At 41.1% G+C, this 576716-nt stretch overlaps 30 protein-coding genes, 2 long non-coding RNA genes, 1 other non-coding gene and 4 pseudogenes across 45 annotated transcripts; 23 read left to right on the forward strand and 14 right to left on the reverse strand.

Annotated features, from left to right (window-relative positions):
• Positions 1-3920: 3920 nt before the first annotated feature.
• stard13a (StAR related lipid transfer domain containing 13a) lies at positions 3921-28861 on the reverse strand. 3 transcript variants are annotated; one of them, XM_085470430.1, is made up of 14 exons: positions 28319-28861; positions 16107-16178; positions 15015-15096; positions 13676-13739; positions 12079-13394; positions 10930-11100; positions 10185-10344; positions 9859-10057; positions 9294-9507; positions 8282-8396; positions 7504-7755; positions 6528-6745; positions 5896-6072; positions 3921-5813 (listed from the first exon to the last, which is right to left on the reverse strand). In XM_085470430.1, exons 1-14 carry the CDS (start codon positions 28440-28442, stop codon positions 5696-5698), a joined length of 3282 nt encoding a protein of 1093 aa, XP_085326556.1. In that variant the 5' UTR covers positions 28443-28861; the 3' UTR covers positions 3921-5695. The 3 variants fall into 3 exon arrangements, with proteins under 3 accessions (XP_085326556.1, XP_085326555.1, XP_085326557.1); XM_085470429.1 differs by lacking the exon at positions 28319-28861 and adding an exon at positions 22247-22963; XM_085470431.1 differs by lacking the exon at positions 28319-28861 and adding an exon at positions 17496-22226.
• Positions 28862-41711: 12850 nt separating this feature from the next.
• On the reverse strand, positions 41712-53801 carry LOC146700257 (uncharacterized). The gene is made up of 5 exons (XM_085471485.1): positions 53076-53801; positions 49315-49449; positions 44886-45062; positions 41884-41914; positions 41712-41746 (listed from the first exon to the last, which is right to left on the reverse strand). The coding sequence occupies exons 1-5, from the start codon at positions 53799-53801 to the stop codon at positions 41712-41714; spliced, it is 1104 nt and encodes a 367-aa protein (XP_085327611.1).
• A 4834-nt stretch (positions 53802-58635) lies between these two features.
• Positions 58636-62635, forward strand: rfc3 (replication factor C (activator 1) 3). Its single transcript, XM_085470432.1, has 9 exons — positions 58636-58845; positions 60412-60549; positions 60717-60784; positions 60930-61027; positions 61221-61402; positions 61514-61650; positions 61739-61837; positions 61922-61991; positions 62088-62635. The coding sequence occupies exons 1-9, from the start codon at positions 58759-58761 to the stop codon at positions 62277-62279; spliced, it is 1071 nt and encodes a 356-aa protein (XP_085326558.1). The 5' UTR covers positions 58636-58758; the 3' UTR covers positions 62280-62635.
• A 1501-nt stretch (positions 62636-64136) lies between these two features.
• kl (klotho) lies at positions 64137-74716 on the reverse strand. The gene is made up of 13 exons (XM_085470433.1): positions 73864-74716; positions 72061-72491; positions 71894-71973; positions 71606-71768; positions 71071-71176; positions 69732-69881; positions 69383-69618; positions 68680-68875; positions 67014-67192; positions 66808-66915; positions 66575-66680; positions 66298-66424; positions 64137-64662 (listed from the first exon to the last, which is right to left on the reverse strand). The coding sequence occupies exons 1-13, from the start codon at positions 74581-74583 to the stop codon at positions 64328-64330; spliced, it is 2937 nt and encodes a 978-aa protein (XP_085326559.1). The 5' UTR covers positions 74584-74716; the 3' UTR covers positions 64137-64327.
• Positions 74717-78283: 3567 nt separating this feature from the next.
• On the reverse strand, positions 78284-113539 carry pds5b (PDS5 cohesin associated factor B). The gene is made up of 35 exons (XM_085470437.1): positions 113455-113539; positions 102202-102329; positions 101747-101950; positions 101359-101445; positions 97751-97848; positions 96833-96959; positions 96377-96457; positions 95717-95857; positions 94793-94908; positions 93566-93660; positions 93247-93392; positions 92803-92954; positions 88580-88693; positions 88406-88487; positions 88269-88317; positions 87998-88137; positions 85805-85920; positions 85586-85691; positions 84948-85108; positions 84632-84755; positions 84016-84174; positions 83653-83721; positions 83339-83475; positions 83010-83133; positions 82639-82843; positions 82445-82559; positions 82174-82306; positions 81946-82065; positions 81606-81668; positions 81362-81504; positions 80936-81008; positions 79656-80074; positions 79470-79550; positions 79251-79359; positions 78284-79141 (listed from the first exon to the last, which is right to left on the reverse strand). The coding sequence occupies exons 2-35, from the start codon at positions 102307-102309 to the stop codon at positions 79109-79111; spliced, it is 4230 nt and encodes a 1409-aa protein (XP_085326563.1). The 5' UTR covers positions 102310-102329; positions 113455-113539; the 3' UTR covers positions 78284-79108.
• Positions 113540-114867: 1328 nt separating this feature from the next.
• On the forward strand, positions 114868-121047 carry zar1l (zygote arrest 1-like). Its single transcript, XM_085470438.1, has 4 exons — positions 114868-115500; positions 120222-120314; positions 120382-120456; positions 120675-121047. The coding sequence occupies exons 1-4, from the start codon at positions 114919-114921 to the stop codon at positions 120816-120818; spliced, it is 894 nt and encodes a 297-aa protein (XP_085326564.1). The 5' UTR covers positions 114868-114918; the 3' UTR covers positions 120819-121047.
• Positions 117441-119601, forward strand: LOC146700262 (zinc finger MYM-type protein 1-like; annotated as a pseudogene).
• Positions 121048-121485: 438 nt separating the features above from the next.
• On the reverse strand, positions 121486-169291 carry fryb (furry homolog b (Drosophila)). 3 transcript variants are annotated; one of them, XM_085470436.1, is made up of 67 exons: positions 168519-169291; positions 156530-156723; positions 155389-155442; positions 155124-155263; positions 154648-154738; positions 154410-154489; positions 154200-154280; positions 152622-152790; positions 152214-152306; positions 151889-151987; positions 150473-150574; positions 149951-150054; positions 149590-149698; positions 148646-148732; positions 147982-148153; positions 147769-147901; positions 147565-147672; positions 147043-147169; positions 146633-146746; positions 146257-146421; positions 145909-145995; positions 145544-145803; positions 145231-145420; positions 144651-144775; positions 143938-143995; positions 142957-143048; positions 142617-142789; positions 142288-142448; positions 142087-142197; positions 141787-141941; positions 141520-141619; positions 141265-141436; positions 140799-141055; positions 140570-140716; positions 140287-140455; positions 140060-140150; positions 139758-139831; positions 138750-138900; positions 138226-138329; positions 137433-137524; positions 137209-137302; positions 136788-137007; positions 136490-136611; positions 136189-136376; positions 135994-136088; positions 135642-135840; positions 135337-135558; positions 134797-134995; positions 134592-134689; positions 134175-134345; positions 133741-133881; positions 133461-133646; positions 133125-133289; positions 132791-132865; positions 132424-132594; positions 132210-132218; positions 131583-131777; positions 131339-131476; positions 131037-131251; positions 130399-130603; positions 130077-130226; positions 129843-129941; positions 129645-129728; positions 129261-129278; positions 128960-129070; positions 125883-126118; positions 121486-124253 (listed from the first exon to the last, which is right to left on the reverse strand). In XM_085470436.1, the coding sequence occupies exons 1-67, from the start codon at positions 168763-168765 to the stop codon at positions 123995-123997; spliced, it is 9303 nt and encodes a 3100-aa protein (XP_085326562.1). In that variant the 5' UTR covers positions 168766-169291; the 3' UTR covers positions 121486-123994. The 3 variants fall into 3 exon arrangements, with proteins under 3 accessions (XP_085326562.1, XP_085326560.1, XP_085326561.1); XM_085470434.1 differs by having other exon boundaries at positions 136490-136641; XM_085470435.1 differs by lacking the exon at positions 132210-132218 and having other exon boundaries at positions 136490-136641.
• Positions 136937-137619, forward strand: LOC146700264 (uncharacterized). Its single transcript, XR_014922532.1, has 3 exons — positions 136937-137001; positions 137282-137363; positions 137452-137619. It is a non-coding gene; the product is annotated as an uncharacterized LOC146700264 (long non-coding RNA).
• Positions 169292-178817: 9526 nt separating the features above from the next.
• Positions 178818-215167, reverse strand: rxfp2a (relaxin family peptide receptor 2a). The gene is given in 20 exon segments (XM_085470440.1): positions 178818-182745; positions 183551-183769; positions 184227-184395; positions 185121-185216; positions 185765-185910; positions 186818-187047; positions 187159-187230; positions 187531-187602; positions 190546-190620; positions 190962-191033; positions 193770-193841; positions 194202-194276; positions 199551-199622; positions 200152-200223; positions 200662-200733; positions 201212-201283; positions 202110-202215; positions 202723-202806; positions 208136-208279; positions 214875-215167. Coding segments are annotated over 20 exon segments (2214 nt in total). The 5' UTR covers positions 214930-215167; the 3' UTR covers positions 178818-182506.
• An 11757-nt stretch (positions 215168-226924) lies between these two features.
• Positions 226925-230586, forward strand: LOC146700266 (uncharacterized). The gene is made up of 3 exons (XM_085470441.1): positions 226925-226982; positions 228942-229097; positions 229533-230586. The coding sequence occupies exons 2-3, from the start codon at positions 228972-228974 to the stop codon at positions 229761-229763; spliced, it is 357 nt and encodes a 118-aa protein (XP_085326567.1). The 5' UTR covers positions 226925-226982; positions 228942-228971; the 3' UTR covers positions 229764-230586.
• Positions 230587-236270: 5684 nt separating this feature from the next.
• On the reverse strand, positions 236271-240627 carry LOC146700267 (uncharacterized). The gene is made up of 3 exons (XR_014922533.1): positions 239762-240627; positions 237685-237844; positions 236271-237270 (listed from the first exon to the last, which is right to left on the reverse strand). It is a non-coding gene; the product is annotated as an uncharacterized LOC146700267 (long non-coding RNA).
• A 10033-nt stretch (positions 240628-250660) lies between these two features.
• On the reverse strand, positions 250661-282437 carry b3glctb (beta 3-glucosyltransferase b). 5 transcript variants are annotated; one of them, XM_085470442.1, is made up of 16 exons: positions 282265-282437; positions 281316-281353; positions 281196-281223; positions 280876-280985; positions 273721-273797; positions 273501-273612; positions 273228-273364; positions 271539-271602; positions 270756-270872; positions 269945-270014; positions 263394-263507; positions 256803-256902; positions 253222-253341; positions 252401-252545; positions 251201-251351; positions 250661-250917 (listed from the first exon to the last, which is right to left on the reverse strand). In XM_085470442.1, the coding sequence occupies exons 1-15, from the start codon at positions 282323-282325 to the stop codon at positions 251217-251219; spliced, it is 1428 nt and encodes a 475-aa protein (XP_085326568.1). In that variant the 5' UTR covers positions 282326-282437; the 3' UTR covers positions 250661-250917; positions 251201-251216. The 5 variants fall into 5 exon arrangements, with proteins under 5 accessions (XP_085326568.1, XP_085326569.1, XP_085326571.1 ...); XM_085470443.1 differs by lacking the exon at positions 282265-282437 and adding an exon at positions 281446-281962; XM_085470445.1 differs by lacking the exon at positions 282265-282437 and adding an exon at positions 281450-281961.
• A 5694-nt stretch (positions 282438-288131) lies between these two features.
• Positions 288132-289842, forward strand: LOC146700269 (mesenteric estrogen-dependent adipogenesis protein-like). The gene is made up of 5 exons (XM_085471389.1): positions 288132-288465; positions 288572-288708; positions 288952-289067; positions 289150-289317; positions 289423-289842. Exons 1-5 carry the CDS (start codon positions 288266-288268, stop codon positions 289435-289437), a joined length of 636 nt encoding a protein of 211 aa, XP_085327515.1. The 5' UTR covers positions 288132-288265; the 3' UTR covers positions 289438-289842.
• A 5494-nt stretch (positions 289843-295336) lies between these two features.
• Positions 295337-297023, forward strand: LOC146700270 (mesenteric estrogen-dependent adipogenesis protein-like). Its single transcript, XM_085470450.1, has 5 exons — positions 295337-295674; positions 295781-295917; positions 296161-296276; positions 296359-296526; positions 296632-297023. The coding sequence occupies exons 1-5, from the start codon at positions 295475-295477 to the stop codon at positions 296644-296646; spliced, it is 636 nt and encodes a 211-aa protein (XP_085326576.1). The 5' UTR covers positions 295337-295474; the 3' UTR covers positions 296647-297023.
• Positions 297024-297051: 28 nt separating this feature from the next.
• alox5ap (arachidonate 5-lipoxygenase-activating protein) lies at positions 297052-302013 on the reverse strand. Of its 2 annotated transcripts, XM_085470453.1 has the most exons (7): positions 301852-302013; positions 300972-301071; positions 300129-300239; positions 299970-300051; positions 298861-298931; positions 297373-297454; positions 297052-297294 (listed from the first exon to the last, which is right to left on the reverse strand). In XM_085470453.1, exons 2-7 carry the CDS (start codon positions 301012-301014, stop codon positions 297132-297134), a joined length of 552 nt encoding a protein of 183 aa, XP_085326579.1. In that variant the 5' UTR covers positions 301015-301071; positions 301852-302013; the 3' UTR covers positions 297052-297131. The 2 variants fall into 2 exon arrangements, with proteins under 2 accessions (XP_085326579.1, XP_085326577.1); XM_085470451.1 differs by having other exon boundaries at positions 300972-302013.
• On the forward strand, positions 301921-301992 carry trnae-uuc (transfer RNA glutamic acid (anticodon UUC)). Its single transcript has one exon. It is a non-coding gene; the product is annotated as a tRNA-Glu (tRNA).
• Positions 302014-302576: 563 nt separating the features above from the next.
• On the reverse strand, positions 302577-320332 carry uspl1 (ubiquitin specific peptidase like 1). Of its 3 annotated transcripts, none has more exons than XM_085470448.1 (10): positions 320161-320332; positions 319098-319169; positions 318561-318720; positions 317823-317945; positions 316883-317738; positions 316378-316488; positions 309245-309374; positions 307233-307358; positions 305753-305913; positions 302577-304643 (listed from the first exon to the last, which is right to left on the reverse strand). In XM_085470448.1, exons 3-10 carry the CDS (start codon positions 318687-318689, stop codon positions 302881-302883), a joined length of 3399 nt encoding a protein of 1132 aa, XP_085326574.1. In that variant the 5' UTR covers positions 318690-318720; positions 319098-319169; positions 320161-320332; the 3' UTR covers positions 302577-302880. The 3 variants fall into 3 exon arrangements, with proteins under 3 accessions (XP_085326574.1, XP_085326573.1, XP_085326575.1); XM_085470447.1 differs by having other exon boundaries at positions 319098-319172; XM_085470449.1 differs by lacking the exon at positions 319098-319169.
• Positions 320333-325144: 4812 nt separating this feature from the next.
• hmgb1a (high mobility group box 1a) lies at positions 325145-329158 on the forward strand. Its single transcript, XM_085470454.1, has 5 exons — positions 325145-325230; positions 327486-327646; positions 327930-328078; positions 328170-328344; positions 328444-329158. Exons 2-5 carry the CDS (start codon positions 327500-327502, stop codon positions 328591-328593), a joined length of 621 nt encoding a protein of 206 aa, XP_085326580.1. The 5' UTR covers positions 325145-325230; positions 327486-327499; the 3' UTR covers positions 328594-329158.
• An 18184-nt stretch (positions 329159-347342) lies between these two features.
• ubl3a (ubiquitin-like 3a) lies at positions 347343-382640 on the forward strand. The gene is made up of 5 exons (XM_085470455.1): positions 347343-348106; positions 373785-373893; positions 376715-376801; positions 379063-379140; positions 380808-382640. Exons 1-5 carry the CDS (start codon positions 348080-348082, stop codon positions 380858-380860), a joined length of 354 nt encoding a protein of 117 aa, XP_085326581.1. The 5' UTR covers positions 347343-348079; the 3' UTR covers positions 380861-382640.
• An 11086-nt stretch (positions 382641-393726) lies between these two features.
• Positions 393727-394793, forward strand: LOC146700276 (zinc finger BED domain-containing protein 4-like; annotated as a pseudogene). The gene is made up of 2 exons (XR_014922668.1): positions 393727-393845; positions 394237-394793. The product of XR_014922668.1 is annotated as a zinc finger BED domain-containing protein 4-like (transcript).
• A 9095-nt stretch (positions 394794-403888) lies between these two features.
• On the reverse strand, positions 403889-404860 carry LOC146700277 (olfactory receptor 1500-like). Its single transcript, XM_085471486.1, has one exon. The coding sequence runs from the start codon at positions 404858-404860 to the stop codon at positions 403889-403891; it is 972 nt and encodes a 323-aa protein (XP_085327612.1).
• Positions 404861-417123: 12263 nt separating this feature from the next.
• Positions 417124-418095, forward strand: LOC146700278 (olfactory receptor 1500-like). Its single transcript, XM_085471488.1, has one exon. The coding sequence runs from the start codon at positions 417124-417126 to the stop codon at positions 418093-418095; it is 972 nt and encodes a 323-aa protein (XP_085327614.1).
• Positions 418096-424315: 6220 nt separating this feature from the next.
• On the forward strand, positions 424316-430516 carry LOC146700279 (olfactory receptor 1C1-like). The gene is made up of 4 exons (XM_085471489.1): positions 424316-424414; positions 425478-425541; positions 429890-430408; positions 430506-430516. The coding sequence occupies exons 1-4, from the start codon at positions 424316-424318 to the stop codon at positions 430514-430516; spliced, it is 693 nt and encodes a 230-aa protein (XP_085327615.1).
• A 7199-nt stretch (positions 430517-437715) lies between these two features.
• LOC146700280 (olfactory receptor 1500-like) lies at positions 437716-438696 on the reverse strand. Its single transcript, XM_085471490.1, has one exon. The coding sequence runs from the start codon at positions 438694-438696 to the stop codon at positions 437716-437718; it is 981 nt and encodes a 326-aa protein (XP_085327616.1).
• A 7427-nt stretch (positions 438697-446123) lies between these two features.
• On the forward strand, positions 446124-450085 carry LOC146700281 (olfactory receptor 1-like; annotated as a pseudogene).
• A 1682-nt stretch (positions 450086-451767) lies between these two features.
• Positions 451768-452971, forward strand: LOC146700282 (olfactory receptor 1E16-like). Its single transcript, XM_085471390.1, has one exon. It carries the CDS (start codon positions 451886-451888, stop codon positions 452969-452971), a length of 1086 nt encoding a protein of 361 aa, XP_085327516.1. The 5' UTR covers positions 451768-451885.
• Positions 452972-464145: 11174 nt separating this feature from the next.
• On the forward strand, positions 464146-465123 carry LOC146700283 (olfactory receptor 1500-like). Its single transcript, XM_085471295.1, has one exon. It carries the CDS (start codon positions 464146-464148, stop codon positions 465121-465123), a length of 978 nt encoding a protein of 325 aa, XP_085327421.1.
• A 19291-nt stretch (positions 465124-484414) lies between these two features.
• On the reverse strand, positions 484415-485829 carry LOC146700284 (uncharacterized). The gene is made up of 4 exons (XM_085471296.1): positions 485825-485829; positions 485340-485588; positions 484929-485211; positions 484415-484792 (listed from the first exon to the last, which is right to left on the reverse strand). Exons 1-4 carry the CDS (start codon positions 485827-485829, stop codon positions 484415-484417), a joined length of 915 nt encoding a protein of 304 aa, XP_085327422.1.
• Positions 485830-486085: 256 nt separating this feature from the next.
• LOC146700285 (uncharacterized) lies at positions 486086-488084 on the reverse strand. Its single transcript, XM_085470456.1, has one exon. The coding sequence runs from the start codon at positions 488012-488014 to the stop codon at positions 486455-486457; it is 1560 nt and encodes a 519-aa protein (XP_085326582.1). The 5' UTR covers positions 488015-488084; the 3' UTR covers positions 486086-486454.
• A 9748-nt stretch (positions 488085-497832) lies between these two features.
• LOC146700286 (olfactory receptor 1C1-like) lies at positions 497833-498801 on the forward strand. Its single transcript, XM_085471391.1, has one exon. The coding sequence runs from the start codon at positions 497833-497835 to the stop codon at positions 498799-498801; it is 969 nt and encodes a 322-aa protein (XP_085327517.1).
• Positions 498802-503616: 4815 nt separating this feature from the next.
• On the forward strand, positions 503617-504582 carry LOC146700287 (olfactory receptor 1E16-like). The gene has a single exon (XM_085471297.1). It carries the CDS (start codon positions 503617-503619, stop codon positions 504580-504582), a length of 966 nt encoding a protein of 321 aa, XP_085327423.1.
• Positions 504583-511253: 6671 nt separating this feature from the next.
• Positions 511254-512708, forward strand: LOC146700288 (E3 SUMO-protein ligase ZBED1-like). Its single transcript, XM_085471392.1, has one exon. It carries the CDS (start codon positions 511720-511722, stop codon positions 512617-512619), a length of 900 nt encoding a protein of 299 aa, XP_085327518.1. The 5' UTR covers positions 511254-511719; the 3' UTR covers positions 512620-512708.
• A 3314-nt stretch (positions 512709-516022) lies between these two features.
• LOC146700289 (olfactory receptor 1500-like) lies at positions 516023-516994 on the forward strand. The gene has a single exon (XM_085471298.1). The coding sequence runs from the start codon at positions 516023-516025 to the stop codon at positions 516992-516994; it is 972 nt and encodes a 323-aa protein (XP_085327424.1).
• Positions 516995-539311: 22317 nt separating this feature from the next.
• On the forward strand, positions 539312-540295 carry LOC146700290 (olfactory receptor 1-like). The gene has a single exon (XM_085471393.1). It carries the CDS (start codon positions 539315-539317, stop codon positions 540293-540295), a length of 981 nt encoding a protein of 326 aa, XP_085327519.1. The 5' UTR covers positions 539312-539314.
• Positions 540296-540990: 695 nt separating this feature from the next.
• LOC146700291 (olfactory receptor 52B2-like) lies at positions 540991-542096 on the forward strand (annotated as a pseudogene).
• A 22094-nt stretch (positions 542097-564190) lies between these two features.
• LOC146700292 (olfactory receptor 8G17-like) lies at positions 564191-565204 on the forward strand. The gene has a single exon (XM_085471299.1). The coding sequence runs from the start codon at positions 564194-564196 to the stop codon at positions 565202-565204; it is 1011 nt and encodes a 336-aa protein (XP_085327425.1). The 5' UTR covers positions 564191-564193.
• Positions 565205-576716: the final 11512 nt, after the last annotated feature.

Raw genomic sequence — 576716 nt, forward strand, 5'->3', positions numbered from 1 at the left:
GGCCTGGATTGTAGCTGCAAGTGTAGCAAAACCTGACTGTGCTGTGCACTTGGCACTGCTCTGATAACATTTCCCACAGACTCCTGCCATGCAGTAACACACATTTAACTACATTCTGCAGAAGATGTGACTCATTTTCTAAATTCAAAGATGTTCGTTGTAAATGTCAGTGTTTTTAAGTTTAACTGTAAGTGTTTATCATTTATAATAGTGTATGTATAGATGCTGCTTTTGAATGTAAACAGAGTTAATCATCTGTGGAGGGTCATATAACAGAGCAGTCATGCCAAAACTTTGCTTTTGGCTGTGCATAAATTTATGTGCAGATGCAGAAGAAAGTCAAACTTGTTTTGCCTAGCCTTTTTTGCTTTTGTGTGTATGAGAATATTCACTGAGGATTCTGGACACTTTCACATAAACCATAATCCCTCAAACGACCTTTACAAGTAATGGCTGCCCCTGAGACAGATGCACAGTGGGACTAAATCTCGGAGAGGGTTTGACTTTTACAGTGTAACACCCATTAGACTTATTTTAATAACATACTAAGTTGCCAGAAACAGATGTTATTAATGACTGGATTTCTATTAGCTGTTCCTGTACCTGATTCCTGAAATTGCGCTTGCTTGGATGACTCGTACGGTTCTCTGAATGCGTAAATGGAGTGAAGCCATCACTTGAGCTATTAGTTGCACTTTCACTCCTATAACCACTCGAAATGTCAGCCATTACTCCAATGAAATGGAGCTCGATCAGGTGCCATCACAATTCAGCCAGATCATTCTGAATGTGGCCGGCTTGGTCATTCACTCAGATTTCACTCAGGCAACTTGGATAAAAGTGTGCTGCATAGCATTGGCTAAAATGTATATGTTATCTACTCTGCTTTGCTTTTCTGTGTAAGTCACAAAAACACTGATACTTCATTTGTACATTAGATGTATAGGTAAGCAACACGAACAGTTAATTTGGAAATGCAGAAAAAACACTTTCTCTTATGGCACAATGCCTCCCTTGTATGTATTACTTACAGCACACTTCATTTCATTAAATGAAGCTTTAGTTGTATGGAACAATTTGAACATGTAATTGAGGATACTACACAGAACTGCCAACATGGTCTCATCAATGATTCATTTGTTGGATAATTTATTCATTAATGACCTTATCGTGGATGTCTGGAAAGAGACATTAGATTAGCCGGTCTCAGAGGACATGCATATGTTTTCATTGTCTGTCTGTCTTGCATTTTTCATAATGTGAACATGGTGCAGATAAGCAGCAACAAAGTTCTAAAAGTTCATCCCTGCAAACTGAGTTCTTCAGTGTGAAAAATATTTTATGACACCATTTCAGAGATTTGATTCAGTTCAATTCAGGTTTATTTATATAGCACCAAATCACAATAACAGTTGCCTCAAGGCTCAAGGCCCCTTATAATGGAAGGTATAGATCCTCCCGGATTCTGGAGAACATCCCAACAATCAGATGGCTCCATATGAGCCAGCACCCTTACAACAGGATGAAACCTCCAGCAGAACCAGGGTCAGGAAGGTGGGAAGTAAACTGAGGTGATGTGGTACTATGAGGTCTTTAAAATAAAATGGGGCCTGATTATTCAAGACCTTGTATGTCAGGGGAAGAGGTTTAACCTCCTGGGACCTGGGGTCCACATATGTGGACATCACATTTTGGGTTATTTAGACCAAAATACTCAATTTTGCTCTACAAGGGCCTGATATCCACTTACGAGGACATTATACTGCTACTGTTTTATCAAAATTTTAAATGAATATCCTCATATGTGGCTCTCATCATTCTTAGAAACAAAAATTAGGTAAAAAAAAAATATCTTGTAATCCTTTGTTTGAAATTAAAAATGCATGCCGTGGAAGAGTTCAGGTCTTAGGAGGTTAAATTTGATTATGGATATAACAGGGAGCCCCTAATATGGAATAATCTCCTGTCAGTACTCTCTCTGCAGCATTTTGTATCAACTGACAGCTTTTCTGGGAACTTTTAGAAGAACATGATAATAATGAGTTAAAATAACCCAACCTAGAAATAACAAATGCATAAACAATTAGTTTTTCAGCATCCGTCTGAGACAGGATGCTTCTTTATAGATATTGTAAGAAAGCAGTCCTGCATATGTATTAAATATGCTTATATTGTATCATATCCTGGTCAAAAATGGCTCCAAGATTCCTCACAGTGCTGCTGGAGACCAAGTAATTGCCATCCAGAGAACATATCTGGTTTCTAAGATTTTTAGGCCCAAATATAGTGACCTCGATTTTATCTCATCTTTTGAAAATTATGGTACATCCAGGCCTTCTCCAGTCTTCTCATTACCTCAGTCTCATCTATAACTGATTCATTTTTGTCACCTGACTTAATATGTAACTTCATATATAATATGACAGTTATATAAGAAAGAATGCATTACAACTGGCCAACTGCAGTAACTCTTGTATTTGTGACAGAGGCCAGAACACAAAGTGAGTAAAAGCAAAGAAGAAAAGCCCCAGTTGGCTTTGAAGTGTATCTATCACAAATACGTCTGTCAACAACTCTGGAACTCTATTATATATTGTCAAGTTTTCAAAAAGTCCTCAGAAGGATTCTGAGAAGAAAGTACAATAAAGCACATAAGGACTTGAATGTATTTAGACATCACAAAACAAATGCTGTTAAACTGAATACTGTGCATACTGGAACATGTTAGATAACTAAACTATATCAAGTCAATAAATAATGAATTGAATTTTAACAAAGACTTTTTAAGCACGAGCCTTTATTGATTTAGACTGATTGTTACTGTCTCATACAGACACACATGACTAACAAAGTAGAAATGCAGAATGTGGAAAGATGACATGGGCAATTGCATTAAAAAGTAATTTGACATGATAAAATAAGCCTCCAGCTCACACTGCTTGTACTCCTGCTCGTCTTCTTCGGCCTCGCGATCTCCTCATGTTTAAAACCTCTGCAAATGAACACAAAGTAAATTTAAACATGACAAAACGGTGCCCTACATACCAGATTATTTAGAGTGATGGTGCAGCAGCTGGACTTCCTGTTCCCTCCAGAAGAGGTCCCCCCCCCTCTCTAATCATTTTGCAGGGTCATCCTGTGTGAGAAAAATATTGATGCTGTTTTAAATCCCTCTGTATTTTTCTGCACATATTGAAGGCCATCATGTCACATCAGTTTTCTGTTACACAGACCATGGCTTCATTTATTGCTTAGACCTCTGCGGCTCCAAGAAAAAAACAAAAGAAAAAGGATTCATGGGAAAACTATTGATTCAGTAACATTTTTTTTTTCATAGTGTAATTTGCAACATGGTGTTTCTCATTTGTCAGCGCCCATGGAGTAGTGTAGCTGAAGCACACCCACAGCGCAGAGGATCATTGACATGCAGGGGATGTTACTGCATGCCCTACTTTCCTGATAAAACCACTGACATGTTAAATGAGGTAGAAGTTAAAGTAGTGTTTCTGTGTTGTCACAAGAATAACAGACAGGGGAGCTGAGAGGAGCAGCAGTCTGTGTTCAAACACCTTCGCTGCCCTCTGCGAGAGTCCCCATCTAACATGGCTAAGTAGGTAAATGTGATGGAGTATTGATCTGAGCATCGGAGTTTTAGTTCCCATCCATTAGTTGAAAGGACTCAAGGAGAGAAGAGTGAAAAAGTCCTCAGGGATGCCCCCCCTGATGCTGTGATGACTCTTCATTAACTCAGTTATCTAAAAATACTTTCCATGGCATACTTTCCAGATTCATTCAGACTCCTCAGGGGCAACAGCACCCCTCAGTGGACATGAGGATATATAACACCTGATATTCTTGAATTTACTGAATAATTTACACAAATCAGAGACAGAAAAACTGAGGACGACATTTCATTTTTGTTGACATTTGATATTTTTATTCTCATGTTCAGTAACCACGGTTCTGTTTTCTGTCACTTTATCAGAAATAGTCAAGCATAAATCAACCAGGCCTACCCAGCTAGGTTTGAAGCCTCATCACACACGGCTGAGGGTTCACGTCAAAGACTCTCACTCATTGTCTGTCTTATTATCGCTCACATACACACATCTAGACACACACGCGTCACACTGTTCCCCAGCGAAAGGCATCCGCGCGGGATTATGCCAGCACTGTAAAAATATTATAGCCTATCATAGTAACACCGTAGCAGCGCCGCCTACAGCTGAAACAATAAGAGCCACAAAGCTTTAGTCTGCTATTGCTTTAGTAGGATAATATATGGAAGGTTCACATTTCAGCATATATCAATATGATAGGAAGACCCTGAAAAACTATGGTGTTTGATCTGCTGGCACAGAAAGCATTGCAGATATTTACAGTACAGCCTGTACATATATTCAGAATGCAGATACACAGGCATCACCGTGCACACTCGCAAACATTTCAAACATGCTTCCCAGAAGCAGAGCAATGGTCACATGTCTTAGACATTGTATAATATGAGAGCAAAAAAACCAAACAAAACAAGCAACAGTGACACAATATACAGAAAGGTAATGACAACAATAACTTTAAAATGGCATTTCATTTAGATAACACTGTAAATAGTGACAATAGAGAACAAAATAAACAGTAATCTCCACAAAATGTATGCTGAGCACGTTCACGGACCCGATGAGTGTTTTCCCTTTATGTGATTCAGATCCTTGTGAAAGTCATTTCACCTGAAACTAGTGCAGCTTTCACAACACAGTGCTGACACGTAACTATGTGCTGGTCTTGGTATTTTTAGAGCACAGATGTTTTCTTTGCATTTTTACAGTATGTGTAGTTTTTCATTTAATAACTACATGTGTATTAATTAATAAAGGAGCAAACCTGCATGTCATGGAGGTTTGCACGAGTGTATTATTAGTTTAGATTTGAAGATCATCACATACTATCAATGCTGTGTGATTGTTTTTTTTATATAAATACTCTACAATGGAATCAGAATAGAAGTAACATTATCTATTTTCTATTAATAGAAAACATTGTGAAATGCTTTGATCAAATTTGTCATGTATATTTGTCAGGCAGGTCATGTAAAATTAGTTAAGATAATTAATATCTGTTGTATTTATATTCATATAATTTATATTATATGTTCTAATATAACTTATATTTAACTTCGGTGTACATTTCTGTTAGGTACTCTGTTACAGTAACCATGAAAGTGATCAGGTGAAGGTTAAACACTAACCCAACCACTGCAGCAGCATCGTCATGATCATACCTGCTGGTGCTGGCTTCCTTACCTCGTCACTGGAAGATTTGGAAGATTAAATCAGAGAAATATAATAATATAATAATGTAGTTCCAATAATCTACATGGATACATGAGACCTGGTGTCAAATCACTAAATTACTTTACTGGAAACAAACACTGAATCTGTGTTTTTTAAAGGCTTGGAAAATAATGATTTATGATAAAAATAAGTAGTGATATGTTGTTTAAAGACACCTGATAAAATGACACAAATACTCTTTCCTTCAGTGTGTGTGTCTGTGTGTGGTACAGTAAAGCTTCCTATGCCTCAGCACCGTGAAAAGGCTGAAGTCCACTGCCTGGGTGATTATCCTCCTGGGTCACTGGTTCTCAGGCTCAGCTGCTTTGGCAGTGTGACCCAAGACAAAGCTTAATTTCTGGGGTTCAGAGCTTGGCCTCGGGGCTTGTCTGGTCAACGGGGAGAAAAGAAGAGCGGATCCTCTGGGCTTCGTTAACACATAGGTGACCAAATGCCTTGTTGTACCATTCTGGAGATCTTCCCCTGTAACAAGAAACACACTCATTAGCGACTGCAGACGAGGTTGAAACATAAGACTTTAAAAACCCTGGAGGTGCATCCACACCTGAGGTCCACTCTGCAGATATGGGTGAGTCTGGTCCTCCCCGTCCCACAGGGCTCTAAGAGGTACTGTGACTCCAGCACAACCCCCCTCACTGATCCTATCGGTGGGCTGTCTTCATGATCGACAGACACACTAACAAGCGCAGAGGAGCCTTTACAGAGGTCTGTACGCCATGATCTAAAGGACACAAGCAAGGAGTCAATTTGAGGTATTCTTTCTTATTAGGGCTTCAACTATCAATGGTTTATTTTCAGGAACAATTTCATGTAAATTCTCGGGCGATTACATTTTTGAAACAGGCAATCAAAATGTTCATATTATTAAATAATAAATGTCTCGTCTTGCCAAGAATAAAAGCTGCAAACTGTCACATATGAAGAACCTGCCCCCATTACATTTGTAGGAGTTGGAGAACATATCAATTTTCTTTCCAACAACTAATCAGCCGCTTGTCACAGCTCTTCTTTTTACCCAGTGTGGTATTTTAAAAATTCTCCTGTATGTAAAGCCCTGTTTAAACAGACATACTGTTGCTCTTTCTGCTTAATCTTTTCATTCAACACGTCAGTCTTTATGTGAGGGAGAACACCGATTGCAAAAAGAAAATGCAAACGAAATTTAGTTTCCCTGACCTTAGTACCACATATTCACAGGTGGGTTGAGGTGGCATGTTGCAGCAGGAGTACAGGTACACATCCGTCTGTTTGTCCAGCGTCTCCAGAATCTTCTCCTGCTGTAATTCAGTCTCCCACAGCGGGCGTTCTCTCAGCAGCCGATGCAGCACCTCAGCGGGAGCTGCCGACACCTCGACACACACTCTCCACCTCCTCAGAGGGTTACCGTCTCCTACCTTAGAGAGAAACACATTGGAAGAGCGAAATATTATGTAAAGGTGTATCTCAAGGGCAATACTAGAAACTTTATAGATTTGATTTTCCTAGACCAGACTAAGTGGTTAGATGTAGATGTAATCAGTATATGTTTCTGATAATCTGCTTGCACAGACATGAATAAGAACAATATTTTTCTGATTTCCACTTCAAGCCCAAGTCACAGAGGTCAAGAGACTAGTCAGAAAAAACCTGAGCAACGTTCTGTTGCTAAAGAAAAATATGCATTTTCTAATTAGTTGGCAAGTGGCTGCTGGCTGTAGCTAGGTTTAAATCACATGCAAACCCCCCCCCCCCCCAAAAAAACTTTTGTTACTAGCAAACTACAGTGATCAGTATTTGTATGGAAGATGCTGACTCTGCAAACAGTTTACCATCTCTTCACGTTGTAGTAAAACTTGAAAAAGTGCATCTTAAACTGGAAATGGCCTCATTCCAAAAGATTCAGCTTTCCAACATTTGTAGTTTGCATCATCATCGAGCAAGTAGTTTGCAAGTGTTTGCAGAAATTTCACTGCTGCAATTGCCAGGATCCTCTCAGTCACAACCACTAGCCAACTGGTTGTGCAACATACACTTTTCCCCAGCAATTGAGTGTTACTGGGCGTTACTGACAGCTTCTATGCCTGTATGACTGTGGTCCTTGCTCTGCATCCAGTTTCTTCCAAACCCTCCCAATATCCATCCATTATTCTAGAGATTCAGTAGCCACACATACCTTTTTAAATGACAGTTCTGTATGGTCAGTAGTTGAGCGAGACACCCAGCCTTTGCTCTTATCTTTGGCCTCTTTCAGCAGGTTCTGGATCAGCCTTTCTAGGTGTGCATGATAGGATCCTTCCTCATCTTCTTCTTCCTCGTCCACATCCACTTCCTCCTCGTGAGCTTTGCAAAGCTCGTCCAGCGGGGGCACCATCAGCTCAGCTTCCATGTAGGAGTTGTGGGACTGGGTCACCATTTCCTCTGGGATCTGTGGAACAGCCAGAGAAAGTGAATCAGATCACACAGCACCACTTCAGCTAAATACAAAAACTTTTACAGAGGAAAATGAACTGTAGTTATAAGTTTAATAGTGTATTACAGCAGCTCCTGTCAGTTTGGTAAAACGTTTTAATATCCATTATCTTCTAAACATAACCTCACTGGTCATTTCCCTGTGTTGGAGGAATTCTGCAGTCCTCTGTGGGTTAAGAAGAGCTAATCATTCAGTCCTGTATGAAAACCCTTCAAACCGCATGCATAGTAATCAAATCTGTTTGTCTTTCTCCCTGAAAGCAGCAGCATACTGTACACGCTGACAGCCTCAAAGTAATGATGAGCTACAGTTTTAGAAATGAGCTCATTAAATGCAATTATAACGTGGCCTTGGCTACTAACCACGCAGCAGGGCAAACATCAGTCAGCTTCATGTTTGTTTGTCAGTGTCTTACATAAAGATAGAGTCATGTATTATTTCTTTGTGAACAGAAATAAATAGTGGCGTATTTGATCCTGACCTGAAACAGACGTTGGCACTCGGTGATCATGTGTGCCAGGCCCTGAGTGGCAGCCAGGTTCTCGCTGAGGTCTTTCTGATCGGGTTGGCCTGTAGTGTACTTCCTCTGAATTGACCTTGAGGAACACAAATTATTATTGAATATACAGAACTGTACAACAGGTGATATATACGGAGTCATTAATGGACAGAATTAAGTCCAGATCCCTAACATACAAATGATCTTCATGCAAATTATAGCAAACATTACAACAAGGAAGGAGAATCAGAGTGGTAGCACGACAAACAATCTTTATAAGGGTGGTTACACCGTTTGATTAGCAGAACCTTGCTGCTACTTACCCCATTATTTTCTATGGAGGAAGAAATAAATGTGTACTTCTCTTTTCACAGTGTGTCTGCACTTTTTCTTCAATTTTAATAAATAAATAATGACACACCTGAGGTTTTAAACATCTAATTTTAACACCTGGTAAGGACCAAGTACTATTGAATTTTATCCTCAAACATGAAACCTTATAACTGAAATGGGACGTATCTTCTTTTTTTACCATGATTGTTGATTTTCTAAATGTACTGACACATAATTACAATCTTCGTTTACACTGACATTTTTACACTGCTCAGAATAATCCATAACTGTGAACAAAACTGAGAACCAACTGAATCCTTCTTTTGTTAACTGATGACTGTAATAGTCAAATGTTTAGTAGTATTTAGATTTGCTCAATTAACAAAGCATAAAATCAGTTACCAATATCCAAAAGTTAAAAAGAGAAATTTGAGAGATATTTTTATATGCAAGGAAATATTTGTAAAGACTAGTGTTGTGTGGCATCAGATTTTAGCAAAAGGAGTAAATTTGTGGAATTTATGGAGAACTAAAAACAATTAAAACAGTGTAATTAAATGTAATCAAATGTTTAAGGCAAATACGAGTTATTAATTTCACTTTCATCAGCTTCTATGTTTTTTATGCAAGAATCAGCGTGTTCATCATCCCATATGCGCACCTTGGTGATAAGGCTTCGCTCTTCAGTATGCTGAGGTGGAAGAGCGACGGCCCCAGACAAACAGCCAGGTTCATGGGTGTCATCTGGTTCTCCTCCACCATTGATGTAACGTCACGCAGGAAGTAGAGCAGCGTCTGCAGAACCTCCCTGTTTTCGTCTGGCATTAACAAGATGGCCGCTCGGACGGCCTGCAGTCTCTGCTCCTTTGGGACATCTGAAGAAAAATATGGACGTGAGGAGGAGTGATGGGTCAAATAAACAATGTGGTTAAGGTTTTAAACAATAGAAATTCTTCATTATATAGCAAATACTGTTTTCAATATTTGACTGAATATGATTTATGATTTTGGATACAATTAACAACGTTGTTTTATAGCATATCGTTGATTAAAGATTGAAGCAGTTTTTTACTGGTTCAGAAATTAAAATGTGATTTTAATTTTTGATTAGAAGAACAAACAGATCACATATACTGTGTTTGCCTGTTTACTAAGGCCAACTAAACCATTAAAGCTATTTACAGTCACATGCAAATGACTGCAGGTGTGCCTCTGAGGTGGCTTACACTGATAAATATGCAGGAAGGTTTCTCCTAGCTTGCTTGTGAGGAGAGGTTCAGGCAGGTCTCTGAAGAACTGTTTGACCATGTCGGCAACATCGTAAGCTGATTGGTCTTCATAGTTCACACAGTCAGGAGACAACTCGCACTGCTGCCTCAACGCCTGAATACGAGACTTCACGCCGGACTTCCTGAACAATCCAACCTAAGAGAAGAAGACCAGAAGGGAAGGGACAGTCACGGGAAAGAGACAGGCAGGGCATTAACTGTTTATCGGCTTATTCACGCCTTCAGTAGCGCTTTAAGAAGGACAAAGTTTTATTGATTCTAACCTGGTCCAGACAATGTGTTCTGAGGTGGCTGAGGGCTTGCTGTAAACACAAGGGGAGTGGAAAACCACAGCGCTGGACATGGACAATGAGGGGAACCCCGAACACACTCTTCTCTTTGTAGTCTGGCACCTTCATGCGCTTCATAAACTTTGGCACAGACCTGAAAGCAATAGAGAGAATTAAGTGTGTGGCAGAAAAAGTGGCACATACTTTGATTATCTTCTCTTTATTTAAATGCCGGTTGACAGGAGTAAACAAAGGTCACCGTAAACAAGTCAAAGCTTGCGTTTGGAGAGCATAATCAACTGATGAAAGTGTGTGGGGGTGACAACCTAAAGCCAGTTTGTTCAAACACTGCGGCATGCACGAGCCCAACTGCATGCATGTTTTGAAACCAAATGAAGCTGATGGTTGGCCATATGGTCCTGCTGTTTCAGCTCTTCTGCAGAGTTAATGGAAGCAGTAAAAATAACCACTGCAAAAAGTGTCACGCGTATAGAACATACTGTACCTTGCTAACCTGGACCACATAAGGAAAAACCAAAAAGATGGTTTATATTTTTTATATTTGAGGAAAAAAAGACGGGGAGATGAAGAAAGAGGTTTGATAAAGAAATGTATAAAACAGTTTGAGATACTTTGCGTGTATGTTTGACAGGTTGTGAATGTCTAGTTTTATAATAAATGAATGACTGAAAGACAAACGTAGACTTGAAATTGTGCAGTGATTGTAATGCACGCCCACCACGTCCAGCCGTGTTTGTTGGACATCGAGTATTTCTCCATGATGGCGGTGAGGCGGAGCAGGGAAAACTTTTGCAGCAGGCTGAGCTGGCCCGCTGATTGGCTGCTGATCTGCAGAGAAGATGCCGGCTGGTTGAGATGATCTGAAGTTCTGAAACTGGGCCATCGTAGACTGGGATGGAAAGAAAATACCAGCAAACAATCAGACACTGTGATTCAGTCACTGTAAATATGAGTCTAGTTTATTTTGAGTCTTGTTATTATAGTTTTGTGGAACTAGCGTTTAGGGAAGAATATAATTGTACTGGTTTAAAACAAAACTTCAGGTTAGACAGATTTGATTTGCTGAAGGCAGCCAGTAGAAACATTACCCAACCTGTTCAATGTTAAAGAGGAGGTCCTTGATTAAAAATCAACCATTCAACCATCAGGGGCTCTTATGATTCTCCAGCAGAGAGTAGGAGAAGCATATATTACTTTTCTTAATGAACTTAGTAAGAACTGTTCAAAGGTGGAGGACAAAGTGCTGATGTGGAGTGAGAAGACTTCAGCTTTGAAAGGCACCCACTTGATTCATCAAGCACAGGCTGCTGGAGCCGATTTTAACTTCAGAGGAACCATGCAATATTATATGGACTCCCAACATTTATAGTACATGTCCAGAGAGGCATATATGGACAACAAAGGGCATCGCACCAATTTTCCAGTACTGGATACTTGACAGAGGTGTTGCTAGGCAGCAGTTAAGCCTGATGTCTATCTATTAGCTATTTACTCTTACGCAGGCAAGAGAAAATGAAACATACAAGCAGTAACTGACCCTTTTTTTATGGTTTATCATTTAGAATCTATACCACCAATGAAAGTGAACAACGAGCTGTAAATATAAACACAATTTAACCCAGGATCACCACCCTTTTTACTGTGCACTGCTTCATTAACACTTTGGTTGTGCTCTTTTGTTTTTTCCCCAAATAAACTGTTGCTTATATACATCATGAGTACTTTGGTGTGCTTCAAGATCTCAGCCATGATTGTAGTGATTACACTGTTAATATAATCAATACAATTTAGGGCCAAAACTATAAAAACACAACTCAAGTAGTAATAAAACCATAATTATCCTTTAAAAAGCTGAAGGGCTGCTCACCGTGGTCTTGTGAGGGAGGCCCCAACTCCAGAGTCTCTCCTCTCCCGGCTGGTCCCCGTTGAATCTGTGTCATTTAAGGAGACCCCGTCTCTCTCACCTTCGCTGGGAGTGGTCCGGCCCTCCCCTTCCTCCTCCCCCTCCCCCGTCTCCCCTTCGGGCAGCACGCTACGGCTCCAGTGGTTCACAATTTGCTGCAGACCACTGACATGCTGGATAATGTCATCCAGGTGAGGGAACAGATTGTCCTCTTTCTCCAAGTCCAGCAGGTCTCCTGTGCTGGCATACAAATGGGAGCCTGGCACGTTGTCATAAACACTCACTCTGCTGCCCCGTGGAGCTCCAGGACAGGGTTTAGACAAAGGTTTACCAGACCAGGGTTCACCCAGGCCATTGTCACGGGGAGAAGTTCGGGCATGCACGTGAGAGTCGTTGTTTCTGTCACCAGGGGAAGGCGCCAGGCTTTCTATGGAGAGGGCTTTTGGAAAGGTGCCTGGTTTATGGTCTTTGGGGATGTGAATGAGGAGGTTTTCATATGAGTGAAACTGGTGTCTGCCAAACTGGCTCTGACCTTCGGTCCTTTTACCCTGAGAAGGCAACACCATATCCTCCAGATACATGCTGCTTCTCTTGCTGGCAGTGCGGGGCTTTATGCACACAGGCTCCTTCACAGGGAGCTCCACAGTCTCATTGCTGGGGCTCACACTCACTGTGACCTGGTCTTTACAATCCTTGCTAAGAGAGTCAGGGGAAATGTCACCATCAGTTTGGTGGTTGTGTTTAGGGCTCTGCTCTAATTGGCTGATAGGCGTACACTGGAGCATCTGCAGCGCCTGAGGTTCCTCCCCCTGTAACACCGGCCCGCTGATGACCAGCGGTGGCCTGCGGTTTGAGCCCTTGCGCCTCGTCGATGGCCCCCAAGTACGCATTATTTCCATTCGCCGCAAAAACTCTTTGGCTTTATTCCGCCTCCCTTGCCCGTGGCGGCTGCTTTTGATCGGCAGGGAGTTATAGTGTGGGAGCTCCCGTGGCGGTTGATAGGAAGCAGAGAGGGAGGCCATCGATATGGAGTCGGGCATGGCAGAGGCAGAGTCCTCACTGTGTAGCGAGGAGATTTCCGTGATCTCCTGCTCACTCAGGTCTGTCAGCACGCTCTCACTGCTCACTGTGCTGTGCAGACCCTCCCCCTGACCTGTCGGGCTGCTTTCATTGGTGCTGTCAGACAGGAAGTCTTGTAGGCGAGACCAGCGTCGGCTGCTCCACTCGAACGTCCACCTTTTACTGATAGCCAATGGATCATCTTCATCGGAGTCATCACCCTGTGGAAGGAAAAAGGAAGTATGAGCTTCTACTGTCTTAAGTTTAGGATACTAGAAAATAAAAATAGCTTAAATTTATTGAAAGATTTGGGATCCATTGTTGAACAAGCTAACAATTTTACAGTATGAATCAAAATGCATTTCATCACAGTGACTGACAGTACACCACACCATAATTTTCAGGCAAGCAAGTACTGTAGCTGTGTATAGTAATTGAGGAACAACAATCAAGCTGCAAAAACCTCTGTTCTTGTAATTCATTGGCAAAATTTTTGACTTACTTTCTTCTTGGGTTGACTGACGTCCAGTTTCATGGAGGCGCACTTGTTCAGAGTATTCAGACGCCTGCAACAGACAAGCGCACAGTCAAATGCTGCATCTAAAGCTGCTCTTCTGGATGCGATTTGTCTGTTGTGTGTCTCTATCCATCTGCACTCTGACGCTGCTCCCTTTCAGTCTCTTTTCTTGCTTTTCACTACCACCTTCTCACATCCCTGCTGGGTCCACTTTCAGATATGCTTCTTCACTGCCTGCTTTAAACTTCTTCTCAGACACTATCTTCATTGTAGTCTGTCTACACACATGTTCCACGCTGATTTTCTTCTTCTCTTCTTCTACTTTTCTCTGCTGGCATCACACCCCTGAAATTGATTCTCAGTCCCGAACACGGCCAGCTCCTCCCCTTCACTTTTCTCCCTTCACCCTGAGGAAAGCTTCCACTGTCTCCACCTTCATTTAGGATGTGATGAGTGGCTCTTTAGCGGGGTGGTGTCTGTGTCCGTGCCTTTAAGACGGGATTGTTAAAAACACGTTTCAGGGCTCATGACCTCTGTCATTTGAAAGGATTTCAGCCCTCTAACAACACAGTAGGAAATCCTCCTTCGTTCACTGTAAACCTCTCTGTCCTCTCATACAAATGGCCAGACAAGAATTGCTCTGCACAACTTGTGTCATAGCGAAAATGACTATATAATTTAACATTTAAACAACACATTATGAGCATGTTTTATAGCTCTTGAGACACTTTCAGGGGATCTGATGTGTGTTCTCTCACGGTATAGCTGTCAGGAGCCACTAACGTTTTAATTACCACACCCTCCTCTGCCATAGACACTGGGGAGATGGGGGGTAAGCAGGAGAGAGAAAAGAAGCAGATAAGGAGCAGGATAAGCTGTTGCAACCATGTAAAGCTTTAATAAAATGAAAACAGGAGATCTGAAGAGGAAAAATCAAATACATGTGGAAAGAAACACCACAAAGTTGGGAAGTGTTGGGAAGTACTGGCATCCCTTCACTCCTTCCCCACTACTCTCACCCATTCCTCGCCCCCTGCTTTTCCCCCCGAGGGTCTCTCCTCTTTGAATGGGAGATCAGAGTTCGACAGAGGGGAGGGGAGGTGACCAGATCAAAGCTTCAAAGTATATGGGTGGGAGACGTGGAAGGGGAGTTCATTAGGGAGAGGGGGGTCAGACATCTAATGAGTAGCAGTTAGCATGAGGCCGCAGGACAAGCCAGAGAACTGAGCAGGAAAAGGAAGCTAGAATTTTTCTGGTCTTAAGTGTGTACGGGTGGAGGCATAAGTGTAAACACTGAAACGTGTCGACGTGCCGGCGTCCTTACCGACAAAGAGGCTCCACCAGATCCCGGTCCAAAAAGTCGTGGTCCCTTTTAACAGACGAAATGTCAAGCGGAAACTGGGAATCTGGATGAAAGAGACAGAGAAAATGAGTTTTTTAGTTAATGACTAACAGATAACATGAGTCTGCATATTCCTCTTTGAGTTAACTGTTAAAGAAGTCTGCTGCCACCACTGTTAACACTCCTCATCTGCATCTCAAGTTTTCTGAATGCACACACATACGCACACGCTTTCAAATCCCAAAATAGCTCAAATCCCACAGAGCGCCAATGCTAAAATGACTCAAGCTTTTTTTTATTTTGGTGATTCTCAGCGTGTGGTTGCAGACTGCAGGCTTCATGTTTGCCTGGGGAGCAGCCACAGAGTCCCAGAGCCCGGCATCCACAACCCAACATTACTGAAGCTCTCAAGTTTTCTCAGAGAAGCTGTGTGTGTGCATATGTGTGCATGTGTGTGTGTGTGTGTGTGTGTGTGTGTGTGTGTGTGTGTGTGTGTGTGTGTGTGTGTGTGTGTGCTGCTAAAGATGGACTGTTGTGCTTTAAGAGCAACTTCTTAGATTAGGCCATTTCCTGTTTATGTTTGAAACGTATAAAAAATCCAATGATCATCACATGAATAATTGCTATTGAGAAAGAAAGAAAGAAAGAAAGAAAGAAAGAAAGAAAGAAAGAAAGAAAGAAAGAAAGAAAGAAAGAAAGAAAGAAAGAAAGATGGGTAGATGACTATAAGAAAAGTGGTGGGTGAGGAAGGGCACAAGGAGAAAGGTGGGAGAAAGAAGACAGAAGTAGAAGCTATGAGAGTCCCAGCAGTGATAACAAGGCCTTTCCCATGACCCCTCCCTCCAGACAGGAACTGAAGCCTGGAAATAGAACGCAGTGGCCCAGAAGACGAGGATACAAGGATGGAGAGATGGCAGAAAGAGAGAGAGAAGCACAGATGGTGGAAAAATAAAACAGAGAAAGAACACAGAACGCAGAGAATAAACAAAAGGAGAGATCTGAAAGAGGAGGTCCTTGTGTGAAACAAGTCAGCTGGGTAAAAGCTGAACTTTGGCTCCTCTGTGTGCGTGATACCTTCATACAGCTGAGCGTACTGTGGAAATCCCGCTGCTCGAAGCCAGTCGCAAGCCTCCTTAGCCTCAATCTCTGAAAAGCAAAGAAAGCAGTAGAGGCATGTTGAGAGCAAACATCAACATATGCATGTTTATTTTATCATGTAGGATCTCTACTGTTCAACTATATTTTTAGTACGATGTATTTTTACAAATTTACAGCTTCTAGTTTGCATTATATATCACCACAACCAAATTTTATGGAGGAAAGTCCCCAAATGATTTCCTTTCTGAGAATCGCAGCCGAACAAGGTCAACATTTTGAAAGTCTTAATTAATAAATTGAAAAACATGATAAATCAAATTAAAGACAGACTCGCAGTGACTCATTTTCCATGATCCATCTCTGAGCGTGTTACGGAAACAGAGGAGGAACATCTCAGAAAACGAGACTTCCCTCTGGGAATTAAGAGGAATGATGAGACTGGAAAAGCTGGAAATTTGCCAGAGAAGGATGCACATTATCTTGAGTGGACAAAGGAAGCAGCGTACATTGTCTAACATTACATCTGTACTACAGATATAGATACACCAGCCTTCAGAATTGAAAGTATAAATGTATAAAGAATAAAACAGGTCAGCACGGTGCCGCCAACACCTTGAGACATTTTACAGGCATTTGTTTTACTACTTTTTTCCACAAGCCTATGTACTGCACACACCTCTAAACTGGCAGCCCTGAAATGCACAAGTGTGTGGGTATGTGTGTGTACAGTACGCTCACTTTATGAGCAGACACTTATTAAACCGCTCTGCAGCGCCTCTTTGTGCTGACAAAGACATCTTAATAATCTGGTGACAGCAATCATGTGTTTTAGGTGCAATATGACTTAAAATGCGCACTGAGACATGCTAGAAAAATACAAAAATCATAAATAATAAGGAAGTGAAAAGAATGGGAAGGAATTTACATGTGAAAAAAATGAAATGTTAAATGATAAGTATTAAAGGTCAAATAAGAGCAACTGTAACTTCATCATTTTACTTTCATGGCTCTTATCTGATCTCTCTGTCAAAGCCACACTCATTCACTCTCACAGAGGTGCTGGCACTGCCTGAGAAAGTCACCGCAGAAACACAGAGGACAAAGTTCAGCAGGGAAATAAAACAAATGTCAGACTTCACCCTCAGAGATGAGAATGGCCAGAGGAAATGATCCCATTACCACAATCCAGCAATTACAACCCTCTTCCAACATTCTCAGCATAACTCCTCTCTCTAAGTCACATATGAAGCAGCGCTCGGGGTAAAAATATTTCCAGTTCTCTGAAAATAGACTGCAGAGACCGAGAGATCCCAGAGAGAAGTATTTCATGGGCGAGAGGCTTTCAGGAGAAACGTGAAAACTTACTGGGAGCTCTCATGGTGTAGGTGATGACATGCTTCTATGCCTTTGTCCTTTGCTCAGACTGACGTTTCCTCTCCATCCCGTGGCACGTCCAGTCGCTGCTATGCAGCTTTCCGTCAAGTGGCATTGATTTTGCGCTTTCTTCCCCGCTGCCTTTCCAACCCGTGTGTTTACAACTCTGCCTCCCTCTTCCAGCCTGCCCCATGCAGGTTTTCTCTTCCCTCTAATTTTCTCCTCAACCTCCTCTCTCGCACTTTCATATTAGTTAGGATCTACATACAACATCTCTCTACTTTTACAGACTTTCTGCTTTAGGCTCTTCTTGTCATGCTTTAATTTCTTACTAATTCCTCAGATTTTTATGTGCTCATTTAAACTTATTTACTTACTTTTGCCCTCACTGCGCTCTTTCTACATCCTTCTTCTTATCAACCTTTCCTACCACATCCTCCTCTGAATCCTTCTCTCAACAAAGGATGTAGCCGCCCCGTTTGCTTCTTCCATTAAATTTACTCATCCTTGTTCCTGTCAATTGCACATCTTCGCGTCACACCATGATTGTCATTACCAGAAGTGATGTTGCCCCATGAATTCCATGAAGAAATAATTTCAGTTGACGTTTGCATCAGCCAGACCCCGAGGTCGCAGCCTGACAAGTGGTGGATGCCAACTTCACATGTCAGCTGGACCTACTGGCTGGTTAGCAAGGACGCTCGAACCTTCCGTCTCTGGGTTTATAGCACAAGCCTACACATCCGAGCAACAAATGTGTACGAACACACATGCATTAGACACACTAGACATTTAGAAGAGTCCAGATGTTGCCTCCAGTGAGTCAGAGAATGCAACAAGGGTGAGACAGACAGCTGGGGTGGGGAGTGGCAGCTGAGATGGACCCTGTGGGAACACCACAAGGAGGAAGCCATACCACACCAGCTGTCTGCTTAGTGTATGTTGAGATTTTAAACACTAAAATGCGTGCATGCACAGGTTAAAAAATATGCACCACAAAGAGATTTCAGGTTTTGAATGTGAGGATGGTGATCTAGCTTGACGATCTTCTTTAAGTATGGTTTCTTGACAGCCACCCTTCCACTGAGATCATTTCTGATGAGGTTTCAGTAACAGTAGATGGATCAAATGAAGGGTCAGATGCATCTCACAGGTCCTGTATCAGGTCTTTGCTTTAACTAAAGAAGTGAGAACAACTTCTGTGTTTTTCTGACAGGATGCTAGTAACAAGGTGCTTAAGCATAACATTTAAAATGGGTTCTTTGCTAAGTTTTCTGTTATGTGTAGACACAACGCTGGCTCGTTCCTTGAGTTAGGTGTCTTTTTATGCTTGAATGATTCACAAGTTAATAAAAAAAAATGTACCTCTGAAAATGGTCAAGTACAAACACTGGACTGAAAATGAGTGAAAAAGCAGCCAATGTCAAAAGAAAAAAGTTGAAAAGCCTAGAATACAAACACACACACACAATGGCATACTTCATTGCTATGTTTGTGCATGTGTAATTGGCAACGGCAAAGCTGCTCTCAGCACAGGAACAAAGCACTGCCATTCATCTGTGCAGAATTTAATCAAGAGATTAATTAGTACACAAACATATTATTAGCAGGCCACAAAACACCCCAGTGCACGCAGTCAGACGGAGCTAATCCGAGCTGCCCGCCATGCTGTCTTTCAGCATATCTCACTGCACTGGTGCTGAGGAGAATATACGACAACAGGCAGAAAGCCAACAACAGCCAGACAGATGGTATGTGTACGAGTGCGCTCGACTGTGGGTTGGTCTGTGAGTTATGGTGTTCATGTGTGGGACAAAGAGGCTGTAATTTAATTTCTTACATAACAAGGGTGCCAGCAATCTGACGTAACGCATATAATTCAAACACCCGAATCTCCTCACAGCTTTTTTTAATGAAACTTTCTTTTCTCTACCTTTCATTTCCTGCTTTTCATCCCACACCAGTAACCCTGACTTTTCTGGCAGCCTTTTATCTGTGTTATGTCTGCCTCGTACTGGGTCCCAAGGACCCCAAAGTCCCCTGGATTACATCATTTCCTGTTCTAAATTTCCCATGTGTTCAAAGTGACATGTGAGCTAAGAACAGCAGCAGGAAGTTCCTGGGCTAAAGTGAAGCCCACAAGAGAGCTTTTTTTTTTTTTTTTTTTAGTTTAATTGAATAGATTTTTTTTATAAGATCTGTCCCTTTAGTCTAAATAACACTGAGCAGTCACAGACTACACACACACACACACACACACACACACACACACACACACACACACACACACACACACACAGGATGCCTGGAAAGCTGCCATATTCCTACATACGCTAAAGCACTTAGTCCTTTACTCTTAAAGGTTTTTTTTAAGGCAGTGAAGAAAATGAAGAAGGAAGCAAAGGACATTAAAGAGGAATATGCCTGTTCTATCTCATGAAGTGCATCTGTGACAAATACCGAGCTTTGGAAATATACTGTGACACAGAATCGGTGGAAGCATGCACACATGAAGGACTGCAGAGTTTACTCAGTCCTACATATATGCGACATGGCACAAATGCGAGGACTGCTGTAATTAAGCAGTTGACCATAATTAATAAAGGCACAGGGCAATACTGAGTGTTACCAGATTAGATTAATAGGATGAGTGAAGAAAAGTGAAGGTCAAGCTGTATGTTTGGTTATGTCATTTTTTCTCCAACAGAGGGTGCTAAAGCATTTTGTTAGAGAAATCAAAAGAAAACCATTATGGTGTTGGCTCTTGCGTCACATATTAGCCCCTTTGTCATTTAGTGATTAGGCTGTTAATTTAAACAGGAAGGATAACATCAGAGCAGAAATGCAGGAGTTGCACTGATTTTATGAATAAAAAATCATGTTAGCATTACATACATGCGCCTCACAATTACCATATTTCAAGCCTTAAACTAAAGAGATGGACTCAATCAACAGTCGGGAGCAATCAGTCAAATAGTTAAGTGGCTGTCGATGAAATCAGATTCAGATTCACAGATTTAGGTAATAATGTCATGTGAACGCTGTGTAGCGTTTGAATCAATTCAATGAAATTCAGTTTTAATTATATAGTGCCAAATCACAACACCAGGAGCTTTTTATTGTAAAGTATAATACAGAGAAAACCCAGTGATCAAAGGACCACTTTTGAACAAGCACTTAGCAAAAGTGGGAAGGAAAAGCCTACTTTTAACAGGAAGAAACCACCAGCAGAACCAGGCTCAGAGGGGGGCAATCTGCTGCAAGACAGTGATTAGATCCACTATGAAAGCCTTTAACACATCTGTATGTCACCCATACACATTTATAAATCAGGGCAGCAGTTTGCACATTTGTTTTATGCATGAAAAGCCAATGGTTTGAGAACAGGAGGAGACACAAACCCCTTTGAGGTTGTGTCAGGAATGGCATCCAATATAAAAGTAAGTAATCAAATATAGGGGGTTACCTGCTGTGGTAACAACTTGTGAGCAAGGAAGAAGCTCAAAGTAGCTTTATTGTACCTGGAGACATGAATTAAGCACTACTGCTGTTAAAAAGCCTCTGATTTCGGTGACCGACTGTTTAGGTCACTGAGTTGTGTTGTTTTAAAGGCTGCCTCACACTCGACCAGCTGCTGAGGAGTGGAATGCAACAGAAGTGGGTGAAGGAGACAGTGTGTTTGTGTGAGGGCTGAGAAGAGCGAAGTGCATGTAAGAGTGCAAAAATAGGAGTGAGTGAAAGTTAAAAAGTCATACCATCACCCAGCACAGGCATAAACTTGCTTCCCCGTCTACATTCCTGTTCATCTCTCTCCTCCAGCATATCACTGTTTCTTTTAGTTACTTCATATATCATCTGGATTCTTTGAGACCCATTCATCATGAAGCAGGGATAACACGTAGCACAAGACTTAACACGCTTCTGCTCCTAATTATGTGGCATGGCATTTTGAGGGAGAAAAAAAATTGACCACTAACTGCCTGATGTGTTTCAAGAGCACCAACAATGCAGCCTTACAGAGAAAGAGCATGCTGTCGTTTTCAATGAACACAGGCGGCCTTTGCGGTGACAGTGTTGTTCTGTTAAATTTACTCCTTGGGAAGCTTGAGTCACGTGACAGGAAGTGCAGGAAGTAACCAGTCGGGTAGGGGGAAGAGACAAAAACAAGAACACTACAGCCCTCAAGCATTTGTTATGGCTTCTTTCAGATTTATGAAAGACATCTTTGGAGTGGAAGTGGCTCCACATGTCTGACTAGATGATGTTTCTTGGAATTTAGAAGTGGAAGAACCACTTCAGGTGGTTACCCTTTCATAGATTTCCCACTGAAGCATAATTAAGGCATCAGGTGGGAACCACTGTGGAATAGGCCCAATTCCAAACAGGGGAGACGCAATCTAACATTAAAGCCCTGCAATCAGAATCTTCCTTCCTCTGTTTAACAGCTGGAACACTTATCAAAGCACTTTGTGTAAATGTGCACCCAGCACTTTCCTCTCTCTTTCAATGGACAGAACAAGTGATGAGTGACATTTACACTTGGTAGGCTTCAAAGATCTAATGAGAGGTTTTTCAGTTTACTTATCAACCTATTGTCACCCCCTTTTTTAAGAAAGACACACATGTGAGAAAAACAAAAAACAAAAAAAGTTGAAAACTGCATTGACATACTTTCTTATGTTTTACTGAGGCATGAGATTGAATTTAAATCAAAGGCATTAAAACATCTTCTCCATAGCTACCTTGTGCCAGCCTCCGCAGAAGCTGCTTGCGAGCAATGATGCGCGAGAGGCGCAGGGCAGAGCGCCGTTGAGGGGTGTCGCCCAGCCTCAGGTAGTAGTCCTGCCCATCGGGTGTCATGGCCTCCAGGCAGGTACTCTCACCGCTGCTCTCACAGTCACTCTCACTGTCATTACTGGCGCCCTTGGAACTGTGATCCCCGCAGTCTGTACTGTCACCGATTTCCATGTTCCTACTGTTTGTGACATCAGCACAGTCTGCACTGTCCTCTGTGCACATGCTGTCAGCGCTCTCATCCCTCGTATTGTCCACACTGTCAGCAGCGGTTAAACTCCTCGTGTCCTCATTCGCATGTTTAGCAGTTTCTGTTACGTTTGCTGTCTCTTCATTCCTTGCAGAATCTGCTCTGTCTGCATCTTCACAGTGCACTAAGCCAGCCCCGTGGACTGTACTCACTGCAGCTTCCATGTCATCCATAAGGGCCATAGTGATGTCTCCAGTCTCCATAACATAACGTTTAATCTACACTCCAAGTCTCAGGGTGGTGGATTGTAGAGTGAGCACTCCTTGTAAATTCCTGCCTTTAACATGTCCTTACTGGAAGCCAAATCAGCTCTTCTCCCTCCTGGCTCCTCCTTCCGAATCACCACAGTCTAACAAACACGCAGGTTTCATCACACCACTTGACTCAGATGGTAAACACAGGCTGACTGCTCAGCTGAGTTTGAGATGGGAGGAAGACCGACTTTCACAAGGTCCTTCCTTTGGTCACATGACCAGCAACCAATGCCCTGAGTGCTCAGGGAACGCTGCACCGCTTCCTGAGGATCTGCCAAAGAATCAATTTTGGTACGCGCCCCAGGCATTAGTGGGGATATCTGTGAGGGGACACGTAATCAGGACAGGGAAGGGGATAGGCCTGGAAAAATATACAATGCCAGCAGCCATATCCCAGTGCGAAACGGGAAGGAACAAACAGAACAATAGAGCATGTGGATTTGTGAGACGGTGCAGAGGAATGTAAGTAGGAGTAAGATGTTTGCTGCTTATGCTGAGTAGGACTGCAATGCCATTGAAGAATAAACCCACACCATCACATTTAGACCACATGACAGATATACATCACCCACTTTCCCTGCTAACACTCCTTTCACATACCAATACATCTAAATAAATCTACCATGTAGCAGATATAGTAAGCTGAAGTCTTTAATATGTGACTGAAAGTTGCCACAGAGTAACGAAACTAGGGGATAAATGTGTGGAAAGAAGTGAGTGGAAGTAGAGAAGCCATAGTTTGACCCAGATTTGCAGAATAATGGTTTACCAAGACCCGAGGACCCAAGCTGTCATCTGAATTTATTTTAGGGAGGTAATAATCGGCAGGTGAGGTAAGAGAGGGTGTGAAAAAAGCGCCATAGCAAAGTCACTTACAGGTCAGCAGTTACAGGACAGTTTTTCTTTAGCCTGCAGGCCATATACTGTGAGAAAGCTGGAAGCTACGAGTCCGAAATCCCAGAAATGCCAAATTACTCCCAGTCAAACAAGTGAAACTGTGAAACATAAAATCTGTGATTGGGTTTGATTACACCGCCCTCTTGAGGAAATCAAAATCATGATCTGCACAATTTCTCTGCAAAAGTGGAAGTTTGGACTATCTCTGTTTTCACTCGAGATAAACCGACAAAGAAAAATAAATTTGAAACACTAAGCAGGGCACTGAGTAAACGTCCCATGTGATCTTTGGCACAGACGGTTGGCATAATAATGTAATGGAGAGCTAAGTAATGGAGATGTGTGCAACCAAAGCGGCAAAGGGCAGGGCTGTAGTAAGCAGTGAGTAATATAATATTCATCGCTTTCAGTTACAGCAGGCCACGACAAGACCGAAGCTACATCGACTAGAGATGAGCCTGAAAACTCAGCTACAGCTAAAGTTTAATTAAATACGCAGCTGGAGGACACAAGAAGACCTAAAAGGACAGTACGAGGAAATGTGAAGAACCTGCTTGTTGTGAGACCTGAAATTATTGTTGAAATTATGTCAGCATGACAGCTGATTTATGCATTATTTAAAACCTGTTCTTCTCATTTACAATATAAAGCATTATTGATATAAGACATCCTACTATGTCTAACCTCTGAAAATGTTGTTTCGGTCTGTTAGTTTCATTGATTTTGAGCAAGCTGTGTTTATGGCATTACTTCCATTTCTTTGTTAAGTCATCTGATGTGTCATTATCCCATTTACAGTCACGAATGGGCAAATCCTGGAGGATGTATTTAGGTCTTAAAGCAAATGAGATATTGATCAAAAAGTAGTAGCAGCACTTATTGCAGTTAACATTATGAAGCCTTTAAGTGCAAAATATCTTTGTGACAAAATAAATGAGATCACCAGATGCTCATAAATCATTTATGTGTGTGAGCATTAAGAAAGAAAAAGAGTTAATATTAGGAAAAAAAGCTGGAGTTCTTATTTTTGACCTTTGATAAGGTTTTAAAGTCATTTTTAAGGACAGTACTAAAGTAAACACTCTGACCTTCACAGCCAGGCAGACTTCACAATTCTGAACATCAAAGCTTGGTCACCTTTAACCTAAAGACCAAAAACTAAGGAGCTTCATGCCCAAATATTCAAGGCTCTATTAGCTCTTTGAGATGATCTAAAAAGCAGTCAGGACCATTACAGAGAAATGGACTTTAAACAGCAGGAAGCCCTGAGCCATCCAGCGGCAGATAAAATGCAGCTGGGTTTTACTTAAAGCTGGCTGAGTATTTTCAGCGCAGAAGTCAAAGGTCATCCTGAGTATGAGGCAAAGTGAGCGCCACGTCCAGTTTACAGAGCAGTGAAAATAAATCCTAGTAGGAAAGAGATGATTCAAGATCATTTCACACAGGGCCGTGCAGAAGTTTTGAGCTACTCCTGATTTTATTGTATTTTCCAAGGAAAATGGCAAATGGGTGCAAACGTGTGCAAATGGACATACCGTATATACGTTTTTTTAATGAAATTTGGAAATACAAACACAGCAGCGTGAACGCCTACCATCTCATATACTCACAGCAGTGAGCGTCATCATTTAGTTCACTTAATTGTTGCCAAGTTGCCAAATTTGCTGCATGATTAAGCAACAGTATTCTCAAAAAATACTTTCTAGAGAAATACAGTATTGTGCAAGTGTCTCATGCCACTGCGTATTTCTTTCTATTTTCCTGGGAAAATAAGAAATAGGAACAGTGATTTATGCTCAATCATAAATGCAAATACAGTATATAAGGCAAAAACAGAGTCTGTACAGCTCTGATGAGCGATTTGGCACGACCGCCTTTGTTCTTCAACATAGCCTGAACTCTGTTAGATAAGCTTTCTTGTAATATCTTTAAGTAGATTCTTTTTTTAAAAGATCCCACACTGCTTCAGTTGGGATCATTTTCATGATGAAAGTGAAGCTGTTGCTGATCAGATACATTTTAGATGGTATTGCATGATGAATCGAACTCTGATGGTGGTTTTCTGTATTTGTAATTCCATCAGTTTTGACCATATCTCCAAAACACCAAATCACAACAGAGCCTCAACTGTACTTTACATATCACTGTAGATACTCCTCCTGACATCCAGAAACAGTTCAAACTTATGGAAATCTAGATTCCATATGACCTGTTGCCACCGATTTTCAGTCCAGTTCTTGTGTAATTTGGCATACCTCACCCTTTATTCTGTTTCCCTCCTTTAAAATGGCTTCTTGACAACCACCCCTCCAATGAGATCATATCTGATGAGGCTTGAACAGTAGATGGCTCAACTGACAGGTCAGACTCATCTCTGAGGTCATGTGTCAGGATTTTTTTTCAGATACTGGTCATCTCCTGTAATCTTTAGGATTACAGCAAATGAACCAAAAAGATCTTCCCAAAGATGTTTGGGATCATTTAGAATCACACTGGTTGAAACTTTAACTACTATCAAACTATGTTATGTTTGGTATTTTTCATAAATTAACTAAAGAAATGGGAACAAATTATGTATTTTTCCAACAGGCAGCGAGTATGACAGTGAATCAGTTCTTTGCTAAATTGTTATCTATGGACACAAACACAAGTAATGTGCCTTTTTTCTGTTTAATAGTCAGGTACAAGGATTGGACTGAAAATTAGTGAAAAAGCAACCAATGTCCAAAGAAAACCTATGAAAGACCTTCAGAAAATCTGGAGAACTATCACTCGACCACTTTAAAATGACAACAACGTTTGGCTCCTGAAAACAAAATATGACAAAATGCATGGTGGTTCAAGACTTTTGCACGTTCCTGTGTGTTTGTGTAAATTCTTTCTTCTGCATCGGTGTTTTCTAACAAACCGACACGCACACGAACACATAAACTCCCACACCAAAGAAACTCAGGCTCGCAAAAGCCACATTCAAAGGGAGACCCACACTTACTACTAACTCAAAAATCTGTGGAATTACAACTAAATCCAGGTGCTATGCTGTACTCTCAATTCTCTCTCTCACACACACAAAGATACACACACTCTCTGCTTTTTTGCATCTGCCTCTTGACTTTTGCTTAATATGCACAATCTTTGAATTACATCTGGTAATCAGTGCAGGGTTTCTTTTTTTTAAAAAGATGCTCACATTATTTGCCATGACTACATGTCAGTGAATTTAATCCTGTGCTGTTTATCACCATCAAAATAAAATCAGCCTCGTCTGGAAAATTACTTACAGTATTTCTCCCCCCCCCACCAAACAAAAATACAAAACAGGTTTAAATTCATAACATTTGACTAGCATGGATTCTCCAGATATTCCACTGTCCTGACTAATTCATAGGGTGGAAAATGCACTTCTGAATGCCAGCATAACTGTAAGGCCAGATGTGCACATTTTTAAGGATTCCCCATCCCCATATCAGATCCAGACAGATGTGAACTGTGTGCCTTTGAGCTGATGCGTTCAGCAGTAGGATGAAGGAGGGGTGCTGGATGAGGGGCTGTGGGTTTGGGGCTCTGAAAGGAGGATGAAAGGGCTAGAAATAAGGAAAAAGAGGATTACACAGCCAGCAGGTGTTCTCTGATGCTTCCTTAGGCAGATACTCTCTTTCTAATTGTGCACAAAGATTCACTAAAGCAACAAACACTGTAGTAGCTGTCCTTCATGCAATGCTGAAAAAAATCTTTAGCAGGGCTCCAGCATCATTTTGCTGGCCGTGCATGCAATCTATCACTGCTAAGCACTGTAATACACCATGAATAGGCACACTGACTTTGACCGACATCCTGGTCTGTGGTGGTTTGTGTTGTCGTGAATGTGGGAATGTTCATCGTTTAATTTGCTTAAGAGGCGCACATCTCGGTAATTACATTAAACTGAGGGGACAGCTGTAGCTCTCTGACGCACAGTTTAGAGAGGGGGAGAGAGAGATGGTAAACTCTGCGCATCCAGGCCAAATACAGAGCAAACCCAGCGACCCTTCCAAAAAAAAAAAAAGGGGGGGGGGGGAACCTGCTGCATTGTGAGAATATTTCACTCCTTCTCCGGACGACATAATCCGAAATAATAAACAGCGAGAATAAAATAAGTGAAAGTAAACCAGAGTCCGGATTAGAACAACAGATAGTGAATGATTGGCATCTGGACCCCCCTTCTTTGGACTCCTGTCCACAGCACATGCCTGGGTGCTGTTTTGAGGACTAAATTTGACAATGACCTTCCCAAAATACCAGGGTGCGCGCTGCTGTGACGCTACAGGCAAACAGCTCTATATGCAGCACATAGGCTGAAGATAAACTTCTGTCTTCTAATAATATTATAAGGTCTAAAGGAATAAATACGATGGTGCGTAAAATCATACAACCAAAGAGTGAGGGAAAAATAAGGCAAATGTTCAACCACTTAGAAAGAAAACAGAAAAAAATCTGAATTTTCAGACCAGGATTTTATGAAAAAAAGTAAGTGGTGGTTTAATGTAGCCTAGCACGTCATTATTCTTACTGTGGTTACAGTTAGGCTGTTTCATCTGTGAGGACAAGCTGCATCCCGCATATTTGTATTTGGCTCTGACCTGCTAACCGTCTCTCCCGGACATTTCTCCACAGCAGATCCCAAGCCTTGGACGTTGAGTCCCGCAGCTGCTCGCTGATCGACCGCCGCAGCTGTAGCTTGGCAGACTTTCGCTGGGTTGTCATTGCTGTGCAGCCGGACTCATATTCCCCCGACTATTAAAAAAACGAAACCACTGCTCTTGTCAACCACACGCTCATTCCTCAGCTCCTTTATTCCGCTATGCGAACAGCCCGGGATGAGGCAGTGCGCCCCGGCTTCTGCGTCTGGCTGCCGCAATAGTCGTCACTGCTACACCTGGTATACAGCTCCTCTAGCGCTGCGTCACCTTCCTGTACCAGTGGAGGCGGATGAGGTCCTACCGGCAGGATCCTGACCCCCTCTAAAAAATGATGTACTGATTTAACAAATTCTGCATTTCTGCCATACTCGTCCACGTCTGTAGGGCGGAGATGCAGAAATGTTAAAACATAACTTCTGCATGTGAGGCGTGAACTCTGACAAGGCGAGCCAGATGTGAGAGGCGGCCCCCCGCCACAAGGGTTGGACTCGCTCTCTCTCAAACACACGCAAACACACACACAAGAACCAAACCTAGTCTACGCGTTCTCCACGCCACAAACCCACCCACTCACCCAAACAAGGATCTCTTTCAATCCCAGTAGGCTACTGGTAACACAGCCAGGACAGACGAGCCTAAAATAAAAACACACCGGCATGCTGTGCTGAATCTAAGAGTTTAAAATGATTTAACTGAACGCGCAGGATGTGATTTGGAGCTGTGTGTCGACCAATCCTGTCTATGTTTTGGGAATCTTAAATTGCATGAATAATTATTGAAATTGCTTGATCAATTCAGCAAGAATCTCAAACTCAGTGGAAAGACATCTGCAAATATCAGCAAGCAGCAACCACAGATTATCTCCAGGTAAAGAGCAGATTTTCCTTCGTGTTAACCATTAACTTGTGAGTGGAGGTTAACGAGGTAGAGAATATGCATAATTAAAGTCTGTTTGTGTTTAGAATTGTGGTATTGTAAAAATTGAAAAATAAAATATGTCTTTCTGTTGCTGGCTACAGCGTGCCCCTTGATATTTTGGGACTGAATCTGCGCTTTGGTCACAGGTCTGACCTCAGAGAGCAGCTGAGAGGGCTTTGGTACTCAGGAACTAAATTTTTTGTCCTCCGTTTCTGTTTCTTTTAAATTCTGTCAGAAATTATGACAACTAGCTAAGACAATCTTTAAAACTCGAGGTGATGTTTCCAACACGTTTGCAATTACCAATAGAAAGCATCAGCAAATTCTCAAATTTAAAATGCTGAATCATGATGTGGCTGCTTTAAAAATGTCTGTCTGTGATCTTAACACCATACAAGCTGCCAGTTTTGTACAGGACAAAGAAAAATTGCAATAAAGCTCTCACAGATGTGTTTTGTGCTTCAGGGAGTTTCTAACTTTACCTGTAACAGCACTAACTGGTGATTGAGTAACTGACTTTTTCTTGACTAACTGAGATAAAGTCGCGTACTGCTGCTGCCAGCAGCCTAAAGTGAAAGTGCTCGAGCATGTGAGCTGCCTCTCTTTCAGAGCCACATTCACCCCTCTGACAGGTTAAGAGGTGGGAATTTCAGAGATTCCCATGTCATTCCAGGAATGCCAGACCGAGCGATCAGACCGACCAGGACGCTCCTCGGTTGCCGTCTGCCTGATACCATCGGATGTCCTGTTTGTGGTGTTAAATTGCAGGTCAGCAGGGATCCAGTGAGCAGAGACCTGATTCAATAGTTCATCTTGTCGAAACACGCTAGACACCCTGAGCGGTCAGCAGAATCCTGAGGTTATCTGGCTGCCAAATGCTGCTTTACTGGCACGGCTCACCATCTTAGTCGAAGCACTGAGCAAATATTTGGCGACATAATTCCACCCAGAATGTGACTTGTGCAGCTGAAATTGCTCCACATCAAAGACGGTGAAGGTGATGGAGGCTGGAGGCTGGTCTAACTTTCCCTGCTTTGCCCTGCATGACACAGAGTAAGTTGACAGTTTAGCTGCAGAGTGTCCCATTGATTCATATTCTTTCACTTCTGAGACTGGAGTATGAACCTGTAGTCGAACAGCTGGAAGGATAAAAGAGGGGAACGTGTGCATGGGAGGAAAAAAAGAAGAGGGGCAGAACTACTTAAAGATGAGAGAATGCAAAGATAACATTAAATCATTTGCTTTATAATTCCTGTTTTCATTACTTTAATCAAACAAGCAAGTAATATTTTTGCAAAAAGAGGCTAAGACAAATGCCGATCTGTCTTTTACATTTACACATACTCAAAACAGAAACAGAAAAATGAAAGAGGAGAAGGGGGGAGGATGCCAGGCAGCCCCCATAGAAATGTAGGTGTGTACTAATGATGCTGAGAATGCTGGGAGGCTATGCGGAGGCAGTGCACCTGTGTGTCATCCAAGGAATTGTGAATTAAATAAAATATATGATGATAATGATGACAGCATGCAAAAAGAATAAGGCTGTGCAGAAGTTAAGCATGTATGTGCTTTTAAAACAAGTAACACATGCCTTAAGGGGAGCCATGAAAAGCACAAACAAGGTTCTTATTTCCAGCTGCAGGCATCTGGAGTAAAGCAAAGCCAGATTCCGCAGCACTCTTTGGTTCACAAAAACATAAACATTAACTCTTTCCATTCACATTAAAAAAAAAAATCTAGTGTACATGTTGCAGCAAAGCACAGCTGACAAACTAAAGAGAAGCTGGGTTACGTGGAAAAGCAGAAAGCGTGTGCCGTGGGTCACTTTACAGAGTGCTGCAGGTAAAACCAAACCTTTGCTGTCATTAGAGCTCACTGGTTGAATATGTAAATAGACGACACTAAACGAGGGAATATATTTTGGAAAAGAAAAATTTAATGAGTCTTACACTTTGTTGCTATTGAAGGCATTCACAGTGTGCAGCGTGTCCTTAAAAATTATGAATAAACTGGACAAGAGAATACAAAAGATGTGGTGGGCTAAAATAATCTCCAGCAGACGAACAGTGTCTGAAAATGTCCATAAGAAACAGTAAATAATCCACCAAAGAGCTGCCACGGGACCTGAGAGATGTATCTGGATGTTCACTGAGGTCATTCTTAAGGAAGGGAAACAGGGAGTAAAAGGTGACGTATGCAAAGTTACAGAAGAACTGGACTAAAAATCAGTGGCAACAGGTCTTCATGAAGTGATGAATCCAAATTTGAACCTTTTATCTAAAATAACTGAGATTATATATGTATAATACTATCATGATCTGGAGGAATGTACAACAGTGAGTATCTACACGCATGTGTAAAACACGGTGGAGGCTCTGTCATGGCTTGGGGAACTAATAAATTAAATTTAAAACCTTTACCTTCTAGTTTTAGAGTGGCCCACTGTGTTTGAACACTTATGTACATCTATTAATGCATAGCTGAAACTGGGTAACTAATGAATTATTATTTTTACAAAACAATTAATAAAGAAGAATACTAATAATAATAATTAACCAAGAAACATGAAATAATTACATACTGTGTTTACAAAAAACCCACATAATAACGCACTTATGAGGTTCTTCTGTGTTGTTTGTATATATCAGTACAATGAGAGTGAAAAACTGGTCTCTGACTGCACTTCTCTGAAAACTGCATCCCGGGAGTTGGATCCACAGTCCGTCAGTTTTGGGTTTCATCCCTGTGATGTCGAAGGCTGTGATATGTGGATGCTAAGCTGGTCCGTGAGGTCAACCTCTGCTTTGGGCAGAGAGAACGAGCACCACAGGATCACCGTCTCTCACAGCAGCAGGCAATCAAAACACCAAACCCAACACATTCCAGCTCTCAAACAGCCAATCAAAGCAGCACAACTGATATTTTCTGGGCAGACCCTGTATCTGAATTTCTGAACAAATACACAGCAGAGCATGGGCGTCTCCACCAGGGGAGCAATCAGATCTTGCAGTGGCTACAAAAAAAAAGAATGTACAGGGATGGTTTGGGAAAGGCTGCTGTCTTCCAGGGGCAGAGGAGGAGGAGGAAGAACAGGAAGAGAAATCAAGTTTCTCCTGCTTTTTTCCTATCAGGGCATTTAAGGTTGCAAAGATCGTGCAGCCAGTGCCCGTGCATGTACTGATCACAAAGACCATTACACGCACTGTCTTTTTTTCCATCCATATGCTTATGTACATAGTCATCTTCTAAGGCCTGCACATTCTTTCCCAGAAAAATGTAACCCTGTCGAAGGCTTCGCTCATTCACCGCAATAAAATTACTGTAAAAAGTCAATAGCTGCACACAGAGACTGGGTTAGCGAGTTCAGTCTAATCAATGATTTAACAGATCACGTGACCAAAGACCGTGACAAAACCATCTCACCAAACTACTCTCTCAACGTTTCTTTAAATGCTCCATGTCCTCTCAGCTAACATGTACCCTCTATCCATTTCTCCTCCTCTTGCACTAGCTCATTTTTCTTTTCCTCATCCCTGCTACTCCCTCCCTGCTCCCTGTCTTCTATTTTCAGCAACACTCAGTCATTCAGGCCAAGCAGCAAAGCTCGCTGGACCCAACAGTTTGAGCTTGAAGAGCATGCATATAACCTCCTTTTTCCCCCCCTGTGTCACTTACAAAGGCTTACCTCATCTGTGTGTGGCAAAAATACTCATTTCAGTCAGTAAATTTAATTGTCATCGTGTCACCTGCAGTGAGTACCAGCAGCCCACTTGAGTGGAAAACCTTCAGATTAAATGAAACCATTGAACAGATGGCACTGTGTGACCTCGACCTAAATTCCTACCTCATACTATGTGTTTTAGTTATCCATGAGAGCACACACACACACACACACACTTACACGCCCACCCACAGACACACACACGTAATCATCTTACACTGAATCACAGTTATTCCATATGCTCACATCCTCAGAAAGTATTATGAAGGCTAACTCTTTAGGATTCAGATCACATCTGTTAATGTGCTCAATCTTGGTTGTGTACTTTACCTTTAGCAGCCTAACATGAAATAAAAATACTGCCCTTTACAAGTAACCCAGCCACAGAAAAGGGCGGGTCACAAGCCAGGGCACTCGTAGTACTGGTCACAATGCTGAAAAAATAAGAAGGGTTGCATCAGGAAGGGCGTAAGGCGTAAAATCTTTGATCAAGAATGAGATTCATTCCCAATGGAAACTATGCGACTGCTGGAGGAAGACAAAGAAAGGAGAGACGGAAAGGGAAGAGTGTCAGGGTGAGAGTAGAGACATTAAATTCAGGGACTAAATGTAGGTAGAGGGCTGGCTGATGTGATGGAGAGAATGAAGCTGGATATACCTGTGCATGCAGGAAACAAGAGGAATGAAAGTCAGTATAAGCAAGACAGAACACATGTGTGTGAATGAGCAAGAGGTGTAGTTAGTAAAGGTGGATGGGTTTAAATACCTGGAGTTAACCACCCACAACAGACATTGCAAGAGAGAGGTGAAGAAAAGAGTGCAGGCTTACACAATGATAGGTTTAGATGGTAGTGAGCCCTGATATGATGTATGGTTTGGAGACGGTGGCACTGATGAAAAGGTGGCAGAGTTTAAGGATGAGATTAGAAATGAGTTGGTTTTTTAGATGGTTTCGACATGTACAGGGAAGACATAGTTGAAATAGTAGGCAAAGGATGTTGAAGATAGATCTGCCAGGCAGGAGGAAAAGAGGAAGAGCACAGCAAGCATTTTTGGATGTAGTGAAGGCGGACATGCACAGGGTTGGTGTGACAGAAGAAGAAACTAGGGATAGAGCTGATGCTGTGGAGACTCCTACGGGGAACAGCCAAAAGAATAAGACAACACTACCATGTACACGTCACTGTTGCTTCTATTTAAGGATACAAGTTTCCACAGAGGTAAATATAAAAAAAACATGAAACATCCTCAAAGAAAAGTAGGCCTTTCTCTTAGTGCTAGCTTTTATGACTGACAAAAGCTGCAGTGTTTAGTATTCAGAACTGATATTGCTGTTTTGACCTTTGAAACATCAGAGCGATGCTGTGATTGGCAGGTGCTTCCAGCAACAGCAGACAGTGAACCCTCAGCATGAGCGGAAATAAGTAGTGGGGACAGACAGACAATGGTGGCACTCAGACGAGAACAGAGTTAAACCCAAATAAGACAAAAAAGTCAAATGAGATGTAAAATCTGTTTACCAAAAATCTTGAAGATATTAAATTTTCAAGAGAAAAAAAAAGCCTGAGTGAAAATGATTCTTTTCCTAGACCCGGTTTGTAGAGTACGCTTGGGGAGTGTGATCGTGTGTACAGCGTCTCTTTATGTCTGTCTCCACGTTGGTTGAGTGTGGAGTAAGTGCATATGAGAGCATGAGGGTGGGAATGGATGTTTGTATCTGTGTGTGCCTGTATGTCTGTGTCTATGTGTCAGGTTGGGTATCTGACGCCACCTTTCTGGGGACAACTCAGGACCTCTAAGATATGGAGGCCTATCTCCCCCTACCACCACTTCCCCTGCCAGTGGCAGACGCCCTCAGACATCGGTGCGTTGGTGGTTCTTTGTGTTCGGGGATGGGCGTCCAGGTACACACCGGCTCACTCCTTGGCGGCCGCTTATCGGGGCCTGGAGCCTGGGGCTCGCTCGGGCCACTTCGGAGGTGGGGTGCCCCCGGCCTCTCGGCCTGGGGCTCGGTCACTCAGGCGCGGCTGGCTGCCGGCGGAGCTCACGGGCGCGACACTGCAACTCCCCCTGGCTTCTGCTCCGCGGCTGCTGAGTGAGCCCTCATCTGGGACTCTCCTCAGCTCTTTCTGGGACAGTGGCGCGGCTGCCCCTCTGTTGGTCTTCCTTGGTCTCTTGTGTTCTGGGGCCTCTGGATGTCTGGAATTTTGATCTCCTCCATACCTGCTTCATGCCCTGGAGGACGGGGCTGTGGCCCCCCCACACCCTCTAGCAGATCATTACATGAAGGAACCTTTTAAAAAACAAACAAGCGCGTCCATGCTCACAGGTGTACACACGGGTGATCACACCCACAAACTACACCCTTTTTGGCTCCTACCTCAAAGCACACTGTGTTCTGTTGATCTTATGTGCTGCACAATAATGTTTAATATTTAGTATTTACTGTCATATTCCCATATATCATTGTGATGTTGTTTATTCTATTACTCTTGTTCTCTTCTGCTTGTTTTCTTTCTCAGCAGGTGATCCAGGTGATTGATATATGCATTTTTTTCTCTTCTTTTTTTTCCTGCCCGTTCTGTTGGTTTTTGTCTTTTGCCCTTCTCCCCCGTCCCTCTTCTCAACTGTTTCTCTTTCCCTCTTTCTTTCTCCCCTTCTTTCCCCCAGTCAAGTCTGTCCCGTATTCAGTAAGTGAAAATAAAATAAACAATAAAAGGTGAATCAAATGGACCATTATGGCAAGGCTGGGATGGTCAATTTGGTAAAGTAAATCCGTTGGGCATCTTTGTTTGCTTTTAGACAACAATTCTGATGGCAAAAGAGCCAAACGGGACAGGCAAAAAGAAAAAAAAAGATTCTTTGATGTTTCTGCATCAGTCATTGAGGAATGCTGTACTCCAGTCACCTCCCTCAGAAAAAAGAGCCGGAGGAGGGGAAAGTGGGTCAGGAGCTCATTCAGAGTTTCTATCCGCACACTCTCCAGTAACAACAACAACAACTTCCCTTGTCCAGCCTGTGAAGATAAGTCTGTTGATACTGTCCACCTCCTATTCTGGGGACTGGATCACCTACAGGATATGGCTATTACTGTGGCCCACCCGAGGCGTGAGACACAAAGTGATGGTCTTGGCATGTGGACCAAAGGGGAGAGACGATGCAGATGGGAAAAAGAGGAAAGCAGGCTCGAAGGAGACAGAGGAGGAGAGAGACGAGGGGGTTTGCAAGCTAAATGGAGAAGACCATGGGGTGCAGACTGTGGCATGGAAGAAGAAGGACCTGGGGCATGACCGGGAGGGGGGTCTATAGGGAAACTCCACAGGTCATTGAAGTGCAGATCATATGCTGATAAGACCTCCTTATTGCCCTCTGTCTCGTTTTAAAGACACTAGCTGTTAAAATAAACATTTTTTACCTGGAAAATCCTCAAGGACTAACTTCCTTCCTGGAGCCCTCAGTGTTGGGATAGGGTTTCAAGACCACACACAGTAAACACATAAGTTTGCATAAGATAAACATAAAAACATACCACCAATACTCACACCAAAATATACATAGAAATACACAAGTAGTACAGTTGAATGTTTGAAGCGTTTGTTACAATTAACTACAAGTGTATGATTACGGTGAAACATTTAGACTAATCAGACTGAAACTCGAGTCGCCGTGTCTTCTTCACGTTCGCTATATTTAGTCAGTCTGTTTGTCTAAGACTGGCTGAATGTTTACATAACAGCAGCTGTTATTAATATTTTCACATTATTAATAAATCAAATGGTGTTTTGTGTGTTAAAGGATGTGACAAGCTCACAGAGTTATCATCCATCTCAGTTCTGCTCCGCTCTGAGCACTTGTGGAGCATTTTATGCCTTGACCTGCTCGTTGTTTTTTGGTGATTGATTATGACCTGTGGCACAGCTCCGAGGCCTGTGCTATGAAGCAAGTTCAACATACAGAGGATGTCATTCCGTTATCTCGATTCACGTACCCTAAGTAAACCCAGGCTTTCCCTCTGTGTGTTCACATGAGCAGAGACTCGTTGGCAGCATCTGACCAATCACAATTACTTAAGTGTAATGTTTAAGAGTAAGTGTACTGGCAACCGAGTGGCTGACTTTCCAAAGGAGGATGAAACGATATGATGGGCCAATGTGAAGAGGTTAATCACACAGAAAGAAAAACACAGAGTATTTGAGAGGAGAATCGTTGTAATGTAAAAGCGTGCGCTTTATCTTCTTTGGTCAGTCACATTGGGATAGAGACGATATATTAATAACGTTTAGCCTATTTGAAGCCAGGAAAGAAAGTTGGTAAAAATGCCTAATGCCAAAAACTGATCACATATCACAGCTCTGTTAGTAAGACAGAATAATCTGAGAATCTGAGAGAATTCCTGGGGAATTCTGGTTTTATATCTATACCCTGGGGTATATTATGCTGCTGGTTCTTGTGCCTGAGTTTCAGTTTTGCACTTTCAGTAATTATTCCTGTTTGGGGTCTTGGTTTCTGTCTTTTAATTCGCAGGCCTTAGCTTGATCATAGCTATCTGGAGTCTGCTCAGGTTTAGAGTTTTCAGTTTATTTTACATTCCCTGTGTTTCCCGAATCCTAATGTCAAGTATGTGTGGTGGGTGTTTTTAGGACTTATTTCCAGTTTTATTTTGATAGTTTCTTCTTCTTCTTTTCTATTTAGTTTTGTTTCTCCTCTCTTGTTTTCCCTCATTAGTGTCTACTGTGTCTCCCAGACGTCTCCACTCTGCCCCAGTCACCCTTCTGTCTATATTTTCTTTCATCTGTATTTAACATTTGGATGGTTCTCACTGTTTGCTACATTTTCTGTTGTCATTTCTGGACACATTTTAATTAAATAAGTAAAACTAACTGCAAGACTCTAAAGTCCGTACTGACGTTAATTGTGGAAACAAAAGAATTTATGTCATTATTTTTGTAGCATAAGTAACCATCTTTGTAGCACTGAAAACCCAGGGCTAACTGTGAACTTACCTGGATAAGACAAAATCTTGCTTTGTAGTGCAGAGGTCTGTATTATAAAGAGAGAAAATAAGAGTATGATAGTATTAGAAGAGCACGTCAATTTTAACTTTATTTTATATTTTAATTTTGTGTAATATGGGAATATTTATATATTAGAGCTATTATGCAATATTTGGGAATATATTGTATTATTTAATATTAGTGCTTTAACTTGATTGCTGCTGTTCTTACTGTATTGGGCCAACTGCGATTTCTTCTGGGATTAATAAAGTATTCTGATGCTTAAACAGCAAGAATACCTGTTCACTGAATCAAATTAATTTCTTTTGTTAATCTGTAACAAACTGAAGCAATGTCCAAACTTTAATGTGGATACACTTGGATACACTACATGGACACTTTAAAATTTCGGCTGTGACCTTAGAAATAAACAGAAGAACTGAGAGCGCAATTAGTGATAAAATAATTAATTGGAATTAAAATCTTTCTTTTACCAATCTCTGTGCTTAATTACCAGGTTAACGATTTTCTTCAGCATTCCTCTCTGGTTCTTTTGGCAACAGTAGGAAGCACTCATAGGGATCATTTTCTGTACATGAAGAGTCATATGACACGTGTAATACCTTTTTTAGATTGATCAGATGCTGCCAAGACCACCCTTTCATGTGAACGTGCAGGGTAAACCCTGGGTTAACTTAACAAGTTGATAACGAGCTTTGTGTGACTGCTTATCCTGATCACCCAACACAATGTTAGGAATTCAGGAATGCAACTGAATCCAGATAATGGAAAGATACCCTGAGTATGTGGAACTCACTTCATAGTACAGGGTTCAGGCCTTTGATCATTGGTAGGCATCTTTCTGAACTTTGCTACTCTAACTGTACACTAACTGCTGTGCAGCAAAGAGCCATCAGCAACCAGCTACCAGGTGAACATAGCATTGCTGCCAAGTAGCGGCTGTGGACAAAGTGGCAACATGGAAATGCCAAAAACTAAAGTGGCCACTTGAGCGTGGCTCCGAAGGGTGGATTCAATCGCCTTCAAGACAACAGGGAGTATATTTTTATATAAAGACTGAAAGTCGTGCATTATACGGTTCAAACACAAGTGTCATTAACTGGAAGCTGTCTGCTACGCTTCACATCAGCTAATTCAAGTCCCTGAACTGGACCTCTCAATGACGGGCATGGTAGCCGTGCCTTTGGGAGTGTTTTAATGCAATTACCTGGTAAATAATATGGCTTGCTGTGTGGTTAATTGAACTACATCCTGCCCAAGTCTCCAAGTCTGAGCTTTTAGGGTGAGGGAGAGTCTTTTATTTTATATTGAAACATTAAAACAAAAAAAAGAAATTCACTGTGGGAGTTTAGAAATTCAACAGAGACAGCAGAGGGCAGAAGGACAGCAGAAAAATGAAAAGGGAGGTGAAGGAGGGAAGAGCAGGAGAGAGCTGGACTACAGCCAAATCCACTTCCAGACTTGTTAAAGCACTGCTGCATATTGCAGCAATATTTACACACACACAAACACACACTGTAGCACACATGCCAAGCAAAAGCTTTATAAGGGACCTCCTACATCAGACTACAAACCTTTAATGTTTGCTGTCGGGTGGGTCTGCACATCACATTAAGTTATAAAGGTTTATTGCAACATAATTGCTGAGCAAACTTCTACTCATCCAAAACACACAGCAGCAGAATTTTACAGTCAAACTGAAACATGTTTTATGTTAAATAGGATGATTTTTGTCACTTTAACAATAACTACAATTATGTTTTTTAAACATTTGGGCTAAATATCAGCAGAAAATGTGAACCAGAAGCCAGCAGGAGCTGCAGGTTAGCCAGACATTTTTAAAACATATCACAGACCGACAAAAGACACACTTAAAGGGCAGCGGGCCATAGGCTACTCACATCCTCCCTAAGCACCTTTCAATCATGAAAAAATACTGATGGATTATATGTTATGTATAATCCTGGGCTGCAGTGAAAATGGGGAGAATGTGTGTCAGTGTGCATTTTTTAAACCAAGGTCATCTGTAGCTTATCGGCTGCTATAAAATAGCAGCGCTCTACTTAAATACCTTTGCCAGAGAAGTGACAGTGTGTGGCCTGTCTGAAAAAATGCAAAACCCAAAAAGGGTAATTTCATGAAGTGGACTTTCAACACATGAGGTCACTGCTTTGCTTAATAAAGTCCCAGGTCTGCACCTTTCTATCTGCTTTAAGGAGATTAGCTGCTGCAACATTACTTTGTTTGGAATCCATCATCCATTCTCTTCCATTTATCCAATTTACAGTCGTGGGGGAGCCTATCCCAGCTGTCATAGTGCGAGAGGCAGGGTATACCCTGGAGAGGTCACTACTCTGTCGCAGGACTAACACGGAGAGAAACCATTCACACCTACAATTTAGAATCACCAGTTAATCTAACCTAACCTAATTAGAACATTTTAATCAGGATAACGCGGTAGATTGACAGATTACTCTGGGAAATGACACTTCGGTTAAACAAAATGATCACAGTTGTCCTCATTTTAAGTTTCTAAGTGGGTTAAGGTGCAGAAAAGTGCAACATTCAGCGATGCTGATGTAAGACGCCACAGGCACTACGAAGGGAACCTTCACATGCAAATTAATTTAAGATCAAAAGTGCGTAAATGCCTGTTACTGCATATTCATGTTGAAAGCATAACCTTTGCAGGGATTAAGGTGTTTTTCTCCACAGGCTTGAAAAACGCATGAGTTGCAAATGCATACCATCCCCTGTGATACGCGGCCACAGATATTCAATAAACCTGTCACAATGAATAAATACACACTGAGGAAAATTACAATAATCTGCAAACAAACAAGGCGAGATCCCTCACAGAACGCAGTATGGCTGCCATTAGTTGTGTTTAAAGCAAATGCAAAAAAATCCCTGTTTATCTGTCAGAGAGCACAGGGTGAATGTCAGCAATGGGAGCAGAGATATGACTGTAACACACGTATGCTGCCGCTGGCAAATCTAATCTGGACTCCTCCCTCGGCGCGCCACGTCTGTATAAAAATTTTCTTACTTATAAATACACAAACATCCTCGTCACACGCCACTCACAGCATCGCCTCTGACTGCGTTACCTCTGACCTCCCCGCGGCCTCCAAGGATTCATTGCGCACACCAGACGTCTGACTGGATGCAATACATCTGAGACACTCCGAGCGTTACACAAACGTACATACAGGTACACACACATGCAGACAAAACACACAAAAGCAAACAATTCCACAGTGCAGCGAATGTGACCCTGTCACCAAGACATCTCCCTGGGTTGCACTTAACTATAGTAGCTGTGACGCCTGTGCATGTCAATCAAAGGACACACACTGTGAGGATAAGAGATACGGACGGGGGCAGAGCTGTGCTCATTAATCATCTACCCAGACCTTTGTATCACAGTGTGTGGGAATGCGATGACCAGAGAGAAACAAAAGAAAAGATATTTTTGATTAAAGACCTTTTTTTGTGTGTTTTGTTGACTGAGATGTTAAACCTCTGTTTGTTATCACATAAAAAATTCCACCAAACCACAGCTTCAAAGCAGAGATGGCTTGTGTGTTTTACTATCTATGGCTTTGCAACTAAATATACATGTGTATGCGTGTGCGTGCGTGTGTGTGTGTGCATTTTCAGCAGAAACAGTATATCATTACGTCTGAGTGGCTGACCTACTGGCTGGAAATCCTGAGGGAGATATTCCCAGAAGCCAGCTTTATCCCAAAGTGGGAATGCAAACAATCCAACAGAAAGGACAGTGAAAGTACACAGCCGCCAACTCACACACACAAGCACACACACTCTTGTTGTAAAAGGTATCGTACCTGCCGAGTCGCTGGTCATCTTTCCAGTAGCCTGGCGTGGAAAAAGAGAAGAGGAAAAAATAGGAGTTAAGTACAAATGCCGTGTAAAACAGTGCAGAGTAATCTCATTGTTTCCCTCATACACGCTTTTCGTACAGCAGCAGTAGCTACACTGGGAATATGACTCAAATTCCAAATCTGTCTCAAATAAGAGAAACATATTTCATGACTGTTTATGCCATACGATCTCATGAAAACCCACAAAGCCCAGACAGCTTATTTACTAGTATTACCAAAGATTTATTGGGAATTAAAAGGAAAAAGTGTCACATGTGAAGGATATGTGGTACACTCGCTGACATGCTTTTGGTGATTGAGGCAGAGGGCTGTCCGAGAAAAAGCTACTTAAATCATCGTAAATCATTCCATTAAACTTGAGTACAGTGGATAGATTTTAGTCCCTGTGTGATTTTCTGACAGCACAAGTCAGAACAAAAGGTTAGACTCGGATGAGGAGATGAGCATTACACATGCAGTTAGCATCCTTGTTCACAAAAATTGATAAACTGAAAGATTTGGGATCCCAAGAGTCCAATTTCCTCTGTGTGGGAAACTTCATCCTGACACAGACAGTGTGCAACGAATGGAAAACCCCACATCCATGCAAAAAAGCTGAGATTCACTGAACTTCAGTGTGATCATCCTGGGTTTTCCTGAGGTCAAACTGTGTATTACTCAAATCGTTATCTCTACTGTCAGTTCACAATTAAAAAGGACAGATGCATAGTAAAAGTGAAGTTTCACATGAAAGCAGTTATTTATATTGTCTAAATGGTCAGTTATGCTTTCAAAATAAAAGCACTTCAATGCTCATTTTAACAAAACAGTCTTGTTTGCTGACAATCATATGATAGATGATTGTCAGCAATGTCTGCTATATATGTAATAATGTAAAAACATTCTAATTGATCCACAAAGTCAGAAGGTGAGAGTAGCAGTAGATTTTTGTTTAATGTTTCATGCTCGGTGCTGAAACAGTAGTGTATAGCAGCCCCTCAATCAGCTCCTACAAGCTTTTTATCTGAATGTTGCTGTTTTAAAGTTCACAGCTGAAAAGTGAACAAAGGAAGGGTGGATCAGCTTATTTTCAGAAAAGCTTTTACAAATAGCTTTGATGCAAATGTGCCTTTGATCTGATCTTGATCTCTCTCGTGCTTGTGTGTGTGTGTGTGTGTTCGTGTCTGTGTGAGAAAGAAAGAGAGAAAGTTTAGGCAGCTGTGCTTTATCAGTCATGGTTAGAAGAAAATAAATCCACGCCTCTGCATCAGTTTGATCCCATGGTCCCTAGAGCTCCCTCTACCTCCATCCAAACACACACACAAACTTTAACCCTAACCATCAAAAATGCCTAAACGTAACCATAACCTAACTGTAACCCATTAAAACACTAAACACTAAAACCACATTTTGAGCCTCAAAAATGGCTTCGAACTCGTGGGGATGGGCATTTTGTCCCCATAAGGGACTGTTGGTCCCCACAAGTATATTAACATTCCAATTTTTGGTCCCCACAAACATATGTGCAGACAAACATATACACAACTAAAAATTGACCTGCATACAGACCAAAGAGTTGTATCAGGGCTGGATGCATCTCTTAAGTCCTGCATCAGGTATTTGCTAGATTTTTTTCTGTCCAGTTTCACAGTTATTTTAAAACTCACATTGAACTCCATGCTAGGATACAGTAGGTTTTCAGCTAATGTCTGTTTAGGATTCACCTTGTTGATAACAAAATACTATTTTACGTTACGTTTTTGAAACAGTCTGCTAGTAACAAAGCACCTAAACACATAATTTCAAATAGCTTGTTTGCTGAGTTGTAAAGAGACACAACACTGGCTCTTCTCTTGAGTTAGAAGCCTTATTTATATGAACGGTTCGTATCATTCCTCTGAACATGCTCAGGCAGATAGACTGGACTGAAAATCAGTGAAAAACATCCAAAGAAAACCTTTGAAAGCCCTTCAGTAAGACTGGAAAACAATTTATCAAGTCCTCTTTAAAAAACTACAAGAAAGTGTGTCTCCTTGGAAGTAAAATATAAAGAAACATGGAGAGCCTCAAGACTTTTTAAAAGGACTGCACACATCATTCGTTAAAAAAACTATATTTCAATAACAAAAATGTATGGGGAGGTTGTGGACTATAACTCCCCCTTTCCTTATTTCTGGCCTCCACTCATTGGTGGATGAGCAGTGGTGTATTTGTGATAGTTTGTGTTGCTGCTGCAGTGCTGACAGAGAAAACAGTGACCTTGCATACTGCCGGATGGAGCGGAGCTGTCTCCTAATTTGACTTTCGCCTTATTTACACAACAGCAGGGGTAATGCAGACTAGACAGAGGCCCAGAAAAAGGCAGGGGATAAATCCTGACTAGTAGTCAAAACAATAAACAAGCAGACGCATTCCTTAAAAGCTCTGCCTAGAAATTCCCAATATTAGACATAAAATACAAGAGGAAGTGCAAAGATTGTTCACAATTACACATCGCAGCCTAAAGGTTTTACTCAGTTGGTGTTACAAATTGAAAACATTTCCCGAAATAACTGACCTCAGCTGAATCAGACAGACTATATATCTGCAGAGCCGGTCTACAGGATCATCTTTTGTGTGTTTATCAAAAAAGTAACTCAGGAGTAACTGCTGGAAAGATTCTAGGTTTGCATTAATTTAATCAAAGTGAGACATCTTATCACCTTGTGTCTGAGGATGTAATGTATTAATCTGTAATCAAACTGAGCAAAAAGGGCTTTTTCATGTTGAAGACTGCAGCTTTTTGACTGCAGCTCATATCCTTCCAAACACCTTCCTGTTACCTCGTCTACAGTATTAATGATTATCAGGAGCACTGCACTCATTTTAATCCACTGACTTCACAGCAAAGACTCATTCAGTTAGACAAGCAGATGTGTCACTCTCACCTCACAAACTCACACACATAGAAACTCAGCCTAACTCACCCTAGCCCGGCGGGCCTGCAGGTGTATAGGGGATGAGAGGGACGAGCGCGTCAGTGGTCTGCTGCGGGTCAAAGGTCTTGAGCAGCGCCTGGACAGTGGCTCAGATTTGTCTGGAAATCTGGAGGTTCCCTGATCCTGATTTACTCGGCTTACCATCCTGTCTACAGCCACAGAACCCTGGGAGGACCAAAGGGAAGAAAAACAGTGAGATGGAGCAGCATGAGACTTCAAGCCAGCTGAAGGTTCAGTGTCACTTTTAAAAGCAGCAGCTGAAGAAAAATCCAACAACAAATTCAGCTCACTCGTCATCAGAACACAAAATGATTTCAAAGCTTTTAAAGGACATACATGATTTTATTTAGCATTATATTTAGATTTTATTTTGACAATAAGCGATTAAAAAAATAAATACATGTTGACCATCAAGAATTAAAACTATAAGGAAGAACAGAAGAAATGAAGTCAAAACATGTTTCATAACCAATGGTAATCCCTGATTTCTGAAATTTTTTTATGGCATGGTGAACAACAAAATCTTAATTCCTCATGACAAATGCCAGTTTAAATAACATAACTCTAATTTTCTTTATAGAAAGTTTCCATGTAGTTGTGTCCCCTTCAATTTCTTACCCCAGTCCCTGTCCTCATGTCACCTGTCTCTTCAGCAGCTCTCTGGTTTCTGTGGAGTATTTCGTGGAGCTGGTGTTGGTGGTGCGTGATGAAAGACATAAGACACTGGTAATGATATATCTGCCCTTCTCTTATTCTGAAAAATCCCCCTTTATGCCATAAGTATCTCCGCTCAGTGACAACACTGGAAAGTCCAGCTTGACCTGATTGCTCAACTACTGTACCCAGCAGTGGGAAGACCCGCCGTCATGCTTCCCGCTCTTCCCTCCTGTCCATCGCTGAGTTGATAACAGGGATGTGTGTGCAAATGTGAGCGTGTGTAACTGAAGCAGGGATGGCATTCGTGTCTGTAAACGGCATGCTGATTTCCCCACCAAGATTTCCATCTACAAGTGCATGGATAGAGAGCCACATTTTCTCTTTATTACAGCACACAAGGCTTGTCTGTGCAGAAAATTCCCCCTCTGACCTTGCAGAGCATTGCCATCATAGAGATGGCATGATGCTGTTGCTAGTTTTATATAACTGTGTGGTCAAAGTTACATAAAAACATCAGGGACACCGTGTCCCCAAAACTAATCTTTAATTTTAATTGTGTTACTCTTACGTAAAAAGGTTTGTTTGACTTTGATATTTCGGTTCTTTCTATGAACTAGCCGGGCACTGAGGATATTACCACAGTGCACACCTCTTCATTACACAAAAGCAGCTCTAGCAGCTCTGAACAGTGCAGCATGAAGCATGAACATTAGTTCACTGGAAGGTTTCTGTCACAATTCCTCCTGAGGTGCACTTAAATGTGCCCTGAGATTCACTGTAATTCGTTCATTTCACTAAAAGGCATAAATATGAACCTCATGGCTGCATTAGATGAAAGTCACTCAGTCATGTTGACTATGTGAGAACCCAACAACATCCCTAACCGCCCTATCAAAATGTCACAGTGATCAATTTAATAGTTGAGATATTGCAGTCGGGATCCAAATGCTTGACTGGGACCATCACCCATGTGAGCTGTGATTCTATGACTATCATGACAAAAGCAAGGACACAAATAACAACTTTTTACACCGACATAGCTAACGCAATTCTGGAAAGTATAATGAGCATGTAGGGTACTTCATGATTGCAGGATAGTGTCTGAGGAAAGAATGAAAGAGAATATTATTTGGAGCACTGAACTCACTAGTTTTTCTATATTGAGCACATGACCTTAAACTTTGGGCCAAATCAAAGGCAAGACTGATGAAGAGTGTTGTTTAGAGGAATAACGTGGCAGTATATACCAGGAACCTTTGATATTTAGCTGGATATTGCATATTTTTAACTCATATGAATACCTCTGTTGTGCTCCAAAACAAGGATGACCTTTTTGCTATAAAAAAAGAAGAAGAAAGAAATAGATTGCAAGTCATTGGGTTTAGTGAATCTATAAAAGAGATTCTGTGCTTCTTCCACCATAAGACGGCTAAATTCACCACTTGTATTCAAAATGCTGCTGTCACTGAAAATAAAAGTGTGTTTACGTGCTCCACAGAGAATGTGGCACATAAAGCTAAAAACGGAGAGATACTGTAAACGCGCTTTATTGCTGTTTCCAGACAGTTTGGATGAGATTAGCGCGATTAAATACCACCATTTTATTACATTCCTGAAGTTCTGTGCTGCTGGTTAAAGAGCTTTTGAGGTTACCAGATTTACACTTGGTAAGCGTAATGAGGCAGCTGGAATGCTGTGTGAGAGCAGAGCAGCACAGCCATCCGCAGACCGTGTTCCTCTTCCAAAAACTATGTTAAATACACCTGTAAAATAACAGCGAGCCAAAATGACGAGCTCAGCTCCTGTAATCTGCTTTCTGGAGACACGGCGCTTTATCCAGGTGGATGCCAAATGAGTCAAGATCTGTTTGATTTGTGAAATGCCTTAATGATGGAAAAACAACAGGCTTGGAGAACATCCAAACTAATATTCTTAGCTATGCTGCCTTGTTAAATGAAAGGTGGGTAGCTTAACAGGGGGGAGGAGATAGAAAACTGAGGCCTGTCTAACATGTGTGAATGGTACATTCTGTGTTGATGATGAATATACGCAGTCAGTAAAATGTTGCTAAAGCTTTGTTTAAAAAGCAATCATTTTTGCTATAACCAAAGCAGTGGCCCACACAATACTCAATTTAATATTTCACTTAGAATTCAAACTTTGTGCAGCAAATCAACCAGTGAAAAAAAAAATCAGCTTATCTGATACAACAAATTTGTCTTGAGTGGTCATTACTGAGTTTTATCATTGATTTACCCGCTGACTTTGAGTGAGAGGCAGTTTCCAACCTGGATGATATTGGCAGTCCAACAAAGGGCTGAGAGAGAGATATAACCGTTCATGGCCTTCACACTCATCCATTTATAATTAAAAATCACTGGTAAACACATACATGTGTTCAGTCTGTGAGGAGGAAACCAAAACAAGACAAGATGCCTCCGTCACCACGCTGCACAAACTGTGCTACAAAAACTAACAACTGTGGTGTTAAAACGTCTCTTTCCTCTTGACTTGGTGACTGCACTGAATACCACAGTATTGTGCAAAAAAGTCTTTAACCACATGTCATTTCTTTATATTTTTCCCTGCAGGACGTCTTTATCATCATATCATTTGTCTTGAGCAATAGTGCTCCAGGTTTTCTGAAGGTCTTGCGTTTCCTTTTTTTTTGCTCATTTTCAGTTCAGTTCTTATACTTGAATGTTTGTTAAGCCACTTAACAATGACCTGTGACTGATTCGAGTGTAAAAAAAAAAAAGCGGCGCCAAACTCAGTTTAAATTTTATCTTCTGGCGCTCTATTACTAGCAGCCTGTTGCAAAAACACACTATTATGTTACGGTCATATGTAGTGATAAACCCAAATGTGGAATTTTGACTCAAATTGTTGACTTCATGCATGTTTAATATGTGTTATGTCCAGTATGTACTGTATGTATAATGCATATGAAGATCAGGAGAGATGTACAACAGTGAGTGTCTACAGACATCTGAGGCTCAGGCTGCAATTCAGTCAGTAGTGTTGGAGATAAAAATTGATGGAATTAGGCTCACGGGAACATTCAGACTTTAATTCACCATAAATAAATACCACAGAAAAAAAGGCAGCCAATATCCAGAAAAGAGCTTTGAATGCCCTTCAGGAATCCTGGAGAACTATCCGTGAAGACACAAGCAATAAATTACAGGAAAGCTGCCTGAGAGACGTCTTCCTATACTGAGGAATAATGGTTCATACAAACACTGACTCTCAAACTTGTTAGAATTGTACAGTTATCCTTATGTACTGTATTTCTGTTTTTCTATGCACACTTTTTAATAAATCACCTGTTTCCCATTTTCAAAGCAAAACATATAGAAATGAGGGGTGACTCATGACTTTTGCATATGCTGTAGTTTTAATATTGATAAATTCCCTCATTTAATACCTCCCGAACAGAGAATCTCTCCAGGTTTAATGTCTTCTCTTCATCAGCAGAATGCATTCAGTTGCAATCTCAACTTGAATGCGTGCATAAAAAACCTGCGTAAATCAGTGAACTTCTACATTTTACAAGCCTCACTGTCTAAGTTTCTCTAAGTGATGCACAGCGTACTTGCTACATGTGAATGTGTATTAAGAAATGTTTCACTTCACCTTTATGTTCCTTCAGCTTTAAGTCTGTGAGTTTCTTTTTAATCACCACGTATAATCTTCATTCATTCAAAGCATTCTGAGAGCCTGATGTGAATAAACATAACATTACTTGTACTTGACTCACTGTGGTGCTCTGCTGCTCCTCATCAGCACTGGCCTCATTTGAGTAGGAGGAAATTGCGCCTTGGACTTCTTGGATGCCCTCATTGAGGTGGTCCAACTTTTTCATCAGCAGGGTCATGGAGTCATACGCAGAAGCCTGAACATATAGGTAAAAAAACAAAAAAAACAATTGCAGGAAAATATTTCTCAAGGACAAGCTCTGGGGATAATCTTACACTACGCCTTTCGTGTATGCTGAACCTAAAACCATATACTCCTCTTCCTCATTCTTCTACTCCACCTTTCACTCCCTATAGGGCTCCTTAGAGATGAACACTGGGCTTTTTCAGCCTAACTAAGGGTAGACTTTGCAGTCTAATCATGTCTCAGTGTGATTTTTATAGAGCAGATACATTTTTGTCAAGTCAATGTCAAAGACTGTCGCCTGTAAGGAGTAAGCTTTGCTTCATATCACAGCAGCACTGCATGTTATGTAAATGTGTAGTATCTCTCCAGACCAATAGTCATGCACTACACCCTCAATTTCCCTCGCTTTCCTTCTACACCCATTGGTCACGGGCTCTGACTGAGACACTTGTTCACTCGCCTTCCAGGAAATGAACAAACTGCTTTGTTTCGGGGCTCTGCTGCCAACCCCAGAGTCCCAGGGGCTGATAGTAGCACATAGGGCCCCTTTGAGGAGCTTGAAATCCAAAAACAGCCCCCTCACTCACACACACACATGCATAGCTATACACAAGCATGCGCTCACCCACCCACTTACGGACACAAACACACCCTTCTGTCCACTCCCTTTCCCAAAGCCATCATGTTGACCAGTTTGAAAAATATCAGCAATAAGGGCTTTGGCAGCAAAGTCATTTCCTGCACGTTACGGCCCCCACATCTCCAGATTCCACACACGGGAACACAGAAGGGTTTCTATCACCGGGGTGCTATTTTTACCCTCACTGTGGGTGACAGAGTGACGGGAGAACACATCTAGTGGAGGCTTTTCAATGGCACGAGTGACTGCAGACACAAGCATGTGAATGTAAATGTGCCAACACGAACACAAATGCACACCATAGCATACACAAGCACAGACAGAGTGCTCTCAAAGCTCATGAAATGTTAATATACTTCTCTCTGAGGGATCAGAGAAGATAGAGCTTTTAATGCATCCTGACATATTTGCTAAAAGACCTTTTCATTATATGGAGAGGCTAAGATGCCTGTTATTTTGATATAGTTTTTTTCCTGCAGCTTTATCATTGATAAATACTTTCATATACAGTCTGTTTGCCTGTTGTACTTACATGTTTTAGATCATCAAACAAATTTTTATATCAGACAAAGTAACCCAAGGAAATACAAAATGATGATTTAATTTATTAAGGGTTATCACACCCTTGCGCCCTCTTGTTAAATCATAATTTAACTCTGATTAACCACATTTTTTTTGGCAAGCTGAGTTCGATTTCAGTAGACGCACCCAAGCCCGATTACTTCCAGACCTGCTGAATCAAGGAATCACTTAAATAGACCCCGTCTGACAATGTGAGGTAGACTAACAGATAAAGAAAAATCAACACATCATGCCACAATCTAAAGAAACAGCTGAGAAACAAAGTCGACATCTGTCAGTTTGATAAGGGTTACAGAGACACTTCAAAGGCTTTGGGTATCCACTCAACCACAGTGAGCCATTAACCACAAATAGAGGAAACTTGGAACACCTTCCCAGGAGTGGCTGACCTGCCAAAATTACTCCAACAGGACACTGACGACTCATCCAGGAAGTCGTGAGAGAACCCAGAAGAAGATTTAAAGAACTGCAGGCCTCACTTGCCTCAGTTAAAGTCAGAGGTCACAATTCAACAATAATGTTGAATGTCAACATAGACACAAGTCAAAAGACTGGGACTGGTTAGAAGACTCATTTCACATTTGCCAAAAAACATCTCAATGATCCCCAAGACTTTTGAGAAAATATTCTGTCGACTGATGAGACAAACCTCAAACTTTTGGAGGGTTTGTGTCCTGTGACATCTGCATAAACTAACACAGCATCACACCAGCAGTCCAACATGGTAATGTAGTGTGATGGTCTGGGGCTGCTTTGCTGGACATGGAAGACTTCCTGCAATTGTTGGATCCATGAATTCTCCTCTCTAACATTAGTAGAGAGCATTAGTTTGTGTCTTCAAGCTGAAGCACACTCCAGTTCTGAAGCAGGACAATAATCCAAAACACACCAGCAAGTCCACATCTGAATGGCTGGTCATGACTGATGCTGGTGTGTACTTTGACATTTGTAAGCACTGGTAGTAGAGGTGCAAAGTAATTCTACAATATTCATCCAAATTCAGAAAACTACAGATATTAAGGGTTATCTCAGGCGAAATAATACTCACACAGACACAAATTCAAGAAAGTGAAGTCATATCATTATCTGTAAAAACACAGATTTATTTTTCTCAAGTTTCGGGGCATGACAGCAGGCTGCCAGAGACTAACGACAAATCTGTGGCAACGATTAATACACCTTCACATCTGAGCTATTAATAAGGCAGAATAATTATCACCAAGCCTGCAAGACACATTTTATTCCAAGCAAAGTTTAATTACTTGCTTTTAAACATTTAATTTGGCAAAAATGTCGTCCACATTCGGGGGATGTGTCCAAACTGCTCAGGCCAAAATATTCCAGGAATGTGTGAAACAGCAGTGGGGTTCCCTTCAATTAAACAGGTATTCAAATGAGCCCCGGCCTCAGTCTGTCAATAAGTAACTTGAAAAGCTACTTGGTCATAATCCTTTTATTTCAGGCCAAGGCGGGAAAGCTGCGTACAGCAAACCAGAGGACTGTTGTGGAAACGTGCCAGCAGCTGAGGGCTGCTCTGACAGGTGTGAGAACACAGTCAGGGGCACTGTCACACTACGGGAAGCCTGCTGGTGTGTTGCATGCTGGGAGGATTGGAGATGCTGGGCCAGACCAGGCCAGGCCAGGCCAAGGGAAATATGGGAGGAATTTCTAACAGGGGGGAACCTGCTGAAAGATTCCTATTTACTTAGACTCTCTTTTTTTTTAATTGAATTGAAGAAATAATGCAAAGATTTAGTAGCACACAAAAATGGAAGCTTTTTTTTTTTTAAGTTTTATGCATTTAATAAAAAGAAAGAACAAAACAGGCTACTTTAAAAAATTCAAATACATTGTGCAGACCCCCTGCTGCCCTGCATCTATAGCCTAAATACAGCACTGGATCAGCACATGACAACTTGCTGTGCACGCAGCACACGAATGCAATGAATATTTTCCTCAAAGATGATATGAAAGTATTCCTATTTAGGAAATTCACTCCTGGCCCTCAAATGAAATCAAGTTCGAAATGTTTTGACGTTGCTGCCCTCTGGTGGCGCCTGTAGGGATCACAGTTGCAAAAAAAGATTTTAGCTGCAGGCATTCTGGCAGGTCTCTTTAGGAAACTAGAGGGGCGACATAATAAGATTAATTGTGGCTAAAATTGGCGTTACAGTCCAGGCTGCCTTGGCTCACTTGAATACTTGAATGGAGCAGTTGTTAATTTCACGAGTAAAACTTGTGCTTTTCCTGCTATGACCGGATCCCTCTCTGCTGTGGAAAAAGGATCAGGCTTTCCGCAGTGCAATTTAACACAGGATAAAGGCTTTTCAAGTGCTTTCTCTGGCTGTTCTACTAAGTGAACAAGACTTCTTTGTTTTTTATTATTGCCCAAGCCCCCCTCTTATTTTCCTTACCTGTTTTCCATTCTTCTCCCATGTGTCCTCCTCCTCCTGGCTACCTGTGAACCCAGGTTTGCCCTTGTTGAGTTTTTGCCAGTCAAATGGTGTGCTGTTAGGCTGGGCATCCTGTCTCCTCCTTAAGCACTTCCTGTTCCTGCTCAAGTTTCTACGACGACGGCTGACCAGGAATTCCTTATATTGTAACGTTGCAGGAAAGTCATCATCATCACCGTCTTCGCCCTCCGCCTCTTTAGAAGTGGATGACGATGACTCTCCGCCATCAGAGCTCTCGTTGATGACCTGATTGCCAGTCCCACAGTCGTAATCACAGAACACAATGGCGCTTGGGTGGTGTTTTACTACTCTTAGCACGTCCTCTGGTGTATTCATAGATGCAGGCAGACGTTTATGACAACATTTGTCCAGGACTGTTGGGGTCTCTGCAGGGCTCTCGTCTTTCTGCTGAGGTATTTTAGCTCCACAGTCTTTTACATTCTCTGCCTCCATCTGAGAATCACTATGAACAGCTGCTCTGCGATCCAGGGATGACACCTCCATGTCCTGACCTGCTCCAGGAGACATGTCTGAACTCTGTCTGCATTCACAATGTCCATTCTGTCTGAAATCAGACACAGGAGCATCATGCAGGGAGCTCTTGTCCATTTTCAGCTCGTTCCATTTTGTGGTATGACTGGTTACAGGATCCAGAGCACAAAGCAGCAAAGGAACAGACTCAGACATGCTTCTTAGATGGCCGATGGAGGCTTGAGGCAGGAAAGTAGCTCGACCTTGAAGGTCACCCAACAGAAGATCGACAACCTGATGGTAAGTATGCCTGTTTGACTATTCCAGCACAGGCAATGCAGCTGATGGACCTTCATACATCTCTACTGAACCATCTGTAAGGAGCTGAACTGGACCAGCTGCAGCTGATAAACTGAAAGTACGCATGGATGATATTTACAGTTTGGACCAAATTTAAATGGCCCAAAGTTCTTTGATGCCTGAGTTACAGAGAAGAGGAAAGAAAAACAGAAATCGGTTAATCAAGAATACATTTAAAAATCCATCCATTCAATAACCCCTTTATACATAAATTCCAAAACATGAAGGATGTAGCACATAATATACAAATTCATACTCATATATGCAAATTAATCAATATTTTTTGACTGTCAGACGGTTCAATAAGCACTCAGTTGTCAAAACATTTGAATTTTCTGCCAATTATTTCATGAGCCAGCAGGGTCAAACCAGGAGCCCTCTTGCTTTAAGGCAACTGTACCAACCACCGCATCGCCACATGCAGTTTTAAAATAAAACAGATAGATTAAAAAAACACATGATTTGAGTATAAATCATTCTCCTACAAAGATAAAGCTCCTCCAGTGTTCCTCAGGTGAAACAGAGTGTGCATATTTGGGTAAACTGATCGATGTTCACATGTACGCGGGACGAAAAATATATATGAATGTGTAACAGAGAGCTATTTGTTTTGTAAATGGATGTAGAGGAACTTACGTGAAGCGCTCATGAAACTGCTGCTTGGACAGTTTTCAGAGGCCCATTCTGTGAATTCATTAGTTTTGTTTTAATGAATAACTCTCGGGGTAACGAGCAAAGGTTAGTGCTCCATTAAAATCTGCTGTCGATTCAACACTGCATACAGGACACTTAAAATGAATTAAAATAGCTCAGCGGCAGTGTGCTTTTACAAGATTACTTTAATATGTAGAAAAATATTTTTCCATTTTTAGTGAAATTATGTGACTCATATCAGTCACATCATGAATGTGATTGTTGGCTGATTCCTCTGTAACTCTGACATTTTCATTATTTTTCTTTTCTCGCATTTTTCTCAAACGCATTGTTTTTTCCTGCAACATAGCTATTTTTGTCTGGAGCCAACACACCCTTTCCTACCCTGGTTCTCAATGTTTTCGTTGCCTTTCAGACACACACACACAGACACACTCATGTTTAACCCTCAAATTACATAGAAATACTTATTCACTGTAGAGCACAGAGAGTATTTACATGCAAAAATCCTTTCCAACATAGAGGATTAATACAGCAATGTCGCAAATGTCACTATTTCCCACATGTTAGCTGAGATGTGAAACATCATCAACATCATTTCAATCCTCTCTAACTGACAGAATATGAGAGAATTTGGGATTCTGACCTACTTCTTAAAAAACGCACACACATAAATGAAAGCACGCTGCATTGTAAACAAACACAGACTCATATTTACAACATACCAGACATTTTAGCACAAAGGTTGTGTCACCCAGGAAGTCTTTCCTCAGAGCAGGCTGAAGATCAGGGGGTAGCAGATCTAACAAAGTGACCTGTGCGTTTATACAGCGTGAAACCGACTAAGTTTATGTGGGGAAAGACGTGAAATGCTGAGAGGGGAGGAGAGTGAAAGAAGGGCTGAGGAATGCTTTTCCCTCCTACATTACCTCACCGAGAACACATAGAGAGCTCCACGGGCAGGTGTTTAGATTATTTGTGTAAGCGTGCCTGTCTGAAGTGCGGCTGTTATTTATTATTTTTCATGTGAATGAAAGTTTGTGCAAGGCAAAAAAAAGAAAAAAAGGGTAAATGATTCACTCCAGACAAAGGAAATCAAATCTTTTTGTTGGTCAATCGAGCAGATTAAATATCTGCACGAAGACAAACCAGACTCCCTCCCTCCCCTGTTCACTCATTGCTATACAATATGGCCCAGAGCAAAAGATTTTTCACCTCAGAAGCAGATTCGTCAACAGCACATGAGGTAATGCTTCAAACTCTTCTTATCTTCTGTAAATATCTCGCCTTCCAGACTATTTCTAACAGCCTGTGCGCTTTCATCAACAACTGAAAGACCTGTGATATTTACAGAGAAGTGGATGGACTGAAAAGTTTTCAGGATTGTTTGAAAACACAGATTTTCCCATTTTGGAGGGAACCTCTGTGGTCTGGGGTGAAGCTCTGCTATTTGTATGTTAACCTTGAAAATGATCCCGCCTGTTGAGGCCCGTTTTTTGGGAGAAGAGGTCCGGACAAGGGGGAAGACCGTAGAAGTCTCTTTGCTTACTGTGACATCAACTTCTCAGGGTATTACTTAATTACTTAAGCCGTTACATTAGGCATCAGCAATGTAATAAAATCCTAATCAGAATAACTTCAAAGTTTCACATCCAAATCTTTGGTTCATCAGGAACATCGTGACTTATTTAAATGTTGAGATTAACATTTACTTTAAATTGTGACGATCGCGATTAATGTTTTACTGTTTTGAAGAACTTCACATTCATGAGAGCGATCCTGTTTGAAGAATCTTGATAAACCTTCCCCAGATGTTTCACAGCTCCACTGTGCTGTGATGATTTATCTCCAGTCTATTAATAAAACATGCACGTATTTCAATACAAGCTACGCTAACCTGCTGAGACACGCTTCGTGTAGCATTCCTGTGAAAAAAAAGGTATAGTCGCCTGGATCAGGTTGAGCAGAGTAAAAAGAAAAGAATAAAAACAAAATGGAGAAAAACAGACATCAAGGTCATGTTTGATGGGTAAAGTTTGAATGTTTAGAGGGAAAAAAAACATGTTTCTGGTATTTTAAGTGTACAAATCAATTCCACGGAGGGGTCACACCAAACATTTATGAGGAGTAGCTGCAGAAAGAAATAACTGCTTTATCTTGACAGTGTTGAATGTATATACTGTTTGAAATGCAAAAGAGAATAAATCCTCATTTTGACAGCAAACATTCAGTCAGATCAGAGAAGAAAAACGACCTTTTGAACTCTGTTGTTGCAGAAAACAAGGTATTAAAATTCTGAACCTGTTCTTCTGATAAAGGAGGGAAATATAATGACTCATAGAGAAACACGCTTCTGTTCTGTGGATGTGAGCCTGAGCGTACACTCAAAGCATGCATTTATTGTTCATTTATATCGGCCAGTCACATGGTAGCAGCTCACTGAGTAGACATGGTCCAGACGACCTGCTGGAGGTCAAACTGAGCATCAGAATGGGGAAGAGAGGTGATTTTGACAGACAGGCTGCTCTGAGTATTTAAGAAAATGCTGATCTACGGGGATTTTCCCAAACAACCATCTCTAGCATTCATAAAAACAAATGCCCTGAAAAAGAGAAAACATCTGGTGAGCAGCAGTTCTCAGGGTGAAAAGGCTAGACTGCATTGAACTGATAGGAGGGTAACAGTACTCAATAAAATCATTAGAATCAAGCTGTGTGGAGTAGCATTTCTGAATACATAACAAGACAAATCCTGAAGCTACAGCAGCAGCTAAGAACATGAAACTGAGGTTAATTTTAACACAGGTTCATCAAAATTGGACAAAAGTTTGGAAAACTGTCACCTGGTGTCTCATAAGTTTTGATTTTTGCTAGTAGGGTCAGATTTTGGTGTAAATAACATGAAACCATGGATCCACCCTGCCTTGTATAAGCAGCTCAGGCTGCTGCTGCTGGTGGTGTAATGGTGTCAAGGGTATTTTCTTGGCACACTTTAGGTCCCTTAGTACCAGCTGAGCATGGTTTAAATGCTACAGACTACTGATCATGTCCATCCCTTTATGATCATAGCATATGTATCTTCTGATGGCTGCTTCCAGCTGGATAACACACCATGTCACAAAGCTCAAATCATCTCAAACTGGTTTCTTGAGCATTAAAAAAAACTGTCTGTACTCAAATGACCTCCAGAGGCATCTCTGATATGTTACCAATGTTAACATATGGACCCATATCACAAAGAACAAAGACAGTTCTGAAAGCAAAAGGGATCCAAACCCAGTACAATGCTTGCCTACTAAAGTATATATAGTGTATATTTTCTTCTGCTTTTCTTTCTTTTCTTTTTTTACTTTTTCACTTTTATGAATGATGCAAAACCAGAGTCGTGGGTTAAAGAAAAAGGTGGTCTGACCAAATAATGATCACAGAGATAGAAAACGCAAATAATTGTACAGTAAGGTCAGCTCCTCTAGAAAAAAATCCCCAAAACTAAAAACTACGCACTCATACCTTTTCATTGTCAAATGACAGCTTTGTTTTTGCAGCATGGGATTAACTGTCTCACATTCCTCTGTGATATTAGTCTGTTTTCCATGAACAAATCCTTTATATCGCTTCCACCCAGTAAGGCATGTCATCTGCTGTAAAGACGATGACATGAATGTCCGTTTGCACCTGGACACGAGAGATGTCACGCATGAGTGGCACAAGCAAAGGTCATTTGGTATCGCCTGTTTAGAGGAATTACACACAGTTTTAAAGACAAATGTGCTGACTGCGAATGTGTGACTCCACAGAACTCTCAATAGTAGTAGCTAAAAAGCTAAATAAATCACATATAAAGTGTATTTTAGAATGTGGAGGGAATAAAAAAATCACATTTTAGCGCATTCACAGATTATTGAATTACTGAGTTACGTTATTTTACTGAGTCCTATATAAAAAAAAAATATCTGTTTTGTTTTTGTTTTTTTGCGCAATGAAAATTCCGGTTTACCTACGCGCCTGTAGCAGATTTGTCCTCTCCGTCTCTCCGTAGCCGAGCAGGAACCAGTCGCGCGGGTTGCTGTGTGAATAACATTTCGCGGGAGATTAGCAAGCGGAGAGTGTGTCTGCTGTCAACACGGACGACTGTAACGTTTTACTGAATCCATAGCAGAATGAGTTTGTGGGTGGACAAATATCGTCCGTCGTCCCTCGGGAAACTGGACTTTCATAAAGAGCAGGCGGCGCAGCTCAAAAACCTGGTAAGAGAAATAAGCTCCTCCATGATGGCTGTTTATTCAGATTGGCGGTAGCGTCGTAAATAATGCTGCATGTGAGCAGGCATGATCGACAAGTTTAGCTTTGCAAGACAATTGTGGGGGGATTTACTGAGCTGGTTAAGAGGTTTTTGTGTACAGCTTGTAAAACAACCCCGTTCATGCTATCGTGGACGTTACTAGCTATGTGCAACTTGTTCCACTTTGACACTATAATGGAGCCAGAACCTCACAGTATTGACCAAGAGGGAAAATAGATCCCTATATCTGATGGAGCAAATGCCATTTTAATAAGGCTTCACATCCGCTTAAAGATGATCTCATCCTCTCACACTTTCTGTATACACATCACACACACCATCCTTTCCTAGACAGAGTATTGTGCACACACAACTTGTGTTTTTGAAGTGCTTGTTCACATATGTTCATCGTTTAGGAGGTACTATTCATACTTTTTGTGTTTCTTATTCCATTCATGTGAATGCTTGAAAATGGTGTTTTCAAAAACATACAGTTTTGGTGAGAAAATTTAATCCACTGACGTCTTGGTCATGAGTGTAATGGTAATATTGAGCTTTTAATCATTCCATCCATCTATCCATCCATCCAAACTATTGTTCTTCCAAGTTGGAATGATTGCATGGTGCATATCTTTTATGACTTTAAAAATAATTGGTTGTAAAAGTTTGAATTTATTTTAGATTTTCTCTCATCTCTGAAGAGTTCATTTAAATTGGTTGATTTCTAGCATGGACCCGGCTTTTAAGCATAGTCCACAAAAGGGTTCAGTTTAGCCAGGAGCTTTTAGTAGTTTAGCCTGCTTTTCCAAACCAGCTTTGGTTTATTTTTAGGATGATTGTCCTGTTACAGCACCCAATTTTGTCCAAGTTTCAACCATCTAGATTTTGGATGTAGTCCCCCTTCTCCATTATTCCATCCACTCTGTGCAGTGTACCGCTACCACTGGCACATCTTCAATTACTGACTTTGGCATTTTACATTGTTCTGAGTATTGGTCAGTCCAATGAGTGCTGTCAAACAAATCCTTTCTATGCTGGCAAAGAGAAACTACCAGTTGTAGTCGACTGTGATAACTAATGAGAAGTTAATAGGTCTGAAGTTAACCTTCAGCACCATCAATAAAATAAATTTAAACTTGTTCACCCAATTCTTGTTTTTTGGGTTGTTGTCTTGTGTTTTGGTCATTTAAGATGTATACTGCACAACGTTTTTACGCTGGAGAAACAAAATCCCAAAATAACCATGACATGACCTTGATAATTCATGAGTTGACGTAAACTCCTGAACAAGAACAGCTAAGAAAAAGTAATATAAAAAGGTATATAATATACTGTAGATAATGAAAAGTAAAGTTTAATAACAGTTGTCACATTTTCTTTGCATGCAGAGCAGTGTTGCTCTCATTGGCAACATAACGCAATGTTGGTAATATTTAAAAGCAAAGATATAATGTCTGATTCTTTAGAAAAAAAAACTTCAAACACAAGGAAAAAAGAAAGAAAAACTACAAATTTTGTGTTAATGTTTCAGGTTCAGGGTGGTGACTTCCCACACTTGTTGGTGTACGGTCCATCAGGTGCAGGCAAGAAGACTCGCATCATGTGTCTGCTGAGGGAGCTCTACGGTCCTGGGGTGGAAAAGCTTCGCATTGAGCACCAGACCATTGTGGTAAGAGGGAAAATAATTAAACAATCACTCTCCCCAAGCGAATAACTTCTGTAAAATACACCTTTCACATGCTGTATTTAGAGTCACATCTCTGATCAATCTTCAACTTTTTAGACTTACAACTTAAAGATTTAGTTGATTTCCCAGTTTGTGGTTTTTGTCTGCAGGCTCCCTCAAAGAAGAAAATTGAGATTAACACCATAGCCAGCAACTATCACTTGGAAGTAAATCCAAGGTGAGGAGATTTTCTTACTTGATAGTTGCACTCCTGTATCTTTACTTTTTCCCTCCAGTACATGTGACAACTATAGTTGCTATAAAAGGCCTTTTTGCTTCAGCTTTAATGTTTGTTTATTGTATTTCTGTTCTGTGCTGTACAGTGATGCGGGGAACCAGGACCGCGTGGTGATTCAAGAGCTGATCAAAACTGTGGCACAGTCTCAGCAAATCCAGTCGAGCACACAGAGAGACTTCAAAGGTAGAAGTGTGCTAATTTAGCCTGTAGTCAAATGTATGAAGACTTAACCGTTAAGAGTAAAAATGTAGACTTGCGGGATTATGTTTTATCTGTGAACTCATTTCACCTATTTACCATTTAGCTCTGTGAAGTCACAGCATCTACCTGTCACTTATTTAGCAATTGGCACCCTTATTTTTTTTCTTTTTCTCAGTGGTGTTGCTAACAGAGGTGGACAGACTGACGAAGGATGCCCAGCACGCTTTGCGTCGGACGATGGAAAAGTACATGGCCACCTGCAGACTCATCCTCTGCTCCACCTCTACATCCAAAGTCATCGGGCCAATTAGGAGCCGTTGTCTGGCGATTAGAGTTCCTCTGCCGAGCACAGAAGAGGTGAGACGAATTTGGTGTCTTTTGGCGTGCTCTTACTAATCTACATTATTTGGAACTTGTGTTTTTGTTCATTAAAGTAACTTTTTCTCTGCTGTATTCTTGTTTTTTAAGGTTTGTAATATTCTTACGTCCGTCTGTAAAAAGGAGGGTCTCGTCCTCCCGCCTGAGCTGGCCAAGCAAATCGGCGAGAAATCTGGTCGCAACCTCCGTAAAGCGCTTTTGATGTGCGAAGCCTGCCGAGTGCAGCAGTAAGTTGTGGCAAAACTTACTATTTTCTTTCTTATGTTGGAATTAAACCTAAACACATACTTATTTAGCATATCTTATTATTCACAGGTATCCATTCTCAGTGGACCAAGACGTCCCGGAGACAGACTGGGAGGTTTATCTTAGAGAAACGGCTAATGCCATCGTCAGCCAGCAGAGTCCTCAAAGGTACATGTGACAGAGATTTGGTTCTGTTAGAGATCAAACTTGTGGAGATACTTTGATGAAAATTCCCACCCGTGTTTGTTCCAGGTTGTTGGAGGTCCGAGCCAGACTGTATGAGCTCCTGACCCACTGCATCCCTCCTGAGATTATCATGAAGGTATCGTTTACTTCACGTTATCTCCTGTGAAAGTGCAGTTTGTGGTTGTCTTTAATGAAGAGGCTGTAAAAGTGTCCTTGTTCATTCCTCTAACAGTGTCTCGTGAAAGAGTTGCTTAATAACTGTGATGGGCAGCTGAAGACGGAGGTGGCTCACATTGCAGCCTACTATGAGCACAGACTACAGCTGGGGAGCAAAGCCATCTACCACCTGGAGGCGTTCACTGCCAAGTTCATGGCCATCTACAAGAAGTTCATGGAAGATGGTCTGGATGCGATGATGTTTTGACTTTAAGTGGACTTTAAATAGACCGATATTTTTCTGGTCAGGAGTTTAACAGCTGCGTTTCTTTGTTGCCTCCACAACTTTCACTGGACTTGAGACAGGCTTCTGTTCTTTTTAGGCATTGTGGTGATGCTGACACAGTTTACTCCACAATAAGTCTTACAGTTTCTGGCTTTATGCGTAGTTGCCCAAAACCCTCAGCGCTAAACGCTGTTAGTAAACTTTGATCTCTCTGTGTAGTCGTGTAAACTACTAATAGGGGTGGTGTGATGACCACCCCGGGGGGGGGGGGAATTCACATTGTACTGAACAAAACAATAAATTGCTTTGATTACAGATATTCTGATCTGTATGCTGTATGGATGTGACCAAATCTATAATGATTATCATAAACACTGAGCCTTTTTTTTTAACCTGAAATCGAGATATTGATGCATGGTACGTATGAGCAAAGGGGGATGTAACGCATCATATTTCAGGATGAGTCAGCCTGTAGTAAATGGATAACAAGATTGCCCAAACTAGGGTGAATACAATTACAGATGGGTGATACATTCATTCATGTATGCACAGCTCTCTGAAGGTCCCTCCACACCATTTCCATCAGGCCTCAGTGTGGACTTTGGGTCATTGGAGCACTTTATTTTCTTTTTTCAGCCTCTCTGTTGTAAATTTGTTGCTGTGTTTGGGATCGTTGTCCTATTGCTTGTCCTAATTTCACCAGAATACTTTGGCATACAGAGGAGTTTGTGGCCACTTCACGGTCCTGTGGCTGCAAAACGAGCCCAGATCATCAGCCCTCCACTAGTTGGTATGAGGTGTTTGAGCTGATATGCTAATTGGCTTTTGTTAAAAGTAATGCTGTGCAGCATGACCAACATCTGCATTTTTGTTTTTCCTGTCGAAAGAAAATTGTTCCAGAAGTCTTGTGGTTTGTTCAGATGCATCTGAGCTGTGCTGCCATGTTCCTTTTAGAGAGGCTTTCTCCTGGCAGTCCTTCCAAAGACGCTGCATGTGTTCAGCCTTTTTTTAATTGTATTGTCATGAATTCTAACATTTAACCTGCTAACTGAGGACTATGAGTCTGAGCTGTAGGCCACTCCTGGGAAAACTGTACACGTGTAAACGCACAGCTTAGTGCTCCAGAGCATCAAACTCAAAATTTCTGCTTTTATAGAGGAGTTACTCTTGCAACCTACTTTATTCCTGTGGAAGTGCACTTAGAGTGTAGTGTGTACTTGGTTTTTCACAGGCCTGCATAGACTCCTGTGAAAACTTTCTTTTTCACAGCTGTACGTACTGTATGTAAAGGCAGCTGGAACAAGGGCGTAATGCAACATGTTTCCAGGGTGAGCCAAAGCATGTGTGCTGCAGGTATGTAATTATATAACTGTGGGCTCTAACCACATTACTTCAGGACACACAAACAGAGATTCACTTGCACTAACAAAAATGGCCAAACTAATGCAAATAATACAAAAAAGCTGAATTATAGAGCTTAATTTACACTTTTTGTTAAGTGTCCAAATAAATAATTACATGTCTTTTAAAAGCTCACTGTCCTGTAATCTTTCTTGTTAAACTCAAAGTAACTTAGAGGTGGAATGAATGCGGTTTGTGTCCTGCGAATCAAAATTAATTTTGTGACTGTCAGACCTTTGATCCCAACTCTAACATGTCTGCGCAGCTTCATTTGTGATTCTCTTTCAGCCACTTCTTAGTTCTTGTAGCATTTGCTTAATTTTGTTTATTTAGTACTCGTCTTGGAGAAAGAATGTGTCACCCTGGACAGACCATTATTTGTGAACTTGTTAATCCTCTGCACTCTCTCCATACAATGAAAACAAATAGACGTATTGGAGACGTAAGGTTATCTAAAATAGAGATGTTTTATTAACACCAGCATTACTTAGTGACATATAAAGCCTAAAATGTGAGGCTGATTGCAGCATGTCTTAAATCAAACCTCCTTTAGCATCAAATCCAAACTATTACAGTCTGAACAGACTGCACTGCTGCAAGCACACTTTTGGTCGAAGCAGCTCCTGCCATCAGTAACATTCCTTGTGTCTCTTGGCTGTATAGTAAATAATGAGGCCCAGGGTGATCAGCACCCCTGAACCTACCAGAATCAAGAAGCCCATCACAGGACTCTTGCCCAGGACGTGGCAGCTACGGCAGGGCGGTGCCACACTGGGACACAGCTGTGGCTCTGCTCCTTGAATCGGGAAGCCGTTATGCTCGATGATGTTGCGATAGTTGGAAAGAGAGGCTTTGACAATGACTTCCTCGTGGACTTGGCCATACAAGCCGAACCCCGGGTCTCTCTGATCGTTCAGGGCATAGGCAAAGTAACCCTTCAGGTTTACACCATCCAGAGTGTATGCTGTGGAGGACAGAGGAGGAAAGGCAGCATGTTAGATATTGAGTCTTCTTTTGGTTGCTTCCTTTAGGGGTCACCACAACAGATCATCTGACTCTATCTCAAACTCTTACAAGCCTCCATAAATCTTCTCTGAGGTCTTTGTCTTTTCCTCTTGAGTGACAGGAGAAAAGAATAAACTTAGTCAATCTCTGACCTAATCCCACCCCCACCTTAAACCTGTCTGTCTCGCTGTCCTCATACATGTCCTTCACCTACCTCACACACTTCTCTGCTGCTCCTGACTTTCTTGTGGAGTACCACAGTTCCTCTCTTGGCACCCTATCCAAGAGAGGAACCTCAGCACCTTAGCTGTACTTTCCCAGTCATCTTTCTCTACCACCCAGTCTTCTGCAACCTCAGATATTCAGTATGAATAAAAGTAAATAAAACATTAATGCCCTATACAGCCAACAACACATAAATACTACAGTTATTCTATAATTCATTAACTCAAACATATGCAGCTAGATATTGCTCTACATTTGCGCTTCAGGAGCTTAATAAAAATTGCTCTAACCTGTGTATATAAACTACTTTGAAAAAGACCAAATAAGCATAGATGCTGTCGCCGTATTAAGAATAAGTTACCTACAAATGCTCTCCTTACAGCCTGAGATAACAGCTGTCCAACCAAGTGAAGTAAAAAAACATTTCTAGCTATAACCTCCAGCCTAGGTTGGCTAAGCAATTGACATCGACCTTCACTGTTGACGCCCAAGGCCAAATGATCTTGAAAAATAATTTCGACAAACCCTCTTGAGCAATATTTCATATCAAACGGCAAAGTGAGAGCAGTAGAGCGCACTTTTTTATGTCACCTTATGTCACTCCATAAGGTTTTGCAAAACCACACCCTGCATGAATATATCTTAATATATCTTTTAAAAGTTTTTACATCTTATAGAAGCCAAAGATTTTAGCCAGTTCTGCTCCAGTCATAAGGGTAAAGATAATTAAATACACCATTTTATTATAGAATTCTTCGAGGTCATAGGTCAAATCAGGGTCACAAAAATGAGGAAAAACCCTTAGTTTCCATGGTTATCTCCAAACTTTAAAGCAACATATTAGTGATTGGAGGACATAAGCACTTTGTGTGTTTGAGCTCTTTAAGACATTATTTTTCAGTACAACATTCATATTACCAATGCTGACATCAGCATAAAACAAAGTTTAAGTATAGCTCTTTCTCTTTGGGTGGAGCTGTGCTGTCTGAGTGCTCTTGTTATTTCCTGTACTTTGGCAAAAGTCAAAGTGCATGTGAAAATGTCTCTCCCATCGCTTTTCTTAAAAAAATGACTAATAATAAACTTAATGTGGCTCCAGCAACACTACAAGATATCATCCTTTGGTGTAACACAGTAAGCTTTACAAGGGCAGGGACCTGACTCAAAACTTCAGCGTGGACTGTGCGTGCATCTCTGTTGATATTTGTGTTTGCAGTTACGTGGGTCCAAGTCAGCTGACTGAGCTGGGATCAGTGACCTAAATAGCTGTCTAATAATTAAACTGCATTGAGGCCACAGAGGGGAGAAGACTTTATCTCTACAGGATTGTACACAAGTTGCATGACATTAATCCACAAAAAAGTCTCACCTTTAAGTGCCTCGTTGATATAGTTGTACAGGTAGTAAACTCTCAGGCTGTCCTTGAAGCGGGCCGGATCTTCCTGGACCCCGTTAGCCATCACGTAGACGGGCACGTCGCTGTAGTGCTCTTTCACCTTACAGAGCAAAAAAAAAACAGAGCCTCTTATGCTGCTATTACACTGAAACAACATCTGACCTGAAAGTTTTCATCCACTCAGTATGAAAACACATAACTGCAACGGGAAACAGATGGTTGCACACCACAACCATCACAACAGTCTTACCCAGTTGAGGGCTTTCCTCAGTCCCCAGGGCACGACAGGTCTTGGGGACATGATCCACGTGGTATCAATCATGTGTTGGACTTCAAGCATTGCTGTGTAGGTGTATCTGTAGATGTAGAAAATAAGAGTGACTAAAGAACTTCCTATTAGTTAATAAATAATTTCTGATGAGCCTGGATAGTGTTGAAGTCATATTAAAACAGAGTGGAGTGTCCAGAGGAGTGAGGTCGTACGAGTCTTCCTTGGCGTGAGTCACAAGCTTGGTACTGAAGTGGCTGATGGCAAAGAAGTCATACGTCCCTTTAACCAGCTGTCTGTCGTCCTTCTTGAAAACTGGCAGTCTGTGGAAGCACATAAAATATAACTAAAATTTAACTGCGTACACTTATTACACACAAGGCTTTAAAACTGTACCACACTGTGAATGAAGGATTTGTACTCGAGTGAGTTCAGCTGCCGCAGCCAGCTCCTCATCCCCACAGGATAGTCCCCACTGCCAAAGATTGGCTCTGCGAACCAGCCGACGCAGAAGTCTAAAACCCTTTTAGCCGGCTCCACGTCTTTTCGGCTGAATGAAAATGCCGGCTCCACCCAGTCCATATGCAAAGCCAGAGACACCTGATATTACACAAAGCATGCCAAGTTCAGGTGAGCATCTGAGAATATTTCTTTCTCCTGGTGTCCACACCAGGGGCGGATCTAGAAGGGTGGCACGGGGTGGCAAGTGCCACCCTAAAATGATCCCTTGCCACCCCAAGTGCCACCCCAGTTTTACATATGACAGTGTTGTTTATGAAAATAAGATAGCATTAACAGTTTGAGTGTAGTTACAGTCAACAGTGAATATAAATGCTAAAACTGAATATATTGGATAGTGTCCCGTCCCCCCCACCACCATTAATAAATGGTTCAGCCCATAGCAGGACCTGCTTTTTTCTTGTTTTTAGTAGCAAGCGATGCTTATGATTGTGCCAGAGCACATTTTGAACAACACCATGGGAATTTTGGCTTTTACACAGGTGGTTGGATGTTGCACTCTGGAAATGGAAGGAAGGTGAGTGTTATTAACCCTCTGTGGTCCACGGACACGCTGCACCTCCAAATCACATGACTATTTTAAACTTTTTTTTACTGGCACACGTCATTTGTGGGGCATCTTACTGCAAAACCTGATTGTTCTCTCATTTTAGTTTTAGTAATATTTTTAAATGGTTGTAGAAAATGAAAAAAAAAAAACCTGGCAGGTGTATTGGCTGCATTTTTAGATAAATAGCTGTACATTTTGTAAACATATACAGAATTTATATTTGCAATTCAAGTTATAAAAATGTACTCAACATGTCTGTGGGGTTTTTTTACAGTAAAAAAAATACTACTAGGATTTTAAGTTCTTTGTGTGATTTCAGATCAGTAATAGTACTATTAATAGTAATAGTAGTACTAATGCAGTATGTCAGTGAAAAAAATAACTAAATTCAGTTGAGCTGAAAAGATACCAAACAAGGCAAGGGGGAAAAAATAAAATGAAACAATCTGAGGGTGAAACGTAAACTCAAAAGGAGTCAAAAATGGCCGTTTGTATTTCAGACCTCAGTCTCCAGTATCCAACAAATCATGAAAAATTAGGTTTAAATTTTTGTTCATCACAGTGCAGATTTCTGAAATTTTGTGTAATTTAAGCTGTAACTATGTGATTGTTTTCTAACAAAAAACAGTGTGAAACTTAAGTTAGACTTGTTTTTGTAAACGAACCGCCCCATGTTGTGTAGCTTTCTGGATTTTATACTTATTGGGCTACATATTTATTTATTATACACGCTATACAGTACATAACATCAAAACTCACATGTTTTATGTAACTAAAGTGTGTAATTATGTGGGCTACAGACAATAATTAAGTTATAGACTATATTTATATGAAAAACGTGTATGCTTACTGAATCATTCTAACCATATGTAACCACCTGCATATGTGTTTGGGGGGGGGGGGGGGGGGGAGGCTTTGATTTTGCCACCCCATTTGATTTCTTTGCCACCCTCATGCCACCCTAAGAAAGCTTCTCTAGATCCGCCCCTGGTCCACACAGAACCAGCACTTCACTGACCTTTCCTCCCTGTGCATATCTGAACTCGCGGTCGTAAGCATGCCAGGCCAGCGCGTGAGCCCGCAGCATCTCATGGCCCTCCGGGTAGCTCACCATCTCATCGTTTGGTTCGTTCAGGGTGATCCATATCTTCACATAGGCCCCTAGCTCTCTGTAGCAAAGCCTGGCATAGTCTGCAAAGGCCTCTGGAGTCTTACTGTTACAAGGGAAAACAATATCTACATTAAGAAACTGAAATGGAAGTAATCTTGCTGCTCTGATATATCTAATAAAAAATAAGTATATACACAGTATAAGTATGTACTGTGGCTCAAGACTTTTGCACAGTGACAACATTCAGGCACTTACATGTGATTTCAAAAAATAATAATGGTGGCTATCATTCTACTTTAAAAACAACGTCAGATGTCACTAATGGAGTTAAAAATGCCAGCACATCAGACTTTCAAATATTGGGATTGCTGGTTTTAGTATCTCTTTATTACAGGAAGAGAAAACACGGAGCAGTCAGCGATCACGCAGGTGAAAACATGGACACACTGTTCCTGGAAACATCGCCGCATGTTTGCTTTTATATCACACCACTCTGCCCATTACTGTAAGCTGTGATAAACCATGACTCATAGAAATTAAAGTGTATTTGTTCTGTATTCGGAGCAAATTTTCAAGCTCAAACGGTGTTTATATAAGCGCTCTATCTGACCTGTTCAGCCACTTGTTGGCAGTATCCAGCGGGGCCGGCAGGCTGCTGCGCTGGCGGGTGTGGTGCCAAAGAGTGACCACAGGTGTGACATTAGCCTGGAGCAGCTGACGTGAGAAACAGCGATAGTACCCCAGCAGGGTGGTGTTAGGATGAGCCACATCCCCTGTAGGCACCAGAGCTGACCAGTTGAGGGAGAAGTGGAAGTGGTTTACTCCAATCTGCCTGATTTCTTCCACCTAGGGAGGAGGAGGAGGGATACACACTGAAACTAAGAAACCTCCCTCAAACCTTTACATGCTGTAACCCAAAAAAGAGCCAAAACAGGTGGCAGGTGGGTAAAATGGCCAACCTGCTGGCGGATGGTGGCGTAATCGGCACAGTGTGGGGTTCGATGTAGAGGCGGCGCGCTGAAGCCCTCCAGCTTCAGCAGCTCTCCGTTGTTGGAGATGTTCCAGAGGTAAACGTTTGGGTCTGCAAACTGGGTGGGCGTGGTCTCCACCTGTGCGAATAACGATGCAAAACGATCAAAGCAGTTTTGCAGGATGTCTCTGAGGGTTCATGTGGTTTATGATTAAGAGAGGGTTAATTACTGTCCCTGTTTCTAAGTTGGACTTTCACCATAGAAAACGCAGGCTGGAAGTAATGTAATCCACACGATGCAAGTTCGATCAGGGCAAGAGAAATACTTTCAAATAAGATATTATAATCACTGCATAAATCTTCAAAATGTCCAACAGAGCCGTCATGTTAAATATGTTATAGATATCAGCCCCACAGATGGTAGAAACAGGTAAACAGGTCCATTGTCAGCTCTATTGTGAGTCCCTGAATCAAAGCTGAGACAGTTAAGTTAATATTTTCTTGAGTTGACATCTCCAAGGAAGCATGTAACATGGTAGACGAATGTACCTGTATTAATTCAGCTCCATATTGTTTTTTGAAGTTGCACTGGGTTGGGAGTGGTTGTGTCACATTTTTGGTGAGCCAATGGCTGTAATGGGGCTGGACTAATTAGAGGCAGGTGTACCTGATTGCACTGATACACTGGTCTACTTATAGCCCACACTACAAACACTGCTGTGTCATTTTGTCTTTCTCTGCAGGTGTGTAAAATGGTAAATGGCCTGTATTTATATAGCGCTTTACTGTGTAATGTAATGAAATCTGATATGTTTGGGATGGATGGGTTTTGCACTGTGAGTTATATAGTGAGTGTTTCATTTTGTCTCTCTGTGCAGGCCAGGGCCTATTATATGCCACAGCCTAAAGGCAGCAGAGTTGCAGAGGCTGTAGTGACCACTGGCTATCTACTTGCAGGGTGTTGCTAACCCCTGTTGAAGTCAACACGTGGAGTGCAACAGGCATTGTGGCATAGCTGGCTCTGGCCTTGGGACTGTGTGTATTTACTTGATTCGCAAATGGGACACTGGACTGTTTTATCTTTTGATTATCGTGTCAATAAATTATCTTTTAGAATTTTATTGACTATCATCTTTTTGCCCACGGCTGAGACGGTTGGTCAGACCTGGAATCTTTTTTGGGTGTGTTACAAGCATTCTAATCGCCTTTCATTCATTATCCGACCTCTGGCCCGCCATGACTTCCGCATCCATCTGCAAAACCCCCTGCAGTGCCTACACACCATCTCCTCCCGGGCTCAGTTTACATGCACAAACACCCACAAGCACCTGGATTGAGTTGGCTGACACACCCCAGGCGAAATCACAGGGGAAGGATCCTTGTACTGGTCTGTTCTCAGGAAGTTCTGGGAAACCGTTGCTCTGGATGACGTTTCTGTAGGAATGATGACAGCGGCACAAACTTTCTTCCTTTATTGTGTCTCTTTACTGTGTTTGTAAGACATAATTGTGATTTTTTTTATATATATAAAAAGAGAAGAGTCCTTAACTGAACCAAGATGAAACGGTTACTGCAGATATGTTGTGCTGTCTAACCTTCTCTACATCTTCTCCATCAATGATCTCAAAGTAAACATCCCATTTCTTGGTACTGGTGCTTACTGATCATTAAATCTCTTCTTAATCCAGCTTCAACAACTCTTTCCCACTACATGAAGGTAGTGGAAATGAGTTGTTGGTGTGGCTCATCAGCTTTATCGCTCTGCTGTGCTGCTGTACAGCATTTTATTATCATAGTAACTTATTCTGCTGTTGGAGGAATTCAACAGATACCTGCACAAAATGATAAGAACTGAACACATGCCTGTAAAAGGTGGCAGATGTCTTTGGCTCCCTCTTCATGTCAGGAGTGTTGAAGTCCACATGGTAAAGCCCCCGTCGTATCCCGTATTCCCTGTGCCACTCAAAGCCGTCTATCAGAGACCAGGCGGTGTATCCAATCACGTTCACTCCATCTATGACGATTGCTGGATTACAAACACAACAGCGCAGATGACCCATATTTAGTTTCAGTGTGAAGATATCGGGTTGCCATTGTTTTTATGACCACTTATGCTGATATGAGAATGTCAATGCACGACACTGGACTTACACTTTAGCGCCTCGGCGATGAACCTCTTGAGGTAGTACATGTGTTTTGGGTCTTTTGTCTTGGTGTTGCCGAGGACGTACCTGCATGGAAACCAAGACGTTCAACAGAGACAGACATGAGGTGGCATCAAAGAGGTGCTGTGCAATCAGCAGAGCGTCTACACCTACCAACCACTCTGCACCACAAAGATGGGGGGGTTGTCATACTCCGTGTTGACCCAGTATAGCAGCATCCTCAGGTCCAGATCCTCCTGCTGCCCAAACTTGAGGCTGTCGTTGATCAGATGGAAGCTCAGCGCCGCTCCGTGAGAGAGGGCAAAAAAGTCAGCTGTTCCTTTCACCTGTTCACTTTCTTCCGGCGTGAAGGAGGGCAGACGTGAGCCCAGCCTTGACTTCATGCAGGGAGGGTAGTCCCCATCTATGAACAGTGGCCGGGCGAACCAACCCAGGACGTGGTCCAGGGAGCACTGACATTCTCTCAGGCTTTCCAGGCGAGTGCGGCTGGGCTTGATCCAGTGAGAGGCCAGCGCCATGGACAGTTTGCCATGGTGTCGTGGACGGTAGTGGCGGTCGTAGAGATGCCAAGCAGCTGCGTGAGCCTGGAGGAGGGAGAAGCACAGAAAAAGAGGGGAGATGGGTGGATGGGATGTAGGCATAAATGCTGGGAAGGATGACACAAAACAAATATAACATTAATAATATTAAATATTATAAGGCCTTGAGATTTATTATTTTCACAGCAGCCCAGAAACAAATACATTATTACTCATGAGAGCAGCTCGATCAAATATTCGTTCCTACACAATCAGGTTATCCACGATGATGGAGTTTATAGATTAACAGTTTTAAAGAAAAAAACTTGTCATTGCTCCACCCGCTTCGTCTTCATGTAAGTCATACATTTCAAGCATCTTGAAACGTTCTACACTCCAGTAAACAAGACCATAAAAAAGATATACATAATTTTTAAGAGAGTCCAAATCCAAATAAGCATGGCGAGCCAAAGCCATGAGCTTCGCTGTCAGCAGGTCGGTAAAGATCCTCAGGCAGAAAATGATAAGGAGTTACTCATGGTGCTGAGAAAAATTAAGAAAACAATCAACATAGTAAGATGTTTGTTTCTGTGAGGTTATTGTCTGCAATAGCTTTGCTTATTTGTGAACTAACGTGTAGTCAGCAGGATTTACAAAGACGTTATATATAAAATAATGACATGTTTTGCAAGTATCTTTACGACTCTGTGTGATTGTACCTGCAATATAATAAATCAAGTCCTTTTTGACCATTTAAATTTCTTTATAATACTGTGATGTCATATTTTTGTTGCAATTTCTTGGCTAGATCTTGCTTTAAAAAGACTTTTGTAACCCTTTAAAGACTAAACTGGGAAATAATGGCATACATGAGTTTTAATTTGTATCAAATTTGCTACATCTAGCTTTTTTTTTTCTTTTTTGCTTTAAAATGCATTTCCCATTAACAGAAGTGTTCTTTATGCCCCAAACTGACAGGTTGGATGGAAACAAGTCATTTACAATAAATACTACAGGCAATCTTAGTTTAAGTGTTATAATTTTTTTAGATTTGTTGGCCTGTACTCTGTCAAAAATATCTCCCCTGAATGATATCAAGTGAATTTGAGAAAGAACATTCCCTTCACAAGGCATAAGCGCCAGTCAGTTTTTGGTAAAGTGACTGTTATATGACTTTATATCATCCTAAAATGTCTCATTGACATTAAAAATGTCCTTTTTATGGGAGAGCTGGCCCAGAGAGCAGAAAATGTAACGTAAAGATGCTTTAAGTATTGGATTGGCTACAGAGTCAAATGAATACTTACAAAACAGGTAATTTCTTTATTTTAGAAATGACCCCTTCAAATCCTCTTCACTAAAGTTGTTTTACTAATGTAAGCACATATTTTAGATATTTTAAAAAACACACATACACACAGGAACAACATAGAATCACCTTGAGCAGGTTGTGTCCAACCCGGAATGGAAGATCAGGGTCGGTCTTTATCCCGGGAGCCACCACTCCGGTGCCATATCCGTGTCTCGCCACCACAAAGGGGTTATCGATGGTGATCCAGTACTTTACGTCATCCCCGAAAGCCTGGAAACAGAAATCGGCGTAGTCTTTGAAAATCCCCACGAGCTCCGGGTTGCTCCATCCGCCGAGGGTCTGCTGCAGGTGGTCTGGCAGGTCCCAGTGGTAGAGCGTGACCACCGGCTCCACGCGGATCTCCTTCAGCTTCTTAATGAGTGTCCGGTAGTAGTTGGTGCCGATTTCGTTGTAACTGCCACGGGTACCGTTGGGAAAAATCCTGGACCAGGACAGGGAAAATCTGTAGTGGCTGACCCCTAGCTGTTTAATGGCTCGGATGTCAGCGTTGATGTTGTGGTAGCTGTCGCTGCCCACGTCTCCGGTGATCATTCGGGTGCCGCCGCGCGTAAAAGTGTCCCAAATGGAGAGCCCCTTCCCGTCCTTTTCGAATGCGCCCTCCACCTGGTACGCGGCCGTACCCACCGCCCATATGAAGTCCTTGGGGAAGGTGTCATAGAGGAAAGCCTTGTCTGCCGGATAGGGCAGCTTATTGAAGCGACCCCAGGTTTTCAAGCCAGCGTTAGGCTTTGCGGTCACGGGGGTGAAGAAGCCAAGAAATGTCACGAAGGTGAGCAAAGCCTTCATGGTGGCCGTCAATACTGGCTTTGGATGTCCAGTTTTGTCCCTTAAAGGGGCTCTTATTTAATCATGCTTGGAGCTTTTCAGTCACTAAACACGGGACTGTGGAGCGCAGTCAGCCAGCTGTGAACCCACCACACGCCGCCTCTCCAAATCTATCAATTATTAGCCAAAGCACCTGACGCAACGAGCTCTCCAGGCACAACCTGATGTTAAGAGCCCCAAATGGCCAATCCTTTGCTTAACCACATTAGTTTTAACAACAACTGATGGGACATGGATACATTAAATATGCTTGTTTTGTCTGTTCAAGCAAGGCCGCAGTTTGGCTTTTTTTTTTTTTCTTTTTTAGTCTAGATGTGATAAAGTATTCACAGCACAGGAAAGGAGAGTGGCCCAGGTGTAACACCCCTAATATAATCCCAGTAACGGTCCTATTATTATGCATCCTCAGCTGGCACATAATTTCACAACTGTATTCCGGTGTCACACATCAAGCGCAATAAAAGCTCATCGACATTTCTCACCGGATCCGGTTCACTCAGGACCCCACACAGAAAGAGAGGGGGGTGAAGAGGAGATGCATGCAAACAGCAGACTGAGTGTACCCTGCAGCACATCACTTCCTTATCTTCCTGCTCTCAGCTGGGTTGCTTGGAAACTCAGGCCTCTCTTGCTGTCGGCTATTTTGGTCCATATAGCTGCTGCATAAATATGTGAAGAGACATGAGTCTGTTGGTGCTGCTGGCAGCTTCCAGCCTGACACTCCAAATCTAACCTGACCTCCTTAACCTACACCAGACTCTGTATACAGTTCTAATGCCACAATCACATTTCAATGCAGATCGTTTAAATAATATAAAGGCAGCAAACAAATATGTCCAAAAGCATTTCTAATCATACTTGTTTTCTTTAGAAAGAATGTATTATTTATTATTCCTGTTTGCACACAATAAGAGCTTTATTTCGTTTTATTGAGCCATGGCACAAACCACCACTGTGCAATGATGTGTTTTATCTTATGCAATCCTCACAGCTTGTAAAATAAGATAAAATTGAGGGTATCTTTGGACCTTGGTCTGTAGTCTTAATAATTCTGTCCTCATCTTTACAAATGTAAACAAATATGAAAAGAAGTCATAAACCATATCTCGTAAGGAAATGTATAACTTGATCAAAGAAAGGCTCTATAAAGATGGTATGAGAAGAGTTTGTATGGGGACAGTTTGTCTCATGTTGACTGTCCTGACACGCGAGTGTTCAAATGACCGTCTGGACCACTTAATCAAAATTTTAACAAGTGACAGATTTAGTTTGTGATACCGTTTGGAAAAGCTCAGAGTTCACCTGCTGAAATCCAGATTAGTGACATCAAATGAAGCCGGATCCATACTGTGAGAATGATTTTCAGTTTCAGCTTTTTCCTTCTTTGCTTCCTTCCAACCCTCAATTGTTCATCCAGCTAAGGTCATGTGGAGGCTGGTGCATACTCGAACTGAGACTGGGCCAATGAGGTCTTTACAGAATAAAGCAACCATTATCCTCATTACTGGTTAGTCTAATGGGAGGTAAGAAATGCGTGCACACCTTTAACAAACTGTTTTCCTCATTCAGCTCTGTGCATTTGAACAGGGACGTTGGAGATGAGCGTGTAGTCGCTGCTCGTCGGTGCAGCTCAGCTCAGCGGGGGACAGAAGTGCATGCTCTTGTCATTTATTGAATTTGCCTTGAAAGGCAGGTGGTTTATCTAATGCAGGGAAACAGACTCAGCCGGCAGTCGAACAGTATGTGATTAAGGCCTGGCACGGACCATAACCCGAAGGCAGATTGTGGTGTGTGGGTGTTTTTCCACTGAGCTGGGCTACGCTGCAAAAGTTCAAAACTCAAGTACATGTGCATAAGCAACGAGGAGCACAGCTTGCCTCATAAACAACACAGGAAAAGGAGCAACATTGGACGCTTAGCAGCCTCAGAGTGCACAAACACTGGACTGGACAGCGTGAGTGTGCTTTGACTCTCTGCAAATAAATAATTTAAATACACAGACAATCCACATCTGATGCTGCTTGATGTCCACTCTGACAGCAGTTTAAAGTGCAATCTTCATGTTGGGTTAAAATTTAGTTAAGAAGGACACTGACTTATCTGTTTGCATCTCCTTAAAAACTTGAAATCTGCTGATGTCAGTCCATGGATCCTGAAACCAGCCGTGTTACAAATCCTTAGCAGACCCTACCTGCACATGTCTGAGTGTGCAAGGCGTTAATACATAAACTACACAGTTTTGTTTTAAAGCATCACCTCACAAGGTGTTTACTGTAAGATGCATTAGATTACTGTGCTCAAAGAAATGAAGAGAAGATTTTATACAAACATCAAATCTCAATAAACAAAATCATCAACCCTTTGAGGGCTGGATTCATAATCTACAAAAATCAGAATTACTAGCTGAAATTGCTCATCCAGCTTGCATTATACTGTGGCTCAGTTGTGTATGTGGCTGCATTGCAAACCCTGATTCTGATGAGACAGCAGATGGTGTCCCGGGGGACCCCCCCCTCCCCTCCAGACCTGGATGCCAGCACCAGTGAGCCTTATTTGGTGACGTCAGTCACTGATTCATAACATCCCAGAGGTTCTTAATTGGATTCAAGTCTGGGAAACGTGTGTCAGTCAGTGGCTTCACTGTCTACATCATCCAGGAATTGAGTAAACTCTGGCAACATGGGCTGGACAGTGTCTTTCACCAGCAGAAGGTCTGACGCTGGGTCTGAGGACATCATCCCAGCGCCTATGAACAGTCACAGCAGTCTGTGTGACCCTCCCAGGAAATCCCTCATCCTCCCCAGTGCAGACATCCTGGATAATGTTTCAGGGGGTGAAACGTTTCATGTGCTCAGTGTGAGCCTGCTCTCCTCTGAAGGGGACGGGTCCAGTTCTGGTGTCTTCGAGCGAATGCCAGCTGAGCTTTGAGGAGAGGTCCGACTAAAACATGCGAGGCCCTCTGACTGAGTGTGTTTGTGACAGCGTGCTCAGATATATGCACGACTAACCTGCTGGAGCTCATGATATAGAGTTTATGAGACTTTCTCCGGCTCTGTCCAGTTCTCCTTGTGTAAGCGCTCATCTTCTAGTATCTCCTCCACACTGTGCTGGGAGGCATAACATATGGATGTGTGATCCTGAAGGATCTGGACTACCTGTGCACCCTGAATGTGCAGCAGGTACTCATAACAAGGACACTAACAAAAAAGCAAGACTGGAGAAAAATCAGTCAAGAAGGATCCAGAGAAAGCAGTGATCTGTTGAACCACCTGTAAAAACCATTTTCTTTTGAGGGTTTTCACCTGCTGTCAATTTCATTTACAACCACCTGGCTAACACCGAGGAGCGCCCCCCCCATAAAAGCTCCAACCCAGTACCTTTGGGGCTGTCTTGTGGTGTCATGCAGTCATTCTTCACCAACGGTTTTAAAGTTCTGGTTAAACAGTGCAGTTGTTTTGAAGTCTACTGACATTAAATGTGTTCACATAACTGTTTTGATTACAACTGGATATTATACAAGCCCTTTAAAAAAACGGCTCACCCTTTTCAAACATTCTTAATAGCTAAAATATCTCTATTCACGACAGCCTCTGGCATCAGAGCTAATCATACCGATAAAGCACAAACCACATCAAAGTAAAAGAAAGAGAAAATGAACATGTCAGGTTTTTATAGAGAATTATATTGATACAATGGAGGGTCTGACTGGGTGGATGTGAAGCCAAGTTAATCAGCAGTGACAAAAAAACCAAAACAAAACCAAGAAACTAGCAACACAGCTGCTCATGACTTCCTTCTATCAGCAAGTACAAACCTAAAAATGAGACGCACACTACAATCGTTTCCAGAAGCAACTCTACAGTCGGACAGTTCTGACACTTTCTTTTTCAATATATGGTTTTAAAAAAAGTTTTTAATATACAGAGCTGTAAACAAAAGAGCACGTTTTATTTCTTTGTTTAAAAGTAAATTCACACAATTAACATTACATAAAAAAAAAAGGTAATGGTTAATCTCTTTCAGTTTTTAAAAGTTGACACGGAGGGAGGTTTGATAAGCAACGCCGCTTTTTGGGAGCACTTTTAATAACATGAGTGGGCAAAGGCTTTACAGCATCCGCCCAGTCAGCGTCAAACACAACAACAGAACATGAAACAGACATAAGAGACTATTTACAAGAGCGATCTATTTTTTTTCCTTTGTTTTTCCTCGTTAAAATCATTTCTACTTAATGTGGCTTAACGTCATCACAATGCAGCACAAAGCAACAACCCACAGCTGACGATGCGGATGTATTGATGTAGTGTGCACGTGGAATATGCAAGTGTGTAAAGTCGGTGTAACAGTAGGAGCGTCGGCTTATGAAAAGTTTTAAAAAGTTCAATGTCCATTTATTTTGTTTCGTTCTTGCGTCATTCCTCCGTGACTCTCGAGGAGACGTGCCGTCTTCTTTTGTCCTCTGTTTTTGTTTTAAAGTTTTTTTAGCTCATCTTCTTCGCCCAGCTGCCTTCTTGCGACCCTGAAATGAAAAAGGATGAAAACTGAACAAATAACCAAGCATATAAACTCCTTTAAAATACTTGAGTTGTTTTAAAAGACACTAAAATGGATGTGACAACACTTGACACCTTCGGTGTTGGCTCATCCTCCTCTTCCTCCACTTCTTCCTCCTCCTCCTCTTCATCTTCTTCCTCAGACTCATCCTTAGTGGCAGCTGCCTTCCATCGGCCCCCGCGCCTGTATCCGCGGACAGAACAGGAACAGCTTAGCGTGCACATATTACATTTTGTGCCCTTGGAGGAGCAGTCGCAGTCGCTGATGTGCATTTTTGCAAAAGTGAATCTTACGTTGGCTTCTTGGCCGCCGGCTGAGCCGATTTAGGCGGACGTCCTCTCCTTTTCTGCGGCGTGGACTCTGCAGAGTCAGATCTGTTAAAGGAAGACAAAACAAAACGACTTCCATCAAAAACGAAGCTCGCTGACAGAACTTTGAAGCACATCTCGTGTTTCTGCGTGCGCCGGCTGTTTTCGTACCCCTGTGATCGTCGTGGCGCCCTGGCTTGCCTTCCTCCCCTGGTCTTCACCTCCATGTTTTCACTGCTCCTGTCGTCGTCCTCGTCTTCATCCTCTACTTCCTCCTCACCCCTCTCCTCGTCCTCCTCCTCTTCCTCCTCATCCTCCTCGGGTGGAGGAGCTGCCTTCTTCCGCCCCCTCCTCCCTTTGGCAGGCGTGTCCTGACTGGGCGTAGCAGACTTCGGAGGCCGGCCCCTGCGGCCTTTCTTGGGCGGACTGTTCTGTTCGTCCTCCGGCCGGTTGTCTTCGTCCCACGGGTCCTCAGAGTCAGCCGCTGCGGTGGTGTTGGCAGTTGCCTTCTTACGTCCACGCTTCGGCTTGCTCTCCTGGTCATCGCCGGAGGTTACGCCCCGTTTGCGACCCCGGGGCTTTTCGATATCCTGCACACAAACTCATTGTTCACCATTTCTTTGTTTCACAGTAAAAAAGACTGAAATTCAGTTTTTACAGCAGCACAAAGAAAAGGAAGAAGAAAAATGGTGATGAGAGATAGAGATTTGAGATCTTTGGAGTGGTTTCTCACACGTGACTGGTGAATTGATCTGTAAGCAATAACACACAGAGCCCTTCTGTGACCTTACCGAAGGCTGAAAAATTACACAAGTCGTCTCGATTCCTGAGGTTAACCCTTCTAAAACCCACAAACTCAGTGAGAAACTCATGTGAAATTCATATTTTTGCATAAAAAGATACCATTACTTTTTTCTGTTGTTTGTTTTGAAAGGAAGGATTTCTGAGTCAGATGAAATCATGCATGCAAAGCAATAATGATGGTTTACACAATTTGTACACGTTAATCTAGTCTCGACTTCAATCCAGCTGGTGTTTGCACAGTCGTATCATAAAGCAGAGACACGGGGATTTACGACAGGCAGCACTCTGCCGAATCACGGCAACGCTCCCTTCACTACTTTCCATCAGCTTCAGTATAATCTTTTATCACGGTTTTGCTTATTTGCTTTTGTTTTACTTTAAAAACAAACAAACGAAAGAAACAAACAAAAACCACCCCACACTAGAAAGAATAACTTACAATAGAGTAAGTCTGCACAGCCTCTTTGCTTTTAGATTACAGTCATATCAATTTCAATCAAGGTTGTAACAATAACTACTCCAATACACTTTTTCAACACATATTATTAAACAATACATCCTGTTAAGATCTCATCAGAAATAAAGACGTGATCGCCACATCGACGTTTATCTTCCAATCAGTCTCGCAGCGCCTAAAGGAGATTTACCTTGTCGACACTGTCTGCTCTCTTTAGGCTGATGTCCTCGTTTTCACTGTGATCCATCTCTGTGCTGTCATGCCTGAAAAATAACATCAATCATTACTTGTTACTATTTTAGTTACAAACAAAACAGGGTGCAACAAGTGACACAGTCTCCTGAATTTTCAACATTTGAAAATGATCCATAGACCCTACAATATTAGAATGAAACCCCAACAGTTAGACAAACCCCTATGAGCAAGTGCTTGGCAACAGTGGGAAGGAAAAACTCTCCTTTAACAGGAAAAAGCCTACGGCAGAGCAGCTACGTATGGAAACATCCTACGTGCAAACACGGAGTGCCTGGAGCTAATCAGAGTCTTTTATCAGACCAAAATATTGCTGATACGTTACGTTTTCTGAGTGTGGGAGTCTTGCCGTTATATCTCCTACCTGCTTTTGCTGCGCTGCGGAGAGCCCGGGTTGGACGAGGAGTCGTTACTGGTGGTCTCCATACGAGAAGCTTTACTCTGGAGTTGTTTGCCCGCTGATGACAAGGGCTTGTTTACCGCCCCCAAAACGTTAGCAGACTTGGGCTTAAATAGGAAGGAGAGGCGGTCAGAGTGGAGCAGTGAGCCGGATGTGTGATCAACAAAACTAGTGAGCCCACATTATCATTTAAAAAGCTCGAGCTTACCTTTCCTGGTGTGAAGAATGCCTTCATCTCTGCTGGGAGATAATTTTTTGTGTTGCTGAAGTTCTGAAAGAGAGAAGCAGAGAGAACAGCAGCAATTAAAACAAAGCAGAAACACAAGCAGACGATCTCATTAGACAAAACATGCCTGCTTTTTTGTTTTTCCCCCCTTTTTTGATAATTTCTCTTCAAACAAGGACACGTTTATACAAAACTTAAGGCAGCTACTTTCTCATAACTCTTCGGAAGGATCTGCTAACACTAGCAATGCTGTCGTTTACTCATTTTAACAAAGTGAAAAATGTTTTGGATGCTTTAAACTCTTCAGAGCGCAGAGACCGACCTTGTCTGGTTTGGTAAAGAAGCGTGATGGCAGCACGGGGTCCTTTGGAGACTCCAGGCTGTAGGTGGTGCTCTTCGACATGATAATGTGCATGGCAACGTCACACACTGTGTAGAGTTTCTGCACAAGGAAGAAACAACAAACGCACGTCAGGGCAGCACTGATGACGGCGGCTGAAACACTGGCTGGATATCTACTGTCCATATTAGCTGCACGTTAAATGAGCACCTCATTCGTTTTGGGATCGGTGGCGGCCTGGGCGTCTTTCGTCTGCTTGATGTTTTCCACCATTTTTCTTATGAAGGCGTGGCTGTTGTTCTCATTCTTGGCCATTATAATCTCGAGGACAAACCACAGAGCCCTATCCAGGACAGCAAGTTTGACATTAAAAGGTACAAGTCATGATTAACCATCATAAAAACAGACTAAAACGTGACTGAAACCACAAACGCCAGGTTGGAATATTAAAAACCCATTTAAGAGATCATACACCGCTTACTCTTTAATTTCCTTTAGCTGCTCGATGTCTTGTACTTTGACATAGTCCGGGTCGTGTGCCAGAAGGTGGATGGTGTAGGGCACCACATACTCCGGCAGCAGAGAGAACAGCTTGTCTGTGGGTACACACACAGTGAATATGACACCACCCTCAAATGTCATCCGAAATCATCAGATATCGTTTGGTTTCTTTACCGCTGAGGGCAGCGTGCTGTTTGAGGTACTCGCGGCGTATGTTGACGTTTTTCACCAGGCACTGGCGAGCGTGAGCCCGCCTCTCCTTAACGGGGTCCTTGGCGCACAGAGCGAACACTGCCATGTATTCCAGCGGTAGCCGCAGACGGCACAGGCCCCGGTGAAGCTTCTGGGCAAAACACTGTCGCACCTGGTAGCACTCATCCTATAGCGCAAAGACGAGGACACGGAGAACAGGAAACGCGATGATGAGGAGGATGAAATGGGACAATATCAGGGAGAAGAGGCAGAGGTGGAATAAAGATGAGCTGCACAGAAAAGGACTTTAACTGAAAACGCAGAGCCGGCAAATTAAATATGGCAGTTCTTACATTAATGACGAGCGCGCACAACTGATATTGCTCCAACGTGATGATTTCGTGGTAGCAGGGCTCCTGTGCCAGCTTCAGCAGGGCGCACGCCGCCGCCAGCCGCAGCCTCGACATGTCCGGTTTGCTAGAGAGAAACAAGAGGAAGCAGATTTATTCATTTATCTACAAACGTTCTTACCATCAAAACCCTCAAAGGTCCAGAGCACCCATTAAAAGTGAGCGCTTCACTGAAAATTGCACGACCTTAATCTGAGGACAAAGCTTTCTTTGAGCTGCTCAAGGGCCTGACTAGGTTTGTCTGAGAAGCAGAGTTTATTTATTTTAATTACCCCATCTTGCCCTGTTCTGTTAGGTCTCCATCGCTGTGTAAGATAGCAGTCAGCATCCTCAGGGTGGAGTTGCCCGATTTGCTCTGGTTGTTCTTCACGCCTAGTAACCACCTCACCATCAGCTTGATGCCCTGGATCTGAATGAGGAAGATGAAAGAGTGAAAGATTAAGTGTTTTGCATTAATACATCAAGAGTGTGACAAAGTAATTAGGAGAATTCTGGCTCAGAGTAATCTTCAGATTAAACTACTTAAAAAACAAAAACAGCAGCCAGACGGAGCTTTTGAAGAGACACACAAACGTTCACTGCTGACCTTGGCCATGGTCTCTGGGGACACTTCATCATCGGGAACCCAAAGTTTGGTTGTTTTCTTTCCTGGGATCTACAAATAACACAAACAATTTGAATAATTCACATAAACTGAGACTTTAGGTCAACACAGCTGGGAATATTTATACAGCACATTTAAGCCAAAGTGCAATCAGAAGAAACCCCCCACTTATAATAATTAAATGAGTAAAACAAGACTAATTACATCAAAATGAAAAGTAATAAAAAAGTTACAAATAATAATAGTAAAGGAGAAGCACTAATCTTAGGCTCAAAAGGCTAAAGAGAAGAGGCGTGCTTAAACACTGCAGAACAGTAAGAGGTATACGTGGATGCGTGTGTATACCCTGTCGTTCATGAGCAGATCCTTCACAATGAAGTTGGCGACTAGAGATTTGAGAGGTGCGGCAAACTGTTCTGGGGCCAGCTGGGCCAGGTGACCCAGGGTGGTCAAAGGAGTGATGAGCTGCTCCAGGTTAGCAGTGTCCAGACTTTTATGAAGAGGCTGAAGAAACACAACATGTCACTGACACAGTTTTAGGAGCACATAAAAAAAATAAATTAAAAAAATCTCAGGATGGATTTGATGTAAAGTTAATGCAGACGTCACATTGGGGTAAATATTCTGAGCACATCCATGAATGCAGACGGATTCTCTTTGTAACACAAAAAACAGGAAAATCGGCTGAAATAACACAATTAAAGGGTAAAGCACTCCAAACCACATTGGTTTCCCCTCTTAGATTCAGTTGCTTTGAAAGTTCCAGATAATCAGCAGTCACCTAATACTGGCCCAGAGTTCACTCACCGTCTAAAACAACATGTTTTAGGTCTTTTCGCCTTCCTTTTAAATCGAATTTCATTTTGATTGGCTGCCCGTCACAAACAGGATTTAAGCCAGGGATAGGGATATCCTCTCTCATTGACCACATAGATAAAAACCTGGCACCAAAGTGACTGACCTCAAAGATTTGGGCAAAGTGTGTGTCTCTGTTGCTGAACATGGCGTTGATGCAGTGGATGGCATATTTAGCCTGGCGGGGAGGGCCTCTCTTGGCTTTGGCCTGTAGTACCGGCAGTAGAACACTTGGGGGAGCAGACGGGAGAACACCACGAACAACAAAAACACAGCAGAAAGTTGGGTCACAAGTCACGCACAGAGCAGCGTGTCCTAAGTAAGCGTATAAATAATGCATCCCTGCATTCCAGGAGTGTCACTGCACATTACACAGCGCTGCAAGGCAAACAAATCAGCCAAATTTAGCTCATCAAACTCACGATTTGATGTGAGGAAAACTCTCCTCCATCTTGCTGCCTGTATTCTTGAAGATCTGCAGCGCTGCCTCTGCCACCTTCTCGTCATCCATTTTCAAACAGCCCAGCAGAGACTCAAACGTCTCTGCAGAGTGGAATGACACTGGATGTGTGAATGACAGCACCTGCGAGTGATGAAAGGTGAGTCAAACAGCTGCGCAGAGTACAATCAACACCTTTTCACCTTAGAAAGAAAAGAAACAAGCGTGATTGATATTTTAAGCAAACCGTAAAGGGTCGAAAAGATGTGTGTGTGTTTTACTCATTAATTATCTGTTGTGTTTGTGTCACTATAAAAAGGCAGGACTGCAGGAGACATCATCCATCACCGAGTGCTTCTTTTTTCCCCCGTCACTCCACAATTTCAACCAACAACAATTTATATATCACTGATTGCTAGACTGCAGGTAGCAATTGACACGACAGCAGCAGAAGTTACTGAGCGACTGCAGAGCCTATAATTTAGATTAATTCTTGCAGGTATTCTATTTTTGTTAAATGGTGCACTCACGCACGATAATGAAAAGGCTTACAACAGAGTATCCATCGTGTCAATCTGCAGATAAACACCACAGGCGTTCGTGTTTATTACCGATCTTTACCTTCAGCAGTTCCAGCCCTGCTCTGATGGCCTCTTCAGTGGGAACACCTTCCTCTTCGTCATCAGCTGTTCCATCTATAGATTTGTTTACCTGTTTTATCAGAGCACTGAGAGATGATGGTAGAGGTTAAATTTCTGCACGCTAGACTCGGATATGGCTGTTGTTTGCATTCTTTTTATTTATTGGATGAGCTAAAATTTGCATCCTGACGCACAGTACCTGATGGACTCTGTGTCGATGTGCACAGGAGCAATCCTCTCCAACAGGAACTTCACCATTTCCAGGAATGGATTGCTGGGTTGTTTGGGGCTGCCAAGTTTTTTAGTGATGTCTCTCTGAAAGGACGACAATTAAGAACTTCAATTTATTTATGTAGCACCAAACCACAACAATACGAAGACCCTAACAGAGAGAAAACTCCACCAATCAGATGACCCCCTATGAGCAGGCACTTTGTGGCAACGCTTACAGCACCAGCTCAGGGTTTTATGGCCGTAATATTCTCTGTGCCTTTTCAGTATTTCCAAACCAAAGCCACCTGGAGTGATATTTCACAGCTGGACTAAAATCTAATGCTGCTTTTTTTCTTTTTTTTCTTTTTTAAAATGTGGAAATACAAACACAGCAGCATGAACGCCCAACATCTCATATACTCACAGCAGTGAGCATCATCATTTAGTTCACTTAATTGTTGCCAACTTAGCAAATCTGCCGCAGGATTAAGCAACAAGAAAAAATACCAAAAATACTTTCTAGTGAAATACTCTATTGTGCAAGTGTCTCATGCTTCCCCTCATTTCTTTCCATTTTCCAAGAAAAATGGGAAAGAAGCACAGTGATTTATGTGCAAACAAACGTAAATACAGTGTATAAAGCAAAAACAGAGTCTGTGCAGTTCTAACAGGCTTGAAAGTCAATATTTGGTATGACCACCAACTCTCTTAGCTGATTTTTCCTGTAATTTCTTTAGTTAATCTTCAGGAATACTTCTCCAGACGTCTTGAAGGACATGGCTGCCTTTCGTTCTGTTCTCGGTCAACATGAAAGCACACTGCTTCAATGCTATTGAGGTCAGGGCTCTTGGAAGGTCAATCCTTGACAGATAGTGTTTCATTGTGTGCTTTTCTATCCAGCTATGCTTTTAGTGCACTGGCAGTGTGTTTGTGATCATTGTCATCCTGAAGCTGCTGCCAATCAGATGCTCTCCAGAAGGTACTGCATGCTGGATCAAAATCTGGTGGTACTTTTCTGCATTTGTGCTATTGATTCTCAGTCCAGGTCCTGTATAACTTGGCATACCTGAGCCTTTTCTGTTTCCTTTAAGAATGGCTCTTCCACTGAGACCATTTCTGATGAGGCTTCAGTGAGTAGCAGATGTATCAACTGAAGGTCTCTAGGCATTTCTGAGGTCCTCTGTCAGGGCTTTGATATATTTTCCTCCCCTAATTCTTAAGATGGATCTTTAGGTCTGCCACTTTTTTTTTGGACTCGACTTGTCTAGTTTCCTCAAATTTTAAAGGACACGCTGCACATCATGCTGAGATACGAGTTTTTGGCCAGTAGCTCTTTTCGAATGACCGTCATGTTGCAAAAATACCACGTTGCCAAGACTGTTACCTTTGGCAACGTTCGCAGATTCAACTAACGAAACAGGAAAACGTTTGTTTATGCATCAGGCTGCTACTAACAAAGTGTCTGAGGACGCAACGTAAAATTGTGTCTTTGCTAAGTTGTTTGCGCAGACACAACGCTGGCGCACAGGTGCCTTTTTGTGCTTGAGTGATTCACAGGTCAATGTTTTACAAACAAAAAGAAATCCTCTGTATATGATTAGGTACCATAAATGGATTAAAAATGAGTGAAAGAGCAGCCGACGTCCAAAGAAAAACTTTGAAGGATCTTCAGAAAGCCGGGAGAATTACTGCTCAAGACCGCTACAGTCACACGTCTCAGTCTGTCTTCTGTGTTCGGCGAGACATCAGACAGAGAGACAGAAATTATGGCGGGCAGCCCTAATAACATCCTCCTTACAGCGGAGCAGGGGTGGATTGTTTCAATACATTTCCCCACCGTGACAACGATCGGTCACTAAAACTGTCATGAAACCAAGCTTAAACATTTTAAAACCACCTTTGGAATGTACTCAAGTTGAGTTACTGCTCATTTAAAGGTTATTACAGATTAGATATAATAAAGACAAGGACACTTTGGACTCAAAATACTGACATGTGTATAAAAGTGTTGTCTTATGCACAAAAATTGGAAGATGTGAACTCTATGAACAAATAAGTACATTTACGACTACAGTACCTATATGAAGAATCGGGTCAAATAACACAAAGCTAGTGGAGGGATGAAAGTATTTCGCTTAAAGGAAACCACATCGTTATCTCAAAGGAACTCAACACTCACCACACAGACTTCAGCTTGCTTGCAAGAGCACGCGGGGCTGACCAAGGTTTCTAACTGATCTCTGATTCGCTCATCATCATCCAAGACCTGAGCCAGCTTCTTCACAAAGTCCTGAGCCTTGCCAGGGTCTGGCAGGTTCCCTGTTCACAGAGAAATTTCAGCATGTCACAGTGAAATCGATGTGAAATCAGGGTGAGAAGGTCACCCTGCGATCACTTTTGTTCATTTTTCCTGTTTGAAAGGACGTGCTGAATTCAGAGAGATGCCTTACTTGTGATCACCATGACTTTGGCAAACACAGCCTTGTTGGATGCTTCAGACTGAAAACAAACAAGCACACAGTTACAGAAAAACCTTTTAGAGACAAGTATAGTGCAGTTATTACAGTCTGTGGTGTGCGTTAGTTACCTTGGGTTTTTTGATCAGGTCCAGCAGGTCTTTGACATGGTGTCTCAACAGATTCTGGCACTTCCACATCTCATTCAAAGCTCTGCAGGTGAAAGAAGCAAGGGACACAATGATGTGTTTGCCAGGCCTCCTTTAATACACATGTTGTTGCATAACAATTAAAAACTGACTTACTTAACAGCATTTGTGTCCAGGGTGGCATACAGGTAGTACAGACACTTCATTCTTTCAGTGGTTTCCAGGTTGTGAGGAACCATGTACTGGGCAAAAACCCGCTCCACCAGCAACCTGTACGTACAGAGGGCACATTTTATGGAGAAAATTAAATTAATAATAATAAAATAATAAAAATGTTTGGGTGCGAGTGGTTAGTAATAGTTAATAGATCCTAGCCAGTACAGAAAGCAGCAGCTGAACCTTTAACTAAAACCAGAAGAGCGATATGACATCACTGAGCATCTCTACACAGGTTACTGATTTGATTTAGTACTCTTACTAATGGCTCCTGGGAGCTTTACTTTACTGCAGACATTACTTAATTACTTATTTAAATTAGCCCATTAGCCTGTGGGCAGCCAGAAACCCTCAACAAAACCCTGCTGGCAGCTCCTGGGTCTAAATTCAAGTCTAGACGGGACTGCGCCTTTAACGTCAGGGCACCTCGGCTCTCGAATGGCCTGCATTCAGAGCTCAGACCCAAACTGCCATCAGCACATCGACTGATCCTCTAAATACTCTTTCACTCTTGCTTCTATCCTTCTGTAACAAATCACCTCTGAATCTCCACCCACTCCACCCTGCCTGGACTAGGGATGGGTATCGAAAACCAGTTCTTGTTGAGAACCGGTTCCCACTGTTTCAACTCCTTGGAATTGTTTGGCATTTTTGCAAACGATTCACTTATTGATTCCAGTCGCCCCGAATGACGTCACCACGTTGCGGAGCGTCATTTACCTGGCAGGAAACACGGCGCCTACGCGGCTCAAACGCTCAAAAGTTTGGTTATACTTTACGAGAACGGATGACAACGGGGCAACTTGCAATACTTGCAAAGTAGATATTTCATTTAAGGGAGGAAACACTACGAATATGCAAAAGCATTTGCTCACAAAACACGTGATAACCTTAAATGAATGTCGTGTTTTTAATTCCACTCCGGACTCGTGAATCTCAACCCAGCAGCAGCGTTAACGTTTGCACGTCCTCTCCCCTTAATACGGCAGGTAAATAATCAACTAACAGTGCATATTATGTTAGCGCGATCTGCCTCATTACAAAACCTGCCATTACTGTGCGTTTAGGTGACCATGATGAGAGAGACAGACAGAGTCTGGCTCAGATGCTGGCAGTTCTCGCTGCAGTCTACCGGTAGCGTCTCCTTTCAGGCCAGGATAGACGGATGTCACCGAGCAGTGTCTAAGTTTGTGGTCAAAGGCTTGCACCCATTTGCCACAGCAGATGCCCCGACATTCGGTATGTGAATGTGTTTAATTGTAGGCAGGGACATTACTGGATATTCTTGTGTAATTGCTACAGAATAATTTATGTTATACTTTGTTATTGCTACAGAAGAATATTTATTTTATTATTTTACATTTACAATTTTTTTTCCTGGGGACCCTGTGACACCCCATTGAAGAGCCGTAGGCTGTGGATCTCTTAAGATCTCACTGCTGGGTTTGTAAGGCCATGTTACTCCTAAATCTCTATCTTGTTCAAAGAGACGATATAAAACAAAGTTCTAAGCTAATCAACCTCAGTGTTCTCCTTTTTAAAAAGAATCGATAAAGAATTTAATCGTTAAACAGAATCGAAAATGGAATCGGAATCGTGAAAATCTTATCAATACCCATGCCTAGCCTGGACCGTCTTCTTCACCTCTCTCGTGCACCACCTGCTGCTTTGGATGGCTGACCGCTAGAGCTGGGCGATAGAACGATAACGATATGTATCGCGATATAACTTTTACTCGATAGAGAAATTAAGCTATCGCGATAGACCTCGCCGCTCTTGTCCTCTTAAAAAAAAAAAAAAAAAAAAAGTCAGCCAATCCAAATTAAGTAGCGCAGAGCCGAACCAATCACAGCCGCAGCGTCACGTCGCGTGACTTGTTACGTACAGCACAAGTGCCAAGCCGCACGTGTGTTTGTTTGGGAAGCAGCCAGCGGGTAATGGAGCCAGCGCGTAATGGAGGAAATGAGTGTGCCGACTAGAAAAATCAACCGAGCGTGACCGAAGAGAAAACAGATGATGGTTCCAATGCCGGAGAGATTGTCGAACGGAAGAGCCATAGAAGTTCTGTAGTGTGAAGGTATTTCGGCTATTTCAAGTCTGACAAAAAACAGAGTAGCGTGCACTGTAAATTGTGCCGAAAGCAAGTCTGGAAATACAATAAACTGGTGCATGCGTCACACTGTGCGCCACGTTATTGTTTCGGTGAAATGAATTTCTACAATACTGTTACTGTTAATTCTACTCTCTGCAGTGTTTAAATGCTTACATATACACACAGTTACTGTCCCTCCACACATACGACTCGGTTCTGCTTCTATGCCCCAGCTTTGTTTACTTTTTCCCACCGAGGCTTCTAGACTTCTGATTGGCCAACATTTCTGCACGGTTAGGAATCTAGCTCCACCTGCTGCTTTGGTATGTTCATAGCAGCGTTTTCCTTCATTTCTGCCTTTATGTGTGGACGGGATTATTTTTTAAAACGAAAACGGAAAATCTCCGTTTTCAAAAATACCCGTGTACGTGTGGACGTAGCCTCAGTCTCTGACTGGAAGCGCTAATTCGTCATTCGGCTTTTGTCAGACTAAAGTAACTGTTAAAACTGTTTGAAAAGCTCAGCTATACAACAAGGAGAGATTGAGAATTTCCTTTTAGTTCTCACTTTATTTGATATTGACAAAAGTTAGTCAGTTTTGTCTGTTCTTCTGTAAAACAAACTAAGATTTATTTTTAGAATTAATATTTTGTTTCTAAGTGGAATTGACAATTTAGTCTGTTTCGTTTGTTCCATTTTGAAACTTAAACGCTTTAGCGGCTGCCTTTTGTGTAGTTTGCAATATTTGCCTTTATTTATCTGAAAAAGTCTCATGTTCCTTAAGTACATCTGCCCTGTTGAACTTATTATGGGAAATAAATATTTAAATAAAAACAAGCTGCTGATTATTTCACATTTTACTTGTGAGCAACGGCACATTTAAATCTTACAAATATAGTTATTTGGCTTATATCGTGATAGATATCGTTATCGCCTGAAATGAAAAAAAACATATCGTGATATGAAAAAATCTCATATCGCCCAGCTCTACTGACCGCACATATTTAAACTCACTCGCTTAAACACACTTCCTGCCTCCCTCTCATTCACACACGAGTATTCTGACTTCCTTCTATTGACTTTCATTCCTCTTTACTCCACATCATACCTCCACCTCTCCAGGGTGTCTTCCACCTACTCCCACTTAAGATCAGCCTTCTGTCACTGTCTCTCAGCCCTCATGGTGCTGCACCACCATCACACACCTCACTGATATGTAAATTAATTCATTCAAACATAAGCTCAAATGTCAACACTCGTCACAACAACAACGACAACAACAAAAAACCCTTTTCAGCCTTTATGTGCTGAAGTTTTAGAGCTTTTCAAGGGGAAACTGCTGAACCAACACAAGTAAAGCTACCCTGCTGTTCACACAACACACATGCATACACTCCGACCACATCGGGCACTTTCCTGCCAGCAGCTGAGTGACTCCACAGCAGCAGAGATCACCTACACCCACAGAAAGTCCACTGAGATTCGAGTCCGACGCCTCGTTCTCTTCCTCTCCCTTTTCTTTTACTCAATTTAGGCTTTAAAAACCCATCTCAGTTTGCCTCGTATCATCTAATCTACTTCTAATTCAGCTGGTGACATTTTGCAGAATGATGGTTTCCATGTTGAGTAAGTGTAGGTGGAGAGATGGAGAAACAATCACACACCATCAAAGGAATGCTGCTCAAAGAATAATAAAAAGTCCCACGCACACAACTCGCTTACAAAAATATTTGGGACTGCTCTACATTATGAGCCTCGGCAGGGTGACAGAACCAGTCTCTCTTCCTCCATACAGCTATGACACCGCACTGATAAATGCAGTGCAGAGAAAGGTGGATATTAAAGACAGATTTTAATGTTTCTGCTGGGAAAAAACTTATTAGAGCTCATTTTCTACATTCAGTTAGTTATGCACAGAGCAGGAATTGTTCATCACAGTAAATTAAGACTCTGAAATGCACCACTACCAGCTTTTTCCTCTGCAATCACACAAAAAGTTAAAAAGTTAAACTCCCAGGTACTAAATGAATACATTTTGAACTGTAGCCAACAGAAAAACATGCACACAAACCTGTCATCAATGCTGTTCTGGTAGTAGATGTGCAGCAGCTTGTCTTTGATCCAGGAAATCTGTTTTGAGGCCTCCCTCCCGCCTTCTCCCTGCAGCGAGTACTTCCTGTAGATCGATGCAAGGCCCATCATGGCCTCCTTACGCACGCGCCACTGACGGCAAATTAAAAAGAAAACGTTTCAATGAAACTACTAGTTAGAAAATAAAATATTCAACGGGCAGGTGCAGCGGCTGATGTGACTGTTTACTGCCATTTAAGCCAAACGTGTACCAACAAAAATATTAATAATCAAATTATAAATCTCACTATTAGATCAATAAACCCAAAACAAACAACAACAGTGTAACTATATCTGAAACAATCTGATACATCAACAATAAAATAATACTAATAATAACAACATCATCATCATTATTGACCAGGATTTAAAAAACATGACTTACTCTCTTGTCCAAAGTCCTCTCCTTTACATAATTGAGCAGTGCATCATTGACTAGAGACAAATCCTTCTTGGCAGCAGTTACTATAGAGACAATGACATCATGGCGAATAGCCTCCTCTGGGTCATGTGATCTGACCCTCAAGTATTCTGGGGAAGGAAACAGGAACAAATGAGTGGGACGTGAGAGGACTGGCTACCTCGAACGCAAAGAAAGCACCAGGCAGCTGCTTCTCATTTGACGTCGAGCACACACTCGAGCGGCCTTCACGCACATGCAGTTCTCAGCACACAAAAGCACGAAAGTGTCCGTGTGTTTTTACCTGTAAGGTCTTTGGCCAGGTCTGGGTGGTTCATGAGACAGTGACTGGCGAATTTGACACACTCCAATCTGATAGGCACGTGGATGTCATTAAACCTTTTTTTGATAAAAGAAACGGACGTTAATGTCGGCGACTTTAAAAGGTGGCTCGTACATGAACATAGCTCTAAGAAGACGGCGTCTCATGTGGGTACACAACATACATCAACAAGCTCACTTTATATTACACTCTGTCACATGACTCCCGCCAAACCCTCCCACATATTTTGGACACGCAGTAAAATTCAGGTATATTGGGGCCGAATAAGTCTAACTCTAAGCCAGATAAACTAGCTAAGCTGCACTTGACAGGGTCGAACCCTGTAAAACTAATGAGATACAAATTACAGCCCAGACTCTCTTTGTGGATTAACAACAACATGTAATCTGTTTAACCGTCTACAGACAGGCTTCACCAGACTCTCCCAATGGGTTTAAGAGATATATTAAGGTGAAAAAACTCACACTTCTGGTGTGTGATGTGCTCAGTGTCACACACACCCTGATATAAGAGAACCCAGTAGATTCTATTTTATTTCTCATGGTAAGAGCAGGAAACTGTAGATACGCTGCATGTAAGCAGTCTACTGCTAACGTTTGTTTCCATCCTGTGCTCTCATCTACTCTACTTTAATACATAGTATTATCTATGAGCCATTAAAGGGCCAGTTCACCCACAATTCCACACCTGAAAACTGCTTGATCAGCTGCAGGAAGTATTCTCAACTCTTCCCTTTGTTCTTTGCAAGACTTGATTTTATAATACAATTGTACGACTGTTCAATGCAACACCATGACACGCGTACATTAAAGACAAGCACAGTTCTATTTTTCTCATTTATTTTAATTATCTACGGCCTCGTGCTCACACCCGATTCTCCATCTGTCTTTGTTTTGATCATCTCTCCGGCCTATGGCAAACAGTTCGCTGTGTTTTATCACACAGGATTTGTGTGGCATTTATGTAGTAATAATAAAGTGAAGAATCCAGTGTAACCACAACAAAAAGAAAATATATTTAGTTTTAATATGGTTTAAAATATAGTATTAATCCAAAAGTGAACCAACCAATTGATACTAAATGCAAGCTAAAAAAGAAAAGATGATTCTTTTGTCTCTTTGAAAGCAAAGTTATCAATCAAATCGCGATTATAGAGACATTTGTCAGATCCACAACACTGAATCCCACCTGCCCAGGTAACACTGCCAGAGTGGTTTGTTCTGCGCAGCCAACTCAGAGTCCTTGGCTCCAAACATCTTAGCCAGCAGCTTCACCACCTGCAGCCTCTCATCATTATCATTACTCTGCAGAGACGAGCGGGGAAAGACAAAGAGATGGGGAGAGAAATGATGCACCAAAATCGGCTGAGTCGATTGGAACGAGGTGCCAAGTCATTTACATTAACTACACGGGAAACATTACCGTTTTCATAACAGACAATGGCAGTACTTTCTTTGGTATCAATCTTGTTTGCAAATCAGAAGCAAGACAAAGGGAGACGAGGAAGGAAGAGGAAAGGGGTGAGCATGAAAGAAAGACAAAAGTGCAATAGGGGGAGGAAAGAGGAAAGAAAGAGTGAGAGATAAAAAGATGAAACGAGCGTGAGTGAGAGAAAGGCAAAGGGGGAGCAAGCATCAGAAAGAGAGAGAGAGCGAGAGAGAGAGAGAAAGAGAGCGAGAGGGGTTCTGGTCTAAAGCAGAGAGATTTTATCACAGCTATTATTTTGAGGAGACAGCAGTGATCCTCACTCCCCATGAACAGTTAATGAGCGTTATCCATCAGCGGGATGCCTTTATGAGACACTGCAGAGGCAACATTATGCTGACTGGCTGACTGCTTTATCTTTCTAATATGAATCAACAAACCTGCAGAGAAAGTGAAAATGTGCAGTTCTGTGTGTAATGGCTACAAGAGTTAAGGCTTTTGCAGTTTGACTGTAGTTATAATATCAATACTTATTGAAGTATTGCTGCTTAATCTAAAACTACTGCTAACATCACAATGCAACTGCTTTAAAAATATTAAATTCTTGTAAACATCATAATATTATGCAAAACAACTACACAGACAAAGATAAAATAAATAGATAAATGTGGATTTTTTCCCCTATACCTTGAGCTTGAACTCCAGCTGTGGCAGCACTGAGAGCAGCAGGTGGCTGTCTATGTTGTAAAGCTCCAAGATGAGGTCAAAAACGTGCTCGGACAGATCGCTGACTGAGGTCTTTCCCAGCATCAGCACCTGGTTGAAAAACTGATGCAGACGACAGAGCAGGAGGAGTAACGATTACTGATGAAACTCCTACATGATCGCACGACTCAAACTCGGACTGCGTTAGCGGAGAGAGGAGTAAGTACGTGTGTGCAAGACCATAAATCATCTTACGTATCTGAGATCCATCACAGAACAGCTATTGAAGGTGGGAGGGATTCGGTATTTTAACCAAGGACGTGTAAACCACGTGGATTAGGAGGCATTAGAAGTTTGCCGTAATGTTCACCATATCTCTTAGCTTCATTAGCACAGATATGAAACTCCTACAGCACAGAAACATTTCAAGCATGGCAGGCTGTGCTTTAAGTAGAGTTAATATCACATTCTTCATATCACACTACACGCCACCGACTTCAGAGCCACAGTTACACCTCTGAATGTATCACTTTTGAGTGTTATGACTGTTAACAGCTTTAAATATGACTATGTCTCCTGTGTAAAATGAAGTAAAGGATTAAAACAGCACTATAAATAAGAGTGTCAAAGATTTCATCTTACATTGGTGATGTAGGGTTCAATAGCCTGGGCAGTCCTCTTCAGCAGAGCTTTGGCCAGGTCATATGCTTGTTTATTCAAATTCTGGATAACAACAACAAAAACAAATTGGTGAATAAAACAGCAAATTACAGCAATGTTCAGAGATGTGGCTGTGAAAGACGAGGGTGTAGTCCATCATCTCTTGTCTGAATGCCATTTGGATAGTTCGGGAGCAGATGTCCACTTATTCTTGTGGACCAGTGCTTAAGCTGCTTTACCTCTTCCCACCTGCAGGGGTCTCACTGAATTAGAGAGGATGGAAAATCATACTGGCCTCTGTCTAGTGAACATTTCAATTTATTTTTTAAGGTTTTCCTTTACTGAGCCGGTTCTACTTGGATCATCTCTTGTGGCGGTACTACGAGCGCGTTACTGAGACAGTTAAACGGATGCGCATCTGCACTTCACCCGACATACCTTGTGCGCTGGCACTAGATTGACCAACACGGTGTCCAGCAGCTCCTGCGATACGGTGTCTCCCTCACAGATGATGGAGCTCATCAGATCCACCATATGCATGTGCACTTTCTGGTTGTGCCCATTGCTAGGGAAACAATGCACAAAGATTAAGGACGGACTCTTTGTATAACTGATGTGACTTGTTTTTCTGACAGGACCTCTCATTTCAAAAAGTAACCTTCCTCTCAAACAAAACACTATGCGTCTTTGAAAATGCACCGCTCACACAAAGGGTGGGTAAACCTGCTCATAATGATCTGCACTACAGCAGGGCAGCAAAGCTTATTAGCTAAAGTTAAATCTGATTGACTGTCTTCCTTAACAGTACCAAGCATTACCAGTCTCATTATGTGGCACTCTCTGGAAACACCACTTCCACACATACTAACACCATCTCACCAACACCTGCTGGATCACTGAGAATATTTTAAATGGAAAGCAGGCTTCTTTAGATTCTTTCAATGCAGTAAAAAGAAAATAAAAAGAATTAAGCACCGTGTTGGCACAACCTTGACACAGACAACCACAATCTTTCCAGTGGCAAAGAGCCAGATTCTGTACTGCAGAATTTAGCCCTGGAGGTTGTGTTCAGCACAGTAAAATTGAGAGGTGGGGGTTTAGAAGAAAAAAAGAAGAGAGGCGAGAGGGCAATCACTTAGAAACAACTGTACCGCTACTGTGCATTTTTACGATGCAGCAGCAAAGACAATTTTCAGATGTTTGAATCACAGCAGCTTAGTGCTGTCAGGACTGCAGGAAGGCAAAAAAAAAAAATTAAGGAAGGAATTAGAAAAAATAAAAATCTGGGCACAGACTCACATGCAATACACCATGAAAACCGAGGTGGTTGGTTGTGACTTATAAATAGGGACTCACTTGATGACCTGGAAGAGAGTTCTGTAGAGCTGGGTGAAAATCTCGTTGCTGTCTTCAAGCTCAAAGCAAATGTTGTAGGATTTCACCCATGCGATGTTCTGGGGGGAAAAAAAGAAAAAGAGGCGACAAGATATATATGAAAATATTCATGCAGCACAGCTGTGTTTTCTTGTCAAGTGGTTAAAACACTTATAGGCTTCAAAGTTGATATGGTGACAAAATTCAGCTCTTATGAACGAGCAGCAGCTCAGTGAAGTGTGCATGCGTCTACCTGCTGAATGCTCCTTCCCCCTTTAATTCAATTGTATTTATCTAGCACCAAATCACAGCAGCGGTCTTCTCAAAATGCTTTAAATTGTATCACAGAGATAAAGCCCAACAATCAAAGAGCACCCTTTGAGCAAGCACTTGGCAGTGGGAAGGGAAAAAAAAAATCCTGAGAGAACCAGGCTCAAGGAGGAGCAGCAATCTGCTGTAACTGGTTTACCTTCATTTCTGGTCTCCACCAACCTCTGAAGCCCTTTAACAGTTCAACGCTCCAATAAGTGTCTCCCATTAAGTTCACTTCCCATTTTCTGACTGGGTTGAGCTGGAGGTTGGTGCTAAGTGGGTGCTAGGGTTGGGTACTAAAATATTATGCAGGTTCCAAAACCTAATAGGCTGTACAAACAAAAAATATTGTGCCACTTATCATTAATCCATAAATATACACTGTATGGACAAAAGTACTGGGCCACCTGTATATAACATCTACAGGAGCTGCATAGATTAACAGACTGTAGGGTCCAATCCACCTGTCCTTATCATGTAGCTGGTAGAATCCTCCTCTATGGAAGGCTACTGCTACTGTCAATCCAACACATTTGCAGTTGTTGTCAAAACTCATATTGCTTTACAACATTTAATGGAAATGCATCTTGATGCAATACATGCAAAATTGTAGTTTAACATAAGCAGGCAAACACCAACAAGTACGAGAGACTTACAAATAAAGCAATCTTGAAACAATAAGTTGCAGCAAGTCTGACTGCTTTAGAAGTGCCTACTGTACCGGGTACAGTAATGCATGCAATCTTATGCTAATGGAACTTGCTAAACAAGAGGGAAAAAACCAACAAACAAAAAACCAACAGCTATAAATGCAATCATTTCCAGGTAACATTCAGTCTTGTTTTTTAAAATAAGCCTGAGGGTATTCAGCTGTGACACCGTGACCAGGCACCAGCCGCCTCTTAAGAGGACTGAAATTGGACACTAAAATAAAACTCGCACTCAGTCCCAACAGGTAAGGACAAATGACACCAGAGGAAACAGTATTTCAGGGCAGTGACCAAGTTTAATGATAAAGCATATCAATACTGGCCAGTGCAAGGGCTTCAGTGTATTAGGGCTGCATGGCTCTGGCTTGCTCTGATACACACAGCAGAAAGCACTGAGATAGCACGACAGTGGAGAAAGCAAATGTTGAGAAAGAGTGAGAAATTGTTCTTCCAAAGCCAACAACTACTCTGTGTGCTGTTAGCACAATTAAAACCTTTGCAGTTGAAAAAGCAATTCAAGTTCTTCATTAAGCCACCCACTTAACATGCTTAAAAGTGACCTTTTCCACTACTCCCACTCTCCACTGATATGTTTTACATATCCACCGCATGCTTTGTAAGGATAACATATATTCTTTAAAGCTAGTTAGTATGAACTTGGCCTGCTTTGAAGTTAGTGTGAGCTGACTCTACTGCAGGAAGATTATTTCTTCATCAGAACTGCTTAATATAAGGCTGAGATGAGCTCACAGTGATCTTGACCATCAAATTTGAATCAGTTCATAAATTAGGCCTGTGCCATATCAAACCATCTGTTATAGTAAGGTAGAGATATTTGTAGTGATATAAAAATGTCAAATCATTGCCATGTGTTTATGTTTCCTAGTGCATTTTACAACACAATAAGCCCAGGCACGTCTGAAAGCGAGAGTTGTGTGTCAGCCTCTGATCCAGTACCTAAAAAGAAAGCTCAACAATGCACAATACTTTGTAAAATATGCAAGAATACTGTTCCCTCTGAAGGTGGAACATTGAAGTTGTTTCACTGCTTGAGGCTAAAACACACCGCCGAGTACCAGCAGTCTACAGAGGAGGAGATACTAACAGCTGGTGACATGTGACCCAAAGGTAAACAGACAACTCCACTGAGCTTCACTGGAGCACTCACTAGCTGCGCTCCATATGACAGTAAGAGCAAACAGTGGATGAAAATTACTGATGCAGCTACATGGTGGCAAAGCAGGGCTTTAAGCATTTGGTTAAAAAGACTGAGCCAAGTCACAACATCTCAGGAAGACAATATTTTCCGATTTCATCACATGGCAGTATTTGTGCAGGTTGTTGAAGTGCTTCAAGGCTAAATTTCGAGCAAAAACATTACCCAGGTAAACGATATCTCTCACAACCATCATGAACACTTGTGCTTAGTTTAAGCATGTACAACCCTTGCCCCTCCCCCAAAATTCAATAGGTGTAGTTCCAGCTATTAAAACTCTGTATTACACACTCCCACAACAGATCATTTGGACTTCACTGTTGCTGTATTAACAATAATCATAAAAAAAAGAAGAATAAAAATGGCAAGATTTCCCTCGTCTTCAAATGGCCCATTTATGCCACAGTTAGAACTGCAGCTTTAATTACAATCCTAATAATCATTACGTTGCATACAAAAGACAATGACTTGCAATTAAAAGCAGTTTGTCTCTTTCAATTTGTGGGGAAATTGCTTCTTGGCACAAACTCAATTTAATGAAAAACGCACACACACACACCGCAATGAACCACACAAGCAGGAAGACCGAAAAACAAAACAAACCATTAACGAGGGAAAAATCAAATCAGAACGAGATTCTTCAAAGAGCTTCCAAAAATGCTAAAGGTTAATTTAGTTTAAATAAATAATTTTCTGAAGGCGCAGTACATTTTTTAATCCTTTAAACGGAGTTCAGATACGGTTAGCTACAGTCATTTATTATGCAACCAGGAGTGCACACATGCATTAGGCCTCAGTCGCACAAAGTTGGAAGGAAAAGGTGTACTCTCCGACCAAACAGAGAGTGGTTGCTAGCAGTTGCTGAGTGAAATCTATTGCAAAGAGGAAGCCATCCTTTCTCAGTGCACGGCTGACCTTTTACCTGCACAATGCAACGCATGCTGAATGCGGTGGCACTTTAACATGCCTTTCAGAGACATCAGAAATACTACTTTATTGTAAAAAAGCATCTCTGCTGCCATTTAGAGATAGCATCCACACACAGAGCAAAGCCTTCAGCAAAAGAAGTAACCAATATCCAAGTGGCTGTTCCTGACAGTTCTGTGATGCACAAGCCTCCATTGTAGCAACCAGGTGTACACCTCTTGGTATTTAATGTCACAACAAACAACTCCACACACTCCACTGTTGCAATTAAAGAGCCAGGACAGCACAACACAACACCACAAATTTTGTAAAAGCTCAAATTAAACTCCTCGCTGTATTTTGATCAAACTACTTGGGACCAAATTCAATTTACTGTGACCAAAGCCCCAGTGCTACACGTTAGCCACAAAAGCTCAGTCACGCACCTCCAGCAGGTAGAAGTATCTGTTGAACTGTGCGCTTTTAGTGTCCTCCAGGCCTTTCAGTTGTCTGGTGATGAACATGAAAATGTCCTAGACAAAACAAAAACACGCATACAGTGAATCCTTCATGTGAGCAGCTCTACTAAGCAAAATTCAGGCATGATCAAAAAATTACACTAAAGTAAATAGAAATACATTGAAAATGTTCAAACTGTTAATAAAAGGACACACATTGAATGAATTTCAAGTACACCTGTTGACTGAATATATCAATTTGTCCAATTAGCATTAAATTATTCCTCTAGAGAAGCAAAAGCAGAGTTGTCTAATTACAACAGTAACTCTAACAAGACAGAGTGAAGACATTTCGAGAAAATATGAATCACCCTACCTTTAGTTTGTCTGGGGAAGTGTAAGGGGCCTCTGGGGCATAAATCCTGAATATGTCTGCCAGACAGCAGGCCACCAACAGACGCACATCTTTATCTGGGTGTTTGAGAAAGAAGTCTGAGGCCAGGTGGAGGGCCAGGTTCAGGTAGAGCTCCTTCTCTTCCTCAGAGTCCTGGTCCATGTCCATGAAGGTCTTGACGACCATCTAGAAAAGAGATGGGGCATTTTAAATGGGGGAAGGCAAGTCCCCGAGGTTAATGGCCGAGCAAGGGGTAAAACAATCATCACTCCAAGACAATGAGGTTTAAAATGGGTTTATTCAGGTACACCAAGCAAAGTGAAACATTTTGTTTTAAAAAGATGATTATTCTTTCACTGATATATCAGCAATATTCCTCAATAGAAGACGACTCCTAAAACTACTACTGAAGCAGTAATGACCAATCTGACACTGACCTTGAGCCTTCGAACCATTTCCTCCTTGGAGATTTTGTCAGAGATCTCCTTGACCCCCGGGGGGTAGGTCACCTTCCCGTCTGTGGCTCGAGCTTTAGAGTGAGCCATCCTCTTTAGCTCTTCACTGCCTGCAGAGAGACACAAGAGCATTAATTACAAACACAAGAGCAGCAATACTATTTTGACAGAGAGCAAAGGAAGAGAGTCAAACCCCAGAACCTTGAAAACTTGCTGAATCTTGATTTTTTTTTTTTGTTTTTTTTTTTTGGGGGGGGGCATGAAAAGGCACAATGTTAACTTCTTGAGACCCACAGGAAATCTTTTACTTTAAAGCTTCTAAAGCAGCCTGAAAGAGAGCAACCTCTGAAATATTCAGCGAGATATTCACAGCGCAGCAATAGCTTCCTACAAGCTGTGTCCAGGATGAAATTGCTGCATTCAGAGAGCAAGGCTGATTTTTTTTTTTCCCTTCCTTGTGAGCTTCTGCTACCATTGTGCTCCACATTTCATTACCGCAGCCACAAGCATTTCACGGATTTACACCCAGTTTGCGTTTTAGGGCATTCACATGATACAAAATGTGCTTTGACGTCCAATTTAGCTGCTCTTAACCAGATAATACATGCGGCACCTTTCAAACACCTAAATGAACCATTCCCACTGTGGCTTTCCCCCCCATTAATGACATTAAAAGCAACAGAAATGTGTGCACCCAGTAAGAAGAATTTACTCTTCACCTAAAGCCTGAATTGTCAGACAAACTAAAGCCTGGCTAAGGTTTATGACTATACCAAGAGCTTGAATGAGCTGAGGGGTGCACTATGAAATCATTTTGACATAGCTAGGCTTTCTTTGTGTTAGCTGGCTTAACAAAATCCCAGTCAGAGATAACAGGTATCACAGAAGCGGTTATCGGCTTTCTTTGTTAACCCGGGATTTCTGCTTCAGGCTCCGTGTGCTCTCAGACAAAAAGAGGCATAATTTAACTCTTCTTCTGCACAAAATGGATTAACTGAGTGCAGCCTACTTCAGTCAGAGACATTATCAGAGGAACATGTGATAGAGATCTACAAAAAAAATGTTACTGCAGAAGTTAACAGTGGCAAATATGGAAAAAGAGCAAAGCTGCAGAAAACGGTTAATCTTTTAAGCAGATATCTGTATCCCCCCCCCCACCCGGTGCACTCTGAGTGCTCTCAGGCTTTATAATTAAAGCATTTAAACATCAGTGCATTCAGTTCTGACACGGTACCACAGTCTAATAACAGAGAAGGTTGAAATCAAATTAGTTTTTAGTCAGATCAAAGTAAAATTAATTTTACAGATTTAAAAAGTTTTGGTGATTCAAATGAACCGATTCATTTTCTCATTTGTGGGCATTACAGCAGTTTAAAAACAGACTTGACAGCTCTTTAGGATCACAAGCCAACTAGAGCTGGGCGATATAAGATTTTTTCATATCACGATATATTTTTTTCATTTCAGGCGATAACGATATCTATCACGATATAAGCCAAATAACTATATTTGTAAGATTTAAATGTGCCGTTGCTCACAAGTAAAATGTGAAATAATCAGCAGCTTGTTTTTATTTAAATATTTATTTCCCATAATAAGTTCAACAGGGCAGATGTACTTAAGGAACATGAGACTTTTTCAGATAAATAAAGGCAAATATTGCAAACTACACAAAAGGCAGCCGCTAAAGCGTTTAAGTTTCAAAATAGAACAAATGAAACAGACTAAATTGTCAATTCCACTTAGAAACAAAATATTAATTCTAAAAATAAATCTTAGTTTGTTTTACAGAAGAACAGACAAAACTGACTAACTTTTGTCAATATCAAATAAACTGAGAACTAAAAGGAAATTCTCAATCTCTCCTTGTTGTATAGCTGAGCTTTTCAAACAGTTTTAACAGTTACTTTAGTCTGACAAAAGCCGAATGACGAATTAGCGCTTCCAGTCAGAGACCGAGGCTACGTCCACACGTACACGGGTATTTTTGAAAACGGAGATTTTCCGTTTTCGTTTTAAAAAAATAATCCCGTCCACACATAAAGGCAGAAATGAAGGAAAACGCTGCTATCCACAGAAGGACTGGTAGCTCCCCTTACGATAAGGGTTCAGATCGCGCGAACAGGTGTGGGATTAGAGCTCTGGGTAGCTCCCCAACTGGGTCTAGACTGGGTCTAGAGAGTATTTTAAATTCAGGGAATTTAAAATAGAAAGTAGCTCGTCCACAGAAGGACTGGTAGCTCCCCTTACGATAAGGGTTCAGATCGCGCGAACAGGTGTGAAATGTGTGTGTTTAGTTAGTTAGTTTGTTTGCTTGTTTTAATCAATTTTAAATCATGCTTTTTATTTGTTTTTGTTTCTAATGTCTCTGTAAAGCACTTTGAATCACCTTGTTGTTGAATTGTGCTATACAAATAAATTTGCCTTGCCTTATGAACATGCCAAAGCAGCAGGTGGAGCTAGATTCCTAACCGTGCAGAAATGTTGGCCAATCAGAAGTCTAGAAGCCACGGTGGGAAAAAGTAAACAAAGCTGGGGCATAGAAGCAGAACCGAGTCGTATGTGTGGACGGACAGTAACTGTGTGTATTTGTAAGCATTTAAACACTGCAGAGAGTAGAATTAACAGTATTGTAGAAATTCATTTCACCGAAACAATAACGTGGCGCAGTGTGACGTCAAAAAATGCGCACACCTTTGACGCTGCGTTTTCTCCGTTTTTCTAGTCCACAGTAAATGCAAAAACGGAGTTTTTAAAAATCTTTGTTTTCAGTGACCAAAAACGCCGTTTACGTGTGGACGAAAGGTGCAAACGCATAGAAAAATCTAGAGAAAAGTTTATTGTATTTCCAGACTTGCTTTCGGCACAATTTACAGTGCACGCTACTCTGTTTTTTGTCAGACTTGAAATAGCCGAAATACCTTCACGGCGGTACGGTGGCTGGCTGCTTCCCAAACAAATACACATGTGCGGCTTGGCACTTGTGCTGTACGTAACAAGTCATGTGACGTGACGCTGCGGCTGTGATTGGTTCGGCTCTGCGCTACGTAATTTGGATTGGCTGTTCTTTTTTTTTTTTTTTTTTCCTATCGAGAAAAAGTTCTATCGCGATACATATCGTTATCGTTCTATCGCCCAGCTCTACGAGCAACCAACTGAATGCATGGGCACCGCTGTGAATAAGAGCTGCATTTTGATCACTTGTGACTTAACCTCTGCAGCATTAGTACGACATGACCCAACAGTTTGCGTATATAAAATGCTGATGGCCCTCGCTGCCCCTTTTCTGCCCCCTATCTAATAAAGTCAGAAGCCTGTGACACAATTACTTAAAAATGGTACTCCAGACTATTTCAACTCTTAATGTAACCTGCTTTGGGCCAGGTTTTTCTAGCTAGGCAAAAAGCCAGTCATCTGTAATGTTGAGAACGCAAACTTTAAGCTCGACATACCTCGCTGACTCATTAATTTAGCTTTGCAGTGCTCCCATGTGGGCACTTCATGACACTCAGTTCTTGTTGTTCTACCCTCCACGACAACACTAATAGCTATAGAGAAAAAAGTGTACATGTGAGAGTACATTGGCATGATTTAGCCAACCCTAATTAGTGGTAATAAGGGTACTAAGTCATAACATCTGTCTTGTTCTTTATAATCTTTGCAGGCTGTTTTTTAAAAACATGTTGTGGCTTAAAGAGAACAGCAGGCTGACATTAACTAACAAAATGTCTGCAGCTCTTGTAGCTTTTGCACAATGTTTAGGCCCAGTGAGCTGCTTGGTTTAAATATATCAAAACCCTGATATTAGAAACTAGAATCCAAGACATGGCAGCTTTCCTCGGTTACAGCTCAGAAATGCTGCTATTAACCAAAACAGTAATTTTCTCCAGACTCACGTCTTGGTCTATTTTCATGTCAGTTTTCTAGCCGTTAACATAAACTCACAAAAACAGCTAACAACGCAGACATGTAAAAATATTTAATAGATGAAGCAGATTAATGTGAATGTAGGTACTTAGCCGAAGATCGTGAGTGCACAGACTCATTTTGCAGTCGTTTACTTTTCCCATTTCAATTCAATTCAATTTCCAGAGAACCATCAGAACATAAAGTCCCCTCAGGATAGCAAGATGGTAAATTGTTGCATCACATGTAATAGGAAGCAATTTATAATTTGCTATGCTGTCCAAAGAAACATTGACTAAAGGAGCCAGTATTCAAAGAGTCATATAATGGGTTTCTCAACAACAAACCAAGCAATCTGAAGACGCTTCCTTTGACTCTATGTAACTCGGGTGGGCCATCTTTTATATACAATTATAATTTACATACATCTCATTATTTCCTTATAATTTTAGTTATTTAAAATAAAAATGAATCAAAATCAAACTTGCACATAGTCAGTCATACATCAGTAATGAAATCAGATCAGATGGCGGTTTAAATAATGCAATCAAGTTTCAGAGCGAGTGATAATGATTACCTTTGTGAGTCATATACAAAAACCACACCGCAAAAGCGTCAGTGTTAACACACACAGGTTAGATGTTCTAGCTTGATATTTCTCTGCAACTTTAGTGGCGGCTATGATAATCAGCAGAGGTGTTAGCTGCTCGCTGTTGTGCGTCGCTGTGGAGGAGTTTGTTTGTTAATTTTCTCAGACTCTCCCACATCTCATAATGAAATTTAGCTCCCTACTTGGGGATGTGATTACTTTGTGTCGTGCCCAAGTATCCGCCCCTTTCCGACTCGCCCGCTGGCATGCACTCACACTGTGCTTAATGATCTGGGTATGCTTCAGTTTGTCTCGCACCTAAACTCCTCACACAAAGTCACTGTCGCTTTCAGTCCTAGACAGTGACATTCGTGATTCTCTGCATTTTCAGGTTTAATGGGGCCCTTTTGAATGTGATGACAGACCGTCCAATCACGTGGCTTATAGATTTGTCAACATGGCAAGGTAGCTGTCCCTGAGGAAGCTTTAGAGTTCCATACTTTAGAGCAGTTAGGGCATCACACCGCACTACTATGCCGATGTACAACCTCTTTAAGCAGCCCCCCCCCCCCCGAAAAAAAAAACAAAAAAACAGAGCATCACTGAAACGTCACATGCCATGGAGCAAGCAGCCCTCATGCATATCATGGGGCTTTCAGTTTTTGCAACCTTGCATCTGTGGCATCACCACACACTGAAGGAATGAGTGTATGATAATGATCTAATGATTCATCAGAGCAAAAGATTTCCAGATTATACCAAGGGAGACGTTGGAAAGACAAAAAAAATCCCAAAAGACTTTTGTACTCCAGTAATAACACTGATGTGGAGGTTTTGTATGAGTGGTGACACCTCTGCCGCTTAGGAGAATACTGGAGCCAGCCCAGTGCGCCCTCACTGGTGATATAAATGATGACGTCACTACTTGTGTGCACAATGACCACTGCAGCAACCATAATGAGCCCTTAAGCGGTCATACAAAGGTGGCCATTATCTCAATAAGTCAGGTAAGCATGTTAGATCTCCAGAATAACTTACCATTGCAATGCACCCCACTAAGAATTAGACTCTTAATCACCTGATCACACTGAAAACTGGGTAAAAGCTTGACGGTGCTTGGATCAATCCAAATCTTTCTTCATAGCAAAGGCCTCTGGTGTATTCAGGATATGTTAACATAGCAAAAAACCCATGTGCACTTAGTAGTCGTGAAAATGTTACCTGATTTAATGACACACCAATGATCTTGGCCTTCATTTTGCTCACTGTCACATCCACACTATGATGCTATCCTATTGACAAAATCTGTCCATAAAGAGAGATATGGACACCAGCTAAAGGCACATGAGGCACACTTCAAACCCATTGTGAGTTCACCTTAGGGCAGCAAATTACTGTGCTTTCAATTCAGGATATGCAGGCACATGCTGATAACTTGACTGGCAATTTGGACGTGTAATGTCAGGTCACACAAGCCTAGAGACCAGTCTGCAATCACCTGGCAACCACTGGTCATGAAGGAAAGAAAAATGGAGTATCCACTAGGGCTGGGCCATATTATACCGTTCACGGTAATACCGGTATAATGTTAGGCAACGATAGGAAAATGAAATATCGCGATAGAATGGGAGTAAAACGCGCATGCGCAGTGCCTTTGTTTTCATACGCACATGGCCGATTGTTGAGTGAAACAGATGAACCAGAATTGGTTTGTAAAAATGGTGCAACTTCAGTGATGTGGAACTGGTTTGGTGTTTGTCCGTCAGATACACGACAAAGCACATTTTTTTGCAGAACATGCAAGCGGCCGTTGTTATTGTCATATTTGTCGGACTAAGATGCTCTTAAATCTGGGAGTAATCTGGGTCCTAAACTCCGTATGCTTCAGGTCAAACAACACTGCAGCATCACTTAGAGTTAAAAACTGTCTAAATTCTTTCATCTTTAATAAAACGATCAGCATTGCTGCTTTACCAGGTGTAACTATGAAGTTTAACTTCCAGGCATCCATGAAAACTAAAGTTATTACATTTAACGGAGTTAGACGTTAGCAGGAAGCTAGCGGAAGTTAGCTCGCTAGTTTCGCTAGTTACCTAAGCATGATATAGCATGTTCTGACTGAGAGATTTCTGAAAAAATTCAAACGTACAGTTCTGCTATCACTTCCAACATAAATGAAGACAGGAAACTAAACAGCAGTGACGTTTGTAGGGTTACTGAAGTTGGGCTAGCTGGTATATAATGATGTGCTACGTGATCGCTAGCGACACAGCTATGTTAGCATAACATAAACAGTGAAGCTGGAGGACGAACACTAACACTTTTCCACTTATAAAAGTTAACGTGAAGGTTCTTCATGGTTAGAGACAAATGCAATCGCATGGCAGGATGTTGTAAACGGACCAAACTTCAGTCAGGTGAACAACTGAGATAATCCATCCACAATACGAGGTTAGTCATTAATAGACTGCAACAACATGGGAATAGAGAAGCTGCCAGAGAATTCAACATTAATGAATCAATGGTACAGAAGTGGAGGAAGCAAGAAGAATGAGTTTAATAAAGTTTGATTTATCTGACTGCTTTGTTTCGCTTAATGTGCCTTATAATCCCGTGCACCTTATGGTCCGAAAAATACATACTGCACACTGCAGTTTAATGTTGCAAAGCACCTCTTTTTAACTTCAGTGGATATTATACATGGTTATGCTCAGGATATGTCAGCCCATTTCTACTGGAAATGCCTTTTGGTTAAACTTTCAGCAAGGAATTTGCATTTGCACTGTTACATTTTTATAAAGCTTTAATGTACATAAAAACCAGCTTCTTAAGTGAAAATAAATGGAAGGTTGTCTTTTTGCGCTAGTAATGTTGTGGAGTTGTATTTTGTCTCGCATCAATTATATCGTCGGTTATATCGTTATCGCAAATTTTCAAATATATATCGTGATAAATATTTTTGGCCATATCGCCCTGCTCTAGTATCCACAACTGGTGAAAACCACCATGCTGCTTTGGTTCCTAGCTGATTCTGCTGTCACTCGTAGTATGCACAGAACACGCCAGCTTGTCTGCAAACACTCGCCAGCTACTCCTCCAGTAGCAGTGATAATGTGAAAACTGCCAAAACTGAGACAGTTTGCCTTCAAAGTACAAACCAGGCCTTTGCAAAACTTGCTGACTGTCGTGCTGAAACAAGTTTTACTCTGAAGGCAAATGCAGTTTTCTTCACACTTTTTCCAAGTTTACTACTGCTCGGCTAGCACGTTTGCAGAGATTTTTGGTGCAGCAAAAATCTCTTCTTTGTAACCAATTTCACCCAATAACCACCAGCAACATCCAGGAATTACTCACCAAGCACCAATATGACAGACAGCTGTCAAGCAATGTGCATGACATGGTGTTACAAACTGCTATATGACTGCAGAAACCCAGACTACGGTTGGGTATTCTGAAAAAAGGGATCATATCCCAATCTTAGTTTCTGCAATCCTGTGGTTATGCGTGCACATAGATCTCTATTCAATTCAATGTTATTTATATAGCAACAAATTACAACAACAGGTACTTTATATTGTAAAGTAAAGATCCTACAATAATATCTATTAATACCTCTGCAATATCTCTCTGTAAAAAGGCATCACGTCTGCTCAAAAGTAAAAACTTATTTCACAAACCCCAGTATCCTACTTGGAGCTTTCAAAATATAACCTTTCAATATAATTCGAAGGTTGGTGATTCGATCCCTGGCTGCTCCAGCCTGCATGCCAAAGTATCCTTGAGCAAGCTACTGAACCACAAGTTGCTCTCTCATGCGTTCATTGGAGTGTGAATGTGTCAAAGTGTTAGACAGAAAGCATTTAAGCTTAGTAAAAAACAACAACAACAACAACAACAACAACAACAAAAAAACACTCATATAAATGAGTGTGAATGGGTGAATGAGGAAAGTTGTACAAAGTACTTTGAGTGCTCAAGTAGAAAAGAAAAGCACCATAGAAGAACCAGTCCATTTACCATAACAGATAAGTACCTTTTAGTGGGGAAATCTGTACGATTCCTTTGGAAAGTGCACAAAATGCCAAACCGAGATCCTCCTCATCCAACTGCTCACTTCAGCTTCCCTGACAGGCATTTGTTAGGCTGCCCGATCCACAGTTCAGACCAGGCAGCATGAAATTTAGCCAAATGTTTTTTGTTTTACTTGGCTCTAATATTATCTCCTTCTGCTCCTTAAGAAAAAAAAATGTAGTTGTTTTATTCAATACAACTACATAACAAAATACAATTAAAAAAACAAAACACTGCACATATGCAGCTATTAGAAGCCCTGAAAAATGAACAGATTATTTTCTTCTCTCACAACTGAACTGTTTGTTCCTTCAATTTCAGCTACTTTTAACCCCGAAAGAAAAACTGATTTATGAAGCGGCCTCGGTCAGTGGGTCTGCCGTCTGACAAAAGCGCTTGATTTAGAGACCAGACTCCAAAACCTAGTTATGAATCACAACCAAACAGTTTTCTGTAGCTGTAGTTGAGCTTTTACAAAAACACACAGACACACACACAGGACATTGGCAAGCTGCCAGATTGCTTGATTCTGACCTTCTTTTCCACCCACAGCTGCTGCCAAATTTGAGTCCATCCCTCTCTCATTCTGCCACACTGATACACAGTTGAGCTCTGGCAGCCAATCACAGCAGATTATTTCTCAACCTAGGGAGGCTGCGTGGGTACCATCCACCAGGGAACCAGCACTAAATAATCACAAAGGAGCAAGCTGTCCCATACACAACCTCCTGAACATGAGCTACTTTCAGCTTATTACTGGTTTATCACAGTAAAAACACATTTATCCCCCCCACCGAAAGCCTTTCCTGCCCCCCATTAGTTGCTTATGCTCTTCCCACTTTTGTCTTTTAAAGGCAGCTGCCAGCAGAAATGTGAGAACTTTCCATTCTTCGAACCTAATTCGAACTCTGACAGAGACATCCTTGATTTTAACCCCCCTCCCATTTGGGTGATCACAGGGATGAGGGTGAATGTCAGCAAACAGAGAGGGAACCGGACACCAGCCAGCTTTAAGGGCGAACTCGTCAACCTCCGCACGGGCACTCTCACAAAAACAAAGCGATGGAAACTGGCTGAAGAAGGGAAACGCTTTCAAAGAGTTGAGCTTTTCCTCAGATTAAATGAAATGGACAAGTGAAGGCTGAATCACATCTCTACGGGTATTAGGCAGCACACACATCATTACTCCTCTGTATCCATTCACCACAAGGCAACCATCAAAGAGAAACAAACTGAAAATCTTGGTTTTGAAGAGGAAGAGCTTGACTAAACATAATTGAGCTCAGTTTACAATTCAGTTAATGCTTAAAGGAGCACAGCCTGCATTTGATTTTTTAAATAGGGCCAAATTATCTCTTGAAGAAGTGCAAAGCAGCTCCTGATAAATGAGTTCTGCCTGTAGCATTATTTTATTTGCAATTCGCACAAAGAATGAATACATTAAAATCCTATTTGGGATTTTAAATTGTGTTATTTTTAAGAGGATTTTTTAAAATTTATTTATTTTGTGTGTGTGTGTGTGTGTGTGTGTGTGTGTGTGTGTGTGTGTAGAGAAATCCATATGAAACAAATATCTAACCCAGCGTTTCATGGCCATGTAATCAGATATTTTAGACTGCTTACAATCTTTAATCCGCTCATCAAAACGCAATGCTGATGATGAAGCGATTTAAAAACAATAGCAATAATAAAATTAAAAACATATACAGAGATTAGATTTTTCATATACATATATAGACTGATAGCGGTGACATCAGATGCCCTACAGCTCTCTGGAAGCGACTTAGCTGCAAAAATAAATATGTCCTATTTGATCACACGTTACTTTTTCACCCCCAAAGCTTCTATTTGTGTTCATATTTTCATTGTTGCGCAAACTCGTTAAGTAAAAGTCTTTAAAATCTCGAGAAGCCTTAAATACACAATTACCGCTAGAGGATCAGGTCTCTGCAATTTAAAGAAACAAAAAAAAAAGTAATGCGCCTTTCACTAAAAGCCCGCAATAATGAGCGTCACAACGAAAATACTACGAGATCACTACCAGAGTTAGGCTAATAATTTATTCTCAAGGCCGATTTCACGTGGGTGAGTTTATTACACAGTCGGGAAGCTGTTCGTGAATAGAGGGTATTGTTATTGGTACAGCAGCGTGTTCAGGCCAGGCTGCCTTATTGCTGTTATGTTGACTGTGGCTAATCCATCTAGCTGCTGTTAGCTCGCTAGTATCCACGCTAAAAACTAGCGTGCCGAGCTAGCGTTAGCAGCAGAGCAATCTCAGTGACAGAGGGCGGACTGAGAGTAACGCTGCACCGAACAAAACACACCGGCTAACTACCGTTATATCCATATCAATATCCCGAGCCCGCTCACACAACCAGCCCGACCCCCACTGTCTGTTCGTGCTGCGGGGAGCCCAGTCAGCAGACTACTATTTTACTAGCTAACCATTTTTTTGTTCCGCCGCAGGACCAGGTCAACCAGCGCTGTGAATCGGACAAGGCTGCCGAGAACACAGGCAAGCGAGGCGGGCTCTGCTCCGCCTTTTTTAGCGCTGGAAACCCGGGAGCTCCGCGGATACATCCTGGATCACATCGACTCTGTGGCAACGACGTCCGAAAATATCGCTGCTTTTCAATCAAAACGATTCGCTTCGTTGTGCATTTTCTTACCTGTTACGGTGAATTGTGATAAATCGTGTCCTCCTCTGCAGCTCTCTTCCCCCTCCTAGCTCCAAAATGGCGCCAATATGTATAGATTCAGTGCCCGTGGGTAAAAACCATCGATGGGTGGGTAGCGCCACCTATAGGGCGAGTTCGGGTACTTCTGCTGAGCCCTTCACGTGACGCGCAGAGCGTCTTTTTCAGTTTTTGTTCGTAAAAATTTCCAAAAAGATTTCAAGTATTCAAACACATATAAAATAAAGTTCCTGTAATATATCTAACAGTCCTCGTGAAGCGCACTTTAAAGATAAAAGCAGGCAATTTGCAATAAAAAAAACCCCACACTAAATTAATTTAGAGTGGATTTTATTTAGCACAGGCCTATAAAATACACGAACCCTGCCAAATAAAACATTCGTCTTCTTAAACAGAGTTTACATTTAATCCCACAGTTTTAAAAATAGAGTTTTAAACATCCAAACGATAATGTTTTGACACTATTCTTTAAGGCATTGTTGTCTGTTTTGCATATCAAACGGAAAACCCAGGATTCCGACAGAGCCTGAACTCACCACCAACCCATGATTCAACTAAAGGGGTTTGTGCGTGAAAATGATCGCATGAATATGACAGTAATGGTGCATTTACGTTAATCCTGTGTAAACTGGAATTACAAATATAAATAGTTGCTGCTGAATGGCCCTTCTGGTGTTTTAAGTGCACCCCTACTGTTAGAATATATACCATATAAAGTCATTTATTCACACAGACATTTTAAAAATAAAAATCGCATTTATGGGACAATGCCCATGGGTATTTATTTCTCAATTTCCTTTGTTTGCTAACCTACTCATTCACATTTTTAATACGTCTAACACATTTTTGGCTTTCAAATGATAGATTTTCTGACTTCAGTGGCTTTACTAAAAAAGCAATATTACTGAAGTTATACAACCTTCTTGCCAAGCTAGTTCACATAACGTCCAACTAAAAATAAATAAATAAATAAATAAATAAAGATGTAACTGCATGCCTCATTAATCTCCTGCTTGCTTTGTCTTTCTCCGATGGGTCTCTGGCCAACATGAGCCAGCCCATAGAGGGAGCTCCAATATAACATTTCGGATTTGGATCGTTCAAATAAAGCATCGCGCTTGCTGCAGAAGTGGATTGGGCACAGAGTCTTGTTTCAGCAGAGATTTTCTGTAGTTTTTTGATAAAAACAATTTTAATTTAACTTAAATTTTAAAGATGGCCCCAAAAATGTACCACTACACTTTCAAATGCATAGCCAGCCATTCTTGCTGTAGTCAACAGAGCCTTATTATTAATAAATAATAGAGGGCACCGTATCTCTACCTATATTCGAGCCTGCACGCCGCTGTTCTCAATTAACCAATCAGTGCCTAGAGAAGGTACGCGTAGGCTATAAATCTCACGAGCACGAAGTTGGACTGGTTTCATGGCTCCAGGATGGAGGGGTTCCTGTCCACGTTTCCACCATACAATGTATATGGTAACCCTGTCTGCGCTTCCCCGGCTCAGGTCGGCAACTGGGGCAAGAGAGATGGTCGCTTCATGAACCCCCAGAGCCTCAACTACCTGGAGCTCTACAAGACCCTCCTGTCCCAGGTCAACCCCAGTTTACCCCCTCAGCTCAAGAAGGCGAACACCAAAGAGTGCGGCGTGCAAGTGAACGCCAGGGTGGATAAAATTGTCCAGTGCTCTCTGGGCCCCAAAACGCTGTTTTTCGATGAATTTCCCACTCCCTGCAAGCTCCCCATGAGCCCCGATGCGTCCACACCGGAGGAGAAGGCGCAGTGCCACACGCCGCCAATGAGCAACCTGCGCTTCCTGAGGCCCGTGTCCATCTATTCGCCGGTGTTTGACCGCAGGCTCTTCCTAAAGAAACTCGAAGACTGCGCTGGTGAAGGAGAAGGTGAAGCCGCCGCCGAGCAGGCCACGTCCGAGGCCGATGGGGATCAAAGTGGCGAGGAAGCCCCAGAAGACTCCAAGACAGCTTTCCACCGGTCTCCAAAGGGATCCAACTTTCAGGTGGATGCGTGTGGGGAAATGGCAATGAGCACTGTCTTTAGCTTTCCAATCCACGATGTAACTCAGAAAAGTCCCTCAGTCATCTATGGTTCAAGCCCTCAAACTATAGCCTAATTAGTATGACTGTCATTTAAAACCTATTATCCATCCGAAAATATAGATTCTTTTAGTTAATTGGCAAATGTCATCGTAGGCTCATTTAAATTTGTTCTGATTTTAACTCGGTACTTTTTTTACACTAAAAAACATCTAACGAAACTCGATTTATTTAAGATTTAAGAAGTGTAAAAGATCATAACGTGTTCAAAAATACAAAGAAATAAAGGGCAGTACAGTGGCGTCGTTAGGCCTATTTTAGGGGGGCTGAAGCCTCCCTAAAATATTCTTAAGCCCCCCTAAATAATTTGGTGGGTTTTTTTTTTTTTTTTTTTTAACTTATTCGATTTTTTTTTTACAGAACTTGCAGACAAATTCAATATAAAGATGCAGGAATATGAGTTTAAAGAAATAATAATATAAACCTGTCGCTATTCACACAAATATGATCATAACTCGGTTGGTCCCTTTCGCTTTACATTGTTAAGGTAGCGTCAGTGCTTCGTTATCCAATCCCTTCCAGTTGTTCACAGGGGACATCCACATGACTGAAAATCCAGTCCTCGTTTTCACTGCTACTTTACACTCCGCTCGTATACACCTGCAGAAACACTAGCGTGCATGTGGCAAACGGCAAGAAATCATGGATATACGCAAGTTTTTCAAGAAAGTAAGTTTTCATCACTGGCTGGTAGTAACAATTAGTTAGCTCCAGCTAACAGCAGAGAGTCCCATGTAAATAATGAACCAGGTGCTCCCCATTTTGTAAATAAAAACCTGGCTAGCGCACTAAGTTAAATTGTTAGCATAATGTTAATTTCTGTCACTCGTTTTAGCTCTGAAAAATCCAGCTGAGCTCATTCAGGTATGGTCATCATCAGTGGAAATAATAATAATCACTCCATCCCCATTAACCTGTAGGAGTCAGGGCAGAGGAGCACAGAGAGGCAGAGGGGAGAGACGTCTGCTGGAGAGGTGAGTCAAAGGATGGAGTCATTTGTGATGGAGACAGTCTGATTAGAATTTTATGGGACTCAATATGGATATGAAATATGAAACATTTCAGTCACGGTACAACATATAAGACCTGTTTAACTTGAGCTTTTATTTAGGAGAGTCAAGGTTAGAAAGTGGAGAGAGCAAAGAGAGAGATATGTATATAAGTCAAATTAGCCTGACTCACATAGTTTTGAGGGTTCTATTTTAATATTACTTCAATTCAAGTAATTTAGTAATATTTTTCAGGGCTTTAAATTGCAACCATTTTAGTCACATGCGTGCTCAAAATATAATGTTTGTAACTTCAAAATATTTGGGAGCAACAAATTACTGTGGAGCGGGAGCAGAAGTCATGATATTAGCAATTTACATTACAATTCAGTATGTTTTAATGTATCTTGAAGGGTGAGGCAGAAGGAGTGGCTGAGGGAGAAAAAGGTCAACAGGCAAGTTCAAGTCAGAGAGAGCAAGGAGAGACAGAGGAGCTGCAGCAAATGGATCGAGAGGCAGAGGAAGATCAAGTTATTACAGACAGAGGAGAGCAAACAGGCCAAGAGAGGGAAAATGATGAAGCAGCTGCTGCAACTCATTCTACTACAGGGTTTGATTTAGGTGACAAAGACACAGGGCCCAGACAGGTGAAGCTGAAGAGCTATCCACATGATACTTTTGGTACACAGAAGCGAGCATTTAACCACAGCTGGTTTGAAAAGCACAACTGGTTAGAATATTCAGTCAACCAGAATGCAGCTTTCTGCTTCCCATGTAGAGTGTTTGGCAAAAACATCAAACATGATAGTTTGGTCAGTAACTGTTGCAAGAACTGGAAGAAATCTTTAGTCATCTTTGGCAAGCATGAGATGGCACAAACACATAAGGACAGTGTTGTTACATGGAAAAGCTACCAGGGAACTAGCAAACAGGGAAACGTTGCACAGATGATAGCAACTGCAAATGTGAGGGAGATAGTCGAAAGAAGAGAGTATCTCAGACGAATTGTTGCAGTCACCTCTATGTTAGGGAGACAGGGACTCCCTTTTCGTGGTCATGATGAAGGTGAAGACAGCCCAAACAGAGGGAATTTTCTTGCGTGCATGGAGCTTTTGAAGGAGTTTGATGCTTTTCTTCAAAAACATAATCCCCCATCAAATGCACAGTATATCTCACCAACATCCCAGAATGACATGATTGACTGTTGTGCCCAGGAAGTTACTAGTGTCATTGTATCTGAAATGACAAAGTCTAAAGTCTATTCCATCATGGTGGATGAGGCAAGGGATAAAAAGGCAGAGCAGTTAGCTGTTTGTGTCAGGTACGTGTCAGAGGGGGCAGTGAAGGAGCGTTTCCTTGCACTTGCAGAGATAAAATCATTTGATGCCCAGTCCATTGCAAATGAGATTCAGCAGCAGATCCAAAACTATGGTCTTGCAGAGCTTAAGTGTGTAGCACAAACATATGATGGTGCAGCCGTTATGAGTGGCTCCACTGGAGGTGTACAAGCACATTTTAGAAGGCTCCATCCTGAGGCTATCTATGTGCATTGTTATGCTCATCAACTCAACCTGGTTTTGTGCAATACTTGCAAGGCTGTCCCAGAGGCTGTGGAGCTTTTCAGCTTGTTGGAGTGTGTGTATTCTTTCTTCAGCACCTCCCTAGTCAATCATCATAAGTTCATGGAGACTCAGGCAAAGCTTGGATTGACAAAAACTGAGCTTGTGCAACTTTCAAACACTCGCTGGGCATGTCAGTTGCGATCAATCAGTGCAGTTCTTGAGACATTGCCTGCCATTTTGGAGTGCCTATCTGCAATTGGATCCCCCATAGCTGTTGGTCTCAGAGCAAAGCTCTACAAGTTCTCAGCAGTCTATGCACTACTGATGTTTCAGTCGATTCTGTCTGTAACCGAAGGACTCCACAAATTCCTGCAGAAAGAGACTTTAGACCTGGCAGAAGCTTTTATCTGCAAACAAGCTGTGTGTGACACACTTAAGGGCAAACACTCAGATGCATTTGCTACAGAGCTGTATGAGAAAACCAAGGCCCTGTGTAACACCCACAGTATCCCTGAACCAGGTGCCAAGACAAGGCACAAACAGAGGAAAATGGAGGATTTTGTCCTGGAGGCAACTGGGTTCACGCACTGAATTGAACAACTCAGACACATTGAAAAGAGAGTTACTTTTCCCTTGTGTGGATCGGATGGTTGGCGAGCTTGATCAAAGATTTTGCAGTGTAGATGCAGGGCTGCTAAAAGGCGTCCAGGCATGCAGTCCTAAATCTGAGAACTTCTTCTTGAGTGAACCACACTTGAATGAACTTGCAAAGCACTACAGACTTGACCTGAAAAAAGAGGAGGTTCTGGTGGCCAGAAACTTTCTTACCCGGAAAACAGAGGCTGGATGTCCACCCAAAAATATGTTGTCTGTGTACAACCTCCTTGATTCAGACATGTTTCCCTCTCTGAAGGCAACCATCCAAGTTGCCCTAACAGTGCCTGTCAGCAGCTGCTCGTGCGAACGGTCCTTTAGTGCACTGCGTCGGCTGCACTCCTGGCTGCGTCAAACAATGGGTCAGAAAAGACTTCAGTCTTGCAGTCATGTCTATCGAAAAAGACACGCTTCAGCATCTGAGTCACAACAGAGTGATTGACCAATTTGCCACTCTTAAAAACAGACGTCATTCTTTGATGCTTCCACCCACCAAGTAACTGGTGATTGCAGCCAGAAAAATGTACTTTTTTATTTTCAGTTTTTTTCTTGTTATTGATGCAGCAAACACATTTCCTCTGTTTTTTTGTTGTACTGTATTATAAAGCAGACTGAAATAAAACAATAGATCTATTGGTGGCCTAGGATGTTTAATCTGTCCAAAAAAGTAGGAAAACAATTTCTCAGTCTTTGTTTTCTGTTTGTGAAATTTTGTGCTCATTCACTACGTTCGTTCATGTCGTGTGCATCTCTTGGGGGCTAAGCCCCCCCTGTCCTTAAAACCTAGTGACACCCCTGGTGTGGGGAAATGGCAATGAGCACTGTCTTTAGCTTTCCAATCCACGATGTAACTCAGAAAAGTCCCTCAGTCATCTATGGTTCAAGCCCTCAAACTATAGCCTAATTAGTATGACTGTCATTTAAAACCTATTATCCATCCGAAAATATAGATTCTTTTAGTTAATTGGCAAATGTCATCGTAGGCTCATTTAAATTTGTTCTGATTTTAACTCGGTACTTTTTTTACACTAAAAAACATCTAACGAAACTCGATTTATTTAAGATTTAAGAAGTGTAAAAGATCATAACGTGTTCAAAAATACAAAGAAATAAAGGGCAGTATAAGATACTAATTGCCCAGACTGTTCTGTATTTAGAAAAGATAAAAAAAATGTTTTTAAATTGAAAAACTACCTTGTTTATTAACTACTTTGTAGTATGAATGGTAACGGGGTAGAGCCATTATTAATGGGAAACTCAAAACATATCACGATAGTTAAGTTCAAAATCTATGCACTCACTCACATTCTCCATAAAAGTATCATCAGAATGTTTACAGTCAGTGCAGCCCACAGGGAAAAACCCAGCTGTGGTAAAAAAAGATTTTGTACAAATTTTATTTATCTTTGTTTTTTCCAGTTCCTGGAGCAGAGGTATGGGTTTTTCCACTGCAAAAAGTGCAACATCCGGTGGGAGAGTGCTTATGTATGGTGCATCTCTGGAACGAGTAAGGTTAGTGGTAACGAGCATTGCACAAACAAATGCCTGCTGAGCTAAAATAGAGCGACTGCTTTGGCAGGTGTACTACAAGCAGCTCTGCCGGAAGTGCCAAGTGGGGTTTAACCCCTACAGAGTGGAATCTATCCTGTGCAAGGTACGTGAACTTGTTTTTGAGGAACTTTCGCAAGATGATTTGTTCACTTGGACTTAAAGTGGAGTCGCAGGGTCAGTCAGATTCTGTGTGGGGCATTTAAATAAACTGGATCACATTTCTAAGGCACTATCAGTCTCAGTAAGGCATTCCTTCTGTAGGGATGAGAAAAGCCTGTGCTGTTTCTTATGCTGGTGATGTTCTTTTACACCCCCTGTCAGGGTTGCTCTCAGACTTGCTGCATCTGTGAGAAGAAGCAGAGGCACATTAACATGAAGAAGCCTCACCGTCAGGACCTGTGCTGTCGCTGCAAGGGAATGAAGCTGTCCTGTGACGCCACCTACAGCTTCAAATACATCGTCTAAGTTGCCCGCCGTGAAAGCCTGAGGTTACACCAATAAGGCTGATGTGTAAAGTCATGCCACAAAGAGAAGCTGCCACCGCCCCCAGTAGCAAACTTGAAGAGTCACTCCAATCGCTGCCCTGGTTTGAGCCAACTTTAAAAATTCATTCCCCCTCACTGATCCTGGTACCTAACATGAAAACTATTTTTGTATGAAGAAATAAACACTGCACCTTAAAAGTTGAGATTCCTGAATGTATACATACACTATGAAGTCAAAATGGAAATGATGGGGTGCTTGCCTATTATACACAGTAGACTATGTTACTCTACTGCAATGATACAATGTTCTCCCATACAAACTGATGGCACAATTTCTAAATTACTCCAAGCTTCTTTTTTTAACAATACTAGCGTGTCTAGCTAAAAATGTTCAGATTTCAAGCTGTTAAGATCAGGAGAAAAAGGATTAGAAATGAATATACCTGAAGGACCATTCAGGTTGAGCATTTTGGAGACACAGTGAAGCAAAGCTGAGAGGGTTTGGACATTTGTAGAGGAGGGATGTTAAAGATGGAGCTGCCAGGAAGGAGGAAGACTGCAGAGAACATTGATAGATGTAGGAAGAGGGCAGAGCCCCTTGAATACAATTAGTTTTTCAGTCATTTATAAAGCACCAAAAGACAACATAAGTTATAGGTCTTTACTTTAACAACTTTTACAGAGCTTCAACTCAAAACAACTTCACAAAGGCTGTGAAAATATTTACAAGGTGAAAAAACAACTACTGTCTTCATCTAAAAAGCTTTAAAAATGTGCAACTTCTTGTTTGGCATGCAAACACATTCTCCCACACACAGGAAAAAGAAAAACATACCCGCGTGAGCTTGTGGCTCCCTTTTGTACCTCATACAAACGTATCTTTCAGATAAAATTATCTTGTTAATAAATATTTCAAACACTCCATACAGTAAACAGAAAATGCATGCATGGCAGTTTGATTTGAGAGAACAAACATCATTATAAAACTTAAGTCAAATAAGTGTCGTTTCATATCTGATCAGATATAAATAGGAAAAGAAGACATTTGTACAGCAACAGCAAAATGATTGCTTGATCCGAACCAAGGGAGAGTCTCTCACACACACACAAAAAGGCTGACAACGACGAGTTCAGATTCAGTAGTGTGTAGCGTGGGTTTCATTTCGCACATCTACAATGAGTGCAGAATGTCAGCATTTCCCTTACGTGTAAGGTAACTACAAACCACACAAACATATCCTACTATGGTTGTGTGACAGTAACGATTAGAAGTATACAGACGGGCAAATACTTGACTGTGTACATGCGCCATCTTCTCTGCATGTGAACACCAAGTCGACAGAAATATAGTGTTTACGCTCACTAAAGATGCTACAGCTAGCCACGGAGGGGTGCACGCCACGCACGGATAATGGCATGATTACTCTACCAATGTTTACAACAGTAGTCAGGGGACAAGTTGATTCACTGATACAGAATATCAATAATAGAAACAGGCCAAAGAGCAGCGTAAAGAAATGCGCTTGAATATTCTGCATCTGCTCTGTCAGCAAGTCTTTCAATCAGGCTGAGGTCAGACGTCTGGGCCAAGCGAAAAGGACAGGACGGGAGCGTACAGTAGAAAGCATTCAGCTGGGTCATGCATTGCACAGTTTCCTCCAGAGGAGGCCTCAGAACAGTAGAGACAAAATCACTCCAGCATTTGGCTTTTCCTTCTTAATAAAAGTGACAGCCTTTTTCTCTCACAGTAACAAAACATACATGATCTCCTTTCTACAACATTTAGAAAAAACGTATAACAAAACTCCACAGAGGAAACTTCTTCCAGTGATGCTACGTAGTGTCACGGCTCATTTCCTCACTGTCTCTTTCATCCTTCCTGAAGGAGGCAGCAAGTGTCAAGCATGTCTAAAAGTTCCTCTGGGAAGCCAGTTTAAGTCCAAGCTAAAAGCCTTCACAGGTCCTCGGAGTGCAGCACAGATTAGATGCTGAATTATGACCGTCAAGCGGGACTTAAACAAGGAGGTACATTATTTTTCACGACATCTAGCTTTAGAAGCAAAGCCTGCGCTTGTATATAATCACATCAGGTCATTCTTATCAGCAGGCAGCAATCTGTAGTATCCAGAGATAAATCCCATTATACATGGGATATGATTCCCTGTCCTTAAACATTTAAAGTGTCCAGTTATTTCTGGTATGTCATTGTCTACTTTTCAGATGCAAAGACCTGATGTTGGATCGTTAGGTCCTCTGGCGTGGTAACTTTAAAGTCTCAGGTTTGGACATCTGACGGTTCAGTATTCAGGAGCCCCCCTACTGTCAGTAAGGGCAGGGCAGCTTGTCCCACCTTCCCCAGGTAGCGAGTCAAAGGCGTAGCAGCACCGCCGAAGGAGCAACAACAACCCCAAGCTGCAGCCTCTCCTGGGCCGGTGGGACAGGGAGGGGGTGGTGGGGGAGGGGGAAGAGATGAACTCGATGAAGGGCTGTGAGTTAAGACCGTGTCACGGCCCGGGTGCAGAATCGAGGACGGGCTTGAGTGTTTGTACGGAGAGCATGGGAAATGGGGAAGATGAGAGCCCCGGGAAGAAATGGGCGATGGGTTCGTGTAAGAGTGTGTGAGCAAGGTGGGCGCTGAGGCCACAGTTGGGAGAGAGCTGGATGTGAGAGATGATATCGGGTGTTTGCTGCAGTGGAAATGTGATTGCGGTAAACTGCATGATGGATGTACTCTGATAGGATAATAAAGGCTTGCGTTCTCATCTAGATAATGTCTCTTTGGCTCTTGTGTGAGCGGCAGTGTAAAATGTGATTGGCCTGGCGTGTTGGAGCTATGAGCAGAGAACAGGTCGGGGGGTTTGGGAAAATTAAGTAAAGAGGTCTCAGAGTTTGCAGTGGATGAGGATGAAGAGTGGAATGAAAGGTTTAATTCAGGTTCTAGTGCTGGGCAGGGTGGTAAGTGGGTATCTGCCTGGAGCTGTGAATCTGGGGCAGCAGACACATAGGAGGCGGCAGGGGCCAGGTATGTGGGTGCTGGGCCCCCTCTGTAAGAGCAGGCTGAGAGGATTGCAGAGGTTGTCTTGGAAGGGTCAATGGCTGCAGTGATGGAGGGAGTAAAGGTGGAGAAGGAGGGGGTGGGGGGCTCCTGAAGTCCTGTCAGAGACTGGTCGCGGAGGCACTTGAATCGGGGAGGTAAGTTGTGACGACCCGGTAACCCTGGGCGTGGCGGATCATGTCGCAGATTTCCCCGTTGAGCTCCAGCAGCTTGGAGCAGATCAGACTGAGGTCCTGCCGGGAACCGACCAGGGCGATTGTGCCCGTCTGGCCCAACGTTTGGTGACGGAAGTAGACGTTGAGCAGCGTCTGAACCTCACTCTCTGAGCTTCCGCCAAACACTCCGTTGGGCCACTGCCTCCTGAAATGGACACAAAAAGTATTATAATTATTACAGGTAGATATAAAGAGACATACTTTCTATATTCAATATTCAATGTAGCTTGATTCATTGGATCAAGCTACAAAGTATAAATACACAATTAATATATTCAACTTGATAAAATGTGTCCATAAGTACAGGAATGCCACTAGACCCACATCTATACCTTGCCAAATAACACCATATAGAATAAACTACGCAAGTAATTTTTCAGTTCGAACTCTTGCCTAAATATTCTGTAATTTATACAGATGCTATTGTTAAACATATCAGGTCTATCAATTTTGCCTCAGGTTTGGATATTCTCATCTTAACAGCTGCTTTTATATAGCGGTCATTCACCACTCCGGTATATCCCCATAAATAAGAAAATCCCGTATAATCAAATATTTGTTTTAACTTCCCTAACCGTAACTTCAAAACACCTTTATCATATTGATTCTTTGGAAAAATAGACATTAAAAGTACAATTTATTCCTATTTCCATTCGATAATCTAAACCTAAAACCAATCATCCTACATTTAACTTTATCTTTATCAACTTAAATCTCCCCACTTCTTGATCTCAATAAGTCAAATGATAGGGTGAGGCAAGGTCTAAAAATGGTTTCACCCGAAGCTTACGCTGATAATGGACCACACCCTTTTTTTCACACCTTGGATCATGTGATGAGCCACATGAGCAATAGTGGGTCAACGACCCTCTTACGGGGCAATCCCCTCTAGGGCTTAAAATCTGGAAGTCTTCATCATTTGGTCTTAGAACTGAAGAAGCTTCTTGGATGAGAGGTGAAACATCTTCAAGACATTTAAAGAAGTTCAGTTGCTTTTCATTCCAAGCTCCTTAGAACAGGGGTGTCAAACTCAAATACACAGTGGGCCAAAATTCAAAACTGGAACAAAGTCGCGGGCTAACATTAATATTTACTGAAAAAAAAATCTTCCTCCAGATTTAAGAATGAATCTCTTCTTATGGACTCAAACAAGTTTTGCTGGAAAACTGAATATGGAACAAGCAAAGCTTAATACTAAACAATATATATATTAGCTGTATAATACCAGTAGGCCAGCTCTAATAATAATTTGGTATGGCTTCGCAGGCCAAATGTAATTAGGCTGTGGGCCAAATTTGGCCCGCGGGCCAGAGTTTGACACCTATGCCTTAGATCCTCCTCTACTTGTATTACAGGATTTCCAAATTTAAAGCCACAGAACTGTCCTACTTTACCTCATGCAAACATTACAATTTTACTTTCATTAGGATTTACACTTTCCTGTCTACACAACATCTTTCTACTCCATCTAAAGCCATCTGAAGCTCTGATTCTGTCAATACTACAATATCATCTGCGTACAGAAGCACAAGAGAGATAGATAGACCTCAACATCTCCCAAGCTTAAGTTTCTCAGCCAGGAATGACAGCCCTTTATACTGTCTACTTATTATATACTTCAAAATCATTTGTAAAGATTGGAGAAAGTGATGGGGACACAGTGTGTTCACATGGTCATTTTTTGGATCATTTGTTCTTTTACGTTGAGACAAAATAATAAAATCATTAAATCCCAGGATACACTCATGTATGCTGATGGCCTCGTGCTGCTCACCTGCATTCCTGGATGTAGCGCACGGCTTTGGTGAACTCATGGTTCCTAAGGCACTCCAGTATGGCCTGCACCGCTGCCTCTGAGGTGGGGAAGCTGGGCACAACCATGGCTGCCACCTGGGTGGCGTGTGAGTGAGTGTGGGCCAAGTGTTTGTGTTCCAAGTCGCTGGCTACGGCTGCCTCTGCTGCCTGCAGGCTGCTCTTCAGATCAGTAAGCTCTCGAGACATGTTCAGCAGCTAAGAGGTGGAGGGACAACAGATGGTGGTGGGTGAGTGTGTAATTTATGTCTATATTAAAAGATTAAATGCTCAAGATCAAGTCTGCAGTGTAGCAGGGTTTTTCTAAGGGTCAACATCATTTTAATTTAACTAGTAAACCATACATATACTTATAAAAGCATATGTCTATTTAATAGGGGTGCAATGATACTCGTATCGATATTGAACCATTCGATACAGTGCTTTCGGTTCGGTACGCATATGTATGAACAGTACAAAATTTGTAATTTATTTTATCAACTTTCCTTCTGACGATGCTGTCTGTGTTGAGCGCTCAGTGAATCTGCGTTCGACTACTTCACCTAGGCTGCACTGTCAAGCGCAGATCCACAGAGTTCAACACAGACAGCATCTCAGAAGGAAGAGCGCAGGGCAAGCTAGCGAGACAGAAGCTCTCCTTGCAACATGGCAAATTGAACCTCCCCCACCCTCATTCAGATCTGGCGTTTGGAATTATTTTGGTTTTCATGTGACGTATGACCCTGAAGGTAAGTGCGTCATGGACTAAAGTAAAACAGTATGTTGGATGTGCCACGCAATGCTCAATTACATGGGTGGGAACTAGTGTGTTAGCGCAGTTAGCTCGTTAACGTGTTGGCCGTCTAGCCCCATGCATGCAGCGATCAGGGGTAGCTCGTTAACGGAGATTTGCCGTGTTGTGGCGTTAACGCTGACAGCACTAGTGGGAACACAACGAATATGACTGCACATTTACGCCAACCTCATCCTAGTGCAAAGACAAAAACAACAAGCATGCATGCTACAAACTTTACCCGAGTCATTTAGACAGCCGTTAGCACATGATTCTCCTTATGGGGACCTGATATGTTTAATATTGTGGCGAGCTCAGACAAGGTGGAGACGGAGGTGTCGTTTGGTCTTACTTCCCGTGAGCTAGCCAGGGAGCACAGCCGTTTATCGACATCTGCAGAAGAACACTGCCGCTAGCTAACTGCTCAGCGCGGCAACCGCACAGCAACAACACACAGAGCGCCCTCTGGCCCCGGAAGGACACACCGTCGCAGCGAGAAGGCGTCACCCGTCACTATGGCAACATAAACAAAACATAACTGTATAAACAGACCCCCGAACAGCCCTGACCCGCTACATAGCCCCCACCTAAGGGGTCAGTCGTCCCCGACGACCCCATTACCCCACACAAAGTCCTGCAAATGTCCAGGTGCCTTCTTTTGGCGCACCGGCCGGTCACGACCGGTGGGGGAAAAGTCACTCGGGTCAGAACATGGGGTGCCACCATCATCCCACTTCTGACAGCAATGTGGCGAGCTCAGACAGGGAGGAGACGGAGGTGTCGTTGGGTCTTGTTTCCCGTGAGCTAGCCAGGGAGTTATTGACATCTGCAGAAGAACACTGCCGCTAGCTAACGGCTCAGCGCGGCAACCGCACAGCAACAACAACAACAACACACAGGGCGCCCTCTGACCCCGGAAGGACACACCGTTGCAGCGAGAGGGCGTCACCCGTCACTATGGCAACATAAACAAAACATAACTGTACAAACAGAACCCCGAACAGCCCTGACCCGCTACAATATGCTGCTGAGAATATAACCCAGAAGAAGTGTATAGTATAGCTTTTATTTTGGAAAGAGCCATTTCTCTGTAATAAACTCTCTTTTCCAAAGATGAGTGATTCCTCAATCAGATACAGGGCTTGCAAAATCGCTAGCCCGACGTCCCGGGGCTAGCGATCTTTTCCAGTCGGGCTACCAAAATCTATCTCTGCCCTGCCCGTCGGGCTATTGTAGGAAGGAAAAATATATGTCAATGCTTTTGCATTCTTTCGGAAATGTAGCTGGGCTGTAGCTGGAAATGTAGCTGGCCATTTGCTTCAAAAAGCAAATGGCCTAGATCTTGGTTCCACTTGTCTCTTACCCGTGACTTCAGTGGAAATTTCAAATTCAGGATCTGACACAGACTGATTCATGTCCTACACAGTTCTTACAAGTTCATAGAAATTTCTGTTCAATTAGAACCAAGTATTTGAGTTGATGATTGTAATTTTTATACAATGTTGTAATTTGTTTTTCAACAATTTTTTGATTAATGTTTTGTTTCCTTTACAATATTATACATTAAAGTATAATATTGTAAAGGAAACAAAACAGGAAACAAAACATCAATCAAAAAATTGCTCTCTTTTTTATTCGGGCTACTTACATTTATTTTGGGTTACCAAAAACCGAAGAGTCCCTGCCCGAAGGGCTACCAGGGATTTTGAAATTTTGAGAACCCTGAGATATATTTATTTTTTTAATTACTTTTGTTTCAGCAACATTAAATTTAAAAACTGTACTTTTGAGTTAAAATATATATTTATAATTTTAATAAATGACAAATTAAAAAGGCATGAACATTTTTTTTGTATCGAAAAAATATCGAACCGTGACACCAAAGTATCGAACTGAACCGAACCGTGAATTTTGTGTATCGTTGCACCCCTACTATTTAAATAAAAATAATGTGGCTCTATATATCATAGACATTTTTCTTAGAATGTTCCTTATCATACAGCTGGATGATACAAGGAAAGACCAAGTCACAAGGGGAAATTGCCCTAGTTGATATCAATCACACTGACCTAGAAAACCTCAAATTTGATGGACATTTAATGTTTAACTAATACATTTAGAACAACAACAGTCATGCAGATCTTGGTATTTAATGTGTTTGATTGTGAATTACTTGGACTCTGAATCCTCTCACATAGACATAAGGGAACCAGCATGTTCCTCTGTTAGCCTGCAAGTCACACTTAATGAAGAATGATTTGACTCACCTCAGGCACAGAGCTTATTGCATGAACTTGACCAATGAGCGAGCAGTAGGACTGGAACAGAAGGAGGAGCTGAAAGTGAAGCTTGTAAAGCCTCTGACAAAGCTCCAGTTGCTGGAAGACACAAGTGACAAAAAAAAGCTAAGATTTATCAGAAGCAGAGATCACAAACAATCACAATCACAAATTGTTGTAAGCACATGCAAAGGAATACAAACACGTGACAACAAAACTGACTGATTCAGTTGTGCAAAGTTAATTAAGCAGTTTAAGAGGAATCTAGAGTGAAGTGAAGAGAACTTACTGCAAGAGACTCCATTTGCTAGACAGCGAGAGAGCATGTTAGGGCATCAAGAGTGAAGTGAGAGGAAGACAAAGTATCAATCAAACACATGCACAGCAAGTTAAAAATCCTGACTGTTTACAGCCAGGCTGCCAAGAATTAATCAACACTGTAGAGAAAAAACAGCAACTTTAAACTTAACGACTCCGGCACGGAAAAGAAATTTCAGGAGGATATAACGATATAGAGACAGAGCCAGCGTGCAAAGAGGGCAAACATTTCAATCCACAGAGAAAGAAAGCCATTAATACAACACAAAGATTAAGCTACATAGACTGAATCAATTTGCCAGTAAAAATCTGTGCTTTCATTGGTACAGTAAATAATAAATAAAGTTGTTTGTACCTTCTCCTCTGAATCTCCAGGTTGGCAGGTAACCACACTGTCACCAGGACATCTGGGAAATGTGTCCTTACAGTTCCTGAGCCACTGAAAGACAATAAACGGAAAACTTCATTGGAAAGAGGAGTGGACAGAAGAAAAGGTGGTAAATATTTTATCTGGCACACATTTGAAGGAGGAAATAAGTAAACGTGCACTTACCAATACAGCAGCCTCCTCTTTGGTGTTGTAAGTATCCAGGTACTCTTGCAGCTCCAGTGCACTGAACTTCATCTTTTCGAGGAGGCCGTAGGACATGATCTATACAGACCAACAAGAAGAAAGGAGCAGTAAAAATGAGCTCAGTATTAGATTTGTCTTTGGGGTTTTTAGACTCCCATAGACTGAAGCAGCTACAATACTGTGATCAGCAAGAAGCCTGCCAACTGTACTCACCGTGTCAGCATCAATGTAAATGGTAGGACAATCTGAACATGTGGTGAGCATCTGTGAGGACCTGAGAAACTTTGATCCAATGCCTCTTAATCCCTCGCCAAGATAAGTGGCAACATCTTTTGTTAAGGTGCAGAATTTTCCCTGGATGTTCTGGAAAAAGACACTGTACTGTAATTCATGCTAATGGAAGAGATATAATATATTATTATACATAATATGAGTGATAGCTTGAAAAAAATGGGTGTACAAAAAACAAGAAATACAAACATAAAAAACAAAACAAAAAAAAAAACCCCTAAAGGTAATCCTTCATGTGATGTACCTTAAAGAGTGATGAGAAGACCTGAAATGTGTAGACAGCACATGACCCATCTGAGTCTGTTACAAGCTGGTTGATGTGGCAGCGCCATGCCTCCTCGGCATCGTCACACACCGTGGGTTGGAACGCTGCCAAGATGGCGGAAAAAAATGGAGAGGGGGGAGGAGGAAACCCAAGGTCCTCCAAATCATCAACATCATCACGCAAGCTTTAACAACAGAGATGAGAAAGAAGTGAGTCTGTGCTGTTTGCACCCAGTACGATAAGTATTTGAAAAATGTATCTAACAGGGTTTAATAATATCTCAAAAATGTTAAAAATAGGACAAAATAGGCAAAACATCCATGAATAATGTCCCATTAGGTTTTTTCTGGCTTAGTAGTTACGCTTTGGGAGTCATTTTCTGTTGCACTATTAAACAAAATCTACATTTTCTGCCACTTTTGGTCATTATCAGAGTTTCTATTGTTGATCAAACGCAACAAAACTGGTGATTTTCCTTTGGCTTGAGCGAAAACTTCTTTCCGTGTGCCACCAAAAGTTTTTACGGTAGGAAAAACCCTGACAGAGACTCTGGCAACAATCCAGCAGTGTATTCAGCATGCAGGGATTAATATTTAAATCCTGTCTTTCAAACTTACCTGGGCAGACAGTTTGGGTCTAGAAAATCCAGTGGAGGCTGGCAATAGTCTGGGTTAAGACCACGGTCCAGATTTGGCAGCTGATTTTGAGGTTGCCCCGGCAAATCCAGAGTGAAGCTCTCTCCACAGTCGGAGCCGGGGGGGAGCTCGTTGACACTCAGCGACAGTTCATCATCCTGGGCCTGAGTGTCCTCGTCCTCACCACACACCCTCACCTGAGAAAACAAAAGCATTACATTTTTGATGTTTCAAAATGTATCTAGGCAAACAACACATCCACGTCCAAGTCTATTATTTCTCACATGTAGACCAATGTGATCGTCATGGAGAGCTCCCTGGCTCGGGGTGGTGGCGTTGAGGGACTGGGGGTCAGCAGATGTGTCGTATGAAGTAGACAGAGAATCGGTGTGATTGGTTTCCTCTGATGGAGACGGGTTGGTCTGGAACAGGGAGGCAAATCATGAATGTTGACTCAGGAAAAATAATAAGCCTTTTAAGGCTTCAGAGGATTTTTAATGTGTTGATTCAGCAGCTAAGGCTACACACAAGCTGAGAATGGGAGAGGCTCTGGCTAGTTGAAGACTCCTCTTCCTCTGATGACTCGTCTGAATCGTGAGGGTCTTCGTGACCCAGACTGGGGGTACTGCCTGAGTGCTGGCTCTCCTCCAGCAGGTCGCGCAGCTCTGTGCTGTCCAGAGATCGCCGGCGCACACCCCAGTTAAAGTTATCGACAGTCTCACCCTAGATTTAAAAAAACACAACAACAACAAACACACACATACATGTTGGAAGACATGGACACAATGAACGGTAGAAGTAAAATCCCTGCGATGAAGGGAACATTTTTACTTTAATCTCTCAAAACACAAAATAATTGCTTTAGTTACAAGAACAAGATGCAAGATGGACTGTTATTCATGGCATGAATATATGATTATATGTTGGAAAGGTTGTTTTCAGCCTGTAAAATTATCTTTTATAATAACTATAACATATTTATCTCTATTTAAAAAATAGCAGTGCTGTCATAAATGTCGTTCTGCAATCAAGCCGTGAGAGCAAAATGAAGCACAAAGAGGATTTTGTTTTTACGTTCCAGATCAAAACAAAAGAGGCAGGAACACCAAAGAGCTGATGAAGGCTAATGTTAAGTACTCAATGTGAGGGACTTACCTGGAGCTCCTAGGCAGCGAGGGGAAGAAAGAGAGAGACAGAGTTAGAGAGAAAGAGATGAGGTGGGAGGACAGAGAAATACTTTTCAAATATGTTGAAGAAAGACAGGTGGATAAGTTGAAAGACACAGTAAAGGTAAAATGAAAGAAAGGACCACTGTGTCAGCATAAATCAAATGAACACAGGTGAAATACAGTATTATTGTCACTCTCACCTCTCCATCCTCCAGCTCCACATCCAGGAAGTCAAAGTCTCTGAAAACCCTAAACTGCTGCTCACTGGCGGTGTCATCTAATGTGTCCTCTCTGGTACCACCGTCCTCAGATGACACGCCGCTCTCCCGCACCTCCATCATGTCCAAGTCACCACAGGATGAGAAGATCACCTGACAAGAAGACAGAAACAGGTTTTTAGACTTGTCAGAGGCAATTAGTGAAGCCATCTTAATAACAGAAACATCCCCAGAAAACTTTAGAGGTTTTACTCCCTCTACAAAATAGAAACAAAAAAAACAGAAATACAAGCTTGAATTTTGTTGACTGTGTACATAAAGAACAAGTACAACAAGGAAGTTAGCTTACAGATGGGTTCTTGGTAAGTCCAACTTCTTGTCCACATAGAGACAAAACGCTCACCAGCTTCTCTCTGGTTCTTTTCTGCATGTAGAAGAAAAACTCATCAGTAAAGTGATGGATTTTCTTCTCGCTTCACATGCCTCATGCTTTGATGATCAAGGGATAATTTCTAAGCATGTTATAAACAGAAAGTTTTAAATCTGTTTTTCTTGGGCTATTTGAGGTCAGTATGCTAAAGAAGAATGACTTGATCAACACATTTTAATATAATATTCTTTTACAAGTCTTACAAAACCAAGCAGCACTGATGTGAAACCTTAGTTTTGGGCATTGATGCTACCTGAGATAACTGTGGTCGCCTCCAGCTGACAGGCACCAGAATGGTGTTGGAATTGGATCCAGAAGAAGTGGAGGAAGTACTGCGGGTCACAGCCATGGCTCTGGCTTTCCCCTCTCTACCCCCTGATCCTTGGAGCTCATCAAAACGGCGCCCGATCACCGGTGTCTGGGAAGATAACAAACAGAAAGACATGCAAATTTTTTGATGATTTGCATATTGCATGCGTTGAGGAAATCCTTTTCTATTTATGACCTAGCAAAACATGGGGGTGTACTGTAACTGCAAGTCAATGATGGGCATTTACAAAAAGAAGCTCAGTAGCAGCAGCTTTCTTACCTCAGAGATGTCAAATGTGAAATCCAGAGTTTTCCCAGGGAGAGCTTTAGCAGAGCCGTCCCACACTCTGCTGACCTCTAGGTTGGAAAGATCACCCTGTGTGTGGCCGTACACTGGATGAACAAGGCTGGCAGAGCGTGATACCACCAGCTTCAAGATGTTTAAGGCATCCTTCCAGTGTACTGTCTATAAAGTCACATGTCAAAGACAGAGTAAGAGAAACAGCAGTGCATGCAGTGCATTTCTCTAAAATGAAGACCGAGTACTGTCCGACACTCACCTGGACAAACTTCTCAATGGTCTTCAGGACATCAGCGTTGAACTGTTTGACCTGCACAGCAGTCAGGTCCATGTGGCTAAGCAGACAGTAGATGATTTGGAGGAGAGACTGTTGCATACTGGGAAGTCCCTTATCCAGCAGCTTGGAGAGAGAAAGTCACATTCAGTAAGCACGCAGACATAAACCCAATCTTGCTTAAGGGCAAAGTCAATATGTGTATAACCAACTTGTATAACTTGTATAACTTGACTGTAAATTATTGGATTGTCCTTTAACAACTGGCTGAACAGTGAACAGGACAGGCTTCCAACAAATAATCAGCACAAACCACTCACTCAACATTCTTGCACCAGCTTCCATAGAAACATCCAATAAATGTAAAATCCTAAAAATAGAGAAAGATAAGACATATTTTCATATATAGAAGCACTTACCTCAGCCATATAGGTGACCATGTTGAGCGTTATGTCAGAGAAAGCCTCGTGAAGGTAGCGGCAAACCACGCTGACCCAGGAGAAAGGGTCCCTCGTGTAGGAACGTGTCTTATAGAGCGTCATCACATGTGCCAGATGGGACAGCTTTGTGTTCTTTTCCACCAAACATACCTGAGAAAGTAAACAAAAAAGCAGACAGACACGTTATGTGAGAAATATTGCCTTTTTTGATCTTTTAGTTGTTCTTCTGTGTTTTGAAATGTCAGGTTTTTCCAATCCACTCTGGCTTTTTATCTTTCTCCAAATATACATCTTTACTGTTTGTCTAACAAACCTAAAAAAAGTCAAAGGAAGTAAAGCAAAAGCAAACTAAAGCCTAGACTCAGCCCACTTGAAGAATCCATAGTATTGCAGTACCTGTGCAATCCTCTCAGCACTTTCCTTACAGAACTGATTTGGGTGGCTAAAGTGCTGGACCAGGTGAGGAAGCAGACACAGCACATTCAGAGGAAAGCCTACACAGGGAGAAGAGTTTGAACTTCAGATACAGCCAGTATAAATAAAAATAAACACGTTGCCGTACGACTACTAAACGATACAATATAAAATCCTCAGTACCTACCTATAGACTGTGAGCTGTCGACAACAGGCACGCGGGAGACTGGCGTGAGCTGGCAGAATAGCTGTAAGGTCAGGTCAGATGTAGCCTGGGAGGTAAATCCCTTCAACAAAAGCTGTTGAATCCCAGAGAACCCGCTCCACCTCAGCTGAGCCTGCAGCTTCTCCAGGCGCTCACGGTTCTCTGCTCTGTCTAAGGGCACCTGGGAAATGAGAGATTTTGGCTTAAGTGAAGCTGAAAGTTGCTTGTGGTACTTATTGTCTTCCACCTGCAAACTGAATATCTGAGATGCTAAAACAATGAATGAATCAATAGCCAGTTGCTAGGTCTGTGGTGGCCTTGAATTAATAGGTTCCAAAGCTTTCTTTCATTTTAAAATAGAAGCAGTGTGAGCGTCTTAGGATGACGTAGTCTTCATGGCATTAAGGGAAAACACAGGTTACAGGGAATGTTTGCTTTCTTCTGCTTAATCTTGGCTTTAAGTTAACTGTTGTTTTTACAGATACATCCTCTGTAATCAGCAATTTTTTTTATCTCATCTACCTTTGACAGCAGCTTGTGAACGAGGCGAAGTGACATCTGGTATTCAAACTCGAAGTCTGACTCCATGAGCGACACCGCCACCCAGAAGACTGTGGCCAGTATCGACGAAGGATGAGACACGTGCGCGGGATCCGACAGAACGCTGGGATCAATGCGATTTGTCGATGATGTGCAGGAGCCTGAACTTCTTCCTGTTCGTGCAAGGCCGTGACTGTTGCAAGCCTGTAGACCGAAAGCGAGTACAAAATTAGCATTAAGGATTTAGCATTAAGGTGTCAGATTACACAGCAATTTTCCTTTCTTGCCTGTATGCGATCCAGAGTTGCACTGCGAGGGGGATCACTCGACTGGTTGCAACACTCGCCGAACTTCTTGGGGACAGAATAGGAGCGCTGGTGGCGCTGCGATGACAGGCCGACAAATCCTGGGCCAGGGAAGTTCAGCTGACCTGTGCTCTTTCTGTTCATCAGTTTGTCACTTGTCACAAAGTCTGGAGAGGATGTCCTACAAATCAAACACAATGAAAGCAAAATGTTGAATCTGTTTGAGTATCAAGTAGCTCTGAAACACCAGAAGGAGGCTGTTTAAATCTGTACATATGTTGTAATCTTCAAATTATTATTACTTCCAAAGATTTAACATTCAAAGCAGACTAACCTGGTAAGAGCTGCCATAAGGTCACTGTTTTTCAGACACTCTGCTAGATTCACCACTACTGACTCTAGAGTTAACAGCACCTCCATCACATAGCCCTGAAACAGGTACAGGTATGAACATCAGCAATAATGTGAATCTTCACCAAATGCATCAGGTTGAAAGCACTACATCTCTATTATATGTCTCTTCTCTCACCTGCACCTCGTCTCCATGTTCTCCCACCACCTCAACGAGGCGTGAGACCAGATCAGAGACAGCATGGTTGTTGATCGGCTGTTTGAGAGCTCTAAAGATCTGGAAAGATCTGCCGGCATAGTGACGCGAGGAGCTGCACAGAGCCGTCTGTAAGGCCACGTCACTAAGCTGCTGCTCCAGGTGGAAGTCTGTGAAGATGGACATATTTCACCCCTTGTGCAGGTCTAAAATGAGTCGATTATTGCTCCATTTGTGAAGATTGGGTGAGGTCTGCTGTAGCTGTTATTCAGTGGTTTCTCACCTGACTTGGACTCCTTGAAGACAGAGACAACGTGGCGCAGGAAGTTGCTGAGTTGCTCTGTGCTTTTGGAGTTGGGGTTCTTTGGTGTGATGTCCTCATGCACCCACAGTGGCCCAAATGATCTGTGCAATAACAACACAGTACTCCAAGCACTGTATACCCACCACCAGTAGCACCACATAAACGTTACACGAGCAGCTCACACAGTGTGGACTACAGTGAAATTTAAGCGCACGTCACACCCACACGCAGTGTCCACCTCGAGAACAGCACAAAAGATGACCAGAGTTGTGTTTACCTGGTGGAGAGAAACTCAATGAGTTTGTTCGTCTTCTCATCCGTCTCATTGGGCGCATCTTCAAGATCCTCCAGGTCATCGGGTGTTACAAGGGGCAGATTTCCAACACTGCCGGCTGTGCTGCCACCACCCAGGCTAGCAGAGGATGAGTTGGAGGTGGAGCTGAGACCAGAGTCCACCACGGGAGATGCCTGCCACTCCCGCAAAAAGTCTGGTGCGTCTATAGGAATATTATGACATGCTATAGAGAAGTGTACTGCTACAGTAATATAATTTCTGGAGTCTTTAATCTGATTTTTGTGTACTACACTGTTTAGTTTCTTAGTTTTCCAATGAAAAGTGGTCCATCAGGTCATATCTTTCTAGTAAATGTCAGAGGACTGTTAAATGCTTGTATACACACTCAATATTTTCTACTTACGTGACTGCTGGTACTCTGTGTGGTAGCTGGACTTGATTGTGAGGGTCTTGTTGTCGCTGATCTCTCTCGTCAGCATCAGTACTGAGGCTATTACCTGGACCCCCAAAAAGAAGTGTTGCTCAGTGAATATGTAAAGCTTTGCAGAACTCAGTAAAGTAAGTTTCAGTCCTACTTCATGTAATAAACTGGCCGAATAATAACAAACATTAAAATGGAAATCTGACCTGAAAGTTGTTGTTGCAGGAGAGCGCAATGAGGAGGTGAAGAAGGAGACGTTTGCTGTGTTCATAGACCTCTGACCTGTAGTGGTCCAGACCTAGAAAACGAAGTACACACCGAGTAAGACAACAACAGCTTTTGTAGTATTACAAAGGCTTGTTGTGCCTCAATTTGTGCAACAGTGAATGAAAAAAGCTAAAAAAAAATAAAAATAAAAATAAAATAAAATCAAACATGGATTCCTGGATAACTTCATGCAAAAAGACCAGATGATGCTGAATCTCATGAACTTGAAAGTTAGTATGTAGAATATGCTGAGCGCATAATAATACAGCTGGCATCTGGGTGGGGGTAGGTATGTGTCTACATGCTAGATTGAAAGTGTTTCATTGTGATACTTGAGAACGGCCTGTCCACTTCCACGTCTCTGTGTGATGGCGATAAAACACATCGTCACGCTATGAGCTCAGTGGACGTCACAGAAAATACCTTCAACATCTCAAGGCTATTTTTGTGTGTTTGTTTCGGTGGCAAACACCCTGACACCCGCGCCTTTTGATTTTATCTTGTTTTGGTTCAAGTTCTTTTCGATCTACCACGTGTTTCATTTGCTTTATCAGCGTGAGACTGAGGAATTTTTTATATAACCCATCAAGCACTTCCACATTCTCCAAAATGCATGTAGTACATTCTATGCAGGCGATTTTGGCTTATTTTTCTTCTTACCCCATTTTCCCCAAAATTAATCCATACAGGGTTTAACCGATTCAAGCGTGACATGAGTTCAGTTATGCTTACCTAAGAAGAGGGCATGTAGTAGTAGGGGCAGGTGTAAAGCCCAGTCTTCTCTCACACTGTGGTCTACTACCATCTCGGTCATAAAGATCACTGCAATGTTACACCTGAGGAACACACAAATTTTATGTGAGTACGATAAAATCTTGGCATGTTTGATGGAAACATTTGATGTTTGATGTTTCCTGTAATCTGTGCTAGTGCATGAACTGTACATGGATCATAGATTTCAAAGCTCTCTACAACAGTCTTCATTTTATTTATTTAGAGTATTGATCTCTGAAGTGTCAGGACAGGCAGAGAAGATTAAGTGGGAAAGCTCTTTTAATATGAACTATTTTCCTAGTAGACCCTGAGCAAGCTGGCTTGGCTTCATTCTGTGCTTGAGTTTATCCAAAAATCTGAAAGTAGGCGTAACATGTCTCTGAAACGCTGTCTGGCCCTGCTGATTGTAACATCACTCTTCTAGCTAAGATCCTGTTTTTTCAGAAGTTTACTAAAGGTCATCTGTGTTTGTTCGTGTGCACCTGTGCAGTGGTCCTCTAGGTGTGATAGTTTCTGGAAGGTAGTCAACCAGAGGTGCCCAGCAGCCTCCATTAACAGGCATGGGTAACGGCTGAGGACGGTTGGTCTCGAGAATACTCAGCAGCCATCCAGCGTAAGGTGGAAGTGGGTCATCTATGAGCACAGAAAGATTTGGTTAGTAAAATCTGAAACATATATCCCACCAAAGCAATAATTCTGAATTAAAAGTAGTGCACAATTAACCATTTCACTTAAAAAGCATAAGGACTGATCCTTTGAGAATCCTCAAAGCACAGGCCGAGGAGGGGGAGTGGCAGCAATCTTCCACTCCAGCTTATTAGTTACCACAGACCTGGAGTTTTAAATCAATTGAAAGCTTAACTTTTTGCCTTGTCCACCATAACTGGAAAACTCAATAAAAAGTGGTATTTGTTTTATTGTAGGGACCTTTACCTTTCCTTAATACTGTAGTTGTGATTCAATTTTGTTGCGACTTCATTTTATTGTGTTTGAAAAATACTACCAACTGTAGCGCATACGAGGTTGTCATTTTTACACTTTGTTTTTTGCATGAATGAAACAAAGAGTAAGCTTGAAAGATGGCGTTTGGAGTCAGTGTTCGATCTGTAGCTGTGTAGTAGATGGTTGATGAATTGGCCTGTGTGACTGGGGCCTTAGCTAGCTGTTTAAATTATAGGAATCATCTAACCTACTTTGACAAGAATGTCAATGGCTGCTATTACAAGGTGCATGACAACACATTTAAAACATTTGCTTTTAGTCTCTGTATCTGGCCAGAAAAAAAAAATGTGGGATGAGAAGTTATAGCACAAGAACTGTCAGTAACAATTACCATTAAAGTCTAAAGTTAAAATGGTGAAGATTTATCACTGAAAAGTCTACATCCTCAGAGTCTCTCCAAATAACAGCTGTAAGCTGTGAAAACCCCTGGGCTCTGTGTGTGTCAAAGATTGTACTTTATTCCTCATGAGAACCAAGTCAGGGCTTACTTTTTTCATCCTCATAGGAGCCTCCGGAGCTGTTGCTGTAACGAGACTCCAGTCTGTTGTGAGCCCTCGCCCGGCTGTGAAAAATCCACCACATTTAAAGTCAAACTCAGCATTTCCAGATTTGATTGACAATATCCTCATGGTATTATCATCGCTACATACAGTAACTGATACGATGCTGACATTTTTTAGCTATCTTTATGACAGCCTCTTGAGAGACTGTCTCACCCAAATAAAACACTGTATCACCATGACAACCCATGCTGCAGCTATAAGTATATAAGGTATAAAAAATGACTTACCGTTCTTCACTCTCTCTGACCATCTTGGTCTCATCTGTCTCTGGCAGGTTTTCCTGACCAGCCACTACGGTGTTACTACTGGAGGTGGTGCCTACACATTTAACAGAAACACAGCAGAGTCATCCATCTGTCACATGAAAAAAGCTGTCAAGTTCAAACCAGGGGTAAGTGTTGAGATGAAAATCTAATTTGACTCCACAGACTGTGACAGGAACACATCCCCTCACCTGTCTGGGATGTGGAGGCTTTGTTGCTGGCAGCAAAGCGATAAAATGGAGGATTATCACAGTGCAAAACCACAGGGTTGACAGGGTCGGTCTGCTGCAGCTCAAACAGGAGCTCCTCCATAGTCTGGATGGTGTTATTGCGACACATGTAAATCACCACCTTCTTAATCTACAACAGATGAGCAAGCATTAGTTAGAAATTCTGGGTTATTTGCATTACTTCTGCATATTTGTTATGATATCTTTGTGAGGATTACTGCATTTAACTAAAAAATGCTCTTACATAAGGCAGTAATGTGGTGTCACTGCTAACACCACACAGGCTGATGAGGAACTGCAGGGTGACTCGCAAGTTGTTGCTCCACCTCTCGTTCGACACTAGAGCGTTCCAGGCATTCTCAATCTCTGGTCCGGGAACCTCATCTCCATACTGTAAAGAGAAAAAAATCTAATTAGAAAGCTAGAGGTGCGTTTGGGAGTTTTCACAAGTAAGAATTAACTCGGCTTCCCACCTTAGCAGTCATGAACATGAGGTTGTTGAGCACCAATGATGTTGCCTGCAAGGAGCCCCAGCCGCTGCCTCTCAGGCTGGGGGATGCACTCAGGCCCCGAGCCTGACCTCGAGGTTCTTCCTCTGGTGTGCAGGGACTTGAAGCAGGAGGTAAGAGACCTGTGTCCACTAGCTCAATGTTACTAAGCCAGGGTAGCAGGTAGGATAGCATGATCTGTCTGCCATTAGGATGGGTGGTTGGGAAACGTTGGCTCACCTCTGCAAATACCAGGAGAATTCACTTATTCTTTTTTTTTTTAACTTATGCTGCTTCCTTATTAACTTCTCTTCCACATTAAAGTGTAAGGAGATACCTTTTTCTAAAAATGCATATAGATATATTAGTTAGTTTATATTTAACTGTTCTTTTTTGTTGCATTTGTACCATTTGGAAGAATTCCACAGAAGAACAGATGAGAAGAATTTACCTGAGAAAAGAGGCAGCGTGAGCTCTGGGTACATGCTGGCAAGCTGGATGGAGAGCTGCGCAAGGCTGACACTGTACAGAGGAGGGAGGGGGCCGTGCGTCCCATACAAAATATTACCAGGCTTCTGCTCCACCATCCGCTTGGAGTATGCACACAGCTTAGATTCCAGCACCTGCAGGAAACATTTATTTTTAAATCTTTGCCAGGTTTTGGCTTTATGACTTTGTTTAATATGTGCCATGAAAGTGAGCATACCTGCATCAGCTGCATGGAGATTTCATATATTTCCCTGCTGGTGTCTGAGGCTTTGAACAGCACGAGGTTGAGCAAAGTCACAAGGTCACATGGATAATTCCTGGCATAATAAATAGAAAGAGCTATTGGTTACTGTAAGAACTCAACCAATGAGTATTAACAAGCAAGCGGGCATCGTGGTAAATAAAGTAAGCTTTATATCTACATCTGTTCCCTGATGGTAAAAACATCAGGAGTTCAGATTAGAACCAGGGTGTGATTCCCGACCTGTTACCGCACACTGTGGCGATGGCCTTGAAGCAGCCAGATGCAAGCTGGTAAGACCCGGTGAAGCAGCGGTCCACGGCCCAGTTGAACAGGTTGATCTGATCTGGATTCAGTTCTAAAAGCAGAATGACCACCTCACACCCCAGACGATGCACCTAAAGGACGACATGTTATTGTGTTGTGGTGCATGTATTAAAAACTGATTTGTAACTTCTTAGATTAAACTAAAATGCCAAAATACATGTCATAGAGAGCTAACTGTACAACAAGTTAAACCAAGAAATCCTTGAGTCCACCTACCCGTAAGTCATGACAGGCCAAGATGTTGTCAAGCCATTTGTAGAGATAACCATCAGTAGAGAGACCCACGTTGTCAAAAACTGGACCACAGCACAGAACTGCTGACATGGCCTGGGAGACAAAAGCAAAGCAATGCTTATATTTCTGTAAAATATCCTGAATTACTGCAAAAAGAAGTTTGGTGATTTGGGACCTGCTTACCTTGAGAGCACTATACTGGTAGCGAGTGATCTGGTGGTTGCGGTCACTGTACCGGTCAAGAGGCGTAAACATAACACTGAAGGGCCCGGCCCACTGGCTGAAGAGAATGAAGAGATGGTGCCTCAGAGACTGCTGAGGGAAGAGGAAGCGCCTGTGGTGGACTGCACAGACGTGAGAGAAAGAAAGAGAGACACTGAGGGTGAGAACAAGAGACAAAATGACTCCGAAAAGGCCAGTATGTTGCCTGATACTGAAAAATGGACGTGTAGTAGTCAAACTATAAAATTACTATAAAATTAAAAGGGTAAGAAGTAAAATAATAATCTTACCAGGCACACACTGGATGAGATTGGCTACCATCCCACTGAAATGAGCTCGTATGTCTTTGAGCACGTCCAGTTCTTTCTCATTCTCAGCCTCTAGAAGCATCCGGGTTAAGTCCACGTACTCGAGGAATAAAGCACCCAAGGCCAGGGAATCACGCTCCAGAGCTCCATTAGTGCTACAGGAAAACAAGGAGGAAAATATGACCTTGGTAAACTAAACGAGACTAGAGTTACAGACAGGAGGAGATGAGAGATGAATATAGTCTAACTTTTTGTGTGCATAAGGATCAAAGCCCAGTAAACAAAACGAGATGACTCAGTGCATGATACATGTATGTGCTACCTGTCACTGATGACTCCTGCGTTAGCCAGTAGTTCAAATATCCTCAGCAGCTGCAGCCTGAGAAGATCCCTCCTCTCTCTACGCTTCTTGTTCTGGAAGCACAGACAGGTTGTTAGTTTCCTGCCACAAAGCAGATCCAGGATGTCAAAGTCATTTTACTTCCTGGGCCACAATCCACCAACTCTGACCTTAAGTAGGTCAGACCAGTGAATCTCCCCTTTTTGTCAGTGTAAAAAACTTGAACTACACACTGAATCCCTCAGATATCTTCAGCTAAGAAAAAAGAAGTGCAGTATTTCTGTTTTTCTACAGGATAATGGAATACTGCTGTAGTAAATGGAAGAAATTAGCAATTAACTCTTTCTTTCTATTGTAGATTTTGGACAAAATTGAACTTTTCTGTCATTTAAATGTTCATCTATTACTCCTTTACTTTGGTGTAGTATATATGGCCATGGTCATTTGTCAGTAGGAAAAGCTTTAAAATGTTAAGGAAAAAAAATTACAGTGAAAGTCCAAAATCGAGATTAACCTCCTAGGACCCGGGGTCCACATATGTGGACATCACATTTTGGGTTATTTAGACCAAAATACTCAGTTTTGCTTTACAAGGGCCTGATATCCACTTACAAGGACATTATACTGTTACTGTTCTATTGAAATTTTAAATGAATATCCTTATATGTGGCTCTCATTTGTCTTAGAAACAAAAATTAGGTAAAACAAAATCTGGTAATTCTTTGTTTTTACATTCATCATGTCCCAATCAGCCCAAAGCATCAGTACAACATGCAGTACTTCTGATTATAGTGGACTGTGGACAAAACCTATATTCCATTTTCATAAACAAAACATTATTAATCTATGGAAAACATCAGCTACAACCCTGATTTTATAGTAATCTAGTTTTATACTTAATCTAGAAAATATTCTCAATTTTGCACAGTCAGTTTTCTCTCACAACCTCGGTGTGTGTTTTACCTCAGGCCTACGTTCCAGTGCTTCTTTCATCAACGGATGGAGTTCTTCGACAAGCTCCCTGTTTGAGGGAGAAAAAAAATCAATCAATCAATGACCTGATTGCCAAAATGCTAAATGAGATATCCTCCCCTGTATATAAATAGTTATTATTCATGGGAACAATGAAGATGTGTGACATAAATCTATGCAGTGCAACCCAAATGTCATGTTCCCTAAAACCACTAATCCTCAGACGCCGTAATGACGGAACAAATTTGTCTGGGCAGACCTTAATCTTTTTAATAACAATGAGAGCCTTTTCAGAAAATACTCTAGGTTAAAAATAGCTGATCTCCTTTAGAATGAAAATGCCATCCTGTCACAATGGAACCTCTGTGCTTTGAAAAAATGTGATATGTCTCTGCCCCTCCAAGAATTTCTCTTCTACATCACTGACTCATTTTCTTCTCTCAGTGTCAGGTATGCAGCTCATAAACAGACAGGTGAGAGTAGGTAAGATAAAACCCACTGAAGAATCGTGTCTTTCTCATGGAAGAGATTCAGATCAAATCTGGCATATCATCTACTTAGAACTGTATTTGTTCTGTCTATTCAGTCTTTTTCAGTTCATTCTCTGCCAAAGGCAAGAATAACATTAGCACTGAAACCAAGGCTAACATCATCAAAGCAGGATTTGTGTTTTATTACTGTTGTGTAGGTTATTATTCCAGTACCTGAAGACCAGAGCATTTGTGCATCCGAATCCCAGCACTAGGGACTCTGTGATTTCCAGACTCTCAGCTCTCATCAGTGGGACGAGCTGCTTTAAAAGCCAGGCCACAGAGGGCGTGCCTATAACCTATGAAACGTAAATAAATAAGTAAAACACACGCACACAGAGATCAATCTTTACATTTTAAAATATCACACTTTAAGTCCATTTTGCTCTTTGTTTCCAGATCCAATCATTTAAGCTTTTCATTAGTTGGAAATCAATAAATAATAAGATAAGATAAGATAAGATAAGATAGAACTTTATTAATCCCTCGGGTGGGTTCCTCTGGGAAATTCGATTTCCAAAAAGCACAGCACCGACAGAAGTTACAGAATATTATATATATATACACACACACACACACACACACACACACACACACACACACACACACACACACACACACACATATATAAATACAGAGACAAATATAAATAAAATATATGAAGGGGATAAATAGAATAAATAGGAATTTAAAAAAAATTGTGCACATTTCTAAACTCTACGTCTCTGCTATCAACTGAAGGACAAATGCGCACCTTGTTGTCGTAGGTGACGCTGCCATCAGGTGTGGTGGCAGTGATCTCAGGTGTAGACGCTCTGAGATGGCCAGGTGACATGATGCTTGGCTTAGCCACTCCGAGACAGAGGATTAGGTAATTGCGCCACAGTGAGATGTAGCTGTCGCTGGCGCCTGCCGTGCTCGTCTTCTTAGCGTTCACTGGGCTGCTGCATGAAGACAGGTGAAAATGCATTAGTTTAATCTTTCATACACAAGTTGCTATCATTGCATGTCATTTTATTTAGAGTGAAATCCTTAAAGTGTAATGTAATAAATGTGAATTCATGTACTTGGGATCAACCAGAGGCAGCAGCAGCTGTAGCCGTGTGAAAACGTAGGGCCAGGCGTATCCTAGAGCAACGGGGCAGTGCTTAGGCAGATGCTCTTGCCGCAAAAAGATGTGCAAACAGAGCACCCACGGGTCCTTCACACACTGGGCAAAAATCCAGACATGGCTGGGGCTCTTCACGTCGTACGAACTGCTCACCAGTCGAGCCGTCCACTCCACTAGCCACTGGAGGTCAACGTGGTGGCTGAGAGGCAAGGTGGACTGAGAGAGGCAACAGGAGCAAATAAGTCATTTGTAAAATCACTTATCACATCGATACACTTTTGTTACTGATCACTCTCACATTCTAAGCACAAATATACATACTGAGTCAGAAACAGCCACGTGAACAAAGCTGTCCATTACAGCAGGGCTCAGCTGGTCCATGACCTCTATCATGGGTTTGTCATCGTCCTTTAGGGAAAGACATTTATAGAATCAGCTATTTTTATAACAGCGTCACACAATGCATGTCTAATCACAGCAAGTCAGATGGCTCTCCTTCAATCCTATTTCCATACCCTTTCTCCCTCTTTAATCACAGTTTGTCACAAGATTGCTGTTGCATTTGTTACCGAACTGTTTTTGTATTTTTCTTCACTGCTTTGTTACCGTCTATAAAGTGAGACAAGCTGGTGAGCTGGTAGGAGAAGATGTGAGTTTTCTGTGCTTTACCTCAGCATGTCCCAGTGCCGTGAAGAGACAGCGTATTTCTCTTAACACGCCGACTGCCAGCTTCCTTGTGCTGATCTGACACGAACAGAGGAGCAGCAGAGCAAGGCCCTCCACCGCATGGAGTACTGAACAATGAGGGCTTCGCTCTGGCAGTCTAGGGCTGGCCTGATGGAAAGTTAGGAGGGTTAGTAAAAAGTAATTAAGCATGCATTTTCAGACCGACAAACCCAGAAGACCTCAACAACCTTTCAAGCTCAGTGGCTTCTCTAAATGTTTTTAATATAATTTTAAATACACTGAACATCATGTCTCCTAAAGGAAAGGAAATAGTTGGCTTAAGTGTGACTGTCATAATGATAAAGTACTCTATACAAACCTCAACTCCCCCTCGCATCTTCCCCTGGAGCTGCAGAGCTAACCTCCACTGTGTGAGCAGCTGGAGAAGAAGCTTGACGGATGCATCCTGCAGACACTGATGGGTGTCTTGGACCTGGAAGTATTTAGCATACGACACTCCTGTTGTGAAGTGAACCCCCTTGGTAACAACTGGTAACAATGTTTTATGGCTAACACTTTGAAATTATGAATAAGCATATAATAAAGAGGTCCTATTGTAAGAAGCTACTATGATGGTTCTAAATGTTCACCTTTCAGTTTAAGGACCACATCACTCTGTGAGAATCTAAATTAGTTCTGGGGAAATGTTTCTAATATGTCACTATGTAGGTAGTATGATTTTAACACTTTAGAAGAGCAGCATGAAAACATCCGAAGGTTGTGCTATACCTCACGTAAAAGGAAATGTGTGTAACCAAAAAGGACGTCTTCCCTCCAGTCTGAGAAATCAAGTAACAGGCTCTGCAGGGAATTCTGGGAAATAAGACGAAGCTCATCGTCCATGTGCACTGTGAGTCTGAGGGACAGACAGACAAAAAATAAGCAAGATTTCTGTTACAAAGCTTGTATTTCACCAAAATTAAACTAAAATTGCAACTGAGTGAAAAGAAATTTGAATCAAAAAAAAGGATAAAACAATAATAAAAATATAAGGAAGCAGGAAATCTGGTTAGTTTTTGTGTATTGTTTGCACTGAATGCCTGTTGTGAAATTCCTACATGTTTCCCCTGAAAATATGCAACCACATTAAGACAAAAAAGCCTTAAAGTAACACAGAAACTAAAAAAAACTAAACTGAAACCAAGAACTTGTACTGATATAGTTTGACTTATAATTTAATGTATTCTATTCTTTTAATGATTCAGTTTTTTATTGTATTTGTGAGGAACTTGAGCTAGACCTGAAACTTACCTTGATAGCAAGTCTATGAGCTCAGGCTTGGACATGCCATCAGGAAGGATACGAGGAATGGCAGCCACACATGTCCTGAACAGGTCGATTTTAGGCTTCCTTTCACCACTAAAGATGGAAAACGGAGGAGTACATTGGACACTTATTTTCGATCACGTTTGCAAAATTTCAAACGGAATGAAACTCCACTTTGCAGTTACATACGTGATCATATCCTCTGGCTCTTTGTTGAGCATCTGGACGCTTGTGAGCATCATGCAACGACCCACCTCCTTATCCAAGTGCCTCAGGATGTTGTCCAGAGCTTTTCGCACCTGGGAGTAGTACAAGGACATGCCTGTGGGGAACCAGACAGAAACAGAGACGATGAAGGGGGAGACATTCAAATTACAGCAGCCTCCAGACACCCACACAGACCTATTAGCTTGGCTTCCTCTTCAGTGAGTGTCTTGCTGAGATATGTTTTCTTCTTCTTCAGAGAGTTTCCAGAGGGCAGAGTGGCTCCTGTGTTGGGCATAGGAGGCTCTCCATCCTTCTGTTGGAGAGCATCTGCTATCACCAGGAACGCCCGCAGACCAATGTTCATACGCTGGAAGACAGATACAGCGCCAGTTTTTATGCCAGTTTTTCAAGAGCAATGGAAGATATAAAGCAGAATTCAATGTAGATCAACATTATTACATTGTTTCCCAGTAAGACACAGATCCTGCAGTGAATGTAGCTGAGCGGGATCTATTTATATAACTGTTGATATACTGTCAAAAAGCCTCACTGTGACTGTAAACATCCTTAAACTGTGCAAAGCATACTGCACTGTCAGATTACACCAATCGATAGTTTAGCACATAATGTCCAACACAGGATACGCTCACTGCCAAGTCCATCTCTCCTAACTATTATTAGGTAAAGTGAATATCCTCCGTTTCAGGCTAATTACGTTGAAGCTTCCAGCAGACCACATACTGTTCTTTACATTCCTTTGATAGAAATCAAAGTTGGAATGCTTAGATCTATAAAATGTCCCGGGGAGATCCACTGTTGATCTTTGTGCAACTGAATGCCTGTGTCCGCTCCTTTTTACCTCTGGGTTGAGACTGAAGGCTTTGGCAGGCTTCCCAACACTCAGCAGGTCAAATATGATCTCCTTCATAGCAAAATCGAGTCTCTCCTGAAGAAAGGACAAACATGCTGGAGTTACAGGATTTTAGAGGCAACATGGTGTGAGGCAGCAGGTGTATCTGCTGTCAGCAGTGGGACATTTTAATAAAAACTATTTATAAAAAAAAAATCAAAGAAAAACAACAAACAAAACAGGACACTGAAGGTCTTATTTATACTTCTTATTTTGTCGGAGTCACAGAAACTCATGTCATGTAGCAACTGGGGTTTTACACGGTTGCTACATGACAGCAGCAAATGCAAGAGCAAAGAGTGCGCTGCACTTAAACAGCATTAGAGCAGGTTTCAAAACCCTCTGCCGCTAATTCAGACATCAGATAGAATGTAATCAATTTTGATAATGGATTCTAGTGAAATGTAAAAAAACATCTCATGTCCTACATTGTTGGTCAGCCTCTACTTTTCATTACTGTTTAGCTTTTGAGTAGTTACTGGAACCGTGTCAGCTCAGAATTTTGGATTAATCATTGCATTGGTCTGTTTTTCAGTAACAGTACAGAAAAAAACACTATGCTATGCACACAAATGTGACTTTATTTCTCTGAGCAAGAACAACACTTTATGTGGTTTGGTCACTCATGCCATTTATCAAGGTATTCATTTTTTACAGATAATGAAGGTTATAATCTTGGTTGTTTCTGTGTTTTATTCTTTTCCTCTTTGACTATATTTAACTGGTTTATGGATTTTTATGTGTGTGTGCTATTAATTTATGCAACTTATGAGCGTACCACTTTTCTTCTTGTCCCCGGACACTCTTGAAAAAGAGATTTTTAATCTTAAGAGTTTATTTTTTTCATGGTTAAATAATAATAATAATAATAATAATAATAATAATAATAATACCTGGGCAATAAACTGGATAATCTTGACAAAAATATTCAGAGGCATGTCTCTGGGCACGACGCTACGACTCCCTTTGGGGAAGAGAGTGGTGGTGATGGACGTCAGGCGACTGAGGGACAAAGAGATGTAAATAATCTTAGCATTGTAATTCCTGATGCATTTGACTATATTTACAAGTGTACCATGTTTAAGGGAAATTCCACTAAATAACTTAATCATACAAGTTATGGCACAATTTTAAAAAAAAGAAGAAGAAGATTATTTCTGGAAAGATAACTAATGATTGCTTAACATGATGACACCGAGCTTCCGATTACATCTTACATGCTATTTTACAGAAAAGTAACAGATGTAGCATTACCTTTGTGTAGCAGTGTTGCTTTCACACTTTATCCGGATCATGTACACCCACAGCAGGCGGTAGAGTGATTCCAGAGCCACTCGTGCCATCTTGGGGTCTTTATTCTGCATTCACACGCATGCAGACAAAAAAACAATTAGACTTAAAACAGGTAGAGTTTGTTACACATTGGTAACAGAAATGTTTTCTCTCAAAACAAACCCTAAGGGGCATTTCTTTCTGTTATTGTACAGGCACAGTATAAATTGTTGCTGTGTGCCCAACATACACTGGATTCTAAAGATTTAAAGTGTAATCATAAACTTTACGAGGCTTTATGAGCCCCGGTCAGTCAGTCTCTAAGCTGCAGTGCTTCACTTGAAGCAATAAACACTGACGGGTGATTTTAAAGCTGAAGGGCTAGCGGGTAGAGCAAATATTTTGTAGTGTTTTGTGCATGTACAGTTCACTTTTCACACATAATTTATTTTTATGAGTATACAGTAATTTGTGGATTTGCATCGTACAGACGAAGCAGCTGACCTTGAGGTTCGAGAGGCAGTTGTTGAGAAAAATGTGCCAGCGGCTGAGGAAGAACTGCTTCTGACTGACACACAGCAGGCAGGTCACCAGAGGATACAGGGCCTGGTGCAGGGAGGGAAGACAGATGGGAGAAAATTAAATGAGGCGCATGACAAATTTGGGAGGGATGAACCGACCTGTCAGCCAAACATTGATGTTGATAAACAGCACTTCTCTGATTTGTTACAATTTTACTCTGGATGAAAGCTCAAAGGTAGTGCGATGATGGCACATCAATGCAAATTTCATTACTCATTCTTTCTCCCCAACTACACAAGAGACAGAGACAGTCTGACTAGCTGCAAACTTTAACCCAGGTATTGAAATCCATCTTTGTCCTTTAAAAACAAAAATGTATATCAAACCATCAACAGTGTGAGTTTTCAGAAGTGACTCATATTTACGGATTTTTAACAGAAATTTCATGTCCAGCAGGCTCAGACCTGACATCTCCTCTACACAGTCATTCTTAAAGGTTATGTAAGTCAGAATGCAGATCATTCTTTAAAACAAATTCTTTGCTAATGATCAGCGCGGGTCGAGAGAGGCGTCGCGACTGGTTTTGGAACGTCTAACCTTGAGAAGCGCACCTGTCACTCCTTATCAAAGTGAGCACTCTTTATCTGATTCTCGCCCATTTCTTTCTTTCACTCAGACACCCAGAATGCAAATGAATAACAATTATGGAAAAGCACCACATTGCTATCATTCCTGTCATGTTTGTCAATTATGATCTCCCTGACATGGCAGATGACTGCTTGTTAGTGTGCATGCCTCTGTGTAATTCACTTGGAAAAAGTGAACCCCCCCCCAAACAAGAACTTTTGTTTGGAGAGAGGTGTGTCAGGTCTTAGCTGCATATGGGTGGCTTGGAGTATGCAGAGAATCTGCAAAAATAATGCAGCACAGCGGCCTGATGGCATGTCTTGTTATCAAATGTGCCCGTCAAATAACCGCAGGACACATCCCAAAGGTGGGGCTACATCTTAGAGAATGCACCACCTCAGCGAGCGTTGTCATGCATCTAAGAAATTTCTGAGAAGTTGTGTCTATATTTTAAGGAAGTTATAGCACTGAAAATCACATACAGTTCAGTAACCTTGTAATCAAAGCCTAGCCTTAGTGCACTGTTTTAATGAGTCAGATGAACTGCTGATTTCCCTGCCTACCTCCATGCTGTAGGCAAACACTGCCCATCTGGCGCAGCTTCAAAAAATAGCCAGTGCGCTGTACACTACACTCTTATCTCGTTCCCACGAAGAGATAAAAGCCCACATGTTGGGAGAGTTACAGTAAGTGCTTTCACCAACTGCTAGTAATGGAGAGGAAATGAAGAGAGATTACCAGTGGTGAAACCGAATACGGGGAAAAAGTTACCAGAGAGTGTTTCTTCCTAGAGGACAGGTCCAGTGTGGTGTCGTACAAACTTTCGACAAAATTTCGTAGACACGGCACGTTCACCTCATTCTTCACGGTCTGGAGGAGGAGAGATAATGCAGAAGTTATGTCGATATACATTGGATTTCATTTTTCCCCCCACCAGAACAATTTCTGTTAACCTGATCGAGACAAACGGAGCATTATATACTGATGATCCTAAGACATCAGACTTATCATATAAATGGAGAGCAGTAATTTCAATCTGGGCCTGTCCTAATGTCTACTCTTTTTTGTTCTGAGGAGTAAGATTAAATGCACTTACAGCAGCTACAGGTACGAGTATTTCCACAAAGAGTCCAGCTAATGAGTGCTTAATGTCTTTATCTTTCACTTCCAGGAAATACTGTGCACACTCCTGCAGACAGAGAGAAGGAAAGAAAGAAAGAGAGAGAAAGTGATAAAAAAAAATCTCTGTATGTGTCCATTGCTTTGTTTTGCAATGGATCATGGGAATTCTTGCAACTACGACTCACATCAGAGGCGTGAAAAACAAGGCAATTAACCCAGATTACTTTGTAGAACTTGGTTAGAAAGCCATATGATGACACTTAAGAGCTTCCAGGTACAAATATTCCAACCAAAAAAAACAAAAAATCTACATCATTCCTTTAAGCTTTCTAAATACAGCCCACTTTGGCAAGGAAGCTATTACAGTAGTAGCTCAGTCTACCTGCATGAACTGGAAGGAAGCTTCAAAGTCTTCCACTGGGTACATTTTGATGCGGAAAAACTTGAGTCCCATGATGAGGCTGATGGTGGACTGGATGACGTACGGGCTCTGCTCTTTCTGCCTCAGCTCCTTGAGCTCGGAGATGAACTTCTTCCTCACTGCTGGGAACCTGCCGAGGAAATGGTGACCAGATATGAGCAAGTCTCGTGAGTTTTAGTAAATACCATTATATCTATGTCTAAGTGGGGGGGGGGGGGTTACATTTGAAGAATAACTAAAACAAAGCATCAAGAGTCTTCTAATCTCTGTTCATTTGCATAGATTGAGCACATTTAGTCTGCCCCCCCCGCTCTTTTAAAAACACATGCACATGGGTATATGCTTTTTTGCATATGTACCAACCAGCCAGATAGATTCTACCAACAGTACAACAGTGCTCTACAAGCCTATATTTAGAAAGGCGCTGGAGGGGCAATGTGCAGGGAATATGTACGTGTGTTACTGCAGCAGTTTAGTAAGTGAAATAGTTATTAGCCTTGTTCTACGTGCAGAGAGTTTAAATAAAGCACATATAAACACTGTTATCATTAACTAAACTGAAAAGAGTATGTACTCAAATTTGTCATAGTCCTGTGTGTGCAGAATGCGGTGCAAATAAATAACAGAAAGGTGATTCAGAATGCTACTTGATTAGTGTAAGAACACAAGACAGTTTTTCTCCCTTTGCTCAATTAGATCTCATACTTGGTCGATAACTTTGTTCCATTAAGTTTGTGGATTTTTGGGGTTATTATCTTTGTGTGTGTGTGTTTGTGTGTGACAGTTTGTGAGCTGCCATGTGTAACTGTATTACATAGTAATAACTCAGTAAAATTAGATTTTTTATTTCTTTTTTTATCCTTCATCGCACATGACATTACGTGACACAGTTGGAGGACCCTTATCATTACCCTTATGCACACAAACACACATTCAGACTTGAGGAACACAGCTATTACTACACTATGTTCTTTACTTGTGCTGAAGTCGGAGAGACGGCATTTGTAATCTCAGATTTCACTGAAAATTGGGTCAAAAAGAGGGCAGATAGCAACTGTTGCCACATATTAAATTTTTAACCCAGACAAACAGGCCCACAGCTGTAACACGACCTGGATTCTACTTCAAATTAAAGACAAAAAATACTTTTTTTTCTCTCTGTTGTATTTCTACTCTATGACCACACATCCTTAGTCAGCAGTTTTTAAAGACTGACGAGACAAGCTGGACTTTCTTTTTATTGTGAGTTCCACAACCCCACTCACTGTAGACATCTGGGAAAACAATAACACTGTGAAACATTAAGATTTCTCGTACCCACTTCAGCTGTTACATTTTGAAAACACTGGCCTCAATATCAAGCACTCGCTTTCAGTTTTCATTGAGCTTTGGCTCTGTACATGTTGGGTCTTCAGGGAGATTTATTTCTGAATAAAAAAGTACTGGCAACAGGTACAATTACATGAGAGACACAAACATTTATTGCGTGCAGCTACACAAATATGCATACAGTGTAAGCAGTAATTAATTCAACAATACCTCGACTGAGCAACGACTCCCACTACTTCAGCATAGAGGTCAGCTACTATGTGCATGTTCCCTGTGTTAGGCCCCAGATACCTAAAAATTAAACATTAACATGAATATTATCAATCAAGTGCACTAGTTAGTTTTTACGAATTTGAAAACTAAAATGCATTTAATGCATTCTATTGTATCAATATAATTTTTATAGGTCGTCTGTCTTACCCTTCCTTGTATTTGAAGTGCTTGAAGGCCAGGTTAACGACTTCTTGGATGAGTCCATCCAAAAGAGGATGGAGGGGGATCTGCAGTAAAATGTAATTTTATTACATTTACTTTGTCACTTAAACACATACGAGCTATTCTGGAAGGACAATAATAATATGCATTATTATCAGTGCTTCTCCTTTAAACATTTAAAAGACGTTATGCCAAACAGATCAGACTGCAAAATGTGCCCCACCTGCTTTAAAACTTCAATAAGCACCAGTGAAAAGATGAAATCTATCGCCAGATCCCTCCGCTCCAATAAGTAGTCCTTCTGTTGCTCATCACTGAGAAAGACAGACATAAGACGATATTAGTACACTTACAATAACGGTGTCTGTTCTGTTAGGCCCAGGTGCACAGAGCTGTGAAGGTCACTTTTGACTGCGCTATGTAATGCATTAATGTTGCCGGGTCTTCAAAGTTGTCATATTTTGGTTTCTACCTCAAATTCTATGTCTATGTTATATTAATGAGTAAGCGCGACATTCACACCTATGTTTGGACAATGACTGACCATCACTCTAATCATCCTCATCTAAATTTCAGGCTGGTTTGGGAATATTTGAGCCTACATTGCTTGAAATAAATCATTTTAAAAGGAAGGTATTTCACGATCCAGTTCATGTGTTCATGTGCACAAACAGCTCCAATATTTTAATCTTCTCTCACTTTTTTGACTTGGTGTTGGCCCGGGGTCGATATTCATGGGATTCGTCCTCCAGGCCATTTTGCCGCTTGTACCAGTCGAACAGAGTCTTCAGGATGGATGGCAGGCAGTACTCAGCAAGAGAACTCATAGAGTTAATCAGCTGGACAGATGACAGGAAGAAGAGACGGAGCCAAGAGACAAAGAGAAAGGATGGCAAAAAGGTTAGTCCTGTTCAAAATATGTGACAGTGTATATAGTATGTGTCCACATGAGACACACACACACCTGGTCAAACTGTGGGTCTTCTCCTCTCTGCAGAGATTTGTTTAGTGGCTTCTCCTGCCAGATAAGAACAGACAGAGGTGGAAAACACTCATGTTAGTCTACTAGCATTAGTAAATATTTTGCTTTGAATTTCAAGGAAAAGAAATTCAGTTCAGTTTCCTGACAGAACAAAATGGTCATTGTGTCCAAAAAGAGAGTGAGTGAGACTCATAAATCACTAGGTCAGAAGGTCAAAGCTAATAGTCGCATTTATTAAATGTAACAAAAAGTGAAGAAGTTTACTTTGTCAAACAGACAAAAAGGTGAGATGAGAGGTTCAATATTCTGGCTCAGACATATTAGGGTTACTTTGTTGTTCAAAAAACTGGAAACACAGTGCGTCTCATTGTGAACCATAAACTGAAAATTATCATATAGAGACAAGCAAAAGTGTAAACATGCACAGTTCAAGTACACTAACAGGTACATGTAAGCCTGTACTATTTAGGACTGCCTGCTTTTTCAAATGATAACAGTACAGAGGAAAAAAACCTTGGGTTAAATGTGTATTTGATCACTGACTCTGGAGTGTGCGTGGGTTTCCAAGGTAAAATACAATCCACTAAACACAGCGATAAAGAGAAGGCATTCCCTGATTTACTGCTTTGTCCATTTATTGCTTGGCTGAATTTTTTTTTTTTTTTGCCTTTCCCATTTGTTTTTTTAGCCATCAGAATTGATGTCTGAACGCCAACAGAGATACCCAACGGATTTACTTTGCCAAATGGATCGTCACGGCTTTGTCGTTTTGTTCCATTTGATCGACCTTTGTTGTTATTATTTATTTTATTTTATTTTCAGTTGTTACAGACAGGACAGACATGGCTGGGGGATAGGAAAGGGAGAAATAAAGATGAAGGAACAGAAAAGGATTTCAAATTCATTTCAATTCAAAAGGATTTTCTGGATAGTTAAAAAAGGTTGGAAACTGTGGATTGCATAAAAATGTCGAGCCAATATACACTGTCATCCAAAGTTCCGATGACTAACATAATGAAATAAGAGGGCCAAAATGCGTGTTTATGATGCTGTAACACAGACAGAAGTGGACTAAGCGTCATGGAGAGAAAAAAAAAGAACGAATCGAAGCTCGGTCACTCACCAGTGGTTCAGCCATGATGATACGGATCTTGCGTTCAGAGAGCAAGGTGAAGTTGGCAAATAAGCTTTTTAGGACAAACTCGCCCGGCTTGCTCTCTGGGTCCACGTTGACAGGCGCCATGACGACGGGGCCCTTCCTCTCACCCAAGGGACCGCTGGCTGGTGGGATGGATGGCTTCAGCCCCACTGGAGAAGCTGATGACATATAAGACAGGCCAGTTAGTCTGAAGTACTCTGACTCTGTGGGTCACCCCTGAGTTACAGTAAATACTTCTGTGCCCCCAGCGTGCACACATTTTTTATCAGCGTTACTGCTAACTGGAGCATATTTAATGCTAAAGGTTTTTGAACTACAGATCTCATCATTTTTGGGCCTTCAGCCTGCTTTTGCTTTCTGAACCATGACAAACAGCGCTGAATATGCATTAGAAGTTCATATTTGCAATGCTCTCATGGTTGATGATTCTCACTTGTAGAGTCACGAGGAATGGGGTAGTGTAAAAATCATCTTCTTGAGCATAAATTGTATTCAAACTAATAAAAACCACATCTGTGTGTTCAAATTTCGACTGAGTTATGGCTCGGCGATGGACACCGATTCTGGCAATCCTTACACGATCCTCCCTGCTTTGCATTCACGCAGCTGAGTGCTATCTCCTGTGGTAATAAATCTCATACTTGGATAAATAAACAGAATGAAACATTTGCAGGTTTGATTCCCAGAATATGCCGGAGGAAAAAAAACGTGTAAAGTACTTCCCCAACCCCCCAAACAAAACAAAGCAATAATTACCACAACATTTCCCAGATGTGTCTAGTGTGCTTGCATTAAGAACGATGCCAGATCCTGACCTTTCATGACCATGTGACCTGACCTCACAGGAAAGGTGAGATGTAAATACTAACTCATGGACATGACAGGCCCCTTGAGTTAAACCTGAGCACTCAGGCTTTGCAAACAGGTGTTCATATGAATGCGCAAGCCTTTACGCTTACCAAGGCCCTTGATGAAGCTGATCACACTAGCCCTGCTCCATTTCGTTGGCACCTCCATGGTGCAGACAGCCTTACAAGGACACAGTGGGTGAAATGGGAAAAAAACAAAAAAACGGTGGGATTTTACAGGCTGTGAAATACAGCAGCCATGATTAAAAACAAAAGCAATTCCTTGCAAGAGGTTAAAGTCACAGAGGACGTTTGTCTACTCCACCATTGTCAAAAATGCTACAGAAGTCCCTTTGATGTAAAGCTTTGGCACCAGGTCGGTTTAACCAAAGCTAAAAGTGTAAATCTCCATCCTTACGAAAATGAACGACAGAAAAAGCGAAACACACGAGCCTGAGGTCAAAAAGAAAACTGTCATGACAGCAGCACTACAGCTCTATCCCACATTCAGTCCAAATCAAACAGGGTGATGAGCTGCAGCCACACACTGGAGGAGCCATAGCCAGAGCAAATCCGCCCAAGTGAAGATGCCTCGATGCTTCAGAGCCAAGAGAGCTCCAGTTGAAAGTTGAAGAGGAGGTGCAGAAGTGTCTTCTTAAAATAAAAGTAGACAACCAACAACCATTTATTCTGTCATAAGGGCAATCTACGAACAGGGATCAAAAAACCTTTCCAGTGTCCTGCTCCAGGAGAGGTTTGAGTAGATTAGAGGCTGCGTAGGGCCTCGTGCTCGAGAGCTATATGAGCCTACAGGTCAGCTATCAGTTTCTACTTTTGCTTCTGCTCCGCCTCCGACCTGCCAACACTGCTCTGCACAACAATTCCTGTGACCTTGAATTCTTTGAAGCCCTTTGGAAAGAAGTATTGAAATTAAGTGCTTCTTTGAAAATGGTTAAGGGCTGTCCTTAAGTAGCCAATAGCAGTTAAGTAAAGTCTGCCCTTTGTGGAGATCTGACCAGAAGAGTTAGGCTGGAATTTCAACACTGCTCCGAGAGCGAGCCGAGGGGCGGAGGGAGGTGCTATATATAGACTGCTGGCGGTCACTCTCTTACATACCCACCACTCCCACTGACCCCTACTCATACACAATTGCAGACACATGAGCACAAAGACATAATATACAGAAACACACACACTCACACACAATAGAAGGTGGTCTCAAACTGAGATAATCTATTACAACTGCTCAGTGAAACACAGTGGTGTACAAGCTTGTGTTTGAGAGTCGAAAGTCGTGGCGGCCCAGGAAAGCTGCGGTGGAGCACTTCCTGTGATCATCTGTAGACCATTTGTATGACTCAGCAATGAAGGGAGTAATTCAGCAGAATTCTACCATGTCCAGTCAATACAAGCCTGCCTTGGTTTAATTACATTTACAATAAATTTCAAATTTTAATTGAGAAAAATGTATTTAAAAATGTGCGAGCGAGAACGAGACAAAGGACGAAAGGGACTGAAATGGCAAAGAGACGAAGAGGAAGAGGAATAAAAAGCAGAATTGACAATAACAACACTGTTTTTCCTTGAGCCACAATTCCACTGAAGGAAATTCCACTGCCGTTTTGATGCTGGATGGAGACAGCAACACATTTTAAAACCCTGACTTGGACTGTGGGCATCAAGTCTTAAAAATAATCAGCAGATTATCTGATAAAAATAGACCAAGTGGAGAGAATTTACATCTGGTGTTTACCTCCAACCATCATGTCATACTAGCAGACAAGCACCCTGGTGGGATGAGTCATGAATAACACGCATTATGAGACAGGGTGACTGCATACACATCTTGATGCATCAACAATGCAGCTGTCACACAGAAATCCTAATATGGACGTTTAAATTAAGGTTAGCATTTAATACCTTTACGTTTTTCTGGGCTTGTGAAAAGACATCAGTTGTGCACATGCTTGCACAGTCTGAGGGCAGTTTAATATGGACTGTGATGAATCACTTGTAAAAGCACAGACAACAACACAAACACACACTGACTCAACTCACCAAGACCAAGAAGAGCTAAACCTGTATGCTGGTAGAGAAGGTACCTGATAGATAAAGGTATTCTGGAGTTTTTATTGTGTTATTCTTGGTCATTTTTGAACTAACCCATAGTTGTGTAGTTATGAGAGGTTTAAATTTGAATGAATATCAACAGCAGTGCAAATCTTAGCCACTGTAATCCAAAATACTGCCGTGTTGTTGTGAACATTACAGGTGAAAGAATTTAGAAATGTTTTTAAGGATGTAATTTTAAAAAAGGATTAAAACTAAAGCCGAAGTAGTTGACATTACGCGCATGAATATTTCAAAGCGATGGCAGGAGATGATGAGGTCAGCTATTTGTCTAGTGATTTCACTCCACAGCAACTTAAAAGTTAAAACACCAACCTAAGTTGGAGCTAAAAGCCTGATTCTTGGCTTTTAAGTCTTCTGATTGCTATCGATATCATGACCTTGAGCCAAACAAAACCAACATGTCTGCGTCTGGTCTACAGCTGTGACAAGTGAGGAAACACGTCTGTTTCTGCAGTGATTTCATTTTTTATTACATCACCAATAGCTCAAGGGGAACCATCGACACGGCCCATGAAATTCCTCCTTAACCACTGCACCGACGTAACCCCTGCTGTCAGTAACCTTCAAAGCACACCTGACACATGAGCTGTGTGGAATCTAGAGACTTCTCAAAGAGGCACACATAAACAAACTGAAGACTGCCACAAGAAGTGATCAGCCAGTACAGGAAAATCACTGCAGCACAACAACAACAAAGCCTTATTTTTGCATTCTCTACAAGGTAAACTACAGGCTGCACGCAGATGAGTCCAAATGGGGCGATAATACAGCGATGTGTTCTGACTACTGTAATGTCTCAGATTTGTAAAGTACAGTATGTCCCAGTTAAAACAGTCGAGAGAGATGCTGCCGGTGACGGACTGCCTCACAGCGACCTACGGTGGCTTTACCTTCTGTTTTGTAAACAGATATTTTGAGTCTTCTGGACCGCACATAATAATATCACATGTAAACAGACAGCTTTGTTTTGTTTTTATTTATTGACAAATTCTGATTGACTTTAGAATTTCTGTAAAAGGCTCAAAGTCAAATAGTGACACTTTTTTTCTGTTAAGTAATGTTATGTATAGAAAACTGCTGAGAAGCCAGATTTACCCTCATTCTCTGGAGCTCTTGCTCAACTACTTGTCTTCCATTATTACGTTACGTAATATTGCCAAATGTTGACAGTGTCAATCACATTGTGTGCCGTCCGTTTGTCCCTGAACTCCAAACGTAAACACAAATAAGCATAGTCTGCACACTGCAGGATCCATTAATGATGAGTTGAGGGCAGACTGTATCACACATTTGTTGGGCACAGCAGCAAGCAACAACAACAGTGATCTGTTAGCTGTACTCACTGCCTCCAAAGGACTTCAGCAGAGACTTGAGGCTGATGTCAAAGAAGCCCGAATCCTGCTGGCTGGTCGCCATGGCTGCGGAGGCTATGTCGCCACGGTGACAGACAGCAGAGCGGGGACAGGACGGCAGGATGAGGCGTTGCAGACGGAGCAAGTAAGAGAAAGAGGAGAGCGCTCCGACAGGAATAAGGCTCGGAGAAAGGGGGAGAAGGATGCGGGTGGGCAGCGAGCGATGCGGATGTTGCGGCTGTCTACTGCTGAGTGTGTGTGTTTGTTTGCATGTGTGCACGAGGAAGAGTGTGTGTATGCCAGAGAGAAAGAGAAATAGTGTCTCTCAGGCTTGCCTGAGCTCTGTGTTGCTATCTTGCTGGCTAACACCCCCCATCCCCTCTCTGTTTTGCTCTCTCAGGACAGTGATACACAGATGTTGGTAGACGCAAGCAGCCAATCCTCTTAGAGGGAAGACAGAGAAAGAGTGCGGCGGGGGGGGGGGGGGGGCAAACACACACACACACACACACACCAGCTAGTGCTACATAGAGGGTATGTTGAAAATAGAGGGCGATAAACTGGGAAGGTGAAAACTAGTGAGTGAGTGACAATGAAAAGGCAGTTTTCATACCGCTGTAGCTATAATGGAGCAGACTAACAGCACTAATGTTTCTATTGTTTTCCTGCTCTGTTTCATATTGTGCTGAGTGAGCATGCCGTCAGCCTGCACTGACCAATAAGAGCCAAGAGTAGCAGTGATAGGCAGGCTGAACCAGCAAATTGCCAGAAACAACTGGTCAGTGCAGCACCACCTCAGGTATCACACACTGATTTTAACTGGCTTCTGACTTTGTGTGGTGTGGAGCATGCTAGATTTTTATATAAATATGGATGGAGATCAGCTGGGGATGAAAAAAAATCTCCTTCAGCAACTATTATGTATCCAGAAGGGGCCAGACAGCCAATATATTAATTCAGCGTTCCTACAGAACAGACTGTAAATCATTCCCAACACCAAAAGTCAATAAAAATAGTTTAGCAGCTGATTTCTGTACTTAAACCCCCCAGAACATTTATTATAGCTCTATTATGTAGAAAAAAACCCACTTTTTTTCCCTCAATCTTTTCACTCAAATATTAAGTTAATTTTGAAAAGGGTTTTAAAACAATATTCCCATTCTAAAATGCCATGTCACAATCTCATTGGCAAGGAATCTTAAGTCCTTTGATTATTGATTTTCCATAAATACAAGTGAAAAGCAGCAATTTTTAGTCAGTTTGTTCACAGTCTTCAAACGTTCGACCAGATACATTTGGAAATATTTGGAAACCTTTTCAGAGTAACTGTGCACAGATTCCAACATGTATCCAAGAAAATACCAACAAAGAAAAAAGGATTACGCCGCCTCTCCTTCCTGGTGTGGCCAGCCAATTTCCCCAGATGGCGCCTTATTCATTCAAAGGGCATTAGAGGAAAGAAGGAAAGGAAAGGAGAACTACAACCTACCAAACAAAATTAAACACCTTGAAGAAGAGAAGCTTCAACTCCAGGAGAAGTGAACACAAATAGAAGCACAAAATAGACACCTTGAAGAAAGACAACAACGCCAGCCTGACATAAACATTATTAATGAGGGCTGGGGAATAATGTTTGGTCAAGCACGAGAGCAGATTGCGTTCCTGATTAAAGAGAACAAGAAAAAGAGCGCCGAAGTAAAAGAGATATCTGCCCAGCTTCAAGACAGGAACGCTACTATTGAGGTGATGCAGTGGGATCTCCGAGACATGAGCCAAAAAAATCAGGAGCGCCAAGCAAAACTTGATGAAGCACTGGAAAAATTTAAAGAAATCCTCCAAGAAAAGGAGGAAGAAGACAAAAAGCAGAGAGAAATGCAGTGCAAACTCAAAAGGCATGGTGGAACAATACCAAATGCTCAAGGTAAAGCTTGATGAAACAGAATTCAAAAATAAAATGCTTCTTCAGGTAGAAGAGGAACAGAAAGAACAACAGAAACAAGAAAAACTTGTTCTCCAGGACGTTGAGAGGAAAAATGTACAACTGCAAGAATTTTGTAATGAAATGAAGGAAAAATCAACTGAACTGGAAGGAGAAAATGAAAAAGTGGAAAAGCTATGCTCGGAGATGCAGCGTAGTATCAGTGGAATTGCAAGAAATAATCAGAGCTCATTAATAGGATCTTGTTGAACTTCAACAACTTGAGGCGCCAGAACAGTGAAATGCAGGCGGAAAAGCAACAACAAGAGAAAATACATGACGACCTGCAGCGTACGCTTAAAGAAATCCAGAGAAGAAATGAGCACTTTGAACACCTGCACAACAACGCACAAGAGAGAAATAGAGACATGCTTAAGGCAAATCTAACACAGGAGGCATCAGCTAAAGAACTGAAAGAAAAGCTTGGAGAAACACAAGCAACATTAGAAGGAGTGAAGCAAAGATGCCAGAAACTGGAGAAGCAAAATGCAGAAACAATTGATGAGTTGACGGCCCTCATCCTGGCCCTCCCGACCCTGTGTTCTCAAATGAACACAGGGTAGAGAGATGATAATAAAATGATAACAATAAACACAATTGGCTACATTTTACATGTGTCAGATCAATGTCTTCATTTAAGAATAATTCATCTTAAGTATAAAAACAAGAAATGGGCAATAGTGTGTTTTTGTGTATAGTATGCATACTTTTCTTGTTGTATCCAAATCCCAGAAGGAAGAAGAAGACAAAAAATAAACAAAAATAAAACTAAAATATATTTCTCTTTCTTTAAATGGATAGTTTTAACACCATTCAATACATGTGCAAGTTACATCGGGTGCAGACATTCATGTTCCCTCCATGATTCATCATCATCTTTGTCACTAGTTTGCTTGCAGTGATTTTTTATTCATTAAATCAAGCAAAAGAGTTATTTTTTAACCTTTTTGTTACACCCTTCAGATGAATAGAGATTTTTTTTTTAATTAAATGTGTTGTTGTTGTCAGCCAGCCTAGACATTGACACTGATAATGAAGTCTGACTTATTCCTGACTTATCAGCTGGTACAACTGCTTCACACCTCTGGCAGAATTGAAATGATTCATGTGGCACATGGGAAATTAACCTGTCAATAATTTAGATGCAATGTTCATGCTTTACAAATTTGATCACGTAATTAACAGCGCGACATTTGAGTGAATGTTTTTGTGATCATTTCAGGTGCCTTGGTGCTGCTGGATATCATTTCCAGACGATAAATATTTAATGTGGCGAATGTGAGCTTGATTCTTTGTTTTTTTTGCAAACGAGGTATCTCTGCTGTCTTGAGTGTGTAGTGAGAAGATACAGAGTCATGGTGTGAAAAGTCAAATCGAAGCAAAGAGTTGGCTCCCTTTGCTTATCACAGCTTAAGAGATTTGAATCTGCTTTGCTTGATGAAGCATCCCTTACCTCAGCAGTGCAGCTGATATTTAATTTTGTCTTCCTTTAAGTAGATACACAGGCCAATACCAACACACTGTATGTCAGGACTCTGCTAGCATCTCATAATAACCTGCCACATCTCATAGCTTTAGTTCAACTTCTAACTGAGTCTTTGGTGTACCTAAGTACAAACTAAATTCTTTCTACCTTAAAAAGCCTTTGAAAATGTCTGCCTAAGCATAAAGTTGTGGCAGTGATGTTACGGTTGGCTGAAAAAGCTTGGAAGTACAAGTGGATAATTAGGGTCATTGTGCAATTCCCTGGATGAACAGCGGAAGTGCCACAGGACATGTGAGCGGCCGAGGGAGGGAGAGCAAAAAAATGAGAGTGAGAGGAAGAGTAAAGAGTGTATAGGATACAGTATTATGCAAAGCTTGGCAGCTCACAGGAGAGCTGCCAAGCATGGATGGCCTGGTTCATATTAACAGACAATTACAGTTTAATCCCACAGGAGGAGAAATATATCAAAGAAGCACTGAAAGCCTATTCCTGTCTGCAACGTCTGTTGTCCCATCACAGTGCTGGGCCTGACAGAATAAGCAAATCACAATTTTGTCTGTTAACCTGCATACAAGACAATCAAGCCCAACTGACAATCATTAGATATGAAGCAATTTTCAAAATGTTCTCCTGAAACTTTCAAAACATCCTGTGTATAACAACCACTTGACTTCTGGTGCACCAAGTGCTGTACTGATGAGATGACAGCTAAATATTTAAAAGTCTGCACTCTTATCTTTCTCATCCAGTCTTGCTCGTGAGACTGCATGAAAATGTTTGCATGTTTGCTTGTTGACCCACATTAGGTTAAACAGTTACATGTGCCGGCTGGTGGTGGTGGTGGGGCTATATATGGGAAATTTGAATTGTTATGTACTGCCGTTTGACTCTTTCTGCTCTGACTGATGTAAATGAAGCCTGCAGAGTGTTCGCCGGAGCACAGCGCAGATGCACAATAGGACAATCAATAAAATTTCAGGACTTACAACGGGGAAAGGGGGCATATTTCCCATTGGGTTACAATGACACACATATGGAGCCTATAAGAAAGAGAGAGAGAAAAAAATCATGGACATAGAGATGAACACACCCCTATGGAGCGGCTGAGATTCCTCACATTCTGAGCAGGGGCCCGGGCATGCCAGCTGTTGGAATGTGACTCCTTTACTCACACAGGCAAACACACATGAACACACACATATATACAGGGTACTTATACATGTGAAGCGTAAATTAAGATTTCATTTATACTTGGTCTACAAGTATAATGGGTCACCAATTCATTTTTATTGTATTTATACGTCTGTTTATAAGTCTAACATAATAACCTGACCTTTTGTGGTGCAATGAATGAGTGATACAATCAATAAGCATGAGGCTGCTCAGCATCAGATAATGCAAACCTGTTGTTCTGAAAATGTGGCAGTTATAAGATGGTTATAAAACAATACATTAGCGAGGAGGTGTGAGGACGTTATCCACATCAAGGTATGCTACCTTTGAGCCTCGGAAACATCGAGCCACTGCACACTTCTACAAAGCTTAGCCCAAAAGACTCCACTGCTAATGATGGTTACTAACTAGGGGGCCACTCCATCTAAACAATCAAAGGTGGAGCTTAAATCATGTGCAGTGTGTAAACCAGCAACGCTAAACAGACTATCTGCAAGATAAGTAGCTGAGTCATCTCCATTAATGGTACTCATTCTAAATCAAAACCGTTTACAGGCTTCAGATTGAACTAATGCTATCAACAGAATGTGAAGAAACAACACCACCCTTTCAGCTTTTGAAAGTACGAAGGGGCCTTTTGTGGAAAACCATTCTGTATCATGAGATGGTGGAGCATGTCAATGTATCCCCAACCCTGCCCTGAGTAGAAGAGAAGAAGAAAATCATGTGTGGAGTTACATATATTCTAGTCAGACAGCAAACAGTGGCTAATGAGAGACAGAAGCCAAGCTCAGAAGTGATAAGAGAAGGGAAGCAAACAAGAGTAAACTCCAGAACAGCTTTCACTGCTGGGGCTTTTATTTTTTATTTTTTTATTGTTTTGCTTTTAAAGTAAAGGAATAAATGATGATGATGATGATGATGATGATGATGATGATGATGATGATGATGATGATGATGATGAGCTGACGTCATCTCTTCTAGACTGGAAAGATCAGAGCTGTTCATGCCAATATTTGCCATGTGTCAACTATCTAATATGACAGTGAAAATGTTTCAACCAGAAAAGTTGAGTGGCTGTCACAGGGAGGGTGGAGACAGTCTTACACTACATGAATATAACACTTCCCACTTGCTGAGTGGCACAGAATGGGTACAGAGGTGTAAATAGCTGCCCTCCACATCAGCACAAACACAGAGAGTGATGCAGAAAGAGGCGATTTCTCACTTTCAGCATGAGGAGAAAGTTTATAACAGGCACAGAGTCACAGTCATAGTTAACCATGTGATCGTCACCGTACCTCAAAACTGAATCACTTTTTAAAAAACTTTTTTAGTATCACACTAATTTGCCAACTTTTGAGATAAATCAAGAATTTATTGTTTCTCTTAAATTAAAATTAACAGTTGTGACTTTAACAATTTACAATAACAATAGAGGGAGCGAATGGTATGTCCTTTAAACAACATCTTTGAATCAAAGACACACACTTGAAATGTAATCCCAGTGAGATTACACAATTTCATCAGTCAAACAGAGACTGTTTGATACATTGTGTCTAGCACAGACAGACATCGTTTCACTGGAGCATTATCATTCACGACCTAATGATGGAGATGTTGGAGCTGTGGATGTTTAATATTACATTTCAATCAAGGAATGAACTCCTAGCATAAATGTCTATTCATCTGTGATTGTATTACTCATTTCAGCTTCATAAATCAAATTGACACAATCACAAAAACCATAGTAAACAAGTCAACATGTGTCAGACATCTGTTAATGTGATGTGTTTTTGTCATGCTAACCGAACCAGCATAACACAGCACATGAGCACACTCTCACGCATAAACACAGATTGCAAATAAATTGCTTCAAACGACCACAGAGAGGCTGTTTGAGGCTCGGGGCTCACACAGTGTGTGTCCTTGACACAGCTGGGTCAGATAACTCTAGTGAGAACACATTTGTGTACCATCAAAGACTAACACATGTACATTATCTCAGCAGCAGAGGCTTCTATAATCTTACATTTCACCGCATTTCTTTGACATTTGCACTCTACAAGCTCATTTATTGAGAAGTCTCAATAAAGGCATGTTTGTGCAGGTGCTGCTTTGTTGCACAGACACTACCTCACACCAGAATTCCCCCTTTTCACTCTTCAACATGCACCTATGTTTCCATCTTTTTTCAAGTCCAATCAGAGACACAAAATAAGCATTCTGCTTTTCTTATCCTAAAGTGCCTTCAATTGGATCTTCCTTCAAATGCCATTCAGTATTACTTGACTTAATAAATCTAAAAACTGATACATTATTACAAAATTTAAACAATACTCTGATCCGAAGTGTACCTGTAAAGACTCCCTAAAATGTTGGAAGTGTATAGACATACAATTCACAGAGTTTAAGGTAAGCTGAGAGAGAACAAGTGGTTTGAGGAAAACAACAATCCTGAGGCCAGAAATGGCATGCCTCTTTCTGGATTCATGATCAGTGGAGTAACCTTGTGGCATTTTCTAAAGACACAGAGGGTATCAGTTTTCACAGGGTCTTCAAAACCCACAACAAATACACCTGTCGAGTCTAGTTTCCAAGTGACAACAAAGACGAGCTTTGCAGTGGTGTACATAAAGAGGCAGACGGGGTCTAAACAGGTAGCAGAAGATCTGAGTTATTTAAAATCTCAAAGCGGCTAAAAACCGCACACACCCACATTCCAGCTGGCGAGCGGAGGATCATTTTTTCAGCTGGATGTTCGACCGGTCTTTCTGCCATTTCCACCCTTAAACTTAACTCCTCAGGTCATGACAAATAAGCAATCACATTCAAACTTCCTGGGAATATTACAAAACATGTATCTCATTGCCTCCTCTCTGTGTTGACTCATCTTGTGTTCATTCACATTTGTGCTCTTCAGAAGAAGAAAACAAAAAAAAAACCAAAACACACAACATTTGTAGAGCCAGTCTCCACATACCTCTATTAATGATCCCTCTCCTCTTTCTGGACCTCAACTGGATCTTTGAAAACCTCCCTGTGAAGTCACTGGGATCAAACTTATCCACTGACAGAGAGGCAATACGGTCCAGAACGATCTCATCCTGGCCTTCACTTTGGTTCACCCCGTGATCCTGATGTTGGTTCAGACAGTGGCCATTGCAATGATCTGAAGCACTGCTTTCAGCCCCAAGGCTGGTGGTGCTTTTGACATCTTCTAGAGACATGTCTCCCCTATTTGCTCATTAGCCAGTCTCCACAGGAGCTCACCGACACCTCGTAGAATATTGTCAAAATGTGGCCCTCCTCAGAGGAAGAAAGACAACTTTACATTGTTCCACAGAAGACTCAAAATAAAAAAAAAATCCTTGTCCCAGAGGAAGGAAAAATACTTAAAAAGGCCATTCAGTCCATTTTCACTCTTCACCTTTTTCCCCACATTTTGGTATCCAGTTTCCTTTCAGGGTTTATTCGCTTTATGTTGTGTTCATTCAATCCCGAGACAGTGAGCTCATCGCTTTGTTGTTACACAGTTCTCCTGAGAGTTCAGGTCTTCCTCTCGAGGCTTTCTCACAGTTGTTTAAGATTTTGAAAACATTTTTTTTACAAAAAAAATCTTATTTTATTTGAAAGCAGATTTTCTGTAAAACCTTTCTTCTCTTTGCGTGCCCCACTTCAACTCTCACCTGCTCTCAGAGCGTTTCTCCTTCTGTCTTTTTCAGCCCTCTGAGGCACAGCTGTGTTTCTTCACTCTCAGGTGGTGAAAAAAGGGGAGGGAGCCAATTCCAAGAACGCAGCTTGATTGGGTGGTTTGTTAAATCTGGGTGGTTCTTTTACCCCTCCACTCCCTCGCATTTTCTTCCTCTCTTTTTCCTCTCTCCTACTCACCTTCCCTCACAGAGGCATTTTTGGCAATGAGAAAAATGATTTCTTTCTTGCGTCCTCTCTCACACACCTGCTTCCTGACTCTTGTTTCATCCTTTTTCCCCTCTCGCGTAGCAGTAGAGCATTAAAGAATGGCATCTGTTTACTGCTTTGGATAGCCGGAACACTGCGTGTTGGTGTGTCAGATACCCTGCGCTCACTGGTCGAAGCTGTTTAGCCAGTTACAGTAACCTCAATTGTTAATGGTGTAGGATTCCTGAGGACAGACACACCCATTAACAAAGCTTGGAGGGGTGGGGGGTAGGGTGTTTGGGTGGGTGAAAACACAAACAGGAAGCACAGTAGCCTAAAATTATGTTTGTAACAATCAGCTGCTGATTAGTACACACATTTCAGAGACAACTGTGGGGTGTGATTGTCATGTGGTTTTAAATCTGTCAAATAAAGTCTGGCAAATGCATATTTATGTACACTCATGAAAAAAAAGAAAACAATGACAGCTATACACGGAAGTGTTACAACATTATGATATAAGTAGGCTACTGTTACTGTTGAAGGTAAAACTTCCTTGATCTAATTCTGGAAAGGGACCAGGAATTACGCCAAATGTCAAAACGCAAATGACATCCCAGCCCCTTATCCAAAAACAAATCTCACGGGGAATACACTGCACTGTTTTAGTTTAACCCTAATTATGTGTTTCTTTAATGCTAATCCTTTAATCCTAACTCACATTACTAAAAGTCTTCCTCAATATGTAAATGGAAATTTTTAAAGTCAAAGCCTCGCAAATAATGTGCAGGGTCTTTTTTCAAACACTTACACTACATGAATTATTCAAGTAAATGTTCTTTATTAAAAAAGTGTAATCTTTCTTTACTCCTCACTCAATCTTCTCTCTGCAGGTAAGGTGGTAAACATCTCTTGGGAGCTCCATATCCTCCGGTGACTTCCTGCTGTGTATGCCATCGTCATGACATCAGCTTCACTTGGTGAATCATCTCGGGATTTTGCGCATGTAGGTGTGAAAACAAAACTTTCACGCCCTCCATGTAAAGACTGCAACACAGGTTTAATTAGGATGATTAAAACTCTCTCGTATGGGAAAACACTAAACCCACTTTACACATTAAACACTGTTTGCAGGTTCAGTGGAGTGGGAAACCACATTGTGAAAAATGCTGGATAAAGCGAGATGGTGTTGTGCAGAGGGTGATGCTTTTTATACACAGGAAGTGATGTCTTTGTTGAAAATGAAAAAATATATACGTAAGGCATGTGGAATTGACGTTACCACAACTCTGTAGCCCTCTTCTCATCCCTGCTTCAGGCCATCTGCTTGAAGCTACACCGGCCACTGGCTGCTAACAGGAAATGAGAATTTTCCTTCCTTGAATTTTGTAATCTGTCTTTCTTGAATCTCCACAATCACCACAAACAAAGGAGACTTCAAATGCCATCAAGGTCAAAGGTCGAATAAATACATCACACAAGCTAGTGTCTGGAGACAAAACAAAGAGCAAGGAAATAGCTAACGGCTGGCAAACAGGCACAGTGAGGCTCGGTGCCAAAGTCAGTTAGAGAGGCGTGCCGTCCCCTAAGGCAGTACAACAGCCAACTATTAAAAACAGACTCATTCACTCTTCCTCACATGAACACACACAAACAGGAGACTTTTATTCTGTATTTAATCTTTAATTCTGACCAACCAATCAAAGAAACCCCACAGATAAAAGTATCTGTCTTTTCTGCATTTTCATTTTATCTGCATTAAGATATGTATTAGAAACAACCTGACCTGACTATTAGTATAATATTAGTTTTTTAGTCATAATTTCTGAGTTACTTAACAGCCTGCACACAAATCAGCCTGAATATGAATTATGAGATAAGCACCAGCTTCTGCCCGCAGTACAGACATGGTTTGGTGTTATGGGACAACCAAATAGACCCAAAGAGACACACAAACCACAGGGTCATAGGCTAAAATAAACAGCTGCCATTCCTTAACTGTGATTCCTCCCCTGAGCGTCCCTCTGTTTTTGTTCAGTTTTATGTAGACTGTGCAGCTTTTCAACTTTAGTTATCAGCCACAACACTGCCAACAAAGAAAGAAATGTGTCCCTGCAAGTCAGAGGTGAAAGTTGAGCTGAGAAGACAAAGCGGAGCCATCCAGTCTCACATTCAACATTCAGTCTGAAATGTAGAAACTACTTCCTCCCACACAGTCTAGGTCAAGGGAGACTGTGCCACAACCATTTTTTGTGGGATCTTTTATTTTAAAAATCAAAAATTGCAATTTTGCTGCTTTTTCCATGTGTTCACATCCCAGATTAACAAGATTCATAGAATTAATTATTAATCTGAGAATGATGGTCATTTTAAACCCAATTTTTTTCCACCTTTTTCTGCTTTGTACCTCTTAGTTTAACCTCAGCAGCCCAAAGCAACCCCTTGTATTTCTTCTCTGATCATCCCTCCACCTACTATTTAAATTGCACCATCTGGGACCTCTGTGACAGGGGACTTTTATCTCTCTTGTCAGTCAAATACGTTGTCTTGTTAACAGTTTCCAGACTCCCCCGTACACTCAGCAAGCCGGTCGAACAAGAGAAGATAAACAAGTTTACTTCTGGTCTTAAGCAACAAATCAAGACTAATTCAGTTCACAGTTAATGACACCCGCGCCTCACCACAAGCATCAGTCCAGATCACAGGGGACATTTGCTCCCGCAAGAGCGTATGACTGAGTGCATATTTTGAGTTAACACTTATAATAAAGGAGAGTGATTTTACTTTGTGGTTAAATCAAGCACCAAATACCTTTCAGCCTTACTAAATCATTATCATCATTGATGCGTGTGACAATAAAGAAAATGAAGGTTAGTAAATTGTTATTGTTTAAGTAAAAGTTACATGTAAGAATCCTACATTCAAATTTTCCTTGTGAACAGTACAAAGGAATTAACATTTAATTAAAAGTAAGGGAATCCTTCATGATGTCACTAAATGTTAGAATTGGCTGGTTGGTGTGTGATGAACAAAGCTGATTAAGTACAACACCTACTTTATACATGCATGCCTTCATAAAACTGGTTTAAACAGGCAAAGTAACTGACATGTTTATATTTACTGCATGTTTGGGCAGGGTTTAAGCTGAGAGTGACTTCTCGGAGTGAAAATGAAACTTTCACTTTTAGCGGCTGCATTTTCCGCATGCTTTCAAAACTACTTTGATTTTTGTTTTATAGTGTAAAGTATGAACACCACATTGTACACTGCGTACAAGGTTGTACGCAAAAGAATTGCATTCCATAAAGGTGTGTAATTATTTTTAGCCAGTGCTGGGGAAGAATGGAAGGCTTGATTATCAGACTAATAATTCATTTTTGTTGACTTAAACTCAAACATCAAACAGATTCAATTGATTAAAACAGCCTATACAAGTGAAAAGATGTGTCACGAGTTTAAAATTGATCACGTTTAAAAGTTTGCAATGCACCACTACAATTACTGTACTGTCTGCCACCCTATTGTGATATTTTGCCTCAGGCTCTCTGCAGGTCTTTTAAAATACCTTTTTCAATCACTTTCAGTCCGGTCCTTGTCTCTGACCATTTTCAGAGGATTGTCTTTCAATTGTTAAGCAACTTAACACTAATCTAAGAACCATTCAACCATAACATAAGACAGCCTGTCACAAAAAACAAAAAAATAAAACAAAACATAATATGACCCCATTTCTTTAGTTGAATCAATGAAAATTACCGACATGAAGGCAGATGTGAAGGAGCTATTATCTCAAAATGTCTCATATCTTACAAAAAGAAGTGGCGGTATATAAAAATGTATTAATAGCAGATGAACAGTATCTGAAAGTCATGTCTTTAAGGAATAGAAAACAAGCCAGATCCAGACAGGACCTGAGAGATGCATCTGGCCTTTCAGTTGACCCATCTACTGTTTGCTGTGGTCTCATCAGAAATGATCTCAGTGGAAGGGAAACAGGGAGAAATAGCCAAGGTATGTCAAACTGCACAAGAACTTGACTAACTAAAAATCAAAAACAGATCTTAACTACTTGGTTTGAACCAAGAGATCAGGAGAGCGGTACAACAGTCTACAGGTATCAGTAAAACATAGTGGAGTCTTCTTTTTTTAGCATGACAATGATTTCAAACACACTTCTAATGCAGTAAAGGCATACCTGGAGAGAAAAAACACACAAAGCAACACTATCAGCCATGGATTCGTCTCTCTACAGAGTCCAGACCTCAACATTACTGAAGCAGTGTGGGATCTTGGCAGAGAGCAGAATAAAAGGCAGCAACATCCAAAGAAGAGCTTTGAATGTGCTTCAAGAAGCCCCAAGAACTATTCCTGAAGACTACTTAGAGATATAACAAGACAGCTTGTCAAAGAGATTTCAGGCTGTGTTGAATAATAAAGGTGGTCACACCAAATATTGACTTTCAAGTTTGTTAGAAGTGTAAAAACTCTGTTTTTGCATTATATAATGTATTTGCATTATTTTTGCATGCTTCAACAAATCACTGCACCTATTTTTAATTTTCCCGATAAAATATAAAGAAATGAGGAGTGACTCAGCACTTTTTCTCAGTATTGTAGCTGTATTGTCCACATTGGTAGTTTAACAACTGATTATCTTCCATCTTTTTTTTCTCCTGCCATTATCATGCCCAAACACCGGCTCTACAATGGTGCCCTCTTGAGCCCATTACAGAAACAAAAGCTCTGCTTACCAATAGCGTTTCTTTCTGAGGAGGTCAGGTTTGTTAGTTTGTACGTTGACAAGATTGTTTTAAACACAATTAGCTTTGCCTGCAGCGCAGAAAAGATAAAAGCAAGGACTGATGGCTTGATTTTAAAAACAAAATGAGACATCAAAACATCAATTACAAAAAAATGCATCACGGCATTACATCACACTAGCCATTGAAGTGTACGTGTAAACAGACACACACACAGCAATATGTCTTTCCATATAGAGCTGTGTTATATAACAGTATCTCTGGAGTCTCCAATGTGCGGGCTAATGCATAATCAAACAGCCTCAGAGCTCCATTAAATCTACAGGCGTGAAACAACGCTCCCTCAACAATTTCCTAAAATCTTAAAACAAACACACACACACACAAAACACACACAAGCAAATTCAATTAATTCTTTGTTAAATCAATACATCGACACGCCGCTCAAACAGGCTTAACAGGCCATGTAAGACAAAAACTATTTAGCTGCTCTCTGAATAATATTCGGAGAACAGCACACCCATAAAATGAGCACCTGGGGCAAAACAAACAGGGAGCGTGATGGTAAGGACTGTGTGATGATGTCTTCTGTGTGTGAGTCAACTGGTGTGTCTCTGGCAGAAGAACCACGTTATGTAAGGCAGTGGGAGTGAGGTGTCTAGTGGTATCTATGGGAACAAAGAGGGTGAGGAAAGACAGAGAGCTCAGCTGACTGAGGTTCACCAGTCCAGAGTGTGAGGTCGCACTTTCTGTTGTTCACACATACGCGCGTGTGTGTGTGGAGATGGCTGAGCAGTTACTTTCTGGCAGATTTACTTAAACAAATAAAGGGTGGCCATGCTCATCCACACCGTACAACCTTAATTAAGCTTCCAAAAATATATTTTGGAAACTTACAGCAGCATTATACCAGATTAGTCTCTGCCACTCATGTTAAAAGTTGTCTGGAAAAAATAAAAAAAAAAGTTGTCATGAGCTCCTTAGATCTGATCTCTGTGACCTGTGAGCGGGATTGAAGGGCCTGTCGACAAATAGACGGTAAAGCTTAAAAGAACTCAGCCATTTACACTAACGTGCCAAAAAACAGAGTCTCAAGTATCATAAAAGGGGTGAAAGAAGGCTTCTCTACAAAACTTGAGAAACCCGATAATAGAGGGCCAAAAATTTTAAAATGATACTCTCACATGGATAGTGGCTGATAGCAAACTCTTTGTTTGAATAGCCAATATTCTCTACAACTAAATGCACAGAAACAAATGCCAATTCTAATTTTAAATAATAAAGTTTCTCTCAAAATGAATTTTTAATGTGGTTTGATGATGCTAAAAGGTAATAAATGCAGGGCTTTTTGCTCCACTACAGTGGTGCTGATGTATAAATCAGTCATGCTACAAAGGCAATTGAAGCCCGAGTGGGGCAGCGCATTATAAAGCACCTCCACGTATTAAACAGCAAGTACAAGAAAATTTAAATCTTAAAAAAAGTTTCAGATTCAAACAATTAAAGAAGGACTTCCTTAAATAAGCTTTGAATCTGTAAGAATAATCACTATCTGTGCAAATGCATTATGCTTATTTAAAAATGAAATCAAACTAGACTGGTGTAGAGGAAACTTATTCCAAAAACACCAGTCTGGATTTCAGGAATTGCACATCTTGAAATCCAGATTGGGAACAAACTTAAAGGGATCGAAGGAACCTCAGAGAAGCACAATACTCTGACACACATGTCAAACTGTGTGTGTGTGTGTGTGTGTGTGTGTGTGTGTGTGTGTGTGTGTGTGTGTGTGTGTGTGTGTTACTTGTAGCGTAAATCCATACCCAGAACAATAGAGTTAACTGGGTCACTCCTACTGCTGCTGCTGACTGGCTGTGCCAAAAAAGCTGGAGTGATGAAGAGGACTATGATTCATGAGAAAGAAAGGGAGTAAGCCTGAGATGTGTGAACAGTGTGAGCAGCACACTTCACCACAGCACAGTACAACACAACACAACAGAAGAGCACAAAACCCCTATTAAATATCAATCAGATTTCAAAACATTTAAAACAGTCAGCAGGGTACTGCTGCTTGCAATGATACATCCTCAAACACTGGCTTCCTCTCACAAAACATCCAAGCTGACTGCTTCTGGACATCTCAGCAATGGGATAATAACAACGGGAGACCACCCGACCTGGACTACACATTGATCCACAGCCCACAACTCTACACGTCTTCTCAATGACGAAAAACACCTCATCGGTGAGGGGTCCAAAAGGCCCAGACAGGGTATCAGACGGGCACCGGAACTGAGAGACGTGCGTGTTTTCTCTTCCAGACGTGACACACTTTTTTTTAATGCTCCCAGATTGTAATCACTGGCAAGTAGCACTGCTGGTATTTACATTAGCTCCCTCGCTGATAGCTAAAGTGTAGCGTAGCCATCATAAAGTGTGATTTACTATGATAGTCGCTGTTTTAGATAAACACTGTTGCTTTAGCTAACTTGCCTCACAAAGCCGCTCGGCATTGTTCGCTGTGTTGGTGGCACCGAGGCAACTAAAGAAGCGAGTTTAGGTTAAGTCACATTCTCCTTTTCTTTCTTTTAATGGCCGACCACTGTAACCGGCTAAGCCTATGGCTAACTCAGCTGCTAAAGAGCTAGTAGAAGCCCCCCGTGGTAGTTAGAGCTATCGATGTTGTATTAAGAAATTGCTCGGTTCCCTTTGTGGTTGACACAGAGCCGTTAAACAGCACCGGGCATAGCACTGGCGAATCATTTAGATTAACTGTACCTTTTCTGCGTCGACCTCGGCCACTACAGGATCATTTCCTAGCACCAGTTCTTTGTTTATGTGATTCGGTGGCTTGTTTTCATCAATCCTCCTCGTCTCTCTCCTCCAGGAGTCGTGCCGCCTCAGCTGACAGCGCTACTGCTCGGGATGTGAGTGCCCCGCCCTTAGCAACCAATCGAACGCCAAGAAGCCGGTAACTGAGGCAAGACAAGCTTCCTATTGGTTAGCAGCTGTGTCCATAAACGTGTCGCTAGGGGCGCACCTTGGACCAAGGGCAGGACACCTGCTATGAAAGGATGCTGAGAACCGCAGGTGAGACCAAATCAAGAGAAGTAAAAGCCGTGGAAAACAAGTCCAAAGACACGTTGTAGCAGGATAACAGGCACGTGTATGATACGTAGCTGCACAAACTAATATGGAGGTGAAACAGCTTCATTTTTGTATTGTGATTATCATTACCTTTTCTTTTTTTTTTACCAAGAACTCCCACTGAGAACAGCATCTCGTTTACAAAAGAAACCTGGCTAAACTAGAGACCATACAACCTAACACATCTAAAAAAAAAAAAAAAGCTAGAAATACAACAAAATGTGCACAATCCTACACATAATAATATGAATATAAAATATGAGTGCTATTGTTATGGCTAAAAATAGTCATAACATAGAAGATTAAAGCATTAAATGACTTCTCAAAAGAAACACCCACAAGTGTCCTTCACTACATTACTTATTATGCTTTTAAATTGAATATATAAATATTACTTCATTTTTCATTTAAATTGATTAGAAATGTTATTTTTTGTATTAAAAATTTATGATTCTTTATTAATATTTATTAATACAAAAAAATCAGCAAGGAGGACAATTTGTATTACCGATAGCAAGTACCAATTCAGTTATAAGAAGTATTTTAGATGGTGCTATTAAGGAATAGAATTTGGTGCCACTGCAGATAGAGAGAAACACTTTTGACTACGGTTAGAAACTGTTAACATGAGCCTGGATCTGTAAAAGTTATATCAGGTATAATTTGTGCTGTGAGAAGCTGTTTTTTGTTGTTTGTTTGTTTGTGTGTGTGTGTGTGTGTGTGTGTGTGTGTGTGTGTGTGTGTGTGTGTGTGTGTGTGTGTGTGTGTGTGTGTGTGTTTAACAGCAAACTATTAAAATGTAAGGATTTGTGACCCCAGGAATAAAGGTGCTGCACTGCTTCAGCTAATAGGAATCTTGAGAAAATAAACTGAAGATAGAAGGATGTTTAAATGTAGGTCTGTTTTGTAAATTATCCCATGTCCAAAGTGACAAAGTAACCATTTAGAGAAGTGTAGCTGGTAGCTATTGGTATGTGGACAGAGAGGGATACAGAGCTAAACTGGAAGTTTAGCTAGAATGGTTTTATAGAGGAAAACAATGCCAGCACTGTTTTTTGGTAATCAAGGTTTTCAGTCATGTTCATTTTATAATAGGGAAATATTCATCTCCGTGTGTATGTAAATAAACATACATAAAGTACACCACTGCTTATTTTTGTTTGCGCTGTCTTCCTTTCAGGTTACAGAAAGCCTTAAAGAATGACCTACTACTGCTCATACAAAAAAGCCAAAAATATATGAATGTGCTTCATGTTAGTTCATGTCTTTTTATTGTTATTTAATTTAAGAAAAACCAATATAGAGCCTGACACCAACAAACACCATCAAAAAGCACACAACTCACACCGAGAGGATGCGTACCGAATTTTATACACTAAACAAACATAAGCAATTAGATATAAATAGAAATAATAATAAAAGATTATGGGAAATCCTGAACAGTGTTATAAAATGTGGGACTGGACAAAAGAACTATCCCAAGTATTTCATTTGTAATGACCATGAAGAATACAATATGGATGTTGTGGCAAATAGTCTCAATGAATTCTTTGTAACTGCTGGACCAAATTTAGCAAGAACAATCACTCATCCTGGGAAAGCACAGGAAAAACCCGATACACTGATTGACAGAAATCCATATTCTATGTTTCTCACAGCCGTTGATGAAAATGAAGTTCTTGAAATTGTCAAAAAATGTAAAAATCACAAATCTTTGGATTGTAATGATATTGATATGATAGTGGTTAAAAGAGTCATTGAGGCTATTATAAAACCATTTACATACATCTGTAATTTATCATTTCAAACTGGTCGATTTCCAGACAGAATGAAAATAGCAAAAGTTATACCTCTATACAAATCTGGAAACAAACACCATTTCACAAACTACAGGCCTGTCTCTTTACTACCTCAATTCTCAAAAGTTCTTGAAAAACTGTTTAAAAACAGACTGGAAAAATTTATAGATAAACATAAACTACTCACTGAGAGTCAGTACGGATTCCGATCAAGCAGATCAACATCATCGGCACTATTAGATTCAATAGAATACATCACAAATTCCATAGACAAAAAGCAATATGTGGCTGGGTTATTCATAGACTTGACAAAGGCATTTGACACTATAGATCATGATATATTAATAAGAAAACTGGAACGTTATGGTGTCAGAGGGGTAGTTTTAGATTGGGTCCGGAGTTATTTAAGTGACAGAAAGCAGTTTGTGAAAATAAATGGTGGTTGCTCCTTATGTATGGACATTGCTTGTGGTGTACCCCAAGGGTCAGTTTTGGGTCCAAAATTCTTCAACTTGTACATTAACGACATCTGTAAAGTGTCCAAAGTATTAAAAGTGGTTCTCTTTGCTGACGATACAAACATTTTTTGCTCTGGTGATGATCTGCAGAATTTATTGGAGGATATGACTAATGAAATAAGTAAAGTGAAGTTCTGGCTTGATAAAAACAAATTATCATTAAATTTGAATAAATCTAAACTTATGTTATTTGGAAATAGTAGTTTAAATACAAATGCAAAGATTCAAATAAATGGTGTTGATATTGAAAGAGTCAGTGAAAATAAATTTCTGGGGGTAATAATAGATGAAAAACTTAACTGGAGAGCTCACGTAAGATATATTCATTCCAAAGTATCACGAAGCATTGCAGTACTAAACAAGGCAAAACAGGTATTCGACAGAACATCACTTCATATTCTCTACTGTTCACTGGTTTCACCATACTTAAGCTATTGTGCAGAGGTCTGGGGCAATAACTATAAAACCACATTACATTCACTTTTTACTCTTCAAAAGAAAGCAATTCGAATCATCCACAATGCAGGTTATAGGGAACATACAAACTCACTATTTTTGCAGTCTGAAATATTGAAAATTGACGATATAGTGAAATTCCAAACAGCACAAATTCTATTCAAAGCAAAAAATAAAGAACTGCCAGGTAATATTCAGAGTATGTTTTTTTTGAAAGAAGGAAGTTATAATTTAAGGGGTTTTTGTAACTTCAAAACAATGAAGGTACGTACTACAAGAAAAGGCTTTTGTGTTTCTGTTCATGGAGTGAAACTATGGAACAAACTGAATATGGAATTAAAGCAATGTCCAAACATAAAACTGTTCAAAAAGAGTTATAAAAATATGATCTTCTCGATCTATAAAGAAAAGGAAAATATTTAAATTAAGTGAATGTCTCTATTTAAAAACAAACAAACAAAAAATTCATGATGTGATATTATAGTATATAGTATATCAGAAATCTGTTCACTATTTTTATTACAAATTATATCAGTAAGGAAGCTGACTAAATATTCACTGATAATTTATGGGACAGGGGTGGGATTAAATAAGTGTATACTTCTTCCCACTCCCTATCAACATGTAAATTAATCAGAACGTTTTTTTGTATGTAATTTGTATAGTATATTTTTTTTCTCTCATTTCTTTTCTAAATGTACTTGTATATTGTTCACATGTTGAAATAAATTACCAATCAATCAATCAATCAATCAATACAGCATAACAGGAAATAAGGGCCTTGTTAGGATTCCATTGCTTGGCATATTAATGAGAAATGTATGCAAGTATTAAACAGCCATTTTTATTTATCTGTCCAGCTTTCCTTTTCATGTCATCAGTGTCTAAACTCCTCCACGTTTAATGATTGTCACTAAGTTAAAGGAGCTTTTAAAGGTCCATTGGTGCACTGATAAAAAAAAAATAAAAAAAATCAGTCATCAAAACATGAAAGAAATCTGGAAAAGTCCAGCTCCAAAGTCTCATGTGCAGATGTTGAGAGTGTCGCAATTCAGTCTCCTCATTTGTCAGTTTGTTAATTACATGTAATATGACATACGTGTACAAAATGCTTTCATCCAAGTTGTCAGTCAAATGAAGAGTTCAGAACAGTTCTCTTAAACAGCATGACTATGGCACAAAGGGCCAGCACCATATTGGTTCAGTTTCAACATTAGTTCAGTCAAAGCAGATACAGTACATGTAAATGGAAGAATATGACATGAAACCAAGAATTATGAGGATAGTTAAACAAGCTGATAAAAACCCAAAAAGTGATGGGCATGGAGGAATTAAAGGGCAAGACAAAAAAGAAACCAGTAGGTAAGCAGAGATTAACTGGATAGCTCTGTATATAAAATATGTTCTTCATTAATATTATGCCACTGGTATTTGTCAGTCTCTCTGTGTTTGTCCCACAGCTTCTAAACTTCATAAAAAGTTCACCATAGGGACTGTTTAGGATCTATGTGTGTATTTTACAAGAGTCATCTAAACACTTTTCTTGATAGACTTAAGGAATTTTAAGGCAGGGATGTCAAACTCATTTTACATGAGCCACATAAAGCTCATTTTCATCTTAACTGAAATGCGCTTTTCTATCGTTTTAAAGAAGTTAACTGCACAGTTAATCCCTCCTATATCTTAACAGATTAATGAAAAGTGCAATTTAAATTGGGCATCTCCTTTTACGTGATAAAGAAATGCTGCTGTAAGTAAATAAAAAGAAATCTGTCAGAATGACTTTTGGGCTTTGACAGTAAGAAATAAATGTGTAAAATTACATAAAAAGTTTTGGTAGCTCATTGCCCAGAGTGTCCTATCATTAAAAAAGTTCTGTTTTCACTGGGAGGAAGTGGGGAGCGTGGTTTTTATCAGTAGAAAAAAAGCTGTAAAACTTATGAGAGTACGGTAAAAAGTCCAAGATTTATGAGCTCCTTCAATTTCCCCAAAGCAGCCCAATGGGACTAGAGTTTTTGCCTGGCCAATTCTAGCCCCTGGGCCCTATGTTTGACACCCATTTTATGGTCTGCGCCATCCTCAGGATGGCTTGACATTAACAGTATATTTTATAAATTATGACTGGACCAGTTGTAAGATCTTGAATTTTTATATTATGTTCATTATATTTTATTAATTCAAGTGGTGAAGTGCAACAGTGGTTAGGTCTTTTGCCTCAAAGCAAAAAGGTCTGGCCTGCATGGGCTCTCTTTGGGTACTATTTGTATTTGGGTCCAAATATGTTCATGTTAGGATATTTGGTGATTCTATCCTGGATGTGGGTGTGAATGTGAACGTAAAACAATAAAAAAGGACTAGTATCTTACAAAATGCTGTATCTTTACAAATACATCATCAGGCATAGAGAGGATCTGCGCTTATAAGTGACACCTGCTGGAGGTAAACGGGTGGCTTTTGCGGTCTTTCTTCAGACATAATACTCCTCCTGGCAGAAGAGTATTAGGAGTATTGCCAGTGACAGAGTAAAACTTCCACCTGCTCTCTGAAGAAGCTGGTGGTCAAGGTGTACAGGATGGGGTTCAAGGCACTGTTGATGGGAAGGATGAAGATGACAACCCAGCTGGAGATAGTGCCTAAGGAAGGACACATTTCACAAGTGATTGAAATCTAGAGAAATATAATTGTGTTGATGCTTGTTAGCAAACTATTCAATAAAGTAACACAGTGACCTATACATACACACACACATGTATATACACACACACATATATATATACATATACACACACATGTATATACACACACACACATATATATATACATACACACACACATGTATATACACACACACACATATATATATACATATACACACACGTATATACACACACACACACATATATATATATATATATATATATATATATCCATAGGTCCCTCATCCTATTCATGTAGCCCCTTCCGCCGGGGTTACTTGCGTAGTAGCATTCCAACAACGCCCTTTTTTTTGTCTCTTGCCCACCGATGCCTTCCTGTTCCAGTAGCCCACTTTTCGTCAGGGTACCCTGGTTCCTCAACACCTGACGCGGACCTCGTTGATCCGGGCGACGTCCGAGCCGGCATGCCTTCATATTTATCCGTCTCGCTCATGTCTGCGGTAGGCTTGCTTAGTATAGGGGGTCTAGCCTTAGGACCCTTACTGGATACAGACGCCCCAGGCAGGAATCGAACTCGCAATCCTGTGTTCCAAAGGCGTGTAGTCTAACCACTACGCATTCGTAAGAAGGGACTGCTAGATATATATATATATATATATATATACACACATATATATCTATACATACACATATACACACATATATATCTATACATACACATATACACACATATATATCTATACATACACATATACACACATATATATGTTTCACTTCTTACCAGGGATCTCCACCTCCAGCAGCGAGAGGACTTTCACCAAAAATATAGGAATCCAGCAGAGGGCATCAGAGAACACGATGAAGAAAAACCTGTTGGCCACAGCCACATCTCTGTGCAGTCCGCTCCTCAGGTCGGTGGCATTGATGCCGGTTTTATAGATGGAGCAGAACATACTGGAGTAGGAGAATACAATCACCAGGAAAGCCACCAGGTTTAGACCTAAAGAGATACAAATGCTTTTCATGCTGGCTGGGACTATATCAAACACCGTTATGCAGTTCATACAGTATTAAATACAGTATTTAAGTGGTTTTGAACACAGGACAGTTCTGCTTCACAGATTTGTACTGCGTAGTTTTTTTTACTTTACACTTTGTATATTCTGTGATAATGAACAATTTCGCATTTCTTTGGGTGTTTAAAGTTTAAATGGAAGATTGTCTTTCTTTTCTGAAAAAGACAATTTAAAAAAAAGATTTTACTGAACTCCAATTCAATTCAATTTCATTTATACATCACCAAATCACAGCAACAGTTGCCTCAAGGTGTTTTATGTTGTAAGGTAAAGACCCTACAATAATACAAAGAATTATTCCCACTTCTGAGTGCTGTCTCTTACTTATGTAAGTATAAAATATGGAATGAAAATTCATGAAAAACAAAATCTTCTATTCACCCAGAAAAATCCCTGTGGAATATCCTTTGGCAGTAGGTTTTTCTTGCCTGTCAGAGTGCAGGGGAAAGCAGACCCCATTACGTCCGTAGTAGTTCCCAAAGACGTCCTCATTCATTAGGGGCACGGCTGCAATAATAAACCCCAGCAGCCAGATCGAGGCCAGGACCACCTTAAAGCAGGACAACATACATGCTGTCAGGATTTCACACAAAGTACTCTTCAAATTCCCCAAATAAGAAAAGTTATGACTGCCTGGGTTTCCAAACTCTAGTTGACATTTATTTAATCAGATTTCAAGCATTTGCTTCAATCAAGTTGCCTCCTGCTGACTGACGAGTCACTTCATGTTCTGCCTCTGTGTGGACAATCTGGGAGAACAAGCAGTAGGTCTTTTAATTCTTTACTGGTGGATGTGAGGTGGGTGGAGGCATATTTACAGTAAATGGCTGACTCTTAGACTTGGTTCAAAGCAGTAAAATGAATAGTAGACTGTAGTAAATCTGGAAATGATCAATATTTTGGGGATGGTGATGTTCAGGGGTTACTTTATACTTCATACCAAACCAGTAGAACAAAGGATATCTCTCTTTTGTTCTTCACACAAACTGTTTTCCCTTACAGCTAAGATTACTAGTGGACTAAAATGAGCTACCTGCACTTTACACCTACTGAAGGCATGAAGCTCCCAGCAAACAGTTTTTGTGCTGATGTTAATGCCAGAGGAGGTTTGGAGCTCTGCAGTTACTGAGTCAGTGAGCGTTGAGGACTTTTGTGCAGTGTGTTCTTCAGCAGTTTTTCTTCAAAATAAGAGTGACGATTACTTTGTAGACAAAGACAACAGTTGGATGACATTCATCAGGCACATTGTTCCCCATTTTGAAAAGTGCAACTTACCCCTGTCTGAAATTTGCCTGGGCGCAAATTTCTAAAAGGGAAAACAATGACAAGGAACTTCTCCAGAGTCAGGTAGGTCAGGAGGAGAACAGACACCTGAGGAGAAACATGCACCGCAAATGAAAACAACATGTTTTTAACTTATAAACTGAACACTGCTTTGAATATTGGCTGCACTGTTATTAGTAGAACCTCTATTATGACAGAGGAATCAACATGATTTATAAAGTCAGTCTAATGATGATTTATCCTGGAAAGTGCATAAAGTTCTGAGACAGGTTGTTAAACTCCAGCTGAGGCTTGTTATGTCTCCATCTGCAACAGCTAAAAGCAATGAGTGAGAGTGAATTATAAACACGTTTTTAAAGTAAAAGAGAGCATAATATGAGTACCTTAGTCTGCAAACATGATATTTATATAATGCAGAGCCGAAACAAGCTGATACAGCCAGTGAGCGGAACAAAAGATGATTTTAATCTTGAAGCTACTTTAGCTGAAAACAGCAGGGCAAAAGTACAAGCAAAAAGCGAAGGATGTGTAAGTGCAACTCCTTGTGATGTGTCAGTTTTACAGTACAGATCAGTTTGTCTCAATCTGCATGCATATTTGCGTGTGTTGAAGTGTGATATATACATGGGCAGTACCTCTGAGGAGAGCATGGCCAGGAATCCAATGGTCCGACACTCCGCACTTTCCATCCACAGCAGGGCGTTACGGTTGTACTGACCGCGGAATTTTACATCAGATACGCCAACAAAAAACAGGTACACGCCCATGAGGCAGTCAGCACCTGGATGATAAGGATGACATCTATGAGTCTATTTACAGGCAGATGTGCCCTGTGTGATTATAAGCCCATCTGTCAGCTACATCCTTCCCAAAAACAGTATCATAATATTTTTTAAGTCACCACAACAGGCAAGATTAATGGAACCACAAGCATGGATGGATCTTGCTATATGCAGATACACTCAACAAAAATATAAACGCAACACTTTTGTTTTTGCTCCCATTCCCCATGGGATGGACGTAGAGACCTAAAATTCATTCCAGATACACAATATAACCATCCCTCCCAAACAGTGGTCACAAATCAGTCCAAATGTGTGGTAGTGGGCACATCTGCTATATTGAGATAATCCATCCCACCTCACAGGTGTGCCACATCAGGATGCTGATCTGACATCATGAGTAGTGCACAGGTGTACCTCAGACTGCCCACAACAAAAGGCCACCCTGGAATGTGCAGTTTTTTGCGCTATTGGGGGTCTGGGGTCCCAGAACCGGTCAGTATCTGGTGTGACCACCATTTGCCTCATGCAGTGCAACACATCGTCGCATGGAGTCTATCAGATTGTCAATTGTGGCCTGTGGAATGTTGGTCCACTCCACTTCAATGGCTGTGCGAGGTTGTTGGATTTGCATTTTTGGAGTAGGCTTTGCAACAGTGGCATAGAAAGGCACAGGGAATGTGAAAGAGGAGAATGAAGGAGAAGTGTGTAGATTGGGAAGTCTCCAAGCAGTTTGATCCCATCCCAGTATAACAAACTTCTTCATCCTGTTTCATTGGATAGAAGCAAGGCTAAGCTGACTTATTCACTTTCCAAAAGAACAGCTTGACATTTAGATTTATTGCTGCTTTTACAAGTACTTTTATTTTGCGAGACTGTCTCACCCGGTGCTACGTTGTTACTCACAGCAGAGAACTTTGATGCAGGCAGCATGCAGGTTGTTCTCAGCACGAATCAGCGACCTCATGCCGATGACAAACAGATTACCAAAGCAGGTGATGAGGGCCATGACCCAGACAGACACCCGCAGCACCATGTTAGCCAGGAGGTCCTCAAAAGAAGAGATGCCATCTGTGTTGGGTTTACAGGACCTCACATGAGGTGCATAGGAACAGTACTGAAACTTCTTGAAATAGCTTGTAGAGAAAAGAGAAAAATTGTAAAAAACAAACAAAAACACAACCGACAAAGAAGAGATGACAAAACATGCTGGTTCTTCTGAAGTGACGGCTGTGTGTTACACATACATGTGGGAGAGGTTCTTCATGGGAAGGAACACCTTAGTCTGAATATCTGCGATCTCAATTCCCTCCAGCGCTCTGTAGGAAATAACAGATTTCACCACCGCACTAGACTACAGCAAACTCTGAAGACCAATTTCAGCATTAAGACATCAAAGTGAAGAAGCCATTAATGCATTAGAAAGATATTCTGGAGAGTCCCAGATGACTTCAAAGAAGTGTTTGAAGATTTAAACTAGTATTCATGATTGAGGTTAGAATAACATTTAGAGGAAAGTTATTAAAATTAAGCATGTAGTTGTGATGTTTGAGGCTCAGGGCAATAAAGGTCCTCACATGTATAAAAACAGGCAAACGTGTATATGTCAGAGTACTTACAGAGACTGAAGATGTGTCAGGTGGTGGAAATGGCTTGGATGAATACGGAGGAGAGGATTATGGGAGATATTTCTGAAACAAGAAACAGATGATAAACACAACAAAGCCTGTCAACATGAAATATAACAAATGGCCAAATGACAGTACATTCCTGACATCCTTGATTGTTTAAAACAAGTAAAAAAAACAGGTCTGTGTCCAATTACACCTGACATTAGATACAGAATGCTTTCTGCACTTTTCCCCCTGCTCAGATTACATAGTTTAGAGTAGATTTAAAGTCTTCTTTAGAGGGCCTGAATAACTACAAGCCAGAAATGTTGCAATGAGCAATGGCAGGATAGATCTGTGCAATAGCATATTTTGATACTTTGACATAATAAATTCTTTCCTGCTTTGTAAGTCACTTCACGATGGACAGCTTTTGAAGTGACAGCAGTGATCTGTGAGATCAGCCTGCACTTCCAAGAAAAAAAAAAGGGCAAGCGTAGGGATTTCAGCGAGTTTGACGAGGGCCAAACTGTAATGGGTTGACGACTGGGTCAGAGCAGCTTTTTTGAGGTGTGCCCAGTCTGTAGTGGTCACTATCTATCCCAAGTGGTTCAACGAAAGAACAGTGGTGAACCAGCAGCAGGGTCATTGATGCACGTGGGAATCGAAGGCTGGCTTGTGTGGTCCGATCCAACATATGAGCTGTTGTACTGCAAACTGATGAAAACATGTCAGAATATACTGTGCATCACAGTTTGTTGTGTATTGTGCTGCATTTTCACAGATCATTCATGGTACCCATGTTGACCATGCTGCTTTTTGGACCCAGTGTGTCCACTGCAGGGCACCAAAAAGCAAAAAGTAGCACAACGATGAGTTTGAGGTGTTCACATGGCCTCCAAATTCCTAAGATCTCAATCCAATCGAGCACCTGTAGGATGTGCTGGAGAAATAAGTCTGATCCATGGAAGCGCCACCTCACAGTTTACACGATGGAAGGATCTGTTGCTAACATCTTGGTGCCAGATACCACAGCACACCTTCCGGGGTCTAGTCGAGTCCAACCCTTGATGGGCCAGGCCCGTTTTGTCACTGAAAGGGGGATGCACTCCATTGGATGTGTTACTGTATGTGCATTATGTGACATCGAATGAGGACAGCAGATTGTCCCAAAAGTCTCAATAAACAGCAATTCTTCTGTGATGCGAGTGATTCAAATAGCAGACCCCTAATCCGCCTTTTCCGCCTGTCTCTTTCCTGTGAGGTGTGAGATCAACAAGACTCAAAAACATTTCCATGGATAGCTCGTGCTGTGGAAAATAGCCTAATCTCATTGTTCTAGTTAAGTCTTAGCTAGTGATCGTTAGGGAGTCACACACACACACACACACACACACACACACACACACACACACACACACGGAGCCAGCGGACCAACTGGAGCGCAATAGTTTTATGAAAGCAATTATTCATGCGCTGTTACTCTGACTGACAGCATCTCCAGTCCTGGCCCCTCCTTTCCCAAAAAAAGGTCTTCAGCTGCTGCTCATAAACAGGTTTGTCTCAAAGTTCATTCATTTTGATACATTTTTTCCCTTCAGCACTAAGAGGCAAAAGTACAGAAATGTTGTTTTTACGTAATAAGTGGAAGATTTGAGTATGCATAGAAAAGGCTGAGACATTTTATACATACAATTAACACTACAAAATCAAAACAGTCCATATGCCTTAATGCACGACACAATGCATACGAGGAGCAGCTCTAAAACTGTGAGTTACACGGACGATCAGAGTTAACCTTGTAACGCTGAGTGTATCATATTTGATTTGATGAGCCTTTGAAACCGCTACATCAGAGAAGTCAAAGTCATCATACATTGTGGGTCACATACAGTGAAGTAATACTTAAATATCAAGTACAAAAAAACCCTACTACATACTGCAGTTTGATGCAGGATTTTACTGCCTGTCTTCAGTTTGTAAATATTTCTTATGTTACATTACTATATATCATTTTCCTCTCACACAGTGGAAAAGAAGCTCAAAATACCACTAAATGAAAATGAAGTAAGAGGATTAATGGAGGATTATATAGAATTGGCACATAAATAAACTCAGTTTATCTAAAAATATGATGCTTGCACTTATTATTTTAACTCAATGCAACAGTTTCGTGATTGATTTTTCTTTTACATTATAAATTCTTTCTTTCAGAGCTTCCAACAAAAATAGTTTTATTCTGCATCTGATTACAGCCACCATGTATCCCACTAAGAATAAGTCACATTCTCAGAAACCTTCACAAAGTTATATTTTCTTAATCCTACTTTAGACCTTGTCCTAATTAAGATGGCGCCTGTTCTCTCTGCTGAGGTCAGGAAAGCGATTCCGCTCCCTGAAGACCAACACAGAGAGACTGAGGAGGAGCTTCTTCCCGCAGGCGATACGGTCTCTCAATCACACCACCACACAGTACTGATCCACACATACAGTTCTTACACACACACTGGACTTTCTGGACTTTGGTTTTGCACAACACTGGTCACTATATTCTTCATTTCCGGTTAATACTTGTACAGCTGCTGTTATTGTGTATATATTTATTTATATTTAGATTTCTTCATACATTCTTATATAGTTCTATATTGTGTATTTTGTTGTACAGTTATTTTATTTTCAACTTTAATTTATATATTTTATCTTATTCTTCCCAGTTAAATTTACCCTTCATTCTAATTTGTGTTGTACAGTTATTTCATTTTTAACCTTAATTTATATTTTATTCCTTCCTAGTTAAATTTACCCTTTTTAATTTTTCATATTTATTTCCTATCTTATTCATAGCCTTTTCCTTTTTTGTTTTCTTTAGGTCACGAGCAGTTGTCCAAGCATTTCACTACATATCGTACTGTGTATGACTGTGTACGTGACAAATAAAAATTTGAATTTGAATTTGAATTTAATTCAGTCCTGTTACAAAACCCACATAATGACGAATGATTTTCCACACTATCATTTACTCACAGTTTAAGGAGGGAATTGGAGAGACTCTTGAAGGTGTTTTTTGGCAGCTCCCTAATCCTGTTCCTAGACAGATCCCTAAAGAGGATGAAAGAGAAACAAGGGAAAAATTAAACCTCCTGACTCATTTTATAGCACATTTACATTTTTCTCATTCAATTCCAAACATGGACAGCGTAAACATGCATAGAAAACAGCAAAGGCTTTAAATAAATGTGCAGATACATAATGTTTGCATGAAATTCTACACAGGTTTCTTTTCTTACTCATCCCTGACACTTCATATCTCATCAGAACAAAACCTCTCTAACACCAGCCTCACCAGAATCTCTTTGAGTGAACTTGAAGACAGTGGTGTATATTTATTTATTTATTTTGACATGGTTTTACTGGCTTTCTGTGAATATGCTCTTACTCACAGTTCGGCCAGCTTCCACAGAGACTGGAAGGTGTTTTCGGGAATTGTCCTAATCCTGTTGTCTATCAGTAACCTGAAGAAGGCAGAGCTGCTGTCAGAAACCATGCAGAGAGCTGCAAAGTGCTGTTGGAAAACTGGTATAAATGGATACAATCTCATTTACTTTAGTCAGTCTTAACCATGTCCTCAAAGTTTGCATGACCCTGCTTAGGCCTCCGTACTCACTGAACTTCGTGTGAATCCTTTCCTCTAATTCAGCTCATTTCACTGCCAAACCTCATGGCTCATCTCCTCTCAGCCCTATGTTGTGTTTTTATTTGTGGAGTTTAAAAATGCCGCACATGCATTCATTTGAAACAAACCTTGATTGCACTTCTGTCTAGATCTCAGTTTAACCTCCTCTGAGGCACATGAGCTGCTCTGATAGGTCCTAAAAACAACAGGCTTTACTGTTGGGCTTTGCAGGGCCATTTGTGAAACAGCAAGTCGGCAGCCTTGGTGAGGTCAGGGATGCAGCATCCACCAAGGAGATTGCGACTTGGCTCACCGAAGTGGAAGAGCTTAACCCTTGTATGGTGTTCGGGTCTGTGAGACCCGTGTTCAGTTTTTTTCAAAAGAAAAATTAAACAATTAATTATTTTTTCACGTGTAAATGTGTTGTGTCTTTCCACTCACTCCACTTGATTATAACTGATTTATTTATAACATGTTATATAAAAGAAAAACGAGAAGCACATTAATTCATAAATGTGATCTAACAAAGGTAAAGGGAAAAAATTAACCATGTTTGCTGTTCATATGTCTTGTAATTGGGATGAAGTAAACATCTGTTGAGTAATTTAACATAAAATTGTTTGATAGTGTTAATTTGGAAAGCCAAAACTCTAGCGGGTCCACCAGACCCATGAACACTGGCTGAGTAACAAAAATACGAACACCACACAAGGGTTAAATTTAAGTGTATGGCATTTGTCTGGCTTCTGTTGGTGTATGAGGTGATCGTGTTGACAGTGGGAAGCAAAAGATCCATATACACAATCCACTGACCCTATAGTTGAATCAACAGACATGGTGTTCTGGCAGATGTGGTGACAAGTGAATGAATAGGTGCCATCCCACAAGCTCACTATCACATGGTAGTGACGGACCTGGAATAATAACCTGGCAGACTAAAACCCAGAGCATTAATTTCTGTTTATGTCCTATTTAACCCAGTGACCCTCCACATCTGGGATAAAAATAAATGAAGAGCACAATGTGCCCAGGAAAAGCTTTACTTAAGCATATTCTCCAGAGCTATTGGGTCTAGTGACATGATTGCATGCCGAGGCCAACTCCAAGTATGACTGCAGGAAAAGAGCTGGTGAGAAGCCTAATTAAGCCAAGATCAGCAGGCCTGCCTACCACAGTGTAATTTTTGGCCTGAGCCAAGTTTCCAAGCAAGTTTAGGCCAGGCCTGATAGTCACATTTAGTTGCGCCAATTTCTATTTCTATGCTTGTTTGACCAATTTCTTAAAGATCTGATTGCACAGCAGAATTTGTTTTGTTAATTAATGAAATAAATAAAAAGAAAACAAGTGTGTCTGAGGGTGGGCGCGCCAAGGGGAGAGAACAGGAGATAAACTTAGATGAACAGATAAAATAAAATGAATAAAACATAATTAAAGGATTAAAGTGGGAGATTTTCTAAAAACTTAAGCCACTTAAGTCCCTTAAGGATGATTAACTAACTGCATTGATATATGAAAAGTCCATCATTTCTAATGTATTTCCTGTAAACACAACATTAACTGCGTTTAGGCACAACTGAGACCTCAGAGATATATTAAACATGCACAAACACATCCTCATTACACTTAACTAACACTTGCTGTAGACTAACAATGCAACAGCTGTAATATTGTATCTATATCACATTCTGTTATAGTTCTGACACGAGCAACATTTCAACAAGTGATTCTTTTTACTGTGGACACTTTGTAAAATGCAAAAAAATGAAAGACACAAACTTTTTATTTAATTGTTTATCTACTAATTTGAATGGCTGTGGGGGGGGGGGGTCTTGTCTTATGCATAGTTTTGTCTTTGTTGGGCCATTGTGTTTGAAACACCTGCTCTACTGGGTTGAGATGTTGAGAGGCCATGTCCAAGAAACCAGTTCGAAGTGATCTGAGCCATGAGAAGATGGGTGCACTGTGGTCATGGTCAGCAACAATACTCAGGTAGGCTGTTGTGTTTAAACAATGCTCCACTGGTCTGAAGGGACACAACGTGTGCCAAGAAAATATCCCCAACACTATTCCACCACTAACCCGAGCTTTGACACAAGGCAGGATGGATCCATGCTTTCTTGTTGTTAATGCCAAATGCTAACATCCAGATGTTGCAACAGAAATCATGACTCATGAGACCAGACAACATTTTTACAGTCTTCTTTAGACATCCTAAAAACTTGATTATGTTCATCTGGGCATAGTGTTTTCAGTGGGAGAAACGTTTTGTCACTCATTCAAGTGACTTCTTCAGCCTCGTGACATTCATTTGAACTTCAGCAGGTCGTCTTGACCATGTTTTCATGCCTACATGCACAGAGTTGCGGCTATTTGTTTGGCCGATTAGATATTTGTGTTATTGAGTAGTTCAACAAGTGTACCTAACAAAGTAGCTGCTGAGTATATATGCAGCATCTGAAGATCAAACAACACCTCTCGTTACCTTATCTTTTGGGAAACTTTCTGTGTGGTGCGCAGATTTAAACCCTGAGCTTTCAGCATTCTTATTGAACTTTTAATAAAGCAGGATACTCACAAAACTTCAAGCTTGCTGCATGTCTTTAAGATAGAGTAGTTAAGAGTTTGAATCTGGTTTCCCTCAAGATCCCTGAGAGTAGTGAAAACAGGAGGAGAGGGAAAATAAAAATGTACATTTACTAAACATACAAATATAAGGGTGTAATTTTCATAGATCTTTGGTAAAAGTTATGAAAGAAAAAATAAATGGAATATTTTTTCTTGCACTTAATCTGCTCAGAAAAAAATAAAGCAAATCTGAGCAACCCCAGAGATATCGGCTGACTCAAACCGTCATGCAACTCAGTATCACCTCTATAATACCAGTTTAATTTGTTATTTATATATGCAAACAAGGACAAACACACATCAGCATAACTGCTACACTTTTTAGTGCACTAACATCACATGCACTACACACCTGCATGCACACAAGTACACTCTCACTCACAGCCAGTCCAAGGCAGGCATGTGTTGACAGAAGCTTGGATGAGGAAGCTGCTGCAGTGAAGTGTTCACCATGGACCTGAAGGGGGGAGGAAGACATTTAATCGCAAAACTAAATAGGACTGAACAGAGTTGTAGAGTGACTACTAAACAGATGTAAGGCTTAGACTGTGACTTTTAAGGGCCAATTTACTCCTGGACTTCTTGTCATCCATATATAAATGTGCTGATCCTCAGAGTGTAGGATCGGGGGTCAGTCAAGCAAAAGTGAGTCAAAAGTCAGACAGACAGCATGAAGCAGCAACATGTTTGCATGGAAAAATGTTCACATGTCATATACTTGACTCATAACTTTATTATCTTTGTTTATGTACAGGCTGTTATTTCACCAGCAAGGCAGGCTGTAAATTCTAAAAAGAAAAGTTAGTGTATACACGACATTATCACACAGTTTATATGACTTTGGGATGTTATTAAATTATGTCCCAGGAACTTTTATATACATTTTCAAAGGTAAGTATTAGAGATGGCACGATAGCACTTTATGTCCGATACCGATATCATAAATTTGGATATCGGCCGATACCAATATGAATCCGACATAATGTGTTTTTTAATCAATAAAACGTTTTTTTAATATCTTGCTGCTTTTTGTATAAGTTCATACTTAAGTTAAAAAAAACAAAAAAACAAACAAACACTAAAGCTATTCTGTTATATCTGTATGCAAAAAATGCACTGCACCCAAAATATTTCATAGTTCAGCAATACTGATCAATCTAATAAACTTAAACCTACTCCATCCTCCCTATTCTGGTATTTTAAAGAGTAAGCAACCTAACTAATAGGGCTCTAAAACTCCCAGCAAAAAAACAAAACAAAAAAAACAAACAAAAAAAATAAGGAACCACCCTCCACCTCATGATGCTTAATCGACGTAATCAACCTTAATTTGATGCAGTGTGAAAGAAAATGCACAGAAATAAATTATTTTTCAAGAATTATTAAATAGATTCAACATCTTTCTTTAACAGAACTGCAGACTGCACAGATGGTACCTCCCCAAAGGAAAAAGTAATATAGCTTACTAGGGTATATTAGACTTAATAGTTACTATATACAGTAATGGACTTATTTACATTTTACATCAAATTAAAACTTTGGGTGTAAGATTCAGATAATTATTTAATAAAAGCTAGACATTTTAAATGAGAATAAGAAAGAAAAGTATGTCTTTGTGCCCCCTTCTCCCTGTTCATGTCCTATCGGCCCCCCTGGCTAAACTTTGCTAGATCCGCCCCTGCACAGTTACCAGCCATCAGCTGCATAGAAAAGGATCCTGGTCTAGAAAGTAATATTAAATAAATTTTAACAACAGATTATCAAGCTTAAACGTGCTTCTGTTATTCAGCCGCTGGTTTCCTCTTTCTGGTGCAAAGTGGGAGATAAACAAACAAGAGAGACGGACTCGCAACAGAAAAGCCGATCAGCTGATCATTAAGCAGTTTCATGATTGAAGTAGCAGCAGGAGAGGGAGGGGGAGAGAAGAGGCAGTCGCTCCATATATGGGTTGTTAAGCTTAACGCGGGAATGCTTTACAAACGTTCAGAGATGAACTTACACACTTGCTTTACTTCTCTCTGCGATCACTTCCTCGGAGATGAAATGCTGGTTTGGTAGCGAAGCTACAAATACACAAAGCCGCTCTATCACGTGAGCACACTGCTCCAACGTGGTACGGTTATGAGGAGAGTTACGCCGTGTCGAAAGTTTTGTGTGGTGCTTTTTTGATATTTAATGGATCGGATTACATTTTTTATTTCTCTCCGATATCCGATCCAGTAATTTACGTCAGTATCGGACCGATACCGATATGTAATATCGGATCAGTCCATCTCTAGTAAGTATATTTGCATGTACAAAAGAATGTCCACCCACGAACCTTTCAAAATAAAGTTACAGGTACATCTTTGCTGAGAAAATCAGAAATTCTGAGTATTTTTTTTCTCTCCATGAAGTTGAAGCTTGATTGTTTTGCACGGACCTGTTTTATCTAAAAGCTTACAGTTCCTTGAGTTGTATCTTTTGTTCATATCACACAGGTGGATGTATTACATTTATTAGAGGCTAATTAACTAAATGATCTTGCAGCCATTGTTCACCTGCTATAAATCAAGGGGTTGAAACTGGAGCATTTTTATCCAAAGCATGGCCGGAGAGACCAAAATGCTATGACCTCAAAGAAGATACACATCAAGCTTCTCGTCAGTGATAGAAAAAGGTCTCTTCTAAATCACTTCTCGGGAAAGGAACACATGTCCAGATGCTTTGGGTGGGCTTAGACATATCCGCATTTCACCGCGGATGACTGGAAAACTCAGTTTTCTGATGAAACCAAGTTTTTGGTTTCTGCCAGTAATAGAAGTCTGAGATGTACAAGACAGAGAATGATATGGCAGCGCATCAAGCCCACACTGAAATGAGGTGGTAGGAATATTCAAGTGTAGGGATGTTTTGCCAGTTCTGGACTTGGACAGTTGTGTCAAACTGACTTCCCTCTAACCAATGAGAAGCGTGCTTCATTCCTCAAGAAATATGCTAGATACATAAGTTCTTCCAAGGCAGGAATGACATATGCTCACAACTGCACTGCCAAACAATAACAGAATGGATGTACCAAACTGTTCACTGTAATTTTCTTTCTTCAAATCTCTGCTGATGCTGAGATGAACAAAAGAAAAAAAAATCAGACATTGAGCCAGCTATATAAATGGTAGCTGATGGGGTTTTATTAACTATGTGGAGTAAAAAAATCCCTATTTGCTTAAGAATTATGGCACAGGCAGACCTCAACTCTGAAACAGTTTCCATATCAAAACAATGTTTAATATTTTGGGTGGCAACACTTCAGCGGGCAGTAAGGGCAAGGGACTCTGATTCCAAAGATGAATGGGGAATCAAATGAGAGACATATGGTCATCCCCGTCTAACAGTCCCTCCGTGGAAGTGCAAACACTCTTTGAGGAGGCAGGTGGAGTGAGAACACATTTTATGTCTGAAACATAAACATTAAAAGGGTTATTTCGTGAGACGGATACCTGTTGTGGTTGGATTTAAGAAAACATGCAGAGAATGAGCCAAGCAGATGCAGCTCAGGGTGACGGGTCTGAAGTTGATTTCCAAGAAATTGTATTGTGAGAACCAAAATCACGTTCTCATGTCGTGGAAAGAGCAGCAGCTAGGGTTGAGCTAGGCCAGGTCTATGAGTCAGAGTGGACAGAGTAGAAGGAATTAATCTAAAGGGAACGATGGGCGGAAAATAGGTAAAGAGAGATTGAGCATTACCTAGTGTAAATTAATCCAGGGCTTTAGGACCTGACCTCCTGAGACCCTGCGTCATATGGGTACATAACGTTTTGGCTTTTCTGCACCTTATACGTCATCCTGCTCAGTAAAGTGTTTAATACTTTGTTGATATTAAGCCATTGTCCCCATAAGATGACTTAATATCTGTTAAAAGATTATGATTTTTTTTTTTTTTTACATTATCTGATCCAACTAAACCCAAACAGCTGGGAGAAATTAAAAATACTTCCCAAACGACAGCTCAGGTTTCAGAAAGTATATTAAAATATGATTAAAGTAGTCTGTGAGTCATGAAAAACGAAGTTAAGCGTGTTACTTGTCATCACTTTACTCCAGTATTCACATTTCTACCACTATATCTCTGTGTTGAGTTCAAGGGGTTAAGTGAAAGTAGGTAAAACGGTTGTTCAAAGGAATATGACAAAACTTCCTGTCACAGTCTTTCTTCCCTCCCTTAAATGGCTGGTTTCACAGACTAAGCTCAAATTAAGCCAGGCCTCAATGGATTAGTTAGCCTACTATCAGCTGCCCTAAATTCAGCTTAGTTAATCAGAAGTGTGTCATGGCCCAGGATATTGGACTCTTTGGAATATTTGGCCTTGTTTACTAAAATCTTCGATCATCAGTTCTTAGTTTGGTTATAGCGTTTATTTTGTTTTGCTCTTAACTCTCATTTTGGTTTGTATTAGAGGTTGTTTTTTAATCCTTTAGTGTTTCATGTCAAGTGTATTTATTTGTCTGCATTTCTCTGTTTAGTTATTGTTTCTAACTTTCCATTTTGTTTGGGCAGTTATTTGTCCCGTGTCTTGAGTTTAGTTTTACTTCCTTCCTCTTGTCTCGCTGACTTCATTGTCTTCAAACTGTGTCTTGTTTACCTTCTGCTTTCACTTACCCTGATGACCTTAGAGTATGCGTATGTGTATAAATAGACTCGTCTTTCCTTGAAGTCTTTCTCACTGTGTCTGTTGAATCATCGCTGTGTCACTGCTCGTTTGAAGAATTTGGATTTCATTTTTGTCCCAATGTGCCCTGCCACCACCTTCAATAAGAAGTTTGCCTTTTGTTTGATGATTTAGGTCCTTGAACCAGCATTATGTGACAAAATCAATGCCTGTTGTAAGACATTCATAAAAACCCAAAATAAAAGATGAAACATCATCGTTGGTACAAGTCTTGAGAGAAACCAGTGGCAGAGGCAAACATTCAAAAATATTTTAGTGAGCATGAAAAAAATAAAAGGAAACAAAAAAATTCTGTTAATCCATGAAATTGTTGTTGATAATCAAAAACATGTAACTGCTACTGAGCAAAATAAAAAGAGAGGCTGAATCCACTTTGCTGTGACTTCAGTGGAAATGAAACTACAAGAACAATAGTTATCTCATATTTCTTATATTCATAACATCAATTATTTTGAAAGTTCTCTACTCTTAGAGACAAACCTTGTTCTGCATCACTTAAAGCCAGGCCGGTTTTTGACTAATGAATAAAATGAGTGGGCGTAGAAACCAAGAATATGGAAGATATTACACAACTATCAAAGTGAAAGATTCCAGATGACGAAAACCTCAAAGTGATCTGAAGTGCACTGGAATTAGCGGCTTCATTTTTGTCCTGACAGGCCTCCGTACTGCATGCTAGCTCCCTCATAAGCAACAGTAATATGAAGTTAAACATGCATTAAACTTAATTCTTAACATTAATCATAGATTTACTCTCACCTTTCCTCTTGCAAATAGCTTGCATTGTAGCATATTTAAAGATAAGTAAAGTTCAGTGCAATGCACGATATTACTTTTGTAAGATGATAAACACTTTTTTTTTTACATGTGCTGCAAAGTAAGGTTTATTTTCCTACTGAGTGCTTTCAGGTTTGCAAGAGTTTAAGACTTTTGATTTTGTAAGTGAAGACCTCAGAGTAGACCTAGACTAGAAACAAATCCAAGTCAAAATTATTACATAATATTAAAAGAAAAATGCAACTCACAAATACATGAGAGACTGGAGCCCAGTGAAGGTGTCCTGGGACAAGCTGCTTAGCGGGTTATGGTCCAACATCCTGACACACAAAACAAGATTACCCAGTTTGACTGCTTAATTGCATTAAATAAGTCATTGGTGATTACAATTTCTTTAGATAAGTGTTACAAATGTGACCCAATATGATTTTTAAACAAATGTGATTTTCAGTATTTCACAATAGCAGCATACAGTACAACATTAGCTCTTGTGTTTTACAGAAGAATTTAGAAAGAAGGGAAAAAACTGCTTGAGTCAAGTAAGATTTCACGGGTAGAAAAAAAGCTCAATCCACACATCTGTGCACCGTTTAAACTTGTTATTTTTGCACCATTTCCACTTCTCCACTCTGCTGCTTAAATAAATAATTTTATATCCAGCTAGTGGATTTGTTTCCAACCTGTGGATCAAATGGACAACTTTTGCATCTCAACCTTTAAAATTAAAAGCAAAATTAACAAAATGTTGCAGTCTTTGGATAACTTTTTTTTAACACAGTCTCCTTGCTACCATGTATTCGTATTTGTGACTATTGAAAGTGCACATCTGTATGCTTTTGAGTTACTTACAGCCACTCCAATTGATTTAGATCCCCGAACACACCGGGACTGAGGAAGGAGATTAAGTTCTCACTGAGAAACCTGAGAGAAAGCATGAAAAGCACAAGAAGTTTGGTCATAAAAAAAGGCAACTATAATGACTACATTATAATCATAGGACATACCCGTAGTTTTGGGTATGATTCTTGGTCAGACAAAAATTGAAGTCATCTTTAGACAGTTTAAATAAATGATGGCATTTTTTCCACAGTTTTATTTGTTGACATTTCATAAACTAAATCTCTCTCTCTCTCTCTCTCTTTTTTTTTTTTTTTAAAATGCACAGCTTTGCTCATTCCCACAGACTCCACAGAAAAGCCTGGAGTCAAAACACAAATTACAACTGCTTTTCTCCATGTAAGAAATGAGTACCACTCAGGTTAAAAAAAATTAATTGAAGTTGACCTGTAACACAAAAGAGAACTGAAGGAAAACAAAATTAATACACTTGCTTCAGGGGAAACGAGGCAGGATACTTACAACCTCTTTAGATTGTGCAGACTGCTGAATGCATGCTTAGATATGAAGTGGAGGCTGTTGTTCTGCAGAAACCTGAAAACAGAACAGAATAAAAATAACAAATGCTCTTTTATTTCAAACTATGTTTGAGACAATAGGAAAAACAGAAAACTTTCATATGCTCTTAAAATCCTATTTTCACCTGTAAGAGAAATATTATTGTTACCCTTTATTACATGATTATTAAGAAATAACACAGAAAATGTATCTTCTTGTCAACAGACAAGTAGATGGAACAGTCATCTACTGGAAAAACTGGATGCTCAGGTCCAGTATGTCACACTATAAGGCCGCTGTACCAAACTACTAAATGAAAACGTGTATGAAAAGTGTAGAAATCAATACACTCCTTGAGCCGTTGTCATTTCTGAGCTACTATTACTACAGATTCTAAAGGAAGGATAAAATCAAATAAAAGTGATTTGACATTTGCCATTACTAAAAACTAAATTGCCCAGAAACAGACAGCGAAAAAACAAAAACACAAGGATGGCAGCATAAAAATACTCACAGTCTCTCCAGGGCAGAGTATTCTGAGAAAACAAAATCGGACAACACTCGGATCTCATTGCTCCTCAGGGACCTGTAACACAACCCATCAAATGTGGCTGTAAGAAAAACACAAACATACGTTTTGCACAAAGAGGAAAAAACGGAGAGAAAGCGATGAAATGTCTGACACGTTATGTGCAATAAACCATCACACAAACTACAGGCATGCAGAAATATGTATAATATATATAAATTTAATTTGGCACTGACTAATAAAAATAAGTGAATGCGATTTTTGAAAGAACTGTAGCTGCAATTCACACAAGGCTCAGTATACCTTTTGTAATTAGTCTGCTGACAATCATACCCTATTTTTTTCCCCCAGGATATTAAACTGTGCTTCAATATTTTAATATAGATCTAAAATATAAATAAAAATCTTTTCAACTTTTCAATCTCAATTTTTTAAACTTTTATCTTCAGTATTCAAATCAATGGATCAATAAATTATTACAGTAACAAGCAATTGAGCTGATGGAATGAGAAAAGCAAGATTAATGAGATATATATATATATATATATATTTTTTTTTTTTCTTTTCTTTAGAGACATGCAGAGAGGTTTTTCTCCATTTAGTCAGTATCCATGGGCTCTCCAAACCTGTAAACCTTTGTGGCTGTACCATGTATGGTTGTGGGACTGTGACAGACAGAGAAACACCTTTGAGTACTCAAAACTACCTCTTTTGTTGTTCTTGGCGTATAGCTGTCTTCAAGGCCATATTTTGCCACGGTGACACACCCACAATGACATGGGCTGTTGTTACCTGCCAAGCCGTTACAGCTTGTAATAACCTAACCTACAAAATAACAAATCACTTGAAGAGGACAGAGTGCTTGGAGTCAAAGGACACTTACAGCCAGGTAACATTTGGCGAGAGCGACGGAACATCCTGCAGGCTGACCTCCACACACTCAACATCTGTCTGTATGCAGTCACAGCTCTCTGGAAACTCCTGCAATACTACACACAGACACACACACATTGTTTTTTATTTAGAGGCTCATTGAAAATTATTTGTCGAATGAAAACATGGCATTTGTTTTTCTCCAGAGCCCAACACAGTTCTCCCTCAGTGTCAACATAACAGTCAATTCTGTGAGTCGTGTGCTGTCGTATCCAGCTGTCAGAATTTGCTAATTGCTGTCCATTAATCTTTGGTGGGGCAACTTTTTCTTTTCTAGGTCACATCATTTGTATTATTTGCTAGCTGATGTCAAAAACTGATCATATTTTCCTTCTTTGATCATTTGTATCATGTCTCTCTGTGGTCTACATGTATTAATGTATCTGTGAAGGTTCTCAGTCATCCAGGTCATCGTAGTCTAAGGAGCTTGCAAAGAAAAGCGTCTGGACTTCTTTAGGTTGGTTTCACCTCTCATCCGAGAAGCTTTTTCAGTTCTAGGGTCAAATGGTGGAGAGTCCCATATTTCTACCCCGGGGTGTATTAATGTGCACACACACACTTACAACACTCATTGAGGAAGTACTGGTCCACAGGGTTAGTTTTCTGTAGTGTGCGGGCAAATAAATCTGCCCATCCGATGTTGTCCCCTGCCAAAGCAAAGAACAAAGAGTTAAATTCACTTGACTGGATAGCAATGATAGTTTATCAAGGTTTTCCTACACTGGCATCACCAGCACATGAGCATTATGGGTACTTTCAGCTGCTCCCTTCTTTTCAAACGAATCACCACAGTACATGGATCCAAACCGGATGCCATTCCCGATGCAACTCTCCCATTTTTCCTGGCTTGGGAACGGCGCTAGGAGTACATTAGCTCGTGACCGCCTGACGCTGGGTTTGTCTACTCCCAGTCGCAAATCAGGAATGTGTTGACCCACCTCACCACGAAGTCACCACCAGAGTATAAGTATTATACTGCGTCAAATGACCTGACATATTCTTGGAACATTATAAGCATTTTAAACGCATCCCTAATGCTATACTGGGAGCTATAAGTGCCCACAAATCAGAAACAGCTTTGACAAATCAGTACTGATGAGGAACAGCAATGATGGAGCAATATTTTCTGTTTTATGGGACTGAGCTACTTTTTGGAACGATTTTATCCCAGTTTTTTCACAAAATGAACTCTAAAGCCTCATCTACCATAGCTACATCTTTCTAAAGCTACTAACAAAAAACCCTAATCTGTTATCAAGCTTCTCTTTAAGAAACATACAAAATATGCCAATCATTATCACAGTGCTGTGTAAAAATGTTCCAAGGAGACCGATTTCTTGGTTTTTTTTGTTTTTTTTTTAACGGTCTTTCAAAGTTTCTCTTTGGACATTGTCTGCTTTTTCAATCGTTTTCAGTCCAGTCCTTGTATATGACCATTTTCAGAGAAATATTTGTTTGTTAAGCCACCCATAAATCATTCAATCATATAAAAAGCACCTGACTCAAGGGATGAACCACTTCTGTGTCTACAGGTAACATACAACTTAGCACAAAAAACCTGAATTAGATCTTCAGGTAATTTCTTACTAGAAGCTGGTCACAATGTGCATGAAAGTGATTTGAGCCTAGTGTAAATAACGGGGAACAAAAACACAGAAATCTTATGGGTGCAATCATTACCAGGGATTATCGCATAAAAAGGAAATGAAAAAGAGCTTCATAGTACTTTTGTCATGGGGGCAGAACGATCTGGAACTGGTGCAGATGTCCTTCTGTCTTCTAGTTGCAGTACTTCTTCAGTACTTACAGAAGCAGAGCGAACAAAAAAAGGGATAAACATTTTTTAACTGGCAGGTAATTTTTGAAAGTTTTCTGAAACTATCTGCAAAACAAACAGTGTGCAGGATAAACTGGTTAGATTTATGATGTCCTTCAACAAAGTACTTACTTTCCTTCTTTGAGTACATTTCAGAGCAGATTGAACTTGTATAAAGTAAAGAAGTAAAAGCACTTCAGTACTTTTTAACTTCTACTTAAATAAAGAATACCTATACTTTTGTGCAAATTACACAAGAACTGGACTGAAAATTAGTGGGAACAGGTCTTATGGAGTGATGAATATGAATTTGATATCTTTAATTGGTCTGGTCTGGTCTGTGTATGGAGGAGGTCAGGAGAGAGGTACAACTCCTGTCAAAATTGATGGAATTCACATATCATCAGTACCATCAGATTCTGATCCAGCCTGAATACCAACTGGTCTGTGTCAAGTGTCTGATTGGCAGTAGCTTCACTTTTGAGCATGATAATGGTTAAAAACGCACCATGGAGCACGATTCCTGAAGAAATTACAATAGAGCTTGTCTAAGAGAGTTCAGGCTGTATTGAAGAACAAAGGTGTTCATACCAAATATTCACTTTCAAGCTTGTTAACATTGTACAGACTCCATTTTTGGCTTATATACTGTACTTTTGCTGTTCCAATTTTCCTAAGAAAATTTAAAAAAAAAGAAGATTGATAAAGTGCACAAAGTGAACTTCTTTACTGCTGTGCTTGTCATCGTTATGGCAGTGTTGCATAGTGTGGTGGTGAGGCAGATGACAAGAATGGAGAAGTAATATAACACAGAGTGGATTTCTGATAACTAGCATGCCCTCGCAGACAGACTGAAACTAATTTGCGCTCCTTCTTGACCTGGGTGATGAGAAAACTATGCTCTGCAGAAATGAAAACGTTTCATAAAAAGGGCTTAAATGATTAAAACAAAAAAAAACAAAAAAATACTAACTCATGTTTACCGTGGGACTAATGCTAAAACAAGCATCCTAGGGAGTGTTTACGAAATAGTTACAAACACATTGGCATTTTAATTGACAATGACTGATGAATATTTGAATGGCGTAGCGACTCTCGACTGTTAATTAAAAGAAATAGATTATTCTCGGATGTCATGGTAACATTTATAGTATTCTTTTACACAATAGAGGTAATATCCAACAGATGATGACCCTGGTCTTGAATGGTAATTTGAAACAGATTAGTTCTCTAAAACTGGCAAAAACGGGATGTTTCTTTTGGAAAATTACTCTTGGCTCTTGGCTTCAGTCTTTTTCTGAGGCTTTGGAGATTGTCAGGATTACAGTCTTCGTGCCTATGCTCAGCTGGTTGATTTGCAGTTGCAGGAAGACTGTCATGAGAGTTTGATCCAGTGGCTAATACTCCGAGGCCCAAGAGAGGTTGTAGGAAAGCGAGGCTCGATTTGGTCTGGAGTCCCACCAAAGAAAAGAAGGGTTCTTTTGTTTAAGGCGCATGTCACTCCTAATTATCGATTTATAACAAACAGAAGTTCCTTCACTGCTTTATTTATGACACTCAATGGCAGGGGGTAAGTGAAGGTCTGGAGAGGTATATCTCTAGTGAATGAGAACTGAAATGCATAATGCTGGGCTGCGGCAACAGGCCAGAATAAAGGAAGTCAGGACCCGTTGCCATCCTCATGGACTCTGTTTCTGACAGTTTAGTCAGAAATATGCACATGAGTATCCCATCTGAGGTCATTTTGTGTGACTCTGGCATTGGTAGTCCTGGTCCTCCTCCCACAAAGGAGTACACACCAGACCTGATGCTTGATCGACGCCCTTCTATAGTACTTCTTGTGTAACAGCTTTTCTCCTGTTTCAAGTAGTCTTGCTGCAAGACTACCATGCTGTCTGTACCTCAAAATTTTGAATGAAAACTAAGGTATTCAAGATCAGCTTTATTGATTGAAAATTGACCAAAAGCTTATAACCTAGAAACTACGATTCTTACAAGTGTGGTGTGAATTCTCAACAATAATATTGTATGAAGTTTTAAAATATTTCATATTTGATCACTGACTCTCTTTTTAGGGGCAATAGATTGATCTGAAGGTCAAAGTGTTAAGAAGAAGCACTACAAGAGTGCAAACTCCAACTATATAAGGTTTTGCACTCTTTTAGTGCTTCTTAACACTTTAAGAAGAAGCAGTATTTACCTTAAAGGGAATCTGCCTGTTAAATATGACATCATTAGCTATTTCCAGGTCCAAAAGCCCTTCAGTTCTCAAACAAACGCTACAGCATGACTGAGAGTTAAAAGCCGTCAAAATTCTTTCATCTTTAATAAAATGATCAGCATGTCTGCCTAACCAGGTGTAACTATCAAATTTAACATCCAGGCATCCATGAAAAACAGGATTATGAAGTTTAACAGAGTTAGAAGTTAGTGGGGAGTTAGCTTGCTAGTTTTTATTTAAGATGATATACCATGTTCTGACTGAGAAAAATTAAAACATATAGCTCTGCATTCACTTCGGATATAAATGAAGAAGGAAAACTAAACAGCAGTGACATTTTTAGGGTTACCGATGGTGGGCTAGCTAGCATATGGTGGTGTGCTACGTGGTTGCTAGTGTTGGGATTAAATAATTTGTAGTGCCTCAATAATGCTATGCTTCTTATTAATAATAACTGTTATAAAGTTATATAGTGTAGTATTAAGTGGACACAACCCTGAAAAATAAAGGCATGAGACCACGTGTCCTTGGGGAGTAGAAAGCTGTAGCCTCTCGCTCACGCTTCCCTGGGAAAATGTAGATAAGAGGGGACCATCTCTAGAGGAAAGTTACTGAGACACTGTTGTTTAGACTAGAATGAGAGAGCTTCTGTAATAAAACTGTTAGTGGCACACCACCATTTTGAGATCCGTGGCAGAGTGTCATGCAGGACGCATCTCCCTTCTAGAAGTAATAAAGTGTTAAACATTCTACTGAGCAGTGTTTTGTCTTCCATTAGATGCCTCTGAGGAATCAAAAGAACTTGGTGAAGTGTTGATATTTAGAATTGGGGGCTCGTCCGGGATTTGAACCCAGAATCTCTCTACACAGCTATGGTTAGGATAATATAAACACATTAGCACAGCGACACTGGAGTATAACTGCTAACTTTTTCCCATAGATTTTATTTCCAATAAAAGTTAACGTGAGAGTTCCCGATAGGTGGAAACAAATGCAATCGCACGTCAGGAAGAAGCTTCCAAACTTCAGTCAGGTCAACATCTGAGATACATCGACAGCACAGGGTTAGCCATTAATATACTGCTGCACGTTTTAGATTACTCGCTATGAAAAAGTCCTGATCCTCACATTCATGTACTCACTCAAATCTTTGTTAGCCTCAAAGTGATTCTTTTCTGACCCATTCAAATATTTGGTGTCAGGCAAACCGCGAACAGCTGTAGTTACATCGTTAGGTTTTAAAAACTGAGCTTTAAAATGTGCTGCAGATGAACAGGGGTAATAAAAACCCAGAGAAGCCCATGGTGATCACTGACTATTTTTAGACAGTTGTTTATATTAAATAGAACAAGATCCAACACAATAAAACACAAAAGAGAAGACAAGATCCTTAATGAATGCAGTGTAGTTTCGACCAGGAAGCAGGGATTGTACATGATCACTAAACAACCTGCTAGTCGTTAATGCTACTATTGAATGCTGTTTATATTATTTATTCCTTTGTTTTGAAATGTACAAAAAAAAAAAGTAGGAGTAGGTAATGGACAGCAGGCACTGATTTATAAATAACTAAACATGAATACCTTAAACTTATTGTATAATATTATACTACAGGATATTTCTGACTGGGCTTGTCGTTCTCTTTGTCTTGCTAAAACTTTTAGTGTCACCTTGAAAGAAAGACAGTTATGAAGTGAAATCACAGGTTAAAATGTGAATTTTCGACTCATGTAAGGTTAAATAAGGCCAAATCTTCATTTCATTAGTTCAGCGTTTCATAAAATGCGAGCTACAAACATCTAAAGTTTATTTAAAAATTCTAACTTATATTAAAAAATAAGAAAATATAATAAAGTCAATATAAACAACATACTATTCCCTTAAAAGTAAATACTGCCTTTGGTCATTTATAACCACTGTTACACTGGCTCACACTTACCACACTGTCTCTCATCAGCTCCATTGGGACAGTCTTTGTGTCCATTACACTGCAAAACTTGAGGGAGGCACTCACTCGTGTTTCCACATGGGAATTGGCCAAGAGGGCATCTAACCCCTTCTTCCACCCAGCTGGTCTCCAGAGCTGAGAAAGGGAGAGGAAAATATAAGAAGAAGGTGCAAATTTATCCAGATAAGAATTAAAATACACAACAAAAATGAAAATAATGCAAAAACATATTTAAAAGAAATGAAAATGGGCTGATAATATTGCACTGATACCTGTGAGTTAGGAGAGATCAACTCGTGCAGCTCTAGGCAACAAAAACGTCAGGTGCAGACCAAATTTAATCATGAAATTCATAAAGAATTCATCAATCTGAGGGTTTTCTGTGTATTTTTAAAAACTATTTCAAAAACACCCCTAATAAATCCATCAAAGGTATCATTAAATCTTTGACTAGACTGCTTTTTTTCTTTTGCATCTGTGTCCCACACATAACGACTTGTAAACCATCGTGTCTGATCAGAGAATTCATTTATTTTAAGGTCTTTCACAGTGAGTCAGACACATGACTCTTTAGTTAGCATGACGTACTTTAAAACAAACCAGAAAGAAATTCCTCATTATTTTTATTTATTTTTTGCCTGTTGTAAAGAAACATGAATTACTGAATGCAGACCGTTTCCTGACATAAAAAAAAAAAAATCACAAAATGTTCCGTCTTTTACATGTTTTTTTCCCCGTCCACTAGATTTACCAGTAATCAAACCTAAATATACATTGGCTTTTTAGTGCTTTTTTCCATCTTCTGTCTTGAAGTATTTCTTTCAGACGGGGTTATTAGCTGCAGATTTTTGGCTGCACATTCTTGATGCTCTGTTGAGCTGAGATCTGGGGGGCTGTGGAGGTCATTTGGGTACAGTGAACTCATCGCCATGTTCAAGAAACCCGTTTGAGATGATTTGACATGGTGCGTTATCCTGCTGCCATCAGTTGATGGATACACATGGATACCCAAAGCGCTTTACAATGCCGCTATTCATTCACTCTCACATTCACACACTGATGGAGGCAAGCTACAGCTGTAGCCACAGCTGCCCTGGGGCAGACTGACAGAAGCGATCGGCCCCTCTGGCCAACACCAGTAAGCGGTAGGGTAAAGTGTCTTGCCCAAGGACACAACGACCAGGACAGAGAGCCCGGGGATCGAACCGGCGACCTTCCGGTTACAGATGCGAGACTCAAAAATCCCAACCCCCTGAGCCACGGGGCGACCAGGGGGTTGGGATTTTTGAGTCTCGGTGAGCCTGTGCAAATTAGAGCCTAATTTTCTGTTCTTAGCTGTGTGGTCCCTGTTTTCTTTTTTCAAAAACCACTCTGTATTACATTTGCTTTCCTATCAGCTCACAGCAGTCTAGCCATTCTCCTCTGACCTCTGACATTTACAAGACCCTAGAGCACTGCCGCTCACAGGATTTTTTTATTCCTCTTTTTTGGAACATCCTCCATAAACCCTAAAGATGGTTGTGTGGGAAAATTCTGAGACCAACACGAACAACTGTGCCACATTCAAAGTCCCTCAAATCACCTTTATTCTCGTCACTTCACAACATGACACAGTGAGGAAAAAATGCTGACATTCACTTTGAATGTCCTCGCTCTCATCAGAATACAGATGTAAACAACGAGTCAAGGTTTTACTTCAAACCCACTGTGCCAGAGAACAGGGCCAGTGCACATGTGGTTTATTAATCATTTATTATTAATGTGTAATGATTAGCTAGATCCACCAGCTTTTATTGTTGTTTTTTTGCACATTAAGCATAAAAAACGAAAACACATTCAATGGAATGCAAGTGAATGTGACTGACCAGGGAATAAAGAAAAGACGTCACAGTTTTTAAAGCCCTCTGCCGATCAGATCCAAAATATGTTATGGATATTTTAATTCCCCAATTTCCCTTCAGTTCATTGAGGTCATCCTCCCGAAAACTTCTCTCAGTGGTCTCCTCTCCCCTAAAAAACGTGCCGAGGCGAGCTTTCTCTGCTGTTGCTTCTGGGCTCTGGAATAATCTGTCTTCCCACATAAGAACCGGTCCAGTGATTCGCAATTTTAAATCAAACGCAAACACAAGTCAAGCCTGAGATGCTTCGTGGTTTTGTCAAACCATGTTTCCATTACATTGGATTTTATTTGTGCATTTAATTTTCTAATTGATTTTTTTATTTAAGCCCTTTTATAAATTTAACCCAGGGCGTTTATACAATTTTATTTTGTTATCTCATTTAAATGGTTACTGTCATGTTTTTTTTTAATCTTTGTTTATGTGATCTTGTTGCTATGTACACTTACAGTGTAAGTAAAGTTACCTGACTTAATGAGTGAGCTCTCCAAATAGGGAATTTTAAGGCTCATAGTGTTGGTATGTTAAACCGAATCCCCGTTTTCTTTGTGTCATGTCAGAAAATGTGGGCCCTGATCCACAGTTTTAATAATAGTGATTAACAATACTGTAAAAATTTGCGATAGAAAACATGCAATTTAAACAATGCAACGATTTACTTTCAACATAAATATTAAGAAAAACAATGCACTTAAAGTTTTTTCCATGCTTTATGTAATATGTAGAACAGCGATGCTGAACTCATCTTAAATTGAGGGCCACATACAGCTCACATTGATCCAATTTTCCAAATGGGCCAGATTTGAGTCTTTGAGGATCAATTCAGGCCCCTGAACCTTATGATTGACACCACTCATGTAGAAACAACAAAAATTCCCTGACCACTTTTATGTGGTTTTTCAGGTTCCTGGCAGTTGCTGTGAAATCAATTTCTAAAGCCCTGGTCATAGAGACCCGTCAGTAACGCCCTAGTAACCACTGGTTGCTAAGGAAAATAGATAATTCTCTATTCAGTTGACAATAATAAAAAAAATAATAGAAAAAAGAAAAAATTTGTCTAATATACAATAAATAAACGATATAGTTAAAATAAAGGTGTGACAGGCGCATAGTGAGGGCTTACGGAAAGTTTCAGGCTTTTTAAGATTTACTACTGCTTGCTGATGTTTAGTCAGTGGGTGTTTGGAGGCAAATTGCCATCTTCAGTGCAAACTACAGGCAGCCCTAGCAATCTGACACCAACCAAAGCAGTCTTAGGGAAGTTTGTAGCGTGGAACCCTCTTTGACGCCAATCGAGGAATACTCACTTTTCCCTAGTGACCGAAGGTCCTGCAGGCTGCCAGGACTGTGAGACTGAAGCTAAAAGCAGCAACTAATAAAAGAGAAAGTGAAATGTGGCTGTGACATCTTCTTTTTGTGAATGCCTGTTTCAGTACTTCGAAACCAGAGGTGTCAGTCGTTTTATATCACGGGCCACATACAGCCTGCTTTAAACATAAGTGGGCAAACTGGTGAAACTCTGCTTCCTGTGTAAAGAAGTCAATTTTTTTAACTGTTTTTCTACATGTTAAAGAAAAAGCTGCTGTTACAAAAACGGAAATCTGTCAGCGTGACTCTGCAAAATTACAGAATAAGTTCTGGCAGCTCATTGCTCAGACTGTCCAGTTTTCTATTTTTATTTTTGTTTATTTTTTTAACAGTAGTCATAAAACAGGATTGGAGAAGTTTGAAACCTTTTGTCCTCCACAATAGAAAATAGCTGAAAATAAAAAAAGGTATCACTGTAGCCAGCCCCTAATTCTATAAATTCTGCACTCAGCTTTGCATTGAAATGCAGCCAGACACTGCTCAGTTTGCTTCACTTTTTCCCAACACGCTTGCATTTGAAACCAGTGTTTTGCCAAAAATTGATTGTCCGCCAAAAATCGCTATAAAAGCTATAAATCACTCGTTGGTCCATAACATGTGAAATTATGGTCCCTCGTGAACAGTATAATTCATATAATTCATCTTGAGCTACAAACATTCCTGTCAGCATGTAGTTTTTGGCACTTTTCATATATCCTTTATTTATCCAGTTAAAGGGTCTGGCCAAGTGGGCGGCAGAAATTGCAAAAATATAGCAATAGTTCTACAAAGATATTTTAATTGGTTATAATGTAGGTAAAATGATGAGGTCCTTAAGATACTTGCAAACATTATATTTCATATATAACCCCTTTGTCCTGTCCACTAGTCTATTTACCAATACGAGTAAGGACATTACAGATAAAAAAGGTTTTGGCAGTTCTGCCATCTCTCTGTGTACTTGACCTGCAGCACTACACTTGCTGTCTTGGAACGTCTGCCCCGTTCCTTCCTTCACACAATGGCCGATTGATTGGCTGAATGGTGTGCCAGTCCCATCCCTGCCTGCAAGGATTTTCAGCAGGGTTTAAAGTTAGTCTCCCACTTACTAACGGGCCAATAATAACTGACACATAAAATTATCTAGTGGGGTGGATATAATTGTATTGGACACCACATTCTGCCCACGGGCTGTACATTTGACACCCCTGGTATAAACTGTTGCTGCTGTTATGTCTATGACTGTGAAAGAAAACCCTCTCATGGGCACAAAATATGGCTCAAGGGTCAGAACAACTCCGTGAAACAGCTGTAAAACCCAAGTGCTCTCGAGCTTCTGGACACTCTTGTTCAGGGTTTTCTGCTGGAGAGACGAATTCGTGGTTCCATCAATTACAACAAGTCTTCCAGCAGCAAAGCAACCCCAGACCGTCACACTATAGTGGTATACCACCACCATGTTTGATTGTTGGTATCATATTCTTTTTACGTAATGCCTTGTAATGACTTTTTCACACACGGTCAGGTCGACTTTTTCCCCTTAATAAATAAAATCAGCATTTGAACACTGCATTTCGTATTTGCACTGCATGTTTTTGTCCAATATTAAAATTTGTTTGATAATCTGAAAAACCTAAGTGCAAGAAATATAAAAAAAGATGAAATCAGGATGATGGAAATGTTATTTTCACAGCACGATTCTTTTAAGTTTGTGATCTCACTCTTTGATTTTAAAGCCAGAACTTACTCGTGCAAAATTTGTGGAGTTTAGTATAATCCCGCACTGCATGCATCATGTTTTAATTCATGTTCAAATTGTTGGTGACTGAGTTGTTTGTTGGATGAATTACAGGCCACTTCCATCAAAGGATCAACACTCTGTTCTGTTTTTGTGTATGATGAACATAGAAAGAGAGATACAGCCTGCTTTACTTGAAATATGACCACATTTGAGAGAACTCAGGCAGTCATGGAAGAAAACAGTATACCGGTGTCTCGAGAGTCTTCCAATAACCATAAAGATAGACTTAATTTCACACCTTTGTCTGAGGCAGAGGGAACATTCACACATAAAGAGAGCAGTGGAGAAAGAACACAAAGTGACATCATGTCTGCCTCTGTGCTGCCTGTTCACCTCGAGTGTTTCTATTCAGTCACCAACGGGTCAAATATCAGGTGATCAACGCCAATACATACTCAAATGATGATTTTATGCATATCTGTAAATATATTAAATATATTAATAAAATCAAAACTTCTTCAATTTGCAGATTTTGTTCTCCAAATTTTAAAAATAAGCATGATTTTGAGATAAGCTGAGGAGCCTCTGATTCACATCACTGTAACTTCAAAACCTAAATTAGCCCAAAACACTGAATTGTAAAAACAGTAATGGGTTTCACTACTGGCTGAATTATTGCTCTTGCTTCACTGTATTTTCTGCAGTTGAACCTCCCTGGCTGCACAACTGGAAACATCTGTAGTGCAGGTGAGCTGAACACAGAAAATATGCCTGACCAGAAAGAGGGAAGGACTGGCGCAACCTGTGCTGTCAGCTGCTTGTTGATCCATGACTCATAGATTAAATCAGTAAACTCAAGAGCGTCCTGGACACTGAATTAAAATGTAAAAAATGGGGTCCGTTCTGTAAACATGTATTAAATAAACTCTTGTAAGTGATGCAGCTGATAATTTCCTGAAGTGTGAATGTTGTGTGGTCTCTTGTTTGCCGCCTGACTCCGTCATGATGTTAGCACTGCTCATTATTAATGTCCCCCTTTTGTTTTAAAAAAAAACAAAGCCTACAGTATTAAACACATATAATTTATTGATCTTCATATTAGGAAGTGGTGATTTTCTTAAGAGTTAATTAGGCGCTTATAGACAACATCACACAGTCAAACTTTTCTAATGCTGTGGGAGATGAGATGAGTCTCAGGGTGGCAAGTTGTGGAAGAAATGTTCATTCATGTTGCAGTGGATGAAAAAAAATCAGAAAAACGTAAAATAATATCATTCATACTTTAATTCGTCACAATGGTTGATACAGTTTCGTCCCGTTGAGCAATTTAGCGCTTACACAAATTCTCGGCAATGCAAATTCAAGCCTATCAGAGCGTCCGTATCGCATCCTGAATTTTAGGGTCTGTGTTCGTTTTGTTTCTCTCAGATCATTCTGCTCACGCTGAAATGAGCACTCGCAGTGTGTTTGAGACTTTTCCACCCTCTGCGGCAGGAATAACACCTCAGTCCGTCTCAGATCACTGCAGGACAGACGAGACTCTTTGAAAGGGGAGCGCATGGTTTCAATCCTGCAGTTAACAGTGTAAATAATGCTGCGCAGATTTTTTGCCCCTTCGTGTTTCTCGATATTCGTGTCCATCAAACATGCTGGCACATGAACAACAAAAAAAAAAAAAATTGAATCTGTTTAAAGTACGAAGAATAATTGAAATAACCTATTGAATGCATTAAAGTGTCTTTACCTTTCAAATGAATGTGGGTCAAGTGGATGAGCAACATGACGGCAGGTACATTCATCCTGAGGCTGTGAGGCTGTCCTGCTCCCGCTGCGCTCCGGCGGCGATGCTCAGACCAAATAAAATAACCTGCAGGTCGCCAAATAAAATAGGCCTACAGGAGTGAAGTCCGAGTCCGACCAGTGTCTCAGAGCATGTCCGACATGTGGAATTCAGAAAAAAAAACCCTCAAAATGTAGGATTACTATCGAGTTAAGCATGTACCGTGCAAAGTTAAACTGAGATGGTGCTTAAATACATCCCGATAACACTGTGGACTTCCAGGAGCTCAGTGGATCTCTCTCTCTCTCAGTGGGTTGGCTTTATTGGAATGTAGGTTAAGAGCCTCCCCAGAAAAGAACACATTCATCCACCTCTTGCCACCTTTGCCTTGTTTACGGCTGCAAATTAACCCCACCCCATCATGCAGCTTTCCCCCACTTAGTTTTAACTCGATACCTCGATACCTGTTCAAATGCCTCTCGTGTTAAATATATAAAATTTATAAAATATATAAAAACGTATATAAAATGTATTACAGAACTGAATCTGATAAATGCTCCCCACAGCTAAATTCACAGAGGAGGTGCATTACTGCTTTAGCCTCACCTGCTGACCAGGTTATAAGACAAAATAAAATAAGATAAGATGCTACATCTGAAGGTGCATTAATACTGAAAAAAACACAATGAAATACAGACATGTAACAGAAAAGTCATGAAAGCAGACATCAAAAAGTAACAAACACAAGTAAACAGGCATGTTGCTTAAATCACACACAACCAAATTATTGGATCTGAGAGTTATACTGTCCAAATCCAAATCCAATTCATTTATATAGCACATTTAAAAACAGAAAGTTTGCCCAAAGTGCTGTACAGAAACAAAGGGGTAAGACAAAAACAATGACACTCACATAAACACATAATAAACATATCAACTCACACCAGTCTATAGAAAAAAGGTGTGTTTTCAAAAGTGACTTAAAAACAGGAAACAAAGATGCCTATCTAATATTGAAAGGCAGCGTATTCCAAAGTTTGGGAGCCATAATTGAAAACGCTCGTTCTCCTCTATGTTTTAGCCTAGATTTCGGGACAACCAAAAGCAGCTGGTCGGCTGATCTAAGGGCCTGCGAAGGAATATAAGGCTTGGAAAGGTATGCAGGACCAAGACCATTTAGGCATTTATAAACCAGCGTTAGGACTTTGAAATAGATTCTGTCATGAACAGGAAACCATTGAAGAGAGGACAGGATAGGTGTTATATGTTTGTGCCTGCGGGTATCAGTCAAGAGGCGGGCAGCAGCATTTTGAATGAGCTGAAGATGTGCAAAAGATCCTTGGGCTGACTCCAGCATAAAGTAACACTGTGTGTTATCAGTGTTAGGAGTGTGTATTTAGTGTCCTTACCGCCCATGTGGAGAAGCTATTTCTTAATCAACTTGTTCTCCCATATGGAAAAGAAATAGTAAAAACTTATATGTGATTACTCATGAAAGTGGCCACTTTCTCATTACTTTCATACATTTTTTTAGTAAGTATCCAAAACATACAAGTTTCATTATATAATTTTTCAAGGGATCTTATATCTGTTTTCACTCTTATATGCTTTTCATACAAGTTTCACACAAGACAGATACAAACTTTATAAGATATATCTTTTCCATATGGGCTACTTTTGATGCTTCTGCACTTCCTTCTTGAGGGCGGTATGGCTGAACGAGTGGTGGCCAGGATGAGGCGGTCTCAGATTCTTTTTGCGAGGTATAGTTGCCAAAGAGCAGTCTTACAGCAAATCTAAGGCATTCCAGGTGACTAAGAGCAATATGGAGGGCAGTGGAGATGGCATCACTGGTGGATCTGCTTGCTTTATCGCCAGACTGATGGGGGTTAGTCTTTGATCTGTTGAAGCACCAGCCTTTAAAGCATTTTGTTCCCACAGGTGTAAGAGTGATGGGTCTGGAGTCACTGAGGCTGCGGGACAGCAGCGAGGGTGACAGGGTGAGATCGATCTTTTCATGTCTGCCCTTTTCACTTTGTTCACAGTGAGTCTCTCCTTGATTACGTTTTTTTTTTAAATTCTGGCTCAAACTAGAGAGACATTGTGCTTATTTATCTCTTTTCAGGTCCAAATAACCAGTTTTTGCCTTTAGTTTTGTCTTTTCGGTGGCTGTGCTTTGTTTTTCCTTTTGTGTGATGAGACTGTGTCTTGGTACAGAATCCAGTGGCATAGGTTGTACTTTTCTGGCCTCAACTCTGGTGTTTGGAGGGCATCACTGGCATCACAGCTGCTGTGGTCCCATCAAGATGTTTAAATGTTGATTGATAGTTCAATGATGTCAAGATCAAAGAGCTTATTACGATTACGAGACAACAGTCTGTGACACAAAGATGGTTTCTTGCTGAATAATAGCCACTAAATATTCCTGGAAGTGAATTTCAGAGGTGGTGAAATCTGTTTTGTGTATGTCTGTGTGCTGTGCATCTATACTCATGAGGAGCCATTGGAGTTTCAGACTTTGAGGAAAAATTTTGGAAGTGAAGATATTTTATGTGCTGTGCTGAGTGTTCTCTGTATGACGCTGAGGGACGGGAATACTCAATAAAGCTGAAATGAGTTGGCACAGCGCAACTTTTCTCTGGATGTTCCTCATGAGATGACAGGGTTGAACAGCAGCTGTTCTTATTCTCATGCTTTTCTCTCGGTCTCACTGAAGAGCCTGGGGGTGCACTCGGTAACATCTTTGTTTTCTCGCTGATTTCTCAGAAAACACAATTTGATATAGTTCAGACGGTACGTGTTCATTTATCATCAAATTCCCAAGACGGACCTGTTATTTCACCTTCGCAGAAGTAACGTGAGCTGGAACAACAGTCACGTGCAGCTCATGGCACAATACTCAGTGAAAGCACTGTAGATCATTTAGAAAGTAAGAAGTAGTGCAGGTTATGTTATGCTGCTGGCTGTTAACGCTCACCACAAATTACTGGTAATTCCATTGTTTTTGCTGTTATTTATACATTTTCAGTTTTCCCCATTAGTTCAACATATCAAGTCATGAAATCACTTTCAGCATTTGGCACAAAACTGGGAGAAATTCTTAAACAACCTCCCAATAAAACACTTTTTTTCCTCACACAGTCAAACGCTGAGAGGCACTAAGGAGGATGGAGGCATAATAAAAGACCCCTGCCATCGATATGGAATCAACAAACAGAGAAAAAAAATCTACCAAACTAACTTTCAGCAGAACTCAGTCCTCACCACCATCTGCAGTGGATTTTGCTTGGAATGACAAATACACACCCGCTGAAGCGCTTCATCGCAAAAAAAAGGGGAAAGGGCTTATGTTGTCGCCTTATATGTATTCAGCAGGAGATTGTAAACAGCTGGAACGGGAGACGGTTTTCTGCTTTCTGTTGCGAGAAGCGCTGCATTAATCAACATCTATGAACGCGAGAGCTCAGAAAAGGGAGCGCTCTTCCTCGTCCTTCATCGCTACAACCCACTTGTTCATTCAGTCACAAAGAGTATTCAGTATTTAAGTTTGTTTCAGGAAATCAATTTTGAAATTTAAGTTATTTAAGATTTTAATAGACAAAAAAAATTAAAAAGCCCGAAAAAAGGCAAAATAAAAACTTCTCCCATTTTGTATTTAATTAATTTTGACTGAGTGAACTGCACACACTACAAATTGTTGCAGACCTCTGTTAAATTATTTGAAAAGCTATTAACAACATAATCACAGTAACTTGCTTGTTTAAGAATATGAAACAAATAATTTTTTTTTACTGGAGTAACATCAATCATGAGGTTTTGCTAGTAATTAAGCCACTACATATGATGCACATTGATGGGAAACATTTTTTTGCTCTATTCATGTGAAAACACGTTTCTCTGAAGTTATGTTATAATAACAATACTACTACTACTACTACTAATAATAATAATAATAATATTACAGCACAAGTAAATCAGTAAAGCTGTTACGGCTGTGGCCATAAGAACACTGTGTGGGCTGTTTGTTCTGTGTCTCTTTACTGTGTTTAAGACTCTTTACAGGTCCCTCCCCTAATGAAGAGTAGTGAGCAGCTGATTGGACCATGGAACAGGTGACCACATTCAAAAAGCCGCTCTGACAGCTCCAGGGAGAGAGAGAGAGAGAGAGTGTGGAACGAGCGAGTAGCCTGACAGCCGTCGCAGTCCTGACCCTGGTTTTCCCAGCCTGTGTTTATCTTGTGTATTTGTGGGAGTGTGAATTGTAAAAGCCGCTCCTAGTGCTGAGAGCTTAGGCACTCGTGGGCTGAAGCGGAAGGGGTGAGCTGCCTTTTCTTTTGGAATCGTTTTCTCCTGTTTTCTTGGTCAGGGAGCGAGGGATAGCTCTGTCATTTGTTTGTTCTTTTTTCTTTCTTAGGGTTTAGTTAGTCTTTTCTGGTGGGACTTAGTTGGTTTTGTTTATTATTTTGGCCTGGGCTCACCCTGGAGCTATGCTTCTTGTCCTTAAATAAAATCACTTTTTTTACTCACAACTGGTTTGGATGTTTGGCTTGGGAACCAGGGCGGGGATTTGTCTCTCTCTCCTCCAACCTTATGTGCGTCCCTACCCGCCTAGACTAGGGGCGTAACACATGAACCCAGTTCATTCATTTCTACCTGCATTTAAAAACTATTTAAAAACGTATTTTTTAATATTTTTCTTCGCTCAGAAATGTAATTCATTTGATTTAATTACTTCTTGCTCATTTTTGGATCATTTTATAATGTTCGTCTTGTCGCCCGGTAGTCTGTTCGTGTCTGTCTGCACTGAAAATTACACGTTTAATGGAAAAATTAAGTTAGTTTTTATGACATTAATATTTCTGATGAATACAAGCAATGAATACAGTATTTGTGTGTTATAGGAGATGGTGTTTGTTCTGTAATTTTACTAGAGAGAAATGTATTTGTGCCACAGTTACACAATCAGTCAGTTGTAGACACATCACATATTGTAACTGAACTACATATACTTCACATTTTGCATTTTTTTCATATGCAAATGAAAATGATGATATGCATATTTTCACTTTAGAAATATCACCTCCCTTCTTAACCACTAATTTGGTGCCATCTTTCATCTGAGATCATTTAATAAGATTATAACCAAGAGCTTGATGTTCTCGCATGACGCAAAAGGTTTTTTTGTGTTTTTCTCTCTCTCTATGCTGGCATCTCTCTGTGCTGTTCTACTGTCTATACATCAGAGAAATACATCACATGAGTCACACAAACTTAAACGTGGGCTTGGATAATAACTAATTCTCTGTGTGTTTTTGTTTGTTTAGAGAGGAGGCTCCTGGCATTGCCACCATTCAACTTGTGACAAGATCTGCTGATTAATTCACTGGTAACGTCTCACACTCCTGGTAGCGTTTTACTTATCTGCATTAGTTTCTGTTTTAGATTTCAGTCTGTGTTTCTGTGCAGAAGTCCTCATGCTTTCTTGGTGATGGTGTGTGTTTGTGCGCCCACATACCCCCAGCATTATCTCTACCATCTTCTCTATAATTCACAGCAACTTCCTCTGTCTCTAATAATTTGTGAATAATCTTTTTCACAGTGTTCTGTGTGGGTCTATCATTCTGTTGGTCTTATGACAGACCGATCTGACCACCATGGAGCCATCACCTCAGGACACAATCACATCCCTAGGAGAAGAGCTGAATGAACAAGAAGATGTCTTTTATCACGTTACTTTGAATCGAGACATCCTGCTCCAAAACATAGGAGAATTTGGTGGAATGATGCAATTCACGTGTGCACAAACCCAACCCTTACATCTGCATCTGCCCCTCACACCTCTGCTCCATCTCCTCCATCCGCTCTACTGGAGCCTTCTAAGAGAGCACTGCACTCACCTGAACCAGTTCGCCCATGAGTTGTAAAAAGCCACTGATTTGACTAAATTGGCACAGATGGTCATTAATCCAAATGATGTGGCATCATATGCTGAATTTGTTAACAATTTTAAAAGTGTGTTTACTGTGATACTGGCTAAAAGACCAAGTGGGAGGAAAAAGCACCTCATGGTGCTTTCCTTCATGACCTGATAAAGCTGACGAAATGTGAGCTGGTTGCAAAAGACTTGCCAGTCACCTTTGACCAACTTGTGTCTATAACTTTAGTCACCATCCTGTCAAAGTTAGATCTCCAGAACATACGTGATGTGGACACTGAACTCCCACCAAGAAAAGTGGTCATTACTCTTTGCACGATTCAGTTCTCTCTCTTACCAGTTTGCAGTCTCAGATTCCCCCACAGGAGATGAATCAATCCTCCCAGCGTTTTATTGCTGGGCCTCAGCCAGAGCCAGACTCCGGCATCTGTCAGATCTCAGGTACTGCATTGGGTAAACAAAGTTAAATTCGCCTGTCACCCTGGAGTTCAAAAAACAGTAAGCTTTCATCAAAGACTGTGCATCAGTTGCTATTTTGAATTTTAACCTGTGTTTCTGTGCAAATCCAGCAACAATTCCCTGTGTGTGTGCTCACTGATCGCCAGAATGATCTACACCACCTTCCACAGAGCAACTTTCTCTGTTTCTAACAATCTGTAAATAAAACTTCCTGCACTTTTCACAGCGTTCTGCACGCGGGTTTATCATTCTCTTGTCTCATGACAAGAACACTAACTATGCGCTGTTCTGTGATTAATTTAAAAACCATTTAAATTACCAAACGGGTTTTCTACGGTGGCCCTGAGAGGATAATGGGCTGCAACTTAAAAAAACAACAACAAAAAAACAGCAATAAGAAAAATGCTGCAAAAGCACACAAAACACAACGGAAATAGGAAAAACGACAGCAGAAACAGGAAAAAAACAGATTTTCAAAAGCACAAGGGAAGTGTTTTTGGAGAGACAATGGCTGTGTCCCAATTAAGAGACTGCACGCTTGAAGTACGCATTTAAAGTGCGGTTACGTCACTGCCACGCGACGACGGCTGTCCCAATTCGAAGTGTGCTTCAAATGCATACTCCAAATGCTCCGTCGATTTCCCCAAATATCAAGCGTGCTCCGGTGCATGCTTCGTGGTCCCATATATCCCACAATTCATAGCGCGGCGGTGGGTGTGGATAATTTTGCCGCAAAATACGGCAGAAGGGAGCGGCTGAAGAGGTTGTTTTTTGGTTATTTTTCCAAACTTTATTGAAATCATAAAGCGAACAGTCAGTCATTCCAGTTCAGTTTGTACAGTAGACATACAAGGCAAATAAGAGTAACAATATACAGTACAATGAAATAAGAAGGATAAATAAATAAAGGATAAAAAAAGAAAAAAGGGGGGAATGTGACAGACTTCATAACAACTTTGTATTTGAAAGTTGTGACAGCTCATTCGTTAAACATTTCTGACTGAATTTCAATCAATGATAAACCTTTTTTATTGGAAGTTAATTTAAGAGAGTTTAAGTAATATTCAATCAAAAACAAATTAAATGATGGGGTTGAGTTTTGAAATTTACATTTATGTATGTGGAATTTCCCTAATAAGATGGAGCGGCCGAAGAGTGAACTGTCAAAAGTACTGAATATGACGTCACTTATTTATGTGCCAATGTGTAATAATTAAAGTCAGTCATATATCCACAAACACAACAAGCTGAAAGTCAGTGATATATATATATATATATATATATATATATATATATATATATATATATGTGTGTGTGTGTGTGTGTGTGTGTGTGTGTGTGTGTGTGTGTGTGTGTGTGTGTGTATGATAATAAAAACAAAAGATTTTCTCCTTCATTTCTGTCAAACAAAGCTGTATGACACGTTTCCAGTGGTTAGTATCATGGTTGCTAGGCAACCTGAACAGCGCGACGAAGCGTATACAGTCCCATTTCACAAGCCTCTCACTTCCGCACTTCTCGTACTTATAGTACGCACCGTACGTGGTACGCGTAGTGCGCGTACTTCAAGCGTGCAGTCTCTTAATTGGGACACAGCCAATAACCCGACGGACCAGTTGCAGGAACCAAAATATGCTAAGAATTGCGCTGGGAGACACTTAAAAGAAGTGGAGGATCTATCGGTTTTGTGAGAAAAGAAAAGATGAGGTGAGCGTGTTAACCTAATTAGGTTAACACGCCTAAAAACTATTAGCCTAAAAACCCTGATAAAACAGGAACACCACCCCAAAAACAGTTGTTTTTTCTGCAACTGGTCCGTCGGGATATTGTCTCCCCAGGAACACTTCCCTTGTTCTTTTGGAAATCAATTTTTTCCTATTTCTGTTTTCTTTTTTTCTTATTTCCGTTGTGTTTTGTGTACTTTTGCAGAGTTTTTCTTATTGGTGGTGTTTTCTTCAGTTGCAAGGGAGGTTGAAATTACAGTGAGAATTATTATTACTGCAAACAGGCATGAGGAGCAACAGACGAAGCCATACATCGCAAACACAACCATCAATGAATATTATTTTAATTTGTTAAGGCACTGCATAAGCACCAAGAAACCCTTTTTCATAGATGTATTAAAAACAGCTTAAAAAAAAAAAAAAGTTTAAGTTTTACAAATATTTTGACAGCAAAGATTAAAAATGGTCTAAATCAGCGGTCCTTTTTTGCGCCACGGACCGGTTTGTTCCTGACAATATTTTTACGGACCGGCCTTTAAGGCGTCGCGGATGAATACAACAAAATAAAACTAGTACCAATACCGAAAAAAGATTTATTCATAACACACGTGAAAAGACGGTTGATCTGATATCCTCGTGTTGGTGTTGTTCCCAGATCATCATACTAAATGTTGTTCCAGGATCAACATTGCAAGTGACCAATCAGAATGTTGTGACATCATACCTTTGCGACTTCGGGAAAAACCGGCATAAAACAAAAAACTGTACTTAAGCTGCGTGAAACCGCCTCTGTCCGCCGATCAACGGACCCTGACCCTAACCGTAACCCTTTAATAAACAGTAAGCAGAATTGATATTGTCCTTGCAACATTGGAATTTCATAAATGCACGAATGGCTTGGCGCGCAAAGGAATAACGTCACAACAATGTGATTGGTCACTTGCAATGTTGAACCTGGAACAACATTTTCATGATGGTCTGGGAACAACACCAACACGAGGATATCAGATCATCCTGAAAAGACCCAGGAAAACCAAGTTAACGAACCCCCCCCCCCGCTAAAAGCCGATGAAAAAAACTGAAAACCATACATTTCGCACCCGAGTCTCAACTCTCGCGGCCCGGTACAAAATGACTCATGGGGACCGCTGATCTAAATGATCGATGACCAGAACTACAACCTGCTTACTCAATGAAGTCCATTTCTCATTACATACAGCTGCATGTTTAATCTTTAAACTCCCTCTGGAACCCCAGAAGCAAGATGTCCTTCCTCCTCCTCCTGCCAGCAAACCACCTCGTAGCTCTGTTTACTAATTCAAAAAAGCAAATAAACCTCGAGACAAACGTAAAAAACATGTCGCAGTGATGTTCATTCTAACATTTGCACTTCCTGTCATTCACTCCAGTGTTGCCAACTCCTCAGTAAGGAAAATCGCTCGGTTGTCCTAAAAGTCGCTAAAGCCGCTAAATGACGTCATCGCCTAATTTGCATAATTTGTCATGCTAATATAATTGTAACCTATGTTGTTGGAGAGAGAAATAACATCGTGGAAGAGACATAAAGTGAGTAAAAAACGTCCTAAATGCATTTAGAGTTTATTTAGAACTACAAATTAAATTTATTTTAGCAATTATTGTTTTTTTTAATGTCACAATTCCAACCCTGCTCCTTTACCCGGGCTTGGACCGGCAAAAGTGACCCGAAATAGGCACTCTGGTGGAGTTACTTTGTGTGTGTGTGTTTATAAGTAGTTTTAAACCTTGTGATCCACAAAACAGCATAAGAGTAAAAGAGTAAAAGAAGAATTGACTGCGTTACAGCACCCGCTGCTTGTTGAGAGTAAAAGCGATAGGCGCTTTCACGTCTTTTTTTTTAGCGACTTTTTTTTTTTTTTTTAGAAAAAAAAAGTCGTTAAGGGGTCTGAAAACTCGCTAAATATAGCGACAAAGTCGCTAAGTTGGCAACACTGATTCACTCTCGCATTGCTTAACATCACTCTTCCCTAGTGAAAATATTTAATGGTTTCCGTGGTTATGCTGAAGCACGTGGTCTCTGTTTTCAATCAAAGGTAGCAGCAGTGGCTTTTTTCTTTTAGGGTTTTGGCATTTTAGTAATGTCAGAATTGATGAAGATGCAATCCAGAGACAATGTACATTTCCTCTAAACTATATCTGGCAAACAAAAATGCCAGAGTACTTAATATTATAGTTATACAACAAGGCAGCATCTGTTAACAGCAAATGGGACACAAATGATGATTAAAGGCAAGAAAAATTAAACCTATTAATTGTTTTTTGTAAACTTCAGTTGTACATCTTTGGTTTTAATTTACAGCTTCTGTTTCTTTTTAATGTGTTATAGTTGAAACCTTCAAAACTGGAGATTATTTTCTGGAGCACGGAGGTCTGTGTGTCATTTTCCTCGTTTGACAGTGCAGGATGAGAGACACAAATTTAAAAGTTTCAATATGTATATAGCTGGAGGAAGGTTTTGGAGAGTTAAGAAAGTAAGGCAGATCTTATAAATATTGAATTCATGCAGTTATTTGTTAATTACAGGTAAGAGAATAACCAGGTGATTGTTAATCCAGACTTTTAATGTTTGTCCGAATAGTCATAAAGTACGCAGGGGTTTGGAGTGGTGAATAAATAGTAGGTTTCAAAACCGAAAAGCCTTCAGGCATTTTTAGAAACCATTCATTTCATGTGGCCCTCTGCACTAAATTAGCTTTTGTTCCAGGGTGTGGACAACTCAATTCAACAAAAACAGAAGCAGGGCCAGCTCATCGTAGTTGAAACAATTAAAACATAAATTAATAAATAAAAATCACTAAAAACAAACAAACAGATGAAACCGTCATGGTCCTGCAGGCCTGATCGCTCTGCCTCCTCTCTCCCTTCTCTTACTTTTTCTCCTGATCTCTTTGCTCTCAGGTGAAGCAGGGGGCATCCTTTGGTTCCTGGCTTGTTCTCTGGGAATGGGGTGTTCCCAGCTTCAGTCCAGCTAGCATGCCAACCTCTCATTAGTTCATTAGGCCCTGTGGCTAAAGCCGTTTTTCTTTGTGGTGTTTTCCTCTGGTGCGTGCCTTGGCTGGACTTGAGGCGCCTGCAAAGGAAGGATTTATTACAAACCTAAGCTTCTCTGATTCACACTCTCCTGCCCACCCACTCACCAACAGACAATGCTTTATGGAACGAAAAACACTATGAATCGCCTATAGATTATAAAGGAAACACGAGTAAGGATTCAGTTCAAGTTTGATAACAACTCTGCTAAAATACTCAGCTGCAGCAGTACTTACTTGTCTTCTCCTTTCTGGTGGTTCCCTGCTGACTTCCCCCCTTTGTCCCTGTGCTGAAAGACAACTTAGCTGAGTTAAATTAACCTGTTTCTTTGGAACGAAATGAGATCCTGTCAAGACAAATGTGCATTGGTCTTTGGGGTTCTCATTTCATGTGCATTGATTCCTGTAATAATGGCAGAGATGCAAGTGCAGAGACCCACCTGAGCAGCACCAATTAGATCATGATGAGGCAGAAATGAGCGTGAACCAAATATTAACACTATCATGGTTTCGCCCACCCAAGATTTTGGCTGCTAGGATGTGAAGGGTGTGGGTCTGTGTTTCACATGCTTATTCCTCGTGCCACTGACTGTGGTCCACACTGAAAAAAATGCAATAGGGTGGTTGTTGAATTTGCATAGAATTACTTCATATATCCAGCATGACTAATTTAAATTTCACATCTAAACATATTTTTGTCTTTTAATTTTCACATATTCTTTAAGAATATTCATTCTTTTAGAACAAATCATGTTGAAAAGAAACAAGTTAGTCGTGTTTTATCCTCAAGCTCCGCCCCCTGGAAAGGAAAAATCGGCTGCGCTGTCCGCCATTTTTGTCTCTCGCTTTGGAAAATCTACTACCATCTGGAGTTTTACACTTGAAGGTAAATAAGATTTTAAAGCTAACACACCAGTGAGAACGAGTGTAGACCCTTTATATATGTGGACTTTTACTGGGTGTTGTTATTTTACAGGTATGTGGGCTGTTTATCGAAAACCATGAGAGGCCAATGTTAGCTAGCTCCAGTTAGCTAATGGTAACCGAAATTATGCGATAAGCAAATTAGTAATTAACATATATAATGTGAGTTAATATTGTTTGTATATTCTTTCAGTTTAAATTAACAGACTATTACAAACTTGCATCGGTGTCTGTAGTAAGTGGTGGTACCTGCAGTGTCTTAACCATTAAACAAGCTAATGTAGGGCCAGGATATGACTAGTTTGTTGAAACATGTCTGCTGCCAATGTGACTGCTCACACACGGTAACATTACCAGCACATAGCCACAGCCGCTATAAACATGCTGAAAGGTCAATCTAGCTTCTGTAGTCAGCAGCTGGAAGACTCAACACAGACCCAAGATTCAGTCTAACGGTTATCTAAATGTTGTGTGTCCTGTTTGTAAGCCCAGAAAAAGAAATAAAATAAAATGACGACCTTGAGCTTCAAGCTAATGCTAATAGCATAAAGCGACTAATGCAATGATGACGTTGTTAAATTAGTAAAAATACAGTAAATATATCCAACATGAATCATTTATATTTTTGGTCTAAACATAATTAAGTCTCACGCCTTTCACTTGTTTTAGAAGGATGTTCAGTCTTTTAAAACCAGTCATATCAAAATAACAGAAAATAGTTATGTTTTCTGTTGAAACTCCACCCCCCGGGTGTGTTCTACGAGGGAAAATTCACTGTGGCGGTCCGCCATTTTTTTGTCTTCGCTTCGTTTACGTTTGGTGCTGAGCTTTACTTTGTCGAGGTAAACTGAAAACTACATGTTTGAGAGGAAACGAAGAGAACATCCATTAGATGGGGAAGTTTTTCTCATGAATTGCTGTTGAGCAACATAATGTAAAAAACAAGTCATTCCTTAAGTTAACTAACGATAATGCTAGCTTAAGCTGCGGGACAATATTATGTGCATTAGCTTTTTTTCAGTGTGTGCCCAGTCACATTCGCTTGTTTTTTCTCAGTGAATACAGACTAACAAACTCGTGTCCATTTAGTTAACTGGTTGTACCTAAAATGTTTTAGTTATACAGTTAAATAAGCTAGTTTGCCATGGGGTGGGCTCTGTGTGTGTTGGGGGGGGGGGGGGGGGGGGGGTGGTGTCTTCACTAAAGTCGGTTTATTTAGGCCCTAAGGTGTCATGCCCTAAATTTTAGGGCATGACACCTATGCAGTACTCATTAGGAGAGGAAGTGCATGACGTGGGGCTTTATTTCATGTTCTGGGGCAGTGAATGTAATCTACTGATAACATGTTAAAGACACACAAAAACCCAACAAATTATTTTAACTGATTTATAGAGAGACTGAGAGGAGGGCTTAAAGAGATAAAAATAATGACAATATAAATATGTTAAATTTATTTTTTCTGTATCGATATATGGTGCTTATCCCTGCTGAAGGGCAGATTGGTGTTGCTTCAGAACAATTCTCTAGCGCTGTTATGTAGAGATGTTACAGTTAAGGTTTTAATAACATTATTTTATTTACTAGTGAAGATTTGCATATGTTATCTCACATTCTGTAAGGTAAATTTTCTGGAAAGGTCAAATTAACTAATTTAACTAAGTATTAATGAAAGACCTTGATGTGTATATGACAATAATAGATGTAGTTTCTGGGTCATTTGGCAGAACTGCAAAATGGCCAGAAGGAGGCAACTGCTGTGGTTGCAAACAGGCTTTGGGTGGTTTGGAAGTAAGGGCAACTATGGAACTGCTCAGCAACATGGGACCCATAGCTAATAAATAGTAATATAACTTTGTGTGGATGTAACCTTGTGAGATTTGAGATTTTGACAGCATTTTTATGTGACAACTTCTCTTTTTAGATAAATGCAGAGTTTAAGCGCATTACCACCATGCCACTGCAGTCCAGATTACTCTCGCAGATAGATGTGCTATCTGACAAACTAATAAAGGTCTTCAAAAGGCGAGGAGGACAAATAGGAAGAAGACTTCAGAACATTCTGGAGCCCACGGCCCAGGTAAGAAAAAAATTCATTTGTGTATACACTTTAGGGAAAATAATAATTTTAACAAAATGCTGCTTGTCACTCTATGCCAGGAGTATGTTGAAAATCACCTGGGATTTTCACAATTTACCATGGGTGCGTTTTTTTGTTTTGTTTTTTTTTTTCTTTTACCTGCATTAGAACGATGTGTGGAGTTCATAGTTGAACACCTCTCTATGCTCTGACAGTATTCTGCTTCTTTGCATGGAGATTTCACTTCAGAAATGCATTACCTTTTTAAGCATTCTGAGGACTCAAATCACATGCTGTAATGAATCCATTTTTGTTCACCTAATGTGTTAATGTTAACATTTTTTGGAATAGTGACACAGATTGAAATAAGATTTGGTATAATGTTCTTTGACCAGTGTTCTGTTTAATTAAATTTTGGAATTCTGCATTTTCTAGGCCACAGATGAAGCCATTATCCAACGATCTAATAAGGAAACAACCATGGGAATTTACATCATAAAGTCAAGAGATGCCAATGGCAGCCCTGAGGACATCGGGATAGTCCTTGAAGGCCAGAGAGTCTGGCAGGATTTGGATAACTATACCCTAGCAGCTGCAATGCTGTTTGGACTAATGTACACTTTGAACCTCACCTACCCACTGGAAAAGTATACCTTCGAGGTATAGAAACTGGTTATGGAGCTCAAAAGGAACAGCCTTTCAAAGAAGGCCCAGGTTTTCAGGACCAGACTGTACGATTGAACAGTTTTCCAGTTATGATGTGGGAACAACATGTTTACCTCTTCAAATATGTACCATCCTTTCTTTTAAGCCAGCACTGGTAAAGTTGCAGTACATAGTGAAACTTATTTTTCTGGCACTTTTCAACTTGGGGCCTTTATTACTGCAGTTTTCACTTTTCAAGCCATGGCTCTTTTAAAAAAAAATTCAAACTTTGAATGTCCATTTTTCTCAATGGAAATGGTGCCTTGCACCAATTTCACCAGTTTGCAATTTTTTTCCCAAGGTGCACCACTACAAACAGATTGCATCGTCTAGTATTAGTGATTATGATGTTTAGTGATAGAAGCAAGCCAATACTAATCAGTTTAGGTCTCTTGGTTGTGTGCCTGTGGGTTATAATGTTATTTTAAGTCTCTTCTTTGTGTCATTTTAATAATTACACCCCTGTTGCCATATTACCTTACCTTATGGTTCTTACATTTAAAAAACTATTTTTTACATAAGTGCGATGTCATAAGGCCCCACAATGTTGAATTCAGGTTCCAGCAGATAACTTTGAGGAATGTTGTGGAATGTTTTTCAAGAGATGCATTGTACAAATATGACTCATGTATATTTTGGAAGCCTGAATTGAAAGTCCATTGTTACAACTGTGTAGTATTTTCAAAAATACACAGGTCATTGTTCAAAAATGTTTTGCTTATTTCTTTGATTGAAGAGAAAGTGTACAGTACATACAATAGGATCAGCCTTAATTTAGTTTTATTTATTGAACACTCAGTTATATACTATATTATATTATATATTAGAAATTTGTTATAAAATAAAATAAGCTTACCATAAAATAATCTTGTCAATATAACACATAGTAGTCCAATACAATTAACACAAAAAGTTCATGTCTGATAAACAAGTGGTTTCTATAAATATTTGACCGGAATGAAAAACATAACAACAACATAAAAAAGTCATGTTTGTGTTACCAGAAAAATGTGTGCAGGTATAACATAAAAAACTAAGGTTAACCAAACATAACTTAATTTCGTGCAACCGATTACAATAATTTTTTTACGTTTATACCACTGATTATTTTTTTCAGTGCATGTAGATCCCAGAGGTGTGTTTTTTGTTACATCGCACAGCATTTTCTTTTATCATTACAATTTTTTATAACCTAACGATGTCACTACATTAGTGCTTTTTAAAAATACAAATGTTTTAGGGTCGCAGTCAAAATCTGCAAATTCGCCTTTACATTTTCAAACATGTGAACTTTTTGTTCACTTAATATTTGCCAATCAGCCTAATTGAAAGTCTCATACAATTTCAATAGGGGGTAAGGGTATGCAAGACATTGTTATATCTACCTGAGACTGATACATGCTGTGGTCATGCAACACATGAAAAGGAAAACTGATGGTGCTACACAGCGCTAATCTGAACAACAATGAGTGACGGAAAATTTCACCTGCTGATGTGGCTGTTCAAGGCTCGGCAAGAAAATGAATTTGAAAAAGGTCCTGGAAGGCAGACAGGAAGGAAACGGCAGCTTGTCCCTAGCAAAGCATGAGGGAAACTGCGTGCTATAACCGCATGGTGTGTGCGTGTGTGTGTGTGTTGTTTCCAGTCCATGTGCAGCCATAGTAAGAGCCTGTTTCCCATTGCCAGGAATAAGTTGCACACATTCCTGGTGGATACTGAGCTCCACCAGCGCTGCTCTTTGTCACTGATTTTGTTCACAATACTTTTTGACAGAATTTGGCAGCACAGCCAAAGGCTGGAGGGAAGAGGGTGTTGGGTTTGGTGATCTCATCTCTGCTGTTTGAAGATGATGTGTTACAGGTGGCTGTCTTTGTTTTATTAAAATTTCTGCCTTCTCCATGTCTGCTATCACTGGGCGAATGCCATGTCTAGCCTCAGTAGTGAGTGGGTATTGAGATATCAGTGGTCTGTGTTTTGAGAGAGGTTTTACTCTTACTTCATCTGCATTTTTTATAAGGCCTACATCAGCAGGGCCTGTAGACCAGAGAGTTTCAGGCAGCTGAGCTAGTGCTGCCTGGTGTCATTCAGTCAGTTGTGCGTGTGTTTCAGCGACATCGATTAGGTGTACAGCAGGCCTGACTGTGACCAACCAACCCAGTGTGTATCGGAAACACCCCGTCCGGCGGCCTTGCAGCCAGCCTTCATGAGTGTCTTCCGTTTTTTCATAAGTGTCTGCTTCAACCCTGGCTAACACATTTCCTAAATCCTTCCAGTCTGAATGATAGTTATGCGCTACAGACACGTGTGGCTTAGGCATGCGGTTCAAAGCCTTCACGGCTGCTGATTGGATTACTGAGCACACTGCATTTCCCGACTTTGTGACATACAGGTGTTGTAAAGTCAAACTCTGTGCAGTCCAGGGCCTATTATATGCCACAGCCTAAAGGCAGCAGAGTTCCAGAGGCTTGAGTGACCACTGACTATATGCTTGCAGGGTGGTGGGTCTCCAAGGACAACTTCTAACCCTGTTAAAGGCAACATGTGGAGTGCAACTTGGCCGTGTGGCATAGCTGGCTCTGGCCTTGGGACTGTGTGTTTTTATACAATTCATAAGTGGGACACTGGACTGTTTTATCTTTTATCTCTTGATATATTTTTCGTCAATAAATTATCTTTTAGAATTTTATTGACTGTCATCTTTTTGCCCACGACTGAGACGGTTGGTCAGACCTAGAGTCTTTCTTTGGGTGTGTTACAGCAGCTTCTGCTCTAAAAGAAACAAATAAATAAAAAGAAAAGAAAATGTGGAACATTGTGTAGGTTACGCAGTAACCACAGATAGTAAAATAATAGAAGCAAAACCATTTTCTTCTTCATGTTCTGCACAGAGCGCTGAGCTGATAGCTGTGATACGCGAAAGCTAAATACAAAAATAATAAACATACATACAGACAGCCAGTATGTTTTCTCTGCTGTGCATCATTTTGCAAAGCTCTGGCAAAACAGAGGAATGATTACATCAACCGGTAAACCAGTCCAGCATGCCAGCCTCTTACAACGCCTGCTGACTGTAATAAATTTACCACAACAACTCGCATTGTGTAAATGTGCAGCACACAAAACTGATGGCTCCTTTACTACTACAGGCAACAATTTTGCTGACAGAGCCGCAAAACAGGCGGCACAAAAGACAAAAGGCATCTTTGTACATTTAAAAGAAGGTAAAGAAACATAGAAACATTTTTCCTGTAACATGATGTGATTCTTTTAGAATAGAATAGAATAGAATAGAATAGAATAGAATAGCCTTTATTGTCATTGTACAGAGTACAACGAAATTGGAGTGCCACTCCCTTGGTGCAAGTTTCAATAATAAATATAAATGTAAAATATAAAAAGTACAATAAAACAATCGCAAGTATTCAAACAATAGTAAGTAAGATATATACAGGATAGCAGCATCAGTCGGTGATGTCCCAATTGCACTGTAGAAGTTTGCAGCTGAATGTGAAGTGATTGACACTCCAAGTCTGCAGCTATCGTTCTCAACCAGAAAGGAGTGCAATGCCCACTCTGGGGTGTGAAGGATTGCTGCCCCAAAAAGAGGTGTATAGATATATATCTCTGGATTTGTTCACAAGGGACGGGAGAGTGCAGCAGGAGACTTACAGATGGATTGGTGCAGTGATGTGGACACTGTACCAGTTTGTTGTGGTGAAGAGAGAGCTGAGCATGTAAGAGAGGCCCCAGGGCAGACCCAGGGCACGCTGGGTGGCTGGTTGTGTGTTAATTTCAGCTCTTTTATACTGGGGTTAAAATGATCCCAATTGTTTTCATCATGTAACTATAACACAAATAATGTTTACTTGAAATGACTGCACGCTAAGTGATAACTGAATCAAAAGTATACTTTGGATAAAAGTTGAATGCTAAATTGTAATGTGGTGATGATGGAGGCGACAGATAGAAAAATAGACAGGTGACACGACAATATATAGATGATTACCACATGCAGAGCGTGTAACCAGTATTATAGATGAACATCTGTTATACTTGAATTTTGTTCTTCTTGACTGACAGTACAAACCACCATCATCCCTCCTGCTCAGCGTGTAATTCATTTGGGCCTGGTGTTCATGATAGATAGATAGCCAGAGGGAGTATTCGCCCAGGGCGCCAAACAGGCTAGGACCGCCACTGCACACGAACACGGGCAGCCCCGCGGCACTCTTAACATTAAAGCAGAAACACACTGAGTAAAACTACAAACATACTGTATACCAAGCTTTATACCAAGAGTTATAACTCCTCACCCTGTCTCTGAGGGAGAGGCCAGCCACCCTTTGGTGAATGCTCATGTCCACCGCTTGTATTAGCAATTTTGTCTTTCTGGTCACTACCCACAGCTTGTGACCATAGGTGAGGGTAGGGAAGTAAATCAACTGGCAAATTTACAGCTTTGCTTTTAGGCTCAAACAGAAAAACAGATACTTCCATGCAGCAGACTGGCATTTTATCAGGATCTCTTGGGTCTCTCTTCAGCTCACTGCATCATGGATGATTAATTCTGCTAATGTATCCTATTTAAAATGTCACGGGTCAAAAGCTCGGGAGAATCTGTCGGACACATTGGCACAGACATTTTCACTTTGAAACCTCTCATTAATTTCCAGCTTTAATGCCTTTGTGAATGCAACATCTTGACACGATATTTGTTTCATGATCGGAGTTATTCTGGTTTTATTCAGTTCCCTGGTGCACACTTGTTCAGTACTGCAGCAGGATAAGGGACTCTTCACCTCGAATCTGCTCACCATTGAAGAAAAGCTTTGATTTAAAACTTCTTTCATACGTTAATTTTTTTTTAAAATCAATTGGATCTGATTTATTTATCTTTAAAAAATTATCTTACGTTAAACCAGATAAACTAAAAACATACTGTATACCAAACTTCCTACAAACATGCACATGAGCCAACATTTTAAAACAAAACAATACATAAATTGGACTGGCACTGTGAAACTGCAGTGATTAATCTGTTAATTAAATACTGACAAAAAGCAGATTTTTAATGCTTCGATATTAATTTTATTAACTATTAGGTAATAATCCCAAATGCAAAAGGATTTGATGCTTTATATGTTCGAATTTTGGATGGTTAATATTAATATTTAATATTAATATTTAATATTTCTGTTATTTTATCGACATAGTGATTTATCAAGGATCTCATTGACAGATAGGTATTGAAAATTATTAATGCTTGTGCTTTAATAAAGGTCTGTTATTAGTTTAGTTTAGTAGTTTCTCCCTGGTACGTGCTCTATGCTCTTCCATTTCATTTCATAATTATCTACTCTACTTAGCAACATGTACTAAAGACATTAATTACATATACAATATTTTAACAATGATGGGTGTGTTTAGATTTTATAGATTTTTCTGGTATTTCCCAGTGATGCTTCGGAATGTCTTGAGAGTATTGGTGAAACTGTAGCCCTCCTACTATCCATGCCCAAAGATCTTCCAGGAATGGTGACTCTATTTTCCGGTGAATTGAATAGTCAGTAGATAGAGATTCCACACCTGCTGAACCATACCAACATGGAAGGACAACATAAAGACTCAAAGACACAAAACAGAGAATAACAAAGATGAAGAGGTGAAAAAGACAAATAAAAAAAACTCAGATGGGAAGAGCAGATATCACCTCCGATATCCCCAGCACTCAACACACAGTGACCAGCTGTATTTGCAGACACATATCTTAAAAAAACGGGGGGAAAAACCCACTCATAACTCTGCAGCTACAAAAATACAAGACAGAGGGAGAAACAGAGCAATGCTAAAACAACTAAAGCTGCTGCTTTTAATAAAACTTGACACAAACCACAAGACATGATTACAAAAGTGAAACTCAGCACTAGAATATCAATAAAGCAGAAACAGGAATCAAATACTCAGTGCTAAAATCACCAGAAATAAAAGTGACACACTACTAAAATAATAAAACCCAAACCCCAAAATATTCACTGAGAATCCTGGTGTCTACAACGAGAAGAGTGGGAGGGTGAGGATCACAAATAAGGAATGTGGGACATGCTGCACTGAAAAAAATAATCAGTGGCATAAACATAAAAAAATTATTGTAATCGGTTGCACGAAATTAAGTTATGTTTGGTTAACCTTAGTTTTTTATGTTATACCTGCACACATTTTTCTGGTAACACGAACATGACTTTTTTATGTTGTTGTTATGTTTTTCATTCCAGTCAAATATTTATAGAAACCACTTGTTTATCAGACATGAACTTTTTGTGTTAATTGTATTGGACTACTATGTGTTATATTGACAAGATTATTTTATGGTAAGCTTATTTTATTTTATAACAAATTTCTAATATATAATATATAATCTAATATATAAGTGAGTGTTCAATAAATAAAACTAAATTAAGGCTGATCTTACTGTATGTACTGTACACTTTCTCTTCAAAGAAATAAGCAAAACATTTTTGAACAATGACCTGTATTTTTGAAAATACTACACAGTTGTAACAATGGACTTTCAATTCAAAATATACATGGGTCATATTTGTACAATGCATCTCTTGAAAAACATTCCACAACATTCCTCAAAGTTATCTGCTGTAACCTGAATTCAACATTGTGGGGCCTTATGACATCGCGCTTATGTAAAAAATAGTTTTTTAAATGTAAGAGCCATAAGGTAATATGGCAACAGGGGTGTAATTATTAAAATGACACAAAGAAGAGACTTAAAATAACATTATAACCCACAGGCACAAAACCAAGAGACCTAAACTGATTAGTATTGGCTTGCTTCTATCACTAAACATCACAATCACTAATACTACACGATGTCTGTTTGTAGTGGTGCACCTTGGGAACAAAATTGCAAACTGGTGAAATTGGTGTAAGGCACCATTTCCATTGAGAAAAATGGACATTCAAAGTTTGAATTTTTTTTTAAAAGAGCCATGGCTTGAAAAGTGAAAACTGCAGTAATAAAGGCCCCAAGTTGAAAAGTGCCAGAAAAATAAGTTTCACCATGTACTGCAACTTTACCAGTGCTGGCTTAATGGTACATATTCGAAGAGGTAAACATGTTGTTCCCACATCATAACTGGAAAACTGTTCAATCGTACAGTCTGGTCCTGAAAACCTGGGCCTTCTTTGAAAGGCTGTTCCTTTTGAGCTCCATAACCAGTTTCTATAATACCTCGAAGGTATACTTTTCCAGTGGGTAGGTGAGGTTCAAAGTGTACATTAGTCCAAACAGCATTGCAGCTGCTAGGGTATAGTTATCCAAATCCTGCCAGACTCTCTGGCCTTCAAGAACTATCCCGATGTCCTCAGGGCTGCCATTGGCATCTCTTGACTTTATGATGTAAATTCCCATGGTTGTTTCCTTATTAGATCGTTGGATAATGGCTTCATCTGTGGCCTAGAAAATGCAGAATTCCAAAATTTAATTAAACAGAACACTGGTCAAAGAACATTATACCAAATCTTATTTCAATCTGTGTCACTATTCCAAAAAATGTTAACATTAACACATTAGGTGAACAAAAATGGATTCATTACAGCATGTGATTTGAGTCCTCAGAATGCTTAAAAAGGTAATGAAATGAAATCTCCATGCAAAGAAGCAGAATACTGTCAGAGCATAGAGAGGTGTTCAACTATGAACTCCACACATAGTTCTAATGCAGGTAAAAGAAGAAAAAAAACGCACCCATGGTAAATTGTGAAAAACCCAGGTGATTTTCAACATACTCCTGGCATAGAGTGACAAGCAGCATTTTGTTAAAATTATTATTTTCTCTAAAGTGTATACACAAATTAATTTTTTTCTTACCTGGGCCGTGGGCTCCAGAATGTTCTGAAGTCTTCTTCCTATTTGGCCTCATCGCCTTTTGAAGACCAAACTTTATTAGTTTGTCAGATAGCACATCTATCTGCGAGAGTAATCTGGACTGCAGTGGCATGGTGGTAATGCGCTTAAACTCTGCATTTATCTAAAAAGAGAAGTTGTCACATAAAAATGCTGTCAAAATCTCAAATCTTACAAGGTTACATCCACACAAAGTTGTTATTTTTTGTCATATTACTATTTATTAGCTATGGGTCCCATGTTGCTGAGCAGTTCCATAGTTGCCCTTACTTCCATACCACCCAAAGCCTGTTTGCAACCACAGCAGTTGCCTCCTTCTGGCCATTTTGCAGTTCTGCCAAATGACCCAGAAACTACATCTATTATTGTCATATACACATCAAGGTCTTTCATTAATACTTAGTTAAATTAGTTAATTTGACCTTTCCAGAAAATTTACCTTACAGAATGTGAGATAATATATGCAAATCTTCACTAGTAAATAAAATAATGTTATTAAAACCTTAACTGTAACACCTCTACGTAACAGCGCTAGAGAATTGTTCTGAAGCAACACCAATCTGCCCTTCAGCAGGGATAAGCACCATATATCGATACAGAAAAAATAAATTTAACATATTTATATTGTCTTTATTTTTATCTCTTTAAGCCCTCCTCTCAGTCTCTCTATAAATCAGTTAAAATAATTTGTTGAGTTTTTGTGTGTCTTTAACATGTTATCAGTAGATTACATTCACTGCCCCAGAACATGAAATAAAGCCCCACGTCATGCACTTCCTCTCCTAATGAGTACTGCATAGGTGTCATGCCCTAAATAAACCCACTTTAGTGAAGACACCCCCCCAACACACACACACAGAGCCCACCCCATGGCAAACTAGCTTATTTAACTGTTTAACTAAAACATTTTAGGTACAACCAGTTAACTAAATGGACACAAGTTTGTTAGTCTGTCTTCACTGAGAAAAAACAAGCGAATGTGACTGGGCACACACTGAAAAAAAGCTAATGCACATAATAGTGTCCCGCAGCTTAAGCTAGCATTATCGTTAGTTAACTTAAGGAATGACTTGTTTTTTCCATTATGTTGCTCAACAGCAATTCATGAGAAAAACTTCCCCATCTAATGGATGTTCTCTTTGTTTCCCCTCAAACATGTAGTTTTCAGTTTACCTCGACAAAGTAAAGCTCAGCACCAAACGTAAACGAAGCGAAGACAAAAAATGGCGGACCGCCACAGTGAATTTTCCCTCGCAGAACACACCCGGGGGGTGGAGTTTCAACAGAAAACATAACTAGTTTCTGTTATTTTGATATGACTGGTTTTAAAAGACTGAACATCCTTCTAAAACAAGTGAAAGGCGTGAGACTTAATTATGTTTAGACCAAAAATATAAATGATTCATGTTGGATATATTTACTGTATTTTTACTAATTTAACAACCTCATCATTGCATTAGTCGCTTTATGCTATAGCATTACGCTTACATTAGCTTGAAGCTCAAGGTCGTCATTTTATTTAATTTCTTTTTCTGGGCTTACAAACAGGACACACAACATTTAGATAACCGTTACACTGAATCTTGGGTCTGTGTTGAGTCTTCCAGCTGCTGACTACAGAAGCTAGATTGACCTTTCAGCATGTTTATAGCGGCTGTGGCTATGTGCTGGTAATGTTACCATGTGTGAGCAGTCACATTGGCAGCAGACATGTTTCAACAAACTAGTCATATCCCGGCCCTACATTAGCTTGTTTAATGGTTAAGACACTGCAGGTACCACCACTTACTACAGACACCGATGCAAGTTTGTAATAGTCTGTTAATTTAGACTGAAAGAATATACAAACAATATTAACTCACATTATATATGTTAATTACTAATTTGCTTATCGCATAATTTCGGTTACCATTAGCTAACTGGAGCCTAACATTGGCCTTTCATGGTTTTCGATAAATATCCCACATACCTGTAAAAGTCCACATATATAAAGGGTCTACACTCTTTCTCACTGGTGTGTTAGCTTTAAAATCTTATTTACCTTCAAGTGTAAAACTCCAGATGGTAGTAGATTTTCCAAAGCGAGAGACAAAAATGGCGGACAGTGCAGCCGATTTTTCCTTTCCAGGGGGCGGAGCTTGAGGATAAAACATGACTAACTTGTTTCTTTTCAACATGATTTGTTCTAAAAGAATGAATATTCTTAAGGAATATGTGAAAATTAAAAGACAAAAATATGTTTAGATGTGAAATTTAAATTAGTCATGCTGGATATATGAAGTAATTCTATGCAAATTCAACAACCACCCTATTGCATTTTTTTCAGTGTGCTCTGATGCTGTGATAATGAGTCTCTGTGGTAGCCTCCATAAGAGCAGATCCAAGCCAGCTTCTTGATGAAGAATAACACCCTGTCCCATGATGGCAATTCATGCAACACTGCACTGGGAACAGTCGGTACGACAGAAGCTAAAACACACCATACTATGTACCTCCTTATCTTAAAATGCCATGCAATCTTCTCTCCCCCTTCTGAAAATCTCAATCCTTAACAGACCTATAATTTACTCTGTGAAGAATGTTTACTTCTTATGCTAATTTTCCCTTCAGTTTTCATATCTGTGTAAAGTCATATTGACTACAGCGACTGATGTATGTGTGGAAACAATCTGAGCTTTATTCCTCTGTATCGATGTTTCACTTGGCAGCAGCTAAATGACATCTCAATGCTGCGCTTTCAATATGCGCGGTGTGAAACTCACTGGAGCGTGTCAGCCTACATTTTCAGCCTCTGAATGTTAATAAAAGACTATCCGCCCCCTTTTCAGCCAACTCGTGTTGTTTGTACAGCATGCGTTGCACAGTTTGTGTTTCACACGGATGAAGGATGTGCGACTGCATACTCAGACAGATCTGCTAGATCAGTTCAAGCCAGAATGAACGACTTGGAGTTTCATATCTCTACTGATAAGTCACAGTTCATATCCATGTCTTCCATAAAAGATTAGTGTCATCCAATTAGTATCTGGAAAATTACAAAAATATATATTTTTGTTTGTTGTGACTTATCATGTCACTGTGAAGTTAACTTTGGACCTTTTGGTTGAAAGACTACCACTTCCTCATCTTATTCTTTTAGACTGACTCATGAATAAAAATGATGGAGAGGAGGAAATGAACAACTTCCCCGTGTAGAGATTTGACACTGCCGTGAATGATCCAGAGCTCAGTATTTAAATTTAAAATATCAATCAAATTCACTGCAGTGGATGTGGTTTTTTTTGTGTGGTTTTTTTTGGTTAAAGTTTAAATCCTTCATAAACACAAACATGTTTTCTCACCTCTGTCCTTTTACGCCTTTATGCTCTTCTCCCCCTCAGTCTCACACTTTTTTCTGTTCTTTCTACACCTTGAATTTATGTAATATCCTTCGTTTGTTCTCATCTTTTCTTCTCTTACTGCTTTCATGGAGTAAAGGCACCCGGCCCCAAACCTTACTTAGTAAATTATTTGCTAGCTTATATAAAACAAACTGCTAGGAGACAAATTGGCAGAGTAAATATAGTCAAAATAAATATGGTCAATTATGCATGTTTTTTCTGTTAATTATTACATATTTGAAGATATGGAATTGGGTAAATGTTACTGAAATTAAACTGTTTTGTTTAAGAATTATACTTGTGAATGTACAAATATACCAGATTTTTACAAGACTTTTATTGTGAAATTACAGATGAAAACGGGAAAAGTTTTTAAAAATAATTTTCTTATAATTGATTGAACGACAGTTGATGCAGTTTTATCTGAGAAAAAAAAATTCTGAAAAACTGTTAAAGTCATAGCTCCATTCACTTCTGGGGGCCCCCGAGGCGTTCTTAGCCCAGACGAAAAATATAATCTCTCCAGCAGGTTCTGGGTCCACCCGGGGTCTCTGTGCTGTCTCTGACTAAATTAGGAGTCCAATGATAACAGGCAGCAGATGAGTTGCCTGGCATGGACTACATTTGTTCTTTAACCTTGTGTTGCAGATGACAGTCTGTCTCTACACAGCAACATACGTTTTTGTGCTGTGAAAACACTCCTGACAACCCCCCAATCCACCCCCCCCACGCCAAATACAGACATGGAGACACTGAAATCACACATTGTACACAATGTTTTAGGAATATGGTATAAAGGAACTGCAAAAAGGCAAAGAAGACATGCACCTACTGTTGATTTATAGCAGTAAACCGCTTATTCAAACTATCTATCAAAAATTACAGTTGTCAGAATAATTGTACATATCAAATATGTTTGGCCTGCCTTCCTTGTCCGTCGAATCCCTTCCTGTTTTGCATTGGTAACATAAGACTAACACTATTATGTCCAGTCCACTCATCCCGACTTCACAGCAGCAGGGTGTGGACACAGATGTTGAGAGAGGGTAAAGCGCCAAGCTGATGTCAACAAGAAACGTGCTGATTTATTCTGACAGTAAGCCTCAAGCAACAAAAGCACATGATGAGTTTCGGATTTCGCACAAATGCAGGTCAATGAAAAAATAGCCTAGCGTTGAAGAGCTTGACTGGCCCACTTAAAGCCCAATCTCAACCCACAGCTGGAGACATCTGGAACATCACTTCACTTCACTGTCTGACCTCAGTAATCTCTTTTGACTTAATGGGAGCAAATCCTAATAGACAGGTTTCGAAACCTTGTAGAAAATCTTGTAGAAAAAGTTTATTATGACAGAAAATGAAAAAATTAAATCCGCTCCAACAAAAAAGCCTGATAAAGTTGCAGCAATGCTATACGCTCGAAGTCTTTCTGTGAAGATTTAACATCGAGGGTCGAAAAAAATGTCAGCATGACCTTAAGTGACAAAAAGAGTGTTTCTAATAAAGTCTTTAGTATTTATTACAAATAACTGCTGCCTAATTTAAAAATGCAATCAATCTGAGTCAGTCTGTCACAGTGAGCCCAGCTCAACGTGGAATAGAAGAGTCAAATCAGCTGGTTGTATTCTGATTATAATCCACACTAGTGTCTTTACTATTTTGTAAATGTCACTATTGGCACTAGAATTTTAGAATTACTTGTTCAGATCTGTGAGGTTGTGGCTAGATTACTGTGAAAGTAGATATGTAGGTAGATATTTTGATGATTTATCACATTTAATCACTGTATTATTGGAAAAAGATTTCACGCGATTGCCAGCTTGACCCGATTCAATCATAAACCAGTAGCAGACTGACAGGAGACTGGCTCAGTTTTATTGCATTACCACGGCGTCTTGGAGCACCAAAGTTGCGCTGAAGACAGCAATTAACTGCAAGTTGTTGCACACCCGTTCCCCGTCTTCAAAGCGACCCTTTCAAAGTCAACAAGACAGCGAGATGATTGTAAATATTTCACTGTAAATCGTTTTGGTCATGCTGTGTTTCCCAGCCACTCTTGTGTGACTGTAGCATTAGTGTAAACATGTGAAAAGAGGCAATGTGCAGGGATGCCCTGTTCTGAAGCACATTACAAAACAGTGACAACAAATTGCAAGAAAATAACCAAAAAGTTGATACGCTTTGTAGAATGAAAGTAAAAACAGAATGCAATGATTTTCAAAACTCGATAAACTCATAAATCTCATTAAAATGTTTAAACTGAGAAGATGTGCCACTGTGAGAAAAAGATGGAAGAAAAGCATCTCCAAAAAGTTTACGCCTCTGCAGCATCCTCTCCTCTTTTAACTACAGTCTGTAGTCCCCCATGCCATCAGAGATGTTTTAGAACTGCGTGCTGACAACAAGCTGGATGGTCCCTCTCCTCTCTTTTGTCCATCTTTTCTAATTCCAATTTCAAATGGTCGAACCAGAGAACAGCTTTTTCCATTTTGCCTAAGCCCATTTGAAATGAACTCTGACCCAAAGAAGAGGGGACGTTTGTGGAGCATGTTCACATGTGGCATGATAGAGAGGGTGATTTCTGGGAGCCTTCCTGAGCCCACACACTGATTTCCATCACAGAATCATGTTTTTAATGCAGTACTAACTGAGGGCCTGAACATCACAGGCATCCAACACTGAGTTTTGGCCTTGTTCCTTGCAGGCAGAGATTTCTGCAGATTCTCTGAAACTTTTGACGATATTATCTTTTGCAGATAATGAGATATTCAAAATCTTTGCAATGTTAAGCGGAGGAACATTATTCCACAATTTGCAGACACATGTTTTCTGCAGATTGGCAACCCTTTGCAAATAAATGTAATTACAAACAAAACATTTCTGCAGCTGTCTCTTTTTTGTGCCACTTACTTTTCGGTTTTTTTCCCAGCATCCCAACTTTTTTGAGACAAATTGCAGTTATCAAATTTAAAATAACTTAAAATGTTTCTTTTTCTCAGTTTAAACATTTGATGTTTTCTATCATCTACATTTTACACAGCACTCCAGCTTCATGAATTTGGGGTTTATATTGAATTAGTTTGTAATTCACTGGCACAAAACACTCAAAATACACAAGCCAAACGACAGACAAAGCTAACTGCCATTAGCAAGGCAAATATTCCTCAGAGAGGACACCACCCCAAAAGAACACGTGTAACACAACAACGTAAAATAGCTCGCAGTGTCTGCAGATCTTAAAGCAAACACAAAATGGCAAAATCCACCAGCATTAAAAGCAAAGTTTGTCATCAAGACTTGATTAGCCTTTGAAAGGGATGACAGATGACTGTCTGGCAGGCAAGCGCAGAGAAAAAAATGAGTCTTTTAAGCCTTCTGAAAGCAGTTGTTGGCAGAAGAAGCACGACATGAGCATAATAACAGCTTCTAAATAAATCAGAAGCTGCATGGAAACATTTTGCAACCTTGAATAGGACGATGTGCAGAAACTGTTTTGTAAAAACTATGATGACAAACTTGTGCACTAGCTCCAACCTAATCAACTTAAATGATCCCTGTAGACCAAACAGCAACTGTGTTTACATGGATCTTTCTTAAATTCACTCAATACCATCTGTTTGTTTTCTGGACCGAGCCATTCCACATGATATTCCTGGGAATCGGCTATTTGGGGGGAAAATGCCTTATAAGATTTTAAATGTTCTGGGGTGCAATTTGTTTAAGTGTAGAAATTGTAGGCAGAAGGATTCCAGATGTGTAGTTGAAGAAAATCATAGCATAGAGAATCATATCTAGTGATATAAGATTTCATGGTCATACAGCTCGATGTCCCCACTTTATTTATGATGACTTCCTCATGACAGAAAAGAAGGGGAGCATGTGTGCATTGTGTTATGCTACACTACATTAAAGGCCTAAACTGGTTAATAAAAAGCAGGATGCAGAAAATGACGTGCTTTGAAGTTCAGATGTCCCCCTTAATGCGTCACATTCATGAGTGGTGACGTTCTCTCAGTGCAAACACCCACCTCTGTCCCACCATCAGGACATTTACCTGCATAGTTTTGATGATTCTATTTGGTGTTATTCGGCAAAGTTTAGATGTGGGACAGGCAGATTTTCTTTTCTTTTCTTTTTTCTCTCTTTAGAGATTTTCTTTTATGCATACTCTGTAGTTTGTAGATGAGTATTGTTATTTATCTGGTCTTAAATTGCAAAGACAGAAATATCTGTCTGTATATTTCAGGTCGAGTCCAAATGCATATAAGATGGAGACGTTGTTTAACTCGAAAGATGTTATTATGAAGGGTAAACTTGCAAAGGTTTGCACTTTAATTTCATCTACATTTGGACTTTGGGTAACTTTTTGATACATGTATTTACTTCTTTTCCTTTCTTTTTTTCTTTTGAAAAAAAGAAGTTGCTTATTAACTGACCTCTTTATTTTCCTCAGGAGGGTCTAATGAGAATAAATGAAGTAGAAGCTACTGGCACAAACGTGAGCAGTGTTCATAGGGCTTTCTTTTTTTCCATCTCTGCTACTTTTCTCTCTATGATGCCAGGTAAGACTGATACCTACTCTTTTTGTTTGGGTCTGTTGGGATCCTCAGCTCATATTAGCAACTGTTTTACTTGGCACACTAAGTGCAAAAAACACTAAGTGCAAAAAATTGTTCAAAAACAATGAAAAGTCATAGATGGCTGGGCTGCAGGCATGGCTTCAGGGAAGCTTCTGGTGATATCTGTAAGTAAGTGAATTCAAACTTTATGGATAAAGCAAAACTTTATTATTATTCAGTTTGGTTCAACACACTGTAGCCAGTCCTATCGGTTTTGTCCCACATTATACAACTTTACATCAGGAAAGACTGAAACACTGCATTTAACCTTAAATTATATGGAAAGAAGAAACACGCTGCCAATTCTGAAAAAGTTAGAATAGTGTGCAAAATGGAAAGAAAATCCACATATTTTTAGTCATATTATGGGGCGATCGTGGCTCAAGAGTTAGGAGTTCGCCTTGTAATCGGAAGGTTGCCGGTTCGAGCCCTGGCTCCGACAGTCTCGGTCGTTGTGTCCTTGGGCAAGACACTTCACCTGTTGCCTACTGGTGGTGGTCAGAGGGCCCGGTGGCGCCAGTGTCCGGCAGCCTCGCCTCTGTCAGTGCGCCCCAGGGTGGCTGTGGTTACAATGTAGCTTGCCACCACCAGTGTGCGAATGTGTGTGTGAATGGGTGGATGACTGGATATGTAAAGCGCTTTGGGGTCCTTAGGGACTAGTAAAGCGCTATATAAATACAGGCCATTTACCATTTATTAGAACAGAAAACATATCAAATGTTTATACAGAATGATTTTACTATTTCATGAAAATATGAGCTCATTTTGAATTTGATTAAAGCAAATCATCTCAGAAAAGTTGAGACAGGGGCAACAAAAGGCTGCAAAAGTAAGTGGTGCTAAAAAAAAAACAGCTGCTGGGACATTTTGCAACTAATTAGGTTACCTGGCAACAACTCAGCAAGGTATATGAAACAGTTTCACCAACCTGGAAAAATTATGTCTACAAATTGCAGATTTGTCTTAAAATAATAAATTGTCTGAGTTCGAAGATGTTAGGAAGCCTTCTGTTTTTACATTTTTCACAGCATCCTAACTATATTGACATGGGGATGTAAAATGCCATAAATACAAGAGGGAGAGGGAAAGCTTTTTATATGATGTTTTTAATACAACATGCTGACATCTGACCTTTGACTTATGACACTGAAACATCGCGCATTAACACTGTCTGTTTTATTATCTTTAACCATATGATTGGACTAGAATTGGCTGACAAAACTTGAGATTTTAAGATATATTCATGCAGCGTGTGATTTGTGTCTTTATGGTGTCATTGTGACGTCGTTAAAAAAATAAAAGTGCGTTGTACGGCTCTAGCTCTCTCCATGCCAGTGATGGATCTAGAACATTTTAATAGGGGAGGGGGGCATACACCTCTTCAGTGAAATAGGTGACAATCCCCTTCATGTAATTGGAGTCAACAAAATATCCAGAAAAAACACTTTAAAACTATTTATTGTACTATTATATCTTCTAAGAAAACAAAGCCAATTTTTAGGTATAATTTACACCTAAATGTGTCTGTTGTTGGTAGATGACGTTTGATATAGGGGGACCCTAAGATTATTATTAATTTTATATGGTAAGTTAATATTTAATTTGAAGGCTATAAAAGGATTTTGGATGTGTTTTAAGGACATAAAAGTTGGGGGCAGCTAGAGGACAAGCCTCTACAGCAAGGGGGCAGTTGCCCCCCTGTAGAACCCTTCATATGCTATATTACTCAATATGGTTTCTTGACCTTTGTCCAAGGGTCAACTTGGGCAAAGGTCAAGGTCAACGCTAACACTGTTTCCTGGGGTCATAAAATTGACATGGGAGTAACTGCCTCAGTGCTTCAGTTACTTGGTAAATAATCTGTTTGTGCTTGCAGTGTGGTAGAACATACTCAGTAATTGTGGACAAACCTGATTTATTACCACTTAAAACAATGATAATCAGTGCTTGCTTAATGAAAGTAATTTACTGTTTATTGATGGAAATTCCAAAAAAAAAAAAATAGTGAAGCACTGGACCTGCCGAGCAGGCCGTGTCTCATCTGCACCACTGAACGTACCCAAAGGTTTATGAAATCTACATCAGTGTCTGCATGTGTGAAAGTGCAACGGGAACACAATGATCCATTTGTGAAGTTTGCCACGTGACACCTAGAAGTCAAAGACAAACATAATGATAGGAAATGAGATGTGTGACATTGTCGCAGCCGAATCCGGATATTAACGCTGGAAATGGAACTTCTGGGAGTCAAGGAGAGCAAAGGACTCCGAAACAGTGTCTAAATCAACCAATTTTCCTCGGATGAATAACGTCAATGTGATGAATTCATTACTTCTGCAAGAATTCATGCTGAATATAAGGGTCTACCATGATACACAGCCCCCACTGTGGCCCCTGTTCCAAAAAATTACTGTCACAGTGACATGGCGCCAAGCTGCCTCTCGGGGGATTTTGGCCTCAAGGATGTGATGAGCCAGGAAAAAATAAACGGCACACAGCTTACCAACAAGCTTTGAAGGAATTTCCCCCTCAGGCTACTGAATCCACGTCCACACTATGAATAATAGCTTTGTTTGGGCGACTGCATTATTTATTCATTCATTCATGTATTATTTACCCCTTTAGTTTCATTATATGACCTTGTGAGGAATAATTTCTTCGAATCTTAAAACCAAATCTAGTTTTCCAGCAAATCTTACCAGCAGAAAAAAGAACTGTTCAATTCTGCACTTATCATAATGCCAGGTTTGGACTCTGGTTTGAGTTCAACATTTTATTTCTGTTTATTGTTATGTGTTGTTTTTCCTTCTTGCTGGTTAGTTTCATATTCTGGTTTATATTTTGTTTATTGTTGTTTTATATGTTTTGTTTTATATTTTGTTTTCCATGATTTTCCTCTCTGGTTTGGTTGTTTTATTGATAATTTGTCATCGCAGCTGATGTTAATTCCCTGAGTTTCAGATTTCCTGCCCTCTTGTGTTTCCAGTGTCTGTGTTTCTCTGTTAGATGTTAGTTACCTTTTTATTTTGATAGTCTCTCCTTTTGTGAGTTTCACTTGTGTTTTCCTTTTTTTTCGCATCTCCGATTAGTCTTGTGTTTTTAAATCCTCCCTCTGTTGTGCTCTTTGTCGTGTTGTATTGTTGGTACTCGGTTCTTCTCCTCTCGTGTGTCTTCATGTTTGGATTTTTTTACTAGATTTCAAAAATAAAGATCTGTTTATTTCACGAGTCTACATCTGGATCCGCCGCCACACATAATACAACAATTCTTAATGTCAGTAACTCAACAAAAAATAAAAAGGCTTTGTTAAATGTTCCTGAATATTTATTTCAACATTACGAAAAAACCTCAAAAGTTAATTTAAAGACATGGCAGATTTTCAGTTAACACGCCAACATTTCCACACAATGGATGAAACATTACATTTTAATTCATCTCGTCACCTCTGATGGCAACTCTTTAACTGACCCACATTCGCACAGTGCTGCCGTTCACACATCAAAAATAAAGTTCTGCTTACTTCAACTGAACCTCAGATTTTCAGATTTATTCAAAGAAAATAGACAAAAATATGCACACGTGGAATTTACTGTACAGATAAATAGTCTTCACAGTGTGCATTTCAGAATCTTTCTGTATAGTGATGACATATACAGTAATTATATGGTAATTAGTGTACTTTATGAGACTGATCTCAAATCGTCTTTTTTCAGGTTTCAGACCGAACCCCCCCCCCCCCAAAATAAATAAATAATCTAATTTTACAACACAAAGTTAACAAGTTTTCACAATCCAGGCAACAGCTAGTCTTTAACCAAGAAATAGGAAAAAATTATCATGTCCTCCAACTTTTGTCTATGCTGACCAGAAAATACGTCAAAACTGGACAAATTCACACAAATCGCTGTCCAATTTTGTGTAATAGTCTGTGGGATTTGTGGCTTTAATTTTGCCCTTTTGGACAGGTTTTCAGCTGTTCTGTGTTTGATTCCAGTTTTTCTTTGCTTTATTATTCCAAGTATATTAGTTTGACTTCTTGGTCCTTAAGCAGAAAAAGCTGATGACTGCAGTCGTCAGGCATTCTTTGGCTTTGTTGAACTTCCTCTGTTGATACCCTTCTGTTTGTTACCTGGAGTTTTCAGATGCCGAGTGTGTTTTGGACTTTTGCTTGTGACCAGAGATGGGCAGTAACATATTAACGAGTAAAGTAAGTAAAGTAAAGTAACGAGTAAAGAGGTGACAATAGAGTTGAGAGTGACGGGACTTAGTGCTGCGGAATCTTTGATTTTATTCATTTTTTGCTGTTTTACTTGCATCTATCTGAAAAAGCGAGTGTAAACACAAAACATTATTTTTATTTTATATGCTGGAATATGCAGAAAATAGGTTTAAATGTTAAACAAATTTCTTCAAGTCAAAGACTGTTGCATATAATTTAATTTTTGTCTGATGCAATGTGCATAAAGTCAAAAGATTAAAACTAATAAAAAGTTTTAAAAACAGACTTTTTCATTTGATTACATTTTATATGATGGATTATGCAGAAATAAATAGAATTGGGCAGAAAGGTCTAGTGCTTTATTATGTTTTTTTTTTTTTAAAGTAACTAAATAATAAAGTAACTCATTACTTTTGAAAATAAGTAATCAGTAAAGTAACAGGATTACATTCTTGGAGAAGTTTTTTTTTCAACTAATTACTATTTTTAAGTAACTTGACCAACACTGCTTGTGACCTATTAATATTTTGTTTGTTTACTTTGTCCGACTCTGGATCCTAATTCTGCAAAATATCACATGTTGGGCAAATTCCTCCTCACTTTACCATCATCACAAAGTGCATTCATCAAACTTTTAGTCTGAAGTCCATTACTCACAGAGTGCGTTGCAAATAAACAATGGTTAAATGTCCAGATTCAAACGTGTCGCATAATGTATATATATAGCATGTCGAATGCGTTGCGTTTTTGCTGAAAATTTGTCCTACAAAAAAAAACGTACAGTGAAAAACAGAAGTCAACATCAAGCAATGATGAGCCGACCCTTTTCTAAAGAAGAAAAGGAAGACACTAAGAATTTGGTTCAATCCACGTCTTACAAGAAGGCAGCAGCAGGGAGAATTTCATGCTTTGATCCAGGAGTTGAAGCTGTATCACCACCACTTTCGTACATTTCGAGCTCTTGTTGGCAGAGTTGAAACTGTGGAGGTAGAGAAATAATATCAATGAGCTGAATGACCCACAGCAGCGACTAGCTTTGTGTCTGAGGTAAAATAGTATTATTTTACTCCTTGGACCAGTGTGTGTACTGAGCTACGGAGCATTTGTTGCCAAATGCAGCGGTGGGATTCGTCAGATCTGTTTATTGGGATCTCAAAAGTCTACACACCAATGTCAAAACAAATGTGGCAAATTCCCCACATTATCTGGATGTTACAGCAGCCTTAACAGTGGTTACTGATTCTTGTCTACGACATACTTACTGCATAAACACAGTTTCTACAGTTCATCTCGTGGTCGCGTGTCCTGCAGCCAGTATCTGTAGACAGCCACGGGATCTACATTCCAGTGCTTGTGGAAGGAGATGGCGTGCTGCGTGGAGATCATTTCCTCGGAGTAGTCATCTGGTCGGGCCTGAAATATCAAGGACAAGCGGTTTGTCTGTCTGTGCGTGTGCCCCGCACGCCTATCCACAGAACAAGGATATCTGTATTATCTCAAAGAGCCAGCAGTAAACGCATAATCATAAGTTAAACTATAATTAACAGGCAGAAAACACAAGAATAAAATTCAAAAAGCCCCACCAGTTTAATTACAAAGCTGCAAGCTTCTGGGACAAAATGATTAATGTCTCAATTATTTTTCTACGTGGTAAACAGATTGTTTCTCTCGGGTTGCGAGGTTCAGCACTCTGTTAGGAAAGCAGAACTACATGGCATTCTCTGGGTCTCTCTAATTGACCTTCATTTAAACAAGGCAAACAGGAAGAGAGTATCACACTCTGCATCATCTGGTCCTAAGTAAAGGTTAATGTCTTCATTAACACTTGGGGCAATTTGGGCTCATTTAAGTGGCGTCTCTGTGCATTTAATCAAGGTGTGAGTCACTTCGCAAAAGCAAGAAAACAAAGACAGAAATGGTTTGAAAGGCTCTTCTTCTATTCTCCTACCCACACGTCTTAAACTTTAGCACTTTGGATTTATTTTTACTAAACAGCCTCATATTAAATTGGTGCTCCAGTAAATGAAAACATTACAATAGATTTTAAGTTCATAAGCAGCTGCTCTTAAAAAAACGATTCCTATTTAAGTCAAGCAGATATTTACTGTTTAATTAAAACTTCATGCTTTACATCTGTCACACATTTTCTGTGTTCAGCTGACCTGCTTAAACAGACCAAATTAATTTACGCATTGCTTTCCCAGGAAGTTTTAGACCCATTTCTGTAATATACTTACATATCTATATTATTGCTAATATATATTGTAATATATCTATATCACTAAAGCACTTCTGGATGGATGCAAACTGCATTTCGTTGCCCTGTACCTGTGCATGTGCAATGACAATAAAGTTGAATTCTATTCTATTCTATTTTACAACTCTCATAAAAATAAAAACAACGTCATCAAGAGAGCTGTTCACCGTGACAAGAACACGTGCGTGTGTGTGTTGCTCTCTACCTGGTGGAATAGTGGACTGTGTGTAATGGGAACACCGAGCGTAGTGAAGCACCTGCCCAGCACCATGTCATCAGGAGCATCATCGCTGTAGCAACCACAACTACTGGAAAGTAGCCTGGACACCGCCGTCCTGCTGAGCACCATCCTTCACACACACACACACAGACACACACACACACACACACACACACACACGGTGTTCAGTGTGTAGCGCTCCCTCTGTTATGTTCTTACTATGTAGGCATATTAGGTATGTATACATTAACCCCTCCAAAAACTATTTTTATTTTAGTCATCAGTTAAAGATTTTCAACAAGAACAAATGTGCAAAAAACATTTGACTGGATTACATAATGCACAGAAGAATGTGGTTATATTATTATCAGTATTTAATTCAAAGCTGACATGAAAACTGCAAGGAAAGCCAAAGGTTTTGGGACAAACCCCGTGTAAGAAGCATAGAGTTTGTATTGCAACATTTATTTTTGCTTTATTGCAACACTGGTAAATCCTCACACAGCCTAACAGCTTTAACTCCCTTTTACTATGGTCTGGCTCTTTTAATGCAAATTGAGACCAAAGCCAACGGAGAAGTACAATGTAACAGAAAAAAAATTACTGGTTCCAGCTAATATGGGCCTTGATGCCATGCCTTGCTTGTATCTGATTGTAGCTATGTAATAGCTAAGGTACAACTATTGCCTCTAATGTTAAATAAAGAAAAATCAGTAATGTTCAAATTTTCACACAAGGTTTTGCATGTTTTGGCTCAACAATCATTAACACCGACAACCCAAAAATATCATCTGACCCAGCCTCACCCTCCTCCTCCGGTGGTGTAGCTGTATCCCTTCTGGGTCAAGCCATAGCCATATCTTTCCCCCAGGCTCACTGCTTCCTTTGGGTCATAGCAACGCAGCAACTGTCTCAACCGGGGTAAACTGTTGGTGGACCAAGAGAGAGAAAGTTTGCATAGCATACGTAGTACCTACATGCCTACAATAAAATATTAGTTATGTCCATGTCTCATCTCCAGTCCCCTTTTCCCTCTGTATGTTTTTACAGTGTCCGTGTTCCTCGTCCGTCCGTCACGTTAAGTCCACATCTACGTCTGTCGTGTGTTTCACGTCTATGTCTATGTCGTCAGGCTCGCATTGCCATGTCTGCGTCTCGTTATGTTTCCTGTTTTATTTTGAAGAGGTCTGTCCCATGTTCATTGAGTTTAGTTTCCCTCTCCCTGTCGCGTCATTATGTTCATTCCAATTAGCTGTGTTCCACGTGTGTTTCCTTTCTCCTCGTCTGCCTCGTATGTATTTATGTAGTCTGCTGTCATGCATTCATTGTCAGGTCGTCTGTTGTTTCAAGCCATGTTTCCGGGTTTCATGTATCCATGTCCTGGTTTGTTCATGTCAAAGTTTTTCATGCTCTATTTTAGTTTACCCAGTTTAGGTTAATGCTTAGTTTTGCATCGGTTTGCCTTGCCCTTTGTCTGTACCTTTTCATCAGCCTTATAAAACAGCTCGCCTTTTGTTAAATCAAATTACGTTCCATGTTCCATTGTGTGTGCGTTTGGGTCCACTATTCAAAGGCCACGCAGTGTGCTTCAGCCAGATTGTGACATTGTGGAAGTTAATCTTAGTAACAACAAGTAACAACATTATGATATAAGGATCAATTGAAAGGCAGCAACCCAAACAGACATGTTTTCTATGCTACAGTATACATTAGAGGTGGGAATCACTATACATCCCACGATACGATATTCTCACAATACTTAACGCACGATACGATATTATTGCAATTTTTTAAAATATTTTGCGATATTCAGATTCTGTACATAAAGGTAAACTTTATCAATATTCATTTTATCTAATATCAAAGTCTCCCACTCAGTCTTTCTCTCATTTCAGTCAGTTTTATTGTTGACAAACTGAACGGTTTGTATTACAGTCTAGTCCAACTTAACTGAATGTAACCATCTGGTACAATTATAGCTATTCTGAACTAAGCAATTTATGAAAACTGCAGCCCATTCAGCAATTGAAGAATTTGAAAGTAAATTAAAACAAAATATAATTTTACATTAAATAAAAAAGTTTTAAACTTAATTAAAATAAAACATGTCTTAAATTAAAATAAGTAAACTCTTATGTTTATTGCTGCCATAAAAAAAGTTAAACACATTTGGACAGTGAAGGAATGTCAGGATTCTTGCTCAGAAAAAGTCTCTGAAGTCAGAGCACAAAAACCTTTTTTGTAACAAAATATCGATTTCTGCTGTCCTTTTATCGATACATTATTAGCAAACAAAATATCACGATACTACACAGAATCGATTTTTTCCCCCACTCCTAGTATACATATACACTATAAATAGAAAAAAGTACTGGGCCAGTTTTTTGCTCATGCCAGAGGATGTTTGGAGCCCTGCAGTTATTGAGTGTCGGAGACCACAGCGTTCGATGAGTCTGCACTGTAACTTTACGTGGTTTCTGCTACGGCTGAGCTGCTGTGGTTCCTGATTACTTGCATTTTGCAATAATAGTATTTACAGTTGATTGTGGATTACCTAAGAGGCAAGAAATGCCCCACACTGACTTTTTTCAACTGTGGCATCCTATTTTAAGGCGTGACGCTCAAATCCAGTGTGCAGGGCTACATGTTTGATTTTATACAACAGTGTAAATGATACTAAAAACAGTTGAATTGAAACATTAGACATTAGACATTAGACATTGTGGCCATATATTCAGGATAGGAGGATACACAAGATTAACATTGGGGACTTTTTTGCAAACTTCACTACAATACTTCTTTTTTTTTGCATTTCATATTAAATATGCAGATTAGAATGAAAAAGTACATTATAAACCTTTTTATAAACAACTTTCATGATTATAGTTACTGGCTGACTGGCTGTAGCTTTTTATTTTATTCATAACATTGTATTGTGATATATATGGGCTCAAAATGTGGTCATAAATATTTTGTACTTGTAAAAAAGATTTGTATGTGTAAAAAAGATTTGTGTGTGCGTAAAAAAGATTTGTATGTGTAAAAAGAATTTGTGTGTGCGTAAAAAAGATTTGTGTGTGCGTAAAAAAGATTTGTATGTGTAAAAAAGATTTGTGTGTGCGTAAAAAAGATTTGTATGTGTAAAAAGAATTTGTGTGTGCGTAAAAAAGATTTGTATGTGTAAAAAAGATTTGTGTGTGCGTAAAAAAGATTTGTATGTGTAAAAAAGATTTGTGCGTGCGTAAAAAAGATTTGTGTGTGGACTTAGAAAAAAAAACCCTGCAAGTTACAAGTACGGATTTTGACCCTATTTTTCTTCCTTTCATCTGATTGGTCAATGTCATGTCAATCACAAATGTAACAATCCAATCAGAGAACAGATGGGTTTGGCTGTCGGGGGGCGCTTTTTTGAACTGCAGGTCCTTGAAGGGTGATACAGTTTGAAGCTGGAGGATCGCTATATAAATATCCGATAGCAGCTAGGTCCCCTAACTTTCAGTAGCTGTTGAAAGGAAAAAGTTGTGGTATATCAGTGGCTAGAAATACCATTATTACTTTAGGATTAGTTTAACACAAAGTCAGGGCTGACCCAGGACCATTGCTGTGAGTCACAGTGCGCAGCATAAAAGTCCTTTCACATCGGACGCAGGATGTGCTGCTAATGCTAACTGCTAACTAAAAGCAAAGGATCCAGAATTTGTTACGCTGGCTGCTGGGCTCTGTGGGTTTTTGCAGCAGCTCTACCTGTACTAGATGCACCTGCTCCTTGTCTTTTCTATCTCTGACTTTATGTCCTCTACAAGAGTTTATTTTTTTTGCTGGTTCTTCAAATGTTCAATAAAAACATGTATGCTAATTCATAACGAAGAAAGCTTTGTAATGAAGACTGTCATTTCCAAAACACTGCCCGCCCCCACCCTGCGGTCCGCAGCGCTGTTGAAAAGGCTGTGGAAGTCCCTGTATTAAACACGTAGACCTGTGACACAAAAATCACCAAACTCGGACGACCACAGACTGTTTTCCTTCGTGGTGATGAAGGAAAACGCTGGGTTGGCATGTAAAAGGGCATTTATTCCCTTCAAAGACCTGCAGTTCAAAAAAAGCGCCCCTCGACAGCCAAACCCATCTGTTCTCTGGTTGGATTGTTACATTTGTGATTGACATGACATTGACCAATCAGATGAAAGGAAGAAAAATAGGGTCAAAATCCGTACTTGTAACTTGCAGGGGTTTTTTTTTCTAAGTCCACACACAAATCTTTTTTACGCACACACAAATCTTTTTTACAAGTACAAAATATTTATGACCACATTTTGAGCCCATAGATATATCAATGTATTAATTTCTGTGTGTGTTAAATAAAGAGAAAAAATATTTTCCAGCTTACCTGATGAGAGTATCATCATCAACGATGAGCAGCCAATCGGCTTTCGGCACAGCTTTGCCTAAAAACCGCCTCAAGATTGCAAACGTCTTCCCACAGTGTCCTTTAGGGGAATAAAATATACAGAAGAAAATGTGAAAAAGATTCAACATCACATTCAATAACAGCTCGAGCTGATTTATTTTGGTTGATAATCATGTCAAGGTCATGACCTTTGGATGAGCTGTCCTCTCTTAGTGCACTTGTTAATGTTGTGTTTCAATAAAATGGAAGAAAATGTTTACAAAATGATAAAAAATGGGGAGAATTGGAAGAATGAGCAAAAGCACCTGCATGTGTGTGAAATGACAAAGTAGAGCCAAGAAAAGGTTGTGGACAAAGTGCAAGAGGAGAAAGCATAGATATGAGGAATAGATGGATGTGCAACTCCCTTCCATGTGAATGGACTTCAAGTAAAGCACAAAGGTGCATCTCAGACAAGAGTGATATCATTAGAGAGATAAAACTGGTGTCCGTGTCTTTTTCACAGAAGCTCTGTTTAGTATTTTTTGCTCGAGCGCCTATTATGACAAAGATTAGGTGACATACACACTTCTTTTCACCGCTAACAGCCAGTTAACTGATTAAATCAGACTGTCTTTTGATTTGTCTGCTCATAGACTGACTGTGGTGCACTTCAAATGTGTAAGGACAGGAAATATGGAGCTCGATACTTCAGTCCTCAGGAAAGGAGCTATTACATCCTGTGATTAGCCAGCTGTGCAGAGGTGAGCCAGGGACCAGGAGCTTTAAATTTTCCTTCATTAACTTTAACACTTGCAGCTTTTATGCCTGCAGCTCAGGGCAACATTGTGCTCCAGTATCCCCAAATGTGTTCCATGTTTCACTGAGCATGATCAGACGACACTTGCATAAATGCTGATACAAATCAGGCACAATGTTTGCCATATTTCTCAGCATACCAGCATCTCCTAAATAGTACGAAACATAAAGTGCATTTTTGGCTTATGACCAACTCTGCCTTTCTTATTGTCATGTAGGTAGTTTCGTGATGACTTTATTAATGCATATTCTGGAGTGTCTACACAATCTGACTAGTCTTCCCAACAATTTTAAGCTACAAATGATCTTCATCTGACCTCTGACAGGGGACACATCTCTGTGCTTGTTCGAGCAGACCTCAGCGCAGCATTCAATACCAATGACCCCAATATGTGACCACAGAGATTAGAACACAACATAGATTCATAGCTATCTGATAGATTCCAATTTGTTCATGTAAACGGGGAGTTTTCCTAAAAGCCGGATCCGTACACTATATTGCTATTATATATTTGTCTGCTGTCACATGCATATGAACTTGACAACCCATTCTTAATCCATAGGGTTTACTATGATGCCGGCCCACCCTTTGGAGATATAATAGCTTTAACACTTCTGGGAAGGCTTTTCACAAAGTTTAAAAGTTTGGTTATTGGACTTTAAGTGATGTACAGTTGTGTTCAAAATAATAGCAGTCCAATGTGACTAACCAGAGTTGTGGTAAATGGCCTGTATTTGTACAGGGAGTGCAGAATTATTAGGCAAATGAGTATTTTGTCCACATCATCCTCTTCATGCATGTTGTCTTACTCCAAGCTGTATAGGCTCGAAAGCCTACTACCAATTAAGCATATTAGGTGATGTGCATCTCTGTAATGAGAAGGGGTGTGGTCTAATGACATCAACACCCTATATCAGGTGTGCATAATTATTAGGCAACGTCCTTTCCTTTGGCAAAATGGGTCAAAAGAAGGACTTGACAGGCTCAGAAAAGTCAAAAATAGTGAGATATCTTGCAGAGGGATGCAGCAGTCTCAAAATTGCTTCTGAAGCGTGATCATCGAACAATCAAGCATTTCATTCAAAATAGTCAACAGGGTCGCAAGAAGCGTGTGGAAAAACCAAGGCACAAAATAACTGCCCATGAACTGAGAAAAGTCAAGCGTGCAGCTGCCAAGATGACACTTGCCACCAGTTTGGCCATATTTCAAAGCTGCAACATCACTGGAGTGCCCAAAAGCACAAGGTGTGCAATACTCAGAGACATGGCCAAGGTAAGAAAGGCTGAAAGACGACCACCACTGAACAAGACACACAAGCTGAAACGTCAAGACTGGGCCAAGAAATATCTCACGACTGGTTTTTCTAAGGTTTTATGGACTGATGAAATGAGAGTGAGTCTTGATGGGCCAGATGGATGGGCCCGTGGCTGGATTGATAAAGGGCAGAGAGCTCCAGTCCGACTCAGACGCCAGCAAGGTGGAGGTGGAGTACTGGTTTGGGCTGGTATCATCAAAGATGAGCTTGTGGGGCCTTTTCGGGTTGAGGATGGAGTCAAGCTCAACTCCCAGTCCTACTGCCAGTTTCTGGAAGACACCTTGTTCAAGCAGTGGTACAGGAAGAAGTCTGCATCCTTCAAGAAAAACATGATTTTCATGCAGGACAATGCTCCATCACACGCGTCCAAGTACTCCACAGCGTGGCTGGCAAGAAAGGGTATAAAAGAAGAAAAACTAATGACATGGCCTCCTTGTTCACCTGATCTGAACCCCATTGAGAACCTGTGGTCCATCATCAAATGTGAGATTTACAAGGAGGGAAAACAGTACACCTCTCTGAACAGTGTCTGGGAGGCTGTGGTTGCTGCTGCACGCAATGTTGATGGTGAACAGATCAAAACACTGACAGAATCCATGGATGGCAGGCTTTTGAGTGTCCTTGCAAAGAAAGGTGGCTATATTGGTCGCTGATTTGTTTTTGTTTTGTTTTTGAATGTCAGAAACGTATATTTGTGAATGTGGAGATGTTATATTGGTTTCACTGGTAAAAATAAATAATTGAAATGGGTATATATTTGTTTTTTGTTAAGTTGCCTAATAATTATGCACAGTAATAGTCACCTGCACACACAGATATCCCCCTAAAATAGCTAAAACTAAAAACAAACTAAAAACTACTTCCAAAAACATTCAGCTTTGATATTAATGAGTTTTTTGGGTTCATTGAGAACATGGTTGTTGTTCAATAATAAAGTTATTCCTCAAAAATACAACTTGCCTAATAATTCTGCACTCCCTGTATAGCGCTTTACAAGTCCCTAAGGACTCCAAAGCGCTTTACACATTCATTCATCCACCCATTCACACACACATTCACACACTGGTGATGGCAAGCTACATTGTAGCCACAGCCACCCTGGGGCGCACTGACAGAGGCGAGGCTGCCAGACACTGGCGCCACCGGGCCCTTTGACCACCACCAGTAGGCAACTGGTGAAGCGTTTTGCCCAAGGACACAACGACCAAGACTGTCAGTTCGAGCCGAGCCACGATCTTTTTGGTAGAAATCGTATTATTACATGGCAAATAATTTACCAGTAGGTGTAGTAGAGTCAGAGAGACCAACAGACCCAACATTCATGATATGGATGCACCTGAGTCTGTGTAATTAAATAATTAAGTGAAAGGGGCATGTTCAAAATAATAGCAGTATGGAGTCCAATCAGTAAGGTCATTCATTATGTGAAGAAACAGGTGTCATTCACATGGAACTTATTTAAGCATGAAGCCAGCACGTGTTTTACATGCAATTCTCTCTGAAAACCTGAGAAAGATGGGTCGTGCCCGACATTGTTCAGAACACCATGCTTTAATCAAAACATTGATTGTAGAGGGGAAAACATGTAAAGAAGTGCAGAAAATGATAGGCTGCTCAGCTAAAACGATCTCCAATGCTTTAAAATGCAAAGCCAAACCAGAGAGACGTGGAAGAAAACTGAAGACTACCATCTGAAAGGAATGAACAATAGCCAGGAGGGCAAAGACTCAGTCAATGATCAGCTCCAGGGGCCCGTTCTTCGTACGTCGCTTACTACATCCAAGATCAAATGACACATCCAAGATCAAATCATCGCGCTAACCGTGAGCTCGCTAATCCGGTTCCCCGAACACACCTGCTGTTGACGATTACTACAGCTGGACGCAGGAATGTGACATCACTGGGTGTCGTAAAAGGGGCTACGCATCGATAGTAGAAACATTGATCGGCAACCCGCTGATTGGTCGGCGAAAATGTCGAAGGGGCGTGCTCGGTATTTTCCGGCAGCAGAGCAAGAACTCTTGATTGAGGGATTTCAGGAGTTTCAGAGTTTAATTAAAACGCAAGAGAACACTGCAAAGGCTGCAAAAGCAAGGAGAGAGGGCTGGCAGAAAGTTGCTGACAAATCAAACTCGTAAGTAATTCAATAATAACAATAATAATGGAGTGGATTTATATAGCGCTTTTCAAGGCACCCAAAGCGCTTTACAATGCCACTATTCATTCACTCTCACATTCACACACTGGTGGAGGCAGCTACGGTTGTAGCCACAGCTGCCCTGGGGCAGACTGACAGAAGCCAGGCTGCCATATTGCGCCATCGGCCCCTCTGGCCAACACCAGTAGGCGGTAGGGTAGATTTATCATATCACACCATATTATCCAATATTATATTACATTATATTATATTATAATATGTTATATTATATCCCCTTTCACATTAGAGCCACAACAGGACCCACTAGAACATGGGAACAAGTAAAAGTGAAATATAAGAATATTCTACAGAATGGTAATATTTATCACTTATATTGCTTGTCGTCTCTTGGAAAGAGACCCTGAAATAATCTGTTTGTTTGTTCATAACAGCAACCAAGAAAAGGGCAGAGCAAACAAAGACAGGTGGTGGTCCTGCACCCCCTCGTCAACAAGTTGGTTAAGTAAATAATACCCTCACGGGAATATCGATATCTCTCTATGAGCACACTGTCGCGCTGAGCTAAAGGATCCTGTCTATCCCGCAATATACGCTGAATTCTGAGGACTCTCCTTATCAATCTTGCACCTTCCGCAATGGGTTGGTCGCGTAAACGGACAGGATATGACTGCGACAGACTTCCCAAATCCACCTTCGCTTTTATAGCCGTGGTCTCTCATCTTGATTACACGAAGTAATTTACAATTGCTACTCTGAAATATGAATTACATCTGTAATAATCACATACATGTAATAGAATGTTAATAGTACATTTCCCTTTTTTAGTAAATGACCTGTATGTATCTGTGTGACATCAATAAAAGGATCAAGTGCTGCATTATCTTTAGTTACATTGATAATATTTATTTATGGTGAAACAGTGGAAAAATATCGCTGTTGCTTTCGTATAAATGACGCGGACATACCTGCGTGGCCGCGATCTAATCCTGTTTACATAAAGTAAACCTGCTCCCGAGCAGGTTTACGCTTACGGCTCTGTTGCTATGACAGCAAGTCCCGGATGAGCTTCGGGGAACCGACTGATCCAGGATCACGCGAAATCGTCAACAATCTAATCCGGCTAACCTACTTAGCGAGGTACGAAGAACGGGCCCCAGGAAGATCAGAGTAGAGCAGGGCGATACGACCAAAAATATTTATCACGATAAACATTTGAAAATTTGCGATAATGATATAACTGACGATATAATTGACATTAGACAAAATACTTTACAACTCCACAACTTTACTAGTGCAAAAAACCCATTAATGTATTTTCACTTAAACAAGCAGCTGTTTTTTATGGAAGCCCGTTTCCGCCACTAAAAAAAAAAAAAAGCTAGTATCCATAACTCGAAATTTCGAGTTATTTTCTCGAAATTTCGAGTTATTATCTCGAAATTTCGAGAAATATAACTCGAAATTTCGAGTTACTTTTCTCAAAATTTCGAGTTAGCTCTGCCAATCAAAAATATACGTGAATGAGGTCGCTTTCTTGTTACCCGGAAGCATATGGCGCAGGACCGCGCACTCAAAAACGGATCCCAACAAATTAAAGTATGTTTGCTGATAGTAACACCATGTGATTCAGCTAATAACACAGGGATTTCATCATTTGTGAAGCCAGGCTGAAAACACTCAGCAATCTGTGCATTCACGACTGGATGTAATACCGGTAGCTTAGCTGTAGCATTTGTAGCTGAGGGCTTCAGCTTCCGGGTAACATGGAAATGACATCATTCACGTAGATTACTGATTGGCAGCGCTAACTCGAAATTTCGAGTTGCTTTTCTCAAATTTTTGAGTTAATATGTCGAAATTTCGAGAAAATAACTCGAAATTTCGAGAAAATAACTTGAAATTTTGAGTTATGGATCCTTTTTTTTTTTTTTTAGTGGCGGAAACGGGCTTCCATAGTTTTTTATGTGCATTAAGGTTACATAAAAATTTAACAGTGCAAATGCAAATTCCTTGCTGACAGTTTAACCAAAAGGCATTTCCAGTGGAAACTGGCTGACATATTCTCAGCATAACCATGTATAATATCCACAAAACCTAAAAAGAGGTTATACACACACAATACGGTGCATCACATGATTGTTGGGGTTTCATTCTAATATTGTAGACTCTTTACTTTACAATATAAACCTCCTTGAGGTGACTGTTGTGAATTGATGCTGTATGAATAAAATGTAATTGAATATTCTGATCTGTATCCAGCAGTTATCAGTAAAAATTGTTGCTGCTAATGAACTTACCCCTCTCAGTATTGGACACTCCCAAACTGACTGTTGGTATGGAGGCATCAGTAACATCGCTATAATACTCTAAAAACCCAGACTCTTTCTCCCAGGTCGCCTTCACCACTGGTACTGTGGAAATGAATGGGGAAAGATAACCGAACCTGCAACAACATTAAGCCTTCACCACTGAGCTGTAGACACATACAAACAGATATATATACAGTAGCTATGACTAGTGAAGCACTGATTGATGGCAGGCAAAGCTTCTATTTAATTAATAGACTATAATTTATAGTCTTTAGTCTTTAGACATGACACAAAAAACCTACAAAGTAATAACTTAAAAGTGATCCATGGTAAGGGGGACTCATCTTACCTTAATTTATTCTGAAACACATCCACTAATTATTCACTTGTACAGAGCATCAGTGCTTTGAATAATTGCACAAATTATTACAAATACAAAAACTTTAATATACTGAAATATATTATTATATCTGAGTTGCATTGTTATTATTCCTGTGTGTCTCAATCACTTGTTTTTAAAATGATCACAGTGGACAAAATGTTGTAAAAGTATAATTATTAAAGGCAATGAAGTACAGTCATTAAAAAAGGGATTCCCTCTTTTAATGTTTTAAATCTCAGAACACGATGAAAAAATAAATAAATGAATAATTCGATATTTGCCTGGTCTCAAAATTAATAAAAGAGAACCTCAGATGAATAAGACATAAACACAAAAACTAAACTAAAAGAGAAACTATGTACAAATCGTGATTCTATGACTCGCAGAACCACTTTTAGTAACTATAATTTAAATTTTGCTGCATGACTTTAAAAGATTCTGAGATTGTTGTGGGTGATTTTTGCTCTACTTATTTAATTTTCAGGCAGTAAAACTTTATTTGTTGGACACAACATCTGACTCTAGAGTGTTTGGGTATACAGAGAAGTTCACTGTCAGCTCAGTGGGCCTAATTTATAACCAGTGCATACACACAAACCTGTGCGTAAATGTGTGTAAACATTTCACACAAAAAGATCAGTGATTCATCAATTTATTGGTTAGCGAGTGTATCGATATTCAGCCAGAGCATCGCTCAGGTTTTTTTCCTCCTTCATTTACTTGTTTGTTTCAACCTCTCATAACTCCTGTGGATTCCTGCGCTTCCTTCTCTGACAGTTTTATATAAGTTTCTTCAGGAAACTTTCTCATGTTTCTTTTTTACCTTAGTTTGGCAAGCCAGTCTCTTTACTTAAAGTAAAGTAAAGTGTGCGTGTTAGTCCCCATAGGGAAATAGTTCCTCTGCATTTAACCCATTCACCCAGTGAAGCAGTGGGCAGCCACCAATGCAGCGCCCGGGGAGCAGTGTGTAGGGACGGTACCTTGCTCAGGGGTACCTCAGGGTAGCCGTTCAGTGGAGTCGAACCCCCGACCTTCCGATCATGGGGCCACCACTCTACCTACTGAGCTATCCCTGCCCTTACACCTCAGTCTCTATTGTCTCGATGCATGCTCAATTATCCAGGTGAGTAAATCCCAAAAGGCTGATTCGTAGTTGATGACGTAGCGTTTTCAGTGGGAGAAACGTTTCGTCACTCATCCTTCTTCAGTCTCAGCTGACTGCAGGTTTCCCCAACTTTATAAACAGCACATTTGCACAATAACTGAATGAACGATGGGCTGTTACATGAAAAGTGAAAGACCATCCCTGAATCGAGGAGGAGGCCTAAGGCTAAATCTGTCATTGCAGCCATGCCCCAACTCTTTGTGAATGGTACTCATGGCCATTGATCAGTGGCTATTGACCAATGTTCATGACAATTTCCATATTAATGATCGAGGAACTCCCAGCCCATTGTTCATTCAGTGGCTGAGTGACAAAACGTTTCTCCCACTGAAAATGCTACGTCCAGATGAACAGAATCAACCTTTTGGGACTCAATCTCTATTACATGATGTTAAGCATACGGTATACAGATTGGGGGCGACAAATAGAAGCCTGCAGTTGCAGCCTGCAACACGTGTAGTGTGGTAAGAACAAAATTGGCCATTGCGCACATGTAATGAATCTGTTAGTGAATCTTCATGCAAACACATTTCTTGTGAACAAGGTAAGAATAAGAACGATTCCATGCACATTAATGAATGAGGCCTACTGTTCTATAAGTCTTGTGCTTTGTTCAGATGCCACTTTGCAAACCTAAGTCATAGCACCATGTTCTTTTTAGAGAAAAGAACAATTCTGCACAAGCCGTACTTGTTAAATGTTAAAGTTAACAGCAGTACAATTATAAAAAGACTGAACATGTTTAACTGAAGCCATGTTATAGAGTCGCTCATACTTCAGTTAATCAAGCGCATTTGATTATCAACACTTTATCCTTTTAATTTGATGGAAATATTAAATAAATAAATGATAAATACATAAAGACACAGATAGCAACATGCAGAACCTATAAAAGACCAGATGTTTTCTTTAGTTTCACTGATATGTAAATCCTTAAAATTGAAACACAATGTGCTTGACAGGCACATTTACGCCAGAGGTATATTTAAGTATGGTGTGAAAACCATCACAGGCCACAACACCAAGAAAAGCACAGTGGGGGGGACTGTGGAGAAGGCAAACAAACTTAACAACTTCTTCAACAGGTTTGACCAGCCCACAACCCCCCCACCCTCACCTTTTCTACAGAGTCCAATCCCCACTCTCCTACCTCCCTCGCTTCCCCCCCTTCCTGACACCATGACACCCCCCTCCTCCAATCCCTCTCTCAGCAGCAAGACATCTCCCCCCTCCCCTCCTCCCAAACATCTCCCAGTGTCACAGTGGATCAGGTCAGGAGACAACTGAGGAAGCTTCGCCCCAGAAAGGCAGCAGGCCCAGACAAGGTGTGTCCTAGGATGCTAAAGGCGTGTGCTGCTGAACTTGGGGAGCCGCTACAACGAGTCTTCAACCTCAGTCTGCGACTGGGGAGAGTGCCCACCCTATGGAAGACATCCTGCATCGTCCCGGTCCCCAAAAAGAACCGGCCCAATGAGCTGAATGACTTCCGACCGGTGGCACTGACGTCACATCTTATGAAGACTCTAGAGCGGCTCTTCCTCAACCTCCTCCGACCACAGGTACAACATGCCCAGGACCCACTACAGTTTGCATACAAGGCGGGTGTCGGAGTGGAGGATGCCATCCTGTACCTCCTACACAGAGCCCACTCACACCTGGATGGGGGAAAAGGCACGGTCAGGATCCTGTTTCTTGACTTTTCCAGTGCCTTTAATACCATCCGGCCCTGTATGCTTCAAGAAAAACTGAACAGGATGGAGGTGGACCCCTGCCTGGTGGCTTGGATCTCCGACTACCTCACCGACAGACCACAGTACGTCAGGCTGAAGGACATCACGTCTGACACAGTGGTCAGCAGCACAGGAGCACCACTGGGAACTGTGCTGTCCCCTCTTCTCTTCACCCTGTACACCTCTGACTTCTGCTACAACTCTGAATTATGCCACATTCAGAAGTTTGCAGACGACACAGCCATCATGGGGTGTATCTGGGATGATCAGGAAGAGGAGTACAGAAGTCTGGTGAGGAACTTTGTCGCATGGAGTCACACAAACCACCTGCAACTCAACACCTCAAAGACTAAGGAACTGGTTGTGGACTTCGGGAGGTCTAGAGCAGGTCCACTGCCGGTTCAGATAGAGGGGGAGGAGGTGGAGGTGGTCAACAAGTACAAGTACCTCGGGCTGTGGGTGGACAATAAACTGGACTGGTCATGCAACACAGAGTACCTGTATAAAAAAGCCCAAAGCCGACTGTACTTCCTCAGGAGGCTGAGGTCTTTTAACATCTGCAGGAAGCTCCTGAGGATGTTTTACCAGTCGGTGGTTGCTGGAGTACTTTTCTATGCTGTGGTGTGCTGGGGGAGCAGCACAGCAAAGAAGGACTCATCCAGGCTGGAGAAACTGATCAGGAGGGCTAGCTCTGTGGTCGGCATGAAGCTGGACACTCTGGTGACAGTGGCAGAGAAAAGGACATTAAAGAAACTGATGGACATTATGGACAATGCCAGGCATCCTCTGCACACGGCCATTAACAACCAGAAGAGTCTGTTCAGTGACAGGTTGCTTCTCCCAAAGACAAGAACTAACAGACTTAAAAACTCCTTTGTCCCACACGCCATCAGACTGTTTAACTCCTCTCTGGAGGGGAGAGGGAGGGGAAACAGGAGGACAAAGGAGGGGGGAACAACTAAGCTGTAGTGCCTCTTCACCTCACTGTGCAATACCTTTTGTGCAATACTTTTGTAAATAGTCAACGGTGCAATAGACTCAATACTTGAAATGTGCAATTCACTTGTATTTTTATTTTTATTCCTATTTATCCCCTTCGTATATTTTATTTATATTGTCTCTGTATTTATATATATGTGTGTGTGTGTGTGTGTGTGTGTGTGTGTGTGTGTGTGTGTGTGTATATATATATATATATATATATATATATATATATATATATATATATATATATATATATATATATATATTAGGGGTGCAACGATATTCGTATCGATATTGAACCGTTCGATACAGTGCTTTCGGTTCGGTACGCATATGTATCGAACAATACAACATTTGTAATTTATTTTATCAATTTTCCTTCTGACGATGCTGTCTGTGTTGAGCGCTCAGTGAATCTGCGTTCGACTACTCCGCCTAGGCTGCACTGTCCAGCGCAGATCCACTGAGCGCTCAACACAGACAGCATAGTCAGAAGGAAGAGCGCAGGGCACCTCCCCCACCCTCATTCAGATCTGGCGTTTGGAATTATTTTGGTTTTCATGTGACGTATGACCCTGAAGGTAAGCGAGTCATGGACTAAAGTAAAACAGTATGTTGGATGTGCCATGCAATGCTCAATTACATTGGTGTGAACTAGTGTGCTAGCGCAGTTAGCTCGTTAACGTGTTGGCCGTCTAGCCCCATGCACAGAGCGATCGGCGGTAGCTCGTTAACGGAGATTTGCCGTGTTGTGGCGTTAAGGTCATTTCAACGAGATTAACCTGAAAGCACTAGTGGGAACACAACGAATATGACTGCACATTTACGCCGACATCATCCTAGTGCAAAGACAAAAACAACAAGCATGCTACTAACTTTAGCCGAGTCATTTAGACAGCTGTTAGCACATGATTCTCCTTATGCTGCTGAGAATATAGCCCAGAAGAAGCGGATAGTATAGCTTTTATTTTGGAAAGAGCCATTTCTCTGTAATAAACTCTCTTTTCCAAAGATGAGTGATTCCTCAATCAGATACAGGGCTTGCAATATCGCTAGCCCGACGTCCCGGAGCTAGCGATTTTTTCAGTCGGGCTACCAAAATCTATCTCTGCCCTGCCCGTCGGGCTATTGTAGGAAAAATATATGTCAATGCTTTTGCATTCTTTCAGAAATGTAGCTGGGTAATTATGTCATTGGCATCGGTGAGCCACTGTCAATATGTGACATATTGAAGTCGCGTTTGAATTTGCGCTCGTTTTTTTGCTTTCACTTTGCAATCGTGCGAACTGTGTATAGAGAGCGACAGTACTGATTGGTGAGTGATGATAATTTGTGCACCAATTCCTCTGACATCGTCTTATTAATCGTTAGCTTACTATGCAAACATGACAAGTGAAATCTCCCGCAGCAAGCTTAAACATGTGAGAGGTTGATCGCGCAGAGAATCGCTGAGCTTATGTGAGTGCGTGTGTAAAAGCATTTCAGTTCTGCTGAGCCAAATAAGACAGGTCAGGGTGAAGAAGTGACAGCCAAAGAAAAGCTTACCACAAAACGGAGAAGTTATGACAAATCAGACTATAAGGCAAAAAGAAAGTGCAGCTTTATGGTTTCATGGACAAAAGAATTTCTGTGGCTGCAATATGACGAGCTAAATAACCAGGGCTGCACATAAGTGGTCCGCAGGTGCGCATTCGCTGTCAAAATAAAAAACACGCACAAGGGTTAGGGTTAAATTTAAAAACTGTACTTTTGAGTTAAAATATATATTTATAATTTTAATAAATGACAAATTAAAAATGCATGAACATTTTTTTGTATCGAAAAAATATCGAACCGTGACACCAAAGTATCGAACCGAACCGAACCGTGAATTTTGTGTATCGTTGCACCCCTAATATATATATATATATATATATATATATATATATGTATAATATTCTGTAACTCTGTAACTTCTGTCGGTGCTGTGCTTTTTTGGAAATCGAATTTCCCAGAGGAACCCACCCGAGGGATTAATAAAGTTCTATCTAATCTAATCTAATCTAATCTAATCTAAAGTATACTTGTACTTTAAGGTTCTTTCTATTATTTGAGATAGCTAGAGCTGTAGCTAGAAGATATATTTTAGATAACCAAATGTATTGAATGTTAAATAATTAATTTAGATTAACAAATTTTGAATTAGTATATGTGTGCTTACTGACATGATGGATCTTGTTACCTACTTACACCTCTGCAGAACAAAGTATTGTTAATTTGTCCGAAGTTGTACACACACCTCGATCTGAGTGGAACTTTTGGCAAGTTTTCACAGCAACAAATACATCATTCTTCGACACTGGATGCCCCTAAAATAAGAGAGAAAGAGAAAAAGTGTCTGCCTTCATTGGGGGAAAAAAAGCCCTGTAGCCATCAATGGGTAAAAAAAATGTGCTTCAGAATATGTGTTTCATATCAGCAATACATGTAATGTCTACATAATATCGCATATGCTCAACTCGTCTTATGTTTCAGATGCATAAAAATCATGTAGCAGAGATTTATACTCGATCTGTTCAAATAGTTTTTAAAGCATTCAGTGCAGGTAGCTGTGCACTTGATTTCCATTAACCCTTCAGATTAAATCAGCTCACTTGCTCACAGAAATTTCTGTTTGCATTCCCATACAGCAGACTTTGGCAGTGGCATAAAGGGCTGACTTCAGTCTAACTAATATGGACAGCTCAGCTGTAATTTGTTGTGACTTAAAGTGATGGATTACTGCACACTGGAAAAAGGTCCAACGCGTTTAGCCAGTTTTTCCTGTGCTCATATTTGACAATTTAAACTAAATAAGAGGAATATCTTAAGATTTCATTGAGTTTGTTGAGTAAACAATGAACGTTACGTATTATTGCCAAGATGTTAGCGATAATAAAACAGTCTTGCCGCATACGTGAGTCAAAAATAACTATTGTTGACTTAGAAAAAAAAATCTACAGGTAGCTGTCATAACAGATTTGGTTTTACGCCAAAGTTCACACAAAATGAGAAGAACTGAAATGAAAGTTATATCTAGAATAACCAGACAGAGTGAAGCTGTTACATACGCAGTCGGGCAGGTAGGTTGTAAACGCGGTAGCACAGCCGTCTCTCGGCTGTGTGCAAAACTCTGGAACTGCTGTCAGCTTTGGGCCATGTCCTTCCTCCCAAATAAACAAAGCAATCTAGAAAAACAGAACATGCATGAAGACAAATTCAAAGGTTAAAGTGTTTTGTCACTATATTCAAATTAGTGATGGTAAACTTGACAAAAAAGTAAAAAGGCACAAAAAAAAAAAAGTCAAATAAGGAAACAGTAAAGATAAATTCCAGTCTGGTCTCAGATATTAACAACAGCTAATCCAGGTCCTTTAAACTTTAAACGTGTTTTTACTTCCACTACTTTCTCTGTCAGCATTTGGTCTGACCTGGAAGACTGTGACATTGTGTTAACACACACCTGAATGCTCAGAGCAGCAAACCACCAAAACTTCTGCTTTTTTAAAGGTGCTCAAACTTGCTGATGATTATAAATTAAAGTGCATTTCAGCTGCACCTGGTTGCTACTTACCCTCTTAATTCTTATGGAAGCAGTAGGGGTGTACTTAAGTTTTTCACAGGACTGTAAATGCTAACTGCTCCAGTGATGTGTTGAAAAATAATAAACAATCTACCAAAGCTGCAGATCAAAAGCTACGGGGAGGAAATGCTGTTATAATGTACTTTAGCTCAGCTCGTAGACTGAAAGACACTGATTTCAATTTTCACAGAAGAAGAAGCACAAAGTTGAACTGAACCAGTTTTTGTTTGGTTATAATTGATTTAAACGCTCCAAGAAAGTGACAAAGTACCTCATGCTTCAGGTCGATTGTAAAATCTGACTTGAGATTCTCAGACCGTATCCGCTCTGTGAGTCTGAAACACATGAAGATAGAAGAAAGAAGGTAACAAAGCACAGATGAAATGAGCAGGTTCCCATATTATATAATGAAATTAACAACAATGACTGAAAGTTACTCAGTTATTATTTTGCAGGAAAGCAGCCAATCAGAAGTCAAGCTTGAAGGGTAGGCGATTTTAAAGGTAGAAAGAGACGGTGGACAAAGTAAGGGCCTGCAACAAATCCTAATATAAAATATATAAGATGTATTTTACACTGTGAGTGAAGCAACAGGTAATGGTTAAGATTAGGGATGGGTACCGGTGTCCGGTGCCATGATGGCACCGGTTCTGACATAAACGGTAGTAACCAGACCGAAAAGCAGCGCACATTTCGGTGCTTTATTTCGGTGCTTTTTTTTTTCCTGAGCTGTGATACACTTCTAGCCAATAATTTTACGTTTCCGAGGATAGTAGGCGGGTCCAGGTACGTACGTTCTTTTAGAGCAGAGCTACAGATTAAAATGTCCAAGGCGAAGCGGTCAAAAGTCTGGCTGTACTTCAGAGTAAAATATGCAAACTCAGCAGCCTGCAACAAGTGCTTTAAGCTGATACTGTGATACTGTCAAAGGAGGTAACACCTCGAATCCGATGAAACACCTGGCGACGCATAGCGTTTTTTTAAAAAGCCCAGAAATGCGCCGTATGATAGCTTGCTGCGAGACCTCACACCGAGTGCATCTACTGTGCGTGGGTTGCCTGTTATCTGACCCGGAGTTAGCAATATCCCCCAAAAACCCCGAAGAGGAGAGTCCTGGCCCCTAGCCCTGCCAGTGTAGCAGAAATGATGACGGATGATGATGGCAGCAGCAGCCGTTCTTCTCTGCGTGAGTAGCTTAATGTTCGTGTGTAATTTACGTTGAGTAGGCTAACCACGTTATTACATTAATGCATGTAAAGTGAACTAGCAAACATCATCATAGCTACATGAGGCTGTCTTCTTGTTTGATGGCAGATACTCCCTTCACCCTGGCCAAAAAGGCTAAAATGACCAAAGAAAAAGTGGAAAACAGCTAAACATGAGAGGTTTAGGACAAAGTTTGTGTTTTTTCCATTGTTTAAGCACTGCTTTCAGCCAAGAGTGATGCCATATATGCCCCATAGCTGCAGAAAAGGCTAACATTGTTATCTTTTTACAAAAAACCAGCTGAACATGAGAGGTTTTTGGACCAATTTTGTGTTCTCCATTCTTTAAGCACCGGTTTGAGCACCGTTTGAGCACCGGCACCGTTTCAAAAGTACCGATTTGGCACCGGTATCGGATAAAACCTAAACGATACCCATCCCTAGTTAAGATTGCAGCTGATAACTTTTTTCTTAGTGGGACAAAAAATAAGTGCTGCATTAAAAGTCATTCTGGGAACATTTCTTTTTTAAAAGATTTATTTTTAGCCGTGCCTTTTCTTTCTCATCTTTTCTTTTTTGTTTTTGTTACTGTAAACTGTCTCCCTCACTCTTGTAGGTCCTTATTTTTATTGGCTGAATTTAGCTTAGTCTTTACAATTAACAGATGTCTTATTAGAAAGCTTATAAAGGTCTGCTAAATGTGTAAAAGAAGAGAGGAGAGCAACACAGGGACTCACTTTAATCTTTACGCTCACCTCTTGAGCAGCGGCGCACTGAGAGCCCAGCCTGCTGTGGTGTCAGGGTAACTGAAGGAACTGGGGTCCTCAGAGAAGGCATAGTGGTGAATGATGGAGGCCTCGTTGTCATGGAGACGCTTACCCAAAAACCACTCCTGTATTGCAAAAAGATCACCATGATCATCATTTTATGCATAGCAATTGAGTGCACAGTCACTACTGTTATTGAGGTGCGTGTGTGTGTGTGTGTGTGTGTGTGTGTGTGTGTGTGTGTGTGTGTGTGTATCCCACCTCTTGAGCTGGATATCTGTTGAGGACCTCCAGCAGAGCAGACAGTGTGACTTTGGTTTCCTCCTCTATGAAGAACAACCAGGAAGCTGAATGTCCATATTTGACAAAGAGCCTGAGAAGATTGACAACTTAACAATGCCAAACCATCAAGGTTAAATAAGCTGTCATGCAACGTAATTTTAATAAGTTACTCATCTTCATTTGAGTGCTCAACACTCACCGAGGAAGTGCAGGGAGGATACTCCAGTCCCCTTCATACTGTGACAGCTCATGGAGAAGAACAATCACTGGAACTCCCTGCATGGCACATAAGAGCTGAATCATCCTGCAGTCACATGAAAAACACTGAGCTGAACCCCTACAGAAGCATTTTAATGATTCATTTATGATGATTTCAGTTTCTCTGCATAAGCATCTTATGTCCCCACTATGTCCCATAGTTTACTAGTACGGGTAGTACCAATACATCAAATAACATATTTCGCATACATATGATGACCGTAGTCTTACAACAGACAAACGCACAAAACACCAGAACTACAAAGGTGTAAATAAATGCAAATGTGGACTAAATTTCTATTTCAAACACCTAAACTTTAATGAATGCAGATTTAAATCAATCAAAAACAATACGTTGAAGCCCATTGCTTTGTTATATTAGCTAGCATTTTTCTTTAAAACATAGTGATTCATCAGTACTGTATGTCAACTTCAAACTTATGTTACAGGATGGATATTTAAACTTTTTATTTATTTACTGGAAAAGTTCTAGTGACCTACCCTGCAGCTCTGTTGGAGTCGTTTTTGGATGTTTCTCTGATATATTTACCTTAAATGTTATTTTTTGAGTTTTTTTCTGAGTTCAAGATTTGGTTTTGTGTCTCAATTGTTTCTTACTTTGGCTCTTTTGTAATGTTTGTAAGATTCCTATTTTTCCTTTGTCATCATCATATCCTCCAGCAGTCTGTTTGTATTCTACGTTCTTCTTCTCTGGTTGAGTCTTATTTTTATCTTTTGTTTTCCCTTTCTGTTTCCAGAGCTGTGTCCTTGTGTCGGTCTGGTCTCTGCATCCTGCGTCTGTATTTGTGTCAAGCTGGTGTTTCTGTTCCCACGTTCTGTTTCTTCTTCTTTTATTCTGGTGTCTATTCTTCTTCTTGTATCTTGTGCCTAATTCTACTTCCTCTGTCTTGTCATCTGAAATGAGTCCCAGCTGGGCTCTTGCCTGTTCCCTCGCCTCTCGTTATCCTGTGTGTATCTTGCTAATTTTGAGTTTTTTGCATTTTGCGCACAGTTTTCATAAGCTCAGTAATAAAGCTGCCTTTTATTTTATCCCTCATTCCCGAGTCCTGCCTGCCAAAATGTTTCATGACATTAAAATGTAACTCAAATTCCACCATCTGGGAACACAGACATCTGAAATATGACAAGAGGCACAACTTGACCTGAAGAGAGGTAACAGCAAGTTCCATTTATAGGTTTTGACAGGATTTTGAGTGCAATAAAATGGCTTTCCAAAAGTGTTTGGGACATCCCAGTCACTTTATGGGATTTGCCAGTTTTATTCCATGCTTCAAAAGAGTCATAGTAGAGAATTTGGGGGAGCTACCATGTGATGTCAGTCAATTTCAATAACCAGAAGAAGCTGCTTCTTATTCAAATTCATAAACTGGTTCTGGTTTTGATTTTACTGAACTCCTAACATCTGTTGCAGCTTTGGTAGAGTGCCATCAAGACTACATTATGTAGTAAATCCTTAAGTATTTAATCTGCGTCCATTTTTCAAATTAAAAAAAGTTAGTATGGTTTCAATTAAAATCAAACATAATCAACACTTTATTTCTGATAATTAAAAAATTTTTAGACAAAAAAATGCTTTTTTTTCTCCCTAAAATCATTACTTCAGTAACTTAGTTCTCAGTGAAGAAGAGTTCAGGAAACAATCTTGCAGACACCCTCTGCAGCAGGTTTCAGTATAGTGGGATTTGTGCTACTTCATATAGAGCCTATAGTCTCGGCGATTACAAGCTCAGAATGAGACTAGAAAATAGAGGATTCGTACAGTCATAAGTCTTTTCCATGTAGCTATTTAAATTGGTTGTAAAGAAGCAATTGGGAGGAATAACTGATGTATGGGTCAACTGAAGTGAAAGCTGGTGCAGAGATTAAGCCCCTCGTTACATATGTTGTTACAGAACCAGGAGACTAAAAGGCCTTTAACTGTCTGGCAGCAAGAGAGGTGTGCAAGCTATTAAGTTATGTCAAGTGTGCAAATTGATTTATGCAAGATGAACGGCTGCTACAAAACATGACCTGTGACCAAAATAAAATGCTCCACTCTGTTGTAAATTTATGTCCGACCACACGGATGTTCTTTGCCAGTATATTGAATAAAGCAATTATCTGATGTTCCATTTACAAAGCTTGGTTTGATGATTCCCCCTCTCCTTCATTTTGTACAATCATACAATGCTGGCTTCAGACTGAAAGAGCATATGACAGCGCTAACCACCTCCTCATTTAAAAAAGGACACAACACTTTTCCAAAACTGTTATAAAGGTCACTCAGACATGTTGCTCTACGTACAAGTGGGCTGTGTGTTTTAGTAAAGAACTTTCTCACTTGTAAGTTGAAGCGCTGTTTTCTGGTGAATTAAAACCTGAGATGCTATTGATGATATTTTAGTCACATTTTGACCACCACCATTAATTGCTGCAGGAAAAAAGCCTGCAAGAGAGTTAAACAACAAGCTGGCAGGACATCAGAGTCAGCATTTAAACCGTGCCGTCAGTGAAAATCAACATCAGCAGAAAAGTCACCTTAAACAAGGATTACGCAACCGCTTTAAGGTCTTTATGCTGCAATAAGCATCAAATCAAAAGCTTTCAGTTCCAATCACACCCTTCCAGCTTTTGTGAAGAAATGACATTATATCCATGAAAAGTCATCAGATTAACAAGATTCCTACAAGCATGGTGCTGCACCCATATCCGTCAAACAGTCTCATTTCCAACTACTTTCACTGAACCTTAGACGAAACATTATAGAGATGCACAAAGCTTGAAAAGCCTTTCTAAGGACCTGTGTGTTCTCCCACCTACGAAACGAAACTGTCTACAAAAGGCAGATGGTTTTTGTAGACAGCACATGGAGACAAAGAATAGGTAGAGCTATTTTGGACCTGTGCAGCTGAGGGATAGCGCATATATACTGGACAAAGACATTAAAGATAGAGGTGCCAAGCAGTAAGAAAAGAGGAAGGCCACAAAGAAGATTCATTGATGCAGTGAAGGAGGCCAGAGATAGAGACTTTACTAATGCCGCACTGAGGAAATTCACTTGTTAAAGCAGCACAAAGGCCAAATGTCTTACAGCCAATTTAGAATCACCAATCAACCTGGGAGGAAGCCAGAGTACCAGGAGCGAGGGAAAGGATAACATGTTTAAATGTTACATAGAATGGCTCCAGCCAATCACAATGCTGGAACTCTTTTAGTTTTTGCCAAAAACTAAAAGTAAAGCATATTTTTCTGGGGGGTTTTTTAAACATTGATTTCATTAGTAACTCACCAACATTCATCGCCCTTTTCTATTTTACGCCTTCACTACAGTTTTCGATCACCACCTGCTCTTTTTATTAAAAAAAAAAAAAAAAAAAAAAAGGGTGAAAGTGAAGATTTTACGATTTAGCTTTGGAAATCTTTTCACAGAGCCCCTGCTGCTTGAATTTTTTGCCATTTCTTGCAATCAGGCAGTTTTTCCTCAATTTAAACTGCAGGTAAAGAGAAAACATCAGACTCATATTTCACAGTACCAATTCATCTCAAAGGAAAATAAACATCTACATCTACTGCACCCCATCACATCCATAAACCTGTCATCTCATTTCACTGGTAACAAAATACTTTTGAGAGATACCCTGCAGGCAGGTACCATTAAACGCTTACTGCATGAAAACAGTGAGCCTGGCTTCCTTCAGAGGCTCTGTGGAAAGGAGGACATCTATTGGTGCCATGTTAATACCGCAACAAAGCATAAATCAGTTTTAACATTTTTTGACACCTAATAAAAGCTAAAGTACTTAAAGGATTGCTGTCCTGTCCTGCTGGCACAGTAAAGTGCAATCATAAAACAGGCATAAGAATCAGCCATAAAAATCCACCATAGAAACTAAAGTAGCTCACTTATGAGCTTTAAACTAAGCAAGCGTGGAGGTGGCTTTATGTTTTGTCCATTAACACCAGTGATGCTTATCGATACAAAAAAACCCTGAGAAATAAATTGTATTCTAATTAGACAAAATTCACCCATTAAAGCTTTAAAATTATGGTGTAAAGTGTAAATGAACCATTGGATTTAATGAACGCCTATGGCAGCAATAACCTCCAAATTGTGTTTCAATTATCTGCGGATTAGACCTGCACGATGCTCAGGAGGACTGTTGCGTTTTACACAACTGCTTAAGCTCACCCATAATGGAGTCAATACATCAGCATCTGCAGTTGAATGCGGTCTGTGTGTGTGTTTAGGTTTACTTTGTTTGGAGTAATCGTCCACCTGAATCACCAAGGCCCAGAAACAGCAAAGCAGCCCTAAATGATGATGCTCTCTCTGCTGTACTGCATCAACGTGACGGTGTTTTCATGCTGGGATGCTGGCGTCTCTTTATGCCATACGCAGTAATGTGTTTTTTCCACCTTGTTTGCCTTTTTAGTTAAAATACACTATATCTGTCCCGTTTGTAGCAACCGAAAATAAAATAAATTCATAATTATAATAAAGGTCAATCAAATGGACCAATATGGCAAGGCCATGATGATCCACTTGGTAAAATAAATCCGCTTGGCATCTTTCTTGGCCTTAAGACAACAATTCTGATGGCTAAAGATCCAAACGGGACACAAAAAATGAAAAAATAAAATAAAATAAAATACACTATTGCAATTTTTAATTAGAGGTTGACCTGGAGATTTTCAAGACAAGTTTATGTAAGAACCTGCCCCCAAATGTCAAAACAAGCATCTAATTAGGAGAAAACTCTTGTAATCTTTTAAACTGACTTGAGTAATAGTTCTCCAGCTTTTCTTTCTTTGGACATTGGCTGCTTTTTCACACATTTTCAATGCAGACCCTGTACCTGACCATTTTCACAGGAATGTTTGTTTCTTCTTGTTGAGTCATTCAATACTGCACACAAGCATATAAGCACCCAAGTGAAGGGATGTAACAGTTTTGTGTCTATACATAACAAACAAATTTTGACATTTGATCCATCCACTGTTCACTGAAGCCTCTACAGAAATGGTCTGAGTGGAAGGGTGGCTGCCAAGAAGCCATTTTCAAAGAAAGGAAACAGGGAGAAAAGGCTGAGATGTGCCAAATTATGCAAACCTGACCTGAAAATCAGTGGCGACAGATCTGATGGCGTGATGAATCCAAATTTTAAAATCACTTAATTAATTAATGAATTAATTAATTAATTAATTAGGTTAATGATTTAATGAGTCACCAAACATCCAAAGAACAGCTTTCTATGTCCTTTAAGAAGCCTGGAGAACTATTCCTGTAGACTACTTAAAGAAATTACAAGAAAGCTTGGCTAAGAGAGTTCAGGCTGGAGTTTTTTTTAGCCTGTCTTCATGTCTGGCAGCTTTTGCAATCAGAATCAGGATCTAAATGAACTGTTGTGCCAAACATATTTGCTTTTCCAAGACGAGCTCTGGAGTCTTTAGGCCCCCTTTTGTTTGTGTTTTCTTTCTTTCTTTATTCATTTCTACTATTACTCACATGAGTGCATGTCTAATACAGCATTGCCAGAGTTGACAAGCACAAGAAAAAGAGCAAGAAAAAAAGGGAGGGGAAATAGATGAAATGAAAAGGACAAGAGGACAGAGCACAAGTGAAAAAGCATGATGGGCCTCCAAGTGCTGCACCTGTAAGAATAAACATGCAAAAAAGTAGCACCTGGATGGATGGATGGATACACAAACTAACAATTTTGGTAATAACGGCCCCATCAGACAGAGAAAGACCCAGGAGACCCAGGCATCTGCTGCTCCCACAGAGTACTGAAGAGCCGAGACCACATCTCGATGACAACTGTGTGCACATAGCAGCAGAGGAAGGAAGTGGGCCCCAGATGGAGCCCTTAGAGCCAAAGAGCAAGGCCCCCAGAGACCCAGAGACGGCAGGCAGCCCATGCCACCAAAGACAAAAACAGGGCCTCAGATGCCTGAGAACCGCCCAACTCTCAGCAGAGCCCCCAACTGCACTGAAGAGGCCACCCTGGACCACAACCTCCAAAGGAGTGGGCCAACAAGTACGGCAAAACATCAAGCCATGCACCCTGGAACCAAAAGTACTTACATCCCGGGGGAGGGGCAAGGCCACCCTCCTCAACCATGTCCCACAGGTGCCAAGGGTCACCCAGGCTGAGCCATACATAAACACACCTACACATATACAGACACACACAGACCACTCACACACACACACAAGGACACACAACCATCACTATCAACCCCCCTGTGAACAGATGTGACCCCGAACCAATCGGGCTGTGTTAAAGAATAAAAATGGTCGTATCAAATATTGACTTTCAAGCTCATTAGAATCATGCAATCTCTGTTTTTGACTTATCTACTGTATCTCCATGTATGCTCGCACATGTTTCAATAAATCACTTGTAGAGAAATGTAAGCATAAGAAAAAACCCATCTTGGCTGTCAATCTCATTCTGCACTGGGAAGATGGTTGATACAGGATGATGGCACGGAGATTCATTTCCCTCTGAAGTCGGCTGCTGCTGCTGATTTTCAGTAACATCAGGAAGTTAGTTCCTTTAGAATACGAGCCAAGAGCCCAAAAAACTGAAGAAAGCCACAACATCTGCTCAAGATGGCTGATGGTTGATGAGAGCTTTTGTAACGGGAGATAGCCTTTGTCTTCACTGCCTCTCTCAGACACTCATCCAAGAGGCTTCTTCTGTAGTTCTAACACCTGCAGAAACCTCTTGGATGAGCAGTGACATCTTCACAAGCTTAAAGAAGTCCAGTCGTCTTCTTTTTAATCTTCTAAGAGGTTCCAATCAAAGCGAGCACTCTGACCATCACTGACCATGACACTGTCATGAGTAGAGCCTGCTTGTAGCGCCTCATTACTTCACCTTATGATTGCAAATGACTTCAAATGGTTAACTTCCTTTATTCATTATCACTGTAAATGAATTCACATAAACGATTATAGCAGATTTTTATAACATAAGAAGAATGTTGATATTTTCTTATGGAGACTATACTCAGCGTGCCTTCTGTACAATACATGTATGAGCGTGTACAGGAAAATAGGAAGATTATAACAAAGCATGGCAGATGTTACCTGCCCAAGTCGGGCTGCCTGCTGCAGAATCTCCACTTTCCTTTGACCACTGCGACGGGCATGGTAGGAGTTCCTCTGGCTCTGGATCACTATCATTACGTCCTCCAGCTCTGTGAAAAGACATGCATGGAATATGTATCCTGATGACTGGTTAAGAAAACAAAGAGGAAGCACTAATCCTTTCATCCTTTCATGTTCGAATTTAAACTCATCTACAATATTTCAAAGTACGCTCTTAGACACATTATTATAAGATGCGCTATAGAACTTGTTTATTTCCCAAATAGTTGTACAAAATGTTAGATCGCCCTCTCACTCACCGACAGAGTGTTTCCTGCGCTCTGCTGCCTGTGGACAGTCAGAGAGATTGACAAAAACACATTGCTGAGGCACGTGGCAAAGCATTAATTTACAACAAGAAACTAAAAAGCAGCACTTACATGATCAGGCCCTGTGTGTTTGTCTCCAGCAAAGACGTCTTGGTATGGAAAGAAAAGACAACTGAACAATTATTTGTGAGGAGACAAAAAATATCTTTTTTTGATTTTTCAGTTTAAATCAAACCAGTACCTACACTCAATGGCCACTTCATTAGGTGCACCTGTTTAACTGTTTATCCAGTCAGCAAGTCATGTCAGAGGTCAGAGGAGAATGGCCAGACTGCTTTGAGCTGATAGAAAGGTAACGGTAACTTACGTAACCTGTTACTATCGAGGTATGCACAAGAGCTTTTCTGAACACACAACCTTGAAGCAGATGGGCGGCAGCAGCAGAGACCGCACCGAGTAACACTGTTGTCAGCTAAGAACAAGAAACTGAGGCTCCAATTAAACACGGGCTCAGACAAGAGAAGATTAGAAAACTGTTGCCTAGTTTGACGGGTCTTGATTTTTACTATGACATTTGGATGGTAGTTGTATACAACTAAACTAAAACGACTTTTTCTGGTAATAAAAGAGAACAATTATAAAGTGTAGAAATTATCAGCATGTATCAGCATGTTTTTTAAGACACCTTCAGCTTCATTTGCAGCCCCCCACGCTTCGGCAGACCTGTCAGCAACCACAGCGGATGATAACGATACCTGCGCATTAATACCATTTCCTCTTTTGATTTTAAAAATAAAACCATGCGCTATATCTCTCACTTTCTTTAGAAAGACAGAAAAACAGAACAAATGTCATTATGACTTTACGTTAAAATTTGACAAGGTTAAAAATGACCTTGGTTCATAATTTTTAATGCAGAGTTAAACAACGTTATATTTCACTACTTTCAAAGAACAACTCAAAGCCACTTCCGGCTGCTGACACAGTGTGTCCAGCTTTGTGTGGCGGGTAAGCTAACTGCACCCCTGCCTCGGATCTGCAGACGTTTCACTTCACTTACCGAGACAAATGAGAAGCACAGCGACCAGTCTGCATCCGTAAAACATATCACGGTGTGACATGACTCCTAGTGCTACTGGTTCAATCACCGTGTTTCCATGGCGAACTGAAGAAATCGGTTTGCTACATCTCTGTACCGGAGGCGTGAGCTTTCATGTAGTGGCAGTTAGTGCGGAGCTGTAGCGACCTCTAGCGGACAACAAATGAGTAGTTTGGTTTTCGATGTCTGGTATTGGATCGGATTGTTACAGAAACGGGATATAATATAAATAATTGTCTCTGGTCACAGTAAATAGGAATTCAACCTAAATTTTTGTACTATTCATGCCAATAAAGGTATGCCCTCCTAAAATCTAAGATTAACTTAAAAAAAATCAGCAGGTTTTAAAATTAGGTAAATACACATTCAGATTAACAACAACAGATGGTATATTACACTGTATTATTATTTTTATTATTACCATTATCATTATTATTATCATCCTAGGACATCACATTTTGGGGTATTTAGACCAAAATACTAAATTTTGCTCTACAAGGGCCTGATATCCACTTACGAGGACATTATACTGCTACTGTTCTATCAAAATTTTAAATGAATATCCTCATTTGTGGCTCTTATTTTTTTTAAAAAACAAAAATCAGGTAAAAAAAAAAAATCTGGTAATTCTTTGTTTTTACATTCATCGGGCCCCAATATGCCCAAACATCAAATAGAAATTAAAAATGCATGCTGTGGAAGAGTTCAGGTCCTAGGAGGTTAATATTATTATTATTCACGTGGAAAATATTCAAGAAATTTGGCAGTCTTCTCAGGAGTGGACAACCCAGCCAGTTTCCCCCAAGGTGAATGAAAGGAAAGGGAACTGCAAGGAAACCACGATATACACCTCTGACTTCACAGGCCTCAGTTAGCATGTTAAATAATAAAGGTCATGACAGTACAGTTAAGAAAGGACTGAACAGGTATGGAAGTGCTACCAGGAAAAAGTCTCTTATGTCTCTCTAAAAAAAAGAACATGGCAGCACAGCTTAGATTTGCAAAGATGCATCTGAACAATTCACAGGATCTCTGGAATAATGTTACACAAGCCAAAGTGGAGATGTGTGGCCAAAATAGACAGCATGTTGTTTGGAAAAAAACAAACACAGCATATAGCACAAATCTCATACCAGCTGTGAGCACAGTGGTGGAGGGGTGATGATTTTGGCTTGTTTTGCAGCTGCGGTCGACCATGCACTCCTTTGTATACCAAAGAATCCTTGAGCTAAATGTGAGCCTGTCTGCCTGAGAGTGCAAGGTTGGCTAAAACTGCTTCTTATGGCAGGACAATGATCCAAAACACAGCAGCAAATCTAAAACCGAATGACTGAAAAAGTGTATCGAATGAGTTTAGTTTTAATCGTAATTAATACCATTGCCATTATGGCTTCTCGTGTTTGTAAATAAGTAGATCGATCCTGTTTGGGTTTTTTTTTAGCATTAGCAAAGTTTTTTTTTTATTACTCTGAGTCAGAGGAACATAAAATAGGATAAGGTGCACAACAAATGCCTCTGCACTGAGTTTGTTGACATTATTTTGCAACCACCAACTGTCAAAAAAACATGCCAGCATTGATGCTAAAAAGTGATACGCTTCAAGGCATTTATGATGGGCAATTATGAACAGTTTCTGCACTGGGACTGTAAATCCTGCCACATTTAATAACGCCAGTGTAGTTTTGCTTGAATTGAGTTTCTATGTCTCATCAACAGTAGACGAGCGAGACATATGAGCTGCATGATTAAATTATATAAAAGTTTACACCACAATCTTTCTATTACTTGCTGTATGCCACAAAATTATGCACTCAAAATCAATAATTAAAAAAAAAATGCTCATAGAGGAAGTCATACCTTCTGTTTTCAGAGATCAGAGTTGTACCTGCTGCACATTGATATACCGTACTGATATTTCTCAGCTAATGTGAGAACCACCACATGTTATAAAATATAGTAAAAATTCACGTTTTATATTCACTCACTGACCATTTTGTTAAATACAGCACCACCACTGGCCTGAACTGTTAATGCAAGGTAGGATGGATCCATGATTTGATTTCTCGAGGCAGAAATTGAGACTAATCACTTGTTTTGGGTGATCCTGTGTGACTTTGCCTTTGTTTCCTATTCTTAGCTGACAGGAGTGACACCGGTGTGGTCTTCTGGTGTAGCTCACATCTTTTTCAAGGTTCCACATGTTGTGCATTCACAGATGCTTATCTGCATACCTTGGTTGTAATGAGTGGTCATTTGAGTTAATGTTGCCTTCTTATAAGCTCACGTGATTGGCTGATTAGATATCTGCCATTATAAGAATGAAGTATGAATAAATAAGACTGAAGCTTCTCACACTTGGAATGGGCAATGCCTCTACCTGTCCTACACAGGGAAGACAAAGTTTAGCTGCACCTAGATAATAAATAGATACAATCTAAAACAAAAGGAAGGTTCAGTGAGAAATACAACTGGAATCTAGGTCAAACCACTTTTATTTTCCAGAGTATGATAGGCTTGTTTAAAGTCTCGTCTGAGTACGTGTGGAGAAAACAGGCTGAACGTACTTTTTCTGTGGAAGCACACGCAGACTGGTGGAGACATCCAGAACAAATGAGTCAACAGGCTCCTGACCACAGAGGCTAAAAGTGAACTGCTGAGCCACAAACATTAAAGTAGGCTGGTTCTGTTGTGAAACAGCACTTCAGAGTTCTCACATTGTTTTGCAGATGGAGTGAACTGTAAAAAAAGAAAAAGAAAAAGAAAGAAATCCAAAATTGGAGAAAGCTTTAAAGAATCCAGGAACTGCAGGCCTAAGTATTGTTTATTCACAGGGATAGGCTGTATAATGTGTCACATTGTTACTCACAGACAGCAATAACGCATGAATGTGTTTGAAGTTAGGTAAAGTAATACTAAGCCCTTTTGTTCACAAAGTACACCACAGCACACATTAGGCCTGTTGATGAGAAAACATGGCAACGTGATCAGAAATTCCTGTAAGAGGAACAAAAATGCTGCACAGTAATTCTATACGTGAAAAGTGAGCGCGAGAGCCCTCGGTGCGCCTGCTCGCTGCTGAAGTCAAAGTAAACTTTATTGTCATCTCCGCTACATACAGTCCAGTATATAGAGAGACGAGACGACGAGGCTCCAGTTACAGCAGTGCAAGTAAACAAACAATATATATAAGAAGAGTAAGCAAATAAATATACACTTTAGGACTCGGGGTAAAGGGATCAATAACAATTTAAAATTTATAATTTACAGTTTGATGATTTAAAGTCTCACACACAACCCGTCGAAAGGGGAGGAGAGTCCTGCTGCTTCCAAGTAGACCACATTTCATTCATAATGTTGTAAATCCAAGCCCATTATGTATTCATGATTTGAATCCTGGATTGTGTGAAATCCTCGAAATAAACCCTAGACAAAGTGAACTAAGTTGTAGGTTTATTAGGTTATGTTGTGGTGATCCCTGAGTTGGGGGGTGGGTGTTCATACTGGAGTGTAAAATTAAAACCAATGGAAGATGGACAAGAAAAGTTCAAAGCCATCATGTCTTCATTTTAGAAAAAAGAGAAAAGAAGAGGAGGAGAAACGAGCAAAAGATACAGGCGAGCAGATGTGTCATTGGATAATGGCAGGTCATCCTGAAACAATCAGAATCAGAATACTTTATTAATCCCTAAGGAAATAATGTAGGTTACAGTTGCTCCAAGAAGAAATGGTAAAAATACTAACAGACTAAACTCCAAACAATACATTATGTTACAGATTTTAATATTAATTAGTCGTTGTCAATTGTTGATTTGTCCTGTTGTATGATAAATTATGATGGCTGTCTGGTGGCTGTGTGTGTGTTTTATGTTAATGTACAATCCTTCGCCCAGGGCGCCAAACAGGCTAGGACCGCCACTGGGTGTTAGTGTGCAGCAAAGGCTTGTATGTGACTAGCTTCAAGTGTTTATAGCTTCTTTGTCAGTTCAATAGTCCACCTGAGGTTAATTTCAAACAGAACAAATGCTGTTTTACATGCCTTCGTGCATTTATAGAGGTCAACATAAGTAACAGCTCTGTGACATCCCTCATTCTCACCTGTATTAGTTATGTACAGTATTGTGCAAAGGTTTTGGGCCACTGTCTCTTTATATTTTGCAAAGAAAATGGGAAAATAGCGCAGTGGTTTATCGAAACATGTGCCAGCATACATGGAAATAAGATACTATATGAAAAAAAAAGGGCCTTGAAACACAACATTTTGTATAATCACCTTTATTCTTCAGCACAGGCTGAACTGTCTTAGCCAAGCTTTCTTGTAATTTCTTTAATTAGCCTTCAGGAATAGTTCTGCAGGTTTCTTAAAGTACATTCAAAACTCTACTACGAATGTTGGATGCCTTTTGTTGTGTTATCTGTCCAGATGATCCCACACTGCTTCAATAATGTTGAGGTCCAGGCTCTGGGGAGGCCAATCCATGACTGGCACTGTTAAAGTTTCTCTATCCTGGTATGCTTTTACTGCATTGGCAGTGTGTTTGGGATCATTGTCATGGTGAAAAAATGACCTTGTTGCCATTCAGATGCTTCCCAGCTGGTACTACCTGGTAGATCAAAATCTGATGACATAGAGCAAAGGGTCCAGGTCAGCCCAAAACCATGATAGAGCCTCCTCTGTGTTTTACAGATGATTGTAGAGTCTTACAGTTTACCTCTCTTCAGTTTAGATCTCTTCAATACGTGTTGATGACGGTTTGATCCAAAAATGTTAAATGTCAAGTTTAATCACTTCATAAGACCTTTTGCCTCTGGTTTGCAGTCTAGTTCTTGTGTAATTTGGCACACCTTTCTCACTGTTTCACTTCCTTAAGAATGGCTTTTTGACAGGACACCAAACTGAGATATGCCAAGTTTGCAGCTAATAGCTCTTAAGCAGTCACATTGTCAAACTATGTTATGTTTAGAATTTTTCATACATTCAACTCAATACATCGGGAATAGACACCTGAGACAAAGTGTCAAAAGATACCAATTAAAAGTTGCCATTTTTTGTGCTTTAACAATCTCCTTATAACCATAAAGCCCAGAGGAGGACTGCTCGAGAGGACTCTTTAAAAAATGACATTAAGAAATAAAGAGTTAAAATAAAATAAATTAACGAACGTCTGGCTCCTTGGAAGCAAATTAAAAGCAAATGATGAGTGGCTCCAGACTGTTGCACAGTACCTTAGATAGGAGGGTTAGATTTGTGTCACCGTCAGTTGGTCAACGCCACCTTTTCTGGGAAGACGAGCTTATATCTAATTTCTGCTTGTGACTCACATTGTCAGAGGCTTAGTCTCTTTTATGTGTGTGAGCAGGTCAGCTGATAAAGTTTGGCTTTGAAATGATCTCATATCAAGCAAAATTAAAGAGAAGAGGCGTTCCTTCAAAATAATAGCATTTGTGGAAGAGGGAAGTTTCTGCTGTTTTCTTGTTCTTTATGTATTTATTTACATAAATGTAATGTGATTTAATGTATAAATTAATGACATTTGCATAACATTACATTTTAATTTAATTTAGGTTTTAATATATTGACTTGTGTGTGCTCAAATGGATTATTACATCGATATAAATGAGGAAAAAGCGGTTCTTTCCTTTTGAAAAGGTAGCACAGTTTGAGGGTTTTTTTAAAAAACAAAAAAAACATTTCTTATTTCTCCATTTCATCAACTAACAACTGCAGCTATGGATCACCACCAAAACGTGGTAACTAAAGGCTTTTATTCTGGCTCAAAGGGAGCGGAAATCATATTAGTTTGTCTCTTCAAACTTGGTGGTCGGTGGGCGTTACTAAAGGCTCAGAAGTCCATCAACTAGACCACATTACACCATTTTGCTGTTTGCCAACCCTATACAGAAGAAGAAGAAGAACTAGACCATATAAACGTCGGCAGGAGGTGAGAGAAGAAAACGTGACAGCATGCCGGTAAACAAGCAGTCGGGCAGCAGGATGAGAGTGACAGAAGTGGAGGAGTTTGTGAGAAATCCACCGCCAGGTTTCTCTGTGGAGACTCTCGGATCGGGTTACCGAGTCCGCTGCAACGAGGAGAAGAGCCTGGTGCTCATCGACGACTTCCAGTCCTGCGGGAAGAAGATCGTTTTCCACAACTCGCTGGGAAGGTGAGAAAAGACAGAAATGCACACCCAAATGTATATTCATTTATTTATGCGTTCATATGCACAAGCAATGAATATGAAACTCTTTCTGTTTTGCTTTTGGCCACAGAAAAGTGAAAATGCACAACTTGTGGGAATACAGCAGCACGAGGAAGAGTCTGCTGTCCAAGGAGATCTATCTGCTGATTTCAGCCTGCGAAGAACAATCCTCAGTGAGCAACAAAAAGGCAGCCAGAGAACTCAGCGGTAAGTGTTTCCCTACACACAAGCTGTCATCTAACAGTAATTACACACAGTACAAAGAGCTGACAGTGGTGAAAACAACTCTGTATGTTACAGCTGTGGGCTGCTTGCTGGCACAGCTGACTCATGCAGGCCTCCAGATTTGGGTGGAGTTCACATTACAGTGAAAGCTTGCTTCTTACACCATGTTTCTGCGCAAACTCTCTCCTTTTCTGACTTTTTTACTCTTTCCTCATGAACTTTCAGTGGTGAAGCAGTATGTGGTGTGCATCGACGGCAACGAGCCGTTCACCAAGTGGCAGCTGGAGAGAGGCATGGATGGGACCATCTCTTCTGTTGCTGGAGAAAGCTACAGAGTGGATGTGAGCAGGACTTCATGGTGCTTCTGTTGCACGAGCCTCTTTTATTCAGAATCACTATATGTTACCTTTCCCTTCATTTCAGATTGACCTGACTGAAGAAATGGAGAGCTGGGCAGCAAAAAACCTCATATCCGACGACCTCATGAAGGTCAAGCCCGTGTGGAGAGACGCCTCCTTCACCCTCAAATATTATTCTGATGCTCTGTTTGACTTTCCACACTGGCTTGGCTTCAGCAAAAGAATATTTAAGGTGTGTCTCTAATTGTTCTTATCAGATCTTAAACTAAATCCATGTTTTTGAGTCTCTTTAGGTTTTTGTCTAACTTTGCTTTTCTTGCATCTGTTCTTATTACAGTTGAGAATGACATGAGCCAGCTGAGGATGAAGAACGATACGAAGTTGAGTTTAACTGTTCACTTTAACCGGAGCTTGTTTTTGCATCTTCAGTAAAATAGATGAATGGTTAAAATATCATCCTGCCAGACCGACGGCTTTCCTACCTCTAGATTTTTTAGGATCTGAGTCCAGATATTCTGTCTGTTCAGTGGGTGGAAACTACTGACAAGGACTGAAAAAGACTTTCTGAATGTCATAAAGATTGTTTTAACACAATATGTGTATAAAACTTCTTTTGTGTGCCTGTAAATATTAATTTTTTACACGATTTTTAACTACTGTATGTACTGTAAGAAGGGTTTAAAGTAGTCAAATCTGTGCTGCTGCAAAATGAAATGCTCGTACTTTTGCACTAAAAAAAGATATTTGTTCATGACAATTGCTTGTTTGTTTTTCTTTAAAAAAGCAATAAATGCTTTAATAGCAAAAAATCTCATATTTCAGTGCATAATGAAGAATTCCCTTTGGGTCTGTATTTTATGGTTCGGGTCTATGAACAATGATATTCCAGGTAATGGTGTGCTTCTTGTGACAATGGGACCCAAACGAAATGTAGTTGTATTTTACATTTTTTTTGGCAGAGAGTTGACGTAAACAGGAATGTGTTTGATGTGTTATTTTAATGTTGTAAGACTCAGAGTTATTGCTTTGTCTCTAAAGCTCTCTGGCGACAGTCAGTTGCTTTTTCCACCGCAAAAGTAGCATTTTGATCTCTAAAAACACAAATTCTCTCTCTAGCGGGAAAGCATTTTCTAATCACCCCCTCTAATATCAGTACAACATGTCTAAAAAAATTTAGACTGCATCTATTTTGACCTGACTCCAACGCGATCGTAAGTGTTGCAGCTTTACATTAGTAAATTCTTCCGACATCCACCTGAACTTATTGTTCTGCCATGTTGGACCTGCGATATCAACATTATAGGAGGGGCTCAGGTTTTTGCTGAAGACTGTAAAAAAGTTGTACAACTAATTTCACCTAAAGCATGATAAGGTAGCAACAGGATGAGTGAGAGGTCCAGGTCAGAGGGGCTAGTTTGTGAAAGTGAGGCCCAGGAGGCACCGATCAGCTACAGCAGCTTATGAAACAAAGCTACGATTAAGGCTTCAATTGATCTCCACCCATCATTCCTGAATAGGGGAAAACTACCCTTAGAGATAAAACTCTTTGTATCAGGTTGTAAACATGTGCGATAAGGTTGTTTAGTTCAATGCAATTTTAATTATGTCACTAAATCACAACAACAGTCGTAGATATATTGGTTTACATATTGCCAGATTAAAGATGTAGATCTAAACAATGTGGTGACCCCTGGTAAATAAAGGAGCAACCAAAAATAGACAATTGAGGCTTTTGAGATGGGAGCCTATGGGTATTGACTCCACTCCAGGAACTACAGGTTTTTGCACTTCTTTGCTGGCTTTGCTTTTCAGCAACAGATTGTAGTAACATAGTTGTCTTGTCTATCGTTTTGAAATAACTTCTCTAACCTTTTTACATATGAATATATTGTGTGTCCACACACCTTTGGACATATAATGTAAGCACCACTAAATTCAGAAGCAGGTGTGATTTTGTTCTTCTCAGAAACATACTATGATCTACAAGCAGAGAGCAAACGCTGCTCTCATCTGTTTGCCTTTATATCATAAATTAAATTCTCTGTGTGGGTGTGCAATGTTTACACTGTCCTTTACATTCATTTATGAATCAGACATGACATTAATACTAAGAAAGTGTGAGAAGCATCCATGCAAATGCGACCAGAACAAGCGTAAACACAAGCTGTTATTAGCACATTTTGAGGTCACCTAGGAAACAATCACAGATCATTTACAGACAGCAGAGCTGAAATGGCTGTGACAGCAACAAAGCACGCAGATTTCTGAGTGCCTGAAACTTTTTAAGTGTTTGAGGAACAAAGATGAGAAGGAAAGTCAGGAAATGCTGACAACACTCTCTTAATACAGTGCAGTAAACAATAAAGCACGTTTGACAAAGTCGGTCTCGTGTAATAAACACATACTTCACAAGACGCGTTATTTATGTTTTTTGTCTTATAGTTTCCTTCAGTACACTCATTTATTTATTTATTTTAAATAAAACAAAAACAAAAAGACAGCAGGGATATTATACCATCAGAGATGAGCATATCTCTGTATGGTTGACGCTGTACTTCAGAGAATTTCACAAACCTTTTTCCGTGTTTGCCTTTGCTACTCAGAGACACACAGGAACCGTGGGAACAGAGCAGGAAATGGCATTCAGTAAAAGGACGGCCAAGGAGGAACGGTGACTGGCAGTAGTTGGAAAATGATTAATGACGGAAGTGTGTAAAAGTATGAATTTAGCTAAAGTAGTGCAAATGTTGTTCGCTTATCCCCAACAATACGTGCACTGTAGCCTGTGATATGTACTCAAACCAATTGGTCACCAGGTCACTTGATCCATAGCCTTTAAAAAGAGGTTATGAAGGGAGTAGCACCATTTAGGGGTCTTATCAGTGATTATTTAGATGCAATTAGTTGCAATCATTTAACAAAATATACATTTCTTGCTTGTGAAACATGAGATCTGTTGGCTTTTCTGTCTACATGATAGAAAATGTTCGGGCAAATGAAATAAAGTGTAGATGACAGGCTGATTTTTTCCCCTATTTTTTGTCTTTTCATTCAAGATTGAGCCATTATCCATCCATTCCCTCTATTTATCCTCATTAGGCTTGCAGGGGACGGGGCTGGAGCCTATCCCAGCTACTACAGGGCAATACTGGACAGGTGTTACTCTCATGTCTGCCTCTGTGACGCAGAAAGCAGATATGAGCCATTAGGTGAGTTAGAAATATTAGAGATAACTTTGTGTCTGCTGCAGTGTACCTGTGAAAACTCATGTAATGGATGATGTGTGGAACATCAGGTATTATTGTCATACTGTAACTATTCACTGTTCATTACAGATGAATTTGATAACTATGCCTGCTGTCTCAGAGACTTCACATTTTCTGCATGATGATGGAGAGTCCTTATTTCTTCTACCAGCACTGTATGTGCTGTATGTGTTTATTTTTTGCTTTTATGAAGAATTATAACATTTTTGTGTGTTTCTTGTCTCTGATCACATATTTTTACTTTGATTTTGGTGTTTCTTTTTCCATTTCCTCTTTTATTAGATTTCATTTATAAATGGTAAATGGCCTGCATTTGTATAGCGCTTTTCTAGTCCATAGGACCCCAAAGCGCTTTACACTACATTCAGTCATTCACCCATTCACACACACATTCACACACTGGCGATGGCAAGCTACATTGTAGCCACAGCTGCCCTGGGGCGCACTGACATAAGTGTATAAGCCTCTGGAGTGTTAAAGTCTCTCCTACAGAACAACATTTGATCATTTAATGCACTGAACTAACTGAGCTCTCACTTTGCTGGGTAAATGTTTTGTCTACAGAATGCAATGGAAAACATAAAAAATAATGAAAACCTATTTCCAAAACACTGCTGTCAGATATTCTGATTTTTTTTAATGAACAGTTTAATACAAATAATCAGTTAACAGCAATAAAAAGAGATGAACCAATGTCTGCTTCCTTTCAAACAGAGACAAAAAAATCACTTGCCAAAATTGCTTTAAACTCCTGAATTTATCAAGATCAAGTGAGTGCTTTGATCCAGTCTGCCTCACACTGTCCCCCAGTGGGTGCATTTGACCCCAGCAGTGAGAGCCCGCTCAGAGTTCGCCTCCCCACCTTACCAGGTAAATCAAAATCGATATTGGCAGCATAGCGGTGAGGTGGTTAGCACTGTGACTCTCTCAATGCATGTTAGCGTAACTAGTTATTTCTAAAGTGGCTCAAGTTTGAACAGAGACTGGAGCCTGTGCAGGAATGGCAAAACATGAGCGATATGTGATTTGTAAATGTGATCTGAAGTTAAATAAAGCAACAATATAACAGCAGTTCTAAGGGACTGTTTGAGATATAATGTGTCACATAGGACCCTTCAGAATGACATGCAGCAAGTTTGAAGCAGAAATAGTATTTCATTAACAAGATATAGGCCACAATCACTTTTTGGCAGGCTGAAAATGGCTTATTATCAATGTTAATGTTCCTTTACAGGTTATCCAGCAGTTCTAAGGGACTGTTTGAGATGTAATATTTGACATATGACCCTTCTAAATGACATCCGCCAAGTTTGAAGCAGAAATATTGTTTCAGTGACAAGTTATAGGCCACAATCACTTTTTGGTAGCGCTAAAATGCCATGTTCTCAGTCGTTATTCTGAACAAACAAGAAAGAGTCATGGTGATACTGGCACAATAGGTCTTTATTGTTTTAACTACTATTCGACAGTCTTATAACAAATATGAACAACGAGAGTAGACATACTAAACCTGTGGGCATTAATTATTCCATCGTGATGCGTGTAGTCATTCGTGACTGCGCTACACACTGAAAGCAACCTTCTGATAAGCGTCATAATTCGGTTACAAGAAACGTTAAAGCTCCATAAATGCATACCTTTGCCTAATAACAAAGGCATAAATGTGTTTGGGTTTTTTTCCCCCCACGTTATATCAGTTGCACGGAAGTAGCTGGCAACGCAAGTAATCCGGGCGCTGCAGCTTTAAGCAGCTGCGCGCGCTCCCGCGGACGGCAATCAGTTTCTAGCAGACAATCACTTTTTGGCACAACACCTGCAATAAGTCGGACTCGTTCCCGGTGGGTGATGGGCTCCGCCAGGGCTGCCCTTTGTCTCCGGTTCTGTTCATAATTTTTATGGACAGGATTTCTAGGCGCAGCCAAGTGGCGGAGGGCTTTCGCTTTGGTGGCCTCAGAATCTCATCTCTGATTTTTGCAGATGATGTGGTTCTGTTGGCTTCATCGGGTGAGGGCCTCCAGCTCGCACTGGAACGGTTCGCAGCCGAGTGTGAAGCAGCGGGAATGAGGATCAGCACCTCCAAATCTGAGGCCATGGTTCTCAGCCGGAAAAGGGTGGAGTGCCCACTCCGGGTCGGGGATGAGTTCCTGCCCCAAGTGGAGGAGTTCAAGTATCTCGGGGTCTTGTTCGCGAGTGATGGGAGAAGGGAGCCGGAGATCGACAGACGGATTGGGGCTGCAGCTGCAGTAATGCGGACGCTGCACCGGTCCGTCGTGGTGAAGAGGGAGCTGAGTGTAAAAGCGAAGCTCTCAATTTACCGGTCGATCTACGTCCCTACCCTCACCTATGGCCACGAGCTGTGGGTAGTGACCAAAAGAACGAGATCGCGGATACAAGCGGCAGAAATGAGCTTCCTCCGAAGGGTGGCTGGCCTCTCCCTTAGAGATAGGGTGAGAAGTTCGGCCATCCGGGAGGGGCTCAGAGTAGAGCAGCTGCTGCTCCACATCGAAAGGAGCCAGCTGAGGTGGTTCGGGCATCTGACAAGGATGCCCCCTGGGCGCCTCCTGGGTGAGGTGTTCCAGGCATGTCCCACCGGGAGGAGGCCCCGGGGCAGACCCAGGACACGCTGGAGAGATTATATCTCTCGGCTGGCCTGGGAACGCCTTGGTATTCCCCCGGATAAGCTGGAGGAGGTGGCTGGGGAGAGGGAGGTCTGGGCCTCTTTGCTTAGGCTGCTGCCCCCGCGACCCGGCCCCGGACAAAGTGGATGAGGATGGATGGATGGATTATGCAAAATCTTCCTTCTTCTTCAATCTTTCCTTCTGAGAAGCTGGAATCGGCCGCTGGCGTCTTTGAACAGGATGAGTTAAAAGGTTGAATCACCTGATCAAGCAGCTATGGATCACCTCCATAGCGCGGTAACTAAAGGCTTTTATTTTGGCTCAAAGGGAGCGGAAATCATATCAGTTCATCTCTTTAGACTTGGTGGTCGGTGGGCGTTACTAAAGGCTCAGAAGTCCATCAACTAGACCACATTACACCATTTTGCTGTTTGCCAACCCTATACAGAAGAAGAACTAGACCACATAAACGTCGGCAGGAGGTGAGAGAAGAAAACGTGACAGCATGCCGGTAAACAAGCAGTCGGGCAGCAGGATGAGAGTGACAGAAGTGGAGGAGTTTGTGAGAAATCCACCGCCAGGTTTCTCTGTGGAGACTCTCGGATCGGGTTACCGAGTCCGCTGCAACGAGGAGAAGAGCCTGGTGCTCATCGACGACTTCCAGTCCTGCGGGAAGAAGTTCGTTTTCCACAACTCGCTGGGAAGGTGAGAAAAGACAGAAATGCACACCCAAATGTATATTCATTTATTTATGCGTTCATATGCACAAGCAATGAATATGAAACTCTTTCTGTTTTGCTTTTGGCCACAGAAAAGTGAAAATGCACAACTTGTGGGAATACAGCAGCACGAGGAAGAGTCTGCTGTCCAAGGAGATCTATCTGCTGATTTCAGCCTGCGAAGAACAACCCTCAGTGAGCAACAAAAAGGCAGCCAGAGAACTCAGCGGTAAGTGTTTCCCTACACACAAGCTGTCATCTAACAGTAATTACACACAGTACAAAGAGCTGACAGTGGTGAAAACAACTCCGTATGTTACAGCTGTGGGCTGCTCGCTGGCACAGCTGACTCATGCAGGCCTCCAGATTTGGGTGGAGTTCACATTACAGTGAAAGCTTGCTTCTTACACCATGTTTCTGCGCAAACTCTCTCCTTTTCTGACTTTTTTACTCTTTCCTCATGAACTTTCAGTGGTGAAGCAGTATGTGGTGTGCATCGATGGCAACGAGCCGTTCACCAAGTGGCAGCTGGAGAGAGGCATGGATGGGACCATCTCTTCTGTTACTGGAGAAAGCTACAGAGTGGATGTGAGCAGGACTTCATGGTGCTTCTGTTGCACGAGCCTCTTTTATTCAGAATCACTATATGTTACCTTTCCCTTCATTTCAGATTGACCTGACTGAAGAAATGGAGAGCTGGGCAGCAAAAAACCTCATATCTGACGACCTCATGAAGGTCAAGCCCGTGTGGAGAGACGCCTCCTTCACCCTCAAATATTATTCTGATGCTCTGTTTGACTTTCCACACTGGCTTGGCTTCAGCAAAAGAATATTTAAGGTGCGTCTCTAATTGTTCTTATCAGATCATAAACTAAATCCATGTTTTTGAGTCTCTTTAGGTTTTTGTCTAACTTTGCTTTTCTTGCATCTGTTCTTATTACAGTTGAGAATGACATGAGCCAGCTGAGGATGAAGAACGATGCAAACTTGAGTTTAACTGTTCACTTTAACTGGAGCTTGTTTTTGCATCTTCAGTAAAATAGATGAATGGTTGAAATATCATCCTGCCAGACTGACGCCTTTCCTCTGGAGATTTTAGGATCTGAGTCCAGAATTTCTGTCTGTTCAGTGGGTGGAAACTACTGACAAGGACTGAAAAAGACTTTCTGAATGTCATAAAGGTCGTTTTGTGTGTGCAAATATTTGTTTTTACATGATTTTTAATTGTTGTTTTGTTTGAGAGGTTTTATAGTGATCAAATTTGTGCTGCTGCACAATAAAATGTTTACAGATTTTGTAATGTCAAATCAATATTTGTTTGTGAGAATTATTTTATTATTTTTCCAAAAAAATGCAATGAATCTATTAAACAGTGTTTTTTAATGCAACAGAGATCCAGGAGCTAAATTATTCATGTGGAAAGGTTACATGACACAAACTCATTTAAGGGATAAGCAGAAGAGCAGTTGCAGCGTTAGTGATGGTTTCCACATATTCTTTATAGTCGCTGCCGTAGAAGCGCACCAGCAGGTAGTTGGCAATGCCAATGACACACATCAGGGAAAGGAAGGTGATGACCCGTTTTCCAAACAGGTAACCTGGGGTGCTGTACAGATGTGAAAAATTAATGCGATACTGCTTCTAAACACATAGAATACATGCTACTGGGTCTGTAGGAATTTACCTTTGAGAGGTTTGTCCCAAGTATCCAACAAAGTACTTCTGCCTGACGACGAGATAGATGATCCCAGCGAAAGCAGCGGGAGCTTCAAACAGAGGACAGAAAAAGATTCTGTATCTGGTTTCATAATACGCTGTGGGTCTTATATGGTTTAGGTCTTTTTCCACTTAGTCAATCTCGACTCTGTGGCACAAACAGTAATATTTCAGCTAATAGTGTGCTTCATTCTTGTGACATCTGCACCCAAACAGAGCGTTAACGTCATTTTAACGAGATTAATGCTGACAGCACTAATGATAAGGTATTTTAGGTAAGGTCAGGCAATACAGAGAAACAGGCCAACAAGTAAAGAGAAAAGTTTAGTGGTCAGACGAGAGATAAAATAAGCTATTTGCTCGCAATGGCAAAAGGTCAAACATGGTGGTGGTAGCATCACGCTCTGAGGGTGTTTTGCCTCCAGCAGTACTGGTATATTTCACAAAGTGGATGGAATAATGAAAAAGAAGGATTACATCCAAATTCTTGAACGTCATCTTAAATCAGCAGCAAGACGGTTAAAACTTGTTGAAACACAGTTGTTGAAAAACTGTTAGGTGTTTGAACAGGACAACGATAACAAACACACATCGAAACTGATTTCGATGTGTGTTTGCTAAATGGCTAACATTGAACAGGCTAACAGCCCTGACCTCAACCCTATACCCTAAGCCAGGACGGTGCCAGGAAATCAGCCAATTTAAATGCAATCTACCAATCCTTCCAACAAGACTTGTCAAATATCCAACCAGAGTTATTCCAGAAGGTTCTTGATGGCTACCAAAAGCATCTGGTTGAGGTCCAAATTACTAACATTAACATTTAGTTAAATTTTAGTGGGGTATATATTGGAGCTTGTATCTAAACTTTTGACCATGTGTGGATTACAAAGAATCCAAAATAAATTCAAACAAATCACTACACACAGAAAAAAGAACAGTTGAAAGAAATCATTAAAAGCTCCAAATTAGCATGACATTCATTCCCATGATGAGTTGATGTAAACTCTGGACCACAACTCTGGCTTGAACCACAGGTTGGTATTTTAAGCTCCCAGTCTGCTGACATGGGAATATATGGACTCCATATATTCCCATGTCAGCAGACTGGACTCCATATTATGGAGACTAACTTGCTGTTGGATCCAGCCTCAAGTAGCCACTAGAGGAACTGCATTTTATGTCAGCACTTGTGCTTGCGCTTTATTTTATTTTATCGGTTTGGCCTAAAGCTTATCCTTAAATTGTAGCAGCATGATCCACAGAAGGTTAATGTCAGTAAAGTCATGTGCAGATCTGACTTTCTACCTTTGAAAAACAGCAGCGTTTCAGGCATATTGGATTGTGTTGTGTTGTATTGTACAAGGAGAGAACAAACACTTTTCTAAATGTTTGCTTTTGTTTCCTGTGTGGGTGTGCACTGTTTACAGCCTCCTTTACATTCATGAATGATTACCTTGACTGAGACACAGACCAGCACACCACATTACTGCCAAGAAAGTGGGGTAAGCATCCATGCAGTTGCGACTAGAGAAGAAGTTTAAACAAAAGCTGTTATTAGCACATTTCAAGGCAAGTGTGAAGAAACTATGAAGCAATGGCAGATTAGTTAAAGGCAGAAGAACTGGAACGCCTGAGTCCCAAAATCTAGCATTTTGTGAGGTTTTTGTTGTAATTGTTGTGGAAGACACTTTGAAATGATAGTTTCCAAATTACCAAGTACTTCACAAAGGTTGAAGCATAGTTTATTAAAAACAACAATTTGCTTTACTATTTTTCTGCTTCTTTGTAAAGGAATGAATTAGCATGTTGAAGATCAATCGAACAAACTTCTTGACATGTCATTGCAACTGTATAGATCAGGGCTGCCCAATCCCAGTCCTCGAGAGCTACTATCCTGCAGCTTTTAGATGCATCCCTACTTCAACACAGCTGAATCAAATGGTTTGATTACCTCTTCAGCATGCCATCATGTTTGGCAAAGGCCTGATAACAAGCCATTCATTTGATTCGGGTGTGTGGGAACAAGGATGCATCTAAAAGCTGCAGGACGGTAGCTCTCGAGGACCGGGATTGGGCACCCCTGGTATAGATGGAACAGATATATGAGAGGTTGGCCTTAAATCAGGGGTGTCGAACTCCAGGCCTCGAGGTCCTGCAGGTTTTAGATCTCACCCTGGGTCAACACACCTGAATCAAGTGATCAGTTCATTACCAGGCCTCTGGAGAACTTCAGGACATGTTGAGGAGGTAATTTATCCATTTAAATCAGCTGTGTTGGATCAAGGAAACATCTAAAACCTGCAGGGCACCGGCCCTCGAGGCCTGGAGTTCAACACATCATTGTTATTTCACCATCAAGTATTCAAATAAGGTCAGCGCCAGCCAGCTCTTTCCCCAACCGGGGAGGGTTCAAGCAAATGAGGACTGCCTCTGGATAGAGTTAACATTTGGTGGATTATGAGGCCGAATGGAAAGCCTATTAGGAAACAAATGTGATATTGTTTCAGTTCGCTGGTATTGATGTTGCAATAGAGAACTAATTGTTGAAGAAAGAGCACTCACTTGGCACAAGACACTCGCTCAAAAGCTGATGTGCGGGTATTATGGTTCTTGCATTCCCTCTCCACCTTCTGTGCGAAAAAAGCTTAAAAACAGAGAGTCAAGATTAAGCATTTGTGATGTGAGCGATACATTTCCAGTCACTGGGTTAGAGTTTCTCACCATTCTGAAGCACGCTGACAAGAGTGACGATGACCAGGAGGTAGATGTTTTCCACCACTTTGTTGGAGTCCATGATTATCCTGTGAGCTTTAGGAGCAGGTGTTTGCTGGGCTGAAAGAGACAAAGATTGTCTTTCACATCCAAACAGGCGTATTTAAAGTCAGTAGCAAATCATAAACCTGATCTCTCCCTTCATGACATCATGTTGTCCCATCCCACATACACACTTGTTTGTGGCTTCCCCTTTATGTAAATGATGCTCTGGTTTAATACAGAGGGCTGCAAACAACTTTGCTGCTACTTCCTCTGTGTGCTTGTGTAAGACCGGATTGCATGTAAAGGCCTGGCTTGATGTTTTGCAAAATTATTTGCATCACTATTACGCTATGTGTCACCTCTCATTACTCCCAGTAATTATATACATGAGTAGTGTTATGAACAGACACTTAAAGTATTTCTGGCAATAAATAATCAAGACCATGTATGGAGAATGTGTCAACATATACAACACAGTGCAAAAGGTTTGATTTAACCCTCGTTTCTTTATATTTTGCCTCAAAAGAGACAGACTTTCTATATACATTTGTTGTTATTTATATTATTTTAAAATAGTATATTTTGGTACTTTGTCATTTGTTCCAGTTTCTTTAGTTAAATGTATGAAACATGTCAAAGATGACACAGTTTGGCATACATAACATTTTATTTTTGTACCAAGAAGGTGATTCCCAAGGAGCTGTTAGCTGAAAACTTAGCATTTTACAGCACAGTGTGCAAGTAGAGGACAAATTTACAACAGGTGAACAGTATGTGAAACTGTCAAAAAAAAGAAGAAAAATCCACCTGACACAGCACCGAGAGATGCATTTAGCCCTTCATGATCCATTCACGACCCATTGTCTTCAATGAAGTTTCATCAGAAATGGTTTCAGTGGAAGGGAGGCTGTCAAGACATGGCAATAACAACACACAAGAGCTTTGAATGTCCTTCGGGAAGACGTCTGAGTTATTCCTGAAGGCTACTTTACGAAAGTTTGTCGAAAAGAGTTCAGGATGTGTTGAAGAATAAAGTTTGTTGGAATTGTACAAACTCTTTTTTGCCTTATATATAGTAATTCCGAGTATGTTTGCAGATGTTTCAATTAATTGCCGACCTATTTTCTAGTTTCCTAGAAAAACGTCAATTACAGCATACTGTATAACACAACATCCATTTAAAATGAAGGTACCACCCCCAGAAACAATGTAATCATTTTTTATCCTACAAGAGTAAAAGTAGAGTAAAAAATAGAGCTGGCTTATTCTTATTCTGATTTGACCCACTTACAGTCAAATAGCACCTGCGTGCGCCTTTCAAAGGAAATGCAACGTCCTCGCTGATTTTTTTAAATCTCTTTTCAAAACTTTATACTGAATGACTTTGATGCATTCTCGTATCGACTAAATCCAAATAAAGACGTCCTCCGCCCTACAAAACCCCAAACCCGAAGATATCCAGAGACTAATGTCGTTCTTAATTAAAAAATGTTTTTGCACACCTCTTCCTAACACCTACAGTGTAACACCGAACATGTTTATAATGCCTTTGGTTTACAAACACCAGTGAAGATGAGCTGGACTAAGGAGCTAGCTTAAAACATGCTGTTCGGTGTCAGCTGTCGGGGAACGAATCGCTAACGTTAAAGTTATTTTAGGAACGTCATGTCGCCAGGAACAAAAGTACCATTATCATCTCCTGATTCGTTTGCTATCCATTTGTCATATACATATGATGATGATTCTTGGCCGCAAATCCCATATGGTCTAGCGGTTAGGATTCCTGGTTTTCACCCAGGCGGCCCGGGTTCGACTCCCGGTATGGGAACGCCCTTTTTCCTCGAGTTTATTCTTTTTACATATCGTCACGTAAGCAGACGCAGGGTGCTTTATATAAAAACTTCACCCTACAAAACGACAGGACCACACACGCAGACAGCTTTCCTTTAATAAGTGCTTAATTTTAAATTTCCTCACCAATAAATGACACAACCAAAGGGTTGCCAATGCTAATGCTGTATCTTATTTAAAGCTTATCACCTGGCTGTGTAAAACATGCACCCAATAAACAGTTCTGAAACAAAGCTGCAGCCACCAAATGCAAATTATTTGTGGCTGGTAGTAAATTTACCCGCTACCAACCAGCATTTCCTGAGATTCTCTTGCGAATATGGTATATCATTAAATTGTTTATTGTTAAAAACAACAAGTGTGCAGTATGGTACTCAACCAATAACTGGGTACTTGAATGACCTGAAACCAGCCCATTTGACATTTAATACTAAAGTTTTAAGTAACTAAAGTTGAAAAATCTGAACATAAATATTTTATTTATCAAACAGGAAGCTAGTTGGAGGTTATGGTTATGTCCTGCCCCTTCCTTTTCATAATAACTGACATTTTGACAAGTACAAGAATCATATAAAGAATTTATTATTTAGACTAAAAGACAGTTATAACTAAGTAATACATCAACACAAACAGAAACAAAATTTAATTGGCTTCAAATGGCCAGTTCCTTAGTTCAAAGTGCCAAAAATGCAAAAAAGCAACAACCCCCCCAAATTTCATCTGTTATTTAACATGACACACCTACAAACCTTCATTAACAGAAACATAAATAGACATTGAGGAGTTCTCCCTTCTTTAATCTGAACTAAAAAAAAAGACAAGGTATAGCTGTTAAACAACTCCAGATAATGGTAAACATCACAGCTTAAATGAAAAGTTCAAGTGCGCTGAGTGCTTCGGTTTCCATGTCGGTCGGGGTATGACTCGCAGCCTGAGAGAGGAACTCGTCAAGGAAGTTTTCGTCGTGTTGCCCGTTCGTTCCGCCATTCATCTCTGATGGTCTCCCAGCAGCTTCGACCACACGCTCTGCTCCGTCTGGCCCATTGGCGAACATCTCGAAGAAGCCCGTGCTGTCTGGCGAAAGGTTGCTGGCTGTTGTTGCCGGCGAAAGCAAGTCCGACAGGAAGTCGTCACTGGTGGCTCCATCGTAGGTGCTTGAGGTGACGGTGCTGGGAGAGTCCAAGTCAGTGCTGTCCGGTCGAAGCTGTAGTCCCTCATGTTTATCCAACATCTTATTGATTCTAGCAAGCTGCTTCTTCCTTGATTTGAGTTGCTTAAGCAGTTTGTATCTGAGGGCTTCTGTGCTGCCGAGGCCTACAGGAACCTCTGAGGAATGGCTGCCATGTCTCTTTAGAGAGGCTTTAAGGAGTGCCTTTGCTCCAGGTGTAATCAGGGACGTACTAGACATCACTGTAGGGGTGGTTAGGTGGTTAGAAGTGACTGGTTGTGACTGCACAGTAGGTGATAGGAGGGGTCTCTGGTTGTTTAAGCTCTTAGCACGAAATGCCCCGTACATGTCTGCAGCTTTCACTGGCAGATCTTCGCTGTCCTCTGTCCGGAGTTGTGGTTTTGGGTAGAGCGCCATTGGAAGATGCGGTCTCTTCACAGGGTTGGGGGTAGAGTGAAAAGGAGGAGGAGGGGGGGGCTTTAATTGTGTGTCTGATGCAGGGGCAAACTTAGCAGTAGACTTCTGAACTTGATTTAGTGGATGTTTGCTAAGCAGGAAGGACCAGCGAGAATTCTGATCTAGTAGTGATGCTGATGTGGGATCGCTCTCATTGGCAGAGAGGGGTGGGTTATCAGTAGAAGACATGAGGGAACCCTGTTGTGTAATTTCAGTAGATGGACTCTTATCCTCAGTATCAGGGACCACAGGCTGTTCACAGTTTACTCCACAGGGCTCTGAAGATGTCGATGATGAAGTATGCAAAGCTACTTTTGATGAAGCTACCTTTTTACCTTTTGCTCTGCTGACGGTTTTCCGCCTGCTGATTCCTTTCCCTCGTCCTCTCCTGGCACCGGGCACAAATGTCGGATCGCTGGACGAGCCGTCCCCTGAGTCGGGATCACTTGAGGTGGAGGGAAGGTCAACACTGGGACAGTGATGCAGTTTATTACCTTCGGCAGCAGAAGAGCTGTCAAGAATTTCATTCTTACCAGCGGTGTTCAGATCTAGAGTTTTGTGGTTGTTGTTTAAAGACTGCATTTCTACATCGGGTTTTACTTCAACCAGTGTGAGCGTAATGATTTCACTGTGGGTTAGCCCCTCAAAGGTGTCGAGCAAAGTGGTGGCACCTATGGAAGTATCAAAGCCTGCCGTGACTGTTGTGTCCATGCTACTGCTGGTGTCTTCAGTGAGAGCGCAGATGATGTCGGTGTCGTTATGAGGAATAAGAAGAGACTGATCTGGACTGTGAACCAACACCCCATCCACTACCGAACCTTCATTTAAACTGTTGTTTCTCTCATTGTCAGAGAGTGCAGATGTGGAGGAGGAAGAACAGATGTGAAGCTCTTTGTCGTCTTCCACCTCCCAGAAGACGATATGCATCTCATTAGCAGGGACCTGAAGCTTTTGGTGGGTCTTACAGTCAGGGTATTTTAAATCATCATATTCCAGCCACGAGCCTGCAAATTAAAAAAAAAAAAAAAAAAAAGCACAACAAATGGTTACAGCAAAATGCTGCAGGTTCAACTTGGTCGTCTATGTCAAGGGTTTGTTTTATTTGACCAATGAATAAGAAAAACTGAAATAACATAAAACAAAATAAATAATGCAGAATTACGGTCTCTTCCAAGAGCAACTCTGCGCAACACAGTCTGCCATATGTCTAATCTATTCAAAGCATACTGCAGACTAGTTAATTATCTAACTTGTGAAAGAAATGGCTACACATCACAATAACGTTACATTTGCAAAATCGGTAAGCTAGATACAAAATAAAATCTAATTATTCAATAAATCTAATTATTAAATGACAGTGAAATAGACAGCAAATAGGGTTCTTCTCTTGCATGAACTGTCCAGCAGAATGTGCTGTTGGCAAACTACGGCAGAGTCAAATCAGACTCAACCATTAAGTGTTTCAACCACAAAGAAAAGCACTTAAATGTAACTTCCAGTTTAATAAAAACCAAAAAACCTAATTTGACCTCATTTATTTGTGTAAAAATACTGCACTAACAACTTCAAAATATCTACTTAATCAAATTCAACTTGTATAAGGAAAAATGCATTACAAAGATGACATATGACAAATGTTTAAAGTGAGAATTGCTTTAGTTTTGAAATGCTTATTTATGATTTTATAAAAAAAATAAAGTATGCATCAAAGAGCTGGGACAGGGGCAACAAAAGGCTGAAAAAGTTGCGTAACAATAAAGAAACCATTTATCCCACAGAAACTGTTTCAGACACAAAGAGAGATGATGTTGAGCACTCTTAGAAGAAGACTACAAGTCTGTACACAGCATCTACTGAACATCTAAAATCAAGCGAGAATGGAAAAACAACTTTATTTTTGATCTACAGCAACGTGCTGTCGTTAAAAGGAGAGCTGATGCAACAAGTGGTAAACATGCCCCGTCCTACCGCTTTTGAAATGCTTCTGATTCATTTGAAATTGGCATATTTTTAAATAAATAAATATTTCTCAGTTTCAACATTCGATTCTCTCTCATTTGCACAACATTAAATAATTCTGTCGTCTGTTCACATTTCACACACAAATACGTACCATCAGCGCTGCAAGTCCAGGTGACAAAGTGCTTCAGGTGACTCTTGTACTGTATGACAGTGGTGACGGAGTAGTTTCTGCCCTTGAAGTTGAAGGTGTACGTACTGACATCGTTGTTAGGGAGCCCCTCCACAAAGTGCAGTGCAAACACTGGAGGCAGACTATAAAACACAAAGCAAGGCAAAAAAAGCAAAAAGTGGTGATAGGTATAAAAAAGTGAAAATCCAGACAGACTTTAACAATGCATTTGTTTTGTGTTTTTAAAAGAATCTTATTTATTTTAACCACTCCGTGCATTAGTTTTGCAAAGAAAAACATACCCTGCAATAACTCAAGTCTGAGCTGCACTCTCTTTATTACTCTCACAGTATATTCATAAGGACACCACTGCTACAGATGACCCACTTCAATTTTTTTTGTCAAATTGTATTTCCATTTATATTTAAGCAGAAAAAAAAATCTGCATAACATATACACTCACTGGACAATTAACTGCTCGTTAAAGGAAATATCCAATCAGCCAATCACATGGCAAAAAGTCACTGCATTTAAGACCATGATATCAGGTGGTGCAGATGCTGGTACGAACTGAGCATCTGTTGAAGTTCAAAGTAAGCATCAGAATGAGGAAGAAAGCAGACTTAAGTGAAATTCAACTGGCATGACTGTCAGCGTCAGACAGGTTGGTCTGTTTTTCAAAACCTGCTCATTTACTCTCTATGTTTCAGAGAGAATGGTCTGAAAGAGAGAAAATATCCAGCGAGCAGCAGTTTTCTGGGTTAAAATGTCTTTTTGACGGCAGGGGTCACAGAGGAATAGCCAGACTGCTTTAAGCTTATAGGAGGGCAACTGTAGCTCAAATAACTACTTGTTAGAAACAAGGTATGAAGAAAAACAACTCTGAATGAAGAGCAGTTTGAACCTTGATGCCTAAGACTTCACTGGCTCATGCTCCTGTCAGCCAAGCAAAACAAACGGGTCCTACAATTCACACGAGCTTAACAAAATTGAGTAACAGATGATTGGATAGACTGATGAGTTTTAATATCTTCAGTAAAATTCAGACTGAAGGGTCAGAATTTGGTGTAAAAAACATGGCAGCACAGATCTACAATCTGTGGTGTGTCAACAGTTCAGACTGATGATGGGGTAATGGTGTGGGGAATTTATGCTAGCGAGGTAGTTAATAAGGTGTCCAGTGAGTTTATTGGTAAAAGCGATGATTAGATTTATTGATCTTTTACTTCTATTAATGTGTTCATTAAGTAGTTATTAACCCCTTCCATAACTGAATACAGTAATTTCCACCAACCTCTGTGGTTTGAAGACAGTGGACTAAAACAATTCAACAAGATGCTAATTTATGTTCATAAACCCAAAGTCCAAAAATAAAACCCAACAAAAAACCCCCAAAAACAAACAAACAAAACAAACAAAACAAAAAACCAACCCACAACACTTTGATTCTTTTGATTCCTACCTTTCCCACACCATAGTCCTCATCTCATTCTTCTTACAACACACATTGCAGGGGCCTAAGTGTGCTGCTTTTAGTGGGTGCCAATCAGGTACAATATTTGTTAAAGTAGGAAGAGTCTTCATATCCCTGAAAAATTACAGCATAAAATGTATTTAGGATTCAGACACAAAACAATTACAGTGATGATGAGAAGTGCAACTAACTAGTTAAAAAAAACAAAACAAAAAAAACATGCCACTACCACGTTTTTTGTAATGTATTGCTGGCATCGCATTTATTTGACATGCTGATTTTCATCAGCTAAGCTTTCAACTCTTATGTATCTGATACTAGAGCAGGGCGATATGGCCAAAAATATTTATCACGATATATATTTGAAAATTTGCGATAACGATATAACCGACGATATAATTGATGCGAGACAAAATACAACTCCACAACATTACTAGCGCAAAAAGACAACCTTCCATTTATTTTCACTTAAGAAGCTGGTTTTTATGTACATTAAAGCTTTATAAAAATGTAACAGTGCAAATGCAAATTCCTTGCTGAAAGTTTAACCAAAAGGCATTTCCAGTAGAAATGGGCTGACATATCCTGAGCATAACCATGTATAATATCCACTGAAGTTAAAAAGAGGTGCTTTGCAACATTAAACTGCAGTGTGCAGTACGCATTTTTCGGACCATAAGGTGCACGGGATTATAAGGCACATTAAGCGAAACAAAGCAGTCAGATAAATCAAACTTTATTAAACTCATTCTTCTTGCTTCCTCCGCTTCTGTACCATTGATTCATTAATGTTGAATTCTCTGGTAGCTGCTCTATTCCCATGTTGTTGCAGTATATTAATGACTAACCTCGTATTGTGGATGGATTATCTCAGTTGTTCTCCTGACTGAAGTTTGGTCCGTTTACAGCATCCTGCCATGCGATTGCATTTGTCTCTAACCATGAAGAACCTTCACGTTAACTTTTATAAGTGGAAAAGTGTTAGTGTTCGTCCTCCAGCTTCACTGTTTATGTTATGCTAACATAGCTGTGTCGCTAGCGATCACGTAGCACATCATTATATACCAGCTAGCCAAACTTCAGTAACCCTACAAACGTCACTGCTGTTTAGTTTCCTGTCTTCATTTATGTTGGAAGTGATAGCAGAGCTGTACGTTTGAATTTTTTCAGAAATCTCTTAGTCAGAACATGCAATATCATGCTTAGGTAACTAGCGAAACTAGCGAGCTAACTTCCGCTAGCTTCCTGCTAACTTCTAACTCCGTTAAATGTAATACATTTTGTTTTCATGGATGCCTGGAAGTTAAACTTCATAGTTACACCTGGTAAAGCAGCAATGCTGATCGTTTTATTAAAGATGAAAGAATTTAGACAGTTTTTAACTCTTAGTGATGCTGCAGTGTTGTTTGACCTGAAGCATACGGAGTTTAGGACCCAGATTACTCCCAGATTTAAGAGCATCTTAGAACGGCCGCTTGCATGTTCTGCAAAAAAATGTGCTTTGTTGTGTATCTGACGGACAAACACCAAACCAGTTCCACATCACGGAAGTTGCACCATTTTTACAAACCAATTCTGGTTCATCTGTTTCACTCAACAATCGGCCATGTGCGTATGAAAACAAAGGCACTGCGCATGCGCGTTTTACTCATATTCTATCGCGATATTTCATTTTCCTATCGTTGCCTAACATTATACCGGTATTACCGTGAACGGTATAATATGGCCCAGCCCTATCTGATAACATTTCTGGCAGAAATGCAGCTGAGGAATTTGTACAAATTTGCCTTCAATTACTTAATATTTCATATTTTCCCTTTGCCCTCTTGAGAGACGCCCAAAGCAGAGTTGGGCCTCTTCCAATTCGTATAATAAACAATGCATCTGCTCCCAGCAGTATAGTTATTCTGTGCTGTAGTTACACAAAGATCAAGTTTTATGGAATAAAGTGTAATGCAGTATTTTGTACACCTCAGCTGGTTAAAAATAAATGAACCTACCTTTTTCTCACAGGTGTTTTACATTTGCTGCACTTCATCTCCCAGTAAAAGGTTGCCTGGAAGAGACACTCTACCCAAGAATCCATCACAAGCAGCAGCGGCATAGCAAATACCGGAGTTTCCCTCTGACCTGAAAAGTAAAAACATGTCAGAGTTCGAACACTGTTACACGCTCAGATGCACGCTCCTATTCCAGGTGATTTTTAAAAACATAATCTTTGGATGGGGATTAAGATAAACTTTAGATATCACAACAGGATAGCCATCGCCTGCTTGGCTTTCATCTTCATTATTCCCATCCATCCCTTTGCACTTACATCATGCATTTTCCAGATTTTATACATTGTAATAATTTGGCTCCAACAAGCTGAGCAAAATCCAAGGTTTGCCTGCCCGGACCTGTGTCTTTCTGATACCATCAGGTGATAATGACTGTTTTGAAGGGTTTAAGATTAAGTCTACACAAAAGAGTGACTGGTACTCAATACAGCATTGTGGTATGTGGTATTTTCTTGTGAAACGCCAAATATATAAAAGGATTTTACACATAACAAAGTAAAAATAAAAACAATTTTAAGGCAAGTATTTTATTTTTTGAAGTTCTCAGATGGGGCGTTTCACATAGTGTGTAAACTACTGTACGTGTTTACATTTTACAGAAAGAACTTGCCAGAACAGGACCAACTGCTTCTTAAAATACTTCTTTTGTCACTGATCTGCTGGAAAAAACTGTAGCACTAGGCTATGTTGAAAATTAATATTCAAGAACAGAGGGTTTGAGGGGCCCCACGAGCCTTATGCGGTCGAGTTTGCATTCGCTCAGACATCTCTTTCTTGCTCACAGTAGCGTGGCGAGATTTGCATATCGTTTCTGACCTAACACTGGTTTACTATAACTGCTGGTGGATTCAGAAATGCAGTCCAGAAAACAGACTTTTTTATTAATACTTTAAAATAAACAAGTTAAGATTATATCAGTTGTCAACGCTAGGAATCTTGTTTTTTGTGGTCCAACTAAACTTTCTGAATTAGGGGAGTATGTGGGAAGAAATTACTCAGCAAATGTACAGGAAAAGCTATGGCAAATATGGCTAGCAAAAGAAACCCAAAAAGCCAAGGAAAAAGTGTTTATCAACTGCTCCCCCTCCCTTTTTTCTAAAAATCTCTAAAGATCTTTTTCCCCCAAAGATCTTTAGAGATTTTTCCCCGTTTTTTTTCTTTAAACATATATATTTGGGCAATTCTATCATCTCCTAATGCAAACGTTTAGTCTTTGTCAGCTAAAATGTGCTGCAACAAGCTAAATCCTGAACAAACAAGAACCAGACATGCAGAACTGGGCAGCAAGACCTGTCTGGTATATGACCTATTATAACTTGAATGGCTGAAGACTAAAGGCTGAGTCACACTGAGGACTTTACTTGTTGCAGCAAAGAGACTGAAAAATGCTTTAATGATCAGCATTTTCTTAAATAATAATGTAAAGGCAACATTTCCTGGACACGTTGGTAGTTGGAGCCCTTCTCCATTACCTAATGCATGCTTTGAGCTCAATGTATATATTTAAAACTACACTTAAATAAAACACCCCAGGTCATAAAATACATGTATTTATAAACAAACATGCAGCTTTTCTTCTGCCACACTTCATGTTCAGTGTCATGTCAGCAAGATCATGAAACCTTGTGGAGAGGAGGAGAACCCCCCCCCCCCAAAAAAACCCCCAACCATGGCAGCTGATGTTTATATGCTATAAATGGGTAATTTTAGCCCGTTGCTAGGCAAAATAACAACATCATTTTATCTGATATAGATAAGAACCTTCAGGGACCCAAGATCCAGCTGTGCTTCAAGTTTGGCTGGAAACTTGAAGCAAATTATTATGGAAATAATTTGGCGCTGAGAACTCACATTTAATGCAATAATTCTAAACTAATAACTATTACAACAACAATAAAAGCATATTGCAAAATCTGACAATAAATAAACACATTCCAATAATACTGTATTGTGGGTGAAGTACTGTAATAATAACATATGGTAGGATATCCAGTGATTCCCACCTCTAGTAAAAAGACCTTTCAGATGCTACAAGTTGTTTTGAACGGCCGATGTAAGGGTATTGCTTCAGAGTATCTAAACAAGACACTAATGAGCTGTAACTTAGGTCTGAGGCGAGCGACAGGACATGTAATTCTGATTTAAGAGGCAATGTTGGGGAGTAACGGAATACATGTACCGCCGTTACGTATTTAAAATACAAAATATGAGTAACTGTATTCCGTTACAGTTACCGTTTAAAAAGGTGGTATTCAGAATACAGTTACTTTGTTGAAATAAATGGATTACACTGCGGTACTTTCCCGTTTCATTTTGTCGCGGGTCAGGACTGTTTGGGTTTTGTTTGACAGCTATGTTCTGTTGTTCCAGGCGGCAGCGTTACGGTTGCCATGGTTACAGGGCGACGCTCTCTCTCTCTGCGACTGTGTGTTTCCTGGGTGAGAGAGCGCCTTTTCGTTGTTGTTGTTGTGCTAAGCTAACAGGCAGAATGCTACAAGCATAGCTCTAAAGAATGTAGCATCATGGGCAGTGTAGTCCGTGCTGCAGGGAGAATGGACTGCCATACACGTTATGGGTCTGTGAGTGCGAGGAGGGAGAAAAAGGGGAGTGGAAAGGTACGAGTTGTCATCGAGGAAAAACGGGAGCTGGAAGCATGTAAATATAATAATAACCACTGCAGCCAAGAAGAGTGCCTGACGAGCCCATATGTAAGTAAGCTATTAAGACTGGACTGTACACCGTGTTCGTGTTTTCCTCCAAAAACAATAAGTTCTGTTGGAGCAGCCTTTCAACGCCTCTCTCTGTCTCTCGCAAGAAAAGTTGACCCACACAACAAAGTAAAGCTATTTTTCGGCTACGAGCCGACAGGGACCCCGCCGTATTAGTCAGAGGTCCCTTTACTACAGTTCGGAGTCGCGGACCTTTCAGTAACAGTAATAAATCACACAGCAATAATACATTCACGTTGTTGTAAAAAGCATGATAATATATTAAGTAATCCAAAGTATTCAGAATACGTTACTGTCATTGAGTAACGTAACGGAATACGTTACAGAATACATTTTGGGGCATGTATTCTGTATTGGAATACATTTTAAAAGTAACCTTCCCAACACTGTTAAGAGGTTTACTTTATATTATTAAAATAGTGTCACACGGTATAAAAACTACACCCACCGATACCTAATGAAGCTCCCTGTCTGACTCCACTGTACGTTGTCACTCATTATAAAGACAGCAACATTAACAATCAAATGCACATGCACTTATCTTTATACATTACGCTTTTCTTATGCAAAAATTAGAAACTAACTTTGCAGTCTGTGCAAAATTTAAACTAAATCTTCTTAAGACTGTGGCTCTTACAGGCCCTCTTCCCAAATGGTGATATGAACCTTCTAAGTTTACCCAAAATACACTCTTATCTGTTCTCAAAAACAAACAAAAACACACACACACACACACACACACACACACACACACACACACACACACATTCAGGATACCACTGACTGTTTCGTTTACTCTACATAACAGACATTAAATTGGGCCAGTGAAGCAATGATACGTTTACCTTGATATTTGTGCTCAAAATTGATCACAAATTGTGCTGAACAAAATATTTTGGCTGTAGATTGTGACGCTTGGACTGGGCGTAAAATAGATTACGTTTTAATTATAGATTGCGTTTCAATGCGTTTATCAGCCCAGGAACAATGTAAATTATAAATGCTAAATATCAAGCAACACCTGTGCATTTAAAAATTCTGCAAATAGCACAGTTTTCATATTATGAAGGCAAAGTTTTGCATGCATTCACTGAAAACAATGCAGATTTTTATGGAATGACCTTCTCACCAGGCTGCTCAATTATGACAAAAACTATTACAATGACTATTTTGGTCAATATTAAGAACACAAGTCTGACATCAGAGACAAGACACATTTACTGAAATTTTTCTTGGTTGAACTGAACAAAATATAACACACAGTGGCAGAGGGTGGTCTTATTAAGGAAAGAGAAAAATCTGTCATCTCTTCCACTTATCCAATTCAGGGGCAGGAAGCACATCCCAGCTGCCATAAGGTGTGAGACAGGGTACATACTGGACAGGTTGCCAGTCTGTCGAAGGATTAACAGACATTCATACTCACTTTCACACCTATGGTAGGGCTGCTCAATTAATCGAATTTTAATCACGATTACGATCTGGGCTTTCAACGATCATTAAAAATGACGGAGCCGATTATTAGCCCCTCCTTCATTTATCCGCGACACCTTAAAGGCCGGTCCGTGAAAATATTGACGGGCATAAACCGGTCCGTGGCGCAAAAAGGGTTGGAGACCGCTGATTAAGAGGACCCGAGGGAAGCTCGGAAAGCTCGGAAAGCTAAGCAGAAGTTATTTGGAGAGGAGAGTGACTGCTGTTGGTTGAAAAGAGAGGTTAAAAAAACTTCAGTGGTGTTGCACACTATTTTATATTATTTTCTTTAAAGTCATTGTTAACCCTTTAAAGCCGGTCAGAGCAGCACGCTCCGTTTTGTGTAACTATTTTTAAATCCCTGTAGAACCGGAACCGTGTAAGCTAACGCAATAATTTGTTTTGCATATGAAACCGGAGGAGTTGTACTTACATCTTATGCCATCAGCTTGTCCTCGGTCACGGTTTCCTTCCACATAAAGCTTTGCAAAAATTGCATAAAAAGCGCTTGCAGGAACAAAAACACAATATTCCAGAAACACGCTTTGCCGATCTGATCAGCTGTTCGTTACACTTCCCACAGTGAAACAGACGTCAGCGCGAACTATCACATGTCCGCCATTTCCTGCCCGAAACCGGAAGTGACGTCATTTTCGCGGAAATTGTAGTTTTTTTTACTTGTAGGCCTTAAAAACCTATACTGGTCATGTTTGACTTTTCTGAATAGTTGCTGGGATGCTTAGAACTCAAATTGCACTGCTGGAAATAGTTTATTTTGATGCACCTGCTGTTTTCTTTGCAAATTTGCATCATAGGATTGTTTTTTCGTTTTTCCTGCAGTATATAAAAATTGGTGTATCTCCAAAATAAAACTATGAAGACACTCAAAATAAATTTCCTGTTGTTGTAAACTATTTTTTGCAACTTTTTTGTATTTAAAGTTTTGAAGGATAAGCCTCTTAAATTTCTCCAAGTAGAAATATATGTAAAAAAAACAAAACAAAAACGATTTTCAATTTTTTTGTAGTTTATTGCACTTTTTTGCAATTAATGTAGTTACTATGGACTTAATGCATACATATTATTAAAATATGGGCTATAACAGTTGCATAGCAAATTGAAATGCTCCCACAAATGGCACTACAACATGTAAAAATTTAATATAAGCTCTGGCGGACTTGGTTCTATAGTAGGTCTTAAAGGGTTAAATAAATATCGTCAAATAATCGAGATCTCAATTTCAGTGAAAATAATCGTGATTATCATTTTTGCCATAATCGAGCAGCCCTAACCTATGGTGTAATTTAGAATCGCCAATTAACCTAATCCAACTAAATGCATATCATTGGACTGTGGGAGAAAGCCGGAGAGAAGCCACACGGAAACAGGGAGAACTCTGCACAGAAATGCTTGGCCAGTTGGTAGATTCAGTCCCAGGACCTTCTTGTTGTAAGGCAACAGCACTAACCAGGAAAATCTGGCATTGTTAATGAATGTTGGATTTCATAACACCAGACAAAAAGAAGCAGTGAAAGTGAAACAAATACAATAATTGCTTTATCTCTATTATCTTGTTTACATAATCTCTGAATGTCAAACTCATAAATGAAAATAAAATCTGGTTAGTTGCCCCACCCTACTTCCTGTATTGTTTGGGCAAACGCAACCCCTCCAGCACTAGTTGCCTTATAATTAAGGCTTTGAGTGGTTTTAGTGTGACTGAGCTGATAATCCGGTTGTTCAGTGATGACGCAACGAATCCTACTTCCGGGCCTAAAGTAGTCTGCGTTTAATATGGCTTTTGTGTTGTTAACATGTTTAATGTTATGTATTTTCTTCTATTTGATCTCAAAAAGCTCCTAAAACAGTCAGTGATCACTGTTGACCTCCCTCGGCTTTTATTACCACTAATCATTTATTTAAGCTCAGTTTTTAAAACCTTAGGATGTAACTACAGCCCAGCCCATGCAGCAGTATATGAATGACTAACCTCGTATTGTGGATGGATTATCTCAGTTGTTCTCCTGGCTGAAGTTTGGTCCTTTTACAGCATCCTGCCATGCGATTACATTTGTTCCTGACCACCGAGAACACTCACGCTAACTTTTACCGAGTGGAAAAAAAGTTAGCTTGTTTATATTAAGCTAACATAGCTGTGTCGCTAGCGGTCACGTAGCACATCATTATATACCAGCTAGCCCAACTTCAGTAACCCTACAAACGTCACTGCTGTTTAGTTTTCTGTCTTCATTTATGCTGGAAGTGATAACAAAGCTGTACGTTTTAATTTGTTTCCAAAACCCCGCAGTCAGGACATGCTATGTTGTATTTAGATAGAAGCTAGCGAGCTAACTCCCTGCTAACTTCTAACTCCGTTAAATGTCATAAATTCGGTTTTCATGGATGCCTGGATGTTAAACTCAATTGTTACACCTGGTAGAGCAGAACGCTGATCATTTTATTAAAGATGAAAGACTTTAGACAGTTTTTCAACTCTCAGTAATGCCATAGTGATCGTTTGATATATGGACCTGCAGCGGAGTTTAGGTCCAGACACGGCTAGTGACGTCAGACTGAACAACCGGATGTGTGTGGATTAAACCAGTAGCAGTAATACACAGAAACAGGACAACATTCTTTAGAGACAGAAATTCCTCATGGGGATCTCAGCACAGCTACACCTTTATTTTCAATGTTCTCATTGAACATAGACATGCTGATAAATGCTTCAACAGGAGAACACCACTCTGCTTACGCTTTTAAATAGCATTCCCTGAAAAACTTGTCTCTTAAAGACATGACTTAAGACTGCCTGAAAACACTTACCAACCTGTCATGAACCTTCATTAAGTGTAAAACTCTTGAGCTTACCGAGTTTGCAGTGCAGTTTGGGTTGCAGTAGTCTGAAGACTGACATTCTTAGACTCTGAAGGTCTGCAGTGGCCTTTTGCAGCACATGACTTGGAACCCGCACAATGCCATCTAGTCAGAAAAAATTTTCCACATGAGCAAAACAAATACAACAAATGCTGGGTTTCCACAAGTCTATTCATGGAGGGCTATGGGGCTAAAGTCACAGCCACTTTCTGTTAAGAACTTTGTTTTCCTTAGACAACAGCTATAACTACTAATGCATCTTATTAGCCTGCTGTTCACTGTAACAATCAACAGATGAAAACATCTGTGTATGTTTCTGTTCTGTGTCCTGCGTACTGTTTGTTTGTATATATGTGTCTTTTTGGCTGCTGTTACAACCAAATTTCCCCTTGTGGGACAATTAAAGGATTATTCTATTCTATTCTATTCTAAAACAGACATTAACGAATAAAAGTTAGACATTACACTCGTGCATAGATTGAAATTCACTTCAACTTACCACTGCCAGTCTGTTGGTGGACTTGAATGGCCGCACATATGTCTTCATATCCTTTTAGGAGCTGCCACAGAGATGACTGCTGAGGTTCGTCTTTAGGTTTACACCTTTGCAAACTCTTACAGTTGAACAGAGCAGCAAGCAGCGAGTCCAGCCAACACAGGTTGTCACTGTTCCTCCAGAGAAGCTGATCTGGAATAGGTACAAGATCTTCTGACTCCTTTAATGTACTCTCTGTATTCTTACAGATTTCAGTCCGTGATATTTCTGTACACATTGTCAGCTCACTTTGAGGACTCTGTGAAATATCGATTTCATTTAAATGAATGTCCTGTTCAAAGCCGTTTTGGATTCCAGGAAGACTCCTCTCGTGGTTTAACTCAATCCCTGATATACCATGGGCACTGCAATGTGAACTGAGCACAGCCTCATTTTCATCAGTAGTCAAAGAAAGTTGCAGGGAGCTTTCAGCTGAGAGTATAGAGGGGGCAAGACCATCTGCATAAGCAGCACAGTCTGGATCATTTTCTTTCACAGATTCCCTATTTGTCACTTCTGCAACTCGATAATCCCTGTGGTATCCATTCAGCTTTTCCTCATCTGTCGTGGGTTCTGCATATTGGTCATTTCTGACAGCATTTCCAGCACCATCCTCTGCTGAGCTAACAGGTGTGGCAGTTACACCTTGTGGCTCGAGACCGCCAAGTTCATTTGATCGAAGATGTTTGAATGAAGGTTTAATCAACTCTTCCTTTTCCTGTGTGGAGGCATTTTTTCTTTTGTTCCCAACAACTGGCTCCACGGCATCCAAGCTAGCCAAAACATCCTCCAAGGAGCGGCTGACCAGTGGGAAGAGGCACTGTGAGAGAATGGATACAAAGAGGTTACCGAAGATGACGGCAAAACAAATATATCAAACTGTGACTTGAGTGGTTGGACTTACCTGTGGGTTTGTGCAGACAGTGATCGAATCCTGGAGGCTGATTCGGTACGAGCGTAGAGCATAGCTCAGCCCCTTCGATGTACACCAAGGGCAATAGTCCAGTGAAGCAGCTCTTCCCTGCACCTGGGGAACAACATGGTGTATGTTAAAGCCCCAGACGTCTACCAAGTTTACCAAGTTCACAGGTGAACTGAAGACAACAGCTTAAAAGAAAACACAAATCTAGAAAAAGATCTAACTGATGAGATTCATTAACATTTTAGATTTTAGACTGCATATATTTTCAACTGATTACTTTTTTTTTTTAAATCAACCATTTCTTTTATCTGTCAGCAGCCTTACTTTTATATATTTACACATTATGTACACATGAATCGAAACTTGAAATACTTTACTTGATTTACCTTACAAGACCGATCAAGATTTATGTTTTAAATGCTTGTAGTGAGGAGCAGTTCAAGTGAGGCAGGACAGGGGGAGTCAAGTACTTGAAAGCAGATGCATATTTGTAATAAAATCATAAGTAGTACACAGTTTCCCATGTTACAGTATGACAGATTTGACAATTGCAAGCCTGTCAAGACAAGTAACGTACCAACTTTCGCCTTTTACAACCAAAGATTTCCGTTTTTGTTTGTTTTTTGAATTTGCTTTGGTACTGTCCAGTCACAGTCCAGTTTCAAATACAATTCAGCTTTGCGCAAGTGACAATGAGAGGAGAACAAGAGCTCTACTGACTTTTCCCAAATACCCCGCCAGTGGTGAGGCCAAAGCCTCCAAACCAGTGTCTTCACCAGTTATTGGCAAACAGCTGCTGCGGCTATTCGGGTCCATGGCTGTCCGGTGCCATCCACAATATATAACCATGTCACCACAAACTCTCTCACCTCCGAGCACACTAAGGAAGAAAAAGAAAACAGGTATGTTATGAAGTTATCAAGGTACAAGTTGCTTTGAAAGTAGTTTTGTTCCTTTTAATAAATTTGGTTGTGTTGCAAAAAAGAAAAAGAAAAAAAAAGATCACTTTATATCTCATAGGCTTGAAACAGTGATGGTAATGCATAACATTAGAGGTACATTAATCTGTTTTTAATCAGGAATTTGCGCCTCATCAGTACAATACTATGCTATTTATTTTTTCTTATGCAGGGAAATAGCGCACTCATAAAAAATATAGTTCAACTATTTTGCGTTATTTCAACCATATTTAAACATTTAGCTGAAACGAAATGATTTGACAAAAGAAAAACATCAACTATTGCCATCTGTATTTACCAGTAGGAAGACGGCAGTCAACAAGGATGATATTAGCAGATAACGATGTTCAGGCAAGATACTGCAGCATCCCTACTAAAGGAATAAATGTACACAATAAATACATTAAAACACCCCCAAAAAAGAAAAATCTTGCAAATGCTCAAAGGTGACCTCTTTAATCTTTTCACTGGCGTAATGTTTATGCTTAATCTTTGTCAATCTACAGCCAGCCTGAAGGCAGAACAATAGACTCTTGAGCACGGGTGATGATCACTGAGTGGAATTTAAATTGATTCAGAACTTATCTTTCAAACAGATAAGAAAGCTGCCCTTCTTTCCTATAAGTTCTTACAGATGGTTTGGATACATTTTTAAATATATAAGTCACATTTAATTGACCAAAACAACAGTGTATAGAGATTGATCTTCTCTGAAATTTATAAAAGAACCCTCACAAGGTTCTAACTACAATAAAGGACTCTACTTTTCTAGGATGGTCCCGGCATGACTGCAGCATGCTTGTGTTTACCCCTAAAGTCAATCTATTAGTTTCCAAATTAGTTAAATTCATTTATTATGAGCGTCTCATTCATCTTTCTAGAACATTCACAGGGTACAGTATATAAAGTATACACTTTAATTGGCAAGGCTTTAACCATATTGCCCACATGTTTTCTCCGCATTTTTCTCCAAAGGTATTTAGATCAATAATAGTACACGACACAAACCAGGAACCAATTAGTTTCCCAGCAAAACTAGCTTTGATAGCTATTTAACACTAACATAAGCAAGCAAAAAAAAAAGAAAAAAAAAAAGAAACCTCACTTAAAACACACTTTTGTAATAAAATGCTTAGTTACCATTACCCTGTTAATGCTGTAAGGATATAGTGATTTTATTTGGGAAATTAAAAAAATACGTTAAAATCAGTCTGTTAACCAGTCTGCATGCCCTGACTGAACTATCAGACAGCTTGAGCCTGGAAGGTAGCATGCTAAACGCTTAGCCTAAGGCCGGGCAACCGTTTAACTCGCGGCTAAAAATTATTCTTAGTAAAAATAAATAAATAAATCATACGTACCCAAACAAATGCTAAATTATATTTCCTGTTACACTGAAGTCGGTGCACATTAAGCTATAGTTTTTAAGTCCCGCCGGTGTAATGGGTCCATGTGCAGCTTTCTATCGATTCGTGTCACAAACGTTTTCCCAACCGCGGGTTTGTGCAGCGGCCTTTGTCTTCCCCCCCTCTATCACTGATGGTTCCGCTGGCCGCCACTCGGCTGTTCAAGTGAACTGCAATAACGTGGGCTGAAGTTATATTGACACAATACTATCACCAACACTGTGCGACTAAGGATACTAATAATATTTTATTTATGTATATTATTTTTGTAGGATGAGATAGGGTATGTCTGTTGCACAGTTTGTTTATTTATTTATTTACTGTTATTACTGTTCATTGTAATTATTATTATTATCACAGTAATCAATACAATGATAACAGTGATATCTTCTCTTTCTTTTCTATTATTATGTTACTATTATTTATACATTTGTTTTCAATTGTTACCCCCCAAAATACTGAAATACTTACTGAGCGAGTAACCAGGCCTCAGTAGACACACCGAGAGCCCCGTTTGCTCACCTCCAAAAAAAGTTGCCTAGCTATCATCAAGGAAGGGAAGAATGTGTGCTGTTGTTTTAGTTGCTCTTAAACAGCAGTTTTGTTATTTTTATTATTTTATTCTGTCATTCCCCTTCACTCTGTCATCCAGGGAAGGACGGACGTTGTTTTTGCTGTGCTGTATTTTAATGTGAAGTGTACATATTTATTTTTTATATTGCATGCATTGGTTATATTTTTGTGCAGTGTTTTATTTAGTTTGCATGTTTTAGTTGCCGGCAAATTGTCCTGGAGAGACTCCGCCCTTTCTCCCGTTTTTACTAATTGGACACACCTGAGAGGAAAGGAAAGGTAATTTACAGAGTGCTCAATGACACATAAAAGGGTTGTAGCCGGTGTTCACAAGGGACACGGACAGGGAATGCGAGAAGAATGCGAGAAGAATGCGAGAAGAATGCGAGAAGAATGCGAGAAGAATGCGAGAAGAATGCGAGAAGAATGCGAGAAGAATGCGAGAAGAATGCGAGAAGAATGCGAGAAGAATGCGAGAAGAATGCGAGAAGAATGCGAGAAGAATGCGAGAAGAATGCGAGAAGAATGCGAGAAGAATGCGAGCAACACAGACAGAGGAAGAGACATGATCGGAGGGGAGATGATCAGAAAGAGAGAGACGATGAGAGGAAGACAATCAGCGACTGGAGAGGAGCAGATGTCCAGCGACTGAGGAGAAAGAGACTACCAGCGCTTGGGGAGCAAAAGATGACCAGCGGCTGGGGAGGAAAGGATGACCAGCGACTGGGGACGAGACAGTGGCAGTCGGACGGCAATAACGATAAGAGCCAGCTTGTGTACTGCGAGAGAACAGGAGCAGTGAGACAGCGGTACCGATTCCAGTTTAAGGAAGCGGCGGGCGGAGTTGAGAGCTCTGCCCACCCGGGTAAGTCTTTGACTTATCCTTTTTATAAAGTAAACTGTCAAAGGAATAGTGACTGCCGCTCCCTCCCTTCCTTCAGTGCACCGGGACGTGGAATGCGGGGAGGAAGGCGAGGACTCCGCTGGGTTTCCCTCTTTGACTACTACGCTGGATTTCTTAGTTTTCTGTGACTTTTAGGCCGTGGTGGATCCCACTGGACTTTTAATGTTGTGTGTTATTGATTTTTATTGTGTCTTCCCTTGGCCAAGGTTGTTTTAATTCATTTTACCTTTTTAACTATTTAAATATAATAAATTATATTTTTAATTCTACAGTTTTTGTATCGTGTGCTTTTCCCTCGGCGGCTCCACTGCTCTGCCCGCTTTGAGGAAGGTTTCCTTCCTTTTAAAAAACACAAACCATCTTGGAAACATAATCAGCCTTTCCGCCCCGTGTTACAACTCTATCTGAAAACACACACACACACACACACACACACACACACACACACAGTGAGTTTTTCTTGTCTGAATTAACCATAACCAACAGAACTGAATATTTTAGGCAGATATTTTTAACGAACGTGTTAAAAAATCTGCTGATTTGAAAAAACAGTCTTTTTTCACATAGCATATTTTGTAAATGAACGATAAGGGCGACTATTTCTCTGGTGATTTGTTTTTTTTGCCAGCCCACTGTATGCTTAATTTTGCTGATTGGGTGGGATGGATTTTACATATGTCCCCCATTTCAGTTCATAATACCAGCCCTTGCAGGCTCCTGTACCCCCCCCCCCCCCCCCCCATACACACACATGCTCAACCCACCCACACACACATATGCACACACACCTCCCTCCACCCAATCCCGCCTCTTGCATGGCATGTGCCCCCCCTTTAAGCCCCTCCTGTATCTGCTGCTCTCCTGTCCTCTATTTTCCTCTTGATGACAAAATGAATTTGCATATTTTTCCCAGGGAGCGTTCATTAGAATGCATAAACCGGCCGCCTCCTAGCCTCACGAGCAGGCTATAGCTTTCCGCCGTGGCATCTCCTGATGCAAAATGAGACACAGACAGGCAGCATCACTGGCAGACATGTGGCCTGAGTCTGGGTTGTGATTGGCATTTGGAATCACTTCACCCTTCCCGTTCTTAATTCAAGGATAAGAATAAACTCTGTCAGCCATTTTTCTTTGTTTCTATGTTAGCTGCTAAGAAGAAGAGCCGTTTATTTATTCTCTTTAAACATATAAAGAAACAATTCATTCATTTTTAAACATGCGCAATTAAAGGAATATTTACTGTAGGGATGTGGTTATATTTGAAATCATGAGAGACTGTGGGCACCTTCTTTATTTAAGCACCCCACCCCCCTACCCCCCTTCACCAGCCATATTCAAACACACAGACAAACCTTTCAAGTCAAATTACATTACTGGCTTGAATCCACTCAGTGCAAAACAAGTCGTTTTAGGAAGGGCCTCTGTCACAGACTAAAATCACACTCCTGGAATGTCTTTTCTACTCTGTGGAGGCTCTTTTGCCTTTATTTCCATATAACTCTGTCTAATGGTGGCGCTAGAGCTGAGGTCCCAAAGTGACAAAATGTGCATTTTATAGACTGATGATCTGAATCTATACAGCTCATTCTTCTGTGCAGTTATTCTGTGCTGGTAGTGTAATGGGTAATTATTTATAACTCTACGTTACACACTGTTATACTGAATATAATGCAGTATAACTGCATATTATGCTGTATTATCAAGGATAATAGCAATTTTCATGTCTGTATATGTTATAAGGTAGGCCATGCTAAACAGGCACACTCAATAAATTAATCTACTCCTTATCTGATGGTAGTGGTAGAGCAACACCACTTGGCACTAAAGCTCATTAGGTTACCCCATGCACACTGCGTTCAGAATCTAATATTTCCCAGTCTGTTAATCAGACATACAAGAAAATGTATTTGTGTCACCTCTTGGCTGTACTAACCAGACACATTATTCAGCTGCATAAGAGTAATACAAAGAAAATGTGTAACAGATGCATATTGTACAGGGAAAAGTGACAAAAACCTTTAAAACCTCATATAAAATAAGTTATATGCTATATTTTGTAAGGCAATCAGTAATAAATGATTAATTAGGAATGTACTGTTAATACAATATTGGATAATCTTGAACAAAACAGCTTGCAAAATTAATATAGAAAATATATATACACTGTACATGCATATGCACTATATGTACTATACCTGCTGTGTAGAGTGGGTTAGATTGAAAAGCACTTATGAATAGACAAAACAAACAGACTCCTGGGTTTGTTTGTTTTCCCCCATTTTGGATGTATTGGAATTTGAGTCTATGACAATTGTATTATGTTTATTATAACAACGTGCCAGGTGTTGGGAGTAAGAAGCCCTCTGCTATGAGGCTATCATGCAGACCTGTTGGACTATATCTAAAATTCCAAGTAAAAGCTCACTATCTTTTAGGGCAAAAATAAATAAATAATTGAATGAATAAAGTCAGTCAAAATGCTCATTTACTGCTTTTGCTTTAAACTGAGCAGCCGCCCTTTGATCTTCATAAGTCTTAATTAACAATAAGCACATGACCATCTCCTAATCAGGCAATGTATATGAGACCTCGAAATATCAGGATAAAAAACATACTGTGTAGAAAAACATTAACTGACAGATCTTAATATTAATTTCCCATTAAATATATTTACCATAATTTATTATCTCCAGCTCCATTTTATCCTACTATTAATATTGGGTCGTAAGTAAACATAGTCAAAAGCACAGAATGAGTGCTTAAAAAACGAATAATTATGGATACTTGTCAGAGAGAATAAGAAAACACGGTTTAGTAGTGTCAATGCAGGGACTTTCTGTCGATCATGGGCATAAATGATAATAATGGTTAATACACTGATCACAAGGGAGGCCAATCATTGAATTCCTATGGTTTTCATTCATACTAAGAGCTAAATCCTTTTTTAAAAATTTCATATCTGGACGTAACTATCACGCATGGGACGGGTAATCGCTCTTTATGCCCTTTACACGGGAATTTGCGATGTCCTCCCTATACATTTTTAAAGACATAATTTGCAAATAAGCTCACGTGTATTGTGCAGAATGCACAAAGGAGCCTGTTGATAAGGAGACGTACAACCCATCCAACACAATCTGACAACATTTTACGGCCGCCTCGTTCGCTGGCTACAAGCGCTCCTCGATGTCTCATTCATTTAGCTTGCCTACTGTACACTGAGCTCAACGTAGTGAATTCAATACTATGGCAAACACACTACACTACTACCAGCTCCAGCATGCTCGGACAGAAATATTTTTGTATCCACGCGCCTCACAAAACTTCGGTGACGTTTCACAAAAGACAACCAATGGAACCTCGTCTTCTATTAGGACAATGAAAAGCCTTCGACCAATCGCAGGGACGCCAGACTGGGCGCTGTCCAATGGCGTGCGAGCCCCGCCGAGAGTAATGTTAGAGAGCTGAAGACTGAAGACACTGCGTATCGCCTGTGCTCCCTCATACACAGCCATTGCAGACCATTGAGATCCAGCGATAGTCACTGGGTAAGTATCACACACACGAACATTTTAAGTGTCCGTAAGGATGAAAATGACGGTAACATTTAAAAATATCTTACTTATATGTCTGCCACGGTTACACGCGAAACCTTTTACTGTTTGCAAATAATTTTATTGCGGGGAACCTTAAAAAAACAACAAAATTGCCGGCGCTAAGCAGGTATCGTTACATTACTCTGCCTGGGAGTGAGGACCAGACGCTCAGTAAAAAAGAAGAATTGAAAATTAACCTTGACGAAATTCGACGCAAAGCGTCGATTTCGTTAAATAAGAATAATTTTGTATAATACAATCGTGTCGTTTTCGCAAAATGGAGTCGAATCAAATGGTAGTTATCGCGAAAAAAATCAGGAATGTCTAGCGGACAACACGGTTAGCGACAATGGTAGAAGACTCACCGTTAGCTAGCCATTGGCATTGCAGTGCATTGCAAAGCTGAACGGCTGTCATGCGAAGACCGGAGGAGCGTGCGGAGTCTGGAGACGAGCATCAAAATTTATAAAAACCTAAGAAAAAGAGAGAGCATCTAAAAATACACCCGGGCAAATGTTTGTTTGCCACACTTCACCCGAGAAGACAGCGAAAAAAAATACCTCACGATCTGCGCTTTACTGTAATGGCTGACTGTATTCGCATAGGAAACAAGGCAGCGAGGCAATGGGAAGCCAGTGACAGAGGCGCAGTTCAGTTCAACTTTTTCTAACCGTGTTTTCTCGAGAAACAAACTCGTAACTATGAGATGTGACGACGGCAAAAGAAAATTCAATCTTTCGTGATTCGAACGAGACCAAGGGGAGATTTTTCCGATGCTCGGAAAAGGTTTAAATCGGGGCTTGAAATGAAGTGGTGGCCGCGGTCGCTCTGCCCTCTATTGCGTGCAGTGCAATGGCTGAGCGTTGACACAAAGAGAAGGAGCCATATTCTCCATGTTAGTGGATGAAGACGAGCGGCCATTAGGAGCTCATAGAAACCAAGTCAGTAGCACAGCCCGCTCATAGACACAGTACAGACCCAATGTATTACTATACAAGGCGGCTAGTGCAATAGGAATCAATCGGGGAAATATTTAGTCAAGATCGCCGGCTTTCTAGACATATTTGTCGCGTAGCAAAGCGAACTGGGAGGCGGGAGGAGACATTTGAGGGGGACTTTCTTTCATGAAGAAGGCATTCTCACAAAATGGAAGAAGAAATATTGCTGTCGTTGTTGACCTCCTTTTCCTCAACGAGAGCCTTTGCGCCATTACTACTTCGCTCGACGCAGCTTACTTGGGACTTACAGTAGCATTTAATAGGAAAATGTAAAGGGGAGGGGGAGAAAAATAACAGTTTTTAAAACATTTTTCGAAAGCTTTTCACATTATTTCCCGAATAAGAGACAAAGAAGAGTTATGAGAGATGATTGTTTATGTCACGGAAGCGCAGTTTGGAGTGTTTTATTTGCAATAAATACGTGTTTTTTCTCCAATTTGTGTCTCTTTGTGTCAAAGTTATTTCTTTCGATTAAAAACACGAACACGAGTAAAACTATGGGTTTTCAGGTGATTTATTACTGCTGCAGGTTACATTTGAGGATATTTATGTTGCAAAAGAGAAAAAAAAGACGGGGGGCAAGAAAAATATTGTTTGTTTGTTTTTTAACGCCCAATCCACTCATATAGCACCACGGATGGTTCAGGTTTATACCATGCAGTTGAACTTTTGCAGTTCGGTGTTTGAGAGCGATTCCGGGACATTTATTGCTGCAAACCAAACGCACATTAATGATCGCTGCTGGCTGCGATGATGGGATTTCCTTCTTTAATACGCAGCGGTGTTTTGTCATTTGGTGAAACACCATAATGAGGAGCTGACCGCGGATTTTATGTTAAGGCCACTGTAATAAATAAATAAATGGTATCAATATAACGTTTTTTATTTATTTATTTATTTTTACATCAGCTCCGTCCGTTTTGGGCGGTGTTATTTCACAGGACTGCTTTAAGTGATATTAACTTAGTGCAGTTTGACAGCGGGGAGGGCGGGTGACTTATATAGTGCGTGCGGTCAGTAGAGACATGATTGTGTGGGTTGGACAAACATTGTAGGTCACTTTTATTTATGATTTTCTTATTATAGTTAATAATTTAAATGACACATAGCATTATTTATTAAATTTTAATATTATATTGCAGATGAATACTGCATCATTAAATTGTTGATATTCTTTATTTTATTTTTATTTTTTCTAATTGTTTTTAGATACTGTCACCAGGATGGGGAAGGATCCAACCAAGCCGAGGGGGAAGATGTCCTCCTATGCATATTTTGTGCAGACCTGTCGGGAGGAGCACAAGAAGAAACACCCTGAGGCTTCGGTTAACTTTGCCGAGTTTTCCAAGAAGTGCTCCGAGCGATGGAAGGTAGTAGAGTTTAGCTTGAGGTTTTGTTTTGGGTTGGGTTAGGGTTTGTTTTTTGTTTTTTTTGTTTTTTTGTTTTTTTGTTTTGAAAGTGAAATTTGTAGTCCTGCTGAGGGGTCAAGGATATATGACAAGCAGGATGTTGTTGGTTACACCTCTTGACTTTAGCTGAAAAGGTGCAGGTGTTGTGTAATGAGATAACACAAAACAAGAAATAAGCAAGCTTGGGTACAGAGGGCGACGCCTCAGAAGGTGCAGTTGGTGAGATGCCTGTTTTTGCTCTCAGACAATGTCGGCCAAGGAGAAGGGCAAATTTGAGGACATGGCCAGGCAGGACAAGGCGCGCTATGAAAGGGAGATGATGAACTACGTTCCGGCGAGGGGGGGAAAGAAGAAGAAGAAGTACAAGGACCCTAATGCCCCCAAGAGACCTCCGTAAGTACTGCAAAACCACATTTAAGGATTTTTGAGATGTATGGCGAGTGAGTTGTGTAAATGTTTTTCTGTCCCCCCCCCCCCCCCCCAGATCTGCCTTCTTCATCTTCTGCTCAGAGTTCCGCCCTAAGGTGAAAGGCGAGAGCCCCGGCCTGTCAATTGGGGATGTTGCCAAGAGGCTGGGCGAGATGTGGAACAGCACCGCAGCCGAGGACAAGCAGCCCTTCGAGAAGAAGGCGGCCAAACTGAAGGAGAAGTATGAGAAGGTAAGAGTAAAATGTGAACGCCGACTGAGCTCTTCGGTGACAGCTGTCTATTTTTGTGTCTCGACACTGGTTCACCGCGTTTTCGCTCCTCCCTCGCAGGACATCGCTGCGTATCGCGCAAAGGGCAAACCAGGCAGCGGTGCGCCAGCGAAAGCCCCGGCCAAGGCAGAGAAGAAAGACGATGATGATGACGACGACGATGAAGATGAGGAGGAGGAAGAGGATGATGACGATGAGGATGATGATTAGTAGGTGGCAGGTGACATAAAGTGGTCATTTTCTTGTTTATAAAGCATTTAACCCCCTTGTACACACTTCACTTACTGAAAGAAAATGCATTAGTATCCAAGGGGTAAAAAATAAAAAAAAATAAATAAAACGACAAAAAAGGCTGTGTATATCAGTTGTTTTTATGCTGTACAGTTTTTTTTCTCCTTTTTGTATAGTTAACACTACACAAGTATCGTGTCTGTATCTTTCTGCCAGTCTTACTTTTTTTTTTTTTTTCCCCAGTGGTAGTTACTAGACCACTATCCTGCCTGGTACAGTGTAAAGGGGTGGGCTTTACAGTATTTACCTTAGCTAGAGGTGCACAGCACATAAAAATGTTCTGAGTTAGATCTGAGTGCTTCTTTTTTTTTTTCCCTCCTTCACCTGTGTGTTTTTATTTTAAATTACATGTTATCAAAATTGACGTATCACAGTTGTTTTACTGATCTTTATGTACCACTGTAATAGCAAAATAAGACAAAAAAACCTTGTTTATTGTTGAAAATTAAATTGCTTCTGATGTCAATAAACATTTTTTTTTAAATAAATTGGTTTTGTATTGTGTACAGGTTATGTGTTTAAAAAAACAACAAAAAAAAAAAACGTGTGAGATTTAAGCTGGTAGAGCAGGAGTAAGATGAGTTGGATTATATGGCAGCTCTATGTGGGGGGGGAAAGAATCAAAACAAATTTAATTAAAACTAACACCATAACAGATCATTCTCTTTCGAGACCTGAGGATCAATAGTTATCTTTCTGGAAGGTGAGACGTATATTAACTCGCACTGCTGCCTTGGTTAAGTTAAAGTGACTCCACATTATGAGACCCCGACGCAATTAAAGAGAGCGGGAAAGCGTCTAACGACTCAGGTTTGATAAGCTGTTCCTATGAAGTATGACTCATCACCACAACTGTTTGTATCCTCTGTTTTTAAGTCTACTGTGGCTGCGTGCAAAAAAGCTGCTAGGCTCCTTGCCACACTAGGAGGTCCACTGAAAGTTGTAGCTTTACTGCCTTCTCTTCATGCCAACATGCATCACTGACTCTTCCTGTTTTATTTAGATCCAGCTGCTTCATCTCCTGTACTCTCTTGGTCTCATCTAGGGTATAAAAAAGAGGGGCATTTATATAAGAAGGATTATGTGCTTTGAAAAACCCAGTGACATAAGAATATGGCTGGTGCAGTCGAACCTAAAAGCCACACTTGGGCTGTGCATCGAGGCCTCAGCAGCACTCCCTTTCCCCTTGGGAGAGTGCTCATTGAGGAAGAAGGGGCTTACCAACTCCCAGTCTGAGAGTATACACAAGTCTGCACAGAGCAGGAGCAGGGCTGTGGTGTAAATTACTAGGATATGTCTTCCACTGGGCTATATCAGTCCTCAGTCTATGCACTAAGGTCAGCCTTGGCCTACTGTATGAGCTTTGGTATGAAGTGGGCCAGAAGACAGGCAGACACAGAGCAGCAGCTGACCTCTGCACTGCTTTGATAAAGCCCAGTCACCTCTCTACTCTGAAGCCTAGATATGACTGCCTTAATTCTGAATCCAGCTGCTAAAAAAAAAAAATTCTTTCCTGTTTTGTTTTTATCTCCCATTGTTCCTCAAAACTGCACAAAGCTGAGAGGCAAACCCACTTACCAAATATTTGACAGCTGCACACTCCTCGCGCTGTTGGGTATTTCCCCACTGTCTCTGTGCTCACTGTGCCACTATGGTCTGCTCTCAGTGTACAGCAGACTGTGGGAAGCGGTTAAAACGTGAATGTTTACACTCAACATCCACTGAACGGGCCAACTGGAGCGGATTGTGTGGTGGTGAGTGGCAGGAAGAAGGAAACTATGCAGAAACAGTTGCAGTTGCACTCAGCTGTTGATCAGTTTCTGTGTGGGCCTCTTTTTCGTTTCTTTCTTTTCTGTTTTTTCCAGGCCTGAAGTGCGCATACAGTACTGCAGGCTTTAGCCACACAGCGCCACTGCTGGATCTTAAAAGCCCGCTAATCCCAGCCACCTGGTGTTCTCTGGGCACGCTCTGGGCTCCATCAGCGGGCTCCGGGCGACACCTAGTGGTCACGTTGTGCGCTTGCATCCAAACTGGTGATGAAATCTCACGATTATAGTTTAAACCAGTCAATAAATACTTAACTTTGGGGTAAACATTAAAAATCCTTGGATTACATATTGATTTAAAGCTGAAAGCCGCTGGTTCAATGCTAATGTGGACTTTATTATCGGATATGAACTTGTGTAGAAGCTTAAAGCCTTAGCTGGAAGAAATCTAAAACAGCTCACGCCTTCCGTATGTCCTCTAATGAGCTTGATCGTGACAGATTATGAAGCTGGGTTGGCATCCATCCATCCATTCGCTTCCGCTTATCCTTTTTCAGGGTCGCGGTAGGGCTGGAGCCTGACCCTGAAAAAACGGGGTACACCCTGGACAGGTCGCCAGGTTTACAGTTGTGCGATACTTCTTCCATTTCTGAATGATCACTTGAAAAGTGCTCTGTGGGATGTTCAAGGCTTGGGAAATCTTTTTGTAGCCTAAGCCTGCTTTAAACTTCTCAATAACTTTCTCCCTGACATGTCTGGTGTGTTCTTTGGACTTCATGGTGTTGTTGCTCCCAATATTCTCTTAGACAACCTCTGAGGCCGTCACAGAGCAGCTGTATTTGTACTGACATTAGATTACACACAGGTGCACCAAAGGGGGCTGAACGCACACCCAACTTTTCAGTTATTTATTTGTAAAAAATGTTTGGAATCACGTATGATTTTCGTTTCACTTCTCACGTGTACACCACTTTGTATTGGTCTTTCACTTGGAATTCCAATAAAATCGATTCATGTTTGTGGCTGTAATGTGACAAAATTCTAGGGGAATACTTTTGCAAGCCACTGTAGTGGAATTGAACTCACGACCTTCTCGGTGAGTGATAACCACCATGCCACCGTGCTGCCAGCACCACATCTATGGCACAGCTCGCAAATGCTTTTCATTATACAGTAATTAGAGGCAACAGTGAAGATGTAAGGAGCAGAGGTAGTAGAGGTAGATGAGTTTAAGCACTTGGGCTCAATCATCCAAAGCAACAGACAGCTCACAAGAGAGGTGATGAAGCGAGTGCAGGCAGGGTGTATGAGTGACAAGAGGAGTGTCAAGATGAGTGACAGGAGGATAGCAGCAAGAGTGGTGGTGATTTTCAGTCCATTCATGGACTGGCCTCCCCAGAGTCCGTACCTCAACATTATTGAAGCAGTGTGGGGTCATCAAGATGAAAACGGGACAAAAGGCAGCCGCCATCCAACAACAACCAACAAGAAGAGCTTTGAATGTCCTTCAAGAAGCCTGGAGAACTATTCCTAAAGATTACTTAAAGACATTACAAGAAAGCTTGCCTAAGAGAGTTTTAGGCTATGGTGAAGAACAAAGGTGGTCGTACCAAATCATGACATTCAAGCTTCCTAGAATTCCCGTTGTTCATTTGTGTACTGCATTAGCATGTATGTTTGCACATATTATATATTGGTACTTTGCCACAGTACAGTACAGATATACTATCACATGAAAAGGCCTGCAGCTGGCTGCCTGGTCACTCCAATTTGAAGATGCACAGAAGAGCATTGGGGATTTTTACAGAGTGACACCAGTGTGTGTATTGCTGTCTTTCCTTTGGCACAACATTTGTTATACTCTCAGTGTAACAGATTTATGTCCTTATGTGTATTCTGTTAAATGTGTGTTTTGTGTTTCCTTCCTCAGCTTGTGCTCGTTTGGATCCTCAATCCTGTATTTTGTGGCAGTATTATAAAAACTGAAGCATAGCCATCATTCGTCGCTGCAGATGAAGCTGTTGGATTTCAAAGCTGTTTATTTTCCAGTCTGTATGTGTGAACCACCTTTCCTTTTCACTTATTGAACCTATCCTATAAATAAAAGTATTTATTACTACCATTACTTATTTTGCATTGCTTCTGTTTTGATCCCTCGTGTGTGTATTTAGAAGACTTTGATTGCCTCATTTCAGACCTTTACATCCGAATCAGACTTCAATCAGACATCAATCAGGCTCCCAGCGATGAGGAATGTTGCAACAAAAAGCACAAAATCATCACTTTTAAGTAGGAAGTAGCAGTCATCCGCTGATGTAAGATCTGGTCCTAATAATGGTTTTTCCTTGACAGTAACACTGTTCTCTACAGTCACTCTGCACAGCCAGAAACCTGAAGTTTACTTATGGGGCTCTGCAGAAGATTAGCACAACAGTTTCAAAAACTGTTTCTACCTCTGGGTAAAAGAAGAGACCACCTAAATATTATGATCAGGCTACTTTTTCTTGCTTTCTTAAAAAATCATTTTTCTTTTTCCATTACTGGGACGGTCTCATAACACTGTGTACTTTTTTTTTTTTTTATCACAGAATACCATGGTTGTTAGATTAGGTGCTGTGTTGTAAGAGCAAATTAAAACAGTGAATTTGTGTGTTATTAGAATTATTGATATTATAAATGTGTAAAGTTCAGAATGTAACTGAGGGAAACTTTATAGAAGGACATTGCCATGGTAGGATTCAGCACGCATGCATTCATTGATGTTTCCTTAGAAACCAGCTGTACTTATTAGTTTAGTTTGCGTGTTATGTACACACACACGCACACACCGGTTGCTTTATTAGGTACGCTTTGCAAGTATCAGGTTGAACCCTTTTGCCTTCAGAACTACCTTAATTCCTTCATATCCAAAAGCTGCCCTGGTCTGGTGACTGTAGAGGTTGTTTGTCTACAGTGAACTCATTGTCATGTTCATGAAACCAGCTTGAGATCATTCGAAATTTGTGACATGGTTTGTTTTTGTGTGTTGACTGTAAATGATGCTCATTGTGGTATTCAGTTTCCTAATCTTTGCTGACAGGAGTGTAGTCTTCTGCTGCTATAGCACTGCTTTAAGGTGACGTTCTTCTGCATACCTCGGTTGTAACAAGTGGTTATTTGAGTTACTTCTTATCCAACTCAAAATAGTCTGGCCGTTCTCCTCTGATCGCTGACAAAAACAAGACATTGTTCACTCAGATAACTGCTGGACCATTCTCTGGGGGGAAATCCCAGTAGATCTGCAGTTTGTGAAATACTCACCACCCTGTCTGGCACTAATAACCATGCCAAATTCACTGTCACCTTTTTCCCATTCTGATGCTCGGTTTGAACTTCAGCAGGCTGTCTTGACCATGTCTACATGCTTAGATGAGTTGTTGTGCAAAAGGATTAAAAGGATGGCTAACATGCGTCTCCAAAAATATGACAGAACCTCCACCTTGTTTTGTAGAAACTCACTCTTGCACCTCTCTCCTGACCTCCTCCATATTTCAGATTGGGATTCATCAATCAATCAGACTCGTTGCCACTGATTTTCACTTCTGTTCTTGTGCCATTTTGAATACCTAAGCCTTTTCTTTTGATTTCTTTTCCTTATGAATGGCTTCTTGATGGCCACCCTTCAACTGAACATTCTTGATGAGGCTCCAGTGAACAGTAGATGGATCATCTGAAGAGCCAGATGCATCTCTTAGGTCCTGTGTCAGATGTTTTCTTGACTTTTTTTTTACTATTCCATAAAGAGCAGATTTTTAATAGATATTTTCTGGCCTGTCACTTCTTCTTGTGTACTCCACTTGTCCAGTTTTGTCAGATTTCTAAGGACACACTGGACACCATGTAGTTAATCTGCGTGCTGGAGTGGCTGTAGCTCAGGAGGTAGGGCAAGATAGATAGATTAAAAAAAAAAAACACTTAGGCTTGTATAAATGAGTGAATGAGCCAAGTTGTATAAAATGCTTTGAGTACTCAGAGTAGAAAAGTGCTATATAAAAACCAGTCCATTTACCATGCTGATTTATAGAAAGTCTTCAGTAAATGGCTTGTTTGGAATCACCTTGTTGGCACCAAAATGCTATTTTATGTCTGTCAAATTGTTTCTTTGCTAAGTTTACTGTTATGTGTGATTAATGTTTAGAATTAGGTGCCTTTTTATGCTTGAATGAGTCATAGGTCAGTGTTAAGTGACTTAACAAATAAACAAAATAAAAGTAAACAAAAAAGCCCATTCCTCTGAAAATAGTCAGGCACACTGGACTGGACTGAAAAGTGAGTGAGAAAGCAGCGAATGTCCAAACACCTTCAGAAGGCCTGGAGAACTATTGCTCAAGAGCATGTTAAAACATTTCAAGTGTGGCTCCTTGAAAGCAAAATATAAGCAAAGGAGGGCTGAAGAATTTGGATATTGTGGTATATTCCAGTATATTTGTAGTGAACTGCTTAAAAGGAACTAATTTTGATTCTGTCACGATCTTCTCACTCAAACAGTGTCTAGTTATAAACTCTATCTCCACTTGGTGGAGCTATTGCAAAGGTGTGTAATTGTTGAATTTCCTTTCGTCCCAGCCTTCCTGTTTTCTGTATGAATAACACATCAGAAGAATAAAAGATCTCAGTGTAATTTCTCACTCTATGGTTTTCTTTTTAGTCTTCTTTCCCCTCTGAATCCTTTGTCACTGTAGGCTACAGCGCTGCCAGTTTCACATCTATCCCACGAAATCACTTGCGATACATCCCTGCACTGCCTCCACAAAGTGAGAAAACCAAAGTTATCATCAAAGCACTCCCCAGACACGTCTTTGCTCTATAGTTTTTTTTCCTGAAATGATCTGATACATGCTGAAAGCACAATGGCAGGAAATTACAACTGGGCGATGAATAAATGTGGCGGTTACAGCAAGCATTAGAAGCACACAAACATCTAAACAAAGAAACTAACGTTTGGTAGCAAATGTTTTAATTTTAGAACCCTATTGAAAAAAAACCAAAACGTTATTCTTATCTGATTTTTTCCCCCTTTTTTTGAGAAAGGGTTTCCAGAAAAAGAAAAGATCAGCCATTAATTTTGTGTTAAATGTTTTATTTTCTTTATTTCTATAGTTCAGACTGAGATAAAACTGCTTAAAATGTGCGTCATTCCACTGAAGCCCAAAGAAAAGAACTATGTGAGTATGTGAAGGCTTTTCACAGTGGGAGACGAATCTATCGGTACTGCTCTAAAACACACATGTATGTGTGTATTAAATTGTCTTGGTGACAGCAGTTACATGTGTGTTGGCATGTCCTTTTGTTTTTAAGCGTGGAAAGTGTTGCCAACGATCAAGTAGGCGGTGACACAAATGTTGAGTTCTTGTAAAACAGAATTTGTCATCCTGCACTCGTGGTTGTATCGAGTGAATCATCTCACATGTCTTTTCTCCCTGTGTGTGTGCGCCCAAGTCTTTTGTGTGGAACAATATTGGCATTTTGGCCGTGAGAACACGAGTGAAGAAATGCATTTCTTTGTGTTTATGTGAACAATGTGCACAAGCAATGTTTACCTGGGACCATTCATAAAAAGGTCCCATATGCAAAGCAATGTTTTTAAAAATATCTCTGTCCACATGAAAACGCCATAAAATTATGTCAAGAGCATGCTAAAAATAGAAAGTGCAGACATAACCCCGCTGACCAATCACAAGCGTCGTTGTAACAACAACAAACAGTGACATGGAGCACAGTCTGATGTCAAAATAGGGGTTAAAGGTGCACACCTTTGATGTTCCAAGACAAAATCGTTCATATCCTTGTCCAAATGTAAACACTGACAATGAGTTTCTGCTACCCTTCTGTCACAAATGACCCATCACTCATCTCCACCTGCTCCATCCCCCCTGCACTCTCTTCTTTAGCTCTCTTGTGCTGTCTTTCTTTGAATTGTTGGTATTTAAACTCATCCACCTTACACCTGTTTCCCTCTCATTTGCAAAGACAGTGCAGCTCCTACACATCACCCTGTGTTAAACAGTCTGATTCAAAACTTCACTGCCCTCTCCCTTAGATATCTCCATACCAGGTATGCCACCTGGCCTTTCCACTCTTCAGTCTCTACATAGCTGCCCTCACTTCCTCCTTATTAATCCTCTGCACTTCCTGATTTGCCAACTGTCCTCCATCTGTCTTCAGTGATGGAAGAAAACCGCACACACATTCACAGACACGCGCGCAAGGCAGCCAGCAGAAGTTAAACCTGTATCACCTGTATCACTAGTCAAGGTGCTGCATTTCCTCTTTAATTATGTGCAGGCATTGTTTCCACAATAACATTTAGAGCGTTAAACATTAAACACCCCTGTCCTGCTGTACTGTAAACCTCTATGGATTCTTTTGGTTAGACTTTGTCCACATGTAAAACCCGTTAAAAAAAAAACACTGAGCGCTTATCAAGCATGAAGTGATGACGTTTGTAATGAGACACTGTGGTGCGTGTCCAAATCATGGCTTTTGTGATGATGCATTTGTGCAAAGATTTGTAAGATAACTTTAAAGGCCTCAGTGTCAATGTAACATCTGCCTATCCTCTCTTGCTGAAGACCTAGTGACCTGGGAGCAGAGATTGAGAAGTAGGACGCTATCAGAAACCCAATAAGTGTGCTTTTTCAAAGCGTTTGCCAGCGGTTTACAGCGTCGAAATCTCTTAAATGAAGGTCTTCACTGTAGAATTGGGATGCAGATTTAGCGCATTCATTAACAGAATGGTTATCAGCTTAAATCATCACACTGATTACATTTTAGAACTTGATTGGATGTTAGGGAAAAGCCAAGATGATTACAGTGCACTCATATTAAGGACGGAGCAATGATGCAATTTCACTACAGGCCTGAATAATGAAATTCGTCTATCACAAACATAGTATTAAATCAAAGATATGCTGGCTTTTCTTTGCTTGGCATGTGGTGTTGTTTCTTCAACTAATTAAAAGCTGCTTTATTCTTTGTTTAATCACGGGGAAATGCAATATTATTCCATTTAATACCGAGCTAAATAACTCAGTTACTTTTAGACATTGTTGCCTAATCAGCCTTGTGTTTTATTGTGTGCCTTTATAGCTTTATGTCAATAAAAGTAAGCTGATGGAAACCAAAGCAGGAAGTTGCCTCTCTCCATGAAGAAACTGTCTTACTGAATGGGATTTATTAGGCATCACCTGCCTAATATTGTGTTGGTCCCCTTTTTGCTACTAAAACAGCCCTGACCCCCAGAGGCATTGATTCCAATAGCCCCCTGAAGCTGTGCTGTTGTTTCTGGTACCAAGCTGTTAACAAGAGATCCTTTAAGTCCTGTAAGTTGTGAGGTGGGGGCTCCAAAGACTTGTTTGTCCAGCACATCCCACCGATGCTAGATTGGATTTAGATCTGGGGAATTTGGAGGCCAAGTCAATATTCAAACTCATTTAAGTCTGTGCTCCTCAAACCATTCCCAGCAGAACATTACCCAAAGCATCACACTGCCTCCATGTGATTCCTGGTGCCAGGTGTTCACCAGGTAACCAATGTACACCCACCCAACCATCATGTTATGCAGAAGAAAAAAATTCATCAGACCAGGCCACCTTCTTTTATTGCTCACTTGCCCCCTAATATATCCCGCCCACTAACAGGTGCTATGATGAAGAGATAATCAGTGTTATTCACTCCACCTGTCAGTGGTCATAACGGTCTGCCTGATCGTTGTAGATATAGTGTTGTATTTACGGTAGCTGCTGTTTCATGGTCTATAAGACACACTATTGAGAAAACTCGGCCAGAAAGAAAGCGTTAAAAATAAATGTGGCACACGTTAAAAGCTGGCTTGTTGTCTTGATGTTGTCTGTACTATTTCAGCGTGTGAAATACTGAATGGAGCCAGAAGTTTGCAGAACTACTGTAGCCCCCTCCCTCCTGTATCCTCAAACAAACCCATCAGATTATGTTCTTGGCGAGTCAGGCTGTCTTTGTCTGTTTGTTTTTTTCTTCTTCTTCTTTTAAGCTCTGCAAACACTCAGCGTTGATTAATCTGTTATCCTGTCTCTGTCAAAAAATAAACCCTGCATCAGCACAGCACTCCCACCAGCTGACTCACAGAGCAAATAAACAAGTGAACACCTGAAAAACAGCGGCTACTTGCAGACTGAGCTCAGTAAAAATAACACATAATCCTATTATTTGCTTGTTGTTACATGTGTTTGTTGGATGAAGACTGAATAAAGCAGATGACATGATCCCTTTTTTTGTGTGACATAAGCTACTTTTCTGTTATGTGACCAAAGAATCCTCCCTGGACTTGTCTTCCAGCTGCTTTTGTTCTCTGTGGAGGGCCACAGCTCATCTGATCGCTGCTGTTTTGTTCCGTAGCAATTTTATCGCACAGTGGCCATAACGTTATTCAAGTGATACTGATAACAGCACCTCACCTTTCTACTTTAGTCACCGTGAGAGAGAGCAGAGTGAAACGTGGAAAAACTGGAGAGGGTGGAGGTTTAGGTGGAGGCTGGTACTGCCTGTGGTTTGCTCTAAAAGCGGTGCGGCCACACCTTGGTGAAACATTGCTGTGCCGGTGTTTCATGATCCCAGAGGGGACTGACCCACGGGGACTCATGCCAATGTTAGACATTAAAGTGTGTGTGTTTCTGCATATCTATCTATCTCTCTCTCTCTCTCTATATATATATATATAGATATACCTATATATATATATATATATATATATATATATATATATATTTATATATATGCGTGTGTGTGTGTGTATGAATGTATCTCCAGAAATAGCAGACAGGTAATGATAGTTACAGATTGATGAGTCACAGTGACAACCCCGTGGGGCCGCACTGTTTATTGTGACAAAAACACTCATTGTAAATAGGATGAATGTATAAACTGGCCAGACGGTGGTGTCAGAAGAGAGATTTTGTAACATACTTAAACAGTTTGCAAATGACGTGAATTTGTGAAAGTTTTTTGTGCAACAATTTGTGACATTTGTCCTCAGAGTTGAAATTTTGGGTGTCACATTTGGGGAAAATTGAGACGTCAGATGATCATAAAAATCATCATAACGATAAGTAAAACTTTTGGTTGGTGATGTACATATGACGTAGATTTAACTCATCAGTATAAATCTCCTCTATCATGAATGTTTAATCTACGTGGTGTTGCATATACTCCCCAGAAAGCTGATTCTGTTCATTTGACCTAGCGTTTTCAGTCTCAGCTGACGGTATGTTTGTCCACTCTTATAAACAGTACAGTTGCACAACGGCAGAAACGTGCACTATTTCCTAATATTGAACCACAAGCTCAGTTTCATGATTGTTAACATTCAGACTGATTGTTGATCAATGGCTACTCTTCAGTTTGTGAGTGGTAGCATTGTAAGTTGGTAAAAGATGTACCTTTAGGCTCTCTCTTCGGGTCAGCATTGGCTATTTCATTTCCACATAAATGGCCTCCCTTGACTCCCCCCTCAAACAAGTGTGCATCCTCAGAAAGAGTGTCCCATGGCCTCAGGTGTAACTACACTGTGAAATCCTGTCCTGACCAGACAGCTTTTCTATGTTGAGCCAACCGCTTAGCCAGGTTGTTTGGTTTTCCCAATGGCACCATTGTGGCATTTAACTGTGTACACTATATCAGTGTCAATGTCAACAGCAAGTTTTACCGGTGTTTACCAGTGACAGTTGCGCCACAGTTTATAAAGCTTTTTAATATTGAATGTGAAATGTGTCCTTATGTCTTCTTCTCTCTTGGTCCTGAGCTTTGACATTTTGTCAATGAGAAACAAAGAGCATGACAGCTAGTTGTATTGTTGTATTGGAAGATCACGTGTGTGCATCTAATGTTACTACACGAGGTTTCTTCTGATTGGATGACTTCCAAATTTGTCCTGCTTTTCTACACATTTTAACTTGTTCTGATTAGAGCTCGTGTATTATATTTTCATCATATATTAACAGTTTTTGCCAAATATTCAGAAAACTATATTCTGCAGTTTTGGTCGGCCAATCTTTGGCGTAGCATGTTTTGGGGTTTTAGAGCCACACAGGTGCAATGTTTTGAAAAAATATGTCTCAGCTGTTCCTATACGCCTGACACCTAAGGTACCATCAGTGTATTTTTTGTTTGCTGTCGTTTTTCTTCCCTGGACTGCCTGGAGCATGTTTTAAGGGTTTTGCAGGTTTGGTGAATACCGTGCTGGGGTAACCAAGGTAACCATGCTGGCAGTTTGCGTAACAACGATGATGAAACTGAGCTCATGGCTCATTGTTAGGCAGTGGGGCTAGTTTTGGTCTTTATGCAACTGTTTATAAGGCTGGGAAACATGCAGTCAGTTTAGAGTAAACAAGATACTTGGATAAATGATGAAAAGTTTCCCCCACTAAAAACACAACAGAACCAACCTTCCTTACCCTGCATTATCGAGCATGTACCATGACAACATGCAGCAGCATCAGAGGACATCACATTCTTTCTCACCTATTCACAAGATTTCACCACAGCAGGTAGCTGTGGCAGTTTTAGATCAGGTGCTCTTCCTTTTACAACCTCTAGGGTATCTGTGCCTCTGCCTGAGCTCAAACCTGTTAGGCAAACATGCCACTGGCTCTTATTTAACACTGCCTTGTTTTAATTGTCCTAGCCAAAACCTTACTCCGATCCTACTCAGACCAAGGCTGAACTCAGGTCTAATTCAAATCTTCCAGGACACATGTTAAGTGTCTTCAGGTGAGATACTAAAGTCCAGGTGAAACCAAATGTGTGAATGTGTTTGTTGCCAATCAAGCACTGTGAATGTGGCTTCTAGGGTAAAGTGCATTGCGTGATCAGGTTGAATGAAAAACACTGTATGTGGAAATACCTGTCCATTTTTCCCCCAAAGGATGGCAGATTTACGTCCTCATAGCGTGAGTAATGCAAAACACATCCAACATCAAGGACGTTTTTTTTTTTGCTTGATGAGTAAACCTGTTACGCCTAATTCCGGCAGGCAGTGCCTGACATGCCTACTTTCATGCAGCACTACAGACTTACTGTGTTGAACAAGCTGAACAGGCAGTGAAGAAAGGGAAGAGCACAAAGCCAGCCGATGGACTGAACAGTGCCTCTATGGGACGTTTCTTACAAACACAGAGAATAAATGCTGAATAACTCACATTCACAGGTAAACAGAGAGTGTGGAAATAAGGCTCCACACTCCCTGCAGCAGGTGCACGTCGATACAAAATACAAGTGCCAAGTGTTTATTTTACTCCCCTTCTGTGGTAGACAGATGGCAAAAATGTGCGGTGATGACAAATGTTTTCATAGCCATGGAGGGGGGAGGTTTTAACTGTGACGAGCATGTACCGCTTAACTCCAGAGAAACCACCAACTGCACTCGACAGCGATTCAAAACAAACAGATAAATGAAGTAACTTGAAATCACAGACACGACTAGATTTAGCCTTCAGCAAAGGTCTGTCAGGGGGATGTCAGGCCAGATGCCTGTGCTGATTTAACACTAAGTGTGTTAGACAGGTGGACAGATTAGAGGTGTACCCACCTCCGCTTGATCTGCACAACAATAGTTCGCTGTAGATAAGCTCAGGCTTAGGGTGTCTCCTGGTAAGTCTGAGCCTAATCCAACTCAGGTTTAGACTATGGCTTTTGAGGGGGACCTGATCCTGCATAATAATGGAAGCTCTTTTGGGATTGGTGATATTTGTAGCAGAGTTGTCAGTCTGGGAAAAGATTCTCTGGAGATTTTCACACACAAAAAACAACAACAACAAAAATGACAGGGGGATTATTTAAAATGAAAGAACTTGTTGAATTCAGTGGCTTTTTGTTCTTATAAAACGCTCCTTGTACTGGCTGGTTGTTGGTTTTGCTCATTATTTGGATAAACACATGTTTTTTTGGAAAAAACACACAATTGTTTAGGTTGTTGATCTCTCTCAGTGAGGGACTGATGAGCATGAAAGCATATTAGCAGGAAGGAGATGTTACTCCGTGCCCGTGGTAGGGAAATAATTGCTCATACCTCCATTGGGAGAGACAAACTGGATTGTCCTCTCAGTCTGAGGGTGTTACATGTGAGGGTGTGTTGTGTTGGTAGTTTCCAGAGGAAAAAAAACAAACCCCCCCCCCCCAATCTTTGAGCCACAGTCTAAGCTCAAAATCTACTTCAGGATCTAAGAATAGCTGATGACACACGGCGCATGTTAATATTCTGCGGGAAACATGGAGAGGCAGAGGGCACTGGTAGAGGACTATCCCAGCGCTGCTAGGCTGACAGTCAGCGTTTATATATGGAGCAGTGTTAACCGCTGAGTGCTGCCCTTCAAAGCTGAAATGCGACAACTGTTTTGTAGCGTCACTGGAAGTGGAAAGAGATCTTCTCTGAAAGTGGATACACTGTGCTGCTTAATCTCTAATCAAGCCCTTTGACCTATGAAGCAACCAAGGATTTGTTTCCTTGTCGTGGCCAAGCATTGTAGTTCCATAAATGTGTCGTTGTATGTGTGTGGCCTGAGTGAGACAGCAGAACAGTCTAGAGCCCGGGCAGAGGCTTACAGAGGTGTACTGTCTTTAAACTGAATGTAACATTTCTATTTGATCAGCAGACTTTGAATAGAGGAAGTAAAGGACTGCAGAGGTGACCGGGCAGTTTATATTACACAGACCTGCACTGTCAAACAAGCAAAGACAAGTGCTGAGCAGGGAAACACATGCTGCACAGGCACACTGAGACTCTGAACGCTCGCCAATGCTTGGATTTATTTATGGTAAATGGCCTGTATTTGTATAGCGCTTTACTAGTCTCTAAGGACTCCAAAGCGCTTTACACGTCCAGTCATCCACACATTCACACACTGGTGATGGCAAGCTACATCGTAGCCACAGCCACCCTGGGGCGCACTGACAGAGGCGAGGCTGCCGGACACTGGCGCCACCAGGCTCTCTGACCACCACCAGTAGGCAACGGGTGAAGTGTCTTGCCCAAGGACACAACAACCAAGACTGTCCAAGCCGGGGCTCGAATCAGCAACCTTCCGATCACAAGACGAACTCCCAACTCTTGAGCCACGATCGCCCGTGGCCAGATATAAGACATTTTGGTTGGAGCACATCTGCAGAAGAAAGTCTTGCATCCAGGCTTGGATACAGAAGGCATAGATCAAATACCATGTGACATTAGGCTTATGTACAGCTTTAATATAATGCAAATAACCTCAACCTCTAACCACAATGCAACAATAATAAAATGTCACCCCATGAAAGTCCTACATACAGTGATATAATAACATAATCAGTGAACTGATAACTTGTGCAGAATTCACCTGCTTGCTGCTACTACTGCACATTCACCTAATATACTATAAATATAATGTTCTTTCTCTACCCCCCCCCCCCCCCCCCCCATTTTTTTGCACATGTCGAGGAGAGTGTCAGGTTACATTTCACTGTGTGTTATGCTTGTTTAACTATGCATCTGACAAATAAAGAACCTTGAACCTTGAACTTGGCTGCACGCAAGCCAAGTATGTGGACCTTTTACAACCAGATGTTTCTTTTATGGATCATAATGGAAAATATCTGCATTTCAGCTTCACTTAATAAGCTTGCTAGTACCAGGATGGACAACTTTCCCTTCAGATCACTCTTAATTCTTTGTGGCATAGAATCAAGAAGGTGCTGGACACATCCCTCAGAGATCTTTGTCCATAGTGACATGATAGCATCTAAGAGCTGCAGTAGAAAAGTCAGCTGCACATCCATGATGTGCATCTCCCGTACATCCCAAAGGTGCTCGACTGGATTGAGATCTGGTGTCTTGGGAGGCCATTTGAGTACACTGAACTCATTGTCATGTTCAAGAAACCAGTTTGAGATTATTTGAGCTTTGTGACATGGCCTTTTAGAACAATACTAGGCTGTGGTGTTTCAGTGATATTCTGCTGGTGCTAAGAAGCCCTAAGTGTGCCAAGAAAATATAGAGCAGGCAACATTCTTCCAATCTTCTGTTGTGAAATTATTGTGACAGTTTCCTTTTCAGAGTTGACACAGGTGGCACTCGGTGTGGTCTTCTGCTGGTATAGGCCATCCGCTTCAAGGTTCAACATGTTGTCCTTTCATAAATGCTTTTCTGCATGTCTTTGATGTAACAAGTGTTTTCTTTTGCGTTACTGTTGGCTTCCTATCAGCTGAAGGCAGTCTGGCCATTCTCCTATGATCTCTGGCATCAACAAAGCATTTTCACCCAGAGGTGCTGCTCATGGGATATTTTGGCTTTTCTGGCCTGTCTCTGGAAACCCTAGAGATGGTTGTGTGGGAATATCTGAAATCTGAAATACTCAGACCAGCATTTGTGGCACCGACAATCACGCCACATTCACAGTCACCTTTCTTCCCCGTTCTCATGCTCAGTTTGACCTTTAGCAGGCTGTCCTGACCATATCATGATGAGTTGCTGCCATATGATTGGCTGATTAGATACTTGTGTCAGGTATACCTAACGTGTACTTAATAAGGTGGCTGTGAGTGTACGTGTGCCATGTATCTAACATATATTCAACATTAAAATGACACAGCAATTAGAAGCAATCGTCTTGAGTTTGCAATCAGTTCTTCTAACATTTTATCATTTTATATATTGGATAATTATCAAGCAGGTAGAAAATAATTAAGAGATGACTTGGTAATGGCAGTACTATTCAATCGATGCCCTCCTTTGCTTGGCGAAAATCACACACTGACCGTAATTTGGAAAACAAAGCCAACAAAACCACTTCCACACTTTACTATACTTGTACAGGCATGCTGATGGTTGTGTGTGTGTGTGTGTCTGAGTGCGCGTAACTCACTTGCCCTCTTCACTCTCCCTTTATAGTGGGGAGATTAGGTAGTTAATCCAGTAGATCTCTGAGAAAAAAGCCTCTCCTGATGCCACAATGGATTTCATTCACTCCACCAGAGAGATGACAGACCTGCTGCCGATGCATATCTCGACCCCTGACGGAAACAAGGCCACACAAGTGCGCACACACATGCACATGCACCCACACAAGGCAGAGCACTCCATGAAGGACAGGATATTATATTACATGTATTAGATGTATGCTATAAATAACCTGACAGCTATATTGAATTCATATTATAAAGCTGTCATGTTTTTTCACTTCTTAATCAGATTACTTGTTAAGTAGTCCATTTATTGTATACAGTACTAACGATGTTAAATGTAAAATATACAGTACTGTTTTATTGCTGCTCTTTACTCTTCCCTGTGTACTGAATGTCTGATTTATTGATTAAGGAGGATTACAGGAGGATCCTTGTTGCCTTGTCTCATCGTCTAAGTCACAGCTCACTAATGGAAGTGATGTCACACAGTCCTGTCTGCAAGTGCAACTGTACAACTTTGAATCCCCTACCTTTAACCTTTCCAGAGGGGGCACTTGCAAAGAAGGGTATCAATCAACACGATATATTAATTTCATTTAGTGACAAATGATTAAGAAAGGCTTTATTAACTGAGATTTTGTAAATAAAGACAAAAGAAGAATAAGATTACAGCAATCTGTGCAAGATTGGATATGCCCTATTAGATTTCCACCTTTGTCCCTCCTGTGTGTTCTCTGCCCTTCTTGCTGCTGTGGAAGTGTGATTGGTTATTCTTCCACCAAACTGCACTGCGCTGTCTTCCAATCCACGGTCCCACTACTTTTATTAAATATGTTCAACACTCCCTTTCCTGATCCACCCTCCAAATCTAGCTACTGACGCCATGTTAAATAAAAAAAAAAAAAAACGGCGCCGACATCCGGATATAAGCTAATTCTTACTTCAAAATAAAACAAAAATGAACCCTGAGATATTGGTTGAAAATTTCTGAAGAATTTGTGGTTTTCATAATATATATATTTTTTATTGCCAATTAGTTCAACCAAAATGTTAACCCTGTAGCAGCCCACTCTTCCATTATTATTGCTCTGTCTATTACTTATAGATAGGTAATAGAGCAATAATAATAATAATAATAATAATAATAATAGTAATAATAGTAATAATAATAATAATAATAAGGTCTGGGTTCAAATCCACCAGTCCGTGAGGAGGTTGCACATGCATGTGGAAAACTGTTTTTTCCCACAGTCCAAAGACATGCATGGGTCAGGTAAATTGGCCACAGGTGAGTGTGACTGTGTCTTTGCGTTGGCCCAGCAATAGACTGGTCAAAGAAATCAGATGAATAGAATAACTACGAATGATAACATGAGGCCACTTGTGCCCTACAAGTAAGATAATTTTTCATTTGGGATTTTCAGGTCACGGTGCACTGTCACAGCTCATTAAGGATAATGAAATATTTGATGAATGTTTAATAGGCTGTTGTATAGATGTTCTTCAATAAAATAGCTGTGCAGCTTACATGAGTAGTTTTCCTGAGTAATCAGACAAATTACCAGTGAACAACTAAAACAATAGTATAATATACTATAATAATAGAAAATAGGATTAGTAGTGATGGATAGATAAGATACTTTTATTTATTTTTTTATTATTGTTCATGAATTAATGTGTTTTATATTTATTAATATTATTACTTACTTTAGTGGGAGGAGACAACCACATAATGTTTGAGAATCATAATTTAAGTGGGAAGTTCTATGATATGAAAAAAAAAAATGAAATGATAGCTAGATAAATAGATAGATAGACAGATAGAAACCCCAGCATGCTAGACTAATGTCATGATTTGTACATTATTTTTTTCCCCAATTTTTTCAAAGAAAAACTTTCACACAAAAAGCCTTTAAGCGGTTACATTCTTTTATTTTGAAAACCCACACCGGAAGTTCTGAATCGTTGGCTAGCTTTACTCTGACTCGAGGCAGCGGAATGACAGCTGAACGGGTCCTAAAGGTGCAGCAGTGCAGTCTGAAACGCTAACAGCGGTCATACCCGCGTTTTAAAGAGCAGGACCGGCTCATATCACCGTTTCGCCTTTTCACGCCGACCGGCGGACGTGTCCGAGTTTATCAGAGGACGGCAGACGTTAACCTTGCGGATGTTTTTTTGTTCTTTTTCCACCCCGAGAGAACAAGGTCCGCGTCCGGATGTGCCAGCAGTATTGGTTTTTTCGCATGTCGCAGGCACCTCTGTTTTTTCTGAATCGGGATATTGTTGATGTTTGAGGGTCAAAGGAGGCCCTCGGGTCGACAGTTTGCCCCTCTAATCTTAAGTATATTTCCCCAAATCAGTGATTTGTGAGGGAGAGACATTAACGAAATGATTGTGCAATAGAGAGGAAGAGGCATTTTCACACGTCTCGGCTACCTCAGTGTTGTGACTGTGGGAAAAAAAAAGAAAGACAGACAGAGATAGAAAGAGCGAGTCGCCGGGAATAAAAAATAAATAAATTCCTGCTTTTAAAACACCACAAGGACGCGTTTGTCAGAGCTGCGGGGAGCTTTTTTACAAGTGCGAGAAAAAGGAAGAAAAAAAAGAGAAGGAATATTGGCATCTGCCCTGCGAGGGAGATTGTGAGTGTGTGTATGTGCGTTTGAACACCTCCGAGTACCGGGAGAAGCTTCACGATGACGGGCAGCACCCCAGCAGACATGGTAAGAGAAATGCCTGTCAGCTCCTCCGCTGTTTTAACATTCACACCCATTCATTTCCTCAGGCTTTGGACTTGAAAGCAGACGCGTCTGAGTGTGTCCTGCCCACGACCGCTACTTCTGCTTTTATTAATTCAGCTGTATGTGTGACCCTTTATGGCTGATCAAATTTGGGTCTCCAGAGGTTCTCTGGAAATAAAATGTGGAAGTTTAACTTTTTTCTTTTCTTCTTGCTGACTGTTTAAAAGTACATGTTGTAAAAAGTTTTAGGCTGCCATTGACTAAGTGTGAAGCTCCTTTAGCAAGCTCTGGAAGCTTTATACTCCATTTACAATCCATCATCAAGTGTACCTTCATTTTTATGCATCATATTATCTTGCTGTGGTGAGGCAGTTGCATCCAGAGAGAACTTAAAAAGTTAGGAAATGTGAAGAAAGAAGTTGATTGTGGAGGTTAACAGGCAGTTTTGATCATGACACAAAGCTTAACATTACCTGGGTCCAGCTTTTGGAAGAAATCAGAACCTCAGACCTGAATTGAACATATTTAGATTGCAAACTGCTGGACCGATCATTTGCTCCACTTGAGCTCTGGTCGGCACCCTTTCGTAAATCCTGAGGCTAAAGAAAAGTTGAGTTAATTGCACATGCATTACTCAAGAAAGTTACAAGGGTTTAGAAATTCATCTTCACGCTGCAGAGGGAGCCGTGGAAGACAATGGCATCCTGGAAACGTTAGATGAAGTTTAAAAAGATCAGTACATTTTAAAACACACACAAACGCATGAAAAAAGAAGGCAGTGCATGCACAAACATTTGTAAAACATGAGCAGAAACTGCAATAACCAGCAGCACGATCCTGTGGGAACACATACTTTTAATTATGTTGCTGTGATTTATCGTATTGCGATTACTCTGCATTTCCCAGTTTGATGATACTTCCCGCTCAGATCTGTTCCTCATGCCTTTATCAGATTGGAGCCATCGCAGAAAGCCTGAAAGCACCCTGGAGTTTATAAAATCAGCGTCATACAGCGACATGTCACACCTACTGATGTAGACCTTAAAACAAAGGCAGTAAAAAGTGGTCATCAGCAGGCAACTCTTTCAGTCACTATGACATCTTAACTTGTTTTACACTAGCTTACTGGCTGTCATGTGTATTATGAGCTCTCCTCATAAGGATTTACGTCAGCTTCCTGTCTCCCCACTGTCAAAAATTAAAAGCATCACAAAGTGCATTTAGCTGGGTTTGGGTCTTTGACGTAATGCTTCCCTTCCCGTGGGCATGACAGTTTTATGGCTGTTATCTTTGCTGCCAGCGTGTGGTGGCACTAAGAATACTTACAGGTCTATGTATAGAAAGGATAAACCGTGTAATATGGCCCCTCCGGGAGATCAGCTATCCCAGCTGTGGCCCTGCTCCGGCCTGTCCAAGTTCAGCTGATCCCCTTAGCTGCAGGTCCATAATGTTGTCGGGATATTTGGATAATGCTCTGAGGAAGTAAATGAGACGTCCACTGTGTATATGTGTGTTAGAGCATCTCAAAGTGTAGCTAATGGCGAGATATTCTCACAGATTACAGACATAATTATGAGCCGGATCTTTCATCTTTTGACCTGTGAAGTACTGGAAGCTGAATACTAAAATATTATGTCACCTTGGCTGTGGGTGTGGATATTATTATTTTAATTTTTTTATGGTAGCACAAGAGCATCGTTCAGCCAGTGAACTTTGGTTTTGAGCCACAAGCCTCCTGCTAAATTGTCTTCAAGCAACTCAGTGAATCCCTGCCAGCTGGTTTATGGCTCTGCCTGATTTGTTCTCTGAGAATTTCCCCCGTTGGGGAAGTATCACATTATTATTACATCATTTATCGGCAGTGCCGGCCATAAAGTTCATTTCTTAAGAGGTAGAGTAATAATATTCTTTTCACTTCTCTAAAGTAGTAATCCTTTCCCCCTTTTTTAAATCGTTTTTTTTTTATGCCTGCTCCAGGCTTACGCTATTAAAATGCCTGCAGAAGAAACATAAAGGTCAGATTCGCCACATGAGTAAGACACTTCAGGTTTTCTAATCTTCCCTTTTGTGGTGTGGCTCAGTTGATACATCAAACTGGCCCCTTGGGTTCCCCACGGAAATTTGGGGGGAAAATCTCAGCTCTCAGCACTTAGCTGATCCTGTGTGGCTGAAATCAGCAGCAGATGCACATTCTCCCCAAGCCCCCCACCTCAATGTTCACTCAGCCTGAGGAAGAAGCAAGTGTATACACACAGCCTCATAAAGGCTGTATAGAGTGGGAGTGAGAGTAGGAGGAGAGGAGATTGCTGGTGCCAAACACTGAGGGTGAATGAATCTGACAGAAAGAATAGGAGAAGCAATAGTCATGCCTCTCGAGAATGGAGGATGGGATTTTTTTTCCATCTTCGAATGGGAGAAGAAGAAGAAGAAGAGGAGGAGGAGCAGGAGCAGGAGGAGGGGAGGATGGGTAGATAGAAAGACTGCGAAGCATGGGAAGAGGGGCAAATTGCCTCTCTCCGGGCAGATCTTAGAAGTGCTGACAGGGTTGAAATAGTCCCCATGGCAACAGTGAGACGCTTGAATCTGAGTCTGGGTGTGTGTCTGCGTGAAAGTATGTAGAAGGATAGGTCTTTGTGCACTGCAGGTATGTGTTGTGGCAACAAGACGAGACGAGAGACGGAGAGAGTAGCGGGAAGAGGAGAAGATAGCAGCGCCCTTTTTCAGATAAGCCCAGCTGAATGAATACGCCACAGATGAGAGTGAAAGGCCCACAGAGCAGAGTGAATTTCAGACATCGCTGCTTTCGATATGTCCCAGCTTAACAGGCAAGACGGGGAGCTTCAGCTTACATAGACTTGTAACAGACCATGAAACAGCAGCATTTGTATGCTAATGCTTGTTTTAAACCATTAACAACAGCAAGTTTTGGTTTAACCTGTTTGCAGACCTCTTAATCATATCGACACATCTCAGATTTTTGTCAGTGATACAGAGGAGTTTTGGTGACTGGGTCAGTAAAGGGTGCTTCCACAAGTCAGCGAATTAGCCATTTAGCTAGCTGCTATTTTAAAGCAAAAATGCAGCTTTTTGAAATCATCCACTTGGTCCTTAAGAACTTGCGGACATTTTCCAGCTATTTTATCAAATAAGCAGTCATTTAGGAATTAGCTGTTTGATCGACACAGTTTTGTATCAACTGCTCCTGCAAATTTTAAATGAATTTAACTGTTTGGTCCTTCTTCCCGGTTGGACGAGGTTACTACTACAGGAACACATGCGATCCTGCTATGAGATGATATGAAGAAATAAAGACTGTGATCACACATACTCACTCACACACAACGAGTGTAGTATTCAGACACCCCGTCATTTGTGGACTGGCGAGAACATGTTAATTTGTGTTGGAGGAGGTGATCGCAGCTCTGACTCAAAACAAACCATGTGGTACAGTACAGTTCTAACTCTCGGGAGTTGGACTGAGGTAGCAGTAGGCTAAGCAGCATTTTCCGGTTCCTCCTGAGTCTTCCCCTGGGCTTCCTCCCAGCTGGGCGTTCCCAGAAAGCATTCTGAGGAAGCCGCCCTCCCGGGAGGCATTCTTATTAAATGCCAAACCACCCAAACTGGCTCGTTTTGGCGTGGAGGACCTAGCTTCATTACAACTTGATCATTGAAACAAACAAACAAAAAAAACAACAACATCAGTGTGAGCTCCTAGTCAATAATTACTGTTATTAAGTCAATGAAGTCTTCTGTCTTTTGCCTGGAAATGCTGCTGATGTGGTTTGATGGAGACATTGAAGTTGGTACAGCAGTGTGTGGATGTCACTGAGCAAATCTCAACTTAAAACAGACTTTTTTCCCACTTATTGTTAATTTTTTTCTTTGTTCTGTCTATTGACTTATGATGACTTGATTAATTGATTCATGGCTAAATCCTTATTGTTGATCCAGTTGTTTTGATTGCGCCACTGTGACTATATTTAAAGCAAAAGAAATGCTGTATATCAGATTTGTTTAGTGGTATTAGGACTGGATAAATCTACTCTGTGTGTGGTTTCGAAAACAGCGCAGTGACTTGTTTGGGTACACACACACACACACACGCACGCACACACACAAAAGAAGTCAAAGGTCAGGGTCAGAGGCCACTGTGTGTCGGTGGCAGATGAGGAATGAAAGAAACAATGGGTGGGGAATCCTTGCTGCAGAAAACAACACTACCGGTTCTGATGTTCTGATTCCAGCTAGAGCTTAGCTCAGCACGTATGCCACAGTGACAGATCCGCAGGCGTTGTCAGCTTCAGGCTGGAGATGCTAACAAGGCTTTGATTGACACTTTCAGAGGGAGCGAGAACATGACTGAAGCCTGACAGCGCCAGTTGGAGAAAGCATGTCGTTGGATATGTGTGTGCTACCAATGCCATGTACTGCCGGTCTTGAGTCACAGATCAGGATTACGTCATCTTGCCCCCGTGCAGCAGTTGACATATTGACTCTGGCATCGTCACATGCAGGCCTCGCAGAGCCATGGAAAGTTCTAATGGTAGTTCTGAAGGTGCAGGAGCTGTGTGCCTGATTCCTATTAATTTCAAGCCAGTCAGGAGATTCGAATAGATACAGCAGCTAAAATATATATATAAATATTTTAACAAACATAAATGAACCAAATACATTTAGCCGATATTTTGATTGATGGGATTGGAAAAGAAAAAGAGTTGTCAAGTTTTTTATGATCTGTTTGTGGACTGTGTGGCTGTATTTATAGTTAATTTGTGAGGGGATGCTTTGTCGCTGCAAAATGGACTGTATCGCTCTTCAAAGCTGTATTTACAGTTAATGATATTAGAAAAGCTCTTGTCAATGTATATCCCCAGCAGTCCTCTGTATAGAGGTAATTTTATTGCATTGATGCATGTCAACAACACCAACAGGAAGTCCAACTGAGAAGCTGTCATCTATCGATTGGTTATGTAACTGTTTTTTGCTTACGTTTGTCTGCATGTTCTTCATTGTGGCCTGTGTCTGGGCATGTGCATCCTGTGAATGTGCTGCAAATATGTAGTGCTACGTACTTGTTAGTTCTCCCTGATCTCTTTCTCCCAGCTTGTCTGTTTCCTTTGACGTGTTGTTCTATTAAGCAGTGTTGTCCTTGTTAATGTAAAAAATAGGAATTTTTAGAACCTCATGAACATAACCTTTTAAGAAGCTGCAAGTTTTCTTCTATACATGTATGGTATCGTGCTTGGAGAGTTAGTGTAGTGCTGTAAGTGAACACCGTGTTTACATTCAGCTCAACCATAGACTGTACGTAAATGATGCACTGATGGACTTGCATGCAGTATGCAGTATAAAAGATGGATGTAGCATCGATAACATGATCACTGACTTCTAACTCTGCATTTTGAAATCTAACCTTTAGTGCTTTGGGGGACGCCTTGTTCTTTTTTGTTTTTTTTGGGGGGGGGGTTGACGCCGGACGTTGTCTTATGGGTGGAGTGATAAAGGTGACAAGCTTTGGTTAGCAAGCTGCATTGATAAACTGTAACTGTCCAGTGCAGATATGCACATATCAGCTAATTAGTGGTAAGGGACAGACTAATAAATACTGAATATCAGTCACCAAAATTAAAGCACAAACGTATAGGCTGGTCTGTAGTAGAAAACAAGGAAGAAAATTAGACGGATAATACTTTAAAAATGCTCCAACAGCACACACACAGAGTGAACAGGTCCAGTTTAGTTACTGGAAGGATGTGGATGAAGCCTAGCAGACACTAATCCGGTGCCATTATTGGGATACCTGTCAAAACAATTTAGCCATGCCCTGAATTTATCCAGGGAGTTGACTTGTCCATAGACTGTCCATAAAGGTTCAAACTGTTTTTGGACCAGGCCATAACCATGCTTTCTAATGCTGTTAAGTTATTCATTTTGGGGATTGGGTGTCTTTTGGAGCCAGCCTCAAGTGACACCTAGAGGACCTGCAGTTGTTGGACATTGCCCACCCATCCTTTTCCATGCCATCCTTTATAAACTGTTATTCTCCCTGTGGGAAAATAATTGACAAACTGAACATAAAAAAGGACTGGCCTTTGGAAAGAATGCAGACTTTTCTGACCTGGAAGCTGGGGGCCATCTTTTATATACAGTTGATGATTAACCTGCTTTTTTGTTTCTTTTTTCTTGGCTGCTCCAAACCAAAGTAAAACATTATGGTTGAAGAATGAGTAACATATGGAGCAGCTGTGGAGGAATAAAAAAACTCCACTTATAAAAAAGCAATCTCATTGATATTTAAGTTCCCCAAAGCAAAAACAGTAAACATCAATAATGATGATCAATTTGTTTTCTGCAGAATTTAGGTTTCCCTTCAGCCTCTGTGCTGTTACAGGTGCTTTTAAACATTAACTCCACAATCAAATACTGTGGAGTATAAATAAAGTGTTACTTCCTCGTTTGGATCCTTATAATAAAGTTAAAGTTTTTTTTCCTATTTTTGAATTCAGGATTGGCACAGATTTTATTAAAAGAGGGAATAGTTGTTTAAGTCACCCCAAGGAATTACAAGGAAAAAGACAGATTGTGCTTGTGTTGGGATAAGCACGTATTACGTTAGAAAACCCTCCCCTTTTCAGCAGTTGGTGTTGGCAGGTATGGCTTTGCACAGGCTGAGGAATGCGTTGAACTGCTTCATCATTTTGGGGGCGAGTGGGGGCTGGTAATTCAAGATGAAACTGGTCTACTCGTCTGATTCTGATCCTCTTAATAGTCTTAATAGTAGACAGGCAGCTGTTGCATGCAGTTACTAACTAACACTGAAACTAAAACAGAACATTTTTAAATGACAAAAGCTAAAGTGAATTTAAACGGCTATAACTACACTCAGTTGAAAATACAAAACTGTTTAAAATTCAGGTTGTAGTTGTAAATGTTTGTGTCCTTGGAGCAATAATAGTGATGTGACAACTGTGATTTCTTGGCATTGAGCTCTTCCAAAACAGAAATGTTCTTAGTAGTAGATGCTGGACACAAAACACCTCAGGACAAAAGTAACCCGAGGACACTCTTAGGCTTTTGTGCCAAATGGTTCAGTCCAAGCATGACTTAAATAAGGGGGTATGAATGTAAGTCGTACACAAGCGCTCGCACACTCAACAAATGAATCCCCGTGCGCTTGCAGCTGCTTTTAATGTCGATGTGCATGTTTATTTTTTGACAAATGTGAGCATGTGCATATTTGCATGAAGGAAGCAGCGAACGCACAACCTCTTCTTGCTGTTAAATGTGACGTATTTGCTGTTGGTGTTGCCGGTGGAGTAACACCCACACCAGCTCACCTTTGCTCCAGATCCCAGGACAAACTGGACTGGCTTCAAAAAGCCGCTGTTTGCATGTAATGATGCTGTTCCTGTGCTGCTGGCACTGTATCATTTAACGCCTTATGTCACTGGCTAGCCATACAAAAAGACACTGTGAGTCTATAATCACGCAAATGTCACCAATACATTCAATTATGTTTCCTGTAAATTGTAAATCTCCCAACTTGACGTAGCTAAAGGCCCATCCCATGATGGCACAAATATATCTCTGGCAGAAAAACACCCAAATGCACAATCCCAACACTGTTCTTCATCTGTTTTAAATCGCCATAAACCCAGAAATATAATCAAAGACAGGACCACAATGTATTTTAAGTTAACGTCTAAGAAAACAGCAGCTTAACTGTAAAAGAGAGATAAGGAGAAGCTGAGCTGCCACCTAATACTAAAGGAATTAAATTCATGCTTCAGCCGGCTGAATTAAGAAGATGAAAAGAGGAAGAGAAACACGAGTTGAGAAAGGGCCACAGAGTTAGACGTGAAAAGGAAGATGAGCAGTCTAACAAAAGCTCATTATAATGTCCTTTACATAGAAAGTCTTGTTTTCCAAAAGGAGACCGAGTGAAAACCTTTTGTTCATTTATATCGTTTTCTCAACCACCCGAGGCACTTGTGCAAAGGGGGTATGATAGTGTCATTAAATATGCTGCTCATTGTCATTTTTTTCCCCAACCGGCAATGTGAACTAATGTGAATCATTAATGCAAACTGGACGCTTTTGTATTTTTCCATCCCCCCCCCCGCTGATGAAAATTCTGCACAAACATGTTCATTCTAAATGAGTAATGCATTTATTTCAGGTTTACACCAGGCATTAACTACATTTGCAGACTTTTGGGTCCTCTTATAATGTCATGCTTTATATTTAATGTCATTCAAACGACATTACACGATGAGGACTTTACTTAAAACTGTGACACTGTTGTTTTTTCAGTGTATAATTTAAGTAAATCTAAAAAAAGGCTTACAAATGCAGAAAAATACCTTGTGTTTCTTTAGAAGTATTATGTCGAGTATAAAAAAGGAGCGTGTGTGCTGGTTGTGTGTAGGAGAAAAGGGGGATGGGGTGGGGGTGTTTAACTAGCTCAATAAAAGCGGTCTTTCAGCTACGCTGGAAACAATTTCCAGCTGAGGGGACATTTATATTAAAGCTTCGCTGTGCCAGGACAGGCTCTATGTATATGTGTGTGTCTGCGCTGTTCATGTTATGGAACAACACAATGACTGGATCAGAGACTGCCATGCTCTGCCACTTTATCAGTAATAACAGGTTACTAATAAACTCGTTAATCTGCTGTTTATCTTACCCTATACTCGCATGCATGTTATCGTATGGTAATTCTATGGAGAACATTGTATTGATCTTCCTTCTATTTGAGCCAGTGAAGGTCTCGATCTGTGCACTTGTCGTGTCGTTGTGCTGCCCTGATTGATGCTGCAAATTTCATTGCACTGGCTCGGCTTTGTGTGATGACAATAAATTGAATTGAATAGAACCGGGCATGAATCAAATAGCCCTCTTTCTCATACATTTCTGGACAGGCTGCCGTTTCTACATCAGTGCTTAAATCTGTCCTGATATTCAGACACCCTGTGCCAGAGCACTCAGACAGACAGCACGTACCGAGAGAATTAGAGGGTCAGCGTTGAAACTCTTTGGGCCCCAAACAGGGGAGGTGTGAGCCATGGAGCAGTCATCCAAAGGTTAAGCCTCATTGACTGGATGTTCCAAAAGGATCCGCTGACCTCAGGTCATCAAACACATGTCTTTGAAACTAGACTTGTACTCCGTTGTGGTTGTCAGTCATAGATTTTCCTCTCTGTGTTTTCAAAATGTAAAAAGTCTGACACAGCTTCTTGTTCTTTTTTTTAAATCAACCCAGCCTAGTGTCATTCAGAAGCAGCTTGGGGAGGGCAGTTTAGCCACATCATGATTATGAGGATGAAGATGATTTTATGTGGTATGACCAAGATCCAAGATATGAGTCACGATTCACCCAACAGATTTAGGTCTCATGATTAGCTGTGAGTTTAGATGTGGACTTCAGCATCATCATCTTTTACTGCAGCTGTAGTGGCTGTTTGGCAGTCACCTAGTTCACGGTGTCGTAGAGGTGCTGGTTAGAGTGGTCCTCCAGGTTGTAGGGTATCCCCTGTAGAGCAGACCCATCCCATCACCAGCTTCTGAAAAACACCGAGATCTGGCACAACAGTGACATGGTCAGTCTGCTGGTAGGTAGAGAACAGGGTTAGATAGTTACATATAGCACAGTTAATGATAAGGTAATGGCTTTCTCTGAAAAGGAGATGATATCATGTTTATTGTCTGCAATCATCAGATGATGAGCACCATGCCATGCTTTGACTTGTCTTAATTGTATCATAGCTAGAAGAGGCAACAGCTGATAATTGTTTCTGTAAGCGTTTCTGCTGCTGTGATTGTTTGATAATTGATTCATTTATTAAACAGTCACTTTGTTATGTTATTTGAAAATCCTAAGCTCAGAAGAGTTTCAGAACATGATATTTGTGTGATTATAAACACAGGAAAGAAAAAATTGAGCGGCTGTAGCTAGAAGAAAATATTTGGCCAGAATCAAATCCAACTTTATTTCCGTTTTGCCACTTTGAGAACGGTCACACCAGCATTCCGGCTTTTTTTTTTTTCCTCAGCCGCTGAAAATCCCCTCCGTGCAACTTCAGTTTGCTGTGTGAGTCCTCGCACCGAACCTACTAAGAAACTCCTGTGTGTTTGTGTACGGGATGTGTTCTTAATACTGAAGTAATGTCAAGCTTATGCCGAACAGGATGTAACAGAAAATTGGCAGGGTGTGTTTTTGGCTCGTTTTGGGTTGTAATGATGTCAAATTAAAGAGTAACATAATCAGAGTCTTTCTCCTGTCTTTCTGGTTTTAATATATTCACATAGACACAGGTGGTGGAAATGGGCAATGAGGAATCAAGAGGCAGAGGTCATAGAGTTAAAAAGGGAGAGTGCGTGTGTGTTTGTGTGCATGCATGCTGGTTGATATGGGGAATAGAGAGAGGGTATGTTTGGCCTTCATGGTGTCTTGCACAAATTTGTCATTGCATGTTAGATGCTATGGAGCGCTCGATGAAGATCTCTAATGATCCTGGCAGGGCTTTTGTGTGTGCACACTTGTGTGTCTGTGTGTGTTCTTATCTAAACTAGCTAGCAGCAATGAAGCATTAGACCTTGAACTGACGTGACTGAAGGCTTTTGAACTGTTTTTCTCAGTTTCTGGTAATAAGGAACAACCGTTTATGTCGGGGGGAAATGGCAGAACTTTGACTTACATAGAAGACATCAGATATCAACCATGATTTAGGCTAATTACACATCTCTGTGAAGTGGCTCCCGTGTGCCAGATATACAGTTACAGAACCAGTCAGTGGGCCCTAAATTAGTGTTTGAGGCTAGTGGCATTTGGAAGCTCAGATGCTTGTGTGTGTCTGTATATATAAAGCTGGCACATTTCAGCTAAGTTTAGCTGGCTTTCATTTAGCACAGACTCCTCAGTCAGCTGATGTTGGTACAGTGGAGTTTAAAGCTCAGACGAACCATTAAGGCTGAGAGGCACAGTAATCCTGTTTAATTTTTAATCTAAAGGTCACAACATTGTATAAAAAGCACCCTTGTTTGTGAAAGCGTGCTGTGCTTCGTTCTGAAATGGTTAACCAAACTTCTGCATCTTCAGCCACTTCTGTCATCTCAGGTGGTTATGTGTGACGCAGATTCCTTTATTGTGACACGTGTGTGCCATCATCTCAATTCTGCTTACATTACAGAAGCAGCACAACATCCCTTAACCTCACTCGGGCGTCTGTATCGTATTGGAACAATATGAAACCTCATGAATCCCCTCCCCCCTCTGTCGCTATCCTGTGCCTTCCTGTTGTTGCTTGTGTAACTGCTTGCCTCCACTGTCTCCCCACAGAGGCTTCCTTTTTCCTGTTGTGTACAAACGAGCATAATCGGAGGCTAAAAGCCTTAACCAGAACAATGAAAAAATAAATAAACAATGATGAAAACTGCCGGTGCATGTCTTATGTTCTGCAGACACAAAGACGTGCTAAATTTATGTTTGTTTTGATCAGATAACTAATACATTTTTTATTATCACTTAATTGAAGTTGTAGGAGATTTCTGTTGAGGTTTTTGGAAGTTTGGAACGTTTAGGCTATTGTGTGGGTGATGCAAGTAAATGCATCATGTTAATGGGCGGGAAGGGGGGGGACTTTTAGTCTTTATTATGACAGGGCATTTGAGAGTGGCGAGGAAAGCTGGGAGACAGAGCCGGGGAAGAGACGCCTCTGCAATAGCCTTATGGCCTCTGGGCCCCCCTTCTCAACCCGGTGAGCTATTGTAACATCCGATGCAGTGTTATTTAACACAACAACACCACGGCCCTTCTCAAGAAATGAAACAAGACATAAATGTAGATATTTCCCCAAACAGCAAATGAGCATCATGGAGATAACATTCATCGCAGAGCCATTGATTTGTTGTAAGGCCATTTCATTAGATTGTATTATGTTATACAGGATTGTATGGTATGGTGAAATCTCTAATGTGCCTAATCTTGCACTCCTCTGTCTGTTGTCTCGCTTTATGAGGCTTAGTGCTAGTTGCATTGTTAATATTGTGATTGCCTAATAGTCTGTTTTTAATTGCAAACAGCCGGATGACCTCAAGTTCAATTTTGCTTTAGGCTCATTTTAATAATTCTTTGGTTTCTTACTGCATAATCTTGTGTCAGAATTTAATAACTTTCTTTAATTCTCATTCTCAAATAGGCTCAGATAATGTACTGTGTGTGTGTGTGTGTGTGTGTGTGTGTGTGTGTGTGTGTGTGTGTGTGTGTGTGTGTGTGTGTGTGTGTGTGTGTGTCATAGCCCTGGTTTCTGTCCAGTACCATCTGGTGAATTCCTGCACAGAGGGCATTTTAGCTTGCCAGCTATGTCTCTGTGTGTGCCTCCCTCTCTTCCCCTCCAACACACAGACCCACACACATACACAGACATACACACAGACACATCCACACAGACACACAGTTTCTCCTCTACACACACTCGGCATCACGTGAGTCGTGACTACAGGGCAGTGCTTGTTTCTGAAGGAGAAAAGAAAATGCAGTGTCGTGGATATAACTGCTGTCTCTGGGCCGTTTCTACTCTCGACTCTGTTGTCCCCCCCTCACATGTTATATCAGTTGGTCTTTAACACTCCCGCTAAGCCTTTACTTCATAAACATGCACTTTTAATTTCAAGACAAGACTGATTTGCATTAATCTGCTGCCTGCAAATACCGCCAAAAAGATTTTTGCAAGGAGGAATGCCAATAAATCTGTTGATGGCCATTTCCTTTTATTTTGTTCACTTAATCCTCCAAATTTTCACACTCTAGAAGCGATTAACAGGGGAGGGATTGCCCTCTTTTCTTAATTAATTGCTGGCTATGATTCTGAAAATGCATGTGATCAATTAATTATAGAGGCACTGATGTAGTACAGGGGAAAGCTTGTTCTTTGGGGGCGGGGGAAACCTGAAAGTTACAAATTGACTACCTGGACTGCACACCTCTTGGGAGATAGGGGGGCTGACACAGTAGGGAGGATGAAGAGGAGACAGGGGAAGGCAGAGGTCACATCAGAGCATGCAGCTCTCTTGGGAGGTAGGGAGGGGAAGAGCAGCATGGGGATGCTTTACATGTCTCCAGGGTTTTTTACATAGCAATAGGCAGGGGAAAGCACACGGGAGGAAGTCACATTGGTGAGACACTGTGTGATGGAAGCAAAGGACAAAGAGAGGAGGAGGCGTGAGCAGGCTGAGCAAATGGTAGGACGAATGAGGTAAAGGACAGGATGTCCCTACTTTAGTGCCATCACCAGCAATCATCAAGTCTGCGTGTGTGTGTGTGTGTGTGTGTGTGTGTGTGGTCACTTTACCGGCAACACGCCTGCATGTGTAGAAAATTAGAGTGAAAGAAAGGAAAAAATCCAAACAGAATCCAGTGCTGATTCAAAACAAGACAACCATGTATACACACACATTATAGTATACATGTAAAAGATAATGTAAGTCATACATGTCCCTAGAGTCTGTTGTTCCAGGCAGTTTCAACACCTGTAGCTTTCAGTTACACTGAATGCAAAAAAAAAAAAAAGGAAACACACACACACAAATGTTGGTTTTGTTCTTTAAGCACACCTTGAGAGTTGTTGACTGATAACAAAACCCTGAAAAACCTTAGTGGGAGCCAAAACAAGGAGACAACACCCAGTGTTTTCCGTGCTGTTTTTCGTGCTATGGTGTCAGTGTTTCCTAATGTACTTGCATTGTGACCATTTACTCATTACCTACACCAGTTTAGGTTACAGTAGAGCACAAAAGGCAAATAGTAACCCACACACAGCTCATATCTGAGACTGCTCTTAAAGTTTTAGCTTCAACCTTTTATTTTTTGACTGCGATGTAAACAAGAGTCGTTAGCTTAGTCGTCAGTTACCGTCAGTTACGACGTGACATAGCTGCACTGACAAACAAACAAATAAGGGTCTAGGTGGGCTGCGCTGTAGTTGAATGTGACTGTGTAGTTGTGATATTGCATCATCATTTCTGCAGCAATGTGTTGCTTGTCTTGAATTCTGTGCATTTCAATGTGAACTGAGTGTGATGCTATAACACTGCAACCTGCTGTGGAATAAAAAAAGACAGAAATCTCAATTTCCAATAAAATTTACAGTTAATAGAGGCTAGATAAGTTAGTTTCTTGCTCACTAAGCCATTTATTATATTATTATTATTACTGCTGTTTTGTTTTTTGTAATTCTGTACCTTAAAATCTTTATACTTCTGTTCATGGTGTTTATTACAAACACTAACCTTGAATTTTTTTTTTCTGTCAGCATTAATTGGTGAACAAGTTGATAGTTTTTGTTGTTGTTGTTGCTTTTTTTTTTTGAGCCTCTTCAGCAACGGTTTCCAAGAAAAAGACAATAAGGCAGTACACTGTAACTTTTAGAGGAATTCACTTGACATTCAGAGGATAGGAAACTGTGCGTATACCTGTTAAGAGGGTTAAGGTTGTGGTTTCTTTGGGTAAGATAAGACTGAAGTTAGAGGTGGTTAGTTGTTCCAAAAGCCCACATTTCAAGAAAGAAATAAGTTGTGCAAATTGAATGCAGTTCATGTAGGAGAGAAAAAAGATGCATGTTTTTATAGATATAGATTTCCTAGAAATGCAATCCTTTATACAAGGAGAGTAACAGAGACAGTATTTAAAAAACCCCAATAAGAGCAAGATTTATGAAGAGAGGTTTCTGAGGTTTCGTGATGAAGCATGCATTGCACCTACCGTATAGCCTTTTTCCGGAGGAAAGTTATAAATAGCTCTCAGTTTCTTTTTGCTTTCATGCAGAAGCACTTCAGAAATAGGTGATGTGTATTAACCCAACACGCGGGAGCGAGTCGTACACGTGGGCAAACAAACGTCTTGGTGAACTCTTTATCAGTTCCGGACGCATCATTTTCAACTTCTTTCTCAGCCACGCAAAGCATAATTTCATCACAGCTTTGCGCAACCAGTGATATATATTTTTTTATCACTTTATCAAACATTGTACCTTGTAATCTCTTTTTTTTCTGTCACACTTTGCCTCAAATTTACCCACAAAGTGAGAAATGGATAGTCGAGAGGTTCACAGGTGGATCAGAGAAGAATCGATTGAAGCGTACAAGAGTAATTTGACATCTCTGCCCACATTTTTAAAACCGGAGCGTCGCCAGCTCCCACAGCAGTCATTTTGAATGCGCACACAAATGTTTGTATGTTCATGTGTGTGCATATGCTTTAGTGGTGGATACATGAAAGTCCTTTTTATCTCATTGTTCACCATCATGCTTCCTCTTCTTACTGCCTCTATTTCACCTTTGTTGATCCTGCTTTGGGCCTCTCTGTCTTTGCTGTGACACTGTCTCATTTCCTCAGTACTATAAGTGTCAGGGGTTCCTATGTATGCTGTGGCTTCTGACTTGTCATTGTCATCACTGCATCGGACCTGCATATTGGTAATGTTGTGGGATACAGGACTCTGCAAACCTCTTTTTCTCTCTTGTAGCTTTAAAATTTCTTCCAGTTGACAACTTGTTTGTGTTTTTTGTCTTTTTTTTCCTACATTTCTTTCTAAAAGTATTTAGTGGAGTTTTGTTTTCCCTGTTGAGATGATGACAGTGGAGCCTCCCCTGGATGAAGGGTGAGGATAGGGCTGTTACAGAGCCCTAAACTGTTACAGATGCTCACAGACACTGGGAAGTGACACTGAAAATACTGTTCGGATATTTCTGTGAAACAGTCATCGTTTTTCTCTCATTAATGTTTCTGCGTACCGCCCTTCACAGTCTCCTCCGTTCTTCTGTTTATTAAATGCGTAAAATTTTTCCACGCAATTTTTTAACCCCGAGGTGTGTTGCGCACTTTTAATTAAAACACTTTTATTATTGTTTTTAAAAAAATCAACATGGTGTATTTCATTGTGGAAAGAGCATGAAGTGACCTTTGACCTGCATATAACAGCCATCCTGTACCCTCAGCCTCACTACAGTAGAAACCATGTTGTCTTTATAATCAGTTGATACAGCTGGTTATGAAGCTGTTTTCTTTGAATCTTTTTACCAAAAGTAAACTATAAACAGGGAAATTTTGAACCCTGGCTGATAAATCAGGTGCATGGTCCTGTCTGTCAGCTCTTACACCATCACCATAACATTTTCTGACTCTTATATCATTGTTGGATAAAGATCTCTTTGACCTCTCTGCTTCACATTCAGCATACAGTAGCCTGTTAGAGTGTGGGCTATCTGCAGGTAACTCACTGCCTTTCGGTTATAGCGTTGTGCACATTTGTCATGCTAATTCATTTGTTCCTGATGTGTTGAACAGCCATTTTTAAAGTGTGAAGTCCTTAACAGTCACACGGGACGCAGGAGAAAGCCGCAAGAAGTAAACCTTTGTGTGACAGCTCCGAACACACAGAGAAAGCATAGAAGGAATGTGTGAACAAAGGCACCTACCTGGTGCCTATAAGAGAGAGAGGAATGTAGCCGTGTGTGTGTGTGTAGGTGTGTGTGTGTGTGTGTGTGTGTGTGTGTGTGTGTGTGTGTGTGTGTGTCGAGCAAAGCAGGTTTTCAGAGAAGGCTGGGAGGAGTATGATGACAGCATGAAAAGAAGGCCCTGCCTGTTTCTGGAGAGAAGAGAAGCAGCTGATGGATTAAAGGCTGTCAGGTACAGCACAGGAAACGGCTGATCTTGCTTGTGACAGGAAGGAGAGGGACAGAGAAAAAAAAGAAAGAGGAGCAGAGCAGATTCTGGCTATGATGAGGACGTCGTCATGTCAAAGGATGGGTCTTTTTGAATGACACTACAAAGGGACAAGGGCTTGGAGAGAGATGCGAGGCATGATGGGGCAACTGTGTAATCAGACATGTGACTGGTAGTAGTGGGAGCTGCCGAAAAAGCGAGTTTTCATCTCTCTTGGATTGGATTACCCTTGGATTCAAAACCTGGAGGTGTAGTGAAGCTCCATAGATGCAAATCCAAACCACAAGGTCAGCGCTAAAGTCAGGGAAGAAAGGCCTTCAGTGTTATACAATGATCATGGAATAACCTTTATGAATTTTTAGCCTTTGCAGATGATCTCTAAGCAGAGGGTGTCTTTACTTTGCCCAATCAAACTGCTGTAGAAAGTTTGAGGATGCTGCGAAGGAAAGAAAGCACACTATTACAATGCTATTAGTACTGTAATGCAGCCATTAGCTGCCTATACTACAGGAAGTTAGGAAGCAGCCTAAGAAAGGGCATCTGATAAAGGTCTGTGGTGCTTTTAAAATCGCTCTTACAGTAGATACTCTATTTAATGATTAATGTCCCCTAATAGAGTCCAACAGGAAATAGGGCGGTGTTTTATGGTCACTGAACAAGCTTCTGCCTATATTGAGGCAGGGAGATGTATGATTTTCTAAACACTTAATTATCAGCTTGTTATCATGTTCATTTATGTTAAGATTTGAGAACATATATGATGCTTTTTAAAAATGGCATAGCTGTTCATGGCTCCGGATGTCCTAAAATGCTTTCCTTAAGGGAATTCTTCACATTTAGTGCATGTATGTGTTTGGATTCATAAAGTAACTCTTTAGACTTTGACTGTTAAAGGTCAAGGTCTCTGTGAGACCTCACTTCAATCTCATTCTTTTTAACACAATGTATTTCAGGTATTTCTGTGCATCTGGCACACAGTTTGAGTCAAGGATGAAGAGATTTGATTGTGTTGTTCAGAGGTGAAGGATGATGAAATTTCTTGTCCATATGTTTGGATTCTATATGTTAATTATGGAAAGATGAGGGCAGCACTGGAAGGTCCTGGGTTTGAATCCAGTCAAATGGGTTTTTTCTGTGGGGAGTTTCCATGTTCTCCAGGTGTCTGTGTGGGCACACTCCCACAGTCCAAAACATGCACAGGGTTAAGTTACCTGGTAATTTTAAATTGTCCATAAGTGAAGCGAGTGAGTATGAATGGTTGTCTGTCTCCTTCTGCTAGTCCTGTGATAAGCTGGTGTCTTGTCACTGGGTACAGCCCTTCCCACATTGTCTTGAGGAAAACAAAATGGGTGGGATTATGACAAGATAGCTCCCTTTTCATACCCAAGACACCATAATTTTCAGTGGAAACACCTCTTTTATTACATTCAACAACGTAACTCGGAAACTGAGTTTATTTTTGAAACAAGCAAGGTTGGATACTGATTGGTCCACAATAATCTTTGGGGTACACCTTGAAGTTATGGTGAAAGTACAGATCAGGATTGGGGGTCACATGAGAAACCAGGGCTGTTGTGGAACCGTTCTTTTTTATTTTCCCACATTAAATTTTTCAAAAACACAGAAGACACAAAGCAAAACAAGAACAAGTCAAATGATTTTTTAAATATATTTTTAATATATTTTGCATCTATATCAGAAATCAGAAGAGTGGCTGACGGGACTTTACAGCACAGCTGCACAGCTAACAAAATCTACGACCCATAGTTCCTCTACTGAGATGAGGAACAGCTACATTAAACTGTCAAATGTAACACAGAGGTAAACTGCATCTTGATCTGTGGAGACATATAACAGGGGAGGGGAAATGCTAGTTGCTGTTTGAAAAACTGTGAGGATAAGAGTCTCTGAAAGGATAAATAACAGAGGATAAATCACAAGTCCCCTGTTCATCAAAAGATGAATTTATTTCACAGCAGCAGTGCTAAACATGTGTTCTTGCAAAATGTAGCTAAAGGAGCAATCGGGACACAAAAGGAAAAAATAACCAAAATTATTCTATTCTAACTAATAACAGCAAAATAAAACTCAGCACCGTCAGGGTCATTATGTAAAAATAAACACCTGTTGCCCTGTTGTTTCCTTCCTGTGGTTGTGCTACAGTGGGAAAAAATAAAAATAAAGCGAGGTCTGAAAATTCCATTTAAAACAGGAAATGCAAGCAAGGCTGAACACTGTCAAGGTTTCTTTCTCTGTTCTTACTGCATTCAGTATTCAAGACCACAAATATGCAAATTACCTAAACAAATGTGAGAAAAGAAACAGAGCAAGCTTCAAGAACCATAAAGCATGAGCTTCGAGTACACTAAAAGGGCGAAAGGTTTAGGACACTGATCTTAAACTGTGAATTCAGGTAGGTAGCACCTGTCCATGCAGCGTGCCTTTGCAAACATTTGTGAAAGAATGGGTCGTTCTAAAGCGCTCCCTGGTACTGTGATACTGTAACAGGATGCAGCTGCTGCAGCATGTTAGTTTGTGAAATTTCTTCTGTCCTAGATATTCAGATATTCGATCAGCTGTAAGTGGTGTTATTGCAAAGAGGAAGCCACAACAACTCGGCTTCAAAGTGGCAGACCACATAAAGTTACAAGGTCACTGAGCAATGTCCATATACTTTTGTCAATACAACGTGAGAAAAGAAACAGAGCAAGCTTCAAGAACCATAGAGAACCAACTCTCCTATGTATTAAATAGGTACAAACTTGACTGCGTTTTGTAGCTCGCGTGCATCCTGGTCAGTATTTTTGTCGTTCGAACACAGAAGAGGAGCACCACAAAACTAAGTGCATGTGCCACATTTAACTTCCAGCTTCGAGTCTGCAAGGACTTCAGTCAGATGGTGTTTTTATTATTTTGTACACTGATTACATGATCACAGAGAGGAGCTCACATATATCCAGAAAAACAGAACAAAATAGCACAGATGACTAACAAGGCCCCTGTTTACCACAAGTGTTGACATAGCAGCCATCATAGCATGGCTGTAGGCACAATCAGCAGTGTTGGAATAAATTTTGACCAGCCAGACTGCTTTGCTGGAGCTTTCTTGTTGCAAGAGCAAAGACGACAATTTCTCTTAACATTAAAAGTTTGGAGGAAGATTAGGTTTCCTCTCAGTCTGGCAACTGCTTGAAAGATTCTCCCTCGGCCCCTTTCTGCCAGTTTGTTTGCATCTTGTTGGCATGATGTAAACATGTAACGATAATGACTTCTTCTTGGCTTAATTTATTTTCAAAGTGTATATTCTTGTCAAATTATCTTTCTTTAACCTTAGCACCACTGTCTTTCGTCTGACCTCTCTCTGTTTCATGGAAACAATACCTATCTAGTGTTTGTTGGAAAGCCATGTCTAAACAAAGCATGACACACCAGCAATTGTAGATATGTGGTCTATAAAGATAGCAAAGTTAATAATAAACATTTCAACTGGGTAAAGGTCCTTCTGCTCTCTTTTCCTACAGTGAACATGCTGATATCCAAATTTATCATCTGCACAGTCATGTCTGTATGAATGTGCATGAGTGTTGCACTGTTTCTTAAAAATATTTCTTAAAAATTATGTTAATCCATATTTCTTCTCTGTCCCTGAGCCTAATTATTTCACCTTTTCACTTAAACACATCATCATTGCTTTGCCAGGGAAACATTTTGTTAAAATGCAGTCAGTTAGTCTATTAAATATCCAGTCACGATTACGCCACAGTTTTTATTGTTTTTATCGCATCACTAGCAAAGAAGTTCATTGACACTGGTTAATGCAAAACACAAAAGACGCCCACATCTCCTGTTGTTTCACATATTGTTTTTATTTTTAATAAAGCCACATTTGTTTATCGCAATTTATCCACCTCCCTTAGTGGGGAGAAGTCATTGCATGTCACCCATTCATTAAAAGATAAAGAAGTAAAGTTGGCCTGGCTATTGGTGCACCTAACAAGCTGGTTCACCAATCTGTTGCCTGGCACACCCTTTGATGAGAGATGAGATAGCCTTTATTTGTCAGTTGCAGGTCTTTTGCCCACAACCGAGGGCAGGATCCTTGAAATTCAGCATAATTTCAAGGATCCTGCTTGAAACTGCTAAACTTCAGTTTGCAACGTTTCAGGTCTGAAAACAAAGATTAGAGGTAGCACATTTTAGGGAGGAAAGAAAGATAAGCTTGCAAAAGCTAACGTTTAATGTGATTAGAGCATTACCCCCCCCGAACGCTGCTAGACGCACACATGCCCACAGAGACTCAAAGATTACAAATCTTTGCTTTTTTGTATCACACAGCCACTGTTACGTAACGACTGCGTTTGTGTGTATGTGTGAACGTAACAGAGGGAACTCGTGCAAGCGATAAAATACCTCTGTGTAGAATATTGAATTATGTCAAACTCAAAATGAGGCTCTCTGACAAATCGAAAGAGTTTGCTTTCCCATGCGCTCGCTTACAGTTTGCACATGCGCGCAGATGAAGCTCGCGGCTTTTAATACACGCATTTAACCAGCACTTCCAATATGCACAGTGATTTTCTAAAAGCGCTATCCCTTTTCAGCGTGTTTTTAATTAAAGAAAATAAAGGCTCCTGCGCATAATTTATACGATAATGGAGACTAACATTGTGGTTCTTTTTTGTGTCTTTGGAAAATTACTGAGAGCTTGCAACGCTGTTTCTTTTTCACACGTCTTTAAGTCATTTTAAAAAATGCAACAAATGTGTTACAGGTTACCAGAACATGGCCTATTCTGTAGCATTTAATATTTACAGCCAGAGAGCAGTGACAGAAAGAAAAGTGACCTCTCCGCAATTGTCTGTGAAATCACTGACGTAGAATTCATTAGTATTTAAAGTGCTGTGCAGCTACATTTCTCAGGTTTACAGCCGAATTTTCTCCAGATTTAACGGGCAAGTCAAAGCGAGCTGGCTGCTGGATCCAGCTGCCTCGCTTTAAACAGACCACAGCCGGGTTAATCACCCATGTCCTCTCTTAAATTCATTCATGCAGTTATGAATCCGCTCTGACAGCAGCAGCTAACCTTATTGCGCAGACTACATATAAAGCTGCTCTAATATATTCCCACAGGATGGCTTCCCACTCTGTAATTTGTTGACTGCTGCAGAGGGTCTAAAGAGCAGCAATACTCTTTAATGCACTTGTAAACATACACACAGACACATGCGTGCATATGCACACACAACAGTGCCTTGAGAAAGAGTTGAGAGCGGCGCTCAGGGAGGAATAATTATAGATGGCATTGAGTTTCCTGCTCTCCTCCGTGTGCAAACGGTGTTTAGCTAAGAGGGCTTGCTTGCTCACATGTTTACGGCATGGCATTTGTTGGCAGCCGGGTCACATTAGTGTTAGACTTTGTGAATGTCTGGTCTGCAGTGGAGCAGAGAGGCTCGACAGGCAAAAAGCTGTGTCACCAATTTTCCACATAAGTAACCTGTTTCTTTATTGTGTTATTTTCAGAAGCAGCCAGGAATAGGAGCAAGGATGCTTCCGCATTCTGTTACTGGAGCTTGCACACTTTCGCGTCTCCAACGGGAGGGCATGAAAGTGTTTGCAAGCTCTGCAAACACTTGCTAAATGACTTCTTCTTCTTCTCGCAGCTCTACAAGCTCTGCAAGCTAGTGAAATGTTCACAGTGCTAATTTCTGGCATTTCAGAGTGCGTCTGGCAGTGGGTTAGGATGTAGTATTTGTATGCATGAGTAACTAGCAGTCTGCCCGGAGATATGTGTTTGTACTGTGATTACGCATGAATTGTTTTCCTCCCCTTACCTGGAGCAATTGTATTTGTTAGAGAGAATAGACTGTAATTGAATATACTTCCCTGAGCTGGCTGTGCAACCTCATTACCTTGCCCTTTTACGGAAGAGAGAAAGGCGAAGTGAGCCTCTGGGAAAAGGGGGCAGGGAAGGGAAAAATGGCAAGGGAGAGCTGAGATCTCGACTCAGGTGAAATCAGAATTAGAACAGAGAGGGAAAAGGGGAGAAATTCATCTGTAGCAGCATAGCTCAATGTAAGGTCTTACACCACCATGAGCCACCAGAACACAAGGACTGGTACTTTTCATTGATGTCCCTGAAGTGCACACGAGTCTTTTGTAAAGATTTTTTCTTCTAATTTTATGCTCTGATGTTCCAGGTGGCTTGTACATTGTTCACAAGTCCTGCAGGAATTTCAGTTCTGTGGAAATCTGGCGGCTGCACTGGCCATAGCATGAGATTTTTGCATAATTTTGATACGCAAACCATTTCAAACATTCTCAGTTGGAGTGGAAACATCTGCATCTGTCATGCATTTATTTTTTCTAATAATTTGCATTTTCCAGGAAGTACACTGAGAGAAAGAGACTTGTAAGAATAGAGAAAGCAAAGAAAAAGAGACAGAGAAGAGAGGCAAAGGCAGAAATTCACCCTTGTGCTGACATATATAAGAAGAAAGGCTTAGTTTGCCTTGTTTAACCCAGGCTAGCTCAATTCTTCTTGTTATTCCTGCCTTGTACATTTCTCCACTGTACGCTGTACAGAGCCAGAGATTGATGGAGTCAGTGAAAGAGACAGAGTGAGTGAGGTGATGCAGAGACTGCAGCAAGCATGGGAAGATGGTTTGATGTGACACAGCAATGGAAAATGGGCAGGGGTTGGGGGTGGGAGGTTGAAGTGAAGCTATCCTGTAGGTGTTATCAGGTTAAGCCGCTCACCACTGGCTGTCGCCATGGTGACACCATGGTAACTACCAGGTGTTCTACTAGGAAGGAGCAAAACCTCTCGTATGCAAAGGGGATTCCTTTGAATCTCACTTTGTGCTCATTTCTGCTTCTTTTCTGCATTTGCCTGTAACGTTCAGGTGTTTGTGTTTATAACAATCAAACAGATGGAACAGTGTGCATGTTTACCTTCAGGCATCTGCTCAAAAGCTGATGCAAATTCATGCTTTTATGATCTGTGTCATCAAAGTTGTTAAAGGTATATTTTGTGAATCACAGCCGGAAGCAGCAGTGAATTATTTCTAGCGTTTCCCAGTCGTTAAAGGTGTGTTTGTGTGAGTCTGTTTGCCTGGATGCATGTGTTTGTACACAGTGCACCTGCAAATAGATGAAAAAAAAACACACACACAACTGAAGCTTGAAATTATCTTATCTCATTATTAAGTTGATTTAATCTCTTAGAGGCACATTTACCTGTGTTTGTGCTCATTATGTTTATTGTACGTGATGTTTTGTGTATGTCATATATATATACACATGCTTCTGTATGGCTCGTCCATGCTTAAACCTATAAGCTGATTTGGTTACGTACTTAAAGAGATCTCAGTTTCAATCCTTTGGTGTTAGCTCTGTTACATCACTCCACCCGGCTCCGTGTGTGTGTGTGTGTGTGTGTGTGTGTGGCACTCAGCAGAGTGGGTTTGGTAGGACACGGGGTGTGGTGTAGAAGGCTAACAGATACTTGGCACATGGAAACACACTGACAACAATGACACACGTGCTCGTGCCATGCGCACACAGGGGCCCAGCCACACAAATACAGTAAGCAAAGGCAAGCACACACCACTGAGTTCTGCTCTTAAAGGCACACTGTACCACTGCTAAACACATATCAGGCCTCTCATCTGCATCCTAGTGCTCGGCAGTTTAATTGCTCTGCAAATTAACGGTTCTAAATGTACACCCCCACGTGTGTTCAGTTCACTTGTGTATATTTTCTCGCTGGGAGCTGGTGATCTAAGGTGAGAGAAACAAAATCATGTGGCTGGAAGCAAAACACGTGTGTCCCTCTCATTTATGTGGTTTTTTTTAGATGCACAATCACATTGGTGAATAATGACCTTGTCTCTACGCGGGGCAGAGATCACCACTGAGGGTTTTTTTTTTTCTCTCTCTGTTAAACTGCAAGTATGTACTTTTTTCAGTACAGAAGAATTCAGTGGATGTATTTTTGTAATGTGTCAGCCGAATTATCCAGTACACATAATGAGAGTTTGTATTCAGTAATAGTGAAGTTGGGTAGTCAAGGTCAAGTTTATTCAGATAGTGCATTTCCAAACAGTCCATGCTGCTTGCAGTGCTTAACAATGTAAAATGCCACTAAAATAAATAAAATGCACCGCAATGATGCAGTAAAATATAGAGAAAAAACAAATAAATAAATAAAATAAGTCAATTAAAACAACTAAAACAACAACAACAATAACTAAGACTGTTAAAACCAAAATGTTTAGGTCAACATGTGCTGTGGTAGTGTTTAAGTTACTAAGGTGCTTCACAATCTGATTTATAAATAGTATCAATCTAAAGTTACTCAGTGATTGCACATTGGAGGGGTTAAATTCTACACACAAATCCAGGAAATTAACCTAAAAAATACATACATGACATGACTGTGGAAACGTAATTAAAAACACAGGTGACTAACTACATAAACTACAGTACAAAACAAACATGGATACAGCATTTCTAATTTCAGGTAAAGGTTTAAGAAAATCTTTAATTTTAGTTGCCTGAAAAATGTCTCGCTCAAACACCTACAGGGACAAAAAAATGAGGAATGGTAAGCGAGAGACAAACTTCCATTCAATTTCAGACTTGGGAACCAAAGACAAAGAAATACAGTTTGAGGGAATTGAGAAAGCTGAAGAGGAAGTTGGAGAGACTGATGGGAGTTCATCCAACGGAAGGATGTTCCTCAGGGTCTTCATATCCTTCTTCTGTTTCCTATTAAATTACTAACTTGAAACCGTGTGCTTCCTGACCCAGCTCTATAATCTGACATATGGGACAGCTGTTTGTTTGAATGTGCATTTTTCTCTGTCTTCATTTTTTGTTTCTCACATTCACTAATGCTGTTTTTTTGTTTTTTGTTTTTTGCTTTTACCTGTGTTGCAGATAAACCTGCGGCTGATTTTGGTCAGTGGAAAGACGAAAGAATTCCTCTTCTCTCCCAACGACTCTGCAGCAGATATCGCCAAACACGTTTATGACAACTGGCCAATGGGTGAGTAGCTCAATTATGTATTGCTATTCACATCAGATACATGTGCATCGATATGCAGAGGTATGAGTCTGCTATAAATGTATGTGCAATATAAATATGAAAGCAATAACAAGTTCCTACGTTATGAATAAAATCATTGTGGTCTAAGGCAGTCGCTTACAGTACAGTGAAAAGGTTTTCACTGTACTAAGCACACCCCAAGATTCAGTAGCTTGTAGAGCCACGTTTAGCAGCAATAACACAAATCATTTTTCTGCTTGACTGTAGTCCCATTCTTCTTTACAGCATTGCTTCAGTACGTTGAGCTTTAAAGGTATTCGTGCACATCTCTCTTTAAGGTTGTCAACATTTTAATTAGTTTGAGGTCTGGACTTTGACTAGGCCATTGCAGCACCTCGATTATTTCCTTTTTCAGCCATTCTGTTACAGATTGGCTGCTGTGCTTGGAATCATCGTCCTGTTGCATGGCCCAATTTCAGCTAAGGTGCAGCTTTCAGACAGATCTAACATTTGACTCTAGAATACTTTTGTATAGAGACGAGTGCATGGTTGACTCAGTGACTCAATGACCTGATACCTGGGTTCTGTGGCTACAGAATAAGCCTACCTCTTAAGCCCTCCACCACTGTGCTTGATAGAGGGTATGGGGTAGTTGTGCTGATATAGTGTTTTTGGTTTTCACCAAACACGGAGCATTCTATTGTAGACAAACATCTCCACTCATTTAGAGGCAGCTTTGCAAAGCTAGTCTGTGCTGCCCTGTTCTTTTTAGTGAGAAGAGGCTTTTTCCTGTTTACCCTTTCAAACAAAACCATACTTGTTCGGCCTTTTTAAACTGTACTATTGTGAACTTTGACATTTAAAATGCTATCTGAGGCCTGTAGAGTATGAGATTTAGCTCTCGGGTTCTGTACAGTTTTTTTTTTTTTGCATGGTCTGACGTTGGGGTGAACCTTCTGGGACATCTCCTCCTGGGAAGATTGTGGCTTTGTGTTAATACACACCTCACCAACAAACTGCCAAGACTTTTGTTTTTATGGACGTGGCAATGCACTCATGATCCATACAGCAGTACAAGGGTACTCCTGGAAGCAGTCAGGGCACACTTGTTTTTTCTCTCTTTCCTCTTTAAGATATAGCTTTTCATATATTTGATTAATTCTTACAGACATCTACAAACTTATTTTTACAGTAACCACATTTTCAAAGCTGATTGACTTTTTTTAAAAGTGAAAAAGCAGGTTAAATATATATTCTTATAATAGTAATCTGTAGCAAAAGAAAAATATCATTGTTTACCTGTCCAGCCTGCAGTTGTACTTTTTCAGTTCACTTTTTTCAGTATTGGAAGTTTTTTTTCATGTTTGACATTTAAAAACTAAAAAATAACACGTGGAAAATGTACCTGCTCGACACCAAACAGTCAGCAACGAGCTAGCGAAGACGGTGGATGATTGTGGAGCTGCTCTAGCTTGTAATGTGCAAACAAGATTAACGGACAGTTCAAGGTTTAGGTTAACAGCAAAATTAGCATTAGAGTTGACTTTCTTTCTTACCTCATTACAAAGGTGCTTATAACACAGTTGTATTATTTATTTGATTTACATGAGAAAGATCTGGGTTTTCACATCTGCTTTATACATGTCAGATTTTAGCATCAGCTTTGGTTTTACTTACAGTTCTATATTCTTTAACATTTTTGCATTTAATATGTGGTGTTTAATAAATATTATCATTATGCAGGCACAGCTACCGAATCTCTGTAAAAACTCTAATTAAACAATTTAACTGTAAACAAATATTTGTTAATTTGCTTAGAAACTACTTGATCAGACTTATTGCTGTCAGACCAACTGCTAATTGCTTACATGCAGGTCTATATAGCAGTGTGGGGAATGTGCATATCTTTGGTGTAGGGTAATTAGAATGAACTCCTTTCAGCCTGATTATCATTGCATACAGGAATGTGGGATCACAGTGCAGCCGCTTCCTTTCTGTAATACACCCACTTGCCTCGCTGCTGCTGTGCACCAGGGTTAGAATTCATTTGATACTGCCCACCTTACGTCACCTTCAAAACTCTAGCTTTTTCCCACGGTGCCGCTAATGTACTCCAGTTTAAGAGAACTCCACGATGCATGAAAAACTACAAATTACACAGTTGGACTCGAATTCTCCTCGACAACAGAAGTTTTCCGTTCAATCCCGTCAGTGTTGGGAGCACCCTGTGTTCCTCCCAGACAACCCATCTGAACCCTGAGAGACCCGGAGCAGGCTCTCAGTCAGCAACAACACCCTGCGCTTAGCTAGAGACAAACATCTGGTGGCCAGACTCTGTTGCTGCGCAACTCCGCACTCTCGTTTCTCTCTCATTTAATGCGTTCACTTTTGTCCTTAGCTCTTCCCGAGCCACACCTCGTCTTCTTCTTTTGCCTCGGCTCTTTCTCACGTTCTGTAGGGCATCCCGCAAAGCCCAAATATTATACATTCTGCCTTTAAGGATTTAAAATAAAGGCCCTAAATGTCTTAAAATATCTTCAGTGTGGTTGTCTGTGGTTCTTCTTTTTTTTTTTTCTTTACCAGGCAGCAACTGATTTCTTTTCACTACACTGTGTTCAGCATTTTCATCACGCCGACACGACAGCTTTTTATACACAGCTTTAGGATTCTTGTATATTGTGGCTTTTGAAGTACATTAAATTGTACTTGTGAAATGTCAAATTAATACTTCATGGAAAACGAGTAAAATAAGAGGTAAAAATGAACCAGCAGGGCTCCTTTCTCTTTAACTGTCTCCTCCTTTCTCTCTGCTTTCCTACAGACTGGGAGGAAGAGCAGGTCAGCAGTCCTAACATCCTGAGGCTCATCTACCAGGGACGTTTTCTACACGGCAACGTAACACTAGGAGGTGAGAAAACACTGAAGCTACACCACCCAGAGAAAATGGCTCATTCGCTCATAGACATGCACACAAAATCACAGCCGTGCGCTGCTGGAAAGTTCTTTGCTGTTCTCATCCTTTTCCTGAGTCACAGAACAGAGGTACCTCAGTGCTCTGGACAAGCTTGCTTTGACAGGGAAAGAGGGAGGAGAGAGGAAATAGAGGAAAAAGAGGGGAAAGAGGCTGGTCAGGAAAGAGGGAAGACTGGTGTTTAAAGGAGACCTCAAGTGGTACAAAGGAGAGAGAGAAAGGAAGCGAGAGTGAAAGGCAGAAAAGGACGTCTTCTGTTGTGGAAGGCCAGTTCACTCTCTCTGGCTTTTAGGCTTTTTATCTGCCTAACCCAATTTAGACTTGACTGGTGCTTTGTGGTTAACGGTGTTACAGCGCACCCTAACCCTTTTGCAGTCTTCTATCTGCCATCCATCTGATAATTCCCTTATCTTTTAGCATGTTTGCACATTAACACAGAATCCTTGTTGAGTACAGACACACACATTTTAAAGCACACACACAAGTTGCCAACTATTACATGTTAACAGCAGTGTGTAGTTTTAAAAGTTATAACTATATATGAACTTATGCGAAGCGGTGAGAGATCCTGCAAATTTTCCTTCTTATTTTGTGTATTCACGACATTTCTGGGCTCCAGCCTTTAGGCAGTGGTTGTTTAACCCCATGCCAATTACAGCTGTGTGTGTAGTCTGAGGACTTTGTAAAAACCTATTGAAATAGACTGTGCCCAGCTCCAACAACGAGGTAGCAAAACTCTTATTTAAACAGAAGCAGGGTTGCACTGAACAACCTGTTATGTTATGCACCTATGGCAGTCTGTTGTGAGCGCTACCTTTTCAACTTGCTACTGCTGACGAGCACTTCTGACACACCTACCAAAGGCGAGGGCATACCACAGCGTCTCATGGAAACATTTAGATGAACCTGGAGGCACCATTTCAGACTGAATGTGCTCCTTTTCCATCTCTCTCCTCTGGTGTCTGTGTCATGGATTTTAAAAAGAGCAGCAGGTCTGTGTGTTTGTGTGGCCAAGGGCGAGGCTGTGCTACACACACACGCATGCAGGGCCGAGTGGCGTCAGTAGACAGGATGAAGCGTGCATTTATGCTGCATTCATACAAAATCCGGTGGTGCCTCACCTTCCTGCAGGGTTGTTCCAAGGCGTGTGGGTGGGTTGTGTTTTTTTTGTTTTTTAGGTTCGTTAGAGTGCTGTGAGACAATAATAAAATAATATTTTACAATCTTATTGGCTGCTTTTTCCTTGCTGATGTTGCTGATTTACTTTCAAGCGCACTGATCGACCTCTGATTTTACTCCTTTTGGCTTCTTGACCCAGGCTGCAGGCGCCAAGTTGGATTATATTATCTCTTTAAGGGGTATCCAGCAGCTCATCTATTGGTTTTGGTCTATTCGGTATTACAAAGTTGTTGTTTTTTTATTGATATTTCACCTGCCTTCCTCATAGCCATTGCTTTCCATTATTTTTCATACTAACATGAATGCCTACCAATAAAGCTCAACTGATATGTTGGCAGGGCAGATATATTGGCTTATAGTAGCTAATATATCAGTATTGGTAAATTAAAATTTAAAAACTAAAGAAGAAATGGGGAAAAACACCCTTCAAACATGTTACATAGCATGTCTACCAGAGGGTGCTCTGCAACCTCCACATTTGTGTTTTCTCACTTTTGTCTGCTAACTAATCCCGTTGAACTTGAATCCACTGTATACATGTGCATGTACATACTACACTCTACACGTGTGTCAGATATTTTGTGCATTTCTTTTTTAATTAATCCTTTTTAGTGTTAAGTATCGTTTAATTTGCACCTTTATTACTGGTAATTATGTTGCAATATTATCTGCAAATAACAATAAAACTTGGAACCGGGTCGTCTTATTCAAGAGCAAGAAACTAGCCGCTCCTTGAGCCGCTTGTGAACAGTGTTTTAAATGATTCAGTTACATATGGATTCAGATTGCCAACAATTTCAAGTGATTATTATTCTGCAATCCCACTTTAATCGCATAATTTGACAATTTAATTTTCTCTATGTGTAGCTCAGCATTATCCAATCTATAATTTACACTCAGTTTCAGAAAGCTGTTAAAAAGTCATGTTATACTTCTGCTGAGTGACACTGTGCAGGCAAATATAATGTAGCGCACTGAATAACCTTTTCATCCTCTCCCTCCTTCTCTCCCTCTCTCAGCTCTCAAACTGCCCTTGGGGAAGACCACAGTGATGCATTTAGTTGCCAGAGAGACTTTGCCTGAGCCAAATTCCCAAGGTAACCAGCTCCCCGTCTCCCCTTTTTCCTTTCAGGAGGCTTTTCACACGCTGAACAACGTTAAATGTTCCGCTCCCAGCCATTATTTATTTCTGCACATGGCTTCTGTTTTAGGAGCAGCCACTAGTGCAAATAATTGGCTCCTTGAAGTGTATCCCCAAGATACAACACACTGTGTAGAGTATAATTATATATTATAGCTAATATAAATCATGCCAGAAGATTTGCTTCATTTTTTTTATGACTATGACAAGCGAATAGAGTTCAAATGGACATCAAGTTCTCATACTGGGTATCTGTGAGCCCATGTGAGGAAGAATGAATCTGAATGAACTTTTGTTATGTGGAGAAACAGTTACAAAGTTAGATTTGAAGTACTCTTTATGTGAATTGTACAAAAGACCTGAGTCGCCCCTCTTTTTTTAATTTCTGGTCTTGTATGTTTTTTTTATAGTGCTCTTGAGCAGCAGTTCTCTAGGCTTTTTAAAGTTTGGTTGCTTTTTCAGTCCAGTCCTTGTACCTGACCATTTTCAGAGAAATGTTTTTTATGTTTATCAAGCCTTAAAGAATGAGCCAGCGTTTCTTTAGTTGAATCTATGAAAAATCTCAAAGACAACACAGTCTGAGAGACATAAAATAGCATGTTTGCACCAACAAGTTGATTCCCAAAGAGCTGTTAGGCAGATGTTTTTAAGGAAGTGAAACAGGGAGAAAAGGCTGAGATATGCCAAACTGCACAAGATCTTGACTGAAAACCAATGGCAATGGAGTGATGAATACAAATGTGACATTTTATAGTTCAAATTGGTATTAATATGTACGTTGGAGGTCAGGAGAGAGGTACAACAGTGACTATCTCCAAGCATCTGTAGAATTAGATGACTGTGGAGGCTGTGTCATGGTTTGGGGCTATATTTCAGACAGTGGTGTTGGAGATCTTAGAAAAGTGCCATCAGATTTTGATCCACTATGAAGTACCAACTGGAAAGCATCTGACTTACTACATTTAATACATTTTCAGCATGGCAATGATCCCAAACACACTGCCAAAGCAGGAAAAGCATTAAAACACAAAGTCAGGAGCACTATCACTCATGAATTGGCCTCCCCAACCTTATTAAAGCAGTGTTGGATCATCCTGCCTAAGAAAGTTAAGCCTGTGGTCATACCAAATCTCGATTTTCAAGATTTTTATGCTGCATTTCCACATTTCAGTAAATTGCAGCACCAATTTCCCATTTTAACAAAATGTAAAGAAATGAGAGATGGGTTAAGACTTTTACACAACACTGTAAGTGTAGATTTCAAGAGTATACATTTAAAAAAAAAAAAAAAATGAGGCAATGTTGCTTCAGGTACCACTAAGAAATGTAACAAACTCAAAGAGTTTGAGCAACAGATCCAGTCTCATGAAATCCCAAAATGCTGCTCAGCTGTAGGAGATGGAGATTTAGACCTTCTTTAGAACATTTATGAGCTACATATGTTATATGGTTGTAGTATATCAAAAGTATTTCCATGCAGTGTTGCTGTATCTGAACTTGGCCTACCAGTATGTTTCTAAATCTGTCCTTTTGAGGTGATGTCTGACTATTGAGCTGAGTAACTCTGTGACAGTGCTGTGTGGGTGTTTGCTTAATCATGACGTTTGTGTGCTGTGTGTCCAGGTCAGAGGAACAGAGAGAAGACCGGGGAGAGTAACTGCTGTGTCATTCTGTAAATACACACCTCCACCGCCACCCCCTTTCATCCTTTGCATCCGTTCTCGCCCTCCATGTCCTGGACCTAATGAGCTTGTACCTTGTCCTGTAGCCTGTCTACACTGCGAATACTCATAGAGACATTTAACGAAACAAACAAACTCGCACTTTCTCTGTTTTTCCCCTTCTCCCTCATACACATGCATAGAAGGACAGCAGGCTCAGGCTGATCCAGGACAGACTTGGAGAGCAGTAAATTGATTAAAGATAGAGTTGATTCCTTTGTTGTACTTGATTTGCTGTCATAACTGAAAATGAGAAGGAACTGGATTTGCATGTTTTTTTTCTTTCTTTCTTAATGAAATGCTTTTGAAGCCTTCTGCCATACACATGCATGCACACACACATTTGCAGTAAACACACACACACACCTTGTCGAGCCATCCTCAGGCGGTCTCTTACAAGTCACCTTTCTAACTGGCTCTTTACTCTGGCCGGTTGTCATTGTAATGCAGTGCCCAAATTTGTGCGTGTGGCCTTGTTTTCTCATACAGACCGCTGAGAATTTTAACCACTAACAGCTCATCAGCATACCAACAAACGCGCACGCTCCGACTTCCTGTCCTCACATCGAGCCGCGCGTGCTTGCGTGATACCCCTTAGTGCGGCAGACAAAGCGCAGACGTGCCTGATCAGAGAACTCAAAACATGACACGCACACACACACATAATAACACACACGTTTGTGCCCTCTTTACTGCCCTCCTCTGCATGTGCCCTTAAAGGTCGCAAGAGAGAAACGATTCCCTTTTTTTATGTCGAGAGCGACACATCCCACTCCTTTGAGCCCGCTGTATTTTAGCCAAACGAAGCCTAACAAGCAAACAAATAGAAAACAACCATTTTTTTAAGGTCTTGTTTTTCGATATTTGTTTGTTCATGATTTTTTTTTTTTTGGTGACTGTGTTTTGACAGTCCACTCATATTATCGACCGACTAGTGTTGTGATTAATGAAACATCATGCCAATTTTCTTTCCGTGACACGCCGTCGCTGTCTCACTGTGCCCCCCCTCCCTTTATTTTTATAGCAGTATTGTGAAGGATCTCTCAGACAGTTGCTTTGTAAGCACGGACATTAACTCAGAAGGAAAAGGGTCCTTATTTGTCTTAATTTGCCTCTTAAATCTGCATTAATAAGTCCAGTTTGCACAACTAAAGCATGTGCTCCTTCATTAGATTAAAACAAATGTATAAAAAGCTTTGTTTTATTTTATATTTTTCCAGTGGAAGTAATGTTCCAAACTAAGGTAACATGTGTAGAATATATTTAATATGAATCTTATATAGAAAATGACGACTTTAGATCTTGGTGATATACATTATATTGGTGTTTAGTCTATGATTGTGTATACGGTTAGCTTCTAGCCAGTTCACAGTCACTCTCTGACAATGTCTTGTGCTTAACAGCAGCAAATCCTCCCTAATCATTTATGGACTGATGGATTTTTGTTTTCTTTCTTTTGTTCTTTCTCTTTTATTATTCATTTCTTTTTCATTTGTTTATAAAGTAATATAATCCTGTTTCTTTGTGGGGTTTTGTTGTTTTTGCTTTAAAGAATCGCTTTGTAACAGCACTAGGTCTTAAAAAAATATTGTTTATATTGATCAGGGTTCAAATCTGTACAGAGATACACGTTTTCAAACCAATTGTAAATAGCACTAATGCTCTCCCCTCCCCCCCTGCAAACTTCAAAATGGAATACATCTGTAAACTAAATAAAAGTTATTGAAGTGCGCTACCTCGTTGTCATGATTTATTGCACGTGAACTGTAATGTTTTAAGCGCCACTGACTAATCATTCTAACAGCATCTTAGCTCACAGTCTGTGGGACTTTAACCAGAGGGCTGAACAAGACACCGGACTCCAATCTTCATCTTAACAACTTCAGCAAATTATTCTAAAAAGAGTTTTTCTTGTTACAGTGACTCTGGTATGTTGAATTTCACCTTGAAACTATCACTCACAGGTTAGTGTTGTAAATAGAGGTGGGCTTAAATTTAGATTCTTCAACTTCTTGGAACAAGTAAAACACATTTAGTCTCTTTTGAGCATCAATATCACAATAATTTAACAAAACTGTAAAATTTGGGATGATGGTGCTGTTAACAGAGAAGCTGCAGAGTATCCAGGTTCTGTGGCTATAAGCACAAGCCCAAATCATGACTGCTCCACCACCATGCTGAAAGTTCGTACGAGGTGTTTGTGCTGATATGCTGTTTGATTTTCATTGAAGAACATTGCTCCAAAAGTCTTTTGGTTTGTCCAGATGCAGCTTTGCAAACCTAAACCATCTTGCTGTGTTTTTTGTTTTTTGAGAGAAAAGCATTTCTACTGGCCAAAAAAAACAAGCCCCGTAGTATTTTTCTAATTGTACTGCCATGAAATTTAGTGTTTAACGTGCTAACTGAATCCTTTAGACACAGCTGAATGCTCCAGATCTGCAAACTGTCCAAACCTCTGTTTTTATAGGTGTGCTCACACTTGCTGATGATCAATTAAACAAGTCCATTTAATTAGAAGCAGCTGGCTGCTACTTATCCTTATGGAAGCAGTAGGAGTGTACTTCAGATGACTCCATAGAGCGCTATGAAAACTTTTTCACATGACTGTATGATGTAGAATAGTAGAAACCAGTAGCGGGAGCCTGAATGATTTTATCTGTTTTCTGAGTCATATCAAGATATCACTTTAGACCTCCTGAAGCTGAAAGCTCCTTATTTTCATGTCTCTGTAGAAAAGATGAATGTGTACCAAGATTACACATCATCACAATCTGGTGGTGGAATCAGACAGGCGGTACAAACTAACAAGGAAGCAACACTATCACAGTACACATTGGGGAAAAAAAAGTAAGTGAGTATGTGGGAAACATCTTGCGGTATGCTGTGATGCACAGAATTTGCACGGCTTCATTAAATATACAAAAACACATCAGGTGGGAGGTTAATCCACCAATTTTAGCAGTGGTAGAGATGTTTTAAGTGTTTAAGGCTGTGCTACACAAATAAGAAAAAAACTCAATAGATTTTACTTAAATTTGTAAAAACACTCTTGTAATAACAAAGCTGATTATTCAAAATGATGCAAAAAGTCTAATAATATAATAGCAGTGCCGCTGACACTAGAATTTTATTGTTTTACTGAAAGTTGTTGTTTCAGTAAATGATCCAAAGACTTTTTCAACTGATGTGTAAGATTGCTGCATAAGTTATTGATGCACTCTATAAAGCAATATTTTCAAATTCAACATTATTGTCAAGTCTGCAATTTGTTCAGGACGCACGCACAGGATCGAAATGTTGTTTCCTCCTTTACTTGTTTTAGTTAAATGAACTTAAATGCTTAAATGAAGTATCAGCTATAAATATGAATAATAACATATTTATAGTTGATACACGCAGTAATGATGCGCAATTATTGCTGCGTTTAAAAATCTCAGGTGTTTAAAAATGTGAGGGGTACTGCAGTTTTTTGTGTACAAAATATTAAGTATTATTAAGTATTGCAGTACATCTTATGACACTTCAAAAATGAGTATGGGTACACTGAAAGAAAAACACTACAGATGCAACAACTAAGCATGTCTGTGTGCAGGAGTATGCTTCCTGTGAGGTGACAGTCAACAGTTTCTCACTGGATAAAAACCCCTGATTAATGTTTGTGTTGTTTCTCGTGTTCAACACGTCAAGTAAGTCAGAATGTTTACTCAAAGTTACCGATACAGTCGTACACAGCGAGAAAGAATAAACTCTGATTTGTAAAACAAAAAAAACAAAAACGTGATGGCATTGAGTCACTTGTCGAGTTTGCTCAACATCGAGTAGACCAAAGTGCAGCAGGAGGAGCAGCACAGAGAACAACCCAGCCTGCTGCCCTGGGAGAGTTTTGCAAACGTGTTAAACGTCATGTACTCGTCTACTAACGACACACTGAGCAAACAAAATATGTTACATGTGTTATTTGCTCAGTGGTTAAAGAAATAAAAGATATGTGTCTGAGAATATCACTAGGTGTAAAGCAGTGCAGTGTAAGAGAAGCATAAAGAGCTATTCAAACTGAAGATGCTGACTGTTTCTGTGTTACCAGTGGAGTCCTGTGTAGTTTTTGTCCCTCCTCTCCTCCCTGCAGCCATGCTGTGTCACAGTAACGCGGGCCACATTTAACATGAATACAGCTATTCTTTCTCGAAGAGACTGGGTACAGACAGAGCGGGCTGTGGTTACAGTAGTGAAAAGCACCACTCTCTGTGTGTTTGTGTGTGCGTGTGAGGCATTAACCATGCCAGCATCACTTCTGCTTTGCTTCCAAACAATACACCAACAGTATTTATACAAATCAGTGTTCCCAAGGAAATCTGAGTCTCCGTAAGAACTCCTTATAATTTGCAGTATGAGCTAAATATCTGTGATCTATACAAATCCACATTTAAGTGTTGAGCTTGGCTGTAAACATTAATAAAACATATCTCTCATGCTTACTTCAGACCACAACAACAGGGTTAAAACCCTGGTGCAGTGATATCTTCTCATGAAGCTTCTCTCAGCATTCCTTTATTGTGCTTACATCGATTATAAGGGAAAAAATAAAATTATGGAAAAAGATCTTTCAAACAGAGTTGCAAGGCAGGAGTTGCCTGAATTCAGCGGGTGAATTCTGTTTGCAGTAAAGATTGAGGATGATGCCATCTTCTGGCAGAATACTTCTATGACAGCTCATCGTTCCACACTATAAATGCACATGTCGTCTGATAGCTTTGAGTATTTATTTATTGTGTGTGTGTGTGTGTGTGTGTGTGTGTGTGTGTGTGTGTGTGTGTGTGTGTGTGTGTGTGTTTATATATATAAATAACTATAGGTTGGTGGATGAGTTTTAAGATCAGCTCTGATGAACATGCTGTACGGTACACTTTGGTAACTTCTTTTTTTTCTCACTACCATTTGCTTTAAATTTATACACTCACCTTATGTTGTTTAACAATAAAACTCAACTGCATCTATACCGTCTTTGGAGGGCCTCGAGTGCCAGAATGAATGAATTTAATACATAATTAAATAATTAATTAAGTGGGTCACGAATTAAGTAAAATTGAATTAATTCATGAATTAAATATAGAAATAATTAATTAAATGTCAAATCATTTAAAACATTTAAGAAATTATTTATTTATTTACAATTGCAAGAAATAATGACATATTTGATTCATTATTTATATAATGAATGCATTAATTATTGACACATTTAATTAATAGATAATTTGTCACGGCTGGGGCAGCAGTCGTGTGGAATTATTTAAGGACCCAAAACGCAGGCACTTCAGAAGTGAGGAGGCTTTATTGAAGGAGGTGGAACTAATGCACAAGGCCAGGGAGGCAAGAAACAGAACAGAGTAACCTAAACTGGGAAAACTAAAAAGCAAACCTGAAATGATAACCGGACGGGGAGAGGGACGGCAAGGGACAGAGAGACGCAGGGAAACCACTCAGGGTGACGGAGGACATGAACGCAGACGAACCGGCAACAGGCAGGAGAACACACAGGGCTTAAATGCACACAGCAGTGATCAGAGGATGGGAGACAGGAGGGGAACACACCTGGAACAAACCACAGCTGACGAGACAGGGGAAACGTAAACTGAACACACCCACATGAGACAAGGACCTTCAGAATAAAACAGGAAACTAACAGACACAGAGGACCTGACAAGACCCTGAACTTAACAGACTTACAAGCAGACACCGTGGACAGACACAGGCAGGCATAAAACAAAACCCAAACACATAGCAAACCTAAACAAAAGACATAACAGAATAAACAAGAACATAGGATGATATAAAGAAACACAAAACACTGAGTCGTCAGACTAAGGACCATGACATAATTATTTATTTTATTCATTCATTTTGGCATTCAAAGCCCTCCATACCCATATATCATAAAGGTAAAATTCATGCAATAAAGAGAAAGCTATTTTCAGTTACTCCCTTCCCTCACAAGAGGTCGCCACAGTAACATTCATGTCATGCATTTTTCATGTTAATGTTTCAATGTGTTTCAATGGAAGTGAACGATCAATAATAATGTTGCTTTTGATGTTTGATTTGGTTATTGCTGGACATACTTCATAGACATGTTGCTCTTTTAGCTCAAATATTAATCCATTTATCTGACTCATTTGGAAACACTGGAAAAGAGATTGGTGGCTATACAATATTTAGGGTTATTATCAGGTAAGAAGAAATTTGGAAGAATAATGTAAAGCAGAAAGGAAAGTTGTCGACGACAGATGGCACTTCTGTGGCAGCTAAAGATCTTCTTTCTGCCCAGAGGGGAAAAGACTTTTATAGTTAAAAGTTCATGAATAATATAAAAGGCGTGAATGCAAAGAGCCTGTAATATTCTAATATACAAGCTGTAAATATCAAAGACCACCTTAGGTTAGGTGAAACTCAGCTCTCCAAAGGTCATGGTTACGATTGTGGTCAAAAGTTTACATCCACTCACCATGGAGCTGAATGTCATGGTAATTGTATATTTTTTATATTTTGTATATTTATATATTTTATTTATTGTTTACTCTATTTAATTTGTAAAATATGTGTACACACACACACACACACACACACACACACACACACACACACGTAGGAAAATATTTAGTATACACATCCAGAAATGCATATACTATTATATATTGTACATATATTTATTAGTTTCAGATGTAGCCATTCTTGTATTTTGCTTGTTTACATTATTGTATTTTGAACAACTCTGTTGCTTGTGAAGCTCGCACACAAGAATTTCACTCGCATGTGCTGTACCAATGTACCTGCACATGTGATGTGACAATAAAAGTGATTTGATTTGATTTGATTTGTGGTGTTTTATTATTTCTTTGAACAGTTATTTTTCCAGGGTGGAATGATTAAAAATGATTTTGGATTTCCGCTAATCTACGCAGGCCTAAAAGTACACAAACAGACTGAAAATTATACATGCACCCTCACTAATATTTGATGTCCTTCAACAACTTTTGCATCGTCCTGTCTTGGTCAATATGAGCAGCTGGGAGTGTCCTGTGTGGATCCCTGCCTCCTCTACTTGTCTCGGGTCGAGCCTGCCATTCTCTCACCTGGGCAGCTCACCTGGACTTAATTTGTGGCAATCAGCGGAGGGTATTTATGGCCAGTTTCACCATTATTTCACTGCAAGTTCATCAACCCACCTAGGTTGGTAACAGGCTCACACTCTTAGCTCGAGAGCCAAGTTCTTATTTGCTTACCTTATCTCCTTTGCTCCTAGCTCCATTGGCTCGCTACGTCACGACAACACCACTAAAACTCACCTCTTGGATTCTCATCACAACCCTCATAGTATTTCAGCCACACTCCAGGAAGTAATTACCAATCACACTAACCTGCCTGCCCTCCTGCCACCACCACTCACGCAGATCCTTAAAAACTCAGGTCAGAACATCTAACGCTCCTCTGCCAGTCACTCAGACCTCCCCCTCCAAGCCTTAGCCTTCACCTGCTAAAGTGAGCCACTCCATCTCAGTATCCACTGTACCTCTGGCCCAATCCATGCACCCACTAACTCTTTCTCTTACTCTTCAGTGTGCCCCCTGAGCACCACTCCACCAGTCACCCATTATGTAACATACCTCAAGCCACCATGCTAGTATTCCCTTACTAGTATCAAGCCAAGGTTCTAGGTTTTGTTTTGCCTTTTCAATCCAATGTCATTGTAAATAAAAGCTTCTTTTTAGTTAAATTGTTATGCTTCCGCACCTCAATCCTGCACTTGAGTCCAGTTCTTGTACAGGCCTCTGCCCCCCTCTCACACAACCTGTCACGGTTCTGGGTCCGTTGGACCCAGTATTTTGAGTTTATTATGTTTTGGTTTATTTTTGCATTATGGATTGTTTTCTGATGTTCTGGTGCTTTGTTTATTATTATTATCATTATAGATCTGTTTCTGTTATTCTTGGTGAGGGATCAGTTCTTAGGTTTTGGGTTCTCATGTGTATTACAGTTTCTGTTCAGTGTCTAGTCTGTCTCTCAGTGTCATGTCTGCATCTGGTTTAGTAATCCTTGTTTCCTGTTTTATTGTGGAAGTCTTTGTCTTATGTTAGTGTGTGCAGCTTAGCTCCCCCGTCTCGTTAGCCCTGATCTCCCCCAGCTGTGTCTCCCTTCTGTTGCCCATTCCCTCATTACTACCCTGTGTATTTAAGCCCTGTGTTTTCCCATGCTTGGTGTTGCGTCGTACCCTCAGATCCTGCCTGTGTGTTCCAGTTAGTGTTTTCATGTTTTGGTTTCTGTTTTGTTGGTGCCAGCAATAAAGCTGTGGTTTTCAGTTATATTTCCGTCTGAGAGTCCTGCACTTGGATCCACATCTCCACCTGCCCGCACACAGAGCCCTGACACAACCAGACACTTTGGTAGCTTCTGGCATGATTCTAACTGGATATCTGACGACTTTTGTCACGGTCCTGAGTCTGTTGACTTAGTGATTTTGATTCTGAATACTATTATTTTATGTTTCAGATTAATTCTTAAGATTGTCTTGTTCTTAGGGTTTGGTTTCTGTTTTGTGTTCTGACCGCCTTCTGTTCTGTGTCTATGTTCCCTCCCTGTTGCCATGTCTGATGTCTCTGTGTTAAGTTTACGTGTCTTGAGTTTAGTCTGCATTGCTTTCTGTGTCTCGTTAGCTCTTGGGACACAGCTCTCTTTTTGTTCTTACTTTATGGCTTTAACAAATATCAAGATATATATATCGTATATCACCACCCAGCTAAAGAATATCGAGATAAGAATTTTGGGTCATATTGCCCAGTCCTAGCTACAAGCATACTCTGATGGGCAACATTAAATGGCAAACCGTCATACCTACTTAAATTTGTGCTAGAATTACTCTGTGACAGCAGAAATGTGCATAAACTATTTACAGTAAGACGTTTTGCCAAAGTAGGGCGGCTCATTCAGTGAATTTTGATCAGAGCGTGGTGAAACTTGGTGTTTGGAGTCAGTAATAGCTCTGGAAGATAACCAGCCTTTTTAGCCGATTACATGAAGTTTGAAGAATTTTTTGTTCAGTTTTGTTTGTTTAGCGGTCTTGTGCGCATTTAAACGCTGCACGGTCATACTCTCGCACACTCCATATTACCCATTGTTGATCCACAAACATCTGTTACTGCTCACACATCATTGTCATCAGACACTTTCACAAACGAAATCACGGTTTAGTAACGCAGTAACGCAGCCTTCTTACAGGAGAGTAACAGTAATGTAATTGCTTTTTTGCAATAGTAATCCCTTACTTTACTTGTTACTTAGAAAAAGTAATTGGATTACAGTAACACGTTACTTTTAACATGTGATGAGGCCTAGAGGAAAATGGAGATGGAATAAGAAAAGTAACTAGAGAAGATGGAGTTAGACAATTCATATGTGGGCCCTGACCTTCTGAGATTTAGGTTATCATAGGTATTAATCCGAATACGTGAATTATCCTTCTGCATAAAAATAGAGTTTGGGTTAGCACTGGGCTTGTCAAGACACATACTAACACATATAATACCTTAAGATTATGGACACAGTTGATATTATACTATAGATGTTATTATGATGGACACTGTGTTGATGTAAATCTTCGAGTTAAACATGTTTTTCATATATCAAAGTATCTGTATTAAGAGAAAATCAACGAAATAAAAAACTGGAAAACAAAACAAATGTTTAAAACATATCCTGGCATTTTTTCCCCCAATATTTTAACAGCCAGAGATAATTAGATCACATTTCTAGATCAAATAAATCCACTATTGTGGCTCTGAGGTTTGTTGCCAGTTGTTTCTATTTCCCTGTCTCCACCATCCTCTGTCGTCTTGTCAGTGTCCTGACAATCAATCTCCAAAATGCATCTAGAGCATAGGTGTCAAACTGTGGCCCGCGGGCCAAATTTGGCCCGCAGCCTACTTACACTCAACAAAAATATAAACGCAACACCTTTGTTACTGCTCCCATTCCCCATGGGATGGACGTAGAGACCTAAAATTCATTCCAGATACACAATATAACCATCCCTCTCAAACAGTGGTCACAAATCAGTCCAAATGTGTGGTAGTGGGCACATCTGCTATATTGAGATAATCCATCCCACCTCACAGGTGTGCCACATCAGGATGCTGATCTGACATCATGAGTAGTGCACAGGTGTACCTCAGACTGCCCACAACAAAAGGCCACCCTGGAATGTGCAGTTTTGTCTCACAGCAAAATGCCACAGATGCCACAAGCAATGAGGGAGCGTGCAATTGGCATGCTGACAGCAGGAATGTCAACCAGATCTGTCGCCCGTGCATTGAATGTTCATTTCTCAACCATAAGCCGTCTCCACAGGCGTTTCAGGGAATATGGCAGCACATCCAACCGGCCTCACAACCGCAGACTTCGTGTAACCACACCAGCCCAGGACCTCCACATCCAGCAGGTTCACCTCCAAGATCGTCTGAGACCAGCCACCCAGACAGCTGCTGGAACAATTGGTTTGCACAACCAAACAATTTCTGCACAAACTGTCAGAAACCGTCTCAGGGACGCTCAACTGCATGCCCGTCGTCCTCATCGGGGTCTTGACCTGACTCCAGCTCGTCGCCGTAACAGACTTGTGTGGGCAAATGCTCACATTCGATGGCGTCTGGCACGTTGGAGAGGTGTGCGCTTCACGGATGAATCATGGTTCACATTGTTCAGGGCAGATGGCAGCTGAGAATGTCTCAGTTCTTGCATGGCCAGCATACTCACCGGACATGTCACCCATTGAGCATGTTCGGGATGTGCTTGACCGGCGTATACGACAGCGTGTACCAGTTCCCACCAATATCCAACAACCTCGCACAGCCATTGAAGTGGAGTGGACCAACATTCCACAGGCCACAATTGACAATCTGATAGACTCCATGCGACGATGTGTTGCACTGCATGAGGCAAATGGTGGTCACACCAGATACTGACCGGTTCTGGATCCCCAGACCCCCAATAGCGCAAAAAACTGCACATTCCAGGGTGGCCTTTTGTTGTGGGCAGTCTGAGGTACACCTGTGCACTACTCATGATGTCAGATCAGCATCCTGATGTGGCACACCTGTGAGGTGGGATGGATTATCTCAATATGGCAGATGTGCCCACTACCACACATTTGGACTGATTTGTGACCACTGTTTGGGAGGGATGGTTATATTGTGTATCTGGAATGAATTTTAGGTCTCTACGTCCATCCCATGGGGAATGGGAGCAGTAACAAAGGTGTTGCGTTTATATTTTTGTTGAGTGTACATTTGGCCCGCGAAGCCATACCAAATTACTATCAGAGCTGGCCTACTGGTATTATACTAGAGATGGACCGATCCGATATTCAGTATCGGTATCGGTCCGATATTGACGTAAATTACTGGATCGGATATCAGAGAGAAATTTAAAATTTTTATCCGATCCAGTGAATATCACAAAAGCACCTCAAAAACTCGCTAACATGGTATAACCATGCATAACCTTAGCACGTCAGAGCAGTATGCGTCACGTGATCGAGCGGTTATCGTGTGGGAGAGCTCAGAGCCATCATGTCAGCAGTGTGGACTTATTTCAAACTAAAAGACGAAAAAAGCAAGACTGCCGAATGCAATTTATGCGATGCAAGTGTTTCGCGAGGTGGTAGCAGTGTGGGGAATTTTAACACCACAAACATGATTAAACACTTACAGAAACACCACGCAAAGGAGTACGCGGAATTTAGCCTGGCCTCCAAAGCTAAGCAGAAAAGTGTACCATATCAACAAACGCTTTTGGAAAATATTCAGAGACGTGAGAAATTCCCTCCGGAAAGCAATAGAGCGAAGCTGATAACGGAGAAAATAGTTGAATTTGTTGTGCTTGATGACCAGCCCCTTTCCGTTGTGGAAAATGATGGTTTTCGACGCTTAATTGAGCATTTAGAGCCTCGCTACATGCTGCCAAACCGGCATTTCATCTCGGAGGAAGCTATCCCAGGCAAGTACAAACAGGTGCGCAAGTTCATCTCCGAAAGTTTGGAAATAATTCCCACGTTAAGCATGACGACTGATATCTGGAGCTCGGACGTTTGTCCGTTGTCCCTGCTAAGCCTGACTGTACACTGGATAGACTCGAGTTTTACAATGCAAAAAGCAGTGTTGCAGGCCAAAGAGTTTCGTGGTTCACACACAGGAGAGTCCATCGCTGCAGCTATGGAGGAAATGTTAAATGTGTGGAAAATTCCGAAGAATAAAGTCCACGTTGTTTTGCGAGACAATGCCAGCAATATAAAAAAGGCAATGGACCGGCTAGGTGTTGCAAGTTTGGGATGCTTCGCGCACAGTTTGCAACTTGTGGTGAATGAGGGACTGCTTGCACAACGTGGTGTATGTGATGCTGTGACAGTGGGCAGAAAAATAGTGGGTCACTTCAAACACTCACCACAGGCATATTCGCGTTTGGAGGACATTCAAATGGAGCTGAACATGTCACCCAAACGTCTGATACAAGATGTGCGAACAAGATGGAATAGCACATATTATATGATCAAGACCCTCACAGAACAGAAGCGAGCCTTGTGTGCATATTCTGCAGAGTATGATCTGCCTGCCACACTTAGTGCACAGCAGTGGGGGTTACTGGAAAAGGTCCTGACAGCTCTAGCTCCCTTTGAGGAGTTAACAAAGGAGGTAAGCGCATCATCCTCATCTGCATCTGATGTCATCCCTATTGTCTGCGTCCTTAAGCGCGTGCTCTCCCAAGAAAATGAGGCCGACGATGGAATAAAGAAAATGAAAGGCACTCTTCTCGAAGCGGTTAACAGACGCTTCAGAGACGTGGAATCCGAGCCACTATACACAGTTGCAACACTGCTGGATCCAAGATATAAAGACAGGTATGTAAGGCTTCACTCATGTTATTTTAACAGATCAACTTGTTTTGTGTGTGTGTGTGTGTGTGTGTGCGTGTGTGTGTGTGCGTGTGTGCGTGTGTGCGTGTGTGTGTGTGTGTGTGTGTAAGTGCATTAGAGAGAGTGTGTCAGAAAATGGTGAGGACATTCTAGATTACTTGTGATAGACTTGTCATTCAGTCAGGACACCACCATTGCGCATTATAACATGTATTGTCTGATTCAGAGTAGTACAGCAAAGTATGTTGAGGTCTTTATAATGGGCATGGAATAAATAGCAAGAATGAGGAATGATAGTTTAATCACACTGCTGAATGATACTAATGATAAATTTAATGATTGTTTAATATTCAAGTTTGGACTTTTTTCATTTCAGGTACTTCACGAGTGTAGAAACCTCAAAACAAGCTAAAGATGCTTTGATGGCAGAGGTGAGGAAGATGGAGTTTTTGAGAACTACATTAAACTCCTCAGAGCCAGCAGAGGGGACATCAGCAGTCTTGGAGCCAGCAAAGAAGACTTGAAAGTGTTTTTGATGAAATCCTGAAGGAAAACACTCAAGATCCTGTTCCTCAGTTAGCCACGACAAGTGCACGCATTGAAGTGCAAACTTACCTTAGTGAGCCGACCATTCAATGCTCAGATAATCCACTGCTGTACTGGCAAATCAACAAACTTAGATTTCCCACTCTGGTTTCTACAGCAGCTAAATTTCTCTGTGCACCTACCACAAGTATTGAGAGTGAGAGACTCTTCAGTACAGCCTCCATTATCATTAATGAAAGGAGAAGCAGGCTGACAGCTGAGAAGGTTGAAATGTTGATCTTTCTGAAGAAGAACCTACCTCTCATGTTAAAGTGAAAAAAAAAGTTACAACTGCATTATTACAAGAATGTTGTTTGCTCTGCTAAAATTGCACCTTTTTTCAGTACCAAAGGGGTTTTGAAATTTGCATAAAGTTGCACTTTTATTTACTTGAATTTTACTTCAAATACTTCAAGATTTAAAGTTCTGCATAATGTTGCACTTTTATTTTGATGAATGTTACTTTAAATACTTCGACATTTAAAGTTCTGCATTATGTTGCACTTTTATTTACTTGAATTTTACTTTAAATACTTCGACATTTAAAGTTCAGCATAATGTTGCACTTTTATTTTGATGAATGTTACTTTAAATACTTCGACATTTAAAGTTCTGCATTATGTTGCGCACTTTCAGGATGGATATTTTGATAGTGGTGACAGCTAAACAGTGCTAAAGTTTAAATAAAGAGATATGCATTGTTGAAGTGAGCAATATTTTGGGTGCAGTCTTTTTCTTGCATGCAAGTATAAGAGAATAGCTTTAGTGTTTTGTCTTTTTAAATTTGACTTTGAACTTATACAAAAACAGTTTAAAAAATAGATATATCGGATTTATATCGGTATCGGCAGATATCCAAATTTATGATATCGGTATCGGTATCGGACATAAAAAAGTGGAATCGTGCCATCCCTATATTATACAGCTAATATATATATTGTTTAGTACTAAGCTTTGCTTGTTCCATATTCAGTTTTTCAGCAAAACGTGTTTGAGTCCATAAGAAAAGATTCATTCTTATATCTGGAGGAATAAATATGTTTCAATAAATATTAACGTTAGCCCGCGACTTTGTTCCAGTTTTGAATTTTGCATGCACACTGTACTGTACACAAGAAGTCAATGTGGGCCCTGTTCATTTTTTAAATAAATAATTAAGCTCAACAATCTGCAGTGGTCATTAGAGCAGGGTGATATGGCCAAAAATATTTCTCACAATATATATTTGAAAATTTGCGATAACATTATAGCTGACGATATAACTAATGCCAGACAAAATACAACTCCACAACTTTACTAGCGCAAAAAACCCATCCATTTATTTTCACTTAAACAAGCAGCTGTTTTTCATGTGCATTAAAGCTATATAAAATATTAAAAGTGCAAATGCAATTTCTTGCTGAAAGTTTAACCAAAAGGCATTTCCAGTAGAAATGGGCTGACATATCCTGAGCATAACCATGTATAATATCCACTGAAGTTAAAAAGAGGTATGCGTATGTTTTGGACCATAAGGTGCACGGGATTATAAGGCACATTATCTGACTGCTTTGTTTAGCTTAAATCAAACTTTATTCAACTCATTCTTCTTGCTTCCTCCACGTCTGTACCATTGATTCATTAATGCTGTATTCTGTCACAGCTGCTCTATTCTCATGTTGTTGCAGTATATTAATGACTAACTTCGTACTATGAATGGATTATCTCAGTTGTTCTTCTGACTGAAGTTTGGTCCGTTTACAGCACCCTGCCATGCAATTGCATTTGTCTCTAACCATCAGGAACCCTCACACTAACTTTTATCGAGTGGAAAAGTGTTAGCGTTCATCCTGCAGCTTCACTGTTTATGTCATGCTAACATAGCTGTTTCGCTAGCGTTCAAGTTGGTCATCATTATATACCACCTAGCCCAACTTCAGTAACCCTACAAACGTCACTGCTGTTTAGTTTCCTGTCTTCATTTATGTTGGAAGTGATAGCAGAGCTGTACGTTTGAATTTTTTCAGAAATCTCTCCGTCAGAACATGGTATATCATGCTTAGGTAACTAGCGAAACTAGCGAGCTAACTTCCTACTAACTTCTAACTCCGTTAAATGTAATGAATTCTGTTTTCACGGATGCGTGGATGTTAAACTTACGTGTTACACCTGGTAAAGCAGGTCATTTTATTAAAGTTGAAAGAATTTAGACAGTTTTGGGGCGATCGTGGCTAAGGAGTTGGCAGTTCGTCTTGCAATCGGTTTGAGCCCTGGCTCCGACAGTCTTGGTCATTCTGTCCTTGGGCAAGATACTTCACCCGTTGCCTACTGGTGGTGGTCAGAGGGCCCGGTGGCGCCAGTGTCCGGCAGCCTCGCCTCTGTCAGTGCGCCCCAGGGCGGCTGTGGCTACAATGTAGCTTGCCATCACCAGTGTGTGAATGTGTGTGTGAATCGGTGGATGACTGAATGTGTAAAGTGCTTTGGGGTCTTTAGGGACTAAGTAAAGCAGTATACAAATACAGGCCATTTACCAGTTACCATTTTCAGACCTTTCAGACCGTTTTGGACCCAGATTACTCCCAGATTTACGAGCACCTTAGTCCGACAAATACGGCAATAACGACGGCCCGCTTGCATCTTCCACAAAAAAATGTGCTTTGGTGGGTATCTGACAGACAAACACCAAAGCAGTTCCACATCATTGAAGTTGCACCATTTTTACAAACCAATTCTGGTTCATCCGTTTCACTCAACAATCCCCTTTCCCCCTTCTCATTCTCCATTGCCGCCTTGCTTTTTTGGCCATGTGCGTATGAAAACAAAAGCACTGCGCATGCGCGTTTTACCCATATTCTATCGTAATATTTTATTTTCTTATCGTTGCCAAACATTGTACCGGTATTACCATGAATGTTATAATATGGACCAGCCCTAGTGGTCATAAACTGAGCAATTACACCACATTTCATAAATATGCTTATAAGTCTGCACAATTCAATTTAATTTTCAACATACTGTAGTCTACAATTACTTTCATGGTTTAAAAGAGTTCAGCTATCAGCCTTAAATGTTCATCAGTTTCTTCATTTTTATTTAAGAATTTATGATTTCTATGGTATTTAAAACAAAAACTTTACATTGTGATATTATTTTTGTCTCAGTTTTCTAACACACTCTGTCCTCATCCCTCCCACTACCCTCAGGGCAACCTTTATTTTCCTTTTTTCTTTACTTCATCATCTTTAACACATCTTCCATTTCTTGTATGCCACACAGACAGGCCCTCTACAAAAATCAAGCACACAAGTCTGTTATGAGTGTAGGCTTCTTTCAGCTGTTTTTCAACATGTTTGGTTCAAGGGACAATTACAGCACCAGCAGCCTGAACCATTTTCTTTCCATTGGAGGTCAAACCAGGTCATCATCACACCATAATTGCAAATTATGCAATGATCCCGATAAGTGTGAAAGTTGAAATAAATGTCCTTATGCACATGTGTTTATAAAACATCTCAATTTCTCAGTGTCTCAATTTCTGCTCTGACATGTGGATTGTAGGGTCAGAATTTTTTTTAAACAACATAAAAGCATGAATCTATTCTGCCTTGTATCAATGGTTCAGGCTGCTAGTGCTGTAATTGTGCCGGGATATTTTCTTGTCACACTTTGGGGCCCTTCGTACCACCCAAAGCTCACAAAGCTCAAATCATCTCAAACTGTTTTCTTGAACATGCCAAAGAGTCATGTTCAAGAAACCAGATTTCACCAGATGACAGTCCAATAAGCATCTCTGGCAAGTGCGCAGGACATGCACACCTGACAAATCTGCAGCAACTGCAAATGATGTGTCCAAAATCTGCGAAGATTGTTTACAGCACCTTGTTTAATGAAGAAGAATGAAGTTAGGCCTAAAGGCAAAATTGTGGCAGTTATAAAGGTTATTTATTTATCAAGACAGCCTGCTACATGTAAAAGAAGCCATATAAGCCCTTCTTTCATACTGTTCTTTGCCCCTTGTGATTTTCGTTGTTTTTTCCTATCAGCCTACCTTCTGACATGTCTGCCCAATGTGATGTTTGTGTAAAGTTGGTCAGAAGGTTCCTTTGTAAGTGCGCATGCGCCATTAGCGTGCTGCCTGCTGTAACCCTAATTTCCCTCGGGATTAATAAAGTATTTCTGATTCTGATTCTGATTCTGAAAATGTAATTTACCATCAATTATTTGGGGCAGTTGACTATATTTCAAATGGGGCCTATACCAAGGCCTATCACAATACGTAAAGGTCAGTGGAGTCAAGTGTCACACCTTTTATCTTGATTTAATGTGTAACCATATAAAACTCTGATGTATTGCACATTTTGGCGTAATTGGAAAGTCTGAATTTTATTCCCATTTTGTTACAGCAGGGCCCCCGCCAGCCCATGGTCTTTGGACCCAAAATGAAGAAGTGGATTGATCATTGTGACCCTTACAAAGCATTGAGTCAGTGAGTATAATATTATGTGAGTTATATGAGATAAACTGAAGGGAATTCATGTGTTTTGATTTAATGTGAGGATTGGCTTCAAAATTAAGACACTACATGAGGCCACATAATGAACATTACCAAGACTGTGTGTTTTGCTGCAGGCCTTGTAGACCCTGTGCAGAGAAGCACGGGCTTTCATCTAAAAGTCACTAATTCTATTATTTAAAAGAATTTAAATGAAAATTCTCTTTTAAGAAAGAACACTACCTGCTATATTCTGCCTTTTTTTCTGTTCCAGAGCAAAAATCCACAAAAATAATAAATAAGATATAAGCTCAAAAACCAAAATGTCATAGTCAGATGTGTAAGAAAGACCCCTGTGATGGAAGCATCTGAATGCACCTTTAAAATGACTAGAAAAAACAAAAAGTTCTTGAACAATTATAAGTTGAGCCATCTGTGTGATAAATATTTGTGTTTTTCTCTGAAGCCTCTCAGGATCAATTAGTCAGTTTGGTCATAACAAGTTTAGCAGACAACAGTGTTGTCCTCCAAGGAACAGCCTATTAGGAGTAGAAAAACAGATCAGGCCTCTTGTGGGGGGAAAATGAGAAGATACAGTGGCACTGTGGTGGGATTCCTCTGGGATCAGCCTGAAGAGTAGTTCACAGACCTCTTTGTAAGGATGGAAAGTAAGATCATGCTAATTCTGTAAACCTGTAATCTTTTAGGGCCTTTTCACTTATTATTCAGGCAACTCAGGCCTAGGGACTGTATTATACCAAATGATTTGGTGAACAAACTCACTGAAAGAGTCAATCACAGATCAATAATTAGGCCCAAAATTCATCAGACAAATACACACAGTTTTGTCTCTACGTCACCACAGTTGATTAAATAAATCAATATGTGACTGGTAGGGGTGCAACAATACATGTATCTGTATTGAACCGTTCAATACAGTGCTTTGGGTTCGGTACGCATATGTATTGAACAATATAAAATTTTTAATTTATTTGATCAACTTTTCTTCTGATGATGCCGTCTGTGTTGAGGGATCAGTGGATCTGCGTTTGATTACTCCGCCTAGGCTGCATTGTCGAGCGCAGATCCACTGAGCGCCGCCCATATGCATTCACTCAAGTTAGCATGGCAACTGCCTCAACGCTACCCAAAATTGAACCTCATCCACCGTCATTCAGATCTGGCATTTGGAACCGTTTTGGTTTTCATGTTAAGTAAGACTCTACTTCAGCACGTCGTGGACAAAAGTACAACAGTATGTCGAATGTGCCACGCAATGCTCAATTACATTGGTCGGAACACAACGAATATGACTGCACATTTACGCTGACATCACGCTAATGCAAAGACAAGTGGAAGCAGACAAAAACAACAATAAACACGCATGCTACAAACTTTACCCAAGTTATTTAGACAGCCGTTAGCACATGATTCTAAGAGGGCAAGAGATAGCCAGGGCAATTGTTACTTTTATTGCTGTCGACAAAATAGCTTTTATTTTGGAAAGAGCAGTTTCTCTGTAATAAACTCTTTTCCACAGATGAGTGATTTCTCCATCAGATAATTTTTATTTTTTATTTTGTTGTTTCAGCAACATTTAATTTAGAAACTATACTTTTGAGTTAAAAGAAATAATTTATAATTTGAATAACTTAAAAAAGGCATGAACATTTTTTTTGTATCAAAAAAATATCGAACCGTGACACCAAAGTATCGTAACAAACCAAACCGTGAATTTTGTACATCGTTGCACTCCTAGTGACTGGAGCTCATTCATTCAGGTTAAATCTAAGCAGGAGTACATAAAAATGCCTCCAATACCTGAAAAGTTAATGTAACACTTCATACAACCTCTTAAATGAAAACTTAAACTCTCCATTTGAATCATATCTTGACTGTTTTAATATCTATTATGGTGATGCGTAGAGGCAAAACTCCAAACACTGTCCAACATATTGTGAAACTAAGTGTAAGTTACAACCACAGTGCTGTTTCAGTTTTCTTGGAAATCATTTTGATTACAACACAACGCTACAGAATGTAGATCAGTTTCCTGTAGGCCTAAAGCAGTCTGTTATTTCTCTCTGAGGGATTATCTGAACATCTCTAATATACCCAGGGAACTAATTTCTTTTGTTTGGCAACAATAGCTTATTAATATGTCCCTTTGGATAATATTCAGTGTAATAGTTTGAATTTAGAGCCCCTGGAGATTTAATAGTCTCTGGAGTATTTTCTTTTTCTTTTTGGCATTGCTGTATAAGAACTGTACTGTATGTGAATGTTTTTTCTACCCTGGTGCTTTTCTTTCTTTCTTTGGTAATTGATCTAATCAGTCGCAATAGTCAGAATGAAAAAATAAACAAAAAACAAAGTTAACAAAGTTGTAACCTGTGTTTTCTGTGTTTTCATCTAATCAAATTTTAGTGTTAGATGACATTACTTAAACCAGCAAACCATTAGTTTTATGTTTTGTATTCTGGCACAAAATGGAAGTTCTGGTGCCTCAGATGAATCAGGAAATCCACACTGACTAGCCTCAAGTAACATAAGTTTGGGAGTATTTTACCCTTTTAAAATAAAAAAAACTAAAAAAAATTATTTATATTTGCCTCTAAAAGTCCCTCTGACTGAGATACCCTCAGCCCCTGAACTACCCACCCAAACTACTTTAACTAGCCTTAGCACTCAGGACATGGAAGTGGTATGATATGTTCAGGATAAGAGATCAGCAATCATGAAATCACTGCCTAATAACCATTTAGGAAAATTGAGTCACAGTTCCTGAAATATCCCTCAGATCTCTGAGAAAGGATCAGGATTAGTTCCTTTGTCTTTCCCTGTTTTTCATTGGTAATAAATAAAGATTCTTAGACTTTATTCTTGACTTGACTGCAAACAGCTTCACAATTTCCAGATTATATACATCAGTATATAATCCTAAAATATGAAAAATGCTAAATATTGCCCATCAGTTTCCTGTAAAGCAAGGCGTGGGGATGCACAGTGTCAACGCAATATGCGGTTAGCTCGTTAACGTGTTGACGACGTGCAGCCCCACGCACAGGGCGATCCGTGGTAACTCGCTAACAGAGATTTGCCGCATTAATGCGGTTAAGGTGTTAACGTCATTTTAACGAGATTAACGCTGACAGCTCTAATTTTGTCATGTTGCTCTTAGAGAAAGCCAACAATTCTCTAAATGTAGATTTCTAGTTTAATCTGTTGACCATACGGCAAATTAGCAGACAGATTAAGGTTAAATGCTATTGCGGCAGTAGGTAGAAAAGACTAAAACTGTTGTTTAAACATCAATTTAATGAAATACTAATAATAATCTGTCAGATTCGCCAATGTCTCAATAAGAGAATTGTGATAAATCTGTCAACTCACACAGCATTTTTGCCAGCTCTCCTTACTGGCTTGAAGTAAGCTAAACTTTATTAATATAGTAGGTTTTTTCAATCTTACTGACTAAAGGGCTTAAAGAGCTCATGCATTTTAATAATGCTTTTAATACTAAACTCCCATGCAGTGCAAACAGGTAAACACACACACATACACGCATCACAGCTTTTAATCAGCATTGTATGCATTTAACATAAACATATACTATGGGGAAAATGTATGAACTTTTTTTGTAAAATAAGCCACTTTCCTGCCAGTAAACTTACTATCCAATCACCATAATTCCGATTGGTTAAGTGCTCCTAACACTACACTTTCATGTAATTGTATTGAGGAAACTGTGTGTTCACCACCTCCGTTTGTCCTTCTGAGTATAAAATATCATTATCAACACTTTTCAAGTCAGAAGTTAATTTAGTTTATGTAACCTGTGAATTTGCCTCATCTGTCTGTGTGGAATATGACATCCTCTGGCTGTAAATCCAATGTCATGAAAAATGTTTACCACCCTGTGTATATTAGCCCTGTGTTTTCCTGTGCTCATTGTCGCGTCATACCCTCAGATCCTGCCTGTGTGTTCCTGTTTGGTTTCATGGTTTGGTTTCTGTTTTTGTTTCATGCCAGCAATAAAAGCTGTGGTTTTCAGTTACATTTTGTCTCGGAGTCCTGCATTTGGTTCCACATTTCCACCTGCCCGCACACAGAGCCCTGACAGTCTGTATACATAGACCAGTCATTTGTGCGTTGAATCATATATCGTTTGATCTTTGCTTCATGTATATATTAGTAAAAAGTGCAAAAGAAAAATCCATATAGGAAGCAGATGTGTTGGTGCAAAAGATTACAGTGCATCCAGAAAGTATTTGTACGGCTCACTTGTTCCACATTTTATCATGTTATAATCTTGTTGCAAACCATCCATTCATCTTTCATGGATATCACCACTTCCAGCACATCTGCGGGGACAGTCTTTCCCAAGGTAGCCAAGAGATGTAACCATCTCACACCAGCCCAGAGAGCAGATGTTGCTGGATTTGCAGATGTGTTCTCCCTCTGCCCAGTTGCACCACACTCATAGAGTTCTATTTGGATCGCCCTTTCATTCTGTAGACTGATTCCTTGAGCAAAGGGCTTAAGGTGTCACAGATAAATACAAAAAAATAAAATGATACAACCAAGACAAAATTTGTGGTACTTTGTAAATATAATAATAAACGTGAAATTCACTGTGTAATTGTGTAACTTTATTAGCAGCATCCTCCTGAACTGCGCCAACAACATTGAGAGAAACGTCCACCTCTCTGCCCCTTAATGCTATCTGGTTGCTATGGTAAGGTGTAAATATTCCTTTCAAAATAAGACGCACAACTACAACACGCGGAAAGAACAAGAAAAACTGGGTTTACGATAAAAAACCCGAAAACCATAAATTTTCGTGGCCCGGGGGTTGGGGACTGCTGCTTTAAATGGCACATATTGTAATACCCAGAAATTCAAAATTTGATGTGTGGAGTGGTACTGAAGGATATTGGAATACTTTATCATTTCGAATCCTAAATCCTTATCAGTATTTTTCTGCAATTCTAAACTGCGCTCTAGTTTGCAACAACTTCTTTAATGACTCTTTGATCTCCTGTGTCTGAAGAACATAGATAATCGGGTTTAACATGGGAGGCAATACAGTGCTAATAGAAAGGCTTATGATTCTAGCATTTGGATGTATTACACTCCCAAAGATATACACAAATGTAAATGGAAGGAAATAAATTGCCACTAATGAAAGGTGACCTGTGCAGGTTTTGAAAGCTTTCACTCTTTCCCTAAATGTAGAAATTTTTGACAAAGAATAGCCAATACAGCAGTAACTTCCTACGATAAATGCCAGTGGAAACCCAAGAATTATAACTGGTGCCAAACCAGCAATTGCACGATTGGGGGTAACATCATTGCAGCCAAGACGATACATAGGACCATGATCACAGAAATAGCTCTGAATAACAACAGACTTACAAAAAGAAAGTCTTGTGAGAAGGCCAACTACAATGAGTATAAGAGTTGTGGCAAGAAGCCAGAAAAAAGCGATCAAAGTTAAAATGAGCTTGTGGCTCACTCTCATTTGATAGTGCAGCGGGTACATGATAGCCATGACTCTGTCAAAGGACAATACAACCAGATTAAAAGTTTGCATCGCATAAAAAGTAGAGCAGAAAAACATGAAAGTCAAGCAGTCATTGTAGGAAATATAATAATGGTTTAACAGAAAAATGTCAACAACCTTTGGCATCAAAGCAGAGCTACTTAACAGGTCTGTAAATGCAAGGTTAAAAACAGCAATATATTTTGGACTTCTCAACATGTGATCCAATGTTATTACAATCATCACTAATGTGTTTCCCACCACTGCAAGAATGTAAATAAAACACAGAAAGACAAAATAATATCTAATATTAGGTATGCCAATAAAACCACTTATAATAAAATATGCAGGTCGCACAAAGGTGATGTTGTTCTCAGCAGCTGTGTTAATCAATGCCATGTAAAGAGCTTCTGTTAATCTTCTATAATTCTGTGTGTTTTATCGTTTGTTTAGGGAGCCTCTATTTTGTGAAGGCTATCTACAAATAGAAGCAGAGCAACATTGTGCTCTGATACTTATAGCAGTGCTCTTTTCCCTTGTGTCAGCTGTAAGCAGGCCTGGGTTCACAAATGTTTTTATCGGCCCATTTGAAAAAAATTAAATAAGTCTGTCTCTTCTCTTCTTGATAGCTACATGCCAGTCTCATAATTCATATTTACTGCTACTTGCTAAGGTTTTAGAAAAGGTTGTGGCCAAGCAGCAGCAATAAAGGAATCTTGATCATTTTCAATCTGGCTTTGCAGACCTCATTTTACAAAAACAACCATTTGCAGAGTCCAGCGACATCTTCTTTTCAAAGTCATGTAGGTAAAAGCTGGACAAGATAAGGGCCAGAGTTACTTTCCTGAGGGATTGTAACATTCTGTACTTCACTGAGACAGGGCTGACCCCCATCTGTGCCAGACCATGCCATAAATCTTTTGGACTGATTCTCAGTGTTCTGTACGGACTAGTGATGGTAAATTTGATTCTTTTTACTGAATCGAGTGTTAATGAGTCACTCACCAAAGTGAATCGGGTGTTTTGAGTCATTTGATTCACTGAGTCAGTTGACCAGAGAGTGCAAAAATTTTACATTTTCACTCAAACTTAATTTGTTTCCCTTTTCATGTAAATCCCACTGCTAAGATGAATGATTAAACCCCCCCCCCCCAAAAAAAACCAACAATTTTATAGAGAAAAAAAGAGCAAAAACATTTCTAAAATTAAGCAATTTCCTATCAAAATTGCTTAATAAACATTTATTTTGTTTATTTGTATTTTATTAGTATTTTCCTTAAGTGTGTCAAATATATATTTTCTCATCTAAATGTACACTGCGCTGTGAGCCAGGGGGCGGTAATGCACCTTAACATTGGTTGCCAACCAAGAAGAAGAAGAAGCTGTGAGCCAGGAGGGAGGGGGTGAGTGAGTGATTCGTTCGCTCGCTCTATGATTCAGCACAGGAGGGAGAGGGTGAGTGAGTGAGTGAGTGAGTGAGTGATTCGTTCGCTCGCTCTTTGATTCAGCACAGGAGGGAGGGGGTTAGTGAGTCCTGAGTGATTCGTTCGCTCTTTGATTCAGCACAGGAGGGAGGGGGTTAGTGAGTCCTGAGTGATTCGTTCGCTCTTTGATTCAGCACAGGAGGGAGGGGGTTAGTGAGTGAGTGATTCGTTCGCTCTATGATTAAGCACAGGAGGGAGGGGGTGAGCGAGTCCTGAGTGATTCGCTTATGCTTACGATTCAGCACAGGAAGCGAGGGGGTGAGTAACTCAAATGTGTTGTTAGCATGTTAGCAGCACGATGCTACTCTGAACCGAGGAGCTATTTTCTTGATGTGAGCTTCTACTCAGGGTTTTTTCTTCCAGTTCAGAGCAGAAATGCTTTTGTTACGAAACTGGCTGTTGTTTTCCCCCCCACAATTTTAATTATAAGCTAGATATATTTCTACTAATGGAATTAGTTTGCTAACAGCAACAGGGATGAGTCAGTGAGTCAGTTGGGCTTGTGAATCATGATTCACGAGTCAGTAAAGTGATTCTCGAGTATTGAACGATTCGTTCACGAATCGAACATCACTAGTACGGACAGAATGGGAGAGTTGAACAAAACCAAAGGTGGAGGGGTGGTTCTCATGGTAAACAGAAATTAGTGCAATGCCAGAAGTATTTCTACTGTCTCCAGTGACTGCTCGCCTCATTTGGAATACTTGACAATTAAGTATCACCCCTTTTACCTGTGTCGTGAGTTCACCTTGGCCACCGCCTATCCCACCCCACGGTGGACACAAGTATGGCTTTGTCTAAAGTACATGATATGCTGAGTGCGTTTCAAAACCAAGATCCAGGTACAGCCCTCATTGTGGCAAGAGACTTTAATAAAGCAAACCTCAGAGAAGTTATGCCGAACTTTTACCAACACATTATGTGTCCGATGAGGGGAGAAAGAATTTTGGGCCATTGCTATACGCCATACAAGTAGGGCAACAAAACTGTTTCACATCCAAATCTGACCACAACCCCATTTCCTCATTCCTTAGTTTAAACAAAACATACATATTGATGAGTAGTCACGAGGGAGGTGAAATGCTGGTCTGCCCAATCAGAAGCTACGCTACAGAAATCATTTAAACACGTAGACCAGGACATGTTATCAATGACATTAGCGAGTTTACGGAAGTAGCAGTTAGCTTCATTAGCATTGTAGCAGGGGAGATCATCCTTACTGTAAGAGTCAAGATACTCCCAAACCAGAAACCGTGGTGGACGGATTGATTCGCACTGCAGTGAACACCAGGACAGCCACATACAATGCTGGTCTCGCCACTGGCAATATGAGCGCCTAAAAAGTGGCTTTGTATAGTGGTGAGGGATGCCAAACACAGGTATCGGGAGTGCGTGGAGTCTCACTTCCACCATGGTGACACACAGAGCATGCGGCATAGACTGCGCAACATCGCAGATTACAAAGTCAGGGACACCACGACAATTAATGTCGATTCTGCATTTACCAATGAGCTGAAAGAGTCCTATGCCCGTTTCAAGGTTAGCCAGGTGGCTAGTGCTAACTACAGCCCGACAACAGAGGACGGTGACGTCAGCACCGAGGAACAGGTAATCAGCATAGTGGAGCACGACGTCTGAGCGGCATTGAGGCGAGTGAACACCACAACAGTGGCGGGAACAGACGGCATCACTGGCCATCTGCTGCATTGCTGTGCTGACCAGCTTGTAGGTGTATTCACTTCTATCTTCAATGACTCCCTGGTAAAGTCTGTGGTCCCCACATGCTTGAAAATATCCTCCATTGCTCCGTGCCCAAGAACAACAAGCCAGACTCTAGGACTTAAGAGGCATCTATGTGCATGTGTGTTGGACTTCCTCATTGGCAGATCTCAGGTGGTGAAGGTGGGTAGGTGTGTCTCTGAAAACATCACTACCAACACGGGAGCACTACAGGGGTGCATACCCTCACCACTGGTGTATTCCCTCTATACTTCTGACTGCATGGCCACTCATGGCTCCAATACCATTGTTAAGTTTGCTCCATCAACAATCCTATTTGGATGAGGTGAAGAACCTGGCATCGTAGTGTCGGGACAACCACCTCCAGCTGAACATCTGACCAAGACCAAGGAGCTGGTGGAGGACTTTAGAATGGGTCAGCAGTGAGTCTATCATCAATGGAGCTCCAGTGGAGAGGGTACTGCCCTGAAGTATCTAGGTGTTCACATTGCCTCAGACCTGACATGGTCTGCTTGCATTGAGGTCCAGTCCAAAAAGGCTAGGCAGCACCTGTACCATCTCCGATGGGGATGGGGTCTCTCAAATGATCCTTAGGACTTCCTATTCAGGTGCTGTGGAGCGCATCCTCACACAGAACATACTGGTATGGGAATAGCTGTGTTCATGACCAAAAACTCTTCAGAGAGTGGTCCGTGCGGCAGACCACTGCTGCAGGTCTGTTCTCCCTTTCCTACTGGACAGTTACCACAGGAAATGTTGGTCCAGAGCAGTTCGGCTATTAAAGGACTCGTCCCATTCCAGTAACAAACTGTTTCCACTTCTGCAATCAGGCAGAACGTTCCACACTATCAGGACAAAAACGGAGAGATTCAAGAAGCGCTTCTATCCTCAGGCCATCTGAGTCCTAAATCGGAACATGCCCCCACTCCCCTCATAGCATCACCATAAGGGTCTGGAACACAACCTTATTATCATATTCTTTTTTTTTTTTTTTTTTTTTTGCCTGTCCCATTTGGTTCTTTAGCCATCAGAATTGTTGTCTGAAGACCAACAAGGATACCCAATGGATTTACTTTGCCAAATGGATCATCGTGGCATTGCCGTATTGGTCCATTTGGTCGATCTTTGTTTTTATTATTTATTATATTTTATTTTCAGATGTTACAGACGGGACAGACATGAGTGAGGGATAGGAAAGGGAGAAAGAAAGAGGAAGGAAAGGAAAAACAGAAGGGGAGAGGGACAGTGAGAAAGGGGGGGAGAAAAAAAAATCTCCTGGATCACCTGTTGAGAGAAGAATAGAAAACAAGCAAAAAAACAAAAAAAACAAAGCAACATACTAAACACAACACCATCGCATTAATCTAGGTAAGTGTAAACAGCAGTAAATACTAAATATTCAATGTTGTTTGTGCAGCACGCAGGACAGATGTGCTTCGAAGTAGCAGCCAAGAAAGGTGTAATTTAAGTCTACGAGCAGTGAACACCCGTGTGCATACCTGTGTGGATCAGCGCGCTTGTATTCCAAAGGTTTCTCCATGTAACGATCTGCTAGGGAGTGTGGGGGGGGCCACAGCTCCGTCCTCCAGGGTATGAAGCAGGTATTATTATCATATTCTTGTCATATTTCATAATTCTCACTGTCACATTTCATATTATATCTGATTTATTATTACATCACACACTGCTACACTGATCATACTGCTTCACTGCTTATATTACTCTGGTTATTCTGTTCACATTACTCTGGTCACTCTGTTTACATTACACTATATTACTCTGGTCACTCATTCAATTACTCTGTTAAATTACACCACTTACATTACTTTGGTCATTTTGTTTATTCTACTTGCATTGCTCTGTTAATAGATTGCTGTGGTAATATGGCACAAAGCACTTTAACATTCCATTTGCACAATGTACATTTCTAGTTTTTTAATTAAAAAATTCTGGGTGTTTTAAAAATTTAAATTTACTTATTGTTTATAATGTTTGCACAGTCAAGGAGCAGTTCAGGACACATTTCACTGTGGGTTGTACTTGTATGACAATGCATGTGACAAATGAAGAATCTTGGAATATTGGTAATGCTTCACATTATATCTGTTTTACATTACACATGACATCTCGCTGCAGGAAGGAGCGCTTTCGCAGATCATCCCAACAGCAGTTAGACTCTATAACTCCTCAATCACAATGTCATAAGTCACTGGACATTGTGGAGATCCACAGTCACCATTTCATGCATAATGCACCTACTATGTGTATGGGCGTGTGTGTGTGTATATATATATATATATATATATATATATGTGTGTGTATGTATTTTGTATTACTTTTCCCTGGAACATTCTCTCACAGTCTGCTCTCTAAAACCTAAAAGAGGAATTATGGATTTGATCCACTGGTCCCTAAATGCAATTGACACCCCTTTCTCAACGAGAAGTTTGGGCTTGGGTGAGCCTGAGTGCTGAAGATATCTACCTATTCTGAACCATGGTAACAGGGTTCTGGCTGATCGGAGCTGGCTTGGCCCTGACTTATGGAAGAATTAAGAAAGCGGAACCGGCTGTTCAACCCCCCCACAAGGGTGCCCGCTGGGATTGAAACGATGAAACTCAGAATAAGATCTCTGAGTGCAGACTGGATTACATCTTGGAGGGCGCGCTCGGAATAACATCTCTGAGCGCAAATTGGATTACATCTTGGGGAAGCTCACTGTGGTCATGAGTTTTCAGAATCGGCTCTTTGAGCACAATAATGACAACATCACAGAGCGCAAGTTTGATAACAAATTTGAATTTGAATTTGGGAAGCTCACGGCTCTCCAACGGGAGATTGAGAGACCAGTGTTGGACTGTTAGAACTGCTTTGAAATTCATATGAGCTGTTCGCACTAAAGTAAAAAAGCACCATCACTTCATGCGGATACCCTTTCGGCACCAGCTGCGGTTGCAAGGCTGGAACTGAAAACCCCCCCCACTGATAACGACTGTGTTTAGACTGTTCCTGTCACGGCCGAGGCTGCCTGAAAAGAGAAAGGACTCAAATGCTGGACGCCGAACAGCACGTAACTAGTTTTAGAGACAACGTTTATTTTCTTAGTAAGTGTTCATAAACAGGAAACTGGAATGTGCGTTTAACAAGTGCAAAATGCCACAACTAAACCAAAGGGGTTTTAAGCAGCCTGGGCTAAGTAAGTAATCTGGTGTTGGTCAGTAGAAACAGCAGTTCCAGGGATTGGGCTGGAGGGAGAGTCAAACTGGGTCCGGGGTTAGGGTCAGAGCCACTGTAATTAGAGTACAGATGTTCAGGTATGGTTCAGGAGGAATATGGGCAAGCAGTTCGTTCTGAATTTTCCTTCGCACTGCGTACTTGCCGCGGGGGGTCTGTAGTGGCGTGGAGGGGTGAGTGATCCGAAATTCCTGGCGTTGAGGCAGGGAGGCAGGCAGGTGAGTCGGGTGAACAGCTCGTGGGACTGTCAGGTGGTCCAGCGTCCGGATTGGAGCTCTTCGGCGGAGATTTGTGTCTGGCAACTTGGTGCGTGGCTGTGAGAGAAACACACAATGAGTCAAGGTAGTTTGCAAAGTGTGTGCGACATCACAGTGGTGGCCTGCACTAACTAGGGTTAGCTGAGAATCTGGCGAAGATAGGTTGAGTGCACTGGCCTTATGAGTCCCTGGCTTAATTACCCACAGGTGTGAGCAATCAGCAGAACACTGAGGCCCCTCCCAGGGGTGGAGATGCCGATTCGGAGGGAGACACCCTGGCACATACCCGGACCATGACAGTTCCTTTCTGTTCCATGTAAGGCCACCTGGGTTGGCTGGAAGACTATTTACTTAGCCTAGCAGGGCGAAGGACTCTGTCTCAGCTGAACTCTGGACACGCACACACATACATATACACTGATATGCACACACTCATCCCCCCTCCCTTTCCAAACGCCTTCGATGCTTGTTCTCTCCTGGGAACAGGGCGGGTCTAAGCCTGCGCTGGAATGATAGCGCTGGGCAGGATGGCTGCTGTGTTTGCTTCGGATTACTCCTCACCCCCCACCCTACCCTGTGGCTTGTCACGTGTTCCATAATGTTGTGCTGGGGACATTTATGTGCTTTTTTGTGCAGAGGAGTTTTTTTTGTTTCCTGTTCTCATGCTGTCCTCCCAGGAGCCCAGCATGAGTAGAGGTCTCTTTTTTTCCTCTTGTACTTTCCCATTGTTTCTGGTGTGCGACATGGTCTTATCGGCTGGAGTTAAAAAGCAGAGTGGCTTTGGGGACAAAGGTGGCTCTCCTCCTCTCAGTCCTGCAGGAAATGCAGGACTGAAATGCGGGGTGAAGAATGTGAGAGAGGTCGTTTATGATTTTGTCTGCCTGTCTTGTGCAAGAGTTCTGACAGGCAGGCCAATGATTTTAGAGCACACTGATGCTGCAGTCTGTTCCTGTTCTGAAGGCTGAGGCAGTGGAACCAGCAGGTGATGGAGAAGGTCATGATACTTTCCAGGAAGGCATAGTAAAAAGTCAACATGATGGGTGTGCTGACTTCAAAGGAGTTGAGTTTCCTAAGGAGGTATAGCCGTTGGTGGCACCTCCTGAGAATCTCCTCTGTGTTAGCAGAGAATTTAAGGAGGTTGTCAAAGATGGTTCCCAGGTATTTGTACTCCTCAACTACCTCCACTGACTTCCCGTGGTGGCGGTGACTGAAGCAAATTCAAGTTTGCAGAGTGGTGTGACAGCTTCAAACTCCTGAAGAGCAGGCCTGTGGCGTTGTGAGGGGCCTGACAGCAGTGACAGGAGAACTGTGTTGTCAGCATATTTCACCGGGTGACAGTTGGGCTGTGTGGATCTGCAGTCAACGGTGTAGAGGACGTAGAGCAGAGGGGAGAGCACACAGCCCTGGGGGGAGCCAGTGGACGTTGTTGACGGGAAAGAGTTGACCCGAACTTTCTGAGTCCTGTTTGTCAAAAAGGCCAATATCCACAGGGTTAGCAGATCATCCAGATGAAATCGGGAGGAAAGTTTAGTGGCCAGGATATGAGGCTCCAGACTGTTGAACGCTGATGAGAAATCAGCAAACAGAAATCTGGCGGAGGAGTCAAGGAGTTCCAGATGTTTGTGGATGGAGTTCAAGATGAAGATTTTTGCATCATCAACACCTCTGTGTGCACAGTAAGCAAACTGGAGTGGGTCCATCAGGGGGTCAGTTGCTCTTATGATGCGCTGTTTTATGATCTTCTCCATGGCCTTCATCACCTGTGAGGTGAGGGCCACAGGATGAAGATCCATCAGAGACTTTGGGTTGTTTCTTTTGGGGATGGGGATGACTGTGGAGTGTTTCCACAGCTGGTGGACGATGTGACTGTCAATTGATTGTTGAAATAGAGTCTGGAATAGGGCTGCCACGATTAGTCGACTAGTCACGATTATGTCGACTATCAAAATCGTCGACGACTGATTTAATAGTCGCCGCGTCATTTGAAGCTTTGTAAGATCCCAAAAGACACACGAATAAGTAGTAGGATTTAAGTGTGTAATAACGGACTGAAACAGAAGATGGCAGCACTGCATGTACAAGGATACCAGCTGCCGATAAACCCCGAAGAAGAAGACAAAGCTGTGTCCCAGAATTCATAGCGCAGCCCAGCTCAGTTTCCAACAATAGCAGCAGCTAGTTTTAATATTACTCTTTCATCATTCTTTCTGGGTCACAAAATAAACGTTTAACATATTTTCAGGCGAGAATGTAGATGTGTAAACCTCAAATATCTGCTCAGTTTATCAAGACACCACATATTTCTAAAAGCCCCCCGACGTTTTCGGAGATGTCTGTTACCCACTAGCTTGATAGCTAGCCCGGGTTCAAGGCTCACTAGAGCCGGTGGGAGCATCCGACTCCCGGGAAATCGTTTTCAAACCCCCCGCCGTCTTTCGCTACTCAGGTTAAACATGATATATAAGTCGCTTAGATAACTTTAAAATGTTATTGTTTGGCTTTTCTCAGTACTTTATTTGTTTCTGAGTAAATCGGTTTGGCTGAGATTAAAGTTATAGTTTTTACACAGCTGAATAAACCTCAAGCAGACAACTGATTATCAGAAGTGTGAGATGCTCGAGAATATACTCCGGTGTCCTGTTATATTTTAGATAGCAAGTTTATTAAACTTCACCGAAACAATCTGCAAATTTCTATTAAAATTTAATAAACTATCATCTTGTCTTTATTTTTAGTTAGAACATACCTTAAACACTTCAAGCTGTAAGATAATGATTGTTATATAAGAGCAGATGCATGCTGGTGCAATAAGCTGTACGCTGTACATCCAGTGGATGCATGATCTGATTAGTCGACTAATCGCAAAAATAATCGTTGACTAGTCGACTATCAAAATAATCATTTGTGGCAGCCCTAGTCTGGAACACACTTCCTAGTTGCCCTGCACAGTGCCTCAGAACTCGACTGCTGATGTTGTCAAGGTCCTCTTCCTGGTCCTCCTGAGGGCTCTCACCACGTCCTCAGTCTTGAAGGTGAATGTAGAGCTGCCAGGTTTGAGTGAGGATCTGGACCCCTCAAGCTGGGTGATATTGAATGGTATACACTGGGTGATATGTATGTATACACTTTTCTCAGACAGGCATGAACATTTTCACACTTTTCTCTCCTGTTTAAACACTCTCAAAGTTTAAACCTTCATAGAAAGATAAGTCCAGTATTATAAAATACTGCACGGTGGCACGGTGGTTAGCACTGTTGCCGCACAGCAAGAAGGTCCTGAGTTCAATTCCACCATCAGGCCAGGGTCTTTCTGTGTGGAGTTTGCATGTTCTCCACGTGTTTGCGTGGGTTCCCTCCGGGTACTCTGGCTTCCTCCCACCGTCCAAAGACATGCAGCTTGTGGGGATAGGTTAATTGGATAATCCAAATTGCCACTAGGTGTGAATGTGCAGGTGAATGTGAGTGCGAATGGTTGTCCCTGTGTGTTGGCCCAGGCTGGCGACCTGTCCAGGGTGTACCTGGCCTCTCGCCCTATGATAGCTGGGATAGGCTCCAGCGACCCTGAAAGGGATAAGTGGAAGCGAATGGATGGATGGATTATAAAATGAATCCAAAGGCACCCGCGGTTGCCTTTGATGGTGCAAAACGTTTCATCGGGGAGAAAACTTACAGACATACTGTACAGCACTTCAGAGTCACACTGCGAGTGATCGAACATTTATGTAAAGTTGACAAGCTGAATGCATTCTGTACTGTACAGGAGACATGGCATGAGATTGACAATGGTCTGCAGCCAATCAGGACGCAGAACGCAATGCACTGTAAAAAAAAAAAAGCATGCACAAAAAAAATCAACGAAACAGCGAGGCCGCGAAGGGTATAGAGATTGAAAATGTGACGTCATTTCCGGGGTAAAACCGCAAAGGATTGTAGGTACGAGTGGCAAGCGGTACAAGCGCACGCAGGCTTTTACAAAAAAATAGTCACACAGCGATAAAAAGGAACACAAAGAATTCCAGTATGTTGTTTTGCAATGGTTATTTTTTATTTTTGCATTGTTGATTTGTTTTTCACTGAAGCAGCTAATAAAGCATAATGGAATACAACTTTGCATCTTTTTTTGTAAGATTCTATAATAGAATGAAACAATAATGCCAGTTATAAATAAAGACAATACATTGAATGAATTACAAAACACTAATTTTATTTCTATTAGATCTGAAAATGTTGTGTAATACTACAACCTGAAACGATAAATAGATTGCGTTGGCCTGTACAGGAGATAAAGGAAAAAATGTAACAACAGCTGTGAAATGGAATAGTCCAAATCACCAAAGTAACCTGGACCTGGGCTTGTTGCAGGGGTTTGAAGTTACTAAACATTTTGTGAGTGTATGCACTCGCACTTAGGACCATATAATAATAAATATGTGCGTGATGAAAGTTGGGGAGCATGCTAACGTCCTTACTCCACTCTGTATGCTCGTATGGGTCTGACCCTTTCACTCCTTTGATTGTTTTTCCTCATACTTTTTTTTTTCCTTTTCGTCAAGTCTGTCTTTGTACGGACCTGCCGTGTTCACCGTTGTTTTGTGCATAACTGTTTTTGGGGCAAATAAAATGCAAGTAGGGATTAAAACCACAGAATTAATGATTACCAGTGCTGGAAATGCTAGTGCTTGATGCAGTGTTTTGATTTTGCTGCCACTCGTACCCACAATGCAATGCGCGAAAGTCACGTCTCTATAGCGAGGGACCACTGTAATGCCAGTATCCTGGGGTTTTCTCCAGCTGATGAGAGGGTTGCTTCCCTGCACCTTGAGGTCAGAATGGCTTCTCAATGACATTTGTGTCTGTACACCAAAAACAGTTCAGAGTACCCAGTCTTATTGGAGTTGCTGGGTGGGTTGCATGAGTGCTTGGGAGGAACATCATGGTCAATCTGAACCAGAGTTGTGTTCTGTTATTGGTCATCTGTGCTAACCACAGCTTGACCCATTACTAACCACTATGTTTGAGCATACGAGTAGTTCTAAATTCAAATGGCACTGACTGCATGTTTTTGAACTGTGGGAGGAAACCAGAGAGAACCCACGCAAACACGGGGAGAACATGCAAACTCCAGAAAGACCACAGCCTGATGGTGGAATTGAACTCAGGACCTTCTTGCTGTGCGGAAACAGTGCTAGCCACCATGCCGCCCCGTCAGGCCTTTCATAATCTTTAATAATCACATCCCTGGTCTGGAGGGGAAGGGAACGACTTACACTAGGGGTGAGGTCTAGAGATGGCACGATACCACTTTTGTATGTCCGAAAAATACATTTGGATATCTGCCGATTCCGATATGAATTCGATATTGTCTAATTCATAATCAATAAAATTGTTTGTTTAATGTCTTGCTACATTTTGTATAAGTTCGTAGTAAAATTTTAATAAACACTAAAGCTATTCTGTTATACTTGTGTGCAAAAATATAACTGCACCCAAGATATTTTGCAGTTCAACAATACTGATCTTTTTATATATAAACTACTTCTGAAACTTTGGAGGTTTTAGCTCTTTATACAGTAAAGTTACAAGAGGATAAAAATAATTATCAGGCAAAATGTCCTTTGTTTGTTAATATATTCCTGTCCCATACCACGTGAGAACAATAAACATATAATTTTCTGATGTAAGCCTCAAACTGAACGGTAATGTAGCGACAATCATTTTTCACAAATTTTTTTACAAAACTAAAATATTACTACTTCCATGTCTAATTGTCTGTAATGGAGGCGGAGTAAACTGGCCTGCTTACAGCTGACACAAGGGAAAAGAGCACTGCTATAAGTATCAGAGCACAAAGTTGCTCTGCTTATATTTGTAGCTAGCCTTCACAAACTAGAGGCAGCCTACACAAACGAGTACAGAGAATTATAGAAGATTAACAGAAGCTCTTTACATGGCGTTGATTAACTCAGCTGCTGTGAACAACATCACCTTTGTGCGACCTGCATATTTTATAATAAGTGGTTTTATTGGCATACCTAATATTAGATATTATTTTGTCTTTCTGTGTTTTATTTACATTCTTGCAGTGGTGGGAAACACATCAGTGATGATTGTAATAACATTGGATCACATGTTGAGAAGTCCTAAATATATTGCTGTTTTTAACCTTGCATTTACAGACCTGTTAAGTAGCTCTGCTTTGGTTCCAAAGGTTGTTGACATTTTTCTGTTTAACCATTATTATATTTCCTACAATGACTGCTTGACTTTCATGTTTTTCTGCTTTACTTCAATTTTTATGCAAGGTTTTAATCTGGTTGTATTGTCCTTTGACAGAGTCATGGCTATCATGTACCCGCTGCACTATCAAATGAGAGTGAGCCACAGGCTCATTTTATCTTTGATCGCTTTTTTCTGGCTTCTTGCCATAACTCTTATACTCATTGCAGCTGGCCTTCTCACAAGACTTTCTTTTTGTAAGTCTGTTGTTATTCAGAGCTATTTCTGTGATCATGGTCCTATGTATCGTCTTGGCTGCAATGATGTTACCCCCAATCGTGCATTTGCTGATTTGGCACTAGTTATAATTCTTGGGTTTCCACTGGCATTTATCGTGGGAAGTTACTGCTGTATTGGCTATTCTTTGTCAAAAATTTCTACATTTAGGGAAAGAGTGAAAGCTTTCAAAACCTACACAGGTCACCTTTCATTAGTGGCAATTTATTTCCTTCCATTTACATTTGTGTATATGTTTGGGAGTGTAATACATCCAAATGCTAGAATCATAAGCCTTTCTATGAGCACTGTATTGCCTCCCATGTTAAACCCGATTATCTATGTTCTTCAGACACAGGAGATCAAAGAGTCATTAAAGAAGTTGCTGAAAACTCGAGTTACATCCAAAATTACCACAAAATATTAAAAAAGGATTTAGACTTGAATGTCTGCAGTGCCCTCTGCCATCTGATGTAAAAGATTTAGTCTTTCTGTGACCAAAGAGATTCTGCTCCTCTGTATTTTTCAGGACTAAGATGTAGACATTATTTTAACTTTAGTCAGTTTTAGTAGCAGCAATCTTCTTTTTTCTTTGAATTTGTTGTTTCAGTACCTGCGTGTGTCACTGTTATGGTACTATTATAGAATCTAAATGACCATAGAATTGAAATTACAAGTTAATATAATTGAAAAAAAATATTCAACAGTAAAAATATAAGTGAAGTAATACCAGAGTAATTTCTCTTGCATGACCATAGTAAAATGAAATTGTAATAGCTGCTTTCCATTATAATCATTTATTTTTTTAGAGTCGTACAATACCACGTGTCACATACTAAAAAAATGTGAAAAATACGAAAAATATATCGATTCTCACATTAAAATATCAATGTTTTAGTAATTTAGATTAAATTTGTAGTTTATCATTAACAGGAACACAGTGGAAAGAAACTATAACATTTGGATTGTCTACATTAAAAGGAAATACTTCCTCTTCCACCTTTCAGTCATGTGCGAAATACGGCTGTATAAATGTCTCGCAGCCCCTTGACTCACAGCAATGGCTGAGCGTAATTGGAGTCATGTTTGGACGTATTTTACCTCCACAAACAGCTGAGACGTGGTTTGCGATTCATGTGGCAAAAAAGTGCTCCAAGAGTGAGGTGTTGTGGCCATACTAGGGAGACATTCAAAAGGGCTGTTGGGCCGGGGGGGGGAGGGTAAATACATTTTACGGGGTTTATCTATCGGATAAAATACGTTAAATGTCACCGTTATTATTGGCCGGCCGGTAAACAGCGGTGGTGTCCAAATTAAGAGGCTGCTTCCACCTGAGGACCCGGCCTTCGCGGTCTAAAGAAAGCCGGGTAGTACGGCACGAGCTCCCTCGGTGGAGTGAAACTCTGCTGTCTGCTCCTTGCTATCTAAAATATAACCGGGCCCTGACTTAAACTCTCGACCATCTCAAACTTCTGTTTAATCATTTTCTGTTTGACGTTTATTCAGCTGTGTGAAAGCCCCGGAGGAACCCACCCGAGGGATTAATAAAGTTAAATTTAATTGAATCTAATCTAATAACTTTAATCTCAGCCAAACCGATTTACTCATGAACAAATAAAACACTGAAAAAGCCAAACAATAACATTTTTAAGTTATCAAAGTGACTTATATATCATGTTTAACCCGAGTAGCGAAAGATCGCGGGGGTTTGAAGATGATGTGTCGGTCGCCTCAGATATTTGAAGTTTACACAGCTACATTCTCACCTGAAAATATGTTAAAAAAAATTTGCGACTGTTGAGACAACGCCGGTGTCTGCAATTCTTTTGGTCCTGGTAGAGATCACGCTGAGATGTTTCCATGTTTTACACAATCCTTTTATTACCCATTATTCTTACAGATCCATCTGGAGATCAGCACAGTCCTATGCTAAAGGCTGATCTAAAGAACTCCACACAACAGTTACAGTTATAACCTCTGGTCTCCTCCCCCCTACAGTAAACACCCCCACAATGCAAATACACTAGTACAGTGGCCAAGGGTGCTGACACCCTGACCCCCATCTCCTTTTAAGGTAGTGTCCGGTTGCCCTTTGTCTGCCCCTCACCCTCAGTAACTCTTGCTTCCTGGCCTGGGGGTGGGGATTGATTGTCCTCCTGCCCTGCACCCCAGTTCTTTGTTCCCATTCCAGGCCTTCTTACACCCATTAACGGCCATATTGTAATATTACAATCCCAAACTACACTCAACAAAAATATAAACGCAACACCTTTGTTACTGACCGGTTCTGGGTCCCCAGACCCCCAATAGCGCAAAAAACTGCACATTCCAGGGTGGCCTTTTGTTGTGGGCAGTCTGAGGTACACCTGTGCACTACTCATGATGTCAGATCAGCATCCTGATGTGGCACACCTGTGAGGTGGGATGGATTATCTCAATATAGCAGATGTGCCCACTACCACACATTTGGACTGATTTGTGACCACTGTTTGGGAGGGATGGTTATATTGTGTATCTGGAATGAATTTTAGGTCTCTACGTCCATCCCATGGGGAATGGGAGCAGTAACAAAGGTGTTGCGTTTATATTTTTGTTGAGTGTATGTCTGTGAAGGTTCTCAGTCATCCAGGTCATCGTAGTCAAAGGAGCTTGCAAAGAAAAGCGTCTGGACTTCTTTAAGTTGCTTGAAGACGTTTCACCTCTCATCCGAGAAGCTTCTTCAGTTCTAAGGTCAAATGGTGGGGAGTCCCAGATTTAAACCTAGAGGGACAAAAGGACCCCCTGATGATCCTCTAATCGCCTGAGCCAAGGTGTGAAACTGGGTGTGGGTCCCAATCAGCCAGAGTTTCGGGTGAGCTCATTGTGAAACCTGGCCCCACCTTATCATGCAAATTCCTGAGGTCAGATGGCCCAGGATGTGAGTGGGCGTTAAGGCGTCTGGGGAGGGAACTCAAAACTGGATTATAGATGGCAGAGAGTTGGTGTCATAAACCACCGCCTCTGTTCAAAGATGGCCGCTCACAGTGGACATAGATGGCTTCTTTCACTCCTTTTTCAAACCATCTGTCCTGTCTGTCCCAAACGGGAACATTGGCATCCTCGAAAGAGTGTCCTTTATCCTTCAGATGCAGATGGACTGCTGAGTCTTGTCCTGTGGAGGTGGCTCTTCTATGTTGTGCCATGCGATTGTGAAGTGGCTGTTTGGTCTCTCCAATGTAGAGGTCTGGGCATTCCTCGCTGCACTGTACAGGATACACCACATTGTTAAGTCTGTGTTTTGGCGTTTTGTCTTTCAGGTGAACCAGTTTTTGTCTGAGCGTGTTGCTGGGTCTGAAATGCACCGGGATGTCATGCTTGGAGAAAACTCTCCTGAGTTTTTCTGATACACCGGCTACATAGGGGATGACAATGTTGTTGCGTCTGTCCTTCTTATCCTCCCTCGCTGGTGTCTGATCTTCGACCAAACTATATTCTCTTTAACTCTGATGTATATTACGGAATCTATTTTCAACACGACTCAGAAAGAGAAATAAGAGTAATATTAAAACTAAATAGCTGGAATTGTTAAATAGCTGGAGATGTTAGCCCAGTGCATCTTGTATGCACACTTTCTCACAGTGACCTTTGCATTGTAAACAATAGAAGGTCATATTAACACACAGCTTGTAAATAGACACAGAAAAAACTGGCAACCAAAAGATCTGCATGGCCTACAAGACATGCAAAACTAAGATGTTGCTTTCATCCTCCTGTTCCTGTAAAAAAAAGAAACATCCACGCTTTTTTCTCTGTGGGTGGAGGTGCAATCTTGCATATTGGTGTCAAGTCAGTCAAGTTTTTGTCAGTCCAGTCAGTCCCCATGTTTATTGCTGATAGCCGAACCTCTCGTGTCGCATTAAGTTTCTACTGCCAGCAATATGATGACATTTCAAAAAGAACAAAAATAGAATTTTAGAATGGATTACCTCGCTGAATCCTTTTAGGCAGGGACTCCCTATCTGGTTGCGTCCCAAATAAGTGACTTTCTCCAGAGCCCATTGTAATGTGGAGAAGCTCAGTTTGCGATCATTTTCCAGCAAAAATTTTACATAACGCTTTCAGATCCAATCATGCATGCCTGCTTGAAGGAGAGAAAATGGTCAAACAAAACTTTTAGTGCACTGTTTAAAAATACCAGCATAACCAAATATATAAAATCGTAGTCTTAGGGCTTATCCCTAAGTTACTGCAGTAGGTAACTGAACAAACTGGCGATCAGTAGCAGGCAGCGCTGGCTTAAATAGTCCTCCTGTAATTGGCAGCGGTTTGGGCTCAAGTGCGGCCCAGGTGGCTCCGCCCAGGAGAGAAGCCAGGGAACAATACTGATGACAAAATGCAAAAAGCCCCTAAGCTGCTCCCACAGACCATGACATTCTCTCACAAATCATTAACGTATTGCATTCATTGCTTTTAAGAAAACTTGTGTGTGATATGCAAGCTCCATTGGCAGCATTTATGACAACATGTAACTGCATATGGAGGGAGGCTCATGTGGGATTAATGCTATTAATTTACAGAAGGTTTTGTGGTTATGACACCTGTCTCCCACAGGCTAAAACTTAAAAAAAGAAGAAAAAAACCACAGAAAAACATTCATACTCACACCAATGGGCAATTTGTAATCACCAATTAACCTAACCCCACTAAGTGCATGTGTACTGTAGGTGGAAGCTATGCAAACTCAGAACGTCTCAGCCAGTCGAGCAAAATATAATGTTCAACATAGAGATGGCACGATACCACTTTTTTATGTCCGATACCGATATCATAAATTTGGATGTTGGCCGATACCAATATGAATCCGATGTAGTGTGTTTTTCAATCAATAAAACTGTTTTTTTAATATCTTGCTGCATTTTGTATAAGTTCATACTCAAGTTGAAATAAACAACAACACTAAAGCTATTCTGTTATACCGGTATGTAAAAAATACACTGCACCCAAAATATTTCATAGTTCAGCAAAACTGATCAATCTAATGAACTTAAACCTACTCCATCCTCACTATTCTGGTATTTTAAAGAGTACTTAGCAGAAATATTAAGCAACCTAACTAATAGGGTTGCAAACTCCCAGCAAAAAAAAAACATAGGGAACCACCCCCCACCCCATGATGCTTAATTGACGTAATCAACTTTAATTTGATGCAGTGTGGAAAGAAAATGCACAGAAATAAATTATTTTCCAAGAATAATTAAATAGATTCAACATCTTTCTTCAACAGAATTGCAGACTGCACAGATGGTACCTTCCCAAAGGAAAAAGTAGTATAGCTAACTAGGGTATATTAGACTTAACAGTTACTATATACAGTAATGGACTTCTATATATTTTACATAAGATTAAAACTTTGGGTGTAAAATTCAGATAATTATTTATTAAAAGCGAGACATTTTAAATGAGAATAAGAAAGAAAAGTATGTCTTTGTGCCCCCTTCTCCCTGTTCATGTCCTATCGGCCCCCCTGGCTAAACTTTGCTAGATCCGCCCCTGCACAGTTACCAGCCATCAGCTACGTAGAAAAGGATCCTGGTCTAGAAAGTTATATAATATTAAATAAATTCTAACAACACCTTATCAAGCTTAAACGTGCTGCTGTTGTTCAGCCGCTGTTTTCCTCTTTCTGGTTGTTACGTCCCCTGGCTAGTCTAGGGGGTTGAAGGGACGAACATAAAGGTGGATAGAGAAGGAGGAGCCAAGATGGTAATTTTAGAAGGTTTATTTAATACTGGTGATGGGATTTGGGTTCAGACTGAGGTATAACGTCAGGGAGAGCCAAGGCCAACATAACAAACTGTTACGGCCGAGAGGTCCAGGCTGTGGGTGTGGACTCAAATGCAGACACAGAGGGAGGCAAAACGGGCAAAACGGGCGTGAACACAGTGCTTTATTTACAGTGCCTAGTGAACTTACAAAGCAGGAAACTATGAATGCCACATCTCGCTGATTCTGATGCGTCGGCGGGTCCACGGTTTGTGTTTACGTCTTTGTGCAGAATTGGTGTACCTGCTCTCATTTACTGTTTCAGTTGTTTGGTGGTGGTTGAAATGTAGTAATATTTATATTAAAAATCGATTCAGGGTTTTAATGAATCGATATCACGTTATCCAAGCCTGAATCGATTTTAATCGATAATCAAAACCTGCTCCTAGTACCTGTGTAATCATGCTTATGTACATCTGGATAATGACACAAACTAGTGTTTGGTGCTTCACTTTTTATTAAACTAAAAGACAGAAATCAGATTATAGGATCTGTAGTGTTGTTTATTTATATTATGGTGCTTATCATTTGTGATATTTATTACTGTGTGCATACTTTATAAGGAGAGATAAAAGAAAAGAAAAAATCTCTTCCTTGCTGGTTCGATCGAAGAAGAAATGCTCAAGTAACTACACTCAAAAAAGTCAACTAAGGCAGTTGTTTGATTAATTCAATAGACATTTGTCTATTTAACATGAACATATTGAGTTTAGGTTTTTAAATCATTATCAGTTGTTGGTTTAACATAAAATAACAAAAAGTTTAATGAACTAGATTTGCATTCTTCAGTTCAATTAAATGTAATTATTTTAAATCAACAACTCTAAAACCGATGCCTAGTGCGCATGCTCAAACTTCCCAGAAGTGAAGAGGCGGGAACGCGGAGAAAGTTATATGTGTTCAGTGAACTGCCATTTCCCTCTGCGGAATCTTCCACAATACAGGTAGGGCTGCCACAAACGATTATTTTGATAGTCGACTAGTCACCGATTATTTTTGCGATTAGTCGACTAATCACATCATCATCCATTGGACATACAGCATACAGCTTATTGCACCAGCAGCATCTGCTCTTATATAACTATCATTAGTTTACAGCTTTAAGTGTTTAAGGTATGTGCTAACTAAAAATGGTAAATGGCCTGTATTTATATAGCGCTTTACTAGTCCCTAAGGACCCCAAAGCGCTTTACATATCCAGTCATCCACCCATTCACACACTGGTGATGGCAAGCTACGTTGTAGCCACAGCCACCCAGGGGCGAGGCTGCCAGACACTGGCGCCATCGGGCCCTCTGACCACCACCAGTAGGCAACGGGGGAAGTGTCTTGCCCAAGGACACAACGACCGAGACTGTCCAAGCCGGGGCTCGAACCGGCAACCTTCCAATTACAAGGCAAACTCCCAACTCTTGAGCCACAATCGCCCCAAAATAAAGACAAGATGATAGTTTATTAAAGTTTAATGAAATTTGCAGATTGTTTCGGTGAAGTTTAATAAACTCCTTGCTATCTAAAATATAACAGGACACCTGAGTATATTCTCGGCATCTCACACTTCTGATAATCAGCTGTCTGCTTGACGTTTATTCAGCTGTGTAAAAACTATAACTTTAATCTCAGCCAAACTGATTTACTCAGGAACAAATAAAATACAAAAAAAAAAAAAAAAGCCAAACAATAACATTTTAAGTTATCTAAGTGACTTATATATCATGTTTAACCTGAGTAGCGAAAGACGGCGGTGGGTTGGAAAACGATTTGCCGGGAGTCCGGTGTTCTCACGGGCTCTAGTGAGCCTTGAACCCCGGCTAGCTATCGAGCTGGTGAGACGTCTGTTACCCTCGTCAGAGCGCAAAACGTCGGAGCGCTTTTGAAAATATGCGGTGTCTTGATAAACTGAGCAGGTATTTGAGGTTTACACAGCTACATTCTCGCCTGAAAATATGTTAAACGTTTATTTTGTGACCCAGAAAGAATAATATGAGTAATATAAAAACTAACTAGCGGCCACCATTGTTGACAACTGAGCTGGGCTGCGCTATGAATTCTGAGACGGAGCTACTTCTTCTTCTTTGGGGTTTAACGGCAGCTGGCATCCTTGTACATGCAGTGCTGCCATCTTCTGTTTCAGTCCGTTATTACACTCTTAAATCCTACTACTTATTCCTGCGTCTTTTGTGATCTTACAAAGCTTCAAACGATGCGTCGACTATTAAATTAGTCATCGACAATTTTAATAGTCGACGTAATTGTGACTAGTCGACTAATCGTGGCAGCCCTAAATACAGGTAAGTAATAAATAACTCAAAATATCTTAGTCAAACGAAGTTGTTCCGTCCGTTAATTGTTTAACAATGTTTTTAATTCCAAATGTGTAAGTTGTCATTAGACAGCGGGAGTGGAGCAAATACAGTGAAAATCTGGTATTAGACGGTGCCAATCGGTACCGTCTAATACCTGATTCCTAATCCGCTCCGGGTATATTTATAAAAAAAAAAAGAAAGAGAAGAAAAAAAAACAAAAAAACAAACTATGAATGCTATGAACTGTGGAAGCTATGAACTGTGGAAGCTATGAACTGTGGAAGCTATGAACTGTGGAAGCTATGAACTGTGGAAGCTATGAACTGTGGAAGCTATGAACTGTGGAAGCTATGAACTGTGGAAGCTATGAACTGTGGAAGCTATGAACTGTGGAAGCTATGAACTGTGAGGCCAAACTGTGAACATGAAACTCTGAGTGCTATGACTAGGTGCTAGATTTCACGGATGGATCCGGGAATGGAAAAAAGGGGCAGCGGCTTGGATGGAGGTACGCAGTCACTATAATGAGAGGAGACAAGTAGTCAGTGGCAGTCTAGTGAATCACAGCTGAAGGATTAGACCAGGGCTGCCCAATCCCAGTCCTCGAGAGCTACTATCCTGCAGCTTTTAGATGCATCCCTACTCCAACACAGCTGAATCAAATGGTTTGATTACCTCTCCAGCATGCCATCATGTTTGGCAAAGGCCTGATAACAAGCCATTCATTTGATTCGGGTGTGTGGGAACAAGGATGCATCTAAAAGCTGCAGGACGGTAGCTCTCGAGGACCGGGATTGAGCACCCCTGGATTAGACTATGGTGGTTAGGGCTTACGCGTTGCAGGTTTAAAGTGTCATGCGAGGAGGGGGTGTCCAGGGGGTTCCGGGTGAGGAGTGTCCAGAGAGGATCCAGAATATGCTTGGAGTGAGGGACTTGGCAGGGAGGCAGGCAGGTGTAGTCCGATGATGGAAAGGAAGCAACCAGATGACAGAACCAGCGTCCAGGCGGAGATGTGAGTAGTCTAGGTTGGGAAGCGCGACTGCCAGGTGGGTCCTATGACAAAGAAAACACGGTGAGGAGAAAAGCAGTAGTTAAGGGTTCTCACAAGGGCTTGGCGGCCTAGCACTAACATGAGTTAGCAGAAGATCTGGCAGAGGTCTGTTGTGAATGCTGGTCTTATATGCTGGTGACTTGATTGGAACCAGGTGTGGAAGCTGATTGGAGTCTCTGCCTGAAGGTGGAGCCCAGCGGAGTGGAAAAACCCCGTACTCACCCGGACCATGACACAAACAAAACATCCCTGATGTAGAAATAAAGGAAACTTACCTAACTCCAAAGAAACAAAATATACAACCTATAACCATAACCTACCTAACAACACATAAACAGGAGAAAACAGGGTGTCAAAACAAAAGGCAGCTCTCCCCTAAAAGCAGTCCAAACATGAAACAACAATGCTCATGCAAGCCTGCACAAGTATGGCAACCAAAATGGCCAGAGAGCACAGAAGCACAGCTCCACAGGCCTTAAATAGTGCTCTGTTGATTACCAATTAGCCGGACTCTGCGCAGCATCCAATCAGGACAGAGAAGGTGGAGCCTGGACAAAACAAAGGGTTAGTAGGGAGAAGAGACATCCTCCTGGGGGATGTAACACTGGTGCAAAGTGGGCGATAAACAAACAAGAGAGACGGACTCGCCACAGAAAAGCAGATCAGCTGATAATTAATCAGTTTCATGATTGAAGCAGCAGCAGGAGAGGGAGGGCGAGAGAAGAGGCAGTTGCTCCATATATCGGTTGCTAAGCTTAACATGGGAATGATTTAAAAAAATTCAGAGATGAACTTACACACTTGCTTTACTGCTCTCTGGGATAACTTCCTCGGAGATGAAATGCTGGTTTAGTAGCGAGGCTACAAATACACAAAGCTGCTCTATCACGTGACACACTGCACAGGTGCTACGCTTATGAGCTGAGTTACGCCATGTCGCAAGTTTTGTGAGGTGCTTTTTTTGATATTTAATGGATCGGATTACATTTTTTATTTCTCTCCAATATCCGATCCAGTAATTTACGTCAGTATCAGACCGATACCGATACGTAATATCGGATTGGTCCATCTCTAGTTCAACAGAATGAAAGGCAGAGGTCATGTCCATTGTCAGGAAAACACAATATTCGCCTATATTACATTACGTCAAAATCTTGTTGGACACTCTAAGACTAGCTGGGTCTGTAAAATGAGTAATATGAATTCATATTAATCAATGTATGTTCTCATCTGCACCGCTCATGTGTTGCTAATTGGATGTATTCTGATTTCCTGCATCTCAATTCAAGTAAAACTGAGGTTCTAGTGCTCGGCCCAAACATTCAAAGTTAGCCAGTACATCAGTGCCCTCGCTAATACCATCAAATCATCTGGTTAGGGCAGGGATAGCTCAGTAGGTAAAGTGGTCGCCCCATGATCGGAAGGTCAGCGGTTCGAATCCACTTAACGGCTACCCTGAGGTACCCCTGAGCAAGGTACCGTCCCTACACACTGCTCCCCGGGCGCCTGCTTAGTGGGCTGCCCACTGCTTCACAGAGTGAATGGGTCAAATGCAGAGAAAAACAAGTAATTTCCCCATGGGGATCAATAAAGTATCCATTATTATTATTATTATTAAAAACCTTGGTATCCTTTTTGATACCAAGATGAACACTTGAATTTTGAAAGTCATATTTCAAAGGTTACCCAGTCTTGTTTCCTTCATTTGAGAAATATTGTGAACAACAACCCTTTACTGTGAGTTTGTCATCTTGAACTTACTTTTAGTACACACTTTAATTTTCTCCTGTGTTGATTATTACAATTCACTTTTCACGTACATCTCTCAGTTCTTTCATAGCTCATCTTCAATTAGTTCAGAACGCAGCAGCAAGGCTGCTAACGAAAACTAGCCAGCAGTCACATATTAAACCTATCCTTGCTTCCCTTCACTAGCTTCCAGTGAAATTCAGAATCCACTTTAAATTATGTTATTAACATATAAACTTTACATGGACAGGCCCCTGCACACCTTATCAATGCAGCCGACCTTTTGGATCTAACCAGGGCCTTCTAGCCATGTATGCGTGTATGTAGGGATGAATATCCCTCAGTATGGCTGATTATATGCCTGTTTATGGGTCTCTATGTTTTAACATGTAGATTTAACTTCTATCTGTTCTATGTGTTGCTTTTATTTGAGCTGTAAAGCACTGTAACTTGATGTTTCGAAAGGGTGATATAATTAAGTTATTATTATTAACAATAATAATATTATAAGTCTGTTTGCGTGGGTTCTCTCCGGGTACTCCGGCTTCCTCCCACCGTCCAAAGACATGCAGCTTGTGGGGATAGGTTAATTGGATAATCCAAATTGCCACTAGGTGTGAATGAATGTGAGTGTGAATGGTTGTCTGTCCTTGTGTGTTAGCCCTGCGACAGACTGGCGAACTGTCCAGGGTGTACCCTGCCTCTCGCCCTATGACAGCTGGGATAGGCTCCAGCGCCCCCCGCGACCCTGAAAAGGATAAGCGGAAGCGAATGGATGGATGGATGGATGAATATTATAAGTCTTAGCAATGAATGGGAATTATGAGATTGACCTTTAGCTGCCAAGAAGACAAGGCACAAGCCTATTTCTTTATTATTCTTTTAAGTGGGTGGATAACACTTGTGAACCCAGGTAGTCCAATACAACCACTGTGACCTGCTGTACAGCTGCAACCTAAAATAAAGCACCTGGAGCTTGGACGCTATTATCTGACTCCCGTATTTTGAATGGTGTTTGGCTGGCTGCTGAATTGTGTACCCTATGCACACATGCACACACATGAGGAGAGCAGTACACAAGAGAACAGAGTACTGCTATAAGTATCAGAGCACAAAGTTGCTCTGCTTATATTTGTAGCTAGCCTTCACAAACTAGAGGCAGCCTACACAAACGAGTACAGAGAATTATAGAAGATTAACAGAAGCTCTTTCCATGGCGTTGATTAACTCAGCTGCTGAGAACAACATCACCTTTGTGCGACCTGCATATTTTATAATAAGTGGTTTTATTGGCATACCTAATATTAGATATTATTTTGTCTTTCTGTGTTTTATTTACATTCTTACAGTGGTGGGAAACACATTAGTGATGATTGTAATAACATTGGATCGCATGTTGAGAAGTCCTAAATATATTGCTGTTTTTAACCTTGCATTTACAGACCTGTTAAGTAGCTCTGCTTTGGTTCCAAAGGTTGTTGACATTTTTCTGTTTAACCATTATTATATTTCCTACAATGACTGCTTGACTTTCATGTTTTTCTGCTTTACTTTCATTTTTATGCAAGGTTTTAATCTGGTTGTATTGTCCTTTGACAGAGTCATGGCTATCATGTACCCGCTGCACTATCAAATGAGAGTGAGCCACAAGCTCATTTTATCTTTGATCGCTTTTTTCTGGCTTCTTGCCATAACTCTTATACTCATTGCAGCTGGCCTTCTCACAAGACTTTCTTTTTGTAAGTCTGTTGTTATTCAGAGCTACTATTGTGATCACGGTCCTATGTATCGTCTTGGCTGCAATGATAATACCCCCAATCATGCATTTGCTGGTTCGGCACTAGTTATAATTCTTGGGTTTCCACTGGCATTTATCGTGGGAAGTTACTGCTGTATTGGCTATTCTTTGTCAAAAATTTCTACATTTAGGGAAAGAGTGAAAGCTTTCAAAACCTACACAGGTCACCTTTCATTAGTGGCAATTTATTTCCTTCCATTTACATTTGTGTATATGTTTGGGAGTGTAATACATCCAAATGCTAGAATCATAAGCCTTTCTATGAGCACTGTATTGCCTCCCATGTTAAACCCGATTATCTATGTTCTTCAGACACAGGAGATCAAAGAGTCATTAAAGAAGTTGCTGAAAATTCGAGTTACATCCAAAATTGCCACAAAATATTAAAAAAGGATTTAGACTTGAATGTCTGCAGTGCCCTCTGCCATCTGATGTAAAAGATTTAGTCTTTCTGTGATCAAAGAGATTCTGCTCCTCGGCATTTTTCAGGAGTAAGATGTAGACATTATTTTAACTTTAGTCAGTTTTAGTAGCAGCAATCTTCTTTTTTCTTTGAATTTGTTGTTTCAGTACCTGCGTGTGCCACTGTTATGGTACTATTATAGAATCTAAATGACCATAGAATTGAAATTACAAGTTAATATAATTGAAAAAAAAATTCAACAATAAAAATATAAGTGAAGTAACACCAGAGTAAATTGTCTTGCATGACCATAGTAAAATGAAATTGTAATAGCTGCTTTCCATTATAATCACTTACTTTTTTTAGAGTCGTACAATACCACGTGTCACATACTAAAAAAATTTGAAAAATACGAAAACTATATCGATTCTCACATTAAAATATCAATGTTTTAGTAATTTAGATTAAATTTGTAGTTTATCATTAACAGGAACACAGTGGAAAGAAACTATAACATTTGGATTGTCTACATTAAAAGGAAATACTTCCTCTTCCGTCTTTCATAGTCATGTGCGAAATACGGCTGTATAAATGTCTCGCAGCCCCTTGACTCACAGCAATGGCTGAGCGTAATTGGAGTCATGTGTGGACGTATTTTACCTCCACAAACAGCTGAGACGTGGTTTGCGATACATGTGGCAAAAAAGTGAGGTGTTGTGACCATACTTGCCAACCTTGAGACCTCAGAATTAGGGAGACATTCAAAAGGGCTGTTGGGGGGTGGGGTGGGGTGATAAATACATTTTACAGGGTTTATTTATCGGGTAAAATACGTTAAATGTCACCGTTATTATTGGCCGGCTCAGAAACAGCGGTGGTGTCCAAATTCAGAGGCTGCTTCCACCTGAGGACCCGGCCTTCGCGGTCTAAAGAAAGCCGGGTAGTACGGCACGAGCTCCCTCGGTGGAGTGAAACTCTGCTGTCTGCTCCTTGCTATCTAAAATATAACCGGGTGCTGACTTAAACTCTTCTGTTTAATCAGTTTTCTGTTTGACGTTTATTCAGCTGTGTGAAAACCCCGGAGGAACCCTCCCGAGGGATTAATAAAGTTAAATTTAATTGAATCTAATCTAATAACTTTAATCTCAGCCAAACCGATTTACTCATGAACAAATAAAACACTGAAAAAGCCAAACAATAACATTTTTAAGTTATCAAAGTGACTTATATATCATGTTTAACCCGAGTAGCGAAAGATCGCGGGGGTTTGAAGATGATGTGTCGGTCGCCTCAGATATTTGAAGTTTACACAGCTACATTCTCACCTGAAAATATGTTAAAAAAAATTTGCGACTGTCGAGACAACGCCGGTGTCTGCAATTCTTTTGGTCCTGGTAGAGATCACGCTGAGATGTTTCCATGTTTTACACAATCCTTTTATTACCCATTATTCTTACAGATCCATCTGGAGATCAGCACACTGCATCCTATGCAGTCCTATGCTAAAGGCTGATCTAAAGAACTCCACACAACAGTTACAGTTATAACCTCTGGTCTCCTCCCCCCTACAGTAAACACCCCCACAATGCAAATACACTAGTACAGTGGCCAAGGGTGCTGACACCCTGACCCCCATCTCCTTTTAAGGTCTTTGTCTGCCCCTCACCCTCAGTAACTCTTGCATCCTTGCCTGGGGATGGGGGTTGATTGTCCTCCTGCCCTGCACCCCAGTTCTTTGTTCCCATTCCAGGCCTTCTTACACCCATTAACGGCCATATTGTAATATTACAATCAATCCCAAACTATATTCTCTTTATTCTGATGTATATTATGGAATCTATCCTCAACATGGCTTAGAAAGAGAAATAAGAGCAATATTAAAACTAAGTAGCTGGAATTGGCTGGGCCGCGCTATGAATTCTGCAATATGGTTTTTCAATTTTGTTGTCCGGGAGGAAAATCGGGAGAAATTTGGGAGAACGGTGGCTCCGGGAGATTTTCGGGAGGGGCACTGAAATTCGGGATTCTCCCGGAAAAATCGGGAGGGTTGGCATGTATGGTTGTGGCAACACCACTAACCTTGTCAAACACCTCAGAGTAAATCATATCACAGAATATGACGAGCGTATGTTGAGGCGAACTGAAAAGGAGGAGAGGGACAGGTGCTGCTAGCGCGAGATAGACGTCTCTCACGGAGTCCTTTAGTGCTGCATGCAGGCACAACTTAAGTTTTTTTATTTTTATATGATGAACCCTGCATTATTAAGTGATAAGAACAAGTAATCTGATGTCCTGTAATCATTATGATGCTATAATTTGAGATACAATAAATAAAAAAAGTTTTTGTACTAAGTATCCGTACGGATCAGTATCGTCGATACCACCCTGAATATTACTTGGTATTGGATCGGAAAGAAAATCACTGGTATCGCACATCACTGCAATTCACACTAAAACATCCAACAAAACTGTGAGACAAAATGCACAAAGGGAATGAGCAGTGTTTGAATCACTTTTGTTATCTTTAACTGTGTTTAATTGCTCTGCATCCGGGGACACTAGTGTACAGTCACCTCGCCTCAGCGGCCGCTAGCCGACTGAGGAGAATAGCGCGCAACCACAGGAAGTGACTTTGTGAGAATTCAAAGGTGACACAAACAAAATAAAAGCTCCCAAAATACAAATACAGACAATGAGTACGTATAAATAAACACATATACATAACCAATACTGACAAAGCAAAATAACACTAGAGGATTGATCTTTGGTGAAATATAAATGATTTTTTAATACACCTGTTACATTTTGTTTTTTATTCATTAAAATAGTGCCTTATCAGCTTAGAGTGACCTGCTTATAGATTAAAAGCCTAAAGTGTCTGGATGTGGGTGGAAAATTTTCCCCTCTGCCTGCATCAGCATGTCCCTGCTCTGCGGGAGTTTCCACGGCTGCCTGCACAGAAGCTCTGTCAGCCAATGCACTGTTGGCCAGAGCCGAGCAATCAAACTTAGGATGTGATGATTCTCCCTCACTCTGGAGAAAGTGGGAGATATTGGGGGGTGGGGGGGGGGGGGGGTAAAGAAGGATGGTCCAGATGGCTGAACCTGACAAACCTCTCAGGCAGACCATGTGTGTGCGAGTGGTCGATGACCGCCCTTGCAACACACTCCAGAACACGGCAAGTGAATGGGGAACATTCAGCTTCTGAACCTGTGGGAAAGGAAGGGCTGTTAGGCCGCCTACTTCTTTTTTCTGGCCTGGTGACTGACAAGCTGACAGCCCGCACTCGTCTGTTGCCTGAGTGGAGATGCAAGGGCTGGCTGGGGCTTCATTTGTTTTGGGATCTTGAACTGAGTGGGAGGTTGGGTTACCACTTTCATCACGCGAACATTCATCACAGGGCCAGAGATGTTGTTGGCTCAGTTTTCCGGGGATGGCCTCATCATCCCTCTTCCTCACCTCACATTTCTGCTGCATGGAAGCCAGAGGAGTCCCAAAAATGTTGTCAGTCATGATCAACATGTCCAAGATGTCCTCCTTCCTCTCTGAGAGGTTTCTCAGGTTGAGCAATCTGGCTCTGCTCCTTTCAGTCATGGTGGACTGAAAACAGTCTTATTTTGATGGGATTCTGGGGGTCCTGGAGGAGGCCATAGCCAGCCCCAAATGGAGGTGGGCTGTGACTAACTGTTCCATAGGGGGCATGCAGAGTAAGGCGTGCTTGCCCATGCCCTCAAAATTAAGTGAAGAATCCCCCTGTATAGGGCTTCTGCTGCTGAATGGGTAGTCCTTCCAAGAGACAGTTACCTCTTCCAGTAGCTCCAAGAAGACTGAGAGTAACTGCTTTGCTACCCTTATGGCCTGCGCAATTTCTTCCCTTCTTAATATGATCTGGTGGTCTCAGTTAATACATTTGTCCTAGCGTTTCCCACTGTAAAACGTTTATACATGTTTTGCAGTGGGAGAGGCTGGTGTGCTCTAATTCTCATCCTGAAGAGTGGTCGTAACATTAGGCTTGGCAGCCTAAGAGGGAGGTACGAAGATTTCATATTCTTCCTCGTCGTAATTAAACTCCAACACATCATTTTTCTTTCTCTGTGTTGTTAGGAATATGGCTGGGATGAATAGACCTATATGTTTCCACTCTCCCCAATTACCCTTGTGTGTATATTTTGTTTCATTTTTCCCTCTGTTCATTGACAGGTCATCTGCTCACCTTGCACCATGTTTCTGGTTGTCATGCTTCATGCTCAGGTGTTCCATCTTTAAGTATTCCAAGTTAATGTTACATGTCCCTAGTGTTTAGTTTAGTCCAGTTTTCCCAGTTTAGTCTTAGTACGTTTTGCTTTAGTTTACTCCTGTCTTCCATTTGTATCACTCTCCAGTTTTCCGATTTAGTCAAGTTTTGTTTCCACCTGAATATGTTGGAACCAGCAGACCTTTAGTTTAGCAACAATTTTGATTTTGGTGTCTGTGTTACTCCGCTCCGCATCATATGGATATTCTCCACTAGAGAAGAGAAGGGCCTCAGTTGGCCCAGATTGCTATGGCCAACCCAGGTTTTATGGATTGCCTACCATCTCGGCTTGCCAGCATCACCCACAACATCGTTGTTCTGAACTGATTAGAGTCAGCAACCTGCGTCTCTCACCAGCGGCATACTCACCAGCTCTATCACTGCCATTAAGCCCTTCAACATCCATGTTGGCGCTGCTGCGGCAAAGCCTCTAAAGTCCTTCCAAGTCCATGTCACCACAGCAACGGACAAACTCCTCGGCAGGCATGTGGTCTGAAGATGGGGAGCCTATTGTGCAGACGTATCGTGTGAGCAAAGTATTCAAATACAACTAACTTGCATGAGCATGTATGTGCCCCACAGCTGAGTATGCTCGGCTTCTGCTTCTGCAACTCCATCAACAAGCATTTGGGTGCACTCTGAGGAGGATGCATTTACTCGCAGATGAAAGAGGGTACTATTAAAACAGCGCTATTATTATTATTTTTTTTCTGTTGACGGTTTCTATTAGCTTCATCATTATTAGCAAACTTACTCATGGGCAAATAAATAAATAAATAAATCACCCTTGTAAAAACGATCACCGTTGTGCTCAGTCTATCTATGACAGTCAATATATTCGTCCAGTCGCCCAACCCTAGTGTTCATGGACATGTATGTTGAAAATGTTTTTTGTGTCGCCGAATCAGCTCTCCCAGATACTGAGACTCTGCTCAGGCTCCGTTTAATGACTGAAGAAACTGTGAAAGATGAGAGATGGATTGTGTTTTGGATTTGTGGAAAACACATTTCCCAAAAGACTGTAAATACCAGTGGTTATCCCTGAGTGCACCCTTCTCATGTTTCTTTCCCCGGGGCAGCCGCAGTCCTGTCTTCCCCGCACCCATCAAAATTTCCCGGATGAGGGTGGCTAGGGCTCAGCCACTCCCTGTTTCTACTCCTAGGGTGGCTGCAGTCCAGCCTCCCCCTGTACCGAATCCAGTTCCCCAAATGAGGGTGGCTAGGGCACCTGACTTATGCTTTAGCAGGAAAACTACATCATAGCTACATTGTAACTGCAAATCCCTTGGAAACTGTACAGCGTAAATTGATTGCCTGATAGCAATTGGACTGTTCAGTATTACTGATTCCTCCTGTGCATTTCTAACTTCTTTTTCACCAATATTTTTGATTTTATTAGTGAGACAATAATAATTTTCTTATCTTATCATATTCATATAATGAATACTAATCAAAGCATCAACTTAAGGACTCAAAAATTCCTGGTGGGAAGTTGTTGAAAGTATGTATGTAATGTACAAAGAAGTAGAAAACCTTGCCTGCAAATAAAAACTGATAACAACAAACAGCAGGGACACAGAAGGGAAAACAACTCTCTACATTTAATTTGTTTCTATTGGCAGGCAACGTTTATAGCACACAACCACGAAGAGCAGCTCAAAAGCTGGCTAGTTAATGTCTTCACTCAGAGAACCAATGTTACAACATAGCTACTAAACGTGTGGTTATGTTGTAACATTGTTACAATTTTGTTGTAACCATCACATGGTTTAATGAAGAGGAACAGACAGCTACTAAACGTGACAGGCTGTGAGGTTGTCTGTTCCTCTTCATTAAACCATGTGATCATAAAGTTATGAGTAGAATTTACTCAATCCGGTCACTACACAATGATTCAGTTTATTTGCCACAAAAAATAAAGTTTCTAGGTTTCTACCAGTTTAGTCAGTCCTTTACATAATATTTATATTTTGGTTGGACATTCTTTGAAACAGTAATCAAAGGTTCCTGATATCCACATAGAAGGTGGAAGAAAGAGAAGTTGGAATACTTCCTGACATATTCTCAGAGCAGACAATGTTTAAATATGTTTAAACAGTCATTAAAGTGTATTTATTTAGTTATATAGGGGCTTTAATAAATTCCCTTTAAACAAAAACAAACAAACAAACAAACAAACAAACAAGCATATGTCATGTTGCAATGCATATTTCTCAGAAAGGCAACCCTTACATTTGGCTAAAGATAAATGTGATTACTTATCACTATCACCTCACAGCATCGAGGTCCCTGCTTTGAACCTAATCTTTCACCTTTCCATACATGACTTGTCAACTCCTTTTTATTTTATTTATTTTGTATATGTAATGATAAATGGTTCATAAACTGGCCATAGTTGTGAATAAGTATCTATCTGTCTCTCTGTGTTGGTCCTAACAGTAACTATTACAATTGCTTAAAAAATTACAAATCACAAATCTTGCTACATGTGCTTTAAAATAAAACGCACATTCCCCCGTGAAGTGTGACATTTGTAATTTGGGTTCTGTTTGGAAGTACTTAACCATAATTCAACACAGTTTTTATTTTATAAGCATTCCTTAAATAAACAAAGGGGTAAAAAATACTTATGCCAAATTTATTCTTACTTTTTAAATTTGACTTTACTAATTTTGTAGTGTGTTGTGATTCTTAAGAACCTCTTCAGAGATTCTTTGATTTCTTGTGTCTGAAGAACATATATGATAGGGTTCAGCATTGGAGGAAAGACTGATGTCAGAGACAGGTTTATGATTCTGGCATTTGGCTCTATGTTTGCGCCTAGAGTAAATGTGATTAATATTGGGAGGAAATAGATTGCCACTAATGAAAGATGAGCTGTACAGGTTTTAAAACCTTTCATTCTTTCTCGAACTGTGGCTACCTTAGCTAAAGCATAGCCTATACTCAGATAACTCAACAAAACAATTGTAAGAGGAAACCAAAGAATGAGAACTAGTAAAATCCAAGCAGTTATATAGCTGGGTGTATAATCATTGCATGCAAGCCGGTATATCTGACCATGGTCACAGAAATAGCTTTTAATAACAACTGATTCACAGAAAGAAAGCCTTGTAAGAAGGCCAGTTGCAATGAGTACAACAATAATGACAAACACCCAGAAAGAGGCAATTAAACAGAATATGAACTTGTGAGTCACCTTCAGTTGATAATGCAGTGGGTAAACGATCGCCATAACTCTGTCATATGACAGTGCAACCAGATTTAGAGCTTGCATCGAAAGGAATACATAGCAGAAAAACAGGAATGTCAAGCAGTCATTATAGGAAATGTGAGGGTGATTAAACAAAAAGATATCGAGAACCTTTGGCACCATGGCAGAGTTACCTAACAGATCAACCAATGCAAGATTGAAAACTGCAATATATTTCGGTGTTCTTAGATTGTGATCCAAATATATTGCGGCCATGACAGCTGTGTTTGCCAGGACAGAAATAATATAAACAAAAAACAGAAAGGCATAATAATATTTTATATTAGGAATGCCAATAAATCCACTTATAATGAAAAATGCAGGGCGCAAAAAAGTAATATTTTTTCCAAGTGCAGAGTTGAAAAGATCCATTGGCAAAAAACTTACAATCTTATATTGCCTAAGCTCTGATAATGCAGACAGCAGTACTGCACATTATGATTCTCTTATGCAAACTGGAGTACCCCAGATGAAGTTCTAACTATCTGCAGATCCCCTCAGTGTCTCCCTTAAGTGTATTGTACACCTATTCCAAAAAGGCCTATGCTTTTAAACCCATAACTACTAACACACATAGGTGTTTGTGTGTGTGTGTGTGTGTGTGTATTTTCACACACTATAGTTTCCAAATGTAAATGTTCTATTTTCTTTTCTTTGTTTGATATAGGATTTTAACTTTTCAAGCTGTAGGCTCTGTTTCTCAGTTCTACTTTTAAATACTCTAGGAACCACAAGTAAGCCACAGACTGAGAGCAAAGATCTCTAATGGGGTGATACGGCACTATAAGGTCAATAAGATAAGATGGAGTCTGATTATTCAAGACTATACGTAAGGAGCAGAATTTTAAATTTGATTTTAGATTTAACGGGGAGCCGGTGAAGAGAAACCCATATAGAATAAATATGCTCTTGGGTGCCGGTTTAGCTTTAGTGGGCTGAGCAGGTGACCATATGCCGTATGGCTAAGAGTGGCTGGCCTGGGTTCGAATAGGACCTTTGGCCCTTTGCTTCATGTCTTCCCAGCTCTCCCTCCGATTTCTTGTCAGTCTCTACTGTCCCTATCAAAAAAAGAAAAAAAAATACTAAAAAGGATAAATGTGTTCTCTCTTTCTAGAGATAAATGTGAAGTCATGCCGGCTTGTTGCCCGGATCAACAAGGTCCGTGTCAGGTGTTGAGGAACCAGGGCACCCTGATGAGAAGTGGGCTACTGGAACAAGAAGGCATTGGTAGGCAAGAGACGAAAATGGGGCGTTGTTGGAATGCTACTATGCAAGTAACCCCGGCGAAAGGCGCTACACGAATAGGATGGAATCTTCAATATACAACATCCACACTGAGCTACTAGTTGTTTCACAGTCGGAGTTTCAACATTCAGAAGAAGGGATTGTACTCACAGCTAGAGATTGACAAGGCACAACACACATGCTACAGCAAGGGTGAGCCAGGAAGACATCCGAGATTGGGTACAGGTCAGGCATCATAGCAGCTAAGATGAACAGGCACATGGGTCAATACATGACTGGGACACAGAAAGGGATTGGCAAGAATACCAGATGTGCAAAACACCAACGACTGGTAGACTAGGACCCTCAAGCTCCCACGCCTCTGGTAGAGGACCCGAGCTTGAAGCATATTAAGGGGGAGTTATCTAATTGTGTGTGTGTGTGTGTGTGTGTGTGTGTGTGTATTTCACAGTTCGGGTCAGTTCGATACTTTGGTTATATGGTTATATATTTTTTCAATACAAAAAAAAATGTTCATGCCTTTTTTCATTTGTAATTTATTAAAATTATAAATATTTCTTTTAACTCAAAATTACAGTTTTTAAATTAAATGTTGCTGAAACATCAAAATAATAAAATAAAAAAATTCTGATGGAGAGTTTATTACAGAGAAATGGCTCTTTCCAAAACAAAAGCTATACTATACGCTTCTTCTGGGGTATTCTCAGAAGCATATTAAACATATCAGGTCCCCATAAGGAGAATCATGTGCTAACGGCTGTCTAAATGACTCGGGTAAAGTTTGTAGCATGCGTGCTTGTTTTTGTCTGCTTCCACTTGTCTTTGCACTAGGATGCTGTCGGAGTAAATGTGCAGTCATATTCGTTGTGTTCCCACTAGTGCTGTCAGCGTTAATCTCGTTGAAACGGCGTTAACGCCACAATACGGCAAATCTCCGTTAATGAGCTACCGCGGATCGCCCCGTGCATGGGGCTGGACGGCCAACATGTTAACGAGCTAACTGCGCTAACACACTAGTTCCCACCCATGTAATTGAGCATTGCATGGCACATCCAACATACTGTTTTACTTTAGTCCATGACGCGCTTACCTTCAGGGTCATACGTCACATGAAAACCAAAATAGTTCCAAACGCCAGATCTGAATGAGGGTGGGGGAGGTTCAATTTGCCATGTTGCAACGAGAGCTTAACTTCTGTCTCGCTAGCTTGCCCTGCGCTCAGTGAATCTGCATTCGACTACTCCGCCTAGGCTGCACTGTCGAGCGCAGATCCACTGAGCGCTCAACACAGACAGCATCGTCAGAAGGAATGTTGATAAAATAAATTAAAAATTTTGTATTGTTTGATACATATGCGTACCGAACTGAAAGCACTGTATCGAACGGTTCAATATCGATACGAGTATCGTTGCACCCCTAATATATATATGTATATGTGTATATGTGTATATATATATATATGTATATGTGTATATTTATATATATATGTATATATATATATGTATATGTATATATATATATATATGTATATGTATGTATATGTGTATATATGTATATGTGTATATATATATGTATATGTATATATATGTATGTGTATATATGTGTATATATATGTATATGTATATATATGTATGTGTATATATGTATATGTGTATATATATATATGTATATGTGTATATATATATGTATATGTGTATATATGTATGTATATGTGTATATATATATACAACCACGATTACCGACACTAACAAGCTGATCTACAATACGGCAGCAGTGATCAGTGAGATGCTTGGCTACAAGTTGAACAGCGACAAGGGGCAGTACCCTCCATGGAGAAGGAGGCTAGAGGACAAGATCAAAGTAACACGGAGGGAGGTTAGCCAACTAACAGAGTTGCAGAAAGGTGCGACAAATAAGGTGCCTAAGAAATACAGCAAGCTGTCCATACCTGAGGCCTTGGAAACTGCCAAGCAAAGACTCACAGCCTTGGCCAGCCGCTTGAGGAGGTACACCAGAGAGATAGAAGGCAGGAGAATAAACCAGCTGTTCTCCACAGAACCAGCAAAGGTGTACTCTCAGTGGCAAGGGAACAATAAGAGAACAGCACCACCAAGGCTGGAGACGGAGCAATACTGGAAGAGCATATGGGAGAAGGACGCAACCCATAACGGCAATGCTCAGTGGCTAGTGGATCTGAGGGCAGACCACAGTGACCTCCCTGAACAGGGTCCAGTAACCATCACAGTGGCAGATATCCAAGAAAGGGTCTCCAGTATGAAGAGTTGGACAGCACCAGGGCCCGACATGGTTCACGCCTACTGGCTGAAGAAGCTGACTGCACTCCACGAGCGTCTGGCAGCACAAATGAACCAGCTGCTAGTTAACGAGATACACCCGGAATGGCTAACCGAAGGTCGGACGGTCCTGATCCCCAAGGACCCCAAGAAGGGACCGGTCCCCTCCAACTACCGACCAATAACCTGCCTCAGTACTACATGGAAGCTCCTGTCAGGGATCATATCGGCTAAGATGAACAGGCACATGGGTCAATACATGAGCGGGACACAGAAAGGAATTGGCAAGAATACCAGAGGCTCAAAACACCAGCTACTGGTAGACAGAACAGTCAGCCGAGACTGCAAGACCAGACTGACCAACCTGTGCACTGCCTGGATTGATTACAAGAAGGCCTATGACTCAATGCCCCACAGCTGGATACTGGAATGCCTAGAATTGTACAAGATCAATGGGACCCTATGAGCCTTCATCAGGAACTCAATGGGGATGTGGTGTACAACACTAGAGGCCAACTCCAAGCCCATAGCACAAGTCACCATCAAGTGCAGGATCTACCAAGGAGATGCTCTGTCCCCACTGCTGTTCTGCATAGGCCTGAACCCCCTCAGTGAGATCATTAACAAGACTGGCTACGGATACCGACTACGGAACGGAGCAGTTGTCAGCCACCTCCTGTACATGGATGACATCAAGCTGTATGCCAAGAGTGAACGAGACATCGATTCACTGATCCACACTACCAGGCTATACAGCAATGACATTGGAATGTCGTTCGGACTGGAGAAGTGTAGTCGGATGGTAACAAAGAGAGGGAAGGTAGTCAGAACTGAGGGCATTGAACTACCAGAAGGCAACATTGCAGACATAGAGGACAGTTACAAGTACCTGGGGATCCCGCAGGCAAATGGGAACCATGAAGAGGCCGCTAGAAAAGCTGCAACCACCAAGTACCTGCAGAGGGTCAGGCAAGTCCTGAGGAGTCAGCTGAATGGTAAGAACAAGATCCGGGCCATCAACACGTACGCCCTGCCCGTGATCAGGTACCCTGCTGGGGTAATAGGCTGGCCAAAGGAGGAGATAGAAGCCACTGACATAAAGACAAGAAAGCTCCTTACCATGCATGGAGGATTTCACCCCAAGTCCAGCACCCTGAGGCTGTACGCTAAGCGGAAGGAAGGGGGCCGGGGACTGGTGAGTGTCAGCACCACAGTCCAGGATGAGACAACGAACATCCAAGAATACATTGGGAAGATGGCCCCAACTGACCGAGTGCTCAGTGAATACCTCAGGCAGCAGAAACCCAAGAAAGAGGAGGGAGACGAGGAACCATCATGGAAGGACAGGCCCCTGCACGGTATGTACCACAGGCAGATAGAGGAGGTGGCTGATATCCAGAAATCCTACCAGTGGCTGGACAAAGCTGGACTGAAAGACAGCACAGAGGCACTAATCATGGAAGCACAAGAACAAGCTCTGAGCACAAGATCCATAGAGGCTGGGGTCTATCACACCAGGCAAGACCCCAGGTGCAGGCTGTGTAAAGATGCCCCAGAGACAATCCAGCAAATAACAGCAGGGTGCAAGATGCTAGCAGGCAAGGCATACATGGAACGCCATAACCAAGTGACCGGCATAGTGTACAGGAACATCTGTGCCGGTCACTTGGTTATGGCGTTCCATGTATGTGTATGTGTATGTATGTATGTATATATGTATATATACGTATATACATATACTGTATATATGTATATACATATATATATGTACATATACAGTAACAAAAGTGTTGTTTTAAAATGTGCTAATGCAGCGGTCCCCAACCTTTTTTGCGCCATGGACCGGTTTATGCCCGACAATATTTTCATGGACCGGCCTTTAAGGTGTCGCGGATAAATACAACAAAATTAATCTAGTAACGGTACCGAAAAAAAGAAAATTTATTCATAAAACACGTGAAAAAATCAAGGAAAACCGAGTAAACGATAAAAACGATAACAAAATAACGCTGAAAACCGATAAAAACCCTGAAAACTATACATTTCACACCTGAGCCTCAACTCTCGCGGCCTGGTACCAAACGACTCAGGGACCGGTACCGATCCGAGACCCGGGGGTTGGGGACCGCTGTGCTAATGAATAAATTCGACTTGCCTTTAAATTCTGCACTGGTCCCGTTTCAAGTCAAAAGGCAATTACATTGAAGTAGCCTATTATTAAAAATCACATGTAAATTTGCCTTGTTAGGCTTAAAGATTTCAGTGGAATATGACACCCTTTTTTCTTTAACACCCATGTCATGAAATGTATTTAATTTTATGAGGCAATGTAATTCTTGTTTTCTTTCTGCGTACCTACCAACTTCCCTAATCCTTCTCCCTTGGCTGTTAAAGTGTTTACCTAACTTTTCAGGACATTACATCATCCCGCGAGAGCAGTGGCAACAAACAGCTCATTAACAGTCTCATTAAACAGAGATTTTCCAACCTAGGGAGTTAAGATTGTTGTGAAGTCAAGTTCATTCAGACTTTACTTTATTACAGTATTTCTGAGGTAAGCTGTGTGATTATATATGTATACAATCTGTATACTCAATCAAGCTATTGTTTGTAGAAACACATATCAGATTTATTATATTTGGATTCCATACACACCCCTTAATGTTTTATACCAAATTTATAATGAAAAATATGCTGGATAATACATTGCCATGTTTTTTTCAATTTAAGTATCTCTGCAATTTATGCCACAGATAAAGATGGATGTATTTAACTGAAATGTGTCCCTCGTATCTGAGCTCGGTTAGCATTTGTCAAAACAAACATATTGTTTCTGAGATCAACACCTTACATCTACGTGTGCCATAAATGTGTGGTGAAAAGTTTATGCACTTCAGGATTCAATTAAATCTGAAGTTGATTCAGATCAAGTGTTAAATAACCAAGAAACACAACATAAAGCAACCCCAAGGTTTCAAGCTTTAACTACATGGAAAACCAGTGAAAAGTAACACTATTCTCCAGTACTTTGATGTTATACTGTAAGTGGCTGTATGCCATTTTTTTTTCAGAACCCAGCTATGAAGGGAGGTGTCATAAATCAGTGTAATCCTAGTGCTAATTCCTAGCCTAGACAAATGAGAGTTTCATCATGTAGGGGATCCTAGTGTAAAATCTTTGCTTAATAAAACGTATAGAATGACGTCAGAATGGTTTGAAGTTCAGGTCCAGCGCTGCTCGTCAACATGGTGCTGGTGGAAAGTTTGCTACTGCTGCTTCTAGCATCCACACGCATTAATACTCTGATGGATATACAGTGGTATGCAAAAGTTTGAGCACCTCTGATAATTTTCATGATTTTTCTTCATAAATCATTGGTTGTTTGGATCAGCAATTTCATTTAAATATATCATATAGTAGACAAACACAATAATATTTTAGAAGTGAAATGAAGTTTCTAGGATTTACAGAAAATGTGCAATAGTTACTTAAACTAAATTTGGGCGCCCTTATCATTTTATTGATTTAAATAGCTTTAGCACTAATTATTGGAACACAAAATTTGTTTGGTAAGCTCACTAACCCTTGACCTACATACACAGGTCAATCCAATAATGAGAAAGGGTATTTAAGGTGGCCAGTTGCAAGTTTTTCTCCTCTTTGCATCTTCTCTGAAGAGTGGCAACATGGGAGCCTCAAAACAACTCTCAAATGACCTGAAAACAAAGATTGTTCCATCATAGGGGAAGGATACCAAAAGCTATCTCAGAGATTTCAGCTGTCAGTTTCCACTGTGAGGAATGTAGTGAGGAAATGGAAGACCACAGGCACAGTTCTGTTTAAGGCCCAAAGTGGCAGGCCAGGGAAAATCTCAGACAAGCAAAGGCAAAGGATGGTGAGAACAGTCAGAGTCAACCCACATACCAGCTCCAAAGACCTACAACATCATTTTGCTGCAGATGGTGTCACTTTGCATTGTTCAAATATTCAGCGCACTTTGCACAAGGAGATGCTGTATGGGTGAGTGATGCAGAAGAAGCCCTTTCTGCGCACATGCCACAAACAGTGTCTCTTGAGATATGCTAAAGCACATTTGGACAAGCCAGCTTCATTTTGGAATAAGGTGCCGTGGACTGATGAAACAAAAATTGAGTTATTTGGACATAACAAGAGGCGGTATGCATGGCAGAAACAGAACACAGCATCCCAAGAAAAACACCTGCTACCCACAGTAAAATTTGGTGGGGGTTCTATCATGCTATGGGGCTGTGTGGCCAGTGCAGGTACTGGGAATCTTGTTAAAGTTGAGGGTCGCATGGATTCCAGTAAATATCAGCAGATTCTTGAGAACAATGTTCAAGAATCAGTCACAAAGTTGAAGTTGCGCCAGGGCTGGATATTTCAACAAGACAATGGCCCTAAACACTGCTCAAAATCTACTAAGGCATTCATGCAGAGAAACAAGTACAACGTTCTGGAGTGGCCATCTCAGTCCCCAGACCTGAATATTATTGAAAATCTATGGTGTCACTTAAAGCAGGCCATCCATGCTCGGAAACCACCAAACCTGACTGAACTGGAGATGTTTTGTAAGGAAGAGTGGTCCAAAATACCTTCAACCAGAATCCAAAGTCTCATTGGAAGCTATAGGAAACATTTAGAGGCTGTTATTTCTGCAAAAGGAGGATCTACTAAATATTGATGTAATTTTTCTGTTGGGGTGCCCAAATTTATGCACCTGCCTAATTTCATTTAGGTAACCATTGCACACTTTCTGTAAATCCTATAAACTTCATTTGACTTCTCAAATATCATTGTGTTCGAAATTGCTGATCCAAACAACCAATGATTTATGAAGAAAAATCGTGAAAATTTTCAGGGGTGCCCAAACTTCTGCATACCACTGTATCAGAGAGCAACTTGGGGTTAGTGCCTCAAGGACATTTGGCATGCAGACTGTAGCAGATGGGGATCAAAACACCAACCTTCCAATTATTAGCAGACCTGCTCTACCTCCTGAGCCAAAGCCACCCATTTGAAATTGTTGTACCAAAAGTATATGAATATTGTTGAAGAGCACAAAGGAGTCTTATATGGAACTGTGAGTTTGCAGCTGGAAATCAAAGGGATAATGTTGAAATGTGAATGTGTATGCCTCACATGCCAGAAGACAAAGAGGAATTCTGGTGTTAAGTCGATGCAGTGGTAGAGTTATCTAGGTGTGCCTTAAAATGCACTCCTAGATAGATTGATAAACCCTGGGATAAATAGGATAAGTAGTTTTGTGTTACTTGTGTTGAAGTTGTTGTTTGTGTAGCTACTAAGGCTGGTAGGTCTAAATATCCCACCTGAAAGTTCTTTCACGTACAAGGACGAGGGGAGCAAGTAAATCAGTTCTCAGGGCGCAGAGACTGAGCAGGTCTTAAATACACCATTTATTCCCAAGAATGAAGAAATTCAGAATTACAAACACAATTTTAAAAGGACCTTTATGCAATAAAAACATTTTCAGTATGCTAAAATCCCTGCCGACAGGAATAAATATACACTATGCAAAAAAAAAAAAAAATACCACTGTCTGGCCACGCTCGGGCAAATGTTTCTTATCTTTAAAACCAGGATAGAAATTCCTCTTCTGAGGGACAGACCACGCCAGCCAGAAAACCAAGGCGGAACCTCCTGTCTCAGCCCTGTTTCTTCCTAATGGGCGCGTCGCCACACAGCCCAGCTGCACTCCACACTTGGGCTCTCGATTACTGCAAACACGGCTGCCTCAGGGCACGCCCACACTTCAACAATTGCCTGCTATTGTCCGCCCAGTCAACAGTGGATTAAAATAATATCATGCAACAACACTAAAACATGCAACATAAATATCAGGGTAAAACCATGCAAATAAAATCAGTACTGTATGCACGAATATATTACAATCAAAACAACAAAAACCCTAAAACGAACACAAATTTCCACTGTGTGACATCTGCACTGTGTTCAATGCCCTGAACACAAACAAAAAGTAGGCTTTATTATAAAGCCACTCCTCCACTATTTACCTACCATATTTTTTGGACCATAAGGCGCACTGGATTATAAGGCGCACTGTTGATGAATGGGTCTGTTTATAAGGCGCATTCAGTGAAACAAAGCAGTCAGATAAGTCAAACTTATCCGCTGAATTCAAAGGCAATGTATGATGTAGTTACCTGTCAATATCTACAGGGGAGATTAAAATATTAATGAAAGTAAAGGGAGAGTTTGGCAAAACAGCTGAGTTACATGTAATAAATTGAGATATTTCCATAGATCTCAAAGTGTTGCTGAGCCTGTACCTGTTCAACTTGCCTGTTTTATGGACCATTGGTTTATATACAATGTGCATGTGCCAGAAACAAGCTGCTGCCCTTAGAACCTACAGCTCCAGTCACTTTTAATGGGGTACGACACGCTGTCAGGGGCAGAAATGACACTTTGTTATGAGACTGAAGTAAGTGCAGCTTTCAGTGGCAATATCTGACAGTGGCCACAAGGCAGCAATAATAAAAATCTTTGATGCACATATTAATTCACAGGTGAGGAGCTTTATGACAGAGCAGTGTGAGATTAAAAGAGTAAGATCATTTTAATTTGAAACCTTTTAATTTATGGCAAGGCAAGAAGTGTTTGCCTTGCTTGTCCTGATGTAACTGCCACTTGTATATATGAATAGCTGATTGGGAATTAGACAAAGAAGGGAGCCAAGACATGTGAAAACAGTCAGGACAATCAGGGGGAGAGGACATGAAAGAAAAAAAAAACCTTTAATGTAAAACAGGGAGTAATCAAAATAGACTAATAGACTAATATGAATGCTAACACTTAGGATTTAAAGATAAGGAAATGCAAATGGACCGAGGTGTAAACACAAAACAAGAGTGAAGGATCCGCAAACAGACACACAGGGATGTTGACTGCAACTCTAATGCCAATCAAAAACTATTCACTAAAATAGCCAAAAACAGAAACCAGATTCAGCAATGCTACAATGCAATCAAATCAGTCAAACCATAGAACAATGAAAAAAATTAAAACAGGAATCCAAAATTTCAAACATTAGAACAGAAAAACTAAACAGAAAACTAAAACTTGAATATATTAATTAAGATATTAAAACAGGATAGAAGGAGCACTTTGAACCTTCACAGGTGATATTAAGATATACTGATAAACTGAATTTTACTGAAATATCAGAGAACAAAGGCTACCTAAGAAGATAGAGCACAGAGAATTATAGAAGATTAACAGAGGGTTATCTAATGGAATTTTTGAACTCAGCTGTTGAGAAAAACACCACCTTTGTGCAATCTGCATATTTTATAATAAGTGGTTTCATTGGCATACCTAATATTAGATATTATTTCGTCTTTCTATGTTTTATTTACATTTTTTCAGTGGTGGGGAACACTTTAGTGATGATTGTAATAATTTTGGATCGTATGTTGAGAAGTCCTAAATATATCACAGTTTTTAATCTTGCATTTACAGACCTGTTAAGTAGCTCTGCTTTGGTGCCAAAGGTTGTTGACATTTCTCTGTTTAACCATTATTATATCTCTTACAACATCTGCTTGACTTTCATGTTTTTCTGCTTTACTTTAATTTCAATGCAGGCTTTTAATCTGGTTGTATTGTCCTTTGACAGAGTCATGGCTATCATGTACCCGCTGCACTATCAAATGAGAGTGACCCAAAAGCTCATTTTATCTTTGATTGCTTTTGGCCATCACTCTTACACTCGTTGCAGTTGGCCTTCTCACCAGACTTTCCTTCTGTCAGTCTGTGATTATTCAGAGCTACTATTGTGATCATGGTCCTATGTATCGTCTTGGCTGCAATGATGCTACCCCTAATTATATAATTGCGTTTTTGGCAATAGTTCTTGTTCTTGGGTTTCCACTGGCATTTATCGTGGGAAGTTACTGCTGTATCGGTTATTCTTTGTCAAATATTTCTACATTTAGGGAAAGAGTGAAAGCTTTTAAAGCCTGCACAGGTCACCTTTCATTAGTGGCAATTTATTTCCTTCCTATTATATTTGTGTATGTTTTTTGGCCTGTAATACATCCAAATGCAAGGATCATAAACCTTTCTATGACCAGTGTCATGCCTCCCATGTTAAACCCAATAATCTATGTTCTTCAGACACAGGAGATCAAAGAATCATTGAGAAGATTGTTGAAAGCTAGAGCGCAGGCTAAATTGGAAGTGTTTAGACTTAAACCTTTGTAGTTCCCGATTTCTATTCTTTCATTCTATTTTTTTTTCTTTTTAAGTTGAATATGTAGGCGAAGTATTTCATACACAGTATTGCAGTCTTTTATGCATCAAGATTTCATTTGGAACAATAAACAATATAACTACTTTATTCACCGAAAAGCAACTAAACACACTAAAACGTTAGTGTGAGAATAAAAATTGACAAAAGACAACAACAGCCAAAAACTGTAATAATGGACATTTATTCTTGCAAGGAAGCAAAAGCACCAAATACAAGGTTTCATATTAGATTTTGTCAATTCCACCCTCCTTTGCCTTAAAACTCTCACAAAATAAAAATTTCTTTCTACGGGCTTCTCACAGGTACAGTTATGAGTGTGTGTACTGTAGTGAGTAGATATTGAGTAGATAATTGAGTAGTATAATGAGATCACGAGTAGACATTTTTTTGCAACTTGGGTGTACTTCCAGGCACCGAATGTACTGAGTTTATCCTTGACTATAATGTAGCTCACGCTAGTTAGAACATTGTATAACATTTGTTTTTACCCATCAGTTAAGCACAAAAATCTAAAATGTAACTAAATAAATAAATAAATAAATAAATAAAATAAAAAATTTGGGACTGTATAAAACTGATGATATAAAATGGGAAACTTCCCCTGAGTGTAAATACAAATGAAAATCCAAAAAGTTTAATGTTCTTTGGCTATATTTTTGTGGGTGTTCTATATCATATAAATGCTTCAAATTCAGTTTTCAAAGTCATAGCATTCAATTCCCTATATTTATTTATTTATTTTTTAAATAAAACATTCAAACACTCACACACACCCTCATACATCATACTTCTGACATTCAAGAAGTATGAAGTTTAATGTTGGTATCGGCACGACACAATTCTTGCTGGCTGCCTCTCAAAATGTTTGTGAAATGATTTGTTTTCTTTCTGACTTTATGGATATTGGGTATTTGTTATGGAAACAAACATGATTAAGCAAGTAAGTCTGTGTGAGAGGATTTGAGAATTATTTTCATCATACTAAAATAATTATAAAAAACATACTTGAGGATATGTCATCTTATTTACTCCTTAAAATTGTACATTTTCAAACTGGCTTACGTGTGCATACGTGTGCATATATATATACTTGCAATTTTAAGAAAAAGGATGCTATGGCTTAATCGCATATTGTAAATATCAAATTAACAGTGAATAATATATACCGGTTTTGGAGCAAAATATGTAGCCATAAAGAAAGAATCTTTTTCAAGAGAGGCCTTGCCAAATTGAGCATTTAGCAAGATGATGCCAAATCACATTCTACCAGTATTGTAACAGCATCGCTACAGAGAACTACAAGTCCAGTTATTAAACGCTCCTTAACTAATTAAAACATTTGGTACAGTATAAAATGTAAGATATGACAAAAGAAGCCCTGAACTCAAATCCATTTTTGAAATTTCTGAAAAAAAAAAAAAAAAATAAATAAATAAATAAATAAATAAATAAAAAAAAAAAAAAAAAAAAAAATATATATATATATATATATATATATATATATATATATATATACATATATATATATGGGAATTTCTGTTGTCTTCTTATTATTAGTAGTTATTGGTTTGAATAATCAGGTCACTGAACTGAATTTAATGTACATTTTACACACCATGCAAATATTGTGGGAAAAACAGGTTGCAGAATACACTCATGGGATCATGCCTGAAGATAAACATTGAGGGGATCTGCAAACAGTTAAAGCATGCAAGAGCTTCATCATCTGGTGTACTGCATGTGCATAACAAAACCCAGTCAGCCAGTGCTGCCACCTGTCTCATCAGCACTTGGGCAATATAAGCTTGGCAGAAATCTTACAATGGACTTTTTTAACTCTGCACTTGGGAAAAATATCACTTTTTTTCGTCCTGCATTTTTCATTATAAGTGGATTTATTGGCATTCCTAATATAAAATATTATTATGCCTTTCTGTTTTTTGTTTATATTATTTCTGTCCTGGCAAACACAGCTGTCATGGCCACAATATATTTGGATCACAATCTAAGAACACCGAAATATATTGCAGTTTTCAATCTTGCATTGGTTGATCTATTAGGTAACTCTGCCATGGTGCCAAAGGTTCTCGATATCTTTTTGTTTAATCACCCTCACATTTCCTATAATGACTGCTTGACATTTCTGTTTTTCTGCTATATATTCCTTTCATTGCAAGCTCTAAATCTGGTTGCACTGTCATATGACAGAGTTATGGCGATCGTTTACCCACTGCATTATCAACTGAAGGTGACTCACAAGCTCATGTTCTGTTTAATTGCCTCTTTCTGGGTATCGGCCATTACCTTTATACTAATTGCAATTGGCCTTCTTACAAGGCTTTCCTTCTGTGAATCAGTTGTTATTAAAAGCTATTTCTGTGACCATGGTCAGATGTACCGACTTGCATGCAATGATTATACACCCAGCTATGTAATTGCTAAGATTTTGCCAGCTCTTATTCTTTGGCTTCCTCTTACAATTGTTTTGTTGAGTTATTTGTGTATCTGCTATGCTTTAGCTAAAGTAGCCACAGTTCGAGAAAGAACGAAGGGCTTTAAAACCTGCACAGCTCATCTTTCATTAGTGGCAATCTATTTCCTTCCAATATTAATCACATTTACTCTAGGTGCAAACATAGAGCCAAATGCCAGAATCATAAACCTGTCTCTGACCTCAGTCTTTCCTCCAATGCTGAACCCTATCATATATGTTCTTCAGACACGAGAAATCAAAGAATCTCTGAGAAAGTTGTTAAGAATCATAAAACATTACAAAATTAGAAAGGTCAAATGAAAAAAGTGTAAACTTCCTTTTTTTCATTTTAGTCTTTTGAGTTAGTGTTTTTATTATTTAAGGAATGACTATGAAATTAAAAAAGGCTCATATGTTGCAGTACTTTGAAACAGAACAGAAGTGGTACATTCAATATTCACAGTGCAAATTGTGGTTGATTTTAAAACACATCACCTAGCAAAGAGGTAGATTTTTTTTTTTTTTTTGAGGATTTGGAAGGTATGTTTCTGTGCATCACATATCTCTGTCTTCAAAAATGTTGTATTTGTGTTTTGCCCTATAATAGAAGAAAATGACAATACATATGTTGCAAATAATCAGGGATACATCATATTTCCATTTTAAAAGGAGTGTTTTCAAATTCAGTTCCTGTGCATCAAGTTATGTTAATGTCTCCTGTCAGGGACAACTTGAACTCTTCTGAATTTAATGATGAGCAATTTTTTGTGTACTTGACATTATCTTTTTGAGCCTATATAGTTTTTGAATTTCGGACTTTGCTTAATATTGTGTGAACGCAATATTAGCGTGGGCCTTGAGCCAGCTGTATACCTCTAATACTTTATTAGGGCCAGCATAGAGAAACAGGCAGCTACACATCACTCATTCACAACTATGGCCAGTTTATACAGACAGTTTATACACATACACACAGTTTATACAGTGCTAGTTACTTTTAAATGTACGAAAAAAAAAAAAACCCTGGAAAGAACTCATGCACATAGAAACCCCACATTGAAAGGTCCCATCTGAGGCTCAAACCATCATTGGTGACAGTGTCAGTGACGACTTTGGTCAAATGTAGGAGTTGCTTTTTAAAAATGTAACTGCAGTATATATTTATTGTTTGAAATATATTTATTGTTGTTCAAACAGGTATGCATAAAAGCACTTTTTTCTGTGTTACACTTTGTTGTTGTACTTTGTTCTGTCAGCTGTCCTTAAAATTGTAACTGTAAAAATACACTGCCTGTTTTATTGTCTGCTCTGAGAATGTCAGTACATTTTTGTTTCTTTGTCTTCCAGCTTGTAAATAATTATGTATGTTAATCAAAAAGTTAATAGTGATTAGAAGATTTTTGATCAATTTTATAGCCAGGATTGATCAGGTGACCCTAGGCCGTTCCTTCGTTGTGCTGCAAAAGGCCTTAGCAACTGGGGGCCTTCTCATGATGCACTGAATGTTATTCTTCACTCACCTCTCCTACTCTGTACACCACCCATATCATTTATTATGATTAATTTCTGGCTCCTCTACACAGTATGTATTTTGTAGTCTCTCTCTCCCCTCAACACTAACTGGTCGCGACAAATGGCTGCCCCTCCCTGAGCCTGGAGGTTTCTGCCCGTTAAAAAGGAGTTTTTCCTTACCACTGGTGCTGAGTGCTTGTTCACAGGGGCTCGTCTGATTCTTGGGGCTTCTCTGTCTTAATGTATAGTATACAGTATTAATAATAATAATAATAATAATAATAATAATAATAATAATAATAATGGATTGCATTTATATAGCACTTCTCGAGACTCTCAAAGCACTTTACAATTCCACTATCAGAATCAGAATCAGAAAGGGTTTATTGCCAAATGTTGAGCAGGTTTACAACATTAGGAAATTGCTGCAGTACTTAGTGCAAAACATACTGTCAGATAACGCTTAAATAAACATTAAAAATAAAAATTAAAAGTGCTAAGTAGATAGATATATACATGAGTGCAGGTGGTGATCAGTGCCAAACATTGAATGATGCAGTAAACACAGCGTAGGGTCATGTGTTAGTGGTGGGAACAGTCATATGGTTATTGTTCATGGGTCCAACAGCAGAGGGGGAGAAACTGTTCTTATGGCGAGAGGTTCTAGTGTGAATGGATCGGAGCCTCCTGCCTGAAGGGAGCAGGTCAAACAGACTGTGTCCAGGGTGAGAAGGGTCAGCTGTGATCCGAGCTGCACGCCCCAGTGTCCTGGAGGTGTATAGGTCCTGCAGAGATGGGAGTCTGCAGCCAATCACCTTCTCAGAAGAGCGCACAACACGCTGCAGTCTCTGTTTGTCCCTGATAGTTGCTCCAGCGTACCACACGGTGATGGAGAAGGTGAGGATGGACTCGATGATTGCAGTGTAGAATTGCATCATCGTCCGTGTTGGCAGGTTGAATTTCTTCAGCTGCCTCAGGAAGTACATCCTCTGCTGGCCTTTCTTTATGACAGAGGTGATGGTGGGCTCCCACTTCAGGTCCTGGATGATGGTGGTACCCAGGAAGCGGAATGAATCCACAGAGGTGATGAGGGTGTCAGTTAGGATGATGGGAGGGAGTGGGGCTGTGTGCTTCCTGAAGTCCACAATAATCTCCACTGTCTTCTGGGCATTCAGCACCAGGTTGTTGTGGCTGCACCAGGACACCAGACGTTCAACCTCCCTCCTGTAGGCATACTCATCCCCGTCCGAGATGAGTCCAATAATGGTGGTGTCATCTGCAAACTTGATTAGCTTGACAGACTGGTGGGTGGAGGTGCAGCAGTTAGTATACAGGGAGAAGAGCAGAGGAGAAAGAACACAGCCCTGAGGGGAGCCGGTGCTGATGGTCTGGGAGTCCGAGACCTTCTTTCCCAGCCTCACATGCTGCTTCCTGTCCGTCAGGAAGTCAGTGATCCACCGGCAGATGGGATCAGGCACATTCATCTGGGAAAGCTTGTCTTGGAGATGGTCTGGAAGGATGGTGTTGAAGGCAGAGCTGAAGTCCACAAACAGGATCCTGGCGTAGGTTCCTGGGGAGTCCAGATGCTGCAGGATGAAGTGTAGAGCCATGTTGATTGCATCGTCTACAGACCTGTTGGCTCTGTATGCAAACTGCAGGAGGTCCAGGAGGGGGGCTGTGAGGGTCTTGAGGTAGGAGAGAACCAGGCGCTCAAATGACTTCATGACCACAGATGTCAGAGCCACAGGTCTATAGTCATTTAGTCCAGTGATCCTTGGTTTCTTGGGGACAGGGATTATGGTAGAGGACTTGAAGCAGGCAGGCACATGACATGCCTGCAGTGAGGAGTTGAAAATGCCAGAAAACACTGGGGCCAACTCGTTTGCACAGTGTCTGAGGGTGGCAGGAGACACACCGTCTGGGCCGGGAGCTTTTCGAGCATTCAGACTCTTAAACTGCTTCCTCACATCTGCTTCATGAATATGAAGGGTTGTAGTGGGAGAAGGTGGTGTGAAATCCTCTTTGGTGTGGGGTGTGGAGGGGGGTGTTGTAGGTGAAGTGTTTGATGGTGGTGATGGCTCTATGGAGGGGGGAGAGGTGGGGGAATGAGTGTCCAAAGTGTCTCTATTGTTGGGGCCGTTGGAGGTGTGAAGGCTGCTTGATGGCTTGTTAAAACGGCAGTAACAGTCGTTAAGGGTGTTGGCTAAGAGCAAGTCATCAGTGGAGTGGGGGGTTTTAGGCTTGTAGTTGGTGATATTCCTAAAACTTTTCCACACAGAGGCTGAGTCATTCTCTGAGATCTGCTGCTGCATCTTCTCAGAGTACTGATGTTTAGCAATGTCCACTTCTTTAGTGAACCTGTACTTGGCCTCTCTGTAGCAGTCCCTGTTTCCACTTCTGAACACCTTTCTCTTTTCCAGCCACAGCTTTTTGAGTTTAGCAGTAAACCAGGGTTTGTTATTGTTATAACTCACCCTGGTGCGTGATGGCACAATGCTGTCCTCACAGAAGTGGATATAGGAGGTGACAGTGTCCGTAAACTCATCCAAGCTGTTAGAAGCATCCTTCATTGTGTCCCAGTCTGTAGACTCCAAACACGTGCGAAGCTCCTCCACAGACTTGTTGCTCCACAGTTTTTTAGTCCTCACGACAGGTTTGGAGAGATTCAGCCTCTGTCTGTACGCGGGGATCAGGTGAATCATGACGTGGTCAGAAAGTCCGAGTGAAGCACGGGGCACTGCGCTAGGCCACGCTGATCGTGCTGTAACAGTGGTCCAATATCCGCTCCTCTCTGGTTGGGCATTTAATATACTGCTTGCATTTGGGAAGCTCTTGGCTCAGATTGGCTTTGTTAAAGTCCCCAAGAGCAATAATGAGAGAGTCTGGGAATGCCCACTCTATGTGCAGTATCTGCCCCGCGAGGGCCCACTGAGCTGCCTGCACATCCGCATCTAGCGGGATGTAAACAGCGGCCAAGAGGAATGAAGCAAACTCCCGCGGAGAATAAAATGGTTTGCAGTGTATAAAAAGGTATTCCAGAGAGGAAGAGCAGTGCTGAGCAATCACTGTTACATCTGTGACACTATTAATGTAGAAGCAGACGCCTCCACCTGCGGTCTTACCAGAGAGAGAGGCCTGCCGGTCCGTGCGCAGCAGATGAAAACCCTCCAACTTGAGCGGGCAGTCTGGGATGTCCTCACAGAGCCACGACTCCGTAAAACATAAGTCACAGGAGGAGGCAAAGTTTCTGTTCATACTTCTCATCAGGGCCAGCTAATCCATCTTGTTCCAGAGTGCGCGTTGGAAAGGAAGATCCCAGGAAGAGCAGTTCGCAGTCCGCGTCTCCTCAGATGCACGAGTGTGCCGGCTCGCTTTCCTCTCCTTCGGCGTCTCACTTTCCTGATCAAGGTCTGTAGTAAATCTGCCGCAGATGCGACAAATATTGGAATTAAATCCACAGGTGTTGTAGTCCTGTAGTTAAGAAGTTCTTCTCTGGTGTAAGAATATCCAGAGGAGTACCCAGACACACAAGTTATGCACAAAAACAAAACAGAAGTAACGCACTGAAGTACCAGGGCATCCAAGGCCTATTCATTCACTCTCACATTCACACACTGATGGAGGCAAGCTACAGTTATAGCCACAGCTGCCGTCCCAGAAGCAAGGCTTCCATATCGCACCATCGGCCCCTCTGGCTATTACCAGTAGGCGGTAGGTGAAGTGTCTTGCCAAAGGACAAAACGACCAAGACGAACAGAGCTGAGCAAACTGTCCGGCAACCTTCCGGTTACAAGATGAGCTTCCCAACCCCCTGAACCACGATTACCCCCATGGTTCAGAGAAATATAATACACTCCTTCCCGTACCACTGTGCTGGAGCATGATGTCGATATAGGGGACCACCCTCCAATCAAACAGCACGACTACGGGGTGAATCCCACTAAACATGCTCTTTTCCAGACAGGAGTTTCTTATCTGCTGGAAAATGGTCTTGTTGTTCCTAGCTCTAGTGCATGGAGTTCCCCATGACTCCTAGTGCCTAAAGCGGATAAAACCCCGCCGTTTTGTATGGATTTTCTGAAGGTGAACAGCGGGACCAAACCTGACTCCTATTCTCTTCCCAGTATGGAAGATTGTGTCGATAGGGTTGGTTCGGCAAAGTTTGTTACTAAACTGAACTTGTTGAAGGGCTATTGGCAAGCTCCTCTAACAACACGTATTGCCGACATCTCTGTTGGCCCTGATTTTGCACATCCTTTCAAATTAGAGGTAGATGCCAGTGCCAACGAAGCAGGTGCTTGGGTGCTAACAATGAAAGTCAAGGTCAAATGGTTAGCCAACCTAGGTATTCATGTCCCCCAATGCCTGGTATATTGTTATGAAGTGAAGAAAATCCATAAAAATTCCTGGATAATATAGTGTTCACTGATTTTCACATTTGGTATGACGTTGACTGTGACCCAGTTTTCATCACAATGAAATCAGCTCAAGCTTTTATTGGTATCTACCATTACACAAAATGAAATCTTGCTCCATGCTAGACTACTAACAAACAGACAGAAAAACAAATAAACGGAACCAATTAAATACTCCCTCCTTCCAGGGGAGAACTAACAACGCTGTCAATGTGCATATGACGTAAACAGCAATTTACAAGGTCCAGTCGGGGGCATTAAACGTAAGACAGAACACCTGTAGGGTGGCTGTAGCTCAGGTGGCAGAGCAGGTCAGCCACTAATCAGAAGGTCGGTGGTTCGATCCCAGGCTGCACCCTGGCTGCATGCCAAATATCCTTGGGCAAGATACTAACCCCATGTTTGCCTACTGGTGGTGGTCAGAGGGCCCGGTGGCGCCTGTGTCCGGCAGCCTCCCCTCTGTCAGTGGCTACAATGTAGCTTTCCATCGCCAATGTGTGTGTGAATGGGTGGATGACTGAATGTAGTGTAAAGCGCTTTGGGGTCCTATGCTATACAAATGCAGGCCATTTACCTGGTGAACAACTGCAAGAAACATCTTACAACTGTGTTTGCCCGCAGCAAACACAGATGTTCATCCATTTTTATCATGGTTCCCTTTGGCTTGTGGGATACCCAGGGACTTGTAGCTTCCCTGTATATTTGCCTTCTGGCAACTCCACCCTTTTAGTGTGCATCACCTTCCCTCTCTTTGCAACCATTTAGCCACTCTTTTCTTGTCCAAATGACATCCCAACATTTTCTCTGTAGATCCTGGTGAGATGGATGATATCTTGCTCACTCCTGGCATACAACTCAATCTCATCCATGTCCAGGAAGTGGTTGATAGTCACTGAATCTACACTCAACAAAAATATAAACGCAACACCTTTGTTACTGCTCCCATTCCCCATGGGATGGACGTAGAGACCTAAAATTCATTCCAGATACACAATATAACCATCCCTCCCAAACAGTGGTCACAAATCAGTCCAAATGTGTGGTAGTGGGCACATCTGCCATATTGAGATAATCCATCCCACCTCACAGGTGTGCCACATCAGGATGCTGATCTGACATCATGAGTAGTGCACAGGTGTACCTCAGACTGCCCACAACAAAAGGCCACCCTGGAATGTGCAGGGGCAACAAAAACGGGGCTTAGAATCAATATTGGTACCACCCACCCGTATCCCCGGACCTACCGGTGGGCGCCCCCTTTTCCTTTCTTGGGACAGGTGGAAATAAAATGCTCAGCGGAGCCACAATAAAAACACGAGCGAGAGCGACAACGCCTCTCCCTCTCTTGCGGGGACAACCGGGATCACCCGATCTGCATGGGTTCTGGTTCCGATTCAGTCCTCTCCACGGCGACTGTGGCCGAAGGCTGAACCGGAAGCGGCGATGGGGAAATGAAAACCGGGGACACACGCCGCACTGGCTGACGGGTACTGGAGTTCCTCTCTCGCTCCCGCAGTCTGTTGTCAATGCGAAGCGTGAGCGAGGCTAACTCCTCGAAAGTGACAGGTTCGTCTTGGGACGCTAGCTAATCCTTCATGTGCTCGTTCAGCGACTGCAAATAGACTCCCTGAAGGGCCTTATCGGGCCAGCCGACTGCCGCCGCGGCAGTGCGGAAGTCAATCAAATAATCCGCGATGCTACGGCAGCCCTGACGGAGATTTAACAGCCGCCGAACCGCACTGCCCACCGAGATAGGGTGAGCAAAAGTCTTCTTGAACTCGCCAAGAAAGGCATCATAGCTACAAGACGGCAACGGGTGTACGCTCAGGTATGCCTCGGCCCAATTTAGGGCTTGGTCGCGTAGTTTACCTATTACCGTATTTCCACAACTATAAGGCGCACATAAAAGCCTTAGATTTTCTTTAAAAAGTGCGGCGCGCCCTGTAGTGCAGTGCGCCCTGTGTGTTGTAAGGAGGACGTAGTAGAGAACACCATGAGAACGCTAAAGGGTGAAGTGTGGGCGTTGATCGTATATACCGGGACAATCGCACATACCTGTCTAGACGGACAGGTATGTGCATTATGCGGAACATCGTTGTTTTAACAACCCTGAAAATGGCAAAGAGACACGCTTATGAAGCACAGTTTAAACTGAAGGCCATCAGCTACGCGGAGGAACATGGAAATCGAGCAGCCGCGAGAGAATTCAAGATTAATGAATCAATGGTTTGCAAGTGGAGGAAGCTGGAAAACAAGCTCCGACAGGTCAAGAAGACGCAGCTGAGTTTCCGCGGACATAAGGCGAGGTGGCCCGAGTTGGAGGAAAGACTCGAGCAGTGGATCATCGAGCAAAGAATGAGTGGGAGAAGCGTTTCGACGGTCACCATTCGACTAAAAGCAGTTTCGCTAGCAGAAGAAATGAAAATTGAACATTTCCGAGGAGGTCCGTCTTGGTGCTTTCGTTTCATGAAACGGTGCCATTTTTCCATCCGGACCAGGACTACGGTAGCGCAGCAACTTCCAGCGGATTATAATGAAAAGCTGGCCATCTTCCGCTCCTACTGCAGCAAACACATCGCCGACAAACACATCCAGCCCAGCCACATCACTAACATGGACGAGGTGCCGCTCACTTTCGACATCCCGGTGAGTCACACTGTGGAGAAGAAGGGGACCAGCACGGTAGCGATACGCACAACGGGGCACGAAAAGTCTTCTTTTACTGTTGTGCTTGGCTGCCATGCTAATGGACAGAAACTGCCGCCTATGGTGATTTTTAAGAGAAAGACTTTGCCTAAAGAGAAGTTTCCAGCAGGAATCATCAAGGCAAATGAAAAGGGCTGGATGGATGACAAAATGATGAAAGACTGGCTGAGGGAGGTGTATGTAAGGAGACCAGGTGGTTTTTTTCCACGCATCACCATCGCTGTTGATCTGTGACTCTATGCGTGCCCATCTCACAGCCGATGTGAAAAACAAGTGAAACAAATGAACTGTGAGCTTGCTGTCATTCCAGGAGGCCTGACAAAGGAACTCCAACCGCTGGACATCGATGTGAACCGGCCGTTCAAAGTAAGGCTGCGAGCGGCGTGGGAGCGATGGATGACCGATGGAGACCACAGTTTCACTAAGAGTGGAAGGCAGCGCCGGGCGAGTTACGCCACAATTTGCGAATGGATTGTAGATGCTTGGGCTAACATGTCTGCATAAAAATGTGAGTACCTAACTCAGTTTTGCTCCCGCTTCATTTTTAAATACGCACACTTGTATGCTGATGATGATGACGATTACCGGTAATAAAAATGTGAGTACCAAACTCAGTTTTGCTCCCGCTTTATTTTTAAACACTGATACTTGTATGCGCCCTATAATCAGGTGCGTCTTATGTGTGTGTTAAATACAGTAATGGCACACATAACTGAGACTGCGCCTTTTAGTACGGTGCGTCTTATGGTTGTGAAAATACGGTATATAGGAAACTCGAACTGTGTCTAAAACGAAAGAGCGGGGCGAACGCCCGAACGCCAGCTCACACTGTAAAAGAAAACCGCTACAGGCCCCCGGGTCACCTGCGCACGGCTCCGGCTCCGGGGAAGCTGCGTCGCGGAACAGGTAAGCTCGCTGGGGCTCGGGATCTGCCACGGGCTGAGGTGAACTACTGGCGGCGGGTTCTGACTCCGCCGAGGGTTGAAGGGACTGGATGTCGGATTGCATTTTAACCTGCTCGTCTGTAAGCGTGTGTACTTGGGCTAGGAGATACTGCAGCGTCTGTTCGTGACTACCGATGATAGCCCCCTGCTTACTTATCGCTACACGGGTTGGGTCTGCTGTGTCCATAAAACTGTCCTGAGTATACTGTCACGGCCGAACGGCGCGAGGTAACAGAGATGGACACAAGTGCAGAAACCAAACCGGAAGCGAGACGGTAAGTGAACAGAAGGTTTATTTCCCCCCACAGTTAAACACCAGCAAAACAACACGACGCCACCACACTAGAGGCGCGCAGAAAAACTAAGTTAACTAAGGGTGACCTAGACAACTCTAGGGTGCAGCTGAACAGCTGAGGCAGTGGAGAGGTGGAAACTGGGCTATGAAGTGGCCGGGGCACTGTAATGAGAGGAGAGGGCACAGTCAACGGGATCCAGCAGACAATCGGCGATCCTGGTGGATGAGGTGGAGGCGAGACCTCCACTCCAGGAGCTACCTCTGAGGACAAGAAAAACAGGTAAGTCGTCACACGGGTTCTGGACAAAGCAATCACACTCCACTTGACTAACATGGGGATAGCAGATACTCAGACGATGAACGGTTGAGTGCGCAGGTCTTATATGCTGCCGGAATAATTGCCCACAGGTGGTCAGCCAGGGAGGAGCAACCAATCTCTGCCTAAAGGAGGAGGAGCCGCTGTTGGAGACCTGCAGGTAACCACCCAGACCATGACAAATCTGAACCCATCTTATCTTAAAGGCCTCATGGTACCATATCATAGAATGGGAGTGGGTGACCTTGATATCCACCCTTAAAAGTCCTGGGCTTCTGGGGGGGTTCCTGAGATGCACTATTTCTTTTTCCTCATCTTTTTTGACTGACTGTTTATACACAACTTTGCATTTAATCATTGGTTATTATTCATCTCTGGCTTGCTTCTACAGTCTGGTTTTGTCTACTGTTCCTCTGCTCACCTCCAGCCAGTCGCAGCAGATGGCTGACCTTCCCTTCTGTCTGAGGATTTTTTCCTGTTAAAAGGGAGTTTTTCCTTCCCACTTCCCAATAATGGTGTATCACTTCAGCCTAGTGAAAGAACTACTGCTTCGAAGATGCCTACCTGTTCATCAGAGGTTTCACGCTTGAGCTTGTTGGAGGCATTTGCTGTCCCAGAATATCCAGGGTGTGGCTCACCCTGGATATTCTGTCTCTGCACATCTCACCGCCTGCAGAGACTGCTCCCCAACTGCAGCAATTGATACTGTCTCTCCACATTCCTCCACAAATGTGAGTGAAATTGACTTGGGCCCAACTTTAACCCAGCTTTACTTTGTTTTTTGAAAGGTTCCAGCAATAAAGATGACTTTTGAGTTTAGTTCTGCATCCAAGTCCTGCATTAGGGCCCATACACTGCCTGCCACACAGAGTCATTGTGACAAGTAGTGCAACAGCATTGCTACATAGAGCAAGAGTCCAGGTTTTAAACTGTTCTGGCAGTTCAGACCTCTCACTTTGTAACATATTGGCACAGTATAAATTTTGAATTATTGAAAAATGCTGAACATTTAAAAACCTATATCAAACAACAAAGGAAAAAAGCAACATGTGAAACTACCTCCCACCACCCACCCACCTCACCCCCACTGATAACACACACACACACACACACACACACACACACACACACACACACCAGCTATCAAACCAGAGTAGCTATTGGTTTGATAAATATAAACACTGAGGGGACCAGCTAGAACTTCATCATCTGGGGTACTCCAGTTTGCATAACAGAATCATGATGTGCAGTACTGCTGTCTGCATTATCACAGCTTAGGCAATATAAGACTCTAAGATTTTTTGCCAATGGATCTTTTCAACTCTGCACTTGGAAAAAATATCACTTTTTTGCGTCCTGCATTTTTCATTATAAGTGGATTTATTGGCATTCCTAATATAAAATATTATTATGCCTTTCTGTTTTTTGTTTATATTATTTCTGTCCTGGCAAACACAGCTGTCATGGCCGCAATATATTTGGATCACAATCTAAGAACACCGAAATATATTGCAGTTTTCAATCTTGCATTGGTTGATCTGTTAGGTAACTCTGCCATGGTGCCAAAGGTTCTCGATATCTTTTTGTTTAATCACCCTCACATTTCCTATAATGACTGCTTGACATTCCTGTTTTTCTGCTATGTATTCCTTTCGATGCAAGCTCTAAATCTGGTTGCACTGTCATATGACAGAGTTATGGCGATCGTTTACCCACTGCATTATCAACTGAAGGTGACTCAAAAGTTCATGTTCTGTTTAATTGCCTCCTTCTGGGTGTTTGTCATTATTGTTGTACTTATTGCAACTGGCCTTCTTACAAGGCTTTCCCTCTGTGAGTCAGTCGTTATTAAAAGCTTTTTTTGTGACCATGGTCAGATATACCGGCTTGCATGCAATGATTATACACCCAGCGATATAACTGCTTGGATTTTGCCAGCTCTTATTCTTTGGATTCCTCTTTTGTTTGTTTTGTTGAGTTATCTGAGTATAGGCTATGCTTTAGCTAAGGTAGCCACAGTTCGAGAAAGAACGAAGGGCTTTAAAACCTGCACAGCTCATCTTTCATTAGTGGCAATCTATTTCCTCCCAATATTAATCACTCTACGTTTAAACATAGAGCCAAATGCCAGAATCATAAACCTGTCTCTGACATCAGTCTTTCCTCCAATGCTGAACCCTATCATATATGTTCTTCAGACACAAGAAATCAAAGAATCTCTAAAAAAGTTAAAGGGAAGAATCACAACACACTACAAAAATAGAAAAGTCAAATTTAAAAAGTAAGAATAAATTTGGCATAAATATTTTTACCCCTTTGTTTATTTAAGGAATGCATATAAAATAAAATAAAAATGTTCAAGTATGTTTAAGTACTTCCAAATAGAACCCAAATTACAAATGTCACACTTCACGGGGCAGTGTGTGATTGATTTGAAAACACATCCTGTAGCAAAGATTTGTGATTTGTAATTTCTTAAGCAACTGTAATTGTTACTGTTAAGACCAACACAGAGAGACATACAGATACTTATTCACAACTATGGTCAGTTTATGAACGTGAAAGCTTAGGAGTTTATCATAAATAAAATAAAATAAAATAAAATAAAGCCTGTTGACAAGTCATGCACAAACAGGGAAAGCATGGAAAGGTGAAAGATTAGATTCAAAGTAGGGACCTTTATGCTGTGAGGTGATAGTGATAACTAATCACATTTATCTTTAGCCAAATGTAAGGGTTGCCTTTCTGAGAAATATGCATTGCAGCATGACATATGCTTGTTTTTGTTTTTTTTTCAAAGTGAGATTCAGTAAAGCTACTATATAACTACAGAAATACATTTTAATGACTGTTTAAATAGATAATTTTCTGCTATGAGAATATGTCAGGAAGCCTTCCAACGTCTCTTCTTCCAGCTTCTATGTGGATATGGGCCGCCTTTGATTAGTGTTTCAAAGAATGTCCAACCAAAATGTAAATATAATGTAAAGGACTGACTAAACTGGTAGAATCCAGAAATGTTATTTTTTGTGGCAAATAAACTGAATCATTGTGTAGTGACCCGATTGAGTAAATTCTACTTATAGCAATATAATCACATGGTTTGATTACAGAGGGAACACAGGGCTAATAAAAGTGAAAGACCATGTGGTTACACTTTAACATTGGTTCTCTGAGTGAAGACATTAACATGCCACCTTTTGAGCTGCTCCTCGTGGTCATGTGCTGGTGTTTTATAAGCAGGAATTCTTTGAGTCCTTAAGTTGAGACTACGAGTCGTATTCTTTATATTGATGAGAAAATTTGTATTCTCTCACTAATAAATTAAAAAACTGTGGCATGAATAAGGCACGGCGGGACCACGGAGCGACGTTCAGAGCCAACTTTATTTGATTCACGTCACACCACACCACCACCAACCCCTGAGTCCCCGTGTTTTAACACGGCGGGCGTGATTGCGGATGCCGTGCAGGTGCGTCCGCACGGCCCCGCAGACCACGCCCCACCACATACCCCCATCGCCCGATTGAGGCCGGGGAGCAATCTGGCCGAACCTACTCCCCCCCCGCGAACTGGGGCGAGACTCGGCCCCTACACATCGGCGCCCCAGCCCCTGACCAAGCGACGGGGAAGCGTCCGTTCTGGTGGCCGCCCGCGCATCCAGCGGCAACGGCGAAGCTGGTCCGGAGGTCGGCCGCGTAGCAAGCGGACACGGCCCCACAGGCATGGCCGTGCGCTCCTGCACACAGGCGGCTGGGCAGACGTCAGGCGCGCAGAATCGACTGGTGGCAGCGAGGCTGGACTAGCCAGCCCGCCGATCCCCGGCCTAGCGGGGCTGTCCCGCTCCTCTGCCTCCAACTCCGGCTGCACAGGCTGCCCTGGAGCAGGGACCTCCGTCTCCCCGCACAGCTGCTCCGCCACCGCCTCCGCCACTCCCGTTTGGAGCGGCTCCCCGCACTGCGCCTCCGCCCCCAGCCGGCACAGCCCCTCGCCCACCTCTGGGTGGAGCGACTCCTCTGCCTCCGGCAGGTGTAGACCCTCGCCCGCCTCGTCCTCGGATTGGAGCGGCTCCTCCACCGCTCCCGGCAGGAGCAGCCCTTCACCCGGCTGCTCCTCCTCCTCCGGCAGGCTCGGACCCCCGCGTGGCTCGTCCACCACCTCCGGCTGCCGAGGTGACCCACACGGCTCCTCCACCGCTTCACTGTCCTCGGGACGCACTTGTGGGGGTGGCGCCCAGGCCCAGAGCAGCGCTGCCAGCTCTGCCATCTTCCCCAGGTGGCGTTCGCTCTCCTTCCGCAGCTCTTCCTGTTGGCGATGCACCTCCACCGCCTGCTTCCGCTGGGTGGCCGCTATTTCGGCCACCATCTCGGCCAGCTCTTTCCTTTCCTGGCTCTGGTAGGTACCCGCCATGCCGCCTCCTGGGTTTCGGCACCAATGTGGTATGAATAAGGCACGGCGGGACCACGGAGCGACGTTCAGAGCCAACTTTATTTGATTCACGTCACACCACACCATCACCAACCCCTGAGTCCCCGTGTTTTAACACGGCGGGCGTGATTGCGGATGCCGTGCAGGTGCGTCCGCACGGCCCCGCAGACCACGCCCCACCACAAAAACATTGGTGAAAAAAAGTTTAAAAAGCACAGGAGGAATCAGGAGTACTGAACAGGCCAATTGCTATCTGGTAATCAGATTACACAGTAGGGTTTCTGAGTGATTTGCAGTTAGTAGTAGCTATGATGTTAGTTTTCCTGCTAAAGCATAAATCCCCAGTAACAACCACCCAAAGTGTAAACTCAAAGTGTAGACTCTACATACTGGGTACTCTTCAAGGGGTGGAAAAGAAACTCTCGCCAGTCTGTACAAGAGCGAGGTCTAACCAAGTGTGTTAGCTCACATACTGTAATATGTAATTTGCTGGTAATAGAATCACAGTCAGTCTTCCAGTAACAAAGGACAAAGAAACATATGCAAAGGAAACAATAATCCTGGGAGACTACTTACAGAAAAATGCCTAAACATATCAGGTCAATGGACAGAAGGTTGTAACTCATACAAAACACTTGCACTAAGAACACTTGAGTACAACACATGCTGTACTCACTAATTGTACTCACTCTACCTGCTGAATTGAATCATGTTATATGTACTAGTGTCCTTAAAGCTGGATGTGAGTGATAGTGAGCAGGCTCAGGGTCGCTATTGCGGGGACCCAGTATTCTTGGAGTTCTTGGTAAGCTGGTGAAAGTCACCCCACTTCGGGGCTCCATTATTATACTGGGGGACTTTTCTTGGTCAATAACAGTGGGGTGATTGGGAGGAATGTCCTACACCCAGTCTGAACATGAACATACTGTCCATGACAAACAACATGGTTAAATATAAATGTGTTTATACCTGTAAGTGCACATATGCAAGGGTGCCCTAACTAAAAAATAAATAAAAATAAATAAGTAAATGGAAGCGTACAATTATTCATTTTCTGTGCTGCTGTCACTCTCACCTGGATGATACTGGTGGCATAGCGAGAAACATGTTTAAAAAAAAAAAAATAATAATAATTTCAGTACCCTATATACCACCCAGCCATTTCTGCTAAGTGTCATGGTCCGACTCATGGTCCGACTCAGTGTTTTATGCTTTTGTTGTATGTATTCTGTTGTGAATTGCCATTTGTTAGGTTTCTGTTCTTTGCCTGCCTGCTCCCACTTCTCTGTGTTCCCTCCGTCTGTCCATGGTGCCACACTGTCTGCTTGTGAATCTGCCTGTTTAGTTCTGTGTCTTGTCTGGTTCTGTGTCTGTGAGTTTCCTGTTTTATTGTGAAGGTCTCCGTCTCATGTGAGTGTGTTCAGTTTACGTTTCCCCTGTCCCGTCAGCTCTGATTTCTCCTAGCTGTGTTGCCCTCCTGTCTCTCATCCCCCGATTACTGGTGTGTGTATTTAAGCCCTGTGTGTTCTCCTGCCTGTTGCCGGTTCGTCTATGTTACTCTGTGTCCCTCGGTGTCCTGCTCTTCGTCTGCCTCTCTCTGCCTCTCATCCCTTTGTCGTATGCTCCCAGGTCTGTTATTTTAGTTCTCCCACTTTAGGTGTCTTCAGTTATTTTGTCATGCCCCACTGCTCGTTTGCCACTACACCACCTTGTAAATAAACTTCACTAGCATTTTCATCCACTGCTTGCATCTTGGGTCCTCCTTCCTCCACACCACACGGCTCGCCTCCTCAGCCATGACACTAAGTGAGATTTCCAGTACAACAGTGGAATATGCCACTTGCAGAAATCTTCTGATGACAATAGTGGTTGGGCGCATTAGGGGTGGGAAGGAGTTTGAGTACAGGGATCTGGTGAGCAAGTTTGTAGAATGGTCCGAAAGAAACACTTATTTCTGAATTTCTGCAAGACAAAAGAGATGGTGGTTGACTTCTGGAGGAAAAAAAACTGTGAGTTGGCCCATCACAACATCTGCTCCACTCCAAACTTCCAAGGCAGTGCACAACATCTATCTATCTTTCCATTCCATTCCAGCCATCCATCCTCTTCTGTTTCATGAAAAAATACATTACCTTTGATGAGTCTTTTAACACATGTTAGCGTTTACCATAAAGGACATTAACTTTAACGTTCAACATTAACAAAAAAATTATTCAGAAGTTATTAAAGTTAAAATGCAATTTTAAATTTCTGCAAAGAAATAAACAGCATTCAGATTTGAACCTTGGCAGTACCCAATCATCCTTTGTGGGGGGTTTTAAAAAGCTGAAAACATAGAAAATTTCATGTAAAATAATCCAAAATATGGCAAACAAAACAATGTTTCATGTCTCATAATAATAATATAACATTTTATAATTGGTGTTGAAAAGTGAGACTATTTAAAATGTAATGTATAAAAATGCTAAAAACAATATGTGAACATGTTATTGTGAACACAATTGTGCTGGAGTAATATAGTTACAAGTAGAAAGTATTTAAAATCTAATTTCCAGTGTTTAGGTCATTATATTCAGTGGTACAATGTCACAATTTATGCTATAATTTTTTGCTCTTAAAACATCACGTATACGGTTATTGTGTGTGTTTTTGTGAAAGACTGTAATGTAATAGTGTATTTGATGCTGGTCAATGAACATTACAAAGCATAATTATTAATTTTAATCATTTCTTTACATTCTCATTTGACATTCTATGTGAAAACAGATTTAAGAGATCAAATTAGTTTCCAATATGTCTAGGGATGGGAATTGCTACAAATTTACTGATTTGAATCCCATTTTCAAAGTCAATTATCAATTTGATTTCTTACGGTGTGTTCACACCGAACGCGGTAGACGCGACCAGAGTGTCAGGTTTACATGTAAAGTCAATGGAGAAGCGCGATGCCGCGCGACTGGGGGTCCCGCGAAAATTCAGAAGCAGATTTGCGTCACGAAAACGCATCAGTTGCGCGTCCAAGTAGCGCGAGTGACGCGCGAATAAAAATATGCACGTCAGTTTGTGTGGTGCATTTTGTGCATTCGCGCGTATCGCGTCAACCGCTCGAGTTGGAAAAATCTGAACTCCAGCGTCAAGTCGCGCCGCAACAACCAATCAGGAGCCTGGTGACGTGATGCTCTGACCTAGTTCAGAGGGGCAGATCCAGCCAAAGCCCTTCATTCTTCATTTAATATGGAGGAAAGGCTAATCAACGCCATAGCAAACCACCCGGAGCTGTACGACACCAGCTGCTTTCTGTACCGAGACAGGAATAAAAAGGACCGAGCTTGGTGGAAGATATGTGAAGAGATCGGGCAACCTGGTAAGTTCATTCATTTCTCTTTTGAAATTTTTGACTGACCCAGGGAAGCCGCACAAAAGCTAGCAAGCCCACCTACTGTCCTGCTATTTTCCCACTGATGTACAAATACCTTTCCGGTAACAAGATAATGTGTTTAATTAGAGGAAACCCGCAGGAGAAAGAAGAGGAGTGGGTCTGCAGCAGGATCGGGGAGGAGATGGAAGTTTTTTGCGGTCATGGGGTTTCTGGACTCCTTCCTCACCCCGCGGGAGACTAGCAGCAATATGGTGGGGACCGCGGAGAACTTCCCCCCCCGAGGATCAGGGACAGCCCGAAGAGGCAGCAGGGGAGACCCAGTCAGAAGGTATGTTTACAATGAATTAATGTAGGCAGTTAATTTATGCATGTTGTCATATAGAAATATATGTTATTGTTTATTAATAAACAGTATACAGTGGTCCCACTGTTCATCCTTCACTGCCTCGCTTTTTCGCAGATTTTGTTATTGTACTGTACAACTTTCAACAATGCGTATTGCATCCTGCAGTAGGGATGGGTATCGAAAACTGGTTCTTGTTGAGAACCAGTTCCCACTGTTTCAGTTCCTTGGAATTGTTTGCCATTTTTGCAAACAATTCCCTTATCGATTCCAGTCGCCCCGAATGACGTCACCACGTTGCGGAGCGTCATTTACCTGGCAGGAAACATGGCGGCTCAAACGCTCAAAAGTTTGGTTATACTTTACCAGAACGGATGACAACAGGGCAACTTGCAATACTTGCAAAGTAGATATTTCATTTAAGGGAGGAAACACTACGAATATGCAAAAGCATTTGCTCACAAAACACACGATGACCTTAAATGAATGTCATGTTTTTAATTCCGCTCCAGACTCGTGAATCTCAACCCAGCAGCAGCGGTAACGTTTGCACGTCTTCTCCCGTTAATTCGGCAGGTAAATAATCAACTAACAGTGCATATTATGTTAGCGCGATCTGCCTTATTACAAAACCTGCTATTACTGTGCATTTAGGTGACCATGATGAGAGAGACAGACAGAGTCTGGCTGGCTCAGATGCTGCCAGTTCTCGCTGCAGTCTACTAGAGCTGGGCGATAAAACGATAACGATATGTATCGCGATATAACTTTTACTCGATAGAGAAATTAAGCTATCGCGATAGACCTCGCCGCTCTTGTCCTCTTAAAAAAAGAAAAAAAAAAAAAAAAGGTCAGCCAATCCAAATTAAGTAGCGCAGAGCCGAACCAATCACAGCCGCAGCGTCACGTCGCGTGACTTGTTACGTACAGCACAAGTGCCAAGCCGCACGTGTGTTTGTTTGGGAAGCAGCCAGCGGGTAATGGAGCCAGCGCATAATGGAGGAAATGAGTGTGCCGACTAGAAAAATCAACCGAGCGTGACCGAAGAGAAAACAGATGATGGTTCCAATGCCGGAGAGATTGTCGAACGGAAGAGCCATAGAAGTTCCGTAGTGTGAAGGTATTTCGGCTATTTCAAGTCTGACAAAAAACAGAGTAGCGTGCACTGTAAATTGTGCCGAAAGCAAGTCTGGAAATACAATAAACTGGTGCATGCGTCACACTGTGCGCCACGTTATTGTTTCGGTGAAATGAATTTCTACAATACTGTTACTGTTAATTCTACTCTCTGCAGTGTTTAAATGCTTACATATACACACAGTTACTGTTCCTCCACACATACGACTCGGTTCTGCTTCTATGCCCCAGCTTTGTTTACTTTTTCCCACGAGGCTTCTAGACTTCTGATTGGCCAACATTTCTGCACGGTTAGGAATCTAGCTCCACCTGCTGCTTTGGCATGTTCATAGCAGCGTTTTCCTTCATTTCTGCCTTTATGTGTGGACGGGATTATTTTTTAAAACGAAAACGGAAAATCTCCGTTTTCAAAAATACCCGTGTCTGTGTGGACGTAGCCTCAGTCTCTGACTGGAAGCGCTAATTCGTCATTCGGCTTTTGTCAGACTAAAGTAACTGTTAAAACTGTTTGAAAAGCTCAGCTATACAACAAGGAGAGATTGAGAATTTCCTTTTAGTTCTCAGTTTATTTGATATTGACAAAAGTTAGTCAGTTTTGTCTGTTCTTCTGTAAAACAAACTAAGATTTATTTTTAGAATTAATATTTTGTTTCTAAGTGGAATTGACAATTTAGTAGTCTGTTTCGTTTGTTCTATTTTGAAACTTAAACGCTTTAGCGGCTGCCTTTTGTGTAGTTTGCAATATTTGCCTTTATTTATCTGAAAAAGTCTCATGTTCCTTAAGTACATCTCCCCTGTTGAACTTATTATGGGAAATAAATATTTAAATAAAAACAAGCTGCTGATTATTTCACATTTTACTTGTGAGCAACGGCACATTTAAATCTTACAAATATAGTTATTTGGCTTATATCGTGATATATATCGTTATCGCCTGAAATGAAAAAAACATATCGTGATATGAAAAAATCTCATATCGCCCAGCTCTACAGTCTACCGGTAGCGTCTCCTTTCAGGCCAGGATAGACGAATGTCACCGAGCAGTCACTAAGTTTGTGGTAAAAGGCTTGCACCCATTTGCCACAGCAGATGCCCCCAATTTTCGGTAAGTGAATGTGTTTAATTGTAGGCAGGGACATTACTGGATATTCCCGTGTAATTGCTACAGAATAATTTATGTTATACTTTGTTATTGCTGCAGAAGAATATTTATTTTATTATTTTACATTTACAATTTTTTTTCAGAATCAGAATCAGAAAGGGTTTTATTGCCAAATGTTGAGCAGGTTTACAACATTAGGAAATTGCTGGAAAAATTAGGAAATTTTTCCTGGGGACCCTCTGACACCCCATTGAAGAGCCGTAGGCTGGATCTCTTAAGATCTCACTGCTGGGTTTGTAAGGCCATGTTACTCCTAAATTTCTATCTTGTTCAAGGAGAACATATAAAACAAAGTTCTAAGCTAATCGACCTTAGTGTTCTCCTTTTTAAAAAAAGAATCGATAAGAGAATCGATAAAGAATCGAATCGTTAAACAGAATCGAAAATGGAATCAGGATCGTGAAAATCTTATCAATACCCATCCCTATTCTCCAGCCTGATTGACAAATCTCCTCCGTGTCGTTTCTCCTGTGCTTGCCAAATTTATCATGTTTGGTTTTGATAACCATCAAGTCCAATAGAAAAAACAGCACAAAAACACCCATAACTCATAACCCTCATTTGGAAATAGACACCTGCACTGGGAGGGGAAAAGGCGCACAAAAGTGGCACGCAGACGAAGATAAAATGCGGCGATCGTGGCTCAAGAGTTTGGAGTTTGCCTCGTAATCGGAAGGTTGCCAGTTCGAGCCCTGGTGGTGGCGCCAGTGTCTGACAGCCTCGCCTCTGTCAGTGCGCCCCAGGGTGGCTGTGGCTACAATGTAGCTTGCCATCACCAGTGTGTGAATGGGTGGATGACTGGCTGTGTAAAGCGCTTTGGGGTCCTTAGGGACTAGTAAAGTGCTATACAAATACAGGCCATTTACCATTTTACTTTTACATTTTGAAATCTACAAAGGTTTGTACTTTGAGAATCAACTTGTGAGAACTGTGAGTAATGTTCATGTGTGTGAAAAAAAGTATATAAAGTGAGTGGCGAGGGGCTAGTTATTCTGAGAACCCCTGCTGCAATAAATGAGGGACCACTGTATATATTTTCTCTATTTCTCTATCTATTATTTTCAACCTGTTAACATTTAATATTGTCTTGACAGAGCCAACGGATTCTGCAACAGAGCCATCCCCTGTTGCTTCTCCTGGCTCCCCAGTCCCTGGTCCCTCTGCTCCTGCTGCTGCACTCACAGGTATGTAATTGTAGCAACAGATGTACAGCACTGATAGCTTTTTACTCAGTTGGATTCCCTTTTGATTACCTTTACTAAATATCTACAACCAATCTGATTATATCCTGTTTTTTTTTCAATGTTGAAAATGAAAATCTAGTAGCAGCCTTCTCATTTCTTTGTGTTGTTTTGTGCTTTGTTTTACAGGCCCACAGAGGAGGACAGCTCCGAGGTGGACAAGGGACGGATCCCAGGACGGTCCATCGGTGGTGGAGCTGGCCATCCTGGAGTCCCTGAAGAGGCCACGCCAGTCTCCAACAGAGTATTTCCTCCTCAACCTTGTTCCTGCTCTGGAGAGCAATGCCGCCTCAGACGAGAGTATTAGTGAAATTTCAAATTTATAAATTAGTTTTTGAAAACAGCACAGCTGTGTTAAAATTTGGAAACATTGGACCCTAGCAATCAGTAGTTTTCTGATGAGGCAGCAGGCTCTCCAGGGCAGAAACAATGTTCTTATTTTTCTCATCCTTCTCCCTGAGGCTCTTCCACTTTAATCTAGGTCCTTTTTATTCCTGTCTCTCTGTAAATAGTTATATTTTATATATTTATGTTTAATCTTTTTCTGTTTGAGAATTTTAATATTATTTCAAATAAATTTTTCTAATGACTAATGTCTCGGTTCTACTACACAGCAAATATTGGCACACAACTTGACACATGTAGAATTTATTTCATATTATACTAATGAAAAAATATACTACTATATAGGAACATAGTGAAGACCAATTATTTAAGAGAATAAAGAGAGGTTAGTTTATTTTGGAGGCAAGCTCCATTTATTAAGAAAACTTTTAAAAAGGCAGGAACGCTCTTTAGAGGTTTGTGGGTGGCTCAGAGCTGTTGTGTGTGTCTCTTTATAAGATAGACCTTCTGAATATCACTTCAAAGATTACCAACAGTGGTCCTCATACCACAGTTTGATATCAGCAAACACTGAGAAAATACATTGATATGACACCAGAGCCATTCTATCATTGCAAACACTGATAACATAGCATAAATTGAATTAAATCAGGACTTGGTGAGACCTTTTGAGTATAACTACAAATATTATAAACAGTCGTCTCCATACCACAATATGCTATCAATAAACAGTCTCGGTCGTTGTGTCCTTGGGCAAGACACTTCACTTACAGCCAACTGGTGATGGCCAGAGGGGCCGATGGCGCGATATGGCAGCCTCGCTTCTGTCAGTCTTCCCCAGGGCAGCTGTGGCTACAACTGTAGCTTGCCTCCATCAGTGTATGAATGTGAGAGTGAATGAATAGTGGAATTGTAAAGCACTTTGAGGGCATATCAGCATATCAAAGACATTACATTCAAGTACATGCAAGTTAATTATGTGCTGCGTAGCCAAATGTTTGGGCATGTTGGAGGTCTTTCCCCTCTTTGTTGTGATCAGTGTTACTAAGGGTCATTACTCAAAAAAGTAATTATTGCAAATATTACACAGAACACTTTTCTTAAAAGCAATGAAGTACGCTACTTAATTACACCCAGAAGAAAGAGATTCATTATATTTCTTGTTACATTGCTCTCATGTTACTCTGTTAAATGATCTGAAACACACTGTCTCGTAATTACTATTTAACAATATAAACCTACAGGCTACAGCCCCACACACCAGCAAAAAATATCTATCCTAATTAGGACAGACGTGATCTTTCTCTTAGTATTCTAACATTAGGGGTGATCGTGGCTCAACAGTTGGCAGTTTGTCTTGTAATCGGAAGGTTGCCGGTTCGAGCACCGGCTCCAACAGTCTCGGTCGTTGTGTCCTTGGGCAAGACCCTTGACCCGTTGCGTACTGGTGGTGGTCAGAGGGCCCGGTGGCGCCAGTGTCCGGCAGCCTCGCCACTGTCAGTGCGCCCCAGGGTGGCTGAGGCTACAATGTAGCTTGCCATCACTAGTGTGTGAATGTGTGTGTGGATGGGTGGATGACTGGATGTGTAAAGCGCTTTGGGGTCCTTAGGGACTAGTAAAGCGCTATACAAATACAGGCCATTTACCATTTACCATTCACATATGCTCTCAAGCACCAGAGGTTTTGATCTCACCACGATTTATTGTATAGGTAAAGGAAAACAAGCCATTAACCCCGAGGAGCGTCCTCACTCTCCAGCTCCAAACAATAACAACAGCAAGAACCCCGTCCCCTTCCTGCACACAGTCACTCACTTTTTCTGCAGCACAACCAAACATGTCTCTTAAAGAAACAACAACAGTCCACAGAGATAGTTAACCTGTCACAGTAAAATAACCTTTAACAATCGCTACAGTGTTTAGTTATGAACACAAAGTCAACAGCACCAAAATCAAAGTTGTACACCAGCACAAACAGACTTTAAAGTGATCACCACAATGATTCTACTGTAGAAACATGAACGGGTAGAAATGGACTGCAGCCTGACTTCTCAACATTCTCTTACCTGTTGAAGTTCATCAGCAGCTGACTTTATCCCAAATGACGGCCCACTTTAGCACTGTGTTGGGCTGGGGTAAGCATTTACTTCACTTTAACGTCACTCCGGGTTCTTGGCTAGCTTAGCGTTAGCATGCTAGCTTTGCAGAGCTATGAAGAGTTGAAGTTGTGTTAACAGTATTATCGGTTCTTGTGAGAGTGCAAGAACCAATTCAGTGCAGGCCAAATGACACCACCCATATGGGCAGAAATCTGTGCCATCAGAAACTGAATTTGAATAAGTTAAATTTGAATTTGAATTGCTCAGATTGAATCTGAATTGTAACTTGAATAAATGCTTTTGAAAACTGAATTTGAATTAGTCTAATTTGAAATTGAATTTCTGGTTTGAAAATGATCATCACTAAATTGAAATTGCATTTTATATTTTGAAAATGAATTGATTTGCTTTGAAACGGCATTTTATCCTTTAAAAATTCAGCTCTCGAATAATTTCAGTTTCACTTCTCACCATTCAGTTTCAGTTCTACAATTCAATTTCAGTTCCAAAATTCAGTTTTTTGGAACTTACATCCGGTTCCGGTTCAAGCGCAGATTAATAGAACTACGTTTTACTAGCGGACCGAAAGTGTTACTGACGGGAATCTACAGCGTCTTGAGCTGAATTAAGACTTCAGAAGTCATTCGTCATGTCGAATGACCAGCGGATAAATTCTCAGGTTGGTAATAAATGTATTACATGTATAAGAACAAGCGTCATGTTAACAAATGATAGCCGTAAGGTAACTTTTATGCTTATTGTAGCTGCTAGCTCAAAACGCTAATTTAGCGTAGTTTGCCCTGAATTCAGCTTTGACAAACAAATATGATCGACTGTTTCTAGAATTCCAAAGTTGTCATCTTGGACCCTCTCAGAGTACCCCCTCTGTATGCTTGCAGAGACCCCTACAGTAGGGAAACATGCAAAACGGTGCCCAAACCAAGACCTGTGCCTCCCAGCTATGTGGAGTCTTTCATAAACTGTTTATGCTGAGTCTGAGTCTGCAGAGGGTCCCGGTGATGTGGAAGACATCATGCCTCGTCCCTGTACCAAAGACGCCACGTCCCAGTGGCCCCCAGGATTACAGGCCCGTGGCACTGACCTCCCACATCATGAAGACCCTGGAAAGGCTCATCCTGGACCAGCTGCGACCCATAGTAAGACCACATCTGGATCCCCTTCAGTTCGCTTATCAGCCTCGTCTCGGAACTGAGGACGCCATCATCTACCTGCTCAATCGTGTCTACACCCATCTGGACCAGCCGGCAAGCACTGTGAGGGTCATGTTTTTTGACTTTTCCAGTGCTTTCAACACCATCAGGCCGACCCTCCTGGGTGATAAGTTAGCAGTGATGCAGGTGGATGCTTCTCTGGTGTCCTGGATTGTTGATTACCTGACAGGAAGACCACAATATGTACGTCTCCCACAGTGTGTGTCTGACAAGGTGATCAGCAACACAGGGGCACCACAGGGGACTGTCCTCTCCCCCTTCCTCTTCACCCTCTACACCACAGACTTCAGCCACTGCACAGAGACCTGCCATCTTCAGAAGTTTTCTGATGACTCTGCGGTGGTTGGATGCATCAGCAGGGATGATGAGACAGAGTACCGGGCTGTGGTCGACTCCTTTGTCACGTGGTGTGAGCAGAATCATCTGCAGCTCAACGTGGCAAAGACCAAGGAACTGATCGTGGACTTCAGGAAGACCAGGAAACACTTGACCCCTGTTTCAATCCAGGGGGTCAGTGTTGACATTGTGGAGGACTATAAATACCTTGGAGTACACATTGACAATAAACTGGACTGGGCTAAAAACACCACAGCACTTTACAGGAAGGGCCAGAGTCGTCTCTATTTTTTGAGGCGACTGAGGTCCTTCAACATATGCCAGAAAATGCTGAGGATTTTCTATGAGTCTGTTGTGGCCAGTGCGATCCTCTATGCTGTTGCATGCTGGGGGAGCAGGCTGAGGGTCGCAGATGCCAACAGACTCAATAAACTGATCCGTAAGGCCAGCAATGTTGTGGGGATGGAGCTGGACTCCCTCAAGGTGGTGTCGGAGAGGCGGATTCTGTCCAAGATAAAGACAATGTTGGATAACACATCCCACCCACTCCATGACATGCTGGTCAGTCACAGGAGCACGTTCAGTGAGAGACTGAGATTACCCAAAAGAACCACTGAACGACACAGGAAATCTTTCCTGCCTGTGGCCATCTCCCTGTACAACGCATCCACTTAACACACTGTTTACTGTTACAACTACACATGTTTCTTTTCCAGCTATTTATTTATGAGTGACTTATGTATGTATGTATATATATGTATATATTGTACTATTCTTAGTTAGTGTATTGTCTGTCTTGTCTTAATGTTGGTTATAATGGAGCACTGTAACAAAAAATAATTTCCCCCAGGGATCAATAAAGTATTCTGATTCTGATTGATTCAAACAGAGATGATCCAGTAATGCTGCACTAATGAATTAGACTAACTATTCACTTTAGCTAAAGTTATTAAGTCAGCTAAAGAGTTGGGATGCTGTGTAAGACATAAATAAAGCTAAAATACAAAGGTTTGGGCACCGTTTTGCATGTTTCCCTACTGTAGGGGTCTCTGCAAGCATACAGAGGGGGTACTCTGAGAGGGTCCAAGATGACAACTTTGGAATTCTAGAAACAGTCGATCATATTTGTTTGTCAAAGCTGAATTCAGGGCAAACTATGCTAAATTAGCGTTTTGAGCTAGCAGCTACAATAAGCATAAAAGTTACCTTACGGCTATCATTTGTTAACATGACGCTTGTTCTTATACATGTAATACATTTATTACCAACCTGAGAATTTATCCGCTGGTCATTCGACATGACGAATGACTTCTGAAGTCTTAATTCAGCTCAAGACGCTGTAGATTCCCGTCAGTAACACTTTCGGTCCGCTAGTAAAACGTAGTTCTATTAATCTGCGCTTGAACCGGAACCGAATGTAAGTTCCAAAAAACTGAATTTTGGAACTGAAATTGAATTGTAGAACTGAAACTGAATGGTGAGAAGTGAAACTGAAATTATTCGAGAGCTGACTTTTTAAAGGATAAAATGCCGTTTCAAAGCAAATCAATTCATTTTCAAAATATAAAATGCAATTTCAATTTAGTGATGATCATTTTCAAACCAGAAATTCAATTTCAAATTAGACTAATTCAAATTCAGTTTTCAAAAGCATTTATTCAAGTTACAATTCAGATTCAATCTGAGCAATTCAAATTCAAATTTAACTTATTCAAATTCAGTTTCTGATGGCACAGATTTCTGCCCATACCACCCACCCCCAGCCAGTGGTGAACTACACAATAGATAATGAGACACTTGTGTTGATAGCTGACACAGGGACAGCCATTTTTCCATCAACTCAATGAAACGACTGACCCACAACAGCTTCACTGAAAGTTGGATACTCAGGGGAACCACAATATCAGTATTTCACAAAACCATTTGATGTGACTTGTGGAGATCAAAATTTGAACATCAGTTTCTGTATGCACCAGATTGCCCACTCAACCTACTGGGCTGTGACCTGCTGACTAAATTGGGTCTGACTATCTACTGCAATTAACGAGGACTCTGAATTTTCTTGCAACTAAAAGAGCAACTTGTCCGCAATAATTGAGTCCTATATGTGGCACTAAAGCAGAATCAGAAGGAAATCTGACTAAAATCTTTTGGTCATGACTAGTACGCAGAACCCAACACACCACACATTCACTACCAATTCATGGCCGTGTGGCCAGCTGCAGAGATGAAAAAGTTCAGGGGGTTGAACGGGAGGCCAGTGACAAAGATGGAGCACATCAGGAGGCTCACCGGGAGGCCGACTGAGAGGCCAGTGATGAAGACGGAGCAGATCTGGAGGCTGACAATGATGGCGAAGATCCTCAGCTCACGGGACCGGAGGCTGACAATGGAGAAGACAGAGACGGAAACTATAAGGTGGCTTGGAAGATGGCCTGCACTGTTGTGGCCTGGCAGATGGCCATTGACAGAGACCCTTAGGTGGCTTTGCTGGAGGCTGACATCGATGAGGATGGAGACCCTTGATTGAGCAGGACTGGGTTTTGGCGAAGCAGGACTTGGCAGTGCATTGGCTACCGACTCGGGTGGAGCCCAGACCTCTGGGTCAGGACTAGGGATGGGTACCAGTATCCGGTGCCATTATGACATAAACGGTATTAACTAGACCGAAAAGCAGCGCACATTTCGATTCTTTGGATTGTTTGGATTCTAGCCAATCATTTTACCTTTCCAAGGATAGTAGGCGGGCCCAGGTATGTACGTTCTTTTAGAGCAGCAAAACAGATTAAAAATGCCCAAGGCGAAGCGGTCAAAAGTCTGGCTGTACTTCACAGCAAAAGATGCAAACTCAGCAGCCTGCAACAAGTGCTTTAAGGTGATTCTGTGCAAATGAGGTAACACCTCGAATCTGATGAAACACCTGGCGATGCATAGCGTTTTTTAAAAGCCGAGAAATGCACTGCATTTGATAGCTTGCTGCAAGACCGAGCACCAGGCACATCTACTGCGGGAGTGGTGCCTGTTATCGGACCCGGAGTTAGCAACATCGCCCAAGAATCCGAAGAAGAGAGTCCTGGCCCAAGCCCTGCCAGTGTAGCAGAAATGATGACGGATGATAAAGGCAGCAGCAGACGGTCTTCTCTGGATGAGTAGCTTAATGTTGTTCGTGTGTAATTTATGTTGAGTAGGCTAACCATGTTATTAAATTAATGCATGTAAGGTGAACTAGCAAACATCGTCATAGTTACATGCGGATGTCTTCTTGTTTGATAGAGTGATACCATATGTGCCCTATAGCTGCAGAAAAGGCTAACTTTATCTTTTTACAAACCCCCCCCCCCCAGCTAAACATAAGAGGTTTTAGGACAAAGTTTATGTTTTCCATTCTTTAAGCACCGGTTCGAGCACCGGTTCGAGCACCGTTTAAGCACCGGCACCGTTTCAAAAGTACCGGTTTGGCACCGGTATCGGATAAAACCTAAACGATACCCATCCCTACTCAGGACCTGGTAATGCAGTGAGCACCGGGCAGAGTGCAGACCTCTGGCTCTGGTGGAGCAGGACAGTATGGTGTAGAGACCTTTTGTGGAAACAGTACCAATTGTTGTGGAGACTTAGCTGGCTGGGGCAGTGCAGGGGCACAGGGGGCTGCGCGTGGCACACAGCCTCTTCCAGATGCTTCCCAGATTCGGGCAAACAGGGACCCTAGAGTTTAAATTTGTGAACAGATGATGGGTGTTCCTCAGGCTCAGGCAGATGGAAACCTGCAGGCTCAGGCGACAGTGTGGAGTCTGCAATAGGCTGGGTCGGCTCAGCTGAGCTCCCAGCTGACACAGAAGTCTGAGACGGCTCGGCTGAGCTCCCAGTAGATGCAGGAAAGGATACCTTCGGTGGTCCAGAGTAATTTAACCTGCCGCAGATGAGGGTTCTTCCAGAAGATGCCAACTGACAGTCCATGAATGCCCCGAGGTGTGGGCAATGTGCCTCACAAGACTCTAGAAGTGGACCAGATCTCTGTCCCTCCCGGGGTGATTTGAGTCCGCTGAGTTCATGTTGTGGTCGTGTCGTTCTGTCATGGATAGCTGTGTGGCAGGCAGGAGTAGGAGCCGAATGCAAGACTCAAAAATCGAAGGGATAAAGTACAAGAGGCAGCTTTATTGCTGTACAAAAAACTTGAACGCTACAAACAAGAAAACAAAACCTAAACTAGAAACATGGAATTAAGAAATGAGAACAGAGGACTAGGAGCAGCCAGGAACATGAGGAGCACAGGGAAACACACAGCAACACGGACAACAAGCAGAGCAAGACAAAGGGCTAAAATAAGCACAGGGTAATGAGAGTATGGGAAACAGGAGGGAACACAGCTGGAACTAATCAGACATAACAAGACGGGGTCGAAGCAAAGCTGAACATACTAAACAGTGGATGAGAGACTGTCAAAATAAAACAGGACGTACGATAACCATGGAGACAAAGATTAAGACATGCAGGCTTGACACTGGGACTGGGGGAGAAACAGACATGGGAACACAACTGATTGGGCCACAGAAAGGGAACACTGAATGAGAAGACGAGACTTAAACACACAAGGCTGGCAAACATGGAACGTGGAACACAGGGGAGTCATGGAAACAACCTAAAGACCAGAAAGTGCAAATATATCATAAAACAGAAAACCACAAAGAATATTACTTAAACCAGATTCAAACTGTCTGAATACATAAACACTGGGTCACGGACCCAGGACTGTGATACCATGAAAGATCTGTAAGGGAACTATATTTGCTTTATTTGCTTTGGACGGCAAACAGGAAGTTCTTTTGTTCTGCTCAGTCAGACCAAGCAGGGGGCCACACAAGGTATTTGGAATAAGCCAGTGATTTTAGGTAGAATACTATGATGTACGCTTCTATGTGCCTCCAAATGAAGATGTATTTGTATATGTTTCATGTGAATGGGTTGTCAAGCTTTATAGTTTACAATGAGTTAAAAATCATTAGGTTATTTCTTGTTCAGTTCTCACTTTGACTAAACATGGTGCAGTTTCTGGTTTCTTTTTTTCTTTGATATAGGACTGTTTGGACCATCTGAACTGTGCATTTGCGAGTGGGACCTAAACAATGCACTAGAAGTTACAGTTTTTCTCAAATGCTAAAACACATTTCACAAACGTTTCCACCATGTTCCCCTATGTCTAAACACAACACCCTTTTATAAAGCTACATAAACACAACCACACCTTCCCACTGCAAAACTCAAACTTTCACACCAAAAGAGCAGCTCGAAGCTTTCAAAAATGTAAACACTATACACATCATTAAACACTACAGCAAAACAATTGAAAACACAATGCTCAATTTGTGAGAAAGTTCTTTGTTTCATAACTGTGAATGCATATTTTTAGAAACCATACAGTAACGGATCGTCATAGATCTTTTTGTGAGTTTCATATGAAGAGTATAAATCTATAGAAAATCCTGCATGTATGTACCCAATGCAAAAACAGAATCTATTGCACACAACAGCACTCGTGAAAACATGATCAGGGTGTGAAGTTTTTTTTATTTACGTTATTCACACCACACACACACCACAATCACTGTGTGGCATCATGTCGCTGAGCTGCATCGGGCCACATCGCAGGCTATATTGTCTCTTGCCAGGCACCGCGGGAAAAACGCCCTGGAATGGCGAATCCATCCTTGGAAGGCCTCCGCTGGGATGTCAACACAGGCCAGCTCCCTTGTCCTTAGGAGGTTCTCTCTTGTGTATGGTTGTCTGTCATAAACCTTCCATCTCCACGATGAGAAGAACTCCTCTATAGGGTTCAGGAAAGGGGAGTAGGGTGGCAGACAGACGTTTAAAAAGTGGTCACTGTTGGTGGTGAACCTCTCTGATTTGGTTTGTTCTGTGGAAGCGGACATTGTCCCAAATGATCACATAAATGTGATGTGCGGGCCCAGGATGGTGTTGTTGGCAGTCCAGGAGGATGCCTTTTAGCTCCTCTAGGAAGGTAAGGAGACGTTTGATGTTGTAAGACCCAAGGACAGCATACCGGTGGACAAGCCCCTCCGAACCCATGGCCACACAAAGGGTAATATTACCCCCCCATTGGCCAGGGACCTCAGTGATGGCTCTTTGGCCAATGATGTTATGGCCTCTTTGCCTTCGTTTCTGCAGGTTGAAGCCAGCCTCATCCAGGAAGAGGTACTCATGAGGTCTGGTCATCGCATCCAACTGTAATATCCTCTGTGAAAATGTGAAAGTGCACAGGTGTTCAGAACAACAGTCAATCAGGTAGCACAGTATTGTCCAGAAGTAATGTAGGCCACTGAGCAACACAGTATGTCCACTAACTGCACTGTGACCATGGATGTATACTTACTTGCACATACTCGTAACATAGGTCTTTGTGTCGCGCAGTGTTGCGCTTAAAGGGAACCCTATAGACCTGTTTCATCCGCGTCTTTTTGCACCGGAGAACTCGGTCTATTGTGGCCAAGCTGACATCGTCAGTGCTCTCAAAGTTGACATTATCGGCAATGACTTTGTCTCTGATGTCAGGGAGTCTGATGAGGTTGTTCCCACAAACCATATCCACAATGAGGGTTTCTTGTGCTGCTGTAAATATGGCAACCCTCCCACCTCTATGTGGCATTCTTTCAACTCTAAAGAAAGAAACGTGTTGTCAATTGACATGTGTTACAATACAGTCACAACTGATTTGAAACCAATAGACTACTTTCACAGGTTTGTAAAACTGTTTTGTGACAAAGAAAGCAATCGAGTACAATACCTGTTGTGTTGTCTGAATGCCCTGATAATGGTGGCCACGGTGAACCTACTCAGGTTTGGACGGACTCTTAGTCCTGCTTCAGCCATTGTCATGCCATGGACAATGACATGGTCAATGACTGTTGCTCGCATCTCGTCCGTAATGATGGTGCGAGGTTGTCTTGCTCTCCCTCCTGGACCTTCTCCTCTCCCATGTTGGCCTCCTCTTCCTCGTTGGCCTGCTCCTCTTCCTCCTCTCATTTGAACTCCTCTTCCTCATTGAATAGAATAGAATAGAATAGAATAGAATTCAACTTTATTGTCATTGCACATGCACAGGTACAGGGCAACGAAATGCAGTTTGCATCCATCCAGAAGTGCTTTAGTGATATAGATATTGTTGGGGGAAAACTCTGTAAAAAACCCAGGAGAAATAAAGACACAATGAGACAAGGTTACTTTTTATGCTTTAACGTGAACACGGGTGAGCTGCTGAGAACAACTCACACCATGAACAGAGGCTTGGCACTTTTTATAGGAGAGACAGTGAGAACAGGATAAGAAAATAATAAACAGATAAAATAAACAACTCCCAGCTCTCGTCAGCAGAGAGCTGGGAGAAAGCTGTGAGAGATAAAACAATCTAAAACAATATGTCCCAAAACAATATGTCTGCTGGGAAAGTCTAAAAGGATAATTCTAAACTAATCTAACCATAGACAAAGGGCATCTTTGTACATTTAAAAGAAGGTAAAGAAAGATAGAATCATTTTTCCTGTAACATATTCCCTCCTGTTTTAACTTATTTTAAATGTATACAACAATTGTCTGTAAAGGTTATTTATTAAGTATCTTTAGCAATTTTTTAATTGTCAAAATGTCAGCATAGCAGAAATGTAAATCATGTGGGCTAAAGAATGAAACAAATAAAAGAATAAAAGAATTAAGGAAAATACAGTAAAAGAAAGTATAAAAGTAATAATGAAGAAAAATAATAAAACTAAAACTACAAAAAATAAAAGAAAATAAAAGAATAAGAAAACCTTATGTTGTACCTGTATAAACTACTAATGTGTTAATCAGTGCATGATCACTTGACAAGTCATTTTTAATCACCACGTCATTTATTAGCAGCTATTACAAGTTCTCCTCTAACAGAATTGCAACGGGATGCTGTTCTTCTTGAGGCACGGCAACATAAGCAGTCATTGTAGTTGTTATCATCTTTGAAATCATTACTCTTAGACATGGCAACACACACAACACTAATATGAGCAGTGCTATCATGATGAGACCTAGAAGGACAAACTGTTTTGCTACAGCAGCCAGCCATGAACCGCCGAACAGCCAGTCCAGCCAGCCTTGTGCTGTAGCTGCTACAGGTGTGTGGTCAGTGAGATATTGTTGCAGAACGGTCAAATTCTGCAAAGCTTCATAAATGTCTCCTCCAGCTTCGTATCCATCAGGGATAAAAGTGCAACATGTCTCCCCGATCAGCTTGCAAACTCCTCCTTGTGATGCTGTTAGCAGGTCTAGTGTCAGTCTGTTCTGCAGCACCATCGTTCTGATGGCCTTCTGTTCTCCTGCTAAGGCCGTTCCCAGGGTTTTAGTTAAGTTGATGTGTCGTAGCAGAGCATAGCGGTTGATTTCCACGTGATCCCGCACCTCGGCAACTCCAATGCCGGGGATCAAGCTCTGTAAGAATTTCACTCCTCCTCCCCAGATGTGAAACTCTCCCGGCACTCCAGTGTCCACTGTAATGCCGAAAGAATTGGGTGAGGCGATGTCCACTTCACGTCTCTGTCGGCTGCTTGGGTGATGTGCAACACTTTGCATGAAGAAGACGTGATCTGATAATTGCACCAGGGCGCACAGACCCCCCCAACCTTCAGGGAGTGACAGATAAGCCTTATTGCCACATAGGAAGTACCAGTCAGCCAAAACTCTGGTTCCTCTACTGCTGGGTGCCGTCCGTGCACATCCTGTCTGGTACTGAGTCTTTGTTTGTAGTGGCATTCGGTAGCTGTAGTCGGAGCGACAGTTGAGGCTCATCAGCGTCGTGTTACTGGCACAGGTGTCGTTGATTGAACAGGCCATACACTTCCTCTCATTCCTTGGTGGGCAGAAAGTGTATATGTACTTACATAGGTGTGTAGGCAGCTCCCCCACTGCCCGCGATCCATTGTTCATCACACATACTGGCAGTTGTGATGCGTTCAGTTTGTTCAGTAGAATTACATCAGGCAGTGGGTCTGAGACTTGGGGCCAGGTCAGTAGGTAGGTCTGTCCGGAACAGTTCACATTTGTGGGTGATGATGACCTCCAGGTTGCTTTTGCTGGGATGCTGTAGTTGGCCTTGGACCAAAGAGTACCGTAGCCTGGATGTGTTGCCAGGCCCAACAGGCACCAACTGCGATCTTCAGGTATGCTGTACGGCCACAGGCCAGACGTCTGTGAGGATAGGGGCATATGGGTACATGCATAGCAGTCAGTTTTATTATTCAAGTGAGCTGTAGTGTTCATAAACTGCCACCAGAAGTTAGTGGCGTAGCCATGGGGAAACTTGGTGTACTTTCCTTTGTCATACAGTGTCTGCCTTTTCTTCATATAGCGTGACTTGTTGTCCCTCACGGAAGCAAAGATGAGGAGCCCGGCCAGGGTCAGGGCCGCTGCAGTTATTAGGAGCCACCACCTCATGACAACAGGACACACCCTCCTGTCGTGAGTAGACCCCCCGGCCAGAAAGGCTGTTCCCTCCACCGGGCGAGATCACAACAGTTGGGCGAGCCTGTGTCGACTGAGTTTAGATGGCTTCACTTACTCGCCTGCAGTGACTCTGATGGATCCAGGATGGTCGTTCCGCAATTTTGCAAGCGGTGGGCGTGGTGAGGAGAACCTGATGTGGTCCCTCCCACCTGGGTGCGCTCCAGTTTTTCCTTTGGAGCACCTTGATCAGAACCCAGTCACCGGGCTGTAATCTGCAAGACACTGGAGAAACATCATCAGGTTGTTGATTATGTACAATGATCTCCTTGTTTTCTAACAGCTTAGACATCCATTCTGCTAATGTGTTTTCTCTGATTGATTTGTCTATTGGTTGACTGGTGCTGGGCAGTGGGAACGGCCTACCATGAATAATTTCAAATGGAGTTAGTTTATGGGAGCCTTGCGTTAAGCGCATCCACATTTTCACTAAACCCAAACATTCAGGCCACGGCCTTCCTGTTTCTGCGATGCATTTCCTGAGCCTTTGTTTTATAGTGCCGTTAGTTCTCTCTACAAGGCCTGCGCTCTGAGGGTGATATGCACAATGGTGTTTTATGCTGAAACCGAGTGCTTCAGAGACCTTAGTGATGACATCATTTACAAAATGAGTGCCGTTGTCTGATCGTATCAAAGCTGGGATGCCATATGTGGGTATGAAGTGATTGCACAGGCACTTTGCTACTGAAATTGCATCTGCCTTTTTCACTGGGTAAATTTCTGGCCACTTTGAGAACACGTCTATGACCACTAGGGCATATTTCGACCCTTGACATTCGCTTAGCTCAATAAAATCCATATGAATTGTGTGAAAAGGGTGAGGTGGAGTGGGAAAGCGGCCTCTTTTTACTCGCAGGTTACCCTGAGCATTATATTTTTGACACGTCATGCATGTTCTGACAAATTGTTTTGCTGAAGTTTCAAAATTTACAGTGTAGAAATGAGAGTTGACAATACAGGTCATTCCCCCCGATGACAAATGCGTACAGCCATGAGTCACTAACGCCGCCATTTTGTGGAGAGATTTTGGCAACACTGGCTTGCCATAACACATCATTAAGTCGTTTGTCAGAACTGCACCGTGTTTTAGCCAGTTTGCCTGCTCTGCTGTGCTTGCCGCTTTTTGTTCAGTTTGCAACACATCCAGCGGAATCTGATGTGTGTCCACTGCCATCAGTGTGAAGTTTGTCTTTTGTGCCGCCTGTTTTGCTGCTCTGTCAGCAAAATTGTTGCCTGTAGTAATGAAAGAGCCATCAGTTTTGTGAGCTGCACATTTACACAATGCGAGTTGTTGTGGTAAATTTATTACAGTCAGTAGGCGTTGTAGCAGGCTGGCATGCTGAACCGGCTTTCCGGTTGATGTAATCATTCCCCTGTTTTGCCATAATTTTGCGAAATGATGCACCGCAGAGAAAACATACTGGCTGTCTGTGTAAATGTTTATTTGTTTATCTTTGTGTATTTCACATGCGCGAATCACAGCTATCAGCTCAGCGCTCTGTGCAGAATATGAAGAAGAAAGTGGTTTTGCTTCTAGTATCCTGCTGTCTGTGGTCACTGCGTAACCTACACAATTGCGGCCTGTGTTATCTTTAGAGGCTGTTCTCCTAGCTTCCACACTTGCTGATCATAAGGTGGATCTGGGCCTGGAGTTTGTTTAAATCTCAGAATGTTGTGATACTCGGTTGGTTTCTGGAAAGTGGATGTGGCGTGTGTGTGTTGATGGGCCACATCGTGTAGTGCTTTTAGCTCTGGTGGGGTGTCATTTAGCATGCACTCAGCAGTTAATTGTTGTACAGTTGTGTGGCCTGCAGCTGACTTTACAACTAATTTGTCCTTTGAAAACTGTAAGTTCTTAAGTGGCTGCCTCAAAACTGTTTTGCATTATTTCTCTGTGGCCTACTCCTACAATCTCGTGTGAAGTGACCTTCCTCTCCACGGTTGTAGCAGGCGTTGTCTCCATGTTATCTGCTGTTTCTGCGTGGCTGTCTGCAGCCTTGGTGTTTGTGACTTTGCTCGCCTCTCTGTTCCTGATAGCCACCTGCGAATTAGTGTTTTAGTCTATTGTCAACACGTCAGCCTTATTTTTAAGTTACAGAATGCTTCTTCTTTTTTTTCTTGGTTTGGGAGAATAGATGCAACACTACATTTTCACTTAAGGCAGTTTTAAATAATTTCTAGTTTTTCAAACAAATCATGGATCTCACACATTTCAAACTTTCAAGTTAGGGTTGTTTCCCATTTATACATATATATATTTAACTTTGCATTGCTCACAGCTCATAGCTCACAGCTCTAAACCTAGGCATTTTTCAATCATATGCCTAATCACCATGTGTCAAGTATTGTCACAAGTTCGTTTAAATTTGTTTCCAAAACCAACAAAATAATCAAACAAAAACAAAAACATAAACGTGTCAGGACACAAAAGAAAAAAAGAAAAATGCTGCCATCCGAACAAGGCAGAAGTCTGCATATGTTGGCTTTTAATAGCATGCAGCTTGTAACATGGTAGACTAATGTGCCTGTGTTAATTCAGCTCCATATTATTGTGTGAAGTTGCACTGGGTTGGGAGTGGTTTTGTGTGTCGTTTTGTCTCTCTGTGCAGTCCAGGGCCTATTATATGCCACAGCCTAAAGGCAGCAGAGTTGCAGAGGCTTGAGTGACCACTGACTATATGCTTGCAGGGTGGTGGGTCTCCAAGGACAACTTCTAACCCTGTTAAAGGCAACATGTGGAGTGCAACTTGGCCGTGTGGCATAGCTGGCTCTGGCCTTGGGACTGTGTGTTTTTATACAATTCATAAGTGGGACACTGGACTGTTTTATCTTTTATCTCTTGATATATTTTTCGTCAATAAATTATCTTTTAGAATTTTATTGACTGTCATCTTTTTGCCCACGACTGAGACGGTTGGTCAGACCTAGAGTCTTTCTTTGGGTGTGTTACAGCAGCTTCTGCTCTAAAAGAAACAAAAAAGAAAAAGAACATGTGGAACATGCTCATCAGTTTAGCAGTGTCTACATATTTAATTCAGCTTCTCAATCCTGTAGTTTTAGCTGTTGTCTACAGGGTTTTGCTTATTGGTTGTTATTATAGGTGTGCTCTATATCTCAGCAATGTGTCATTCTAGGATGATAGGTTTCAAGCTGGTCAAGTGCCTCTGTGCACTTCATTAGTTTAGTTATTCTCTGTATTGTCTTCATCTCACATGTCATTACCCTGAGTTTCAGCAAACCTTAAGCTTGATGCAGACTACTGTTTAACAATTATCCACCTCACATCATAACCGACTAAGGTGCCTCTTCATATTAATATTATGTCATTGTTAATATTATCCTCTTTGTCTTATATAACAGCAATAGCATATTATAATGTTTTATTAGTGTGTACCATTATACTACTACTGAGCCAATTTGTTAGTTAGGATCATCTTATTCAGCAAACAGATAATTTAGAATTCATCCAATCTGCGGTCACATTTGTTCTCTCTGTTGCATGGCGGATCAGGCAGTTCTATTATATTATTTATATTTTATTTTGTATCCATCAAGGGCTTCAGATGACCTGCAGTATCATCCTTTTCCCAAGGTGGAGACAGTTACCTTTTCACACACTGTCCTTGGCTGAACAGTGACACAGCCTTAATATACCTTATTTATGTTATTAAAATATTTTCGTGTGAATTATTTGCTTTATATCCATTTTATACATTGTGGGCATGGTCATCATGCCAACTGTGTTTCATTGTTAATATCACTTTACAGGTTGTTATCCTTGCTATTATTAATTTCAAATACTCTAAAGATAATTTCTACTGTAATTTTCCCTTTGTTTATCTTTATTTCGTACTTTTTATATTTATATCTACTCAGTGGGGTCTGTTTTCAACCCTTTTAAACTACCCCAAACTACTGTGATCTCTAGTTTTCACTTAATAAGGGATTTTATGTTCTTCCTGATATGGGTGTTGCTGCAGATGCGGCTGCAGGAATGAGTGTTGGTTTACTAAAAGGATTGTGGGCACTGCACAGTGTCTCGTCTTCTGGTTTTACTAAACTGGCAGTTGAGTTCTATTCTTCTGACTGTTTATATTTTGTTTTCTTAAATTTCTCAATTTACAGACATTGTTTTGTCCGGCGCCTGGACTTTTCTTTTCTCACCACTGCTCGTCAGCAGGAGTGAGTTTTAATTTCACAAGATTACCCATCTTATTTATGTATTTACTTATTTTTTGTTTAAGTAATATATACACGATACAGCTGCTATCACCTTCGCTGGTATTAGAGACGAGAGTGGTTGTTCACATGCCCTTCTACTTTCGGACTAGTTCCGGAAGCGGTGTGAACTTTACGAGACGGAACTCGACCGTTCTCTCAACTCACCAGCACGTCAGTGAATAGCAGTAAAAGAAAAACACAGTAGGAGCAGCTCAGTCTCTTATTGGACCGTGAAAATTCAGCTTGCTCCGTTAATTAAAACAATACACACACACACACACACACATTCACAGCTTCGACGCGCGCGCGACCGGAACCCTTATGATAAGGGGAGCTCCCAGAGCTACTTACTCCCTAGACCCAGTCTAGACCCAGCTGGGGGAGCTACCCAGAGCTCCAAAGCTACCAGTCGACGAGCTCCCAGAGCTACCAGTCGACGAGCTACGCTACCAGTCGACGAGCTCCCAGAGCTACCAGTCGACGAGCTACTTCCGCTATTTTAAATTCCCTGAATTTAAAATGCGCTTTTACGCAAGATTGTGTCAGTGTGTCTGTATCTACCTGGTCAGTGTCGCCGGGTCTGGTCCACCTCGATCGGGTCCCACCACCGTGGGTCGCTTTCTAAGACGTTGGCCAAGACCCGAATTTAACGCTCTTGGTCTTTTTCCACACACCTGGTGTGTGAGCTGTCGACAGGCGAACAACGTGGACTGGTCACGGAGATGGGACACGATGGAGGTGCTCCGGCTCCGAAGGACCAAGAAATGTTGGGGGAAAACTCTGTAAAAAACCCAGGAGAAATAAAGACACAATGAGACAAGGTTACTTTTTATGCTTTAACGTGAACATGGGTGAGCTGCTGAGAACAACTCACACCATGAACAGAGGCTTGGCACTTTTTATAGGAGAGACAGTGAGAACAGGATAAGAAAATAATAAACAGATAAAATAAACAACTCCCAGCTCTCGTCAGCAGAGAGCTGGGAGAAAGCTGTGAGAGATAAAACAATCTAAAACAATATGTCCCAAAACAATATGTCTGCTGGGAAAGTCTAAAAGGATAATTCTAAACTAATCTAACCATAGACAAAGGGCATCTTTGTACATTTAAAAGAAGGTAAAGAAACATAGAATCATTTTTCCTGTAACAGATATATTACAATATATATTAGCAATAATATAGATATGTAAGTATATTACAGAAATGGGTCTATTATGGTATGTTATAATGTACATGGTATGAAGTATGTTGTGAATATTCTATAACTATACGTATGTACAGGCTGTAGTGAGTACAAGCTATGCACAGGATATGAACAGGATATAAATATGAAAAACTATACAGAATATGAAATAAATAACTTTACAGAAATCTGAGATATACAGTTATACAGAAATGGGAACTATGCAAGTTGTAAACAGTTGTAGGGTGTTAGAGTTTGTATTGTTGATTGTTATTTATGCTTAGAAATATTTAACCATAGATGCTTAGAGGTGTATAATCAATTGTGTAGTGATAAGTTGTGTGATCTTTAACAGGCTACAGAGGCTTGGTGTGTATTCCATAAATAGAATGCACACCTACATCCTGGGAGCATGGGAAGAGGTTGCATCTTGTCTTAATTGTTTTATGGTAGGATTAACGTAGCTACGTCTGTTCTAGTCTAAGTGCTTTTCTGTTTAGATGAACTGCTGGACTTCCTCACCGGGGGGGGGGGGGGGGGGGGGGGTCTAGTCTACCCTCTTCCTGACCAAGGATGTTTGACCCTTTGATCAGCAACACACACACACACACACACCACACACACACCCACCACACACACACACACACACACCCACCACACACACACACACACACACCCACCACACCCACCACACACACAAACACATCCACCACACACACACACACACACACACACACACACACACACACACACAGGCAAGGTACTCTTTGTTTGTATGTAGATGTCATATGTTAATGAACCTATGCATATTCATGTAACCTCAATAAAAGGACAGTGGTACGGGAGGACGGACGAGAGCAACTGGGGTCAGACGAAGGAACGGCGTTTGTCCGGTTCTCTCCCGTGCACGAGTAACATGAAGAACTTTGCCTACTTGTGTCTTGCTTTGCAGTGTAATTGTATTGTCTTTAACGTTCCAGCGGATAGGTACAAGCTACAAACCTATCATAGGGTTAAAAATTATCGTATGTACAGAATGATTATTTACACAGAGCTATACAGTAGTGCAGTTAAGATAAGTGAGGGTGTGGATAATTTCTACAGAGGCTATATAAAGTGCTAGTGGTTGTGAGTGGTGGTTCAGTCCATGTTATTATTGTGTGTTTGAGGGTACAGTTGTCCATTGTGGGTGTGTGTATGTTCAGTCCATGAGTTTAACGTGGGTCAGATGTCAGGAGGCAGAGTTCAGGAGTCTGACAGCTGTGGGGAAGAAGCTGTTCCAGTACCTGGTGGTCTTAGTCCGGTGGCTCCTGTAGCGCCTCCCAGAGGGCAGGAGGGTGAAGAGTCCATGTGATGGGTGACTGGGGTCTCTGATGATTTTCCCAGCCCTTTTCAGACACCGCTTCCTGTAGATGTCTTTTGTGGCAGGAAGTGGTGCTCCGGCGATGCGCTGGGCAGTTTTCACGACCCTCTGTAACGCCTTCCGGTCCGAGGCAGAGCAGTTCCCGTACCAGACTGTTATACAGTTGGTCAGGATGCTCTCGATGGTGCAGCGATAGAAGTTCACCAGGATGTCTGAGGACAGGTGATTCTTCCTCAGAGTCCTCAAGAAGAAGAGGCGCTGGTGAGCCTTCTTGACCAGCTTGGAGCAGTTGGTCGTCCAGGTGAGATCCTCGGAGATGTGGACTCCCAGGAACTTGAAGCTGCTCACATGCTCCACAGCCGTCCCCTTAATGTGGATGGGTGGATGTGGGTCAGCATTCCTCCTGTAGTCCACGATGAGCTCCTTGGTCTTCTCGGTGTTAAGCAGCAGGTTGTTTGTGTCGCACCACTCAGCCAGACGATCCACCTCCTCCCTTTAGGCGGCCTCATCGTTGTCACTGATGAGGCCAATCACCGTGGTGTCATCTGCAAACTTAATGATGGTGTTGGAACCATCAGCAGGTCTGCAGTCGTGGGTGAAGAGGGAGTAGAGGAAAGGGCTCATCACACAGCCTTGTGGTACACCGGTGTTCATTGTGATGGTAGATGAGCAGTGGTTATCCAGCCGGACATGTTGGGGGCGGTTGGTCAGGAAGTCCAGTAACCATTTGCAGATGAGGGAACTGATGCCCAGGTCTGTCAGTTTCCTGATCAGTTGTGAGGGGTGGATTGTATTGAATGCTGAACTGAAGTCTATAAACAGCATTCTGGCGTAGGTATTGTTGTTGTCCAGGTGTGAGAGGACAGAGTGCCGTGCGATGGAGACTGCATCCTCTGTGCTCCTGTTCTGGCGGTATGCGAATTGGTGGGGGTCCAGGGTGGGGGGGAGACAGGATTTGAAGTGTGCTAGGACCAGCTGCTCTAAGCACTTAGTGATGATGGGAGTGAGTGCTACTGGCCTGCTTCTCTTCCTACTCTCATTTGAACTCCTCTTCCTCGTTGGCCTGCTCCTCTTCTTCCAGGACCAGCTCTTCTCCCTCCTCTGCATCGAATTCCTCTTCCCCTGACTCTACCTACATCCATTGTGTTTGTCTGGAATCTTCAGCATACTGTGCACTCTGAACTTGCTTTTATACATGTGGTCACAGCATTAGCAACAGGTGTCTTCAATTTTGAGTCGTTGTGTGTAATGAATGACGCGAGGTGTGTTCATTGTGTTCAAATATTGCTGTAACACGTACGTAATCCAATTCCACAACACAGTGTGATGGGAAAATCAGCTGTGTTTTTCTGCCCATTTTATTTCGAATCTGGCGCGAATCGGTGAACCAGTCCCTGAATCAGTCACGTGGTACGGACTGCCCGCGAGGCCTCGAACGTCACTGCATACGTAATCAAAGCAAGCCTCGATACGCGCTTCACAAAAACGCCCCCGAGATTACCCGACACACGGGTCGTGTCCAAATTCATGGGCTGCATCCTCCTGAGGACCCAGCCTTCGTGGTCTACGTGGGCCGGGTCCTCAGAAGGTCGGGTACGGCGGGAGTAAACGGCTGTGAAATTGGACGGTCTAGTCTTCTGATTAGCGTCACTGCTGTCTCGGTGGAGTTTAATAAACTCAGCCGTCTGCTCCTTGCTATCTAAAATATAACAGGACACTGGCGTAAATTCTCGACCGTCTCATACTTCTGTTTAATCAGTTTTCTGTTTGATGTTTATTCAGCTGTGTAAAAACCAAGGAGGAACCCACCCGGGGGATTAATAAACTTTTATTTTATCTAATCTAATCTAATAACTTTAATCTCAGCCAAACCGATTTACTCACGAACAAATAAAACACTGAAAAAAGCCAAACAATAACATTTTTAGGTTGTCTAAGTGACTTATATATTATGTTTAACCCGAGTAGCGAAAGTCCGTGGTGATCTGAAAATGATGTACCGGGAGTTGTGCCGTTCTCGGCGGCCTCAGTGACCCTCGAGCTCCCGACTAGCTATCGAGCTGGTTGGTAGCAGACGTCTCCGAAAACGTCGAAGCACTTTTGCAAATATGCGATATCTTGATAAACCGAGCAGATATTTGATGTTTACACAGGTACTTTCTCGCCTGAAAATATGTTAAAGGTTTATTTTGTGACCCAGAAAGATTAGTAAGAGTAATTTTAAAACTTAGTAGCGGCCGCCATTGTTGGAAACTGGAGTTTGGCTGGGCCGCGCTATGAATTCTGGGATATGGTAGGCCACGAAGGACACACCCGACCCATCCTTCAAATTCGGGGAAAAGGAGGACGCATTTGTCAGCTGCATTCGGAGGAGTCTACGAATTTGGACAGCCTTCGGCGCGTCGCTGTGACGTAATCGGTCTACAAATGCGACCTCAGGAGGATGCAGCCCATGAATTTGGACACGACCAATATTCGATGTTTCGACACACAGGACACATCACTAAAGGAAAGATGTGTTTAGATTTATGACAACGGAGGATTGTGTTCTGTGAATTGTGTCTTCATGTGACATGTGTTTATGATATTGGTAAATGATGGCTAGATTTACTAAATGTGTTTAGACAACTGGTCATTTGGTTTAGAGGATTGGCTTTTGTGTTTTAGCATTTGAGAAAAACTGTAATATTGTGTTTTTAATCATAACTGTTGTGGGCTTTTTAGCAGTTATATATGAGTTTTTTTTCTGTAAGGAAATTGAGAAACTTTCTGCTATAGTCAGACAAGCTTGACCCTTATTAAGTTACCCCTATTGCCTAGCCTTTCTGTATTCAGCCTTAATCACCCTGTTACTTCCACAAGGGAACAGATAGCTGCTATAAGGAACAAAACACAAAGCTGTTCTCCTTCTATTCAGAGGCAGGCTTCACTAAAGAAAGCTTGGCTGAATTGGAAAAAAAAGAAGACGACAAAAACGTCTTGAAATGGATTTTTTAAACTCAGCTGCTGAGAAAAACACCACTTTTGTGCAACCAGCAAATTTTATAATAAGTGGATTTGTTGGCATACCTAATATTAGGTATTACTTTGTCTTTCTGTGTTTCATTTACATTTTTTCAGTGGTGGGAAACACAGCTGTGATGCTTATAATCATTTTTGACCATACATTAAGAAGTCCTAAATATATTGCAGTTTTTAATCTTGCATTTACAGACCTGTTAAGTAACTCTGCTTTGGTGCCAAAGGTTCTTGACATTTCTCTGTTTAACCATCATTATATTTCTTACAACAACTGCTTGACATTCATGTTTTTCTGCTTCACTTTAATTTCAATGCAAGCTTTTAATCTGGTCGTTCTGTCCTTTGACAGAATCATGGCTATCATGTACCCGTTGCACTATCAAATGAGAGCGAGCCACAAAATCATTCTGTCTTTGATTGCTTTTTTCTGGCTTCTTGCTATTGCTCTAACAGGAACTGCAGTTGGCCTTCTCACAAGACTATATTTTTGTGAATCTGTGGTTATTAATAGCTATTATTGTGACCATGGCCCTATATATCGGCTTAGCTGCAATGATGTTACCCCTAACAAAACAATTTCTGCTTGGTCAAGAGCTTTTGTTCTATGGCTTCCTCTGATATTTATCCTGGGAAGTTACTGCTGTATAGGTTATTCTTTGTCAAGAATTTCTACATGTAAGGAAAGAGTGAAGGCTTTGAAAACCTGTACAGGTCACCTTTCATTAGTGGCAATATATTTCATTCCTATTTTAGTTGTTTATAGTTTTGGGAGTACAATGCATCCAAATGCAAGGATTGTAAACCTATCTTTAGCCAGTGTCACGCCTCCCATGTTAAACCCAATAATCTATGTCTTTCAAACTGCAGAAATAAAAAAATCTTTGAAAAAGTTGTTAAAAGCTAAAATACAAATATCACACAGAGTGCTGTAGTTTAATGAAACGCATGTAGCAAAACATTTATAATTCAGTGTGTAATTTGTAAAATGTAACATATAACCATGACACTAAAAAGGACAACCATTTGAAAATTAAAGTGGGAAATCCTAAAATAAGTAAATTAATATTTTATTTGAATGTTTCTTAATTGAATTCTGCAGGGGTAATTCCTTCCCTTAACATGTAGAAATTATTGCAACTGTATCCAATGAAAAAAGTAGCAGCAGGACTAACCTTTCTTCATTATACCTTTCCACAATCAAAAGCTAGCTGCTGTGCATATGAAGTTTGTTTGGGTTTTTTTTTTAATGTTTTTCATTAAAGAAATTAAAAGGGAAAAATGAATTTTGTTTTTCTAGAAAGAATACTAAAGGCTTGATATTTGGGGCATCTTTCTAATATCAATGCATTATACGTACATCAGGAAAAATTATTTGAGTTTTATGTTGTGATTTATGAATTTTTTGTAATAATCTTGGGTTAAATGTAAGTGTCGCCATTTTAGAACATAATGAACCATTATTTAAAGCAGACCTTCCCAAAGTGTGGGGCCCACCCCCTAGGAGGGGGGGGGGGGCGCAGAGCCATTGCGGGGGGGGGGGGGGGGACAAAACGCTTGGACACTGCTAGCACGGGGCGCCCACAGAAACGCAAAGCAGGAGATGAAGCATAGCTGAATATGTTTCCAAACCAACTTCATTCTAAGCCAAAGACTAGAAAATATGGTGAAGCATATCTTCTTTTTGGTTTCACCTGCACAAGTGCCGAGGTAGGTCTCCCCTGCAGAATTGGTTTTCCTTGTGTCGGGAGCACGCGCTGGGCTGTTCAAATCACAGACAAACAGTATCCTACAGTTGTTTATGTTTTTAAACCCATTTTGCACAGAGAGGCGTTTTTTGAAAAATGAATTAATAGCAATGTTGAATATTATTACACATGAAAAAAACCAACTACAGTAAAATAATCACACCGTGACGCCTCTGCCTTTCTAAATGGAGGGACAGTAACTGCGTGTGTATATGTAAGCGTGTAAAACCAGAAGATAGTAAGATTAACAGTAACAGTATTTTGTCTTTATCTCCCATTCTGCAATTTATCTCATGTAAACGTGGCGCACACCGTGACGTGAAAAAAGGCACATACCTTTGACGTTGCGTGACACTCTGTATTCCTCGTCCACACATAAACGGAAAAAAATGAGTTTTAAAAAATCTCCATTTTCGGTGTGGGGCCTAGCAAAAAAAGTTTGGGAACCACTGGTTTAAAGTATACTTTTTTGAAACAGGTATGTAGAGAAACATATTTTCTCTTCTATACTTTGTTTTATCGGAGTTCACACTGAAACTAAAAGTAACTTGCTAAAGACATTTATTTATTGTTTGATCTAAGAATATTTCAGCATGTACTCCTGCCTTTGTCTGTCATGAAAATGTATATATATTACTGCAAATACCATTTTAACAAAAGTCTGACCGATTTTTTAATAAAATGTGAAGATCTGACCAAACTGAAAGAAAGCTAGAAATGTCAAGCAAGCTCAGCCATTACTTAGTGACCACTAGGGGTGGGTTCTTATAATCGATTTATCGATTAAAATCGATTCTGGCTTGGATAACGTAAAATCGATTCATTAAAATCCTGAATCCATCCATCCATCCATCCATTCACTTCCGCTTATCCTTTTCAGGGTCGCGGGGGGCGCTGGAGCCTATCCCAGCTGTCATAGGGCGAGAGGCGGGGTACACCCTGGACAGGTCGCCAGTCTGTCGCAGGGCTAACACACAGGGACAAACAACCATTCACACTCACATTCATTTGGACATTTACACCTAGTGACAATTTGGGTAAAATCCTGAATCGATTTTTTAATATAAATTTATTTTGCCCGAAATGCCAGAATCTCTGGTGAAATCTCACAAACTTTCAACAACCACCAAACAGCTAAGACAGTAAATGAGAGCAGGAACATGGATTCTGCACAAAGACTTAGACACACAGCGCAACCCGCGGATCAGAATCAGTTAGATGTCGCCTTTCTCACAGTCGGGGCTGAAAGCCGACAGTTCGCTGATTCTGATCTGTCGGCAGGTCCGCGCTTTGTGTTCACGCCCTTTACGCGCTGATTCTAAAGCTGTTAGTTTGATGTCTCTCCAAAACAATATTGACCGAACCAGCAGCAAAAGAAGATCCAAACTACGCTTCACATAAACATCGTCATGAATTCACTCTGACTTTTACTGTTTTGCTCTCTCTCTCTCTCTCTCTCCCTCCCACCCCTTTCTCTCTCTCTGTACTTCATTATTCACTTGCTTGTTAGGCACAAGTCTACCGTTGTTTACAGCGCTGTCGGCCTACGTTTTTTTTTTCGTTTTATATACTTCCGAAAAGAAAACCTAATTTCTGCTGTTCAATACTGAACAAATGTAAACTTTTTAAAATTATGCAAAATGCAAAACGCCGTGTCTCTAATAAAACCCCTGTAACTTCAGAGGTAATGTTCATATGCTGATTAATGGTTTTCTTTCGTTTTTGATGTACTGCAGAATATTTTTATAAAATCCCAGGCCAGGAAAATCGCCTTCATGTTTTTCTGTGTTTTATCCTCAGCTACTTTGACACAAAGGCATCTGCTGTGACGCTTACACCTTTGATAAAGTCTTGCGTGTGTCAGCTTCCTTTTTATAGATACAAAAATATGTAAATGTACTGATCTGAATTATAATATTTCTGACTGTCAAAATTTCCCAGATTCAAATCGAATCGAATCGAATCGAATTAAATCGAATCGTGGATCGAATCGATTCGGGACCTTGTGAATCGGAATTGAATCGATTCTAGAAATCAGTGACGATACCCAGCCCTAGTGACCACTATTCACTAAATTCTCTGCATAAAGCTTAGATTACCTGATTTGAAGATGCTGGGGAACAGGCAGCTGCTGTAAGTGACAGAACAGTGTTGCATCTATGTGGATCCAGTCTTCACTAAACAAAGCTTGCCTGAACAAAGAATACAGGGCTTTGATTTTATAGAAGATTAATACAAAAAAGTTTTTATGTTTTCTTTTTTTTAAACTCAGCTGTTCAGAAAAATATATCCTTTGTGCATCTTACATAGTTTAAGTACTGGCCATTCTTTCTTAATAATTTATACATATAGAGAAGAATGAAGGCTTTAAAACCTGCACAGGTCATCTTTAATTAAAATAAATCGATTTCCTCCTTAGTATATGTATATTTATTTATATATAGTACCTTCAAATGGTAGGATTATAAATACCTCTTTAACCTCTGTTATGTTGTATGAGCGTCATTGGGACTGGAGAAGCATGGTTGGATGGTAACAAACCATAACCATGGGGCCATTGGGACAACGGTCGCTAAATTGCACAACCAGAAGGCAACATTGGAGACATCGAGAATAGTTATGAGTGTCTTGGAATCCCACAGGCAAATGGGAACCGAAACAAGATCACCAGGAAAGCTGCAACTGGCAAATACCTGCATAGTGACGGGCAAGTCCTGAAGAGTCAGCTGAATGAGAAGAGCAAGAATGGGACAATCAACATCTATGCCCTGCCAGTTAATAGATACCCTGCTGGGATAATAAGCTAGCCAGAAGAGGAAATGGAATCCACTGACATCAAGAAAAGAAATCTCCTTGCGACAAATGGAGGGTTTCACGCCAGGTCCAGCACCATGAGATTGCACGCTAAGTGGAAGGAAGGAGGCCGAGGACTAATGAATGTCAGAACCACTATCCAGCTATCTTTGTTATTTGAAACAACAAAGATTCAACTGACTATGTGCTTAGTGAATATCTCAGGCAGCAGAAACCTGAGAAAGAAAAGGAGATCCTAGGAGGAGATCCATCCAATTGCAACATGAAATATAAAAAATGCATTGACGGTTCTGTGTATAATAACCGTATGACTGTTCCCACCACTAACACATGACCCTACGCTGTGTTCACTGCATCATTCCATGTTTGGCACTGATCACCACCTGCACTCATGTATATATCTATCTACTTAGCACTTTTAATTCTTATTCTTATTTTTATTTTCATGTCTAAGCGTAATTTATGACAGTATGTTTGCACTGAAGCACCGCAGCAATTTCCTAATGTTGTAAACCTGCTCAACATTTGTCAATAAAACCCTTTCTGATTCTGATTCTGATTCTGAAATGACATCTGAGATCTCTGTCCAGAAGAATACAGTCCTAGGGACAGCAAAGACCCTCAACCTCCAAGGCCTCTGGTAGAGAACCTGAGATTGAAGGCTAAAAGTCTGCCCACATGGGCGAGTGGGGAAATTAAAAAAAAAAAAATATTAGTGTTCATCACAATATTTCTATCAAAACTTCAAAGTCGTAGTTGTGCAACGTTATAGACTGATGTGATAATAAAGTGTATCTTTTCACACTTTCCTGACTGCTGTTTATTTCTTACACTAATTGCTCATATAAAAACAGTAAACTAGTTGAAACATCATCCATCCAATTGCAACATGAAATATAAAAAATGCATTGACGGTTCTGTGTATATTTTTAACATGATTGCATTCAGATGTACTGAAATAAACTTCACATTTAATGATTTAAATGCATTTAAACACATTATTTACCAGATATCCAGAAGAAGACAGCTTCTCTTTAGCATCCTCTTTGAAAACAGGTAAACATAAACAGAGCTCTTCCCCCTGAGAGTAAGGTGCTTTCCTCCATCTACATAAGAGTATAGAGTCATGATACTAGCGCAAAGGAGAGGCATCTGTGTGGACACCACTGTGCTGTAGGCATCTTTGCAATGGAGTTATTCAACTCAGCTCTTGGAAAAAATATAACTTTTGTACATCCTGCATTTTTCATTATAGGTGGTTTAACTGGAATCCCAAACATAACATTATATTATGTCTTTCTATTTTTTGTTTATATTGTTTCTGTGGTGGGAAACACAGTTGTGATGGCTGTAATATACTTGGATCATAATCTGAGAACTCCAAAGTATATTGCAGTTTTTAACCTTGCATTTGTGGACCTGTTTGGTAACACTGCCCTGGTGCCAAAGGTTCTTGACATCTTTCTGTTTGGGCACTACTATATCCCCTACAACGATTGTTTAACATTCCTGTTTTTTTGCTACACTTGTCTGTCACTGCAGTCATTTAATCTGGTGGCACTCTCGTATGACAGAATGGTGGCCATCATCTTTCCACTCCACTATCAAGTAAAGGTGACCCACAGGTTCATGTTTTCTTTGATTGCCTCACTTTGGGTTTTTACTATTATTGCTGTATTAATTTCAGTTGGACTACTTACAAGACTTTCTTTCTGTAAATCTGTGGTTATTAATAGTTATTTTTGTGACCATGGTCAGATATACCGACTTGCTTGCAATGACCATTTCCCCAGCTATGTCATTGCTTGCTTGTACCCAGTGATTATATTTTGGCTTCCTCTAGCTTTTATCCTGTTAAGTTACCTTTATATTGGCTATACGCTGGTTAAAGTGGCCACACTTCAAGAAGGACTCAAGGCTTTTAAAACATGCATTGGCCATCTTTCATTAGTGGCAATCTATTTTATTCCACTGTTAACTACGTTTACTTTGATGGAAAAAATACAACCAAATGCTAGGATCATAAACCTGTCTTTGACTTCGGTCTTCCCTCCCATGTTGAACCCAATAATTTATGTTCTGCAAACACAAGAAATAAAAGAATCTTTAAAAAGGTTATTAAAAAGGCGAGGAAAATCCAAAATAACAATTTAATACTAGCAGTGATGTGAGCATTTGTTTGCACTATATATTGTGTATGTTTGTGTTTCTTTGAAATCTGTCCTTTGAAATAGAATTTAAAGTAGAATTGTCTAATGTCATTATGAGTTAAGACTGTTTGCAATAAAAGAACAAGTAATTTCATAGGAATGGAGATTATTTCTTAAACAAAATGTAATCAACGATAACACAAAAAGTCTGTTAGGATGCACGTATTATTTGTGATCAAGGTGATTATGGGGTGTTTAAAAAGCAATAGTATCTAAAAAATCATTGAATGTCTCACCTATTTTTTTGTCTCTGTGTTGATAATCATTTCAAAACAGAATGCAATTATTTTATCTTGGTCTAATTTTCTTCTAGGAGGGTTTTTTTTAGTGAAGAAAGCAAAACATATATGCATTTTTTTTTACTTTTTCATATCCACGATTTCTAATAAATTCGCTGTGCCAGCTTGTCTCTCTGTGAGGCAGCACAAAGGCAAACACTGCTTTGACTGAAAGCCAAATATCAGCATGTAAAATGCTTGCAATGGTAGTGCTGGTGTTTATAAGGTGGAAAGTTAAGTGATGTGATTACTTTTGTAGAATCAAAACATTGGAGAAGAGTTGAAATTTTTACTTGATAGTGACATTAGAACCCTCTACTGCATAGCGTTGCCCTGAGGCAACAAACCACATTTTCATGCCTTACAGTGGCCCTTCAAAAAAAAACAACTTTTTTTTTTCCAAACAAAAACTTTTTATGCAAGGAAACCAAGGGAATGTGCACTTTCTGTCCTCAGAAAGTGAGGACAGTGAGCTTTCAGGGAGTAACAGTGAAGTAGAGGAGTGGATCCCTGAATGAGGTTTGAGAGACACTTAGGAGCTCAGGGGTCAGTTGGTAAAGTAACTGTGTCTGTGTGTGTGTTAGTGCCCACATAGCAAGCAGGTCTGGCCAGGATCTGGTATCAAACCGGCACTTTGAGTAATCTGGGAGAGTAGAAAAGCGCTACATAAAAATCAGTCCATTCACTGTCTGAACAGAGTTTCGGCATGTTACTTTTGCACTGTTTTGCATGTTCTGGCACAGGCTGTTATTGCATGGCTTGATTAAGGTACACATTATGCTGACATCTAGGGCCAGAGCTGAAACCGTTCTGGGCCAGCACAGGGCCAGCAGTGTGTCTACAACTGGCCCGTGGCTGCACACCACCTACAGATGGCCCACATACCGCAATGAATAATGGCCCTTTGGTGGCCCAGATCAGGTTTGCCAGAGGTAATCCACACATGGGCCAGCACAGGACGACCAGGGTGTCTGAAACTGGCCTTGTGCTGGTCCATGCGTGGGCCACCTCTGGCAAACAAGGTCTAGGCCACCAAAGGGCCGTTATTCATTGCAGTATATGGGCCATGTGTAAGCACATTGTGTGGGCCAGATCCCTGCCATACCAATATTGCTGTGTGGGTATCAGTGTGTGTGGTCATGTATTACTTATTGTTGTGGGGACACAAATTTGTTTACACACTCATATTGTGAGGTCTCGCCTACTTTATGACAAATTGCAAGGTAAATCATTCAATTTTAGGGTGAAGGCTTGAGTCAGGGTTAGGGTAAGGTTCAGGCAGGGACTTGTGATGGGTAGAGTTAGGATAAGTCTCCAGGAAATTAATGTAAGTTAATGTAATGTCCCCAAAAGTGATGGGAACACAACGCGCGTGTGTGTGTGCATGTGTGTGTGTGTGTGCGCACGTGCATGGGGTTAGGGTCAAATGTTGGATGTATTTTGGTGTTTTATTGTTTTGTGAAATGTTTACATTGTTTATTTGTTGTTTATTTATTTGTTCATCCTTGTTGTACTAATACAACTTATTATAGAATAACTTGGCATTTTACTACCCTTGTTGCACAGTGTTGCCTTGAAGCAACAAACCAATATCTGGCAGGGTGTCAAATTTTATGATTGATATATTATTAGGGACCCTAAAGCTCCCCCAAAATAGGGAGAAATATTTTTTTTCCCCAAAATTAAAAAGTCATGCAGTAGAGGGTTAGATCAGGGGATTATTTTTTAGTTTGGATCTTTAGCCATCAGAATTGTTGTCTTAAGGCCAAGAAAGATGCCAAGCGGATTTATTTTACCAAGTGGATCATCATAGCCTTGCCATATTGGTCCATTTGATTGACCTTTATTATAATTACAGTGGGGCAAAAAAGTATTTAGTCAGCCACCGATTGTGCAAGTTCCCCCACCTAAAATGATGACAGAGGTCAGTAATTTGCACCAGAGGTACACTTCAACTGTGAGAGACAGAATGTGAAAAAAAAATCCATGAATCCACATGGTAGGATTTGTAAAGAATTTATTCGTAAATCAGGGTGGAAAATAAGTATTTGGTCAATAACAAAAATACAACTCAATACTTTGTAACATAACCTTTGTTGGCAATAACAGAGGTCAAACGTTTACTATAGGTCTTTACCAGGTTTGCACACACAGTAGCTGGTATTTTGGCCCATTCCTCCATGCAGATCTTCTCGAGAGCAGTGATGTTTTGGGGCTGTCGCCGAGCAACACGGACTTTCAACTCCCGCCACAGATTTTCTATGGGGTTGAGGTCTGGCGACTGGCTAGGCCACTCCAGGACTTTCAAATGCTTCTTACGGAGCCACTCCTTTGTTGCCCGGGCGGTGTGTTTTGGATCATTGTCATGTTGGAAGACCCAGCCTCGTTTCATCTTCAAAGTTCTCACTGATGGAAGGAGGTTTTGGCTCAAAATCTCACGATACATGGCCCCATTCATTCTGTCCTTAACGCGGATCAGTTGTCCTGTCCCCTTGGCAGAAAAACAGCCCCATAGCATGATGTTTCCACCCCCATGCTTCACAGTAGGTATGGTGTTCTTGGGATGCAACTCAGTATTCTTCTTCCTCCAAACACGACGAGTTGAGTTTATACCAAAAAGTTCTACTTTGGTTTCATCTGACCACATGACATTCTCCCAATCCTCTGCTGTATCACCCATGTGCTCTCTGGCAAACTTCAGACGGGCCTGGACATGCACTGGCTTCAGCAGCGGAACACGTCTGGCACTGCGGGATTTGATTCCCTGCCGTTGTAGTGTGTTACTGATGGTGTAACGATCTGCTAGGGAGTGTGGGGGAGCCATAGCCCCGTCCCCCAGGGTATGAAGCAGGTATGGAGGAGATCCAGGCCCCAGACATCCAGAGGCCCCAGAGTACGAGGACTCGAGGAGGACCACCAAAGGGGGGGAACCGTGCCACCCTCCTGGGAAGAGCTGAGTAGAGCTCCAAACGAGAGGTCACCCAGCAGCTACGGAGCAGAGGCCAGAGGGGGTTTCAGTGGTGTGCCCACGGGCTCTGCCGGCAGCCAGCTGTGCCAGAGAGGACCGAGCTTCAGGCCCAGAGGCCTGAGGGCACCCCACCCCCCAGAAGGGGCCCAACCGGGCCACAGGCGCCAGGCCCTGCCAATCGGCCACCAGGAGTAAGCCGGTACATACATGAGCGCCCAGCCCCAGTCGACAAGAACCACCAACACACCAACATCTGAGGGCATCAGCCACCGGCAGGGAGTGTGGTGAGGGGAGATAGGCCTCCGTACTTTGGAGGGCCTGAGATGTACCCAGAGAGGTGGAGTCTAAGACCCAACCTGACATATAGACACAGACGAACAGGCGCACGCGGACACAAACGTGCATTCCCACCCCCATATACACAACCAAATACTTGGCACTCACCCAACGTGTAGACAGACACAAATAGACACTGCACAGACAGTCACACTCCCCAAACATACTCTATAACCTAGGTCCAGGTACCCCCGCCCCCAGAGGGCCAAGCCGCACCTAGACCCAGGAGATGTAACCCTTCTCTCTGGGATGGAGGCAAGCGGACCACCTCCTTCTCTGCAGTAGCAGGGAGGCCCCGCATCCCAAAACCCAATCTGACGGCCAGCACCTCCTCCCAGCCCCCCAGCCCTGACGGCTAACAGAACCAGGGTGAGTGAAGACCCCAAACCTCCCTCCGCCCACTCATATGTAGTGTTGCTGTGTGCTGTTCTAAAGTGCATTTAAAACACAGGAGAGCGTGGTTCCTGCTTCCTATCAGAGAGCAGCACGGCTCCTCCCGAAAACCCTCAGTGTCTATATGCATTTAAAATTGAGGGTAGGGCACCAGCGCCAGAGGTGGGTTGGAATACACCGACCATCCTCTGGATGCTGTAAAACATGCCCACCTCCAAGGCCCTATATGTATGTGTTATGTGAGAGTGTGCGTAATGTGGATGTCTAAGTTGCAGAATAAAATTGAGGCAAGAGGTCAAAAATGAATCAGCGACAAAACTAATTTTGAGAGCTTCACTTTTACACTCAGCTCCCTCTTCACCACACCAGACCGGTGCAACATCTGCATCACTGCAGCCGCAGCACCAATCCGTCTGTCAATCTTCCACTACCTTCTCCCATCACTCACGAACAGGACCCTGGGGCTACGTCCACACTAGATAGATAGTGATAGATTTGAAATCAGTTACAAAGGGCAGCATTGTCATTGTTCATTCGTGCACAATGTCCCCAGTCTCCCTTGGAATGCTGTTGAAGCTCTGCTGGAGGTGTGCATTAAAGATCTCACGGACTGGGGCCTCTGCTAGGCATTCCCAGCTAGGGCTGCCACGATTAGTCGACTAGTCACGATTAGGGCTGGGACAACGCGTCGACGTAATCGATTACGTCGACGCGTAAAATACGTTGACGTAAAACAATTTACGTCGATGCGTCGTCACTTTCAAAAAAATACATGGCGGCAGCGAGTAGCGGTAACATGAGTGAGGTAGTCGCAGTCGACTTAAACCACTGCACCCGAACACGCAGTTCTACAGTATGGGGATATTTTAACCGAAAAGGAAGTGATTCAGTCGTTTGCCGGCTTTGTAAGGTGGAAATGGCCTATCATAAAAGCACGACGGCTATGCACCAGCACCTCAAACGACGACATCCAGGAGCAGCTTCTGAAAAAACTTTTTTACTAACGCTGGTTTTTACCCGTTAATTCATCCGACCCCCCCCCCCCTCCCCCTCCCCTAGACATACACTCACTCATAGACAGAGATAAACACCCAACCTCCATAAATACAAAACTAATTTAAGCTGCTTAGCAGTAACATATAGCAGCTGCTGTTTAGTTGTTTTTTTAATTTGTGGCCCATGCTGGCAAAATGAGTCGGAATGCGCGCAGGCTGATTATCAGAATCGGCGAAAGATGAAAATGTGAGACATAGAATTGGCCGCAGGAGAAATGTTAACAAGGATAATTCACCACCACCTAAACGTAGCCGTCGTGGACAATGTTACAACATCGTTAAAGTGCTTGCAAAAGCAAAATGACAACGAACTCTTGATTTGTCAAGTTTAATGTCTTTCATCCTATTTGAATGCTGTTTTTATACATAATGCTTCTTCAGCTTGATCTTATAGGTCAAAGTTATGCCATCTAATGGCTAGAAAGCAGTGCACCAGTAAATGTGCCATCAGCTATGGCTGTTTAAACGCTATTTTTTGCAGTTATTTTTTGCAGCCATATCATATGTTCAACATTGGTGATTATCATTAATCTCTTACTGTTATGCTATGAAAGCACATGGCATAACAGTATTAGATTATTCTGTTATTATATGTTACCTTATATATGTAATCAAAGTAGTTGAATTAGAATACTGCTGTAGATCATATTATACCCTTTAATATAGAGTGTGTGAGCTGTATGTAGTTTAGTTCTCATTATACTTTTGAGTTAAAAGAACATATTCACTTATTAGTTTATTAGATAAGTGTGCATCACTCTGTATCCTTGATCTGCTGGGAATGTGTTACACTGTTTTCTTGACATGTTCTATTGTTGAATCATAAAGAGAAGGTTGTAAGCAGGAGACTCTGTGTCTAAGACAGGGGAGATAGACAGACCACATTCCACACCCCCACCTTACAGAAAGCAGAGAAACAACTGCCGAGGTCATAACTGAGGCGCCGTAAGAGAGAAAGAATGTTAATGTTTGGTCTTTTACGACTAGGTGGGGGCCACTAGAGACTATAAAAAGCTGAGCAACCCGTCACCATTTTGAGACTTGCTGTGACCCTCTGCAGGCAGGTCTCCCCATCATGATGGTCCTTATGCTCTTAAGTGTTGAATTGTATGGAAATAAATGATTGTTGATTGAGCATAAATACACCGAGTATTGTCCTTCCTTCAGCCCAAAGATTCAAAGAATTGGGAGATTTCAACAACAGTAAGGCACATACATGGTTTATATTTATTTATTATAACAACCAGATCCTTATCTAATTATTTTGATATTATGCTTTCCATATAATTATTTTGTAATTATTCGAATTCATCTGTGTGCTGTGTGTGATTTATGATTTCAGGAACAAACAGAAAAGTCTGGAGGACTACTGTCAGAGAAGAAGTACACCATGCACCCCCCAGGAGGCGGCTGTACTTACCGAGAGCGTCTTAACTATGATTTTAAAAGACATGAGACCACTTGCTGTGGTTGAGGGTGAGGGATTCAAAGAAATGCTGACCACTTTCCAACCGGGATACACTCTGCCGTCTAGGCGTCATTTTACAAGCATGATGGAGAGAAAGTATGAAACTTCAGTTGAGAAACTAAGGAATTAACTAAAAAAGGCCACATCCAAAATCTCCCTTACCACTGATGCTTGGACAACTCTGGTCACAGAGTCCTACTTAGGGGTAACTTGTCATTTCATTAATGACAATTGGGATCTTCTCTCCTTCAATTTAGCAACACTGCCAGTTGAAGAGCGCCACACTGCAGAAAACCTTGCCTCCTGGGTGGAGAAGGTGGCAGAGAAATTCCACATTTCCTTGCATAATGTCCTTGCCGTTGTGCATGATAATGCAAGTAACATAGTTGCAGCTCTCCACATCCTGAAAGAGAAGTTTGGAGTGGTGTCCTATCGGTGTGCCGGGCATACACTGCAACTGGTTGTAAACCATGCACTGAAAGACCCCAAGATTGATAAGGCACTATCAGCTGCACGGGGCCTTGTAAAGCACATCAGGAAAAGTGAGCCAGCTTGCACCAAACTTAAGCAGAAGCAAAAGCAGATGGGTACAGCTGAGCATAAACTAATCCAAGATGTCGCTGTCAGATGGAACAGTTCATACTACATGATTGAACGTCTGTTGGAACAGAGATGGCCAGTGGTTGCGACGCTTTCAGATCCAAAAGTCACACAGCGTGGGAAACAGTACCTAGATCTGAAAAGTGATCAGTGGATTCTTCTGGATGAATTGAAGGAGGTGCTCAAGCCTTATGAGCAAGCCACTAATGTTCTTAGTGGACAGTCTTATGTCACAGTCTCTGTTCTTCCCCCCCTGCTGAAAGGTCTCCTGAAATCCACCAAAAACAAATCATTTGATTCTGCTGCAGTGAACTCTTTCCAGAACTGTGCAGAAGAGGAAATCTTGTATAGGTGGCAGCCAGAGGTATCTGCATTTCAAGCAGATGGAAAAAATGTGTCACTCATTGCTGCTGCCCTTGATCCACGTTTTCGTAAACTGAAATTCCTTTCTCCAGAAGATGCTCTGAAACTGCAAGTAACAGTACAGAGGGAGGCACTTGATCTCAAAAGGGAGCAGAGATCACAGTTACAGCAGGAACATGTGGGACAGGAAGCCTCAGCAAGTCCCCCAACAAAGAAGAGGTCTGTGTTGGACACTTTGTTGGGTGGGGATGGAGAAAATGAGGCGGTGAGGAAAGAAGCACTGCTGTATTTTGGGGAAGCCCCTATTCCAAGGGATAATGACCCCCTTACATGGTGGAAGAATAATGCAACAAGATTCCCCACACTGGCTAATTTAGCCAAATCATATTTGGCTGTACCTGCCACATCAACACCATCTGAAAGGCTTTTTTCAGTTGCTGGAAACATTGTCACCAAAAAAAGGGCAAGCCTGACTGCTGAGCATGTAGAAATGCTAACATTTCTCCACTCCAATGCATAACTACTTCATGTGATGAACATGATTGAACACACACACACACAAACACACACACAAATAGGAGAGAAGGCAGCAAAATGGATATTTTGTTAACAAAGAGCACTTTTTTTGCAGAGAGCAAAGTGAATGTTACGTTGTATTTGTTCAAAGATGCCATTGCTGCTGTTTATATTTTATTAATTTTTTGCTATGATTTCCTTTGTTCATATTTGTTCTGCACAACATTTAATTTTTTGTTAAAAACAGAAGATTGTACTACAATGTTATTGTGGATTTTGTTTTGTGAATGAAGAGCACTTTTTGGGAGAAAGCAAAGTGAATGTTACATTTTGTTTGTTTAAAGACACCATTGTTGCTATTTATTTGAAATGTTTTGTTAACTTTTCCTTAATTTTATATGTTTGCACATTTCATTTCTTGTTAAATGCTATTGATTGTATGACCTCTACAATTTTATTTTGCAATTTTTTTTATTAAAAGGTCTTCAAATGAAGAAATTTGTGTTTTTCATTGATATACATAAATTAGTAAATGTGAAATTGCTATACAAGTCAAAAAATATGGAAATAATCGATAATCAAATCAAATCAAAATCGAATCGGATTGAAAAATTAATCATTAGATTAATCGATGCATCGAAAAATTAATCGCTAGATTCATCGATTAGGAAAATAATCGTTTTGCCCAGCCCTAGTCACGATTACGTCGACTATTAAAATTGTCGACAACTAATTTAATAGTTGACGTGTCGTTTGAAGCTTTGTAAGATCCCAAAAGACGCAGGAATAAGTAGTAGGATTTAAGAGTGTAATAACGGACTGAAACAGAAGATGGCAGCACTGCATGTACAAGGATGCCAGCTGCCATTAAACCCCGAAGAAGAAGAAGCTGTGTCCCAGAATTCGTAGCGCAGCCCAGCGCAGTAGTCAATAATGGTGGCAGCTAGTTAGTGTTAATATTACTCTTATTATTCTTTTTGGGTCACAAAATAAACGTTTAACATATTTTCAGGTGAACATATGTTAAAATATGATAAAAATGTGTCAGCTGTGTAAACTTCAAATATCTGCTAGGGTTTATCAAGACACCACATATTTTCAAAAGCGCTCCGACGTTTTGCGCTCCGACGTGGGTAACAGACGTCTCACCAGCTCGATAGCGAGTGGGGGTTCAAGGCTCACTAGAGCCCGTGAGAACACCGGACTCCTGGCTAATCCTTTTCAAACCCACCGCTGTCTTTCGCTACTCAGGTTAAACATGATATATAAGTCCCTTTGATAACTTAAAAATGTTGTTTGGCTTTTTCAGTGTTTTATTTGTTCGTGGGTCAATCGGTTTGGCTGAGATTAAAGTTATTAGATTAGATTAAATTAAATGTAACTTTTTTAATCCCTTGGGTGGGTTCCTTCGGGGTTTTCACACAAACAGAAAACTGATTAAACAGAAGTGTGAGACGGTCGAGAGTTTACGTCAGCGCCCGGTTATATTTTAGATAGCAAGGAGCAGACGGCAGCATTTCACTCCAAGGAGGGAGCTCGTGCCGTACTACCCGGCTTTCTTTAGACCGCGAAGGCCGGGTCCTCAGGTGGAAGCAGCCTCTGAATTTGAATGTAGACAATCCGAATGTTATAGTTTCTTTCCACTGTGTTCCTGTTAATGATAAACTACAAATTTACCCTAAATTACTAAAATATCGATATTTTAATGTAAGAATTGATTCTAGAACATAAATGATTGGTATCAGAGGAATCGATATTTCAGGATTGATCCACACATCACTAGCAGGTGCTGTTTTTCTCTCATTTGCACTGAGGAGCAACTGTGAAGGTGAAGAGCCTGAGATGATTGAGTAGCCATTCACACACACTGTGGTTATGTCCTTACAGCAGAGACTCAAGAAGTGATTTTAGAAGACCTCAAGCAAGTTGTGCAGCAAACATAGTAGTCAGCTGGAGGACGGACTGCACATGGTTGTGTCACAGTTTTAGAGTAGAGCCGCCTTTTAAAACTGATGTTTTTTTAAATTCTGGGTTTGTTTTTTATCTCTACTGGTCTGGTGTAATATTAGTCGGGCAATGTGCACACTGGGTGCTCTTTAAGGGGTGGAAAAGAAAATCTCCCCAGTCTCCACAAGAGCAAGTGTGTTAGCTGACATACTGTAATATGTAATTTGCTGGTAATAGAATCATAGTCAGTCTTCCAGTAACAAACGACAAGGAAACAAAAGCAAAGTAAATAACAATCCAGTCATTTCTGCTAAGTGAGAAGCTTCTCGGGATGGATATCACAACTTCTACTGTCTCCTGATTTGCTGACTATCTGTCAGAGAGGCCTCAGTTTGTAACTCTGGGGGGCACCCTTTCTGATGTGCTGGTTAGTAATATTGGGGCACCACATGTCACGGTCTACATCTCCATTCCTCTTTACCTTGTACACTTCTGATGACACTGCAGTGGTTGGGTGCATTAAGGGGGGGGGGCAGGAGTCTGAGTACAGGGATCTGGTGAGGGCAACTGTAGAATGGTCCGAAAGAAACACCTCTTTCTGAATGTCAGCAAGACAAAATAGATGGTGAGTTGGCCCATCACAACATCATGGGTGAAGACCAATTACACCTGCTTTAACACAACATTACCTACGAGCTTATTGACACAGGTAACAGTGCCCAACAGCAAGCTTGGCAGGACAGCAAAGCCGGTATTTGGTAAGCTTAGATTAATAAAAGAGATGGTGGTTGACTTCTGGAGGAAAAAAAACTGTGAGTTGGCCCATCACAACATCTGCTCCACTCCAAACTTCCAAGGCAGTGCACAACATCTATCTATCTTTTCATTCCATTCCAGCCATCCATCCTCTTCTGTTTCATGAAAAAATACATTACCTTTGATGAGTCTTAACACATGTTAGCGTTTACCATTATTGACTGACTTCTATTAACTAAATTTGCTACTTACGAGCTTATTGACACAAAATAACAGTGCCCAACAGCAAGCTTGGCAGGACAGCAAAGCCGGTATTTGATAATCTTAGATTAATATCAGGAGTAGAAAAAGGGCACACATTTTCACAAAGTACCCTTTCCAGCTTTTTAATTAATCCAAAACAACATGATTTTGAGTTGTATTGTCAGTCTGAGGTTGACCAGCATTCGGAAAAAAATTCGGGATAGTAAGATGGCAGTCAGAAAATATTAACCATTATGTAATATTCCTATTAGTTAAATTGTCTGCACAAAGCTGTAACCATATGGTTTGATGTCATAGGGGAATGCAAAGTGACTATAAGGGACAGAACACAAACGTGCTCTGCTTCCATTTGGAGCCAGTCTTAACTAAAGAAGGTTTGCTGAAACATAAAATAAAGGACATTAACTTTAACCTTCAACATTAAAAAAAAAATTATTCAAATGGAATTTTTTAATTCAGCTGTTGGGAAAAACATCACATTTGTGAAACCTGCATATTTCATAATAAGTGCATTTAATGGCATAGCTAATATTAGGTATTACTTTGTCTTTCTGTGCTTTATCTACATTTTTTCAGTGGTGGGAAACACACTACTGATGATTGGCATAATTTTGGATCATACATTGAGAGGTCCAAAACATATTGGAGTTGTGAACTTTGCATTTACAGACCTGTTAAGTAGCTCTGCTTTGATGCCAAAGCTTGTTGACATTTTTCTGTTTAACCATCACCATATCTCCTACAATGACTGCTTGGCATTCATGTTTTTCTGCTTGACCTTTTTTGCAGCTCAGGCTTTTAATCTGGTTGTGTTGTCCTTTGACAGAGTCATGGCTATCATGTACCCGCTGCACTACCAAATGAGAATCAGCCACAAACTCATTTTATCTTTGATCGCTTTTTTCTGGCTTCTTGCAATTACTATCATACTCACTGCAGTTGGTCTTCTCACAAGACTTTCTTTCTGTGACTCTGTGGTTATTCAGAGCTATTTCTGTGATCATGGACCTGTGTATCGGCTTGGCTGCAATGATCTTACTCCAAATCGTGTAATTGCTCATTTGGCACCAGTTCTTGTTCTTTGGGTTCCACTGGCATTTATCGTGGGAAGTTACTGCTGTATTGGTTATTCTTTGTCAAAAACTGCTACATGTAGGGAAAGACTAAAGGCTTTAAAAACCTGCACAAGTCACCTTTCATTAGTGGCAATTTATTTCCTCCCTGCACTATTTATCTTTACCTTTGGGAGTACAATACTTCCAAATGCAAGGACTGTAAGTCTGTCTTTGGCCACTGTCATGCCTTTGACTTTAAATCCAATAATCTATGGTCTTCAGACACAGGAAATCAAAGAATCGTTGAAGAAGTTATTAAAAGTTAAAATGCAATTTAAAATTTCTGCAAACAAATAAAAAGCATTCAGATTTGAACCTTAGCAGTACCCAATCATCCTTTGCGGAGGGGTTTAAAAAGCTGAAAACATAGAAAATTTCATATAAAATAATCCAAAATATGGCAAACAAAACAATGTTTCATGTCTCATAATAACAATATAACATTTTATAATTGTTATTGAAAATTGAGACTATTTTAAATGTAAAAGAGTCTGTGAAAGAGTCTAATGTAATAGTGTATTTGATGCTGGTCAATGAACATTACAAAGTGTAAATATGCATTTGACTTTAAACCTCAAGGCAGTTAATAAAAGCCCTACTGTGACTTTCAAGATATCTAGACTTGTTAGTGGAAGTTTCTGTTTTGTGTATGGTCTTGGTCTCTAAGTTTTGTGTAGTTATTTAATTGTCACTTTTTATGGTGGAAACTTATGTCCAGAGTATGATTTAGCTGTGACACCTTAGCATTAAATGCACTTTAAACCAGTTTAAGGTAAATCATTTTAAAAGTAAAATAAAAACTGTAAATCTAATTTCGGCCTTTCTCATTGGAAAACACAACTGTATGATATATTACAGTTATTTTATTGCAAAAATCTCCTTTCTTGGTACTTTAGTGTAGTACTACTGGTACCTGTGCTCACCAGAACATTCCAGTTCAACACATAAGAAATTATACTTGACTGGCATTTACAATCATCCACTGCTTATGGTTAATTAAAAAGGTAATAGCAGATGAAGTCTACTCCAAACAAAGACACACTCTTAACTTTAAAAAGCTTGTGACATTTACACATTCTATGTGAAAACAGATTTAGGAGGTCAAATTAGCTTTTCAGTGTGTGTAGGGATAGGAATTGCTACTGTGACCAAGTGGTCGGCGGGGTTATGCACAAAATAAATAAACTTGACAACGCCACCTAGGGGAATTACACCCCCAGGAAATATATTTAAGAAAAATAAATAAAAGGAATAAAAGAAGACCGCACAGATTCAAGGATGCACACTGAGGCAGGTTGGCTTCCAATATTAAAACAGTTTTATTTATAGAAATAAATAAAATATTATAAATAATATTTTATAAATAAAATATTAAAAGTCAAGATGTAGCGTCATTATTGACAGTGTCCTACAGTAAAAATAAACAATCGTGGAACTTGGACTTACCAGCAGCCGTGGAACCAAAAGAAAATCACACCAAAAGAATCACTGCAGACCACCCAGTGCTGTACAAAAGAAAGTGTGAAAACGACCCACCACCTGAGGTCCCAGGGCCACTGGCTCGTCCTCCTTCACTGAAATAAAACACAGAAAAGTATGTTAAAAGAATAAAAGGACACTGAGCGTCAGGCTCGCTACAAATCATAAAAAGACTAAAACACACTTTAATAACTCTAATAAAAGAAATCACACACACACACACACACACACACACACGGGAAAGGCTTATTCCCCACGGGTCAAACTACCACTCGTGCTGGTAATAATTATTCTCAGGCGTAGGCCGGTCTGGCTCCCCACCGGCTGAGACCGGCCACCCAGGCGATTTAGAGTCCCAGCACGACACTCGGGCAGAGAATCACTTCAGCCCGATCACAGAAGTGTGGGTACGAGCAACAGTCCAGGGTAAAATAGAACACCAGGCGAACCCAAAAAAAAGGTAAGCCTACTTAATAAAAACAAGATAAGACAAAACGAGACAAGACAGCAGACTCCACCAAGGAGGAGTTCACAACAGCAACTGAGAAGGCAGTCCACTCTTCCAATTTAGGTTGGACAATTTACCATGGAGAGGTGAGTACAGCAGTGAACCCCCAGGACCGGAGGCACTATACTCTCATTGGTGGAGATACCACGAACACCTCTCTCCGCAATGGCAGAATTAAACAGACTGCTGTAGCTGTCGTATAATCGGCTCTTGCTGATCAGTCCGTCGCAGTACGCCAGCATTTACTGCTGTATCGTACCAGAAGCTCAGGAGGAATTAATCCAACAAGACATCGGCTTAGCTTTATACAGGCTAGCGCCACCCTGCAATCAATGTGCAGGTGGGTTCCCAATTAACCCGATCACCTGATACAAGGAGCGAGTGCAGTGGAAAGAGAGCGAGGGTGGTAGAGCGAGCGAGAGAGAGAGAGAATGAGAGAAGAAAAACAACGGAAGGCGAGTAGCCCATCTGGCTACATCTACCCCCCTTTTTTTGTATTGGCGCCCCGACAATAACTCAAGGAACCTAACACCATGGCCTGAATATGGCAAGCTGAGCATTAGCAACTGACGCAGATTCAACAGGACGTGGCAAGTGATAAACATTTGAGTGATGACCAGCTGTTGAACGTGCTGTTCTCCGCAAATGTGGCCCACTCACCTCAGACTGTTCAACAGAGCCTGAGGAAGAACCTGGGGGAGCAGAGGTCGAGGGTGCTACAATCACACTGGGAGTAGACCTGAGCTCCACCGATGGAACTCTAGAGGCATCGGGAAGTGACACCACGGGTGCGACAGGGTGTGAGGGTACCTCAGGGACAAGGAGCCACAACTCGTCGTCACTCAGAGAGGTCTGCTCTGAGTCAGCGGGTACAGGTGGGGGTGGAACCGGTGGACCAGGTGTAGGTGGCCCTAGGCTGACCTGTGCCTTTAACATGTCACGATGGACATGTCGAACCTTCTCCAAGTCTCCCACGGGGGCAATGGTATAAACAGCCCCGTTCTCTTGGGGTGCCCTCAACACCTGATAGACCACAGAGCTCCAAAGGTCCTGGATCTTGTGCCGGCCCCGGGTGCTATGATCTCGAAGATACACCAGCTGACCGACCTTTAAAGGAACAGGGTGGACTCTCTGGTCATGCCGTTCCTTACGGCGGTCAGCGGCCAGCGACAACCGTGCCCGAGCTCCCTCAAAAGCCACCATTAACCTGGCTTGGTGCTCGGCCACCCAGTCCTGTACCTCTCCAGGCACTGGGTCCTGAACGCGGCCTAGAAGGAAATCAATAGGCAGCCTAGGATCCCTGCCAAACATCAAGAGAAACGGTGACTCTCCGGTGCCCTGATGTGGCGTGCTATTATAGCAAAAGAGCACATGCGGTAAGCATGCAGCCCAGTCGCGTTTCTGAGATGATGGCAGAGTCCGGAGGAGGTTATGGAGGGTTCGGTTAAACCGTTCGCACTGCCCATTACCCGCTGGGTGGTAAGGGGTTGTACGGGACTTGGCTACCCGATACAATTCGCATAACTGTTGCATCACCAAACTCTCAAAATTTCTACCCTGGTCAGAGTGGAGGCGGCTTGGAACGCCAAACTTAAAAAACCACTCTGTTAACAGGGCCTGGGCCACAGTAGAGGCCCGCTGGTCCCGGGTAGGGACTGCAACAGTGTATTTGCTAAAAACGTCAGTCATAACCAAGACGTTTTCAACTCCACTACGGGAAGGTTCCAACACCGTGAAGTCTATGGCCAGGATTTCATTTGGCCTAGACGCCAACAGGTGACCCATATAACTATGAGGCCCCAACCCTGAGTCCTTTGCGACCTGACAGCGTTCACAACGCTGAACCCATTGCTTGATGTCAGAGGACATCCCGGGCCAATAGCAACGCTGCCTGACCAGTTCAGTGGTGCGCTCAATACCTTGGTGCCCATGGTCCTGGTGCAGCTGCCTCAAGGTCTCAGGCTTCAGAGCCTCTGGGAGAACAAGTTGGAGGGCTTCCTCACCTCCACCTGGACGCAAAATACGGCGATAAAGGATGCCATCCTTCTCCACCAGACGATCCCACTGACGCAGCAGAACCATGACTGGTTTGGGGAGCTGATTCCTTTCCTCCGAAGAGGGCAGGGTGTGCCTCCTCCAGTGTACCAAGAAATCCTTGAGGAGGGGGTCAGCCTCCTGCAAAGCACGAATATCCTCCAGGGAGTGAGATGGAAAGGCCCCAATCTCCAACTGAGTAACGGAGGGCAAAACGGCTGGACACTGAGCCTGCCGAAGTGAAGTCGGGACACAAGTCCCAGGCAACACACCCTCGGCCAAGCTGGAGCTCGTCTCATACTGTCGAGAGAGAGCATCAGCATTCCTATTACTGCGGCCTGAGCGATACTTGATCTCAAAATCGAATGCCGCCAGCTGGGAGGCCCACCTCTGCTCGGTGGCACCCAGCTTAGCTGAAGAGAGGTAACTGAGTGGATTGTTATCGGTGTAAACCACACACTTCTGCCCCAGCAGGTACTCCCGGAACTTCTCGGCCATGGCCCACTTGAGTGCAAGAAACTCCAGCTTCATGGAGCTGTAATTGTCCATATTGCGCTCATGTGGCCGAAGACCTCGACTAGCATAAGCCACTGGCCTAACGACACCTTCTACATCTTGGGAGAGAACTGCACCTAAACCACTGTGGCTGGCGTCAATCTCCAAGATAAATGGGCGCGTAAAGTCAGCATATGCTAGCACAGGTGCAGACACAAGCTTTGCTTTCAGGGCCTCAAAGCTCTCCTCACACTGAGGGGTCCAAATAGCACTCAAACTCTGTCCCGAGCCCTTCTTTGTCTTTGTGCCAGCCGATTTAGCCACCACTTGATGCAGGGGAGCCGCCAATGCGGCAAACCCCTCCACAAAGCGCCGGTAATAGCTGGCGAAACCCAAAAAGGATCGCAACTCTGACACGGAACGAGGACACTGCCATTTGGCTACTGCGTCAACCTTGGCTGGATCGGTCGAGACACCCTCACAGGAGATTACATGGCCCAAGTAGTTAACCTTCTGCTGGAAAAAGGCACACTTTTCTAACTTAGCCTTGAGCCCCTGTTGCTGCAGCCTTGCCATCACCATCTCTAGCCGTTGCAGGTGCTGAGAGACAGACGAGGAGAACACAATGATGTCGTCTAGGTACAGCAGTAATGACTGGCACTGCTGATCCCCGAACATCCTCTGCATTAGGCGCTGAAAGGTACCAGGAGCATTGCACAGCCCGAATGGCATACGATTCCACTCGAACAGGCCAAACGGCGTGCAAAAAGCGGTCTTGGGCTTATCCTGCTCAGAAACTGGCACCTGGTTATACCCGCTGGCCAGGTCGATGGTAGAAAACCAGCGTGCGCCAGCTAGGGCATCCAGACTTTCCTCGATGCGAGGTAAGGGGAAGGCGTCCTTCCTTGTTTTGCTATTCAGCAAACGATAGTCAACGCACAGCCGGAGGCTTCCATCCTTCTTGCGGACCAACACGATGGGAGAGGCATAAGGGCTGCTACTTTCCCTAATTACCTGGGCCTCCAGTAGCTGGTTGATATGAGCCCTGACAGCCTCATAATCAGAAGGAGGAATTCGCCTGTACCTCTGCCGGACAGGTGCGTCATCGAGTAGCGGTATGTCATGCGAAATGAGGTTTGTGCAGCCCAAGTCTCCCTCATAAGTGGAGAAAACAGAGCGGTACTTCCGCAAAAGTAACCGTACCTCGTGTTGCTCTGACTCAGTGAGAGCAGACAGGTCAATCGTATCCACCATCTCTTGAACAGGTCTGCTGGTTGTATGGGAGGAAACGGTAACAGGAAAAGAGTGTTCCTCGCTAACACTGGCAGGGAGGCTAACAACAGTAGCTTTGCTTATCACTCCCAAACGGGTCCGCGGGTGGAGAACAGCTTCCGCTGTCCCTACATTGGTGACTGGGATGTAGGCAACGCCCTTATCCACCTGAACCAAACATGGAGAGGCCAGCAACCCAACTGGCAACCCGAACTCAGAAGGTTCAAAAAGCACAGCCTGACCTGACAACTGCTGAGAACAAGTAGTGGCCACCAGCTGCATAACACCACCAGGTATCCGCACGGCCCGCGGGCCCTGTACCTTAACGGTACCGACAGGGTCCTCTGGGGCTTGGGCTGCAGACTGGTGACACTGATGTAAGGCCTCCAAAACTGGTCTCGGTGCCTGTGACACAGAAGGAGAATTAAACAAGGAGCCACCGAAAGCCCCAAACAGTTCTTGATAACAGCGGCGGATTACGTTCATTCCTAAGATGCCAGGGACAGAGGGCGTAGCCCCAGGAGGGTCCTTCACTATAAGGATTCCACAAGAGGGCATTTCCTTGCCACACAGGAGTACACTGAGCTCCAAATAGCCAATGTAAGGGATGGCAAGCCCATTGGCAGCCCGAAGCTGTAGCCAATGACATGACTGAAGGCGTTCTTGTCCCCAAGGGGCAAAATGTGCCAAAAAGAAACTTTCTGTGATGGTGGAAACCATGGACCCAGTATCCACCAAACAAGGGACAGTTACCCCACTAATAAGCACATCCATCTTTGGACACGATGAAATTAGCCTGCCAATCCTATCTTTCTGTGAGCCAGTGAACTCCCCACCTGAACTGTGACTCTGCAGCACAGATGGCGTTAGTTTTCCGACTGGGTAGCGGGAAGATGATTGCCAACTGCGGCGTAAGGAGGGCCTGAATCAGAACCTGCTCTAGGGCGGCGTGAAGCCCGCTCCCCAGTGCACTCCCTAGCAAAGTGTCCTGGCTGCTGACACCGGCGACAAATCACCGAGCCAGCCCGTGAAGGCCGAACACTTCTTCGGGGGTTCTGTAAAGAAGTCACTGTCTCAGTGAGCCGATTTAACTGCTCTTGTTGGCGCTTTAGGAGTTCCTTTAGCTCACGCCACTCGGACTCGGGTGTACCAACAGGAGCGAACCTAGGGCTAGTGTGCACTCCACACTGAAAACCATATGCCGATGGTTGAGAATAGCCACGGTCGCGAACACCGCCTGAAAACCCTTCTCTTTCCCATCTAATTGCTTCCCCGCGCACCTCTAACAAGGTGGCAGTGGGCACACGGCGAACGTATTGTTTAAGCTCTCTGCGGAGACCACTATCAACAACATGTTCTACAAATTGGTCTCGGAGCAGCACCTCTGCGTTACGCATACCGTCCGGTGCACTTTGTTTTACTTGCTCCATCAGAGCCATTAGCGCTAAGGAAAACTCCTGCAAAGTCTCTTCCTCCCGTTGTCTCCTCGAAAAGAAAGCCTGCTGCAGAGTGACATAGGACTGCGCATTGCCATACAGTTCCTTTAAAATGGTCAACACCCGAGCAGGATCCCCTCGCTCTAAATTAGGGCGAAATTTGATCTCCTCCCTTGCTTCTCCCTCTAAATGGTCAAAAATAAAGAAAGCTTGATCAGCAACAGACAGGTGCCGGGCACGCATGCATGCTTGAACCTCTTCGACCCATTCAGCTATATTGATGCCTGTTCTACCATTGAACATGGGACATTTACGGTCCCTAGGCACCACCACCAGACGCTCTGTAACGGCGGCCTGGCTACCAACATTTGGTATGCAACCAGCTGGTACGAAAGAGGACGACGCGGCCCCGCCACCAGACTCGAGCACAGCGCCCCCATCCCGGCGCAATTGCTCATTATCTGCCCTTAACTGCGCTACCAAGTCTCTAAGTTGCTGCAATTCTTCCTCCATAATAAATTTTGACCCCAAAAAAAGAGAAAATTAAATCAGCAAGGTGCTAAAATCCTATTACTCTTCCTTCTACCTGGATACTGCTGTCTTGTCTATAATCACACTCTAAAACAAATAGAGCCTTCAAACAGGTGAACTAGACTCGTTGCAAAAAAAATAAAACAATTTACAAAACCAAACATCTACCTCAAACGTGCATCCTGTCGACAGCGCCAAGTATGTGACCAAGTGGTCGGCGGGGTTATGCACAAAATAAATAAACTTGACAACGCCACCTAGGGGAATTACACCCCCAGGAAATATATTTAAGAAAAATAAATAAAAGGAATAAAAGAAGACCGCACAGATTCAAGGATGCACACTGAGGCAGGTTGGCTTCCAATATTAAAACAGTTTTATTTATAGAAATAAATAAAATATTATAAATAATATTTTATAAATAAAATATTAAAAGTCAAGATGTAGCGTCATTATTGACAGTGTCCTACAGTAAAAATAAACAATCGTGGAACTTGGACTTACCAGCAGCCGTGGAACCAAAAGAAAATCACACCAAAAGAATCACTGCAGACCACCCAGTGCTGTACAAAAGAAAGTGTGAAAACGACCCACCACCTGAGGTCCCAGGGCCACTGGCTCGTCCTCCTTCACTGAAATAAAACACAGAAAAGTATGTTAAAAGAATAAAAGGACACTGAGCGTCAGGCTCGCTACAAATCATAAAAAGACTAAAACACACTTTAATAACTCTAATAAAAGAAATCACACACACACACACACACACACACACGGGAAAGGCTTATTCCCCACGGGTCAAACTACCACTCGTGCTGGTAATAATTATTCTCAGGCGTAGGCCGGTCTGGCTCCCCACCGGCTGAGACCGGCCACCCAGGCGATTTAGAGTCCCAGCACGACACTCGGGCAGAGAATCACTTCAGCCCGATCACAGAAGTGTGGGTACGAGCAACAGTCCAGGGTAAAATAGAACACCAGGCGAACCCAAAAAAAAGGTAAGCCTACTTAATAAAAACAAGATAAGACAAAACGAGACAAGACAGCAGACTCCACCAAGGAGGAGTTCACAACAGCAACTGAGAAGGCAGTCCACTCTTCCAATTTAGGTTGGACAATTTACCATGGAGAGGTGAGTACAGCAGTGAACCCCCAGGACCGGAGGCACTATACTCTCATTGGTGGAGATACCACGAACACCTCTCTCCGCAATGGCAGAATTAAACAGACTGCTGTAGCTGTCGTATAATCGGCTCTTGCTGATCAGTCCGTCGCAGTACGCCAGCATTTACTGCTGTATCGTACCAGAAGCTCAGGAGGAATTAATCCAACAAGACATCGGCTTAGCTTTATACAGGCTAGCGCCACCCTGCAATCAATGTGCAGGTGGGTTCCCAATTAACCCGATCACCTGATACAAGGAGCGAGTGCAGTGGAAAGAGAGCGAGGGTGGTAGAGCGAGCGAGAGAGAGAGAGAATGAGAGAAGAAAAACAACGGAAGGCGAGTAGCCCATCTGGCTACACTACGAATGTAGTGATTTCAATCCCATGTTCAAAGTCAATTATCAATTTAATTTCTTATAGATTCTCTTCATGGGGTTTCAACACAATCTCCAAGTAGGATATCACCGACATTACAGTCATGCAAATTGCTTGACATTCATGTTTTTCTGCTCTACTTTAATTTCAATCCAGGCGCCATCTCGTAAAGGTCACAGTATGACACACTGGAGCCACTGTTTACCAATAATAGACAAAATAAAACCTTCCCATTGCCCAAACATAGACATCATGCATTCCTCCAATGGGTTGTGTATTCTTCATTGTTCATGTATTGTTTTGGATAATGTTCTGAGGCCTTCCAGGCTCTGGTTACAGAACTGTCTGGAGCAGTGTTCTTGGGGATGAAAGTGCAACACATATCTCTAAACATTGCACATACACCCCCTTAGGACCTTAGGACATTGTAATGTATATAATTAATGCGATCTATGCGATTAATGTGACTCCCCTAGGGACCCCTATGGTGTCCATATATGTTAGAAACCCCACAAATAAGTCAAACAAGTAAGTGGACCTTTAGAACAGCACCTGGCATCTACGCTGGGCTGTGAGCTGCCCTGCCCTGTTTCCTGAGACCCTTACCCCCTTTTCACCCAGCATAATAGTACAAAGCCGCTCTTGCCCATGGGCCAATTTATGTCATGTTTTCCCTGGAGACATTCCCTTGGGCTGGATACACCACCGTACACCAGTCCACTGGGATCTCTCCTGCATCATACATCTGACTTCCCTAGTTGCTCACTGTAAAATCAAAACAGGTATAGTTAGCTTTTCTTGGGGTAAAATGTCCTAGATTAGTTTTATTGTCAATTGGTGGAAACAGGCTGGAGAGAGTTTAGCAGTTTCCTATATAAACAGCACTTCTTGTTATTTTAAGCATACAACCAAATCCCCACGTGTCATTTGAATAGAAAGGGCCAGGTTCAGTGAAGAGGTGTGGGCAAGTGTAGGGATGGGTACCGGTATCCGGGTTCTGACATAAACGGTAGTAACCAGACCGAAAAGCAGCGCACATTTCGGTGCTTTATTTCGGTGCTTTTTTTCCTAAGCTGTGATACACTTTAGATTCTAGCCAATCATTTTACGTTTCCGAGGATAGTAGGCCGGTCTAGGTACGTACGTTCTTTTATGCAGAGCTACAGATTAAAATGCCCAAGGCGAAGCGGTCAAAAGTCTGGCTGTACTTCACAGCAAAAGATGCAAACTCAGCGGCCTGCAACAAGTGCTTTAAGGTGATATTGTCAAAGGAGGTAACACCTCAAATCCGATGAAACACCTGGTGACGCATAGCGTTTTTTTTAAAAGCCAAGAAATGCGCCGTATTTGATAGCTTGCTGCAAGACCTCACACCGTGAACATCTACTGCGGGTGGGTTGCCAGTTATCGGACCCAGAGCAACATCCCCCAAAAACCCGAAGAATAGAGTCCTGGCCCCTAGCCCTGCCAGTGTAGCAGAAATGATGACGGATGATAATGGCAGCAACAGCCGTTCTTCTCTGCGTGAGTAGCTTAATGTTGTTCGTGTGTAATTTACGTTGAGTAGGCTAACCACGTTATTACATTAATGCATGTAAGGTGAACTAGCAAACATCATCATAGCTACATGCGGCTGTCTTCTTGTTTGATGGCAGATACTCCCTTCACCCTGGCCAAAAAGGCTAAAATGACCAAAGAAAAAGTGGAAAACAGTTAAACATGAGAGGTTTTTGGACAAAGTTTGTGTTTTTTCCATTGATTAAGCACTGCTTCCAGCCAAGAGTGACACCATATATGCCCCATAGCTGCAGAAAAGGCTAACATTGTTATCTTTTTACAAAAAAACAGCTGAACATGAGAGGTTTTTGGACCAATTTTGTGTTCTCCATTCTTTAAGCACTGGTTTGAGCACCGTTTAAGCACCGGCACTGTTTCAAAAGTACCGGTTTGGCACCGGTATCGGATAAAACCTAAACGATACCCATCCCTAGGCAAGTGGCTACGCCCGCCGCACAGTCTGACACCTTTTGTTCCTTTATATTTTGAATTAGCCAATCTAACCCCAGGTTGCTATTTCTATACCCATTACATGTCAGTTCTCTTAGTTGCCGCGCTTTTTTCCCTCTCTGGACAGTCTGTCCCCCTTTAACGAGTGGACCAGATGTGGGATGACCACTGTGTTCGGGCAATTAACATAACATAAAAATCACACAGACTATTAGTAAAGCTAATACTCTCAGACCTCCCATTACTTTCCAGCTTCTACTTTTTTTCTACTACCCTGAGGTCTTTTCCACAGACCGGGGGATTATTCTGCCCCCTTTTGTTGAGGTCTGGGTGTTTCTCTTACTCAACTGACTCAGCGTGCTGGTCCTTCTTGGTCTGGTCCTTCTGGATTTCCGCCAACCCCCTCGTGGTTATTGCTGCACCCCAAATGACACGACCCTTGACCTCAATCACTGATTGTGCCGTCTGCTATGCCTGGAATGATTTGTGATTCTCGCTGGTTCTCTAGGAAAAAATCCGGAGTTGTGGGAACTCATGGTTCATTATAATCTTACGTTTTATCTGTACCTGAATTGGTAATCACACAAATCACCATAAAATCATAGAAAAATGATCATAGAAACCATTGTTTGCAGCATTCTGGACTAACTGCAGCCTTGCCAGGCAGGTCTGGCTAACTCCAGCATATAAGGAGTTACAATAGTCCAGCTGGGATATAATAAAAGCATGAATCACCCGTTGAATGTTTTTAAAAGATAAAAATGATCTCACCTTAGATAAAAGCCCCAGTTTGAAGAAAGACTGCTGTACGACTGAGCTCATCTGTTTTTCAAAGATGAAATTGCTGTCAAATATTAACCCCTAAATTTTTGGCATGCGATTTGACAAAAGACTCAAGACTGTGCAGGTTAAAATTAGAGGTGCTGGGATTGCCACTTGGTCCAAAAATTATCACTTCGGTTTTGTTCTCATTGAAGTTAAGGAAGTTAGAGGCCATCCAAGATTTAACTTCACTGATACACTGCCTCCAGTTCTGCCTCTAGTGAGGCAGAACTATTTCCCTTCAGTTGAAGATAGATCTGAGTATCATCAGCATATGAATGAAAACAAATGTTATATTTTGTAAAAATTAGACCTAGAGCTATTAAATTAGACCTATAAATGGAGAATCCAGAAGCAGAAGCACAGCTGAGTCACCTGAGTCAGTGGCTAATAAAAGATCATTAAGAACTCTTAAACGTGCAGTTTCTATACTATGAAGAGTTTTAAAACCAGACTGAAACCTCTCAAGAACATTGCGTCCATTTACAAAAGATTGCAGCTGATCATAGATCAGCGATCATAGATCGAAGACGTTTTATCTTATTGATAAAAAACTGCAGGAACCTTTCACAGGTGTCTGAGGAACCTGTTGTCGTAAGCCCGACAACAGGTGTCAGGGTGAAGTATTTTTCAAAATCGTGTCCAGGTAGCCTTCATTCTCACCAATAAGCCACTGCGTTTCCCACGGCGCCCTCTAGGTTGAGGTAGCACCGGAACACAGCGGAGGCAAGCTGGAACTCCTGACAGGAGCGGTGGGGAGAAGGTTCCCTGATATCCACGATTGCAATAAAGAGTTTTTTAACTGAGAGGATCTTATAGCCAGCACCATTTGGCAATCATATACAAGCAGAGAGTTAGCATGTTTTAAAACAAAGTAAAAATAAAACACTAGTAAAAACAGAGTCCGACGGCAGGCCGTAAACACTGGCGCCATCTTGACCAATGATGGGTCTAAGTGCACTGTTACATATAAAATATTAGACCTATTTCAGAACCCGTCCAAAATGAACTGTTTTCTCTTAAAAAGGGAAAACAAACCAGAAAAGCTCTTGCTCCCAATAAAACAATATGATGTAGGCATTAGAACTTCCGGTAACACGAGATTCAGTGCTGTCGTCACTGCTTCTAGCTTTAATTAAATGCTGATGCTTATCTGGTCTGAACTCAGACTTAAGTGTCACCCCCTCTGTTCATTTTCCCTACATCATATTTGCCGGTTGCCCACAAGTGCTCCACAATTCTGGAGAGTCTGGGATCAACTGGCATAGTTCCACCTGCTAAATACACAGAGAATTTTGTTAGCAACTGCAAAATTCACACAACACTAATGTTCTCCATTAACCACTTCCTAAACACTTCATGCCAATGTTTCATCACTAGATTGTAAATTTCTTCTCCAGGTCTGCACTGCTGCACTCATTTTAGTCACAGACCCAATCACTTTACTCAATTATATTGTAACATGCTGTCATGTATTTTACAAAGCAAGTTTATTTTCATATAGTCAGAGGTGTATATCAACCTCACCCATGCATCAGAAACAGGAAACTCGGTTTTTTTAGTCTCTACTCTAACAGACTCTGCTACATCCTGTTAACTTGTGAGATCAAACCATCTATTCCTAATCTAACAATGATCACCTAATTTTCATATCAGTTCATAACCCACATAACCCACTGTCCTGTCAACCCAAGTTGACAGGACAACAGAAATGCATATTTGAAATATTACCACAAAAAAGAATCTCCTTCATACAGTAAATCACTTGTATTGCTCAATCAGCAGAAGACATCTCACAATTTACTATTTTAAAACTACATTTATTGTCTCATCACTGGTTGGTCATACCAGTCTATTTTCCTTTTCACAGAAGTCAACCTGTTGTCCTGCAGCTTGGAGAGTTATTTCTCAGCGATGGATAACCTCAGCATTTGATAGCAAGTGTCTGTTAAATCTACACTATTTTGGCAATCAGAGGACCAATGAGCTGTTTCTTCTTATCTGTTCATTCTTTTCTTTTCGGTCTCTTCTTTTGCTGCTTAACTCCCAGCATGGCAAATGCAAAACAGATGGTCCTCTCAAGTCCATTCACACACAAGGATGTCACTGGTGAACTTCCCAGCTTGTGATTAAGAGTGCATGCTTCCATCCACGATAGTATTTGTACATGCTGCTGAACCTTTCAGAGTTTTAAGTCAGTGCTGCTGTCTGTTCACCAGCTGTTGATTCTTGAAGTTGACGCTGTTGGTCTGGAGCTGCCTTTTATCTTCAGGAAGAGATTGACCATCCTTAAAGCTTCTTTCCAGGATAAGATGTACATCGAGATGAAGCTGTGAAATTTCAGCCAAAACCTGGCCTGGGTATCATGCCAATTATGTTAATCTATCATTTTGACCCGGCCGCTGTGCTCGTGAAGGAAGTTGATCCAGGTCCGTGGGCACCTGTACTAACAAACTAAGACATTTATTTAATATCCTTCTCATCACTACTTATTGACACTTTCATTCTGTGATTCTTCTATCCACATTTTAAAATGTCTCTTTCTCGTCATTCGTTGCACTCACATCAGCCAATTTCCTTCAGACTGCATGCAGACACTTTCACTTCCTGTCACATACACACACACTCTCCACGTTACTGCATTTCCTCAGTTTCTACACCCTTTTTTCTTCGCAGTAGCCCAATTGACACAATTCTTTAGCAGAATTTAACACAATCCTTTAGCACAATTAGCACACTTCTTTAGCCAAGCAGCAATATACAAGCATTATCTCAAAATTACTTGTTGTCGACCATGTTTTCCTGCTCAACTCCAATTCTCTGTCCTAGGCAAAGTAGTGGACTCTAACCACTACCATTAAATATTTTCATCGCAGCAAAACAGTCTGTCAGAATGTTCGCCACCTCACATAGAAGCCACGTATTTACAATTTTAACAACAAGAATCACACAATTCCTATACACTCGTTGAATTCAACTATATTTCCGGCCGTGCGCCCAGCGCTTCTTTTTAAGATTATAAGCACCCAAGCTCAGTTCTGCTGTCCAAAAAAGGCAAAAAGGGGGTGGACTCTAACCACTCCCAGTGGTCTCTTAACCACTAGCGTTTAACGGGGTCCCAAGTCCCTGAGGTACGCCAACCTGGATCTCCGGTCCAACCGGTCACGCTAGGCGTCCGTAGTCAGGTGGGGATACCAATCCCTGAACTTTGCATTTATAGGGAGCCCGGCTTCCAAAATACTTTAAATTCTGTGTTTTTTAAAAGCGTCCAACGCTTCTCGGAACATTTATACGTCAACCTGTAGATCTTTGCAAAAGTCTCTTGCTCTAGTGTCCATACTCGACTTGCCCTGAAACACTTAGACATCAACCTGTAGTTCTTAAGAAACGTCTCTTGGTCTAATGTTTCAGCATTACTGAGCCAATTTAACAGTGAAGATCGTTAACTCAGCGAACAGATAATTTAGAATTCATCCAACTTTGGTTTAACAGATGGTGCTTACCTTTAAATTCTATTGGACCGGTCCTCTGTTCGCCTCATTTCATGATCCACCTTACTATTGCAGAATCAAAACATTGGAGATGTTAGATTTATGTTGGCACAAGCATATGTGAGTATATGTTTCTAAGCTTAAATGTACGGTGGCTGGGAAGTGCAAATCACATTTACAACATCAACAACAAAATAACATTTCCGAAAACACTTTTACATTAAAAAAACAAAAACAAATAAAAAAATTGACAACAAAATAACATTTAAGAAAACACTTTAACAAGTCCGCAACAAATTAACAAGTGGCTCTTGACGGAAAGGGATTGTCTGAAATACCGGAAGTGACTCAACGATAGGGCTTTGGAGTTGACGTAACGCTGCAATGTATTGTGGGAGACCATTGTCAATCAATCTAGTGCCGTGTCTCCTGTACAGCAACGGTCCCCAACAGGACCGGTACCGGTCCGTGAGTCGTTTGGTACCAGGCCGCGAGAGTTGAGGCTCGGGTGTGAAGTGTATGGTTTTCAGGGTTTTTAATCATTAAGTCGGTTTCCCTGGGTCTTTTCCCGTTTTGTAGTTGTGTGTCTTATTTTGAAAGCATTATTTACACGTTACCATAGCGACCAGAGAGCATTAAGGGGCAGAGAGGAGGATGTTATTCTCAATGTTGTTGGCGCATTTCAGGAGTATACTGCTAATAAAGTTACACAATTACACAGCTGAATTCGCGTTTATTATTATATTTACAAAATACCACAGTTTTTGTCTTTGTCTGTATCATTTTATTTTGTTGTATTTATCCGCAACACCTTAAAGGCCGGTCCGTGAAAATATTGTCTGACATTAAACTGGACCGTGGTGCACAAAAGGTTGGGGACCGCTGCTGTGCAGTATATAGTGCGTTTAGCTTGTCAAATTTACATAAATCTTTGATCGCCAGTTGTGTGACTCTGAAGTGATGTACTGTATGTTTGTAAGTTTTCTCCTCAACAAACACAACAGTGCCAACGAAACGTTTTGCACGGTTTCATTCCATGTCCCAATTGGTAGTTTTGGTAGTCAGGGATCAGTCCCCCAGGGCCTCCATTCCTGGCCACTGCCCGGCACATAATGCACCCGACCCCTACGATGCCTCCTGCAGGTGGTCTCTTTTTCGGGCTAAGGCCTGGCCACCAGATACTCCCTCTCGGGCACCCTCCCCAGGCCTGGCTCCAGGGCAGGGCCCTGGTAACCCTATCCCGTGCAGGGTGAACTGTTCCCAAGGGGTTCTTCTCATAGGGGTCATCTGAATCACCCTTTGTCTGGTCCCTCACCCAGGACCAGTTTGCTATGGGAGAGCCTACCAGGGGGCAGAAGCCCCCGGACAACATAGCCCCTGGGATTCCTGGGACACACAAACCCTTCCACTTCACAGGAAAGGTAGCCATATGGTAGAGATTCGCAGAGGGGAGTAGCGAGTTCCAATGCATTTATTTTATTAAGGATGCAAAAGCATACACAGTGAACATCTATGCAATTTCTTGTTTAGGGTATTCCTGTGAGTTTTATTCATACACGTTTTCCAGCTTTATCCTTGGAACAGATGAGACTGGCAAAGGAAGAACGTCAGACAGAGTAGTCAGACCCTGTTCATCGAGTGCTGGTTCAGAAAGGCTAGCAGCCGGCTCTCTGTCCTCAGTTAGAACAGATCCAAGAACATGTCTGTGAAGGTTCTCAGTCATCCAGGTCATCGTAGTCAAAGGAGCTGTACAGTGCAGCGAGGAATGCCCAGACCTCTACATTGGAGAGACCAAACAGCCACTTCACAAGCGCATGGCACAACACAGAAGAGCCACCTCCACAGGACAAGACTCAGCAGTCCATCTGCAGCTTAAGGATAAAGGACACTCTTTCGAGGATGCCAATGTTCACATTTTGGACAGAGAGAACAGATGGTTTGAAAGAGGAGTGAAAGAAGCCATCTATGTCCACTGTGAGCGACCATCTTTGAACAGAGGCGGGGGTTTACGACACCAACTCTCTGCCATCTATAATCCAGTTTTGAGTTCCCTTCCCAGACGCCTTGACGCCCACTCACATCCTGGGCCATCTGACCTCAGGAATTCGCATGATAAGGTGGGGCCAGGTTTCACAATGAACATACCCGAAACTCTGGCTGATTGGGACCCACACCCAGTTTCACACCTTGGCTCAGGCGATTAGAGGATCATCAGGGGGTCCTTTTGTCCCTCTGTGGGGGGTTACTCCCACTAGGTTTATATCTGGGACTCTCCACCATTTGACCTTAGAACTGAAGAAGCTTCTCGGATGAGAGGTGAAACGTCTTCAAGCAACTTAAAGAAGTCCAGACGCTTTTCTTTGCAAGATCCAAGAACAGTCTCACTCAAGTTCACTTCCTCCAGCTTATGAGCTTGCAACCTGGTAAGAACACTGACAGAAAACACATCAGGGTGGGATTTCAACAGCTCATCCTCTCCTAGGATACAGCTGGGCTTATCCACCACTTCAGGAACAGGGAGTACCTTGACCCCAGCAATATCATTTCCCATTATAAACTCAACACCCTGAATAGGAAATAAGTTTCTCACTGCAACCTTGAAAAAACCAGAGGCTAACCTCAACTGTTTATGTTTAAGAGCCAAACACTCAGAAACTATATGCCCCACTTTGTGACAGTAAAAACATTGTCTATCAGACTTGGAACCCGAGGAACCCCTAGGTTGTTGAGGGTGCGGCTTTGTGTCCTCTTTCATTTGTTCATGATAGGGTGATTCAGATTTACAAACACGCTTTTGTGCGTCAAAGCAAATTCTTCTGCCAGGACAGCTGCCTCTTGCAAAGTGGCAACTTTTTGTTCATTCAGGTACAGCACCGTATGCTCAGGAACACAGTTTTTGAATTCCTCCAACAATAACAGTTCACGCAGTGCGTTAAACTCTGAAACTTTGCTTGCTTGACACCACCTATCAAATAGAAGCCTGTAAGCTTCAGGGACCAACTCATAGGCTGAGTATAGCACTTTTGACATTGTCATACACAAGACTGTCCTCAATAGTGAGAGCTGCGCATACTTCCTGTGCTTTACCAATTAATTTGCACTGAAGCAAAAGGGACCAAACCTCCTTGGGCCAATGTAAAGCAATGCGCTCAAACACATTAAAATAGGCCTCCACCTCAGTCTCCCTGAATGGTGGAACCAGGGCAATGTTTTTGCCTACATCAAATGTTGGAGGTGCAGGAGCAGGGGGAGAATTATCTGAGGGATTACTAACGTTATCTTCATACTTCACTGAAGGTGGAGCAGAAGGCTCAGGAGACAATTTGTTAGCTTGCAACTCCAGCTGGCGCAACCTAATAGATGTCTCAGCTTCTAGCTGCCGACACTTTAGCTTGAATTCAAGCTCATCCTTACGTTCCCTTTCTTTGGTTCAAGTTCAAGACGAGCCAAACGTACCTTTAAGCGTGCACCAACACTGGGATTACTGGATTCAACAGAGAAGGGCTCAAACCGTGGAAGAGAGGCTGGGGGTTTTCCCCCACCTGGTTTGACCACAGTAGGTGTCACTGTCCCATCCCCAGTACAAACCTCAGGCAGATCAGAGGTTTCAAAGACCGACGCTGCAACCTAGTGTCCGCGTCTAAAGGGAACACACCTTTCCCAACCAACCCACTGACCACAAGAGACTTTAACTCGTTCTTCTTCATGGTCTTAGCCACAGTGTGTGTGTGTGTATATATATATATATATAAAAAAAAAAAAAAAAACACCCAGCACGCCCCTGCGGGCGGTTTATCCTTCAAGCTCGGGTCCTCTACCAGAGGCCTGGGAGCTTGAGGGTCCTGCGCAGTATCTTAGCTGTTCCCAGGACTGCGCTCTTCTGGACAGAGATCTCCGATGTTGTTCCCGGGATCTGCTGGAGCCACTCGCCTAGCTTGGGAGTCACCGCACCTAGTGCTCCGATTACCACGGGGACCACCGTTACCTTCACCCTCCACATCCTCTCGAGCTCTTCTCTGAGCCCTTGGTATTTCATATATATATATATATATATATATATATATATATATATATATATATATATATATATATCTCCACTCAGTCTCCAGTGTCAGCTGCTCACTCGCTCTCCACTCAATCTCCAGCGCCTCCGGTGTCACTTTCAGCTCAGTCTCCAGCGCCTCCAGTGTCACTTTCAGCTCAGTCTCCAGTGCCACCTGTAGTTCAGTCTCCTGTGTCACCTGTAGTTCAGTCTCCTGTGTCACCTGTAGTTCAGTCTCCTGTGTCACCCGTAGCTCAGGCTCCGGTATTACCAGTTTCACTCATTCACTCTATGCAGGGAGAAAGTCTTGTTTCTACTCAGGGTGCTTTTCATGGTTTAGCCGCCATTGGCACAGTTTGCCACTCCAGGGCTTCCCCAGAGGCTAGGTCTCAGTCCCCAGCTGATTCTGGACCCCTGAAGTTTAGTGAGAACTGCACCATGTCAGCGTTGCCTGGGCAGAGCCAGTGCTCAGTGCAGTGCCAGTTGCCTTTATGTCAGCTAGTGGACTCCATGCCTGCTGGGTTTGTGATGGCTTCTGCTGGAGGGTCCGAGGGACCACTCCGGCCTTTGTCTCCTGTCTCCGCTGGAGGGTCCAAGGGACCGCTCCAGCCTTTGTCTTGTGTCTCTGCTGGAGGGTCCGAGGGACCGCTCCGGCCTTCGTCTTCTGTCATCGCAGGAGGATCCAAGGGATCCGCCCAGCCTGCAGCGCCACCGTCTCCGGCTTCCACGCCGCCACCGGCAGCGCCACCGGCAGCGCCACTGTCTTCCACGCCGCCGCCGGCAGCGCCACCGTCTCCGGCTTCCACGCCGACGCCTGCAGCGCCATTCTCAGCTGGTCTAGCCTCAGTGCTTTCAGCCTCGCCTGCAGCAGCGGCTTCGTCCATGCCTTCGCCTGGCCCAGCTTCAGTTTCGACTTCGCCTGGTCCAGCTTCAGCGTCGCCTGGCCCTGCCTCCGTGTCTTCGCCTTCAGCGTCGCCTGGTCCTGCCTCCGTGTCTTTGCCTTCAGCATCGTCTGGTCCTGCCTCGTCTGGGTCTGTGGTTAATCGGCCACCTTCCAGGCTACTGGTCGTGGGCGGCCCCCAGACCCCCTTCGCCTGAGTCGCCGCCGTTGCCTTCCGCACGGCCAGCCTCCGGAACAGTGCTGTCGTCGCCGCCGCCGTTGCCTTCCTCGCGGCCAGTCTCCGGACCAGTGCCGTCGTCACCGCCATTGCCTTCCGCACGGCCGGCCCCCGGACCAGTGCCGTCGTCGCCGCCGTTGCCGTCCGCAAGGTCAGCCTCCTGAACGGTTCAGGCTCCTGTGTTGTCGGCTCCCGGGCCGGCCCCCTGAACTGTTCTGTTTTGGACTTTGTTTTCTTGAGCTCCGGTGTGTTTCTTTTTTTGTCTTCTTTTGGTTTTGGACTCGTGTTTTGTTTTATGGCCTTCTAGTGCTCTTGTTTTTCTTTAGCTCTGCCCAGTTTAGGTTCCAGTTTCATGTTCCCCCGCCATTGCTGTTTGTATCCACTCCTGTTAATAAATGCTCACCTGCACCAGAGCTGCTGCATTTTGGGTCCTTTCTACTAACTCCACACGTCTGCCACAACGGACGTGACAGAAAAGCTTTTTCTGTGATCATGGACCTGTGTTTTATCTGGCATGCAATGATACATCTTTAAACCGCATAATGGCATATGTTTCCTTAGTTAGTTTAATCTGTATTCCTCTAATATTAATAGCGTTTACTTATGTTTGCATTTCCATAGCACTGAGCAGAATTGCGTCGGGAGAGGAATGACTCAAAGCACTGGAGACACATAGGAAACACACCCGAAGTAAATCGGGAATATTGAGGAATAACAAGACAAGGGAAGTAAACTCTACACAAGACACACAAGACAAAAGACTTTCACAATAAAACAGGAAAGAAGAAGCAGAATATAAACAGAGACTGCAAAGGATAAAATAAATTATAAAGGAAACTATAGTATATTATTTATACACGAGAAGAGTCAAACAGCATAAGAGATTCTCAATAAACAAGGAATCACAAAACCCAAAAGAACTGTAAATACAAAACCCTGGGTCTAAAAACCCAGGGATCCTAACAAATAATTTTAATGAATTTGTTGGCACTAGTCTACTTTTACTGGGGCACATACGCTTATGTTGCTAAGGATGTTTCTAACAGTTAGATTCATAGCGACACATTTTACTTTGCGATTGATTAAATTTTTTTTTTCAATGAAAACTGTGTCAAAGCTTTGATTGAAACTATAGAGCCAGGTATAAAATATGCATATTAATTAACTATATTTTTCAAAGAACAATGGTAATTGAATTTATTATGTAAAGAAAACAGACTACTAAATGAAAGATGTAGGTTTTAACCTGTTTAACTTGAACATCTTCAAGTATGCCTTACCTTGCCTTCCTTTGTCATGACTTAGATTCTAGTTTCTTGGCGCTATTCCTTGGATGCATGAAATATCAGTATAAATGCAAAAATTAAAGAGAGCGCATTAACATATTTAATGCAAAATAACATGAAAAATCTGTTAGTACAGTTGTTAAATTTACGATTTAATGTGATTTAAAGCTAAAACATCTGTATTTTAATTTATCATGCTGATCTAAAATAATCTTCCCAATGTTACCTCCTGAAAAGCTAAGTATTTTTATGTGATGTTAAATTTATATAATTTTATTATATTACACTGAAACCTGAGCTGCTGGAATTTTACCTTTTTTTTTTTTTTGCCACCCAGTGAGTAGAAAATAAGATGGCCATGTGACAAAGTTACTTGCTTCTGCTGCATCACAGTCTTAGAGGTAAAATACAAATACCAGGTTGGTCATGAGACGCCTCACTGTAGTGCACTGCTTATGTAGTTTGGGCAAAATTTTATTACAGCAACTTTGGATCAGATGCTTCACTTTGTGTTATATGCTTTTATCTGTGATTTTTATGACTAAGGAAACCTATTTGTAATGGACTCAGAAGAAAAAGCCACTACTAAGTCTAATTCCACATTTGTTCGCCCTGCAATATTTTATCTCAGTGGATTTTCCAACATCCCTCATGTTAAATATTTCTATGTTTTCCTGTGTTTTGTCTACATCATGACTGTTTTGGGGAATGGCTTTCTTCTCTCACTTATTTGGCTGGTGAAGACACTTCATACTCCTAAATACATGATTGTGTTCAACATGGCTTTGACAGATTTGTGTGGGAGCACAGCTCTCATCCCAAAACTATTAGACACATTTCTGTTTGACAGGAGATACATTGTTTATGAGGCCTGTTTAAGTTATATGTTCTTTGTTTTTTTTTTTGGAGGTGTGCAGTCATGGACGCTTGTCACGATGGCATATGACAGACTTATAGCAATTTGTTTCCCTTTAAGGTATCATAGCATTGTGACTAAAACATCTATTACATCAATGTTGCTGTTTATATGGCTTGTTATGTTGAGTCTAACAACATTAGTTGTTGGGCTTATTAATCGTCTTTCCTTCTGTGACTCTGTTGTAGTGAAAAGCTTTTTCTGTGATCATGGACCAATATATCGTCTGGCATGTAATGATCCATCTTTAAATATCATTATGGCAAATGTTGTTGTAAGTATAGGAGTCTTTATTCCGCTAATATTCATATCCTGCACTTATGTTTGCATTTCCATAGCGCTGAGCAAAATTGCATCAGGAGAGGAACGACTTAAAGCACTGAAAACTTGTACTTCTCATCTGATCCTTGTTGCTATTTTGTTCCTACCATTTGTAGGTACAAACATTGCTGTATGGACCTCCTACATTGATCCTAATGCCAGAATTATAAACTCAACTTTGACACACACCCTACCAGCTTTGATCAATCCTATTGTATATGCTTTAAAGACAGAAGAAGTAATGAATGCAGTCAAGAAGCTTTGGAAAATAAATAATATTAGAAGTCCAGTCACAAAATGGTGAACCAAATGTTTCTATTATATTGACCCATTTGGGACTATTACAGTATACTTAAAAAAAAAGAAAAAACAAGTTCTAGCTATTTGTGCTATAATATTACATTTAGAAATAGTGTATTATGTTATGTTCTTCACTGTATATCATGTTTACATAAAATGTTTTGAATACTGTATATTGTATGGAAAATAATTTTAACACCCACAACCCTTGAAAAAAAGTTTTAAAAAAGCAATGAATGAATGAAAGTTGAATTTATGTACCTGATTTTTTTAATGTTATATATTTAAATATAAAAACCAGGAGGACAGTTGGAACTGTGTATTCACCTTTATTTGATCAGGAAGTTAAAAAAAAATTTCTTTAGCAATAATGTCCCTAAACATATGAATATGTGACTATGGGTTCTTCTATATGACATATGTAAAATCTGAAAGAAAGCCTACATATAAACACAATGAACAAAACTTATCATTCAGACCTCAGGCAATGAATTCCACTAAGAAAATATGAACCATTTCCTATTTGAAAAGAAGTAAGAGGAAGTGAGTGCTTATCATATTTCATCAAATGTATTTGTTCCTGTATATGCACATATATACACTATCTATATATCTATAGATAATTCATCTATTTATATTAACTCATTCACTGCCAGCCATTTTCAAACGTATGCTTTCAATTGACGTCTATAGACGTCAATGGCAGTGAATGAGTTAATATAAAGATGCCCATATATTGATGTATAATTATGTAATTATGCCAATCCAAAATATTCCTTTATCTATTCCTACTTCTTGGTTCATTTTGAATCGCAAATTAAGTTTAAAGCAGCCAGCCCTGTTACGTTTGTGGACAGTGTTAGAGCAGCATACACAGGGCTGTACTGCGCATGTGATGAAAAAAAAAAACTGTCTGTGCGATAAATTATTTTGCATAAGTAGCACTTGTGGCCTCTCTTCCCTGTGCCATGGCTTCTAACCTCTCCTCTTTGAGGAGAAATTGAGAAATAAAGGGTAGAATGCTGCAACCCGGGCTGCTCATCACTGTCTTTGTTACCTGTTGACGGTGTTGGACTGAATGATGTGCTGGGGTCAACATTCTGATTTCTTAGCTAGCTTTGCATTAAGTTGCTGTCTGTGCAGATTCTTGAATAGAGTAGAAGTTGTTTTAGCATCATAATACAGTTGTTTTTGTCCCGGAAGTGGTCACCATTTTGATCATCACACTCTTGTGCTATCTTGATATAATAAAAGTCAATTTGTCTTTTAAGGTATCATAGTATTGTTACTGAAACATCAATTGCTGCTATTCTGCTGTTTGTATGGATTTTTTTGGTGAGTGCAATTGCAACCATGGTTGGGCTTCTTAATCGTCTTTCATTCTGTAGATCTTTAGTAATAAACAGCTTTTATTGTGATCATGGACCAATTTATCATCTAGCTTGTAATGATACATCTTTAAATTTCAAGTTAGCATTTTCCCTAGTCATTATAATTCTCATCATTCCCCTAGCATTCATAGTAGTCACATATATCTGTATTTCCATAGCACTGAGGAGGACTACTTCAAGAGAGGAACGAGTCAGAGCGTTAAAAACTTGTACTTCTCACCTGATCCTTGTGGTCATTTTCTTCTTGCCATCACTAACATAGTAGCAATGGCCTTCTACATTGATCCTAATGCTAGAATGATAAATTACACGTTGACACACACCATACCACCTTTGCTCAATCCTATTGTATATGCTTTAAAGACAGAAGCGGATATTCCCGGACTCTCTCATCATTGCTCTTGGGGACTTTAACAAAGCCAATCTGAGCCATGAGCTTCCCAAATACAAGCAGTATATTAAATGCCCAACCAGAGAGGTGAGGACATTAGACCACTGTTACAGCACGATCAGCGGGGCCTATCGCGCGGTGCCCCCCGCTTCACTCGGACTTTCTGACCACGTCATGAGCCACCTGATCCCCGCGTACAGACAGAGGCTGAAGCTCTCCAAACCTGTCATGAGGACCAAAAAACTGTGGAGCAACGAGTCTGTGGAGGAGCTTCGCACGTGTTTGGAGTCTACAGACTGGGACACAATGAAGGCTGCTTCTAACAGCTTGGACGAGTTTACGGACACTGTCACCTCCTATATCCACTTCTGTGAGGACAGCATTGTGCCATCACGCACCAGGGTGAGTTATAACAATGACAAACCCTGGTTTACTCCTAAACTCAAAAAGCTGTGGCTGGAAAAGAGTAAGGCGTTCAGAAGCAGAGACAGGGACTGCTACAGAGAGGCCAAGTACAGGTTCACTAAAGAAGTGGACATTGCTAAACACCAGCACTCTGAGAAGATGCAGCAGCAGATCTCAGAGAATGACTCGGCCTCTGTGTGGAAAGGTTTTAGGAATATCACCAACTACAAGCCTAAAACCCCCCACTCCACTGATGACTCGCTCTTGGCCAACACCCTTAACGACTTTTACTGCCGTTTTGACGAGCCATCAGGCAGCCTTCACACCTCCAACAGCCCCAACAATAGAGACACTTTGGACACTCATTCCCCCACCTCTCCCCCCTCCATAGAGCCATCACCACCTTCAAACACTTCACCTACAACACCCCCTCCTCACCCCGCACAAAAGAGGATTTCACACCACCTCCTCCCACCACAACTCTTCATATTCATGAAGCAGATGTGAGGAAGCAGTTTAAGAGTCTGAATGCTCAGAAAGCTCCCGGCCCAGACGGTGTGTCTCCTGCCACCCTCAGACACTGTGCAAACGAGTTGGCCCCAGTGTTTTCTGGCATTTTCAACTCCTCACTGCAGGCATGTCATGTGCCTGCCTGCTTCAAGTCCTCTACCATAATCCCTGTCCCCAAGAAACCTAGGATCATTGGACTAAATGACTACAGACCCGTGGCTCTGACATCTGTGGTCATGAAGTCATTTGAGCGCCTGGTTCTCCCCTATCTCCAGACCCTCACGGCCCCCCTCCTGGACCCCCTGCAGTTTGCATACAGAGCCAACAGGTCTGTAGATGACGCCATCAACATGGCCCTACACTTCATCCTGCAGCATCTGGACTCCCCAGGAACCTACGCCAGGATCCTGTTTGTGGACTTCAGCTCTGCCTTCAACACCATCCTTCCAGACCATCTCCAAGGCAAGCTTTCCCAGATGAATGTGCCTGATCCCATCTGCCGGTGGATCACTGACTTCCTGACGGACAGGAAGCATGCAATGGCTCTGCGATCCCACACTTTGGGAAGGTCTGCTTTAATTAATTTATCATCAACAAAAATATAAAATTATGCACAAAATGAATTACTAATGTAAAAAAAAAACCCATGTTTTTTATTTATATATGTTTATATATAAATATGCTTTTATTTATCCCTTTAATGACATCTATTCCAATGTGGAAGTGTTATGAGCAGTTGATCAGATCGGCAAAGCCTGTTTCTGGAGTATTATGTTTTTGTTGCTGCAAATGCGATCGTGGCTTAAGAGTTGGGAGTTCGCCTTGTAATCGGAAGGTTGCCGGTTCGAGCCCCGGCTTGGACAGTCTCGGTCGTTGTGTCCTTGGGCAAGACACTTCACCCGTTGCCTACTGGTGGTGGTCAGAGGGCCCGGTGGCGCCAGTGTCCGGCAGCCTCGCCTCTGTCAGTGCGCCCCAGGGTGGCTGTGGCTACAATGTAGCTTGCCATCACCAGTGTGTGAATGTGTGTGTGAATGGGTGGGTGACTGGATATGTAAAGCGCTTTGGGGTCCTTAGGGACTAGTAAAGCGCTATATAAATACAGGCCATTTACCATTTACCATGCTTTTTACGAAATTTTTGCAAGGCCATATGTGGAAGGAAACTGCGACTTAGGACATCCTGATGGCATAAAATGTAAGTACAACTCCTCCGGTTTCATATGAAAATTTTTTTATTGCGCTACCTTATGTGTTCTACAGGGATTTAAAAATAGTTATGCAAAATGGAGCATGCCGCTCCGACCAGTTACTCCACAAATATGTAAAAAATAAATTATAAAATACAAAAAGCAAGTATTTACATTTCAACTTTTAACTATCTAAATGTTCAGCGTTGTCCTTTTAAACAAATTTAAAGTGAAACAACACAAAACACTGCAAACCAGAACACAATGAAATATAAATTAAACTATGCAAAACAAAAAGAAAATGCACATTCTTTGTCATATAGGCCTGGGATGATTTTTTGGGAGAGTGTTTTCCTGCTTGGAATTGCATACACAGGATTCACTGCATGAATAAACTTTTCTGAATCCTTTATCATTCGCAACTGAAAATAGTTGTGGATGATTACTATACCTTTCTAATGTGACGATGTTGTCTGTTGTTGCTGCCCCTGGCTCTCTTTCTTTCTCTCTTGTGCTCTGTTCCTGTGCTATTGGGAGTGTAACTACCGCCCCTCCCCCCTCAGCACAAACACAAGGGTCATGTGCTGCGTGAAGCGGAAAAAAAGTGAGAGAGAGAGAGGGTGAGAGAACGAAAAAAAATATGTCTCTCCCTTCGTACACTTCAAAGAGCCGACTGTTAAGCTACGTTCACACTGCAGGCAAAAGCGCATCAAATCTGACTTTTTTGACCCTATGCGACCCATATCCGATCATGGTATGTGTTAGGGAAAATATTCTAAAACACTTCTTCAGTAAAGACTCAGAGAAGAGAAACACACAGAGTTCTTGCTAGCAAGGGCAGCTCCCTACTGAGAGACTCGCACTAAGAAACTGCCCCGGTCTTTATTTATACTTCAGTGTGTGTGTGTGTGTGTGTGTGTGTGTGTGTGTGTGTGTGTGTGTGTGTTACTGCTGATCAAAGGGTCAAACATCCTTGGTCAGGAAGAGGGTAGCCTCCCCCTCACCCTAGATGGTTCACCCTAGATAACACGGTGAGGAAGTCCTGCAGTTCATCTAAACAAAGAGCACTTAGACTAAAACAAACGTAACTACGTTAATCCTGCCATAAAACAATAAAACCAGGTACAAGCTCTCTCGTGCTCCCAGGACGTGGGGGTGCATTCCTGGGGTGCACCCCAAGCCTGCAGCCTGTTAGTGATCACACACAATTAATTATATGCCTCTAAGTATACATGGTTTAATATTTCCTAATACAAATAACTACATGCAGTATTCTACCATATGCAAACTTATATCACTAAAAGATTATACTGACTACTAAATACAATTTTCCATTGACATTCCCTCCTGTTGTCAGTAAAACTTAAAGTGAGATACCAGTTTGTAACATCTTGTTGTACATTTTCTGTCACATTTATACATGGCAATATACACGTTACAAAGACACAAAATAAAAGTAAAAATATCCCAACTCCGATGAGTAGTCTTTTTAGCACCTGTAACCAGGAGCCAGTGTAAAGCCAAGAAAACCAGTCACTTGTATCACTTACATAGTCCTGATTTTGGGCCTGCTGGATCTGTCTTAAAACATTCAGGGCGTCAGTCATGTTTGATGAATGTGCGTCTTCTTTATGTAAACGCAGAATGTGTTGTTGAAGAGGACACAAAGTCCCCTTTCTCTGCTAGTATCATAGAGTAGTTCTTCCCTGAGAGTTAGTCCAGGAACATATATATTGTGGGGTATGTTGCCGTGCTGGGTAGATGGGAACAGACATAACAGTCTGTATTTGCCGATTCTACTTTTGTTCTTTCGTGGATATAACGGTACCTGGCATTGTTCATCCACGGATGAATGTGGTCTTGCGTCATATCCCTTAGGTGAGAGTTGTCGTGTGTCCATCTTCTCTGCCTTCCTCCTGGTTCAGCTGTTTCCGGCACCAGCTGGGGTCCTGTAAAAGTGAGCGTCGTAGTCAAGGTAACCAAGAGGGTCCACCTTCCCATGGTTGCACACAGGTCCGTCACGCCTCGCACTTGGTTGGCCTAGAGTTGATCAGAGGCTGGAGGTTGAAGTGCGAGTTTACCCTACGGGGGCTCAATCAGCACTCCCCCCTCACCACTGAAACAACCAAGTGTGAGATTTCTCTATTGTGCTGTCTTGAGGGTGCCGGGGTTTCTTGGGACCTCGACCTCTTTGCAGTGGCTCTGATAAATCCAGGAGGATCTCTCCGCTATTTTGCAGGCAGTTGAAAAGGTCAGAAGCACTTGAATTGGCCTCTATCAACCCCCATCACCTCACTTCAGGCCTTCATCCTGCGGTAGGAATACTTATGACTCTTCTACTGTCCATCCTCTGCAGAAAAACACCTCTGTGGAAAGGGTGCTGGGTTCAGTTATCTTACTGCTGTTGTGATCCCAGCAGTCTTCAGTGTGCCATCGTATGCACAGTATAGTGGCACAGCATTAGGTGTTGTTCATAGGAAACTGCTGTCATCACCACCATGGCTTCTGGTTCCTGGGCTTTCACAGAATCATGATGCCATCCTTAGATTCCCTCTGCGCTGTCGATGGAGCTTGGCACGCTCTCTCCATCCCTCAAGTTTTCATATTCCAACGCTGTGAGGGAAGTCTCCTCTTGATCTCCCGGAAGCTCAGTAGCACAGCTCTCTGTGTGATGTCCGCTGTGCTGAAGATGATCTCTGATCCTCCTGAAGCCTCTCTCCTGGCCTCAGCTCCCATCTTGTGGACGATCCTCTCAGCCACTCCTTCTCGTCATGCATAGTCCTGATTTCTCAGGAGATTACTGCTGCACCTGTATTTCCTTGCTAGGAAGACAAACTATTTGGAGAGTATGTCAACAATCATCAAACCACATTCTTTAGTTCAGTGAACTTCACTTATAGGCCATCAAAGCCTCATCTGAACATGGGTGCACCACTTGCATAGGTTTAATATTTGTAAATAAAACGGCTAATCACACAAATCGCTGCAAAAATTATATAAAACAAAATTTAATGTTAATTCCAAAATTTAATGTTAATTCATTGTTTCATATTAGTCCTGGATCCCTTCTCTTGACACATGGACACTCCCATGAGTCAACTCATCAAAATCAGATTCCTGTCTTAAAGAAAAAGATTAGCTAGATCATATCCCAGGCAACATCAGGGCATCTCCTCCCCTGGAGCAGCACCACCCTGGACCTATAATCCTGCAATAAAAATATTAGTGTGTTTTGCATAACACCTGGCTCTGCCAGGAGCCTGCATACACACCATCATGGCCTGGAAAGCAAAATCTGGAAGTGAAATCAAACTTCACACCTATAAACACCTATAAAGTAATAAAGCATTCAGCACTAGCAGGACAAGTGTCATGTGCAGGTTTTCTCAAATCAGTAAACTACAATTATTACCATAATTTGCCTCAGACATGGATCATCCCATGTACTCAGTCAACAGTAATGTAATCAGTGACTTCTCGTAAGCAAAGTCACTCCACTCATATATTATTTATGGGCTCAAGAGTGGCCAGCAAATGAGCCCATATTAACTATTCCATAACACCGCATCTCTTATTTGTTTGTCTCATGTCACTTTTTCCGCTTCTGCCGAATCTTTTACATGTAGTCTCAAAAAACAAACATTAGCAACACACATTGATCATCCTGGTGGGCAGGCGCCAGCCATCCACATTCCAGAGGTGCCATAAAAACACCATAAAGTTAGCCATCCCTAGCTGTAGAAAGAATGTCAGTCACATATAAACCCAGAAATCCTATAGTAAAAAAAAACATTAACTAATCCTCTTATAAATCACATGATCAAACACATGAAAAACTGCAATGCTGTAGAAAAGAAAATGCAAATGTTAGCGCTGCGCAGGCATATGCATACTTTGTCACCGTTACCTCTGTAAGCAACACAAGGTAGTGAATAACACCCCTGGTAGATGCACAGACACAGAAAATGGCATTTCAAAGGTTAAACCATCATGCAACCTCGAATGTTGCTGTCATCTTTCTGCTCCTTGTAACAAAAACACATAAATTCATCCACCCTTGTGTCCTGTCTAGGTGGGGGTTAACCTTGAGTCGTGGTCAAGTCCTGTCAGCTTTTACCAGTCAGTCAGTTTGTTTTTTATTTCCATTCATTCATTCATTCATTCATTCTTTCTTTGCTGATAGTGGAAACCATCGTCGCATTTAGTTTCCACTTTCAGCAAAATGACTTCATTTCAAAAGAAAAAGAAAAAGAAGAACTTCTAGATCGGATTACCTCGCTGAATCCTTTTTAGGCAGGGACGCTCATCTAATATTGTCCCAAATAAGTAGCTTTCTCCAGAGCCCATTTTAATGTGGAGAAAACTCACTTGTAACGGCTTTCTCGACAGGTCGTATAGCACTTTCAATTCCCGACGTGCAGATCTGCTTAAAGAAAAGAAATAGACAAACAAAATCAGTGCCTGTTCAAAAGATAAAAATGAAAAATAACCGAGGTTATCAAACCAAACTTTCAGTGCACTGTGAAAGTATCAAAATAAAAAGGCCTTGTTATAGTCATGACACAAGCTCCTCATCTCAGGAGGGTAAATCACCATTAGCATGGTTCATCATACCATCATACTAATTGGCAGGCTCAACTTCACAACAAAAGAAAAATCATCAGCTAGATTAACTCCAAACCAACCATCAGCTGCACAACACACACATAAGCCTAATGTCTTATTAGCTATGAGTTTAAACACCAGGTCTGTGCTCTTCACTCATTTAAACCACAGATCTATTTTATTCAATTTTTCCTTTTTCCCTTCATCATAAAACATGTGACATGCTGTCATGCACTTCACAAAAGAAGTTTGTTCTGACATATTCAGAGTTGTGTATCTAAATACAGGATTCACTCGCACATCAAAACAGGAAACTCAGTGTTTTAGAGTCTCCACTCAACACACAACAAACATCCCATTCACTCGTGCTAGAATTCAGTCACCTTTCATTAATCTAAAACCGATCAACTAATTTGCATATCAGCTATTAACCCACTAAGTTGACAGGACGACAGAAAAGCATGTTCAAAATAGTATCACAAAAGACAATTTCCCTCATACAGTAAATTACTTGCGCTGCATCAATCAAGCAGGAAGCTTCTCCCAATTTACTATATTAACAACAAAATTTATTGTCTGATCACTGGTTGGTCAAACCAGGATCTTTTTTCCCACAAAAGTTAAACTGTTGTCCTGCAACCTAGAGAGTCAATTTTTTGCATTGGATAAATTCAGTATTTGATAACGAGTGTCTGCTAAATTGACACTATTTTAACACTGATGAAAGATAACAAGCTAATTTTCATTGCATGGGTGTTTGTGTTATTAGGCAGGTCTAATGCATGTCTGTGGAGCTGCATATCCAGCAGAGCATGTTCTTAAAAGCTGCCTTTTCTACACACTTCTCTGCTATTATTTAATCATTTCTTAACTAATGTGCTATGAGTCTTCATGAGTCATTTTGTGTTTGGAATTGTTAGTAGGGTTAATTCATGTTCTGCTTGTTTGTGTGATTTTGTATATGTTTCTATTTTCACAATGTTTCAGACTCCTTCACAATTTTCCAACTTAAGCAGTCAGTTTTCTTTTCCCCAGGTTTACTAACCCAAATTTTGATTTCCCACATTAAATAACAGCATTCCTCTGTGTTCTCACCTAGTCTTCTCACTCTGTGTTCCTCTCCCACTTTCAACAGTCCAACAGCCGGCAGTTCTTCAGCTTTGTCCTGTGTCCCACTGTCTCTTCTTGGCATTTTACTCCACAGGTGGCAAATGTCAAACTCCAACAGTTCAGTTCTCCTCAAACGTTTTCTTCACATGCACAGTGAAGTTTCAGCTTGTTGTAGACACAGTGCCATTCATCTGATCAGTCAGGATGATGGGTTTGCTCTTTTTCTCTGATGCTGTTTGTCCACATTGCTGCTGCTTTGCTGGGACTCTTTGCTCAGGACTTGCTGCTGTCTTTATCTGCCATGTTATTGCTCTTTGGAGCTGCATTCTTCAGGGAGGAGTGAGCACTTGCTTGTGAGGTTGAGAGACACATGGCGCTTTAAATAAGTCAGCCAGAAACTTGGCCTGCATGTTTCCAATGATGTTAAACTATAACTTTCTTTCGACCGCTGCATGTGGAAAATTGATTCAGGTCTGCTTTTCACCTGAAAGTAACAAACTAAGACATGTTCATTATTATCATCGCTGCTTAATCAACACACATCTCTCTCTCTCTCTCTCTCTCTCTCTCTCTGTGTGTTTTTGTGAACAGTCCTTTCTTAAAAGCAGAAAATAAGATTGTAGTTGTTCTTGGCTGATCAACACAAAACCTTTTTCCTATAATTATTTTTCATCTACAATGTAAATTTTGTCTCTTTTTCACTCTTTTTTTTTATATATATATATATATTTTTTAAATAGCTGGTGACCTGCAGAATCACCGCTCTCACAATCAAAGGCAATTACTTTTACACAGCGCACAAAAACACTGTGACGTCAGACACATTCACACTCACTTTTTCATCTGCGTAAATAAATCACATGGCTGATGATATGTGCCATGGTGATCCATAAATATGATCACCAGTTTATTTAACTATTTTTCAACCCAACAAAACAAATAAACAAAAACATGATGCTGATGTTATGAACACTCTACACACAAGTCAAGATGCAGGAAAACTGCTCACGGAAACGCTGCACACTCCAGTTATCACAGTTATCACAGTTCTGTTTGTGTGAATTATCTGCTTTCATTATTAATACCAGTTTATAGGTTGTTATCCTTTTTATTATTAGTTTGAATGCATTAAAATTAAGTTGTAATTTAGCTTTTTGTTTATTTTACTTTATTCCTCTTGCATTTATATCTATTCAGTCAGGTCTGTTTCCAACCCTTTTTTAAACTGCTTCAAACTACTGTGATCTCTAATTTTTGCTGGGTGAGGGATTATTATGTTCTTCCTAGTCTGAACTGCTCTCTTCACCTGAGCTGCTATCCTATTCTGAGTTACTGTCTTCTTTGTTTCTTACAGTCACGTACAAAATGTCCCTCTTTTCCACACCTCCAGCATGTAGTGTTAAAGTCACTGTTTGGTGTGTGTGTGTAGCCTCTACCTCTTGCTCTTCCACTATGCATTCCTCTCTCTTTCTTTTGCATTAGTCCTGCTCCGGCTTGCTGTTTTTCTAGACATTTCTCATCAGGTGTTAATTTTTCTTGTTTATCACCCATTTTCAAAGATTTTGCTGGGCCGTCGCTGGCACGCTTGACTTCAGAGTGGTTTACTGATACGGCCTTCGACTTCACCCTAACGGTGAAGCGGTATCAGTTTTATGAGATGAAACTCAACCGTTCTCCTGTCACCAGCACGTGAGCCTCAGCAAAGAAAACAAAAATGGAAGTAGTTCAGCAGCATATTGTGCTGTAAAATCAACTTACTTCCAGACACATACACACACATAGACAGTTGCGCGCTAATTTGTCACGAGATAATTTCAGCTACCTCTAAAACTGGTCGAAACACAGTTCCTTTTGGCGAACTTAGACCTTTTTTACCACATTTCTTTAAACTTTTGCGGCCGTCTTATATACCAAAATAGTGTTTCTCACCCCTGACGTCCCACTGGTGATTCAGATCATTGGACTGAATCCCACCGCCGTGGACCAGATTATAACACCGGCCCAGACCCGAATTTAACGTCCTGGGGCTCTCTCCTCGTCCAAGAGGGCTGTGCACAGGCTTCGGTGCTGGCTCCCCACGGCGTCAGGAATCAGTGCTGGATCCTGGAACAGAGTCACAGATAACAATTCTGATATTTTCTGCTCCGGCTACGAAGGACCAAATAATGTTAGGGAAAATATTCTAAAACACTTCTTCAGTAAAGACTCAGAGAAGAGAAACACACAGAGTTCTTGCTAGCAAGGGCAGCTCCCTACTGAGAGACTCGCACTAAGAAACTGCCCCAGTCTTTATTTATACTTCAGTGTGTGTGTGTGTGTGTGTGTGTGTGTGTGTGTGTGTGTTACTGCTGATCAAAGGGTCAAACATCCTTGGTCAGGAAGAGGGTAGCCTCCCCCTCACCCTAGATGGTTCACCCTAGATAACACGGTGAGGAAGTCCTGCAGTTCATCTAAACAAAGAGCACTTAGACTAAAACAAACGTAACTACGTTAATCCTGCCATAAAACAATAAAACCAGGTACAAGCTCTCTCGTGCTCCCAGGACGTGGGGGTGCATTCCTGGGGTGCACCCCAAGCCTGCAGCCTGTTAGTGATCACACACAATTAATTATATGCCTCTAAGTATACATGGTTTAATATTTCCTAATACAAATAACTACATGCAGTATTCTACCATATGCAAACTTATATCACTAAAAGATTATACTGACTACTAAATACAATTTTCCATTGACAGTATGACAGTGTGAACGGCACAAAACCGATATTTTCAAATCGATCTGGGTCACTTTCATATGTGGTACTGAATCCGATACATATCTGATGTTTTAGAAAGCAACTGCTGTTTGAATGGTCTTGTCGCATTAAATCTGTCTTTTACGTCACTGACACAAGACAGACGCCAATTATCAGCGCCGGAGAAGCGCCCGAGAAAACATCGTGAACGCTTCCTGGCCATCCGGTGAAACTGCTGGGAAGACAACGTTGGAGAAACGTGAACATTTTATTTATACTGTATAATCTGCAGATTCTGACAGAAATCTGCAACTATCCTTTGAAGCACCGCTCCTCTCTAAAACAGCATTAAGGATAATTATTAGGCCATTTGTAAATAACAAAATAACTTTATAACTTAAAGCAAAATTGGGAAACGTAAAGTCCGAAACAAGTCTTTATATTAACGGCCATCAGTCAAACAATGCTGTTTGCTCTGGGTCTAAACAGAGCGCGTTGTGTGTGACGTCTTCTTTTGCACATGCGGGCCGCTTTGAGAGTTCACACTAGAGTGCGTTTGCTGTCACATTTTATTTGTAGTGTGAACAAGCAGACAAAAAAATCGGATTTGATCAAAAAATCGGAATTGAGCATTAAGACCTGCAGTGTGAACCGTGAGCCGTTTTGTTCACGACCGACACATCACTAGTGAAGAGGCCTCTCCATTTACATGAACAAATTGGAGCCTATTAGACAGATATGATTTTAACCACTGCAGCGCAGTACCCTTAATACCTATGGCATGTTCTCATCTCTTTAGTAAAATATTGTGGTCAACGGTATTGAATGCTGTACTGAGGACAAACACCTAGATGCATCCACTGTCAGAGTTCATAAGAAGATCATTTGTAACCTTCACTAAAACTGTTTCTGTACAGTGATGAGCTCTAAAACCTGACTGCAATTTTTCAAATGAACCTTTCCTCTGTAGATGATCAGTTAGCTGTTTTACAACTTTTATCAAAAAATTGTGTCAAGATTTTTTAGATAAAAGGATGGGCTGAAATTGGCCTATAATCACCTCAGACAGCTGTGTCAAGTGATGGGTTTTTTAAGGGTTTAACTATTGCCAGCTTAAAGGCCTGTGCTACATAGCTGATTATTAGAGATAGGTTGATCATATTTAAGTTTGAAACATTAATTAATGGAAGGACTCCCTTGATGAGTCTTGTAGGAATGGAGTCTAAAAGACACATTGATGGTTTGAAGAAAGTGATTACTGAAATTAACTCAGAAAGATCAATTGGAGAAAAACAGTCTAAATAAATTAGAGATGGACCGATCCGATATTACGTATCGGTATGGGTGGAATACTGATCTAAATTACTGGATCGGATATCGGAGAGAAATAAAAACTGTAATCCGATCCATTAAATATCACGAAAGCTCCTCACAAAACTTGCGACACGCCGTAACTCGCCTCATAACGTTAGCACGTTGGAGCAGTATGCGTCACGTGATAGAGCGGCTGTGGCGTGCGAGAACTGTCTGCGGTCTGGTTGAGTATTTGGAGCCTCGCTAACAACCCGGCATTTCATCTCTGACAAAGTTATCCCAGAGAAGTAAAGCAAGTGTGTAAGCTCATCTCTGAATGTTTGTAAAGCATTCCAGCTTTAAGCTTAACAACCGATATATTGAGCGACTGCCTCTCTCTCTCCCTCTCTCTCTCCTGTTGCTACTTCAATCGTGAAACTGATCAATGATCAGCTGATCGGCTTTTCTCCCTTGTTTGTTTTTGGCCCACTTCGCACCAGAAAGAGGAAACCAGCGGCTGAACAACAGCAGCACGTTTAACTTTGATAATCTGTTGTTAGAATTTATTTAATATTACTTTCTACACCAGGATCCTTTTCTACGCAGCTGATGGCTGGTAACTGTGCAGGGGCGGCTCTAGCAAAGTTTAGCCAGGGGGCACAAAGACGTACTTTTCTTTCTTATTCTCATTTAAAATGTCTAGCTTTTAATAAATAATTATCCGAATCTTACACCCAAAGTTTTAATCTGATGTAAAATGTATAGAAGTCCATTACTGTATATAGTAACTATTAAGTCTAATATACCCTAGTAAGCTATAGTACTTTTTCCTTTGGGAAGGTACGATCTGTGCAGTCTGCAATTCTGTTGAAGAAAGATGTTGAATCTATTTAATTATTCTTGAAAAATAATTTATTTCTGTGCATTTTTTTTCCACACTGCATCAAATTAAGATTGATTATGTCGATTAAGCATCATGAGGTGGAGCGTGAGGAATGGTTCCCTATTTTTTATTTTTTTTTTATTTTTGTTGCTGGGAGTTGGAACCCTATTAGTTAGGTTGCTTACTCTTTAAAATACCAGAATAGGGAGGATGGTGTAGGTTTAAGTTTATTAGATTGATCAGTATTGCGAAACTGAACAATTTTTTTTGCGTACAGGTATAACAGAATAGCTTTATTGTTGATGTTGTTTTTTAAACTTGAGTATGAACTTATACAAAATGCAGCAAGATATAAAAAAAACTGTTTTATTGATTAAAAACACTATCGGATTCATATCGGTATCAGCAGATATCCAAATTTATGATATCGGTATCGGACATAAAAAAGTGGTATCGTGCCATCTCTAAAATAAATATCAATGGTACTGAAATTACCATTGTACTGCCATATTTTAAGTCTACTCCCTTATCGCCCGGCCAAGATCGCCATTACATGGCTCCCACGCACTGGCAAACGAAAGCAAGGCCGACCAAAGATCACATGGCGTCGATCATTTATGGATGATCTGAGAACCGTCGACATTGCCTGGGACGAAGCGTAAGCCGCTCGTTAGCTGCCTGAATGGCGTAGGAGGACCTAAGTGCTAAATGCTAAAGGTTCTGAAAGTAGCAGTACATAATGTTATTGTCATGGTACTGGATCTTTGAGGTAGTGTTTCATTGTTTTCTATGTTTCCAGAGTGTTTATTGGAATATTCAATAAAGGTTAAAACCTAAGTATTAATCAGTATTAGTGTGAATAACTCTTACAGGTTACTCTAGCCCTTTAAAACTAACAGACCCCTGGGGCCTACTGTTCAGGCCACTAAACTGTATGCAATTATATTCCAAGTGCACCTATCTAGAGGGGATCTGCAGTAACAGGTATAGTGTAGCAGATTTCAAACGGTTGAATGCGTTGTGTCACACAGCAACAGCAGGCCTCTCCTCATCCCAGAGTCCATACAGCAATCCCCACTAAGATGGATCAGTTACAAAATATTCAAACAAATGTAACTTTTCCCAACATGGCTGAAAATACTATTCAATGTGCAGACTCAGATCATTATACTCATTATACACATAAAACAAAACCTGTACATTTACACATACCTAAAAGACAAAGTGGTTCAGCAAAATCAGTGTCACACAGCAACAGCAGGCCTCTCCTCATCCCTGTTTAGCACAAGTGAGGAACACATAAACGGATGGTGTAACAGATAAAAGGCAGTTCCAATTACTATTTTCCTCGTTCAAAGTAATCAAAAACACTTTGGGGGCCTTCAGCCATAAGAACTAATACTTAGTAAAGAAAAATACACCAAATTTAAACGTATAATTTAGTACAGGCAGAGGAGCTACAGAAAGTGTGCCTTACCAGTGTGGAGTCCATGCAGCTCTGGCTGGGAACCCCCACACATGCAGCATGTTTACAAGTGGTGTCATACTGATTAATGCCCCACTTCAACAGTGACATGTGGAACCTTAGTTTTACAAAAATTAAATTTATACAACAAAAAATAAACTATATACAATACAGTTTTGAGAATGTTCACACTCAGTATATTATATCTTAGCTACAATAGTTTATAGGTACCAGGCCCAGCAGCAAGGCTGCTAAGGCTCATGTTCAAGATGGGCTTTACGTCTACCAACAACTGCTCACACTGCCAAACCAATTCACCGGACAATTATATCCACGTTCTTTGGTTCTGTCCACCAGTTCAGAAGTTTTGGCGCGCGATATGTGAAGACTTATCAAAGTGTCTGAAATGTAACATTCCAACTTCCCCCTCTGTCCCCTCCTGGCTGCCTCTGCCTCAATTTTATCCCACAACTTAGACATTCACATTACTCACACTCTCATTACACATACATATAGGATCTTGGGGGTGGGCACGCTACACGGATTCCAAAAGACCATCAGGGTGTACACCCCACCCCTGTTGCCCACCTCTCAATTTTAAATACACGTAGACATTGAGGGCTAGCAGGAGGGACTATGCGCTTACCTGCTGCTCTCTGGCAGGTAGCTCCATGCCCTCCTGGGTTTTAAATGCACCTTAGAACACACATGCATCAACACTACAATGAGCGGGTGGAGGGAGGTTTGGAGTCTTCTCTCACCCCCGTTCTCTGCGGCCTGCTGGAGCAGGGGGGCTAGGAGGAGGAGTTGGCCGTCCGACTGCGGTCTGGAGTGTGGGGCCTCCCTGCTGCTGCGGAGTCGGGGCAGTCTGCCTCTCCCCACCGCAGGGAAAAGGGTAACACCACCTGGGTCTGGGTGCAGTTCCCCCCTCCAGGGGCAAGGCTGGGATGGTCAATTTGGTAAAGTAAATCCGTTGGGCATCTTTCTTTGCCTTTAGACAATAATTCTGATGGCAAAAGAGCCAAACGGGACAGGCGCAAGAAAAAAAAAAAAAGGCTGCTAAGGCCCCCAGCTTTTAGTAGTACAGGCAAGGTAGACACCTGGGAGAGAGAGGTAGTTAGAACTGGGCAAGTTCCCTCACCCATCAGCTCCATCTGAACTCTGAATTGCCTGCTGGAGATTACGAGAGATGTTTAAACAGAGAGCTAATATACACTTCCTGTATTGGGGTGCTTGTCCCCAAGACACAGGCCCTTTCTCAATTCTAAAGTACACGAGTACGTACTCGCCGAGAACGCACGGGAGTACGGACTCACCGAGAACGCGAGCACGGACTCGCGATTTGTACAATTGGAACACCAGCGTACTAGATGATGTCACAGGTCAGGCTAACATCACCAGGCTGGATCGGCTGCTCCACTATCAATAAAGAATGAAATAAAATTACATATAAACGTTACTCTGTGTGTTTTCATTGAAAAAATAATACATGAAAAATATTTTCATTAACTACTTTACCTGCACTATAGCAAGATGTGCGGCTATATAAAGAGCCACCGGTGGGAAATAATCACGGGAATAGTTTGTGGTATCAGTGGTTGATCTGGTCAGTAAAAAGATAAGGAAAGGAAAAGAGAAAAAAGGAAAAATGGATCGGGTGGTTGTCGCAGTTGCTGCCGGCATTCTGTACCTTCAGGCTGAAACCGAAGCAGCGCAACTGAGAAGACGGATCCGGGAGAGGAGAGCCAGGACGAAGATGAGGGAGAGGAGACGTGCCTTGATGGCGTGCCTTCTTGACTCGGTACATTTTTAAAAAAAAAAAAATTAATAGCCTAGTTTTTCTATGCATGTACTCCCAAATCTAGAGAAAAGGTCACATTTGCTGTGTATAATATCATATGGTGGTAGATCAATACTAGATAAAGCTTATACAGTTTAACAAAGATATCACTGTGGAGTACTGAAACAAGCTCTCCAAAGACAAGTGAATTCTCAAGTAACTTAACAACATAAATAGGACATTTGTATGTCATGCAAATGGTCAGAAATACACACTTAAGAAAGCCATCGAAGTTCATATTGTGTTTTAATCACAAATTTAAGTAAACATGACATAACGTATATTAAAAATAACAATAAATATTTCAGTAACTGTTCAATAAATATATAAAAAACCTGAATCATATCTGTTTAAATACTGTAAGTATCTTTTGTTCTTTTTTAAAACAGGGGAAAAGCCCAGCAAAAAATATATACACAAAGTAATAACAGTATCCCCATCCTTTCAATCTTCTTTACTGGAGCTGACCTAAAACCAGCCTTCAGACTGTCAAGAGCAAGCATTAACATGCTGTTTCAAATGCTCCCCCGGGAAAAACAACACGGATGGAACCACGAAATTGAGGTGCTCGTGACCATTTACTGGCTGGCCTGTGGAGCCTCATACCAAGTGACAACAGACATCTTTAGCATGCCGGTGGCAACAGTGTGCAGGATTGTCCACAATGTCATAGAGGAAATGATGAAAATTCTGCATCGCGTCATTCATTTCCCAAAGGCAGAAGAAATGGAAGAGGTTGGGGCAGGCTTTGCACGCCTTGCTGGCAATGAGGCATTCCGTTGCACAGCTGGTGCAATTGATGGATGCCACATCTGCATTCTTCCACCTGGGGAACCACATAAGACAGGGCTCTAGACTAACTTTTTGCCATGGGCGTACCGGTACGCCTAACTTTAAAAAGTTAGGCGTACTGGCACAAAAGTTAGGCGCACACAAATTTTATAATAATTTATATAATATAATGTGTTTTTCTGGATACACTGTACTTTTTCAGCATTCAAAGATTGATGACACCGTGTCAGAGCACTGGCTATGAATTTCAGAAGGATCAGGCATTAACTTAACAGAAAAGTTAGCAATAGTTTTTTTCCTATTACAGCTACATCCACGTCTGTCGTGCCTAGGCTGCTCACTAGGGCTGGGTATCATCACTGATTTCTATAATCCATTCGATTCCGGTTTTCAAAGTCCAGATTCGATTCAACTTAGCCTCAGACAGTCAGAAATATTATAATTCTGATCATTTATCAGTACTGACTTCATCAGAATTGTGAACATCACAGCAGATGCCTTTGTGTGAAAGTAACTGAGAATAAAACACAGAAAAACATGAAGGAGATTTTCCTGGTCTGGCTTTTTATAGTAGATAACCTTAAAAATATTCTACAATGTTCTGCATATAAAGTTAAAATTTCTTCAGTATTGAACAACAGAAAAAACAGGCTTTCTTGTCCGTCATTTAAGTGAAAAAAAGAAAAGAAAAAGACAGCAGTCGACAGCGCTGTAACCAACGGTAGACTGGTGGGTAATAAGCGAATTAATAATACAGAAAACAGAGATTGGAGACGGGAAACTGTTCTTGAAGTACAGAGAGAGATAGAGAGAGAGCTAGCTGTGCATGAAGTGTGATTTTAATAGTCGTGGAAGCAAAACAGCAAAATTCATGACGACATTGATCAAATGTGAAGCGCAGTTTGCTGCTTCTTTTGCTGCTGGCTCGGTGGATTTTGGTTGGAGAGAGACAAAACCTGCAGCTCAGAATCAGCGCAAAAAGACGTAATCACAGCGCGTACCGGACGCAACAGAATCGCTAAGCTCCGACAGCGTGTCCGTCTACGGGCCGTCGGGTGAGAAAGCCGAGAAAGACAAAGTTGGTTCTGATGCGTCGGTCCGCTCTGTGTTTACGTCTTTGTGGGGAATCCGTGTACCTGCTCTCATTTGCTGTTTGGTTGTTGTTGAAATGGTTTTGTGAGCTTTAATCTGAGAATCTGGCGTTTCTGGCAAAACACAGTTATATTTAAAAGTCGATTCAGGATTTAATGAATTGATATCGCTTTATTCAAGCTACTCACCTCCCACTTCCACCTGGACTTTCAACTGGACCACGGCCAATCAGAGAGGTCCCGCCCCTTACTATCTCTGATTGGTTTAGTCCACGATAGGGGCAAAATGTGTGTCTACTGTTGACCACAGGGAAGGTTGCAGATTTTATTTTATTTTTTTTTTGCTACCCGAACATTTGGTCGCACAGGTGCAACCAAATGTTTTTTTTTTAGTCGCACCACTAAAAAATTTGGTCGCATTTGCGACCAAATTGGTCGCACTCTAGAGCCCTGTAAGAGGTCATACATCAATAGGAAACTGTTTCCCTCTATCGTGATGCAGGGCATCTGTGACTCCAGAAGTGTGTTCCTAGATGTGTACATTGGTAATTGCGGATCTGTGCATGATGCACTAGTATTACGAAGATCCCCAATGTACAAACAGGCCCTGTATCCACCAGCAGGCTACTTCCTCTTGGGAGATGGAGGATACCCTTGCCTTAAGCACCCAGTGGCAATAATGACCCCATATCGCCAGCCTGTGTCAAGTAAGAAAATAATTCCCCTTTTCTTTACACCTACAAACACGTGTAGTGCTACATCTGTTACTGTGAAGCATGCAGAGCTTTAAGAAAAGAAATGCAATATTATAATTCTACCTATTACACTAATTGAAAGTTTACTAAGCACTGAATAATAGTGTGTACTGTCTTTCTTTTAAAGCTCAAGTTGAAGAAAGGTTCAATCGGCACCACACCAAGGCCAGAAACATCATAGAGCGTACCTTTGGCATCCTCAAAACACGCTGGCGCTCCATTTTCTTGCGAGCCCTTGAGATCCGGCCTCTGTTTGCTCCCAAAGTTGCGGGAGCTTGCTGCATCCTCCACAACATCTGTGTGGCAACAGATGACGTCTGCCAAGAAGAAGGAGATGAGGAGGAGGCGGCACAAGCAGGACCAGAAGCCGAAACAGATTGCACGGGCGTGGACAGGGAGTTTTCTGGAGCTTGTATCCGAGCCAGGCTTGCTGCACGACTGTTTGCTCCTGAACAGCTGCCTGCATGTCTGTTTGAACATGACTACATCTAGGTAAAGGTTTCATTTGTAAGATGTAGTCATGCTCACACAAGATATGTAGGCAGCTAAGGCCAAAAGAAAAAGCCTGTTTTAAACTGTTGGTTAAAAAAAAAAGTAAATTCAAATCATTTTTTTTCCAAATTAGTGTTAGTTAGTTAAGTTAATTAGTTAAAATACATCTTTATTTGTTCAGCTTGTAAATAGTGTACATTAGTGTTCGTTTTTGTATATTTGCTTGTGCGCTCACGGTTGTATAGGTTGAATTCAATGTTAAAGGTTATTGTAACTGTTACACTTGTTGAAATGATGTTTTACTTTGACTAAAGAAATTCTCTGTTGCACATGCAGCAGAAACCTCACTTCATTATTGAGATTTAAATTGCTTTTTTTTTTTTTTTTTAAATGACATCAGAAACAGCAGTATGCGACATTACGTGATGGCAGAGCTTCAGTTCATCCTTTGTCATTTTTTTTTTTTTTTTTTTTTTTTAATAAATAGGACAGGGGGAATGAATGAGAGAAAGAGGGGGAGAGAAAGAAAGAAAACCAAAGGGGAGAAGAGACGGTGAGAAGGGGGGGGAAGAGAGAGAGAAAAAAAAAAAAAGAACTCCTGGGTCACCTGTATGGAGAAAAAAAAACAAAAAAAAAAAAAAACAAACAGAGGAGACAGCAAACAACAAAGAGCAACATAATAATAGAGAAAACAAAGCACCATCACAATAAACTAGCTAGTCATAGATATCAATATTTACTAAATAATAAACGATATTGTGCAGCACGCAAGATAGACAGCGCACAGTGTGCTTTGAGCGCATGCATGTCTTAAAGCCAAGAAAGCTTTAGTCCGCGTCTGTGAATACCCATGTGTGCATACCTGTGTGGATCAGCATGCTTGCATTCCAAATTGCTTTATTTAAAATTTTTCGACAAGTTTTTCAAACAGTGATAGATATCGGTCTGCCCTTTCAGTAGCTGCCCTCTCCCTCTCTTCCTCCCTAGTCAGCGCCTGTCTCTCTCTCTCTTCCTCTCTTTCCACCTGGTCTTTTAGAAACTGAAGTACAGCCTGGCTGTCCCTGGGCCTCTTCCTCTGGCTCTTCCTCGACACTTCGGTAGAAGGGGACGAGGCTGGAGTGTGTACAGCAGGTTTGGGCAATTCCAGGCCTCAAAGGCCGGTGTCCTGAAGGTTTTAGATATCACCCTGGGTCAACAAACCTGAATCAAATGATTAGTTCATTACCAGGCCTCTGGAGAACGAAGCATAGCCTAGAACAGGGGCACTAGTCAACTTTTCCTTAAGTAATTCAAAAGCTTGTAAGCACTGTGACATCCAGGCTGAAGCAAAAAGCTGTTTAGCCCTGCCATGACTGGTCTTCTTAACGCAGACATTCACTACATCATGGAGTGGCCCTGCAGTTTGGAAAAAGCCCTCAATAAATCTCTTATACTAACTGCAAAATTCCAAAAAACTTAGCTCTATCACAGTACTGCGAGTGGGCCATTTTGCCACAGCGCTTATCTTGTCAGGATCAGTGCTTATCCCCTGAGCCAACACTTCATGACCGAGAAACTTGAACTTGAGCCGGAGGAAATGGCATTTTTCAACCTTTACCTTGAGAAGAGACTCTCACAAGGTGATCCTGGAATATTGTTGAAAACACGAATAGATCATCCAAGTAGATCAACACAATCTGAAAGACCAAATCACTCATTGTGGCCTGCCTCAGACATTGAAACGTGGGGTCATTACATGACCTTGACTTTGAGGTCAAGGTCACTGAGATTCAAACTTATCTGAGATTTTAGTAGATGCACCTATGGTACGAATTATTGCATTTACAAACTTGAGTGTCCCCATCAGCCTTCCACACACAAACAAAGAGCATTAAAAGCTCTTAGTGGCTTCAATTCAAATTTTGCTTGTTTAAAAAAACTCAGACACAATTTAGTTTAACCTTCCTGCCTTCTTGGGACCTTTTTGTGCCACTGCTATGTGTTAAATGGCTGCCATTTCCACTGTGTTCAGTGGAATATAACCAAACTTGCCACAGGATAGTTTTTACCTGTCAATGTTAATATTCCAGTGTGAATTCCTTAAATCAGCCTAAAATGGCTGAGCAGCAGAAATCCCCACACCCATCACCCTGGGGACCATTTTCTGCCCATTGACTTCCATTATAAACGCTATTTTTCAACCCCAAATTATCATCATATGATTTTATTTTTTCTTCTTTTCTTGGATGTCAATGAAGACTCAAGGCCTTGAAGTTTTAATTTTTAAATTGCAAAAAAAATGCAAAAAAAATAATGGCAGGTCAAAATGTATGTTGGTGCCAATCTTTGGTCCATCTAAAGGCCTACTTATAATGACAATCACATATTACTTCAACTGGTTTTTTGTGGAAATATTTAGTTTCGTTTTTTGGTTTTTGGGGCTTATAACACAGGGCGCTCATGTAATAACACTGGGATTTGAAGGGTTAAAACAACGAAAATATAATTAAAACTTTACATGAATATTTCAGGGAGAAGTAGTTTTACAAGGTTGGCTAATTTAAAGTGGAATAAAATATGGATATATGGTCTTTTTATGGCGTGGCTGAGAATGGTCCCTAGGGTGATGGGTGTGAGTTTTTTAAAGGATGGCAGGAGGGTTAAGACACTTAAAACTTTTTACTTCTTCCAGTGCTGTTTTAAGCATTTTTCATTAATGATTCAGTGCTCTTAAACAGTTACGCCATCATATTGATGATATAAACTCTGATAGAAAGAGGCACACCTACCTGAATTTCCAACTGTCACACAGTGATAGAGGTAATATATAAGCGGCACATCTTTCACAGTATAACCCACTTGTGCAATGCTCTGTCTTCGCGGGTGAGTTTAGTTTTTTTACACAGCAACAATCAAGTAACTCATTATGCTTTATTCTATTCTACTGTTATTATGTTTAGGGAAACAAATATTTGCAATGGGAACAGAAGATAAAACCACTACCATGTTTAATAACACATTTGTTCGCCCTGCAAAATTTTATCTCAGTGGGTTTTCCAACATCCCTCATATTAGGTATTTCTATGCCTTCCTGTGTTTTGTCTACATCATGACTGTTTTGGGTAATGGTTTTCTTCTCTCACTTATTTCACTGGTGAAGACTCTTCATACTCCTAAATACATGATTGTGTTCAACATGGCTTTGACAGATTTGTGTGGGAGCACAGCTCTCATCCCAAAAGTCTTAGATACGTTTCTGTTTGACAGGAGATACATCCTCTATGACGCCTGTTTAAGTTATATGTTCTTTGTTATTTTCTTTGCAAGTGTGCAGTCATGGACACTTGTCACTATGGCATATGACAGACTTATAGCCATTTGTTTCCCTTTAAGGTATCATAGTATTGTGACTGAACAATCAATTACTGCAATTCTGCTGTTTGTATGGATTTTTTTAGTGAGTGTAATAGCAACCATGGTTGGGCTTGTTAATCGTCTCTCATTCTGTAGATCTTTGGTGGTTAACGGCTTTTTCTGTGATCACGGACCAGTTTATCGTCTGGCTTGTAATGATACATCTTTAAATTACAACATGGCATCTGCACTTGTTGCTATACTTATCATCATTCCTCTTATATTCATAATAGCCACATATGTCTGTATTTTCATAGCATTGAGCAGGACTACGTCAAGAGAGGAGCGACTCAGAGCATTAAAAACTTGTACTTCTCACCTGATCCTTGTGGTCATTTTCTTCTTGCCAATTGGAATCACTAACATAGCTGCAAGGGCCTCCTACATTGATCCTAATGCCAGAATGATAAATTCCACATTGACACACACAATACCAGCTTTGCTCGATCCGATTGTATATGCTTTGAAGACAGAAGAAGTGATGAATGCAGTTAAGAAGCTTTGCAAAAGAACTTATCTCAATCGCATGAAAGCAAAAACAAGACCTTGTAATCACTGCTGTATTAAATCGTAGAGGAGTGTTATAGAATAACATATTGAAATTAGCTTACTCATTTGTAATACAGTGCAATAGCCATAAATTATACCAGTAAAGCCAAGTGTTTCATAATATGTTGTGGACTGTTGTTAAGAGTGTTGAGAAGTAGAATTTAAATATGAAATTATGCATGACACAAATTGCAGTTCTGACTGAACTGTCTTTTGGTTTGAGAAAAAGCATCAAATTTTTCTTTTTCTCAAAAATTTCTGATGGGGAAATTTTCTCTGAATTTCTCCATCAGATTATCTGCTTATGTTTTTATTATTATTGTAAATTGAAATGCAAAGCAAATGAAAGAAAAAAATATTTTCTATATTTACTTTAAGTGAAGTATTGATTCCAGTGTCTGTAAAATAAAAATGTTAAGTAAGTTTACAACCATAATTATAATAATTAAATTGAAAATGTTTTCATCTAAATAAAAATGTTTGGAACAATTGCTCTATCGGCAAAGGTGCAACAGTTTTTAATCATGATTATGTGAGGGGGCACTTATATTGCATCACTGTATTAATTTACCTTTTAAAGGGCTGAGTCAAGGGATAGAGATGAAAGATTTTTATGTAGTGGAAAGAAGATACAAGTCAACCATCTCAACACTGAAAGGAAGTAATAAGTGTATAATCAGAGGTGGGTCGAGTATCCAAAATTGTACTCAAGTAAGAGTAGCATTACTTTAAAATATTATTACTCAAGTAAAGGTGAAAAGTAGTCGTCAAAAAAGTTACTCAAGTAAGAGTAAAAAAGTACTTGGCGAAAAGACTACTCAAGTAGCGAGTAACTGTTTGAAAAGTCTGATTTATTTTTTAAATAAATGTTATCAGACAAACAAAAATAAATAAATATACAAATTTTACCATTTTCAAAAGGAATATATGTAAAAACATCAACAAAATAAGGCACAACAATTCTAACTTCCAGATTTCAGTTTTTCACAACATAAAGCTTTTTTCACCAATACCTATAGTAAATAATATAAATATATAAACAATACAATACAACTTTATTTGTATAGCACATTTAAAAGACCAGTGGTACACCAAAGTGCTTTACAATAAAAACAGGAAAATTAAGACAATAAATAAAAGACTATTAACAAAGTACCACATGTCATCAGGTTAAGGGTACTAATTATACAACAATAAAAGGGAATATAAGAACAAAGTTACTAAGAACAGATATAGCTAAAAGATAAAGTACATAAATAAGAAATTGAACCAAGTATAAAACAGGGACGCTAACTAGATGAAAAGCTATGTTGAATAAATGAGTTTTTAAACGGGATTTAAAAGATAAAACGGAGTCTGACGCACGGATAGCGATAGGAAGGTTGTTCCACAGATTCGGTGCAACCAGGGCAAAAGCACGGTCACCCCTCGATTTAAGTCTAGATCTAGGCTGAGCCAGGAGTAATTGGGCTGAAGACCTGAGGGCTCGCCCCGGGACATATAACAACAACAACAACAACAATCTTTATTTATAGAGCACATTAAAAGCCCGGGGCATGCCAAAGTGCTTTACATGAAACAATAAAACAATAAAATGATTTACACTAAAACATCAGAATCATATAGGTGTGGGATTATGTTCACAGGTAAAAACCACTAATAGGAACAGTCAATAGCACACAGCTGTAGCAAGAGAACTGTACCATCATACACAGTGATAGAGGACATAGGCAACGCAACAATAAAATAATAAAATAATTAAGACTATAACGTCAGAGTCATATAGTGTGAGATTATGTTCACAGGTAAAAACCACTAATAAGAATAAACTATAGCACAGAGCTATAGCAGAGTAAAGCTGTAAAGCTGAACCATCAAACACAGTGATGGAAAACATTGACAGCACAGGACAACGCAAAACAACCAGACACATTAGAACATTAGAACAACACACTAGAAGCAAGGCGAGAAATTAACTGGTAGGAAAAGCAAGTTCAAACAGATATGTTTTAAGCCGTGATTTAAAAGATTGAATAGAATCAGACGTCCGGATGCCAATCGGGAGACTGTTCCACAGCTCAGGTGCAGCTAGAGCGAACGCTCGATCACCTCTAGACTTCAAGCGAGATCTGGGCTGAACCAACAATGACTGTGAGGAGGATCTTAAGGCCCTCGTAGGAAGATATGAATTTAAGAGTTCCTTAAGATAACTTGGCCCTGTGTTATTAGTAATTTTAAAAGTAAACAACAGAATTTTAAATTGAATACGGAATTTCACAGGCAACCAGTGCAGATCAGCAAGGACGGGAGTGATGTGAGCAAACTTCCTAGTTTTAGTTAGAATGCGTGCAGCGGCATTCTGGACTGTCTGTAATCTATGTAAAAGGGTAGAGTGGAGACCATAATAAAGTGAATTACAGTAATCTAGTCGTGACGTAACAAAGGCATGGATAAGCTTTTCCAAGTCATTGTGCGGGATGTAATGTTTGGCCCTGGAAATAAGGCGAAGTTGGTAGAAACTAGATCTAACGACAGCAGATACTTGTTTGTCAAGTTTAAATGAGCTGTCAAGTAGCACACCCAGATTCCTAACAGTGTCAGGGAAAGAACTGGTGAGAAAACCAAAAGCATCATGAAGTTTGGCACGAAGAGCGTCACTGCCAAAGATCATAATTTCAGTTTTCTTATCGTTAAGGATAAGAAAATTTGCCAGAAGCCATTGCTTGACCTCGCACATGCACTCTCGAAAGTTACTCACGGACATAGCTAGATCATCATTCAGCTCAAAATAGATCTGGATGTCATCAGCATAATAGTGAAAGGCAATGTGGTATTTCTCCAAAATGACACTTAAAGGAAGCATATACAGTGAGAACAGGGTAGGGCCTAGCACAGATCCCTGGGGAACACCACAGCAAACAGGTACAGCGGAGGAGGAGGAGGCAGCCAAGTGAACCGAAGAGAGCCGATCGGAGAGGTAAGATTTAAACCAATCCAAGGCGGTGCCCTTGATGCCTACAGTGTGCTCTAGTCTCGCCAATAGTATGTTATGGTCAACCATATCAAATGCCGATGAAAGATCCAATAGCACTAGGACAGAGGGGCGTCCATTGTCAGCCATTAGTAAAAGGTCGTTAAAAACTCGAAGCAGTGCTGATTCAGTGCTATGGTGTTGTTTAAAGGCCGATTGATATTTATCATTAATGTTATTCTCATCCAGGTAGGTCTGAAGTTGAAGCAGAACTACCTTCTCAAGAATTTTAGCCACAAAGGGAAGTTTGGAAATCGGCCTATAATTGGCATAATCATTTTGATCAAGATTACTTTTTTTTAGAACAGGTTGGATTATGGCATGTTTAAGAGCTGATGGTACATAGCCGGACAGCAAGGAGGAGTTCAATATGGACAAAAGACAAGGTCCAATTGTACTAAAACAATCCTTGACTATACGGGATGGAAGAACATCATGTACAAGATTAGTATTATTGAGTTTCTCAATTAGATGCTTCAGAGTAGAGAGAGAAACGGGTTCAAATTGACAAAAAGTAGTGGAACAATTGGGGGTGGGCATACGGTCGGTCACCAAAGGGAGGGTAGATTTAAGAGATGCGACTTTATCCAAAAAATAACTTGAAAATTTTTCACAAAGGCCCGGGGAGCATGGCAGAGGCATAAAGGGGCAGGGGTTTACCACAGAGTTGAAAATTTTGAATAAAATTCGAGGGTTGTTTCCATTTGTGGTGATAATTTTAGATAGGAAAGCAGCTTTAGCCATTCTGGCAGCTGATTGAAACTTCGAGCGGCTAACGCATAAAGTGTCATATGATGACTGGAGATTATCCTTATATAAACTAAGAAGATCGACAAGATAACGAGGGGCTAAATTATTTATAATTCTAAAAGTGAGCAACAATATTTTAAATTCAATGCGATATTTTATGGGTAGCCAATGCAACTCAATAAGAACTGGGGTGATAGAGGCATGCTTTCTAGTGCCAGTCAGAAGGCGAGCCGCAGCATTCTGGACAAGCTGAAGTCTGTGAAGGAGAGCGGAGTGAAAACCAAAGTAGAGGTAATTACAGTAATCCAATCTAGAAGTCACAAAAGCATGAATGAGCTTTTCAAGATCTTCATGAGGGACATAGTGCTTAGCCTTAGCAATAAGGCGCAGTTGGTAGAAGCTAGATTTGATTACTGAAGACACTTGTTTGTTAAATTTGAAAGAGCTGTCCAGCAGAACCCCTAGGTCACTAACTGAGTCAGAGAAAGAAGTGGCAAAGGAACCAAAGGTATCAGCTGATAGGCCCCTAGGGATATGGTTGCCAAACACCACAATCTCCGTTTTCTTTTCGTTCAGGATAAGGGAATTGTCTGAAAGCCATTCTCTGACTTCTCTCATGCACTCGAGGAAGCAGTGCAACGAAGAAGCAATGTCGTCATCATCTAATTGAAAATAAATCTGTATATCATCGGCATAGAGGTGATAAGAAATGTTATATTTTTCAAAGATTAAGCCTAGGGGGAGCATATATAATGAGAATAACATAGGGCCAAGCACAGAGCCTTGGGGCACACCACAGCATAAGGATGCAGTTGAGGAAGAATAAGTACCCAAGGTAACGGAGAAAGACCTGTTCAAAAGGTATGATTTGAACCAATTAAGGGCTTCGCCCCAAATGCCCACAGTGCATTCTAACCTTGTTAATAAAATAATATGGTCAACCATGTCAAAGGCTGAGGACAAATCCAATAAGACTAATACAGCAGAATGCCCTGAATCAGTAATTAAGAGAAGATCATTAAGGACTCTCAGCAAAGCTGTTTCAGTGCTGCGGCGTGGTTTAAAACCAGATTGAAATTTATCACAGATGTCATGTGCATCCAGGTAAGCCTGGAGTTGTGAGAGAACTATCTTCTCTAGGATTTTAGAGAGGAACGGAAGTTTGGATATCGGCCTATAATTAACGAAATCACAATGATCAAGACATCTTTTTTTAAGAACAGGTTGCACTATAGCATGTTTAAAAACAGAGGGAACATAGCCAGAAGACAATGATGAGTTCATTAAAAATAGAATACTGGGCCCAATTACATCAAAGCCGTCCTTCACAATGCGAGACGGAAGAGGTTCATATGCAGAACTAGTAATTTTCAGTTGCTTGACAATTTGCTTAAGTGTACAAAGTGACACTGGCTCAAACTGATGAAAAGTTGAAGTACATTCTCCAGTGAGAGCAGGGCTCACCACTAGGGGGAGTGAGGATTTGAGAGATAGGATTTTATCAGTAAAGTAAAATGTATGTATCAGTGCAAACAATTTCCAGTGACAAGATATGCTGTAAACTTTATATTCATCTTTGCTCCAAATGGCACAGCAGCCTCAGAGAAAACGTTGAAAACGTTAGAACGAGGCATCTTCAACATATCTTCATACAAGGCAGCTCAGTTTACCATAAATTATATGGGTGTGCATTCTGCATATTTAGCAAAAATGTGCCATTTCTTCACTCAGTGAGGTGATGGTTAAGCTTCAGCAGCAGTTTGCTCTCAAGGTTCTTTCTGTGAAGCTCTAACTGTTTAGCAGTGAACAGGCGTCCTGCATGACTAAGAAGTCCTTCACAAGCTCCAGATGCAGGAAGAGCAGTATTGACTTTGATCGACAGCTTCTTGATGTCAGGAAAGCCATGCAATAGATCCATACCTCCAGTGAATGGACATGAAAGGTACCTCTCCAGCTCCCCTGCTTCTGGCTTTCCCGACCCCATGGATGCATCATCTTCGTCGAATAGGCCGCTGTTTGTGCTGGCCTTATCCAGCTCTGAGTCTAGGTGATGTCTGATGAAGTTGAGACCTGTGGAAAGATGTATGGTTTTCAAAAGAATTAGGTCTGGTCATTATAGTGCTGTATACACTGCCAAGCTGTGGATGTTTGTTTGGAGCTAGCCTCCAAAAGCTGGCCATACACTGTGCGATTTTTGGCCCATTTTGAGCCGATTTTTCAGTCGCGCCACCGTTTTGGGGATCGGCCCGAGTTTTGCCTTAATCGTGTGTGCACCGTGTACATGGGATAACGAAAAGCAGTTAACACCTCACGACCAGCTCCCAATCATCAATCGTATGGTCGCATGATAATCAAACCTGTTTGAAATCCTGTCGCCCCTCAACGCAGCCTCTCAAACTGCGCACGCACAAACACAGAAATGAAAGTGAAAAGGTGGAGCAGCACGGCAGCGCAGCGTGTGATCTGGACACAAGAGAGGCACAACTTGTAGGATGAGGCTAGCTCATCCGAGTACGTAAGCGTAGAGCTGCCACCCAGGCAAAAGAAAAATAGAGCTATATCACGTTATAACATTAAAAGTTTATTGTTCTAACAATATACTTTTCATGTTCGTGCAATATACCTTTCACATTTGAAGAATATAATATCACGTTCGTACAATATAATATTTATATTGTAATAACGTGATATTATATTGTTCAAATGTGAAAGGTATATTGTTAGAACAATATACTTTTCACGTTATAACGTGATATAGCTCTGTTTTTCTTTTGCCTGGGTGGCAGCTCTACGCTTCCGTATCCGAGGCTTTTCAATGTGGCCTCACAAAATTATCACGACTACAACAACCACGAAAAGAGTTGGATGGACATTGCTGCTCAATCACAGCTGCCTGGTCAATGTTTTTCATTAATAATTTAGCAAAGTTGATGGTGTGTGTGTGTCTGTGTGAGTAAAAGACAGAGAGGGAGAGCGAGGGACAGATTTTGTATGATAAGCTTCATGTTATGGACGCACAGTTTGAGCACTCAGGTCGCATCAGAGCATCAGGCCGTGTGAGACCCTGCATCGTGACCTATGAACTTCTAACTTTTGCGATTTAATTGTACAGTTTGAGGAGCTGAATAACGTGACTGAAAAAAAATTGCACAGTGTTTGCCCAGCTTAATGCAGACTGCTAAGTTGGCAACACTGGCTGCAGGAGATGTTCACACCTGTGCGTCCAAACTGCAAATGAACCGCGCATGAGCGAAGCCGCTGCTCCCACACTGACTGTAACGCAGTCAGTTCTTCTTTTACTGTTATGCTGTTTTGTGGATCACAAGGTTTAAAACTACTTATAAATACACACACACACACACATAAAGTAACTCCACCAGAGTGCCTATTTGTCACTTTTGCCGGTCGAAGCCCGGATAAAGGAGCAGAGTTGGAATTGTGACATTAAAAACAATAATTGTGATATTAAAAACAATAATTGCAAAAAGAAATTTAATTTGTAGTTCTAAATAAATTCTAAATGCATTTAGGACGTTTTTTGCTCACTTTATGTCTCTTCTCTCTCCAACAGCGTAGGTTACAATTACATTAGCATGATCAATTATGCAAATTAGGTGATGACGTCATTTAGCGACTTCTAGCGACTTTTAGGACAACCAATAGCGATTTTCCTTACTGAGTTGGCAACACTGCCTGCAGCTGAGGGAGGACTATCCTCCGCCCGTGAGCGCTTTAGCACGGGCGAGGTGCCCACGGCAGCACCGCTGCTTGTTGGAGTAAGAGCAACATGCCCTTTCACGTCAAAAAGTCGTCATAAATAAGTCTCCAATAACACCAGAAAAAGTCGCCAGATTTGTCGCTAGTCGCTTTTTAGAAAAAAAAAAGTCGCTAAGGGGTCTGAAAATCAGAATCAGAATCAGAAAGGGTTTATTGCCAAATGTTGAGCAGGTTTACAACATTAGGAAATTGCTGCGGTGCTTCAGTGCAAACATACTGTCATAAAAATATAAAATAAGAACAAGAATTAAAAGTGCTAAGTAGATAGATATATACATGATATATACATGAGTGCAGGTGGTGATGATGATGATGATCAGTGCTAAACATGGAATGATGCAGTGAACACAGCGTAGGGTCATGTGTTAGTGGTGGGAACAGTCATACGGTTATTGTTCATGTGTCCAACAACAGCATGTTCTTATGGCGAGAGGTTCTGGTGCGAATGGACCGGAGCCTCCTGCCTGAGGGGAGCAGGTCAAACAGACTGTGTCCAGGGTGAGAAGGGTCAGCTGAGATCCGAGCTGGACGCCTCAGTGTCCTGGAGGTGTACAGGTCCTGCAGAGATGGGAGTCTGCAGCCAATCACCTTCTCAGCAGAGCGCAAAACACGCTGCAGTCTCTGTTTGTCCCTGATAGTTGCTCCAGCGTACCACACGGTGATGGAGGAAGTGAGGATGGACTCGATGATTGCAGTGTAGAATTGCATCATCGTCCGTGTTGGCAGGTTGAATTTCTTCAGCTGCCTCAGGAAGTACATCCTCTGCTGGGCTTTCTTGATGACGGAAGTGATGGTGGGCTCCCACTTCAGGTCCTGGGTGATGGTGGTACCCAGGAAGCGGAATGAGTCCATAGAGGTGATGGGGGTGTCAGACAGGATGATGGGGGGGAGTGGAGCTGTGTGCTTCCTGAAGTCCACAATAATCTCCACTGTCTTCTGGGCATTCAGCACCAGGTTGTTGTGGCTGCACCAGGACACCAAACGTTCAACCTCCCTCCTGTAGGCATACTCATCCCCGTCCGAGATGAGTCCAATAACAGTGGTGTCATCTGCAAACTTGATTAGCTTGACAGACTGGTGGGTGGAGGTGCAGCAGTTGGTGTACAGGGAGAAGAGCAGAGGAGAAAGAACACAGCCCTGAGGGGAGCCGATGCTGATGGTCCGGGAGTCCGAGACATTCTTTCCCAGCCTCACATGCTGCTTCCTGTCCGTCAGGAAGTCAGTGATCCACCGGCAGATGGGATCAGGCACATTCATCTGGGAAAGCTTGCCTCGGAGATGGTCTGGAAGGATGGTGTTGAAGGCAGAGCTGAAGTCCACAAACAGGATCCTGGCGTAGGTTCCTGGGGAGTCCAGATGCTGCAGGATGAAGTGTAGGGCCATGTTGATGGCGTCATCTACAGACCTGTTGGCTCTGTATGCAAACTGCAGGGGGTCCAGGAGGGGGGCCGTGAGGGTCTTGAGATAGGAGAGAACCAGGCGCTCAAATGACTTCATGACCACAGATGTCAGAGCCACGGGTCTGTAGTCATTTAGTCCAGTGATCCTAGGTTTCTTGGGGACAGGGATTATGGTGGAGGACTTGAAGCAGGCAGGCACATGACATGCCTGCAGAGAGGAGTTGAAAATGCCAGAAAACACTGGGGCCAACTTGTTTGCACAGTGTCTGAGGGTGGCAGGAGACACACCGTCTGGGCCGTGAGCTTTTCGAGCATTCAGACTCACATCTGCTTCATGAATATGAAGAGTTGTGGTGGGAGGAGGTGGTGTGAAATCCTCTTTTGTGTGGGGTGAGGAGGGGGGTGTTGTAGGTGAAGTGATTGAAGGTGGTGATGGCTCTATGGAGGGGGGAGAGGTGGGGGAATGAGTGTCCAAAGTGTCTCTATTGTTGGGGCCGTTGGAGGTGTGAAGGCTGCCTGATGGCTCGTCAAAACGGCAGTAAAAGTCGTTGAGGGTGTTGGCCAAGAGCAAGTCGTCAGTGGAGTGGGGGGTTTTAGGCTTGTAGTTGGTGATATTCCTAAAACCTTTCCACACAGAGGCCGAGTCATTCTCTGAGATCTGCTGCTGCATCTTCTCAGAGTGCTGATGTTTAGCAATGTCCACTTCTTTAGTGAACCTGTACTTGGCCTCTCTGTAGCAGTCCCTGTCTCCGCTTGTGAACGCCTTTCTCTTTTCCAGCCACAGCTTTTGAGTTTAGGAGTAAACCAGGGTTTGTCATTGTTATAACTCACCCTGGTGCGTGATGGCACAATGCTGTCCTCACAGAAGTGGATATAGGAGGTGACAGTGTCCGTAAACTCGTCCAAGCTGTTAGAAGCAGCCTTCATTGAGTCCCAGTCCGTAGATTCCAAACACGTGCGAAGCTCCTCCACAGCCTCGTTGCTCCACAGTTTTTTGGTCCACACGACAGGTTTGGAGAGCTTCAGCCTCTGTCTGTACGCGGGGATCAGGTGGATCATGACGTGGTCAGAAAGTCAGAGTGAAGCGCGGGGCACCGCACGATAGGCCCCGCTGATCGTGCTGTAACAGTGGTCTAATGTCCTCTCCTCTCTGGTCGGGCATTTAATATACTGCTTGTATTTGGGAAGCTCATGGCTCAGATCGGCTTTGTTAAAGTCCCCAAGAGCAATGATGAGAGAGTCCGGGAATGTCCGCTCCATGTGCAGTATCTGCTCCGCGAGTGCGCACTGAGCTGCCTGCGCGTCCGCATCTGGCGGGATGTAAACAGCGGCCAGGATGAATGAAGCAAACTCCCGCGGACAATAAAACGGTTTGCAGTGAATAAAAAGGTATTCCAGAGAGGAAGAGCAGTGCTGAGCAATCACTGTTACGTCTGTGCACCAGCCACTATTAATGTAGAAGCACACACCTCCACCTTTGGTCTTACCAGAGAGAGAGGCCTGCCGGTCCGCGCGCAGCAGATGAAAGCCCTCCAGCTTTAGCGCGCTGTCCGGGATGTCCTCACAGAGCCACGTCTCTGTAAAACATAAAACACAGGAGGAGGCAGGAGAAAACTTGCTAAATATAGCGACAAAGTCGCTAAGTTGGCAACACTGTTTCCGTGTGTCTGCTACTTTGAAATGCTTGGGCTGCTCTGCCCGCCACAGTTTCAAACTGGTCATGTGACTGCATGGCCACATCTCATTGGTAAAAAAGTACCGGAAACTCCACTGGCGGCATGTTAGCTAATGTGTTAAACTAATTTTTTTTTTTTAAGTAACGAGTCGAATTTTGCAAATGTAGCGGAGTAAAAGTACCGTTTCTTCTTCATAAATGTACTCAAGTAAAAGTAAAAAGTATCGTGCAAAAAAGGTACTTTAAAAGTACATTTTTTTTCAAAAACTTACACAAGTAAATGTAACGGAGTAAATTTAACTCGTTACTATCCACCTCTGATAATAATATCAGGGTTAAAATCAAAATGATTTGAGATTTAGGCATTATTTTGTCTGCCTCTGTTTTGCCTATATCATAACTGTTTTTGGTAATGGCTTTCTTCTCTCAATTATTTGTCTGGTGAAGACCCTTCATACTCCTAAATACTTGATTGTCATTGTGAAGCTTAGCAGTGACTCCTTGTGGAAAAGAAATTACTTACAATCCTGACAGGCTGCCTTATTCTACTGTACCAGCACAACAGAAAGCTTAACAAGATTTCAACAAGCAATTAAGGATGTTTAACGTGCATCACATATTTTAATCTGAATATTTATGAAGCAATTGTGAGTACTAATATGTTTATTTACTTGTTAATCTCTTTTATATTTATTACCTTATTTGTAAGACTTATTAACTGGTGTTATGGTAATAGACAATTTCAGCAACTAATTGTGTCTTTCCAATTTTCTTAACACTGCTTGTGTGTTTGTTTTCTTTTTATATTTACTACATTTACCACTTCTCTTTGAATTGTTCAGTTCAATATACACAAATGTAAATACATACTTCTGTTTTAAGATTTCAATTCAATTTTATCTAT

Source organism: Copadichromis virginalis, linkage group LG10, assembly GCF_057382275.1.
Source record: "Copadichromis virginalis isolate Kocher_CV1m ecotype Utaka linkage group LG10, C_Virginalis_male_GT1.1, whole genome shotgun sequence".
Lineage (NCBI taxonomy): Eukaryota > Metazoa > Chordata > Actinopteri > Cichliformes > Cichlidae > Copadichromis > Copadichromis virginalis.

Excerpts from the sequence above, each read along its gene's own strand:
- LOC146700282 (XM_085471390.1), top strand. The coding sequence starts at position 451,886 with ATGCAAGAGCTTCATCATCTGGTGTACTGCATGTGCATAACAAAACCC.
- LOC146700257 (XM_085471485.1), bottom strand. The coding sequence starts at position 53,801 with ATGTCTGAGTCTGTTCCTTTGCTGCTTTGTGCTCTGGATCCTGTAACC. Across the intron at positions 49,450-53,075 it reads GGGAGAAGAATGGAAAACAG|GCTTCTGCGTATGACTCCAT; the intron begins GTAAGGAAAATA and ends CTATATGTTCAG. Across the intron at positions 41,915-44,885 it reads TGCAGGCCCGCCGGGCTAGG|GCTACTGGAAAGATGACCAG; the intron begins GTGAGTTAGGCT and ends TTTCCACGCCAG.
- uspl1 (XM_085470449.1), bottom strand. The coding sequence starts at position 318,689 with ATGGTTATATATTGTGGATGGCACCGGACAGCCATGGACCCGAATAGC. Across the intron at positions 309,375-316,377 it reads CAAACTGCACTGCAAACTCG|GTCAGAGGGAAACTCCGGTA; the intron begins GTAAGCTCAAGA and ends TTTACTTTTCAG. Across the intron at positions 307,359-309,244 it reads AAAACACCTGTGAGAAAAAG|GGATATGAAGACTCTTCCTA; the intron begins GTAGGTTCATTT and ends GTAATTTTTCAG.
- LOC146700266 (XM_085470441.1), top strand. The coding sequence starts at position 228,972 with ATGCCACTGCAGTCCAGATTACTCTCGCAGATAGATGTGCTATCTGAC. Across the intron at positions 229,098-229,532 it reads TTCTGGAGCCCACGGCCCAG|GCCACAGATGAAGCCATTAT; the intron begins GTAAGAAAAAAA and ends TGCATTTTCTAG.
- LOC146700270 (XM_085470450.1), top strand. The coding sequence starts at position 295,475 with ATGCCGGTAAACAAGCAGTCGGGCAGCAGGATGAGAGTGACAGAAGTG. Across the intron at positions 295,918-296,160 it reads GGCAGCCAGAGAACTCAGCG|TGGTGAAGCAGTATGTGGTG; the intron begins GTAAGTGTTTCC and ends ATGAACTTTCAG. Across the intron at positions 296,277-296,358 it reads GAGAAAGCTACAGAGTGGAT|ATTGACCTGACTGAAGAAAT; the intron begins GTGAGCAGGACT and ends CCTTCATTTCAG.
- b3glctb (XM_085470442.1), bottom strand. The coding sequence starts at position 282,325 with ATGTCACACCGTGATATGTTTTACGGATGCAGACTGGTCGCTGTGCTT. Across the intron at positions 281,224-281,315 it reads AACACACAGGGCCTGATCAT|GCAGCAGAGCGCAGGAAACA; the intron begins GTAAGTGCTGCT and ends GACTGTCCACAG. Across the intron at positions 256,903-263,393 it reads AGTGTCCAATACTGAGAGGG|GACACTGTGGGAAGACGTTT; the intron begins GTAAGTTCATTA and ends ATTCCCCTAAAG.
- stard13a (XM_085470429.1), bottom strand. The coding sequence starts at position 22,751 with ATGGAGACTGGAGACATCACTATGGCCCTTATGGATGACATGGAAGCT. Across the intron at positions 10,345-10,929 it reads AACAAACACGGCTGGACGTG|GTCTGTGCCAAAGTTTATGA; the intron begins GTGGGCGTGCAT and ends TATTGCTTTCAG. Across the intron at positions 5,814-5,895 it reads ATCTGCAGAGTGGACCTCAG|GGGAAGATCTCCAGAATGGT; the intron begins GTGTGGATGCAC and ends TTCTTGTTACAG.
- LOC146700269 (XM_085471389.1), top strand. The coding sequence starts at position 288,266 with ATGCCGGTAAACAAGCAGTCGGGCAGCAGGATGAGAGTGACAGAAGTG. Across the intron at positions 288,466-288,571 it reads TTCCACAACTCGCTGGGAAG|AAAAGTGAAAATGCACAACT; the intron begins GTGAGAAAAGAC and ends TTTTGGCCACAG. Across the intron at positions 289,068-289,149 it reads GAGAAAGCTACAGAGTGGAT|ATTGACCTGACTGAAGAAAT; the intron begins GTGAGCAGGACT and ends CCTTCATTTCAG.
- kl (XM_085470433.1), bottom strand. The coding sequence starts at position 74,583 with ATGAAGGCTTTGCTCACCTTCGTGACATTTCTTGGCTTCTTCACCCCC. Across the intron at positions 72,492-73,863 it reads TTGGACACAACCTGCTCAAG|GCTCACGCAGCTGCTTGGCA; the intron begins GTGATTCTATGT and ends TCCCTCCTCCAG. Across the intron at positions 69,882-71,070 it reads TGTCAGCCAACTCAATCCAG|GTGGAGACCACGCCCACCCA; the intron begins GTGCTTGTGGGT and ends TTATTCGCACAG.
- LOC146700287 (XM_085471297.1), top strand. The coding sequence starts at position 503,617 with ATGGAGTTATTCAACTCAGCTCTTGGAAAAAATATAACTTTTGTACAT.
- LOC146700280 (XM_085471490.1), bottom strand. The coding sequence starts at position 438,696 with ATGGATCTTTTCAACTCTGCACTTGGAAAAAATATTACTTTTTTGCGC.
- LOC146700278 (XM_085471488.1), top strand. The coding sequence starts at position 417,124 with ATGGCGTTGATTAACTCAGCTGCTGTGAACAACATCACCTTTGTGCGA.
- rfc3 (XM_085470432.1), top strand. The coding sequence starts at position 58,759 with ATGAGTTTGTGGGTGGACAAATATCGTCCGTCGTCCCTCGGGAAACTG. Across the intron at positions 61,403-61,513 it reads CTCTGCCGAGCACAGAAGAG|GTTTGTAATATTCTTACGTC; the intron begins GTGAGACGAATT and ends TTGTTTTTTAAG. Across the intron at positions 61,651-61,738 it reads GAAGCCTGCCGAGTGCAGCA|GTATCCATTCTCAGTGGACC; the intron begins GTAAGTTGTGGC and ends TATTATTCACAG.
- LOC146700277 (XM_085471486.1), bottom strand. The coding sequence starts at position 404,860 with ATGGCATTGATTAACACAGCTGCTGAGAACAACATCACCTTTGTGCGA.
- ubl3a (XM_085470455.1), top strand. The coding sequence starts at position 348,080 with ATGACGGGCAGCACCCCAGCAGACATG. Across the intron at positions 373,894-376,714 it reads TTATGACAACTGGCCAATGG|ACTGGGAGGAAGAGCAGGTC; the intron begins GTGAGTAGCTCA and ends GCTTTCCTACAG. Across the intron at positions 379,141-380,807 it reads GCCTGAGCCAAATTCCCAAG|GTCAGAGGAACAGAGAGAAG; the intron begins GTAACCAGCTCC and ends CTGTGTGTCCAG.
- LOC146700286 (XM_085471391.1), top strand. The coding sequence starts at position 497,833 with ATGGATTTTTTAAACTCAGCTGCTGAGAAAAACACCACTTTTGTGCAA.
- alox5ap (XM_085470453.1), bottom strand. The coding sequence starts at position 301,014 with ATGGATCATGAAGGGCTAAATGCATCTCTCGGTGCTGTGTCAG. Across the intron at positions 297,455-298,860 it reads TGGTCTGTGTCTCAGTCAAG|CTCCCGCTGCTTTCGCTGGG; the intron begins GTAATCATTCAT and ends CTCTGTTTGAAG. Across the intron at positions 297,295-297,372 it reads TTGGGACAAACCTCTCAAAG|CACCCCAGGTTACCTGTTTG; the intron begins GTAAATTCCTAC and ends ACATCTGTACAG.
- LOC146700288 (XM_085471392.1), top strand. The coding sequence starts at position 511,720 with ATGGGTACAGCTGAGCATAAACTAATCCAAGATGTCGCTGTCAGATGG.
- zar1l (XM_085470438.1), top strand. The coding sequence starts at position 114,919 with ATGGAGGGGTTCCTGTCCACGTTTCCACCATACAATGTATATGGTAAC. Across the intron at positions 115,501-120,221 it reads CAAAGGGATCCAACTTTCAG|TTCCTGGAGCAGAGGTATGG; the intron begins GTGGATGCGTGT and ends TGTTTTTTCCAG. Across the intron at positions 120,457-120,674 it reads TGGAATCTATCCTGTGCAAG|GGTTGCTCTCAGACTTGCTG; the intron begins GTACGTGAACTT and ends ACCCCCTGTCAG.
- LOC146700283 (XM_085471295.1), top strand. The coding sequence starts at position 464,146 with ATGGATCTTTTCAACTCTGCACTTGGAAAAAATATCACTTTTTTGCGT.
- LOC146700285 (XM_085470456.1), bottom strand. The coding sequence starts at position 488,014 with ATGAGGTGGTGGCTCCTAATAACTGCAGCGGCCCTGACCCTGGCCGGG.
- hmgb1a (XM_085470454.1), top strand. The coding sequence starts at position 327,500 with ATGGGGAAGGATCCAACCAAGCCGAGGGGGAAGATGTCCTCCTATGCA. Across the intron at positions 327,647-327,929 it reads AGTGCTCCGAGCGATGGAAG|ACAATGTCGGCCAAGGAGAA; the intron begins GTAGTAGAGTTT and ends TTTTGCTCTCAG. Across the intron at positions 328,345-328,443 it reads TGAAGGAGAAGTATGAGAAG|GACATCGCTGCGTATCGCGC; the intron begins GTAAGAGTAAAA and ends CCTCCCTCGCAG.
- LOC146700284 (XM_085471296.1), bottom strand. Across the intron at positions 485,212-485,339 it reads GCATTCAGACAACACAACAG|AGTTGAAAGAATGCCACATA; the intron begins GTATTGTACTCG and ends TTCTTTCTTTAG. Across the intron at positions 484,793-484,928 it reads TATGTTACGAGTATGTGCAA|AGGATATTACAGTTGGATGC; the intron begins GTAAGTATACAT and ends ACATTTTCACAG.
- LOC146700279 (XM_085471489.1), top strand. The coding sequence starts at position 424,316 with ATGCTCAAACTTCCCAGAAGTGAAGAGGCGGGAACGCGGAGAAAGTTA. Across the intron at positions 424,415-425,477 it reads CGGAATCTTCCACAATACAG|CGGCCACCATTGTTGACAAC; the intron begins GTAGGGCTGCCA and ends AAAACTAACTAG. Across the intron at positions 425,542-429,889 it reads TGAGACGGAGCTACTTCTTC|ATTTTGTCTTTCTGTGTTTT; the intron begins TTCTTTGGGGTT and ends ATATTAGATATT.
- LOC146700289 (XM_085471298.1), top strand. The coding sequence starts at position 516,023 with ATGGAATTTTTTAATTCAGCTGTTGGGAAAAACATCACATTTGTGAAA.
- pds5b (XM_085470437.1), bottom strand. The coding sequence starts at position 102,309 with ATGGCTCACTCTAAAGCTCGAGCCACAGACGGGAAGGTGACCTACCCC. Across the intron at positions 96,960-97,750 it reads ACTCTCTTCCAGGTCATCAA|CAATGGGCACAACCAGAAAG; the intron begins GTGAGTCCCTAT and ends TTGTTTCCCTAG. Across the intron at positions 88,488-88,579 it reads CTGGACACAAATGCTGTTAA|AGCTTTGAATGAGATGTGGA; the intron begins GTAAGTCAGTTT and ends TTTCACCTGCAG.
- fryb (XM_085470434.1), bottom strand. The coding sequence starts at position 168,765 with ATGTCTCTAGAAGATGTCAAAAGCACCACCAGCCTTGGGGCTGAAAGC. Across the intron at positions 154,281-154,409 it reads CACTTCAAATACAAGGAAGG|GTATCTGGGGCCTAACACAG; the intron begins GTAAGACAGACG and ends TTTAATTTTTAG. Across the intron at positions 143,049-143,937 it reads CACTGGAACGTAGGCCTGAG|AACAAGAAGCGTAGAGAGAG; the intron begins GTAAAACACACA and ends CTGTGCTTCCAG.
- LOC146700290 (XM_085471393.1), top strand. The coding sequence starts at position 539,315 with ATGGACTCAGAAGAAAAAGCCACTACTAAGTCTAATTCCACATTTGTT.
- LOC146700292 (XM_085471299.1), top strand. The coding sequence starts at position 564,194 with ATGGGAACAGAAGATAAAACCACTACCATGTTTAATAACACATTTGTT.